Source organism: Leucopleurus acutus (assembly GCF_964270905.1).
Source record: "Leucopleurus acutus genome assembly, chromosome: 7".
Taxonomy (NCBI): domain Eukaryota; kingdom Metazoa; phylum Chordata; class Mammalia; order Artiodactyla; family Delphinidae; genus Leucopleurus; species Leucopleurus acutus.
The window spans coordinates 107393198-107969913 of NC_139150.1; the positions used below are offsets into that span (position 1 = coordinate 107393198).

Below are 576716 nucleotides of genomic sequence, written 5' to 3' on the forward strand. Positions count from 1 at the left end.
CAAAACAAACAAAAAACAGGTCCCGGCTTGCTCCTGCCAGGGTCAGCCAGCAGGTGAGGAGAGAAGCAGGGATAGGCACTGTGGTATAGAACAAATGCTCGTTTTGCTTTCACTTTTCAGAAGGATCAGTATTTTCTACAAATTGGAAGAAATTCTGCCTTTGTTTCGTAGACTGGCAAACAGGCCTTATGAAGCTGAGTTACTTAAACAATTTCCCACCAACCTCTTGACCACACTGGAAAGGAAAACTCATCAAGAATTTCTACCATGCGGTGTTAGAAAGCATTTTCAACAGTCCGTATCAACAATACTAACTCAAGTTAACTGCAAAACTCTTCACAGTTTGCCAGCTGCTTTCACATATATTCTCATTTAAATGTAACAATGGCATGTGAAGAGCAACAGCCACAGAAAATCTTGCTAAAGACAGGTGACGTCACAAGGGTGAGGACTAAATAAAGCAGTGCGGGGCGTGTGGCCAGGGCAGAGAGGAGACTAGAGCATTGCTGGTTCCCTGGGAGCAGCATAAACCTAGTGATAAAAAGCAAAAGAGGTCCTTTTATAAAGCAGAGTTTATCTGTAAAAGGGGATAAACAATAATGGTTATCTTACTGGGTTGTCTGAAGACTAAACGAGTTGATTTATGTAAAGTGCTTGGAACAGGGCCGGGCACATAAAACAGCATAGAGTGATAATTATTTTCTATTACAATTGACAGAAAACAAAAGAAGGGCACTACAAGACAACATTTAAGCACCTCTTCATGGGACAAACCTTTTCCTGGGAACCTACTTTCCCTCTTAAAACTGAAGGATGCCAAGAAAAGCACTGATGACTACAGAATTAATACATTTTCACCGAGTGAAATAAATTAAGGCAAAAAATAGGGCTCATATGTTAACAATTTTTTAAAATATCATGCCTATGAAATCCAAGTGTCCAGAGAGCATACATTTCATTGTTCTAAATTCCACTTTGATTCAGAAAACTAAGTGGCCTGAAAAGGAGACACTTGGGAAAAATGAAAGCTGAGCATTTCTAGAGGAAATATTCTGTGTTATTCAAAGCAAATGGTCACGATGTCTGCTCTTTGCTGAGCGTGTACCTTTTTCTCCGGCTACCCACTCGATTATTAAAATCATTCAGTTCTTTCTGCGATGCTTTAAAATAATAATTGCCACGGTCTACAGGTGCTCTCCATGAGAGTCGCACTTCAACAGTCTCGCGATGCGACTGCCTTGGGTTCCCAACTCTGAGAGCACCCCTGAGCACCTCCCTCCTCTGGTCTTCCCACCGCCCACTTCACCCCACCTGGCCGAGATGCAGCTCCCTGCTCCCTAAATGCCCATTTGTTTCCTTCCCCTGCATACAATTCAGCATATCCTCCTGGCTCTTATTTTTACTGGCAAATGAAGTTAAAAGTAAATGAAAAGGCAAAAAACCCTACCCCAGTCTAATATATATCCATATATCTATATCTATATATAAATAAAGATAATTCTCTTTAGGTTTCATACATACCCACTCCCTTCTGGAACTCTAGTTTCTTTCTGGAACTCCCTTCTGGAACTCTAGTTTCTTTCTGGAACTCCCTTCTGGAACTCTAGTTCTTTTGGAACTCTAGTTTCATATACAAGATAGGACAAGCACAGATAACTTGGCATGTGCCCTCTGTGAAGAAAAGTGACTTTAAAAATCTTTGGTGCTTTATTAGACTGGACATTGCCTGGGATTCTAAACTCTGAGGGCCACAATAAACTCAGACACTACAACTCAGGCTCTGAATTCATACGAATTTTCTCTGTGGGGTGTGTGCGTGTGTATCCTTTTAAACAACTAGCACCATTCGGAATTCTTAGGAGACTAAAATCAAACATTCTTCATATATTTTCTCAGTTTTAAGAAACTTGGGGCCATGCTTCATTTCTAATGTGTGACCCCGAGGGTTAAAATCCAGGGCAAAAGCTCATCAGGTGGTAGTGAGTTTTCGTTACTGTTACCCAGGAGCATCTATAAATCAGGTGGAAGGCAGCACACGACCCGCCCTTGTACCACATCCTCAGAGTTCCCGAAAGGTCTGCAGGACCGGAGCAGGCAGCCAGCAAGGGGTAAGAGAAAACTGGGAACTGAAAATCTTGGCGGGGGGGGGGAGCAAGGAAGACGGAGTAAAAGGGGGAAAGGATGAAAAAGAAAAGGAGGGAGAGGTCAAGAGAACAAAGACAGCAGAAGAGAGGAAACCACAGTGCTGGACCTCTAAATCTTAAACACGTGCTTTCTTTTGCATTCTGTGTCCCGAAGAGGGTGTGAAGGTGTCTGCAGTTTTCCGGGGAAACCCGCGTGGGGAGAGTTTACGCTGCACACAGGGAGGCACGCCACGGTATGGCAGAGGCAGTATAAACCCAGGAGGTGACACCATCCGGTGTGAGCAGGACTGAAGGTGTCTTTTACTCTTTATGTGATATTTATACTTTTAGGAGCTTTCACAAGGCAGTCCCAGTCTAGATGAAAGTAATTTCATAACCTTAGAGTCTCAGTTTTTCTTTCAACTTCCTGAGGATCCCCTGACGGTCACCGTTAAGGAGGAGTCCACTCTAGGGCACCTGTCCTTGAGGACACCTAATGGAAAGGTATCCGACCACCGACTCTCGCTGAGGAACCGCAAGAGGGCTCCTGTGAGAGCGCTGGGAAGTTAAACTGCCCCCACCGTCAGCTCAAACTCCTCAAAATACACGGCTGCCACTGCTTAGTGGAAAAGACGGCATTAAAACAAATTCCCCATCAGAACCAAACCAAACCAGACCAAAACAACTCTCTGATTTGGGAATGTAATGATATAAAAGCAACTTGGCAGAAACATACGGTTGGCTATAGAACAAAAAGAGCTATCTGAATGCCAACTATTGCCTCTTAATCCTTTAATTAGACCGAGTCCTTCAGCAGGAAGCACAGTTCACTGTTACTGAAAGAAATCAAGAGCAAATACAGACTGTGAGAGACCTACACACACAAGCACGTGCACATAACAATGTACTCACATGAAGGGGAATAAATACGGTGGACTCAGAGTCTAAGAAAGAAATGTATTTGTTTCTGAGAGCCATGATTTGGGACACTAAGAAGTTCTGGGAATCCGATTTGGGAAAGCGTGAGGGCGAGATGCAGCAGGGCCGGGCGTGTCCGAGGCTGTGCGCGGCTCGCGGAGTGAACCGGCTCTGCCGTCGGGCCAGGGAGTTTGCCCCAGCAGCGCCCTGACAGCTGAGAAGCCGGGAGGCCCTGGCTCCAGAGAATTTATTTGGAACCTTTCTTCTTTTTCCTCTTCTTTTTCACTGGTGTTTCATCCAGCGTACCGTCCTCTGCTGTCTCAGCTTGCTTCTGTCCCCTTTTCTTTTCTTTCCTGTTTCTGGGCCTCGAGGGAGGGTCCCGGTCATCGAGTGGCGCCACACAACCCTCTCCACCCTCAGAAGCAGCACCAGAATTCTCGTCCCAGCGGGGGTCTCCCAGCTGCCACTCAACTTGGTCTCTCTTCTTCTTGGCCTTGGGGTGGGTGCAATTCTCCACACTTTTATCTTTCGCCTCTTTCTTTCTTTTCTTCCCTGCTTTCCTTTCCACTGGGGTCTCTGAAGCCTCTGGCCCCACGGCCGTGCCCTGCGCCTTACTCTTGCGCTCCGCCATGCGCCTGGCAAAGTACTCGCGGATGGTGAAGGCACTGGTGGTCATGGGGGAGACGTCAGTCCCCTCTGCAGCGTCGGGACTGGGCTGGCCCTGAGGTGGGGAGAAGAGTAACACCGGTTACGCATCAGCTAGTCACTCACCACCGCCCGGAGCCCGCGTGGCTGGGGGGCCGGGCTCCCCCTGGACCCCTCGCCGGCCGTCGGGTAGAGCTGAGCCGCACGGTGCGGAATGCAGTGGCCACGCGCACCAGCTGAGGGCCGTACGGGGTGGGAGGCCGGGGAGTCGGAGGCTAACTTCACAAGGTAGATGGTGAGTCACCTGGACGCCATTCTGACAGAATGGCCCCTTGGCAACAACCTTATAAATGGCAACGAAGTTCCCAGAGTCTCCATCAGAAACAAGGACCCTAAAAGCCCGGAGCTCTGGGGTGTCGTCAGACACCTACTTGGTCTCGCTGTGGATACACAGGCCTTTGCGCCCTGACCCACAAGCTCAGACGCCACGCGTATATGGGAGCCCCTGCTAAACCAGGAGCCACGTGCCAGCCTCAACCCTGGTGTGTCCAGAGCGTGGCCCTCTGGCCGCTCGAGAGAGGAGGCACCGGGGCTGGAAGGGCCCGTGTGCCCCCTTCCTCCCGGAAGGAACAGGAGAGCTGGGGTGCCCTCTGCCCTCAGCTGGGGGTGGGAGACATGAGACGCCCCCCCCCCCCCCGCCACTGCCGTGAACTAGACACCCATGGCTGTGTCCGTCTGCTTCTAAATGGAGGAATTACTCACTCATAACCGCCGGGATTAAGTGTGGTTTACATTTTAATTTTACATGAATACACTCAGTTGTAAGGCTCGAGAAGGCTTGAGAAGAGGAAAACAAAAATGCTAACCTAATAGGCTGGGATAAAAAATCAAATGCTGCTATCACACCATATAGGTTGTGGCTGGCTGGCAGTAGGGAGATGAAAAGGTGTGCGTGAAAAAGGAAGCACCTTCAAATGGAAGCATATAAGGACTGTGCTTTAGGTAAGGTCAGTGTCTGGAATAATTCTGCCCACAGTCTTTTAAAATAATCAAGCCCTTAAACAAATACACTAAACTTAGGTTTTCATAATTACCTGGCTTCTCCCTTCACATTCACTTATTCACACAGGACGAGATGGGTGGTCCGACCCTTTCATGAGGTGGGAAAACAGTTTTCTGAATAAATCAGTTTCCAAATTAGGAGTCTGCAAATTATTCTGAACTGGGCCGGCAAAGCTCTGCTTGTGCAGCTAACTTTATTACAACCACACATATAACTGGACCAGGTATTTTCTTGTTACAGCGGCACTCAAAACCCGGCTCAGTGGGATCAAAGTAGCGTCCCGTCTGAAATTTCGGCTGAATCAGTATTATATCAGGGGCAATTGGGCTCTGAATGGCCGCTGACCCAGCAAGCTCTCCCCAAAGGGTACCTTACCAACAACATCACAGCTTATCTAATCAGCACAAACCTTATTTTACTCAGAGCTAAAACCACAAAATCACGTAGTCAGTTTCTTAAATTTCAAAAGGTAAAATGCAGAACATGTGGAATAAACCAAATGAGCTTTTTAAATGTTATCTATCAATATTCAGTTTGGGCTGGAATCCCACGAGGTAATTTTGAGAAAAATTTTAAAATAGCTGCCACAGGAGCCAAAAACACAAGGTCACTTTGTCTTTTTGTTCCTCAAATGTTGAAAAAGAGCTGAAATTTTGCACAGCAGGATGAAAAATCTTCTCAAGGCTCTCCTGATCCCAGCCAATCCCCGCCTGATGGACGAGAAAGGTCTTGCCTTCCGTTTAGTAACGGCACACAGCCGCACACGGCAAGTCTCCATGAAGGAGGCCTGTTTACATAAAATAGGTCTCACTTAGCTTCACAGTATGAGAGGAGTTTGTCTTACGTGGGCCACCTCCTCTGGAGTGTATCTGTGTCTTAGGAACTCAAATTCGAGTCATATCCTATGGCTCCTTACCTTGTTCACCTGTTTATTACCTTCTGAATTCCTGCTTTTAACAGTTAAATCACAGGAACTAAGTACTGGTATTAATCACACTTTTAATTACTAGAAAATACAAGATCATTTTTGAGTCACTTGTTGAACTCTGCGGGTCTTTCTAATCCTAGAAAATAACTCTGCTCGTAATCAAGTCCTCTGGTGATAAGGATTTTAATAATCATGGGCCACTGCACACCAAGCTCAGCGGGGCGTGGAGACAAGCCAGAGAGATGCCAGCACCCAAGGAAAGTGGAGGCGAAACAATGACTTGCAGGGGAGAGCGGTGGGCAGCCTCCCACACTCCAGGAATGTACCTGTTTTGAAAACCATGGAAACAAAGGAGGAATAGGTTGCAGACCTGACTGCTGTAGAAGCAAAGCCCAGGTCTCATATTTCATGACTTTATAAATCATAAACCCAGTTTTACTACAGTGATTACAATCCCTGTTTCTATATTCTCAGCCATGAATGCATGAATGTGAACAATGTACACCTTTTTAAGAAAATGAATACTTTTCATATCTGGTCTCTTCTTCAAAGTAAACAAGTACTGAGAAAAGCGCCGGCAACTTTTTAGTACTCTGAAATAGCAACAAACTCGCTTCTTCCCGCATTTCCACTAAACGCATAATGCAACGCCCCCACCAAAAAAATAAAAAATCTGTAACACCAAATGTGACTTTCACTGCTTCATAAACTTTGAGAATCCCAATTTGCTAACAGTGTTCTAAAATCTAGTAAAATAAATTTACAAATAACTTGAAAACTTCCTGTTCCATACAAAATACTAGCAAGGGAGGTATGGTTAACTAATGATCTTACCGAACATTTGATTTAAGCTTAGGGATTTAGGAAACCTTTTCTTTTAAAATTCCAATTCCTGCTATTAACTAATGGAGGGCCTTAGATAAATCCCATAACCTCTCTGGGTCTCAGTTACTAATCAAGTCAAATAAGTAGGTTAAATTAGACCTGAAAGTCTAAAGTTTACCGAACTATGAAATGACATTTGGGCTGGCCATTCCTCTGTGACACCAGACAGCAGAGGAGGGATAGTGAGGCTCTATAAGCAGGTAGCAGATGAGCTCAGCTCATAGACCACTATCACCCCAACTGTCAGGCCAAGATGCAGGAGTGACAGCAATGCACCTACAAGTCCATCCACAGAGAATATTTTACACCACCTGTAAGAGAACATACAGCTGGAGAGCAGATCTAGTAATACTACTTAGGAGAACAGAAAGGGCCAAATACTATTTTGCAATGAATAATTTGTAAGCATTCATTTAAAAGAACTGACACTATATATTAGAAGCTAAAATCAATAAAAGCAAAAAACCGGGGTGACTACTAACTGGAATATGAATCTATTTTAAACCTAAGTCCTGGAAATCATCCTAATATTTCTAAGAAAGGTAGTAAGAAGCTGGAACTTTTAAAATGATCATAAATTCCCATTTTGTACTTAAGGTTTTGAAGGTTCTCTTTTTAGATACCTTGGCTTGAAAGTCTCCACTGATCCTTTACATACCCTAAAAATTTGTGTTCTCAAGAGGCAGAGAGTCGGGAAAATACCAATGCAGCTATCCGGATGGAAGCGGAAATGTGATGGGTTTCTGGAACGAATGACCTGGCAATCTCTCCCTCAGCTTCATGCCTCTACGGTCTAAGATTCCTTAAGTCCTGCTTGAATGCCAAGAGATAAAATAGCTGTCCAGTCACGGCATACGCAAGGACAGTCAGGCTTTCCCCTGGGGACAGTGAGGGATAGAGTCTCTATAGTAGGAGCTAGGTAGGGGTCTCTCTGTAGAACCTCCAGCCTTTCTGTTGGCCTTGATATCCCGTCAGTTCACTGGTCTCCTCACTCAGCTGGGGAAGGGACATGTCGCCTGCAGCTGTGCATATCCGAGGCCATGCAGTGCACCTAAGACGAAGAAGCTTTCCAAAGACACAGTTCGGTCAATGAGGGGAAACGGTAAGGGAATCAACAAAACAGTTTAAAAGATCTCTCCCTAAATTTGTAATATATCCACTACTCTACCTCCCTTTTTGTTAATTAAAAAGAAAGATCCAAAGCTACATTGAGAATCTTGAATTATTTTCCATATATTTTAAAAGCTACCATTTTAAAAATATACAATGAAATAGTCTGTGTTGTTCTAAAACACTGTTTCATGGGTTAATCTTGTCTGTCTCAGAAAACCCCGCAGTGTTCTCATTTCTTTCAGAACCTATGAGTGTACAGCCTGTGTTTAAAAAAACATTTGACGATGGATTTTCCCAAGTGACAGCAAGGGCCTTAATTTCTACCCCAACCAATAAACACTCTGAGGGTCAGAACCCAGGAGGACTGCTCCCCAGCTCACAGAACCTCAGTGGCTTAAAGCCAGAAGAGCCTGGCGGGACTACTCCCTCCATCATGTGTGGAGACTTGACCCAGGGTGCCCGCAGCCCGGTGCACTGAAGAAAGCGGCTATCATTTCTTGAATGCCTTCAGTGTGGCAATCACTTATTATCGTATGTCACCTCACCTTGACAGGGGCAGAAACCGAACCTCAAAGCACTTAATATTCAGAAGGCCTGACGGTGGGAACTGACAGAAGTAGGATTTGGCCCAAGGCTGCCAGGTGCAGAGCCCGTCCTCCCTCCACGCCCTCCACGCCAGCATCCCAGCTTCCGGCCTGCATCACACAGACCCACTTGTCACTGTTTCTCTCTTCAGAAATCATCCCAACACTGAAGTATATATCAATTGGTCCATGCTCAACTTTATGAGGCAGAAGTTAACTGATGCTAAAACTTCAGGTCGAAAAAACGGCCACAAGAAATAGATACTACTTTCTAAATAGAAAAAAACTCTATTATCTAGTTTGCAATTCATATAAATTAAAAAATAGCCTGAAACCAGGCTTAAGAGTTGTTGTTTTTTTGTTTGTTTGTTTGCGGTACGCGGGACTCTCACTGTCGTGGCCTCTCCCGTTGCGGAGCACAGGCTCCGGACGCGCAGGCTCAGTGGCCATGGCTCACGGGCCCAGCCGCTCCGCGGCATGTGGGATCTTCCCGGACCGGGGCACGAACCCACGTCCCCTGCATCGGCAGGCGGACTCTCAACCACTGCGCCACCAGGGAAGCCCAAGAGTTTTATAATTAGAGCTGGAGAATCTTAAGGCCTCAACCTATCTCTGGCCATTCTGAATTACAAATGGGGTAGGGGCGGGGGGGCGGGAAGAGTTGGATGCAAAGGACACAAGACCTTGCAGAGACAGACACTTAAGAAATTAGCTATCATATACCATAATCATCTCAGGTGCCTGAAAGATGCATGTCGCCTTTTCTCAAATGGCTACAGAATGTCATGAGCTTGTTCTTCGCTTCTTTTAGGTACTCTGCCTAGAGGCTTTGCAGCTCAGTGAGCTGTCTGCTCAAGCTCTTCTGGGTTCCCAGTCCTCGGTGTCATTCAAACATGTCTACTGAGATGGATTAACAGTGAATTGCCCAAATACAGAGGATTCTCTTTATTATTCTCAGAAGAATGTTGTTGGTAACTTTTGGGGCAGGGACCACAGCAGTTTGGATAGAGAATTCAGAGAGGTGTTTGGGGCAGATGCACCACAAGCATAAAATCTTACCAGTTACGATAAGCATACAGTCCAGGATGAGCTTTCAAAGGCACAACGCTTTAGCTCACCAGCCTTTCTCATATGTCACTGCCGATCTTAAGTGACAAGATGATTGAAGCCTTTTGATTTCCACGTTGCGACACAGGCTGCAACAGTAATCCTTCAATGAACTTTCTCATTGAAAGAAAAAGCAGACAGCCAGAGCTCAAGGGTGATGGACTTAGCAACAGGGTCATTAGTTCTGAGAACTACTGCCTGTGATGAACAAATGCACACTTCCACCCCAGCCTGTGTCATCAGCTTGTGCTGCATTAGTCTGTGAAGAGTTAAGAAAGCTTGGCAAGTGAGTAGTTTGAAAGAACACTTGCATCTTCTCTAAACTTTCCGGCAGGACAGCTCTGACAAACACAAGTTATGTCTTGATGTCTCCTGGGAGGCAGAAATTGCGCCCATCCACTTAGGACAGCGATGAATTCAGGTATGAAGCCATTTCAGGTGTGAAGCCCGTCAAGATGGGGGCAGTGCTGAGGTGAGGGGGTGCCAGGACATGTGAGCACAAGACCCTTCGCCAACAGAGGGAGCCGAAGGCACTGCCGCGGTCGCCTGTGATGCTCCCCGCGACGCTCTTCCAGATTCTTCATACACAGTTGTGTGCGTCACTCCCTTAAAGATCAAGTGCAAAGCTGCCTCCTTCAAGAAGCTGGCCCCTGTGAACAACCTCCCTTGGTTACTACTGTGACTAGCAATTGGTTACTTGTACTTTCTGGTTTTGTATAATTTGCTTTCTAAGCATCTTCCCAAGGAATTTTTAAGTTCCTTGAAGGCAGAAATCATGCCTATTTCATTTGGGTTCAGCACAGCCTCTAATGAAGAATAAACACATGGTGAGCGCTCCAGGAAAGCACAAAAGACACCAGCCCCAGGCAGATCCAGGCTGGGAAGCACTCCCACCCCCCCACTGAACCGGAAGCTTTGTATTTGTCAGCACAGGTTCCTCTGCGTGCCAGGCGGGGCTCATGACTAGAAGGGGCTTGGAAGGGTGGCAAGCAAAGAGAGAACCAGCATTTTGCAGTGGACAGTCTTCCCACCCAGATGAAACCACACCCTTCTAATCAGATGCCACCTTGCCTCCCAGTGCAAATCGCTCCGCTAACTTCTGCAGGTGCATCCCAGTGCCTAGTAGTGTGATCAGCCCATCACTCCCTGCGGCCCTGAGCGATGAACAGCTCAGTCAAACGATCCATACATGTCTCTTCTGGTCTATTATTCCACATGTCATCACGTCACCTTCTGGAAGATTAGGTAAATCGGGAAAATGGGGTGCTGTGTTTTATGGAACTATCACACGCATGATGTGGGGCGGGCTGAACATCAGCAATAAAGTGACATGCGTGGGTTGTGACTGTTCTCGCCATCAAGAGAAGAGGCTGGAAAGCAAGCGAGTTCTAGAGTACATCCAAGGCAAAGTCAGGAGATCACTCTGAGAAGACAAACAGGTGGATCAAGTTCCACGAGAAGCCCCCCCCCCCACCCCCGGCAGCAGGTTGTTAAGGTGCAGCCTACATGTTATCTTGAGCTCATCACACAACCTGGGAAGCTGCGCATTCCCGCGAGTCATCAGAATGGTTTGCCTCCAGAGGTTCAGCAAGGAGCGATCAACATGTTGGTCATAAAGCAGAGACTGTGCGACTATGTCAGCATTTCTTCTCTTGCTTTCTATGGTAGCTTTTTGGTTTCCACATGATTGAAAACACTGTTTCACTGACAATGAGCTATGTTTGCACTCACAAGAAGTTTACTCAGGGGTAAAATCTGGTGTTTTTTTCAAGATATCATTCACTCACTCACATGTGGAGTTAGGATAAACACACAAAGTCTCAGAAATAACCAGCCTCATGGAATCTGCCTGGGAAACACAATCACTTGCAGGATTAGCAAGCATCACAAGAGTTAAAAACAAATACAAGACTCCACTGACTGACGGGAAGTTTTGATTTGAAGAGGGGTTAAAAATAAAAAAATACAACAACAGAACTAGAACTACACAGCAACTCTTAACTTTATGTGAGCGTGTGCATGTGTACAGTGTGTGTATGCTCCTGCAAACAGGTTCTAGGAACCCAGGACCTGTGCAGGGGTTCCAGGAGGGCTCTCTGGCTGGCACATGCCCCGAGGGCCAAATCCGGCTGCTGCCGATCAGAATGGTTTTTACACTTTAAATGGGGGGAGGGAGGGGGAGAGAATCAAAGGAAGACTAACTATTTCATGACATGAAAACTATGTGAATTTCAAATATCAGTGTCCATAAATAAAGTTTTGAATTTCATCAGTAAGAAAAATTTGTTTTCTCTCTAGTATAACAGATGCTATGTAAATATTTGCTGAATGAATAAAATTTATTTTGAAATATAGTCTGCTTTTCGGAAATGTTAGATGCATGTGAAGTATATACACACACACACGGAGTTGGTTGGAGGGCTCTGGGTTTTGATGAAGTTCTCAATCTCAGTCTCTTGTTAACTTACTGAATTATGCCAGTGAGGGGTAGAGAGGGCTGCCATCTGCCGTTTGATTTCTGGCAGACAAGGACGAAGTTTGCTTACGAAGTGATCTGACATCAAAGAGAACTCCCAACCCACTGTAAGCAGGCAGATACCTCTCTAACGTTAGGCATTAGAACCCTGCCTGGAATTTACAGACTCAGATAAATGAACTGGACAGCTCAGAGAAGATAACGGGGGACTGGAAGGGACAGAATATCTTGCTTTTCCCTGAACAACAGCAAAGAACTACAAATAATGCCAAATGCCTCGTAGGAAGGCCAGTGCTAACAAAGCTGTTCATTTTTTTTTTCCACTTGCCTCATCAGCTGCTCAAATTACCACTCATTACGAAAAGCCAACATAAACATGTTTTAAAGGGATGGTTCTCTATGGCAACAACCCCTCTCAAGTAACTGACATCAGAGCTACTGACAAGAGTCATACAGCCTCTGGGGAAAGAGAGGGAAAAGAAAAAAGGAGCAGGTTTCCTGCCTCCCTCAAAAGTCTTAAGGCCTGGAAAGTTGCAGTGATCCATGTGACAACATTTCACAACACATTGGCTGTTACAAGATAAACGAGGCTCCTCCAAAGCTAGAAATGATCAATGTGACACAGGTACCAATTTCTTTGATTGAAGCCTAAAAATAATCCAAACTGGCTATCGTTTATGATTCTAGGTCAACTGGTTCTGTTCCCTGCTCTCTGGAGACAGGACAAAAAGCTTTTGTAAGTAGTTGAAGCCTAATGCCTGAGCCTCCAAAAGCAGAGGCAGAGGCTGACGAAGGGCCTGTCTCTTCCACCTTTACTCCACTGACTTGAAAATCGCTTAGGAATCATTAACAACTCAAATTTAGGCTCCTTATTATAGAAAGCATAGCATCTTTTGAAGATTTTAGAGAACGTACTATTCTGAAACAAGGAATAGAGTATGAATAGTTATTTGGAGTAAGAAGAGAAGGGAAAATTAATTCAGGTGAATGAAGTTATTACTAAAGTCCTCTCCCTCAGCTCCTGTATACTATATGGGATTAATCGTTATATAGACCTCTTTTTAACTGACCAGAAGCTAAAGTAACAAATATTTAAAAAATACTTCTAGGAGTAAATTTGGTAGGGCAAAATAATTCTATGTTTAAAGGATATTTAAGTTAGTAAGAATAATTAGATAAAATCCTGAAATCACTGAGTCGTGGAATAAAAGTAAATTATACAAGAAAAATAAGATCTTGAGGAGGCTGAGGTCCAAAGTCGTGGCCGTCCAGTCCTTCATAAACATCCACTGAGCAGCTCCAGCAGCTACTGTTTACTTGACCAGGGCCGGGGCCCAGACAGGAGCTCCCATCTGTGGGAGACACACAGTTAAAAAAAAAAAATTATAAAAAGGTCTGGGTAGAGCTCATGTAAGTGTTCTTGCCACAATAAAATTAAAAAAAAAATGCAACAGGAGAATTTATTTTTTAGAATAGACAGAAACTAAACAAGAAAACCAACTACAATACAACTCCATTCAACAAAACCTCTAACCAATTAAACTGAGATTACAATTCCAAAGAGTTCATAAAAATTAAAATTATTACTGCTATTAAATAGATAATTCTCATATATTATTATCATATATATTTAAATATATCATCTCTTAGTTTCATGCAAGCTATAATTTTATTTTATAAGCAAGAAACATATTAAGGAAAAAGAACAAGTAATATTGCCTCCTTACCTGCTCAAAATCCAAAAAAGTTCCTTAAAGCAAGACCTGCCTCTTGTTTGCAGCCCATAACTGGCTCAACCTCTGTGGAGATTCAATGCCCTGCATCACAGTGCTTCCCAAACTACCAGGGGTGAAGGGCCAATTATTTTTCTTTTTAAAATCTCCTATCTATTGTGGGCCAAGATTTTTGTTAAAAAAAAAAAATTAGAAAACAAAATTTCAAAAAGACATATAAAACACAAGTTCCAATTTCTAAAAATTAATCACACTACTATAAAAGTTTCTAAATGCTTACTCTCAATTTCTGTCCTGTCACGGGCTGGCCTGTGGACGATACTTTGAGTGGCACTGGTATAAAATACTCAAAGGAAAGTAAGAAAGGTGCTAAGTTCAGTGTAGTAGAAGCGGCCATGACCTGGGTGTCAAGAAATCTGACTCACATCTGAGAGAATGTGTGATCTTGGACAAGTCACTGTACTTTCTGGGCCTCAAAGCAAATCGTTTGCAAAACAAGGAAGGAGGGCTACTCAGTGACTTTTTTCAAACATGGTTTTAGCAGTGCGTGTCTTTCTCCAGACGAAATCTTAAACAGAAGGCCAATGTGTAACATACCAGGGGAACAGTGGTTGAGGTGGCGCTGGGGGAACCCAAAGCTCATGTCCTGACCCTCCTCTCCCTTTGTAAGGCCCCCGAGGCATCTTTGACGAACTCTCGGGGCTTTACGGAATACAGTTTGAAAAGCAACAGCTATGTTGTTAAGGTCCATTATAATTCTAACATTCACTGTAGCCTAGATAATTTCACAGCATTCAGTAACGGGAGACTAAGAAACTTGCAAGAATAAAATTGTTCCTTTACTATTATATAATAAGCACAATTCTTAAGGTGTCATTAACTTTTGGAATTCCAACAACTGGCTGTTTGTGAGCACTGGCCAGTGACCAACGTCTTCCAAAAATGGTAACAAAGCACCAAGCCTGGTCTCTTCTATACTGTAAAGTGTTATGTTGCAAACTGGATCTTTATGAGGATCCAGATGACGGAGGATGAAGTTGAGGTTGACTGACTCTTCTGGGTCTACCTGGTGAGGCTCCAAGGAGGACCCAGAGGGAGATGGTAACGCCTACACCCATGTCACCGGTGTCACTACCACGGTCACTCCAGACTATAGCATAAGAAGCAAAGTATCACCTCACCAGCCACCAGCTGCGCTAAAACCCAAAGGAAGGTTCCTCTTCATCTTATTCTCATTACATCGCAGGATGAAAATCTGGGAGAGAATGTTATTTCTGCTTTCCTGCCATAACAAAGGAGCAGAAGGAAAAATGAACCAATATTTCACTCTTCTCCTCCAACACTGGGCCATCTAGGTATCAATGTTTTCTTATCACAAAAGCTCTTAAAACCATTTGCTTGATCTGTCAACAAACAAAAAGCCAAATCTAATCCTTTCGGGCAAACCTACAGAAAGTCTAACCAAACAAAACAGCCCAGTGACTTACAGCTCTGGTTGTTTTGGTAGCCCTTGCCCTCAGCCCTTGCTTCTTTTTCTTTTCTTCTGCTCTTTTAATTCATGTCTTATTATAAAGTTATGTTTGTTGGTCTAGAAGACAACATACATTTTTACTGCTACTAAAACAACCTCCAAAAAAAGCAATGACCCACTTTCTCCTTTCTGGCCTTACAGAAAGTAGAGGCAGGCCCCCAAGCCCTGTTTGAAGTCCTTGCTTCCAGGAGATGGTCGGTTTATGTCTCTTGTCTGAGGACAGGAAAAGGATGCACTCTCGGCACCGTGTGCTAGACAGAGATAAGACCAGGGATTTCTGTCCTCAGCACCTTATCAGCTCTTCCTGCTACTTTCCAGAGTGGACAGCACCATGACTGGCAACAAACTAGCCTAAGGGGGGCTGGGTGGTGAGCAGCTTGGGGATTGGAGGGAGTGAGGTAGGAAGGGGTGTAGAATGAAGAAAAGAGGTGAGGTTTTTAACATATCTTAAAATGGTTTGGCTCAAATAAAACTGTCTTTTAAAAAAACCCACAAATTTTACATCTCATTTTGCTAAAACTGCAGCAACAGGGACAGAAGTTTTTACAAGAACTTCCTTTCTAGTTGGAATGCACCACCACCTTCCTTGCTTTGAGCCCTGCCCCTAACTGCTTCGTGCTACTGGCTCCCGGGCACGTAGCACAAGTCCGATCTGCTTGTCGATGTTCCAGCCAGAGGCCTATAAACCAGAGGCTGCAGAGAGAATGCTTCCTACAGGCACACGTGCCTCCATTCAGACAACCAGTGTTTTCTGGGGCCACTCACCACTCCATTTCCGTATGGCAAAGAAACAAGCAAGGCTTTGAGATACTCTTCCAAACATAGGAGGATGTCACTGATGACCTCTTTGGGGAACCAGGCTGCTGGAGCAGCTAAACTGGGCTAAACTGGGCAAGGTAATTTAAATCAGTTATGGCCTCGGTGATTTCTAAGGAACTCATGTGAAAGTGATACAGATTTGGCAGTCTTCTTCTTTTTTTTAAGTAATGTATTTAATTTTATTTATTTGGCTGTGTTGCATCTTAGTTGCAGCTGTGGGATCTTTGTTGTGGCATGCAGGTTGTGGTGCGCAGGATTTTAGTTCCCCGACCAGGGATCGAACCCACGTCCCCTGCATTGGAAGGTGGATTCTTAACCACAGGACCACCAAGGAAGTCCTGGCAGCCTTCTTTTTAAAATGTTTTTATCATGTAAATTTTCAAATATAAGGAAAAGCAGATAAACTAGTATAATGAACACAACGTACCCATTACCCAGCTTCAAAATTTATCACAACAACCATCACCATTATAACCATCTCTACTCGTATTAGTTCAAAGCAAATCAAAAGTATCATATACTTTATAAGTATTTCAGTATGTATCTCTAAAAGACAACAGCTCTAAGAAAAATCCACAACTATATTATCACATAAAAAATTTAACAAAAATCCCTTAACATCACTAAGTATCTAGTCTGTGTTCACATTGACTTTATTGACTTTTAAGTTATTTCTTATTATAATTCATTTGAATCTGTTTCCTAATAAGGTTCATATATTGTGATTGGTTGATATGTCTCAAGTCTCTTTCAGACTATAGGTTCCCACCCCCTGTCTTTTTTGTTTTTTCAAGTTCTTGCTGATGGAACCAAGCCGCGTGTCCCACAGAATTCTCTCAGAATCTGAATTCTGCTGAGTGGATCCCTGTGACATGGGTTAACATGTTGCTCTGTCCTGCCTATGTCCTGTAAAGGGAAATCTAGAAGGAGGCTTATTTTCCAGCACAACATGTCGCCTGATGACAAACTGGGATGGATTCATAGTTAAGTGAGCCTGAGAAACAAACCTATTCCTCCCTTCAGTTCATAATGCACACCATCATCTGAGAGATCGGTAGTTGTTAAATTTCAGAATTTCCAAGACTTATTTCACTTTGGAACCCATTGGGGTATAACATCCCCGGCCATCCCATGGAATTAGCATAGTTATGCTGAACCTACTCTGAGACGGTCTGCTCACACAGATACTGCCATGATCCGGATAAAATGAGTAGTTCTCCTAAATCTTTGATCTACCTTGGCCTGTCTAAGGGGGTGAGCTTTTACCAAAAATGGCAGATACCTGGTAGGGAGGTGAAAAGAGGACCAGGTAAGCATTCCGTTATGAACAACCAGTCTGCTAGGTGACTTTGGGAGAAAAGGCTAGCTCTTCCCTAGCTATCCCATTATTGAAATGGGAATATCTGTTCCCAGGCTTAGTCAGAAAAATCACTCTTCCACCTTGGAATAGACGGTGGCAGAGAAATAATATGTCCTAAATCATGCCAAGTATGTAGGTATCAAGGTTAAAGACTGCCTACAATATAACCATATTTTCTCCTTGGGATTACGTGCAAGCAGTAAGAGCTGCACGGTCTGACCAGTGGGATAACCAAGTAAAGAAGAAAGATCTGGAAATCGGGTTCCGTGTAAAAGTCTGTGCAAAGTTCAAATTACAGCAGTGAATAATTTACAAAATAATCAAGAGAATAAAAATGGAGAACATAATCAGGAATCAATGGACATATAACACAATTAAAATTTAAGAAGGCAATTTCTTAAAAAAAAAAATGAACCTGACTTTGCAACCAGTTGCTTGAATCCTTTCACAGAAGAAAATTCCAAATGACTTTAAAACACTGTAATTTGACTGTACATAACCTAATGGGATATACCCTAAGGACAAGAAGAATTGGCAAAAAAACCCTTTTTTTAAAAACCCCTCAATGTACTTTTTTTTAATAATCAAATTATAGATGTTATTCTGTGACTACAGTACATACAATGGGAAATAAGCAAATGAGTAATGTGATATTTTAATGCTTTTTATTTCTAGAATTGATAGATTCCAAGAATCTTACTGTGGATAAAGATAAAAGATTAAGGTTAAGGTTGAGGTTAAGTCTTGTGGTCCTGAATTTGAAAAAGCAATATGAATATAGACTCATAATATACTTTATCGTTAAAAAAAATTACAGTTCTATCAGTGTTCTAAGGCCCAGGAACAAAGAGCAACTTAGTAGCAGTGAGCAACCCTACTGCCTAGATTTGGCCTCTAAATATCATTTACCACAAAAAGGAACCAGGGAGAAATGGATGACTCCAAATCTGGGGCAGCAAATGTACAAGGTGGGTCTGAAAAATCTTATACCAGGTAGAAGGAGTGATCAAATACCATTTAGGGTCACGTCAAAAGAATTTAGGAACCAACTTGAAGAGGTTCTCACTGGGCAGATGGAAAATTTCATCATAAAAAATAAAGATGACAGGGCTTCCCTGGTGGCGCAGTGGTTGAGAGTCCGCCTGCCGATGCAGGGGACACGGGTTCCTGCCCCGGTCCGGGAAGATCCCACATGCCGCGGAGCGGCTGGGCCCGTGAGCCATGGCTGCTGAGCCTGTGCGTCCGGAGCCTGTGCTCCGCAGCGGGAGAGGCCACAACAGTGAGAGGCCTGCGTACCGCAAAAAAATAAAAAATAAACATGACAGATGCAACACATTGGAACATAAATATATTTCAATCCATGAGTGATACAGAAAAGGAAAACTCACTGGTCCCTTTCAGAGAACGCTAAAGAAGCTCTTCCATTTGAAAACTGGTAAATAGAGGAAATAAACAAAATATTACTTATTTATTACCCCTACGTAATCAAATAGTAGATATGTGAAAATCTCTATTCTAAATTTCATTCTAAAAATTAGAGAGGAAAAGAAAGAGATATGGAGAGGGAATCTACAGATTGAAAGAAACTTAGAGATACATCAACCAATCATTATATGTGAACCTTACTTAGAGCCTGACTCAAACAAAGAAACTGTAAAGAAAACTAAAATTGATGACATTTATGAAAATTGAAACTCTGAACACTTACTGATGATAGTATGCAGTTTTTACCAAGTTTTACAGAGTATAATAATTGTCTTGGAGTTATACATTTTTAAAAAGTCCTTTATCTTTTAGGGATATGTCCTGAAGTACATTTTAGAGATATGTTCTGAAGTACTGAAGTGTTCGTGGGTGAAATGTTATGATTTCTGGGATTTATTTATAGTAACACAGGGGGGAGAAGTGTATAAGTGTATGGGGTGCTTGCCCGTCTCTACCCACCTTTACAGTCTAGTCCTATAAATGTGCTTGCTGATCCCCAAAGGCCCTTTGCTTTTTCAAGGATCTGTCTTTGTGGGTATGGTTTTCTTTCCTCCTTGCGAGGCCTTTCAACCTGGCAACTGCTACTCCTTTAAGACGACACACATACGTTACCTGCTTTAATCTCTGCAAGCTGAATGTATCACTACATCACGTATGTCCCCAGACCTCTTGCACAGCACTCGAGGCCTTTGCTCCAGTTGATTCTGCACATCTCTGACTTCCCAACTAGACTGTGAAAATGGGTTGTGTCTTATTCGTTTAATCACTTGTCATTCAACAATGCTCTTGGATGGCAAGGAGAAACACCTGAGTTAAGAAGAAAAAGGAATTGGAAGGGTCTGGATCAGGGGAACTAGAAACGAAGAAAGCAATTAAAATAACATTACTCAGAAGAAGAATGATGAAATAATGATAGATTACACTGCAGGGAGTCGTGACCAAGCCTCGAGCCTCTTTATATATAGCCTGTTATATAGTTATATAGCCTGTTCTACAGCCTAAACTACAGGATCTAGTAATTGGGGTCCATTAAAAAACAGAATAATACAAATGCTATGCTTTTGACTCCCTAAAAATGTAATTATCATCTTAACAGGGAGGAAGGGATGGGATGGGCATGAGGGTGATAATCTCAAATTAAATTATTGCTTTAACTAAATGAAGAACGTCACTGTTTAAAAAGTACGTCATACATTTTTAAAAAAGCTTTTCTTAGGATCACAAAGTAAGCAGGTAAACAATTTCCAATATGAAACTTCAACAACTTTGGAATAAGAATTAGATGAATATCTAAAGCTGATACTCTATTTACAGGTTTCAGTGATACACAGGAATAAATTAACTGCACTGATTTCCGAAGTCTACTCAACAGTTTCCTATAAAAGCTACCTTCCTTTTAGAAAGGGCACTGACATGACTGTTCAGATTGTTCTTAGGTAAAGTACCTTCCCCAGGTCAGCTTTTCTGTTTGAGAAATAGAAACCCCACTAAATCTAGGTCACTAAAATCAAGACATAAAATAAATTTAAGTACTTGTTAAAAGCTATGTAAGGGACTTCCCTGGTGGCACAGTGGTTAAGAATCCGCCTGCCAACGTAGGGGACACAGGTTCGATCCCTGGTCTGGGAAGATCCCACATGCCGTGGAGCAACTAAGCCCATGGGCCACAAATACTGAGCCTGTGCTCTAGAGCCCGTGAGCCACAACTACTGAGCCCATGTGCTGCAACTACTGAAGCCCACACACCTAGAGCCCGCTCTCCTCAACAAGAGAAGCCACCGCAATGAAAAGCCCGCGCATCGCAACGAAGAGTAGCCCCCACTTGCCGCCACTAGAGAAAGCCCGTGCGCAGCAAAGAAGACCCAAAGCAGCCAAAATTAAAATAAATTTATATATATATATTTTTAAAAAAGCTATTTAAAGTTCAGGCCCAGAAAATGCTTCAAAACCAGTCAAGTAAAACTGAGATCCTCCATGTGATTTTAAGAGTTGGAATGAGAATTATAAAAGGAGTCCTGGACAAAGGTCAGGGGACACAAGTGACTGCAGGCTGGCTGTCACTACTGCTACTACGATGCTTAAAACGACACCTTCTGATGCAGAAAAGATAAACTTGTCAAAGGACACCAGATGACAAAACAAAACCCAAACACTTTGGCCTTGTGCTGTTTGCAGAGGCTGAGCGCTGTTCAAAGAAATAAAACTCCCAGTGAACTTCCTGCTCGTGGCTCACTGGGCTTCAGATAAGAAGTAACAGAACCCTGACTAACAGAAAGACCTACCAGCATGCTGACTCCCAATAAACACAGAGAACTTATTTATCATTTACATCTTATGGAGGAAAAAAATTACCTGGAAAATTCCTGTAAAGCTTTAGGTTAAACATTGAGTTTTAAATAGAAACTTTTGGCTGTTATAATGTGGATCCAGTGGAATTACTTAGGATTACAATTTAATGACTGATAAACATTGAGAACTATACTAAACTACACCTAGAACTACTAGTGAAATCTTACTAATTTAGGGCTGGGTTTAAGCTTCTCACATTATCTCTATGGCCTAGCAAATAAACAAATCAGAATCCTCCTTAATACTTTACTTTACAACCAAATTCTACAAAAGACAAGATTCTTAAGCTCTATCCAATAGTGTTTCAGTGATCAATTATCCAGATGACTTAATTACAAAATAGTCTAAATTACAAAGAACTCCTAAGGCTAAGATAAATACTTATTTAAATTTCTTAAAAGAAATGCTTTCAGGTGGCTTCAAGAAATTTAGGAATGCTCATTTATAAATATTTGCTGTACTAATTATAATTAGTTCTTATCAAAGCAATCCCACTGGAACAGTTTAAACAATAAGCTGGGGTTGAAGCTGTTTTGGAACAAAGGTTCTTAAACCCCACACATAAATAAGAAATGAAAGAAAATCTTAAATGCAAATACTTTTCACAACACTGAACAAACCAGTGTTGGAAGATCAATTTTTAAGTACCCAATTCATGAGTGCACGCTGTGGTATATGTCTATCTACCTCTCTCTATATATGTGGGTACACACTTGCCTTGTGAGGATGGAGTAATGCATCCTAAGAGGAACAAGCAATGTACTGTGAATAGCTCTTTCCTCCTTAGCTAGACAAGTGTTCCAATTTGTTGCCAGGGAAATCAAATTGAAGATGGTAGGATTGGTTGCCTAAAATTTCTGGGCTGGGTCTATTGCTAGGAGATGAAGGGATTTTGTATGGCTAACATGTCAGAACTAGGACACGGTCAGCAGCAAGATTAGGCCATCCATTTTATCTCTGAAGGTGCACAGATTCCACAGGACCTGAAATGTTCAGATTATACTTAGGTAAAATAGCTTCCCTGTCTATAGAAACAGAAACCTCACTGAATCTAGGTTACTGAAGTCAGACATAAAATGAGTCTAAGCACTTGTTTGAAAACTATTTGGAGTTCATGATCCTAGTCATTTTTTCGCATTTTCATTAATCCAAAATGCCCTGTAATGCTTTAGAACTATCCTTCATCACTTGTTTCCTTGTCAATGTATGTGAAGAGTCACTGAAAGGAATTAGTCAGCAGTGTTTTGATGGCCAGAGAAATGACTACTTTCTCAGTTCCTCTGACGTTCTGTAGTAACTAACCATTGTAAGTCTGTGATGTGACATCTGGTGGGAGAGGATGCCTAAGTTAGGTACAATTTATCATGTGCAACCATGGCAAGAGCCTTACATTTTAGGTGAATTTCTCAGGGCCATTAAGCCTGACAATTAACTGCCAAGGCCACGTCTGTGAATGGCGACACTTTCTGAGGTCAATGAAAAAGTGAAGAGGCCCTGATATTATTCCTTTACTCTTCTTTCGCATAGTTTGTAGCGTGACAGCATCTCTTTCTGTAACACCAAGTGGTTCATCTGCCACAGGTAAACAGGGGAATAGTCATAGTAAAACATGGAAGTTGTGTGATTTTTCCTAGGCCAGGGGAGCCAGGGCAGTGTGTGTAGAAACATACTCCCCGAAGGAAAGGAAGAAAACCCCAAACCTCTCAGTCTGGCTGTTGCTCAGGCAGGACCCTTTCGGCTCTATTTTCAGAAAACTAAAACTAGCTCTGGCAGCAACTGCTGTGCTGTATCCCCAGACCCGCCCTTCAGGACTGAAGCGTTTGCTCCTGGGTCAGTCCTCTCTGGGAGCAGCCACCTGGCGTAAGGTCACACTCCCATTCCCGGCGGGCAGGGGCCTGGCCCTAGTGACTAGTGGTCACTGCAGGGCCGTGAAGGCCCAGCATCCTGCAAAGATTTGGGGCGATTCTGAAGAGGTCCCTGTGGAGTCAGCAGAGGACTTGTGACTACATCATGGCAGCCCAACTTCTCCCCGTGCCCCATCCTGATTCCTCCCCCCGGGCACCCCTCCCAGCTAAGACTCCAGAAGCACCTCCCAATACATTTCCTTCATGCTAATTAATGTCCATTTGAAGGTCTGCTTCCCAGGGAACCAACCTTAATGGCGTCCCCACAGCTCAGAGCTCCACTTCCGTCCTTAGTAACTCACCACCTATAAGCCAATGTGTTCATTCTACTGTTTTTGAGCATTTTAAAGATCCCCCGAACTAGTCTTCCTGGTCTGAGTGAATTATCTCATGAGGCAACTGTGTGTGTGTGTGTGTGTGTGTGTGTGTGTGTGTGTGTGTGCGCGTGCGTGTGTGTGTCAGAGAAAGAGGTGGTGTGGCGAGGCAGGCAACGTGTGTGGCCTTGGTTACAAAACTGTATAGGTTTTAGCAGTTTACCTCTTACCTGATTTTCCCCACAAGCTTTATCATTCTTAACATGGCATTTTGCAAAATGTAACATTTTTCAAGGACACATATATTGTGTTATAACAGGGATGCCTATGTTTGACATTATGCTTTATAATATTTGTTACTGGACGTTAATACTTTGGAAGAGCTTACAATATTAACTACTGTCTTTGTGAGTACATTGTGAGTTACATGAAGGCAGGAACCATTTACCTGGTAAAGAGCCAGGCAAGGGGCTCCTAAACGATAAAAGAGGGGTCTCAGGGCTTCCCTTGTGGTGCAGTGGTTAAGAATCCGCCTGCCAATGCAGGAGACACGGGTTCGAGCCCTGGTCCGGGAAGATCCCACATGCCGCAGAGCAACTAAGCCCCTGCGCCATAACTACTGAGCCTGCGCTCTAGAGCCCACGAGCCACAACTACTGAAGCCTGCACGCCTAGAGCTCGTGCTCCACAAGAGAAGCCACTGCATTGAGAAGTCCGCACACCGCAACGAAGAGTAGCCCCACTAGAGAAAGCCCATGCGCAGCAACGAAGACCCAACGCAGCCACAAATAAAATAAATAAATGAATGAATAAATAAATAGATAAATTTAAAAAAAGAGAGGGGTCTCAGCAGGGATGGTAATTTATGTTATAAAAGGATTCATTGTAGGGTTTAAAAAGTGAATGTATTAAATGTATTAAGGATGTATGAAGATGAAATCAACAAAATCCAGAGTATGGAAAATCCTATAAGACAAGAAATTCAAGGTTTCTTCAACAATAAACTGCAAGGAAAAAAGAGAGGAGTAATTGGAACTTACAGGTTAAAAGAGTCTAAAAGACATTATCAATTAATTGCAATATACAAATCTTCTTAGGATCCTGATTCAAACACACACACACAAACTAAAAAATTAAGAGGCAACTGGGAAAACTTGAACACTGACTGGATTTGATGACATTCAGGAATTGTGGTTCATTCTTCAGGTATGATAACGGCACTGGGATGGTGTGTTTAAGAGTCCTTACCTTTTAGGGATGTATAATGAAATGCTAAAATCAGATAAGACAGAGTGATATGATGTCTAGGAATTGCTTCAATAATTGGAGAGAAAGTGGGTGGAGTACAGCTGACATAATATTGGCCCTTGAACTGATCATTGTTGAGCTGGGAACAGATAGGTGGGGACCCTTACTATTCTCTCTACTTTCCCTGCATTTTAAGTTTTCCATAATAAAATGTTTTAAGAAGTGAATGTACGTCTTGTCTGCCAGTATATTAGAACTGTCTCCGGAGTGTAGTGAGTAACCCAAGGCACCTACTCGTGAGTGAAAGTGATCACTAACTGGCTGGACTGAAGCTGGCAGTCCCATTATCCTAAGAGATACCACCTCGGGCTCCCACAGAAGGGACAAGGCAGAGGGGAACCCAACCGAGGCAGAAAGGTAATCCCATCTGTGCACTGACTCGGACGGGAACACAGAAGCCAGCAAAGCGGTGTGTTTCCCATATGAGATCATGGATTGGCCACCAAGAGCCACTGCTAATGTTAGAACAGGGTTTTTCCCTGAAAGAGTCACAATTCCTCTTGCTAGCAAAACAGGAACTGAGCCTAACAGGAATATTATGTAATACCAGGGAACTGAGGAGACTGGGAAAAGCAGGATGAGGGGTAGAGAAGAGCACAGGATGAAGGTGGAGGCGGGGAATGGAAACTGCTCGTGGGCTCGTTAAAGGGGCCCAGCCCAGGACGGCTTCCTGCCAGCCTCACCCCTTCCAGCCAGCTCCTTCTTTCCCTCCATTACCAGGCAACTTTTAGGCCATCAAAACATGCTGGGGGAGTGAAAAAGCCTATCTTCTCCATAGCTGACAAGCAGGACTGAGGGGATGCTAGGCAAAGAGAAGAACAGAGGGCCAGCAAGGTGGGGAGGCAGGCCGGATGAGCTCCCTCCGCTGTCAAGAGAGCAGCGGTCCAGCGAGGTGCCTTCAGAGCACAGCCAGGGAGCTTGGGGCCCATAAGCAGCACGTTCCTCAGGCTCCGCGGCAGAGCTAAAAACGCAAGCTCCTGAAGGGACAAAACGTGTGAATTTTTAAAAAGGTGCACCACAGCATGTACACGGTGATCCTGCTTTTGAGATGGCCAGGAAGTGGTGGACACCATCTCTAGCACACGCGCGGTCCTCCACACCCCAAGGTTTAATTATGGTTACCGCTGGGTGTTTGCATCATGGCTTTTTTCTTCTTCTTAATGCATACCTATAGGCAATAGTTTTTCTACAGCGAATATTTACTGCTTTTATAATAAAAAGGTCATCTGAAATTTACACACACCCACACAAACAGAAAAACCCCCATAAGCTTAGGGCAGAGTGCTCTTTCCTCCAGGATAATTGCACTTAGGGCAGACTGCTGTCGTGCAAAGTGGCAGGTGTGGCCCTTGACTCTGAACCAGTCCCAGGAGGCATTTTCTGAGTTCCCTCTGTCACTCGCCCAGCTCCTTGCTTCATCCCTTTCATCTCCAGATGGTCCCTATGCCTCTCTCAAGCTTCCTCCCCACCAAACCCACCAGCTCCTGTCTACGGGGATTCTAATGAGACCCAAGGAAAAAAGCCTTCAATCACATGAAGTGACAGGAGAAAGTAGCCAAATCACAACGAAGGAGGCTTATCAGGAAGACACGGCTCCAGGGAAGAATGGCTTTGGCAGACGTGGATAGGTCCACAAAAAGAGGACCGCACAGCATCAGGTGAAGCGTGAAAAAGACCAATTAATAGAAACAGCAATGAAATGAGAGGCAAGTGAATATACAGCGAGTGGGAACAAAGTTAAAAAGTGTGACTGCAGGGAAGGCCCAGGACGACATGCACATTTTGCAAGCTGGTACTTCACTGCTGAATTGATCAGCACACACGGAACTGCTCCTCCCTCGGCATTCCTCAGCCCAGGGAGCCACACTACCATCCACTCATGCAGCTGCCTAAGCCGAGTGAGACCCTGAGTCCTGGGGCATCCACCCCACCCCCTGGTATCACTCAAATCTGTTCCTGTCGCTCCAGCTCTCTGCCACAACCTTGGCTCAGGCTTTCCATGCCTCTCTGGAACAACAGCCTCTTCACTGAATTGCCTATTGCCTCCTCTTCCTGCCTTCATTCTTACTTCCATATTTCCTGCAGCCAAAGGATCTTTCTAAATTGCAAAAACAATCATGCCCTTTCTATGCCTCAAATCCCTCAGTTGCTTCCAAATGCATGCAGACACTATGGTCTAAGTTCCCGGCACGTGTCTGCACAGGGTTGTCTGGGAAGCCTTGTCTTCCAGCCCACTGCATTGAAGAGCGCCTGGCACACAGCACACACTCAAGAGCTGTTCATGATTAATGAAGGAAGTAAAGCATATTCACAGTAAAATAATCTTAGTGATTGAATTTATGAGAGATTTGCAAATGGTGCAGACAAGGGACTCTTGCAGGTTTGACGATAATTTTAAGATCTTCAGACTAACAGTTTATCAACAGGTGAATGTAGTAGAAAAAAAGGCACTAATTAAGGCAGGGGCCCCCAACCCCAGGGCTGTGGACTGGTATTGGTCAGGGCCGCACAGCAGGAGGTGAGCAGCGGGCGAGCAAGCGAGGCTTCATCTGTCGCTCCCCATTGCTCTCATCACTGCCTGAACCATGCCCCCCACCAGTGGAGAAACTGTCTTCCACGAAACCAGTCCCTGGTGCCAAAAAGGCTGGGGACCGCTGAGTTAAGGGACAGGATAGGACTGCTTTAATGTGAGATATATGGCCTATAGTGTACATGACTCTGATTAGCAACAAATGGCATTCTATGTTGTGTGTGTATGTGTGTATACACCTCACACATATATATGATATAGTTATAACCTGTGATATTACTTATATCATAACATGTATTACTTACAGTTGTGATTATACATTACAACTCAACCTCTTCCCCAGGTAGGCATCTCCCACGCCCATGTGGATGCTGACTCTCCACTCGGACTCCCAGCTCCATTCCACACTGTCTTCTTCCCAAATCATGCTCCCCTGGCTGTGGCTCAGTGCACTCACTCTTCCAACCCTTGTAACATCCGCTGAGTGCCTACTATGTGCTAGGACTTTGCTAGGGATAGAGATCTGCCTTCAGGAGCTTCTAGAAGCGTAAGCTTGAGTAGTTCCTGCCCTCAAATACGTATCTACTAGTGCTGCATTCCCTAAACTATTTTAATGAGCATATTGTCTATATAATCCTCTATTAGCTGGTCTACAAAAAGTTTCAAACCAAATTATTATTTATGACACAAGAGTTTTCTGAGCCAAGAGTTATGTTCCTGAGCCCGGTTTGTTCAAATGTCTTGCGCTATTTTCCCACTCAAAAGTTTCTAATGGGCTAATGCTAAAAGAAGAACACACGGGTCCAGTGGAACGTAGGCACCTGTTTTAATTTTTATAACGAAAGGTCATTAGTCTCAATAACCAAACAAAAAGGAGTCTATTTTCAAAAATAAAAGTAGCGAGAGTTTACAAGTCATTTAGCCTCAGGGATCTCTGTCAAAGCAGCAACATGAATATAGTTAATGAACGTTGTTATAACAAATCATGGTAACACTTAAGACCATTTTAGTATACTCCTTATTACCTGTGGAGATTTAACTTAAGATAAACTTAAAACAAACATTATTGTAATGGATATCTATTAACAGATATCTATTAACACATTCAAGCAAGGAGCAAAATAATTCAAATGGGTGTGTGGGAAGCTACGCTGCCCGCATAGCTTTTTTATAAGAAAACTACATTCAAAGATTTAGGAATCTGAACAAATGTAAACCGTTAAAAAATGCATTTGCTCGTTGCCTAGCAGTTGTTTGTCAAGTAATATAATACCTCTCTTCATTGATTTTTCTCTTCAAAAATGAGAATGCTATGGAAGGGCAATGAGGGGGTATTTCTAGGAATGGACTCATAAGAACCAAAGTTACCAATGCTCACTGATTGGTAATTTATCACCAATTAAAATTTGCAATTACAAATATATTTAAAAATATATAGATTCTGTAAACATTCACACAAACACCTCCTTTAACCAAGAAGAAAAGGAACTTTTGTTTTCTCACAAGAAGTAGCTTTGTTATACATTTGCTTAAGGCTGAAACAATATTGCAAAGTAAAAAGCATCAAACCTTTTGCTTATTATCACTTTTAAATGAGTGGGAAAATAATATATGCATTCAAATTAGACTTGTAGAATTTAAAACTAAAATCCAAGTGCACCAATATTTTTAAGATGGCATTTTTGTGTGTGTGTGACATCAAAAACAAAGTGCTCTGAATTCTTGCCAGGAAGAGAAAGACCATTTATTTACTGTATTTATTCAGGGCAAACTTCCTTGTCCGTGTCAGAATGCGAAATTTAACATTACTGAAGAAGAGAAACAGTGATAAAGGAGGTGGAAGTCAGAAATAAACACATCACACCTTTCCCAATATTTAAAGAGGGTCAACGTTATGCCCACTTAGAAAGTGGGTATTCATTTAGAGAATCAGAGAATTCAGAAGTTTCTTGATTTTAACAGTGAAAAATTCTAAGATTAATTCACTCAACAACAACAGCAAAAATCACTTGGACTGGGTAGAGTGCTAATATCAAAGGAAGAAAAATCACCAGACCTACATGGCTAAGGGTTATCAAGCCTCCACGTCAGCCAAGTCAGTCACAGAATTCCTCTGACCTGGTTACAGACGAAGGACTTGGCTCACTCCCATGCAGTCTTTCTTAGCTGCTATAATCAATGAGGCAGAAAGGGTCCTTTCTAAAGGTGCCAACAAAAATGTTCAACAATCAATGTCACCTTAAGTAAAAGAAAGTCTTTACCTTGTAACTTCATGACATACTTTATAGTCACTATTTATAAAAAAAAAAATCCAAGACTCTCGAAGAATACTACATTACCTAAATAGGTAAAGTTAAAGTGATCTCACATTTTAAAAAATTAAAATCTATGATAGGGAATTCGAAATATTATGATAGTCACCAAAAAACAACCAAAAGGCCCCTACCCACAAAAATCATTTGAATCCTTTTCATGCTACCTTAGCGTCCTTCCCTTTCGACTGAACACATAATTTTCTTTTTTTAATGCTTGTGACAGCTTTTTTTTTAATTAATTAATTTTTGGCTGCGTTGGGTCTTCGTTGCTGCATGCGGGCTTTCTCTAGTTGCGGCGAGCAGGGCTGCTCTTCGTTGCGGTGCGCGGGCTTCTCACTGCGGTGGCTTCTCTTGTTGCGGAGCACGGGCTCTAGGCATGAAGGCTCAGTAGTTGTGGCTCGTGGGCCCTAGAGCGCAGGCTCAGTAGCTGTGGCGCAACTAAGTTGTGGCTTAGTTGCTCCGTGGCATGTGGGATCTTCCCGGAGCACAGCTCAAACCCGTGTCCCCTGCGTTGGCAGGCAGATTCTTAACCACTGCGCCCCCAGGGAAGTTCCTGAACACAGAATTTGTAAGGGTGAATAAAATGAAGCGACTCCTTCAATTGCCTGGCATGGTTTAAGCAAAAGTATTATCCCCACAGAAGAAGGGTAAAGGTATTTCATGAAGAGAACTTGCTGAAGAATTTGGATGCCAAGTGGCGAAAGAGCGCAGAGGTTCGGAGAAACAGTGGGCTCAAGTAGGAACGAGATGGAAGGCGTCTAGGGCTGCAGGCAATAATGGCGAGAAAAGTGCATCCAATAACCACTGAATGCATGAAGCAGCTTGTTTGCTCTGGTGCGAAAGGCTTCTACGACACTATGCGCAAAAGCCAGGTAGAGGGCAGCCTGGGGAGGAGGGCGCCCATCTGAAGTCAAAGACCCTAGCCAGGCGAGGGACACTGGTGTCTGCTGGGCCAAGTGGAGCTGACAGGAATTTTGATTTGGTTAATTTCAACCAGAGTGGAGATAATCTGTAAGAATCTGATGAGCCAGAACTTTTCTACCTTATATTCTAGCCTCCATCCTAATATTCACTTGCCCATCAAATCACATTCCAGAGAACAGAATGGGAAAAGAAATGACAATAGTTCTCTGTTATACTGAAGACCCAGCTGGTGAGGCATGGCTTGGACACTGCTGTTCTATTCGTTTAGTTTTATTCTGGTAATACATTTTCTTTAAAACATAAAATGTTTAGGACATAGGAAGACCTAGAAAACTAACTTGTTAACTTCAGATAGATTATAAAAATCTGTTACTCTGCCTACTAGAGCAGTGTTCCTCAGCTTGTTTTAAGAGGCATAAATAGGTGGTTTTTCAAAAAGAGGCATCCACAGTCAAATAAGTCAGAGAAGCTTTGAAGATACACCATGTCCATTACCACATAAAAAACTCTAAGAAGGGTGCAGTAAACAAAACAAAACTTGCTTTATAATTATATGTTTCATCAGGTGTTTCCCAAATGTATTCAAACATGTGACATGACAATCATCAACCCCCAGCCCTCCCTTCCCCCCTCAACATCTATTAACACCATCTAGTGCTGTAAGGAATACCTTTTGGGAAACCCTGCCCTACAGCAATGCTGACAGTAAGAACCAATGAGAAGAAACAGTATCAAGGCTTGAACTAAAGCTGATCCAGTCTCTGTATCCCCCGACTTCAGCACAGCTCCCCTACGTCAATCTATAGCACAGGACAGCAGAACTGCAGCAAAGCTGCTGCTGAGTTGAAATCAAGACACCTGCTTTACAGCACAGGTCCTCACACTGGTCTGAATCCTCAACCAGGTCACTGAACCTCTGAATCTTCCTCATTTTTTTTTTTTTTTTTTTGCGGTACGCAGGCCTCTCACTGTTGTGGCCTCTCCCGTTGCGGAGCACAGGCTCCGGACGCGCAGGCTCGGCAGCCATGGCTCACGGGCCCAGCCGCTCCGCGGCATGTGGGATCCTCCCGGACCGGGGCACGAACCCGTGTCCCCTGCATCGGCAGGCGGACTCTCCTCTCAACCACTGCGCCACCAGGGAAGCCCTCTTCCTCATATTTAACACCTGCCTTGCCTACCTCTCAGGGTTGGTATCTAATGATGTAGAATGAAACAATGTCGAGACGGTACTCTCTAAACCAAAAGCCCCGTAAGAAATATGGCATTGTTATTATTGTTGTTGTTGAACGACTCCCTGTCTAATAAAAAGGCTCCAGTTTAACAGCATGGATCTTCTGCATTTAGCTCAAACCTGCCAGGGAGAGCCTGAACGGGTCAACAGTGGTTCTACTGTTCTCAGTGAAAGTTTTGAACACATGGTTACAGGAGGCAATATAGTTGTTATCCAAAATCAACAACAACAACAAAAACCTTCTAAAGACAACCAAAGTCTGAGTCATGTACATTATTGCAGTCTGGGAGTATTAATACACAATTAATTTATTCAAAATAAAAAAAGAACCTCTGAATCAGAGATGTAGAAAAAAAAAAATCTAAGCACAGATGGCTGGGACCAGAGACGTCTGAAATTCACTTGTATTCCTAGCGCTTCATCATCATGACAAAAAGCTCCAAAGCCATCTTTTGGCAATTTCTAGTTAAACTGAGGAAAAAGAAAACTAATAGCATACTTCCAGTCATAAAGAAATTAATAAATTTCTTTAAACATTTGGTAATTACAAAATGGTACAACAGCAACTAACGTCCTTTCAGTTTCTGATGGAGAGAAGAAATCTTCATTAACACGTGTTGGAAAAATCTGTCTTCCTGCAATGTGTTTAGTTCTAAATGATGGATTAACCCAAAACAACTGCTACCTTACTTAGTCAGAAATAAAAACAAGTAATTTTTTATTGAAGTGTAGCAGACATTCAATATTGTATTAGTTTCAGGTGTACCACACAGTGATTCCACATTTATACACATTACGAATTGATCACTACGGTAAGTCTAGGAACAACCTGTCACTAAACAAAGTTATTACAATATTATTGACCATATTCCTTATGCTGTGACTTATTCTATAACTGGCGGTTTGTACCTCTTAATCTCCCTCACCTACTTTGCCCAATCCCCCAACAACTCTCCTCTCTAGCAACCACCAGTTTGTTCTCTGTATCTATGAGTCTGTTTCTGTTTTTTGGTTCATTCATTTTTCATGTTTTAGATTTCACATATAAGTGAAATCGTGCAGTATTTATCTGTGTCTGATTTATTCCACTTAGCATAATACCCTCAATGTTGTTGTGAATGGCAAGATTTCCGTCTTTTTTATGGCTGAGTAGTATTCCAAAGTGAATACATTTGGAATGTATGTAGTGAATACATCTTTATCCACTCATCTATCATTGATGGACACTTAGGTTGCTTCCATATCCTGGCTATTGTGAATAATGCTGCAGAGAACATAGGGGTGAATATATCTTTTCAAATTAGTGTTTTTGGTTTCTTCAGATAAATACTCAGGAGTGGAAGTGCTGGGTTGTATGGTACCTCTATTTTTAATTTTTTGAGGAATCTTCATACTGTTCTCCACAGTGGTTGCACCAATTTATGTTGCCACCAACAGTGCACGAAGGTTCCCTTTTCTCTACATCCTCACAAACACTGCTTCTTATTTGTTGTCTTTTTGATAATAGCCATTTGACAGGTGTGGGGTGACATCTCAGTGTGGTTTTGATTTGCGCTTCCCTGATGATTAGTGATGCTGAGCATCTTTTCATGTGCCTGTTGGCCTTCAGTAGGTCTTCTTTGGAAAAATGTGTATTCAGGTCCTCTGCCCATTTTTTAAGTGGGTTGTTTATTTGTTTGTTTGCTTGCTTATGTTAAGTTGTATGAGTTCTTTATATATTTGGGATATTGACCCTTACTGGATAAATCATTTGCAAATATCTTCTCCAATTCAACAGGCAGCCTTTTTGCTTTGTTGATAGTTTCCTTCACTGTGCAAAGGCTTTTTAGTTTGATATAGTTTATTTCTGCTTGTATTTCCCTTGCCTGAGGAGACATACGCCAAAAGGGTTGCTAAGACTGAGGCCAAAGAGCACACTGCCTGTTTTCTTCCAGAAGCTTTATGATTTTAGGTCTTACATTTAGGTCTTTAATCCATTTTGAGTTTATTTTTGTTTCTGGTGTGAGAAAGTAGTCCAGTGTGATTCTTTTGCATGTAGCTGACCAATTTTCCCAACACTGTTTATTGAAGAGACTGTCTTTTCCTCACTGTATAATCTTGGCTCCTTTGTCATACATTAATTGACCATATAAACATGGGTTTGTTTCTGGGTTCTCTACTCTGTTCCATTGCTCTATATGTCTATGTTTGTGCCAGTACCATACTGGTTTTGATTACTCTAGTAATATAGTTTTGTCGTACGGCTGAAATCAGGGAGAATGATACCTCCAGCTTTGTTCTTCTTTCCTAAGATTGTTTTATCCATTCGGGGTCTTTTGTAGTTACACAGAAATTTTAGGATTACTAGTTACAGTTCTGTGAAAAATACCATTAGTATTTTGCTAGGGATTGCATTCAATCTATAGACTGCTTTGGGTGGTATGAACACTCTAACAATATTAATTGTTCCAATCCACGAGCACAGGATAGCTTTCCATTTATTTGTATTGTCTTCAGTTTCTTTCATCAGTGTTTTATAGTTTTCAGACTATAGATCTTTCACCGCCTTGGTTAAATTTATTCCTAGGTATTTTATTCTTATCGGTGCAATTATAAATAGGACTGTTTTCTTAATTTCTCTTCCTCATAGTTCATTGTTAGTGTACAGAAATGCAACAGCTGGGCTTCCCTGGTGGCACAGTGGTTAAGAGTATGCCTGTCAAGGCAGGCGACATGGGTTCAAGCCCTAGTCTGGGAAGATTCCCACATGCCGCAGAGCAACTAAGCCAGGGCGCCACAACTACTGAAGCCCACGTGCCTAGAGCCCATGCTCCGCAACCAGAGAAGCCATGACAATGAGAAGCCTGCGCACCTCAACGAAGAGTAGCCCCCACTCACCAGAGCTAGAGAAAGCCCACGTGCGGCAATGAAGACCGAACGCAGCCAAAAATAAATAAATAAATAATTTTTTTAAAAGAAATCCAACAGGTTTCTGTACATTGATTTTGTATCTCGCAACTTTACTGAATTTATTTATTACTTCTAATAGCTTTTGGTGGAGTCATTAGGGTGTTCTACATATAGTTTCACATCATCTGCAATAGTGACAGTTTTACTTCTTCCTTTCCAATCTGGATGCCTTTTATTCCTTTTTCTTGCCTAACTGCTGTGGCTAGGACTTCTAGTACTATGTTGAATAAAAGTGGTGATATAATGGGTATCCTTGTCTTATTCCTGATTTTATAGGAAAAGTTTTTAGCTTTTCACCACTGAGTATTACGTTAGCAGTGAGTATGTCACACATGGCCTTTTTTATGTTGAGGTATGTTCCCTCTATACCTACTTTGTTGAAGTTGTATCATAAAGGATGTTGAATTTTATCAAATAATTTTTCTGCATCAGTGAGATGATCATATGCTTTTATCCTTCACTGCATTAATGTGGTATATCACATTGATTGATTTGAAGATACTGAATCATCCTTGCACCCGTGGGATAAATCTCACTTGATTGTGGTGTATGGATTCTTTAATGTACTATTGAATTTGGTTTGCTAATATTTTGTTGAGGATTTTTGCATCTATGTTCATCATTATGTTTTTTTGTAATGTCTTTATCTGTTGATATCAGGGTAATACTGGCCTCATAGAGTGAGTCTGGAAGCATTTCTTCCTCTTCAATTTTTTGGGCAGAATAGGTATTAACTCTTCTTTAAATGTTTGGTAGAATTCATCTGTGAAGCTGTCTGGTCCTAGACTTTTGTCTGTTGGGAGTCTTTTAATTACTGATTCAATTTTTTAGTTTCATTGATCTTTTCTATTGGTCTTTAAAAATTTATTTATTTTATTTATTTATTTTTGGCTGTGTAGGGTCTTTGTTGCTGCGCGCGGGCTTTCTCTAGTTGTGGAGAGTGGGGGCTACTCTTGGTTGTGGTGCGCAGGCTTCTCATTGCGGTGGCTTCTCTTGCTGCGGAGCATGGGCTCTAGGTGCGCAGGCTTCAGTAGTTGCAGCACGTGGGTTCAGTAGTTGTGGCTCACACGCTCTACAGCACAGGCTCAGTAGTTGTGGTGCACGGGCTTAGTTTTTCTGGGCACGTGGGATCTTCCCTGACAGGGCTCGAACCCATGTCCCCTGCACTGGCAGGCGGATTCTCAACCACTGCGCCACCAGGGAAGCCCTCTATTGTTTTTTAAGTCTCTATTTCATTTATGTCCACTCTGATCTTTATTATTTCCTTCCTTCTACTAACTTTGGGCTTTGTTTGTTTTTCTATTTCTAGTTCCTTTAGGTGCAAGGTTAGGTGGTTTATTTGAGATTTTTCTTCTTCCCTCAGGTACGCCTGTATCACTTGAAACGTCCCACTTAGGACTGCTTTTGCTGCACCCCATAGATTTTGGAATGTTGTGTTTCCGTTTTTATTTGTCTCAAGGTATTTTTTTAATCTGCTCTTTAATGTCTTCATTGACTCATTAGTTGTTCAGAAGCATGCTGTTTAGACTACATGTGTTTGTGTTTTTTCCAGTTTTCTTTTTCCCCTGTAATTGGTTTCTAGTTTCATATCGTTGTGGTTGAAAAAGATACCTGATATTATTTCAATCTTCTTATATTAACTGAGACTTGTTTTGTGACCTAACATGTGATCTATTCTGGAGAATATTCCATATACACTTGAAAAGAATGTGTATTCTGCTGCTTTCAGATGGAATGTTCTCTCTCTCTCTCTCCCTCTCATATATACATATATATATATATATATACACATACATACATACATACATATAGATATATACACACACACACACACACACATACATATATATGTATGTATATATATTATTATATATATATTAAGTCCATCTGGTCTAATGTTTTGTTTAAGGCCAGTGTTCCATTCATTTTCTGTCTGGATGATCTATCCACTGATGTAAGTAGAGTGTTAAAAATCCGTACTATTATTGTGTTATTGTCAATTTCTCCCTTTATGTCTGTAAGTATCTGCTTTATGTATTTAACTGCTCCTATGTTGGGTGTGTGTATATATTTAAAAGTGTTATATCCTCTGGTTGGATTGAGCCTTTTATCATTATGTAATGCTTTTGTCTCTCATTACAGTCTTTGTTTTAAAATCTATTTTGTGTGACATATTCCATTTGCATGGTGTATCTTTTTTCCATCCCCTCACTTTCAGCCTGTGTGTGTCTTTAGATCTAAAGTGAGTCTGCTGTAGGCAGCATATATATGGGTCCTGGTGGTTTTTTTGTTTGTTTGTTTTACCCATTCAGCCACTCTATGCCTTTTGATTGGAGCATTTAGTGCATTTACATTTAAAGTAGTTATGGATAGGTATGTAGTTATTGCTATTTTGTTCATTGTTTTCTGTTTTTGGAGTTTTTATTCCTTTCTTCTCTTCTTTCCTTGTGCTTTGATGACTATTTTTAGTGTTATGTTTGTATTCCTTTCTCTTTATTTTTTTGTGTATGTGTTACAGGTTTTTGATTTGGGGTTACCATGATGTTCATATATAACAACCTATGTATACAGCAGTCTATTTTAAGTTGCTGGTTGTTTCATTTTGAGCACATTCTAAAAGCACTATATTTTTACTCCCCTGCCCCACATTTTATGTTTTTCATGTCATATTTTACATCTTTTTATTTTGTGTAAAACTTAACCATTTACTTTAGATATAGATGATTTTGCTGTCTTTTAACCTTCCTACTAGCCTTATAGGTGGTTGATCTACTACCTTTACTATATGTTTGCCTTTACTAGTGAGATTTTTTTCTTTCATAATTTTCTTGTTTCTAGTTATGACTTTTTCTTTTTCATTTAAAGAAATCCTTCTAACACTTCTTGCAAGACCAGTTTACTGGTGATGAACTAAAGGAGTTAAAGTTCAGCTTTTGTTTGTCTGGGAAGCTTTATTATCTCCCCTTCAATTCTGAATGATACCCTTGCTGGGTAGAGTATTCTTGGTTGCACGTATTTTTCCTTCAGCACTTTGAATACATCATGCCAGTCCCTTCTGGCCTGTCAAGTTTTGGCTGTAAAACCAGATGACAGTCTTATATGGGTTCCCTTGTATGTATCTAGTTGTTTTTCTCTTGCTGCTTTTAAGAGTCTCTCTTTGTCATTAACTTTTGACATTTTAATTACAATGTGTCTGACAGTGGGTCTCTTTGATCTCACCTAATTTTGGGAACTCTGTGCTTCCTGGACTTGGATGTCTATTTCCTTAGCCAGGTTAGTAAAGTTTTCAACCATTATCTCTTCATACAGGTTTTCTATCCCTTCCTCTCTCTCTTCTCTTTCTGGGACTCCTATAGAGCAAATGCCAGTATGCTTGATGTTGTCCCAGGGTTCCCTTAAACTATCCTCAGTTTTTTAAATTCTCTTTTCTTTTTGCTGTTCCTATTAGGTGACTTCTATTACCCTGTCTTCCAGATTGCTGATCCATTCGTCTGCATCCTCTAATCTGCTGTTAATTCCTGCCAGTGTGTTTTTCATTTCAGTTATTATAGTCTTCAGGTCCAATTGGTTCTTTTTTATATTTTTTATCTCTTTGTTGCAGTTCTCACTGAGTTCATCCATTCTTCTCCTGAGTTCAGAGTGCATCTTTATGACGATTACCGTAAACTCTATCTGGTAAATTTTGTATCTCTGTTGCGTTTTGTTCTTTTTGTGGGGTTTTGCCCTGTTGTTTCGTTTAGTCTCCTCATTTGACCTGTCTGTGCTGTTTCTATGTATTAGGTATATCAGCCATGTCTCCTGGTCTTGAAAGAGTGGCTTTGTGTAGGTGTCCTGTGGGGCCCAGTGGCACAATCATCCTGGTCACTAAAGCTAGGTGCTCCAGGGGTATATCCCACGTGGGCTGCAATCTTCCTGCTACAGTTGGGCCACGACTGCTATGGGCATACCGATTGGTGGGGCTGGCCTCCAGCCTGGCTGTCTGCGAAGCCTGGCTGCGGACTGCTGGGGGTGTACTGGTGTGCAAGGCTGGCCCTGCAAAGTGGGAGCTGCTTTGGAGGGGTGCCAGCGCTAGCCGAGGTGACCTGCCAAGTGAGGCAGGGTGGGAACTGCTTTGGAGGGGCTGGCTGGGGTGGGGCAGGCAGCATTCAAGGGAATGCTGGGGTGGAGCATACTGTGTTAGCTACGTTGATGGATAGTGACAGAAATGGCACCCATCAGTGCCATTCTTCCACCCAATGGGTGGAAGAAGAATTAAAAAAAAACAAAAAAAAGGCACTAGCACTTCTGTTCCTGGAGGAAATTCAACCAGATCCCTGTCCCCCCAGCAGAGCCCTAAAATTATCAATGAATCTCCCTCTTGTATGAGCACTTTTCAATGAGCCAGGCACTTTTCAATCTATTGCCTCTGTGCTGGGATTCAGAGTGAGTGAATCATACATGAGCCCTGTAAGAGCAGAGTCTCGGTTTCCTACAGCCCTCCAGCTCTCCTGGACATTAGACCCATTGATTTTCAAAGCCATGTTATGGGGGTTCGTCTTCCCAACTTCAGGTTCCCCAGGCTGGGGAGCCCTACGTGGGGCTCGGACCAGTTGCTCCTCATGGGGGACCTGCACGGTTGTGATATCCCTTCAGCTTATGGGTCATCACACCCATAAGCCAGGCTGGTGGATTCTGACTAGACCACATCTCTGTCCCTCCTACCCATCTCAATGTGGCCTTTTCTTTATATCCTTAGTTGCAGGAAATCTGCTCTGCTAGTCTTCAGGTCGTTCTCAGAGATAGTTGTTCTATATGTAGTTGTAGTATTGGTGTGTCCACGGGAGGAGGTGAGCTCAGGATCTTCCTACTTGCCATCCTGATTCAGAACCCAAAGCAAGTATTTTTAAGCTGAGAAAATATGAAGTAGTTGCCTTGATTTCCCATGAGTAAAAGCTATACTAAAAATGAAGAATAGATGGTGAGACAGAGTCCACTCTGGATTTACCCTAGCAATGGATGTGCTTCTGAGATGACTATAAGACATAGGTAGGTAGGCTTTTTTTTTTTTTTTTTTTTTTTTTTGCGGTACGCGGGCCTCTCACTGTTGTGGCCTCTCCCGTTGCGGAGCACAGGCTCTGGACACGCAGGCTCAGCAGCCATGGCTCACGGGCCCAGCCGCTCCGCGGCATGTGGGATCTTCCCGGACCGGGGCACGAACCCGTGTCCCCTGCATCGGCAGGCGGACTCTCAACCACTGCGCCACCAGGGAAGCCCTGGTAGGCTTTTTTTGAATAAACTGGTCAGCCAAATTTTTGGAAAACTTAACTTCTCCCAGAGTCCATGTGATCTGGGTAAAGGTTTTAATGGCCACTAAAGTATGTGCATACGTGTGCGGCTCAAATACTGAGAGAAGTACGATGGTCAGCCCCAAGGAGTTACTGAAAGTTGACTTCCATACCCTCCACATCCATTTGCCCTAAACACAACTGGTGAACGAGGTATTGTGGCTACATACTATTTTTACCAGTTTTTAACTAGCACATGGTTAAAAAAGGAAAAGTCAATATGAAGGTATACTTTCAATTGATATATACATAAAAGAAAACATAAAGCGGAAATTACTAAAAAGGAGAAAAAATACAACTTCTTGGTATCACTCAAGCTTACAGCTAGGACTCCTGATTATGAAAAGTCAACCAGGAGATTCAAAGGCTGTATACTGGTGCGTACTTAGGAAAATTCCTTTGGCAGCAAGCTGCTGGAAACCGAAATCCTTCCATAGCCTCATCAATTGCTTTTGCAACTCTCTCAAAGGGGGAAGACCACCCTAATTTCAGAAAGGTAAATTCTTTCAAGTCTAATGACCTAGTCAGTGTTTCTGAAACTGCAGTTATCTAGGGGCCTGTTAAAAAATAATTATTTCTAGAGGCCAGCCAATCTACAATATGCATTTTTAACAAGCTCACTAGGTGACTCTTCTGCCTGTTAAGACCTGGAATTGAGAATGGGAAGCACTGACTAAATCACTGCTTAGTAGCACCTCCTAGTGTCAGCTTTTCAGAAAATACTCGGTTTTCCCAAATTGTGCACAAGAAGCAAGTATTTGATATTGGAACAACAATCATCACCCAAATCTTCAGTACCAGTGGTCAGAAAAAAGGCTTGCCCTAATGGGGAAAATCCCTCCCCTCTCCTTGCCTGTTAACTTGGTTAGGGATTATCTATGGTGCCTGAGGTACATGTTTTGCCAGCACATCACTTTCTGCTCTCTCTTTGTAAGAAAACTTGCTCCTTCCGTCATATGAATTGCAGGAAAGTGAGGGCTCACACCTAAACACACTTCTACAGAAAATAAGAGATGAGGGCTCTTCCTATTTTCTTAGAAAAATGATTAAGTGCAGCATGATATTTAAAATGTATTTGAATAAACTTCAATATTTACCGAAAGGTTTTCTACTTTTGTCCACTTTTTAATTTCAGTGCAGTCGTAATCTATTCTATTTGGACAGAAGAAAAAAACTACAGAAAATGGTAGGCCAGTTACATGTCTGACAGACCTGCACTTATGTTTTATACTATTAACTATACTTGAATATGTTATCAATGTAAGACAGTTTCAGTAAAACTGACAAGACTTCAAAATGTGTGTTCACGCCTGAAGCACTTCGTTGTTGTTGCTTTTACATTACAGGATGAACAGTCCCCTTCAGGCCCCAGAGGCCTGACAGTTGCTGGGGAGACGAACGGACCTGTCTGCTCTTTTTCATTTTTCTCCAGTCTGGCTCTGCTATTCACCTTACTCTGTGTTCTGTAGCTGCCATAAAAGATTCCAGTTCATTCCCACTGCATTTGCCTGGCTTATGAAAGTCCGTCTTTGATAGAGTCTGAAATGCACAGGTAAGTGGCCTAACCTAGAGGAAGTACGCAGGGAAAAGCACAGATACTTGGGCCAAAGCCAAGTGGGCAACAAGCCCACAGCTGTCTAGTATCACCCACTGCCACTCTCAGTTTGGGCGCAGTGGACAAAACATGCGTGTCTGCATGCGTCTGAGTGAAGGGGCCTGGCATCCCAGCAAGCAGCCAGGGTCCATGGGATAAGAATCAGCTGACAGGGAGTCAGAGCACAATGTTTAAGGCCTACGGACTTGAACATGGATCTTAGAAATTTTATCGGGAAAAACAGGTTTTTTCCCAAGTTCGGGTGACCTCCAACAAAGCTGAACAGGGAACTTGCTCCAAACTAGGGTCTAGGAAAACGTTGCTGGGCTATCTGTCACTACCTGACTCCTGGAAAGCTAGTAAAATTCCTGTCTAAGGTGGTAGAACTCACAGGGCCGAGTCAAGACTGAGACCAGGTCTGCAGCAAGCCCGCACTCCGCCCACTCTCCTACACCGTTTACCATCCGTTACTTCTGCTCTTTAAGACTTTTGTTCTTCTTAGTTTAAATTACTTTTTTCTATCTACACTGGTCACTTCCACAAAGTGAGACCTTGGGCACAGGGACATTACCTAGGAAGAGTCTGTTATTGGGTACGAGCCTTGAGGTTTCATGACTGCTTTGACACGGCAAACGTGTGAACGAACCAGCCAATTTAAGGGTGACCCTGTGGCTAAACTACCTTGATGCATTTGGATGTCACCACAGGGTTCTACACAATGTCAACGATAATTATTTTGTGGTTCTTTTACTGCAAGTGCTGTTATGAGTAAACAGGGTTTCTCTTAGTCACGGTTAACTAAAACAAAAGAATGGGCTGGTTGAGAATAAAGTACAAATGCCTAAGGTTACACCACTCTCTCGCCTCGCCTCCCCACAGCCTCCAGTCGCAGCACTTACTGAGGCGCTCGCTTAGCAGGGACAATAAATCCAGCCAACTCTCCTTTCTGCACAGCAGACCCTAAGTTTAGGTAGTCGCCACCTTGCTGGATCCTTGTCATAGGTCTTTTCAGCTCTACATTGTATTATCACGAGCTCAGCAAGACAGAGACAAATACGTTTCATGTGTACACTGCTACTAAAAATAGAATGCTAGAACATATAAAAACTTAGGTGAATTCTTCCTAATATCACAGATTAATCCTGCCTCATCCTGCAGAGAGAGAAGGTGGGGATAAATAAAGAAACGGGATGGATTTCCACTGAAGACTTAACAAAACTGCACCTCAAACTCAATTTCTCATACACTAAAGTAGGAGAAAATAAATACGATCCAGGTTATTTGCCTGTACTTACTTCCTACCATTTCAAAGATAATGACACTCTTTACATTTGCTTTACGTCTTAATGAGTCTCCAAAATGCGTTCACACACACTGTTTCATCCATACTGTCCAGGTGAGGAAGCAGAAGCACAGAGCAGGTAAGTGGCCAGATAGCAGTGTGGTCCCTCAACCAGAAGTGAAGAATGGAACCCATTCACCCCGCCTGTGGTTGCACTCAACCTCTATGGACCTCAAGTCAAGGGAGGACCTAGACGGTCCCTTTCAGTTCTAAAACCCTACAACTTGCTCAAAGTCGCACTGAGGGTTAAGTGACAGAACTGGGACTTGCACCTAAGACTTCCGACTTTTAAAACAATCAATACTCACTGAACTGCGCCAAGCCCCCTTCTAATAAATAGAACAACTGTTATCATTCCAACCCAATCCTGGATGCTTTGAGCTTGTGATCAGTGTCTCAAGAATCCTAACTACTAGCCAGACAAAAGCATTTCTATCATTGACCATGGATTTCATCATTGCCCCATGAGAGACTCTGCTGGTCACAGACTGAAAGTGGTAAAGAAAACATCGTATCATGCAAGGGAGCCACTGAAATGTAGCCAACTTATGGCACTGTCCCTCCAGCGTGAAAGGGAAGTAAAGGACATACAAGTCATAAATCCCATCACATACAGTCCAAGGAACTCCCTCCCCAGGAGCACACGGAACAACTACAGGAGTTGACAATGCCTGGGTCACCTGGACTGCTGAAACAAACCTCTGAGACTTCACGCAGTGTGTTCCTCACGCACCAAAGACAATTCCCTCAGAACTTCTTGCTCCACGTACAAGGGTAAACTTCACTATGAAAACAACTTTCACTCGTGGAACACCAATCTAATTTGGATATTCCAGGCTTGGAAGAGCTTTGCATTCCATTCCTAAGTCCGATGATAAAACCACCATTTTTTGAACTTGTTCCCATTCTGGGACTGCAGTCCCTTTGCCAGAATCCAAATGATGACAAAAACCTATGAGTTACCCTACATTCCTAAATCTTCCTTCCTGCTTGCTACTCCCAGATCTAGATTTCCCAAGCAGGCACGAGTAGACAGAGGACAGTGGGCCCAGGAGGAACCAAGAACTCTACTGTTTCCACGCCTCAACTCTGTCCCACACAATCAAGAAGATGAACCATAAGTAAGGAACATAGTAGCCCTCTAGGTATGGGGGGGAGGAAGTGCTCACAGAACAGGGGAATTACATTCTGCAAAAGAATCAAAATATCTATTGTCTTGTGGCAGGCATCTTTCATCCACCTTTATTCCCTCTCACCTCCAGCTTCCATCCTTGATTTCTATTAATATTAACATAGATGACAAGAAGACTTATTGAAAGGATTTAAGGGAGGAGCAAACTAGGACACATTATGACAAAAACTGGGAACTAACAACTTTGCACTTGAAGAATGACCATGACATTGTGAATGCACCACATGAAATAACTGAACCATTCTTTGAGCAGAGCTAAATAAATGTTAAAGAATATTATAATTAGTAGGTTCCCCAACAAATTTTGTATTATGAAAACTTTCAGATCTATACAAAAATTGGTGAACTCTCAATATTCTTATCAACAGTTAACGAGGTTCTGCCACATCATTACATCATTCCTTTGTTCTTTGCTAATGTAATTTCAAAGCAGTAACCAGAAACTTAACAATGCTTATATGTACTTTTCAATTAAGAAGCAGGAAGATTAACCTGCAGTTAAAACAATACATTTGGATTCCCGTGAGTATTAAAAAAAGTTCAATCTGTCTAACTCACAGTTACCTAGTTTCTTAGTGAGCAACTATTAAAGATACTGGGCCAGGGCCTGTGAATGGACACAAGTCACAGCCGCCATCTAAGGTAGAAAAGTCAGACAGACACTATTAGAAGCGTAATGAAGAGGTAGCACACTGAGGCAGCACACATGGAGAGCAAATTCAGACGGATGCAGAGGAGGGTGAAGCAAGAGGCTGCGGAGAGGAATCCCTTCATGAAGGTATAACTATGACGCAGGCCCCCCGAGGGCAGGGACTCCCGTCTGCTTCGTTACTGCTGCATCCCCAGAGCCAAGAACAGTGCCTGGCACAGAGGTATTTACTAAAAATCTGCTGAAGCCGTCAATGAGCCAGGACTTTAATTCCAGTGGCTGCTCAGCAGAGCAACTATGTGTGCCTCCTCTTCCTTCCTCAGTGGTGGGAAGCAGGACTTGAACTGCACTGGAAGGACTCGGACAGGCAGAGTGGACCAGGCGAGGGCAATGGAAGAAGAGGCAGTAATGTGGGGAAACAAAGATGTAGGACAAAGGCTGCCTGGGGCTGGCTGGAACCGTCCTGGGGGAGATCTGCAGCGTGGGGCAACAGGCGTCGCACTGGGAAGACAGAGCACGGCAACGTGGTGGAGGGTCTGGGGTGTGGGTGTTTAAGGGCGTGTGCATGTGTGTGTGTGTGTGTGTGTGTGTGTGTGTGTGTGTGTGTGTGTGTGTGATGTTGGCGATGACTGAGCAGGAAAGTAACACTACAAGAGAGAGATTCTGAGGAAACTGATGATAATAGGACACGCTGAAAAAAGGAAAAATTGCGGTCAGGGAGACCAGTTCCGAGAGAAATTCAGGGGTAATAACGATCAGGACATCGGTAAACATGGAAAAGCAGGATGAATGCGGTAGGTATGTTAAACATACAAAATCAACAGGAGCTGGTGATGGTCTGACGGGATATGAAGGTAAAAGGAAAGAAAGAAATCAAATATCATACTCAAGTCCACTATTCGACTATGCAGGGTAAATAAGATGCACAATGATGAAAAAAATGCTTCACGCTCTTACGTTTTTCCCTGCGACTTCGGGTATGTGTTTCATTCACTCATCGTCATTCTCACCTGGAGTGACCCCGCTGATGCCTCAATCTAAAACTCAGGACCAGAGAAGTTACAGGCTTGGCTCGGAGTCACAAGTGTGACTGCCAAGAGAGATCTAAGACTAAAGAGGAGATACTCCCGTCACTCAGTTCGTGACTCTTTCCACTTCAACATCATACTAGTTTCCACTCATCTTTCCCAACAGAGCAACTGTAGTTCTAAGAAAGGCACACCTGCAGCAGGTGAGGCCCATCTCTCCTGGTAGAGCACCTTGCACTCTTTCTGCGGGAGAGGAAAATGGAGCCAGCGGCAGACACGTGACCCATGGCTTCCGTCTGCCTACAGGAATGAGCCCAAATGGCTTCCACGCCGGGCTCACAGCAACAACAGTGCACTTCTGCATGCTCAGAGTACCTTCTGCAACCCACTCACACATTTCTATGGGCTGAATTAGGAACTGCATGCTTCCATGACACACTGTAGACAACTGAGGCGTGCAGCGAATGACTTGCGCTTAAATTCACAGGAAGAACGAATATTAGAGCTGAAGGAAAGGAGGGTAACGACAAATATACAACCTCCTTCACTTCAAAGTGGGGGTTTCTGCAGTCTCATCAGGCTCACGTTCTAATGGCTTGAGTAGGAGGCACTCATGAGGATGAGGATGAGGGAGTGGAGAAAGAAGAGGAGGGAGGGGAGGCCCACAGGAGAGGCCCGGGGCAATCTAAATTTTAGGTTATTTCCAGACGCCTCACATAAGGAAGTAAATCTGAATAGCAAATAGGGTAAGCTTTTGATTTTTGTTTTAAAATTGGAATAAAACTAGGGTCAGGATTTGAAAACAACACCCCTGCCCAAGTCTTTTGAGACAGAACAGTTTACAATTTGGAACTGATGGATGAGAAAAAAGGGTTGTTAAATTTTGAACAAATTTTCCTTTTGTTGTGAAACGCTTGGATCTTAGTGTTTCTAACCTTCTTTCCTTTAGTAACTATGAGCTGAATATCCCTATCCTCTTATGGAATGGGGAACAGAGATTTTTCCCTCTAAAATAAAAATGTGTGAGGAGACAAAAGGTTTAATCTTTGGTAAGACTCAACTTGAGAGGCTCTGCTACACAGAAGCTCCGCTAGGTTGCAGCTGGACGGCAGGGTGAGACAGCCGCCCAAGAAGAGGGAGGCCAGAGCACATATGCAATGACCTCCACCCATGTTCCCCAAGCAAGAGTGCCTTCTAGAGAAACTGAATCCACTGGAAAAAGACCTGCAAAAATTCTGACATCTGGGGGTTCCCCAAGGAAAAAGCCAAGTTGCCGTGACCACTCCGCACAGCACAACTCACCAGCTGAGCGGTTGCTGCCTGAGCAGCTCTCAACATTTGCTCACTGACTCTGAAATCAGCGCAGACAGCAAAGGAACGTCAGGCTGTGGGGAAACGCTCCAGCAGGAAAGAAACAAACCAAAACCAAAAGAGAAAAGGAGCTCGGGGGAAAAAGAAAAACCACCTGTAAATCTCATAACATAATGCATTCAGAGACAAGGGAATATATTATATCCATGAAACAAGAACAAGATGCTATTTAAAAATAAAGGGACAGTCAGATGATGAAAAATAGCTCTGGGCAATTAAAAATATGAGCATAACACTTAAAATTTTAATAGAAATGTTGGAAGATAAAACTAAGAAAATCTCCCCAAAAGTAGAAAATATAGAAAAACAGGAGACAAAAGATAAGAAAAATCTGAGGAATAACCCAAGATGTCCACCACATAACTAATGATTCCAGAAAAAACAAAGGGGAAAAAATAATCAAAGAATCAATAAAAGGTAATTTTCTAGAACTGATAGAACATGAAACTTCACATTGGGAGGCCTATCAAGTGTGTCTGGTGAATAAAAATGTCCAACAACTCACATTTCCACAAGATTTTATAAATCCCAGGATAAGAAGATCCTGTTTTCTCTGGATATATGAGATCCATATATCATATATATGGAAACAGATATATGTCATGGATAGAAATAAGAACAGCGAGAAAACAGATATATGTCATGGATAGAAATAAGATATATGTCATGGATAGAAATAAGAGAAAACAGAAAACAGATATATGTCATGGATAGAAATAAGAACAGCACCAACGGATATCAGAAGACACTACAGCAATGCCTTCAAAATTCTGAAAGAAAATGATTTTCAGTCCAGAATTGTATACCCACACAATCTGCCATGGCATTATGACAGAGATCTTCAGAACTGCATGCCTTCCCAGAAAGCTGCTGGAAGGTGAGTGAGGAGACAGACGCAGGATGCAGGACAGAGGAGGTAACAGGAGCAAAATGGGGGGGAATGTCTAGGATGACAGCGCAGAGCAAACCCAACAAGCAGTCCAGAGTGAGCGGGCAGAAAGAGTCCGAGGAGGGCGGACTTCTGGGGAAAAGACTGAGCTGACAGATTATCAGACACCTGTGACACTGCAGAAAGTTTTATATGACATGGCTAGTAGAGGGCACGGGGGAAATTACACGGTTACGCCTTTCGTTCCCCACCAGAAAACAACATAAAACTGTAAAAGGAAATATAGTTATGGTACACTACTTGGCTTAGCAGTGAACAATATTTACATAGTCATAAAAATATAAACACTAAAATAACTAATAAGTATAATACATCAGTATTTTGAATGGTAAAAGGCCTAAATCCTAACCTACCAAAATAAAAGTCCAGGTAATGTTAGACTAACACATCAAGAAAGTCAATGCAAGATATGTGCTTTAAATATGAAGATAAATACCATAAGATAATTGCCCTATAGATACCACACAAGATACCATGTAAGAAATGAAGGTGCTGTAGGAAGCAGGCTTAGGAGGTAAGGAGGCAAGGGGTACAAAAGATGAATGCTGCTTTTCGTGATGTTTAGGGCAGCTTAATTTTTTAAATCTATGTACATATATTACTTTGATTAAAAAATAACAATGAATAATTAATGAGTAATCACGCTGTGCTGGAACTGTTCCAAATGCTTTATAGATGATATCACTTAATTTTCACAATTCTATTAGGTGAAACTATTATTATCTCCGTTTTAAAGATGAGGAAATTAAAGCACAGAGAGGTTACGTAATCTGCCCAGTGTCTCACTGCTAGCAACTGATGGAACCGGGATTCAAATTTAGACAGTGTGGACTAAAATCTGAAGACTTTAACTTTGAAGTAAGCCAGGAAAATTTATAATCCATAAGTCTGGAAAAAGCTATCTGATTTTCTTTCACCTACTGATAAACCTAGACAATCAAAACTAATCAGACTAACAGACATGAGTAAGGAGAAGGCATTTATTTTCTCATACCTAAAATCCTATATTTTTCTATCAACAACAACAAAAAACGCAGCCTAAACAGCAAGAGCAGCAGAAAAGGGAAAGTTGGAAAAAATTGCAGTCACACAAACTATAGTTAAAAAATGACTAAGTTTCCTTGATATATGAATTTGTTGGAAAACCATTTATCAACAGCCTGTTTCTCTCCAGCAGAGTCCCTCAAGCCAAGAGCCATGTCATTCCCCTTTGACTGATTAATTAGCCAATCAGGGGACATTTTTCATTGTGAGGCATGATGGTTTATTCCAGCTAATGTTTGGTCTCTAATGGCGACACATTAAAGCCAACTCGGCTATTTTACCCTGTGGAGTGACCAAAAGGAAAGGATAGAAGATAAATCAAAAGAGCTCCCTTCAGTTTCCCTTCAGTCCTTAACAAAACCCCCAAGGAGCAAATGGCTGGAGGAAAGATCCTCTACCAATAAAGAGAAAAAAACAAAGAAAAGAAAGGTGGAAACCCGTTCAAGCCAAGGGGGATCCTTTCCTATTTCTGAAGAGCAATAATTTATTCTCTGTTGATTAACAGACCACTGATAGAACAGGCACCAAAAAGTCAATATCTAGCTCTTCTTGCTTTTATCAAAAGCTGTGCTCAATAGAAAACTTAGCTCTGCAATGCTTCTTCCTCACTTGGAACGATTTCACCTGCACTCTGAATTAGACGAGGCTAGCGAGGAACCTGATCGAAGGCACTATTTATACACCGACCTCACCGCAGTCAGGCAGCTGCCCACTGTGCTCCAGGTTCTCTAAGCTTCTTACCCTTCTCCACGCCCCTGACAGGCACCAAAGCACGGAGAAGTAGTAGACGTTCAAATATCAGCGGAATATGAGTTCCTACAGAGGACAGATGTGAGTATTCACATATCCAGGAGACAGGAAGCACATCTTAACCATGCTTAGTACACCGCTGAGCACACTCAACAGGACGGGTCTAAGCAGCCAGTCTCTGCTGTGCAAAGAGCGCTTGATTACAGAACAGCAGTCTGTGTCAGATGAGATCACAAACGCGTCTCATTTGTCCTGAAGAGGGTTTACCACCTCCGCCACCACTGTTACTGTTTTGTGAATCTCGGATTCCTGCTATGGAGAAAAATAAAGCAAAGGAGATGGTACAGGAGTGTCAGGGTTTTTTGTTGTTATTGTTTGTGTTTCCAGCTATAAACAGGGTAAAACCAGGAAGGCCAAGTGAGATGACATTTGCACAAAAACGTGAAGTAGGCAGGGGGCAAACATTCCATGCAGAGGAGCCGCCAAGTACTGAAACTTAAGGCAGGAACACTCCTGAACCACTGGAGGAACAGCAAGGAAGCCAGAGTGACAAGAGCAGAGCAGGCAGGGAGAACCAGAGGTGAGCATGGCAGCGACTGTGAGAGCGCGTGTGAGAGCCGCCAGGTGTGGGTGTGGTCACGCGGGACTTCAGGCCACTGTAAGGACTGGACTTTTACTCTGAGTGTGACAGGGAAACTTGGGAGGGTTCTGAACAAAGTAGTGACATGATCTCAATCCCGTTTTCAAAAGATCACTCAAGCTGCTCTGGGAAAAATACTCTGTAGAAAAGATTCTATGTATTAGATTCTCACAGGTAACTTTTTACATCATGGTCAAGGTGTTTATATGGCCATCTCCTCTAGCAGAGGACCATGAATTCTGCGAAGGAGCCGAGTCCTATTGTTCTGTAGCTTCAGCAATTAGAGTAATGACTGGGACACACTAGGTACTCAATAAATAATTACAGAATGGTTAAATGTTTGTAACTTTGAAGTTTTTCCTGCTTTTCCATTAATAAGTACCAAGAAACTATACTTTCTGTGGAAGAGAAGAAAACAGAACTATACATAACCTGTAAGAGAGTACCTTTTGTGTCTCAGTAAGTAAAGGTCATACTAGGTACAAAGAATCATGTTGGTTCAAAACTTAATATCCTTGGTAAACTATTTACTATTTTGTCTTAGTTTTCATATCTCCAAGGACGTTTATGTTGCTTACATGGATTTCAGTGAAAAGAAAGGATAGGATAATGGCGTCCTGATACCTCTTAAATAGACTGTCCCTCAATTCTCTTAGGCATTTGATTCTACTGGTAAATGTCTGCAAAAGTGAAATTTTCTAGGACCTCTCTAGATAATCTGTACTGTCCACACCCTCTTTAAACGGGAACATTTTTTCTATCTCACTTAATCTGTGAAATTCACATTAAAAATGTTTTCCCTTTCTACTGCTAATGCAAACAGACCGATTTGCAGGATGATGACAGAAACAGTCCTGCTGGGTACAGGGGCATAAACTAGATGATCCTAAGGGTCTTTCTGTCCTTGGGATCCATTATCCTTATATAAACAAACAGACTCCAAAGGTACTAGAACACTATAAATCTTTTGGGACTAGCGACGGCACGAAATCCATTTTGAACATTTTGTTAACTTCACTCCCATCATCTCCATGGATACTCAATAAACGATGACAATAAAAAGCTTCCATTTCAGTTTTCTTTCATTTTTTAAAAGCAATGAGTTCTTTACACTCTAAACAAATGCCTATACCTCTCCCCCAAATTGTACAGGACATCATATTAGAAGGAAGATTACCACCTTAGTCATTACCTATCTTAAATGTTAATTGAAACAGAATCGATGTGCTAAGAAGTCCTCTCTAATGGCTGTAATGGCAAAATGACAACAAAAGCCTCTCTGCTAGAGAAATTTAAGGAAGGACTCATTGGCAATGAGTGGGTTTAGTCGGTACATTTATAGTAAATGTCAGTCGGCATGTGACTATGTACACTGGATTAAAATGTTCACATTTCTAAGCGTTCAGTGGAAGTTATTACTCACCATCACAACTTTGTGTGTGTTAATTCCAGTGATGACAGTGCTCTTAGCAGCAGCAACTCAGATGCATTGGGCACTTACTATATGCTAGGGACTCTGCTAAGAGCTTTACATGGCTTGTTATTTCATCTTTGCTAGATATGTTATCATCCCCATTTTATGAAGGAAGAAGCTGAGACTCAGAGAGGTTAAATAACTTACCCCAAATCACACAGCCTTCAAACTACTCATGGGCTCAAATATAGGTTTATGAAACTCTGAAGTGTCTATTCTCAATACTATATTCCACTTAATGAGCCTCCCTTTAGAAGAAACCAGAGAAAGAGAACATTTCATTAGATGACATCATTTCCTCCGTCTCTTGGTTAAGATAATTCTACCAGGCTTACCATCAATGGATAATCACAGAACCATAGAATGACGGGTCCTAGAAGAGCCATTTCAGTTATCTAGATAACCCCCACCCGCCCCCCGCCCCCCGCCCCCGCCAAAGGAACAGCTTAAAACAAGAAAAACCATTTCATTAGCACACTATTTCTTTGGGCCAGCAATTCGAGGAAAAGCCTGGCTGGCTGGGTCTGCCCGGGGTCTCTAACGTGGCTACTGTCAAAAGAGGATTAGAGCTGGCATAGCAGGGGGCTGGCCAGGCACTTCTTGCTCTTTGTGTAGACTTGGGTACCCGCATCACTCTCCACCTCACGGCCTCTCCATGCAGGCTACTTTGGGCTCTGGGCTTTCCGACAATCTGGGGGCTCATGGCAGCTGGGCTGCTTACATGAAGGCTGAAGGCTTCGAGAGCAAGAATTTTAGCTGACGAAGCCTCAAAGGTCACACAACTCCCCACCGCTACACGCAAGTCACAAGCCTGCCCACATGGAAGCAGAGGGGACCGGGCTCCATCTCCTGACGAGAAACCAGCAGGGGCCAACCTAGAAGAGTATGTGGAATGCGAGGCATCCCTGAGGCCGCCTTTGGAAAACAGAATCTACTACAAGAACATATAATTCAACACTCTCATTTTATAAACAAGAACATGAAGTTGACAGATAAAATGGGGATACCCACAGCAACTGTCTTGACAGGATACCTTCACCTTGACACTCGCCATTTCTAGTAACTCTTTTAAGTCTTGAATCTCTAGGACAACTTGCTATTTTACCTCACTATTAGTTAATTTCGTATTTGAACACATCATCGAACACTTTTCACGTTCATCTCCTGGATAAAGACCATAAGTAGATAAAGTCAAAACTGCCCAAGTACATGAGAATAAGGGAGAGGAATCAGGTAATGTTCTTTCCTTTGTAGTCTAGGAAAATGTAAAACTTCAAGTCAAGTACCTTTTCAAATGTGAGTATTTCATGTGTTCTCCTTCCTCCAGAATCAGAGAAGACTTGGAAGAGTTGGAAGAGCTCACATGCATGTAGTTCAGACTCTCACCTATTACAGGAATCCCTCCAGGAAATTAACCACGAGGTACATCCTATCCAGCTGGCCGGCTCTGCCGGCCCATGCTGCCTCCCTTCTCTGAGTAGAAATCTTTCTGTGAATTTCATCCATCAGTACTAGTTCCTCCTCTGAAGTTTACCAAACAAATATGTTCCTTTCCCAGAGGACCCCTGAAACCATTCAAAAGTTCGAAGTCAGGATCTCTCTGTAGTCCAGGCAGAATTTCCTAACTGCTCATCTAATTGTTCCTGTGTATAACATGCTTTCCAGATACCTCTGTCCCTAATGCCATGCTCTGAACACATTCTTATAAAATATGGGACCCAGGCCTGAACAGAACAGTTCAAATACAGTCACCAGTGCAGAAAACACCCCAAACACCTGCTGCTTTCAGCTGCTTCTAAAGCAGCAGCCCAAGCCTGCATTCAGGACAGTTGCCACACTGCATATTTTGCTTAGGTTAAACTTGTGGTCAGGTTACATGTCCCAGGCTCTAAGGTAATTCTCATTCAACTGCTACCAGATTAGTTCTTTCCAAGGATTAAATGAGACTTTACATATCTTCACAAAATTTCATCTATTTAGTTTTGGCCAAATGTCCCAGCTTAGAGAGATTATTTTGAATCTTGATTCTGTTATCAGTGGTCAAAACACTTGGGACTTCCCAGTGGTTAAGACTCCGTGCTCCCACTGCAGGGGGCATGGGTTCGATCCCTGGTCCGGGAACTAAGATCCTGCATGTCATGTGGCGCAGCCAAAAAAAAAAAAAGACACGTGCTGACAAGAATTACCGACGTCATCATTGCTGGCAAAAAACAAACTATATAAACGTATTATTTATATAGTGTTATTTATTAGTATTAATAAATACATTATATTATTATAACAGTTACATTATTAAAAATAATGTTATTTATTAGTATTATTTATATAGTATTATATATAAATGTATTATTTAGCTTGTTTGTGGGCTTAGTTTAAATTTACCTCTGACTAAAAGGTTCTTCATCATAAGATTACCTTAAGCAAGCACTAGGCTAGAAGGCTGCTCACCTTTCGAATGGTGACGCAGATCTGGGTGAGGCAGGAGGCAGAGTGACAGAGGTTTGCAGGAAGTGGGGACATTCAAATATAAGAGCCCACATCTGGTAAGCCATTTACAAAACTCAACCCAGTTCACAAATACGGGTTACGAACATGAAAATTCAGAACCAGTGAGAAACAGCCTTCATTTCAAAGGTGTTTCAAGTAAAAAATTAAAAAAAGAGAGAGAGAGAGAGAGAGAGAGAGAGAGAGACTTCTTTTCCCAGTGATCTTCCCCTCTGAGTTATTTAGGGTAGTCTATAGAACTAGAAGAAAGACTGGCCTAAAATACCCCATGAATTCAACCACCCAAAAGAGAAGAGTCTGCTTGGAAGTTAGTTTTCAGATTTGACAGTCAGCAAGATATGGGAAAGGGGATTGGTGATGATTAATGAGAAAGGGACACAAACCACAGTGAAGTCATGCTTTGGTTCAAAAAGCGAAAGCTATCAGAGGAATGCACGGCAAGTGATCATTAGCTGGGTATCCTGAGAGAACATAAGAAATACATGGTTTCTAATTCAATCAGGTTATAAAGGTGAAGAAATTGACAATTATTTGGCCCAAAGCCTATGCCAGAAGCGTGTTGTTTAGAGAAACAAAGTAGAAATGCTGGTAACACACTCTCAGTCCTCGCTATGGTTTAGGAGTATTTTCTCTAGTGATAAGGCTGAATCAGGAAACAAGCTGGATAGAGGAAGGAAACTGGAAGGTGGGGGAGGGAAAAAATGAGAGAAGGGAAAAAAAAAAGGAGTATCAGGAAGTTCAACAAGATAGGAACTAACAGAATTTGTTTTTCAGTATCTCCAACTTCAACTTGCAACCAAGTGAGAAAAGACACACACACACACACACACACACACACACACACACACTTGTGCCTCTAACTCCCAGCAGGCACTGGCCAGCACAAGTACCCGCTGCAGGTCTCATGGGGCCCTAGTAATTTCAATTCAACATATTCAATCATTTCCTTGTCTCCGTAGGAAGTGCATACATCTCCAGTTTAGGCGTACTCCAATCCAGAGTTACCGTCTTCCCATGAATATAGTCAGAGTGTAGTCCCTGAAGAGACAGGAAGGCTTTAACTTCTACCGCAATGAAAAACAGTCAAGCCTGTGAAAAACTATTCCAGAGTGAAATGCAATGTTGGAAAACCAATTTCTGGCAAACAGGATTGATTTTTAAAAACATAAAATGGCATAAGCAAACATTCATTCGATAATCCTTCCTCAAAAATCTACTAAGGACATAGTGGATTATGCTTGGCATTGGATTGAAATTAGGTGATGAATTTTCCTGTTCTCAGAGAAGAGGGAGTTATTTACTGATCAAAACATTTCAAAAAGAAAAAAAATACTTCAAATATCAACCGTAAAGCTACACAAGCCATGATTTTTAAGATGGGTAACAAGTCTATTTTTTTAAAAACAGAAGTACAATGAAATTTCAATTTACTGAATCCCTACCGTGTGCCGAGCACTGAACAGATCACACACTGGGGACCCAGGAACAAGCACAGCATAAGTCCTCTCTCTTTAAGTAGGTCATTGTCCAGTGTATGTGACAGATGAGAAAGTCCACATGTAAAAATACAGTGGATCAGGCTTCCCTGGTGGCGCAGTGGTTGGGAGTCCGCCTGCCGATGCAGGGGTCACAGGTTCGTGCCCTGGTCCAGGAGGATCCCACATGCCGCGGAGCGGCTGGGCCTGTGAGCCATGGCCGCTGGGCCTGTGCGCCTGGAGCCTGTGCTCCGCAACGGGAGGGGCTGTGGCAGTGGGAGGCCCGTGTACCGCCAAAAAAAAAAAATTACAGTGGATCGATTTCTTCATTAAATGTATAAAGGTCAGAGACAGAATAGAAGGCGTAATTTAAACTTCATAAACGTGTCCTGGACATCTTGAGTTTAGCTTGGGTTGTTGTTTTGTTTTGATGTGAATCTCTTTTTATTTCTACATATTATAAGCAACTCGTACTACCCTCACAAAGAAAATTTTCACTTTAAGTGATTTCTTTTTTGGATTGGGAAGAGTTTGTTTTGTTTTGTTTTTATGCATAGTCCTGGATTTAAAGTTTCTTTAGGGTTCAAGGACTCCTGTGAAGATCAGATGAAAGCACTGGACTTTATATATTCAAACACACATGCAGACAGACCCACACACAAATTCTTTATGCAATTTAAAAGAGTTCACCAACCTCCCCATAATGAGTGTACCCCAAGACACTGCCCAAGGAGCTCTCCCATGCTGACACATTACAGATGGCAAACCTGTCACATTATGATACACCCTATATTTATATATCACTTTACGGTTTGATATACTTCCAGAATTACTAAAGTAAATGACTTAACCGATAACCTTGGGCTTTAGAGACATCAAATGATCTGATTCTACAAGGCGTTCTCAAAAGACCCATGAGACAGAAGACATAAAATCTAGCATGGCAAAGTGCAGGAGGCAGGTCACTGAAACTACAGTCAGCCCTTAAAAACCTGGGTATTGATCATGACTGATATGAGCAGACTCAGCATCAGACCGTAAGAGATCCAATGAGCCATATACATGATATTCTATTTCAGATCAGACAATTCAGTTAGCAACAGTGATTGCTGGGGGGAGGAACTGTGGTGGAGGGAGTGTGACTATAAATGGGCCCAGCATGAGGGAGACGTTCGTGGTGAGGGAACAGTTCTGCACCTGAATTCGACAGTGGTTATAGGATCCACAAACGTGATGACATGGCACAGAACTACACACAGATCACACCAACATCAGTTTCCTAGTTTTCATCTTGTATGATAGTTAATAAGATGTAACCCCTCTGTACTATCTTTGCAACTTCCTGTGAATCTATAATTATTTCAAAATTAAAAGTTTTAAAAAAACAAAAAGCAAAAAAACCTCATGACGTATTAATTAAGGGCTGCTAATGTTTTGGGGGTATATGTGTGTGTATGTGTATGTGTATTTAGATCATTCAGTTCATTTGAGAGACCAGAAAATACACAAGTAACATGGTACCTATGCTCCAGGAACTCAAGCTAGCTTCTTCTTAATTCAGCCTGCCTACAGCTCCAATGACAAAGTAAAATGTTCCCAAAGCTGGCCCAGGCATTTGGTAATATGCTTCCAAACCCCTAACAGTTCAACTCTGATTGAAGGCAAGGTAGTGACGTTTTGAAACTTAAACTATTATTTTCAGCAAAATGAGAATCATTTTTCCACAAAGTTCTGTTAAAATATTAACTATTTATGTCTCTGGCAAAATCTCAAATAAAATTTTGACATCATAACTAGATCATTAAAATGCAGATTTTTTTTTTTTTAACACAACAGAAGTTAATTAACATCGGTAGTAGTGTGGTATAGGGGAAAAAGCACTGGCTTTGGAGTCAGAGGGACCTGGATTTCAATCCTGTCTGTGCCACTTCGGAGCCTGGTAACAAACCCTTCTGAGCCTCTCTGCAAGAAGGTCGATAACGATGCCTACTTCATAAGATAGCTATGAGGATTAAATAGAGAAATAAGTGTCTAGCACAGCGTCTGGCACACAAATGCTTAATAAAGCTGTAATTTCTACGATCGTAACAGCCAGGGGGTGTAGAAATCAGCGGGTTGGGCTTAATGTGAGAGGTATGATGCTCCCCAAGCCTGATGTGGACAGCGCCCAAGGTTCTTTAAACCTAGATGCAGAGACAGGATCAGCATCAGCACCTTATCCAATGCACCCAGAGAGGTGCTACCGCTTTAACATTTCATACCACCATGGTTTCTGAGACTCCAGAATCTGACCTCCAGCAGCGCCTTGGCCTCGGTAATGCCAAAGATTGACTTGAGGCCAATGTTGCTATGGGGGTCAAGGGAGTAAAACAAAGCAATATTCCTTCCAGCTGAACACTGGAGCCAAAAGAGGTGGTGTTTTCAAACAGATCTGATCAAAGGACTCCAGCCCTCAGCTAGAAGGGCTGTTGTAATTAACATGGTAAGGTTTCTTAGCAACGGTTTACTTAGCAACAACGAAGGTACAGGTATGCCTCAATAAAAGCGAACTCAATATATGAAAATCCATATGTGTGTAAAAGACAAATTTAAAAGTGACCGCTTTACAGACAGGTGTTTTATTTGGTGCCTAAAAAATGTGATTAGATTTAAGTACATATACACATGCAGGTGTGTGTCAAATGTAAAATACTGCAGAGATAAAAGAAACGAAATTGAGTTATTTGTAGTGAGGTGGATGGACCTAGAGTCTATCATACAGAGTGAAGTCAGAAAGAAAAAACAAATACTGTATGCTAACACATATATATGGAATCTAAAAAAAAGAAGGTCACGAAGAACCTAGGGGCAGGACGGGAATAAAGACACAGACCTACTAGAGAATGGACTTGAGGATATGGGGAGGGGGAAGGGTAAGCTGGGACGAAGCGAGAGAGTGGCATGGACATATATACACTACCAAACGTAAAATAGATAGCTAGTGGGAAGCAGCCGCATAGCACAGGGAGATCAGCTCGGTGCTTTGTGACCACCTAGAGGGGTGGGATAAGGAGGGTGGGAGGGAGGGAGACGCAAGAGGGAAGAGATATGGGGATATATGTATACGTATAGTTGATTCACTTTGTTATACAGCAGAAACTAACACACCACTGTAAGGCAATTATACTCCAATAGAGATGTTAAAAAAAAAAAAAAACACTGCAGAGGCCCCATGCGCTCCCTGCGGCACATGCGGCAGTGCCACCAGCGGCAGCGGCATCGCCCGGGAGCTCCTCAGAAATGCAGAATTCAGGTCCCACCCAGCCCTTGTGAAACAGAACCCACAGCTTAACAAAAGTCCCAGAGGATTTGTGTACACATGAGGATTGAGAAGCCCTGCTCTAGGCAATAGTCCTGACACTACAGCCAAGGCTCCACCTGCAGAGTTACCCGTCAGGGCCTCTACTAGTGGTTCTCAAGCCTTACTCCTCATTACACGGCAGAATAAACACCTGAATCATCTGGGTAGGGTATCTTTTCTTTTAATTAAAAAAAAAACACAAAAGGGCTCTCTCTTTTTCTTACGTGCTGATGCCCAAACCCTAACCCAGACTTTGGATTTCATTGATCTGGGGTGGGACCCTGACAAGAGCAGTTTTTTTAAAGCTCCTCAGCCCATTCTTGGGCAACCGTGGTGGAGAAGCACAGCTCTAGAGCAGGAGCTGCACCTTGATAGAACACAGCCTCTCCACCAAGCAGGACCTTAACCGCATCAGCAGAATGAGAGATTAAGATGTGCCTGGATATCATTCTTGCACAAAACACAGAATCATATCAAGGTTGGTCTTCTCCACACCAAGTGTACCAAAACAGATTTTCCCTGGGCTAGTACTAGGGAACTGTTTCTGGAACTCCTCAAATACAGGGGAACAGCTCGCTTTAACCAGATCATAAATGACTATACCGCCAAAAAGTCAAGTACCGCACAGTGCTGAAAAACCTTATGGCATCCCACACCAGTAAGCCCTCAAATAGATGGCGATCAGAGGATGAGAAACCTCTCATCTCCTATAACAAAAAGCTTTCCTGTGCTTACCACGTAAATTCTTTTAAAGTTCTACCAGAAGCCCATAAGTAATATTTCCTTCCCCGATCTGTTCAACTGTACAATTTCAAAGAGGATGCTGGAGAGAGAGGACGCAGGCTGGGGGCAATGAAGGCTGGCAGCAGGGAGAATCAAGTAATCCAAGGCAAGGATTCAGAAAGCCGGTGCAGTGGGAATTCCCACTGGGAGAGCTGGGACAGAAAGACAGTCCCCGGGGACCCAGGGAGGGGCGAGGCACTGCGGTCAAGGCGCAGGGTGTGGCCAGGCGGGGCTGTTAGGGCAGAGCAGAGGCTCAGAGAGCATCCCTCAGGGTACTGAGGACACTGGAAGGAGGGGAAAACTGAGATAAGCCAGGGGCGGAAGTCCTTGGTGAACCAGGCAGAGGGCCTAATCCACATCCCACAGGAACCAGGGAGGGGCGGAGCAGAGGTGTGACCAGAAGCTGGGTTGTCTGAGGACCCCGGCTCTTTTCAACAGCCTCCTGTGAATGAAGCATCCAGTGCAGCCTGAACTCGGGACGCTCCCTCCCTAATGACCCACCTGCCTGGACGTAACTCAGTCGAGCTGCAGGAAGTGCCGCTCAGCAGGCCCCAGGGCCCAGGCCTCCCTCCTCTGTCCTCATGGCTACACATGCGGGGGCAGAAAAGTGCTGAAAGACTAGGAGTTTGGTCCTAACCTACAAAGGAAGTCACCAAACAAAATTTCCAATAACTGGTAATTCTGAAGTCTTTGAAAATTATATTAAGTAACAAATAGCTACCATCCTGGAAAATTTTCTGACAGTCTGGAGAAATGTCAGAAATAAATGAAACACGTCTTTTTTGCTCTATAGTCATCAGGGCCTTGACTAGGAACCAATAAAGGAACGTGAGTATGACACATCAGATTAGCTGAGTGATAGTTACCATAGCTAGTGAGAGCAACCATATATTTCAGATTTTCATAGATATCAATAAGATCAATTTTAAATATTTTTATCCCATTATCTCCAGAAATGCATATTCTAAGAATCCTAATATTTTGATATGCAAACGACATCCAGGGCTGTGTCTTACAGTTGGAAATGGCACAAAGAACTCTGTGCTGTATTACAGAGCCCAATTTACTAGTTAGGATCATGAATTACGGATGCACCCCATTCAGGGTGCAGTTTAGTCACTCGATTCTTGTCTTCTAGTTTTGAAACAAACAATGTTGTACAATGGAGGAAATACCACATCTAAATCCCTTCCAGATTCTCCATGCCGATCCAACACTGTCTCAAAATGCTTTTCAGGTGGAAGAGCCCAGGACTGAGCGTGAGTCTGACGGTCTTCCCCATAGCCACGCTCCAGAGAGAGCTACGCGCTCTGAGCAAAGCGAGCAAAATGGCTGCCTGCAGCGAGCGCCTCCCTCCCTCGTGCAGCCGAGAGACGCTGGCCCCTTTGAATCCGTCAGCAACAGGCGTTCTTCCCGGAGGTTAGTCTAGTCCTCACACCAGGAGGGAAAGAAGCCCAGAGAACACACATTCTTTTTAAAGTTCCTTGTAATACATATCATCTATCAAGTATTACTATTCAGAGGATACCATTCAGCCTTTGTATGAAGCCTCTAGAAGGTTTTTTTGGTAACTTTGCCTGGAAAGTACTATGAGTAATAAATATACATAGTTCTATACACAGTTGAAAAATCAATCGTATGTGGTTTAATACCTCGGGAGTCTTCTTATTCTGTCTTTTCCCAAAAATGCAGTCAAGATCTGTTTGGCTCCGAGATGAGAGATCCTTCCCTAGAAAAACATGACACCTTCAGTAATATATTCTTTCTAAAATAAGGAATACAAATATAAACCATGAAACTCCTGAAAGCAAGATGGGTTTTGGAAAAGAAATAAACAATTTTGTAAACTACTGACCTTCTGTTTCCCCTTCACAGATTACTGCAATTAAATAAATTTAAAAATCACTTAAAAATCAAATAAGTGAACCAGAACCCTTGACTTTCTCTTAATGTTAGAAACAGCCCTGAGCATGGAGATCGAGAGGAAAGCTCAATTCTACAGCAGCTCTACTACTGGTATGCCTTCAAGGTATGATTTCTGGGCCTCTGGGCTCCCCACTTAGAAAACAGATCCTGTTTACCTCAAGGAGACATGAGCTACTTACTTAGGATTATGAAATGCAGGACAAAAAAAACGCTGCTAAGAAACGTAGCTCCAAAACCCCAAATGAGCACAGGAATGAGAACATACTGCATTTGACACATAGAAGCTCAATAATTAATTGAATGAATGAATTTTTTTAATAAATGCAAATAAAATTCATTGCATTAGGGTGAAAGGGTTTCAGATTTTTCTCTTTAAATTTTTTTACTGTAATAGCTGTATCTTTTTTAAATAAAGGGATACAGAATAAGAGTCGGAAATTAAATGGCTTCTGGCAAAAACAGTGTCCAAAGGATCCTTGATTCTTATTAAAAACCCTAAACTCTTTAACTTAATTTCAAACCCACAAACCAACTAATTTAAAATTCACTTCTACGGAATTTCCACTTCTACCAATAATACCCTGTGAGCAGTGGACCAATAGTCCCATTTGTCAACTTCACGGTAAATGTATTCTAAAATGTAACTACTACATATAAAGTCTTGAGGCTCCGGGGGAGTGAGGCTCTGGGTTAGACACCAGAGTCTTTGTTCTGCGTTGGAAGCCTGAGCTCCACTGTCACAGACCCACTTATCTTCTTGGTTTCCTGCAGCAAACTGACTTGGCAAAGTACCGTCATGACCCAGAAGGGTTCTAGTTCACTGACTATCACTGGGGCATTCAAATATGATATTGCTTAGTGGCTCCATGAAATTAAAAAAACAAACACCCTTCGATTTAATGCAAAACCAGGCGCCAAAACCAGTTTCCTAGGCTGCAGTACCAGACTCATGGGTCCAGTCAGTGCAACCTGTTCCTGCCAGGACAGGCTCGTGCGTGGCTCTGTGCTGCTCTCGCCTCTCTTCCTGAGCTGGAAATAAATGAAGCTTCCTGGTTCTACCTGGCTATTACGTAGAACCCAGACAGAAGACACCAAAGGAAAGCTACTCAAGAGCAAAATGAAGCCTATCCCAGATGGGAACTCAGAAAATGAACCAGAAAAGTAGGGAATAAAACTGGTGGGGAGAAGTGGACAACGTTCATGAGGTCTGAGATCTATTCCAAGCTTTGCCCTCAGCAGAACCCATTCTGCACGGCAGAGCACATTCGGGTGGCAGTTTCTAGTTCAGAAAAAGGAGTTGTACTGAGTTCAAAATACGTGGCAGCCACCCATCCCTAAGCTAGCTCCTGAAATGGAACAGATACCCTAAAAGAAATGCAAATGACAATCTCTTTTACAGCAACTGAACTAAAAGGAATGCTGCAGGGGTTAAGGAAGGGAGGGTACATGCAAGATGACAATTCTAAAACAGGATGTCAAAACATGAACACGCAGTGATGAAAAACGAATCTAGAATCAAAGGGAAAGCTGTCAAGCTAGTAAAGAATGTACCAATGAAGGCGCAAGTATTTCTAAAGTTTTGGTGATGGGTTCTCGTATCAGAAATGTCTACCCTTTAGCAAAGTTCACTTAAGTAAATGTAGAAACCAGGATTGTTACAGGCCTTGCTCTGGATTTGATCTGGAAAACAAAACACAGAGAAGAATTAACAGAGACCAATGGAAAGGAACTTAAAGGTAGATAAAACTGTGAAGATGGAAGTGATGTTGAAATAGTTATTAGTTAATGGTCCTGGCTGAATAGTTTACAAATGTTATAAAATTATGGCCAGTTTTGAATAAAATATACATATTAAAAATGAGTTTGAAAGTTATTGGCCTCAGTTCTGAATGACGGTCAAATCATAGCAAATACTGTTGATAAACTTGTCTCAGAGAAAATGACAGTCAAAAAACTGAACAGAATAGGAAGTATATGTTATCTGCCTGGATTTGGTTTATTTATCTACCAGTCTTCAACCGTCCATATCATTTCAAGAACCGAGGAAAAAAGGTTCTAGTAGCCAAGCTGATGTAACGAAGTCCATGAAGGGATGATCTGATACTTTCAGAGAACAGCAGTTTATTTAGGATCATTTTAGCTGTTTTTCTAATCATGAGGATTATCAGGTGTTCCTGTCTATCAGTGCAGCAAATGGGAAGAGAGGAACATGACCGCAGCCAGACACCCTTACAACACCAAGAAGTCCATATGGGAAGCAAATAAAACAATAAAAAATAAACGTAAGAACTTAATAATCATGGAAATTTGGAACCTCTTAGTTTAAGGACAAAAGTCACAGAGAGCCCAACAAGCGCTAAGGCGAAAACTGTATTATAGCACTGTATTATATCCAGGACTCAAAAAACTGAGTTCTTCTACTCAGAGTAAAGGGGCAAGGGTAAGGAAATGCAGGTTTGAGAAACATGTTCGTTAAATAAAAAACACTGAAGGGTTACGTAGGTAGCTTCACTTGCTTAGAAAATTTATGTGCATTCCCCAGTCAAGAAGGATAAAACAAATGATATTATATTTTGATTTTGTTTTTTAGTGAAAACACATAGGACTGATAATAAGCCTAGGACAGAAGATTGAGAAAACTTCACTGAAAGGGTAATAATGTGAGAAAATCAGGAAACCCGAGAATCAGAGCAGGGGGTAAAATAAGTGAGACCCTCACAACCAATAAGAAGACAGTCAGAACTTTTTAAAAGCCTGCAGTGGTGCCACTTCACAGTTAAATGTCAGAAGAGCCAGAGCCTGAAGAGGAAGCGGAACACCCATCACCCGAGCCTGACAGCAGGGGGCCAGCTGGGCCAGGACACTACAGTCCGCGTCCAGACCAGGAGCCGACCACACGGACACGCACTCTGAGTGTAGTTTCCTTGTTTAAGGAGTGAAGTATCACAAGTTGTCACAGGTGAGAAGCCTGAATAAATTACCACAGTGAAGCCACACAAGTACAGCGTGCACAAGCTTCCACCCACCCACTGCATGGCTGGGGGCAACAAGCAATGCTCTCTGGGCAACTTCTCACTGTATGACACTAAAAACCTCGGAAACGGCTTTGGAGAAATTTATATTTTCCCTATTGTTTTTTCTCTGCAGATATGGCCTTGCCAAATATTTTTCAAATTAAAAGAAACCACTGCTGAAGTTAGGCTTTTAAACAAATATGGATGAAACTAACATTTTGAAATTATGTAATAAATGATGTCAAATTTAAATTATAAATTTAGGACTAAAGAAAGGAATAATTATGTATCAGAACTAAAATGCTACAGCCCATATTTAGGCAGTAACAAATTTTACAATGCTATTTGCTACTGTAATCTTTATCTTCACTCTTCACACCAAGCTAAATAAAATGCCGTCTTTCCATGTTTTAGTTTCCTGGACCATAGATGGAATTACAGTATGAATCATCCTCATTAAACAAGTGAGTTAGTTACTGTACTACGAGCATACCCATGGGCAAAACTCCTTATCATCCACTGTGCTGTGGACATCAAAATGTCCACACAACGGCATCATTTCTGGTAAGTTCTAAAGCACAACCTATTTTAGAACTCAACAATGACTTAAAAATCTTTCATTTCACAAAAATGGAAACTGAGGCTAAAAGAGGGGAGGAGGTTGAGTGATTTGTGTGAGACAGTCATGGCCAGAATCCAGTTTCCTGTGGCCTAAGATAGTCCTTCTTGGAGGAAACTGAGAGGTTATCATTCACATCCAGTGACAACAGCTGCTCTACAAGGAAAGATTTCTTTCAGTAAGTTGAAGAACTTTAAAATAAACGTTTGGGGACTTCCCTGGCGGTCCGGCAGTCCAGCATGGAGGCGCTTCCACTGCAGGGGGCATGGGTTCAATCCCTGGTCAGGGAACTAAGATCCCACATGCCGCGCCGCACGGCCAAATAAATAAAATTAAAAATAAATAAATAAGTAAATAAAAATTAACTTTCACTGTGGATTGCTGAGATGGACAGTAAATGAGTATTTTCCTCACTACCTGGATTTCTGCCTCCCTCTATCTTTCCTATTTATTCCCAATCTGCAATTCCTCTATTTTCCACTCAATCTTCTCTGCTACCTTTCTTACAATATATGTTGAATTACCCTCCCTACATACCAATGCCCCCTGCTCCCCAAACAAGGCTAATAAATAAGCAAACCTCATTTTAAAAGAGAGAAAAGGAAAGCACAACACACCAAGCAGGTTGATAGGGTCACCTGGCAAGGGGGTGGCTTAACTAGAAACAGAAAGGAGATACTCCCGGCATCCATTAGATTAAAGAGTTTTATCCCAGCTTCGGCAAATGCTTCAGATGAAATCATGCATGTAGTCAGGTACAAAAGGAAAATGAGAAGATTCTATTCTCAAAAGTCAGAGCTTAAAAGGCTGCCGTACTACCCAAAAGTCACAGCGCACTTTTAATTTCATTTGTGCTCAGCACCCCTCCTGCTGTAACTATTTTTTTTTTTCCCTAAGGGGATGGGTATTAAGTGACCATTTAGCCTCTCCCGACAAGGACAGAGGGGCCAACAAGGATTGCTTTCTGTCCTGCAGCAGGTCAGGGGTGGAGAGGAACCCTGCTCAGAAGCCATACGGGAGAACGACAAAGAAGCTTCTACCCTGACAGAAAGAAGAGAGACTAACAGGACGAGCCAGACAAGCCATACCTGCCGGGACAGGGAAGGGGAACCCCAGTCTCTCCCTGCACGCGTCCCCGAACCCAATCGGCTCTCTCCTCCCTTCAGCTCTGCCATGAGCCCTCCCTCAAACCAAACCCAGTCTACCTTTTGGGGTCCTGGCTCCAAATGAGAGCCACCATTAACAGTTTAGAGTAGTGAGAATTCCAGTGCCCATTGCTATTCAGCAGGTTCTACATGTCAGGGAATTCCCAATCATGCCAACGAGACTAAAGCAAAGACACGTGCTTTTCCTGGCATACAGAGGTAGAAACATACAGCCACTCTCCCATAGACGAACCATCAAATGGTGACTAGATAACATAGTTATCATACTTACACTTTAAGCATATTAATGTAATAAATAACGTTTTGTGCCTGAAAAGTACACTTAGTACACAACACTGTTCCATGGGAAAACATCTGGGGAGTTGATGACTTCAAGTTAAATGGTTTCTTTCCAATACAAGACTGCCACCTAGTGGTTAAATAGGACACCTGCACCCACGACTGACCATGTAGGTACAGCACTGGGGAGTGGGGAGGTGGTGATGAAGGAAGACATGCTTTCTAACACTATTTTTGCAATGACCATGGAACACCTAAGTTAACACTGCATGAAACACAGAAACGGTGTGGAATAATAGAAGAGTCAACTCGGGAGTGAGATTTCTCATACTGGAGATCTCAACATGGCGCATAATTCTCTAAATTGGCACATTTTAGGAGCTGTTCAACACCAACATTAAGCTCTGAAAAACAGGAAAATGTAAATAAAAATGTTGAGCGATAAATTAAAATTTTCTGATCTAGCCACATAAAGTCCCTTTTCTCTTCTAAACAGCAAGTTAGCTTCCACACTCAGCTTTTTACCAAAGGACTCGTACATAGTCTAAAGCCGAACCTGGGGCCCACCTCAGAACGAATGAGTCTGCATCTGCATCCTAACAAGACCCCCGGTGACTCACAGCAAGAGCTGAAACGTCAGCGCTGCTTCAGATCAATCCAGTCAGCGCGGCCCTCCTTCCCCATTTTGTAAGTAAAACAAGTGATGCTAGCGAAGAGCTAAAAATGCTTTAAGAAATCCAGTGTGAACACAGAGATTTCAAACAAGGAAAGAAATGCTTCATTTTACCTTTTGTGAATTTCATATAATGAACACGGTTTTTGGAGATTTTGGACTTCTCTTCAAGGCTGAAAGATTTCTTTTCCTTGTTGTCTGAGGAGTCTTTTAAAAAAGCATGAAAAGCATTACATTAAACTCTCTGCATTCCATTCTCATTCTCTTACAGTGACACAGTCTTATTTAAATAAAATCCTATGAGACCCATTATTTATTACTGAACTCTAAAAATGATCAGAAATATTCTTAAACTGTGTGCCATGGATCTGGCAGGGCTATTCTCCATAAGTTTATAACATCCTGGAAGAAGAGAAATGAAAACTTCTGTTCACACAAAAAACCTCCACATGAATGTTCATGACAGCTTTATCTGTGATAGTAAAATACTGGAATTAACCCAAAATTCCTTCAATGGGTGAATGGCTGAGCAAATTCTGGTACTCCCTTATATGGGAACACGACTCCGCAGTAAAGAGGAAGGAGCTGTTGATACTGTGCAACAACCTAGATGGCCTTCAAGGGCATTATGCTTAAATGAAAAGGTCAATCTACATACTATATGATCCACTGAGACTATAACATTCTTGAAATGACAAAACTACAGAGATGGAGAAGAGATGAAAGGTTTCTAGGGACAAAGATGAAAGTGGAGGTTGGAGGGGTAGAAGGTGGGTGTAAATACAAAAAGGCATTATGAGGCAGCTCTTTTGTGGTGATGAAGCAATTCTGTATCTTGATTGTGGTGGTGGCTACATGAATCTATACATGTGATAAAATTGTACAGAACTACACACACACACACACACACACACACGAATGAAGGCTAAAAAAAAAATAGTGAAAACTGAATAAGGTCTGCGTTCTAGTTAATAGTCAACATGAGTGTCAATTTCCTAGTTTTGATGTTATGCTACGGCTATCTCAGATGTCACCGTTGGGGGAAACTGGGTGAATGGTATTCAGGACTCTTTCTACTACTATTTTTGCAATTTCCTGTAAGTCTATAATTGTTTCCAAATAAAAAGTTCTTTTAAAAAGTGAATAAAGGTAAGATAGATTAATGATAATCAAAAACAGATCAGAGATGCTAATCAGGTAGAGCGTGAAGGCGCAGAGCTGGCACTGAGCCACCGCCTCAAACCCCAGATTTCACTGGAGGCTCACCTTTCAGAACAAAAGCAACAACAAAAACAAATCATTGAGGAATAAACTCATGTGGTTACTCCTTTGACAAAACAGGAAAACGTGAGCCAGAAAGCAGTCTTAGTCCTTTGCCTGAAATATCAGAGCACGTAGATCCGGGGTGAGAGTCAGTGACAGGAATCTCAGTAGCTGCCTGTGTTCCCTCATCTTTATCTATTTGTCAAGTTTAGGTAGCAGAAAGAGCACATCATAGGTAGAAAAGAGACTGAATTTTCCTACGGTTATGTCATAAGGAAATATAAATACGAGGTTAGAGAAAGGAGAAAAAAGGAAATTTTCACCTTAGTAGTGAAGCAAAACAAGCACATGTCCATTAAACACATTAGCTAAGGGTAATCCCTCCCAGGAAACTAGTCATTTCAAAAGCAAAGTGTAAATTACATAGCAAGGCTCTGAACAATGTTAAGGTAGATGTTTCAAGCTTTCAGACAATGCCTAGCACAGCTTAATCACATGAACAACCTGAAACATTCTCCTCCGCAGTCACTTCCCAAGATCAGCTTGGGACTTTTTCAAAAACATCCCACCAGGAAACTTTCTGCTGTTTTCTATGGCCAAACACTTTACATAGCACATAACAGTCTCAATTTTTTTTTTTTTTTTAGCGGTACGCGGGCCTCTCACTGCCGCAGCCTCTCCGGTTGCGGAGCACAGGCTCCGGACGTGCAGGCTCAGATGCCATGGCTCACGGGCCCAGCCGCTCCACGGCATGTGGGATCCTCCCGGACCGGGGCACGAACCCGTGTCCCCTGCATCGGCAGGCGGACTCTCAACCACTGCGCCACCAGGGAAGCCCAACAGTCTCAATTTTGATGTTCCAAACACAAACTACCAAGCACAGTACCAGCTTGAAGTGGCTTTTACCCAGGCGCTGGGCTGTAAGCTTTCTGTGCCACCCTGCATTCCATCTCGGTAACCGCCCTGGAAGGTAGCTGCTAGGACTAATAAACCGACTTCACCGGGCACTGAAGCAAGAGGGCTAAAATAAGGTCCATCAAGGCGGTGGCTATGACGGAACTGGAACCCAGGAAGATCTGCATGAGAGCACACATCCTTAACCTCCACACTGTGTGCCAGCGGAGCTGCGCTCACACTTCTGGGGACGTGAGAACCTCCTGGGAGCTTCGCCACCTTCCGAGCACACAGCCTTTCCAGAGCAAACCCGAGCCCGGGCACGTCCTAGGGGAGCAGTTTCTACCTGGCTGTCCACACACACGCTTTCCTAAAGCTGCTCTGTTCTGTGTGGATGCATCAATCTGGTCCTCCTTCTTTGCTTCTCCCCTGCGTCCTCCTCCCACTTTACACAAGGGGAGCACAGCTCTCCTCTCACCAGGATCAATAAGGAACAAGCCACAGTACTGGTGTCATGGAGGTGTCTTTTATTCAAAGCCGCAAACCCAGCACTTCCAAAAAGGTTTTACTGTTCTAATAATTATTTATCAAAATTTATTATTTCCTGGTTTTGTGCATTACAATCTACTAATTAATAAGACAACCTAATCCAAAGTAAAAGTATTTACCCTTAGGCATTGGGGCTATGAGAAATAAACCCAAAATTTATATGTATTTGTTTTGTAGTGGAGAAACATGACAGGGTAATGAATTTTTCAAAGTTCAAGCAAAAAATATATATTTACATATTATGGGCTATATACAAGGGAAATATTTCAGAGGAAAAGAAACTAGGAAACATAATATCTCTGAATATTAAAGGACCTACTTTTCTATTTCTAAAGAGATGACCATGGATATCAAATTGCTCTGGGATTTAACATCCACTGGATACATTTGGGACTGACGGAATGATTTTATTTTAAAATGCCAATTTTCCCAATAGGCAGGTATTATATTCTTTGTAACTATTTAAAGCTGTGATTAAAAACATTATAGACGTCGATCTAAAACTGTGAGATAGGGTATACTGTTCTTCGAAATTCCCTCAGGAGCCCTGGGAGCAAAACAATTTGAAGATCCCTGTCCTAAACCACACCTCTGTGGATGACAGGTTATCAGCATCCCCGTTTATTTCCAAAATATTTAAAATCACAAGGGACAAGATACCTGACAGAAGTAAAAAGCATTTCTTAAACCATGATATAAGTCTATCAAAAAGCTGAACTGAGTCTGGGAGTAACTAATTGAGACAGGATAATTTTTAAAAATGAAATTTTAAAGAATATAGAGATTTTTGTGTCCCACAAAGGAATAAGGGTTATTTCTAGAATCTTTGCAAGATTCTACGAAGAGAATAGTATAGAATTTCTGTTTAGTTGAAAGGCAAACTGTGTTGATTCGGTAAGCAATCTTAAGGAACTAAAAATGTTATTATACCAGAAAAATATGTTACTAGGTTATCGTGTCATCTGCTTGTCAGCTTTAATTCAAGTAATAAAACCAAAAATTCATTTGGATGAAGATACTGTATTTACCAAAGATGACTTGGCAGAAAAATAATCGCAGCTCTCCTGATCCATTTCCGGGCCAGCTTTTCTGTTAAAGGACTATTCTAAAGGCTGGACTGTACTGAGTGAGACGGAGGCAGAGCTAACAGCCCTGTCCCTACCGCAGGGGTGCAGCACCCTCTAGTGGTCTTGAGGTGGAAGTTAACCTATAGATCAGTAACTCAGTTAATGATTTACTACACTTCTATGGCTCACGCAGAAAAAGACTCAGCCTGCACAGGTGAACCTGTGGATGGGGCTGCACACAGACAGGCACCACCACCTGGAGTCTGTTACGCCCTCGCCACCTTCCTGACAAATAACACAGGCTTCCCCGAGTCACTTTCAACACTTCCCTGACCACCCTTGCGGGAATCCATCAGGAAGGCCCAGCTGCAGTGATTGTGCTCAGCCTGGGCAATCAGCACAAAGGGACCTGTCCCGAACCAGGGTTTTCATGGCTATTACAATGGCATTTCTCAGTTAGCAAGCAGTAATCAAGATAACAGCAAATTGGAAAAAAGTAACTTTCCAGCTATCACTGTCAAATCTCAAAAGCAAACTGCTCAAAAATCTGCTTTCTCTTTTTCCACAGCTCCAAAAATGAATCTCATAGCTCCTTCCTCTATGGAATCCTGGTGTGATAATTTCTGGGCAACCCTATCACTTGAAAAGTTACAAAGTATTCTCTAACTCAGTACATCAAAGGAGAAAGTTATGATACCAAACAAGGTGAGAATTTTCCCTGTTCAAGAATGAACGTGTGGCGCTTCCCTGGTGGCGCGGTGGTTAAGAATCCGCCTGCCAATGCAGGGGACACGGGTTCGAGCCCTGGTCCGGGAAGATCCCACATGCCACAGAGCAACTAAGCCCGTGCGCCACAACTACTGAGCCTGTGCTCTAGAGCCCGTAAGCCACAACTACTGAGCCCACGTGCTGCATCTACTGAAGCCCACACGCTTAGAACCCATGCTCCGCAACAAGCGAAGCCACCACATTGAGAAGCCCGTGCACCGCAACAGAGACCCCACTCGCCGCAACTAGAGAAAGCCCGTGTGCAGCAAAGAAGACCCAACACAGCCAAAAATAATAAATAAATAAAAATAAAATAAATATATTTTTTAAAAAATGAAACTGTGAATGCCTCTAGGTAAAAGAACCCAAACTCAAGAGCTTCTGCCTCCATGACGATGGTCACAGTAAAGGCCACCTCAAGTCTGACACCTTAATCATGTCATTGAACCTGTTTACGAAAAGTGATGGCCATTATACAACACCAGATTTTCATTAAGGTAGACATTGATTCCTGACACTCAAATTGTTGCAGCTGTACTCTTTAGTTAACCTTCATTACAGGTTTAACATGACATAAATTACACTTGCCATGTTTTACCTCCAGAAAAGGGCCCATGCAATTTTCAGGAATCTTTTATCACCACAAACATCACCACACGTAGGAGTACTTGAAGTCTGTACAATTAGTTATAAAGCAAACCCCTCGTTACCACCTCCAGGGTTAGAAACAGAACACTACCTGCATCTAGAAGCATCCTGCACCCCTGTGCCTCTTCCTTCTGTAACAGGGGTTCTCAGCCTCGGAGCTACTGCATTTTGCGCTGAATAATTTGTTCAGGGCAAGGAGGAGAGACACAGCTGTGCTGCATCTCCGGCCTCTCCCGATCAATGTCAGTAACATCCCCCCAGCTGGGATCACCAAAAATGTCCACAGATATTGTGAAATATCCCATGGGAGGCAAAATCATCCCCAGTTGAGAACCATTGTCCTAACAGTAACCATTACCATGATTTGGGGGATAACCACCCTCCCCTTACTTTTTGTTCTGGTTTTAACCATTCTGGGGGGAGAGGGGGTAATAGCCATAGAAAGTGCCTAAAGCACAATGTACTCACATACCTGTGTAACTACCAACTGGGTCAAGAAACAGAACAAGAATAACAGCCCAGGAGTTCCCCATGAGCCCCTTCTCAATCCCAAACCCCTCCCCCTCCCCAAAGGTAATCACTGTTGTGACTTTCACAGTAGAGTACTCATTTCTACGAGTAACTTTATAACAAAAGTTATAACAAAATAACTTTGTTTTAACAAAGTAACAAAATAACTTTACCACCCAAGTCTAGTACCTAAATATCATATTTCTGCATTCCATTTGAAGTTCTATGTAAGTGGAATCACACTGCATGTTACCTGTCCCACTTCTTTCAGTCAACATTGAGTTAATGAGAGTCTTCGACACCAGAAGCAAACTACAGCCTGTGGACCAAATCCGGCCCACTACCTACTTTTGTAAATAAAGTTCTATGGGAACATGGCCACATCCATTTGTTTATATATCATCTCTTGCTGCTTTCATACTCCAACAGCCAAGCAGTTGTGACAGAGACGCTTCGGTCTGCAGAATATCTCTATCTGGCCCTTTGTGGAAAGTCTGCCAAACCCTGCCCTATACTCTCACATGTAACTGGACTTTATTCTTCATTTCTTTGTATTTACAAATGTGGCAGTCTACTTTTCCGTTCTATTGTTGGCGGACATCTGGGTTATTGCCAGTTTGGGGATACTACAGATAGTGTTTTAAGTATTCTTTCCTTCTGACTGAAGGATGTACATCCTTGGAAATTGCCTTTATTTATGGCCTACTGATGGTAAACTTTTTGTCTGAAAATGTATTCTTGAAAGATATATTTGCTGAATGTAAAAGTCGAGGTTGCCAGTTATATTTCCCTCAATATATTACTCCAATGTCTTTGGCTCCCATTGTTAAGAACTCTGCTTTCATATATAACTGTTGCTTCTTTGAAGATAATAAGTATATTGTCTCTGGCTGCATTAAGAATCTTCTCTCTCTTTTGTGCGTGTGTGTATGCTGTTCTGCCATGATGCTATGTTGTCACATCTGTTATTACATTTGCGAGTAGAGACTTTTAATGTAATCTGCATGGATTCTCTCAATTTTCTTAATCTGTGGATTTGCTTTATCACCAGTTCTAGACAGTCTTCAGCCCTTATCTCCTTAAATTTTTTTTTTCAAAGTACCATTCAGTCAGAACTCTTTTTTTAAAAACTTTATTTTAGTTATTTATTTTTGGCTGTGTTGGGTCTTCATTGCTGCACATGGGCTTTCTCTAGTTGCAGTGAGCGGGGGCTACTCTTAGTTGCGGTGAGCAGCTTCTTACTGTGGTGGCTTCTCTTGTTGTGGAGCACGGGCTCTAGGCCCACGGGCTTCAGTAATTGCAGTAGGCAGGCTCAGTAGTTGTGGCTCATGGGCTCTAGAGCGCAGGCTCAGTAGTTGTGGCACACGGGCTTAGTTGCTCCGCGGCATGTGGGATCTCCCCAGACCAGGGATTGAACCTGTGTCCCCTGCATTGGCAGGCAGATTCTCAACCACTGCGCCACCAGGGAAGCCCCTATCTCCTTAAATTTTGCCTCTGTTCCATTCTCTCTCTTCTTGTGCTGCTGAACTTTTATTAGATATTAGATTTTCTCACTTTATCCTCCATCTAAACTTCTATTCCATATTTCCATCTTTTCGTCTTTCACACCTGCATTACGGATACTACCTTCTAATCTATGGTCTACACTTTCTTCAGCTGTGTCTACTTTATTAAACCCAACAGCACATTCAGTATCCAAACCTGTGTGTTAGAAGCCACCTAAAGTCATCAATAATGCAAACTTATGAATACCTGATGGGAAAGAAAAAGCTTAGCAAACAAAGAGATTTGGATAAATTTTCAAATAAATCCCTCCTGTCTTTGCTACTCTCTCTCAACTATTCAGGAACTGAAAAACATTGGGAGATCTAGTTATTTTGGTATTTACTTCACTTCTTTCTCTCACACTAGATTTGAAGTTTCTTCAGAGGGGGAATGAGTCTTTTTATCTATTTCTGTATCCTTAGTCTTCAAATAATACCCTCAAGAAAGTGAAAAGACAACCCACAGAACTGGAGAAAATATTTGCAAATCATATGTCTGATAAAAGACTTGTACCTGGTATATATTAAAAATCCTTACAAGTCAACCATAAAGACACATAGCACAGTTTAAAAATGGGCAAAAAATCTGAATAGATACATCTTCAGAGAAGACACACAAATGGTCAATAATCATATGAAAAGATGTTGAGCGTCATTAGCCATTATAGAAATGCCAATCAAAACCACAATTAGATACACCACTCCCACCAACTAGCATGGCCATAATCAAAAAGACAGATAATAGAAAGTGTTGGCTGAGATGCAGAAAAATTAAAACCCTCATACACTGCTGGTATCACCCAGCAATTCCATTCTAAGTATAAACCCAAGAGAAATTAAAATATATGTCCACACAAAAACTTGTAAGTTAATGTTCAAAGCTGCATTATTCAAGATAGATAAAAAGTGAAAACAACCCAATGTCCTTCAACTGATGAACAGACAAACTGTAGAATATCCATACAGCGGACTATTATGTGGCAATAAAAAGGAGTGAAGTACTGATACATGCTATAACAAGGATGAACCTTGAAAATATTATGCTAAGTGAAAGAAACCAGTCACAAAAGACCCATGTTGCAAGATTCCATTTATATGAAATGTCCAGAATAGGCAAATCTTTTTTTTTTTTAACATCTTTATTGGAGTATAATTGCTTTACAATGGTGTGTTACCTTCTGCTTTATAACAAAGTGAATCAGCTATACGTATACATATATCCCCATATCTCCTCCCTTTTGCGTCTCCCTCCCACCCCTCTAGGTGGTCACTAAGCACCGAGCTGATCTCCCTGTGCTATGTGGCTGCTTCCCACTAGCTATCTATTTTACATTTGGTAGTGTATATATGTCCATGCCACTCTCTCACTTCGTCCCAGCTTCCCCTTCCCCCTCCCCATGTCAAGTCCATTCTCTACACCTGCGTCTTTATTCCTGTCCTGCCCCTAGTTTCTTCAGAAACTTTTTTTTTTTAGATTCCATATACGTGTGTTAGCATACGGTATTTGTTTTTCTCTTTCTGACTTACTTCACTCTGTATGAGACTCTAGGTCCATCCACCTCACTACAAATAACTCAATTTCGTTCCTTTTATGGCTGAGTAATATTCCATTGTATATAAGTACCACAGCTTCTTTATCTATTTATCAGTCGATGGACACTTAGGTTGCTTCCATGTCCTGGCTATTGTAAATAGAGCTGCAATGAACATTGTGGTACATGACTCTTTTTGAATTATGGTTTTCTCAGGTATATACCCAGTAGTGGGATTGCTGGGTCATATGGTAGTTCTATTTTTAGTTTTTTAAGGAACCTCCATACTCTTCTCCATAGTGGCTGTATCCATTTACATTCCCACCAACAGTGCAAGAGGGTTGCCTTTTCTCCACACCCTCTCTAGCATTTACTGTTTGTAGAGTTTCTGATGATGGCCATTCTGACCGGTGTGAGGTGATACCTCATTGCAGTTTTGATTTCAGAATAGGCAAATCTTTAGAGTCAGAAAGTAAATCAATGGTTGCCTAGGGTGGCTGGGGGAAGTGGGGAATGAATACTACTGGGTACAGAGTTTCTTTTGGGGGTGATGAAATGTTTCATAATTGGTTCTGGTGACAACTCTGAATATACTAAAAGCTGCTGAATTGCACACTGTAAATGGGTGAATGGTAGGCATGTGAATTACACCTCAACAAAGCTGTTAACAAAAAGTGCAGCGACTCCCTGCCCTGTCCCCTGACCCCACACTCTTAGCTGGTTCTTCTCATTTTCCTTACTACATGTTTCTCAATAATATTCTCATGCTGCTATTTCTTACCAATTTTCAACTGACTTCCAAAAACGGAACTAAGGAACAGGATGCAGTTTTAAGTTGGCAACTGAGTGTGGACCTTGTTGAGAAGGTGCACAGAAGCTATCTGGGGGAAGAGTGTTCTAGAGAGAGGGAGGAGCCAGTGCGAAACCCCAAGGCAGGAGCACGCTTGGTGTATTCAGAAACCAGTACAGGAGTCGGTGTGGTCAGTACGGAACTGGTAAGAAGGGGGAGGGTAGGAGACAAAGTCAGAAAGGGAGCGGGTCCATATTGTGTACGGCTGCAAGTCCGCTGCAGGGGCTTCGGCTTTTATCCTGAGCAGCACAAACGGACTTACATTTTAAAAGAATCACTCTGGCTGTTGGGCTGAGACACGCTGGAGGAGTCTGCGCGTGGACGGAGAAAGATCAATTCAGAGCAGCAGCTCCCTGTCAGGGCATTCTGCCCAGGGGACACTTGGCACTATCTGGAGATATTTTCGGTGGCGACAACTAGGGGGAGGGGGTGCTAGTGGCACCTTGCGGGTAGAGGTCAGGGATGCTGCCAATCATTCTAAAATGCACACGACATGCCTCACAGCAAAGAATTATCTAGCCCAAAACATCAGCAGTGCCATGGCTGAGAAGACCGGCTTCAGAGGCTCCTGCAATAATCCAGACAAGAGATAACAGCTGCTCAGACCATGCTGGTTACCGTGCAGGTGACATGGAGCAGTCAGGGTCTGAATATATTTTAAAGGTAGAACCAACAAAATTTCCTAGTGGAAAAAGTTCTTCGGCTGGAACAGCTGGAAGGATGAAGTTGACATCAACTGAAATGGGGAAGATGGTGGAGAAAACAGGCTGTGGGCTACGGGTGTCAAACAGTTTGCAGGGTGCAGGTGGGGGAGGTACAGAACTGGAGTCTGGACCTGCTAGGTGCCAGGAGTCGACGACACCCTGAATGCAGACACTGAGCAGGGCGTTCAGGAGAGAGGGTGAAGGAGTAGAGGGAAGTGTGGCAGTGGTCACCACACATCGCTCCGTGAGACTGGAGGGCGTCAGAAGAGAGCCAGGGCCAAGGAAAGATGAGAGAGGGCCAAGGCCGGAACTGCGGGACCCCGGACATTGTCAGGCTGGGATAAGGGAAAGGCAACAGAGAAATGTAAACTGAATAAAAGCTTTACCTTATCATTCTCAAACTCGTAATGGGGAAAAAAGTATTTGCTTATGACTAAGGTTAATTCAATGAGAATACCCCTAAAACATAAACAGAAATGACTATTTGTGAGAGCTACAATCGATTAACTTTCAGATATAGGATGCTTACAGTAAAAAAGAGTTGATCAAAGCATCTTAGATCGAGATTACGTCTTCTATAAGCCTCATGGATAAAAAGCAAAGTCTCCTTACCTGTTTCCTGCCCATGGCAAGTGCTCAGTTCGGCCAGAAGCTGGTTAAAATCATCCTGATGAGCAATCCAGCTGTCCTGAAAACACCAACAACTCAATTAGAGACAAGCCTGTAGTCTACCTAAGCTGCGATAAGACATATACTGGAATCAGGGAAATCTGGTAGTTAATGTGAATTTTTAAATGTTTCACCAAAATATTATTTTATAAATTTGAATGAAAAAGAAATAGTATAATTTGAAATGTAATTTATCTATATCATTATTAAAAATGAGGATCTTGGAAGCTTAAGCCCTGACTTCAAATGTAGATGACTTATCAAGTCAACTTATAGTCAAATAAACAACAGGCAACCTGTGCGCTAAATGTTAAAATAAAGCAAAATAAAATATTTTTTTTCTCACTATGGGAAAATTATGTAGGTCAAAGGAAAAAAGCAGTGACAGATTTGAGGGCTCTCTTCTTTGCTCATTTGAGCTGAAAATATTTTGCCCAATTCTGCTTGCTTGCATCCACCCCAATTTCAGAAAACAGCAGTGGGGACGGGAGGAAGAAGGACTCCAGCTTCCCTGAATCAATCAGCACCCATTTATAAGGGGCTCAGTTAATAAGCTCATCGTAACAAAGACGACCTAGCTTTAAAAGAGAATGAACATCTCCAAAACAATATCAACCTGTGGGGAGCAGGGTTTCAATTCGGGAACTTGCCTCATGCGTACTTTTTAAAGAATGCTTAAGGTTAAGGTATATTGAATAGGTTTACCGGGCAATGCTTCTCCTAAAAAGTTAAGTATATCTGTATATCCACCTCTTCAAAACTACCTTCAAAATCAACCTTACATAAACTCTTTTTTTTAAAATTGTCCAAGGTGTGTTTATTAATTGATGAAAATAGATGATATTGCTAAACATTCCATCTAGTAAGTGTGTGACATTCCAAACATTTTGAAGTACTGGTCTTGGATTTTGTCCTCAGAAATAGAACATTCCCCTGCCCCTTTTTTCAAGTGTATTGAGATATAGTTGACATATAACATTATATTAGTTTTAGGTGTACAACATGATGATTTGACAACATGTATATGTTAAACTCTACCTTTAGTGGTTTAAGATTTTAGCTGTTAGCCCAAACAATTTTAGCTGCTCCAGTCCACTACTCTGAGCTATTGAACTAAGCCATGTAACCCAGTTTACCTAAAGTAATTCCCCAGATTTCCTACCAGATTCTGTTGGCTGCAGAAATGTAAGAACAAAGCTTTCGGTTTAAATCCTTTCTATAGTGAGCAATGATACTGAAAATGAAAGGCAGGGTAAGCCATGAACTTTTAATTACAGGGTCATATTTTCAAAGTGTCAGTGTTTTAAGGGGAAATGTGAATAAATTCAAGTGCTATACACCAACAGTCAGAAACAGACAACAGGACAGGAAAAGAATACCACTTTCTTTCAGTATTTCCAAAATGAAATGCCACCAATTTTAACAATATAAGCTAATATTACAACGCAGGTAAAGATGAAAATTCCTCTCTGTCCTGAAGTGAATATTTCTTTAAAAAGAACACTTTTTGCAAAGTTCAGCAATAAAGCTACTTTGGATCTCTTATGCATAAGCAAGTAAAGAATCCCATAGGGCAATGAGGCAAAACGATGACACGTTACAGATGCCCAGCAGCTTAGTTATGGGCTCCTTAGTTACCGAAAACATGTATGATACACGCTTGAACAGCTGAAAACTGATCAATCAATTTGACTGGATTAAATTTTTTACACTGACAAAAATACCAATTATGCAAGGAAAACCCCCAGCAGACGCTGTTGCTCACTTCATTATTGATCGTAGCTCCTAGTCCCAGGTGGTTATTTTTAACTTGAACTTTAATATGATCTGTGGCTCCTTGCTCCTGAGCCCCTAAACCCTGTGGAGATTAAACACAAAGAGAGTTAGCATTTTTATCAGGTGTAAAAATACCTCTCTTCCTTCATCAACTGTCTGATTAATCACTAAACATCTAGGAGGCATTATCCTTGTCCTCAAAGAGGACACAGTCTAATGGAGTCTTACAAGACTCTGTAATATCAAGGATGCACTTACAATAATGAATGCCAATCCTGCAACCTGTGACCCACTTCAAGGACCATGGAAACACTAAGGAGAACATCCTTTCTCTGATGCTCAAAAGCAGAGTGCTACTGCCAAACTAACAGAAGCCCATCAGAGGCATTAAAGTCTATGGTGCTTTCCATTAAATAATTTTACAAAACAACACTGAGGAAGGGGACCCCAAGTCCCCCGCATCATTAACCCTCATTTGTAAAGAGTCCCAGAGCGCCTGGTGTACTAAATGGCACCCAAGGGGCTCCAGCACAGTGGATGGAGAAAAAATAAGGTGATATAAAGGGGCCAGGCCTTAAGGACCTTGGAAGCTATGGGGAGAATTTGGATATTATTTTTTAAAACAATGGGAAACCACCGAACTTTTAAGCAAAGGAATGACATGATCTAATTTCTGTATTTTAAAAGCTCATTAAGGCTGCTGTATGGCAAATGGCCCAGAGGAGGAAAAGAAGGGAGTCAGGGAGGCAGCTGAGAGGCTGCTGCGTTGATCAGGGCAAGCAATGGCGGTGGTTGGTCCAGGATGGGGCCCCGGATAGAGAGGAATAATGGCTGGGGATTCGGGAAGTGAGAGAGGTCAAGGAATCAAGCACGACTCCCAGGTTTCTGGTTTGAGTAAGGTGATAGGGTGCTATTTGCAAAAATGGGGAAAACTTGGGAAGAAAAAGATTTGTGGGGGGCCGGGGGGAATCAAGAGTTTTCTAATAAAAATAATCTACTTGAGATGAGGACAGAGAAGGGACTAGGGCTGAACCCCAAGGAATTCCAAAGCTCAAAAGTCTAGAGGAGGAAGAGCCAGCAACAAAAATTTAGCAGTGGCTGGTAACGGAGAACGAAAAACCGGGAGAGAGGGCAGTATTGTGGAAGCCAAGACAGTGGTATTTCAAGTCAATTATGTCCAGTGCTGCTAAGGGATAAAGTAATGTGAGAACAAAAAAGGATCCATTGGATTTAGCAAGATCTTTAAAGACCTTGACAAGAACTGTTTAAGTGCAGAGATATCAGCAGAAGTCCTACATGAGTCAGGAATAAAGGGAATGTGAGAAAAAGGAGAAAATGTGTAGTCTAGCTTTAAGGGTGAATAAAATCTTACTCTAAGCAACATAAAACTCTGATGGTTAAGTATGATTCCAAACGCAACTAATTAAAAGGCACCATTTATGAAAATCACAGCAGGTTAAACAATAAACAAAGACAGCTGACGTTTATGTTCAGTTCTACCTCTATCATCACAAGGTCATTATAATTTAATTATTTCTCCAAAATCACTTATTGATCCAAAATAAATTTCTCCCAGTCTCCTAAGGAAGATGTATTCTCCTGATCTGAAATCTCTCTGCCTGGCTCCAATTTCTTTGCTCTTCCCCAAGATACCTTTCCTTTAGACCACCCCATCTTCTCTAGCATCCTCTGGCCAAACTTGGAGTCATCATTACTCCACGCAGTGTTTCTTGGATCCACAGCCCACTTCTGCTTCCGCCGACCTGTAAATGACAAATTATCTCATTAGCAACTTATCTTTCAAACCTGGAGAACACCTCGCAAGTACACACATACCTAATGCATATACACGATACTTGCATAAATACAGCAAACATTATGTTTTATTAGATACAGATAGCAGACTTGGCATCCAATGGATAGTATCAGCTTGGATCATTTATCCTGGTTTCCCCAATAACTGTATATTCTGAACATACAAACTGACCTTATAAGATTAAAATAAAAATATTCCCCCAAATGTGACAAATCGAAACACATGAGGTACCATCAGCTGGGCCTTCCAATTCAGCAACTGGCAGCAACCTAAGGCACCTGTGACACCAGTGTCACTATCACCAGCAGCAGTCATCACAGACATACGTTAAGTGCCAAATGCCATCCATATATTCTCAGGTTCAATTTTCACAGTAACCCAATGAGGAGAGATCTGCACTTTTCAGATGAGAAAATCTGAGGCCTACAGAAAGAATGTTCCTAATGCCCCCAAGCAAAAAACAGAGTCTTTATACAAACCAAGGTCCTACCAACTCCAAAGCTTATATTTTTAATTCACAGCATACGAGTCATGATCTTGGGGAGAGTCACCCTCCGTGCAACCTACAGATACTAATCATCCCTTCTCACAGAAACGCCCTAAAGCCATATGACCCCTTTTCTGAACTCACACAGTAAATTACCTGCTGCTTTTTTTTGTCATTTAATTAACATTCTTCTGTATTATGGCTGTTTCTATCCATCTCTTATGTTTGCTATTATGCCATAATCTCCTTAAGGCTCACATCCATGTCTTATTCTTTCCTATGCTTCACAGCAAGAAGTGAAAAACACTTTGCCCACAGCAAGCATTCAGGAAAAACATGAATGAATGTATGAATGACTGAGAAAGGAAAAAGGAGGGGAGGCTGAAGAAAGGAAACAAGAAAAGGGGAAAGATAAAAAAGAGGAAGGAAGATAACTGAATTGAGGAACTGCTTTGAGTCCCTACAAGTTTTTTTTTAATGTATATAAATAACTGACCATTAGAAACTCAAGTTTATCGCTATAGTTTTAAGGACAATTATGGCAGAGAGAAAGAACTCCAAAAGTTTACTAAACAAGCATATGAAACCCAAAAGTAAACTCTGGCCACGCGGGGAATTTGGAGGTCAGGTGTCATCATCATTCACCTACTGCACCAATGGAAGCAGAGCATCTCACTGTCAACAGCTGCTCACGCCGTGGCAGTCTCCTAACGAGTATAAAAATAACAGCCTCCAGTCAGAGAGGCTCAGTGTACTGCATGTAAAATCAATAGAGACCTGTAACTATCCACACCCTAGCAAAAATAAGTAAACCTTACTAAGCATGCGGGCAGAAAAAGACTACTTACAAAGAAAAATGAGTTGGGCTCCAATTTAGAGTGCTTTGCAGAAAAAAGGTGACCCCAAAATGCTACATGTGACTAAGTTACCACTTATCTAGTAAATACTCAGCTAATGAACAGCATACAAGATGGGCCTTGTTAACCAGGCCTCTCTCTCTGTAAGGCTGCTTCCTGGTGTGTGTCAGAGTTCATGTCTCTACTGTAGTGTCTGCCAGGGGTCTCCGACTGGGGCTTGTATGAAGGAGACATTTTTGAGAATGACTGCACCCACCCTCTGCAACAAAGACGGCATACAGTTTATGTCACAAACGTCTATACAGCAGACTCTAATGCTGACACAAGACTGGAGAGGCAGCGAGGTCAGCTCCTCTTCCCCAGGGAAATGGCAGGTAGCCTCACCCAGCGGAGTAGGGCAGCTACTCCGCTCAGGGTAGAGTGCCCTGAATCTGCACACTCACTCCTTGGGATGACGGCGGCGGGGCGGGGGTAACCGTCCTCTAGCAGGGACTCCTCCTACATGGAGATCTAATAGGATACTTCCAGGGTAACCCCAATAAACAGCCCTGCACACAACAGCTGCCAGGCCTAATTCCATAAGGTTTATGCCAGGATTCAGCTTACTCTGAAAAGTGTGCTGAGTTCCAAGAGCCAGGGACAGAATTTTTTTTTTCTTTGCCCCAAGACACTTTCAGATATTCAAGACCTCAAAAAATATATCATTCATATATTCTTATTAAAATATTATTCAAGACATATTCAAGGTTACAGAAACTGCAGCATAAAATAAATCTTAATGCAATGAAATCCATTAACTATCGTGTTGTCATTTGATTAGAAAATGTAATAACTGCAAGTGTCAAAAACTGGTCTTGAAAAGAGTCTATGAAAAAAAGTAGTATCTTGATAAAATATGGGTCTAAGACTCTGAATTAAATAAGGACTGAAAAGTGACAGTGATAAATGAAATTCTTCTCTTACGTTTATATAAGCGAGATTTCTTACCTTACATAGGGGAGAACCAATAAAATAATATTTGATAACTAGAGAAATGCAGGATAAAAAATGTTTTTGAGAAACAAAGCAAACTACTAGATTTTAAAAATGGGATAAGTGACTGTGGAGAAGATGAAAGAAAACAAAATATAGTCCATATGGCAAGAGAAAACAAAGGAAATTAGCATACTTACTGAAGTGAAAATGTTCACTAAGATTAATTAGGGGAAAAAAGTAGGTTATAAAACTGTACCTACAGAATTATCCCAATTTTATAAACTATCAGAGAAAATAACTGCTAGGTAGTGAAATGGCAGACTGGGACCTTTCTATGCTTCTATTTTCTCATTTCTAAAATAAGAACACCAGTCCCAAATATCTAATCATAAGGGATGCCACTGACATTAATTTAGTAAATTGTTTAAAACAACACAAAATATTATATACTATTAATGTCAAAGATTTGAAATTTTGGAGTCATGGTGGGAAGAGAACGGAAAATATTCTCATGAAATTATGCAGCTTGAGTTGCTGATGTCCACAGATGGCACTTCACATCTGTATATCATTTCATACTTTGAACTATTTTCACGTTCACCATCTCATTGATTTAAGCCAACCTAGTAATGAACATAATCAAAGAAGTTTTTAATAGCCCCAGAGAAACTGATCAGGGAAAGAAACATAAATGAATAGCAGAGCCAGGGCTAATGTTCTCAAGTGCACGCTGAACTAAGCATACATCAAAGAATATTAAAACCACAAGAAATCTTAGCCACACTGGTTACACAGATGAAGAAACAGAGCCCACAGGGTCACACTCTAAAACACACTCCTTTCTTTAAGTCCCTGTTTAAAAAACAATAGAAATCTGCTGACCCTGGTGACAAGAACGTAAAGATATAGCGATAACTAGATCAATTTTGTCACTTTCTACCTCAATGAACTTGGGGTGAATTATTTTCCTCTGAACCTCAATTTCTGCCCCTGTAAAATGTGAATGGTGCCTTACCCACTCCGTTTTGTGTTCCCATTCCTCCACCCCCTTAGAGGATGCCGACAGCATTTATTTCATGGAATCCCTGTGTAGCGTCTGTTGGGTCTGTTAAAATTTAACAGTTGTTTCTGCTCCTCGCTCACCAGACACTTTCAAAAGATACCGGCCGGCTTTTCAGGACCAAGGCACGACTGCCATCTGGTGGCCGGCAGCCTTAGCTACAGGTATCGTTCAGAAGTTAAACAGCCTCTCCAGAGGGAGGGAATTAACGAACTTCACAAAGTGATGGGAAAGGTCAAAGGCAAACTGAGGCAGGGTGGGGCGTTGAGGCCAACATTCCTTCCATAGTAGAGTGTTAGTAATTCCAACTACTAAAGTCAAAACCGCCACTGTCTTACTTATAATCACTCATTAGCCCCGCCTCCCCTAAAAAACGCTAACTTCTTGTGTTCGATGCTTCTAACCCCTTTGCTTTTCTTTTTCTTGATTCAATACACTTTCAAGAACGGGATTTCACTGCCTGAAGAGATTCTGCTGGCCCAACCGCCTCTTTTTAACCAGAGGAAGCTGAGGCCCGGAGAAGTGAAAGAGCCAGTCCGGATTCCCACAACCAGTGTCCGGACCCCCATTCGAACCCACCACTCGCGTGCTCAGGTCTGAACGTGAGAACAAGCGTCCCAAGTGGGCACTCGCAGTCTCTCACCAGCAGACCGCAGCTAACTTTCGGGGAAGGCTGGGCTGGGAAATCTCCGCGGCAGCCAGGGTAAGCCGAGCAGGGCGTCCGGGACCCCGGCCCCCCGCATCCCCCGGCCCACCGTGCGCCGGCGACCGGTGCCCACCGCCACTCGGTCCGGCCGCCGCGTCACCCGGAACCTTCACCCTCGCGCCCGGTCGGCCCTCCGAGCCCAACACTCACGCTCAGCCAGCATCGACATGTCGCCGACCCTGTGACACCGCGGGCCTCGGGACCTGAGCGACGGTAGATACCGCTCGCGGTCTCGCGGAGAAGCTAGAACCACGAGCCTCGCAAGCCCGGTAAATTGCAGCGGCGAGGGCGCGCGCTGCTGACGTCAGTGAGGCGCGACTCGCTCCCGGACCGCGCGGCGGCGAATGGGCGGGGCGCGGGAAGCCTGGGACTGCATTTGGGTGGATGCTGGGTAGACTAGCGGTTTCCAAGGTTTGTTCCAACTCCAGCATTCCGTGTGTCTATGAAATATCTGTAAGGATCATCCACTATAAAGAGCTGTTATTAAGTTTGGAGGTTTTTTTTTATTACAGAATCTTGATATTTTAAAATTGTCAGCTGGGAGTAGATATTGCACTTTTAAAAATAAGGTGATTCAGTGTAAGACATTCCATCTTATTCTTCAGTCTCATGGCAGACCCGCATAGAGCAGGACTTCTCAAACTTTAATGTTTGGGTGAATCACCTGGGGATATTGTTAAAAATGCAGTTTCTGGTTCAGCAGGTCTGGGATGGGGCCAGAGATTCTGCATTTCTAACAAGCTTCCAAGGACGTGGATGATGATGGGCTTACTTTGTGTAGCAGGCCATCAAACAACCAAAGGTGTGAGTGAACTCAGGGTTAAAATATACTCTTTTCTTTTTTCCTGTTCAAGAAAAGTGCTTTATGAAGAACACTTTATAAAGTGATGGTGATAAACGCTTTCAAAATATTTCAAAGAACTGAACCAAGAAGGTATTTAGGTAAGTCATCTATGCTATTCCCCTGCCTTCAGGCAAGTAAAGACCACTATTAGGGACCGATGATTACTCCTTCTTTTTTTTTTTTTACTAAATTTGTTTATTTTTAGCTGCGTTGGGTCTTCGTTGCTGCAGGCCGGCTTTCTCTAGTTGCGGCGAGCGGGGTCTGCTCTTCGTTGCGGTTCGCAGGCGTCTCATTGCGGTGGCTTCTCCTGTTGCGGAGCACGGGCTCTAGGCACATGGACTTCAGTAGTTGTGGCTCGCAGGCTCTAGAGCACAGGCGCAGTAGTTGTGGCGCACGGGCTTAGTTGCTCCGCGGCACGTGGGATCTTCCCGGACCAGGGCTCGAACCCGTGTCCCCTGCATTGGCAGGCGGATTCTTAACCACTGGGCCACTGGGGAAGCCCTCCTTCTTTTCTATAGCTCTGGTAAGTCTCATGTCCATCCCTCCCATCCCCACACCGTTCACATGCGTACAATCGTAAAAGCTATCTACACATTCTGTACAGTCACAGAAAGGAATTCTTAATGTGTTGCATACATCTTTATATTCTATTCCAGATATATCACTAACATTTTATCTATAAAAGAAATAAAGCTGAATCTTGCCAGTTTAATTTAGCTCATTCCTAAAGAGGCACCAGTGTGACACAATGCAGGGCTGGGGTGGGGGAGGGGAGGGGAGCAGTCAGAGAACATGACAGAGCCTAAATTCTGCTACCGGCTTGGGGTGAGTCCTTGGGCAAGTCATTTCACCTCTTTTGATATCACCGTTTCAATCTATGAAAACAAGGATGATCTCAGATTATTTCCAAATCTAAAAGACTTTCAGAGAATTACTTTAATCCAATCCGGTTGCTGTTACCCAGAGAGTGGAAGGCTCATCTCTCCCTGGAGGATTTCTCCTGCGGTCCTCACCGAATCTTCCTCAGGCCCCACAAGGAACACAAGTTGAGAAGCACCTACCCACCCTGAGATCCAGGACCCTAGAAATGGATGCTTGATGTCTTGCTGAGATTTATTCAGCCATCCTGGGGAAGGGGGCGGGGGGTGTCTGGTTTTGCCAGGTTGTTCCCCCTGCAATCCGCTTTAAACTCCACCCCATTTCTGTTGCTTATGCCTCTGAGTAGGGGAATGTGTCGCTGATACTGTTTCTCTTAAGTCGACAAGCCAGTGAATGCCAACTCAGGACTCTCATCCTCCAGGCCTCCCGAGTAGTTTATCTTGTCCTCGCTTGCAGTCTTTGTCTGTTGTCAAAGCTCAAATAGGAAGACAAACCCTAGCCAACTGCTTTGTGCAGGGAAGACTCTCTCTTGACCCTAGTCCAGGAATAACTCCCGGCTCCCCGGCTGCAGTTCTGGCCTGCAATTCCTCCTCTGTTGATCCTCCCTATCAAAATGTTATGACTTCAGGGCTTCCCTGGTGGCGCAGTGGTTGAGAGTCCGCCTGCCGATGCAGGGGACACGGGTTCGTGCCCCAGTCCGGGAAGATCCCACATGCCGCGGAGCGGCTGGGCCCGTGAGCCATGGCCGCTGAGCCTGCGCGTGCGGATCCTGTGCTCCGCAACGGGAGAGGCCACAACAGTGAGAGGCCCGCGTACCGAAGGAAAAAAAAAATGTTATGACTTCAAGCTTTAGCCTCCACAAAATCTGTAAAGCTCAACAATGGAACATCGTGTCCAGAGATCAAATCACCTAATGACATCAAAGGGAAAATAATCTGATTTCCTGACTGCCTTATGATCGTTTTCTTTATTGTCTCAGGTTAGCCTTCTCTAGTTTTGGAGCAAGGTGGTGACACTTCAGTCTCCTTGTCTTGAGATAGTTTTAGGACTGTAGGTGGTAGTGGGGAGGGTGATGGGGGATGGGGGCAGGGAGATGCCTGCAAAGGGAATGCGTAGACACAGGGTTGGAGTTGGATGATGAAGGAGGATGGGCTGACTTGGTCACCACGTGAGAGGGTTTCCAGACCTGAGCTGCTGGCCGAGGACCCCTGTCCTGAGGGTGGGAAAGCATCATATCAGGCAGGGACTGCACTGTGGCAGTGATGATGGACACCCTGGGATCCCCTAGGAGGTTCCCCGAGCCTCACTGTGGCTCTCCCTGACCCCTCTGGCATCTTCCTTCCGGTTTCTGCTGCTCTCTGGGTAAGCAGTGCACAGCCCAGGGAGCTATGTCCACGTGGTCTGTCCCCCCCTCCTTGGTGCAGTAATTAACAGAATGGGCTCCAAAGTTACAGAGTTCAGATCTGGCTCTGACACCTGCAAGTTATGTCTGCTCTCTGATTCCTCATCTGCTATCCCATGGGGTTGCTGGGAGGATTAGGTAGAAAACACATGAGGACACCTTGTGGGCTACAGCACTATAATACTGTAGGCAGCCATGGCTGTTTACCCTGAGAATTACGGGCAGGTCTTGGGTCGAATCTGCCCCATCCTTATTCTTCATGGTCCTCTCTCATCTCCTACCGAGTACCAGTTGTTGACCTTGGGCAGCTCACTAAATGTCCTGTGCATCATTTTCCACATCCAGCTGATAAGGATAATGCTGGTACCTGCCTCAAAGGGTTGTGGTGCTGATTAAATGAAGTGATTTAATGAATGTCTTAAACGAAGTTCTGAAGTACTGGAGGACAGTGTCTGGCATGGAGAAGGAACTCGAGAAATGGCTCTGTCTGTATTTGAGTGCACACAGTTTTGTTTTTTAACTGCACACCAAGGCCACCATCTTACTTTAAGGAAATCTCTGTAAGTGTTTTAGGGTCATCTTTTACTTACACAGAGTTCATTCACATTTGATCTCTTTTTAAAAACTTTGTTATGAGAGATACCATTAAGTAAATACTACCATTCGCAAAGCTGTAGGAGCCCCATTTTTTTAAAATTCCACTTTAAAAAATAAAAAGTATATACAATAGTCTACATATACAGTTAGCATATGCATGGAAAAACTGGGGGAGACTATATTCCAAACTCTTAATACTGGCATTTTCAGGGGAATGGGGAAAGGAATTATGGAAGACTTTTCATTTTCTGCAATACATAGTTGTATATCATCAGAACTTTTAAATCATAATAACACGTTACTTCTTTATTATATCACAATAGTTTAAATATATATATATCCTATGTATTAATATGCATGCTCCCTATAGAAGTGTTGTCTGGTGGAACAGACATAAATATCTTGCCTGGAAATTTAATCCCATCTTATCCACTCAATCCAAGACACACTAGAAACCTGTCACGGGCACAGGTGACAGTAATCTGTCAACATTTTGGAAACCACTGGACACTTTTAGCATGTTCCTGAGGCAGAGACAGACGAAGAGGGAAGCGTTGGGAGTGATGCCCAGCGGTACAGCAGCGGACCCTGTGGACCTGTGGGCTCTGCCACGAGTCCATGTTACTTCAGACTCCCCTCAACCTTGATTCTCTGTGGCTTTCCAGCTCCTACTTCTGAATTTCTCCCTTTGGGGGATCTTTGACCTCCAGGCTCCCACTTCTTGATCCTGGCTCGACTTTCTTTGGTTTTCTGGTCCCTGATTTCTTGAGGACCTCTCCTGCCCCAGGTGCTCAGACACCACGACCACCTGTCTGGCTCCATTCGGGCAGCCCTGCCTGGCATTGGCCTGTGACACAACTCTGTGGAAATTTCTAGATATCTGAGAGGGAAGCTTCAAATGCGAAGACGTCAGTCATATGGCTTTGCAACTCTCTTCTGATTAAAATGACATCTGCAGTATTTGCGGGCAGGCCAGCCATCTATGGTCTTGGTCTCTGTAGATTCATCCAAGTTGCCGCATGTGTAACAGTCTGTACCTTCTGTATTGCTGAGCAGCATTCCCAGGTATGGACGTATCACTGTTTCATCATCCACCTGTTGTAGGATATCTGGGCTGTTTCCAGTTCTGAACTATTATTGCAAACATTCCCGTGTGTGAACATAAATACCCATTGCCTTGCAATAAATGCGCAAGAGTACAATTGCTGAGTCATCGGGTAATTCACGTTTAAATTTGTAAGAAACTGACAAAACTTTTTTTTTTTTTTTTGGCCACGCAGCCACGTGGCTTGCAGAATCTTAGCTCCCCGACCAGGGATTGAACCCGGGGCCCCGGCCATGCAAGTGCTGAGTCCTAACCACTGGACACCGGGGAATTCCCAGAAACTGACAGAATGTTTTCCAGAGTTGCTGCCCCATTTCACTTTCCCATCCACGGTGTATGAGTGATCTGGTTTCTCCGCAGCCTCTCCAGCATTTGGTGTTGTCACTATTTTCGTTGTATAGTGATATCGTGTGCAAGGCACTCCCAGTCCTGGGTTGAGCGCTCCCTTCCTGTGGCACTCAAGGTCTTCATGGGACCACAAGTCAAATGCATGGACTGAAATCTGGGGACAGAGGCAATCAGACCAGGCCCAGACCACACAGGAAGCTAAAGAAGGAGCTGGAAGGAAGAAAGCGAGGTGGAAAAGCTGAGGGACGGGGCAGGGCACAGAAGAAGTGAGTCTAACCGGCCTCAGCAGCACTTGCTAGGGGGCCTGGGGCTGATGGGTGGTGTGTTAGGAGTAGAGTGTCGTGTGTGTGTTTGTGTGTGTGTGTGTGTGTGTATGTGGTCAGCAAGTAGGAACTTGACAGTGGTTCACCCAGTTAGCCCCTCACCCAACTCCAACTGCTAGGGACCAAGACAGCCAAACTTGTCTTTACGAGTAACACAGAAAAGAGGGCCCAGAATCACAGATCCCCAAGTGCAAATCCATATGGCACAGGGGAAGACCCTGACATTCTAGACTCATGTTCTCCATGTAGCTGGAAAGGGTCTTCTACATTGCCTTTGATGAAACCATTTAGCAAAGCAGGTAAACACAATTTTAGGGAGGATTTTTGTCCCCTACATGGCCCCATATCCTAACTTTTGATTGCCAGCCTGCATTCGGACTCCAAGAGCCAGTAGCCTTCGGTCTGGGGTTTTTCCTACCTGGAGCGGGGGGGTGGGGGGGGTGGGGGGGTGGTATCAGCGTATCAGGAGGTGGCCAGGGCCTGAAGGGCCCACCCACTGACCTCCCCCCGCCCCCTGTAAGGTCTCTTCCTCTCCTGGGGGTTGCCAGCTGCTTCTGAGAAGCCTTTGGTCCAGTCAGAGGCCACCTCAGCTTACACTGCTGCCAGTAAGCACCCAGAGTTTTCCACTCCACACTCATCTGTCCCTCCCCCTCCATGAACAAAGGAAAAGGCACACGTACACACATGTTATTAAAATGAACTGTTTATATATCTCAGTTGAGTCAATACATTATAATGTATTAAAATGGAAAGGTACAAAATTGAAATAAATACTTTCTGATTCATGTATAAATCTTTTTTTTTTTTTGTCAAGATGACTTTTATCGTCAGTACATGTCACAAGAAAACATTTAAAATGACACTGAAACAATCATTTAAATCATGGTGCATGGAGGAAAAAGGTAAAGAAAACAACTTTTGGCTTGTTTTGGCATGAGACCTTGATACAATTTGGGTTCCCCAAAACCATGTGAAGGGTGATAAAATAGAAATGCTCAAAACCGACTTAAAAAAATAAACAGGCTTTACAAAAACCCTCTTTTTGATGAACCCGGCCACTTCTCTACATGGTCTGCACTTAACAGTAGATACATTCAGTATTGTCCACGGGAAGACAGCAGCTGCCTTTCGTTTTAAAGAGCTTGGTGGAGAGGCTGAAGGAGTATGCTGAGGTGGAGGTGGGCAGGATGTACAGGAGAACAGAAAGCCTGGACGGTCTTCAGGAACGCCTCTGAGAATGGGGGTGTGGAGGGTCTCTGGAGCAAGTGTTGGCGCTGAGAGCATGAGTCCAGACCTGAAGCAAAGCAAGTGGGCAGGATGGAAACGGTGGCTGCTGTGGGGCAGGGTGGTCTCCCCACCTGAGCAGTTCTGGGTTTGCCCTCAGCCTGGGAACGTTTCTGTCTCAGCAAGAGGCTAACCCAGCGCTTTGGGGACAGGGCTGGGACTCTTTTCAGGCACAGCAGCATGGGGGAGACGGGGACGGGTGTGGGGCTTCAATGAATGCCACGGAAGGGGCTTCCTCCTCTGGTTCCCGTCTTAGGTGGCTGTTAAGGCAATAAGGACTTCAGCAAACTAGAAGTTAAGGGCAGCTAAATTCAGCCAGATTGAAGGCAAACAAAAGGTGAGAAAGAGTCCCTTTCTCCTCGGCTACCTTCCCGCCCCAAGCACAGGAGGTCTCAGCGCTCAAAGCTCTGAATCTATAGTACGCGGTAGCGGAGGGCTTGCCCTTTGGAAGCTCCATGGAAAAGAAGGCTCATGCCTGGCTTTGGGCAACTTGACCCAAGTTTCCTTTCTCTAGACTCTCTTTCCTGAGGTCCTCTCAGGAGGGCAAGCTATGGTCACCCAGCTGTTGAGTGAAAAGTGGAAGCACCAAGGTTCACGCAGAGTTAGGGCAAGTCCTTGGCCGCAGACCATCTGGCCCATCCCAGTGGCCTTGAACACTGTGTGTCCTGGAAAGCAAGGCCTGATGTTCGAATGCCCCAGTGAGACCTATGCTCAGCTGGAGAACAGGACTAGCCCTTCAGGGCTCAGAAATGTTCCCCCTACATCAGATGGAATGACGGCTACGAAGTCCATGGGAATGTGAGGTCCTGGGAAGGTTTGTGAGCTCATGTCTGGGTCCTCAGGGGAGTGAAAGAAGCTCCTTTGACCTGAATCCACTCACAGGGAAACATACAGAAGACTGAACAGAACAGATGGAAGAATCTTTTCCTTTGCCCTTGCTCTGGAGTGAAGGAAATAGACCTTGACATGCTACGGGAAGGATGAACCTTAACAGTTGCCTCCATTCTGGGCAGGCTGCTGGCAAAACGCAGGGTGATTTGACTGCTGAGGCCTAGAATTGAAGAACTGACTCTCAGGCAGTTGCTAAAAGGTACAGCTACTCACTCCAGCAAATGTGAGGTCAGTAAACAAGGCAATATCCCCTCTATCCTGTGGCACTAGGTTACAGCCTAACGCCAGAGCTCTCCGTGAGATGCCTGGGGCCCGAGGATGCAATGACTTGGACACAGTGGCAGCTGTGATCTGATTACTCAGCACCCCCTCAAAAGGGGGCATTCATGGGGACCCGATGTGCAGAACGAGAAATGCCGTCTGGGGGCCAGTGCCCTGCCTGACTTTTCTCTTGTGGAAGCCGTATGATTTTGGTCCTAAGCAAAATGGGTAACATTTCTTCCAGGAATCCAAGGATTATAATAACAAATCTATAATAAAGTCAATGTGATCATCGAGCTGTGAGGGTACAGATGAAACAAGACTGGTCAGGAGTTGATCATTGTTGAAGCCCATTGGGAGTTCTGTGGGAATTCACTGTACAATTCTGTTTTCATTTGTGTTTAAATATATGTTTTGAAATTATCCACAATACAAAACAAGGCCCCTTGGACGTTCTCTAACTTAATCCCTCATTTTCCAGACAGAACCCAGTGGTTAAGCACCCAAAATCACATGGGGAGTTCATGCAGTACCGGTACTAGAACCCAGCGTGCTTTCTGCAGGGATTAAGATACATGGGCTGGATTGACATACTTAAATCAATGTCAGGTTCTTGAGCTCTGCTCTTACCACGCTGAGAAGCAGGGGTTTTTTTGGTTTTTAAATCCTGCCAATTAGCCCTAAGAACATAATAATAATGGCAAGTACCCTTCTCCCATAAAGCCACCAGTGGCGCCTTCTGTGAAGGCTCTCTTTGGTCCCAGCATTTCAAAGGGAAACACTGTCCCCTAAGGTTTCCTGGGACAAAGCAGTCACTGTAGCTGCTTCTCAAGGGAACCACCACCAGGAAGGGCACTGAATGTCCTTCCTGAGCTCCTGGCCGTGTGCAGTTTTCTCTGGAGCCTGGCTGAGGGCCCGGTAGGGGGAGGGGAGTGTCACACTTACGACGGGGGGGGGGGGGGGGGGCGCGGGGGGGGGCGGGTAGAGGTGTAAAGGGCTGGTATGGCAGCCATTGAAGGGAATAATAAGTCCCTTTAAAAATCTTCAACCCAGGTTACTCGATCTCTTTAGAGAAAGAGCACTGTAACCTAATTGGAATCAAAGACATTCATCCATTTAATAAGAAAAAGACTTTTAAGAAGTGGAGGCTTGGGAAAGGGAGACAGGAGACGGGGCTCTTCTCACAGTGATGACACGGGTAGGGAACCAAGGGGCCTCGGTAGCAAGTTGTAGACTTTAGTTTGAAAATTAAAAATGTTCTAGATACATCCTTGTAAGCTTATGAGGACACACCTCAAAGGGTGTATTCCCAAAGGAAATCAGGCCATAAAAGCCAGGCAGTTCCATGTTCCCAACAGGGAGAAGGTGAGGTCAGAAGACCTGCACCAATTTTAGAAGAATAACACCCAGGAAAGTTCCGGGTCCATCATTCTGCACAAGGAAACCACGCTTTGGGTTCTGGTGGCTCAGCTGAGATGAAAGTTAGCAGAGAGAGGTGAGATTGAAAAAAAAAAAACCCAAAACACAGAAGGAATTTATAGTAAGAATTATGAACATGAGCCTGGATTTTAAATGTGTGGGCTTCCCGAAACAGCTAAAAGAAACTGTGGAATGTTCTCGTAGAGAGATGACATGCCTTGGGCATGGAAGATGTCCAGGAAAGTTGTAATGGCTGAAGGAGAGATGGGGTGCCTGGGTGGATGGACAGACCCCTCCGATTATCTAGAAAAATCTGTTCTGGCAAGAGACTTAGTAAGTTATAGATTTCAATTCTGCTATTTCTTACTCTCATTGTTCTTCCTTGTCCCTCAAAATATAGGTTAAATAAGATATCAGCTCATTTTTTATTCAATACCCTAAGCTTCTTAACTTGGTTTACAGGGGGCTGGGTTTGGAGAGGGCGTGTGTCTATGTGTGTGTTCACATTGCCCACAGTAACTGAGAAAATAGATGCATTTCTTCCCCAGAAACTTATATAAAACATGACGGTTTGGGAAATATCATCTGAATTTCACAAATTAAAAGAAGGTCTCTGAGCTACCGCTTATAAGTCAGGAGAGGGACAAATGAGCATCGCCTTGGGGATCTGATGTAAATTACTAACTGTGTTCCTTTGGGAAAATTACTTCCTCTCTCTGGACTGGAGTTTCCTCATCTTGCCACTATGCGGTCAACCTTGACTCTGAGGGAGTGTAGCAAGTGCTACTCAACCTAATGAAAATGTCAATATATCCTGAAAGATGTCCCCGGCAATGGTCAGTAAGGGGCTCGGTGCTCACGGTCACGTACGTCCCAACAGGATGAAGTGCCCATGACAAGCGACTGAGCTCTGAGGTCTCCACTCGGAAGAGTGAAAAGAGCAGTAAGCGCCTGTTTCCACCTGGCTGCCTGTCAGGGCTGATGTTTCACTGCAAAGCCAAGAAGCCTGAAGACCTCAGAGAACTGGCTGTGTCTCTAGATCTGAGGTGGAAGGAAAGGCCCATTTGGAGACAGTTGAATTTTTCTGCCAAAAGACCAACGTCTGCAAAACCACAAATGCTGGAAATACAGGTGCTTCTAATACCAACTGTGCATGTTGTTTCCTAGCAGTCAGGGTAGGGAGAGTCTATCAGTTTTTGGTGGGAAAACATAGAGCAGCAATCTCCTGTGTGCTCGGGGAAAAGCAAGCCTGTGATTCTGACTCGATTGGAGAAAAGATGGGATCCCAGGGGGCAGGAAGTCAATTCCATTCGCCAGAGACACCGCCTGCCGATCCCTCCTCCTTCCAAGCTGGGCAGGAGCCACCTCACAGAAGAGAAGACTTCGGAAGCCAGGGTAGTGCCAAGCCAGGGTGGCTCGTGCCTTTTAAGACATGTCTTTCCCCTGAACAGGCCTAGATGTCCTGAGGGGGAGAGAGGATGCTACCAGCACGGTCTCCAGACACACGGCAGTCACATCTCCTAGGTAAAGACCACTCTTGCTCTAAGTGCACTGAAGATTCAGGAAACTGTAGTTGCCTCCCCTCGTCCCACCCCAAACACTGCCCTTCCTCATCTTACATCTGGGGAAACTGAGGCACAGCAAGGACAAACAGTTTTTCTGCAGCTCTCATACTGATCTAGTGACACACCTGGCAGGAGAACCCAGGGCCCCTCTCTCTCTCCCTCTCTCATTCTCATTCTCTCTCTCTCTCTCTCTCTTTTGATATCTTCCATTGCCTTTCTGCTTCATTCACATTTAAAGTCTGTCTACCTGTCTATTTATCTATAATATATGTTCTCTTATGTATAAAATATAAATAATTTGTAGATTTCTGCTTAACTCCCTGTCCTTTTCTCTTCCTTTACATAACTTGGTTTGGAAACAAAAATAGATGTTCCATGGCGAGGGAAAACCACAGTACTGCTCAGAGGAACAGACCTCTGGAAGGAGAGATGACAGCCTTTGTCTGTTGGGCTGGGGGTGCTTCAGATCTGGACTGTACAGCAAATGAAACGGAACACAACTCATCAGAAATCAGCAATGGAGACATCTGTGCCAAACGACGTGAACGTCCACCACCTGGTTTTAAGGAACAGTAAATACAATAGAGATAGATAGATACACTATGCTGAATCTCGAGTCATAAAACAAGTTGTAAATAGAATTATGCTAAATTAAAGACGGACATCATAGGGAATAGTCTGGTCAACAACCAATCATCGTTAGAATCAAAAAAGTAAACCGGCCTTTTCACTGAGTACCTCCACGACATTTCTCAATGCACTAAGTACATTTTAACCATGCAAAAATACACAGACATCTTAACTAGGTTGTTTTTTTTTTTTTGTAAAAAAATCAAACACCAACAATATGCATTTTTTTTTTGTTAATTATATTGGTTAAAGTAACAGCCAGTGGCTGCCAGGTATCAGATATATCATATACATATTTTTATACAGAATCTGGACAACACAACATTACACATCAGAGAGAGAAAGAGAGGAAAAGAGAAAGAGATTATTTGTTCCTTGGTGGGTTTGTTGCTGTTCAGTAAAAAAAAATAAAGTAAAAATATGAGAAGCAATGCTAAGAAGGAAAACACTTCAACAAGTTAGGAATACATAGGGAGAATTGCTAATCAGAAGTACAGGAGGAAGAGAGTTCATAGTTAGGTCTGTGTCTAGAATTTTCTTCACTAAGAAGCAAAAGTGCACAACAGGTGTATTGGTTTGGAAAAGCAGAAAGAGCGATTGACATCATGCTGTCTGGTTCCCAGCACGTTTCCAGCGAGAAGAAAAAAAAAAAAACCATAATCACAAATTAATTTCACAAGTTTTGTTTTAAAAATGTCCTCCCTTACCCAAGAAGCTGGGTAGTGCAGGGGTCGGGGCAGCTGAGTTTCGAGAGTCCTTGGCAAAGGTTTGGCCAAAACCGTTGGCCTTAGATTAGTTGGAGATATGAGCTGTCTGTGGGAATTCACGCAGTGGAATGCGACGTCGGCTCACTGGGTCCCCAAGCTCCCCGTGCCAGCTGGTGATCTGGTGGAGGGAGCACACAACCCACTGACAGGCCTGCTAGCCAGGCCCCAGTCCTGCCCCTGAAACATTTGGCGTCAACACGATCCTAAGAATTCAACCTGGAAAGAAACAAGACCTTGAACACAAGCTATGGAAGCACTACCATGGTCACGGTTAGATACAAAAATGTGAAAATTCAGATGTAATCAAAAATACAAAATCAGTTTCGATAAGATTTGCTTTTCGTGTGTCTGTTTGTTTTTAAACCATTACAGTGCAAGGTGTTTTCAAATTACAGTAAAAGTTATGTGTCTGCTTACAGTAACTAGAGTAAGTAGCTGATTTTGCTCTGCTGGAATCAGAGGTCCCTGATAAGTGAGGATGCACCAGTCTGAAATCAACCCAGCACAAGAAAAGGATGTCTCAACAGAAACACAGTTCACCAGGGCTTTCACCCCTTCGAATTGTAACGAAAGATGGTGTCCTTTGCGCAACTCATTAGCGTGAGTTTCTTCCTCCGTTGAAAAAAAGAAAAAGAAACGGATGGTATTAAAATTCCAACAAGAAAAGGACTGGAAATCTGGGGCTGAAGGGCAGAGCATCTGAAGGGAGTTTCCCGCGTCACTGAGCTTTCCCATTGTACTTAAAAATAAAAAGAATTGTTTCAGCATGAGCCTCCTTGGGCAACGCTGCTTTGTGCTTCAGTCCCGCTCCACACCCCCCATCCCAGGCTGCTGGGAAAGGAAGCGGCACCACCTCACGGGGTCAAAGGAAACCGTGATGGAGGTCACGGCCTTGTACCATCAAGAATCGCCCCCCAGGAAAGGACAACGGAACTGCTGAGAAGGGCTGGGGGGCCGGGGGGGGGGCAGGGACTGAGGAGCCTTCGTCTGGCAAAAGGACGGCCCTCGTCAAGACCACTCTCAGAGCCAGTTCTGGAAAGGATGCAGAGGAAGGAGTCAAGAACCGCAAATCATATCTCAGAGGAAGAGCCACCGTTGCCCCAGAGCCTGCCTTTGGGAGGTGGGCAAGTGGCCCAAAGAGGGCCGCTGGCCAAATGAAGTGACAAGGCGACAGCCTTCACGTTCATGCTGTGGGAGAGGAGAAGAAGGAAGGGTAGTGAGGAAGCATGCTTTTCCACTCTAGAACCAACAGTCGGCCTGGATCAGGAGATGCAAGACACCCTGGAAAGCCTCAAAGAGCCCTTGTCTCCGTTCCAAGCGGAGCGGGCGGATGTTGGCAGCCGTGGGCACAGACATCAAGCCAGAAGCCTGCGGGGGCCACGCAGAGCCCCCGTTCCTCCCAGCCCGTCTCGAGCCTCATCCTCGAGCCCCGGCCCACACAGAACTCGCTCTGAATTCTTCCTAACTCAGTGGGGCAAACTCTTCCCAGGTTTGTTGAAATTAAAAGGGACAGTTTTCGACAGCCAAGGCTGTCACTCAGGGCCTGGGATCCGCCAGTCCTGCATAAGGGGTGGGCAGCCCAGTCTCCCATCCCCCAGGATGTGGCCCGGGTGGCGGAATCTACCTGCCTCACACGAGTGACCTGCGTAGGTGAGCGACCCCTTTACTCACACCCACATCCCCGAGAAAGAGAAGCAGCACACATTCCTCCGTCCTCTACCTTCGAAATAGAGTGTGAGGTGCTGCACTCAACTGTTTGGTTGTGATCTGGTCACTGGAGGAAATCTGGGCTTGCTCTGCACATTTTGCTACGTTCCTCAAGAAAAGAGAGCTCCACCAAACCCTGCAGGCCCAGTGCCTCCGCACGGCTCTGGCTCTGCTCCCCAGCGGGGAAGTGGACCGCCATGCTCAGCTGAAGCACGAGGCTTCCCCCAGCACACCTCCCTGGCTTGTTCTGACCCTAGGGGTTGTGGAATCAGGCAGACCCTGTGTGTGTCCATCGTTTTTAGCATAAGATGCTCACGCATCCTTATCCCTTTGGCCATAAGAGACGCTGCGCCTTCCTAGGCTCCCCGATCCCGTTTCTTACCCAGCCTACCCAGAGTTCACTACCCAACCCGACCTGTTCTAGCAAAGCAGTTGCTCTAGAAACATTCTCTGTGCTCGTCCCCCAGCTCTGACTCGAAATACAGCCCACAGCCTGGTCCTCTGGTGTACAGAGGTGGTGGGACTCCAAACAAGCCCTCTGCTCACAGCTCTGGGTGCCGCTAAGGGGCTGGTTACCTCCAAGCCAGCTGCGGTCTACAGGGACCACCGACCATGGGTCTCCCCTCCAGTGGAGGACTTTTCAAAGGTGCAAGCTGCTTTGCCCGAATGGCCTCAGCAAACGCCTTTGTTCTTCCTGAGCTAAATCCCAGAAGCTCTGCCCGGCTAGATCTGCTCTCGCCAAGTGGTGTGTTTCTAATCTGGCAGTTGGCCACTGAAATATCATTTGAGGATTTGTGATCACAGGTGTATTTACACGAGTGAAGGGACAGGATGAAGTTAGGGAATGAAATGATATGTAGTGTGGCTTGAAGGCGAAAGAAATGCTCCAAGATCCCTCTGTGCTGAGTTCCTACTGCTGTCCCCAGGCAAACGTGAAGCCTGGTGAAAATGTACAGAACTGGGCTGTGACGCCCTGTTTTGGGTTCCTGGGACTATTTCGTACTATTTACCATTAATTATGGAGCTGCCCTGGCTGAAAGAGATTTCCAGGAGTGGTGTTGCAGAGCATAGGTACCATCATCCCGGGGACAATGGTGGGGGAAGTGGGGTGGTCAGTAATCTCTGCACCTCCAATACGGCTGATTCTCCTCTCATGATGAGCAGATGCTCTGGTCGTTACCCCAATACACTTAAACTGTTTGACAACCACAACAGAAGAGGGATTGAGGGAAACAAAATGTTTTTTACCTTCAAGATACATATTTTGAGTATGTTTATTAAGACGGTGAGAAGTTGGCTTCATCTTTTCTTTTAAAGCAAGAGAAATATAGTTGAATTGATTTAGGAGATGTTTACGTTCCATTTAAGGAAGATCTCCTAGGTTCTTATAAACATGAGGATGAGTTTAAAAGGAAAAGCTACCTTTTTTCCCCTGGGGTATTTTAGTTCACAGTCTGGAGACAATTAAGAGCTTCACAGACATTTGTTGAGTGAGTGGGTGTATTGATAACAGAATTTTAGGATGGGAAGGGACCTTAGGGAGTGTCGTCTTCATTTGGCAGGAGAGAAACTGTCCTTGAGCTGATTCAGTGGGTTGGTGGTGACTCCAGTGGCCCTGCTTCTGCATATGGATTGCAGGGAAGCGGGACCCTGCTTGGAGGGGAGATGGGGCTGGAGCACAGCTCTCCTTGGCCCTGTGATGTAACAGCACATCTTCCTAAACAATCTGTGTTTCTGCCACAGAAGTCCTTCTACCCTGCTCTCACCCAGCCATGCTTAGAGCAACTGGATAAACTACTGATAGGCTTATAGTGGTCCAGGTGGCTGAACTGAACTAGGAGATTAAGGAATTAACAATAACTTTTAAAAGTCCACTATTTCTCATCACTGTTAAACATCGAGGACTTAAAAAAAAAAAACCCACCAGCTATTGAATAATCTGTAGCTTTAAAATGAACTTACTTGGAGATTAATATGTAATATTTTAGAGATGGGCACCTGGTTAGTGATGGATGCAATAAGTGTGACATGTCTTGACTTCAAAAACTCTTTTGATAATGCAGACCTCATTATCATTATATGTCTTGACCTCAAGACATACCTCAGCATTCACCATGAGAACAGAACAGTGCCCCCAAAAGGATCATTCTTAAGAGGAATTAATGACAATTCTTCGTTGGCCTAAAGGGGCATCGTGAGTGTTTTGTGGGGACCAGCCCAGGGCTTCGTATTTCACAGGGAGCCTTAGAAGGTTAGCTGACTGATACAGTCATGCGATTGCGCCCCGTTTCTCTCGTGGCTCTTCCTAAGGGAATAGCCTTCTCTCTTGTTCTCTGTAACCCATGTACACGTTCATAGCATATTGCAGAACCTACACCTTGTAAGCCCATAAACTCAGGATGGAGGTATGTGTTCGTGGACATGAAGAAATGATGGCTAAGAACAACAGCTGGAATGGGGTAGGAATGCTGAGCTTCACATCTCCTGGAGGCAAGGCAGTAAAGAGGTCTCCTGGACTGAATGTTGAAGTCCTAATTCTTAATGTGATGGTATTTGGAGGTGGAGTCCTTGAGAGATCATTGGGTTTAGATGAGGTCATGAGGGTAGAGCCTCCGTAATGAGATTAGTGCCCTTATAAGAGGAGGAAGAGACCAGAGCTCTCTCTTTCTGCCACATGAGGACACAGCAAGAAGGCAGCCATCTGCAAACTAGGAAGAGACCTCTCACCGGACACCAGACCTATGACACCTTGATCTCGGACTTTCCAGCCCCCTGAACGGTGAGAAATAAATGTTCGTTGTTTAAGCAACCCCCCACCCCCAGTCTATGTTATTTTATTATAGAAACCCAAACTAAGACAGAATCCTTTCCCGAATTCCCGATCTGCATCCCTTTTAAAGCTCCAGGTCAAGGCTAACATGATTACGGATGAAGCAACCTGTTTTCTTTCTAGAGCAATCTATCTTCGGGAAAGGGGAATCTTCTCATTACTCTCCTGTCTCTGTCTCTTCTTTCCGGTCAAGCCATTTTTCCCAAGAGAGCATTGCTTTTGAGCAGAGCTCCTGGTGATCTTACAAGAGGTATCTGCTAAAAATGGTGGTCAAGGGAACCAATATATTGGTGCACACTGGGGGTTACTTTTAGGGAAAGGAGAGGAAGAGTAGGGGACACATTGTGTTAAGGTCCTAAATCCAAAGTGTGCCACCCACGAGGAAGGCTCAGCAGTCTTTCAGAAAGACAGGTGGAGGCAAAGAGCTGACAACACCCATGTCATCTCCTGCCCATTAGAGCTCAGAGAGCTGTATCTGGACTCATCACTTTCAGGCTTACCCTTCAGCCCTCGATGTACAGGTTTTAGCTCCCCGCCCAGACTGAATTACTTGAGGACAGGGCCTAGTCCAATGCCTGGGATACTTTCTGGTTGAAGGGTGAGTGAGTAAATAAGGAGACTAAATTATGAAGAGAATGAACAGACTGGCCGTGAGTCAAGAGTCCTGAGCCCTTGGTTCTCAAAGAAGGGGCTCTCCTTCACATCAGGACAGATTGCTGCAGCTTTGACAGCTGGGGTGAGGCCAAGCCAGGTCTTCACAAGCTTCCTGAAGCAGAGTTAGAGCCAGGGTTGTCCCGGGTCTGTGGGGCAGTCCTTCTGGAGGCAGGAGCTCTTGTCGAAGGCAGAGCTTTGCTGTCTGCATTTTTTGTTTTGTTTTGTTTTATTTTTTTTTTTAGCAGCTTGGGCTCCGAAAGATAATGGTGACACTCAACGCCCTGATTTCTTCTCTACAACACGGGTGGATCCTGATCAAAAAGCCCCTCGGGAGAAATCAGAGGAACACCGATTGACTTAAAAATATGTTGTTTAGGCCCTTTTTTTTTTTTTTTTCCAGAGCACCACTGGAAATCAGGGAAAGGGTTTCTTTCCCATATGTTGACTCAAGCTGATACCTTGGGTATCAGAGGCCTTGTACCCTGATAGAGTAGCAGGGGCCCTACTCTTTGCCCATTTCAGTAGGAGTTGTTTATACCCAAGTCAAGCCGTTTGGGTTGTTACAGGCTTAGATAAACGTCTCGCTGTAGGGTGGACCCTCAGAGTTCCATTAGGCAGCAAGAAGGAAAGAAAGGTAAGATGACCCCAGCAGTCTAAGTAGGGGTGTGCGCCTTTTCAATCAAGACACCTGAGCCCACGTCGTTGTTTGTCTTTCATTAATCAAAGGAAGTTGGGCAAATCATTCAAACCCCTATGTCTCTTTCCTCCTCTGTAAAATAAAGCCCTACATTAGGTTCCCGCAGATAATAAGGTCACTATTAACTCATTCTTTAAAAATAACTTGTGCAAAGTAGCAGCCCACCTTTTCTGGATGGATGCTAGGCGGATACGTTTAGTCTGTCAGCCTCAGGGATGCAGGGGGTCATCATCCCTCTCATTCTAGAAAGAGTCCAGGCCATGGATTGGCAACAAAGACTTATTTTATGGAGGTTAAAGAGGGAATGACTATAATGAACCAGACCAAGGAAATTAGGGGATTCCAATTAGAGGGCCAAGCCCATGTATTCTATTAACAGGGTCTAACGTTCAGAACATCCACCCCTGCATGTCCACTTAGACATGCTGAGAATCTGAGGTCTGTACCAAAGGCCAGGCCACTCCGAATAGGAAACATGAATTCCAGGAAGGGACCCATCAGTGGGTAGGGTCTCACGCTTGCCCTGCTTCTTTGTGCCTTGCATCTCTCATCCAGTGTCTGAATGTCTTTTGTTATTTACTCTCAGAACATGAAATTAAGCCGAAGAAACTGGGGGGTAATCTGTGTGTAAGGCTGAAGGAACTGGGCGCCACTGGGGAAGGGGTCGGACAAACCCCAATTTTTCTTGGCCTCCTTTTCATCGATACTCTTTTCGTGGTATCTGGAAAGGCCCAGAACCACCGCATTAATTATAGAAGAAACTGGGCCCTTCCCCAGATCCCAAAGACTCAGACCCCCTTAGGATATGCTGTGCCCATAGTGACCAGCTGCTACAGGGAGCACCCAGAGCTGGCTGAGGTCTGCAGGCCTGAGTCCCTCTGGGAGGCTGCAGTGGTCTCAAATATTCTGGAAGGTTGGCCTGAGCAGGACTGAACTGAAACCTCATTAAGAAACAGAGACTGGGCTCTTCTGTGTCTCATGGGCAGCTTGGGGCTTTCAGAAATCCCATTCATCATTCAAGCCTTCCTCCTCTTTGGCCTTAATTCAAACCTGGAATGGTCAGCGGACACCCTCCAATCCCCTGATTCGCCCTCACCCGCAGAGATATGCACATCACCACCACTTGAAGGCCTCATTCCTCTGGCTTCCACCGCACTGGGCGGACCAGAGGAATGGGTTTTAAACAGACCAAAGCTGCAGGGAACTAAACTTTGAGCCAAGATGTGCACGTGAACACACACGAGCACCCACAAGCCCGGCTCTGGGAGCTCCGTGAAGCCTTCGAGGAGGGAGAGGGTTTAGCGACAAGGGAAAGCCATTCTCTGAATCACATTACCAACTGCAGAGAAACCGGTTGCAGCTTGAAGGACTATTCTTTCAACGAGGTTGGGTGAATGTGAACAGACGGTGACATTGCTGGAAATTGTCTTGCTTTCTCATCAGAAGGCAGGCAACGTCTCGAATGAATGACGTCACATGACTGTAGGCACAGTCAACTCAACTCACCCATCTTCAGGCATCCTACGGAGCCTCCAAAACCCAACTCAAATACCAGTCTTTTTAAAGTCTCCTCTTATATCGCTACTTGGAAACCTTGCTTCCCATTTTAGGTGCCCCTAGCACCGTGCACTCTCTTAGGGCTCTGTTTTCCACTGTATTATACTTATTTATGCACATTTCTTCCCTCTCATATTTAATTCCTTGAGGTTTGTCTTCTCTTTGGAGCCCCTTCTGCCCTAGCCCTGCACTTGGCATAGTAGGTGTTCAAGAAATATTTGAGAGCCAGGTGACTGACTGAATTTGAAGTGGGAATACTGTCTGGCAGGAATGCTCCAGTGCGGTGAAATCAGTTCATCGTCCACCACCTTGTCCTCGCAAGGAGCGTCAGTGCGTGGCAGACCCAGTGGTCCAAGGTCAACAAGTCTCTACCACTGCTGTACCATACTTCAAATTCAAGGTAAGAGAAATCCTTAAACCATCTGCCACATCCCACTGAAATACACTTCCCACCTCGAATTTCAAAGCAATTTCAAAGTATCTCAGGCACAGAAGCTGCCCTTGTCTCACAACAGCCCACCTAGAAAGCAGCCAAAGAGTCAGAAGTGGATTCCAAGTTGGAGATTACCCCGGAGGTTCAGGACCAACGAACAACGGTGAGCAGGGCTGCAAGCTTCTCTATCTAGAACCATCACATCCCAGGACAGCACCCTCTCCCTTCACGGGGATGGAGAAACACCCAGACTAGTCACAATGAAAGAAAATGGACAGCATCCTCACGGCAGTACAGAAACTTCCCACAACGACCCAACAACGACGTCAAGACCAAAGACCAACCCGCCACGCAGACACAAGGTCTCTGGACAGAAGACGAAGGGCAGAGAAGAAAATACCTTTTCACAATGAGGTGAAGCTCAGTGCCCTTTCCCCTGTTCCCAGGCTCGCTCTGTCATGTTGGGAATTCCCTCTCCACCAAGGGAGCTTGGCTTGGGAGCCAGCAGTGGGACACTACGTGGACAAAACTGGCTGGTCTGGATCAGAAGTCGCGTCACGCCCTCACCTATAGCGTCTGGTCCATTTGGATCCTTCCTCTGTAAGAAACAGACGAAACCTGATGCTCAGGACTACAAACACACCTACCCCAGCTGCAGCAAGAAGTTCCTTCTGTTCACCCCGGAACCTCCTAGTTAGCTGTGTCCTGTAGAGATCTGGAGGTACAACGGGTCTGGTCATCCAGGAAAGGTGACACCAAGTGTGGAAATGCCCAGAACCTACATGGAGAGAGAAGTCAGCCCAGGATCCAAACTTCAGAAGGGTCTCCAGCAAACAAGGCCTCCCCTGTGGGAAAACTGGGGACCTGAGATGAGTGGAAAGACAGAGCAAAGATAAGACGGTATGGATGGCTCTGTCGGTAACTTTCTTCTGGCATTGGGTGGGCTGGAAGGTGGTGGTACAAGAAAGGATCCCATAGAAACTCACCTAAAAATGGGCTCCTCTGAATCTACAATAGTTATGTCCCCAAAAGAACAGGGAATAATTAGAATTGTGCTTTCTAGTACCTAAAACGCAAAGCAAAACCTTTCTTAAACAATTATTTCAAAAGAAATTTGGGAATCTTGGAAAGCTCAGTGAGGTGGCAAATTCCTCAGAACCAAAAACCAACTTTGGAAGTATACTGTCATTGTGCCTATGTGTGTGTTTTGTGTGTGGGTGTGCAAATATATCCTATATTTCCACTCACCTACATGTAGATATAGATAGATAGATAAATATATATTTATCATTAGATTTTTTCCCCCTTCAGGTCAACACCAGTGTGTTCCAACTTCAGTACATATTTTATCTGCATTTCGACTGATACACAGACCATTATACTATTAAAAGAGAGAAACAGCTGAGAACAGGCAAAGTATAACCTAGCCAGAGTTGTTTAAATGCTGGTTCAGCATTGTTAAGGAGAAAAGCAAACCTCCCCAAATACAAATGAAAATGTCTCTTCTTAATACACACAAGCAATTCTTTATGATCTTCAGAAGAAAACAAAACAGGAGGAAAATGGAACAAACTATGAAATTGAATTGTAAGCATTTTTCTTTTTTGTAGTCATCGTAAGTACTTTAAGGGAAAACACTGCACGTGTAGAAATGATTCTCCCCCGCTTCGATTACAACTCTTCCCTAGCTCTCTGGAGCTGGGGGATAAAAACACATGTTCACTCAAGTAACATTTTAAAGGATCTTTAACGTGTAGACCTTTCTTTATCCCGTTGAAGCTGAGAAATGTCTTCCAGATTTTGGCAAAAGATGCAGAAAAACAAGGGTAACTGAACCATACAGAGTATCTAGGGCTCACGACCTAAGTTGCTTAGTTAAAGGAAAGTCATTCTGTTCAAATTACAGAAGAAGGGAATCAATTGCAGACAGTCCACCTTGCGATTTCTATTCAAGATCCCTTCGCCCTGTCCTGTAATTGGTCAGGATTCTTCTGAAGAACTTGGGTCTTTATGGCATCGCTGGCTTGCAGACTACAAATGTTTCCAGATCGCCATCCCTCTGAACACATGGTATGGAAGAGGGTTTCACAAGGTTTGGAGAATATGTAAGGGCTGGGCACAGGGCACTTGACCACCAAACAGCACAACACATAAAATCGACCGAGAGAAAACGGCGAAGTCAAGAAGTTGAAAGCTGCCAACTCAGGTGAGGATGCTAGGGAGTCAGTGGGTACCATGTTCCATGCCGAGAGATCGAAATGAAAAAACCGAAGTTGGACATAAATCAACATTGAAAGCTTCAAGAAGTCTAAGCCAAACCAATGTTTCCTTTTTCCCCCTACGCACAAACCTTTTGTTCTAAACCCAACGGCATTGAGATCGATACTTCTATCTGGAAGATTCAAGTCTGCAGAGACGCTTGCCTTCCATTTGATCACATGAGTCCACAGAAATAAAGCACCTTTGGAACCAAGAGTTGTTCAAGAATCCTAGTGTCTTATTGAACGTGTCAAAAAAGTACCGTTAAAATAATTAGAATAATTCATCAGATCACAAACAATAATATTGACTCTAGTGAATAGGCGAAAGGGCTCCCAGGACAGTTCACAACTAAGAGGATAGAGCACAATAAAAGGCTATGACATGTCATGAAGAGTCTGTGTTATAGCTTTGAACTTTATTGCAAAGCAAAAAATATATATTTTTATATATATATATTTTTATCTACATTTCACCTCTGACATCGTACACAACACGAAAGCACAGGAAACCAAAAAACTCATAATGAGGTAGATACATAACACTTACAGATGGAGGAGACTAAAGAGTTCCAATCTGGCTTAATACTGCGGTCACCAATGTACGCATTTTCAACACAGCAGCAAGCACGGATTCACAGGGCGAGAAGCCCAGTGATCTCAAACCCCAAAATAAGCCCCATTGAAAAAACACCTGCTTCAAGATGAAAAGAAAAATATTTTTAAGTCAGGGAATCAGACGTGTTCAATTAAAAGCCCTGGTGTAATAAAGTTTTTGTTTTTGCTTTTGTGCCCAGGAAAATATATATAATTATATATTTATATATATATATATATATATATATATAATTTTCACCTATGTAATTGGAGTAACCTGTCCCACAGGGCTCTCCTTTGTATCCCTGCGGGTGGGGTTGCGGCAGCCTTGGGAGCTCAGCGCTTGGGGGATGACAGTAAGGGTCTGTAGATGCATCCTCACCTCTGCAGCCACTGTGCCAGGGACCGCTAGCCTCTGAGGGCCCTTGACACGTGCCTGGGAATAGCTGGACATCAAGTTAGCCCTGAAGTCTCTGGCATGACTTTACCTTCCTAGGATCACCTGTTCTCCTAGTGGGTGAGGTCAGAAGCACCTACTGGTTTGGGTTGCTGGGATTGTCCCTTTCCCTTTGTCATTTCCGTTTACAGTCTTTCTGATGGAGAGCTTAAAAGGCCACGAAGAAGGCCATCTTCAGCCTCAGTTTTTACTATAAATGCATTTTCACTGTAAAATGCACTGTCAGGCAGTGGTAGCTGATGAAAAAACCAACTCCGTCCTTGTCTGATGTCTTGAACGGGAGGAGGATGGAGTGAGGGAAAGGGACCAGGAGAGGACACCTGGCTGATTGAGGCAACCGGTGGGAGGACGGAACCATGAAATGATGAACCAAGGAAGGGTCAGCTCAGACAAGTGCAGATGGAGATCTAAGGGGCTCCAACCAGCAAGCCAAGGAGAAACTTCAGTTTGTTGCCAGTGACTCAAAGGCCCCAGAGACCCTAGAGAAAGTGCAGAGGAAGTGAGGCTCAGAGACACCGATGGGCCTAAGAGTGGAATTGAATCAAGCTTCCTCAGACTATTCAATAGTTATTTTGACTCTGGATGTGATCCTGCTTTGGTTGGGATTTGCTCTACCGGGAAATAGCTGGGAACAGGTCAGCTCGAGCAAGAGGGAAGACAGAGGGGTCCAAGAAGAATGCCTGGTGAGTTTGGGAGAATGGCAGGATGGGGGAGGGGACGGGGTGGGAAGCCTGGTACCCGAGCAAGTGCACACCAGGGAAACTTGAAGTCAACCCACGCCAGGCCCGGCCAGGCCCTGTTCTCCAGAATCAAAGTGCTGACTGCACTGTCCCGTTTGTCTGTGGGTCTTCTTTCTCCCCTGCTGGACTGTGGATACCCTAAGAGACCCTCTTTCCCCTCTACCTCCCCAGCGCCTGGCACAGCGCCTGGCACGTGGAGGGCATCACCCAGGCTGGATTGCGTTTTTAGAAAATGCACCAAGAGAATGGTTTGGGGAAGAAGGGAAGGTGTCCACAGTGTTGTAAGAGCTTTAAAGACCCTACATTTTCCCCCCAGACCATACCCAGGAGCCTCCTCCTGTCTTCCTAGGTACATCTCAAGGCAAGAGTCACATGTGAATTTTGAACATAAAACATTATCCTGACAAGGAATAATACAGTGGCAGGACCCAGCGGGAGAGGAACTAAAAACAATCTGTCTGAGGATGTGTGAAAACTGAGTCACAGCAAAGTGGACCGCTGTCTCCAGCACGGCTGGGCCAGCAGGTTGTGAGGGAGTGGTGCAATCTATCTGAAGTTCACATACTTTCAGGAGGCAAAGACAAGGTGAGCTTATGACCATCCTTCTCAATTGATTCCCAGTCTTGCCCTCCAGGAGTTCCCTGGGAAGGGGAGGCCGAGGGCTCAGTAATCCAGAGACTAGATCCCTGTCCCCTCGGAGACCCAAAGCAAAAGGAATCAGTCTGGTGAGCAACAGACAGCATTGGAGTCATTACAAGGGCAGACTGTCTGACCACAGGCATTCACTAGGGAGCGAAGGCAAAGAGTTTTTACCTCGGAGGCCTTGAGAAAAAATTGATATCATTTTGTCTATGACTGTGCGGACAAGCAAAAACTAGGTGGTGTCTGAGTCTCCTTCAAACCCTGAGATTCCATTGCTCCTTTGTGCTCTGAAGAAGCCTGAGCTCTGCCCAAGGACTGAGGGATTTTTCTCGTGGGTAACTGCTGTGACTACAGCAGGATTAAGCGTGTGTGTGTGTGTGTGTGTGTGTGTGTGTGCACGTGTGCGCACACCCAGTTGGCATCAAGCTGACATAACTGTAATCAAACGTATGAAGCAGGAGGCTGACCTATGTTTGTGGGGAAACAGCATGTAGGGTTCTTCTCTCCCCTCCTCCAACTCTCTCTATTCTGCCCTTTCCTGCCCCTTTCCTCTCCCGGGTTCCCCTCCTCTCTCATTTATCTTGTTTTTCTCCCTTAATCAGTTCACATGACAGTGAAAATCACTTTCTTAAGCTGAGTAGTTTCATGTTGGTCATTTCATCCCCTGGCTTAAGAACTTACAGTAGGTCCCAACAGCTATCATCCCAAATCCCAATGGATCAGTTCAGTTGTCAAGACGTTCACAAATGCATTTGCCTGTCTCGCTATTTTCTTACCTTTCTGGTTGGGACCCATCACGGAGGTCACCAAGCTCACCCGTGTTTCAGAGATGAGGAAACCGAGGCTCACAGAAGGCAACTGACTGGCCCAGGAAGTGGGGACAGGAAGACGATGTAGGTTCCCAGGGTGCTCCCTGCTCCAGCCTTGCATGGGGACTTTCCTGTCTAGAATTCTCCTTCCCTCTGTCATGTCATAGCCAGTATCTTTAAAAACCTTCTCAAAATTTATCCCATGAAGCTTAAATTTCTGATTCTGTCCTAATTCCAACTGTTCAACTCTTCTACGGGATCCTTAGAGAAATAATCCACTTGTCCGGAAGTCACCTCACCTTTCAAGATCAGACACACAAAACCCACCACTACAAAACCCTAAAGAAGGAGATACAAAAGTTCTCAGGACACCAAAATAGACATCTCACAGCATTTGCAGGAGGAGCTCTCCAAGAACTCACATGGAAAACAGGCGTCCTTTTCCATGGGGATACCCTATTTCATAAAACGTCACTAAGCTTTTAGTCCCCTAAAACCTCACACTTCTCCAGCTTCTATGGCCACCTGCAAGGAAACAAAAATGTCAAGACAGCCCTAGCCCCAAGCTGTACCTACCAGGTACTCTGAGCTACCTGGCCTTTGTGAACTGTTGGGAAATGGCATGAGGGGGAGCCTGGAAGACCAGTGGGACCAAAGATCCAGGTCTGACCCCCAGCTGGACCCCTGGATGACCACGGGACCCTGTGCAATCACAGAAGCTCCCCAAGCCTCAGTTTCCTCATTTGTAAAATGGGTGGGGTTTCTCACCTTGCCAGAGTATCAGAAGGATTTAGGTGAGATCATTGTATGAAGGCACTGGGACAAAGCCTTCGTCATCATTGGCCTCAGTTAATGTTAGCTGCATCTGACTTCTCCCAACCTCCCAAAGGGCTGACGTCACCTGTGCAGGTCACGCTGGTCTTGCTCTGACACCCTCGATGTTCCTGAGACTCCAGGAGTCCTAAATACTCCTTTCCTCTAAAGCAACTGTCCCCTCCCCCAGAGAAGGACACACAACATCTCTGACGGGACTCCTCCTCCACTGCCAGGTGGGCTCTGGGCTGCGCCTGACTTCTCTAGCGTCGTGGCATCTGGAACTCTATACCTCTGGGCCCCTCAGGGTCTCAGGTGCCAGTCGATGGCCAGAGCCCACCTGACAGAGGGTCAGCCCCCACCCCACAGCAGGATTCATCCCCTCTGAGGGGGAGGGCTCTCCTCGGCAAACGTTCTGTTCGTGCTGCAGGTGAATTGCCACCTCCAGACAGGCACAATCCCCGGGTCTAGATTTCTGGCGGAAACTCAAGGATGCCACAGCCCCCAGAGGTGGGCATGTCCCTTCCCAAAGAGGCAGGTTGTCACAGCTGCAAAAGAGGTGCTGGACGCTCTGACTCGGCCCTGGTTGAGGAGTCGGGGATGGAGACCACTTCCACCCTTTACCTTTGTTGTTGGCCCTGAACTCTGAACTTCTTGGAAGACCCAGAGCCTCCGGGTCCTCTAGGCTGGTACCAGGGACTGAGCTCGGTTGGGCAGGCAGGAGAAGAGTGGGGTCACAACGTCGACAGGGCCCCGCTAGCCCCCAGCCACTTTTTTTTTTTTGCGGTACACGGGCCTCTCACTGTTGTGGCCTCTCCCGCTGCGGAGCACAGGCTCCGGACGCGCAGGCTCAGCGGCCATGGCTCACGGGCCCAGCCGCTCCGCGGCATGTGGGATCTTCCCGGACCGGGGCACGAACCCGTGTCCCCTGCATCAGCAGGCGGACTCCCAACCACTGCGCCACCAGGGAAGCCCCCCCAGCCACTTTTTAAGCAAGGACAGGAGTTGAGAAATCTCCTAGTATCCTGGAGCTGATTCCCTTGATGTTTTCTGAGCTGTAAAGACAAGCTGGCTTCTGGTAGAGGCTCCTGGGTCTGTGTCTGATAGACCTAAAAGTGTCTCGAATGGTACCTCCAAGGGTAAGAGAACTCCTTTTCAGGAGGAAACGAGAAAGAGTGAGTGATAATTTCCTGGGATGGGTCTTAGCAGGTGTGACCTATGGAACAGGACAGAAAGCAAATGCAGAGCACTTAAGTAAGATCCCCTGAGTCACTAAGAATATGTGTAGGATGAGCAGGCAAGGAATGAGGCTGACAGAGAAAATGCACTCTTGTCAAAGAACCGACCTTTTTCATTCCAGAGGAACTCCATCCGAGCTCCCACCAGCCGTGGAGCGGAAGCAGGTTGTGCCGGAGCAGTTAGGCAGTGTCTGAATTTATCTTTTGAAAACTGTCTCGGATGGCTCGGCCACCTTGTGCAAGATTTGTAAACCGTGTGCAAAACTCAGACTTGTGCAGACAACCAGAGAAGCAGAGGACCTGACTTCTGTGTGCAGGGCTGCCCCTGCCTAAGTTGTGCTTTGTCTAACCTCGGGAATCTCCCTTCTTCCCAGCGACTCCTTTTTAACACCTCGTGAAGATGGGCTTGGCCAAGCTGGGTAGTTTGTAAGTGAACCTGGACCCGCTCTTCTCTGTAGCTAAGAGTGTGTTGCAAATACCCTCAAATGACATGTCAACTGAGGACTGACTTCCTCGGCGCTTTAGAGGTCAGGTTCTTGCAGACTTTCTTTATGTCTATCTTTTACATTGAAAGCAGATGCAATAACCCCAGTCAGTGGCTGCCAGGGGAGGAGAAGGATCAGCAGGAAGCAGCGCAAAGGCAGGGAACTGGGATTTGGCACTGGGTAGAGTGCGGAGGGATGGTAGGTGGGAAGGATGAGGCTGGCATAAAGCTGGGTAGGACATGTGAGTTCACCCTCTGGGATAGGTTACTCCATAATAGAGGACCACACATAAGGAAATAAAAATCCCCAGGTCAAATCCTGCCCAGAGTAGCCGGCTCCCCCGCCAGGGTCTCTATTCAGGACCAAGGTGTAGGTGCTAATTTAGCTGCAGGTCCACAAAATTTCCCCGCCCCACCCCCAACCCCCGAGGTCACACGCTCATTGTTCCACTTAAGCCAAATTTTTTTTCTTGCGTTAAGTCAACACATCCCCCAAACTTCCTATAAAAGTTACACTTTATAAAGAAAATAATTATTTTGAATCAAGAAGAGGATGGAAACCAGTTTGTAAACATGTAACCGAAACATAAAAATACACATCAGTTCACTTATAGAACCAAACAGGGTTACATTGAATCATTGAAAATGAAAGAAAAGGAAAATTTTTCTCGGGAGCTCTTAAATTTAGGAAAAGAATCACTGTAGCACGCTCACCTTGAACCAGGGGTTGGATACTGTGGTTCTGGTACAAAGGAAAATCTGTGCGGGAGGTGGAGAGTGGAGGTGAAGGCGGGAGGGATTGCATAGTTGTGAAACAGTGGCTTCTCATCAAGGTGAACAAGTGCGTCGTCTGATAAAATAGCATTTGATAATTTTTTTTTTCTGTTCATGTCTGTTTATGGTATTTTTCTCTGTCCATCAAACATTTCATCCACTGAAGCATATATACAGTACACACACACACACACACATGCTAGCACTAAACACCTGAATTACACAGCCGTACTTAAAAGGACCCCACAACACTTGTTCCGGGCAAAGTCTGTATTCATCGATACACTTTTGCTACAGCCTAACCCCATTTCCTGTCAAAACTCATCTTTTGGGTTATTTCTCTCTTTAGCAAAGGAAGGGGCGGGTGAGAATGGGGGCACTGAGGAAAGCACCAGAAATGGTTCTATTCTCTTATTGAACTTCTGTGGAAAGGCCTCACATTTTGCCTAGGGGTTCACTGCTTTCTAAGGGATGGGGGGAGACAACTGCCTCTTTTTTTAAGCTTTCTTGAGGTAAACATTATTTGTTAACACCTTAGGCGGCAGACGTGTTTTACAGTGCTATCAGAAACCTTAGAATAAGGAGGAAACAACACCGAAGTCTAACGTGGACGCTCAGAACATTTAGAAAGCACGTCTCTGTTTTAATTGATTTTCCTGTCCTCTCAGTCAGCCAAACTCCTTCTAGTAGCATATAGAACAGAACAGAAATAAGAGTAATTTCCTATATCATACTGGGCATCCCTTATCTCATCCTACCATAAACCTCTCTTGCTCATGTCCTAAAAGTTGTGAACCAACTGAAAATTAGGATAAAGATGAACATACGTTACACTTTTTCATTCTTTCTATCTGCCTCAAGCATATATATATATATATATATATATATATATACACACACACACACACACACACACACACACACACACACACATATATGATAGTTTACATCAATATAGGAAATAGCAAAGGTCTTTTAGTTACATTTTATACAGAATCACTGCATCTTATCTTTATCTTCTATTCTCTCTCTCTTTTTGGATAAACAATTGGCTATAACAATCTATAGTAAGGCTTCACAGAAAGAATTCTGCATGTTTTGTTTTTCTCTAAGAACCAAAGTCTATAAAATGAGGTTTGATTCTAGCACCTTATACAGTGTTAGTGACGTTGTTTCCTTGGGAGAAATTAGCACTACCCACCCCTTTAGGTGAGGTCTATCAGTTACACGATTTTCATAGGTATCGCCAAAGGGAGGGCATACAATGCGGTGGAGGTGGAGAAGCAGGGGGGGGACAAAGCAAACCCCAGGATCAAAATCTTAGCAACATACAAACAAAATCTTAAAAACATGTCAAGTTGCCGTCTCCAAATTAATAACGCTTTCACGTTTGAGTGCCACAGATGCATCCTTTGAAGTTACCCTTCCCCGTGAGGTAAGGAAATATGAAGTGTATTTTAGATGAGGGAACTGAGTCTGGGAGACGTATGCAGGTCACAGAGCAAACCGTCTGGATTAAGGCACAGAGTCGGGGATCCCCAACATCTAGCCTCTTATTCCCAGACTGTCCCCTGTCACCTCTGATTGGTGAGTTGAGATTATGGAAAAGCAGCTTTTTGGCCACTGATGAGGAAGCAAAACAAACAAACAATTTTAAAAGTATCAGCACCAAAGGAAGTTCAAAAGAAGCTGCTCTTTGCTCCCTTAGCAAACATTCCATGTTATGGAGACAGCAACTTTCACAAGAAAGGAGAAGAAAACTCATCACAGGAGTAACCCATCTCATTTGTTGGTGTCCTTCCCGGAAGTCAAAACTCTCTCCCCAGAGCTGTGAGTTCCAGTTGAGTAGTGTCGACTTTTTTTGCAGAGGAATGATCAACTGCCATCAAAGCTGCATCAGAACCTCAATTATATAATTATATAACTATAGTGATATCTCTATATATCTATTTATACATGTATACGTTAAGTCTTTTACTGCACGGGCACACGATACCAAGGAAAAGCACTGGCATTGCTGTTTGCTGCAGGTGGCTGCCTTGTCTGGAGTTACATGAGAGAAGCACCACGAGAAAAGGCACCACAAGGTTTCGAGAAGTTAAATTGTTTGTCGTCACTGCCCTGACCTTGTCGTGGTAGGTGAAAAGAAAAATCTTTCATCTTTAGAAGAACCCTGGGGCAAGTGATTCAAAAATGACCCCAACTCAGGTACACCTGTCCATTTCAACTCACCAGGGAGAGAGGGAAGAAAGAGGCTGATGTGGTTCCTTTTAGTGAAATTTTTTTGGCTAATAGAAAAGGAAAACGTTTCCATTTTTTAAAAGAAGCCGGGGGTGGGGGGTGGGCGGTTACTGAGACACTAGAAACCAATACCTCCTAAAAAAGTGAGAATAAGAACCAAAATCTTGTGCTAAGGAAAGTCCTCCACGGACATCTGTCTTTCTGATATGATTCCTTGGTGGTATAACGCATTAGGAAGAAAAAGAGAGAAAATGAAGGAATTACATCCGTAGGCACTGTTAGCCACAAATAGCACCGGCTCTAGATTAATGAGGACAGAGAGATGTCCACAGCTGTCCACATCGCTGAGAACCATGAGTGTTGGCTTAAAATCAACATTAGAACTACTCCATCCTTATAGTCTGGCCAAGAAAACGGGAAGTCGTTGGCCATTCGGAGCACCGAGAATGACGTGTGCCACTGACGAACCAGAAAAGAAGAGGGGGCGGACTGCAGAATGCATGGTAAATGGCATCTTAATTTTTATTAGTGACTTGCCGGCCTTGAAATAGCCCTTCGTATGTTTCTCGTTCCAGGCGAGGGCCACACTCCACACGGGGTTGCTGCAGAAAGGTCTGGACATGGGGTGAGGGGGGCAGAGCCTTCCTCACCAGCCACTTTCCTTCCCTCGCACCTGGTCTGGGTTGGAAGAAGGAAAGCCGACTGGGCATGCTGGTGTGACCTGCAAGGCTCCCGGGACTTGCTGTCTAAGCCCACGGTGACAGGATGGGGGCGCCTGAGACCAGGATCAAAAGGCTTGCAGGGGGCTTCCCTGGTGGCGCAGTGGTTGACAGTCTGCCTGCTGATGCAGGGGACAGGGGTTCGTGCCCCGGTCCGGGAAGATCCCACGTGCTGCGGAGCGGCTGGGCCCGTGAGCCATGGCCGCTGAGCCTGCGCGTCCGGAGCCTGTGCTCCGCAGCGGGAGAGGCCACAACAGTGAGAGGCTCGCGTACCGCAAAAAAAAAAAAAAAAGAAAAGAAAAGGCTTGCAGGGACCCTTCTTCCCAAACCCTAGTCAATGTGACAACACAGGAGGCTGCTGAGAGGGAGTCTGACACAGCAGTCTCAGTGGCATGCTTATTTAAATGGAATTATTGCTTTTCCTTCTGGTTTCTTGAATTGGGGTTGGTTTTTTGTTGTTGTTTTGCCTAAGTTGGTGTTCAAATTCTGATGCTTGTCTATACTGAAATTGATACTCCCATTTCAGTATGAGGAAAAATGAATTATTCCTACCACCTTCCAGCAATTTGAATTATTTATCCAAACCTACTCTGGGGGCATGGACAACAAGGGACAACCAAAAGACTTTTGACAGAAGAAACCTCTATTTGTAAAGGGCCTCTTCTAGCACCTTCCTGGGACAGAGAGAAGCCACCTGGACGCGCCACCTGCCCCTGCCCCCACGTCTCCTTTCAAGCTCTTTTCCACCCACATGCCTCCTGCAGTAACAGACTTGGCTGTTTGGAAGTCGGTCTGCCCATGGCTTTAGGAGAATGGTCTCTGCCCATCTGTTCCTTCCAGGGGTTCCTCAAACTTCCTTCTAGACATGAAATGCACTGCTGACCTCCAAGCCCCTGCCTCTCCATTGACTCAAGGTCACTGGCGTCCTGACCACAGTCCCAGCAACCACAGCGGGTAGAGTCTGGACAGGAACGTGCAGTGCTGAGCTGCCAGGACAGGGAGGACTGGCCCCGCCCCAGCCTCCCCAGCTCCTCCTGCCGCTGCCGGCCAGCAGAGACGGCAGAGAGAAGGGAAACCCACATGTGTCCCTAAACGAGACCAAGGGCCAGGCGATCCGTTGGTCTGTAGCTCTGGAGAAGGGAAATACTGATGGGCTCAGCTCAGAGGTCTCCTCTTACTCTCAGAGTCAAGTGCTGCCTCGGCTGGAGGGGCTCAGATTCGCTCTGCATCTCTATGTATTCATCAGCCCGCCTTCTGGTAGAGTGCTTTGAGTTTCCAGCTGAGTCATAGTGGCCAGAGTGTGTTAGAGCCAAAAGGAACTTTTTGGAAACAAAGAAATTGATGACTGGAGAGGCTAAAGCATTGGTCTAAGATCACACTGATTTCCTACTGGGAGTCTTTACACTGCCCTGTTAAGACAGGTGGAATGCCATTCTTAGCCTTTACACCTTCCACGGTTCCAGGCACTGTTTTTCCTCTCTTGCTGCGTCACCCATGGGCCAGGACTGTGTTGTGCATACAACAGGTGCTCAGTTCAATGAAATTAAATCAAGTTTTAAGAGCTTCCTTTCCCATCCAAAGGGGTCCATTAATTAGGCAGCCTAGGTTATCAGCCAAAGACATAAGGATTCTCCTTGGCCTGTAACACAGGCTTCCCATAAGCAGTACCTGTGCAGGTCAGGTGTGATAAAGGGCAAGGGTACCTCCTTAGCCGTCCCGCACCTCTGGCTAAGGCACTTCCACATAGAGCTGCTCAGGAGAGAAGGGGCTACAAATAGGCTCATTTACATTCCCTTAGGTTGAGAATTTTGTCAACAGCAAGGTGGCCATAATCCTGCTGTATTTGGGAGGTTCAGCTGATAGGCTTAACCTTCAGCCTAGAGTTCACTGTAAGTTATCTTTAACACCAGCAAACTCAAGAGTAAAGGAAGGCATGGTCTGAGCGGTGGAAGCTGTATTTAGTCACCCAGCTGCTTCATGAAACGGAGGAACTGATGATGAAGATGAGATACAGGAGAAGGGAGGAAGAAAAGATTCCCAGCGGGATGCAAGGGCGAGTCTCAGAAGGATGACTAAAGCTCCCGCAGCAAACTCCCACCTCGGCAAAACAAGAGAGACTAGGGCACTTATCATCCGATTGGAATTGCCAAGTTCTAGAACGTTCCTTTTATAGGTGCGTGTCTGATCATTTGTTCAGTGGGGGGGATGGGGGCAGCAATAGGTGGAATCTCAAAATGAACGGTGTTTATGACTCTGCTTCCTTCAAACCCTCAAATACACATCCAAACCAGTTTCTCAGACCCAGCTCACACTCAAGAGTAGTGAAGAGAATATTGTGTTAGCCCTTTAGGGAAAATTACAAATATTATGCACTCAAAGCTTTGAATTACCTGAGAATTTCAAATAGCTTTGCTCTATAAAGAGTCAGTTAGCAAGTCATCAGCTTCATTGGGGTTAAAATTGGAAGAATGATTGGTAGAAAAGTATCCCAGAAAAACTAAGCAACTGTCAGGAAACGTCCTAAAAATTAACCATTATCTGGGGAAGAGAGATTGGATTCCAGCCTTTTGACCCTGCAGGCAGCCTCCCCTCACCAGGCAGATGGGTTGGGAGAGCCAGTGACCAGGTGAGCCCAGAGGTTCCCAAACATCCCTGCAGGGTGAGCTCAGCAAGGCCGGAGCCACAATTCTGTGGCCTGTCTGCCAGGCATACACAGAATCGGAACGCTGAGAAGCTCCAGCAGCTGTCAAACCACAGTGACGACCTGCAGATGCTGAGAGATGGCAGGGACTTGATGAGAGTCTATTTCTCTTTCTGTCTTTGCCCTCTCTCCTCCTCCCTCCCTCCCTCCCTCCTTCCTTCCTTCTCTTCCCTCCCTCCTTCCTTTGCTCCCTCCCTCCCTTTCCTTTCCTGCTCATGTATTTTCTTCGAATGTGCACACTTCTTTTTTAAGTAAAAGAAAAAAGCCACATTAGTCCCTCCAGGATGGTACTCCCACATTCCTGGGTCCCACCTCCGCATCTCCCTCCCTGTAACACCAATAGAAAAGAGCCTTCTTGGAAACACATCTTGTCACGAGAGTCCATGCAGGGAAAAAGATAATGGAACTACTATACACTGGGGACTCGTGCTGGGGATAAAGGGACAAAAAACTGGGGGAGGAGGTGTCACGCATGCTCCTGGCGTGGTGGTCTGCAGCAGCTGGCAGCGTGCCACACCACCGGGGGTTGGGAGGCACAGACGTGCACATGTGACAGGTCAGGGGAGGGGACCCCAAAAGCTGCTCCTCTGGAGTGGGCTTGAAAAGGTTTCCAGGGGTCTTGTTCAGACCCTGTGGTTTTTCTCCCACCTGACACAGGTGTTTTGGGTGGCAGCTCTTGTCTGGATCCCAAACATTAGGACATGGCTCCGCCCCTGGCTTCCCTCACTCTTCTGGTCAGAGGAGAAACCTCAGAATAGGATGCAGGTCAAGAGAGGCTTGTGACGCAAAGCACAAGTTCAGCACCTTTTCCCTCCTGGTAACTCCCAAAGCTCTTTTCCCCTCTGTGCAAGGACCCTTCCAGCATCGCCACATCCCCTGGCACTTTGGGTCACGTGCATCCTGTCACCTGAGAGGGAGGGAATTCGAATGACTTTTCCACTCCATGTACACCTGTTTCTTCCCAGGTCTGTCCCCAGACTTGTGACTGTCACTGCATTGGGGAGGGATGTGGCCCGGTTCTGAAGTCGGTTCTGCCTCCTAAGGGCGATTGCTCTGAAATGTCTCTGTTAGAGTCTCCAGGAAGGGGGTCACATTCCCCGAGTCGCTGGGGGCTTCACTAGGCAGCCTCACGCCATCTGCAGATACTCATACTGCACGACCACACCCGTCAGGCGTGAGTTTCAGTGGCCGGAGACGCTGGTGGCCGAAGGACATCTAATGCTGCCTGGGCTCCAAGCAGTAACTTCCCACCTTCCTTGTCCACCTGTGCCTCCCTCTCCTTCCGCTCTGAGGACCACCGTGCTAACGATCAGAGTTCCTAGGTGTGATCTGAATTCTCAAAAGCGGGGAGCTCCTCAGTGAGCTGCAGCCCGGAGTCTCCGGGTTGCTCTGGAGACCTGCTACCCGTCCCAGGTGTAGCAGAAGCAGGCACATCCCAGCCCAGGGGAGCCTTCATGGCCCCGGCCAGGGAGAAAGAAAAGCCCATCTAGGCTGGGTCTATTTCAAGTCCGGCAAGAGCCCTAACATCAAAATACTCTGTTAGAGCAACTTTTTAAGCCCTTTAAGAAAATGACATATACAAACATGTGTGTGCGCGCGCGCGCGCATATATATACACAGACACACGTGTCTGTGTATACATATACGTATACATGCCCAAGATTGGCATATTTATGTATCTCGATGTGACTAAGAAGCTTACAATGCAGTTATATGATCATGGACTTCAATCAGGACCCTCACTTCTGCCCAATTCACCATAATCTCAAAATCTCAGATCACCTCACAGCTTATGTGTCCACTCTCTCTCTCAAGCATTTCATAATCACTATAATTCCAAACAAATAAAAATGAAGCCCTCGGTAAGGAGGAAGACAGCGCCCCCTGTGAGGTTGGAGGGGCCCCTACGGAGCTGTGAGCAATCACTTCCACAAAGGCTTTTTGTTATTTCGATGAGAGGATGCCCTAAGATAGCCCAGGGACTGAGAAAACTTGTATTTTCACTTGGAGGCCCAAGTTGGCCTCCTAAGTTACTGGAGAGTGTCTCGGGCTGTTTAAGTGACATAATCAGCCCCTCTCTCCCACCCTCCAGCTCGCGCGTCTCTGCTGGGATCCAGGGCCGTGCCTTTTAAAGGCGTATGTATGTAAATGAAGGAAGAGAGGGAGCCTGTCCTTGACCTCAGGCAGGCTGGCCAGCGGAGAGGCTGGGGCCACAGCTCGGAGTCCTGCGCAGTTAGCGGAAGCACGCATCGGCGGAGGCATCCAGGCCAGGGAGAGGCTGAAGGGGCTGAGTCTGGACAAGCGGCCCCACCCGGAAGCTGTGTGCGCGTAAGGACTGGCCTCGTGGAAAGGAGGCCCTTTGGAATCAACGCCGGGCTTTGGGAGCTGTCAGGAGAGCACAGGCTAGAGAAGGGCAAGAGAGACGGCCGCGGAGCGCAAGATGCTCTGGGGCCAGGCAGCGCCAAAGCTGAAGACATCCTTTCCTCAGGTCCTGGGTCGGAAGGAAAGGACCCAGAGCCCCTGTACTACCTTGGGTTCCTGAAGGAACTCACACGGGGATCCCCCAATCGCGCATCCAAGGTAGAGGGGACCACTGTGGACCACTGAGTCCCACATCTTTTCTCAGCCACAGAAGAGCCACGTTTCAAACCTAATAACCTTCCCTTTCTCTTTGTTCCCTCTTCCCTCTGAAAGGCAGGGAAAGTAATTCTCTTCTTTCCCTAAAGACTGGCATCATATCATACTTTTCAGAGTAACAGGTGGTTTCACTCTGGTTCTAAGACACAGAGGAAGCCCCGCTGAGCTCTGAGGATGGCTTTCTGGGGCACGAAGATTTCTGAGGATTCTGGGAGACAGCCCTAGTGGTATTGAAAGAGCATTCCTAAAACTATAGGGGGCTGCGGGCACTTCCAGAAGCTTTGATTTGGGGCTAGATTTCCAACCTGCTTAGCTCAGTCGGTGGTTTTGGCTCTTTTAGAAACTAGTGAACCTTGGGCACAGCACTGGAGAAATAAATTGAGATGTGCTATATTTTAGATTATTTCAGAATCCAGACTTGATTCCTTGAGTGTGTTTTGGAAGGGAAGAACTTCGCACATGGAAAAACAAATGTGAAATTTAAAAAGGTTTCATCTTATGTGAGGCAGCTAAGGAACTCAAAATTCCCCCACCCTGCTGCCACCACCAAAGAAAAAAAGGCAGTCACATGTTTTGATTTGTTTTCTAGCGAAGACCCTTGTCTTTGGAAGCCAAGACTTTCCAGCAAACAACAGTGTACCAGACTCTCCAAGGACACAAACCGACCAAAAAGCACCCAGCTATTCCAGCACAGCATAAGCAACCGTCTTCTGGGTCTGGAGAGAGAAGATGGAGGCTATGGTAAACTGACGCTGAGCCCGGAGGTATGACAGAAACAATGGAACCTCATCTGCTGGTCACAGCACACGCTCACTGACCCCCAAAGGGAGAAGGGTAACCAACATTTGTTTGCTTCTCAGAAGAGCATTCTCTGATGGAAGATTTATAGCTCTCCCTTCTTGCCCAAATACTTGGGAAAAAAAGGAGAGTAGCCTTTTTGGGGTAGAAAGACAGAGAACATCTTTCCTGACCCATATGGAGAAAACTCTGTTAATTCTGTCCTCTTGTATTGTTTTAAAATATTCGTTAATCAAAAAAGAGAAAGGGAGCTAGATCGTCTTCCCCTTTCTCCACGGCACCCAGATGGTGCCTTGCACACAACAGGTGCTCAATGAATGTTTAAAAGGATTTTAAATAGGAAGCAAACTTGACAATAGTGATACTTTTATCCTCAGAGTGCTTTCCCAGACATTAACGACTTTATCCTCACAACACCCCTGTGAGGTAAGTAATACTCTTCTCATTTTACAGAAAGAGAATTTGGCCCCAAGAGTGACTTCACTTAGGTCTGCAGAAGGATAGAGTCCTGGGTTTTTACTTCCAATGACATGATCTGTTCATAAGAGCATGCCTTTCCTTCCCATAGATGCTTTCTCTGACCCTTTACTGAAACAATAATGCTTAAATACGGCACTCCGTAAAATCAATTTCCTCCTTTTGAAAAGAATATGCCTTGGTATTTCTGCCCCAGAGTGCGTAGGAAGTAGCGATTAGATGGTGGCCGCCGTTTTCTTTCCACATACTTCTGGGAACCCTCTTCTTCTTTATCACTCTTCCTGCACATCTACTGAGTCACTTTGTTCTCTGTGGCTCCACATGGCCAACTTCGAAGTCCTTGTTCACAAATGCCATACAGTTCGTCCGCCATCCATCCCGGTCAAAAGAGGAGTGCCGATGAGAATGGACGTCTCATTTATTCCTTCCTCTGGCTACCATCAGAAATGCTTGTGGAAAGAAATAATCCCAGCACGATTTGGCCTATCCACAGAACGATCAGATACAAAATCAAACAGAAGTCATTATTGAATTCCAAACTATGATCTGGTCCCTTGTGCTGTCAAAACAATAATATTAACTTTGGAGAGCAGAGTCAGAGCAGGTGGGAAAGGAGCTCTCGTCAGAGCTGCACAGAGAGCAGAAGAGGATTTGCAGCAGTACCTGGACCTTTAGGACAGGCTCAGGAGGTGCCTTTTTTTGTTTTCTGTTTTTTTCGGGTGAGAATTTTTACATGAGAATACACCTGAACTCCCAGGAAAGGACCAGAGCCAGAGCCAGATTGACTGAGCTACAACTGGTGAAGCTTCTAGAATTTTCCTCTCCAAGAAGGTTCTCAGAGCCAACAGAAAATCAGTGTTACAGCTGGCCCTCCCAGGGTGCTGGTGTCGTTCTCCACCGCTCCCACCTGCCCTCACTCTGGTTTAGACCCTAAGAAGTATCATACATGGAGGTCCTTAGGATAGGTCTGCTTTCTTGCTCAAATGGTATCTTAATAGTTGAATTGATAATAGCCACCCCATAGTAAAAAGGAAAAAAAAAAAAGAAAAAAAGGAAAGAAAAACTCAACTGAACGTTTCCAATTCAAATGATGAGGGAAAAAAATACCCGGATTTGGATAAAAACCATTAGTGATATATCCAGCAACCCCTGTTTGTCTCTGAATCTTTGCCTGCGGGCTCCACTCAAAGCACACCAGGGAATGATTAAAACCCAACATTGGGACCCACATGTTGGCTGAAGGGATTTAAAGAAACAACAACAACGACGTTTTGTTTCTGTATTCTGCAGAGAGGCAAAGAGAAGGCCAGTCCGTCTGATGAGAGGAGCCTCAATGTTGAAAAAGATTGTAAGGAAGAACAAGAGAGAGCTATTTCCTAAAGAGCTTTCAACCACCTTAAAAACGATCTCCAAATACTCTCCAAACTCACCCATCCTCTTGTCTGCCCAAAGCTTAATGAATCTCAGTTTTCAAACTGATCCGTCCCTATATTCTCCAATACTTAGGAAAAATTAACATCAGGACATTTGGTTTTAGAACTACGAGGGGCCGGCTTGAGCCAGGGGACTGCCGGTTGCCTAACCGGAGTCCCACTGTGCTGGGTTCACAGTGCTGTGCAGTATCTACGAACTACGGGTATGTGAGACTTTTCCCTGTCCAGCCGTGCTGCTTGTCCTGGGAGCTTCCAGGTGGCCCTGCACCCAGAACACACGCTACCTTTCTGTGGTTCCACTTCCCAAGTAACGAGGCCACCACTATTCCTTACATGATGCCTCCGCTACAGGCAATAATGACTGAATCCTCACAGCATCCCTGAGCAGGAAAGAAGCTGGCCTTCTTTCTCTCCACTTTACAGATGGAGAAACCAAGGCACCGAGAGGTGAAGTGAGTTATCCACGATCACAGTGGGGACCCTGAATCAGCCTGTGATATTTCCTGATCTTTCTGGGTCTAAAGATGAGCTTCTAGGAGGTCTACAGCTGACACAAATCTCCCAGCCCCACTCTAGCCCGAGGACCCCTGAGCTATGGTGAGGATGGAGAAATCGACCAAGGGAGTTCATCTACTAGGCGACCAGGTGTCTGTACCCACCATGTCAAATGGCCAAAGGCCGCTTCTAGAGAGATGTTTGCTGGGTGACCACTTGGCACTATATCCAAAGGAAATTATTCCTTTGTTCTCCCTGGTCTGAGGATGTATTTTAGGAGTAGACCCTCCTGGACGAGCATGAGTGAGCTGACTGACTTCAGTTTCCCGTGTGGAGTCTTGCGATTCGTGTTAGGGGTTGGCAAGGGCAGGCAGCTCCCATTGGGGCGTGCGTACTGTTCTGCATGGGATGGGGCACACCAGGGCAGGAGCCCCTGAGGTCCTGCCTGCTGATTTCCCATTTGGTCTATTCTTAGCCCTTGACACAAAGTGTTGGCTGTATGCAGGGGGAACTCCCACGGCGTCCGTCTGCTGCCCTCGGGAGCTGCCATGAATAGGACTCCCAACCTTTGGCTCCAACACATACCAGCCTTGTCCTGCCAGCCACTACGCGGAAAGGTACAGAGGATAAGAAGGCACAGCTCCTTCCCAGGAGGAGGGGAAGAAGCAGATGGTGCCCGGGAGAGTCAAGTAAGGCAGACAGAAAGAGGCAGGCAGAGGAATAAAGCTGCAGGTAGATCAAGGCAGTGCCTTTGTCTTTTGATATTTGGCCAATAGCATAAGATGCAGTGTTTCAAGCAAGAAATGAAACCTTTAAAATAGCTCAGGATAGGTGAGAAAGAGGCTTAGGTTGCCACTGCAGGAAATGAGACTAAGCATCATCTTTTTCCCCCAGGGAGACGCTTCGAAAAAGATCTCTGAGAAGGCAGGATGGCCTTTTCACAGGCTTTGCAACTGGGACAGGGAAACACTGATTTCAGATCCTCTGGGGCAGTCCTCTTACGAGCTTATGGTTTTGTAGCCTGCGATAGGCTGACCACTGCAATTTCCATGTCCAGGAGGTCAAGCTGTGGATGAGAACGGAATGTGGCTTATCTGGATGGAATGTTTGTTTCTGTGCCGTGTGTGTGACTGTAATGTTCGTACAGCAGTGGCCGGTGTTGGATGAAGGGATTTCATGCACGTCTGGGCTTTAAGAAAAGGAGCGGATGTTGACTTAGATTCACTTCCTATAGGACACCTGTGTGTGCTTCACGAGGAAGGCTGCCAGACAGAATCTAGTACTCGATCAATGTCTGAGAACGAAATGAGCAGAGCTGCTACGTCTAAGGCAGATGCAGGCCCTGGGGATGAGTCTGCCCTGTGCGTCTTCCCCTTTCCCCTCGTGCGGAGGCTCTTCCCGGTCTCCCCTGAGCTCTTCGAGATTTCCCTGGCCATTTTCTGGTCTATACTGGGAATATCACTGGAATCAGGGGAAAGTCATTGCAATAAGCCATCTTCTCTTCCCACTCTCCAGATACAGACCCCCCTTCCCCATGCCAAATCTGGTAGTGTTATTTTAATATTTTTGGTGAAGAAATAACAGATTTTAGTTTTTTGATGAGAAAATCAAATGAATGTGCACAAGGAGTGTGCCCTTCACGAAGACACCCCCCCCCCCCCAGCTGCTGTCATCATACCTCAGAGACCTCAAAAGGGCTCACTTTGAGTAAGAAGCCACTTTCCTTGGCAAAGACAATGGCATCATGTGGGCCAAGCGAATGCTAGGGAACCGACCCCTCCTCCCCAGCTGAGAGCCAGCAGCGGGAGGGTGTGGAAGCTGTGTGTAGAAGACGCCCCAGCCCCCTTCAATTTAGGGCCTGACACCCTTTCCTCCAGCCCAAAGGCTCTGAGCGGGGCGCACTGTTGTTCTCCTCTTCCCTCTGTTCCTAGGTAACGGAGAAACAAAATTTTGCTACGGTCTGGGGCCGTTAGGGCCTGGGGCTCCTTAGAGCTCTCCCAACCCCCAGGAGCAAGGAGTAGAACAGAAGGGGAAAGAGGAAGTATGCCTCCAGCAGAGGGCCTGTCAACGCCGTGAGGGGAGTCTCGGTGCATACAGTGAGGCTATGCCTGTTCAGAGGGCCTCTGGACAAGATCGGCACCGGAAACCTCTTCTTCTGCCCCTGTGACCGTATGGGAGGGGATAAAAGGAGAGGGAGAATGCGGGAAATGATGTCATTCGATGCTTCTTAAGAACCTATAGATTTTTCTTCCTGAGAATAAGGCTCCTACTGGGACAGGGTCTGATGTCTGTGGTCCACCCTCAGGACCACGGTCCAGACAGGTGTTTGTACTCTTTTAAACCACCCTGGGACTCAAAGGGGCTGTGGCTATTGAGGGGATGGGTTAGGCCTCTGGGTGTCTGGGGTGACTTTGTGCCTGGGGAGGTGGGGTTTGGGGGATCTGGGAGGGATGAAGGGGCCCCCCCGGGCCGTAAGAAAGTATTGTCTTCCTTGACTGAAGAGGGACATGCCGGCAGCATGTACCACCAACAGAGATGGAGCCTGCCCTCCACAGCACTCCCGGCCCCCTGCCTGCTGGGACAAGTCTGACCCCGCAGAACAAGGGGAACCTTCTGGAGACAGAGTGGAGGAATGTGTTGGAGAAATGAGAAACTCTGGGGGTGGGTAAGGTCATTGGGGCTCATCTGCTGAATTTAAGTCCTCTTAGCTCTGGTGTGGGATGTCACAGGCCTGTGACAGTGAGCTCAGGGGACACCGCCTTGATGCCGTCTGAGGGGACCGAGATTACACGCAGGGGCCCAGAGAAGAGGCAGACCTACTGAGCAAGGGAGAAAAAGAGCTTACAGAAACGATGCTAACAAAATCAGCCTGATTTTAGAGATGCCACCATCTTTGTTCTTCATTCTTTTCTGAGAATGAAAAGAAGGGCCAGATTTTCTGTGGGGGATTGTGGGCATATCTGATGGGGATGCAATAAGGAAAGTTAGTTTCCTATTTTATTCTCTAGCTCCTGGTACAGTATGCTTATCTCCTACCAGAACTAAATATTGGAGCTTGTTAATTAGTTTTCATCAGGAATTTCTGGGCAAGAAGTGGGCCCAGAGAGTTGTTTTTTTTAAACATCTTAAGCGTTCCCTTGGGAAGCAGCTGGGGCAGCATGAGCTGGTGCCTCAACGCCCTTAAGGGTTTGTCAGGGGTCAGGCAAATGCTGATTAACATGGGATTCCTGGGGTGGGCTGAGGCCACCACCTCTCAGGGGGTAAGAGGACAGATGAAAACTTTAAGTTTCCCTCCTCCCTCCCACCCTCCCATGTTCTTTACTTCTTTCTTGACTTTTGTTCCTTTTCCTGTCTCTTTGCAGAACCGGACTTCCCTGCTGCTGCTCGTAGATGCGTATTTTCATCCTTAGGAAAGGCTGTGGCACGATGAAGGGAGTGGGGAATAGCATGTCAGGGGAGCAGGGCACCCTCCTGCCTGAGTCCTGTGGAGCCCAGTCCAATGCAGGTGGAAAGAAAGGCTTCCTGAAACATCCTGTGGTCTTCAACTCTGGTCCCAGTGGCTAAGGCTCCAGAGAGCCCTCCCTGAGTCACCCCGACTTTTGGCGCTCCAGGTCAACGGACGTCAGCAGTTTTCTCAGTTGCGTGTAAACACACGCACGCGCGCGCGTGCACACTGAACGTGTATTAGTAAAACAGAGGTGGCAAATTAAAGTCCGTGACTGCGTCGAAATGAAAAAGAGAAAGGAACTAAACCTAAGAACAAACAAGTCTGCGTGGCCGAGGTCCCAGAGGGATGCACAGGATGGACAGCGTCAAGCCCTACTCAAACGGCCTCACCTTCTCCAGCCTCTGCAGAGTAAGCCATGAGCTAATAAGCCCTTGGTAGGGAAGCAGAATAAAAAGGAAAAGCACCTCTGACCAGATTGGAACTCCCAATTAATCGCCGAGGGGCCCCAGCCCTCAGAGGGGTGGGGACAGGCCAGCAGGGCTGGTCCTCAGCAGGCCTGGGTGTGCTCTGTGCGGAGTGCTTCCTGGACATGCCCTCCTGCCCTCTGCCCTCCGTCCCGCTGCCAGGGAGAACCCGAGGGGACAGCCACGTCGGGGAGGGAGGGGGCAGGACGGCACTGCAAATTTAGTAATAATCAAGGAAATCAAAGGGGTCTGAACAGAGAAAGGAGAATCCAGTTTTACAACCCAACTGAAATTTAAAATTTGTGGGGTTTTCTGTTTTGCTTTGTTTGTTTTTTACAGGTTTAGATAAACGATGAAGGGAGGAAAGGAGAAACCTCTTTGAATAATACATATTTTTAAAAGAACCCCACAAACATAAAAAAAAAAAATTCCTCAGTTTTTGAACTTCTCTTAAGAGTAGCTCAAAGTGAGGTCTTGCACCCTAAACAGTTATATCTGGAATTAAGAAAAAAAATCGCCGCTACACACAACAAAGACTAACAGTATTTTTACTTAAAAATATTGTGTGTATATAGAGAGACTTATATATATATACCTTTTTTGTGGAGATTTTTTTTCTTTTTGTGATTTTTTTCTTTTCCTTTTTTTTTTTTTTTTTTTTTGTGCCCAAGTAGAGATAAGATGGGATTGAAATGATGCCCTAGAACAGAATATTCCTTACAAGAGCAATACTTTGAAAAATAACATTTAAAAAATGGTTGAACATACTCGCAACACCTCCAGAAATTCAACTTGGTACAATGAGGAAACAAATAATTGAATCAAATCTTCACCCAAATGACACGGTCTCTGAGACCCAGAGTATGCTGCTGGTGTGACTCTTGCCCTCATAAAGGGGCTCAAGGTAAAGCAACACCCCCTCCCCCTGCTCCCCACTTCCCAGCCCCTTACACTCCACCTCAGCAATACCCAGAGTCTGTCATCTATTGTTTTTTCTACATTTCTGGCAAGACCTTGCAGCAGACACACACACACACAGACACATACACACATATGTGTGCTCTGGGCGCACACACACACACACACACACACACACACACACACACGACACACACAGAATTTCCCACTCAACCCAGATGCACCGAGTGAGCTGAAGAACTTTCAGCCAACCACAATGGTGAAAGACAGAAGCACCAAACAGTCTTTGAAATGGGTCAGTTATTACAATTGAACTTATTTTTTATGTTCTAATTTTCCTCTTTGTGTTACTATTTTTAAAAAGCACAAACGAAAAATGAAGAATTCTTTCCAGATCAATTTAAGGCTTCCCACCAAATGGAAACAGAAGAGGCCTTACACAATATCACATGGGATAAATGTATACCTTTCACGGCCTTAAAATGACAGAACAAATCATTTTTGCCAGTCACTGATTAAGTATTGTGCCTTTAAATTGATGTCATTCTTTTTGCTACTATGCTGAGTTTTATTATTACTGATTCTCTTTGATTACATATATGGACATCTCCTTTAATTTGCTTTAGAATTTCCTTTTCTTAGCGAATTATTAGGGTGGTTTTTGTTTTGTTCTGTTTTGCTTTTTCACCAGGAAACAAATGTGATTCTTAATAGGTGAACGCTAAAATGGCACCTAATCAGCCTTCAAGGAGCTTTTCCAACCATCTGAATTTCAAATGGCCCTTTGGCTCCGAGAAGGGGCTGAGAAGTTGGGGGCAGGGACGGGAGAAGGGGGAGAGAAACCAAAAAGAGGGAGGGGTTTCTATGCTTTTGCTTTTGGTCAATTTGTTTTTTTCAATACAAATCATCAGATAGGAAGAATGATTGCTTTGCGTTTTATTGGTTGGTTGGTTTTTGTTTCGTTTCTAGATTGGTTTCATTTGATTGTTTAATTTTCCCTCTCCCAGTGCAAAAATCACCAGAGAGTTTTGCATGAGAAAACGTGACAGTACTTAATGAAACTCAGCACCTAAGGGCATAAGGCAGTTGAAGGTTTTGTTTGTTTGTTTGTTTGTGTTTGTTTTGTTTTGTTCTTTCAATCAGCACCAATCCCGTAAATGACCTACACTTGGTGTAAAGGTATAAAACTTTGTTTTTCTTTTGGAGTGGAGACAACTCCTTCTTCTCCACCGTATGAACCATAGTGTGGGATTTTTTTTTCAATACTGTTACTTATGTGTAAAAAACAAAAGAAAGGTTTTCTTTTTGTTTTTACTTACAAAACATAGAGAATATCTTTGTATACATACAGCGACTGGAAAGAAAGCTTATCTGAAGGGGTTGTGACTTATTTTCTTTTTGTTTTTTGTAGCATTGGTGGTGGTGGTGGTAGTGGTGGTGGTAGTTCTGTGTATTGAAGGAAGGGAGGAGTTATATTTCTTGCAAGCGGCGTTTACCGCAAACCAAACTTAAGGTCCCCTTCTCAACTTGGGTCAAGATGCTCTTAGAGTGAAGACTCATACTGTAGCAACTCGTAAAGGAGCGGTCCATCTCGATACCGAATGCCTACCGCGGCGGGGGTGACATACTGCAGAATGTTAATAGTCCTTCTCAATCTCCTGTCTACAAAATGAGCATCCCAAGCTGGGTATCTCTTTCTTGGCATGTCAATCTTAATGAGGGGCCCTTCTGGGAGGTAAGGACGCCCCAACGGGGTAGCGGGCCCCATGGGTCTCACTTGGAAAACGGGCAAGCAAGTGTCAGCCGTGAGATCCTCCTGTTGTTCCGTTACGGCTCTGGTAGGCGTGACCTGGGTCCCCCGGTACCCAGGGGTCTGAGGCGCCATGGGCTCAACATCGGGGGGCAAAGGGATGCCCCAGAGCAGCTCGGCACAACAGGAGCTGGCCAAGATCTTAACTCGCGGCCCCGTGGGATGCAGCACACCATAGTATAAGAGCATCAGTGCAATCCCAGCCACAAAGCTAATAAAGACACAACACAGTGCTGGCACCGCAAAGGAGTCAGTGGTCTCCGGGTCTCTGTAAAAATACCAAAGGAACGTCAAGGCAGCATTCTCGGTCAAGACTATCGTATAATATGCAAACATTCGATATCGAGTCCGCCCTTCCTTGACGTTAAACCAGCAGAAAATGTACACGATCCCTACCACCATGTTGAAGAGGATCTCCTCCCACTTGGACATGCAGAAGTCTGTTCCGCCATGGATAATCCAGAAGGCCATGGCACACCAGTGAACCACCACGAAGATCCCGAAGTAGAGCTGGAAGATGGAAGCAAAGAGGGCAAAAGAGAGAACTCTGGATGAGATGGTGAAGAGGCGCCAGAAGAGGTGGATGAGGGCCCCTCTGTAGCTCATACTCTTCTTGTCGTCCCTGGAGTCCCGCAGCAGCTTGTGATAGGAGGCTAGCACCCAAGCCAGGGACATCAGGGAAGTCACAGAGGAGACACCTGCCGGAAAGACACAAACCCACACAGTCAAAACCGTGGACCTCAACCGCCGGGCACAGCAGGGCTGCCAGCCGAGGAGACGCCCACACACACCACGATCTAAAGGAGGAGGGAGAAAGAAACACAAAATCAGGACCCGAACTTGGAGGCCATGGCTGCCCCCTAAGCTGACAGCTTGTGAAATCTAGCTTCAGTGTCAACGACCCAGTCCAGAACTTCTGGAGACCCACGGCTCAAGAGTGAAGCTGAGGTTGGCGTGCCCTGCCAAGGGGCTGGAGAGCCAGGGCCGCTGTGCTGGCTCATCACCTCTGCTGTGGGAGGGACCCCACGTGTTCTATTGTAAGAGATCATAAGCTCACGGCGGGGTCGGTGTCCTTGTCACTACCAGGCTGTGCTCTCAGAGCAGCCAGCAGACGGGATCACCGATTGTGAAGACCGAGAGCTTGCTAACGCCCCAAGTTGCACAACTGTTCTACTTTGAGAAGGCTTTGGAGTCACCCTTCCCCTTCTCGCCAGCTCGCTCAAGGCCAAGGAGCCCTTAAGGGGATATTCTTCTATCTGGCATTTCCCCATCCACTCCCTAAGGCCACCCTGATCAAGGACCCGGGGATAGCCTGTGTTTCTCTGACTGCTTTCGCATTCACTCTTGTCTCTCGTGGTCTCCCCACGTTCCTTGTTGCCTTCTCCAATCAGCCACTGCTCAAGGTTCCCTGAGGCCTTGACTGGTGAGGCCCTGTCCTTCTCTGCTTCTGTCCTGCAATGAGCAGTGTAACTTGGGCTTTGGGGATGCCTTTCCCCTCCCTAGCCCGGGGAGCTCTCCAAGGCCTCTGCACATCATTACCTACATGTCTCCTCAACGAGCAAGTGAATGTGTCTGATCCCAACGGACTGTAGAGCAATTTTATTTATGACGCTGCCTATGTGATATTTGTAACTCAATCAATCTAAACACAATAAACAGTGGCTGGAGTCTCTCCAAATCCACCCATGAGCAGGCAATCACGAAGTCAGGCATCGTCATACCATCTCCTCTGGAGCAAGACCCCCTTGCCCCTCTGCTCCTTCAAGCACTATCTCCACTCAGTCCGTCTAGTGCCTCTTTTGTTTTTCTTCTCTCCCCAGATTTCAGAATTAAATGCAGCTAAATTCAGCTGGAGCCCTGAATACTACCCCATGGGCCACCATCTCCTAATCGAAGTCCCCACCTTCACCCCAGAGCACGATTCCCCTACGGCGTTCTTCCAGGCTGACATCAAAGTGACCTGGTAGTTTTCTCTCCTAAGGCCAAAGGTCAGACCCAGGAGCCTCGTTCATCAAGAGACCCACGAAGATGGCCCAGAGCTCCAGCCTTCTGTTGGTCTTTCCCCGGCCCCTCCTCACCTCTCCACTTGACCCTCAGTGAAGGATCAAAGTCCTCTGTCGCTCCCTCCCCCCCGCCCCATGCATTTGTCCTTCCCCACCCAGCCCACGCGGCACCTCCCTTCCGACATTTCAGGGAGATGCACCGGTTTGCAGCTTGCAGAACATTAGAGTCTGATGCCAAAAACCAGTGTGCTGGCAGAGCACAGAAAAAGCCTGGAAGGTTAACTGTGACAATGAGTATGTGTTGCTTTTGCAAGAATCACAGCCAATGTGGAAAATAAACAGGGAAGAAACAATCCCAATTTCTCCATAGAAGCCAATCTTGAAAACACCTGATGATTCTCCTCTCACTTTTCTGGAAAGTTCTGAACACAATACTTGTGTGTGTGCTGCTTTGCCCTTTGTACACACAGGGCATTTCCACCAGCCTCTGCTGAAGCCATGTGGTCTCTTGCGACCATGTCACAGTGGCTATGCTAACCTTTCAGAGCCCCCTGTGTTCGTGTTCTTTTGAGGCTGGGGCAGGGAGGGGAATGGGTTCCCTTGGGAGTCACGTGATTTAGGCTGTAGGTTTCTGGACGGCAGGGAACGTGCAGTCATCTTGATCGTCTGGGCCAGGCTTATTACCAACACTGGAGCGTCCTCGGAAAGCTTCTTTGCGGCATTACCCCTCTCCTGGTGAACCCAGTTCTTGATGCTAAAAGTGATATATCTCAGAGGTGCTACCGACCCTCAGTGATCAGGGGGATCTCTACAGCAGCTGGATGGAAAGAAGGCTTGATTTTTCTGTTTCTTCTAATAAAGCAAAAGGTATTACTTCCCCTGTTTGCAGAAAAGCACAAGCTCATGAAGTAAGAAGTTAGCTTTTGCCGAAGCGTGGTCTAATCCAGTCTAACTCTGAGTGTGCTCTTGAACAAACTTGGGGTGCAGAAGCAGGACAGCCCCTCTGCTGTCACCGTCCTGATTTCATTGTTCGGTGTGCTGTGATGGTAGCCCCATCCATGCCCAAAATGAGCAAAGAGGAATTCAAACGTCCACTGACCACACTGGTGAAGCGAAATTCAATCCTTCATCGTCAATCTATCTTCTGGGTCACCTACGCCACTTCCAGATCCATGCCTGTGGTTTCAGGGTATTGCAGAAATCACTCCCCTCTAAGCCGACGCACACACCGCCTCGGTCCACGGTCAGCGCTTCTGGAAGTTCTCTCTAGGATGTGGTATGAATGTTCCGCAAACGTCATAAGACATCACTGCTAAATTACAAGGGGGGCTCGGGAGACAGTCACGTGCAGGACCGAGAGCTGACACTTGGCCGGGGGCCTGTGGGCTGGCTGATGTCCAGCCCCCGTCTTACCTCTCTGCCTCATCTGCTCCCGACATGGTGAAGTTGTAGATCGCCGAACGTTATATCCTCTGGAGCTTCACAGACCACCCACTTCAAACCCACACATCCAACAGGAAACAGAGGCTACCCCAGAGAAACTACACACCATGATTCACTGAGCATGTGTCTTATTTAGAAGAACCCTGTGATGTAGGTACTTGTTATGGGCAATGTCCCCACCTCTCCCACCCCCAAATTCTTATGTTGAAGCCCTAACCCCCAGGACCTTACTATGTGACTGCATTTGGAGATAGGGCCTTTAAAGAGGCAATTAAGGTAACATGAGATCATTAGGGTGGCCCTAATCCACCCTAATGACTATTGTCCTTATGAGAACAGATCATTTGGGCCCACAGAGATGCCTGGGATGTGCTCACAGAGGAAAGAGCACGTGAGGACACAGCAAGAAGATGGCCGTTTGCCAGTCAAGGAGAGAAGCCTCAGGAGAAATCAACCCTGCCGACACGTGATCTTGGACTTCCAGCCTCCAGAGCTGTGAGACAATAAATTTCTGTTGTTTTAGCCACCTAGTCTGTGATATTGGATACAGTGTTCCAATTCCATTTTTTTGATGAACAAGATATTTTTCAAAAATCATACTTCTATCAAGAAGTAGAATTGGAATTGAAACTCAGACTCCACGGCCTTGAAAGTAGCCACTGTATTAAATGGACCCTCCAGATTTGGTCTCAGAAGGGACTGGGCCCTCTGGGTGTAAAGGATTTGAATCTTTTGCCAAGGGTGGATGGGAGGTGTAGTACCTACAGGTATCTGAGAGAGGGCCCTGAGTATGGAGCTAAAAACCAAATCTGAATTCTCTTCCACTTTCCTCAGGAAAGTAACATTCAAGCCACAAAGGAAGAGATGACTCCAGCAGAATTAACTGAGATCACTTTCCCTCTGTTAAGTGATTAATCTTCAAAGGCCTGCAGCGTATATTATTACAGAGGGAGGAAGTGCAGGGTTTTCCTCCTGCAGTGGCTCACTTGGAAGATTTCTGTCTGGCCCGAGGTCAACCCAAAAGTCAATGCATTATCCTGGCCAAGACCCCAAGACCACAGCAACCGGCTGTGGAAGCAGCCTCGTGGCCCCCAGTGAAATTCTCAGACAGGCCTGGGCACATTTATGATTCCTCTCACTTACAGCTCCATCATTTTCTGCATTGCAAAGATCAGACTGGAAATTGTAAAACACTCCACGTTCGGCTGTGACGAGTTCTGGGCAGTGACCTTCACGGCTTGCTCTCTTTTCCTGCTGCAGACCAGGAAAGGGGGATTGCAGCTGGCCCACTGGGTGAATCAAGTTCAGCCCCACCATCTGGGAGGTCACTAAGCCAGAGCCTCGTGGGGGCCACCCCCTGAGAAAGGCTTGGGACAGGGGCCTTGGGACTCTGATCACCAGACCCAGGGGCTAAGGTTTCCGGAAACAGGATGTCCACACCTTATGACCAACGGAGCAAGAGCATGAGGGGCTGCAGCCTGCAGTTGGAGGCCCTTGACCAAGGAGGGCCAGTCCTCTGGGAAGTCACTGTCACCACCAATTTGCTGGTGTCCCTGCAATACCCAAGGGTCACTGCCAGTTGAACTGTTGCCAGTTGGGGAGCAAAGCAAAAAATGAGTGTGGATGTCCCACCACGTGAGAAGCAGACAGAGTGACAGGGTGTCTGGGGGAAGATCGGGACCCTAAAATCAGAGAGGGGTGGGGAGCAGATGAAGTGGAGGAACCAGGAGGAAAGGTGTGATGCCGTGGAAGGGACCAGGGCGGCAGGAGGGCCGTCATCAGGGTGAGGTAGGGAGGCTGCAGTCTGGCAAGAAGAAGCAGGGCCGTGACCCGGATGGACCAGAGCAGAAGGGCACTGGGGGCCAGTGAATGGGAGCCAGAAAGGGGACTTGAGGAGAAACTAAATCGCGAGACAGTCTCGCCGGGGGAACGCTGCACGTGGGTTCAAGGAGTCTCTGAGAAGCCGCAGGAGCACCTGGATTGGCCCCAAGGCTGTTTGTGAGCCTGGGCGAGTGGGGTCCACTGCTGGACTTTGTTTCCCAGAGCGGGGGCGGTGAATGCCCGGCCCTGTCACCGGCTGCCCTGTTCTCCCTTCTGCCACAAAGAGCTCCCTTCTGGTCCCACCGCTAAATCACACACTGGAAAACACTCGAGGAGGAGGGACTGGATGGGGCGCTGAGCGGAGCAGAGCAGGCGCAGAAGAGTCAGCCGTGCAGACTCCTAGCTCCCAGCTCCCTCCTATCAGCGTGTCTCCGTGGGCAAGCGCCGCCAGCTTACAAAGAACAGCCCCCTGGACCCTGCACCCTCTGCCGTGAGATCCCACCTCTCCCGTCTCTTCTGCAACCTTCTCGAGGGTCACCTCCTTGCTCCATTAACTCTCCCACCTCCCTTCACTCCTGACCCCCGAGTCACAACCGAGAGCTCTCGGTGAGGTTGACGACCAATTCCTAAGGGTGGCATTCAGAGGACTGGGTCCATGCATCTCCCCCTGACTCTGCCATCTGTCATTTGGATTTACTCTGTCCTTCACACTTGACCATTAGCTAGTCCCCAGTTATGGCATCCTTTCCCTGCTGGGCTGTTATCCTCGTTTTACAGGTGAGGAGACTGAATCTGAATTTAAGAGATGTGGATGTGGTCACACTCCCGTTGTGACTCACCTGATTTATATGGCTTTGTACCCCCATGGGCGGGTCCCCCAGAGATTCCCCAAACCAAGAAACAGGCTCAAGTTGCTATTTGTCTATCCACACGTCAAGGTCAACATCTGCCTCTCTCAGCCCTCACCTCCTCCCTCCTTTTACCACTGAAGCTAAGGTTTGGGGGAACTCCACCACCTGCTTGTCTAATTTCCACTGTCTATTTTCTCCAGATTGAGCTCCTATTAGACGGGCAATTCTTCTCTTTCCACCCATCAAACTTCACCCATCTTCCTACATTTTAAAAAAGCCCAGTCTGTGCTTAGAAATGCTCTCAGAAAAAAGATAAGGCAGCTGTGGGCACAGCTCTCTAAGCATCACTGCCTGTCTCCTGTACTAACCTCCACCCAGGAGACACAGCAAGGGAGTGATGATACAAAGGTACTTTCCTACCCGGGCCACCAGGGAAAGGAAACCAGCCTCAAGGATGCCATCTGTGAACCAGGCTCAGAGACGCCAAGTAACTTGGCCAAGGTTACACAGGAGTAAGCAAGAGTGCGACCACCGACCCCTGGGATTATCTCACTCCTCACTCACGGTCTGTGTGCTGGGGCCAGTCATCCTGGCTTCCGAGATCCAGTTGTCAAGTTGGCAGGAATTTTGTGGGCTGGCTGATGTCATGTGAGAGGCCTGAAATAGGTGTGGTGGGAATATTTACACCACAGAAATTGGCAAATGCTACAAATTAGGGTTCCTTCCAACCCTGCTAAAAACTGGTTGTTAAGCATTTACCAGCACACCCCTTAAACTTGCTGAACATTGGTGCCAATTAGAGGAGCCTCATAATGTTCTCCTCCACATTCCTACTCCACACTTCTAAGCAAATCAGACGCACTGCCTGACGATCAGTCAGAATTATATTCTGTAAGTCTGATGTGGCAGCAACAAAGAAATCAATCTCTTTTTTCAACTTACACTGAAAATACATCAACAGTAAATAATTTAAGGTCTAACAGTTTTCTTTGAGCTGTAGACTTTTGCAAGCACTGACATATTCATTTTAGTCCCATTTGGAGAGAGTGTGATCCCCACGTGAGGTTACCACATGGGGTCACCTTAAGACACTCCTGACATTTCCAGACTGACCTTTAGGAAGGGTCATAATAAAAGATGGCATCCATCCCTGTGGATGTAACCCTCAGGACAGACACACCGGTGGCTGAGGCAACCTAAAAAAACCCAAGGCCAGTCAGGGTGGCGTGGTGTAAACATAGGAAGGAAGGGAGGACTGGAATAATTCAGGAGAGCTGACATCTGAGAAATTATACCTTAACATGCTCCTTAACGTCAGGGAGATGGTCCACGGGGGACAGAATTCAAATCGGGCCACCACAGCAGGAGTCTCCGTTACAGAGCATTGTCTTACCATGGTTTCTGTGACAAATCTCTTCACTGACTCTGAATTCAGGCTCATTATGTCACCTGCTAATCTCTAATAAGTTTCCATAACAATAAAAGCCCCTCTACTGAACCGCTACCTTGGCCCAGACTCTATGCTGTGACACCCATTAACCGGATCATTCTTCCCTATAAATGTACCTGAGGCTGATTTTAAGATGCAGAAACGAAGGCTCACGGTCTAAGCCGCTTTTCCAGATCCAGTAGTTAAGAAATCACAGAACCGGGATTTGAACACAGGCTACCTAACTCCAAAACTCAGATTCTCTTTTGAATCACTGGAAGGGCATGTCTTCCCATCCCCATTCATAAGTGAAGGAATTAGCATTCAGGTTTATACATCAATTTCTTATCAATTTGGTAATCGAGCCCCTCTGATCATCTCTGTGAGCACTGGTGGCCAATCTGTAGGCCTGCAAAGCCGAGGACCCACCCTGGAGGCCCCTCCCGGAGCCTGCCAGTAAGTGCAGAGGTGGTGACACCTCTTTTTCATCTCTCTTGCCCAGATTGTTGGGAGGACCTCCTAGTGGGTTTCCCTGCATCCGCCCTCGTCCCGACAGGCCACTCGCAATTCCACCTAAGTGACTAAGCTGAGGTACGTCTCTCCTCGTGGCCTCCCAGGCATGGCGGCCTGTCAACGGTGCCTGACTTTCAACCTTTTCCCAGGGAGGCTATGCCTTCCCGCCCTGCTGAACTCAGCTGTGCCCGTGACCTGTCCCAGCCACTGGCACATGAGCAGAAGCATGTGTGTGTCACATCCAGGAGGAAGGGCATGCTCCCTCACCCGCGCCGCAGTGACCTGTGATAGACGCGCAACAGCAAGAAATGAACCGAAGTTGTTTTAAGCCAGGGAAATGGTTCTGGCCTCTAAACCCGGCACGGCCAGCCTCTCCTACTGACACACCGCTTCGCCCAGGGTTAATGCCGTGGTCCTTATACGGCCTGTAGGGCCCCTCGCGACACTGCCTGGAGTTACAAGTGTATGCCATGGAGTCCCCACCCACGCCCTTCACCACCTGCCTTCTCCGATGGCCTCAAACCTAAGTCCCTCTCAGGGCACCAGACCTTCATCCTGGGCCCTACATGAGACGGCCCCTTCCTGCTCCAGGGTCGCCTCACGCCAGCCCCTCGCTCCCCCTCTGTCCCACGTGGTCCAGGCACAGTCCCGCCTCAGGGCATGTGCGCTGGCTCTGTCCTCCACCTTGGGGGCCCTTCCCCAGGTCCCCAAGTGTCACCTCACTAAGGCCTTTACCAGAGCTCGGCCTCTCAGCCAGGCCATCGCTGGCCAGCACACTGAAAACTGCAACCCCCCAATGCCTCCCCCACCTTCCAGGCTTCATTTCCCACCTTGGCATCTCCCACCACCTCCATACGCTTTCTCTCTTACTCATTCCCCTTTTCCTTAAGTTCGTAGGTACCGTGATGCACGTGAGCCCCCAAGGGCAGTGCAGCAATTGGTCAGGTCCTTCTGAAACTATGTGCAAAACCGTGGGGGTATTTTTCTCACGAGACCGTCCACAGCTGTCCTGATTCTCAAAGGGGCCCATAGGGAAAGGGGTCTGTGACCCACCAGCCATCTCCCTTCCCGCCATTTTCCCCCGGGGAAAGGGGAATTTCCCGGGAGCCTTCATTTATGCCTGTGTCCTTTAGAAGAAAACCTTGAGGGTAGAAGACGGAGATGAAGAGGAATAACATTCAGTGAATGTTCCCAATGCATCAGGCATTGTGCCAGATACTCTGCCTAAGTTATTTCATTTCATCCTGACAATAATCCCCTGAAGTGTCTACTGGTGTCCCATTTTATAGGAGAGGAGACCAAGATGCAGAGAGGTAGAGGGATCTGTCTAGTGACTGCACGAAGCATGTCCTTTTATTCTGATGGTTTGCCTTGCGGGGTCTTGTGGATCCTGGAGGGACCGCCCCTCCCAGGTTTAGCAAATTCCTCAGAATAGCAAACCACAAGTGCTTTTCATGTGCAAACCAACCAGTCCCGAAGGGAACGCACACCTCCTCTACTGGGCTCTGACACTCTGGGCCACTATCCCCCTGTCCTAATCACCCCAGGGCCAGGTACCAGACAACTAGGGACAGCGCTGTGCCCCAGAGCCTCCTGAAATTATTCAGACTAGCCTATGCTAAGCCTGCTTCCCCTGCCTCACTCATTCCTTTCCTGGGAAACCACAATAAAGGCTCTTGCCCACATTTTCCCCTCACTCCCTCTGCCTGCGGATGGACACTGGTGCTTCCCCAGGTGGCCCCCCACCCCATGGTGTGGCATGCCCTCTCCTCTTGGGATCTCTGAGTAACAAGCGATCTTTTCAATGGCAGTTGTCTCCTGATCTGTTGCCCTTGAGATGCCTAAATAACAACAAAACCTGTCTTTTAAAACAGTTACAACATTAGCAAACTGTTGGAGAGGGAGCTTCAAACCCAGTACCTCCAGCTCCAAAGTCCCCCGTGGCCTGGGGTTACAAGGCTAAAGCCTCCAGGAATTCCCTTGTCCCAGGGGCTCACATCCGAGCCCCCACTCATGGTGCCCAAGACCGCTGTGTCTGGGCCCTGCTCCCAGGCCCGTGGTCAGGACCTGGTGGTATTAACGCACTCACAGAGGCAGGAGAGCACCGTGGTTCTGAGTGTGCGCTCTGGAACCAGGCTAGATTCTGCCACCCTGCTGTCAAGTGATGCTGGCATCACGCCTGTCTGCTCACCTGTAAAAGGGCAACAATAACTGAATGCTCTTCTTGACGTTACCGTAAGGATCAAAAGACAAATGGCTACGCACGGGGTTAGCTCAGTGCCCGGCCCTCGGCGAAGTACGATGCCCACATATGAGCGGCTGTGAGTAGAGACACGGACCCCCATACGCACCCTATGTTGTCTCAGGCCCCTTGGCCCTTGCTCGTGTCATCCCTCTCCCCTTTCCTGCTCATCCTCCAGGGCTGAGGTCGGCACCATCTCCTCCTGGGACGCCCTTCTGACTCCCCATGAATGCACGGTACCACCTCTGCCCCCTCCACATCCGCCTGTGCATTCCTCTTCGACGGCCACTATTTTATAGTCACGTTTTCTGCTGAATGTTGGTCTTTCTCCCTTAACTGTGACTTCCCTGAGGATAGAACTAACATTTATTCTTGAGGGTAGAAAAACTGGCTTATCCATTCCGGTAATCCCCATGCCTGGTGCAGAGTTGTCACCCAACAAATGTGTCGCCTGCACAGATACGCTTTCCCAAGCAAAGTCACAAAAGGAAACCCCAGATAACCATGGTGTTGATGCCATGTCTTGTAAACAGCTAGCTTCAATTGCCTAGTTAAAGAAAGCCACCTTCCCCGCTCTATCAGTGTCCTATGGCTGCTGTAACGAATTATATCGCCAACTTAGTGGCTTGAAACAGCACAGATTGATTATCTGACAGTTCGGAAGTCAGAGTCTGAAATGGGTTTCATTGGTCCCAATCCGAGGTGTCTGTAGAGGCTCCAGGAGAATCTGCTTCCTTGCCTTTTGCAGCACCCACAGCTGCATTCCCTGCATCCCCTGGCTCACGGCCCCTCCCCTCCTCTTCAAAGCCAGCAGCGTAGCATCTTCAACTCTTCCATTTGTCACATCGCCTTCTGTCCCTCTGATCCTCTGCCTCCTTCTTATAAGGACCCCTCTGATTATATCAGATATAACTGGATAACCCAGAATAAGCTCCCATCTCAAAATCCTTAAGTCAATCACACCTGCATAGTCCCTTTTGCATAAAGTGCCACGTATAGGCTCAGGGGATTAGGAGGTGGACATCCTGAGGGGCCGTGTTCAGCTGACACCACCCACAATCACCCATTTAATAGCAGGGCAAAGGTCCTCAATGGGAATGTTACGTTCTCCCAACGCCCCCCACCCCCAGGACATCTGGCAGACTTTCTTGGTTGTCACAGCTCGGGGTGAGGGCGCTGTGGGCATCTAGTGGGTGGGAACCAGGGATATTGCTAAATATTCTGCAGAGCACAGGACAGCTCCCCAATACACAAGCAAAGAATGATTTGGCCCCAGATATACTAGTGCTGAGAATGAGAAACCCTGTGACGGGGTTCCTATTCCTATTTCCTCAATGTTCTCAAGTTACAAACAAACTGTGAACCTGCATGGGTCAAGCAGCTGGAGATTCAGGCTTCCTAGAGTTCCTCCTGAGAACTGCTCAATATCCTGAAAGAGGCCCCTGGGGCGCAGACCAGTGACCTTGGGAGAGGTCATGAGAACAGCATCTCTGCGGTCTGATACCTGGATAAGGAGTCTCTTCTGAGCGGCTGAGCATGAGTTACGGTCACTCTGGGAACATGGGGGAAGGCAACAGCCCCCCTCTCAAGGAGCTTCAAGGTCAAACACTGGTATTTAAAGGACCGGGCAGGAGGAAAGCTAAATCCAGCCCTCTGATTCGGTTGCCTCTTCTTTCTAAGATGCTGTCAGAGTTATCGAAATACCATCTTCCCAGCCAGCTAGGTAAAGGCAAACTTTAGAGCGTCTGGAACAAATGTCAGCCACTCAGCTGGTCTGGCACAAGCCTCGCGGATGCCTGGATCCTGGTGGGCCTGAAGCACCCTGTGAAGAAATCCGTCTGCTATCCCTGGAAAGTTCCAGTAAATCCACCCTCACTGAGGAGCAAACAGCCAACCAGTCTCAATGCCCTGATGCTCCCAGACTGACTGCATTTTAACAGAGGCCGTGCGATGCCCTGGAAAGCATGGGCTTTGGTACAAGCAGACTGGGCCTTAGTTTATTGTTTGTGGCCCATGCGTAAAAACAGGGATTTGGAATATTCAATATGTATTTGATATATGTACATCTTTGATGTATTTACATACTACACTATATATTTATATATCTATATATAGTGTATAGAGAGAGAGACAGAGACAGAGACAGAGACAGAGAATGTGTATAGTACGATGTACATACATGGTGAATATACAGAGTGTACATATACAGTATCCTATGGCAATAAAGGTGTGCCTACATGTCCTATTCCCCCATACACACACGTACATAGACTCAATTATATTTGAAATGGTATTATTCATGTGTTACCCGTTATTGCCTGTCTCCACTAAGATGTAGGCCCCCGAAGGGCAGAGACCCGCCTGCCTGGCTCACCTCTGTTTCCCCAGAGGCTAGCACAGGGCCAGGCGTGCTCAGTGCAAATGTGTTTCAGGGAGCCTGTGTGATGTATTATCGTTGACCGTCAGACTTACCTATAACATTTTTTTGTGTGCGACCTCTCCCGTTGTGGAGCACAGGCTCCGGACGCGCAGGCTCAGCGGCCATGGCTCACGGGCCCAGCCGCTCCGCGGCATGTGGGATCTTCCCGGACCGGGGCACGAACCCGCGTCCCCTGCATCAGCAGGCGGACTCTCAACCACTGCGCCGCCAGGGAAGCCCATACCTATACTATTTTGACAAAGGCCTAACCTAACTGATTTTCTCACGCAATCATGCCCTCCCAAGAGAGAAGCAGGCCTGCAGCCGGGGGCAAGAGCATCTCCAGCTCAATCCCACCTTGCAGGGCCCTGGGATTCCAGGTTTGTAAGTGGGGGGAGATGAGGGTCCTGCTGGGATTCTAAGCTACAATGATGTAATTTAATCTAAACCCCAAAGTCATTCCCTCACCCGAGACACAAAGTAACCGCATGTGTAACCCTTACCCCTAGTCCCCAGGTGGCTTCCCCTCTAATCTCACAGGGTCCCCACCCATCCCCTCTGAGTAGATTACGGCAGGTACGATTATTCCCAACTTAAAAAGGAGAAACCGAGGCTCAGAGAGGTTAAGTGATGTGTCAGAGATCCCAGCCAAATTAACGGGCAAGGGGGGTGGCTAGAAGCCGGCGCCCACAGCTGGAGTTCCCACCATTTCTCCTGTCACATCCCCCCTCCTCCCCCGCGAACTGCTCCTCCAGCCAACCGGCTCTGTGTCTCCCTGACAGGTCACCGCACGATCTGACCACCACAAGAGAAATCCTGGGAGGAGAAGGGCTTGGGCCAAGGGCAGGGGCACCGCCCACTTCTGCACCAGGGACTGAAGGGTGGGGAGGAGGGAGAAGCGGGAGAAATGGGGGGGACGGAGGCGCGAGACTGGCCATCGCAGGCTGACCTCGCTGCTGCTGCTGCGCCCTCGGCACTGTGCTGGGCTAGAACCAGCACTCTCCACGGTCCTGGCCTGGTTACAGGAGGAACGGCCCCTGGAGCCCTGGAAGGGACTGTGTCAGGAGGCTGCGGAGGGCTCTCAGACCGCTGTTGAGCTCCACGGCAGCTCAGGCGAGCAGCCTGGCGAAGGGAGCAGAGCTGCCAAGCAGGTGACGTCGCCCAGCCAGAGCCTCGCTGAGCAGGGCAGCAAAGCGGGCCTCGGATGGGCGATTGCCAGGGGGCCCCCTTTGTGACACAGACAAATGTATTTCACTCGCTCCTGACAAAACCCCTCTGGGGCAGGAGTTACGATGCATGGTTTACAAACGAGAACCCCGAGGCTCAAAGAGGCTAAGGGCCTTATGGGACTGATGCAGCTTCTAAGTGCAAATCAGAGTGTGAAGCCAGGTCCACACCTGTTACCACTCAAAACAGGAGGCAGCACCTTTTCTTCTAGGCGACAGTCTCAGGAGACTACCGGAGGGACAAGCAGAGAAGGCCTCAAGGTACTTGGTTATTACTGGGGCAGGGTGGGGGGGTGAAGGGAATGATGGGGTCCCCAAGAACAGCAGGAGATGGGGATGAGCTCCACGCGGTCACAGGTGGGCAGGTATTACAGCGGGCAGGCTCCTGAACCCCAGGGTCTGGCAGCCTGGGGCACGTGGGGTCTGAACACATAAGAGGGCCTGGAATTGAGAGAGGACTCAGCTCTCCGCTGGTCAGCGTCAGACCCAAACGTCACTCCAGGTTGGCCAGGGAGTGACTGCCTCACCCCTAGGACTCCTCTTGTTGTCCTGACCCACCTAACACCTCCAATTGTGTCTAGAATGGAAAGGATCCCTTTTTTATTTTTACAGATGAAGAAGGTGAGGCTCAGACAGGAAGGAGAACAGCTTACAGGGACTCCCCCATTTCCTTCTCAGGGTCTCTTCCATTCCACCCACTCCCCAGGAGTGAGAGGTGTGTGACACAGGAAGACATCATTCATGAAATCTGTAGGCCTTCTTTCCTTGGAAATCTTAAGAAATAGAAAAGATCTTTTGAAGATCACTTAATTGCCGTCTTTCCTGGAGCTGGGAGTTCCCACGAGACCTTGAGTTTGCGATTGCCTCTAATGTGAATGTCTAGCCTAATAATTAAACATTGCTCCTGTCCGATTCTTGCTCAGATTCCCCCACTTTTCTCTTCCTTACAGTCACAGCCTGCCAGACTGAAAGGACTTCAGGAGTCCCTCCTGCCCTTACTCATATTACTCAGGCTCAGAGATGAGATGGGAGAGATTTTCCCAGCATCCCTTGCCACGTTCTAGCACAGTGGACTCAGGACCCAGGGCTCCTTCAGCTGCCCACCTCCCTGTGCAGGAAAGTTGCGGGGTGGGGGACAGGAGAGCAAATCTAAGAAGGGTGACGTGTCTCTGTGGGGCAATGAAACTGTTCTGAGATTGGTCGTGGTGATGGTGACAACTCCGCGGATACACTAACAGCCATTGAATCGTACACTTCAAGTGGGTGAATTTTACGGTATGTAAAGTGTATCTCAATAAAGCAGTTTAAAATGTTTTAACAAAGCAGAAGAGGAAGAGATGCTCTGCTGGCAGGACCCCCGGGGCAGGGCTGAGCCCAGGCACGACACACCCACCTTCCCAGCCTCCTGGCTGCTCCCCAAACACTGGAGTCACTTTCTTAGCCCAAGGCCTTGCCCTTGGCTGTCCCCTCCTCTGGTACACTCACCTCCAGAGATCTGTGGGCTGGCTCCCTCCCTCCTTCATATCTTTGCTCAGAGGTCCCCTTCCTGCCACCCCATTGAAGACGGGGAGACCTTCCTGCAGCACTGCTGAAGGCTGACATGGCTCTGCTCCCCCGCCCCTCTCTCTTCCCAGCTTTAGAGCTCTGCTGAGTACCTACCATTTTCTAATAGCTGTTTTGTTCGCTGTCTGTCTCTCCCTACAAGAAATGCAAGCCCACGAGAGCAGGGCTTTCTGTCTGTTTTGTTTATTGCTCGTATCTGTCCCCGGTGCCTAGAACCATGCTTGGTGCATAGTAGGTGCTTAATAAACCGTTACTGACTAAGTGGCCCCGTTACAGTTACGGCTCAGGCTTCTGAACTGGCAGCACTCGGCGCCTCCCCCGAGAAGCCGCACTGGCTTTGTCCCAACATTTCATGCACAAACATTTTCAGGTGGCCGATGGTTATTTCATCGGTGTTAACTGTAGTGAAATTGATTTAGCCTGCCTTTCTCAAACGTTTTCTGCTGCTTTAAGAACACTCCCTCATACGTACATACTGCATTTTCTTTTACACTTAAAATTTGTTAAGAGGGTAGATCTTACATGTGTTCTTATCACAGTTGAAAAAAAAGAACTCTCCTCTCTTTTTGATGCACCAAAAGTGATGTCTCTGTTTAATATCCTTGCAAACTCTGTTTAGAAGTGTGAGGTTTTAACGTTCTGTTTGACAAGAAGCCACTGGGAGCTGAAGCAGAACTGGGAGCTGGAGTTGGCTGTTCAGGGCACCCTGTGTGTAGACGCCAAGCGGGTATCTGATGGGCAAGAAGGAGGGGCAGCTTCTCAGAAGGAGACAGAAACAGAGCTGGGGAGAGTTCGTACCCCGGGGAAACGAGAGAGGCCGAGTCTGTGTTCTGGGGGGAGAAGGAAGGCGTGTCCCTCTTCACTGCAGGTACGGGTGAAGATGCAAGACAGCCAGGGGAAGGGCATGAACAGGGAAGGGCACATCTTCTCCTTTATCTATCCTGGAGGCTAAGACCGAGAAATGGCATGAGCAGCCTGGAGCTGAGATCTGAGGCTGGAAGATCGTGGTACCAACCTGGTCTGAAACCCCAGAGCAACTCTCAGAGCTAGCGGCTCCAGCTCAGCACGGGGCGGGGGTGAGGGCCAGGGGGAGTCAGGGAGAAGGCGGCTACTCCACCAGGATTAAGTCAGGCGGTGGCTCACACAATAGGGGATCAGGGGGCACCGAAACCCCCCATAACTCTGCTCAAGGTGATTCATTATCTGATGGTGTTTGATGCAGTGAAATGGTTGTTTCAATAACAAAGTTTACTCCTTGGTAATGAGGAAAGTTGAGTAGGAAATTCCCAGGTCTGGTATAGAACACAGATCTGTGGTCATGGGCCACACAACCAGACCACCCTCACTTTCTGGGGGGCAGCTTCACCTAAGTGTAACCAAAATCCTAAATGATCAAGTAGCCAACTTTTGTGTCCCAGATTTGGAGGGTAACAGCTAATGTCCATATGAGCGGGGCTGGAGAGACAGGGCAGCGCTTTTCACATTACAGAAAAGAACTCTCCCAAGGGGAGAAACATGGACGTCTTTCACTGTGGGGAGGGGAAGGCAGGGAGGGCCGTTTAACCAAGCCCACAGCCGAGAAGCAGACCCTGGCCTTCGCTCCCCTGAGAACCAGAACCTGGAAGCCTAGCCCTCACGCAGAACGGAAACCTGATCCGGAGAGGAAGCCCGGAGAGGGAGCTGATTGGGATGACTTTCGTCCTCACTCGGGAAAGGAGGAAGAGCTCCTGGGGTGGCAGCTGAAGAAAAAGGTACAGACGGGAGCAGAGAAACTGGACGAACACCTGCCTCTCTGCAGCACTCTCTTGCTGGAGAAGGGAGCAAATGTGAAGCTAAGGTACACGCCACTGGTGGGCTTCTGATGTAAGCGGAGCTGACAAGTGAGGTTAAGAAAGAAGGAAACTATTAGGGAGGTTAACACCAAAGGGATGGAAAGACAAGAGGCCTATTTGTATCTCAGAGCTCAACGTTTGTTTAAAAGAAAACCAATGCTTAAGGGCTTGGTGTTTAAGAACACCTACCGAAGGGTAGGTATCTTAGCAAACCCATTCCTGACACAGCATCTTGCCTACAGCAGAGCAGGTGCCTGACAAGTGGGGTCGTGAGGCCACGGGCGAGTGGTCATCAGAGCCCTGAAAGGAGGATAACTCCTCACGGTGAGCTCAACCCCAAAAGGCAGGCTCAGGTGCCGTGTGGGTGTCGCCACACGCTCGCCAGCCCTGCCAACGTTCACGTGGGAGGGTCAGAAAACCCAAAAAGCCAGGAAAGGTGACAGAGCTACGAACTCTTGACCCAGTCCCCGTAGAGTGTCCTCAACCTCAGCATACCCTGTTAGAAACCCCCAGCCCTCCTTCTATCACTGCCTGCACCAGGCCTGCTGAGTCTTGTTGATTTCCGCTCCAGAGCAGCCCAGCCCTCCAGCCCGTGCACTTGGCTTCCACCCCCAAACACTCCAACCCCATCGTTTCACCCTGGACCTCCACCGCTGCCCCTAACCGGCGTTCCTGGCTCAGCTCTTGTTTTCCTCCCTGCACAGCAGGAAAGGGAATCTTCTTTAAAAGACTTCCTACATAACCCTCCCCGCGGCACTTGGTATAAACCCAAGCTGCCAGGCCTCTGCCTTCCCCTCCATCCTCCGCACGTCACTCTCCTTCCCCACACCGCCAACCTCCAGCTATGCTGAGTCCTTTCATTTTCTAGAGCAAGCCAGGCGTTTCCTATCTCAGGGCTCTACGCATGCCGTCCCCTCTGCCTGGAAGGCTGTATCTGCTTCTCCCATAGCTGGCTCCTCAGTGTTTCTGCTCAGCCGAAATGTCAACTCTCTGGAGAGCCTTCCTCTGACATTCCTGCTCAGATAAGCTCTCTCCACACCCCACCCCGTGTACTGTGGTCTTGGCACCCGGACTGTTTGCTTAAGGCACTTCCCACAGCGTGCTAGCTGTCTAGCTGTTTCTGTTATGTCTCCCAAGAGAGAATGGAAGATTCATGAGGGCCCGGACCACATCTGTTCCCTGTTACCCTCAGCACGTAGTACGGCTCCTGACTTAATGCATCTTGTTGAATGGCAGAGTGTATCAAGTGCCCATAATACGCCAGCCAAGGCGCTGTAGAGGGGTACGTGCAGCTCGTCAGACCTTCACCACCACCCAAAAGCAGTTATTATGCCCACTTTACAGATGAAGAAGCCCAGTTAGGAAATTAACGTGCCCCGTGTCGTAAAGCCAATAAATGGTGGAGGTGGAATTTATACGCAGCTCTGTCGGGCTTTTCTCACTATTCAGGACTGCTTTCCAAACTCTGTCACAGCCTAGAAGCCTCGTGAAGCTTTCAGCAGACAAAAGACTCACTACTAGTGTAAGTGGCATGTCAGATAACATGCCCCTTTTATATCTTTATTTAAACTTTCAAGACACCAGATTTAAGGAAGACCCCACTGAAGTACCCAAATGACTCTAGCATAAGATTTCCATGATTTATTATTACTGTTACTATCGCGTTAGCCAAAAAGTTCGTTCGGGTTTTTACGTAAGATTCCTTGAGGTGTTACGGAAAAACACGAACGAACTTTTTGGCTAACCCAATATTATCTTTTGACTTGAGTCTGGTTTTGTGGGTAAATTGGATACAAATCCATCTTGCAGGCCAAATACTGTACTGCTAACCCAGTGATAAAAGAGGAATAAAAGGTGGATAGCTGGCAAAAGTGGAAGAGGTTGGCATTGGACAAGATCCATGGTAAACTCACCTATTACAGCAATAGTGATCTTTCTAGCCATCTGCTAGCATTAACGGTATAGAGTGGACAGGTGTCACCAAAAGCCCACCAAACAAGGCCAGTTAGCCATGATCTCACTAGTAACTCGTGGTCCAATTCAGAAAGTGTATCTGCAGTAAGAGCTCGACCATCACCAACCACAAAATGACCAGATGCGGCCCGAGGCCCTCGACATTCATCACGTCAAAAATGCTCAGAACAACCCTCTGTGGTAGGTACCAATGTTATCCCCATTTCAGAAACGAGAAAACTGAGGAACAGAAAGGCTCGGTCACTTGCTGAAGGTCACACAGCTGTCCAGCAGCAGGCGGAGTCACCCCATCTTTCCAGGCCACGGTCCTCTAAGAACTCACAGAGTCCACGTCGCCAACACGTCCCTTCCAAGTTCACAGACTTTCTCTCCTCTCCTCCAATTTCTACTATTTAAAATGGTTTTCTTTAAAGGGCATACATTTCATGCAGCTTTTTATGGGAAAAGAGAGGGAAGGCATCTACCACCATAACACAAGGGTCCAGTGATGAGCAGATATTCTAGAAGTTAAGAAAGAGGAACATGGGACTTCTCTGGCTCCAGTGGTTAAGACTCCGTGCTTCCACTGCAGCGGGCACGGGTTCAATCCCTGGTCGGGGAACTAAGATCTCACATGCCGCACGATGTGCCCCCCAAATAAATAAATTAATTAAAGGGTTGAAATTTTTTAAAAAAGGAAAAAGGAACATGCCAAGAGCTTACAGTCTATGCTCCATGACAGTGACGGCCGGTTTCCTTCCTTCCCATCACCCCAGCCAGCCCTGCAGACCCTCATCCTGGGGACTCACAACCCAACAGCAAAGATTGCCACTGACCTCTGTCAGGCCCAGCAGTCCCCAAATGTATTTAACTGTGCAAGTCTATTTCAAGAAATAACTATTCCACTCACCAAACACGTGGGGAAGTGCTCCCCCAACCTCTGAACCGCTGGCATGAAAAGACGGGCATGTGGGCAGAAGAGCCAGGGAGTGCTTCCCCAGGCCAAAGTAGCCTGGCTCTTGTCACTCCCAGGCTCCTGCTGACAAAGGCTCGCCCAGCGGCCCCTTAGCCTTTGCTGACATGGGCCGCCTGGGCTCCCATGTCAGGAGGACCCCTAGGAAGCAACATCGGCTGCCCCTCGAGTTTCCTCTCTGGGGACTTCACATCCAGCCTCTCTGCATTTATAACCTGAGCAGTGATCATAGAAAGAGTGGGCTCAGCAGGGCAGCTGGGGCAGCATGACCCACGGGGCGGAAGATGGGGGATCACCTAGGATTGTGCCCATGCCGCTTCCCCGGCAATGCGAAACACACCCCCTTAGATGCCTGCAGAGCTGGATAACAAAGTGTTCTACGTGCCGAATATCATTGCATTCCCCCCAAATTAGGTACGGTTGTCATCTCCCCCGTTATACCAAAGAGGCATAGAGGTTCAATGAAAGGCCAGAGCTTGGGGCCACGTGGGGCAAGGGGGTGTCCCGCTGGAGAGTGCCCCCTACAGGTGCTCATGAACTTGGTGGGACCCAGGGCCCGCTGGAGCAGCTGGGGAGCTGTGGGCCCAGAGGTGAGGACCCAGGAGGCCAGCAGGCCCCACTGGCCAGGGAGAGGTGGGCATGGCGAACAGACCCTCTGCCCCAGCTGCCTTGCTACTCCAGATCACACATACTCGAGCCCTCTCGAGTCAGGAACCTCTGGGCTGAGTCCCTGCAGCAACAGCCCTGCTTGATTATTCCGCACGACGGGAAGCTCTCTACTTCCTGAGACAGTCTTTCCACCCCTGGACGGCTCCTGCTGTTTGAAACGTCTCCCCCATGTAGAATCGATAACGGCCTCCCTGTAGCTCCCTCCAGACCCTTTGGAGCTTCATCCTTCCCTGACATCCCTTCAAATGGTGAAATTCACATAGCTCAAGTCCTCCCCAGGCAAAACGTCCCCAGGGCCCCCCAAGTGTTGTGATCTCCAGCCCCTCGTCACCCTAGACCTTCTCCCCTGCTGGAGCTCCAGCCCTGCTGAAATGGGCTCTGACATGACAATGACGCTTGCAGGCTGGTCTGACCTGGGGTCTGCCCTGACATTGGCGACCTGGGGTGAGACTCCACCTTCACCAGAGGAGGCCAATGTGGAAAGTCAGGTGGGCAGTCAGGTGGCCCCCAGAGGCTTCCCGCTGCTGTAGAGACCAGTGTCCAGACCGGGCCCTGGGCGCTCCGAGACCATCTGGGGCCACAGTGGCCAGGAGTGGGGAGGTGCGGCCAGTGGGCGGGGCACGCTGGGCTCTGGACCCCCATCCGCGTCTACCTAGAACAGAGCTACTCGAGCCTGTTTTATAAGTGGGGCTGCTACCTTTTATATGTGGGTCTAAAGCAGGAGCACCACAGCTTACAAACGTCTAGAACTGCTAATGCCTCTTGGCTAAGGCATCTTCCCCATGTCCCGCATGTGTGCAAACACCGTGGCTCAGGCCAGCGCCAAGACAAGGGGCCTCTCCCCCGCCAGGACTGGGAGACTAGGGCCCTCCGCCCTGCTGCTCCAGGGACACGGAGACCCGGCTCTCCTCTGCTCACATGACGGCGGGGCAGGCTCGCACGCAGGGGCGCAGAAATCCTGTGCGGGGGAGTGACGACTCGGGGTCAGGGCGACGCCCCCAGCCCCGGGGAGGGGGAGGGGACTCACAGGGCAGCGTCTCGGCGCGGCTCTTCTGGATCATTATGCAGAGCTGTAGCACCAGTTGGGGGGCGCTTTCCAGGAAGGTCTCCAGGAGGCGCAGCATGTTAACGTCTGCATATTCGTACATCATAGCCCAGTAGAAGCGTCGCTGGTGTTCCTTCTGCCGCTGGCTCTGAATCCCCAGGTACATGGTGCGGATATACCTGCCGAGAGACGGGACAGAACACAGAGAGCGTGGGTCGGCGTGGGAGCTGTGGGAGGGTCAGGCCGTCCCCACAGACTAGCATCCCCTCCTTGGCGCTGAGGTTTTCCGGGTGCTTGGACCAGCTCCAGGGGTTCTGCCGGACCACAGACGGGGTGCTGAGGCTTCGGGGTGGGGTGGGGTGGGGGCAGGCCAGGGAACGGGTCCCAGGCAAGTTGTCCCCTCCCTGACCTCACTTTGCTCATCTGTAAAATAAGAAATGGAAGAGTGGGACCAGGTGATCTCACAGGCCTGCCAGGGAAGCACCACAGGTGAGCTCAGGGAGCAGGGGGGCTGGCCGAAGTTCAGGGTCCCATGGGGAACCTTCCTGCAGGGTTTTCACCTCTCTGGAGGAGGAGGGAAGGGAATTAGCATTTATGAAGCTCCTACTAAGTATCACTGGCTGGCTGGCTACTGCGTGTTGCCTGGGTCCCAGGCGACAGGCAGGTGTAGTTCCCACGTAGGACAGACAGGCGGGACTCACTTGCACAGGCTCCAGACCCGATGGCGGAGCAACCAGGAGGCGGCCCCAGGCTGCTGGACACCAAAGCTCGTGCGTGCCCCGCTCTACACTAGGGACGGCCTGCAATGGAGCCTCTATCCAGGTACAGCCCAGGACTCAGTCACACAAACCACTGCGCCCACTCCACCCGGGAGGGACAAGGGGCAAAGGGAGCAGGTGCAGGCAGAGGGCACAGGCTCTGGGTTCAAATCCCGGCTCTGTCATCTGCTCACTGTGGGACCTTGGACTAATTACCCAACTCTGTGTCCTCGTTACTCTTCTTTCACACGGCAGAATCACAGCATCACACGGCTGGTGGGAAGATTAGGGAGATAATCCGCGTGCTGGGCACGTATCCAGGTCCACGTGAGAAAGCCCCCAGGCCTGCCTCACTGTCACCTAAACTTCGGAAGCTTGTCTCCTAGCCACAGTCAAGGGGAGGATGGAAGGTAGCGTCCAAGCCAGCCAGCCGTCTCTGGGGCCAGGCCAGGCCCAGAGGAGCCGGCAGCGCCGGGACGAAAGCAGGGTTCAGAAGGCACAGCTTTGCGGGCCTAGTTAGGATCAAGAATACGCATATAAACTGAGGCCGCAGACAACAGGACAGAGCCACACTTGCGTCCCTGGCCGCCCCCTGGGAATGTATATCATTGTGTCTTTTAAACGGCCGAGCCGGAATCACAGAGGTTGAGAGCATGGTTGACCCCCCTACAGAGTCCCCACTGTCCTCAAGCACCGTCAGGGGCCTACTCGGGGCTGCTGGACGGTCCCTTCTCTCCGTCCCCATCACCACCGCCAGCCTGGTCCCCGCCACCACCCCTCTCTCCTGGATCGAAGCAGAAGCCTCCTAACTGGTCTCCCAGGGTCCACTCTTGTCCCAGAACAACCCATTCTTTGCACAGCAGCCAAGGTGCTTTGTGAAAATCACAAACGCAATCACGTCACCACCTTCTTTCAACACTCCCGTGGCTTCCCGTCACGTTCAGAATAAAATCCGAGCCCCTCCCTCGGCTCATGGGGTCCTGCCCGCCCCTCCTGTCCCACCGCCCGGTCTCTCTCCCCGCGCCCCCTTCTCGTGTCTTCTCTGTCTCTCACGGACACCTGAGCTTGTTTGTGTTCACGCCATGTCCCCAGTGGCTGTGGATGCAGAAGGAAGACTCCTGCCCCCAGTGCTCAGACTCCTGCAGGGCAGCACTGTCACAACACGGCGAAGGCAGCTCATGCCCACGTTTACACCGGATTCCTGAGAGGCTCACAGGCAGGGGCTCTATACCCCCCACCCCCTGGAAGCAAAGGGAGAAGTGGGTGTTGCCCAAGAACCTTGCATCGACGTTAGAGAAGCCCATGCTTTAGAGGCAAAGACGCAAAAACATACATTTGTAAAATAATTTAAAACTGTAATTGATGCCCTCTCCAGATCCAAAACAGTGGGCCTCCCTCCTGTGCGCTAAGCGTGTACTGGACCCACAGAGGAACGAGTGGGCCCCCAGAGTGGGCATCTGGGTCCCCCAGAGTGGGCATCGGGACACAAAGCAGCCCACCTGAACCATCGGTGTGACCTGAACCACACGTGCTGGTGACGGCGAGCCCATCCGACACCTGACGAACACCTGACGGCTGCTTCTCTAGATTCCTGAGGGCCTCTAAGGGATGGGATCTCTGAAAAGACCCACCCGGGGGGCTGGGACGGACACCTTATTTTCTGCACATACACTCCCTGGAGTGAGTGGAGAACAACCCTGCAGAAAACTAAGGGGAGGGAGGCACTGCAGCGGGGACGGTGCCGGGGCCAGCGTGGAGAGGCCGGGGGCGCCAGCCTCGCCAGGCACTGCAGGCCGGGCATCTTCCGGAGGCCCCGCCGTGCCCTGTGGGGCAGGTCTGGTTGTCATCATTTAACACCTGGGGACACTGAGGCTCTGAAGTGAAAAAGGGCCCTGAATTCCGTTCCGTTCCAGGTTCTGTCATTTATTGGCTGCGCCACTTCCCACGAGTCACTGCCTCTCTCTGAGCCTCCATCTGTAAGTTCCCAAAATCAAAGGACCAGGGGAGGGGCTAGGGGCAGGGAGGTTGTTGTACCTGACCCGTAAAGCTATGGGGTCACTGAGAGACAGAGACAGAGAGACACAGGGACAGAGAGACACAGAGACAGAGAGGCACACAGAGAGACAGAGAGACACACAGAGAGACAGAGACAGAGAGACACAGGGCGACACAGAGATAGAGAGACACAGAGAGAGACAGAGAGACACAGAGACAGAGAGGCACACAGAGAGACAGAGACAGAGACACACAGAGAGACAGAGACAGAGAGACACAGAGACAGAGAGACACAGAGACAGAGACACAGAGACAGACACACAGAGAGACAGAGACACACAGGGAGACACAGAGACAGAGAGACACAGAGACACAGAGATGGAGAGACACAGAGACAGAGGCACACAGAGAGACAGAGACAGAGAGACACAGAGACAGAGACACAGAGATGCACACAGAGAGGCACACAGAAAGACAGAGACAGAGACACACAGAGAGACAGAGAGACACAGAGACAGAGACAGAGAGACACAGAGACAGAGACACAGAGACAGACACACAGAGAGACAGAGACAGAGAGACAGAGACACACAGGGAGACACAGAGACAGAGAGACACAGAGATGGAGAGACACAGAGACAGAGGCACACAGAGAGACAGAGACAGAGAGACACAGAGAGACAGAGACAGAGAGACACAGAGACAGAGACACAGAGAGGCACACAGAGAGACAGAGACAGAGAGACACAGAGACAGAGAGACAGAGAGGCACACAGAGAGACAGAGACACACAGGGAGACACAGAGACAGAGAGGCACAGAGACAGAGACAGAGAGACACACAGAGAGACAGAGAGACAGAGAGACACATGGAGAGACAGAGAGACAGAGAGACACATGGAGAGACAGAGACAGAGAGACACAGAGAGAGACAGAGACAGAGAGACACACAGAGACAGAGAGACACACATAGAGACATAGAGCGATACAGAGACAGAGAGAGACAGAGAGACAGAGACAGAGAGATAGGGAGAGACAGAAACAGAAAGACAGAGGAACAGAGAGAAAGAAAGAGACAAAGTCGGAGACAAGGACAGAGAGACACAGAGAGAAACAGAGATGGAGAGACAGAGAGGGAGACAGAGACAGACACACAGAGAGAAGAGACAGAGAGACAGACAGAGCTCTGCAGGAGAGAATGGAAAGAGAAAGAGACAAAGGAGAGGGAAGCCACATCAGAATTTGGGGCCTGAAAGAGAAGACCGACTAGATGAGGTGGCAGTAGGAAGAGCCTGGGTGGGAGGCCGGCCCTAAGGACATGTGGTCACAAGTAGTTGGGAGGCGCTGGGAAGTCTGACTCTGAATCTAGGGCAGAGGGGAGGGTCAGATTAGTCAGATTGGATGATGGCCCGGGAGGCAGAGCAGTGGGGGACGAGGCGCACGGGTGAAGGTGATGAAGCAGGGCTTCGGGTCCAGAGGCTCCGCACCAGCACCCAGAACCGCCCTGTGGCCGGCGGAGCCTTGGTGCCATGGGTCTCCCAGGTCAGCTGTGGTCTCTGTGCTCCAAACCTCAGCTCTGCCCAGATGCGGCACCTGCAACGCACAATACTGTGGGCCACAGACTCCCACAGGGGCCAGACCACAAATCTATATTCTCTCAGGGGTACACTCAGACCACAGCCTCTACCTCTCCTAGACTCAGAAGGTGGCTCAAGGTGGAGGAATGATTATGTAGCAGAGCCAAGCCTATGCTTCCAGGTCCCAGGCCAAGGTAACAGCGACACTCAGGTTCACCCAGGTCTGCCCTACCAGGGCAGAGGGAGCAACTCGATCCGCCCCTCCATCCCCATGTTCCCCGAGCCACAAGCCCCTCTGCCCATCTTGGCCAGTGCAGTGGAAGACAACGAGCCCAGAAATGCTGGTTCAACCGTAACACCTGCCAGAGAAACCAAGCTTGCATTTCCTCTGTGAGAACATCCCCAAATATGGGAGTAGATGAGGGTGGGAGTGGACAAAGCCAGAGCCTCTCCCCACCGATGAGCAAACAGATGCTAGGAGCCCAGAGCGCACTGGGATCGAGTCCAAGACCCAAACTGGAAATCATGCCTCGCAGGGACACCAGCTCACACAGTCACCCACCGTGGAGGAGGAGCTAAATCAGAGTCCAGTTCAAAATTCCCAATCAAGGGCCTTCGGCCTATTCCACCCCCTCTGGCTCCTGCACCCCTCTCTTCTATCCTTAAGTCCTTGGGTTCCCAGTAGACCTTGTAAAGTCCACAGTGGGTCTAGGTGATCTCTCCGCCCGCCCAGCCAGCGGCCTCCTGCTAAGCCTTCAGCCCCTGTGCAAAGACAGCCTTGGCCCGTGACCACAAGGTGGCGCCAGACCCTAAGCCACGCAGGAAGGCTGCTCCGCGCACTGATCTCATCCCCAGCCGGCGGCCCCCTAAGGCCTGCACCTTCCGACGCGGCGGCAGCGTTGGGGTGCAGGGGGCAGCAGGCGAGGCCTGGGGGCAGGCCCAGGTGTGACGAGTCCCCATGGGAAAGCCCGGCATCTGCAGGCGACACACGGTGGGCTGCTGCTCCCTTACCTTCTCCCCTTCCCTGGCAGGTTCCGGAAAGCTCACCTCCCCCGGGAAAGGTAGTGCAGGAGAGAAGACACGCAACTCTCCTCCTGAATTGCTTCCGCCTGGATTTTGTGTAGCCTCCTGTCACACCATTCTCTCCTAAGAATCATGAAACGCACGGATCTAAAAGCAGGGGTACAGCGTGTCCTCATGGAGTGAGGACTCAGGAAAGCTGGGCCTGGCCTATGGTCTGCAGGGCTGCACGACCTTGGGCAAGTCACCCCCGAGGCCGGGCCTGCCGGATTCATCCAAAACAGAGGGCGGACGGGAGGATCTCTAAGCTTCTGCCTACCTTTCGTTAACTCCATCCTTCTGTGGCTTCTTAGGGCCTTAAGGATGGCCTAGCATCTTTACAAATAATACCCCGTGTATATGTGGCACTCATATATATGTACCAGGCACTGTTCTGATCATTTTGTACTTATTAGTTCATTTAATCCTTCCAACAAATGTATGAGGTAGATGCACTATTACCCTCACTTCAACAGATGGTAAACTGAAGCACTGAGGTTAAGAAATGTGCTTCAGTTTACCCAGCTAAGTAAGGGGTTGAGGAGGGCTTCAAGCCCAGCAGTCTGCTTTGGGGCCAGTGCTTTTCAGCTCCTAGCCACACGCCCCCTCACAGGTAGACCAGTTGTCCCTTCTCTTTTAAACTTGGTCCAACTTGCTCCCTTCACTACAGTGGAAAATCACCGTTTGCCCCCAACACCTGGGCTCTCTTCCAGGTCTGTCACTGGCTGTGTTGCCTTGGGGAACATCTCCTACCCTCAGGGAGCCTCAGTGTCCTCATCTATACAATGCCTGGCCCAGAGCAGGACCCTAGGACATGCTGAGCAAATAGATGCCCCCCCCCCCCCCACAAAGGGGCTCTCCTCCTGTCTTTCCTTCGGTCCACTCTATTCTCCTTCCAAGTCTATATCCTCCCCTTACTTTGTAAACCATGGAACGGTTTAAAGCTCCTTATACCTCCAGGAGAACTCTCTACAGTTTTTTGAGCACATTTTCACTTTTATAGCAGCTCTGTGAAGGAGACACATTTGTCATCTTTTTCCCGTTGGTTCATCTGAGACTCAGAGAGGATGAGTGATTTCCCCAAAGTCACACAGTCAGTCCTGGTTCAGGTGAATCAGAGGTCTTGCCCAAATCGTGTTACCCCATTGGGAGTCAGCTATAGCTCTGCCTAAATCTAAGGGAAATGAGTGATTTCTGCAAAAGCAGGAGGCTGAATAATTTCGCCTGTCTGGACCTGTAGGCCCCTGCTGCTTCTTATGACACCCTCAGAAGCAGCATTTTGAAACCTCCGATTGTGGACAGCAACTCACCCTCAAAGCCCCAAACAGGACTGAGTCTAGGTTTTGTGGGGCCTGAAGCTTAGAGAATTCGCTTTAAGAAAAAAAGTAGTCTACCAAACATTTAAAGTAGAACTAGCCCGATTCTACACACTTTTTTCCCCCAAAAAAATAAAAGAGGAAAGAACACTTCTCTGTTCACTTTATGAGGTCAGCATTACTCTATCAAAGCCAGACACATACAAGAAAATAAAACTACAGATAATATCCCTTATAAACATAGGTGCAAATATCTTCAACAAAATACTAGCAAAACAAATCCAGTGATATACAGAAAGAATGATATTCCATAGCCAACTGGAGTTTATCTTGGAAATGTAAGCCTGATTCTATATTCAGAAATCAATAAATGTAATCAATGATATTAACAAGAAAAACCACATATCACATTAACTGATGCAGAAAGAAAGCATCTGACAGAATTCAACATCCATTCTTTTTTTAAACTCTCAGCAAACTAGAAATAGAAAAGAACTTCCTTAACCTGACATAGATGAAGGATATCTATAAAAATTAACAGTTAGGGAATTCCCTGGTGGTCCAGTGGTTAGGACTCCGCGCTTCCACCGCAGGGGGTGTGGGTTTGATCCCTGGGCAGGGAACTAAGATCCCGCATGCCATGCAGCGTGGCCAAAAGAAGAAAAAAATTAACAGTTAATATCACACTTAATGATAAAAAGACTGAATTCTTTCCTCTTAAGATCAGGAATAAGGCAAAAATGTCTAAGCTCACCCCTCCTATTCAACATCATACTAGAAGTCCCAGTCAGTACAATAAATCAGGAAAAAGAAAGTATATACAAACTGCAAGGAACGAAATAAAACTGTCCCTATTTGTAAATGACATGATTGTCTAGATAGAAAATCCCAAGAAATATACACAAAAAGCTCCTAGAACTAATTGGCAAGGTAAGCAAAGTCTCATGATACAAGGTCAGCATATAAAAATTAAATATATTTCTGTAGACTACTAATGAACAATTGAAATTTATAAACATACCTACCACTTAAATTAGCTCCCTTAAAGGGACAGGAGGGGCAAGACAGGTGAAGGGGATTAGGAGCCCCTTGCATCACAAGCATGCAACGCACAGCACAGGGAATACTGTCAATACTTTATAATTACTCTGTTCAGAGTATAATCTATAAAGATATCAAATTACCCTTCTATATACCTGAAACGAATATAATGTTGTAAGTCAACTATACTTCAATTTTAAAAATACCTCTATATTTTTGTTGTATTTCAATATAAGCAGCCACACCTCCAGGGGCATTTGACCCTTATCCTGGGTGGGCGTGGAACACACTCTCACAGCCACACACACACCACCTACATGAACACTCCACACAAACACCACACAGACACACATGCACCAACCACCACGCACACGAACACACTGCACACGTCCAGGGCTCCACCTGTAGAGACACCTGTAGCCCATGATCACATCCCTGTGTCAACATGATCCAACCCCAGATCCCTGAGGGGGTGGGTCCCTGCCTGCCCCGACCATTCGCTGTCATCACAGCAGGTACAGAGGGAAAGCCAAACGCGCATCACTTCCTGGTAGCTGGGAACCCACCCTAGAGAGGACGGGGCACTGCAGCTACCAGTCAGACAGCATCCTGCCCCCGACACCAAGGACAGAGCTGGGCCAGCTACCACCAAAGCACCCAAGGGTTCACTGACATCTGAACGTGCGCAGCCCCCAGCCCTGTTCACACTTGTCCCGCTTCACCTCCCCCTGCGCCTGATTGATTCGGGAATCCTGACTTGTGGTCGCAGCAAAGGCACTGAGGGCTACTGTGATGTTGTGTGATCTGCACTCTCATCTGGTCCATCTTTTGAGGGGTGGAGGAGCTCCCCCCTTGTGTCCTTTCCATTGCTGACCACATCCCAGGGGTCTAGGGCCAGGTGGCCATGCAGTGGCTGTAGAAGAAAGTGGCCCAAAAGGGGGGTGGGGGAGGTTTCAGGGTCCCGGGCTGCATGGCGCTTGTGCAGGAACCTTGTCAGTCTGGGGCTTGTCACCCGCTGAGGACTGCTGAGCTGGGTCACCAGGCGTTAACGGGGGCTCCAAGGCTGCTATGTCAAAAAGGCTGTGCTCCCACCTGCATGACATAGACTCTGTGCCCAGGTAGGAACCCCCGCGGCTGTTCCCTGTGGTCCCAGGTCAGGACAGAGAAAAGTCCTTCAAGCTCTTCCAGACCATCACAGATCTCAGGGGCACCAGCATCCGAGCTGTCGCAGACAGGATCAGGGTTCAGCTTGCAAGCATCTGCCAGGTTATTATCATCGCCATTCCCATGTTACAGATGAGGAAATCAAGGCTAACCTGGACTCAGTAACCTGGGTGGCTCCCTATTGGCTGTGCAGCCGGGCCAGCCTCCTGCCTTCCCCTGCCCCACACCTGCCCCCGACCCCTGGCCACACCTGATGGCCCTCCCATCCCAGACCTTCCCAGCATGTGCCCATCTCTGTGTCTTTGCTTCTGTTGTTTCCAGGCCCAAGCAGCCACCCCTGGGCAAGGCCCAGCTCTCCCCACGTGCCTTACCCCATGCCTAGGTCCAAGTATTTCCCTCCCATCCTCCCCTTATACTGGGTCCTCAGTATAGTAATAGCTTCCATTTACTGGGTTCTCCCTACCAGACACAGTGTAAACTCTCTACATGTATTAAGTCATTTAACATGAGAACCTTACAGTCATGTACAGATGAAGAAACTGAAGCACCTGAGGACGCCACTACCGGGACTCACACCAGGCCGCTGGACTCCAGAGAGGGTGCTTCTGACCCAGAACACTATATTCTCCTGTTCCTTATCTTCCTCTCATTCCCTCTCTCCTCAGTTCACTTACTTCTTTCCACAATTCTATGAATTAGATTATTAGCCCCATTTTACACATCAGAAAACTGAGGCTCAGAGGGGTTAAATGGCATGCCAAGTTGGAAAGCCAAATTTCAGCCTCGATTTGTTTGGCTGTGCTACACGCCTGTTTTCCACCCCTAGAAGCCCCTCCCCTCCCCTATTACAGCTCTCCTTGCAGCCCACGCTGTACTGGAGTCACTTACGTACAGAGATGCGTCTCCAGCTAGATCTTAACCCCCAGGAGGGACGTCTGTACAGCCGCTGCCCCCAGCCCACCATAGTAAACATCAAATCAGAGGTGCTAAGGTGAATTTGTCCCCTACTCTGACAGTCTCATTTGACCAAAGAGATGCCTGCAACACTACCTTCAAATACATAAAATACATGTTCCCCGAGGCAGACGACCCGAATGGGTGCAAGGAGCACAATTAAATCAGGAAGGATTTGGGTTGGAGACAAGAGACAACTTACCAACCAGCCTGACAGGATAAGTTACAACGAGGCAGGTCTTTCGCCCCTCTCTGGACAGTTTCAGAGAGAAGCAAAGCTACGGGGCTGTCAGATGGCAGAGGTTCGCAACTCACGGAGCACAGGGGCTGCAAGTGTCCTCTCAATTTATCGTAGGCGCGGCGCGGTGTACCCAGTGTCCGCTTGGGCACACACATGTGTGTGTTCATACACAAGTCCTAGACGAGGACCCCCTCAAACCACCCAAATGCAGGTCTGGGTGGCTCAAGGGGCCCCCAAGCTGGCACAGCAGGAACAGTGCACCAACGCAGCCCTGGCTGTGGGCCATGGGCTCTTTCTGAGTCTGAGAATGGACTCTGCAACCTTCCACTGCCAGGTTGGCCCGGAAGCCCCTCTGATTCCCCACCTCACACTCCCGCCCACTCCCCCAACTCCAGCTGAGATGCCTTCAGCGGGTAGGAAAGATGGAGGGGCCAGCTGCCAGCTCAGCCCCCGAGAGCAGCACATCAAATCGGAGCTATTTTTAGCCCTTCTCTCCAGCATCTGACATCAGCTGAGCAGTGGTGGCCGGCTTGGGGCACGCATCCGAGAAAGCAGGCGTGAAATGGCATTGCTTTGCCGGGCCCAGGGGAGATAGCAGAGAAAAGCTCCACAAAGCTTCAGGGAAGGGAGGTGGCTGCAGTGGGTACCACCGGTAGTCTTCCTGGATGTAGGGTCTTGGTGACAAGGTGGCCTAAGCATCCCTCAACACCCCAGGGCTCAGCACAGCAGAACGTGGGTGGAAACTTCCCCACCAGCCTCATTTTCCCACCGGCACAGTGGGGCCTGGGCTACTGCTCCTTCTCTGAGACTCTGCAAGAAACTTGATTTAAAAAATCAAAACACCTTTGCAAACCTACATGTTGGAGAAATGCTTTTTGTTCCCCCTTATAAACTCCCAGAAAGACAGAGACCAACGCGTTTTGGGGGTTTTTTGCTTGTTTTTTCTTTTTTTTTTTTTTTTTGGCTGTGTTGGGTCTGTTGCTGAGCACGGGCTTTCCTCTAGTTGCGGCGAGCGGGGGCTACTCTTCATTGCGGTGCGCGGGCTTCTCATTGCAGTGGCTTCTCTTGTTGCGGAGCACGGGCTCTAGGCACGCGGGCTTCAGTAGTTGTGGCACACGGGCTCAGCAGTTGTGGCTCACGGGCTTAGTTGCTCCGCGGCATGTGGGATCTTCCCGGACCAGGGCTCGAACCCGTGTCCCCTGCATTGGCAGGCGGATTCTTAACCACTGCACCACCAGGGAAGCCCAAGACCAAAGTTTTGAAGTTTGGGTTTATCTTTGCATACCTGGTGCATGGCACACTGTCAGACACTCGGTGGGCACTTGGTGTTTGTCTCATGAATGCATGAAGCGACTGGGCAGGCTGCTAGTAAAATCCTTGCGCTCTAGGAAGTTTATAGTCCAACCTTGCGGGGCAGGTGTAAGGAAAGCCCCCCTCTTCTCAAAGCTCAGGTCAGCCTGGATCCTCCGGGAGCAGCAGTCGCAGAACCTGGGGCCCTCTCTCCTGTTCTTCTTCCCCCCACCCCTAAGTTGTCTTCAAGCCTCCCTCTCTGGCCAGCTGAGTCCCCAGTCCTGGATGAATACGTGACTGCATTCCTCTCTCCAGCTGACACAGACTCTTTCCAACCAAGAGAGCAAGCCCATCACCGGCGCCGCCCTTGTGCTTTTCTGCTTGGACGTTGGAACCACTGCAGTGCCCACCGTGGGAAAGCCCGTTTCACCTTCCCCCAGATTAGAACTGAAGACTCTGACAACAGCCCAGCCCATGCTGCTCTGCCTGCATCCTGGTGCAACGGATTTGCTCGATCCGAGGCAGCCGGTCCGCACCCAGCTGCCTGAGCAGTTTGGGAGGAGGTCGGCTCCACCCAAACAAAGAACACATTAGTGTGTGTTCAAAGTACCTCACAACCAAAAGGCAAAAATCGTATATTAACGCATACGTGTGGAATCTAGCAAAATGGCATAGATGATCTTATTTGCAAAGCAGAAACAGAGACACAGACGTAGAGAACAAATGTATGGATACCAAGGGGGAAGGGAGGTGGGAGGAACTGGGAGATTGGGATTGACACATACACACTATTGATGCTATGTATAAAATAGACAACTAATGAGAACATACTGTATGGCACGGGGAGCTCTACTTAATGCACTGTGGAGACCTAAACGGGAAGGAAATCCAAAGAAGACACATACGTACGTATACGTATAGCTGATTCATCTTGCTGTACAGTAGAAACTAACACAACATTGTAAAGCAACTAGACTCCAAAAACAATTAATTTAAAAAAAATTTTTTAATTGAAAACAAAAACAAGACAAAGTACCTCATGACCTTGACGGGGATCCAGTGGCCCGCAGTAAAGTCACGTGCACCTCGGTTGGAGCTCTGAATCACGCCATCAACATATAAACACGAGCCTGCCCCAGGGCAGCGGCCCCGAGGAACCCTGGGCACTTGGCAGGAGGCCACGCCTGTGCCTTTGTCGTAAGCCTCTCGTGCAGGGTGTGGCTAGCATGTCCCAGCGCCCCTTTTCTAGCCCATGCTGGGTCTGCGGCAAACGAATTTATCTGAAACGTTCAAGGAGGTGTTCTGGTTTCCTGATACTACCTCTTGGGGCTTATTCTCCTTGTGGGCCGTCTTGTCCTTTCATGTGCCCTGAACTTGTCCCTTTCAGACTCTCAGGAGGGCTTCACTGCTGCAATCCAGCCCCCTCCCAGATGTACACCCCTGTTGCACGCCAGGCACTGCGCCAGGCACGGGGGACCCAGCCCGAGTCCCCGTGTCCTTCCTCTGCATCATGCTGCCTCTCTGACCCACGGGAAATACAATCTCTGCACCAGTGTCGGGCACGGTTAGTGGTTTAGGCTCCGGAAACTGCCTTCCAGCTGTGAACGCTGCCCTTGGAGGGTGAGGGATGGGTCGAGGAGGAAGCCATGGGGCCACTCACTGATGGGTTTGACCCTGGCTTCAAGGCTCTTCTACTGTGTCCTGCTGCCACCATGTCCTGGCTCTGTGGCCTTGGGGACGTTCCTCCCCCGTGTTTCCTTCTCAGTGAAATGAGCAGGTAAGACCAGATGAACTCTCAGGCCCTGGCACTACCTTGACCTCACAGGCCTCGTAGGGCCTGGTCTGCTTCCCAGAGATCTTTCCAGATCAGTGGTCACCCCGGAGGACCTGGGCCATCTGCTCTTGGGCACCCCCCCCCAAACCCCCCTGCAGGCTGCTCTCCTGCATGGGAGAGGCTCAGGGCTGCCCGGGAGAGCAGCCTCTGCCCCTCCAAGCCCACTTCTGTATTCAGGTCCCCATCCCCATCTGGGAAGCCAGACAACATCACGTGTGCTGCTTCCTGGAGATTTTCAGGGAAGCAGGCTAGAAATAGGAATAGAAGGTGACATTTAGTCGAGTTTGCACTGCACCAGGAGTGAGGCCAGTGACGTTTCCACATCTTAGAGCCCATCTCCAGGTGACGCCCAAGCCCAGCTCGCTTACCAACGCCCTGGGCAGTCCAGCCTCCCCGGGAGGCCGCCAAAGTCAGACACGAGAGAGGGCACCCAAGCCAGAGTTCGCTGTGTGAGCCTCACACTCGTGCTGCCCTCTCCGTGACGGTGTCCCAGTGAGCTGCTGGGGACACAGGGGATGTAGGAAGAGCACTGGGCTGAGAGGACGCCCGGCAGCCAGGGCTGCCTCTGCAGGTGACCGGCTTTAGAGCCTGGCAAGGGGCTCTGTCCCCCTTACCCGACCCCCGCCTCCCCATCCGTAAAGTGCTGAACGATCATTTCTAACTTCTTTCCGGACCTCCACGTCCAAGGGGGCAGCCGTGCAGACTCTCTCTAACTGCTCCACGGCCTGCAGGGGGCCGGGCCCATCTTGGTGACGGCTGCAGTGCCTGGGACGAGGCCACAGAGCCGGGGCAACACCTCATACATGTAGGCAGGCTGAGAGCTGGCCGTTTCCACCTGGGCTGGGGGAGGGTGGGCTGGGAGGCAGCGTCTGGCCTTGAGCTCAGATCACCTGCTGCGGGGGGGGGGGGGGGGGCGGGGGGGCGCTTTCTGGGTCCATCCCACCAGATCCCCTGCTTTCAGGCAGTGGCACTACCTCTCAGGCCCACACCAGACGGGGCTTAAGAAGAAGAATAAACAATACAATGGCTCTCTGGTTTCTCTCTCTGTTTGTGTACACTCGCCGCTCCCTCCGACACACCTGCACTGACCTTTCCTCGTCACCTTCTTAAGGTTCCAGCCAGGGGTGGTCTGGAGTCTCCCCTGCAGTCAGGGCAGAAGGCGGTGGCCCCCAGCAGCACAGGGCACAGGCTGTAAGTGCGGGGGCCCAGCCCTGGGCCCAGTCCCCTCCCTGTGGCTCTGACCTCTTGCTCTTGTGGCCGGGAGGGCATGTCGTTCATGGAACAGTCACCTGACAGGAGTTCAGGAGGCCTCCCACGTGCTGGACACAGAGCCAGGTGCAGTCGGGCCCCAAAGGAGCTCCCATCCAGCAGGGAGACAGGCAAGGGCACCTAACGCTAAGTGGAACGATGCTACTGAACACGGTGCATCTATTGTTCCCCCCACTTTGCAGATGAAGAAACTGAAACACATGGGCATAAATAACTCATGCAACGACACAGAGTCAAGGGCCAGAGGCTACGGACTGTACCCTGAAGCAGGAGGGGCTCTGAGCACAGAAGAGCTCCTAACCCAATGTGGGCGAGTGAGGAAGGTTCCAGGAGGAAGTGAAGTCTGGGCGGAACCTCAGATACCAAAGGGACCAATTCTACAGCCACAAGCCCCTTTCCCAGTGTCGCCTGCCTTGACCCAGGGCGCACAGGCTGAGCTTACGGTTCCTCCACCATGGCCCTCTCCTGGATCTTTCTAATGGGGCTGAAATTGGGAGCCTTCTGAGGTCACGAGCTGGGTTGTTCTCACCTTGCCATCCTCCCTAGCCCATGGATGGATGGATGGATGGATGGATGGATGGATGGACGGACAGACGGTAGGATGGATGGGGAGGGGGTGGCTGGGACCAGAGGAGGCCAACGCTGAGAGAGAGGAACGGCTTCTGAGCGGGGGAGGGTGGGATTCCGCTGCCTCCTGCAGGCGGTCTCCGCCTGGCCAGTGGGTAGTATGGGGGCTTCTCTTTGCTCTCAGTCCCCAGACCCTCTAGGCCCTGCTAACAGGGTGCCCCCTGAAGCCAGTGTGGCACAGGGCACCCTCTCAGCCCAGTCTCAGATGCCCCAGCCCCCAGGGGCTCCCGAGGCCAGGACGCAGCAAGCGCCCCTCCTAGGAGCCTGTGAGAGTAGAGCATCCTCCCTGGGCCAGCAGCCCCAGGCAGGGCAGAGGGTGGCTACAACAGGGCCCAGGGGCCCAGGCCTTCTCTGTCATCCCCACTGACCAGGCCTGAGATGGCCAGAATCACGTCAACATCTTAAGCACCAATCGCGTCATCCATGAAATGGGGATAAGGGTCTCTTGTGGCTTCCGCTTTTGATTTCCCACAGGTGCAAATGAAGCAAGTGATAAGTCCGTACAAGTCTCGGTCTAAGAATATGTAACAAGACTATAAAGCCTGGCCTCAGACACAGAATGCTTAATTATTCATTAATTCAGACCTCAGCACATCCTGAACAGAATTTGAGATGCAAGAGCATGTGATACAGCTGAACGGCACCGCAGACCCTTCGCTCGCAGGCCAAACCATTCCCCTCCCAAGGTTGCCCATGAGTAATTGTTGGACGTTTTCTATGAGGCAGGCAGTTTGCTAGAAGTTTCTCGTGGGCCACCTTACCCAACCCTCATAGCTAGCTGCCCCATCAGGCAGGTACTGTTATTGTGCTATTCTATACATGAGCAATCTGAGGTTGACCCAGAGATGGTATGTTACCTGCCCAAGGTAACACAGCAAGGATGGAAGAGCTGGGATTCAGCCCCAGAACCAAAGCAGCATGCTCTACTGTCTCCCTGTGATGGTGTCTTCAAAACCGCCACGAGCTACCCAACCAGAGTCCACCAGCTTCCCCAGGGACAGCTACCCTGCGCAGTCCCTTGTACCAGGTACTCGGGAAGCCTGGAGAACACGGCATCTCAGGCCCCAGCCCTTGAACTCATGTTCCAGGTGGAGGCAGACAATAAACAAAGGAGCAAATAATTATGTAACATCATCCCCGGGGTGGTAAGTGCCTGGCACGAACAAAGCCCAGGGATAGAGACGGCGGAATGCGCGTGGGTGCGTGTGTGCAGGCGTGGAGCCAGGGGCCCAGCCATGCGGAAGGAACAGATGGTCCACAACTCCGAGACGGGAACGGGCTTGGGCAGGGGCTGCAGGAACGCGGCGGGTCTGCAGGCTGGGCAGGCACGCGGGGAGACGGGATGACCTGGGGCTCATCACCGAGGAACTTGGTTTTAGTGCCCAATAACAGTAGTAGCTTCTTGTGTATTACACATCGCACTGTTCCCTTCTGATCTTTGTGCCCCGGTCTCTCCACCTCCTTACACAAGTCCCTCGACCTCTCAGGACCCCAGTGTCCTCACCTGTAAAATGAGAAGCCTGGCCACGTGGCCTTTACCGCCCCTCATCTCACTCTGTATCTACTGGCCATCAATGGGCATTTGGGACCAGAACTGACCTTCCCCTGGGGACATGCAGCCCGACCTGTGCTCCCTGCTCGGGTGACGTCCTCAGGGAGGAGGCTGTCGAGCGCCTCCTGGGCAGGGGACCCCGATGGACATCTGCACGTGCTGGGATGTCCGGGAGCCCTGTGCCCCTCCACGGTCCACTGTTGCTTGGTCCAGCGTGAAATGGGCCGTGCATGGTAGGGGGCCTTCGTGGGGAGCTGACTGGAGGGACAAGGTTTCCTCCTTACCAAACTGAGCTGGGTGTGGGGAGCCTGAACCCAGGGAGGGGGTCAGAGCGAGGAGTGGGCATCCAGCCCCTAAGAAACTGGGATCAGCTTCAGCGTGAATTGGAACTGGGACTGGGTGGCTGGGAAGGAGAAGGGCCAGATGTACAGGTGTGTCTTTCTCCTCTGGGCTCAGCACAGGTCCCCAGCATGGCCTCCCACTGCCTCTGTGAGCCCGTCTCAGGCCTTTCCAGAGCTCCCACCCCATGCCTCAGCCCCACCTGCCTCCAGGCCAGCCCAACACCGCTACCTAATTGCAGATCATTTCCATCACCCCAGAAGGAAATTCCAGACCCAGTATCACTCACTCCCCACCCCTCATACCACAGCAGCTGGCAAGCACTAGTCTACTTTCTGTCTCTATGGCTTTGCCCACCCAGGGCATTTCCTATACATCGAATCATGTAATATGTGTCCCTCGGTGTCTGGCTTCTCTCACGTAGCACACTGTTTTCAAGGTCCATCTACACTGTAGCATGTGTCAGTACTCCAGTCCTCTCTATAACTAAATAATATTCCATTACATGGATATACTACCCTTTGTTTATCCATATATTGGTTGATGGACATTTGGGTTGTTTCCACTTTTTGGTTATTATGAACAATGCTACTGTGAACATTCATGTACAAATGTTTGTGTGGACATGTGTTTTCAGTTCTCTTGGGTACAGAACTAGGAGTGGAATTGCTGGGTCATATAGTAACTCTAGGTTTAACTTTTTGCGGAACTGCCAGACAATTTTCCAGAGTGGCTGCACCATTTCACATTCCCACCAGCAATGCAGGAGGGCTCTAATTTCTCCATATCCTTGCCAACATTTGTTATTAGCTGTCTTTAATTTTAGTCATCCTCATGGGTGTGAAGTGGTATCTTGTGATTTTCACTTGAATTTCCCTAATGACTAATGATGTTGAGTATCTTTTCATATGCTTATTGGCCATTTGTATATCTTCTTTGGCAAAATGTTCATTCAGATCTTTTGTCCTTTATTAATTGGCTTATTCATCTCTTTATTACTGATTTGTAAAAGTTCTCTATGTAATCTGGAGACTAGTCCCTTATCAGATATATGATTTGCAAATATCTTCTCCCGTTCTGTAGCTTGTCTTTTCACTTTCTTGATGATGTCCTCTGAAGCACAAAAGTTTTTAATTTTGATGAAGTCCAATTTGTCTATTTTTTCTTTTGTCGCTTGTGCTTTTGGTGTCACATCTAAGAAGGTTTTGCCTAACCCCAGGCCATGAAGATTTATTTCTGTGTTTTCTTCTGAGAGTATTATAGTTATAGCTCTTATGTTTAGGCCGATGACCCACTGAAGTTGGTCCTTATGTAAGATGTAAAGTAAGGCCCAAGTTCATTCTTTTGCTTGTAGAGAGCTGGCTGTCCCAGCACCATTTGCTGAAAAGAATATTCTCTCCGCATTTAACTGTCTTGGAACCCTTGACAAATATCAACTGCACATAAATGTAAGGATTTATTTCTGGACAATTCTGTTCCATTGATCTACATGTCTGCCTTTATGACAGCACCACTATTTTGTTTACTATAGCTTTGTAGTAAGGTTGGAAAACAGGAAGTTTAATTACTCCAGCTTTGTCATTCTTTTTCAAGATTGCCTCTCTCACTCTCTCTCTGCCTTCTAACATTTATTGAGTGGAGACCTATGTCAGATGCAGGTCTAAGTGCCTTGTGTGTATTAATTCACTTAACGTGACCTGTGAGATAGGTTCTACCATAGTCCCACTTTACAGATGAAGAAACTGAGGCACAAGGAAGTCAGATAACTTGCCTAAGGTCACACAAGTGGTAGGTGGCAGAGCTGGGAGGGGAACCCGAGCCGTGTGGCTCCTGTTTCCCTGACAGACACCCAGAGAGACGCCAGACGTGGAGTGAGCTAGTCTGGGGCTCCCCTTATATAGAGAAGGGACTGGGGTTCAAAGAGGCTGTCCAAGGTTCAGTGTGACAGAGGCAGGATGAGCTCCTGGTCTCTGCCCCCGCTGGCCAGCTCCTCTTTCCATGCAGCCCTGCATGTTCATTTCAATGTGGATGACTTGTCAAAATGCTGGGAGGGTCACAGTGGCCGTGCAGTGATTCCCTTGGCCCCTAGGCAAGAGGGTGGGGCCATGATGCTGGGCCCAGCCCTCCACAGATCCATGGTCCTTCTCACAGCGAAAGGGGCCCGGGACGGGGACTACATGGGGTCACTGTGCCCATCACTCTGCATCTAGTACCATCCCTGGGCCAGCAGCTATAAGCTCCAGGAGCTTAGTGGCCCCGTCTCCCACGCTTGTGACCCTGCGGCAGCCAGTCCAGACCCTGGCAGGGACCCAGCAGCTCTGGCTGATGCTGGCTGAACGGGGTGACCAGGTCGGTGCTACAGGCCCCCGATTTGGGTGCTAGTCTCTCGCAGCTGTCAGTCAGCAGCTTTCACTGGATTCGCACTGCCTGGACCTCACGAGCGCTGGGTGAGACCTCCCTGCCCCTCCTGGCCCTGCAGAGGGTTCCACTAGGCAGAGCCCGGCACTGATGCCACAGCTGTCTGAGGACGACAGGCCCACCAGGCCAGCAAGGTCGGGCTGGGGTGGCTGAGACTCCCCTGTCCCGTCCCCCCTGCAGTCCCAGAGAGGAAGTGGGCTCCTGACTCCTGAGCCACCTGCCCCAGCACCTCCCTCCTGGCCATCCCAAGACACCCTCCTCAACACGTCCAGGGCCAAACCCTTCCTCACTCCCTTGTTCACGCTCTGTGGCCTGCTGGGTTGCCCTTCTCCCTTTCACTCCTCATTATTCAATACCCAGCCCCAACATCCCTTCTGGGAATTGTCCGATTCCTCCCCTCCCCTCCGCCTCCCTGGGGAGTGTGTGGCACCCTCTCTGTCCCCCTCCCGCCCCGGCACCTGTCACCGTGGCGCTCAGCACAGTCTATCGTACTTGTAATTTTGTGCTGCTTGTTTTGCTTTCCCTTTGCCTCCTTCATGAGAACGTGAGCTCCTAGAGCAAGGACTGGGCCACACAGGGCCAGGCTCGCAGCTGGTGCTCGGTTACCTTCTGTGAGTGAATGAATGAATGAGTCTTGATTAAATCAGTGGATGGATCAGCAGTGGATCGCCCCCGGGAAAGCACTGGAAAAGTCACCCAGTTGTTCAAGCAGGTCTCTCGGCACCTCGTTGGATCACTGCTGCCCAAGTTCCCCACTGACGCAGCTTAGCAAGGCTCCTGGAACCCCTGCAGGAGCCCCCAGGGGCCAGCCGGGAGCCCACCTCCTCATTCCCGGCCCACCCCCCCTTAGCCCAGAGTCGGGACTCGTGTTCTTCAAATCCCTTTGGTCACAGAAGAGAAAAAATGATCAAGCTAATTCACACTAAGATGACAGTGGCTTAAGGTACTATCCCTCCAAACAAGGGAGAGAAATGTTTCAAATAAAAGGAATGATGGCTCCTGGCGTCCCAAAGGGTTCCCGTCGTCGCAGCATGGGCCATGTCCCCCGCCCCTCCCCCATCCTTCCTTCTACACAAGAATGGCCCTGCCTCGCTCCAAAGCCACCTTTCTGTAGAGAAGAGTCCATCTGACCAGCCACAAAAATTCGTCCTTGAACCCAAAAGACACGTGTTTCCCCCAAGCAGACAGAGCAACCAGTGTACGCAGCGCATCATACTGTCCCGTTTCCTGTGTGTCTGTGACACAGACAGGGTGGGCTTCATCATTCCCCTGCTACAGATGAGAACACCGAGGCCGTGAGGTTGCCTCACTGACTCTCACCTACCAAGACCTGAGGTCAGGCACAGCAGCCCAGGCTGGTCTTCTGGCGTCTCCAAGATCACCCTCCCTAGCCACGTGGCTCCCTGCTCCTGCTACCTCCCCGCAGCTCCGTCCGTCATCATCATCACCCTGGAGTACTGTCACCCTGTTTACAGGGAAGTCACTCCCAGAAATGTCTGCCTAGGACTCTGTTATGAGCTAAACTGTGTATGTTGAAGTCCTAACCCCTCCGACTGTGAGTATATTTGCAGATAAGATCTTTAAAGAGGAAATTAAGGTAAAATGAGGCTATAGGAGTGGACCTTAATCCAATGTGACAGGTGTCCTTGTAAGAAGAGGAGATTAGGACACAGGTAACACACAGACTAAGGGGTGACCATGTGAGGACACAGCAAGGAGGCGGCTGTCAGGGACTGAGCTGTGTCCTCCCGCCCCCGATTCATATGTCGAAGCCCTCGCCCCACCGCATCTGAAGGCAGGGCAATGAAGGAGGTGGTTAAGGTTCAATGAGGTCCCTAACCTGATGGGACTGGAGTCCTTATAAGAAGAGGAGGAGACACCAGCGATCTCGCCCTCTGTGCTCACCCGGACCAGACGGAGGGCCGCGTGAGGACACGGGGAGCAGGCGGCCATTCATGAGCCAGGAAGAGAGGCTTCAGCAGAAACCAGCCCTGCTGGCATCTGATCTCAGGCTTCCAGCCTCCGGAACGATGAGAAGATAAGTTCTTGTTGTTTAAGTCCCCGGTCTGTGGCACTTTGTCATGAAGTCCTGGCAAACTAATGGAGTCCTAGGACCGCCCATAGAGAAGGGGCATCTCTGTTTGTTCCTTCAGCTGACGGTTTCTGGGCGAGTGCTGGCCCTGCGGTCGTCTGGCAAGGAGGTGGGGGGGGTGCAGAGTGTGGGTGAAGGGGCTCTGAACTCAGGGGTTCAAATTCCGGTCCCCTTCCTGCTGTTAAGACAGTCATTCCTTTGACTTAAGCCAAAGGAGGTAGCATATCCTGTCTCGCTTTGCAAGAACAACAGAAAGTTAGAGGCAGAAGGGGCAGAAATCCAACCAATTCCTTTACAGACAAAGAAAACTGAGGCTCCAAGAGAAGAGCCTGGCTGTGATGCATCCCAGGTCTCCTGGCGCCCGGCCTGCATTTCTCTGCCGTCTTCTGCCTCCTCTCACGGGTTCTCTTCTGGGGTCAGGTGCTGGGGGGGGAAGGGGGCGGGCAGGAGAGCTGGGCTACCATGTTACTCTCACAATTTGCCTCCGGCTGGAAAGGAAAGCTGCAGAACCTTCCTCTGGGGCCTGGGGGACAGATCACCCCCCTCAACCCAGTGGTCACTGGCTTGGCTTCACTCCCCTTTACTTTCTGCACCACCCACCTGGGTGGGTGGCAGCTTGTCACGCCTCTAGCCCTGACTTGGGGTCCATCTTCTCGGCCCTGGGGCGCCAGCTCCACCCTTTCTACGAGGCAGGAGCAAGCCTGCCCCACACTCGAAGGAGACATCTCCCAAGGGGCAGAGAGCTCACCTGAGGGCAGGAGGGACACTCAGGCACAGTGATGCGCACACACCACTGGAAGGACAGCTCTTCCCACCTTGGCTATGAGAGGCCAGGCAAGCCCCAGGGGGTGAGGGGTCCTCAGCCAGGCAGGGGGCTTCCCAGGAGAAAGCAGCAGGGGCCAAAGAAAGGGGCCACGGCCAAAATCCGCCGCAAAGTGGCCGCTGCCCCCTCTGCATCTCCCGCACCACCTCCACCCCACTGGCGGGTGGGGAGAGAGACTGGACCAGAATTTGCAATTAAACTGCCTTCAGCTTCTTGGGTACAGGTGAGGCCTCTCTCACAGCTGCGTCCCCATGGGAAGGAAGACCCCATTCCCTCCAGACAGGTCCTTCCACTCAGCTGGGCATCGCAGGCCTGAAGGGAGCTTCCAGAAGCAGACCCGAGGTCCCCTGCGTGTCCCCTACCCCACTCACTCCCCCTTGGCAGTGACAGGCTCCCAGCGAGTGAGGGATTAAGTGTTAACGTCTGGCGGCCTCCCAGGAGACAGACAGGCAGGCCCTGGGGTACCGATGCCGCAGTCACTGACAGGAAGAAGAGATGAGACGGGCGGCTGGACAGATGGAGACTCCACCTGCCGAGGCCCACTCTCCCTCCGTGGCGTGTTTCCATCCCTCCCTGGCGTCCAGTCCCACTGCCAGGGTAGGATGGGGCTCGCCAAGGGGGACCTTCACCCCAACCCAGGGCAGGCCTCTCCTTCCCTCCTCCGAACCAGCCGAACTGGAGGCTGAGGAAATCCATTCAGATCAGAATTGGTCATGTTTGGTCCAGAAACTTGAACTAAACCACATGAAGAGCCGACAAGTATACCTAATCTCAGAATGAACCCCAGTATATTGTTCTTTTTTTAAGCTGATTTTTTAACTGCTAAAAAAGAGTTATTATAGTTAGATTCGTAATTAAACACAGACGTTTCCTATCTGTACTAGACCAAGACAAGTGGAAGAAATCATGGTGATTTGTAAAGTCTGTTGGTCCGGGGATGTGCTGTGTGACCTTGGGTAAGTCACTCGCCCTTTCTGGGCCTCAGTTTCCCTCATTTGCGTCAGGCTAGAAGATCTAAATGGCTCTTAGCCCTGCTTATCTAATCCCTGAATCTCAAAATAGTCTCCAATTGGACTCTGCACAGCCCTTCCATGAGATTCAGTTCCCCTGCCTGGATGATAACCAAGGCAAGTCGTCTGGAAAAGGAATGTTCTATACGTGCCATCTGTGAGGAGCCTGGGAAATGGGACCGAACCCTGGGACTCGGGGAGCCTGCTGACTCTTTGGAGCTGGCACTAATGTAATTATGTGATTAGGACGTTCATCTTGGTTTTCACTGCGCTTCATGTGGTTACATCAAAAGTGACAATGAGCTGCCTGGTGGGTGACACCATTCTCCCAGAAGGGCCCACGGAGAGTTATTCTGGGCGGGGGTCATCCCAAGACACGAATATCCATTGGCAGGACGGGCAGTTTCGGAGACGTCTGTCACCTGGGAAGGGGCGTGCCCGCTGCTGTCAGGGGTGAGAGTCGCAGAAGCAGGGGTGGGAAGAGCTGAGGCCACTCCCACCCCCGTTCTCCATTTCCAGATGGAGAAGCAGGCCGGTCACTAGCTGACAAAGGCGGTACCGTTTCAGCTGCAATTTCTCATCTTTGCACGGGCTGACTCACTCCTTCGTCTCTATCCCACAAGGCACGAGGCGCGCAGCTGAGAAAGTAACACCAAGTCTGGGAGTCCCTGGAGACGGGACACAGGGGAGGCGTCAGGAGTGATGACTGTGCTGTGGGCATCCTGCCCTGAGGGCTGGGCCGCCAGGCCTGGAAGCAGCACCTGCTTTGGGAAACGGGTCCCTCCTTCTGTGCAAAAGACACGTCTATGCTTCAACGGGAAAACATTAAGCCCGAGAAGGGGCCCCAAACTTCCCGGAGGCCGGAGGACACCCCTCTCCAGGGCTCCTGCTGCCAGAAGTGGGGTGCTGATGCCCTGAGTTCTGACCACCTCGCCTGCTCACCCTGGGCTCCACTTGCTCTGGGGCTCCTGCACGTGGACTCACGCAGGGATAAGGACAGTCCACGTGGCTTTCCCCACCCTCCAGGATGGCTGAAGCGTTCCTCCGGTGCCTCTCCTCTCACCCCTCTGCAGTGAGCTTGGCATGGAGACTGCAGAAATGACAGAGGAACTGGGCTCCCTCTGCTGCCCCGTGTCCCCTGTGACCCCGGAGGGCAGGGAGCAATGGATCGACATTATAGGGAGACCGGTCTTGCCCACCGTCTCCGTCAGCTGGGACTGCTCTAATCAAATACCGTAGGCTGCGGTTGCGGGGAGCACTTAAACAACAGACAGACATCATTTCTCACATTCTGGAGGCTGGGAAGTCCAAGATCAAGGTGCCAGCAGGCTCAGGTCTTGGCGAGGGCTCCCCTCCTGGCTTGCAGATGGCGACCTTCTCACTGTGTCCTCACACAGTGGAGAAACAGAGCTCTGGTCCTCCTCTTCTTATAAGGACACAATCCCGTCACAGGGGCCCCACCCTCATGGTCTCACTTAAACCTCATTACCTCCCAAATCAGGATGCCATTGCCTTAGGAGTTAGTGCTTCGACACATGACTTTTGCGGGGGGACACAAGCCTTCAGTCCGTACCACCCAGTTCAGAGAAGACAGGAGGAAGACACAGAAGAGTCAACCGTCTACGGAGCTGGATACCCCGTGTTCCAGGGGCAGGAATGGGTGGGAGGTCCTTCTCAGGGTCCCTTCCAAACAAATGGCTGGAGCCATGAGGGGTGAAGGGAGAGAATTCAAGGTGTCCCCCGCTCTCAGGTGCGACCCTGCCCTTGCACAGCCCCAAGAGTGACGGCCTCCTTACTTTGTGCCCTGGCGCCCTGCTCACCTCACGTCGTCTGGGCCCTGTCTTCAACCTGCCCGAGGTCCAGGTTGCCTCCTGCTGGGGAGTGCACACAGATCTCTTCCCAGGGAGGTGGGTCCAGGTATAGTTTCCAGGATGTCAAGGGAAGCCTCAAACCCATTAACCCATGACTATCACGCAGTATTAGAGGCATCCCCTTGACAGCCCAGTCCCGGGGAAAGGATTCACACGCTCCCAAAGGCAGGAGAGAAGCAGATTAGAGTGTGAGCTGAGGCCTTTCCTTTGATCAGGGAGTAACCCTGCACCTCTGCTGGAGGGGAAGGGAAAGAAATCTTGTGAATTTCCACCATGGGTCTGCCACTGAGGCATGGTTATCTGATTTGATCCCCAAAATAGTCCAGCGAGGGAAGGTTGTTCTCCATTTACAGATAAGGAAGCAGAGGCTCAGAGGTGTCAAAGGATGTGTCCAAGGTCACAGAGAATCAGAATTTCGGGTCTGACATCAAAGCCGCGTCACGTCCCAAGGCCTGAATTTTCACTCACTCCCCCTCCCTCAACCATTTAACCACTCACACCTTCAACAAATAGTATTTAAGAGCCTGATACACAGCAGGAATTGTTCTAGGCGCTTGGGGTACAGCTGGCATCAAGAGAACAAAACTAGGGCCATGTGACAGGGAACGCCTGGGCGTGCCCATGTTGGACTGGCCAATAAGAAGGTCTCTCTGAGGGACACGTGTCCTGAGACCTGAGGTCCAGGGTAAGAACGCTGCGGGCAGAGGGCAGGGTGAGGGCCCAGGTCCCCGGAATGGCTGCGGCACGGTGAGCAGGGGACAGCAAACACCATGACACGAGGTCAGAGAGGAAAGCAGAGGTGACCCACGAGCCCCCACAAGAAGGTGCGTTTTTTCCTAAGTAAAAAGGGAAGGCTTTAGAATGATAAGATTTAAAGATTTAAACGGCAAAGTGGCAAGATCCAATCTACTAGTTAAGAAGCTGGCTCTGTCTTTTGTGTGCCCACCAGCGGGGAAGCTGGGTGCCACGGGGTAGCCAATTGGCTCTTGGCCACATTCTAGACAAGAGAGGGCAGTGGTGTGAGTGACGGTGGGCAGTGGGGAGGACAGACGTCATGACACAGAACGGCTTTTAGACCGAAAGCTGTGTGACTTCCCACCAGCCTGGCCGGGGCCGGCGGCAGAAACAGGAGTCAGGGGTGGGACTCGCTATGAGCCGGAATGCAGACACCCCTGACACATGGAGGGAGAAACAGGAAACCTCCGATGAGCGAACAAATGAAGAAACCCAGGAGAATTTCAAGACTGCCCCTTCGGGCAGAACCTCATGCACAGGGACCCACCTGGATGGAGGATGGAAACGGCTCCAGCGTACCACCAGGATCACCCTGGCCCAGGGGGCTGGAAAACAGGAAATGTGTTCTCCGAGTTGCCTCTTTTCACTTTTTTAACGTGAGGGTGTGGGTGTCTCGAGAGAAAGAAGGAAGGCCAGGGACTGTGGCTGGGACCCCTCACCATGCCAAGGGCCACAAGAATAGTTACTTCACTGGTGATAAAATGGGGGCATTTCTCACTCATCAGACACAAATGCATGTCTAATTACACACCACCTTTTTAGAGTAAAAGCGGTACCTTTTATTCAGGGGAGAGTGTCAAGCACCTTCTCCCTTAAGTGCTGCCCTGCCTGCACTGCTCTCTGAAGTACAACGAAGGATCTTGGTTTAACTGCCACTTTCACTTCTGGTGGTCGGGGGTTGGTGCCCGAGTGGCGAGCAGGGGGTTACCTTCTGAGAGCACGGAGGGGACATATTTTCAATCTTTTTTAAGAGGTAAGAAAATGCAAACCAGAAGTAGGCTTACATGCTTTTTTCCGAAGCATAATATTATCATACGGTGGAGAGGTTATTAAATCGCCCGGTGCGACTCAGTTCCTCAACCTGCTTTGGGTGGCGGAGTCTCCTGCTACATTTCTGCAGCCCCCCAACTCTCTCTTCAGCCCAATTTGCCACTGAGGGGCTGGGAGTTCGGCTGTAGCAAGCCTCAGAGGGTGCCCCCTGGTGCTCTAAGAGGGAGAAGGGCCTCACTGCCCCCTTCTGAAGCTGTGGGCCAGGGAGGGCTTTCTCTAGAGGGCGCACGCGTATTATCATTTCTTTTTATATTTTGCCTCTTTGGAACCTGCAAGGGAATTTGGTTCAATAGCACCTATCTCCCCTGCTCCCCTATTTCTAAGCTGAGATATCCTGTTTTTGAAGCAGATAGGATCTGTTTTGGCCCCTGTCTGAATTTCCAAGTAACGACTGCCCTTTGAACCTGGGCATCCTCACTGGTCCCCCTGCAACCACCCTGGGCCCCTACGGTAGACTGAGTACCCAGTACAGCCTCCTACTCACTCAGAGGCACACGGACTCAACAAAAGCCCCCTGCTTCCTCGTGTCCTTGCCCACCTCTCCCCCTCACTCATTTGGCTTTAGTCCCGCAGGTGCTCTCAAGCCTGCTCCTGCCTCAGGGTCTTTGCACTCCCTGCTCTCTCTGCCTGCAACACTCTTTCCCCAGAGGCACACACAGCTTTCCCCTTCAGGCCTGTGTACCACGAGGCCTCTCCCGACCACCCCATTTCAAAGCGCAGCTCCCTGCCCCCCACCCCCCAGCCCCCGCCAAACACTGCTCGCCCCCTTTTCCGCTTTACTTTTCTCTAAGCCATCTTTACTATCCCTCCTATTCCCACGACTTCACTTAGGTACCTGTTCACTGTCAGTCTGCCCTCACTAGGATATCACGGCACGAGGGCAGGGAGTTCTGCTTGGTGTGAATCCCCAGCACCTACAACAGTGCCTGGTGCAAAGTAGGCTCTTAATCATTCATTCAGTGAATGAAGTGAGTAGAAAATGAACTTTGGGGTCAGTCGGGAATTCACCTCCTAGCTCACAGCCACGTGCCACTGGGGAAGTTACTGGACCCCTCTCTAAGCCTTCGTTTCTGTGTCTCTGTAATGGGCAACGTAGTACCCGCTCAGAGGGTGGCTGTGCGCAGTGTGTGAACCATCCAGCACAGTGAGTGGCACAGAGCAGAGACGCAATCGATCTTAGAATTCCACCATCTCCTGCTACGCGCCCACCCCCAACCTTCAGTGGCTGCGGAGTCAGTGGTGGTGGAAGAGCCCAGTGTGCCTGGTACCCCAGGTGGGGCATCCCAGCCACCCAGAATCCACAGACGGGAGGGCGTCCCCAGCCCTCAGGCATCAGCCCAGGGTACCACCTGCGGTCTGTGAACTCTGAGAACCTTCTCCTGGGTGCCTGGGCTGCATTCACTGTCCCAACTAACCTCCCCGGTGCAGGGCTGCATCTATGTGTCCCAGGAGACAGCCTGCATGGAGAGGCAGTTGTGGGAGACATTAGTGGCTGATTCTCTGAACCCTCCACCCCACGGCCTCCGGAGGGGGCTCCCAGGACACCGGTCTTCTCAGCTCTGCAGGACTGAGCACACTGAACCCCCAGGCCTGTCCTGAAGACACAGCCTTGCTCAGGGCCGGAGCTCAGCCCCAGAGGCACAAAGGCACAGGTGGAGGAACAGTTCCCAGTCACAGGACCCCAGATTTCCCACGTTCGGGGCAGGAAAACAATCACGACACACACCCCTCCCCAAGCACCGTGGTCCCTGAGGGCTCTGAGGCCCCACAGACACTCCTACACGAGAAGCTGCCGGGCTCGCTGTGGACCGCTGGCACCTAGCACAGCACCTGTGCACACGGATAATTTGCTGTATGGACGCAGGCAGGAAGAATACAAGAATATGGCTATCCTTCTGGCTTTCTGGTCATTTTACAGGATAATCGCAGGCACTCAGGGGCCCTGTGGGAGCCGTTCTGGATTACGCTCTTTCCAGAAGGAAAACCAGGACAGCAAACAGCTCACTTGAGACACGGGGGAGTGAAAGACCACGGGTGCCTGAAAGCACCATCTCTCCCTCTCCAGCAGCTGCAGGGTGTTGCCGGGGCAACAGAAGGCTGTCTGACAGCATTTGGCAATTTAACTCTTACTCCGCACAGAACATGAAAGTGAGAACAATTTAACAGATGTTCTTGCTTCTGACAGTTCAGACGATGGAGAGAAGCTTGTGATGCATCTGGCCTGGGCCAAGCAGAGGCACTTCTGATTTCCATGTGGTGCTGTCTCACGCCCAGCAGGTGTGGGCCGCCTGGCTCCCTGGGAACCAAAGAATCATCTTCCGCATCCCGAGTACTGGGCTTCCTCCAGGGCACCAAGCTCACCTTTCAGCCCAAGCTGGGCAGACGGAGCTGGGATCCTTTTCAGGTGCAGTGATGCCTAAAGGTCTATAGCGGGGGCTCTCAAACTTCAGAGTGCATCAGTATTGCCTGGGGGGTGAGGAGAGGGCTGCTAAAATACAGACTGCTGGACTCCACCCCCAGAGTTTCGGATTCAGTGTGTCTGGGGTGGGGCCCGAGAATCTGCATTTCTAACAAGTTCCCAAAGGTGCTGCTCACCCAGGGACCACCCTTTGAGACGCTGGCGGGTACAACCTTGCCACTCAGAGCACAGGCCCCTACCAGCACGGTTGGCACCGCCTAGACATCCGTTAGGCACGCGAGTTCTCAGGCCCTGCTCTCAGAACCTTGAGAATAGCGTCTCTAGGGGCGGGGCTCAAGAATCTGGGTTTGAGCGAGCCCTCCAGGCGATTCTGATGCACCCTGACGTTTTGAGAAGCGCTGGGCTAGGGCAGCAGTGCTTAAACGTTCACTGCACATTAGAATCACCCAGGGAACACTTCCTGTGCTCAGGCTGCACGCTGATCTCTGGGGGTGGGGTACAGGCCCCTTCGTGTTCAGAGCTCCCCAGGTGATTAGAATGCACAGGCAAGCCTGAGAACCACCGGTCTAGGTGGCTCTACACAAGCGTGGTCTTAGGACCAGCGGTGTCAGCATCACCCAGGAGCTGGTTAGAAGTGCAGAATCTCAGGCCCTACATCTCCTGAACCAGAATCTGCATTCCGAAGAGACCCCTGAGTGATTGGTGTGTACAATCAAGTGTAAGTTCCACTGATCTAGGGACACCCCTCCGCCCATACCTACTGGAAGCATGATCCATGAACAAAGCATTTGTCTTCTCTGAGCCTCAGTTTACTCATCTGTAAAACAGGTTTACTACACAAACCAGGTTTGGATTGTATCGATTAGTAGATGAACGGTCTCCCTCTGAATCAAGCAGGAGGGAGCCGGACACGTTCCCGGATTGTACAAAAGCGACTGCCATCCTAAAAGGTCAGGGTGCCAGGCTTTGGCAGCAACACAGAGCTGAGCGGGGCCTGGGGGACGAAGCCTGTGTGCTGGACCCAAACCCACCACGTTGGATAACAGCGTGATCCCAGCAGGTCGAGACGCCCTCCGCGCCTCAGACTCCTGTCTGTAAAATGAGGCCATCGAACCAGACATGCTCTCAGATATGCTGTGGCCTGAATCCTTGTCTGGAGCCTAACATACGATTCCACAAATACTTATGGAGTGTCAGCACGCACCTGTGCTGCCTGGTGCCAAGGCACAGAGTTTCAGACTAACAACGTAACAGGCCCACCCCAGAGAATGTAAACACAAAATGACCGGGACTCAGAACTGCCCCAAACTCACCGAGACGCTGATGTTTGCAAGATACTGTCTGTTAACTGCTCATTCCCGTAGATTCTCAGTGCTGGCCCTCATCAAGATGGATTATTAATTCATTTGTTAGGCCTCAGTTTTAAGTCAGGTCACATACATAGAGTTCATTATTTTAACTATAGAAAGGCCTTCCCTGGGATAAAATTTAAGGTCTTTGCCCTCAGGTTTTATGAGGGAGCAAAATGAAAGCTGTCCGTTTGTAACGAAATTTCAGCCAGACCTTGTTGCTTCGGCCTTTGATATGAGGACTCGGGTCATAAACCCCTTCAGTGCCAGGAAGATGTCTCTCCCTTTCAAGGAAAATCTGAAGCACCCTTGGATCAGAGAGTGTGATATGTTTCCCTTTTTGCCTCAGCTGCCGGAAAGCTCAGAGATAAACGGAGCTCTCAACCGTAGCCCCATTCAACTCAGGCACCCTGGCCCATCTCCTCTTTGGTCTCTTGTAACTGGGATTTTATTCTGTATTCTTTTAATTTTCCTGTACAATTGTGAGCAGGCTTAATACATTTTGGAATTGAGTAGGGATAAATATTTCAGAGAGTCGTAGAATGTGAAAATTGAAAGAGACCTTCTCTTGGGCCAAGAAAAGGTAAGCAACTTCCTAAAATTAGTCAGTGGTTTGGGACTAAAAGGGACCCAAGTCAAGGTCCCCCTGCCCAGTATTCCTAACTACCTTCACTTCCACATTCTTCTCCGGGGACCCTGGCGATATCCGCTCTTGCCAGTGGGGAAGCTGAGGTCCCAAACGGGGAGGGACGTGTGCTAGCCACATTCACGTCGGGGTGCTGGCTGCCGCCCCCGGCCCGGCATCCCATGTGCTCTTGCTCAGACCCTGCGCCAGCATGGAGCCCACCGTGGGAATAAGTCACCCAATCAGAAACATTCCTGTCTGCGAACCCCAAACTCCCAGCCCTTCCCTGCCCCCGACCCCTTGGCAACCACAAGTCTGCTCTCTGTGTCTGTGAGTCTGGTTCTGTTTTGTAGATAGGTTCATTTGTGTCATGGTTTAGATTCCACATATACGTGACATCATGTGATATCTGCCTTTCTCTGTCTGACTTCACTCAGTGTGAGACTCTCTAGGTCCATCCATGTTGCTGCAAATGGCATTATTTCGTTCTTTTATATGGCTGAGTAGAATTCCATTGTATCTATGTACCACATCTTCTTTATCCATTCCTCTGTCGATGGACATTTTGGTTATTTCCATGTCTTGGCTATTGTGAACAGTCCTGCTGTGCACAGAGGGGTGCGAGTATCTTCACTTTGCTGCACAGCAGAGATTGACACAACATTGTAAATCAACTATACTTCAGTAAAAAATGAAGTTAAAAAAAAGAAGCACTTGCGTCACTTCTTGCACTGGGTGACAGATTCGATAAAGGAAACACTTCTCGGGGCCACATTTTCCGGTCTTGATTTCCAAAAATGGATTTATCAGCCCCTTCTTACAACACTCCCTCCACCTCTGTAAATCCCACTAGAACCCAATCCCAGGAGTGACAATCAGTGATGTGCCTCCGGACCATGGACCTGAAGTATTTGTTAAATATTCCTGCACCGATTAGCCATTGGTTGGAACACCCTGAGCAGCCCTGCCCCTGATTGCCCTAGGGTTCATCCTGGCACAGCAGGGGCCTCGGGGCGACCTCCCTCCTGCGGGGATCAGCTGATGGCTGTGCCTCACCGTTTCTTCAATATTTTGAATATGAGCCCGGCCTCAGCAGAACAGAGCTTTCTAGGAGACATAACATGGAATTTGGAGTTTGGCATTAGACGGAGTTTGAGTATGTGGTTTGCTAATTACTAACGTAGGACTTTGAGCAAATTACTTAACCTCCTTCTATCTGCCTTACAGAGTAGATAGGAGATGGACAGAACATACACGTAAAAGTGCTTTGTAAACTCTAAAGGGGCCACTGGTTATTGTCAAGTCATATGGTCTTGGGATGTATCAGCACGGAGGGAAGAGAGCAACTTCGTTAAAACTGCACTGGGAGTGAAAGACCAATTAATTAAATGTGGTCCATCCACACAACAGGGTGTTATTCAGCCTTAAAAAGGAAGGAAATTCCGACACATGCTACGTGGATGAACCTTGAGGACATTACGCTAAGTGAAACAAGCCAGTGACAAAAGACCAAACACTGTATGATTCCACTTTTAGGAGTTACCTAAAGTAGTCAAATTCATAGGGACAGAAAGTAAAATGGGGGTTTCCAGGGGCTGGAGGAGGGAGGAATAGGGAGTTAGGTACAGTTTCAGTTTGGGAAGATGAAGAAGTTCTGGACCTGGATAGTGGTGATGGCTACACAAGAGTGAATGTCTTCCATGCCACTGAACTGTACACTTATAAATGGTTAAAGTTAAAAAAAAAAAAAAAGGTTAAAGTGGTACATTTCATGTTATGTGTATTTTACCAAACACACACACACACACACACACACACACACACACACACACACAACTTAAAAGAGAACTATGCCAAGAGTCACACTCTGTAAGTCCCAAGGGACAGCCTGGCACCTCTGGGAGGGAGCTTCCTAAGCTTTTGTACACGGAGTTTGTAGCAGTTAATTTGGTCATTCAGTAGTAGTTTTGCTCTTTCTCATTCCTTGAGAACATGCCCAATAGATGAAGCTTCAGATTAGATTCTTCTGGATCAGGAGGGTATTACTGTACGTCACGCAGAAGTATTCCTTGAGAACACACATCACAGGACCAGAGATCCAATTAACAGGAATGGACGGAACACTTATTCTGAAAGAATGAACTTGACCCACGTTCTAAGCTAATACTTTAAAGTTACCCATTACTAACTGCCATGGATGTCCCAGTATCTCGGTGAACACCACCAAGCGGTAACAAAACCATGGTGGAGGAGGAACACACTACAGGCGCCATTCCTCCCAGGACAGTCATCGAAATGCCCACTGCCCAGAAAGCCTGCAAAGCATCCCCTACTTTTAGGATCCGTGTCTGCTGGGCTCCAAACTGCAAAGGGAGGAAGGAGTGATATTAGCTAAGCCTCAGTGTACCAGACTTTCCACACACTCTTCATTCAGTCTTTCCAAACTCCCTCTGAAATTCCCACTTCATTGATGAGAAAACTGAGGCCCAGGGAAGGTGTAAGGCTACTGGTATTTCTTGAGTGCCCACTTTGTGTTGGTACCATGGCTAGGTGCTTTCCAAATGGGATCTCCGTTTTCTGGATATTACCATCATTCCTTTTTTTGTTTTGTTTTGTTTACAAGTAGGAAATTGAAGCTCAGAGAGGTGAAGCCATTTGCTTAAGGTCACACAGTGAGTGAATGATAAAGCCAAATTGGAATTCTTATCTTTCCAACTGCCCAGTGGTGCTTCGCGTTATGTCCCAGTGGCCACTGTGAGACAGTAGGGCAGGAGGGAGGAGAAGGTATTTCAGGAAGGGCCTGGCAGCTAGCTGGGGCTCCACGGATGCTAGTGGACTGTGATATGTTAGTCTTAAGAGAACACTGTGCTGTATGTTTCTAACTTTAACAGATAAGCCAGGAATTAGAGTGAAACACGTCTCCTTAGGAGTGTGGAATGAGCAAGGCCTCCTACTGACAGGAAGATGGATGGACACAGAGGACAGCACCTTCCCACAGTCACACAGTGGGACCAGTGTTGCTGGATCCTCTCCTGCGTTTCTCTTCAAAATAGCGCATGGGCAGCACAGCGTGGTGACCACCAGCTTTGGGGAGGAAGATATCACAGGAGAGGCCAGGGTCCCCCTCCTCAGCCCGAAACGTGGACCACATGCCCTGCCAGACCCTGGTCACAGGGCAGTCCAGCCACATCCTGGGCTCGGGCCTTTGCTGGAAAAATTATTTATTTCACCCCCATCCCCAGCTTTGGTGAGGGAGAGGTGCCAGGTGAAGAGCTGGATTGCCATCCAGGGTGCCTAGAAAATGGTCTCACTTTCAGCCTCATTCTGCACTTCTCCCTCTCGCCAAGAAATGTCACCTTAGTGAGATTCTATTTCTTCTCCAAGAGCTGCTTCCATGGAAAAAGGCTCCATCTGTACCAAGCAACAGAGGAAAGAGCACAGAATTCAATGTCAGCGCATCAGGGTCCATGGGGGGAGGGGAGATGGTGTTTGTTCCCCTAAATTTATATGCTGAAGGCCTAGCCACCAATGCGATGGTATTAAAAGGTGGGGCCTTTGAGGGGTGACTAGGTCTAGATGAGGTCATGAGGGTGGGGTCTTCATGATGAGATTAGTGCCCTTAAAAGAAGAGGAGGAGAGCTCTCTCTCCCTCCGTGAACACACTGAGGAAGGGCCATGGAAAGGCACAGCAAGAACACGGCCGCCTGCAAGCCAGGAAGAGAGCCCTCGCCAGGAACCAAATCTGCTGGCACCTTGATCTTGAACTTCCCAGCTTCCAGAACTGTGAGAAGTAAATGTCTGTTGCTTAAAGCACCCAGTCTATTTTTTTTTTTTGTTACAGCAGCCTGGGCTGACTAAGACTGATGGGGCGTTATTGCTTAGTGCGTACAAGAGTTTCCAGTGAGTAGGTGACTCCTGGAGATGGACGGTGCTGATGGCACAACCGTGTGAAGGTACTTAATGTCATAGAACTGTACATTGACATGTGGTTAAAATGGCACATTTTATGTATATTTTACCACAATTTAAAAAATAAAAATTTTAAAACAGCCCTTGGGTTCAAAACCCAGCTTTGCCACTTGGTGGCAGGTGACCTGAGTGGGGGGCTGCCTAGCCTCTCTGAGCCTCAGTTTCTTCCTCCGTCAAGTGGTCCCATCCTGACCTGAGCAAGCCTCCCACAGGTGGGTCAACAGCTACAGGGGACCAGAGAGGACCAAAGAGCCCAGGGACTCAGGGGCTGGCCAAGAGCCCCTGAGCTGCCCCGACAGAGGGCTGCAGAGGGGTGTGGCTGACACGACCTCACACTCACGAGGAGCCACAGACCTGCTTCTTCCAGGAGGAAGAGCACAGCAGTGTCAGCCGACAGCTGCCCAGGAAAGAAAGCACCTCTGGCAGATCCCCCAGCTCTCTGAAACGGCAGGTTCAAATAAAGCTGCACTGAGAAGCAGACACAGCGAAGCAATGTGTTCCCACCCTTCATGCCCTGAGAGGGCAGGACCTGGCGCCTTCCCCCTGGGGAGTGTTCCCACGCCCTGGCCACCAGCCCGATCCGGGCGCACGGCTGGAAGGAGGAAAAGCTCTCTGCTCAGCCCACCCTTCCTCTGTGGGCTGGAGAAAAGGCAAAGAATCCGGTCCACGAGCTTTTCAAGACAGGGAGGCACAGCCCCTGTAGGAGCCCTGGTCGGGGAGTCAGGAGGCCGGGATGCAAATCCCAGCTGGGAGATGAGGGCAAGCCGATGGTCTCTGCTCGGGCCTCACTGCCTCCACCACGTCCCGCTGGGAGACTTAGGTTCAAAGCCCCGCTGGGTCACACAGGCTATCCACTCAGTCTCTGAGTCTCCTTCATGGGGAACAGGGAAGCACCGGAAGTTGCCCCCACATTGTGGGAGGATCTGTGAGGTCAGGAATGGCAAAATGCACTTGTCGGGTGAGAGGGTAGAAGGGAAGGGCCCACATCGTCCTCTATCATCCGTGTAACGAGGGGATCCGCACATGGGAAGCTGCCATGGGGAGGCCACAGGGGGCCTCGAACGGCAGCTGGTCCAGGTCCACATGCTGGTCGGGGACCCGAGAGCCAGAGGAGCCGGCAGGTGACCACCGTGCATCCCACCTGGTCTGGCAGGGCAATGAACGTGCACTCAGGCCATCCCCACCCGACGGCCAGCTGCTCTCTGGACACTGTCCTGTTCTCGATCATCCAGCAAGCGGTTAGCAGTGTCCACGAGGCGCCCAGCAGTGAGCACAGGGGCACAGGAGGGGACAGCTGCCCCAGGAGGGCCAGCTCCAGTCCAGGCTGAGCAGCAGCGGAAACTGTGCCTTTTCCTCTGCGTTCTCAGGCCTGGCATGGGAGGCCCGACAAACGTTTGCTGAATGAGCGCGCGTCACAGAGCCACTGAAGCGGCTCAGCGGCCCCTATTCCTAAGCGGCTCACCCACCGACTTTCTCACTCCTGGTCTCTGCCTCTGTTTCTGTCTCTAGCCCTCTGTCTCACTCTCACAGCAGGCTACCTAAGACACCTTTGCTTTAATCCCTCCCAAACCGACGTGGCCCCCCCGAAAGCCACCGAGAGCCAGTTTACTTGAGGACCCACCTGAGCGAGGAACGGGTGTGTGGACACAGGGAGTCTGAGCACACACGCCATCAAGTGTCTGAGCTCGAAGACCCCAGGCAGTGACGACTCCCCTGCTTGTGTCACTCAGCCCACCACCTTCCTGAGGCCTGGGCCATGAAACGCTGAATGACTACTAGCGTCTAAGGATGCCCCCCAAATGCAACAGACGTCAACGGTCAAGTGACCTGCTCGAGATCACAAAGCTAGTAAGGTTTTCTGAGCTCACATCCAGGACCCTGTGCTTCTGCCGTGAGACCTCGTCTCTTGGAAGCTCCCATTAGGAGCAGCCCGACGGCCTCCCAAGGCTGGCTGGCACCACGGAGGTTGTCCAGGCCAGCACTCTCGTTTGACTAAGACGGAGCCCGGGGAGAGTGACCTGGCTGACCAGTGGTAGAGCAGAGTCTAGAACCCTTGCCTCCGGTCTCCGCCCCGGCCCACACTGCCCTCTGGTGACCGCCGGAAGAAGACACGTGAAGACCGACCGGAGAAATGATCTAACCTGCTGCGCAGGGTAAGAAAGAAGAGAGTGTCTAATGATACAAGCAGTCTGTCCGCGGGCCTTGGGAGGGGGTGAGGCCCCCATCATTGGGGGAATCTGGGAGCAGACTACATGACAACCCTGGATGTGACTCAAAATATGTAACAACTGATCCTACACAAACACAGCCAATCGTCACCAACAGCCGTCACGGCACCAGGACGGCTGGGCTTGCGCACCCCGAATAATAATCGCTTTTGTCACCACTCTCAGAAAAGGCATGACGGCTGGAGTCCCTCTGTCTCTGAGGGTCTGTGACGGAGGCAGGCTCTGGGATGGGGAGGCGGGGCTTTGGAATGAGCGAGTTACTTAGGAAAGGCACTTAACCTCTGCGGTTGGGTTAGGCTGAGGTGCGTGAGTTCTTGAAAAGTGCCATGAGAACACACAGCAGGCCCTTAACTAATGGCAGCTCTTATTTCAGCAGCTGATAGTGGTGCAGGTGATGACTGAAGACACAGCTTTTGGGGGCAGAAACTGTCACCTGCATCTCTCCAACTTCCAGATTTTTGCTCTTCTGACTCCACATCTGAAACCTAAAGGGCCCACCGACTTGAGCCTGCTTCCCATTCCATTAGAGGGAGTGATGGAAACGAAGGAGACTGGTCCCTTGTTCCCGTGAACCACCTGGCACCCCAGGGACATCCAGTGACGCCCACCTCTCCCCCACTACCACCCAAACCTTAACTCGCCCCAATTCAGAACAGATTTATAGGAGAGAATAGATTTATTGCCTGATATGCATATTTGATGACCTTCAAAGAGAGTTCATAAATACGCCATGCAATTTATTGGTATTTAATGTTATGCATTAATTAATAATTTTTATGCCCTCCAACATGTGCTAATTTGAAAAACGTAATGTAACTTTCAATAACTCTTGTCAAAACTTAATAAATTTCCATGGATTTATACATCCTGGGAAATATACTCCATCTCAAACAAATTAAATAATGCATGTAATATGGGGGGGGGGGTTTGAACAATTTATTAAAGCTTGATTTAATAGGAAATAGGTGTATTTTATGAGCTTCTTATTAGGGACTCATGCATTCTCTTCCAAAGAAAGAGAGCGCGGCACCCCAGGCACCCTGCTCGCGGTGGCTACGGGAGCTGCAGTGTTAGCCTCTGACCCTAACACAGAAGGAAACGGGCTGCTCTTGCCCTGCCTGCCCAGCTCCGTCCTGGGCCCTCCTCTCTTCTCTGCATCGCTTCTTTGCTTTGACAAAGGCGCTCATCCTCAGCGCCCGTGGATATGCCCACATCCACAGACTGCTGAGGCTTCCCCACCCCACATCAGCGCCCCAGGCTCAGCGCACTGGTGCAGCTGCGGGGCCGTGGCCACCGGCCACCCTCCCCGGCCCCAGAGGTAGCTGGACAACTCTCCCCCGACCCCCCGACCCCCCAAAGGTTGGTGTACAGCCTTGTCCTGCCACTAGGAAATCAGGGGGCTCCCATGGCCTATGGGCAAGGCCACACTCCTCAGCTGGACATTTCAGGCCTCCCAAACATCGTCCTGCTACCTTCCCAGCCACAGCTCTCACCCCACACAGAAGGTCCCCTTTGGGCGAATCACCCTGCCGCCATGCCCAGCCCCGGCCGGGGCTCCCACCTCCACACCCAGCCCTCTGACCTTCCCCTGGCCTGGAACTCCCGCCACTCCCCTCCTCCTGTCGAAGTCTCCTCTGAGTATCAGGACCCAGCCCCATCTTCAACCTCCTCTCGGCAGTCTCTCTGAATCCCCAGCTGGAAAAGAGCTCGTCCTCCCCTGCGGGTCTCCCGGGGGAGCGTACCTGACCCCTCTTCCCACCCTCTCCCACCAGGAAGGGCTCCTTGAAGGGCTGAGGCCCGCTCACCCTGTCCCCCCAACCCCTGCAGGGCCCCGTGGGGCTCAATACACATTTGCTGAAGTAACAGATAAAGGAAACTAATGAATGTTCCTTTGTACTTGCAGAAAAAGGAACATGACAGGTGCAGGAGACCTGGTGGCCCCAGGTACATTCAGCCCCACCCAGCAGCCAGCGTGTTCCTGGTTCCTGGGGGGACTGTCTGGAGCCCAGGTGACTCCCAATGAGAAGAGGCAGCAGTGTCACCATGTCAGACCCAATCCCCCTGACAGTCTCCTCCCCAGCCAGCCAGGTCCTCTACAAAAGGTTGCTCTAGCCACCTTGAGGCTGGAGGGACTAGAGCCAGTCCTAAAAGTAAGTTCATAGGGAGAAAATACCAGACGAATGCAGATACTTTTTTCACCTTTAAATTCCTATCCCATTTGCCCCCAAAACCTTTGTCATCTGCTACTGTTCATCCACTGTCAGGTATGCCCAGGTAAGAGGATGCATGAGTAAAGAGCAGAGCCACAGCTCATGCACAAACCGCAAACCTGGAGATAGACCCGTGCGCTCGTGGATGTGGGTCTGAGTGCAGACACAGGAAGTAAATCAATTTTCTGAGAGTGAAATCATGAAGAGCTCCTATGGAAGGATCAATTCCATCAATCGTCCGTGTGGTTTGGGCTCCATGGCAGTATTGCAGGTGGGCCTGGGGTGCTCTGAATCAAGGCACAGCACGGAACCAGCAGGCACAGCAAAGGAGGACCAACCAAGAAGAGGAGACATTTCTAAGACAGAGCCAGCAAGCCCTGGTGACAGATCAGACATGAGGGTGAGGAGGACGAAGGCTTTGCGAAGGGATGAAGGCGTTTCAGGAAGTGCCCAGGTCTTGCTGAACCCCACTGGCAGGGGGATTGGATAGAAGTATCAATAGTTTAAGAGGAAGAGAGAGTCTACCATTTTTAACCCTAAATCTAAAAATTTCTAGATTACAGGCACAGGGGATCTAGAATAAACCTCCCAATTTAGTATTGACTATACTTTCCCAAGTAATAAAATATAACACCATTTCTTTTAAAGATGTCCAGGCAGTGACATTGCCCAGCTACCTTCTATAACTTGTTCCAGTGGCTGACTACCTCCGTGTCTAGCAATTTCTTCCTTATAACTAAGTTTAATCCTTCATGCTCTAGTTTAAGTCTTTCTTTGATTATTCCTTCTTTCTCCAGTGGAAGTGCTACCATTTCATGGTTAATAATAGGACCTATTATTATGTAGAGATGTCACATCTCAAAGCCAAAGGATGGCTAATGAAAAAATGGGTAAATCCATGAATTGTGCTTTTATTCCAAAGACTAATTGTTTAGGAAAAGCTCTGGCTTGGAATAAGGCTAGCTGCTAAGCCTATACGGAGTAAGGCTCATCCCATCCAAACAAGCTTTCGTGCACTTAAGGCCACGGTCAACACAGAAGCCTTAGCTGCCGCCCCACGGCAAGGCTGCCACGGGTAAAGGACTTTCAAGTGGGGATGCAATCATTTTGTCGCCGTGAAGTCTGCACATGTCAACTCAACTCTTTATGATGTCTCTCTGATCAGCTCTTTTTCAAAGGCAAATGGCAGGTGGCAAAATTAATATGTGGCAGCAGAGCAAAGATAAATAAAAGATGCAGTGAGAACTGCATTGATCTCTCCCAGTTGAAAATCATCTCCAAGAGAGCAAACGAAACGTTTACTTTTACAAGAAAGAAGGGAGTCTGGGGAGATGTCCCCTGTGTCCCGGCTCCCCTGTCTAAGATGCCTTTGTACAATGTGTGCGAAAGTGACAGGCACACCCGCTCCCCAGGTGCCGCCCCACCTCTGTGAGACGGGACGCGCGGCGCTCTTTACAAGCACCCGCCTCTCCTACCTCTGCTGCTCCGTGCCTCCATACGTGGGCCCTGAACCTGTGTTTGATCCACCCCCCAAGGCTGAGAAGGAATTTTAGCGGCTCTGTTGTGACGAAGAGAAAAATATGGAAAATGTTCTGTTCGCTGTCAAGTTAGTATTGGGGAAAAGGCCAGAGTCCAGGAGAGATCCTTCTGGAGTCAGTTTCATGAGCTTACAGGGAGGGATTTGGGTGCAAGTGAAGAAAAGAATCAGAAACTGATTTGTGGCTGGAATTAGAGCCCCTGGCATTTCTCAACCCCTCCGCACGCTGTGATCTTCACCTGCAGATGCTGAAGTGGCGGAAGGAGGGTGGAGTTCGGCACAATGACGGGAAAGTATTGGCGGGGGGCGGTGTGACTGCAGGTCCAAGGACAGGGTGCGAAAAGAGCCCCTGGGGAGGAACGACAGGCTGGGAAAAGACCCCTGGGGAGAGGTGGCCCCCTCTGGACCCCATTTCTGCTCCTTTCCAGCTGTGTGACCTTGGGCAAGCCATTTAACTTCCCCACGCCTGTTTTCTTATCTGTCCAATGGGGGTACAGGCCAATTACCTTATAGGTTCGTAAGAATCAGATGAAAGAATATATATGAATATGTCTTGCAATTTGTAAATAGTATTGTGCAAATGTAAGCTCTGAGGTGGATCTGGAGAAGAAAATAATGTAATAAAATAAACCTAAGCAAAGTAAAAGCAGAATTAATATTGATAGAGAATTAATGAATCAACAATTTTTTAAGTGGTATATGAATTCAAGAACTGCTTCTTTGAGAAAAAATAAATTGCTAGCTATCATAATCAAGAGAAGAAGGGAAGAAAGCACAAATGCACAAAATAAGAAATGGGATGGGGAAACGACCACAGAAGTTATTAAAGGAAACATTTAAGACCTATTTGCTCCACTCAACCCAGCTAAATCTGCAAACCTGAATGAAATGAATTATTTTATAGAAATGTGCAAATTACCAAAACCAATCTTTAGAAAGATAGAAGAGGTAAGGAAAATAATTATCATAGAAAGAAAGTTGTTACAGAGCTGAACGTACTAAAAAGAACTGGGCCTAACTGGTTTTATAGAAAATTCTATCCCATCCTTAAGAAACAGACAGCTGCCATGCTATTTAAACTGTTCTAGAACACAGAAAAAGAAGGAAAGCTTATTAATTTTTTCAGATAATACCAGCATATCGCTGACAACAAAACCAGAAAGACAAAAACATAAATAAAACTATAGACCAATCTTACTTAGAAACACTGCAAACTCTTAAATAAAATATTAGCACACAGACTCCAGCAGGACAGTAAAAGAAAGACATTGTCTCAGACGAGTCATGTAGCCCACAAACGTAGGGATGTGTTAAGAGGTCTATTACCATAACTTTCCATACTAATGGATCAAGAGAGAAAAATTATATGATCATCTCCATAGACACTGAGGGCATTTTATAAAATTCTATATCCATTCTCAATCAAAATAAAACTCTTTATCTTAAACTACAATAAAATTCTTAACTTGCATACACAATCACACACACACACACACCCCTCTCAACTCAAAAGGCTGTATCATGCTTATCTGGGAAACATTACAAGTATCCCAGGAATGCCTATTAGCAATACAAATTTTTAGCATTGGTCCGAAGGTACTAGTGAACTCAAGCTAGAGACAGAGAAAGAAAGAAATATAAAAACTGGAAAGGAGGAGGTAGAACCATTACTATTTTCAGGTGAAAACGCCAGAGAATCAACTGATAAGTAAAGGAATCCAACTAGGTTGTTGACTACAGGATTAATAAGCAGTAATTACCAGCTTTCCAAATGAAAACAACCAGTGAATGAAAGAAAGTACCATATAATAGTAACACAAAAGACAAAATACACACCAGGAAATGTGTATGAAGAAAATATGAAAGCTCGACTATGACTTAAACAAATGGAAAGGCGACCTGTGTCCTTGGACAGGAAGTCCCAACATCGCAAAAAATTTTAAATTCTCCCTAAGCTAGTCTGAAAACTTAACTTGACTCCAATAAAAATACCAACAGATTACCTAGATGAGCAGGTTCTCAAATTCACATGGAAAAATAGACATAAAGAATAGTTAGGAAATTTCTGAAAAAATAGGAGTAATAAGAAGAGACTACTAATAGCTAAAAAATATTACACAGCTACATAATAGTTAAAACAGTGTAGTCCTGACACTTAAGATACAGACAGATCCACTGAATAGATTAGAAAGGCCAGACATTGACTGAAAAGCATATTGGGATATATTGCCACAAGGGTGGCGTTTATTTCAAGTCAACTGGGGATGCAGAGGGATTGTTCAATAAATGATGGTAACACAGATCACTAGACTTCTGGAAAAGTGAAAAGTGGATACTACTTCACAACATACAACAAGTAAATTTCAGAGTGATCAAATATTTAAGCATAAAATGAAATTATATTAGAATTAGGAAAATATTTTATAATCTCACCATTCAGACAGCCTTGCTAAATATGACATTATGCCCCACACCATAAAAAGGATCTCTAACTGTGATTTCTTTAACTAATTTTTTTCATGAAACAAAAATACCATAACATCAAGGCAAACAACCAACTGGGAAAAATTTTGTAACTCATATTAAAGATAAAAGGACCACGATCATCTTTGTATTTCAAAATCTTGGTACTATGGAGAAGCTTTAAAAACTGATTCTGCTACAAAGAGGTAGTTGAACTCTGATCAACAAGAGAGGGACTTGTGGGGGGTTTTTTTTGTTTGCTTTTTTGCGGTACGTGGGCCTCTCACAGTTGTAGCCTCTCCCGTTGCAGAGCACAGGCTCCGGACGCGCAGGCTCAGCGGCCATGGCTCACGGGCCCAGCCTCTTCGCAGCATGTGGGATCTTCCCGGACCGGGGCACGAACCCGTGTCCCCTACATCAGCAGGCGGACTCTCAACCACTGCGCCACCAGGGCAGCCCTGATGCTTGTGGTTTTTGAGAAAGAAAAGGAAATGGGAGGCAGCAGACTGAACAGTTAAAGAGAAAAAGCTTTACAATTAGACACACCTGGGCTTAAATTGCAGCTCTACCACATATGAGCTGAGAGAATGTGGGTAATATTCCTTTTTAAATTTTTTTATTTTTAGATAAATAAAGCAAATATGGCAAGGTATTTATTTATTTTATATTGGAGCACAGTTGATTAACAATGTTGTGTCAGTTTCAGGTGTACAGCAAAGTGATTCAGTTATACATAAACTTGTCTTTTTCAAATTCTTTTCCCATTTAGGTGATTATAGAATACTGAGCGGAGTTCCCTGTGCTATACAGTAGGATCTTGTTGGTTATCTGTTTTAAATATAGCAGTGTGTATATGGCAGTATTCCTTTTAATCTCACCTCTCTTCAGTTTTCTTATCTATAAAGTAATGATACTAACTAAGATCTTTTTCACAGGTTTGCTTTAAGGATTAAATGAAATGTATGTGATGGGCTTAGCTGAGTGCATGATATATAGTAATCTACAAACACTCCCTATGTATTAAGAAAGAAATGTTTAAGCAGCTTTCAATCGTTAAGAAACTCCAAAATATGACAGAGAAACACATATGTGTATAGGTGAACAATTAGGTGCCACAATACTATGTCCTGAAGAGGTGCCTTCTGGCCGAGGAATCTCAAGCGGCATCACTAGTTCATCAGTTCACTCAAAGTCTCTCAATGATCCATCTGATAAGAGCAGCAGCAGCAAGTAGCACCAATTTACAGCTGAGAAAACGGGGAAACCCATCCTTCCGCCTGTTCAGGCCCCAAACCCTGGAGTCAGCCTTGACTTTTTGCTCTCACACCACCCACATCCAATCTATTATTACTATTGTAGACTTCAAATATATCTTCATATTTTAACCACTTCTCACCAGTCCTCATGTGACTGCCTTAATCCAGTCCCCTTCTCTTTCACCTGGATGACTGCCTGCAGGAAAGAACTGCTACCCTTGTCCTCACAGTCTATCTTCACTGAAATGAGAGGGACCCTGTTAAAAGGTAAATCGTCCTGTCTCTTCTCTCCTCAAAAATCTACGACTCCCTATTTTACTCAGATCAAAATCCAGAGACCTTACTGCAAAATACAAATACCTTACTTCTGCACGGTAAAGGAAACCAGCAACAAAATGAAAAGGCAAACTATGGAATGGGAAAAAAATTTTTCAAAGCATAAATCTGATAAGGGATTAATATTTAAAGTAGGTAAAGAACACATACAACTCAAGAGCAAAACAAAACAAATAACAACAATCTGATTTTAAAATGGGAAGAGGAACTGAATAGACAGTTTTACAAAGAAGATATTCTAGTGGCCAACAGATATATGAAAAGATGCTCAACATCACTATTCATCAGGGAAATGGAAATCAAAACCACAGTGACCTATCACCTCACCTGTTAGAAAGACTATTATCAAGAAGACAACAAATAGGGCTTCCCTGGTGGCGCAGTGGTTGAGAGTCCGCCTGCCGATGCAGGGGACACGGGTTCGTGCCCCGGTTCCGGAGGATCCCACATGCCGCGGAGCGGCTGGGCCCGTGAGCCATGGCCGCTGAGCCTGCGCGTCCGGAGCCTGTGCTCCGCAACGGGAGAGGCCACAGCAGTGAGAGGCCCGCGTACCACAAAAAATTTTTTTAAAATAAATAAATAAGACAACAAATAAATAACAAGTGTTGGCAAGGATGTGGAGAAAAAGGAGCCCTTGTGCAATGTTTGTGGGAACGTAGATTGGCACAGCCACTACGGAAAACAGTATGCGGTTTTCTCACAAAATTAAAAATAGAGCTAATCCAGTAATCCCACTTCTGGGTATATGTCCAAAGGAAATGAAATCACTGCCTCAAAGAAATATTTGTACCCGCCCCATGTTCACTGCAGCATTATTCACAATAGCCAAGATATGGAAACAATCTAAGTGTCCATCAACAAATACACGGATAAGCAAAATGTGGTGAGTATAGACACAGTGTCATATTACCCAGCCATGAGAAAAAAGGAAATGTTACCATTTGTGACAGCATGGATGGACCTTGAGGGCATTATGCTAAGTGAAACAAGCCAGCAGAGAAAGACAAATACTGCATGATCTCACTTATATGTGGAATCTTAATATTAAAATTAAGAATTAAGATAAAACTCATAGAAACAAAGTAGAATAGTGGTTGCCAGGGACTAGGGAGTGGGGGAAAGAGGGTGAAGTTGGTAAAATGGTACAAACTTTCAGCTGTAAGACGAATACGGTCTGAGTATCTAATGTACAACATGGTGTACGTTTTTTTTTAACATCTTTATTGGAGTATAATTGCTTTACAATGGTGTGTTAGTTTCTGCTGTATAACAAAGTGAATCAGCTATACGTATACATATATCCCCATATCCCCTCCCTCTTGCGTCTCCCTCCCACCCTCCCTATCCCACCACTCTAGGTGGTCACAATATAGTTTTTTAAAAAAATCCAAAGTCCTTACTATGGCTCCCAAGACCCCCCTCCTCTCCCATGATATGGGCCCGATTTCCTCTCTGACATCATCTCCCACTACCTTCCCTTGTCCTCTTCCCCCATCCAGCCCGAATGGCCTCTTGCTGCTCCCCAAACATTCTAGGCAAGCTCCTGTCTCAGGGCCTTGAAGGAACCTGCAACACTCCTTCCCCAACATCTGCATGCTTCACTCCTCACTACTCTCAGGTGTTTACTCGAGAACCACCTTCTCTGGGTCACGGGTACACGAAGTGAGTGATGCTGTCTTCTCTACTTTGGAGTGTATTTAAATTTTTCCACTAAAATATTAGTTAAGTCAATTTCTCAATGGGGCTTTCTCTGGCCATCCCATCTAAAATTTCAGCACTCCCTCCAACAATACTTCATATATGAATCCCCTGCTTTTTGTTCCTTGTCACTGTCTAACATTTTTCTTAGTTATTTTATCTATTATCTGACTCCCCTCTAGAATATAAGTTCCATGAGAGCATGGGGGGTTTTTTTGGGGGGGTTTTTTGCGGTACACGGGCGGGTACGCGGGCCTCTCACTGTTGTGGCCTCTCCCGTTGCGGAGCACAGGCTCCGGACGCGCAGGCTCAGCGGCCATGGCTCACGGGCCCAGCCGCTCCGCGGCATGTGGGATCTTCCCGGACCAGGGAACGAACCCGTGTCCCCTGCATTGGCAGGCGGACTCTCAACCACTGAGCCACCAGGGAAGCCCGAGAGCATGGGCTTTTAATCTGTTTTGTTTGCTACTGACTCCCCATCACCTAGCATAGCTCCTGGCACAAAAGAGGTGCCCAGAAAATTTTTGCTGAATAAGCAAGTAGATGAATACACCCAGTCATTCTCTCTGAGACATCCAGTGATTTTGTTTGGTGAAACCTGGTCTCCTTTGGAACCTTTTGTTTTTCGTTGTTTGGAAATCCCCAGCAGGCCTTATAGACATTATGTAGACCTATAGACATCACCATCATTTCCCAGAGAGCTGAGAACCCCATTGCCACGCAAGTGTCACCCACAATCTGAAGGAGCAGGGACTCTAAGCTCAATTCCATTTCCCCCCATCCCTTTTCTGCTTTTCCATGCAAGGCACACACAGACACGGGAGCTGTTGAGGAGCGGACTGTATAGAATTCATTACATATTACATACAAAGGGGAACGATCTGGGCCTGTTCTGAGGTCCATCAGTAACTCAGAGCCAAGAGGTGTAACATGTATCACAGTCACAGAAATTGGCCCCAACCTAGGATGCCAAAGGAAGAAAAGAGGTCAGAGAGAGTTACTGGTCCCAATTCTTCACAAAACAAACTTGCAAAAGGAAGAAAAAGAGAACCGTGGCTCTCTGAATTCAAGGTCTACAATCTGCCACAGGCCCTGCTGTGGACTGAAGTTGCAAAGTTACCCTTCCGTTCAGTGACTTGTGGAGTGTTTTCCGAGGACAAAAAGTCACAGCGTTCTTGATGACTCACAGAAGAGACAGAGGACACCAGCCTGGACATGAAGGATTTACTTGACATTGGCAATGAGATTCAGTCCTGACAGTCACTGAACACCACTGGGACCCAGCTACATTCTTCTGTTGATTCAACACAATTACCTGTGTTAAGTACCAAGAAACAGACTAGACTACAGCCTAGGAAGGGGCCTGGGCTCCACGACGGTTATATTATATAGGGAGTTGGGTAATGCCCAACAGGGCCAATATCCAGGTGAGTGCAACCACCCAGAGAACCCAGTGGTTAAACAGAAAGAGTGAATAATTGACTCATTTGCTTGGAATAAGGGAAATGAATAGTGAACCACCAAGTCTGACAAAAATTGTACATGGGTTAATACTTTTCTTATCATTCCTTTGGTTGAACTGTCTGTGATAAAAACAAGATAGCCAGAGGGGTCACTACACAATGACTTACAACTGGACATACAAGTTAGCTGAAACTTGGCTAAGCCAAAATCACAAACCATGTGAGACATGAGATCACCAATATCTACAGTAGACATAATTCTAAACACCAAATCCATTTCAGTAGTTGAAAGAAGTCACAGGGAAGAGAGAGGAGGCTAAAATAACAGCTCTCAATATAGCAGAGTGGCTGGAAGCATAGGTTCAAATCCTGGCTCCACCATCCGATGGATAGGTAACATTTAGTAGTTGCTTAGCCTCTCGGTTTTAGTCTTAAATTAGCCATAAAATGAGCCAAAATCGGTATCTCACAGAACCGAAGTTATGAAAATTAATGAGATCATGCATGTAAAACATTTAGAATAGTGCCTAGCACATAGGAGGTGCTGAAAAAGTATTATTACTAATATTGTAATGATGCACATGTAAAATACACATGTAAATATCCTGTCTAGCTTACAGACTATTAGAAAAAAGTGCTTCCTTATGAATGGGAAGTGGTCTGGCAGAGACTATGTGAGAAACAACGTAGCCAAGCCAGTCCCTCCCTCTTGGTATCTTTTCACTAACTTCTGTTTGTTACATGTGATGGCATCAGATGAAATGTCATGATTCAGTCTTGATCAGTCGGTATTCATGTGATCAGATGATCTACACAGATCACAAACTGGGAAATCAGGTTATGGTCACCATTGCACAATGTGATCTACAGGAGGTTATCATTCTCTCCTAGAAAGCAGTGGCATTCCTTGTAAAATGCTGATTGAGGTCATGATACTCCCCACCTCACATGAGGGGTTGTAAAGGTGACAGACCCTTTATACACGCACGCACACACACACACACACACACACACACACATTAAGTTTTGCAACAGCCTGGTATCTGGATGGGTAGTGGTTATACACACAGTAATTTTCAATGCAGTGTTAGCAAAGAATTGCTCCAGTACAAAGGAGGTATCCAGGGGCTTTTAGGGTGGGGCTGCCTCTGGCCATGGTTCTGAAAAATCTGCTCTGTGCCCTCACTCCCCACCCACCCACCCAGTAGCTGTCCACGGTCACAAGCCAGTGTGGCTGGGAGACAGTGCGGAGCAGATGCAGAATAGTTTACCGCTGTTCTCACACCGGGAGTTGCTGACCATGGTTCTGAAAAGCCTTCTCTGGTCCAAACAGGAGCTGTCCATGGTCACAACCCACTGTAGCTCACTCTTGTTCTCAGAGTTCAAAGATTTGTTCTAGCTGAAGTTGCCTTCCCCTTTCCCCTTGAAAGTTCTAGTTAGTTCTCCCTTGACCCTCTTCCTCACAGACTAGCCTGGGGATCATTCTGATTCAGGGGGTTCAAAGAAGCAGGTTCTATTTCAAGATTAATTTGGACGTTAAGATCTGAACAAGATGAGTCTCTTTTCTGGGTCCTCAGGATTGCTACAGGTCCCAATTTGCAGCAAAACCACCATTCAAATCAACATAAAAGCAGACTCTAAGGGGCCTTCCACACAAAGAATGACCCAGGTTCCAGAAAGGTTTTCTATGGACTTGAGTGAGCAGTCAGTGAACCTCTAGACCCAGACCAGAGTAGAATCATGGTTTCTAGTCTAAACTTCATTAAAGGTAGAGTTGCAGGATTACTGTCTTCAGTAATTTATCTTCAGTATCTATCTCTATTGACTCAACTTTCTTTCCTCATCCTGTGTAAGACAGCATTTTTCTTTTTATTCCTGACCATACAGCTAGATTGGAATTGGTTCAAACACTGTTCTTCTCTGGTTTTGCTGCCAAATATATGCATACATACATATACAGATATAGATATAGATAGATATAGTAAAGCCTAGTGGGAAAATAGAACTGGGTAATTCCAGTCTCCATTTAGATCTTGGCTCCATATTTCAGCTTCCTGTTTATAAACAGGTGGTTGACAACGGGTATCATGAGACAGCCATATGATGGGTACAGCAGGAAGCACAGAACTGGGCAGGAGTCCTACCCACAGGCCTTCACAATCTAAATATCAAGATCTGCACTCTTCAGGGAATGGAGATCTATAAATAGCAGAGTGATGATATCATCATCTCCCAGCCTGTTGCTGTTCAGCTATCAATTATTTATCAAAGAGCTCACCAAAAAAATTAATAGATGGTGGTAAATTCTATAGCTGCATTTAACCATAAACACACACACACACACACACACACACACACACACCCCACAGACCAACAGATTTTAGTGGCTACTGATTAGAATGAAGAATTCATCTAGCCCACTCCTCTGACTGTATGCTGGGGATCTTGAGTCTAACTAGCTCCTAATGCTCCCTCCTTGCCTAGAGGGGCAGGTGTGCTTCTCTCGATAATTCAGTGGCACTGTCCATAAACAAGGTCTCGATTTCTTTGAATACTGAGAAACTCGAAACTTGGGGTTCAACTTTGAGTGAGTAGCAGTCTGTGAACCTTTAAAATACATCTGACGTGTTAAAGGGAACTCTCATCCCTCTTGTTCCCAACATAAAGTGAGGCCTAGGTTGGACATCAGGAGGAAGGACCTGGGAGGGAAGCCTCCACTTCCACACGACCTTGAACAGGTGTCCTGACCTCCTCCATCTTGCTAACCAAGCAGCCACTGTGTGTCAAGCAAGTCAATCCTGTATCTGGACAGCAAGTCTCCAAGAGGATGGCTGATGCTGTGACTGGTCTTTGGGGCACACCCACAGCCCCTGGGAGAGCATTGCCAAATGGATATTGGTGATCTCAAGCTCAGCTCCCCTAAGTTCCTGAATGGTGCTACCCTCACGCTGACCTGAAGCTGAACACCACCTCAGAAGGTCGGAGAATGTCACCTTTCCCCAGCGACCTTGGATCCTTACACTTCTTTTAAAACTTGGTGCCTGGTCTCTCTTAACAAATAAGGAGGAAGAGAAGAGGGTAGGCGGGAAATCGAGAAAAGATTCTGTTTAAAAATGTCAACGTGCGCGTATCTACATTTATATAAATAGAAACCAAAGTGGAACGTGGAGGGGCACATGCTATTTTAAGGACAAGCTGCAGTCGTAAACTCATCTCCCGAGCGATGCTACTTTCTGGCCGCATGCCCTGGCGTCCAGGCGAGGCTGTGGTGCTTTTTATTCTAGTCACGTTGAACGCCTCTTACGAACCCATCCATCTTAATCAGCACCTAACACTCGCGGCAGCCCTGCAGTCAGGAGGCAGAGGAACAGACAGCAGGAGGGGACGGGGTGTGAGGGCAGTGGCGAGAGGTGACGTCATAAAAGGAAGGAAGGAGAGAAAGGGGGTGGGAAAGAGCTGTTGAGGTGGGGGAGGAGGCCCCGGCCCAGCCGGTCGAGGGTGAGCTGTGAGGGGCCTGAGTCTTCAAGGGGGACACACCTCAAAGCTCAGGTTCCAGGAGCAGGTACCCCTGCAACTCAAGCTCCTGACGCAGGGAGGGTAGAAGGGGCTGCAGAGGAGGTGGGAGGCCGAGTGGCTGCCCCCTGAGTCTTCCCTCTGCTGCGCTCCTCCCTCCTTGCCTCAGCCTGAGCCCATCCCTGGCCTGGAGTCCTGTTGTCATGGAGCAGCCCTGCCCCCAGCCCACCTGACCCCTAACCCATTCACACACCCTGGGGCTCCTCCTCTGTGGTCCTTTGGAACGCTTCCATTGGAGTTTCAATCATCCAGAAGCCAGGCTCTTGCAAAGGGGGTCTCGGGCTCCCCACCCCACTCAGCCCTACACAAGCTGCACATCTGCAGCCTCAAGCCCCCCCAAGCTGGCAGGACTGCGTCTGGGATGAAGTCTGAGCTCAGCAAACCCCTGTGCTCACCCAGCCTGGGTCGGCCCCCATCATATGGCCTAGATCCCGCTTGGTATTCCACTCATCTGCTGCAGCCAGAAACACTAGAAACTGCATTCTCCCTGGCTGGGCACCTGAAAGCCCTGCCAGCCCCTGGGCCCTGACCTCAACCCCTAGCTGGGAGCTGAGGTCCCTCTCTAAGCACCCATGATGCAACGTGGCCACCCACCGACATCACAACCTGGGAGCTCCAGGGAAATCCGCACCAATCTGACTCCAGCCTGAGCTTGTCATACACCTCCAGACACTGTTCTTTTGAGTGACTGCATTGTCCTCACTGGGCCAGTTCCCCAGGCCTGGTTCCTGGCTTGCTCCTGAGGGTGGCACTCGGCTAAGCCTCTTGGAGTTTGATGCTTCCCAGGCAGGACTCAACTGCAGGACTTGGGCTCAAAGTTCAGGATTTGTGGGAAACCTGCAGGAGACTCCATGCCACATGGAAGGCGGAGGGGGGCGCCCCATGAGTTGACTGTCCTCAGCCTGGTCACAAGGTCACCGTTACTCTAAGAACCAAATCTGGAAGCTAGGCTCAACGATTAGAGTTAGAAACGACCTATGTGTTACTTCCACATTATCTCCATATGCAGGTGCCTCAGAGGATGAAGGAGACTTATATTTATTAAGTTCCTATCCTCCACTTACACATGTATTACTCCATTTAATCAGCAGAACAGCTAGAAAAGAGAAAAATCATACCCATTTTACAGATAAAGAAACTAACTCAGAGGACTTTGGTAAATTGAGCTTGAGAACTAATAAATGGTAGAGGCAGAATGCAAATAAAAATCTGTCTAATCCCAAAGCTCATGATGTCTTCCCCCCTCTTAGCCCAGGAAAAGGACAGAAAAAAAGCAAAGGGGTAGGGAAAAGAAAATGGTGATGCACAGAAACAAACTTCTTTTATCACAAGTCACATCTTTGCCAAGGCCAGTTTAAGAGGTACGTTCAACCCCTGAGCTACATTCACCAGTCTGGTGGCAAGGTCTCCCTTGTATTCAGACAGCATTGTCTGAGAAAATTCCGCAACAAGGGGGACTTAGGCTAGACCCACATTGTAAGAAGCCACCTGCCTCATCAAGCAGAGACCACGCAAGATGTATAGACAAGAAAGCAGTTTTGTCTTTGCTACCAGTGTATGCTGGTAAGAGGCAGGAGATCAGAAAAATCAATTTGTGAGCTATTAAATTTGGTGTGTTAATTCGCGAGGCTGAGCCAGAAATCAGGAAAGCTGCCTAACTGGAGGCTATAGCATAGCAGAGGGTGAAATTACCGGAGGAAGGGGAGCCTCCTTCAAGGGGGATGCTACAAATGTGAGAGCAATAAGCCCACCAGGGGTGCGGCCCCTCCTCCAGGTATGGCGAGCAGGTCAGCCCCAGCAAGGTCCTCCCAGTCAACATCTAGTTCCTTCAAAGACAGGCTCCGGGGGCATCCCATGTCCCCCATGATCAATATCCTCGGGATTTTCTCAAGATGCTTCCTCATGATTGGTCCTACTGTTGAGGGCCTTAAGGTCCCCACATCCCAAGGAAAGGGCTACCTCCCCCCCTCACATCACCACCAAAATACTGCACCCCCAGACGGGGTCTCCAGCCTTTTTAGTGGGGGTCAGTCACCTGCTGAGAATCCTAGAGTAGCAGTGGCCACTCTCTGCAGGATAAGACAGCTACGCACAATGATCTACATGTTTACATTCGATGCCGGGCTTCAAGGAACTGTCAGGCTTCAAGGAACTTCATGGGAATATCAGTACCAATGAGATCAGGACTCGACTGCATGGCCAGGACTGAGTTGGGCTGGGAGCTTTAATCTGCATTTGCTCCAATCTTTCTCTCTCCCCTCATGTCTACCACAAATCCGAGCTACCTCGTGAGACACTCATGGGAATGACTTTCGTTCCAGCCTGGATGATATTCAGAGATGCAGCAGGGCAGGGGGCTGAGCTCTGTGACTGGGTCTGGGGTAGGGGATGACTCACTCTACCTACTGCCTGGGTAGTTGTGAAGATCTGGTGGAATTATGTCTATGTACTAGCCAGCGTTCTCCAGAGAAAACAGACCAGTAGGACATAGGTAGAGATACAGAAGAGGGGATTGTCTCACGTGGTTACAGAGACCGAGAAGTCCCATGATCTGTTGCCTGCAAACTGGAGAACGAGGAAAGCCAGTGGTGTAATTCCTTCAGTCCGAGTCCAAAGGCCTGAGAACCCGAGGGCGCTGATGTCCAAGGGCAGGAGAAGATGGAGGTCTCGGCTCAACAGAGAGAGTGAATTTGCCTTTCCTCTGCCTTTTTGTTCTATTGGAGCCCTTAGTGGACGGGATGGGGCCTCCCCACACTGGGGAGGGCCATCTGCTTTACTCAGTTCACCAATTCAAATACTAGTGTCCTCTGGAAACACCCTCGCAGACACACCCAGAAACAATGTTTTACCAGTTGTCTGGGCACCATTTAGCCTAGGCAATTTGGCATATAAAATTAACCAACACAGCCTATAAACTGGACAAAAGTTAGTTTGTTCCAGAGGCAGTTCTCCTCCTAGGCTGGTGTTCACTGTGACTAATGGTGCTGGGGGCAATATTGCTGGACCATCACGACAGGGTCCCAGTGATTAGGAGTCAGCATATTATTCTATTGTTTGGTGACGTCTGGAGAGGTTACGCATCTGTGCACATTCACACGCCATTCATCAATTACCCACAAATCTCATACCCTCCCCTGACTTGGTTTGGCTCCAAGTGTTGGAATCTTTTTTTATAAATTTATTTATTTATTTATTTATTTATGGCTGAGTTGGGTCTTTGTTGCTGTGTGTGGATTTTCTCTAGTTGCTGCAAGCAGGGGCCACTCTTCATTGTGGTGCACGGGCTTCTCACTGCGGTGGCTTCTCTTGTTGTGGAGCACGGGCTCTAAGCATGCGGGCTTCAGTAGTTGTGGCTTGCGGGCTCTAGAGTGCAGGCTCAGTAGTTGTGGCGCACGGGCTTAGTTGCTCCGTGGCATGTGGGATCTTCCCGGGCCAGGGCTCAAACCCGCATCCCCTGCATTGGCAGGTGGACTCCCAACCACTGCGCCACCAGGGAAGCCCCAAGTGTTGGAAACTTTTTGACAATATCTCGTCTCTTCGCTGAACACAGTCAGCTGAGGACTGGGTGAACGTGATGGATCAATGAAAGATTTGCAATTTACACCGGCCATGTGTCCTCAGGTGAGTCACCCTCTTGGGCCTCAGTTTCCTTACCTACATGATCACGGAGGTTGAAACAGATCCTCTCAAAAACTCCTTCAGGACTAAGTTCTGGGATTCTATGCTTCAGGTGCACATAAATCTAAATGGAGAGAGAACTTTTAAAGGAAGCAATGCCTAGAAAATTTAATGTTTTTCTTTGGTCATCATTATCTACTATCAACTTCTCAGATCAATAATATTTTCCATAGATATTGACTAAAATATACCTTTGTAACTCACTGTGATTCTCTCTGGTCTACTGAGGGGCACTTCCGGGGGTGAGGGGACCAGTGAGCACACTAAGCTTCACCATAGCTGTGGCTCCAAAGTTCCAAAGCTCCAAAGCTCACTCTCCTCCTTTGTCAGTGATTTCTGTCCTCTCCTGACAATATTTTCTGATGGCCTCCAGCTAATGTGAGGAGAGGCTTTGAGTTGCTTTTCTATACACTCTACTTTTTTCTTACGTGCTTCGTATTCGGCGGAAGTTAAGTGTGAAGGAACGGAACACATCTCTACTCTGCTGAGAGCAAGAAATAAAATTTTCCCAATTACAGGTTTCCTCTGCAATTTTCCTCTTTGAAGAAGAATAAAACATGACACCCACCCATCCCTATTTTCTTAGCTTTTTGTCTTCTGTACGCAGAGGCGGTGTCAACAGAATCGTGCATATGTCGTTGTGTAAAGACAACTTCTGTCCATGAGAAAAGGACTGGCCTTAGGGGAGGGGGAGAGAAATAAGCAAAGTCCTTCCCCACCAGCCAGACAGATGCACGCGCGCGCGCACACACACACACACACACACAGGCATTCACCATGACCTTTCTAATCATATGCACTTTTTCTCCAAGGAGGACACCCCATGTCTTCATAGTTTTTCTCTCAGACCACAACATCTGTACTGACTTTCATATTTTCTATATATACTTTATTGTAAATGACTCCACTCAACAAAGACTTACGGGGCATCCAGTATATGTCAGGCACCTGCTTAGCCCAGGGACTGCAGCAACAACAACAAATATGACCTATAAGTATCTCATCTTTTCTGTGAGTCAGATGCCGTTCCAAGAGCTTTGCATGTTTTAGCTCCCTCAATCCTCACAGCAACCCCAGGAAGGAAGTACTATTATAATCTCCACTGTGCAGATCAAGAAGATGGAGCACAAATTAACCCAAAGCCAGAACAGCCAGCAAGCAGAAGAGCCAGGCTCTGAACCCAGAGTCTATGCTTTCAGCCACCTCAGAATATCACAAACCCTGTTCTCTCCTTCTAGCTGGTGAGTTACCATTTAAACAAATAATTAAGGCACCATGGGTAGAATTTCTTCTTACAGAAGAGAGTTACGGAGAGGAGGCCATTCCAGGGGGAGGGGATAGCACATGCAATGGCCTATGGACATGAACATCTGCAGGGGGGCATGAAAAGCCATGAGAGTATGGCTGGGTAAAGAATATTGGGTGGTGTGATGGTTAATTGTATGTGTCAGCTGACTGGGCCATGGGGGCCCAGACATTTGGTCAAACATTATGCTGGGTGTTCCCGGGTGAAATTAGCATTTGAATCAGTAGACTGAGTAAAACAGATTGCTCTTCCTAATGTGGGTGGGCCTCCTCCAATCAGGTGAAGGCCTGAATAGAAGAAAAAGACTGACCCTTCCCCAAATAAGAGAGAATTCTTCCTGCTTGACAGCCTTTGAACTGGGATGACTTTTTTCCCATCTTCAGACTCACACTGAAACATCAGCTCTTCAGGTCTTGAGCTTGCCAGACTGCCAACTACACCACCAGCTCCTGGGCCTTCAGACTCAGACTGGAATTACACGTCAGCCCTCCTGGGTCTCCAGCTTACCAGCTACAGACTTTGTGGCTCATCAGCCTCCATACCTGTGTGAGCCAATTCTGTATAATAACTCTCTCTCTGACTCTGTCTCTATCTCTATTTTTATTGGTTCTGTTTCTCTGGAGAACCCTGGGAAGTGCTGGGGGAAATGAAAATAAAAGATACGTTGTGTCCAGATAATGATGGAGGCCATGAAGGATAAGGAGCTAGACAAAGCTGTCTCTTGCCACCCCCCCGAGAGAATTCCTGTTAACAAGAGGCCAAGCCATAGACTCTCAGAGCAGGATGTCGGGGCCGACTGGAAAGGGACCCACAGTGACCATAAAATAGCATGCCAAGAGGCATTTGTGGTCCCAATCACAGGATCCAGATCTAGAGATGAAGGGGAATTTAGAGAGGTCCTAACTACCCGCCTCCCCACCCTGCCCTGCAGTTTACGGGAGAGAAGGCTGAGGCCAGGGAGGGGAGCGCAGGTCTGGGGTGACATCTGTGTGTGCGACAGAGGGGTTGTCACCACCTTCCCCCAAAGCACAGTCCGGAGCTCACTCCCCAAATCACCCATCCTCCCACCAACCCAGCTGGCCCCACTCAAGACACGCCTAGGAAAGCTTCCCCACGATTCAAGGAGGAGAACGAGGAAGTGTGGTGCCACACACACACACACACACACACACACACACACACACACACACATCCCTTGGTTGTCATTTTGAGCCTAATTGTTTTAACACCAGCTGTCAGGTCTGCAAAATTCTTCTCTGGTACCAATGACCTGCAAGATCTAGAATAACAAGGATGTGTTTAAAAATAGTCCAGATTCCTAGAATTCAGTTCTCCTCACCCGCCCTTCTCCATCTTACTGACAGGCCTGGTTAGAACTCCACTTAAAATTTATGAGTACAAAGCCAAACACTGTGATTCAGATTTACTAGGAGTGGTAGAGGAAAGTGGTGGACAGGAGCAGAAGCTGAAGATGCAGGGACCTGGGCTGCTTTTCTGCAAAGCAGGCTGGAAACCTTGGCGGATCCTCAGCCCTACAGCCCCGTGGATTGACTTTCCCCAGCTCATCAAGCTGGGCACTCACTTCCTCCACTGCCCCCGGGGCTCCAGGTCTCCTGGACCCTCGCAGACAAGCACCCCAACAGCTAAGATCTCAACACCCCTTGGTGGTGGGCCCATCAGCTCCCTGCAGCCCAGACCCCACAGACTCTGCTCCTTCTGCCTCCAAGCAGTATGGCAGCAAGGGAGAAGGCAGCTCTGCAGGCAGACAAGCTCAAGGTCAAATCCCACACAGCTGCTAACTAGCTGCATGACTTGACAGTCAAATTCCTACATCTCTCGCAGTCTCAGTTTCCCATCCGTAAAACCTGGCTCCCATGACCATTCTAAGAATAAACACAGGGGCTTCCTTGGTGGCGCAGTGGTTAAGAATCCACCTGTCAATGCAGGGGACACGGGTTCAAGCCCTGGTCCAGGAAGATCCTACATGCCGCGGAGCAACTAAGCCTGTGTTCCACAACTATTGAGCCTGCGCTCTAGAGCCCACGAGCCACAACTACTGAGTCCACGTGCCACAACTACTGAGCCCGCATGCCACAACTGCTGAAGCCCGCACGCCTAGAGCCCATGCTCGGCAACAAGAGAAGCCACCGCAATGAGTAGCCCGCACACCGCGACAAAGAGTAGCCCCCGCTCACCGCAACTAGAGAAAGCCGGCCTGCAGCAACAAAGACCCAACGCAGCCAGTAAATTAATTAATTAATTATTTTAGAAAAGAATAAACGTAAAGTACAGGGTACCCTACACTCCACGACTGGAAGGTAACAGAAACGCTTTTCTTCCCCTTCCTAAGCCCAGCTGTCTTACTCTTTCAAACACACTTAGGTAACAGTAAGTCAGGGAAATTTCAGTTAGTTCATAGCATCATTAATGAAACCGGAGGCAAGTTCAACATCCAGCCTTGAGGAAATGGCTAACTTATGATTCATCTCTTCTATGAAGTCGTGTGCAAGCACTCAAATTCTATTTTACTGACATGAGAAAACACTCATAACATGATGTTAAGAGAAAAAACCAGCATGCAGATTGTATTTACAGTGTGATCTCAGTGATGTGAATGAAAACATGAAAATAAAGCTAGGCAAAACGTTGACAGATTGTTTCTGGGCAGAGGACTTATCAGTGAGCGCTTTCTCTTTATTTATGCTTTTTCATTTCCAGAACAAAAATGCTTAAAGAAATCGACGGCCTTTTCTTGTTTCAAAAGAGAAGAGTTGGGCCACCATCATGGGGGGGCAAATAGTCTCTTCCTAGACAACAAAATTAATTTAAAGTTCTGAAAAAAAGCTGTTTTCCATATTTGACCAAACAGTGAGGTAGCCCAAGGAGACGGAGAAATGAGTCTTGTTCTACACCTGGTTTGGTTGGTATAAATGAGTTGAGAGGAAGCTTCAAAGTAACTAGCCTTCCTCCTGCGGACGGGGGTGCAGGGGAATCAACGTGTGTAGACGGAGCCCCACCATTCACTCCTGGGACAGCATGAGATGCTCAGCTCCAGGCCATTATGCAAGTCATGGGCAGGGTCAGGAAGTCTTCTCCCAGGACCCCAAGATTTAAGGCCAACCTAGAGAACTCTCGTGTGGCTTATAAACGGACAATTCAGAGGATTCAGAGAAATACGAGAGAGGAAACTGTCTGACCCTTCCATGGGTTTAGTTAATAGACATGTCCATCCGTGAGGACAAGCAGAAAGCTCTGTCCTCGGAGGAACCTCAGGGAACACCTAACCCAACACGCTCAAGTTATAGAAGAGAAAACGGACTGACTGAGGTGAAGTGATTTTCCCCAGAGTCATCAAGCCAAGAGGCGTGTTTGAAGCTCTGCGTGAAAGAGCAGGAGCAGAGCCCACATGCAGCCTTACTGCCCTGGTGCCCTCATGTGAAGAAACAAGGTCACTGCAGCTAAGCAGCGCACAAGGCTGAAATGGTGTCTCAGTGAGAAACAGTGCATCACGACATATCGTTTTCTTCCTCGCTGAACACACAGCTGCATTTGGATAGACATATATGTTTTAGAGCATAATTATTCTTTCCTAGAGATTCTCTCAGCTATTTCAAGCCCTCAAGCCTTTGCCTTTCTGCTTAGGAAGGTGCACCCCTCCCCCAACTTTTTTTTTTTTTTTTTTTTGGCTGCATTGAGATTTTGTTGCTGCGCGCGGGCTTTCTCTAGTTGTGTTGAGCAGGGGCTGCTCTTCGTTGCGGTGCGTGGGCTTCTCATTGTGGTGGCTTCTCTTGTTGCGGAGCACAGGCTCTAGGCACACGGGCTCAGTAGTTGTGGCGCACGGGCTTAGCTGCTCCGCGGCATGTGGGATCTTCCCGGACCAGGGCTCCAACCCGTGTCCCCTGCATTGGCGGGCGGATTCTTAACCACTGAGCCACCAGGGAAGTCCCCCCACCCCGCGCCCCAACTTTAAACAAATTCTATACGTATCTGAAATCTGGATTTAGGGGGAGGAAACAACAGAATAGTTGCTGGCTTTCTCTAATGATTTAGCATATGGGAAATAAGAAACAGAGCTAATGCTTATTGATCATAGGCTGTTAGATGCCATACATATATTTTCTATTCTTATTGAAAAACAATCCTGTGAAGGAAGAATCCCATTTTTGATGGGGAAACTGAGGGTCAGAGGATTAAAAGTCACCTGCTCAGGGTCACCCAGTTAGGAAGCGGCCTCTTATAACGCACTGCCCTGAGGCTCCCGCAAATAGAAGCTGAGGTAGACAGCTAGGGAGGGGCAGAGCCTTGCTTCTCATATATTTAAACTATTATCTCACAGCAGTGATACTTGATTCCAATTGAGCAGCAATTTGTCTACTGTGTAAAGAAAAAGTCTCCTCTCGTGGGTAGACCTAGAGACTGTCATAGAGTGAAGTAAGTCAGAAAGAAAAACAAACATCGTATAATATCGCTTATATGTGGAATCTAGAAAAATGGTACAGATGAACTTATCTGCAAAGCAGAAATAGAGACACAGACATAGAGAACAAACATATGGATACCAAGGGGGAAGGGGGTGGTGGGATGAATCGGGAGATTGGGACTGACATATACACACTACTATGTATAAAACAGAAAACTAATGAGAACCTACTGTAGAGCACAGGGAACTCTACTCAGTGCTCTGTGGTGACCTAAATGGGAAGGAAATCCAAAACAGAGGGGATAGATGTATATGTATAACTGATTCACTTTGCTGTACAGCAGAAACTAACACAGCATTGTAAAGCAACGAGACGTCAGTAAAAATTAATAAAGAAAAAAAGAAAAAGAGAAAGTCTCCTCTGCTTCCTAGAGACGGCCCCCAGATGCCAATTCTGGGCCAGCCAGGCCCACTCAGACACTGCTTCCGGGTCCCCCTGCATCAGGCAGCTGCAGGAATGAAGGGCTGCTGCCACTGCCCATCTCGGAGTTAGGAAAGGGGCGCAAAGAGAGAGCCTGTGTGCTGAAGAGGAGCTGGGACAAGGTAAAGGTGGACTTCCTGGCCCCACAGGTCACCAGAGCAGCCCCTGCAGGCCGCTCACCACCAGTCAGGGGCAAGCGGCTCAGCCCGAGGCCTGCCCACCCAGGCCTGGGACTTCCAGGCGCCCTCGGCCCTGGGCACGTCAGGCTGCCCCAGTCCCCACTCGCTCTCTCACCAGCCCCTGTTCCTCACAGCACGTCCTTCCAACAGACCTTGTTTCCTAGTCAGACCTCTGGGATTATAAGGATGACTCTGCCCTTCTTCTCCAGTGGACGGATAAATCCATGTTGTTCCTTATGTGGGTTCCCCCAAATGCAGACTTATTCCGGGTTCCTGCCCGGAAAGCACAAATCACTTCAAACCACCTCCTCCTCTGTACACTTTGTGCAAGTCTTGGAGGCCAGGAATGCCTCCCCTGCCCCTGTCCTGGGTGGCCAGCACCATCCTCCTCCAAGACCCTCCCTTCTGAACTCCAAAGTAATTTACCTGCGGGCCTCTTTCTTTGTCTGGAAATTACTGTGTCCACATAGGATCTTCCCTCTTAGACGGAGCTTGCTGGGGGAAGAATCACTCAGTGCACATGCACAGCGGTTTCAGAATCCTTACAAAGAAGAGGCAGACCTACTAGAGAATGGACTTGAGGACACGGCAGGGGGAAGGGTAAGCTGGGATAAAGTGAGAGCGTGGCACGGACTTATATATACTACCAAATGTAAAACCTTCACCTGGTGGGAAGCAGCCACATAGCACAGGGAGATCAGCTCGGTGCTTTGTGTCCACCTAGAGGGGTGGGAGGGAGACGCAAAAGGGAGGGGATATGGGGATATATGTATATGTATAGCTGATTCACTTTGTTATAAAGCAGAAACTAACACACCATTGTAAAGCAATTATACTCCAATAAAGATGTTAAAAAAAAAAAAAAGAATCCTTACCAAGACCAAATGCTCACAGTGCTTGCAGTTCTTTCCATTGCCAGGGGAAGAAGGTAGGAGAAAAGAACTGCAGAGAATACACACTGTCCAGTATCAGTAGCAAGTGGAAAGGACGGAGGTGTAGGAACCGTCCACATCCCAGAGGCTGTCTCCCCTCCCACCCAGCACCGTCCCTGACAGGTGACGCACTGGTGACAACTAACGGCTCTCCCCACCGGTGACCACGGGACAGCCCAGGCCACGGTGGACATGTGAGTTCAGGGACTGTGAGTGCTGTGGCCTCCCACCCAGCCCCACCACCCTCAGCGCCAAGATGTGAGCAGCACGCTGGGCACCTGGAGTGCCAGGAAAAGGAGGCAAAAGGGAAGCGGGGCGCAGTCTCCATCCTCAGGTGCTGGTGCCTACTCCAGCTGGGATGGAAAACTCATTTGTGGGAATAATCTGGGCACAGTTACAGAGCAAGTCACTTCTGGATGGAAACCAGGGGTTTGAACGGGAGGGCCTCATGGGGGCTCTAAAGGCCAGAAAAGGGAGGTGACTGGCCCGGTTAAGGACAGTGCTGAGGGTAGACCCCAACTCTGTAGCTCCAAGGTGGAGGCTCTACCCCCTGTGCTGCCTCAGCTCACAACATTCACAGCCAGGGAGGACCCCAAGGAGGCTCGGCTGGGACTGAACAGGTTAATTCGGGAAGGGTACCACAGCCGCCGGCAAAGCAAATCAGCCCTGAAGTAACTGATATACTTTTTACTATGTATTTGCTCTATGCAAGACACTGAGGAAGCAGAGAGGAAGCTGCACAGCCCCTGCCCAAGTAGTGATCACATTCTAACAGAAGGACAAGTACAGCATTATCCTCGTTGCCACCACCACCACCATCATCAACGCCCTCATCATCACCCGGTCGTCATCGCCACCCTCATCGTCACCACCAGCATCACCACCACCAGAATCACCACCGTCATCATCACTACCATTATCATCACCACCACCACCATCATCACCACCCTCGTCACTACTACCATCACCACCCTCATCATCGCCCTGTCATCATCACCACCCTCATCATCACCACCATTATCAGCACCACCACCATCATCATCGCCCTGTCATCATCACCACCCTCATCATCACCACCCTCATCATCACCACCACCAGAATCACCACCGTCATCATCACCACCATTATCGTCACCACCACCATCATCATCGCCCTGTCGTCATCACCACCCTCATCATCACTACCACCAGAATCACCACCCTCATCATCACCACCATTATCAGCACCACCATCATCTCTGTCATCATCACCAACATCAATACCATATGACCATCAACAGCCTTGCCATCATAGCTACCGTCCTGATACTAATACTCTAATACCTAATCTGTGTCAGCACTGTGGATTACATTCATCATCTTTAATGCTCAAATATTCCTTTTGAAGTAGGAATTATAATCCCCATCTTACAACTGAGCAAAGTGGGGCTCAGAGAAGGCACACAGCCTGCCCAAGTGGTACTATAAGAACTTGGATTCTGGAGCAGGTCTGCTAGACTGCAAAACTTTCCCTCTTTTGCCCTCCAGGCTACCTCCATCAACAAATAGTTACGTTAACATGTAATAAATGTTCTAACAGACATAGGCAAGGAGCTTTGGGAGCACAGAGATGGGTGTGGTTAATTCTGCTGTGATGGCGAGCCAGAAGTTCACAGGCGAGGATATAGTCGAGGTGAACCTTGGGAGGGCTCTCGAGTCCTGGTGGAAAGAGTGATGGCCATGTATTCCAAGGAGACTGGGAAGGATGCTGGGCGATCGGGGCACAGCAGTCCTGGAACACTGCAGGAGTGAGTAATGAGTGGGTGAGCGAGAGTAGTGTCAGCTGGGACCAGGATGCGAGGGCCGCACCCCCTGAGCCACTGAAATGGAGTTAAGCCTGTGTGTTAGGAGGAAACCTCGAGTCTTAGGCCAGGGCAGTGAAATGCTCAAATCTACTTTAAAAAGTTCACTGCGGGGTGAAGATATATTGACAAGGATGTTTATGAGTCTGATGTTTATAAAAAGTGGCAACAGCTCACCAGGCTAGGAACAGAGAACTGCTCCAGTGAACCTGTTGCTAATCCACACAACGGAATGCTCTGCTGTCATTAATCACGGTGATGTGTAGCATCCAGCAATTCATCCTCCAGGTATTCATCCCAAAGAAGTGAAGGCAGGGACTCAAACAGATATTTGTACGCCTGTGTTCACAGCCGCGGTATTCACAACAGCCAAAAGGTGGAAGCAACCCAAGTGTCCGTGGATGGATGAATGGATAAACCACATGTGGTCTAACCATACAGTAGACTATCACTCAGCTTTAAAAAGGAAGAAAATTCTGACACGTGGATGAACCTTGAGGACATTATGCTAAATGAAATGAGCCAGACACAAATGGATAAATACTGTATGATTCCACTTACACGAGGGACCTGGGGGAGTCAGATTTATAGACATGGAAAGGAGAACGGTGGTTGCCAGGGGCTGGGAGGAGGGCAGAAGAGGGAATTAGTTTTTAATGGGACAGAGTTTCAGTTTGAGATGATGGGAAAGTTCTGGAGCTGGATGGTGCTGATGGGAGCACAATATGAATGTACTTATCAGCATTAAATCGTAGCCTTAAAAATGGTTAAGATGGGGCTTCCCTGGTGGCGCAGTGGTTGAGGGTACGCCTGCCGATGCAGGGGACGCGGGTTCGTGCCCCGGTCTGGGAGGATCCCACGTGCCGCGGAGCGGCTGGGCCCGTGAGCCATGGCCGCTGAGCCTGCGCGTCCGGGAGCCTGTGCTCCGCAACGGGAGAGGCCACAACAGTGAGAGGCCCGCGTACCGCAAAAAAAAAAAAAAAAAAAAAAAAAAGGTTAAGATGGTAAATTTTATATCACGTGTATTTTACCACAATAAAAAAATGATGATATGGGTGTGCATTAACACAGAAATACGCTGTAACATGCTGGTTAAGGAAAAGCATATGCTATGTTATAATCCTAATTTTTTTTTTTTTTTTGGCTGCACCATGCGCCTTGTGGGATAGTTCCCTGACCAGGGATCAAACCCGTGCCCCCTGCAGTGGAAGCGTGGAGTCCTAACCACTGGACTGCCAGGGAAGTCCCCCTAATCCTACTTTTTTTTTTTTTTTTTTTTTGTGCATCAATAGAAAATGTATTTTTTTTTAACATCTTTATTGGAGTATAATTGCTTTACAATGGTATGTTAGTTTCAGCTTCACAACAAAATGAATCAGTTATATATATACATATATTCCCATATCTCTTCCCGCTTGCGTCTCCCTCCCTCCCACCCTCCCTATCCCACCCCTCCAGGCGGTCACAAAGCACCGAGCTGATCTCCCTGTGCTATGCGGCTGCTTCCCACTAGCTATCTACCTTACCTAATCCTACTTTTAAACATATATGTATATGCTAGCCCAAATATTAAAAGATATGAATCAAAGTGTTAACAGTGGTTATTTCTGAACCATGAGATTACTTTGTTTTTTTTTTTTTGTGGTACGCGGGCCTCTCACTGTTGTGGCCTCTCCCGTTGCGGAGCACAGGCTCTGGATGCGCAGGCCCAGCGGCCATGGCTCACGGGTCCAGCCGCTCCGCGGCACGTGGGATCTTCCCGGACCAGGGCACGAACCCGTGTCCCCTGCATCAGCAGGCAGACTCTCAACCACTGTGCCACCAGGGAAGCCCTGAGATTACATTTTATTTTCTTCCTCTGCATATCTGTGTTTCTCAGTTTCTACAACGGACACTATAACTTATAATAAGAAATGTTTTCAATTAAAGAGAGGAGGAAGAAAAATATGCAAGACAGATTGATGGAATGATGGATTCACTAGGGAGTGGGATGAGAAACATGCTGGGGAGGAAAAAACAGAAGGAGGAGAGCCAGTGAAGCGGCCTTGGCAGCGGGACTTTGATTCATTCATTCATTCAGTGCCCACCTGGGGGAAACTGGGGCAGAAGGAACAGTTTCACAATTTTCATTGTTCACTCCTTACCTGTATGTTGGATGCCTGCGACAGAGCCAGTCACTGGAGACACCAGTGTGACCAAGATACTCTGTCTGTCTTCCCAGAATGTACGTTCTATGTTGGGAGACAGAAAGACAAGCCACCAAGTGGTATGGAGCAAGGCATCCGTGGATGTGCAGAGTGCTGGGGACACAGCAGAGGGACACAGGAGCTGAGTTAAACGGGACTCCTCTGCGAGCTTGGGGCCTGCAGACTCATGCAGGCCAGCCCCAGGGGAGTGGAGTTTGGCATTCCAAGCAGAGGACACAGAGCACAGTGTAAATGCTCAGAGGTCACAAGAGAGCCTGGCAGTACAATACCAACAGAACCTGTAGGATTTCTTCCCCTGAAGACATTACAGAACAGACATCCCTGCCCAGCTGGATACGGGGTTTTCTGTGGCCGCCTCTGCACGTTACCCATCTAGCAGCCATCTCCCTCTTCTCCCTTAGTTTACAGAAGCTCATCTCTGATCCAGCTGCAAAGTGGAGAAAGTAGGCTCCTCCCCTAACCCAGGGGATGAACATGATTGGTTTAAGTCAAGCAATTAATCCTGTATCCCTTTTCCGGCGATTAGTGTAGAAGCAGATATATCACAAAATTCTGGCCAATGAACCCTTAGAAGAACCCTGCTAGGTGGCTTCTAGTTAGGATTTTGCTCCTCAGTAAGAGGAAAGAGCTGCTAAGGAAAAGGTTCATTTTATACCTGCCCCCTTAGATCCAGCTTGGGATGCTGCTCTGATGCTTGGAGCTGTGGCAGCCAATTTATGAGCATGAGGGACAGGCTAGGAGAGTCGCAGAGACAAGGGTCCAACCTCCTAATATTTTTGAACTGCACACCATTCTTAGAAATGCCCATCTCCAGCACTCTGTTATGTAAGATAATTAAATGCCTTTGTCATTAAGCCTCTGCTAGTTTGTTATTCTGTTCCTGCCGCCAAATGCATCTTACGTTGGTTATTCTGTGCCTGCCTCAAGACCAAGAGCTAACGTGACAGCTTCTGTGGGTCTGGCACACTGGGATGTGATCCCGATGGTCATCTGACGCCTGAAAGCCAATATTTCCCTTCCATCAGGTCACACCTCCCCTGCAGCCTTCTACATGCACAAAGAAATAAAGCTGTTGACTGTTAATAAAGCTGTAGTTTCCACCCAGCTATCAGCATCATTGCCCTCAATATTGATGAGTTGCGTGCAGAACAGATTATACCAAACCCACAGAGGAAGATGGGCTGATGGAGCCAGCTCTTCCTTTCCCCCAAACAAAGCACACTTGGTCAAAGAAGCAGGAAACAAAACAAAAGGAAAAAAGTCCACCCGGATCTCATCTACTCGTTGTGGATGCAAGGGTGGCCACGTCTGCACCAGGGGTACCAGAGGGCCGTCTTTGAAGGCCCTGCCTTCCTTTTAGACCCCCTTGCTCCCCTTCCCTAGAGGCAGAAGAGGTAAAACTCAGGTGAATGAGGCAACCGGCAGGCAAGGAGCTTGAGATCATAGGGACAGATGGCAGAGCTGGGCTGTGCAGGGCCCAAGAGCAAAGCAACCAGGGTTGAGTGGGCTCTGCCTGGGAGAGAAGAGAGGGGAGCACGTGTCTGCCTTATTCAGAGACTGAAGTGCATTTCTGACCGTTGCGTTCACCCAGGGAGCAGGACGATGCAGCCCTGCACCAACCAGGTCCTGCCGCGCGGTTCCTACACGCACTGTGATGCACCTGGGGAGAAGCGGCCTGGTTTAACCACGCTCGCATGTCACTCTCACGGCGCCTGTCCTGCTCAAACACCCTCAGTGGCTCCTGCTATCTACAGAATTGAGCCCACTCCCTTTCGCCCAGCCCTCCACAACATCCCCCACCACTAAGGGCTTGTCGCCCACTCGGCTCCGGTGTGCACCCAAAGGCCAAAGCTGGCGCAGGCTCTCAGGCAGCCCACGGAAACCCTGCGAACTACCCCAGGGCTTTGATTCCCTCTTCCTCAGCGAGGCGCCCCTCGCCACTTCCTGTCCTCAGGCCACCGGGGCTCCACGCCGGATGCAGCATGTCTGTCTGGGCTGAGGTGCTGCCGGGAGCCCTGGGTGAGCCACAGGCCAAGCTGCTCCAATCACACCCCACCGCCAGCAGCCACAGCAGGCCCCGGGGGGCTCCCCAAGCTGAGGGACACCGGCTTACGTGCGCAAGGACCTTCGAGCTCAAAAAGAGCAAAGGCCTGAAGGATTATTCCTCCTAAACTGTTGTCTAAAGTTGTGTAAGGGGTTCGTTAGCACAGACATGGAACCAGGCCCCGATTTACACCTGTCCTCAAGTCAGTGGATGTGGGCTGGTCCTATTCCAGAGCTCCACAGCCTCTGGCAAATTGCTCCAGGGTAATCTCTCTCTCTCTCTCTCTCTGTCTCTCTCTGTCTCTCTCTGTCTCTCTCTGTCTCTCTCTCTCTCTCTCTCTCTCCATGAAATGAGATAGGGCCTGATGGAAATAGCATGAGTTATGAAGTAAGACAAATTTGGGTTCAGAATTGGTCCCAGTCATTCTATAAAATGCCTGACCAGCATTCCTCAAAACTGTCAAGGTCACCAAAAACAAGTCTGAGAAGCTGTCGGTCTAGACAAGTCTGAGGAGACATGATGACTAAATGTAATGTGGTGTCCTGGGTGGGATCCTGGAAGAGAAAAAGGACATTAGAGAAAACTAAGGTAATGTGAATAAAGTATGGACTTTAGTTAATAATAATGTATCAATATTGGTTCATCAATTGTGACAAATGTTCCACACTAATGTGAAGTGTTAATAACAGGACAAACTGGGTATGGGGTATATGGGAACTCTCTGTAACACCTTTGCAATAATTCTGTAAATCTAAAACTGTTCTGAAATAAAATGTTTATTAAAATATAATAATAATAACTGGTCCCAGGCACTTAATAGTGGTGTAACTTTGGGAAAATGATTTCCCCTCCCTAAGCCTCAGTTCCACGTTATAAAATGGGATAATAATAACTACCTCATGGGGGTGATGAAACATGTGTAAAATGTTTTCATAATGCCTAGCACACATCTGCACTCATTAAACATTCCTTTTTTAAGTCCCAACCAAGAAATATATTTAAGATTCAATAATAGCAAATAATTAACCCATATTTAAAATTTCCAGTTTTCCCCAAAATGTCCTTTATAACCTTTTCTTGGCCCAATATCAAGGCTCTTGTATTCCATTTTATTGTCAGGCCTCTTTATTGTCCTTTAGTCTAAAACAGTGGCCCCCTCCTTCCCTTTTTTTCTTTCATGACACTGACACAAATTTAAACCAGACATTCCCAGGAGGTCAAAGAGCAGAAGCTTCCCACCAGAGTGGGAGCTGAAATCTGGCTTGAGTGATGTGGTCATTTTTCACTCCAACCCCCTGTTAAGCCATGCCCTGCCTACCATACACCATGCATTTTACTAAGGACACTGTATACATTGTCTCACATTTCTCAGCAACCTTATCAAGTCAAGACGATTATCCCAATTTGACAGATGAGAAAACTGAGGCTCAGAACAGTTAAGTGACTTGCCAAAGTCCTACTGCAGTCACTAGCAGAGCTGGGATTTGAACGCTGGCTCAAAACTCAGGTTCCTTCCCAAAAACCAAAACCACAGTCCTTTCAGGGAAGCTCCCCTTTACTGGGAGAGACCGGCATGGAAACAAGCCATTACAACAGTACAATGACAAAAGCGCCAACACACAAGCAAGTGGGGGACACCACAGGAACCAAGAGAAAGGAAGCAGGAGCCTCAGGGGATACCAGAGATCCTTCCCAGGCAGGACGCAGGCGGGGCCCCGGGAGGGGGCAGCATCCTGTCCTGCAGCCACAGAGCAAAGGTGCCTTCGCCAGAAGGACACAGGTGCACAGGGGATGAGACGGGAAAGCAGGTGGGCACCGGGATGAGGAGGGTCCTGAAAGTCTGCTTTCATTTTTGTATCTGCCCATTCATTCATTCACTCACCAAATATTCGTGGCGCTTCTATTAAGTGCCAGGCCTGTCCTGGATGCTAAGGATACAGCAGAGAACAAGGGTACACAGACGGCAGCCTCACGGAATTTACAATCTAACTGGGAAGGAGATAATAAATAAATAAGTGATACGCATGGCAGTTAAGTGCAGGGAGCAGAATAAAGCAGAGGGGACGGGGATACCTGGAGCCAGAGGGAGGGAAAGGCCTGGATGAGATAACTGAGTAACGATCTGAAGGAGGCAGTGAGGGTGGCTGGCAGTGAGAGTGGCAGGGGAAGAACATTCCAGGTGGAGGAAGCTGCCGAGGCAAAGGGTAAATTGAGGCTGGAAGGGAAGAAGTGCCCGGTTGAGGGGCCGCTGAGTACCCTGAGTACGCTGAGCACTGGTACCATGGGAGCAGCACACTATCCCTACGTGTGCGACAAAACAGTTCAGGCACGATCGTGCCGGGCACCATGCTGCCCGCTTCAGGACCACCGGATGCCAGTGACAAGAGCCTTAGCGATCTTCACGCTCATTAATGACCCTGGTGGGGAGGATCTGGAACATGGTGGGCAGGGCCTTGAAGCCCCTATCAGAGCACATGGTGAAGCGATTCAACTATGGCTAGGGCCAGCCCCACAGGAGCCACCCTTGGCCTGACATTCCAGGTCCCAGGACCCCCCATCACACCCCAATACCCCAACCCTGACTGCCGGCATGGCGACACATGAGAAGGCCATGGCCCAAGCCTCTATAGGATCTCAGCTGCTGGAGAACTGCCATGCAGATAAATTTCACCTGCCAAGTTACTAAACCTCTCCAGGCCTCTATTTTCTCATCTGTGAAATGGGGATAATAATGGCCCCTATTTCCTAAGAAGGATGATATGACTTAATAAATGTAAAGTCTTCACAACACCATTTGCACATAATAGGAACTCAATAGCTGTGAGTGGCTGTCCATTATTAGGGTGGTTGTGCCTGCTGCTATTATTATTATTATCAATATTACTGACAGTAGCCCCAAACTACACTCATAGTCTACCTAAGGGTTTCCAGGACCACCGGGGAGGGAGAAGAACTGGAGAAACGTAGACAATGGAAAAGACACCCCCTTCCCTCAACTTGTCTTCCACCCTCGCACCACCTACCCAGCTTATGTGCCTCCCCCAGCCCATTCACTCCTTCTCCTCCAATCTAGTGTCCCTCTTTTCTCTTGGTGTCAATAGCGCTCCCCAGGAACGCACTGTAAATACATTAGCAGCTCATTAACAACCACAAACGAATACATTTTGCCTCATGTCAGGCCATGTCTAATCAACTGCTGTAATAAATGCAATTCTATTCTAATAATCCTCTGCACTCCCAGAGCATCCTTCATCCAAGGCCTTTCTGACAACCCTTGGCCCCCAGGAAAGAGGCGGTGCCTTGCTGAGTTGCAGCATCTGGGCTTATAAGAGCTTACATATCTGTAGACCACCCTTTCCCTCAGCTTGAAGATTAAAAAAAAGCCCAGAGAGGGGAAGTGAATTTCCCAAGGTCACACAGCAGGTTGGGCGCCAAGTCAGTGGGAACCTGGGCTTCCAAGCTAGCATGTATTGCTCCACAGCAGGCATTTAATCCTCAAGTGACCCTCGAGGGCAGGTACCATCAGTACCTCTGCTTTGTGGAGAAAGACAAGGCTCAGAGAAGTTAAGGACCTGCCCAACGTCTCCTGATAGCCGTTGTAGGTAAATGCAGAGGGAGGAGACTGAGGAGACTGACCTTACCTACCGTGAGGCTTTCTAGGAGTCTCTCGGTCAAGAAGGAGCAGAGGAAAGGGGGTCTGTGGGACAGGAAGGGGAGGAGAAGGATTTCCCACAGCATCTCGCAAAGTGACCTCTTGGGATACAGACTCATAAGGCCACAAAAGTGACGCATCAGGAAACAAGGCCGTGTGTATTTATTGGAGATGCATACTCCTGCCCGAGGGCTCTGTCTGGGTCTGCCTGGCAGAGGCAGGCTCCAGACAGCGAAGGACTGACTTTCACACCAGCAACCTGTCGCCACAGATCCATCAAGAGAGACCCTTTAATATCTGCCCCCTTCTGTGATGCCACAGTGCCTAGATCTGGCCCCGAAGCTGTGTTGCTGACGGGAACCAACACCACCCATTAACCCAGAACTAGTGCAGACAGAGCAGGTCCCCAAACGCATATGGAAACCAGGGCTCGCACATCTATATGGATGCTCTGCCTTTGCCTGGCAGAACGAGTTCAACAAAAATCAAAACATACTTCAGAAGGTTCCTTAAGGAGTAGGGATCTGCTTTATGAAGTCTGGGGGCCACAGAAGAACCTCTGGAGTCACCCTGTCCATGGCTCTGTCTTCCAGCCCACCTGTACCCAAGCCACGCATGCGGAGGGCTCCCTGTGAGGCCACCCAACTCCTCCAGCGTCCGTTCTCCTCCTCCTCCAACATCCAGGCCGGCAGGACAGACCCCAACCCATCCCCGGCCACTGCATGAAACCTCAGCTTTGTCCAACCATGCCTTTCCTCACCCAGCAGACAGGCCTAACGGGCCAGAAGGGATTTGTTCGGCTCTCCAGATCCATCATAATCTGAGCGCTTAAAGGTCCCCCAATGCCCATTTAGACAATCCCCATTTTCTAACAGCCAGTAAATACTCTGGGACCGGGTGAGCATTTTTAAAGGTCCTTAAATAGCTCATTTGCATAATCCATATTTTCAGAGCCCCTAAGCATGTGTCCTGCCTTCCTAATCTCAATCTTTATTATGCGTGAGAAAGAAAAGGCTTCCAAGGAGTGTAGCAGCCCTTCACAACCCTTCTGGGAGAATTGATTCTTGTTTTCAAAAATGACCACGTTTTCAAAAGCAGGCACGGAGCTAACCACAAAAGGAAAATATTTAAAGGGAAGCTGTTAACCTGTGTAGGCCTGCAAATGTTCTTTCCTTGAAGGCAGGAAACTCCCCTGCGGGCTCCTAGGGGTACTAATTACACACTGGCCCCTGCAAATGCTTCAGTGAAGGTTGGAGCCCTCCCCCCTCCCACACTGGTTCCCTCCTGGAGTCTCTAAGAACACAGCTTCACCTGAACATCTCTTTCAGGATCACTTTTCCAGTTTTAGTCTCAGCCCAAAGCCCTTCCTGCAGAAAGGAACGGAAATTTGCCAGGAGAAACTTAGGTGTCAGGATTGTGGGCTGTTCAGCAGGAATCTTGGGTAAAGCCTCTACCCTGTGGGCAACAGGAAAGTTGATTCCTGCAGAAGGAAGCCCCAGGGGATAGTGAGAAAAAGCCCCCAGGAAGATGAATCCAAGACAAGAAAGACGCCCCCTGCAGCCCCTCCACTCTCTTGGATGGAAAAACGATCTGTCCTGTTAGGAAGGACATCCAAATTCCAAAACACCTGCAACCACAGTCAAACATGGGCACCCCGCCCCCCCTCCCCAAACACACACAGAATATTGAGCCAAAGAAGCCAGGCCTGAAAAGTACATACTGTATGACTTCGTTCCTATAGACTTCTAGAATAGACAAAAAGAACCTACGATGAGAGAAGCCAGGACCAGGGGTACCCTGGGTTTGGGGCTAGAAAGAAGACGTGGGGCACTTCTCAGGTACAGGTAATAGCCTGATCTAGGTGCTGTCTCCCTGGGTGTGTTCACTCTGGGGAAATGCACAAAGCGATATACTTTTTCTTTTTGGAGGTAATCCAAATCCCCTTAGTTCCAGTTTCAACCTCCCCCCAGTTTCTCCTGGCATGGCTCTCAAATCCCCTCCTGCTGCACCTTATTTATCCAGAATGCCCAACTATCTGTGAAAAGGGTCACTCCTCCTTTGTCCAGATTTTGGATTTAGGAAGGGTGGGGGGTCTTTATAGTAACACGGACATCTCTAAATGGACTAGGGGCTTCTTTGCCGTTCTTTGCCCCATAACTCCCACACCTGCTAGAAACCCCACCACATTAGAGAGGGGTACCTACTGGGGGGTTGGCGGTGGGAAGGCGTGGAAGCAGCTGGGAGAGAAACTCAGTCAGGTCTGGCAAAGACGGATGTCTCCCTGTTGAGTGTCTTTGAAGCTGGGAATGGGCGCCGGGCCAGGTGGTGCCGGGTTTCTCCAGCCTCAGGCAGGCTGCAGGGCTGGATAACCTGAGACCCACTGCCAGGCCCTCCAGAGACTGGCTGAGCTCAGAACCAGAAGGAAGGAGGGGGCAGAGAAAGCTGGGGAGGCGGGGGGAGGAGGGAGACGAAGAGAATGAGGGGGAGGAGTGAGGAAAGGCAGGAGAGAGGAAGGGGGGAAACTGACCGGCTCAGAGAACCAGCTGGGCGCTGGTGGGTGGCGGCGCAACCCTGCCGACTCTGGCCTCTCCCGCTACATCTCGGGCTGCGGGGCCGGCAGCAAATGGGGAGGCCAGAGGAACTTGGACACTCGGGACTCTCAGCGGATCCGTCGCCAACATCCTGCCCTTCCTGCTTCACACACACACATCCCGCCCCAGCCCACTGGCCTCGCCCCCTGCGCCCTCCGCCCCACGCGCCCTCCTCCGGGCACCTCCTCAGACTCCATGCAGCCGGGCCTCCGAGGGGCTCGCGCCCCGGAGGCGGGGAAAGGGAGAGAGGCTCCACAAAGAGCCCAATTCCCAGGTGGGACGTTCCTCCGCCCCCACCGCGTCCCCTTCGTACCCCGCCCCGGTGGGGAGAGTCTGCGGTCCGCACAAGCAAGTCAGCGCCGCGGCCGCTGGTGACGTCGCGCGCCCAAGCTGGCTACCCCGGGTGAGTGTGCGCGCGCGGCGCGAGCATCCCGCTCGCTCCCGAGCCCCTCCGCCCGGGAGCCCGCCTACCTTCCTCCCGGCTCCGCTCGCCGCCCGTCGCCTTTGCCTGCACACTCCTGCCCGGTGTCGCCAGGGCTGTTACCAGGAAGTCCCAGTTCGCGTCCCGAGAGCGCTTCCCGGGGTCTGGCTGCGGATGCGCGGAGCCCTCGGCGGGGGCGTTCGAGAGCCCCCGCCTCCCTTGTCACGGCCGTGCATGGCATCATTCCCCTGGAACCCTCGTCCCCACGTCTTAGCCTTCTGCGGCCAGCGTCCGAGCCCCACTGGTGCCCCCTCTCTTCCACACCTTAGCTCGGAAACAGCACATCGTTCCTACCCACCACCTCATCTCTTCCCGAGCCCGGCCCGGAAGGCCCAGAGCCAATCCACCCTTCTCTTCCTCTAGTTTCCCAGTTTCTTCCTAGTTTCCACCTTCTCTCAGACCCTCCAGCGCCCAAATCCTGAGCAAGTCACTTTTCAGATGATTGATAGAGAGAGAGAGATAGACAGATCGAGGGACAGATAGAGATACGAATGTATACTGAAGGGACAACCCAGGACCCCAGTTTGGCCAGGACAGCACCCAGGCTTTCACAACCTGCTTAATAGAAATGAAGCTGCAGCATTCCAGCTGCATAAGCTGTGCAAACTGTAAAGTGCTTTGAGCCCCTTTCTAACTAACCACAGTAGCAGCTTAGACTGGAAACCCAAGTTCTGCTTGCAGATAGTTTGGGCACAGCTCCGATTCTGCCAGGCTTGCCTACCAACATCACCACACTAATTCATCTGTTCTGTCAACCAGCCTCCGCTGAGCCTACTGTAGGCACACACTGTCGGGTCCTGTCGCCCAGAGACCGACAGGGCATGCGCCTGCTCACTGGGGGCTGACATTCCGGTGGGCATCAGACCCCCTCACAGTAACTCCATGTGACAGGTGCCCTGGGAGAGGTTAAGGATGGAGAATTATGAAACGCTGGAGGGAAAGCATTTGACCTGGGTCTTGAAGAGAGGGTTGGGAGTTTCCAGGAGAAGAAATGGCCTTTCAGGCAGACGCACCAGGATGCACCCATAGGAGTGGATGCCCCATCTTTCCCGGGATGGGAAGCAGATTGGTGGGACCGGATCACAGTTCCCTCAGGTGATGGTGGGTAGTAGACAGCGTCCAAGAGAAGAGGAGAAGGTTGGCTGATGCCAGGTTGAGAGAGGCCCTGACCACCAGCTTATTTCTTCTGTTCCTGTGCCCTCTGCTAGACCTGTCCCCAGGCCTCTGGGCCAGCTCTTCAAACTATGGACACATGACAATCCGAGAGTTAATCGGCCCTCCTACTGGAGAAGCTCCGGATGTCACGGGGTTGCACTGCTGTCAGCAGGCCCTCCATCTGTCTGACTTTAATCCCCCCACCCCCATCCAGGCACGGCCTCCCCCTCAGGGTGACTCAGCTCCTGGCTCCTTCCCTTCCTGCCACCAGCTGAGACGTGTGACCGGTTACCATGGTGACCGCAAGGAGCCCGGTTCGTACCTGTCTTTCCGGATGAGACCTGGATGTCTAAATTGCTCCTGAGACCTGGATGTCTAAATTGCTCCTGAACGGAATGCCTGGGCACAGCTGCTCACCTGCAGAGGTGTGTGTCAGGCGGCATCTCAGGGCCCTCCCCCACTGCACGAACCCGGGGTGGGGGCAGCGGTAGGGAGCAGGAGACCAACGACAGATGCCTCCACCACGGGGACTCTAGGCTGGTATTTCTCTCCATAAGATGCGGGTCTCCAGAGGGAGGGGGACAAAGCACATGAAGGCAGGAGCTGAGAGCTACCATCCAGTTTGTCTGTGGAAAAACCAGGACTTTACACTATTCCAGGTCATGACACACGTGTATCCTTCACAAATACACTTGGGAGAGATGCACGCTTATTTGTCAAAGGTTATCATTCTTATCAGAGTTACACACCCATGCTCACAGCACCAAAATACTCTTCCTGGCACGTGGCCCATTACTCTCCTGCCTCAAACATTCCATAGCTCCCCAGTGCCGAGAAAGAAGATTCAAACCAACTCCTCACCCTGGCCTCAGCCCCCCTTTTAAATCTCTCACAGGCTACCTAGTGACCACACTTGCTGTTCCCCACCCCATGCCACAGCCTCAGCAGACTGCTTCCTGCTTCCCAAAGGGTCTCCAGCTGCCATGCTTGTCTTCAGCTGACCATCTGCCTGGGCTTCACTGCACAGTCACTTTCTCAAGTCGTCCTCAGCCTCAAGGCTCAGCCCCATTCCTCAGGCCCTCGGCCCCTCTCTTATCTCCAGTTAAAATTTCATCCCCCTTTCCTTCTTCCTGGTTGCATTTTTGGGACCTATTAGAAGACAGTCTGCCATGAATCACACAGACTTGAGTGTATCTGTCACCCCCAAAGGCAAACACATGGTTTTGTTTATTTTTGTGTCCCTCTGCTTCTCAGGGGGCCTAGCACAGGGCCAAAGTGAACGGGAACTGCATGGCACTGGTTCACCCTCTCTCTCCTCTCTAGGCAGGCTTTGAAGACCTCCACCGAAGATAAATGAGGAGACCTCGGTCGGACAGTCATTCCACGCTCACACATAGATCCCTCACCCCTGGACTTCCAGACCCAGTGAAGTGGCACTGCCTCCATCCCAGCTTTCCAGAGCTGCAGCTGCCTGAGGGGAGGTGGGCCGCTGGGCATTCTTTTCTGGGGTTGGAGACAGGGCTCCCTGGCATTAGTCAAAGGCGGCAAGAGACTCGGGAAATGGGCTGCAAGAATGCATGCATGGTGCTCCAGCTATACCCAGTCCCAGCCCCAGGGCACGGATCCCACCGAGTGGTGGGGCCTTAAGCAGGTGGCAGCAGGCTCTGGCCCCCAGGACACAGCTGGCCGCGGCTGTGGCTGCAACCCCGAGAGGCCCCAGCTGAGCCTGCACACAGAGCTCTTGGAGGCGAGGCTAACGTAGTTAATTGGTTCCAACCTTCGGCTAGGAGTATGAGCATTGATTGGGCACCCGTGGGGCTCAGAAGCTGTAACCTCCGCGGATGCTTCACTTCCTTCTAAGCTTGAACCGAGAAAAGGGAAATACGATCAGAGGTCGTGGTGCTCACTTCCCAGCTGGGCTGAAGCATAAATCGTGGAGGAGCAACCACTAAGAAATCAATGGTGAGGAGGGATGATGGCTCTCCTCCCCCAGGCGGGGCATGGCTGCCTCTCCGGGGAAGAGCCAGGCCCAGTCAGAGCAGATGACAGGAAACAATGAGCCACGTTCCCGCTGCCCAGCCCCAGTCCCCTGGCCTGTCTCAGAAGGGCTTGCGTCTGCCCTGACTCTTGCAACACGGGGACTTCCGGGCTGGGGACAGGAAGAGGGGACTTCACGTAAAGGTCTTGGCACTTGAGCTTGGGCTCTTGGGGGAGACGGGGACTGGCCCCGCTTAATGCAGTTTAACGCAGGAAGTTAAACCCTGCCTTTAACTTTGGCCCTATGCTTGACCCCCGAGAAGTAGAGGGACATGAAAATAAACAAAGCCGCGTGTTTGCCTTTGGGGGTGACAGATACACTCAAGCCTGTGTGATTCATGGCAGACTCTGTCTTCTAACAGGTCCCCAGATGCAACTGTGTGTGCCCCCCACCTCCACACAGAGACCCCAGCCCATTCCCCTGCCATTCCTCCATCCTCACAGAAGCTCATCCATCGTCCAGTCGTCCAAGTATCAGCTCATTCAAGAATTAATTCAACAAGTAAGAACTGAGTCCCTACTCTGTACCTAGCCCTGCGCTAAGCTCCTTGTGACCTCCCCTGTAAAACGGGGACGGTTCTGCCTGCACTTCGTAGGGTATTTGTGAGAATCAGACGAGAAGACAACTGCCATGTGCTTGCAGCCTGTGAGTGTTATGAGGTATGGCTTTGACAGGGAGAAGCCCTTTGGGTGCTTCCGAGAGAGGAATGTTCCAGCCCCTACGGGACTCCTTCCCCTCCCTTGGTCCTTGCAATCCCAGCCAAGGAGCCCCTGATTGGCATTTACGGGCTAGTTTCTCAGGCCAACTTTGTACTTATTCCTAATATGAGGATTTAGTATATATTTTCAAGACTTTTACAAAAGTATTCTTCCCCAAAATTTGCTGTATGACCTTAAGCGGGTAGTTGGCCTCTCTGCGTGTCAGTTTTCTCATCTGTAAAATGGGAACAATAAGGGTAGCTGTCTTACAGGACTGCTGTGAGGATCTGAAGAGTTAATATATATGGGGTGCTTAGAACAGTGGCTGGCACGCAGTGGGTACTATGTAAAGGTGAGCTACTTAGGACCATGATGAGATCTGCCGGTGGGACGGGAGGATTCAAGCTAACATTTTATAAAGGACCCAAGGGAGCCTAGTGGACAAATGCTTGGCTTTAAGACACATCAAGCCCTGGTCTCCCCAGGCCTTAACCAACCTCCATATAACAGCTTCCTTGGGAAAGAGGCTGTCTTACAAACTCAGCCTGGAGATTCTGTGTCCTAAGACACTGCAGCCTCTGAGAGAAGACACAACAGAGTCTCAAGCAGATAAATAACCCTGACCAACTGCTTCTGTGTCCGCAACAGCATTTACTTAGCCCCTGCCTCCGGCTGAACACTGGTCTGGACACTGCAGAAAACGAAGAAAAGAAACAAAGCACTGGCCTTGAGGAGCCTACAGCCCACTGGGGAACTTTTCAAGAAATGTAACCAAAGCAGCCCCTGCCCTGTCCAGGCAGTGTGTCCTAGACAGAATGGTCCCTCTCTTAGAGAATCTAACCCTTCTTACTCGTGTGATTATGCATGGAACAGACAGTAGGGGGCCAAAAGCACAAGTCTAGAAAAAGGGACTGCAGAACAGTGCTCCCATGAGCACTCCTGAGAAAGGCCTGCAGGTCATGCCAAGCCCACCGTCCTGCCCAGGTTACCATGGCCATCATTAGGAGGAGCGGCACTTTTCACTGTGGACTCGGGTTTTTGTCCTCTGCGATCAATGAGCCAAAACGCTTGCAGATAAGAAGAGTCCACAAGGCAAGGTCCACTCCAAGAGCAAGAGCACATGACGACATTAGACAAATGCCAGAAGTCAGGTCCTGGATACAGTGTATGGGACAAAGACTGGGCATCAAAATGCCAGACTGAGTCATCAATCAAGGGATGAAGTGGGCAGTGGAAGCAAAGGAGGACTGACATGCTTCCACCTGTTTTCTTCTCTAGTCCTTACAACACAATTAAGGTTGATTATTCCCCTTTTACAGATGCAAAAACTGAAGCTCAAAGGGGTTATTTGTCCCAAGGCTCCTCAGTGGTTAAGTGGTAGAACAAAGAGTTTTTTTATCCCTAAAGCCTGAGTTTTTTCAACTATACCACACAGCCTACAAAAATAGAGCAATCATTTCCATTTCTATATTTGTTCTTAATATTTAATTAATATTTACTTCATCAGACACCCCTTAAACATCCTCAGTGTCCTAGGGCGGCAGCCAGGCATCTCTAACCCAAAGCTCCTGCATCGCCAGGCCCCAGGGAGGGAAGCGCCGCTCCTCCACTCCCTCTCCACTGGCGCACCGCGTCGGCGCTGACAGTACAGCTCCAGTTTGTTCAAACTCCAGACCGAAGGCTCAGACTCAGCTTCTGACGTGCTGAACAACAAACAGGGGCAGGAACTTGTCTCAATCAGTGAGTCAGGGTGGTGGTGAGAAAGTGCCGGGGCGGAGAGGACAGCGCTGGTGGCGGCACGTCTCCCCGGGTCGCGCGGCAACCACCACCACCACCCCCGCCCCGAGTCCCGCCCTGGCCGCCACTGGGGGGCGCTGCTCTCAGACCCAGCGCGTGCCAGAATCACCTGCAGACCCCTGACCCACCCCGCTCTTTCCCGGCGGGTGGCTGGGGTGCCTCACAGGCCCCCCCCCCAAGGCATCTGATGCTCCATAGGCCCCAGTTTGAAAAACACTGCAGGGGGCAGGGGATGCGGGTCCTAGGCTGGGGCAGGCGGCTGCGGTGGATGGGCATGTGATGTCAGCCGGCGGTGATTACTTTCTAAAGAGATGCTTTCTGTCTTAGAATCTAAGATGGTCCCTTGGGGATGGGAGCGGCAGGAGGGGCATAAAGAGCTTCTAGGCCACCCCTGCTCTATTAGGGGGGGAGGAAACCCACACCCAGAGAAGATGCCTTCAGTCTCTTTCAGAGCTGCTTTTCTTTCAGTTACCGTTTCCCAAAGGTGCCCCCTCCACAGACAGCCTTCCTCCACTGAGAATTTCTCCCCTGCCTCTGCATCACCTGGAGAGGCACTGCTCCCCTCCTCAGGCCTGCCTGTCACTCTAGACCTTCTTTCACTACTGAGGTAATCGTCTTTCCCCAGCTAGGTGGGTTGGGCAGGTGGGAACATTTGCAGAAGGGGAACTTAAAAGCTTACAGGGTGAATCATGATTGCAATCAAACCTGGGAAAGTCCTCATGACTATATCTTCACCTACATTACAATAAACACATTGCCGCACACACAGTCCTCTACCAAACACGTTTACACATCTTAAAGTAGTCATGAAAGATCACGTACCATTAATTTCCAGTTTCCACCCTTTGCTCCACGGAAGTGGTTCAGGAATTCCCTCTCCCAGAGATTTCATGAAATGTTGATAAATTATTGTTGCCTTGTTGCAGACAACATGCCTATTAAGAGATTTTGTGTGTGTGTGTGTGTGTGTGTGTGTGTGTGTGTGTGTATTCTGACTCTCCATCCAAATGTTCACCGTTTTTCGTTGGGCTGTTGATCCCTGTCCCCTTGCCCCCCATCACCCAAAGCTGCCCATCTGGGTGACCTGAGACAAGTTACCTTGAGTCTGTCTCCTCATCAGTGAAACAGGAACACAACAGAACCTTATTGCAGGGATGCGCCAAGGATCAGAGGACGTAATCCATGTAAGGTGCTTAGTAACGTGTCTGGTACATAATAAACATTCGATAACTGGTAGTAGAAATTTGTTACTGGGATTAACGAACCAACGTACACCACGTATGTGGCTGTCCTCAGCCCCGCCTCATGCCTTGCTCACCAGGATTTCATTCCTGCCAGGACTATCCCACCTCTGTCCATGAGGCCAAATGACCCAGGCTTCTATGAGGTGCCCTCCCACATTTCCACTACCTGCTGGCAGGTGCCGCTTCTGCTGGCCCCCATGGCGGCCCTTAGAATGTGGAAGAGAGTGTAGAATGAATGCTTCTCAAAGAGACAGTACAGGTGAGCAGACAGCTGCAAAGAATGGGCATTTTGAGCCCTGGGAACGCCCAGAACTGGGCTGTCCCTCCTTCCCTGGGGTTGCAGGCATGTCCTGGGGTGGGGTAGCAGCCATTGCTGGCCCGGTTGCACGGTCACCACTAAGCTGGTCAAAGCCTGCTCCCTAGCATGGCTGTCTCTGAGTCCCCGTGGATACCAGCAACTGAAGGTGCAGGAGGCGTCAAGGGGTCAGATGTCCCCGGATGACGGCTCTGACATGAACAGGGAGAACAGGGAGCTCCCACCTTCTATAAGACCTTTGAGCTGATTGGAGTGTGTCACACGGGGGTGAGACAGAATTCATTTCATCAAAAGTTCAAATGCCTGCGACAAATTTCCAGACACTTCTGTTCCGGCCTCACCTCCCGCACACACACCCATCTGCCGGCACCCTGCACTCACCTCTGCCAGACGCACGTCTACTCGAAAAGAAACTTCAATCCACTGGTTACATTTGATGTCCCTGCTGCCTTTCAACACATTTTTACATAATCTGACTTTAGAGCCTTTTCTTTACAATATGCTTCACTTCTAAAAGGAACTGATACTTTGGTTGATGGAGTCTATTCAAAGAATGCCTATTGAAAACCTGCTTGGGCCGGCTAGGATCTAGACACTCTGGATGCAGGGAGGGGTTGGTGCGGAGATGGAGGGATGCAGGAGACACATCTTTTCCCTCCAAGAGGCTTAGAGTTGGGGCAGTGTCAGGGGAGACAGTGATTCACACACTAGCCTGAACACATGCCCAGCTTGGTGAATACTCCCAAAGAGGTGAACACAAATTGCTTCGGGAACAAAAGCCTAATTCCTGTGTTTGCACAGGCCTGTGATTGCAAGTTTGTGAATTCATGAGTTAGAATTTATGAATATACAATCATGGTGCATGAAATAGAGCTCTTGATCTAATAATACTAATACACGCTAGATAGACTGTGACTGGATGAGTGATTAGCGAAGCTCTGGACTGTGATATTGTAGAGGGAGAAATATAAACTGCCTATATTTATGAACAGCTGCACTCTTCAGTATGGCAGCCTCTGGCCACACGTGGCCAGTGAGCCTGGGAAATGTGCCTGGTCCGAACTGAGATGTGTTGTGAGCACTAAGCACACACCGGATATCAAAGATTTAGTCCAAAAAAAGTGTAACTATCTCATGAACAAATGTTATGCTGATGACATTTAAATGATGATTTTTTACACACTGGATTAAGTGAAACATCATTTTACATATATGTTATTAAAATTAATTTCACCTACTTCTCTATTTTTTTGAATGTGGCTACCAGAAAATGTAAAATCCCGAACGTGGCTCACATTTCTGGTCCACGTTATATTTTATTGGCCAGCACAGATCTAGAACATTCGTATCTGTTACATCATTTAATTCTCACCACACTTCTACAAAGCAGGCATTGGCCCCATTTTAAAGCCAAAGTAACCAAGGCTCAGAGATGTGGTGAACTGGCCCACGTCACACCACACAGCTCATTTGGGTCAGAGGCTCAAGGGCTCACCAGCTTCCTCACCTGTGCCACGGGACTCACACATCCCTGACGTGGTGCAGGAAGAACGGAAGGAGAGGGAGGACGTGGCATTCGGGCGGTGTCAGTGCCCGTCCTGTGGCACAGCCTGAGAACGACCCCTCCGTCCAGTGCCTCTTGCCTTCAAGGCCCACAGTTACAGCCCCCCGAGGCTGCGCTGGGAGCCCCCTTCTTCCAGGTGCTGCTCCCCGCGCCCCTATATCATGGTGCCCCCTCTGTGCGGCATCACCAGCACAACGAGAGTGGCTCCTGAGGGCCCACCCTCCTCTCTGCATCCCCCGGGCTCGACGCTGCGGTCTCTGAACCGTCAATGCTCAAACGACTGCTTCATCAATTCACTATTTAAAGTGAGGACTGGCCTTCTGCACGGCCACACTCCTTTTTGCTATTTTTAAAATAACAGACTTTGTTTTATGGAGCAGGTTCAGGTTCAGAGTGAAACTGAATGGAAGGTACAGGGGTTTCCCATAATAGTCCCTGCTCCCCTACACACAGCCTCCTCCACTATCACCATCCCCCACCAGAGTGGTCCGTTTGGTACCACGGAAGAACCTACACTGACACGTCATAGTCACCCAAAGTCCACAGTGTGCATTAGAGGTCACTCTTGGTGTTGTCCATTCTGTGGGTCTGGACAAATGTACAATGACATGTATCCACCATTACAGTATCACGCAGAGTAGTTTCGGCCCCCTTGAAATCCCCTGTGTTCCACCTATTCATCCCTCCTTCCCCCCAACCTCTGGCAACCACTGGTCTTTTTACTGCCTGCATAGTTTTGCCTTTCCTAGAATCTCATATAGCTGAAATCAAACGATATGTAGTCTTTTCAGGTTGACTTCTTTCACCCTAAGATGCTTTTAAGGTTCCTCCATGTCTTTCAGTGGCTTCAGAGCTCATTTCTTTTTATTGCTGAATAATATTCCATCATCTGGACGTACCACAGTGCATTTGCCCATTCACCTACTGAGAGACATGTTGGTGGCTTCCAAGTTTTGCCAATTATGAATAAAGCTGTTATAAACATCCACACGCAGGTTTTTGTGTGAACATAAGTTTTCAGTTCCTTTGGGTAAATACCAAGGAGCGCAGTTGCTAGATCGTATGGTGAGAATATATTTAGTTTTGTCTAAATTGCCAAACTGTCCTCCGAAGTGGCTGCACTGTTTCTGCACTCCCAGCAGCAGGGAATGAGACCACAGTATGAGCTGTGATGAGCTGACACCATGTTTTCTTGTTTTCTTGTTTCTAGGGACTCCGGCTTTGTGCTCCCTGCCTACCCAGCTACCCAATCTTACAGGTGCCCCTGCAGGCTGCATTTAGCACTCAGTACACTATATAACGTTGCTCCTTAATAATCATTATGCTAATGGCAAGCACTTAACAAGAGCCGGGCACCGGGCAAACCTCTTCCCATGTACCAGCCCATCAATCCTCAGAGCAGCCCTGTGGGTGGGACTGTCATTCTCCCTGTTTACACATGTAGAAACTGAGGCTCTGACATGTCCAGTGGCTTGCCCAAGGTCACCCTGCTGCTGGGTGGAAGTGGTGGGATTTGAACCCTCTGCAGTGAGCCTTGGGTTGGGAGGCTGCTGGTACGTGTCTCTCCATCTTTCTCAGCTGTGAGCTCCTTAAGAGCCAGGACCACACCTCACTCACCTGCAATCATGCCTGCGCCTGGTGCCTCCCCGGCAGCCGTCAGCAGATGCTGCCTGAGCCCTCAATGACCCTCCAGTCCTGTGTCACAGGCAGTGCTCTCTCCTCCTAAACGAGCTGTCCCCAAGAATCCCGCCTTGTTTCTCTGCCATTCTCTCCACGGCCCTTCCTCCCAGGCCCTGCACCCTCGCAGCCCCAATTTTCCTTCTGGGCTGATGACCCCCCAAGTCCTATACCCAACCTGGCTTTGTGTGAGGACCTGCAACTCCCTTGATAACCCTGACCATCCTTAGCGTTTCTCCCTTTAGAAGGCCCTTGCTGCCCCCTCATATTCAGTGTTATGGACCAAATGCTGTGTCCCCCCAAATTCATGTGCTGAAGCCCCAACGCTCAATGAGACGGGATTTGGAGGTGGCTGACTGGGAGGTGATTCGGGTTCCACGAGGTCATGAGAGACCAGGGCCTTTAGAAGGGGATGACGGAGCCAGAGTTGCCCCTCTCCACCATCTTAGGACACAGCCAGAGGCAGCTGTCTGTGGACCAGGAGGGCTCTTATCAGAACCCAACTACACTGGCGCCCTGATCCTGGACTCCCAGCCTCCAGAACCATGAGAAATACGTTTGTTGTGTAATCCCCTCCGTCTATGGTTTTTGTTGTAGCAGCCCAAGTAGACGACGACATTCAGCATGTCAAGTAAAGGACCTCATGGTCTCCCTCGCCAAGCCACCCACCCCCATGTCCTCAGTGGGCTTCCCTTTGCCCTCCTGCCTGTCTGAAACCTGAGATTCTCTAACTCCTCTTACTCATATTCTCACCTCGCAATTTTCCCTTCAAAACTTCTCTTGGACACACTACTATATATAAAATAGGTAACCAATAAAGACCTACTGCATACCCCAGGGAACTCTACTCAACACTCTGTAATGGCTTCTATGGGAAAAGAATCTAAAGAAGAGTGGATAGATGTATATGTAACTGATTCACTTTGCTGTACAGTAGAAACACACAATACTGTAAATCAGCTATACTCCAATAAAGAAAAATTTTTTAAATTAAAAATAAAAAACTGCTCTTGGACTAATCCTTTCCTTTTCATCCCTGCTGCACCATGCTGGTTGGAGCTATTTTCCATCCACTTTGGAACAATTGTTATAGTCTAACTCAGGGGTCCCCAGCCCCCGGAGTAGTGGCCCAGGGCCTGTTAGGAACCGGGCCGCACAGCAGGAGGTGAGCAGAGGGCGGGGGAGCGAAGCTTCACCTGTTGCTCCCCATCGCTCGCATTTCCGCCTGAGCCATCCCCCACACCCCCGTCCGTGGAAGAATTGTCTTATACAGTCCCTGGTGCCAGAAAGGTTGGGGACCGCTGGTCTAACTGGTCTACCAGTCCATCCTACACACAAATCTGCAGCAATAATAACACCCAAGCCACATACACACGTCACTCCACAACCTGCTATGGCTCCCGAGTGCTCGCTGAATTAAAACCATTCTTTATTCGGTAGTCACGATCTGCAGTAATCCGGGCTCCCACCCTGTGCCTGTCTCAGCTCACCCTGCACACACCTCCGCCCCAGCCCAGCCAGCTCCCTCTCTCTCTCCTGCCCAAGCCGGGCTCACTTCCCTCTCCGACTGGCTCCACATACCGTCCCCTGGCCTGAAATGCCCTCATTCCTTTTCCCTTTCCATCTGGATGCCAACAGGTCCTCCAGAATGGTCCCAAATCCAGCCATGCCAGGACAATTGTCCTGAGAACGTCGGCCTCACGGGATTGCTCCTTCCAGACTGCCTGAAGCCAGAACCCTGTGCAGCCATTGTTTTCTTTTCTCCTAACTCCTAGTAGCCGGAGTCCTCTGTGCACCAAAAGGGTGTTTTACAGGGAGGAGGCACCCAGAAATCCTCAGACTGAATACCCGAATCAACTCAAAAGTAGAAAATAATTCTAGTGACAAGCCCCAGTAAAATATAACCTTCCTCTTGAGAAATATGGCTTGTGTCTGAATGACAGTCCACCAGCAATGACCCCCTGCAAGGGTCCCTTAGAACCTGAGACCTTGCAAGTCGAAGGGATGTTTCTGGCGGGGCAGTGGGTTGGGGGTGTGGGCAGACAACTCAGTTGATGTCCTTGTGGTTCTGAGGACAGGACCAGGTTCCCCTGGCTCAGCCTCCTGTTGGGCAGGAGGGAAGCGGGCCCTGCTGGGCACGTCAGAAGACTCATGGCACAGACTGCTAACCAGCCATAACAACAATCTCCAAGGTGTGGAGGTGGGGATGGTGTGAGCTGAAGCCTCCCTACTTCAATACCCTCATCTGAAAGCCCCCGGATGGGGAGACCAGCCAGGGAAAGCCTCCCTCAGACCCATCATCCAGCACACAGGTCGCTACCGTTTAACAGATGGGAGCCACGTGCCAGGACTATGGAAACGCTCTGAGTGCTGTCCCATGTAATTATTACAAGAACACTATGGAGTAGGTGGTCCTGTTACCATTTCAAAGGCTAGACAATGGAGACCCAGGCACAACTGGTAAAAGCAGAGCTGGCATAGGGGACGCCCAGCGGCCATCTCCCCGGCCCACAGTGAACCTCCCATCTCTCTAACCGCCCCTCCCCCATCATGGGGTGGGCCCTGCCAGCCTTGAGGAGATGACCCTGTCCACTGGCTACTGTTGGTTTGGCCAGAAACGGACTGACTCAGGCTGGGCCAATCAGAGGCCCTTCCCCTGATCCCTCCCTGTCACCAGAAGAGCACTTGACCCAAACTGAGCCCAACAGAATCTGGCACTGAAAGAGAAAATGCTGAGGGGGGCAGGCGGAGGGAGGTGCCTGGGATCCTTTGGACGTCCACCTCCTGGTCCATGGTGACCCCAAGGCCCAAGCTGCACTCTTGCCTTGGGTCTCATGGGATAGCTCCTTTGGGTTGTGCTAGCTCAGTGGTTTCTCTTGCATCTAGAAGGCTGCTGAGCGATGAGGTCTGACCACACAAGCCCTGCAAAGACCAGCATGGCCCACAGGGGCTCCTGGCTCGGGAAGCCACTCCACTCCCACTATGGAGACGGGCCATGAGAACAGAACCACAAGGCTGTGAGGGTCCAGGAAACAAGCCCAGAAAAGTGGAGACTCAGGAACACTCAGCAGCTGTCCGCCAGCACCTGAAGACCTGCCATACACACAAGGAGGGATTCACACCGAGCTGGACGAGCGAGAAGAGGGAGGGCAAATGAAGGCGAGGCTCACAGCAGCCAATTCCAGTGCACCTGCAAGGACCCCGCTGGAAAGTCACGCTCAGATTGAGTGCCAGCTCCTCCCCCAAACCCCCCCACCACCACTTCCCTGGCTAAAATGAACCTCACATGTGAAACTAGGACTTTATTCACACTTCCCAGTCAATACATCTCATTTCTACTCAACGTTACAGTAAATAAATATACAAATCTTCACTCCCTACTAGACTAGAAAGAATGGAGGCAGAATCCATGACTGATTCATTTTTGTAACCCCAAAGCCCCTGGCCCCCAGTCTCCAGCCTGTAGGAAGAAAGTGTGGGAGGATGTGTGTTGAATGAGTGCACCTCGGGACCCCCACCAGGTAGCCCGTGCCCAGCAGGTAGCCCGTATCCCCATCCAGGGCTTCTGAGAGGGAGCTCCTGGTGGGGGGTCAGGAGACAGGGTTTGCCACGAGGTCCCTTATGACTCCTGAGTCCCAGCGTCCCGGTGCCCCTCTAGGGGAATCTTGCCTTTGCTCATCTAGTTTTTCCTTTGCTTCCTTCACAGCTTGGCACTAGACGTAGGGCTGAGAGCCAGATAGCAACGAAAGCTGTCAAAGAATATCTCCCCGCCAGAAAAAGCAAGGGAAAACAACATCTTGGTGGGTTCTTCCAGGGGAAGAAAAAGTGAAGTAGTCTCTTTCTGCCTTCTATGTGTTGGCCTGAAATGGCAGTTTTGCAGAGGGAAAACATATTTCTTCCGAGCAAAGCTGTTTGTGGTGTGAAAGATGGAGTGTGTGTGCTGAGCACCGAGACACAAATTGGCCTGAGGCTCAGCTACGCGTGCTATTTTCACAGGAGTTTAGGTTGGGGAGGGAGAGGTTGAGGAGAGGAAAAAGAAAATCTTTGTTTTGTGAAAATGGAAAAAAAAATGTTGGCCTGGATCAAATTCAAACCTGGCATCTGGTACGAAGACGGCTTGTAATAGAGATGTGCTGGGCGAAGGAATGGATATCAAGGGGCAAGCACCCCATATGCTCACTCCAGGCTCACCAGAGAAGGCGCAGGCTCATTCCGCAGCAGGATGGCTCGGCACCTGAGCCATCCACAGACTCGAGCACCCAGCGTCTGCTCCAGGGCATGGCCTGGCATCCTTCGGAACCCTGCCCCTCCTGTACTCCCGGGACCCACCTCACAAGACTCTTGAGGAGACTGAAGGAGACAATGTCCATAGAGGCGTTAGTACAAGCCATGGCCCCTAGTGAGCACTGAGGAGTGGTGGTGGCTTTGCTGGTGATGGTGGCTGTGATGATCATGACGGTGATGATGGTCATGGTCCTGACCACGACGGGAATAATGATGATGATGGTGATGATAATGGTGGTAATAATCATGATGGTGACGATGAGATGATGAAGGTGATAATAATGATCATGATGGCAACGATGGTGATGGCTCCTGCCTCACCCACTGTGGGCACTGCTCCATGGCCCCTTCTTCCCCTCACAGCTCTGCTAGCCCCTCAGACTCAGAAAGGACCTGCCTCAAAATATGCAATGGAGAAAAAAGTCTCTTCGTCAAGCAGTGTTGGGAAAGCTGGAAATGAAGTTAGAACACTACCTCACACCACACACAAAAATAATGAAGTTAGAACACTACCTCACACCACACACAAAAATAAACTCAAAATGGCTTAAATACTTAAATATAAGGCAGGACACCATAAAACTCCTAGAAGAGAACACAGGCAAAACATTCTCTGACATAAATCGTAGCAATGTTTCCTTAGGTCAGTCTCCCAAGACGATAGAAATAAAAGCAAAAATAAACAAATGGGACCTAATCAAACTTATAAGCTTTTGCACAGCAAAGGAAACCATTATAAAAAATGAAAAGACAACCCACAGAATGGGAGAAAATACTTGCAAACGATGTGACTGACAAGGGCTTAATTTCCAAAATGTACAAACAGCTCATACAACTCAGTAACAAAAAAAACAAAAAAGCCAGTCAAAAGATGGTCAGAAAACCTACTTAGACATTTCTCCAAAGAAGACATACAGATGGCCAATAGGCACATGAAAAGATGCTCAACATCACTAATTATTAGAGATGCAAATCAAAACTACAATGAGGTATCACCTCACACCAGTCACAAAGGTCATCATTAAAAAGTGCACAAACAATAAATGCTGGAGAGGGTGTGGAGAAAAGGGAACCCTCTTACACTGTTGGTGGGAATGTAAATTGGTGCAGCCACTATGGAGAACAGTATGGAGGTTCCTCAAAAAACTAAAAATAGAGCTACCATATGATCCAGCAATTGCACTCCTGGGCATATATCTGGGGAAAACCATAATTAGAAAAGATACATGCACCCCAATGCTCATTGCAGCACTATTTACGATAGCCAAGACATGGAAGCAACCTAAATGTCCATCGACAGAGGAATGGATAAAGAAGATGTGGTACATATACACAATGGAATGCTACTCAGCCATAAAAAAAGAATGAAATAATGCCATTTGCAGCTACATGGATGGACCTAGAGATTACAATACTCAGTGAAGTAAATCAGATAGAGTAAGACACATGAATTCATTTGTATCATATTTTAGATTCCACATATAAGTGGTAGCTACCATTTATATGTGGAATCTAAAATATGATACAAATGAATTCATTTATAAAACAGAAACAGACTCACAGACATACAAAACAAACTTATGGTTACCAAAGGTGAAAGGAGGGGAGTGGATAAATTAGGAGTGTGGGATTAGCACACACAAACTACTATATGTAAAATAGATAAACAGCAAGGTCCTACTGTACAGAACAGAGAACTATATTCAATATCTTGTAATAACCTGTAATGGAAAAGAATATGAAAGATTATATATATATATATATATATATATATATATATATATATGGCTGAATCACTTTGCTGTACACCAGAAACTAACACAACATTGTAAGTCAACTATACTTCAATTAAAAAAAAAAAAAGAAAGGACCTGCCCCGAAGTCCACCTGGACCAGAGTTGCTCAAAGAGCAGTCTGAGAACACCTGCATCAGAAAGCTCCCTCTGTGGGTGAATTACGCGGATCCACACAGGGAGCCAGTACTAGACCCAGATCCTCAAATTCCAAGAGCAGTGTGCTTGCCACCCTAGCATCGCCTGTCATTTCTTCCACAGTGATGTGCTGAGTGCCAGCTGTCTGCAGATCGCTGTCCGGGACCACAACCAAACCAGACAAAGTTCCCACCTTCGACAAGCACACATCCTGGGCGGAGGAGGAAAGGAGACTATGGGAAAGTGGTGAGTGCGAGGTGAGGGTAACAGAGGAGGGGCTGAGGGAGTCCAGAGGAGAGAAGCAGGAAGCCTGGAGGGTCTCAGAGGTCAAGGAAGACGGTATGGAGCACAGGAAATTTAACTGAGCTTTGCAGGATGAGGACTTGCCCAAACTAAATAAGGAGAAGGACACTGAGGGCAGAGATGAAAGCATGAGCAAAGGCCAAAAGGCAAAGTGTTGAGGACGTTTATGGGAAACAAGAGGAAGCTCCAGGTGGGACGGGGCCACACAGGGCGCAGGGCCAGCGAGCCAGAGACACGGGCCTCACGCTGGGCTGAGCAGCCTGGCTCTGACCTTATACGCAACAGGGAGCCCTAGGGGGCTTTCCAGGAAGGGGGCGGCGTGCATCGTACGAAGGTCAGCTTGATGGCAGCTTAAAACTGGACGGGATGGGAGACGACCTTGGCCCTGAGCTCCGGCCCCTAAGGGCGCCAGCACCCAGGGAGGCCAGTGGCTGCCAGGCCTGTCTACCCTCTTACCTCCCCGTCCCCCGGCCTTTGATGGGGACAGGGCTGACAGATGGCAAGGGTGTACGTGTGACATTTAATGGCCTCAGCATGTTCACCTCCACATATCCCAGCCCAGCCTTGCCTGCTCCCTTGCACCAATGAATCAACACAGGCTTCCCCTGGGGTGCGTTGCTGATGTGCTGGCCACCGGCAGGTGCCCCAAAGACTCTTGAGTTTCAGATCCATACGTGCTTAGTAGCAGTGTGACTTTGGGTCAGTTGCAGATCCTCTCTGAGCCTCAGTCTCCTCATCTGTCAAATGGGGATGATGACACTTACCTTAAGGGGCTGCCCTGAGGTCGAGAGACAAAGTACGACGCACGCAGCCCGGTGCCCAGCCCCACAACCTGGTGGCTGCTTGGATGATGATGATGACGATGACAGCGATGACGTAGCACCCCATTTCCAGCTCGCACCATCGGCATCACCGCCAGCATCAGCAGTACCATCGAGTCATCTTCCCGAGTCGCGGCCGCTCCCGCCCCTCAACAGCCTGCAGGAGCCAGGAGACTGAGACACCGACGGGGTCCTTTGCTTCGGGCCCTGAGCAGAGTGTGGCTCCAGGAGCAGTGGAGCACGAGGCCGGATCTCGGCACCCAGACAGGCTTGGCTGACCCCCCCCCCCCCGGGGCAGAGGATCATGTGGGGTGAGCTGGGCTCCGTTCATCCACACAAAGGGTAGCCTGGAGGGAGACCCCGAGGCCTGAGAGTGAGTTCTGCTCTGCAGCTACACTTCTGGAACCTGAGCCGCATCGCAGGGTTCTTGATGAAGAAAGAATTCAGGGCTTCCCTGGTGGCGCTGTGGCTGGGAGTCCGCCTGCCGATGCAGGGGACATGGGTTCGTGCCCCGGTCCGGGAGGATCCCACATGCCGCGGAGCGGCTGGGCCCGTGAGCCATGGCCGCTGAGCCTGCGCGTCCGGAGCCTGTGCTCCGCAGCGGGAGAGGCCACAACAGTGAGAGGCCCGCGTACCGCAAAAAACAAACAAAAAAAAAAAAAAAAGAAAAAGAAAGAATTCAGAGGCCTCAAGTGTCCCGTGCTGCCCAGAAATAGCAGGAGAAAGGGTTTCACAGATATTGATAGTAAGGGCTCCTCACAGGTGTACGGGCAGTGGTAGGTCTGCATACAAAACACTTCCAGATCCATCCTCCTGTGCGGAAGGCAGGAGGAGATTAGTCAGTTGACGCTGCAGACGAGGACACTGGGCACGGCGAGGTGAGGGGTCTCCTCGAAGTGCCGCAGCTCCTGGCAAGGAGAAAGGCAGGTCTGACTCTGCATCTAGTGCTCCTCTGTGTCTGATTGAAAGTTACCTGTGAAAGCCCCTTCCTCACTGGCAGAGAGAAGAGCATTTTAGAGCTTACAGGACTTTCAGAAAGTTTCTAGTCTGCTCTCCTAGGTGGTCATCTGTGCTGGAATTGTGAAAGGAGGGGGACCTAGAGAAATACCCTCTGTGTCCCACCTCAGCGAGTCCTATGTGTTTAAAGTAAGAAGGACCCCACAGAGATCTCTGACCAGGTCATTTTCAAGCTGTTGAACTAGAATCTCACCACTCACTGTGGGCCAGCGTCAGCATCACCTGGGAGCCGGTCAAGAATGCAAATTCTCAGGCTCCCGCAGACCTGCTGAGTCACATCACTGTGGGTGCGGCCCAAGAATCTGAACTTTACCAGACCCTCCAGGCGACTGCACGCTACGTTTTGAAAATCTGGCACGCTAAACCTGACGCACGATAAAAGCTGAGAAACACTGCTCTCAAGAAGTTGAAGGCAAGTCTCATTAAGTCGATATAACTATGTTTTCAAACCACAAGAAAAGCAACCTTAATGCTCTAAGTTATGTGCCAAATTTGGACACCTCAGAGGCCACCAATACCATTAACTTGGGCTTACGTCACATTTGTGCAGTGGGACCCGGAAGCCCCTCATATGTGAACTCCCTGGAACATGGCCGTGGCCGTGTAGAGGTCTTTAGTGAGCGCAGAGCTGGGCACACCCAGCCCTGTTAAACACAAGAGCCTGGGCACTCCGAAGGCTCCCATGGGCTGCGCTCAGAGAACGCCAGGCGTGTATAAGCTTGAAACACCTTCCAGACTCAGCATGAAAGGCAGATGTGCAGCCTCAGATAAAACGCAACCCGTCATGCTCTCATCATTCCACAGATGACGTTAGTGTCTTCTGTGGCGTTTTGTCTGGATTAGTATCCTATTCACATGCATGATAAGGAATGGACATGGGTTAGAGATTCTACTGTGAAAAGACAATTATGCAATACCCTCCATCACGTTTCTGGATCTGTTTCACTCAAGATGAAACAGCTCAACAATTATCAATTGAGCTGTTAGAAAACTCTTACAACTACTGATTTGAGCTGATGAGGATTTTCTTAAGACTGTGTCACACGCACACACAATGGATGTAATTAAATGCCAAGACTGATGTGTAAATATATTAACTACAATCCCTAATTTCGAATATGAGTGTTGTCTGGATGGACCCATTTTTCTCATTTACTGATTTGATAAAAAGTGAATATTCTAAGTCTTAAGGTGGGGACCCTTTTTTTTTATGAGAACATTATTGGTATCTGTTTTGTATTTTGGGACTTCGTGTCGGATTTAATTTGAGAAAAAGATGCCTCTGTTTTAAAAGTGTTAGAAAATTACTAATTCAGGCCAGCCCTCTCATTTTATAGATAAGGGATCCGCATCCCCATGAGGTTTGGGGATTCACCCAAGGTGACACAGGTATTTTAAAGTATAATTAAACTAGGAAGCAGGGAAATACTTGTTGTGCAGGGGACACTAATAAATGGAGGGGAGGGAGGAAGAATACACTTCAGGCACTCAGAGAAGCAATTTGAGTCGTTTAATAAATTACGTGGCTTTCATCCTTCAGGGATTTGGAGAAATAACTAGCTTTGTTCAGTTTGGCCAGAGGGGGTTAGGTGGGCTTCTGTAGCTTTACCTACCTGGTTACGTTCACCCATTTTCTACCATGGAAGCCCCAAAACCCCAACTCTCAGTTCACACACACTCTCCGCTCCAGGGAGGGCAGGTCTCTCAGATCCAGCCACAGCGACGGGTTCAGGGAGGACCAGAGCCCAGCCGGAGCCAGTGAGACCGGAGGAGACTTTGGCAGAAGGAAGAGTGAAGGGTGGTAACTGCCATAGAGGCCCAGAAAGGAAACAGCTCACCACTCAACCCCACTTTACCAATGAAAGGCCAAGAGGAGGAAACATGCAAATGCAGTCAAGTCTCAAAAACCCATTATAGATCTACCTTACAGGTTTGAAATAGAAAAGAGGCGAAGTGTGGATAAAAAAGGCAGGGGCAGGCACCACCGAAGGAGCGAGACTGAGGACCTGGGGTGACAAGGAGTGACCGGCCAGTGAAACCAAGCGGAACTGCAGCCTCGAGGGCCCTGCAACCACTATGGTCGGGCCAAGCCCACCCCTCCCCTCTTACCAGACACCCCCTGGGGGGGGGGGGGACGAGTGTTTATGGGCTGGAAGGACGTAAGGGACCTCTGTGTACCTCTGTCCTTTTACAGATGAGGACAGTGGAACCCAGACAGGGACGTGGCTGGTACCAACAAAGCACTTGGAGCAGAGACTCATCCACGGTGAGCAGGAGGAAAGAGATTGCTGGGTATGAGGGGAGGAGAGGTCACCTGAGGACCACACGCCCTCCACAAGGATCTGTGCCAACTCTCATTTGTACTCACCCCTTCCCCAGCACAGCCCCCAGGACAGCGGGGGCTTGAATACATGTCTGTTGAATGAATGAGCGATTGTCCCAGGCCCACGGAACTCGGGGAAGCTGCTCTCCAAAGAGCAAAAGGATGTCAGCCCGTTAGCAGAACAAGCTTCCCATTCACTCCCTAAAAGCATAAGTTGCTAACTGCTCATGCACTGAATTATTCATGCCTCCACGGCTGGGGTTTCCCACCTTTCAACAATCACTCACCTTTTCCATCCTGGCTCCAGCCAGTCCCCCACCTCCCTCAGTTTAGGGAGGGGAGGAAGTATGAAGAAAGAGTAACCCCAGGCAGTTCCTTAGAAAGGCCAAGGCTTTGCAATGAGAAGCACAGGGTGGGCGGCCGGCAGGCAAAGGAGCCCCCCCTTTCCACTGCCCTTCCACCTCCCTTCCTTCCTTCCTTCCTTCCTTCCTTCCTTCCTTCCTCCTTTCCTCCCTCCCTCCCTCCCTTTCCTCCCTCCCTCCCTCCCTCCCTTCCTTCCTCCTTTCCTCCCTCCCTCCCTCCCTTCCTTCCTCCTTTCCTCCCTCCTTCCTCCCTTCCTTTCTCCTTTCCTCCCTCCCTCCTCCCTTCCTTTCTCCTTTCCTCCCTCCCTCCTCCCTCCCTCCCTCCCTTCCTGCCTTCCTTCCTTCCTCCCTTCCTTCCTTCCTGGCCCCAGCAGCCTCCTTTCCTCCCATCTAAAGGGGATCATTGGTCATATGTGTCGCTTTCTCACAGAGAAAACCAAACCTCAGAATCTGGGGGCCTGAAGAGGCCTCCTAGATTCAGGTGCGTGTGTTGGTCAGGCGGACCCATGAGGGCCCTCTGTGTCATCTTGGACATCTGCTCTGGGTTCTTTACGGACATCAGCACATTCTGTCCCTTCCATCGGAGTTAGAGGCCACCTCCCCAGCCGCTGTTGGAGTGTAAATGCTGTTTAGAAACTAGGGAGCAGTTCGCTGTACGGTGCATCTCTATAATAAATTCTAGAAATGTTTTTCATGAAGAGTTCATAAAAACTTGGAGAATGCTTGTAACAGAATATTCAGGGGAGACAAGCAGAAGAGAAAAGTGTAGGGAGAGCACAATATCAACTCGGCTTTTGAAAATAACGCTGACCGTGCAAATGTTAACAAAACAAAGGAAGGAATGAGAGGTGAAAGTCGATGACCTCTGGGTAGGAGGTTGTGGGTCATTCAGAAATCAAGGTTTGATATTTTCCGAGTTTCATCCCATAAGAACGTACTGCTGTCACGGTCTGGGGGTAGGGGCCTGGTCTGGTGGACACACATCATTATCAGCTATGAACATCTCAGAACAAACGGATTGGACAGACCAGCTGAGCAGCTGGGCCGGACAAGACAAGTGAGCAGGGGAGTTGGGGTAGAAGATACCAGTCCCAGAGCAGGAGCCGGCCAGGACCCGAGGACAGGGCGGAGGAGCAGAGGGCTGGGAAGGAGGGAATGGTGAGGGAGGTCAGCGCCCAGGAGAGGAGGGAGCAGGGCCGGAGCCCTGGGAAGTGGGGGACGGGCAGGGGCTTGAGGGCAAGCCCACCTCCATCAGGCCCAGGCCAGGGAAGGCAAGACCTTGGGGCTTCACACCATTGGTGGAATAAGACATTAAAGATGGCTTTAATATACTCAAACTGTTCCAAAAATTATAGATATACAAATATATATATACACACCTGATTATGTGTATAAATACAGAAACTACACATACGTGTGTATAAGGCCCTCCTGCCACCTCGGCCCCCGGGGCCCACAGGCCAGCACCATATTCCAGCCCTGTAGAAGCCCTTTATGCCCACACAAGCAAAGAGGAACACGCTGTCTGATTTCCGTCTCTTTATCAACAGGAGGCATCTGAGACACACCTGCACTCTGCCCTTTTCACTTCGCACCACTTTGTCCACTTACCACTAACACCGGGGTCCCCAGCATGGGCCCGTCGCAGAAGTGGGGCAGCTCTGCCGGACGCCCCTGGCACTCGGGCCCTGAGAAGGCCCTACACATGCCTCCTCCTGCCGGGTCTCTGGAACTCAGTGAACGTGGGTGGCGGACACTGGCCGCCCCGCCAGCTAGCCCGGCTGCCAAGCTGCAGTCCAGGGGTGGACGCAGCCTGCGGGTCACGCTGCCAGGTCCCCGGGCGCCGCAGTGCCCCCACCAGCCCAGGATGGCCCAGGCCCACCCAGAGGGGCTCCTTTTCAGGTGGGACCTCCATGGAGCGCCCAGGGCACGCTGGCTCCCCAGGGACTCCATGCATTATGAGACGATAAAAGATTTAAGCTTATAAAATATAAAATATTAACTTAATTGTCATAAATAATACATGCCCAATGCACTTCTGCTGAAGAAAAAGGGGGAAAAAGAAAAATGACAAACGCTCTAAGTGGGAGGACTCGCAGTGGGACAAGGATGAGAAGCCAGGGTTGGGGAAGTCTCCCAGGCAGGCCATCGTGGAAACTGCTAATGGGAATTCAAGCCTCCCCCTCCCAGGCTGCCCACCTCCTCCATGCAGCCTGCCCTGACTTCTCCTTCCTTCACCTACCTAGGGCTCTCCGGAAGTTCTGCCTTTAAGAAACTTCCCACTCTCTGGCTTGAGGAGCTAATTTTTGGTTATGCATGTCCTAGTCTCTTTGCCCGCCATCCACAGAGCCCCTGGAGGCAGAGACTGGATCTTGTACATCTTTGAATGCGTCCTCCTTTAGACAGAGACAATCCCAGAAACTTCCACCACATGAATGAACTCCCCCCCCACCCCCAATGGCCTGAGCCCTAGGCCTCTCTCTGTCACCACAGCCAGCATGGAGTGTGCTTTGTAGCTGATCAAACACATCTACAAATGTTCTCTCACATCACCCTGCCACCAACTCTGTCTTGTAAGCACATGGGGTGATGGTTTTCCCATTTTACAGATGAGGAAACTGAGGCTTAGGGAAGATGAGCAACTTGCTAAAAGACATTAGCTTTCTAACCTCAACTCCAAAGACCTTTGCTTCCCCATGGAAATATCTTATTTGTTCTTTGTATTATATTTTCCACCCTAAACTCACTCTTATAAATGTTAATTCTATCCATCCAGTTCTGATTGTCCCAATAACCCCAGGAGGTGGGGAAGGGCAGGTACCCCCATCCCAGCCCCTACCTCCTATGTTCGGTGGGACTAACTACGCTAAGCTTCTCTCTAAGGGAGGTATTATGACTACTTACCTCGCAGAGTTGGTTCCTGGGAGGGGTGGACTAAGTGACCCATCTATAGCACTCAGCACCGCACAGGGACTGCCCCAGTTGGTCTGGCCATCCCCATCATCCTAGCCACGGGGAGAAGCACGGGGTCTGGGAGACGGGGGCCACCAGCCTGCGGCCACTTAGCATCTAGGTCTGCAGCTGACACAGAAAGCAGAGCCCTCGCTGCCTGCCCAGAGTCCATGGACATGTCCAGAAGGCTCCTCTGGTGGTCCCCACTGTGACTTCCCTGTCAGCTGGCCTTCCCCACCCAGCACACACACACACGCACACACACGTGAAGCCCTCAACGCTCACCGTCCTGCAGGGATGGGGGACACTGGGACACAGGCAGGCAGGGAGCGAGAAGGCAAGGCTTCCATAGAGACAGGAGCTCCTTTTCCTGCCAGGGAAGAGCTGAACTTCCTCTCTGACTGATCTGCTCTAAACAGTGTGTTTTTTCAGAACTGCAGGCGAATAAAATTGAAAAACAGGGACAGGATGCTGCTTGCTGATGGCGTGTCATGACCAACTGATAAGGCTTCCACCCGTCCGACCAGCTGCCCCCAGGCCCGGACCCTCCCGAGACCAGATGGAGGGCAGAGCCTCACAGAAGTGGAAAACCTGGGGCTCACGCGGCCCTCCGCCCCCACACCCACATCACTGACGAGGCAGGCAAGGCCCCGGGGGGAGACGCGACTTGTTTTAAGGCCAAATCGTATGCTAACGCCAGGGCTGAGGGCTGCCTCCTCGGCACCAATGTGGAGTCCCAGGACCCGGATTCAAGTCCCAGCTCTGCCGCTCACCAGCCGTGGGAGCCCCTGCTCAGCCTCAGCTTCCCGGGGCCTCAGCTTCCAACACCTCCTCCCAAGCAGAGTTACTAGGAAGAGTAAATGCCCCACATTGGGCCTAACAACCAACTGGAACTTAATACATGTTAGTTCCTCCTCCCAGACCGATGCCCCGCCCACTTGACACGCCTCTGACAGGGCGTCCACCTTCTACACACGCCACAAAATAGATAATCCTTAGCTCTTGATGAATTACAAAGTGCTCCCCCCAGCTTTCTCCTGTTCCCCTTCTTTACCGAATTTCTGTGGTCTCCACCACATCCAGTATGCTGGTGTGGCTCAGTGGACACCACCAAGGAAACTGGAAGAATAGAAACATTTAATATGTCTCAACACTTCTAAGTTAAAAGGCAACGGCCATAGGGTGACTATTATTAAAAACAGACAAACAGAAAATAAGTATTGGTGAGAATGCGGAGGATTGGGACCCTTGCGCACTATCGGTGAGAATGTAAAACGGTGCATCTGTTGTAGAAAACCATGTGGCAGTTCCTCAAAAAGTGAAAGAATTACCATATAATCCAGCAATCCCACTTCCGGGTATATACCCAAAAGAATGGAGAGCAGGGTCTCAGCGAGATATCTGCACACCCACATTCACAGCAGAATTATTCACAATAGCCAAAAGGTGGAAGCAACCCCTGTGTCCATCAATGGATGAATGGATAAACAAAGTGTGGTCTATACATACAACGGAATATTACTCAGCCTTAAATAGGAAATTCTGACACATTTCAACACGGATGAACCTTGAGGACATTCTGCTAAGTGAAATAAGCCAGTCGCAAAAGGACAGATACTACATGATTCCACTTCTAGGAGGTACCTGGAGTGGTCAGATTCATGGACAGAAAGCAGAATGGGGGCTGCGGGGGGCTGGGAGGAGAAGGAGGTGGGGAGTTATTTGAATACAGAGTTTCAGTTTGGGAGGATAAGAAAGCAGAACGGGGGCTGGGGGGAGAAGGAAGTGGGGAGTTATCTGAGTACAGGGAGGATAAGAAAGTTCTGGAGATGGATGGTGGTGATGGTTGCACAACGATATGAACGTACCTAATGCCACTGAGCTGTGCACTTAAACACGGTTAATTTGGTAACTCTTATGTTGTGTGTATTTTACCACACACACACACACACACACACACACACACACACACACTAGCCACAACAGCAGCTATGACAGAACTACATGGTCCCAGGAACTCTGCTAAGTGAACCATGCTTTTTTCAGCTGCACCTTACGACAACTTTATGACTAGTGGTAAAAGTCCCAGTTTTACAGATGAGGAAACTGTCCTTAGAGAGGTTAACTGCCTTCCTAAGAAGTTCTCAAGCATAAGCCTGTTGGACCCTAAAGCCTGCGTTCTCTTGACCACGATGAACAGGACTACCTTTTCTGCAATAACAAAGTGTTTTTCTGTCTCTGTCTCTCTCTGTCTCTAGTCTCTCTGTCTCTCTATCTCTCTCTCTCTCTCACACACACATACACATACACACACCCACAGTCACAGCAGTAGCCAGAGGTCACATGTTGCTCTGGTGACACTCAGTCATGTGGAAAATTAGCGCCTACATGGATGGTAGGGTTGACCTTGGAAGCCTTAATAGTTGGTCATGACACGCCATCAGCAAGCAGCATTCTGTCCCTGTTTTTCCATTTTATTCGCCTGCAGTTCTGAAAAAACACACTGTTTAGAGCGGATCAGTCAGAGAGGAAGTTCAGCTCTTCCCTGGCAGGAAGAGGAACTACTGTCTCTATGGAAGCCTTGCCTTCTCGCTCCCTGCCCGCCTGTGTCCCTGCGTCCCTCTGATGAGATGGATTCAGACCTGCAGAAACCCACAGAGATCTCTTCACACGCCTGGTGGTTTGGCTCATGGACAGGGCCTGAGCCGTGTCTATCTGTTCCGGGAATGCTGCTGAATGTAGACTTGCATGAGACACACGTGACATTTGCAGGTAGACTCACTTTAAACACAAACAATCAAACAAACACACCCCCATCCAGGCCCTAGTGGGACGTCCTGACTCTGAGACAAGCCGATATGCTCCATCGTCCCCGACACCCTCCCGCTCTACTCCTGAGGAAGTCACAGGGCTAAAGAGGGAAAATGGGACCCGGAACGTCAGGGGCTTCCCTGAAAACCTCAACAGTTTGGGGAGTTTTCCTGAGAGCCTCCTGTACCTCATAACTCAAATCAACAAACAAGCAGGAATGGAGGCCCAGTGACGTGCCAGCCTGTTTCTGGGTATGAGGCAGACGGCAGTAAGCAAAACAGACGAACCCATGGAAACACAATTTCAATGGCGGCAGACAGACAACTAATTACTTGCTCAGGCAGGTAAGCAAGTAGTAAGACAATTTCAGAGAGTGTTGAGCGCTGTGTATAAAATAATTAACTAGGTGATATGATAGAGTTACAGGCAGTGCCTGAAGCCCAGCCTTCCAGGCCAGGGCTGGTCTGTACATCTACCCTCCTACAGCCACCACGAGACGGCTGGGGATCTAAACTGAACAGTCCACAGGTCCCGAAGTGCACTCCTGTCCAGTCCTGTAGCTTTCCGAGCTGGTTTCCATTTGAGTCCCGCCTTCGTGCCTGGACGGGGGCATAGCCAGCTTCAGGGTCGCCAAAGGCCAGGCCAGGACTGCATGCACGCCTGAGAAACTCCTGAGGAATGTGTTAAAAATACAGAGTCCTGGGGCCAACTCCCAGGTGTCTGATTTTCTAGGTAGAACTGGGAAATCTGTATTTTTTCAAGCACCCCAGGGGATTCGGATGAGCCCCGAGGTTTGCGAACAACTGATCAAGGCAGTCCTCACAGGGCCCTTTCAGGCTGAAGATGCCACAGGGGGTGGGCTTCCTTTCTGGGTTACTCTTGGACTCACTCAAGGCCCATGGCCTTCGGGACTGGAGCTACTCCTGGCTCCGCCGAGCCCTGGGGCCGACCTTGGCCTCTGCTCCATTCCTCCGTGGCCCGAGTCCCCCTGTACCTCCCTACCACACTCCCCCCAGCCCGGCTGCCTGTCAAGTGAAGGAAGCGGGGCTTGGCTGGCTGCCCGGGCACATGGCGGTGGCAGTAACTGCCAGCTTTTATCAATGGGATCAACAGGGCGTCTGCTGGGAATGAGTCAGGACAGGTTCCTTGTCACGGCTGCCCTGGCTGGCACTGTGGAGGTCACCCTGCAGAAGTGGCTGGCCTTGGCGGCAGGAAACTTTTCTGGGGAGGGTAAGTGGGTCTGGGCTTTGGGGAGCTCAGAAGCCCTCCCTGGGATGGGCACGCTGTTCGCTGGCTCGCTGCGAGGCAGCTTATTCTTGTAAAAGTCTTATATGGAGTTCTCCTGGCTAGAACAGACCTACTGGCTTCATGAAATCTTCCCTTGGCTTCTCCCACTGCCTCATTTCATTCTTGTCTGGTGAGCAGCCAGAACCTCTGTCTGCTTCCCTGTTTCTCAGGACACGATCGGGCAGAGGGCTCAGAGCTCTCCTTAAGCTGGTGCTGTGCGTGGTTAGTCTGTTTATCTGTAGAGAGATGGATGCCTGAAGCAGAACCAGATGCTGCGAACACAGCCTCGGGCTTGAGGCTGGCTGCCCCCCGCCCCAGCTCCCCAACTCCCCTCCCCAGGCCACTCCGCTGGGGCTGCAGGATAGCACCGTCCAGGGCCTGAAGACCCAAGCCTTTCAGGCCCCTGGCATCTGCCGACACCACCACCACCAATTCTTTACTGGGAAACCCGAGGGGAGGAGGCTAAACAAGAGAGAAGGAAACTAAACAAAGCAGCCTGGGCACTCAGACCCACTTCTGCGAGGCAGGAACCTGTGCAGGTGCTGGATGCTCCCACCTCCCCCAGGGGCTCATAAGGGTGGCTCCGAGGGAAACACCCGGCTGATAAAACCCAAAGGGGGGCTTCCCTGCTGGCGCAGTGGCTGAGAGTCCGCCTGCCGATGGAGGGGACACGGGTTCGTGCCCCGGTCTGGGAAGATCCCACATGCCGCGGAGCAGCTGGGCCCGTGAGCCATGGCCGCTGAGCCTGCGTGTCCGGAGCCTGTGCTCCGCAACGGGAGAGGCCACAACAGCGAGAGGCCCGCGTACCGCAAAAGAAAAAAAAAAAAACAACTTAAAACCATCCTTGGACCTCACAGTCTCCTCCAGCCACCACACTTATTTGTCAGCTTCCCCTTGGAGCAGAACATCTCAAAGAAATCATCAATACCCACTGCCACCACCTGTCATTCTCTCCGTTCAAGCTTTTGTCCACGCCTCCCACCAAAACCACTCTTGCCAAAACTCAGCAGAGACCTTAGTCTTCCCAAGTCCGATGATCAACTCTCAGTACCCATCTCACTTGGCCTTGTAGCAATAACCAGTGGGCCACTCTCTGTTGAAAGCCTTTCTTCTCTTGGTCCTCAGACAGCCTTTTAGGTCTCTTCTAGCTCACTGGCCATGCTTGGGCTCCCTGCTGCCCCCTCTTCTCCTTGTCCTCCAAAATGTTGGAGAGCTCAGACCTGAGCACAGGTCTCTCTCTTTACTCTCTCCCTAGGTGATCTCATTCAGAGACCTACACACTGAAGACTCCCAAATTTATGTCTCCAAGTTCTATGTCTGCCCAAGTGACTTAGTCCATTACTGCTGCTATAACAAAGATACCATAGCTCACATGGCTTATAAACTACAGAAGTTTATTTCTCATAGATCTGGAGGCTGAAAGTTCAAGATCAGGGTGTCAGCACAGTTGGGTTCTGGTGGGACCCTCTTCTGTTTGCATCCTCATATGGCAAAAAGCAATGAGAGGAAGGAAGTTCTCTTGTGAGAGTAGTACATTTCATAAGGGCACTAATCCCATTCATGAAGGCTCCACCCTCATGACCTAGGCATCTCCCAAAGACCCCCCTCCTCATACCATCACATTGTGGGGTAGGGTTTGTAGTGGGCATCATCCAATCCATTGAGGGCCTGAATAGAACAAAAAGGCAGAGGAAGGGTGAATTCTCTCTCTCTGCTGGAGCTGGGACACCCATCTTCTCCTGCCCTTGGACACTGGTGCACCTTGATCTTAGGCCTTCGGACTTGTACTGAACTACCCCACCAGCCTTCCTGGGACTCCAGTTTGCAGATGGCTGACTGTGGGAGTCCTCAGCCTCCACAGCTGCACGAGTCAATCCCTCATAATAAATCTTTCCCTGTATTTATATATATCCCATTGATTCAGTGTCTCTGGAAAACCCTGACTAATACGTCCTCCCACAGCCAAAGCCCTCCCACCCATGACTTCCGATTACATTTACCACAAAATCCCAAGTCCTCTCCTGCCTCTGTATTCCTACATCTCTCCCGTCCGCTCTCTCCATTCCAGCCACACTGGCTTCCTTGCTGGTCCTCACACATTCCAAGGATGTTCCCACTCTGGGACCTTAATATTTGCTGTTCCCTTGCCTGGAAGGTCCACCCCCAGATCTTCTCAGATCTCATGTGCTCTTTCCCATCACTAAGGGCTCCACTTAAATGTCACAGCCTAGATGCCCTCCCCTGACCTCCAGCCCCACAGGTGCCTCCCCTTCCCTGGCTTTTTTCTCCATGGCACTTATTATCATCAGAGATCATAAATGATTTATTATATTTGTTTATTGCCTTCCCCATGAGACTCCATGAAGGTGGAAATCTTCTCTGTCTGGTTCACCACCATCCAGTGCTTACAACGGAGCCTGGTGCACAGACGTTGCTTGGTGAGTACTTGTCTGAGGAGGGAGTGAAGGAAGGAGTGCTGAGGGCAGAGGGCATCTCTTCCGGCCCGGCCCGCTTTGCTCTCACTCTGGTTTTCTCCACCCGTTCCCGCCCACCTTGAGTCACAATTGGCTGTCTCTCCTCCCTTCTCTCCATTTCCGGTCAGGATCACCTCACCCACCCGGGGCTGGCCCAGAGGGAAAGCTCGGGGACCTCCATGAACCAGGTTCCTCGCCTCTGAGACTCCAATCACTGCAGGCTTCCTCTCTTCGGGAAGCCCTCTGGGCTCCCTGAGGGCTGTTGTCAGGGCTGGAGACATCTCCATTGCTGAAACCCTGCAAACTTGACCAGCCATCAGTGCCCTGTGGTGCCCTTCCAGCTGCCTTCCCAATCAGCTACTGATCCAGGCAGAGCAAGGTAGAGAAAGCTGTGAGACCTAGTCCACCTTCTGGTCTTACGAGTGAGGAAACTCAGCCTCTATGCAAAGCAGACCCTCCCTACCCATCCATCCACTTTTCCTGCTTCTTTGCTTCCCAGCAGTTACAGCAAAGTTTAACTATTTAGCATATGAGTCTGTTTATTAGCTGCCTGTCCCACAGAAGCTCCCACTAGAAGGCAAACTCATCGGGGCAGAGACTGAATGTGCCTTGTTCACCCTTGTGTCCCCAGCATCTGGCACTTAGCAGGTGCCCCATAACCAGCTCTTGAATTAATGAATGAAGAGGAGGGTAGTAAGTTGCCTATGAACACCCTTCAGGGAACTAGAAGGTGAGAAGAGGGAAGGGAAGCGAGAAGAATGCAGGGCCAGAGCACCCTGGGGGGAGAGCCCCAGAATAGAACATCATGGACCACACAAGCACCAAAGCCCGGCTTCCTGATTCTCGGGCAGCAGGCTTCCACTGTCTTCCACTTGCTACTTCAGAGTCCTTCTTTCAGCGCCTGGACCAGCATCTGTACATGCCGAGCACCGTGCAGGCAGGGGGCATATGGCAGCGCTCTCGACAAAGCCCTCACCCTCCCAGCCCGAGCGTCCTGGGGGAGGCAGATGGCGTGCCTGAGTCCCACTTCACACATGCTCAGAGAGGTTCTGTAACTTGCTCAGGGACACACAGCCCTGCAGCAGCAGATGCCAGGTTTTGATTTATGACTGCGTGCCTGCCCTGTGTGCAGGAAGGCCCTGGGGCTCGCTCTCCCCGCTCGCCACTCACACACCTCCACCTTTTCCGCTCTTGCTCAGCCCCACTGCCTCCCCTCCCTGCACCTGCCAAATGAGACACGGTCACATCCACACGTCCAGCGACGCATGCTCTGTCCTCAAAGCCGGCAAATCAAGAGGTAAACAGGTGTGGGACTCAGTGCCCCAGATGAGAGCACAAGGAGGGACAGGAGGGAGAGACGGTGGAGGGAGCCAGAGAAAGCCTGGCAGGGGCAGGGGCAGGGGCAGGAGCGTGAAGATACAGCCGCCACTCAGACGGCAGCGCCGCAGCCATTGGAGTGAAAATGCACAAGGCACCCGCCTGGTGAAAGGTCCCTGTAAATACCTATGTTACCATCACCTCTAACAGCAACGATGATGCCTGTGCGTGTGCCCGTGCGTGTGTGCGTGTACACACCCATGCATGTGCAGCTCCTCCGGTGGCAATCCCTTCCCTGCACCCAGAGAGCTGCCAGCCTGACCCACAGCCGCTGGGACAACCAGCCCGGGCTCTGCTGAGAAGGGCGCCCGCCCTACCCAACCAGAGCTTCGGGGACTTGTGCACCACTGCCTGATCTCTGGCCGGTTACCTGCCCCCTCACACCAGCACCCCCAGGGCTCAACCCGCGCAGATAAAACTGTCACTCGCCCATCAGGGCCATTTGGGGTCTAGACTCAGACGCTTGGTGGCAGCACTGAAGAGGCTTTAAGTCAGGGGTGGGCCCTGCAGAGGCGTCCAAGGGGCTGACTCCCGGCTGGCCCTTCCCCTGCCCTGCGGTGACCTGGGATGGGCGCAGTGTGTCCTCTTGGATAAACAACCTCCTGCTCCGGGCCTCACTCTCCTCTGCTCTGAAGAAAGGAGGGGCAGGACGGGAGGTGGGGCTCCTCTGATGTCTAAGTAACCCTGAGCCCTCCAGGGACCTCTCCCTCTCCTGGGAGTCGCCGTCCCCCACGGACCTGGGTGGACCCGTGAGTCATGGGCAGAGATCAATCCCTGATGCTCTTGTACCGATTAGAACGAAAGCTGGCTTTGGGGAGCTGGACCTCTCCCTCATCCCTAGACAGCGCAGAGTGGGCAGCGGGCGGCAGCATCTCCCAGGCAGGACCACAGCCCGGCCCCCGGTCCCCCTGCTCCCCTTCCCAGCTCCCGTGGGCTCCCACAAACATAGGTGCTCCAACCACCCTCTGGGCATGTGGGAATTTATCAATGGCTCCCTCTCTCTGGAACAACTTTCACTGATCAACTCTGTTTCTAGCCTTCTGTTCCTGAGAACCCCCACGGGGACCAAGATTCACTAGCTCTGCCTTGCGAAGAAAAACACCCCCCGTCCACAAAACACTTTCTTCTTTTGTTCTCTCCAACAAACACATCCCACCCCAGGAGAAAGGAGGCACCCCCCACACCCCACCTAAGCAGGGAGTGTCGGGAGATATTCTCTAGTTCCTTCAGCTTCCTAGAATTCAGTGATTTAAAAGCATCCTCAAACACACACAAATACACGTGCACACGGGCAAGCCCCGGCAGAAACACGGGAAAGGGAAAGAGCCGCTGGACTGCTGTGCTACAAAGGTGGAATCATGATGGATGCTGCTTCTTCTGTAAATTCTCTCTACTGTTTTATGAGAAATAAAATAGGATGGGAATAGTGAACATGGAATCAAAGGGTCCAAGTTCCAAGAACACAGACTGTCATGGTTGCTGGGTAGGCAGCACCCGGCAATGATATCTTATAAATCAACGTCTTTTAGTGACGTTAGCAGCTTAAGGGAATGGAACTTCCTTCCACAGGAAAGAAGGCACTGTGAGGGGAGCCATATCCTCCTTCTTGCACTAGACATGGCCTTTCCCACGTCCAAGGCAAGCAACATCTGGAGACTGAATGCTGAGCAGGACCAGAGGAGGAGAAAGACTGCTCAAGGAATTCAGTCTTAACTACTAACTCCCCACTGAGGACCATTAGAAGCCATGAGGCCTGAGTATGAAGCTGTGTGCCCTGGACAAAAATGTCACCCATGTACAGGTGTTCAGGTTGTGCACTGCCCAAGGATGTAATGTCTTGGGGTGGTGTGCCATTTACACTGTAAACATAAGTCAAGTTATCTAAAGAGTGTGTGGGTGGGCACTGCGGTTCCAGGCCTCCAGACTGAGTCCCACGGCAGCAGGAGAAGGAGCCCTCCTACATACATCCACCTGGAACACTCATTAGTACGTGCCCACGTCATGGCACCATATCCCAACTACGCCCCGGGAGGGACCTGAAGTCATTTCTTTCTCCTGCCTACCCCCTCCGGAAGCCCAATTCCTGCTCCCTCTGAGAGAACAACATGGAATGGTTGCCTCACCTTGGTGGTGGGTGGAAAGAAGGTGCGGGGTGGGGAATGGATAGGGTGTGATGTTGCTGGCCTGTGTGTGAAGCCAGCAGTGGGGGCTGCCGCGGCTGCTGCCCACCGGGCCCTGAGAGCTCCCCAGGCAGCAGTGGGCTGGACCACCTTGTACATAACTTACAAGAGTTACTCAAGGCAGGGCCCGCTTCCTAATTCATGCAAAGGCCCTATGGGCTAGCAGAGGCCCGGGTGGGGGTCGGGCCTGCGCTCTCCTCTGTAAGAGGGGAAAGCCAAGGACTTCCCTGGAGGTCCAGTGGTTAAGACTCCACGCTCCTAATGCAGGGGGCCTGGGTTCAATCCCTGGTCCAGGAACTAAGATCCCGCATGCCATGTGGTGTGGACGAAAAACAATACAAAATTAAAAAAATTAAAACTGAAAGGGGAAAGCCAGAGGGCAGCCCGAGGGGGCACATCCAAGGGCTTTTGTTTGGATGTTTGCGGGAAGAGGACTCACCCTCCCTGAGAGCTCCAGGCCCCGCCCTGCATTCACAGCTCTCCTGCCCTGAGTTCTGCTCTGTAGCTCGGGCAGTAACCTTACATGGAGGTGATTCTGTTAAAAACAGAAGGAGGCCTCCTGCCACTTCCATCAAACCCTGGGAAGGCAGAACTCAGCTGAGCCTGACTGCTATTCCCAGGAGACTGCCTGCCTTTTATTTATGCGTTTACTGGGAAGTTCTTTACTTACATTGTTGAAATTTTCATTTCCCACAAGCTCCTTGGTTCCCAGACCCCTTCCATTCCCCATGATGCGGAACTACCAAGTTGCTGCCGACTGCCAGCAGCTCACAAGGCTCTTCTGAGAACTGCTGGGTAAATAGTCCCCGAGTTCACTGGGAAAGTGGCGAAAGAGGGGGCAGCAGCTTCTCTACAAATAACTGGGCTCATGGCTGAGAGACGAACAGCTCCCCCAAAGGCAATTCCGCCGACAGACTCATCCTCATAAAAGCATCTCTCGCAGCCGGAGTCGGACCCCAGCTTTCCCGTGACGGGGTGTTGGGACCACTGAGTTCCAGAACCCAGTGGTCCACAGAAGCAGCCACACCCGTGCAACAATGAATACCTCTGTTGATCTGGGGGAAACCTGAGGATTATTCCTACTCTTCGCAACCCACTAGCTTTTCTCAATGGAAGAGGGAGACATTAACCGCTTTTCATGTCCCTCCGGTCTCCTGTGTCTACCTTCCTGCCCCTCTCACCTTCCCCGGCTCCAGGCAGGTGGTCAACTGGGAAGAGGAAGCTTTCTGTGTCCTGCATCACCCCTCTTGGCTCACCCCCGGCCTCACCTCTCCCAGCCCAGGATGGCCCAGACCCGGCCGAGGAGCCCACAGGCAAGGTGGCGTCCCCCAACTTCGGTGCCCACCAGCCCAGATCTGGGGCCTGGTTCTCGGCGGCCCAGTTCCCACGCTCCTGCTCTCTCCCTTCCCACGGCTGCTGCGGCCTCCCCACTGCCTGGCCCCACCCACTTCAAGCCTGGAACAAGGAGCTGAAGCCCCACGCTGCTCGAAAGCCTCGCTCAGCGCCCAGAGACCCAACCCATCTCACAAGCACCTGCCTGCTACTCACCCCCACTCCCTGTGCCCCGGTTTTCCACCCACATGAAACGATAAACAAAAGTAACATCAACTCCCCTACATGGCATCCTCCCCCCCGCCCTCTTTCATCCCCTGCTTTATTTGTCTTTATCACGCTTGCCCCTACCTAACTCACTACACGTTACTTATTTCTCGTGGTCTCCATCTCCCCTGCACACTAGAATGGAAGCTCTACAAGGGAGGGATCTTTGTCTGTTTTGTTCACTGTTGTGAACCACACAGGGCCTGGTGCACAGTAGGGGCTCAACCACTGAGTGATGAATGAATGAATGAACGAACATACAACGAGAAGCGACACATGTCCAGAAAGCACCCCTCTTCACGTGCATCATCTTAGCTCACCCTTGTGAGAGCACTATGAGGTAGGAACTTCTACTGTCTTCATGTCACACCAGCAAGAACGTTCAGCGAATTCCCAAGTCACAGAGTCGGCAGGGAGGTTCAAGAGCCCACTGTAGCTTTGTTCAGCGTGATGGTCCCCGAGCTCAGAGGAATGAGGAAGGACCCAGGCCCGACTGACCCCAATGCCCAAGCCCTTAGACATCACTCTCTGCTTCTGAGCTCCCTTCCCCATATGCCGCATCTGAATCACAGCCCAGAGCACAGGCAGCATCTTACAGACAATGAACATACAATAAGCACTTGTCAAATGAATGAAATGAAAGAAAACAGCTTTAAAATTGCTTTGTCTGGGCTGATTGAACCATAATAGAGTCAGTGCATAATAAATTTTGAAGACGGCAACAGATACAGATGAATGGGTAAAATATATACGAAGTTTCTCATAAATATAGCTAACACTTTTTCACAATTTTCACACATTGAAGCTCACTCTATTCTTCACGTGTTACTTAAGGGTACTTCTACGGTAGTTTGTAATTATTGTCATGCATGACACTGTTCCTGTAAGTATTTCAACCCTAACCTTCCTCTTCAACATCTAAGTATTTCTCTTAAACTCATATTTTGCAAGTCAATGTAAATAACTTCTGTCTTGACCAACAGCAAAAACGTTGCTTTGAGCCAAATAAAAAAAATTGTTTGGCAGATGGGGGAGTGGGGCAGTGAACAAAATGGGTGGAGGTGGTCATAAAAAGAAAACAAATTGTTGCCTGTGTCTTGTCACATGTTTGTTGCCTTAATTCTACACGACCATCTTCATCCTCCTGGCTTATTTGATTCCCATGCACCGTTCTAGAATATTCCAAGACTGAAAGCTCCTTGAGAGCAAGGAGTATGGTTTCCTCATTCTATTTGTGTTCCAACAGCACACAGCATGAGTACCTGGTAGGGGGCAGTGTCTTTCAGTCGAACTGGATGAATCTTTAAACGTGGAGGGAGAGTAAATATTCTGCAACATTCTTCCTGATTTTGAAAGGAATGTATATTCACTTAAGGATGTTTAGAAGACACAGAAAAGGATACAGAGGAAAACAGAAATACCTTGGCATTCATTGGATCCCATCACCCTGAGATCGGTACTAGCACACGGACCACCTGGCACGGCGCAGTGACTTAGCCTCTGGACCAGCGGGATGGGCAGGTAAGGCTGCCTCGGTGCAGGCCGGCCTGGCACAGCTGCAGCAGACACCAGGAGGTCCTGAGGTTGCCTGGCTTCACACAGAGCTGAGTGCCAGAGGGGAACTCTGCTACTTGGAGGTGCGGGAAGCTCAGAAGGTGTGAACGTCGTTGCAGGGGGCCCATGTTTTAAAATACAGCGTTTTGGAAAATGTGGGTTTCCAACAGACGCCTGGCACTGAAAAGATACTTGATTATTCATAGATCCAATAGGAGGGACCACTCTGGGGAGCACCAGGGTCAGCCAGGAGGCAGCAGGAGTGGGGGAGTGTATCAAGAGGCTCTGCTGTGGTTTCTGCAGGAAGGAAGGGCAAAGCAGGGTAGGCAGGCTCAGGACCAGCCAGTCTGAATCACTCCAGTGCGTGCTGGGCACGGGGCTGCCCCCAGCTGTCTGGTACCTGGCCCTGGGGTGATTAGGGAAGGGGGACAGTGCTCTGGAATGTGAGGGCTGGGTAAAGGAGGTGACGGCGGCGGGGACTGTATCTGAAAAGTGCACCGGCAGGTGAGCTTCTCACTATCTCTACGAATGGGCTATCCCTGGGAGGGGAGCTCCCTCTATGGTCAGCGAGGTCCCAGATGTCAAAGCATCGAAGCACAGGCAGTAAATGACAGTAACACAGCCCTTCTGAGGGGGCACACGCTCTCGGGCTCAAGGAGCCGGTTCATTAGCCCTGGGCCTCCAGGCCCCACTAGGCCTGACCACTCTCCTCCAGGAAAATGCTCCCCCGGCCTCCATTCCGGGGGCAAGGCCGGGCTGGTTCACACACCTGCTTGCGATCCTCAGGCCACTCCCGGGAAGGACAGAGAGTAGTGAAGGACTCGCCCTGGTCACCCGGGGGATGGTAAGGCTGAGTTCATCACAGGACCAGTGCTCCCAGTGATGGGGAGCTGGGTGGCAGAGCCTAGGGTCCCTGCATGGAGCCTCAGACTGTCAGGTGGGGGGACCCTGGGAGTGCATCCAGACGAGTCCATCATTTTTCAGAAGAGGAAACTGGCTGAGAGTGACTCACAGAATCAGGATCGCAGTCTAGATCCCCTGTTAACTCTTACTGTGCTCTCCCCACCCCACCGCCCTGAGTGATTCAATAGGAAATTATTTTATTAATACTAATACAGCTGTCAACATCATCGTCATCTTCCTGATTTTCATGCGAATGGAAAAACCCCACTCCTTTGTCCCCAGTGCAGTAAGAAAGCACCGACAGCCCCCAAACCCGGATGGAGACTGGATTTTTCAAAAATTAGGTCAGGCAACCAGGATCCTTGGGGGTTCGACTGGTCTTAAGCTCTGATTAAAGCCCGCATCTGAATGAGCAGAGTTTCGGGTCTCCAGAGTGGGGAGGAGAGGAGAGGGCTCAAGGGCGGGGGGTGGGGTGGGAAACCGAGGCCTCCTGAGCAGAGGCCGCAGAGGCCCTGGGGCCAGGCCAGGGCTGGACAGCAGGGGCAGCAGGGCTGGGGTGGAAGTGCAGGGAAGTAGACTCTGCTTTTTACCCACTTAAGGCTCAGAACTGTTCTCCAACCAGGCCGTGAACTTCCAGGCTTCTCCGTCTTTGCATTGGTGGCCCCCTCTGCCCGTCCCACACCCCCTCAACCTGGTAAACCCCTCCCCAGCTCTCAGATCCAGTTGCACTATGCTCTCCCCTGTGAAGCCCTTTGAATCCCGCTCCCTGCCCCCCACCCCTGACCCCAGCTCTGGAGGAGAACCCATTGTGCCCTCCACAGTGAGGGGTTATTAAAAATAACCACTGAGAGCAACTAGCTCATGCCTGCCACTTAGCACACATTGTTCTTAACCGGCCCAAGTTCCCTGCAAGTAGGTGTTAGTATCCCCACTTTACAGATGAGGAAAAGTGAGGCTCGGAGAGCTGAAGTAACCTGCTCAGAACCCTTCATCCAGCAAGTGAGGCAGAATCTGGACCCCACCCAGTTTTGCCTGAATTCCACACCCAGCGTCTATCCTGGTGGCCAAACTGCCTGCCTGGCTTTCTAGCTAGACTGTGAGATCTTCGAAGGCAGGGACCCTGGTTCATAATGTCTGGCAAATCTTCAGAGCTCAAAATTTTTTGATGGATGAATAGACAAATGAATGGATGCATGGACTGTGGGATTCTCCCACCTTAATGCAAGACCATTCCACATGTGTAGGTTTTATACCAGACCAAATGTGTTGCTCTAGTCCTTTTATTCCCACAACTGGTAGGAAGATTCAGTAGGACGGTACATCAGGGTGACAGCTGAGCTGCTATATCAAAGGCACCCCAAAAGGCAATGGCTCAAACAAAATACGATTTGGATTCTCTTGCATGTGATAGTCCAGGTGTATAGGCAGCTCTGTTCCAAGAGGTTCTATCAGAATGTAAAATGGTGTCGCCTCTCTGGAAAACAGCCTGGCAGGTCCTGAAAAGTTAAACCTAGAGTTACATGGGACCCAGCAACTCTACTCCTAGTTCTGTACCCACCACACAAAAACTCATCAAGAATGTTCACAGCAGCATTATTCATAATAGCCAAAAAGTGGAAAAAACCCAGATGTCCATCAATTGCTGAATGGATAAACAAAATACAGTACATGCATGCAATGGAATAGCATTCAGCCATGAAGGGAATGAAGTACTGATACATGCTACAACATGGATAAAGCTTGAAAACATTATGCCAAGTGGAAGAAGCCGTTCACAAAAACCATGTATTCTAAGATTCCATTTATACGAAATGTCCGTAACAGGCAAATCCACAGAGACAGAAAGTAGATTTGTGGTTGTCAGGGGCTGGGGGGAGGGGAGCAAAGGGGAGTGGCTGCTAAGGAGGACAGGGTTTCTCTGGGGGATGATGAAAATGTTCTGGAATTAGTGGTAAAACCACTAAAATATATGCTTAAAATGTTTTTTATTGTAAAAAATAAAAAAAGAAGCCATCCTATCAAGACTGGCTAATGGGTCAGCTGTGCCCTTCTCAACCCATGGCTTCCAAAGTTGCTATACTTGCTGTCTTTCCCAGCCAGTGGAGAGGAAGGGTGGAAAGCCTACAGGTCCTTCCCACGTAAGGAAGCTGCAAGCATGAATTCTGCTCAGGGTCCATGATGAGAACTTGGTCTCGTGGACACACCGTGCCCATGAGAGGCTGGGAAATGTGGTCTAGCTGAGCAGGCCAGCCGTGTGCCTAGAAAGAAGAAGACGGATTCTGGGGGGGACTGGGCAAGATAAGAATCTTTGCCCGAAATGGTAAATTAAATGATAATTGACTCTCATTTGGTTATTTACTCTGCAGATATTAATAACAATAGGCAGCACTTATATAGCGCCAGGCCCTGATTTAGGTACTCTGGGTGCATCATTTGAGTTAATTACATTAAAACTTTATGACATATATTATTACACCTATTTAAAGGTGGGGAAGTTGAGGCACAGAGCATTAAATAATCTATCCAGGGTCACCCATCTAGTATGCAGCAGAGTTGAGAGCTGAACCCAGATCCACTACTGTAGAGCTGTTTGTTCCTCAGTAGCCAGAAACCGTGAGACAGTGAGACCTGGTATGATTTATGGGTTCAGACCATTCATACTCTTCTCCTCCTTGGTGCTACTGGTCACCTTCGTTCGTGCCCTCACTGGGTAGACCTAAGGCACAGACACTTAAGAGAGAGCTCAGTGCAGTCCTTCGGTGAACGACAGCTTGCTCAGTGCTCTTGAACTTTGGTGGGTACCAGCATCATCCGTGGAGCCTAAGAAAGCCTGTCCTCCTGCTGGCTCAGAATCTCAGAGCAGCGGCCAGCGTGTTCCTACAGGCGGTCAGGTGTAGGTCAGATGAAGCATCTGAGAACCACTGGCAAAGCTGACAGTTTGCCCACGTGGCCAGAGCGTTCTCTCCGGTCAGGCCCCTTGGGCTAAGTTACCATATTGGATCCTCCCCGATCCTCCCATGAAGCCGGTAGGTATTATCATCCCCATTTTACTGTTGATGAAGCAGAGGCCCAGAGAGAGAGCTGGGGCCCCAACCCTCTCCTATCGCCTGTTCATCCACAGCGCTGGCCCAGCTGTGATGCCCTCCAGGGACAGACACCATTCGCTCTGTGATTTGCCTCAGGAGCTGAGCACTGGGAGAATCGGAACTCTGCCCATGGACCGCCTATAGATCACCCTCATCCAACACTGGGATTACTCACCCCACATCTGCCACCTCCTCAGACCACCGGACCTCAAGCCTTCACCAGGAGTCACCTGGAGAGACTGCTAAAAATACAGATTGCAGAGCCCGTCCCAGAAGGCTCTGATTGGAGGGGTCTGGGGTGCGGCCTGGAACTTGAATTTTTATCAGACACTCCAGGACCAGCCTTGTTTGGGAACTACCTTTCAGATTGAGTTCAATCCCCTCATTTTATGGGATGAGAACACAGACCCAGAAGGGTCTCGCCCTGTGCATCAAACCCTGACTGGCTCCCTCCTGCTCTCAGGCACAAGCCCAGCTCCTCCCAAGCTAGCTCCTCCTCCTAAGGATCTCTTTGCAAATGTTCGGAAAGCTCCCTTACCTCCCTCTGGAACAGTTCTTCCCCATCCTCCTCCCACTTTGCCTAATTGCTGCTCATTTTCTCAGCTCCACAGCACCTCCTCCAGGCAGCCTTCCTGGATCCATTAAACGGCAGGTTAGTGTTCTCTGACCTCGCACTCTACCATAGCACTCGCCATGCTGCACTGCAAGACCTGTTTACTTCTCCGTCTCACTTCAGTGTGGTGAAGGCAGGGACCATCTTGGTCCCTGCACTGGTCCTTTCATATTATACTGTAGATCTTTGTTGAATGAATGAACGAACCAACGAATGGATGAAATAAACAGCATGAGCATCCCACAGGCCCCTGGCTTAAGCTTCTTCTCGTAAGGAGATGGGACGGAGTCCACTGGGCCCCGGGCACTGGGCGGCGTCGCCGGCCCCTTGCGTGGGCGGGCGTCGCAGTGAGAGGGAGGGACTGTCCGGGCGGGCAGCTGCAGAGCCATCTGCTGCGCGGGCGGCGGCGCCCGCCCCAGTGTTTGTTTACAAACCCGGCTCTGCGTGCGAGAGAAACACGGCTCCTCTTCCAGGCGCGCGGCAGCCGCTGCCAACCCAGGAGGAGGGGCCGTCGGGGGCCGAGGGCTGGGGCCGGGACCGTCCGGTAGGGCGTGGCCAGCATGCCGCCTGTCCCTTGCCTCTCCTGCATCTCCACTCCTGCCCGCGCTCCAACCCACGGGCAAGGGCCTGAGGTCCAGTCCCCCCCCTCCCCGCAACCAGCCGTGCTACCCCATCCAGAACACGGACCGTGGTAACAACAGTATCTATGTTATTAAAGCGCGTTAAGGATTAAGTGAGGTAATGCACACAGTGGCATCTTATTAAGCTATTGTGGTGTCACTGTGGGTGATTCGATGGAGCTTAAGCATTTCACAAAATGTCTCTCTAGTCTGATTTATCCCCCAACTCAGGAATCCCCTTTCAGACAGTCCCAGGTGCAGATGATAAGGCCCGGGTTAATATTCATGCAGGAAAAGAAAAAATTCATTTCAAAAAATAAAATCATTCTGATATAAGTGTGTTTCTAGTGTTCCCATTTTGGGTACGGTATGGTACAGTACGGTATAGGATGGCATGGTATGGAATGGTGGCTGCCATTCCACCCTGCAGCCACAAGCCCCAGGGTGAGCTCAGAGTTTGGGGAGGGGAGCAGGGGGTGGGTGACTAAGGAGAAGAATCCCAGGCAAAGTCCACTCCTAAGCGCAGGTCTGGAGAGGGGGGCTGGCTTCCATCCCAAAGGTGAGGATGGTCACTCAGGTTCCAAATGGCTTTGGGCGGTGGTGGCTGCGAGCAAGGCTTTGGAGGGACAGCTACGAGAGGGCAATACTGGCAGCCCTCCACTTTCCCCTCCACCACCCCCTCCCACCGGCTCCACCACAGACCTTCCCCAGACAGCGCCTATGTCTAGATCTCCTGCTTTCTCTGTAAGCCGGCGGGGCCTCCATGGCGCCAGAACTGGGCATGACTTGGGGGTGTTCCCCATACGCTCTCCAAGGGTAGAGGTGGTTTCGTGCTTGCCCTGGATTTTTCAGTACCCAGGGGCTTGCTTCTGTATGATTATTGGTTTGTTCGGGTTTTTGTTACAGATTGAAGAGGTTACAAAGTGAGGACAAAGAGGAGGTCATACCTTCTGCCCACAAAGGGACTCACATTCTAGCGGGGGAGACAGAAAAAGCAGGAACTGCCACTATTCTTTGTCTACCTACCCTGTGCCCAGTGCTAAGTTTGGTGTTTCTCTGGTAATAAATACTTACTGCATCATGCACTGGGCCCTGAGGATGTCTTGTAGTCAAGGAGAAGCATTTAAAAATAATTCCAGTGACAATACATGAGCCATCAGGGAATGCCTCCTTTAATCCGGACACCGACTTGCTAACAACGCTGAATAGTAAGTATGATTATCCCCGTTTTACAGATATGGAAATGCCAACTCAAAGAGGAGAAAACTTATCCCCAGTCTCCAAGCCGGGGTTTGGAGTCAGGTGCAAAGCCATGTTCTGACTGCAACAGCTGCCTGGGGGAGGGGGTGGAAATGGCCAGTTTCCTGGTTCCCGACTGGAACAGCTGGGTTATAGGAGAACATTCAAACCGTGGATGGTGAAAACTCTTCGCTGAGGCTAAAGCAGAATAGGAGTCCACCTGGGGAGCCCATTTAAAAAATGCTGAACCAGTAAAAACGTAACTAGGAGCCACCACCCGACAGTCCCGTCTGGCAGAAGCCGAGGCCCATCGGGCCCACCCCCAGGTCTGGGTAGGTGAAGAGAAGCCTCTCCCCACTCTCCCTCTGTGCAGATCCACTCATCAATTCTGTCATTCAACACACCCTGAAAGACTGTCTTGCCTAGAGAACTCCAGCCCCAATCCGGGAGATGGAGACACAGCGGACGCAAGGTTATTAGGGCTGGAAGGGCCCTGTCCAGGGTGCTGAGGGAGGACAGAAGAGGAAGGAGGGTTAAAAGTCCAGTCCCCTCTAGCGGGGAGCCGGCAGCTGAGAGCAGAGTAGGCCCATTCAACCTCCTTGGCCCATAGACTGAGAAGGAGGAGGAGGCTGGGCAGAGGAAGAGGGAGGGCGGGAGGACAGCTGTCGGCCAGCAGAGCGAGGACTTAACCTGAGGCCGTTAAAATGAGTCTGAGTCGCTGTGCATGGGTCAGGCGAGGACGCAGCCGGCATTAGATGCTGCTGCCCTTAGCTCCCTGGCCTGTGTCCCTCAGCTGCGCTCGGCCCTCTGAAGAGCAGACAGGAATTGTAACAGGGTGAAAGCAGGACGACAGCAGGCTAATACACCAGGGGAAAGCAATCCGAAAACACAGGACTTCACGGCAGGGACAGGCTGGGATAACCAGGATGCTGAGAGAAACCAGACCTGACAGCAGACAGCAAGTTAGATCTGATCTGGAGGTGAGACAGGGCGGGAGGAGAGGCTGCTTGCATCTCTCCTCCCCACCTGCATCCCGACTCCTGCCCAGCCTCACCTGGCTGGGGCCTTCTGGCTGGAAAGGCACTCTGCCCAGGGCATACGAGGTGCCTGCCACCGGCTGGGGTGTGGGTTTCAGGAAGCAACACCAACTAAGGTACCCCAGGAAATCTGGGGAGCCAAGGCCGGAGGGTGAGGAGGAGCTGCTGGGCTTCTTGAGAGACCCAGGGGGGCGAACATGTGATCTGTGAGCCAAATGTTCACAGGCAGAATCAGATCTCCAGTGAGGCTGATGCCTGATTTCTATGTTCCTTCACTTAGCCCCACCCTCCCTCAATCCCCCAGTAAGAATTTATAAATCATGTGTGCAGAGACCAAGGTCTCCAGCTTCATGAGTCAGGAGTCATTTCTTCAATGCCACCTCTCCTCTACGTGCTTGGTACAACATAGGACCCAAACAAGATGGGGATCGAGCAACTGATTAAATGCACTACAGATAGAGAGTTTCTTTTACGGCAATTTCACTGAGTTCTTCAAAAGAGCAAAGAATCCCACAGGAATAAACATAATTTTCCTCTCATGAGACATGGTCTTAAAGTGTGAGTTTCATTTATTTTATGGAACAAACCTTTTTTTAATACTATGATATAAGCAGCTATGTATCTACCAAAAATGCTTCCCTCTTTCTTCCTGGGCATGCAGTCAGACTGCATTTCCCGGCCTGCTTAGCAGTCGGTGTGGCCACAGGACTGAGTTCTTGTCAATGGGAAGTGTGTGGAGGTGAGCATCCTTTCCAGGTCTGGCCCATAAAACTCTCCCATGGGTTGCTGTCCATCCTTTTTCCCCATTCACTGGCTAGAAGTGAAGGACTCTAGCACCCCTGAAGATGGAAGAGTGAGTAGTCTGGGTTCTTGAATCACCCATGGAAGGCTGCCACGAATTACCCCACTATACTCCTATGTGGACGAGAAATAAATTTAAATCCTGTTAAGCCACTGATACACTGGCATTTATCTATTACAGCATCCAACATTAGCCTACTCCCAGAAGCACTTCTATGTGCACAGTAGATGGCGAGTCAGGCTGGGGTGGCATATGTATAAGTCAGAGTCCAATCTGAACATGTGGGGCAGGGGCCACGCCAGGAACGTCCCCAGAGACTTTTGGCTCAGTGCAAATTTGGGGCACATTGCCCATCCCCCACCCTTCCCCAGCTGCAATGTGGACCTGGCCACAGATACTCACTGATCACCTCTGATCAACTCTCCCCCTTAGCGGCTCTCCTGCCAGACATTTGGACTTAACTGACATCCCCATTCTTTTTCAATTAGGGATTAGTGACTGCATCTCTTTCTCTTCGAACTTCTTCCTTGAGCTAATAATTTCCCTTAAAATCTTCCAAACTTGCCGTCGGGTCTGACAAAAAGCTTACTGAGTGCCTTGCTCCATCCCTCAATTTCACTCAGCCTTCTAAAGTTCCCTTTTATAGCGACGCCCATCAACCCTCCATTTACACCATGTTTCGGGTTAGATCTCTTTCATGCTTCACTTCCCTACACGGCAGCCTCCTCACGCCCTCCAGTCTCTTCCTCCGCTCTGCCCTGTTTCCCATTTCTTTTCCTATAAATGGCTCCCTCCATACTCAGTGCACTTCCCCCCTTCCTAGCCCTCCCACCACAACCCCGCTCACTCTCTGAGACATTCCCTCCCCATTAATCTGCCAACTAGGAAAGAAAAGTTAAAGCTTCCCTTCCGATCCCTATTCATCTCTGTCGAGACATGTAGATAACTATTAAAAAATTAGTTGGCCATTATCCCTCATACTCCCCTATCTCCTGTGGTGGTGGCCCATTGTCCTCTGATCTCATACGTCCTAATTTCTCATCACGCTAAGAGGAGAAAAAACCCTCCATCTTTCAGGAAAGGAAGCATAACAATTTGTAGGGAAGAAAATAAATTGCTTAGTCAAAAGGATATTGCAAGAATCATCAGGATTCGTTCTCGACTTTTACCTCTTTAAACGTTCCGTTTTCTGCCATATTAAGAAATATACACATCAACTTCTATCAGATCTCCTTCTACATTTCAAATACTTGCATCCTCCATCCTGTCATTCCTTTTTTTCTCCAGGTATTTATACGTCTTCCACTTCCAAAAAGATAGATCACAAAAAGGCACAAAAATAATAAAATAACTTATAAAAGAATATAAACCAATTAAGGAAGGGATAAGATCTATGAATCTGTGTACCTTAGACTAAGGATTCTTACTGTCATTGGGCATAAAACTGAGCCCTAAACTCTGATGCAAGTAGAGTTAATGACAAAGTAGAACGGGAGACAGGAGGGGTGACAAAGATCTCAATGGTTAATATTAGGAAGCATACCGTACACGACTGTCTTGTTATTCTTGTAATAAAGTCTTGGAAATACTTTTAAAATATTTCTTCACTTCCTGCCTATTTGCTAAAAGGATACGACACAACAAAAATCATTATCATAAAGACAAGAGACATGCTAAGTGGGAATATATATGTGGAAGGAGGGATAATGATAACTTTCTTTTAAAAGCTAGACTCAAGGGGAGGAACGCAATATGAGTGCAGAACTTAGCTGGAAGCTTCCCAGCACCCATGGTAAAGACGGGAATTCGGGGAGTTCACGGAGCTGGATTTTTCCTAACTACAGTTACAGAGAGCATTGCCTCCTAGCTATGAACTATAACAGGAAGTTGTCTCATGGGTCTTGTCACTGCCCTTAATCTTTAGAAAGAACTTTCCAAGGATTTTGTTTTTTAATCACGTAATCCTCAAGTTTCCTGGTGTACTCCACTGTCCAAAGGCTTCATCATCTTACCCGACTCTGCCTCCAGTGTGACTTTATCCTTTGATTGGGTGTTTCTTGGGCACCCTGACCTTGATTTGCACCAGATTAGCCACACCAACTGCTGTCGTGTCTACATTGTTTTCCTTTAACTCTACTTGCATTTTACTTAATAAATTTCATGTCATCCTAGGAAATCACAGCTTTGGCGTGCTAGCTGCAGGATGTTCTCCCTAATGCCCAAAAATAAAAAGAGCCTATAAATACAGATAGAAGCCTATAAATACAGATACCATTCTTGAGATTCTGTAAGTGCAAGTCTGATGTCACCAGCTCTCCTCCTCTTTGCTTTGTCCCAAGACAGTTCATAAGGGAACATTTGCCTGAGAATGTTTCCCTCGAGCTTCCACTCAACTCTGCCCATGCTGGTGTCAGAAACCATCACAGCTGACATCCTCCTTTCCTCTCCGCAGCTAATGGGAGCATTTTTATTCCTTCCTGGCTTGTGAATGACCTCCTCCTTCCTCACATTCCACCCTAACTCTGCCTCTTCCTCAAGTCCCACCTTCTCCATGAAGTCATTCCTGGTATCAACCTTGAACCTGGACTTGCTTCCACGAACTTCCAACAGCACTCACCTGGCTCCCAGCAGCGGGCCTAAAATACATAGTAAGCTCTTGTGTATACGCTCTAGCAGCTAAGCACATACTAGATGCCCAGTAAACACGGCCACGTGTCAGGGCTGAGCACTGAATTTGGGGTCAGGAGCCCTGGGTTCTTGGGTAAGTCATCGTCAGGCTTCTGTTTATCCAGCTATAACACGGCAGTGAAGCTGGCAGAGGGGACCTCATATTTCCAAGGCCCCTGCCATCTTGCCCCCACGTTTTGCTCCTGCTCTCTGTGGTGCCACACTGCCAGCTGTGTGGATTCCCCCATGTGCATCCTGACTTTGGCTTTCTCTGCTGCGAGCGCGCCCTGCATTTCCCACTGGTGTGTCCTTCCAGTGGAATCTTCAGCAGTCAGTAGCTGTTCTTGTCTGTAGAACAGCTCTCTCTGCTTCTCGCCTTCTGCTCATGGCAGGCACATCTCAGCATCCCGGACAGTCCTCTGTCCCTGATCCTCCTTCTGAAACTGCCCTTAGTATCTGCTCCTTGTACCCAGACTACTTTCAACCTCCAATTTCTCTGCTCAATTTCCCTGTTTCCATTTCTATGGCATCTTTAGGAAGACACTGACATTTTCGTCCCGTATAAACATAAACCATTTTTTCTGCACACAAGCCACAGAGCATTGGACTGACGACGACAGGCATTCTACTTGTAGTTCTACCTACTTACTGGCTCTGTACCTTTGGGAACTTGGCTTAACCTTTCTGAGCCTCAGTTTCCACATCTATCCAACAGGGATGACACTGCCCGGGCTGTCTCTTAGTTACCAAACGAGACCATGCTGTTCACAGTGTGGCTTTCTGCAGGTCCTACCTCTGTTCCTTGCTACTTCTTGGGCTCAGCTCAAGTCAGCCCCAAACCCCACAATCTAATGAGGCCAACTCCGGGAAGAGCTTTTCCCCTAAAACACATGCACAGATTTTAGAGTTTACACGTCACTTTCTCATACACAGTCCGTTGATCCTCACACACACACAAACTGAGGTACAAAGGAATATTATTCAGCCTTTAAAAAGAAGGAAACCGTGACACACAGTACAATATGGATGAATCTTGAGGACATTATACTAAGTGAGATAAGACAGTCACAAAAAGGCAAACCCCATCAGCCCTCTGTATCGGAGGGTTCCACAACAATTTACATAGCATTTACATTGTATTGTTGTAAGTAATCTAGCCACGATTTAGTTCACCGGAGGATGTGCATAGGTTATATGCAAATGCCACAACACTTTATATGACGGACTTGAGCATCTGCAGATTTGGGGACCCACAAGGGTCCTGGAAGCAATCCCCCGCAGATACCGTGGGACGACTGTATTGCATAATTCCACTTATGTGAGGTAACTAAAGAGGTCAAATTCGTAGAAACAGAAGGTAGAATGGTGGTTACTAGGGGCTGGAAGAAGGGGGAAATGGGAAATTGTTTAATGGAGACAGAGTTTCAGTTTTGAAAGATGGAAAATTTCTGGAGACCTGCTGTCCGACAACGTGAATATACATACCGTCACTGAACTGTACACTTAAAAATGGTTGAGATGGTACATTTTATGTCACGTGGAATTTACCACAATCAAAAATCTCTTTAAAGCTATCCAACCGGTCCAATTTTTAAAACGAAGTTCTATAATCAATGTGGCCATTTTCCCGATGAGGAAGCTGAGGCTCAGAGAGGCTCACTGAGGACATGCATCCAGGTCTTCAAAATCCCAACCTCCCACCCCCAGTGCCCTGGGGAAGCACGAGAGGTACACCTGAGCCACAGGTGTGAGCACACAGGGCCCCAGAGCCCAGACCCCTGTCCTCCCACACGGACTGAGGCACATGGGGGGCTGCCGTCTCCCTGCAGGGCTCTCTTCCACTGAGGGTCCCGGCAGGAGCCTCCCGCCCTTTGCCACAGCACAGAGGACCCTTCAGGCAGGGCGGTCCTTTGTCCCCAAGACCAGCTGAGCCCTCCTGTCCCCCCACCCCCAGGCTCCTGGGGCCTGCAGTGTCCTCACGGTCTGGATGTCTGGCCACTGCCGCCCCACACCCGGCAGCTCCAGCGGCCTCAGGCCGGGGTGAGCCCAGGGCTGCCTCTCCCGCCGCTGCAGGTTCTCCTGCTACACGACTCAGTTCAGCTGGCACCTCGCAGGGAGCCTTCCCAGGCCTCCACGTGGAATGAAACTGCCCTTCCCTGGGTCCGTGTCAGGCCTGCTTCCCGTCTGGGGCTCGTCACTCTCTGCTCTGCCTTTGCCTGTTTCCTGTGGCCTCTTCCCTGGACCCTCAGCTCCCAGAGGCAGGAGCTACGAGTCCTCCCTCACCTCCCGCTGCTGTGAGGCCATGGAGCAAGATGGGGCTGCGCAGGTGTGGGCAGAAGCTGCAAGGAAAGAGGGACAAGACCCCAGGCCAGGGGGAGTGTAAGGACAGGGCTGCGAGCACGAGAGAGGCCTGTGGAAGTCGTGGCTTAGGGCGCCGACAGAGGCCGGTGGGGAGCGCAGACGCAGCGGAGGCTGGTGTCTGACTCACTCGGCTGCTGAGGGGTGGCTCTGACTGTCCCAGCAGGGCAAGGGCAAGAGCATGGCGTGGCAGCTCGAGGTTCTAGAATAAACCTGCATATGTGGCTTGAACTTGCAACCTTCCCTGGATTCCCTTGAATCCCAGACACCTGGACCAGGGTGATCTTGACCAAATCACCTCCCCTCTGAGCACAAGAGTCCCCTTCTCATTATCAGAAGGGTTGAATCTGACGATTCCTGGGTCCCTGGGTTGGGCCCCACACGGTCGGATCCAAGAGTCCAGCACGGGTCTCATGTTGGAGGGAGAGAGAAGGAAGGGAACTCCAAGTCTGCCCAGAGCCCTGCGCTGCCCCCGGGACTCTGGGTACTGGGACAGCGGGCCACACCTATCAGGCAAGAGCATGAGGGTGTGGAGGTGGCCTGGGGGGACGCTGGTGGCAGAGGCGTTGTATCTGTGGTCAGATATGTGAACTGTGCCAGGAGCTGCCTGCTAGCGGTGCCACCTTGTGCTACAAGAACCTGTGACTGGCACAGTCTGAAGTCAGGGTCCTGTCGGCGTTTTCCTGAGAAGGGTAATCGTTCATCAGCTGTGCAATTGATATCCAGTACCTTTACCCAAACCCCCGTTCCTACGGAATTCATGCATGCTTGCACGCTTTGAATATTGGGATTCCCTCCCGATGAGCAGTACCTAAGGACTGTAATGAACTCTGGAGGCTGTGTTTAAACAAATGTGCTTAACACATGCTGGCTGAGAGCCAGCTCTGTGCCAGGTACCGTGCTGGGTCTGGGGCGGGGTTAGAAGGGTAATTCAGAGATGCCTCCTGCCTGCAAAAATCCACAGTCGAACATGGGAGAGGAGACCCATACAGGAAGGACTCTGTCTGAGGCAGAAAGGGAGACGTGCCCAAAGGTGACAGTGTCCCATAACTGCCCCCAATTGGAGACACTCTGTAATAACAGCCCCCGTCCATCTAGAACAGCCCAGATGTAGCCTTTCATTCTAACATAGGCACCGATCAATGCCGAAGATGAATTAAACTGATGAAAATCAATCCCAAAGCCAGCTTTTCTTTCCAGACCAAAAATTTTCATCAACGACGGAGAATTAAACGATGCCACTAAGTTCTGAGGCCCGCATTGTACCGAGTTCCATCACAGGTTGTGAAACTAGATTAAGAAGTAGAAACCCTTGGCAAGAAGCTGTTCCGCTGGCCCTCGGCAAATGGAGAGGGTTCAGAGTAAAACGACAGGCTCTGAGGTGGACAGTCCTGTCCAGTGGCCACTCAGAAGCCGCTCCCAGGCAGGTGGCCCGGGCTCTACGGGCCGTTCAAGAGGCCCAGAGTGCAGGCAGTAGGTTCTGGATTGCTGCCAGGAAACAAGCCAGAGACACGGAAAACACCCAGTGGTCTCTTTGGCTGGTTCGAAGCAAAGAATTGGAAGGGAAAACAAAAAGTGTTGAAACATAGATTCGGGGGACATCATGGAAGGTTAGGAATTTTAGACGTTTAGGGTGTCTGAGCAGGAAGGTAAGACTTCAAAGAGGCAGGTTTGCCTACTCTCGGGGCCATAGGGAGCCGGACATTTTTTCAAAGTCCTGTCTCTGAGGTTCCCGGCGACAGCCACAGGTCTGCCCTATACCAGCTCCAGCAGCCGCAGAAAGGACGGAGCCAGGGCACGCACAACTCTGGTTAGCAGGAGCTACGCTCTTTCTCCCACCTCGGGTCTCCCCGACCTCAGCAGCACCCACACGGCCCGTGGCCCACTGTCAGTTGCCAGATACAACATCTGAGATCTGCCCTGCAGCACTGCCCAGCCCCGCCTGAGCAGACAGAGCTTGCGGCCTCATGATTCATTCATGCATTCATCTACTCACTCAATCACTTCCCGGGCCCTGGCTGTGTACCAGGCACTACGCTGGATGTAGCGGATGGATAAAGAACTGCAGATGATTCCTGACTCACAGGCCCTGCCCTGGAGAATACAGCCTAGACCTGCGTTCCCTCAGCAAACACTCTCTGAGCACGTGCTATGCCCCAGAGCTCCACTGGGCACTTGGGGACACCACCCCTGCCCCAGGAAGTTCACAGTCCAGTTGGGGGAGATGGGCGGAAAGACGGCAAAGTGTATATGCTACCCAGGGTGAGCCTCGGGGCCCTGGCCCCCAAGGAGAAATTTCCAAGTGGAGGCCGCATGCCAGGCCCCAGTGAGGCGATAACGAACTGTTCTGGAATGAAGTTCTAACGCTGGAGCATCTGTAGGAAGCAGTCTTCTGGGAGCAAGATGAGAACCAACAACGCTGAGACCCAGGATGAGGGAGGAAGGCTGACAGAGCGGCGGGAAAAACCGCTGGAGCTTCGGCAGAAACCACAGTCGTTTTCCCACAGGGCGGTGGGCCAGCCCTGGACTTGGAGCAGAGCCTCGGGACAGGAGAGTTTCCAAATGGCCCACAGGATGCAGCCGATGGCACCATTCTGGGAAGCCGAGGCACTGGGCAAGGTGGGGAGGGGAGGGGAGGGGAAGCTGCCCCAGCCCTTCAGGGGATCCCACAAGGTAGCACATCACATCTGGGGGTGGGATGTGGGAACACTGTCAAGCCTTGCTCCGGGAAGAATATGATGGGTCCACACCGGCCATGGGTCCCTTGGTTAGAAATGAGCCAAGTTCCCCCTACTTTATCCTATCCGAGAAATAAACAGAGACTGGGTATAGACAATGAAGCTGGGCCTGAGTCTACCCTCTAAGCCGACCGCTTTACTAGGGTCCGGGTCAGTTTCCTCCCAGGGTTGGGATTAGGGAAAATGTTCCCAGCGTGATTCCTCCTGGTGAAAGTTGGCTCTTGCCAGTCAAGGTTGATGACGAGAAGGACTATGATGAAGCCCCCACACGAGACAGTCCTTTACACTCACAAAGGACTCCATACACGATCACAACTTTATCCTCGAAACAATCCTGGGAGGTACATAAGAGAAGCAGGTGCTATTGTTCCCAGTTTATCAATTCAACAAAGTGACCTGATCTCCGAGAGACACTTGCACATCCATGCTTATCGTGACGTTATTCACAATAGCCAAAAGGTGGAAGCAACCCAAGCGTCCATCGAGAGACAGATGGAGAAACATAATGTGGTCTATCCACACAATGGAATATTATTCAGTCTTAAAAACGCAGGAAATTCTGACACAGGCTACACTGTGGATGAACCTAAGTAAAAGAAGCCAATCACATACACACATACAGAATACCATATGGTTCCATTTATACAGAGTACCTAGAGTAGTCAAATTCATAGAGACAGGAGGTAGAAGCATGGTTGCCAGACGCTGGGGAGAGGAAACAGGGAGTTGGTGTTTAATGAGTATGGAGTTTCAGTTTTGCAAGATTAAAGAGTCCTGGAGAAGGGGGGTGGTGATCGGTTTACAACAATGTGAAACTACTTAACACTACTGAACTATACACTTCAAAATAACTAAGATGGTAATTTTGTTATGTGTATTTACAATTTAAATTTTTTTAAAGTTTTTGTAAAAACTGACTTGAACCGAGATGTCCTGACCATCAGGTCACAGGCCTGCTCTCTACGCCACCAGCTGAGGAGTGATGGTGGCACGGACACCAGGAAGAGACACAGACTGGATCAGACCAGCAGCTGGGTGAGAGTCTCACTGGCCTTGTGACCTGGTCTCTGCCTCTCTGAGATTCAATTTTCTAAGCTATACATTGAAGCTGAAACACAATAATGGAGTAAAGTATCCCAAGCCCCAGGCAGGCACCCCGTGAAAGTCAGAGTGGGCTAAGGATGGGTCCGGCTAAGTCCAGCCAGGACCTGGGTCCTCAACCTGCCCAGGAGTGGATGGGCAGAAGAGCGTCCACTCATCCATGGCAACCTCGCCTCCCAAGCCACGGGGGTGAGAAAGTCCAGTCTTTCACAAGTGAGAGTCTCACTCTCTTGTTGCTTCAAAGAGTAGAAAGTTACGCCCAGCAGCCGGGAAGCCCAGGCAGCAGCGAGCAGTGGCCAGAGTACAGGCTTGGGGGCCAAGGGGCCTCAGCGCAGCCTCTCACTGTGTGACCCTGGACAGGTCGCTGCGTTTCTTCAAGCACCGCGGGGAACCGCCAGGGATGATGGCTCCCCCTCAGGGTGACTGAGAGGGTTAGAGGGGGTCCTGGGCTTTGAGCGTCTGCAAAGAGGGGGGCTCAGTAAGGTTGTCTCCTTTGAGAAGCACACTGGAGAGCTTCCTAGAAGGTTCTGGGGGTATCCAGGGCCCACAGCTGCAGAAAGGAGGTTTTAGGGCTGACCGAGTACCCACGTTGGGGACAGGAGAAGAGCCAAGGAGGGTCCTGCCCACAAGCGACCTTCCCTCATGCTAGCTGGGCAGAATGGACACGGCTGCTGAGCGTGTGCTGTGGACCAAATGTGTCCCCCCAAGTGTACTGAGGCCCTAACCCCCAATGTGATTGTACCTTGAGGTGGCGCCTTTGCAGAGGTACTTAAGGTTAAATCAGGTGGTAAGGGTGATAGCCCATGACGACTGGTGTCCTTATAAGAAGAGGAAGAGACACCAGGGATGTGTCCACAGAGGAAAGGCCATGTGAGGGCACAGAGAGGTGGCCACCTACAGGCCAAGGAGAGAGGTCTCACCAGAAACCAACCCTGCCGACACCTCGATCTTGGACTTACAGCCTCCAGAACTTCGAGAGAATTAGTCTGTTGCTTAAGCTGCCCAGTCAGTGTTACTTTGTTGTGGCAGCTCAAGCAGAGACAACAGGATATCATCAGGCCCACATCACTTCTCTGCTCAAAATCCTATGAATCTCTGCCCCCCTTCCCTCCCCCACTGTGCCCATCCACCCTGGCCCTCTCTCCATCCCCGACCACACAGGCTGCTCCCACCTAGCACAGCAGTGTCCACCACAAATGCGAGCCACAGATATAACTGTTTTCACACGTGTGTAATTTAAACTTACATTTCACGTATGTAAATTTAAATTTTCTAATAGCCACATTTAAAAAGTTCTTCTGGAAGATGAAATTAATTTCACTTAACTCAATATATCCAAATATTATCATTTTGATATGTAACCAATATAAAAATTATTCGTGAGCTATTTCATAATCTTGAATTTCATTCTAAGTCTTTGGAATCTGGTGTGTATTGGACACTTACAGCATATCTCATTTGCACCAGCCACGTTTCAACCACGCTCGACAGCCACCCGCTACCATGTTGGAAAGCACAGGCCTGCAGTGTTCTTCCTCCAGACTCCACAGGGTTGACTCCATCTCCACCTACAAAGGTCACCTTCCTATGAGGCCCAAGCTGACCATACTACTGAATAACACCCCTCTGTTTTAGTCCATTCAGGCTGCTATAACAGAATCCCACAGACTGAGCAGCTTATAAACAACACACATTTATTTCTCACAGTCGTGGAGGCTGGAAGTCCAAGATCAAGACCCGCTTCCTGGTTCATAGACGGCCATCTTTTTGCTGTATCCTCACACGGAGGAAGGGGCGAGGGAGCTGTCTGGGGTCTCTTTTATAGAGACACTGATCCCATTATTGGGGGCTCCACCCTCAAGACCTAATTGCCTCCCAAAGGCCCCACCTCCAAATATGGCCACCTTGGGGGTTAGGATTTCAACATATGAATTTGAGATGGACACAAATACTCAGTCTAAGCACCCTTCACAGGGTAGTTGCAGGGCTGCTTGAGGACGCCACACAAAAGCATTCTGCACAACACCCAGCTTGCCCTGACTGCTTTATCAATGTTAGCTCCTAATTAAGTGCCATTATTATTATTTTTTTAATAAATTTATTTATTTTTATTTTTGGCTGCGTTGGGTCTTTGTTGCTGCGCACAGGCTTTCTCGAGTTGCAGCGAGAGGGGGCTACTCTTCGCTGCGGTGCGCGGGCTCTAGGTGTGTGGGATCAGTAGTTGTGGCGCACGGGCTTACGTTGCCCCGCGGCATGCGGGGTCTTCCTGAACCAGGGCTCGAGCCCGTGTCCCCTGCATTGGAGGGCAGATTCTTAACCACTGCGCCACCAGGGAGGTCCCAGTGCCATTATTATTATTGTTATTGTTATTCAGAAGCAAAGCGCTTCTCCACCAAGTTCCATAAAATCTGGTAATAACTGAAAGAACCTGGAATTTGGACTTAACGTGTCCCACGTTTGAATGCCGACACCAGTCCTCGCTTTCTGTGATCTTACAAGTCCCTTATCCTAAGACCCACTTGTATCATCTGTTAAATAGATGGAGTAATACCCAGGGTTGCAGGAGAATAAAACAAGAAGACAAATGTGAACGTGCTGGCGAAGCAGAAACAGCTGTGAACTACATTCGCATTTACAGCTCCGAAATCTAAGACTCGAAACACCAACAGCTTCTTCATAATTCCTGGAGGCGACATCTGCCCCCAACCGACAGGTTATTTATAATCTTTATGCGCTTGCACATTCTTGTGCTTTGCTGGGGAAACATTCACGGGTTTGATTACGAGGTGCCCAGAACCTCACACTCAAGAGTTGTGCGATATACACACATGCACCATGTCACCCTTCAAAAACCCCAAATTCTGAATCCCAAACACGAATGGCCCCAAGCATTCTGGATAAGGGACCACAGACCCCCCGTATAAACCTTTCGTCCTCATCCTCACTGCATGCCAGGAAAAGAGTGTAGGAGGAAGATGGGCAGCCCTAGGTGGGTGAAGGCCCAGCGCGACACTGTGCACCGGGCAGGGCCCAGAGGAGGAGGTGACTTTCCAGGCCCAGGCCTCCTTGGGTCACCTTTGGCCGAAGCAGCTAGAACAGCCAAGGAAAGAGCCTGGGGCTGTTTCCCCCCAGCCCCCTCTATAAAGTAGAAACCCTGCACCATCTTCCCAGCTCCAGAGCGAATCTGGGCACAGATTCTGGTCTCCATGGCAACCGCTCCAATCTGTGTCAGTGTGAACACCAACAGAGTCTGCTGCTGCTAAAATTACAGGAGGGGGAAACCCTCGCACGCTCAGCCTTTTCTGCTCCTCAGAATCAGGACCCCAGGGGATTCACAGGAGAGAAGCTGAGCTCGGGAACAGCCTCAGGGTCCAAGTGCGCTGGCCCGAGCTGGCCCTGGGGGTCAGGGGTGAGATCTGGGTGGGCAGGGGGGCAGGGGTGAGGAGCGCACTTACCCTCAGTTGGAAGGGCCTCACCGTTGACCTGGATCTTGACCCCGGGCCATCCCAGACAGCTGTGTTGTTAGAGCTCTCTGGGGAAAGGTATTCTACAACCTCCCTTGGTACCTTATTCTAGGGTTTACTGAGTCTTGCTGAGTCTACTGGGAAGACAGACCTATTTTTAAAACTTCATTTGGAAGGATAAAGTAGGGGAGGGAATTCCAGAGGGAAAGGAGAGCTGACACTGACTGAATTTCTTACTCTGCACCCTGAGCCTTTATCAACATCATCAACTTCAGTCAGCACTGAGAGCCTGTGGATCACTGTCACCATCTTACAGATGAGGAAAAGAGGCCCAGAGAGCTCTCGTGACCATCCCCACGCCCGTCCCTGCTCGCAAGCCCGGGAACTTGGCTGCATGCTCCTTCTGCCAGGCACGCCCCCCACGAGCAGTCTGTTCCAGTGCCTGTGCGGCCCCAACGCCCACCCTCGAGACCCCGCAGCAGGGGCGCCACTGTGCCCGGAGCTCCTCACACTGTTGACAGCCCCCCAGCACTCAGCATTCTCACCTCAGAGCCAGCAGTGTGCGTTTCTCTAACTCCACCCCCAAGACCCCCAAACGAAGGAGTTTCATCCTAGAGGAAGTCTGACACCAGAAATGCGTCAGGGCAGGACATGCACTGGGGCCCTGACAGTGACCCAGGCCTGCTGGCACGCCACGCTGGCCGTCAGGCCCCTTTGCATGTGTTCCTCACTTACTGTCCAGCGCCCTGTCCTGTTGCCAGGTCCTAGAGCTGCCCTGTTTTCCCAGCCTAAGGATCTCCCCGCCCCAGGTCCTTTGCACGCCCTATACCCTTCCTGGAACAGGCTTCTGAGCTCACCCCGTGCTGGCTCTTCCTTTCCGTTGGCTTGACACCTACCTTCTCTAACAAAAGTCCCCACCTCAGTGTCTTCTGAAGTAGCCCCTACTTATTCTCCTCCAGCTCTGCAGGCCCACTAGGCACGGCACTGATGGGCGCTCATGACTGACTGGTGCAGAGTCACCCAGCCTCTCTGGCCCAAGGTCCCCTGTGCCTGACAGAGGCCGCCCCCGGGAGAGAGGTCCAGGCTGGTCTCAATGGCAATCCAGGGAGGTCCTAGCAGTTGGCTGTTAAGAGCCCATCTGGAGGTTCTCGGCACACCAAGGATGCTGAGAGAGGAAAGGGGTGCCCATTCAGCCAGCCCTGCAGGTGGGATCTCAGAGTGATGCCATCCAGCCCCCAAGGCAAACATCCCCTCCTTGAGGCGGCCCCGTCCCCATGAGCAGTCTATTCCAACCAACCTCAGCTGACAGCCAAGGCAAAGGGACCCATGGGCCGAACCAAGACCACAGGGGAAAGTGAGTAAGGCGGAGAAGCAGGGCACCAGTGGGCCTTAAAACTCCAACCATTCTGCAGCCTGCACGCTGCTCCTCCAGGGCAGGAAGCAGGACCCGAGGGCCGGGGGCCGATCTCCAGCCACCGCTTACAGGAAGAGAATTCCTTCTCCCCGGCAGAAAACGTGACTTCTGAGCAGACGCCCAGTGTATACAGCCGTGCGTGGGCAGCTTCTCCTTGTTGGTCGGCAATGGCAGAAGGAAGGGGTAGGGAGATACGACCTAAATATGTATCAGCAGGGAAATAAATGAATACGTTTTGCCGCATCATCAAACAGTTTGATTCAGGTTATATCGAACAATGGAATAAATGCAGCCTTTAAAAATAAGGAAGTATTGAATAGATCTGTATTTCTGACTGGAGATATGTCCACGGTGAGAAAAGCAAGTTGCAGGTGATATGTCTCCTATTACGTTATTTTTGTGAAATAAAATCTGTGCTCTGTATATGAGTTTGACTAAGCATAAACAGTGCGGAAGTCCACGTCACCCCAGCAGTTAACACCTGTCACCTGTCGGAGGGGAAGGTAGGCTGGGGCGGGAGGAGGGGCAAGGAAGAAAGGGGAGAATGTGGTTTTGCTTTATACACATCTTTGAATTCTGTTACAAAGACCAGGTAACATTTTGTAATTAAAAAACCAATAAAGGGGGCTTCCCTGGTGGCGCAGTGGTTGGGAGTCCGCCTGCCGATGCAGGGGACTCGGGTTCGTGCCCTGGTCCGGGAGGATCCCACATGCCGCGAAGCGGCTGGGCCCGTGAGCCGTGGCCGCTGAGCCTGCGCGTCCGGAGCCTGTGCTCTGCGGCGGGAGAGGCCACAGCGGTGAGAGGCCCGCGTACTGCAAAAAAAAAAAAAAAAACCAATAAAGGGGGACTTCCCTGGTGGTCCAGTGGTTAAGACTCTGCGCTCCCAATGCAGGGGGCACGGGTTCAATCCCTGATCGGGGAACTAAGATCCTGCATGCCACATGGTGCGGCCAAAAAGAAAAAAAAAACAATAAGGTAAAAAAATTCCAGAAGGTACCCAAATACCCCCAAAGGAGAGCACACGCTTGAGATCTGCGTCCTTCCTCAAATGGGCAACACCCTGATATATCTGCAGAGACCCACATCAAAAAGCAAGAAAAAATGCCCACTTGCAATTTTTCATTGACATCTTTTTTTGTTCTTTGCCTAATTAGAAGAGCCCGGCCTCTCCAGTCATTTTCATCCCCATAATAAGACAGCTTCCTAAGCAAACTAACAAAAAGAGGTCTCTTCTCACACAATTCGTCCAAGCTACAGCATATGCCAAATCAGGGATTTGTCTCTTTATAAGAAAGGACAGATTTTAGGAGGAAGGTAAGGAAAGAGGAAAAAAGAAATCAGAACACATCAAAAGAGACATCGCTTGCAATTCCACTGACCTGACTATCGGGCCCATTTTAGCAGTTTAACTATTTATCTATTTCTCCCAGCAGAATGTAATGATCGAAACCTTGGAGATGTAAAGGCAGTGCTTGCCACTGGGTCGAGTCTGTCCCCAGCCTGCCGTGCTGAGGACGAGCTCTGCAAGCCTCCCTGGCTGCTCTCCAGAGCTGTCTGCACAACCCACTTCTGTCCAGCTGGCCGGCCAAGAAGTCTCTGCTGAGCATTGGCTCGTGCCAGGAAACAATTTGGGGGAGGAGACAGACAGCCCCCGCCCCCAGAAAGCATATAACCTAGTCAGAAAGAGAAGAACTCAGAGGGAACGGCATGAGAGCAGTGTCTGGCTGTTCTCGGCAGTTTACACCAGCCGGTCAGGCTCTGTTTGCCCGTCTGTGTTGCCAACCTCTTTGGGAAGGAGAATGGATCTATATTATCATCCGCATTTTACACAGGAGGAAACTAAGGCTCATTGAATAAGATACATATAATAAAATGACAAAATGTAAAGGACACATCAATGGTAAATAATCATGAAGGAAACTCAGGGGTCTGTGATTATTTGGGACAAAGCCCTCCACGGCAAAACTTTTGGTAAAGCCGAAAGGACTAAGTTTAGGTAAAAGTAATACAGGGAACCAGGAGAGGTCGCCCCTACTTTCCAGGCTATCTACCTCAAAATGGCATAGTTTCCATGCAGAAAAGACCAAATTCTGAGGAAACTAAGATTCCTGAGAAAAGCGAAGGTGCCCGAGAAATCCAGAAGATGGACTGTAACTTTAGCATGACCTAAGCTTCCTAATGCAATAATGACTCAAATGGAATAAATCTATTCCTGCAGGGGCAGAATTACACCGTTCTCTGTGATCCAATGTCAAATAGGTTATCCTTTGATTAAGGTCTTAGCATGGCTGAGAGTTTTGTTGAAATGATTTCCATTATCTGCACAGCAGTTCACCTCAAATCAGTTTGGCCCAGTGTATTTCAAATATGATTTGATCACACACCAAAACCGTGGGCATTTAACGCATTTTAAACGAGAAATTAAATGCATTTGCCTTGCCTTCTCTCCTGGGGCTGCTCCATCCCAGAAATTCCCATGTCAGCAGGCTCAGGTGAGCCCTCAGTGGGAACGTGGCTCAGCCTGGATTTTCCCTCCTTTCCCCACGGCTCTCTACCCCGAGTTCTGACCATCAAGTTGAAAGGGAAGCTTACAATCAAAGAAGATGTAAACAAGGCTAAGCCCTGTCGGCTTAATGGGGAGAGAGAGAAGCTTTAACGTGCGTTAATTAGTAGGGGATTTACTTTGCAATAGTTCATTAGGAGTCAGCGTTAGTCCCACTGTTCTCCTCAGTGTCAGTCAGGCTGCAGCCCTATGGCCGCAGTCAAAGGCGGCATAAGCACATGCTCCTGGTCCTTCGAGGCCAGATGGGGCACCAACAGACCAGAGAGGCTGTGCACAGTTCAGGGAATCCACTTAAGGATGCTCCTGCCTGCCCGCCCTCTCTGCTAAGACCTGGAAGGAACAAATGGCCAGGGACCCCAGGTGGAGGGGAGTCACAAGTCAAAGCAGGGCAGTTTGGGCTCTGCTGACAGACAGCTCCTTCTGCCACCAGAACATGCTACCACGTGGCCAGGAGCAGAGAGCTGGGCGTAGGAAATCTGAGGAGAGTACTTCTGCCCTGAACACAGAAAAGGTTGTCCAGCCGTGCTTGCGGGGGCATCTGCAAAGCGCAGCTTCACTCTCTGTAAGATCTCGCTGACAAGCGGGAGTCCAGAACATCTCATCTTGGGATGGGGCTCAAATAATAACATGCCAGCCGTCCACACCTCGCCATAAGGCAGGAGCAAGAGCCCGGCAAAGTTGGAAGGGGCACAGTCCAAATGGCTGGTGAATCTCAAAATCTGAGCTGAAGAAACGTGGGTTCAACCTGCAACCTGGGACGAGGTCAAAGAAGGGCCCTCTGCTCCAAAAGTGGCCCCAAAGCCTCCCTTCTGCCCTCGGCAACCCAGCTTTCCTGAGTCCCTCTGGACTGGGACACTCTGCCACGATCTGACAAAGCCCAGGATTTAGTGGACACATCCCACTTTCCTGAACAGCGACTGGGCCGTGCTGCTACTCTGATAACTCAGGGTTCAAGGACTGAAAAGGAGCTGAAGAAGCCAGAAAGGATAACAGCAGGTCCCTGGGGGTGGCCTTCCCATGAACGAGAGCGGGAGCAAGTGAGCAAGGCTTTCTGGGCTCCCGGCCCTTTCTACAAAGCCAGGGGGCGGACTGACATCTCCGAATGCCCCTGCCCTGGAACTCGCGGCTCCCACCACAGAACGAGGCCAATCTCAGGACCGCCCTCTTTGAGACTCAGTGGCCGGTGGACGGGGGGCGCCTGGCTGCCTACAAGAGCTGGTGGGGGCCCCTGCCATCCCCCCCACGCCAGGCTGGCAGGGAGCCCCAAGTGCAGCTGGAGGGCGGGGTCGAGGGGCGACCACAGCGCTCTCCCCACCCTCCTGCTCCTCCCCCTTCCCCGCCACCGAGGGCCGGTGGAGCACACAGGCCTGAACCGTCATCTCCTCTCTTATATCATCTCTGTGGGATCTGACGGGCTGTGGCATCCTCACTGGGGTTCGGGCTTTATTTGTGTGCTTTTACTGCGCTCCTGGGTGGGCTCTCCCCAAGCCCCAGTCAAAGCTTTCCCTTTCACCCTGCATGCACTTCCCCTTCAGGGCCTGGGGCTGTTTCCATGGGGGAAGAGGGCGAGGAACTTGTTCAATGTGAAAAAGCCAAACGCACCAAGCTGTCCACACCCGCATTAGATGTCAACGTTAACAATCTGAAAACAATCTAAGTGGCCAAACAAGAAGGAAATGTTCAGTACCAATGGCGCTCTGGTAAACTGTCATAACTAAAAGTAATTACGAAAGACACATAACTGGGACTTCCCTGGTGGTCCAGTGGTAAAGAATCCGCCTTCCAATCCGCCTTCAATCCCTGGTAGAGAACTAAGATCCCACATGCCTCGGGGCAACTAAGCCCTCGTGTCGCAACTACTGAACCCGAGTGCCTCAACTGGAGAGCCCATGTGCTGCAAACTACAGAGCCCACACGCCCTGGAGCCTGAGTGCCACAACTAGAGAGAGAAAACCCGCACGCCGCAACTAGAGAGAAGCCCACACGCCACAACAAAGAGCCCGCAACGCAACAAAAGATCCCACACGCCTCAACAAAGACCCCGCGTAGTGCAACTAAGACCGGATGCAGACAAATAAATAAATAAAATGGATGTTAAAAAAAGACACAACTGTAAAGGGAAGTGACTTGTATTATATTAATTAAGAAGGGGAACACAGAATTTGTATGCCTACTATGACTGCAACTACATATTTTAAATTTTTGTAAAGAAATGCAGTAATACATATCTATATTTTAAAGTTTGTGAGGTAGGAAGATAAGTTTAAAAAAACTCCTTTAATAACATATTTTTACAACAAAAGAAAAAAAATAAGGAATCTGGTGCAAAGGTGGCCCTCAGTGGGGTTCCCTAGTCCTGTCTCTGCCTGGTCTCACCATGTGGCCCTGCCCAGGCCTCTCTGAGCCTCAGTTTCCACACATACACTGAGTAATAAGTTACACAGTGTTAACTGCCAGTGTATCTTCCAGTTCTGGTTTTCTACAGTTTTGTCCACCCACAAACAGTGCTTACTGACCTAATTAAACTATGGCCTCGACCATCAGTATTTACCAAACCAAGGGAGACGGAAATCTGGCCGGAACACCATCTGTGCGCACTGTGCCCTCAAGAGCTCAGAGCAATTTGCCACATATGATTTCAGCCGTGCTCGACTTTGCACAAATAGAAGCTACTATCTTGCTTCGACGCTGGATCACTTAGCACTTCTTCCCAGAATTTAGGTATGATTTACACTATCATCATTTAAAAATAAAACTCTCCTGTCTCTAAGAATTGCACTATTTACGAGAGAGCATATCCTGATTGAGAGGGAAAGAGAAAATATTTATTCAGAAAGTTCTTCATGTTTACATAGCACCTCACACTAATGAAACATCTACCGGATCTTAATGGTGAGATGAAGGTGTAAATTTAGAGCTCCACCCACCAGCCTGGCGTTATTTCTGATTCAGTCCAAATCTGTTTGAAATAAGTTACCAGACTTCACCAGCTTTCAGAGTTAATGTGTGGGATCTATTTTTTCCCCTTTTACAAAGAGGCACTTGCCAGTAACAGTTTAGCTATTTCCCAAGACTCAGAGAAGGTTCTCCATCCTTTTCTGTCAGTATTGGGACTGATGCCGGCTTCGAGGGAAGGGGCAGTTACTCACACACTGAATGGAAGAGAACTCTGACACCCTTCGTCTTCCTCACCAATTCACCACCGGTCAGCTCCTACGGAAACACCGGCTTAGACCTATGAGATGAAGCACCTGCCGGGTAATGGAATCCAGGGGATGCTCCTCATCTATCTACGAGGCAAATCCCAATCTCCTTTGCCTGAGAAAAAAGCCTTTGGGGTCTGGGGCCCCAAGCTGCACCCCTAAATTGTTTCTCATCTCCCAGCTCTGCCTCTGCTGGGGATGGCCTCACTGCCCCATCCCCACTCTCCTCTGTCCCCACGGTCACCTCCTTCTCTTTCTTCCAAGCGCTCCTTTCTGGCTTTCCTGACCCTTAGGCACTGCCTTGCCTTCTGTCACCCCAGAAGAGCTCTACAAGCATCAGCACTCGCCTCACCCCACAACCCTCACAAGTTTACCTCCGTGCCCCCTACCCTGTGCCAGGTGAGCTGTTTAAGGGCAGGGGCCACATCTTCCTGTCTCTGTATCCCCGGCAACAAGCACAGTTCATTCAATTCAATGGGTATTCACGGCATGCCTGCCCTGCGTGCCAGGTGCCAGGTTGCACTGTTCCTGCTCTCAAGGAGCCCACAGCCCTGTGCAGGGGACCTGGCCCGGGGAGAGTGCCTGAGCACATGTGTGCTAGATGTGAAAGGGGTGTGTGTGTGTGTGATGACTGCATTAATCCTCAAACCAATCCCATGAGAAGAGCTAGTTTTCCTCATTTTATAGAATGATACTGGCCAAGGGTGGAAGAGTGCAGTGGACAGTGATGGGGGGGAGGGTGCCAGGGTGGGTAATGACCCAGCATGGTGCCCAGGAAAGAGCTTGCCAGAGGTCAGGCTGCTAGTAACCCCTCTTTTCTGGAGAGAGGTCAGCCACCCAAGACCTCTCCTCAAAGACTCTCACCCGTGGGCTGCTGGTGTGGACCTGGGGACAGCAGTGGCCTCCCCCTCCTGCCATCTTTCCCCCAACTCCTTCCCACCTCAGCTCAAACTGTCTCTCTAGAGGAAGGCTTGCTGGGCAAGAAGACTCAGCTCTCGCCCCCCTGCCATTTACATCCGTGCCCACCTCTCTGGAGAATTAAGTGACTTGGTTTGTCCTAGTCCAGTTGTTCTGTCAGGTCTTTCTGGTGGCTTCCGTGGGCCGGTGTTCTACACATCAGCAAGACTGGTGTTTGCCAAACTGGGATCTGCAGATGTCCTGCCTCAGCATCACCTGGGGAGCTGGGAAGACGCACCTGAGCCTCACCCCAAATCTACCGGGTCAGAATGTCTGCAGTGGGGACCCAGGGCTTCACAAACTCCCCGGGGGATTCTCATGCTCACTGAAGACTGAGCAGCACCTACAGAAGGAACCAAGTCTCCAGGGGGGCCTGGGTCCCCTGGAGGACACTCAGCAAGTGCTCAGGGCACCGCAGCTGTCCACGTTCCCTCAGGGGAAGAATTAGGAGCAGAAGTCAAAGGTGTTTTTTTTAAAAAAAAAAAAAAAAAACAGTGGAATGCATGTCCCTAACCCAGACTCGTGCTAATGCACTGCCTCGGTGGTTTATGAATGTTTGCTTAAATGTAAATAAGGTATTTGAGAAAAAAATATCACACTACAGGTAAAACACAGAGGTTTAATTCGGTTGACCTATGGAATATTCTGGAAATCTGAGCACTAATGAGCCCGAATCCCTGGCTGCAGATAAGCCTGGCACACAGTAGGTCTTCAAGCAGTGCTAGCTGTTACCGTTGTTATCGGTAACTGTCAGCCTTCGGCAGAGGCGGGCATCAAACATGGAGGTGCTCATCAGATCTGTGTCCTGTCACTTTATTAGTGCAGTCACTGAAAAGGATCCTAATGGGATGAAGACACTATATCCTGCCCGGCCCACATAAAGGCAACCAGAGACCGACACCTCTGAAATGTCAGAAAGAGTAAAAAGCTTTCAATGGCCTCAAGTCGAGCCGTACACACTAGAAAGCCGCATGCAGAGGTTAAGTGACTTACCTCAGCTACAAAGTAAATCCCCAGGGGAGGCAGGAATATAATCCAGGTCTCCGGTGTCCCACTCTGATAGCATCTCCTTTCTAGATCCTGCTGCCTCCTCGGTGAAAGGGGAGACTTCAAATAAAAAGTCAGTGCAGTAGTTTGCTCCGCTACCAACAGAGGCAGTGGTGCGGCTGCTGCCTGCATCCTCTGAGAAGATTTAACGCCAGAAACATCTGAAACAGAACAGAGGCCTCGGAGGTCACTTGGCCAGTCCCGTCCCACAGGGCTCGGGCCTGCCCTTCCTCGAGATCGCCAGGGAGTGGCTCCACGGCAAGGCTGCCCCCTGCAGGCGTCTGCCTTCGCTCAGGGCTGAAGTGTGGACAAGTGGAACACCCTCCACCCAACACACGCTCATTCTCCTCTGTCTTGCCCTCGCCACCCTCTGTTCCAGGGTCTGGAAGTCCTTCTCTTTAGCTGCCTCTTTTCCTCCTACCAAATCTTGTAAAATCAGGGCGGGGCTGCACTGTTCAAAGATGGCTGAACCTATCCTCTGAGGAGGCATGCGACAGTGTCTCCACGAAGAGCACTTTGGGCTGCCATTGTTGGTTGACCACCCACCTCCTTCCTCCCCTCCTTCCCTGCCAGCAGAACCCTGATCTAGAGGATTTTCCTCCCCTCAGGGAAAGCGGCAGATCTCAGGTTTGGAGTGGATTCCAGCGTGCCTGCTAAATCTCAGCAACCCCATCCCTCCTGGGATTAACTTTAGGCATAGTAACATGATGGGTCCTGGCCAATGAGGCACGGTGGAAGCCCACTGGGGGAAGTATGGAAAGGTTTCCTACTTCTTAAAGAGACACACGTGGAAAGAGACCTTCTCTTCTTCCTCTGGCCACTGTCATATCGCAATACTACACTGGGATCACTGAAAGCCACTTTGCAGCCCCAGTGGGACCCAGCCTGACCTTCTGAGGATGGCGGAGCAATAAGACGGAAGGAGGCTGGGTCTGTGATGTCATCTTTGAGCTACTGAATGAACCAATCCTAGAGTAACATTACCTAGTGACTTCTCGTTAAATGACATGACACATTTTCCTTATTACATAGGCTACTTTGAAGTGCATTTTCTGTACCTGTAGCCCAAAGCACCCTGATCAGCAATCTCTCTTCTCAATATGGTCTTTGCATTTAATTGATGAGACAGAGTATAACCAACACGAATTTCCAAACTATGTATAGGACCAACATACTACACGTTAGTGTAAGTGTTTAACATTTTAGAAATTTTTCCTGCATGACTGGAATGTAAGTTGAACTCCTTCATTTCTAAAACCTAAATCCATAGTGGAGTCTTTTACATTAAACCAGAGTCGTGGCCCGATGGTAAACGGGAAGGGTTTTCATGATGTTTACAGCTCTAGGGAAAGGGTAGTCACGTAGTGTCACTTTGTTTATCAACATAAGCCGGCAGGCTCCCTGGGACAGGGAGAAGCTGAATATTAACCGAAGACCGTGTTCCTTTTACTGTGGTATTGTTTAAATTCAGGAAAACACAAACAATTTTGCTTGAGGTTAGACAGTTTGGAGGTCAAACCATGACTTTAAGACAAAAGGAATGCGACAAATAATCAGGGCCTCTGTAGGCTCCTGTGTAAGCAGGGATACGGAGAAAGCTGCATGGATTAATGTGCAGCTGTTATCCTTCTTTGGACCTGGAACTTGCTTTCATCCTCCTTGTATCTGAGTTCCTGACAATGGAGGAAAATGGAAATTGACTTCCCCTTCTAGCCTAAGAGACTGTGACCCAGTACAAAGTCCCTGAAACCAGAAAATGAAGCCCAGGTTTGCAGGACGGGGGATGGGGTTGGGTGACTCCCAAGCTCGCCCTCTGGAGATGATACCTGGGCTACTGGGAGGAAGTGGTTTCTGCCAACCCAGCCGGGAGTGCTGCGTATTCTTTCTGAACTCCCACAGCATCTATTACCTGGAGTTCACACAGATTGCTGCACAAACATAGCTCTGCGCTGTACTTTTAAACAAGGACAACACAGAGAGAGCCAGTGAAGAACGATGGCACTGGGGGCGCTGAAGCCACGTGCTGAGCCTGAGACCAGGGAGGGGCACTGGGCCGCAATGACGCGAGCACTGTGCCGGGAGTCCTGAGAAGACTGGGTGCCAGGCTCAGCTCCGCCCACCCTATCCATGGGAACACCTTGCACATCTGTAAAGTGAGAGAGGCTCTAAATCCCATTCCAGCTCAACATTTCCGTGCGATTTTTTTTCTCTTGGCCACACCCTCATTGGCTACTCATTCAACAGATGCTGTATTTATGAAAGCTCACTAGGTAGTGGGCACTACAGGGATACAGTGGGAATGAGATGTGCTTCCTGCCATCCAGTGGGAGATGCTGGCGGGCCCAGGTGGTGGGAGGAGCAGGCACTGCCCAGGGTGGGAGGCAGTCACGCCCAACTGCAAGAGGAGTGGGACTCAGGCAGGGGGAAAGGGTGGAGCTGCCCGACCCTACCTGAAAGTGTCAAGAAATGGTGGCATGTCCGTCCGCTGCCTAAGAAGCTCAGAGGGCAGCGTTTACAGTGCAGGACCTGGAGCCACATATGTGCCTGACCATGGTCAACCAAGAGAAGCCTTCTGTTTCTCTGTTTCTCTAGAAGCATGGCCTTTCAAGAAAGACAAGACTCGCTTGGAATCCCGACTCCACCGTTTACTACATTTGTGATTTCAGGCAGGTTAACTTCTCTGAGTCTCCATTTCCTCAAGTTAAAAATGGAATTCACACCTGTCTCATAGAGTCAGGAAGATGAATGGAGATGATATAGGAAATCGGCTAGCACAAGGCTCAGGCCATAGAAGGAGACCAATGAATGGTAGCAGTTACTATCATGTTTGCCCGTCCCTTGCCTATTAGGTGTGCTGTCATGGTGGCGGCAGCAGGGGTTGCAGGGACATTCTTTTTGAGGAGGCACCTGGTATTACTGGGGCTGGAGACTGGAGGATGGCTGATCCTACTGTTCTAGCTCCAAGCATGGAAGGCTACAGCTCCACCTCTTTCATCCCCCCTCCCTGGAATTCCATCTAAACCTGAATGTACGGTGGTGGCAGGACTTGGAGGGCTACCAGACAATATTTTCAGATTTATGGACAGATTCTATTCTCCCGATTTAGATCTTGACATAGAAGACTTCATTTCATGAAGGGACCACTCTAATTTCAAAGCAAAAGAAAAATATACATGAATCTGATTTTTAAAGAACTACTGCCTCACATAAAATGAAGACTCAAGTGTAGAAGATGAAAAATATGTAGATGAAAAGATTCCGGGCAATATCTGCATCTGGCAATATTTTAATGATAAAATAATTAAGTGGCTTTTGCACCATTTTAATGCAAGGGAAGCCCTTCATAACTGGAGCCTCTGTCTTTGTCTCATGTTCCATCTAAGTATGAGGCTCCTCGTGAAAGGATCCTGCACGCCACTGAAGAGGGAAAGGGCTGGGAAACACGATGTGTGGGAGCTGGTCCTCGCTCTTCCATGCAGTAGCTATGGGACCTCAGTGTCCCCGTTAGGGCAGCACAGGGACTTAGTGAGCTGACCTCTGAGAACTTGTCTGGGACCAGTGTTCAGATCTGAAAAACAATTTGCTCTGACTCTATCAGCACCTCCTCCCAAGACATGACTGAAGTGGTTGGCACAGTGCTAGATGCTTTGTCACCTATGTCACCCTACTGAGTCCGAGCAACATCCCCGAAAGGGAAGCACTCTCAGGGCCACTTTACAGAGGGTAGTGGTTTCCACGATATCACACAGCATTGTGCGGGGCAGGCGGGGTGGGTTAACAGGGGCGAGAAGAATAGGACGGCATGGGAGAAAATTGCCAATGTGTCCGCTGGTGATACAATCCAACTCACCCATCTAAACAGAATAAAAAACCAAATTTTAAAAAAAATCCCAGCTCCCTGAAAAAGCAGCAGAGGGAATACAGACAGCATCTGTCTTAAAGCAGGGCTGATAGTGACTCTGAACCAATTTTTTTTCTGCCTACCTGGTAAACTACCACCCCCAAGTGCTCTTCCTGCTACCCTGCCCCACCCCTGGGGCCCCAGAACTAATCACAGTCCTGCAACTAAAGGGCTGTCCTGGCCCAGCAGGGGCCCCAGCCTGGGGGAGCATCATTTGATTCAGGGGCCTTACAAGTCTTACAGTAGTTTAAATATTACTCCTGTCTATAAGATCCTTCCACTCAGTCAACTGTGGCCATTAACTATCCAGCAACCAGCCCCCATGCGTTCACGCAAGCTGGCTGTGAAGCCATTACTTACTCTAAGCTTCTAAGCCCCAGTTGCATTTACAATGATGGCCTTTTAAACACATGCCGAAGAGCGCATGTACTATTTATGTTCACGTTCCTTAGAGAATCAAGACTGGGGAACTGGACTCTTTCTAGAATCCAAGTCACCATCCCTGTCCCACCTGAAGACCTCTCTGTTGGGTCAAACTGGTGAATCAAATACCCAGGAGGCCCAGAGCAGAAAGATGTGTGGTCAGAAGGCTCAGAAGCAAGGTGGGGGGAGAGCGGAAACCGAGGCAGAAAGCATGCCAAAATGCAGCCAGGGCAGGAGGGGCTCAGTCAAGTGGCGGGGGCAGCAGGGGCTGGGTTTCCTGGGTCTCTAGGGGCTCTGTCCCACCTCACACAACCCAGAGACACAGAAAACGCGCTTCTGAGTGTTAGGAAGGTCACATCAACACTTAAATTCCAACAACAATGTTGCCCACGCTTTGAGATTACCCAGTAAGGGAGGGATGGTGCTGTACCAGTGAGAAGCCCGCAGCCGTGTAGGAACTCGATCACGTTCTGCAGTACACCTCCTAATGCCAGCGCCGGCCTGGTCTTGGCAGACGGCCTCTGGACCCTGTTAGGCAGGGCTAAGCTGGCACTGGTTCCGTTACAAACTCACATTTACCTCTCTGGCCAATAAAACAGACATGCCAAAGCTTAAAGCAAAGAACAGGGAAGAGGAAAACACTTTTTTTTTTCTTCTTTTTTAGACGGTGTCATACTCAATACGGTGACTTCAGGACTTCATCAAAGTTTGTTACTGAAAAGGACCCCCTGTTGGTTTTTGGCAGTCCAGCAGCCCTCTCCCCATTGGCTGGGCCCCTAGCCTCCAGTGTCAGCCGTCTTGGTAGCAGGTGGTGGCCGCTGCCCACCCTGCAGGTGGAAAGCCCCAGCCAGTTCCTTACGCTGGGAACAAGCCTTGGGGAGAGGACACGTAACTCGGTCTCAGCCAATCAGATGCGCTGACCAGGCCGCAGGATGCCTGGAGGTTCCAGGGGCACACCTGCAACTCTGAAGAGCTTGTTCCTGCTAGGGTGACTTTGTCAGGGCCTCTGCAGCTTCTCCCTGGTCATCTGTCTCCTGTCCAATCCGTATTCAGGCACCCAAATTCTCCCTATACCTTCATGCTCATTCTTCCCACCCCTCCCCCACTCAGCCAAAGTTGGATCCCATTATTTGCCACTGCAGAGGCCAGACGCGTCATTCACACTAATGGTAAATGAACAGGACCAGCATTCTTGAGGTCAGGGCTCCACTAATGCCAAGACTCAAAACAAGCTGCAATAGACCCACTGTTCTAAAAGACTGGGATCCACCAGCAGATCCTGAATCCTGCAAGGAGGATAAGGTCTCCCTGGAATGCTACGTGGGCACCACTGCTGGGGAAAACCCAGCCCTCCACTACGTTTAGACAGCGTGGAGTTTAATCCCACAGTGAGGTCATCAACGTGAGAAATGATGAGTTTCCCATCCCTAGAAAGATTCAACCTGACACAGAAGGCAGAGGAGAGACTTCTTTCTGGGAAGAGCAAAGTCCCGGAAAGACTCCTTCCAACTCTGAGTTTCAAATAGCCTCCCTGGGTAAAGAATAACCACAAAAACAAACAACCAACCTGTGACTGGTTGTTGGAAACATAAAGTTAGCCACAGTTAGACTGAAAACTGTTTCCTGGGAGTGTACTGGAAAAGGAAGGGGTGCAAAGAACATTAGTAGCTTTCAGAATTCACAGACACCTGTTTTGAAAAAGTGCTAAGAAAATTCCATTCAGTGTGAGGTCAGAAAGATTTCAGACTCACACCTCATAAAACTGTGATATCAGAAGACAACTTCAAATCCACACCTGTGTATCAGCTTACATATAATAAAGATGTTGTTAAATATCTACTTGAGCCAAAAAAAAGGATTTTACAGAAACCCAATCTGACATAAAATGATAATTCTGACCCAGATCCCTTTGCAAAAGAATAAATCTCTCAGAACCAGTCTTACACAGCCAAGCATAAAACAAGTGTTTCATTAAGGACGGATTCAGATCATGAGGCCAACACCGTTTATTTGACCCACACCTCACACTGCCTTGTCCTGTTACTAATTCTTTGTGGCACCATCTTCCTTTTCTAACTTCATGCCAAGTCCCTAGAAAGGTGAGATTATGCCTGGTGCCCTGGAGTCGGGTTCTCAGTAAATGTGGAGGCAGAATGGCTCGGGAAGAACGTCCCTCTTTCCTTCAGGTGACAGATGGAAGTGAAGGCGTGACACGCTCACTAAATCCAATGAGCTGCAGACACTAAATACTTAGATTCGAGCAAGGAGGATTAAAGCATAATGTTAACATTGCTTTCAACGTTTTGGACATACACTCTGAAATTTGTTTATTTCTTCAAGTATATTTAATGATATTAAGTATATGATATTAAATACATAAGCATATTTTTGTACTTGCTCACAAGTGCAAAACGTTAAAAATGAATAGGATGGTACCTGCCGTTTGGTGCCTAATTTGATAAAATAAAATAAACTGTAATATGATAAACACCATCTTAGAGGTATAAGGCATTCAGGGGCTTTTGTGAAAGTTGTGATTATTTGTGGCAGAGTAAATCTGGGTAGGCTTTATGTGCCTTGCACATAAAAGAGGCTCAATAAATGGATGAACGGGTGGGTGGCTGGATGGATGGACAGATGAATGGATAGATGGAAGTGGGTGGATAGAGAAATGGATGGATGGATGGATGGAAGGAAGGAAGGAAGGGGGGTTGGGTTAGTATAGCTAGGGAAAAGTGACAAGGAAATTCCTGCCAAGAAAACCACACAGGCCAAGACAAAGGAGCAGGAAAGCATCAAGCATAACTTGGGACCCCATGGCAGCAGGTCCAATGAGGGAAGCGCTAAAGTAAAGGCTAGAAATCGTCTGGGACCCAGGAATGGAGGGTCATAGTGCCTCATCAGGGGGTTTAGACCTTGTCTGATGTGGAATGCCAGATGGAGGGAATGGAATTTGACTAGTCAAGAAAAAGGAAATCTTAGAAACCTTCTGAATGGGATGGAAGGAATATTTATTATATGCTCACTGAGTGCCAGGCTAGAGCTAAGTGCTTTTTAAAAATGAAATATTTCAAGCACATAAGAAAAGAGAATACAAGGAACACTTATGTACCCACCCAACTTTGTCAAAACTTAGCATTCTACATGAATAGCTTCATTTCCTTTGTGAGAAACAAATCACTTAACATACAATTGAAAGCCTCTCTGTACTTTTCTCCACTCCATAACCACTGCATGAATTTGTTGTTAATTGTTCCTGGGCATATTTTAATATTTTTGCTAGATAGATACTTATTCATAAGCTAGATACATATATGTACCCACACACATATAAATATATACACATATATATGTAACTATATATAATATATAAATAAACATTGTTTGGCATGTTTTAAAATGTGATATAAATGGTTTCATACTGTAGATAGTCTGTGTTTGCTTTCTTCACTCAACATTTGTTTTCAGACTTAGCCATGAGGATACAAATGCAGCTCGGTACAGTACAGAATTGCTGTAGAGTATTCCACTGAAGGACTATCCTCTTTCCTTTTAACGGATATTTTTGTTATTTCTGATGTTCCTGCCATTAAAAACAAGGCACCCCTGGTGACGGCCTGCTGCGCGGTGGGCACCCACGGCCTTGCTCTCTTGCTCTCTGAGACGGTGGACCAGCAACGCGAGTTACTGTTGCTTGACATCCGTGCCTACGTGTGGTGCTATATGATGGGCGTGAACCCAAATTTCTTTTTTCTAATTTGCATTTCCTGGATTGCTAATGAGATCAAACATCGTTTAATATATTTATTGGTCTTTTGATTTCCTGCCTAGATACTCTCTGTTCATATCTTTTGCCCATTTAAAAAACTGGGTCTTTTTCCCTTGTTGTTTTAAAGGAGGTTATTTATAAGTTCTGAATACTAACCGTTTGTGAGTTACATGCCCTACAGATATCTGCACACAGTCTGTGGCTTATCTTTTAGTATTGTTTTTGGTGTACATGCTTCAATTCCTAACTACAGCTCATGAAAACTGTTATCATTGCCTCCGCTTTATAGATGAGAAAACTGGTCCTGTGAGACTTGCCTGAGACCCCTCGGCCAGACTGGGGAAGAGGGACAACTTGAGCCCAGGTCTTTATGACCCTAAGACCCTGGCTTCCCCCAGCTACACTTCTAGACCATCCTCTCTTTCTGGTGAGAAGTAATCATCCACTCTGGCAGCAACAGGTGGTGCTGGGAATGGATGGAAGGGAAGAGGCAGGGGCTACAGGCAGGAAAAAATCCACAGAAACTGACCAGTAACCGGGTGACAGGGCCAAGGACAAGGATGCGGCTGCGTCCAGGTGCAGGAGACAGAGGTACTTCTAAGGATACAGAAATACAGGAGGAAGGTGTTTGGAGCCTGATTTTTAACATGCTGAAGTGCTGGCGTGAAGTGGTGTTGGAAACGTAGTGCAGGACAGCGGTCCCCAACCTTTTCGGCACCAGGGACCGGTTTCGTGCAAGACAATTTTTCCACGGACAGGGTTGTGGGGCGTGGCTCAGGCAGTAATGCGAGTGATGGGCAGCGGCAGATGAAGCTTCGCTCGCCCGCCCACCGCTCCCGTCCTGCTCTGCGGCCCGTTCCTAACAGGACGCAGACCCGTAATGGTCCGAGGCCCGGGGGTTGGGGATCCCTGGTGTCGGAGACTTCGAGGCCTCCTGCAGAGAATCCCTGCCGCTGAGGGTCTGGGTGAACGGACAGAGAGAGAGAACGTGGAAGGAGAGGAATCAAGTCCAGCTCTGGTGGCCCCAACTCTATCTCACCCACGGGGTCGTGAAATTCCCCAAGAATTCGTCTCACGCAAACTCTTCTTCCTTCCACACCTGACACCCAGCACGACACCAAGCTCACAGGAAGCATTCGATAAACGTTTGCTAAATGAATGAAAACTGTTCTATCCGTTACACAGGTCCACAATCGCTATGGTTCAGAATTTTTTGGCCCTTAGGCAAGTAAGTAAGTACAACAGCCCACTGGAGTTTAAGGTACAGCTCCATTCTGCAGTTAAGTGTACACATATTCACAGGAAGTGGGATAAAGAGAGACCATAAATACCCTTAAAGCATTTAGGTCATGTTTTGCTGCCAAATGAACTTGTACCAAACTTAAGAAAACAGTTTTGTGTTTTGTAACGTGGAATTGCAGATAAGGGATCGCGAGCCCAGAGCACTGTTTCGTAAGCTTTTCTCACTACAGTGCAGAGTCGAAATACATTTTCCACTGAAACTCATTACACTCACACACACACACCCCTACGAATGTAAAATTGAAACAAATGTTTTATTAAATAATACTCCCTTACAGTATGTGAGGCACTTTGACATTTTCTATTTTATTCTATTTTTTATTTTTAGAATTCTGATTGTAGCCAATTAAATTGAGGTCAAAGCCCACTAGTGGGTTTGAAAAATACTGCCCAAGAGCCCAGCACAGTGCTTTGCACACAATAGCTATTGGGTAAGCGTCTGTTGAGCAAAATGAAGAGTAATAATTGTACAAACACTACTGTGGACTTTGTACATGGAACACTCTGACCTTGAGACCCCCTCTAGGTTTTGGGTAGCTAGGAGGGGACCCTGGTGGTAAAGATCTGTATCCCCTGGAAGCCAGGATATGAGGGATGGGGGATATCCTGGGTCATAAAAGACAGAGAAACTGCTTAGTTCACAAATCTGCCAAGAGCTGGCCATGGTCCTGCCCGGCAAAGATGAGCAAGAAAACCAGAAAGAGGTGCAAAGATACACTCTTCCTCCTGGATGGTGATCAAGAAGCTCACTTTGCTCTACTTCTGGAGGAACTTCGGCCAGAAAAGAACTCAGCATCCCTTTCAACCTCTTTCAATTCTTCTGGCCCGCAATCATCAATAAATTGGTTTTTCATCATGAAATATCAGAGCTGATAGGGGCCTAAAGACCACACAAATCAGCCAGTCGGTCCCCTCATCTCACGGGAGGCAGTACAGGCAGGAAGACCTTGGGGGCTGGCGCTGGGACTCACAGTGCAGAAGACCCAGCCGGCTGCCTGCCTGCCCGGGACGCCCATGGCGTCCAGCTGTGCTGAACGTTTATCTCAAGCCATAGCCTCCACCACGGCACAAGGGTGGTGATGCAGGAAAAACTCTGGCATGAAGTTCGGTGCCTCCCTTGCTCCCTGAGCTCTACCATGGACTGGATCTCACCCACCAGCACTTAATCCCCTCATACACTCTCAACCTCCTAGTTATGATAGAAATTTTAGGCACCATGATCTTTTCTTCTTCTTCTTCTAATTACCTAAGATGCATTCAGATCTGGTTTAAGCATTTTATACATGAAAATGATATTAAAAATTGTGTACTTCAGGCCACATCTGTCTCTCCCTTTTTTGATTTTTTATAAATAATAAATGTATTATCTGTAACATGAAATTTAGCACTTTATACTTCAGTGTCTTTATATTATCTCTTTTTGTTTGGGGCATATGTAATTTCTCTCTCAAACTGGTCAGGGGAACTCAAACACACAAAGGGACCTCTCCTTGGAACCCTCTGCCTCCTGCCCCTAACACCCAGATATCCTTCACCAAATCATCTGGAGCAGTGAGCAGACTGCGGGATGGTAGCACCAACTTTAGTGGGGTAGTTGCCAGCTGCCAGACACTGGAGTTAAATTACCACCTAGTCCTCCTCTCAGCCCTATGGGGCAGCACCACCATCATCATCATCGTCACCATCACCATCACCATCATCACTATTATTTCCGAGGCTCTGAGATGTCAAGTTCTTGGCCCAAAGCCAAGGATGGTCTGTGTCTTCCTCTCACCTCCCATGGGTAGACTGGCTGCTCCTTAGAACGCAGGATGTTACTTATGGGGTGGACACTAAAAAAACATAGGTTGATTTGTGGGCAAATTCCTTATAAAACCTTTCAATGAGACAACTCCAGGCTACAGGAGTGTACTTTCACTCCTATTTGATCTATGAGCATAATTCAAATCTGTTCAGATATAAAACTGGCCATTTTTGGTTTGACTTTCTTTTCCCGAGTTGTAAACACTAATTTGCAAGGTCTACACCCCATTTCAAATGAGATACTACCATATATCAAAGAATAACGAATCGTGGTTAAAAGAAACATATAAATGTGAGGTATTACATCCATAATTTGTAAATACAGTGTATCTTCTAATATATTCTAGATGTTCTTCAAATAGATTACGTTCTATGTATTCCTCAGATATATTACATTTGTAAATATATTATCTCTTCCAACAAAAAAAAAGTCCACTTGCCATACTGTAGTGGCAAGCGTGTGGGTCAGCCATGGAGCTTGGACACAATCACATGCATGTGCACTAAATGTGGACTTGGGAGACTGGTGCTTCCAGAGACCCATCATAACATTGTAGGGAGCTCCCCAGCACTCTGCTCTGAATGCCCTTCTTCATGAAAGCACTCTGCTCTTCATTATTAACAGACTGTAAAGGGTAAGACAAAACACACCCACCACACTAGTAAAATTTAATGCTCAAAGCAAGGGGTGGGGTGGGAATCATGTGCGACTTGGCTCTGCTCCTAAGTCTGTGGACTTGTGTAAGGTACTTTTTTTTAAGCTTCAGATTCAGTGGCTCTGGGGTGTAACTCAGGCACTGGTAAATTTTTAAAAGCCGTAACGGGTGATTCTGATGTACACATTTGGTTAAAACTAGCTCACATTTAATTAGTGGTTGTATTTTCCTCAAAATGCTTGCTGCCAATTCCTAATTCCACCGTCTTCCAATTAAGTCTACAATTAAAACTAACTTCAGTCATTTTATTTCAGGACTGCAAAGACATTTTAAAGTATAAATGCAGAAGAAAGCATAAAATAAAAGATTGGGACTTCCCTGGTGGCGCAGTGGTTGACAGTCCGCCTGCCGATGCAGGGGACACGGGTTTGTGCCCCGGTCCGGGAAGATCCCACATGCCGCAGAGTGGCTGGGCCCGTGAGCCATGGCCACTGAGCCTGCGCGACCGGAGCCTGTGCTCCGCAACGGGAGAGGCCACAACAGTGAGAGGCCCACGTACCGCAAAATAAATAAATAAATAAAGTAAAAATAAATAAATAAAAGATTGAAAAATTTGACTAAGTAAAAGTGTAAATTTTTCTAAATGTGAAAAATACTATAAACAAACTTAAATAACAAATGAGGGAAAATATGCGTACAAGTGACAAAGGTTAATATGTTAATATACAGAGCTTTCAGGGATCATTAAAACAACAACAACAACACAACTCCTAGAGAAAAATGAGGCAAGGACCTAAGAGGCATTTCACAAAAGGAAAAACATGTAAGAAATACAGTCTTAGTGAAAATCAAATATATGCAAAGTAAAACAAAAGGATACCTTTTTCAACCGTCAAAGAGGTAAAGTTTAAAAACAATGCCCCAAAATAGCCAGGGTGCATGTTAGTTACAGGTATATATTGGACAACTGTTCTGGGGCATGCTCTGTTAATATTTATCAAGAGGCATCAATCATCTAACAAATATTTTAAATATATCTTTAGAGTTGGTAATTCCAATTCTCAGTATTTATCCTAAGGGAAGAACCAGAGGTGTGTATAAAGATTTAGTACAAGGATCTCCCTTGCAGCATAACATATTAAACAACAGGAAACAAACTAAATGTTCATCAATAAGGGATGACTGGGTACATCTGTGTGATGGAATACCAACTAGTCCAAAAAAAAAACCCTCTTAAATATTATTTCAAAAATTGGGAAAACAATCATTCTAATATTCTTATGTGAAATAATAGGTTACAAACCTTAATAGTAAAAAAAAAAAAAAAAACTTTAATGGTGTCGATTTGTTAAAACATGTTCTTGAATGATACCAAAATGGTAACAATAGTTATCACTGGGTGGTAGGCGTATAGTGTTTTTTTTCTTTGTACTTTCCTTTAATCTCCAAAACTTTTGCAGTGACCGTGTATTATGTCTATAACAAGACACCATCAGAACACTGCAAAATCAAGGCACTCGTGTTTTCGAGCTGAACAGATGCCACACGAATCAAATCCTTCTATGCCGCCACTGGATTGCTCCGCGGCAAATGCCTGAGAGTTTGGAAAAGGAAGGAAGACAGACCAACATCAATAATAAAGCAGGCTTTCCCTAGAAAATAGTCATCGTGAAAGTAAAAGGCCGTATGAGAGTCAATGGCCTCCAGTCTCATGGACCCAGGGACAGCCGGCCTCCTCTTGCCAGCTGGGGCCCAAGACCCGAGGCTCACAGAGGCCACAATGGGTTTCCACGCAGGTATCTTTCCCTGTTTGACAATATTTAGTGATTTCTCAGCATAATCCATATGAAGAATAAGCATACTCAAGACCTCACTGAAAGTTATCTTAAGACCAATTAAAATCTAGCTGAGATAAAGACACTGTGTTTCCTGTCAGCAAATCTTGAGTGAGACTGAGACCATTTGCACAGGATTTGCACATCCTTTGCCCCATGTGACAAGTACAGTGCTCCTTGAATCAACGCCACTGAGCCCTAGAGCTCTGCTTCCATCTGGAATGTGGAAGGTAGCCTCTAGTCAAGGTAAATCCGATTTTCCCAAAGACAGTTAAGTTTGTCACCACCAGGGCGCTCACCATCTGCTGTGTCTCCTTGTTGCCTACAAATGTCAAGTCTAAGAACTCACACATGACCTTGATACCCCCCTAGTCCATCAGCGCCGCTCAGGAGACCTCAGGAGACACCACCGTCGTAATAAAATTCCACATTATTTTCTCTACTGGGTTTCCAAAAATGGTATTTTAGTTCCACACCCCCTCCCTGTTCTGTATTCACGATGCAACAACTAAATTAGAACTAGCCTAAGAGGTTCCATGAGGAGTTAGAAAACCTGGGTTCTAACACAAATTTAGTCACTCTACCTCTTGGAACCTGTCTTATTATGTGTAAAAGGAGGTCACACAGGCACTGCTCAACTCACAGGGTAGTTACAAAGTTTCCATGGACAAATGCTTGTGAAAGTTCTTGGTAAGCAAGAGTCTTGCTACTCTGTGTGATCTGTGGACCAACTGTACTGGCTTCACCAACGAGCCTGTTAGAAAGGCAGAATCCCAAGTCCCACTCCAGAAACACTGAATCCGAATTTGCAATTGAACTAGGTCCCCAAGTTGTGTGCACGTGTGAGCGCACGCACACACACACACACACACAGAAGGACTGAGCTGGGTGTTATTTCTGAAACCTGGCAGGTGATCTAGAGGACCCAGAGGACAGGATGAAAATGAGGTCCTATTCTTACCTGTCTATGGTTTTTCCTGATGCTATTAATGTCATGTGTACTTCTCATCCTTAGAATTTTATGTGTTCTAACGTTCTAATGTCTAAATACTGGAAAACAGTATTTCAGTAATTTCCTAACTAGAGGGCAGAAATTCTGTCTCCATGTTCATCTCTGAGTCACTTACAGTTTGGATTACATGGTCATGCATGTTTGTACTATGTTCCTTTTCAGTTAACGATTCCTTACAGAAAACTTCAAGATACCTCCTTTAGAGTAGTTGAAGGATTGATTATTTATTTATGCTTGAACAAGTGAGCAAAATCACTTAGAAATCCTGTTCCCTTAAATTTCAGTCTATTCGTATTGTTGGAGGAACAGTCTTCTTTGTTCCTCTTGAGTCTTAAGTGGGAGGAGAAATACAAATTCATCGTTTCAAAAGTCGTTTTTAAATAGAATTTCTAGTCTAGGAACTTTCTAGAACATTCATCCATAAAAATATTTAAAATCATTATTAGCTCCTGAATTTCGTCTGTAGAAGTCTAACCTGGAAAGTGGTGGGCCTTAAGAATTTCGCAGGAGAAAACAGGCATACTGCGAGCTTCCTCCCTCTCCCCTGGGCCTCCGGCTTGGGGGGTAGGGGGTCAAAGCAAACCCTGAGGCCGGGCATGTTGTCTTCCTCCCACTTGTGCCCTTCTCCTGCGCAAGGACCACACACCAGACGGGCAGCCACCACCTCCTCATGCACACCTGGCTCCACATTACAGCCCCCCTCCCGCTGAACAAAGCTCCCCTCCCTCAGAGCTCTTCTCTTAGTGTGAGGATGGCAGAAGGGCAGTCTTGTCCAACCAAACTCACACCCTGAAAAACTGCAGGCTCAGTGAGTCTGTCCAGATGACTTTTGTAACCCTGGCCTCCAGCACGATACCTGGCACCATAGCTGCTGCCCAGAAAGTATCTATTGACTGTAGTCATCCATTAAAACGTTTTCTAAAGGCACAGTCACCATCCAGCTGGGGGACTGTTAGCTGCAAGGGAACATTCAGGCAGAGAAGGGGCTGGAAGCAGGAACGACCTGCTGGCCAGGCCGCCCGGCCTGAAGACCCTGCCCCGAGGCTCCTCTACGGCAGTTGGGGCTTTTTTTGTATGTCTTTTGCTTTCTTCCAGAGTCTTTAAAAGCTCCAAGTTTCTTCACAACTCCCAAAGTGGGAGCAGTGGGGGATTCATTCATTCACTCCTTCAAATATTATGTATTTGCTGAGTTTCTAACATATGTCAGGTGTCGTTCTAGCTTTGAGGAAACATCCAGGAACAAAACAAAGACCTTGCCTTCTCTGAACTTATGGCTTAGTGGAGGAGACAAGTCTTTCATGCCAGGTTGCGATAGCTGCTAGGAGGAAATAAGGGAGCTAATACCAGAGACGCTGCTTTGCACATCTGATGAGGAGACAATTTACAGAGAACTAACGGAAGCAAGGCGGGGAGCCCTGTGAGCCCCTGGGGGCACGTTACCAGGCAAAGGGAACAGCGAGGGCAAAGGCCCTGAGATGGAAAGGAGTGGTAATCACCAACGGGGCTGGCTGATGAGCAGAACCGGTGACATAGCTATGGTTTTTAAGTAGCTCCCATTTTTTTGGTTAAATTTATTTATTTTTGGCTGCGTTGAGTATTTGTTGCAGCGCACAGGCTTCTCATTGCGGTGGCTTCTCTTGTTGCAGAGCACGGGCTCTAGAGCGCAGGCTCTGTAGTTGTGGCGCACGGCCTTAATTGTTCCACGGCCTGTGGGATCTTCCCGGACCAGGGCTCTAACCCATGTCCCCTGCGTTGGCTGGCTGATTCTTAACCACTGCACCACCAGGGAAGTCCCAGTAGCACCCATTTTTAAGAAGAGGGAATAGACCTTATGACTTCAACCTAAGCCAAACCTTCCATGTAACAGGGCCCTGAGTCCTGGACTCCTTGAGTTCTGCTCATTGTGTCTAGTGCACAATGGCTCAATCTAGGAACCATCTAAAAGCCTTGAGGATGAGAAGTGGCTGGGGAGGATGGCATAGATATAAAACCCTCTGAGTAATCCAATTCGACCACCTCCAGAGAGGACATTTCCCTGAAAGAACTAAAGTAACAAACTTAACCCTCCTAAAGACTTCTACACTGAGAAACAGATCGGGGTCTCGTGTTAGAATGTTCAACTTCCTAGGAGAATGTGTCGTCTCTTTCATCCGCCTAATGAGAACGGTAAACCGTGGAATCAAAGGAGCTTCATGGGAAGAAGCTAGAAAGTCCCGAGTCTGGCTCCGATACGGGCTAAGCACTTACATACCCAAGGCGTCTGCGGGCCGCCGCCTGCGAGTCAGGGCTCTGGAAGCGGCTGCAGACGCGCGTCGTGAGCCATAGATGTTCCCACCGCGAGGTGACACGAGACGCGGTTCCCTCCGCGCCCAACTTAGAGGCCACAGCCCTCAACCCACCTGCTGCTGTCGCCACGCAGGTCTGAAGACGTAAGCCGTCGCTTAAGTGCACAGGAAAGGGCAGGCATGCGCACATGCCCGCACGCATACGCAAGGCACGCACGCACGCACACGCACTCGCACGCACGCACCCGCCCCCCCCCGCCCCGCCCACACACTCTGCTCCCAGGTAACGTCTTACAGCGCAAAATCCTAATATCTTGTATCTCAGTTATAAGCATCCCCGTTTTTGGAATTGTCCATCACTTACACCAAGGAGATGATTGGGTTAGTGCAGATACTATACAGAAGGTTATTTATTGAAACTGAGTTTATAAGGGTGAAAACTGGAAAGAACCTGAATAATGAGAATCGTAAACCACTAAACTTCCAGCAATAGTGTTGGTTATATCTGCATGGAGCACCCATTACAAAGGATGTTGGTAGCAAATACTGTATACTCCTGAGAAGAAAGAAGTCTAAACTGACGGTGATCAGGATATTAACAGCAGTGAGATGGTGAACTCTGCTTTTTATTTTTCTGTGCCAGCTGAAATTTTTACAAATCATATGCTTTTTATGAGGAAAAAAAGTTAGACGCTTTTGGAAACACAGGTACTGAGAGATGGAAGAGAGGAAATTACTACTAACCACCTTCTTCTCCATTCCTCACTTGCCAGAGATTATAAACTGCGAACCCCCAAAAGCCAATGAATCTTTGCTATACTCAGTGGAAACTCCCACATGGGAGAAGCCCCAGAGGACAGCAGTGGTCCCCTGCTGCCTGTAGAACTTAACCCCTACTCCCTCCGTGGCATTTGGGGTCCTCCATGATGTCTCATTTTCACCACCCTCGAGTTTGACCTTGCTCAGCCTGGCCTGTCCTTCTAACCCCCTTGCGAAGTATGTGGCCCCTGGGGCCCCCTCTCAAAGCCCATCCTTTGTTAGTGGGCCCTCAGGACTCTCAGTGTCAGATTCTGCCATGCATTCCAGCTTGTTATGACCTTGCCTATCTCCACAAATAACGTCATGTAGATGCCATCTGGGCTGGATCCTGGGAAAGATTCTGGGCAGAAGGAATGACAGTGGCAGAAACAAGGAGAAATGTGCACAGCTGGTCTTAGACGCAGTGCAAGCCTCTAGCATAGATCAAGGAGTGGCAAGAAAAGCCATACACCATTGTTGGAAATGTTTCAATATTTTCTCTCTTCCTTAAGATAAACCTGTTGCTCAGCTCCAATTACTACAAACATCGTCTTTCCCAAATCACACTTTCCAGGGAGGTCTCCTCTGATCTCCCTGTTTGAAAACTGACACCTACCCCTCCATCCCTCACCAGGGTTCTGAGCACATTCTCTCTCTTTTCTATTTATTCCACAGTGTGATAATTTACTTGTGTCTGTTTACTTCTGCCAGAATGTAAACTCCACGCTTTGTGTGTTCTGTTTCCCAAGAGTCCAGAGCACAGTAAGCGTCCAGTATGTTACAGGAGGAATGAATAACTTACTTAGGTGCCATGTCCAACTGTACTGCGCTTCTCAAGATCCCCTACGGAATAGCTTTTAGAGGAAATGATTTTGCTGGAGACTCTCATACTGAAAAAGGTGGGGAGAAACAGGAAACAAGACTGGCAAGCGACAACTTCCAACTGTTGAGAAACGTGGCCTTTTCATTCACTCGGCTGTCTAAGGATGCAGAAACTCTGCCCACTCGATGCCAGGGTGGGCACCAGGGTAATCCAGTGCTCAGACATTTCATTTGTGAGGATTCAAGTCTCCATCAGCAGGAGGAAGATGAGGACAAAAACAGAACTGGAAGAGGCAAGAGTTAATGTGCAGTACTCAGCTCTGTGCTGTTTGGCCATAAAAACATCCTGATAAACCAGTGATAACTGTATCCTAATCCAGTATTTGCTGCACTTTAATAAGAACTTTTACCCATCCCTGTGCCACTTCCCTTCTATCACCTCTGATTCTTGCTCTAAATTTCAAATCCTTAAGGTGCTCATCAACGTCACTACAAAAAGTTGGTAGTGAGCCAGAAAGATCTGTGGGGCAGGAGACCAAGAATGGAAAGACAAGAGAAAGGGCTATTACAAGGTTTTACATGGTACTCAGACCAAATTGATATTTTTTTGATCAGAATTTAGGACATGGAAGATGGAATTCTAGATCAGCAGCTGACAGCAATTTTTTAGAGGAAATGGCAACCACTGAATTAACTCTACTTGTTAATCTCAGTTTAACCACATTAATCTAAATAATCTAGGGGCAGGGAGAAACAACAATTTGCTACAATGACTTCCTGGAAGGATGTTATAAAACAAGCAAACAAGAACTGCTTATGGTGGTAGATGTGAAAAGCCACGCTCCAACACCTGCCTCAGACCTCCTAAAATCCAGCCATGGCCTTCAGCCCCGACACCAGGTGGAGTCCTGCTGAATCAGGGCCAACAAGAACCAGGGGAGGTCCCAAACGAGATCCACGAACCACCCATTCACCTGTCTTTAGCCTGGTACTTAGACAGAATAATCCCTCCCTTTATAAAGTGGGAAAACTAGCCTAAAATGATGTGAATATTTTAACATTTGCTAGCAGATTCTGCAAATGGGGCTTTGAAAATTGCATAACTCATTCTGTGATGTGGTTTTCTAAGGTCAAAATGGGGCCTGGAGAAGCCTCTGAGAGCAACTCAAGAGCTAAAGAAAGTCTTAATTCCTAAGGGAAAGTTCCTGCGGTATTATTTGACTAAAACTGTTACTTGGTTTGGAGCAAGACTGAGATATTGATGAGAGAAAAAAACTAAATCCCGGACTTACACCTGTGTTATCAAAGGCCCATAATAAGAGACGTGTGCTTTCTCTTCAGAATACAAAACTGCAGATCTACCAAATTTTGGGTCATATTTGAGGTGAAATGGTTTCAATCAATTATTCTTTCTCTGCTACAAAATTAAGAATGCTCAAAATATTTAATCCAAAATTTTAATGGGAAAGTAGTGCCTTCCAGTATTGAGAAATTTAAAACTCTTGCTGATTGTTTTCCACCCTTGGGAACGGACGTACAGCACATAGCAAATGAAGTCCAAAATCTCTCTCAAACCAATTTCATCTTATTTAGTAATTTCATTCTTGCTTTCAAGTTCCAGTGAATACAGAAAGCAGGTGTCTGCCTCACTCATCATAGCCCTGGGTTTAATAACTCAAAGTTGAGTCTCCTAAGAAAAAGTCTCTAAGGAAAACACTTAATGTAGAATATGACAAGCTTTCCCTAATGAGCAATTCAGTGAGAATTTTGCAACATCCCTGGAGATAAAGGGAGGTACTTTGGAGTATTGTAAACCATGACTAGAGATCACTGACTTCCTCCGAACTTGCCTACAAGCACCTGTTCAGGAAGGATACCGACCTTCATCTTAAAGCTGCCAAAGGAAGAAATCTCAGTATCTTTCTTGGAAATTCACTCCTTGAGACCTTTTATATATATATGTGTCACTTACACGAGTGGCTAGCACATAAGTAGACGAGACATAAAAACTGGTATTGTGTGGCTTATACTTTTCTGAAAAATGCCCTTCTGGTGGGGGAAAATGAAGGTGATCACCCTACGGCCCAAACACATCTCAGAGTCATCCTTAGTTTCTCCTTCTTCGGGATTCTTTTCTCCGGTTCTTTTAAAACTAATAAAAGTAGTCTGGTCACACAAGACTATTCAATCTTGAACTTTAATATTAGAGATAAGCAGAAATAAGAATGTTATAACCACTGCATAGTTCCTGGTCATATTAGTGTAGAATTTCCTGCATGTTGATGACTATTTATTTCACAGGTTGAAAAATCACCTGCAAAGTAGTAAAAATGGTTTCCTCAAAGTTTGTATTGTAGCAGATCTTTGCATTATCAGTTCATTTTCACACAAAACTACCGGCATTTGTCTGACAGATTTCCAGACAACCACTGGTTGAAACAGGATACCAGCTATCCTTTTAACTGCTACCCATAATAAGGTTATGACAATGACTCCCATGACACAGCAGTGCTGAAGTAATTATCTACACCTTCCCAAACTGTTCTCTGGCACCCTAATCAGTGTCCTATGAGTTATGGGTTGTGGGATAAACAACTGGGACCTTAATATGCTAATACTGCACAGAATATTGGAATTAACATTCCAAGAAGTAGCAGCTCCCAGCCTTCCGATTTCACAGGCCAATACAAAATTTTTTAAATATCTTTAGAGAACTAACTTGGGATGGCAAGCTTTTCATTTTTACCAAATAAGGGCATACAGTAGACAGGAGGACATAAAAGTTTAAAGGACATTTCTTTTTTTTTTTAACTGAAAAAATATTTTGAAGTCCTTACACTGTCTTTGCTTTTTTTTTCCTATTTTGCCTCAGATCAACACCCCTCCTCTGCTGCTCATTCAGGAACTGTGAGGATAGACTTCTAGTACCAAGCTTGACCTTGCATTCAGGGTCCACGGGTCACAGCTTACACACACTGACCCACACCACTGCTAATTCCAGATGGGGATCTTTCTTTTCCCTTCAAACTACAAATCCCACCTCCACCCCATTCCTACTGACTTACTACTGCTGTTAACTTGGACAGAAAACGGTCACAAACCTCCTATTTAGACCATCACATTTACAGATCTTTTTGTTCATTTCCTTTCCTTTAACTCACATATTTTATTTAACAGAAGTATCATTACTAAAAGCTCCTTCAGAGTACAAAGCTACTTTATTTGGACAAAGTTTGCTGCATACACAGAAATAATTGATATGCATTTCCAGCCAGCCCAATCCCAAGCATTTGGTAATTACAGCCAAAAGTTTGGAAACTCTTACTGGAGACATGGACCCTGTTTACAATATTTTTATTTTATGTGGAATGTGCGGAAAACAAACACACAAGAGCAGCTTCTAAGGATATTTGTACATTCCATGAGAAGTAAACATAGTATTGTATGCTGTAAAAGTTTACTCAAAAAAATAATTTCAAACTCTTAGGCTTTAAATAATGAGACTGTTTAAGTTTAATTTTATTACAGCAAGAGTCAGAATATTATATACAGTATATACTCCTTTACACAAAACACATTTGCACGTGTTTCTGAAAGCTACTTGTAAGAAAAAAACGTTTAGAGTACTATCACATTTTGAAAATGTCAGGATAATTTGGTAATATTTTCTAAGGGTTATGTTACTTTGTGTATTTTTTAAAGTAAGACATACCTGGATGGTCAATGTGGGTTCATGTAGGTTAACCTCAAATCTGGCATATTTTTGGACAAATCTTGCTTTCAAAATCTTATTGATATGATCATTTTCTCTGCACATGATTTGTTTTACTAGCATCTGGAGGGAAACATATGGATCTCTCCAACTATCTCATTAACTCATGACTCTAGGACCTAGGCAAGCTCACAGAGAAGTCAGTTCTGGCTCATCCTGTGTCTGAGGCAGGGTGAGGGTTCACTCCTGGCCTCAAGAGGCCTGGGTGGTGAGAGAAAGAGTGGACAGTCACACCCAGCTGAGCATCAGAACAGAGCAGACGGCCAATGGAGACACCTGTCAACACCACAGCTAAAAAAGCTCTATTTTAAATACAATACTATGAACTTTTATAGGCAAACCTTAGAGAGCCAAGATTGCTAAGTCTGGATCTATTCTATTTCCCCGCAGGCAGGGAGGGAGATGGAAATGCAAGGACACAAGTAGACTCCTTCAGAGGAAAGCAACGGAAACCTCCCATCACAGGCAGAACAAAACAGGACAAGAGGGAAGAAGCCTGGACAGTGCTGTTATAATTCTATCCTGACCTAAGACAAAGGGCCTAAAGTTGGGCAACATTTAGAAAAGCTGAAAAGGAAATGGAATAAAGTTACCTGGGAAGGAGAAGTGGGATAGATTTAACAGATTCTGATCAATTTTGGAATCCTGTATGCTCAACGTTTTCCCCACATTTAGGTCAACAGTACAGAAAAAAAAAGGACAGAGAACAAGCATCTGGGCACAGATGAACTCAGGCTCCTCTCTCAGGGCAGGTGAAATTGGGAGGCACATGTTGTAAAAGTCCAAACACTATATTCCAAAAGGAACACAGAAACACCTTTGAATCGGAACACATGACGTCTAACTTTAGTTAAGCTGAAGGACCCAGGCTCCCTCCACCAGTGTGAACGATCAAGAGTCGACTGTACTGACGGCAGTGTTTTAGAGGCTAGAGTTGTGTTTTTCTTACATTCAAGATATATGTTATCTGTCTACAGGTCCAATTCATAAAAGACATTCAAATTATGTTTCACGTACAAAAGCGGTGAAGTCTAAGATGTTTCCAGAGTGTGCTGTGCTGTAATCTGATGATGATCTTCCATCTTTCTACTCGGTCCCAAAATTACTTCCTTCAGATTTCTTGATTTTTCAAGGATGACCTTCTCAGTGAAGCTGTATTTGGCAGAAAAGTCCCAATGAATGCCGTAACAAGCAGTTGATCTGAGATTCCGAAATGGAGATTAGAGCCACTCAAATGGAATTTTTTGTCAAAACACGTTTCTAATAAGATAAATCAAAGCATCCCTGTGTGTCAAAATATGAACTGAAGGCAGTTTTCTCTAAAGTTACAAATAGATTAATAAAATTCAGAAATAATCATACACGCAGGAAACTTGAAAGGAATAAAGAACAAAATATCTAGGAATCTCAACAATTTTCCTGAAAATGTGCTACAAATTTCAGAGTCACAAAATAACAGAATCCCAAATTTCCAGTCATTATGTTAATTTGAAGTACACATTTCACACCATGAATGTGATATCCTAAAACATGAGAAAAAAAGTTACATTTAGGTAGAACACCTTTATAATGATTAAAAATTTGAGGAGAAATATGCTCATTTTTAAAAACAAAACATTAATATTCAACTGACTATGAAATAAATGCCCCTAAACCAGCAGGAGGTAGGTACTACCTAGGAGGGCTGTCCCATGCCTCAGGCCCTATTCTTACCATTTGCACCTTTGGGGCAGCCCTTTGCAGAGTTTTTGCTCCATGACATCACAAAGCTCTGGACTGTGGCTTCAGTTCAGTGGGTAAGGCAGTAAGCATCCTTCAGGATCTGGCGCTCCATTCAAAGGTGACAGAGAACTACAGACGGAGAGTGACAACAAAGCTGGAGCAAGGTCAGAAGTAAAATGAAGATGGTCTATTTAGATCAGGACTTCCTGAATGACAACCAAGGGCCATCCCTCCACCCTCAGAAATGGAAGTTTTGTTGAGGAAACGATCCATAGCTTTCTGCCGGTTTTCAAAATGGGGTTTAAAACTTCCAAAATACAAATAGCCATCGTTCGAGGCTCACTTTCTCTATGTGCCCCTATGTACTGACTGTACCCAAAGATCTAATGATCCCTGGGTAACTGAGTCAATTTCTGAATCCTCACAGCGATGTGCAAGGCCATGAAGTGCAGTGATGAAAGAAGGTACAGACCTTCCCATGAGACATACACACTAGAAATGCTATTGTAGTACAACTTTAAACAAATTTAGGTTTTATTTAGAAGTTTCTAGAAAGCAACCATCAAATTCTGATTATATTCATGCCATCAATTCTCTACTATGTTCAGTATTCTGCATTATTTCCTAAAGTTATACAGCAGGGATGAAAGACCCATTTTTAAAATATTTTCTCTAATATTTAAGATATTTATTTTGAATTAAGCTAATCTTTGAGCTACATGCCCATTCATAACATACCAGAATAAAATCAAACTCATTGTTAGTAAATGCACTGATATTTCCCAAGATCACGTGCCACTATCCTTAAAATACTGCGGCATGCCAGTGTGAAGTACCCAAATTAAATCGGAATGCCTCCTGTCCAAGGGATTTCACACGCTACCTCATAACCTCCAGGAAACGAATTCCCTGCCCTTAGTGCACCTTCGGTTAGTTATATAAGAGCTTACCACCCCGCCCCCATCCCCACCATCATTTTCATTCTTAGGCTCTTAAGTTTTCCCCTCTCCTGGGTCTCTTTCATTTGTACTCACAGTGTTCACAGAATCTAAGAAGATCTTTAAAATATTCATTCCAGTAGGCACCAAGTTTTTTCCTGCCTAATTCCTTTAGGGTATATCAAATGCCTAGGCCCGGTCAATATTGTGGCTAGAATTGGCTAAGAGGAAACGCCTCTATTGACAAAAGTATCAGAGAAAGAGAGTTTTGTTTTGTTTTGTTTTGTTTGCGGTACGCGGGCCTCTCACTGCTGTGGCCTCTCCCGTTGTGGAGCACAGGCTCCAGACGCGCAGGCCCAGCGGCCATGGCTCACGGGCCCAGCTGCTTCACGGCGTGTGGGATCTTCCCGGACCGGGGCACAAACCCGTGTCCCCTGCATCGGCAGGTGGACTCTCAACCACTGCGCCACCAGGGAAGCCCCACAGAAAGAGAGTTTTTTAAAACCAGTTGTAATGGGAAAGCAGCTAAATAGGCAACACATTTAGATTAAAATATAACTTGATTTTTTAAAAAATCTATCTGATGTTTTCATTGTGCCATTAAATATATATCAGCCAATTCCTCTTTAACCAAGCAAAGCAAGGGAGGAGGGGGGAGGGTGCGGTTACAGTGTAGTTTATTTAGCTTCTAAACGCCTTCTAATAGAAATGTTATGAAAACTTCTGTTCTACACCAATTTCTGTATTACTTATTACTGGATAATCTACCAATAATAAAACTTGCAATAAACAAATAATTAACATCCTACTGAGCTACCACTCAATCTCTGTAGTTCCCTGAATTCTACTTATCCTTTCCCTTTAATCCTTTTTCAAGTTGCTCTGAATACGGTCTTTAAAAAAAAAAATCAATCTTTCTCCAGTTTTGGTCAAAACGATAGGGAGGCAATCATATTTGACCATCAAAATAACTACCCACCCAGAATGTTCCTCAAGTTCCTAATCCCAGCAGGAACAGGCCAGAGAAGATAACCACCAATAAATGGAACTCCAGTCACCCAAGCACTGATTCTCCTATCAAATACATCTCCACCCATTTCTAGGGTCAAGAATGACCTAGTTCACATTCTGGGTCTACATGAAAGTAGCCTATAGTTTTAGAACAGTGTACATAGAATATAGGCAACTTTCAATTTCTTAAGGGAAATAGCCCTTCTTGGAAAGTCAGGTTTTGTTCCTTCTCCTTTTCATTCACACAGTCTGCCTCTTGGCATTTTCCTCTCCAAATTTATTCACTCAACAACAGGGGGAGAGGAGGAGGTGAAACTGAGCAGCTCCTTTCCCTCCTCATTGGCACTTCCGTCCCACATAATAGTATCTAACTTGAAAACTGGCAGCATTTTGCCACAAATGTATTTGGATATATCGGATAGAATTTGCATATTCTGATATAGACCATGTTGAGGCCATTTCCAGGTTGAAGTTTTGTAATTACTACCTTTAGGACTGTCACCTGATGATTTTTTTTAATTAATAAAAAAATATGGAACGCTTCACAAATCTGCATGTCATCCTTGCACAGGGGCCATGCTAATCTTCTCTGTATCGTTTGAATCTTAGTATATGTGCTGCCGAAGCGAGCACTCACCTGATGATTATTTTATCTTCTCTCCTCCTGATCAAAAATTACCTCTGATCTATGTAAGCTACACTACAAGGTAGGCAGGCAAAGAAGCTGACCAAATTGGCACGGGAGGATTACATAAACTGCCTGGAAAAATATGAGGTCCATGAGAGCCCCCAAATCTTCAAAAGATAACTGTCTCCAGAGTATGACACTAATAATGATAGCTGAGAATTTGAGACATGCATGCTAACTTAGAAATACAAAATTATAATGCCTATTCTTTTATATACTTTTTATTAAATCTATTGGTTCACCTAGAAAGTCATTATATATACAAAAACAACAATTTCCAGAGTTCCTAAATATTTCCAACATATTCAACTTAGGGATCCAAGATTCTGAACATGCCATCACCAAAAAAAATTGCAAACCTAAAAAACAAAAAGGAAAAAAAATTAAACAATGTCAAAAGGAAAAGACTTTCTTAGAAAAGGTCAATATTTACTTTTATAATTTTCAAAACATTTTAAAGTTAATTTTTTTCTCATTTACAGTTATATGCTTGTAAGTCTAATATTAAAGTTCTCCTTAATAACAAGGCAGTTTACTTATAACAAAATAAATATTAAACTATACTCATACACATTACCTATTTAAATATTTACTGGGTCAAAATATCTTCATATGTACAGCTTCAGGCTTTAAAGTGGTATTAGATTTGTCTTTATTTTCTTTGAAAAGCTACCATTAAGGTAACAGACATTCAGATGCATAAATGAAATTACTGATTTCATTCTTATGTAACTCATACCTTTAGAAACTATGTTTTAGCCAGTTAGTAGTGGTGAAAGTCTTTGTGCTTCTATTTCATTAACTTTTAGCACATGAAATAAGAAAGATGACCTTCAAAGTTCTTGTAAGCTCAAAAAGGGTCAATCTAGATAGGCTTTATTTGAAAAAGAAAAACAATTTTGTTTGGGAAAATACAAGAAATGAGAATTCTAAAAATAAAAATAATCAGTAATTCTCATTAAAACATTAATACACAAAAATGAACTATATGAACAATTCTTCTGACTACAGGCTTAAAAACCATGCTATTTAGACCAGCCTATTTAATTTTTCCATAGAAAATCAGGAGTTCAGAGTTCACATTTCCAAAAGAAGAGTAAAACAACAAATTAAGAGATAAGATAAAACAAGGAAACAACCTATTGTACATTGCTTTTCTTTAGAACAAGGCTAGGCTGAATTATCTAAGTATAAATTGAGGTCACAGATATATAGTCATTGCACTCCAGTCAACCAAAACAGTGCCTGGATTTACGTAACATGTGAATAAGTCTATTATCATAGAAAGTCACATACATGAATAAGAAGAATATATTTTATAAATTTTAAGTCACTCTCAACATCTGAGAAAATACTGTCAGTAAAATACTATTTGTAATACTGTTTTTAAGAAAACACTGTTTGTAAGGAAATGAGGTGACGTTTAGAACTATATTACAACTGAGCCTCTAGAAGAGAACATGAAAATAAGCATGACTTAAAAAAATAATAATAATTCTTAGTGTTGTCAGTTCCTTAGAATTTGCCTTCTGCGTTACTCTCTGGAATAGGATGACAATTTCATTTTCTCAGCACCTCATCAATTAAACAAACGGATGCATAATTTAGACTAAATATAAGTACATTTATAATATTATTTTTGCTATTAATGCTGTTACATGTAGTACAGGAAATGAAATAATATGAAGAGCCACTTCTTCTGAAAAAGTGGCTTAGTATAAAATTCGAACTTGAGCAAAGAATCTACTGAAATTCTATTCTGGGGGGGTGGAGGGATAGTGACTGCCTTATCAGCACGGCTATATCAACACATTTAACAGGACATGGTCCGTTGGAATAAACTTAATAAAGAGAGCCACTACACTCCCTGAAAAATGTTTTACTACAATAGAGTGCTGTTATCTTCAACTACAAAATATATTTTGAACTAAGATACATGTAATAATTAGAGCAGAGTTTAACTGATACAACTAACATTCTTAATGGGCACTTTACCTTTTAAAAAGTAAAAAGCAAAAAACACACACATACATAAAACATCAAAATTCTTTATGACAGAAAAGCAAAGCTGTGGCAAGAATCCTTACTTCCTACTCTGAAAACCTTATGAAGCCCGTAGTCCCTGTTAAGAGCAAGCTGTATTGGTTTGCAAAGGAAAAACATTATTTCAATCTGCAAATACCTAATGGGCTCAGGTGCTTTCGTATAATAAATATTTTGTTGTTACTTAAGTACCTCACAAGAGCTCATTTTTTTTAAAGTTATGTTTAAACAACTCTTAAAGGTTTAATTAATATGTAGTTTTATATAATTAATCCTTTTGTTATTAAACACTTGAACCAGTTTAGTTAGAATGGCAGCATGTTGTTTAATACCTTTTTTTCACAACTTAAAATTTTAAGCTTAAAAAGAAAGGAATTGGGGTAGGAGAGGAGACATGGAAAAACATGAAGGCCTCTCTTTGTCTCAGGCTTTGCCATTACCATTCTGTCTGCAGTGGTTTCAGGACGAGGCGATCGCACACCTTCTAGCCAGAAATCAGATGGCCTCAAAACAACCTCATTTCAGTCTTAGGCCTCATGTCTTTCGCTTAGAGCTAAAAATAAAAATACATGTGAATGAACAAATGGTCATGAAATGAAACCTTGAACATGACACTAAAATGTAAAATATTAGAAGGCATTATTAATCTCAGAAAAATGAAAATGTACACATTTCCATCCAGAGTACCACAACCTCATTTAGAAAGTGTGCTCTTCTTACCCTGTCAGCTTGCTGGGTATAACAATAATGACAATTTAATTCCAAGGTGGTTCAACAAAGCAAGAGTAATATTTTATTCATCTCCTGAGATTATGAAACATTTATTTATTTCTTACAGAGTTAAATATAACAATATCATTAACGAAGCTAATGATGTTAGACAGCAACTTAGCACTTCTTTACGCACATAAACCAAGGCAAGAAAGTAAAGTGTAACGCTGAACCAGAACAATGATCTGGCCCTAAGAAACACATTTTTGTGTATTTAGAACTCCTAGTCCAACAGTAATGCTAGTAGTAAGTGAAAATTAACCTGTTTCTACAAAGTGAGCGTTCACTCATTCCACAAATATTGAATGTTTCGAAGCACTGGAAGTCAAATGCTGAATATGAAAGATGGTTCCAAACCTCAGCAAGTGGGGTCCTAGCCTTTTATTTCCTAACTTTTTGTCTTGGGTCTTGGCTATAATGCTAAGGGGAGAGAAAATAAGGATTGCTGTTTCCATGAGAGGAGGAGATCGGTATGTATCACACGACAGCTGAATGAGACTGCAGGACTGGAAACAAAACCCACTCAGAAGCCCCACGCTCATGCTGCGAGTGAACGCCAGTCACCAGTCGGTCTCTTCCCATGTGAAGCTTGTGTTTTCAAAACCCTACATCAATCCTGAAAATTAATTATCCTTCATTTGGAGAGCACTGGTGGTTTCAACCCCAAGTATAAACATCTCAGACTACTTTGTAAGGTTATGTCAGCCAAGAAACTAAAATCACTTAATAGAAGAGTACTTCATTCACCTGAAGCCACAATTTAAAATCAGAAATTCTGCTGCCAAAGCTACTTAAAGAGTTGGCCTTAACTATAGTGTAATGAAGACAAGTATCTCATAAATTTTTATACCATTCATACATATCCATTAAATTAAATACATAAATTACCATTAGAGTCTATACTAACATTGTTCAATGTTTTTCATTTCTCTGCTTGATCTATACCAATGAAATTCTTTGTGTAGGAATATGGTACATTACCAAAAAATATCAAAATATATACACATGATTCAATTTAAGCTCTATGTTTGTCTTAAATCAAGGGTCTATAAACACGTCTGAGTTAGCTTATCTTCCTTCATTTTTCATGTGAATTCCAACTAAATTTAATATCTGGACAACTGGTACAAAGTTAAATGGTTTGACTCTGAAGTTTCTAGGTCTCAGAACCACACTTTAGAGGAATAAACTGTAATTTACACTTAAGTATTTAGAATAAAGAAGAAAAGAACTGTTTTGAGTCACATCTAGGTTTAGGCTAAGGCTTGCCTCAAGTGAAAATATTAAAAACAAAATCAATGAGCTCTGAAGTCCATTTCCCACTGATGTTCATAAGATGATTCTATAAGTTTTATCTTGTGATGCATCTTCACATCTTCATCAAGGAAAACTGCATGCTGGTCTGATTTGTAAACAGTCAATGTATCATGTATGTCATAGATCCCTGCTTTTTCCAGTTGCAATAAATTTCAAAGAAGACATAAATAATTGATAGATACACTTTTGCTATAAGCCTTAAACATTCACTTATCTGTAAATTCCAAATCTGTGTCTTACATCAACAAAGAGAACCCACAGTTCTTCTCAATTCATATTTGCTAGCATTCTTTGGCAAAAAACGAAAAGTAGCTGCCTCTCCAAAACTCAGGTCTTTCCCTTAAGTAACTTTTATCCTCATCCATACTATGTTCACAGTTTCATTCCCCCCTTTGCTTCAATCACAGTATGTTTTGTTATACAAGTTACAGTTCTATCATATTCCCTGAACCAATCCATCCAACCCTGAGAATGCAACAACAACAAATATTTGACCCTATTCTTTGAATTCCACAATTTTCACCACTCTCACTTTGGTCAAGACCTTTAATGATAAAGTAGTGAGATTTTAATACTCAGAAGACATGCTTTATAGCTTATTAAGGCAATTAATTTTATATTCATTCTTGTTATATTAATCATAAAACTCCATTTGTCACTTCAAGACTGATACATTGAGGTCTCCCATTTAATAAAATCATTGAGTGCCAGTAAGTTAATTATAAATTTCAACAGGGCTTCCCTGGTGTGGCACAGTGGTTAAGAATCCACCTGCCAATGCAGGGGACACAGGTTCGAGCCCTGGTCCAGGAAGATCCCACATGCATGGAGCAACTAAGCCCATGGGCCACAACTACTGAAGCCCGCGTGCCTAGAGCCCATGCTCCACAGCAAGAGAAGCCACTGCAGTGAGAAGCCTGCGCACCACAACGAAGAGCAGACCCCACTCGCCACAACTAGGGAAAGCCCGCGCACAGCAACAAAGACCCAATGCAGCCAAAATAAATAAATTTTATATATATATATATATATTTTTTTTTTTTTTTTTTTTTTTTTTTTTGCGGTACATGGTCCTCTCACTGCTGTGGCCTCTCCCGCTGCGGAGCACAGGCTCCAGACGCGCAGGCTCAGCGGCCATGGCTCACGGGCCCAGCCGCTCCACAGCATGTGGGATCTTCCCGGACCAGGGCACCAACCCATGTTCCCTGCATCGGCAGGCGGACTCTCAACCACTGTGCCACCAGGGAAGCCCATAAATTTATTTTAAAAAAAATAAATTTCAACAAATCATAGAATCAAACTTCTTTAAAAACAATGCCTATCTATTCAAGAGCATCCAATGTAAAATACATTCTCATGAAAATCAGTCCCTTAGTTTAGATGTTACTATAAATACATTTATCAGTTAGAAAATCTCAAATTCAAGGATTCTATAGGAAGAAGGGAAAATGCTCCAAAAAATGACATTGAGACAATTCTAGCAATTTGGAAAACTTAAGGCCAAATCTTTAACTTCATTCCTTAAGCCAAAACAAATTCTGGGTATATCACATTTAAAGTTAAAACATGAGACTATAAAAATACTTAAAAAAATTTTTTAAATAAATTCTGAAACACAGGAAGGACTTTAATTATGATTTAAAAAAACTAGAAGTCAAAAAGAAGTTACAATTGATTTTACAAAAGACAAACCAAACAAAAAATCAATTAAAAACAAACAATAAACCAAGGTAAATATTTGCATCAAATATTAATATCCAGTTTTTACAAATTGCTAAGAAAAAGACAATCCGCTGGAAAATGGACAATGATTATAGACAATTCACTGAGAAATAAAAATGATCTGTAAACATATGAAAATACCTTCAAATTCACTCAAAACTTAAGAAATGCAAATTAAAACATACTAACAGATGAAGAATGATTATCAAGAATCTGGGGGATGTGGTGCTCAAATTTACCACTGGGAGAGGTGTAAACTGGTGCTAAATTTTTGTGGAACAATGGCAATATCTATAGAAGTGTAGAAACCCACATGCTTTAAACCCACAAATTTGACTTCGGGGACTAGGATCCTTTATACTTCTTCTTTCATGTAAGCAAAATTATTTGTACATGGAGACTATTTATAATGATAATACTACACCAGTAATATTAATATACAAAAAATGAAAGAAAAAATCTGGAAAACAATCCTAACATCGGTCAAAAGGAAGCTGTTTCCAAAAAATTATGTGTCATCTCATATAGCTGTGGGGAGGTGTCCTAGATATACAGGCTTCACCCACTATCTATCTGAAAGGACAGTGTTCCTATGAAACCCTTCACAAGCCAAAATGGCATAAAGCAAGGAAGCAATCTTGCTAACAGATGCACAAAATAAATCGAGATAAAGCACAGATGCTCATACATTTCAAAGCTATGGTGGCTGCATGCCGAGATGCTGAGTGCAGTTCCTGGGGAAGGAGCTCAGTGGGGCCGCTTTACCTGCTTTGGGTGTGCACTGCCTCTGTCACAGCTAGTTGGAAAACAGACACTGAACCCTATTTTGCTTTCTGTCTTTTTTCATAAAAGCAAAAATCCTCCTCAGAATTCTTCTGGTTAGTGAAAACAGGCACTAAGTAGGACTTTCTTAAAAACGAAGTGGCATAAAGCGAACTTTTGAAAACTGGGGAATACCTGTATTACTAAGTGCATAAATGACACTGCTGAACAGAAATATAATGTTCATTTCAAAAATAATTTTTAAAAGGCATGCAGTATGAGTAAGAAAGGGAAAAACACGAAAATTATGAAAAGCTATCTAAGAAACTCTTAAAACATATAAGAATGGGGAGAAGGACTGTCTACTTATAAAGTAATTTTTGTTATATATGTAATAATTACAATTAAAATGTTTTTCAAGGATGCTTTCCTATTTCAGCATTTCAAGACTATGGATTGATTTCTCAAAATGGAAAAGAATTTATAGCCTTGAGTCACGTCTTGAGAGCCACCCTGTGAATGTGAGAATTGTTGAGGACCACAGAGGCACTCAGCTGTCACTCCTGATATACACTGTCAACATGGTCCTAGGCACTGTGCTTCTTGAAGCTGGCCATCGCTTGCTTCTTCTCATGTTCTTAAATCTGCACACCACATTGTGGCAGGCAAAGTTCACTTTCACTCCTGACTCCTATATACCAGGGGCAGGTTGCGAGGTTTTGAGTTTACTTTTAAGGACCTAATGGGCTATCCAATAGCTCAGTGTGCGTGTGCCTCAAAGTCAGTTATTGATTGTTTACCATACCCTCCCATCCGAGAGCCGGCGCCAGTCCAGTAAAAGTGTGTTGTTGCTTTGGACTTCTCCAGTGATCTTAGACTCCAAACCCAGCTCCTTCAAAATTACAGTTTTGGGACTTTGCTGGTAGCGCAGTGCTTAAGAATCTGCCTGCCAGTGTAGGGGACACGGGTTCGAGCCCTGGTCCGGGAAGACCCCACATGCCACGGAGCAACTAAGCCCGTGCGCCACAACTACAGAGCCTGCGCTCTAGAGCCCCGAGCCGCCGCTACTGAGCCCGCGTGCCACAACTACCGAACCCCACGCGCCTAGAGCCTGTGCTCTGCAACATTCGAGAAGCCACTGCAACGAGAAGCCCGCGCACCGCAACGAAGAGTAGCCCCGGCTCGCCGCAACTAGAGAAAGCCCACGTGCAGCAATGAAGACCCAACGCAGCCAAAAATCAATTTTTTTTTTTTTAATTACAGTCTTGCTATATTATGGGATACCCACTATTATAAACAATACATGAAACTGGTCAGGCTTCCCAGTAAAACATCACTGAAGAAAATCAGCCTCCTAGGTAGGAGAAACAAACAATGCTAAAAAAAAATTTGTCCATTTAAAAATGGTCTTTACTCTATAATCCTGTTCACATTTGTTCCAAATCAGCACTAACTGGAGGCAGAATCCCTGAATTACTCAGCAGGTCAAGGAGGCGCGTCCACCCTGGCACGACTAGATGCTGGCACTTGCAGGAGCCCTCCACCCTCAAAAGTTTACGGCAAATGGGCCTAACAATCACGATGCATCACTTCTCACTGGGAGCCATGGTGCGTAACCACTGGCACGTACACAATTTTGAACATTTTCAACCTTCATTTTTCTTTAGATGTTAGGCCACTATAATTGAAAGTGTTGTGGAAATTATCAGCAGATTAATATTAATTTTACTTGCGCCCTCACTAATAGATCACAATTTCCAAACCCTTCTCTCTCTCTTATCTAAGGGTACACAGGGATCTTCTTCTAAGGCTAACTCTTCCTCTATCACACAGCTCCTGTGGAATTTTAATCCTTCGTTTACATCTTCTGTTTTCCCTCCAATGGCTCCTTTCCTTTTGCCTACAGACACATTCAGATCTCCCGATCCTGAGACTGAGGCACGATCCATTTCCTTGAACACATCACTGACTTTAGAATGTCCTTCTTCCTCTTTTTCTTTACTGCCAAAATGCCAAATTTGAAGAGTGAGCTACATTTGTTCATTCACTCAAAAATATTTCCTGAAAAGTGACTATGTACCAGAGCCTGGGGACACAAATTAGCAAGGCCCCCTCCCTCAGGGAGCTTATGATTCCATTTACACAGATAAGCAGATACATTTATGGATTCAAAATGTTAACTGACATAAAGGAAAAACACTGGCGTCTATAACAGTATCATTGGGGGGCTTAATTTAGATTGGGCTGCCATTCCGTACGACCTGTGTGTTTGTGGTCCTACACATTGCATAGCAGCAATGGCGGGGTCTCTTGAAAGGAGTGACATTTCATGAGATCTAAAGGCTGAGCAGAAACTGGCCAGGCAAAGAACAAGAGAAGTAGCATTCCAGGCAGAGGGAACCAGATATGTGAAAGCGCTGGACAGCAGAGAACACCGTGACTTGGGAGGACCAGAAAGAAGAGTGGTTCGTCAACAGACCCTGACGGAGAGCACACAGGCACCAGCCAGGCCAGCCATCTCACGTGGCCCGATGAGGGCTGTGGCTTTATCCTAAGTGCACCAGGGACTGTGTTCATCTCTCACCCTTAACTCCTTAGCTCTTTGCAGCCTGACTTCTACTCCTCCCACACTCTTTTAACAGGCTCTATATGTGCTCCTAACATGTAGCACCTTTTCAGTCTTCAACTGACAGTTCAGCTTGTGAAATGACTTCTATCCTAAGTTTGAAAGCACGAGCTGTCATTGATTTTTGTATCTTCCACTTCTCTCAGTATTTAGCTTAATGTTTTATACATAGTAGGTATTCAAAATGTACACAGTGGATAAATCAGTCTTGGAAGAAAACACATTGACGAAAAGTTAATTACAACAGTACAGGAAAGCAAGCATATTTATAAGATTCCCTATTAGTAGTATATTTGAAATTGCCTTATCTTATGCCTTATTCTCTCTCACAGTGATGGAACAGGTACAAACTCAAGCAAGAAATTCCTTTAAACAAATGCCGTAATATAATTTGATCAGTCTGCGAACACATGTTCAGATTACACTGCCATTCATTTGTGCTTACTGCAGTAGCTGGGTGCATGGCAGTGGTCTAGTTCTCCCATACTGAAATTATTAAAATTAGATAACAGACATCCAGGTAAAATAGACATTTAACTGAAAAGTATGATTCCTGTTACAAAGAATACAAGCTGATGCCATCCCCCACCAACTAGCCATTATATCCTGCAAGTTATTGTATGTATGCTTCCCTTTACATGTATGTATGTATGGGCTATTCGTTTTGAAACTTTGTAGAATATGCTATTCCTTTCATTTCTGATAATTTTAGCAAATGCTAAAAGTCAATGGCCACCACATTTATAGATCTGAGCAGGAAATCAACATACTTATGTTCTAGTAAATGAAAACAAGCAGCGAGTAATTTCACCTTATTCTGGTAGGTGGGGCAAGATGTCAAGTTTCTTAGGTTCAACATTTAAGGGTTCTGCCCACATTCTATTAGAACTGTTGGTACTGATCTAGAAAGAAATGTAAGATCTGTTTATTTTAGAAAGTAATATGCTTCCTCTACCGTGAGCTGTAGATGTTTTACCTCTTTGCAAGCCTTTTCTTTATGTCTACAGAATGATCTGAGTTGTGCCCACAACCAGCCCATCATATAATTAAGCTTAATTAGATATTTTCTATACAAAGCGAACAAAATGTACTTTCATTGTTCTTGTACCAAATTCCCCACATTATGTATCTTTTATAACCAAGAGTGAGAACTCTATAAAATTCAAATGTAAATGATAAAAACATTCTCCTCTCCTTCATCCTTTGTTTTACTATGGCTAGAAGACCGGATTTGTACATTCTGAAGTTTAATGTGTATACACATATCAGAATGTTTCTGCTTTCTGATGTCTAGTTTTCTTAGAAGTAGATTAAAAGGTTTCTATCTCTTTGAGATGCTTCAGCCTTGCGAAGAGAGATTGTGTTATCTAAAAGAAATGATCAGACTAATAGTTGAAACATTTTATAACTGGGTGGTCACTTTGCCCATGATGGGAAAGAAAGTGCCTGTGTTTGGCATTGAAACAGAAATAGAAAAAAGTGCCTGTGCTGGAAAACAGAACCACACTGTCTTAATGCAGAGATGTCTATGACAAGTCCACGTTCAATGAAGTGCAGGCCATTCGCGGTTTTACTATTAACTTTACAGTGTCATTCTTTTTTTGTAATTCCCAACGACACAGGCAACAACTACAGCCCGGTCTGGGCTCGTAAGAAGAAGGTATACAGTTATTAAGAGCACTAATGCACAATAAAAATTTTTAGTGTTTTCCTGGCCTCAGTCAGTAACTGTTCTAGTAAAAGGAAAGCAAATAAGAAGGACTCAGGTACTTTAACTTCCTATGAGATACTCTTGCCCTCTGAAGTCACAGCCCTTTCAATGTCCTTCTCTGTGAAAAGCGACATCATTCTTCTAGTCAGAAATCCTCACAATTTGTTCCATTCCTCACCGGCCATATCCCTCTCTCATCACTGGAAATGTCCATCGTTATGGAGGGTTGCAGCAGCCACTAGAATCCCCTGATGAGTAAATTTGGTCTTCTAAACTGAATGGCAACCATTTAAAAAATTTTCACTACAGAAAATTTCAAATGTATATGAAGTAAACAGACTAGTGCCATGAACCCTTATGTACCCTCAACTCACTTTCAATAACGATCAACATTCTGACACTTTTGTTTCTCCACACACTCCTCACTCCCCAACTTGATGAGGATTATTACTTTCCTTTTTTCCCCCTGAGATAAAAGTTACAACTAAGTTTTTTTTAACCATCTTAACCATTTTTAAGTATACAGCTCAGCAGTAGTAAGTATATATTCATACTGTTGTGCTGCCACCACCATCCATCTCCACAATTCATTTCATATTGTCTGAAACTCTTCAGCCTCTGAACAGTAATTGCCCATTCCCCTTTCCCCACTTCCTCCAACACCCACCATTCTCCTTTCTGTCTCTATGAATCTGACTACTCTATAGGTACCTCACGTAAGCAGAATCATACAGTATTTGCCCTTTTTTGTCTGGTTTCTTTCACTTAGCGTAAAGTCCTCCAGGTTCATGTGTTTATTTTTTGTGTCCTTCCTTTTTAAGGTTGGATAATATTCATTCGTATGTACAGACTATATTTTGCTTATCCATTCATCTATCAATGGACACTTGGTTGATTCCGCCTTTTGTCTACTGTGAATAACACTACTATGAACACGGGTGTACAAATACTTCTTCAAGATTCTTCCAATTCTTTTGGGTATACACCCAGAATTGGAATTGCTGGATCATATGGTAATTTTATTTTTCATTTTTTGATGAACTACCACATCATTTTCCATAGTGGCTCTACTAGTTTACCTTCCCATCAACAGTACACAGGATGATAAACAATTATGTTTAAGAAAACTGGCACTTGGCAAAAATGTAGAGTTTACAAAGTACGTTCATATACATTATACTACATAATCCTTCAAACACAGCTGACTAGCTTGGAGGCCTGATCTCTTGGCAAGTATTCAGATTCTTAATAATGTCACCTCTCTCCGTATTTCTGAATAAATGTTTTCTTCTAATCAGACTGGTTTAAGCAGACTATATTACACAATATTAGATATGTATATAGCTAAATGCTAAAAATATTAATAGTGAGGGACTTAAAGGACCCAAATGAAATGTAAACATAATAGAATGATATTGTCGATCCCAAGGGGACTAACCTTAAAACAGCTGTGAGACATATATATGGAATCTAAAAAAAAAAGGTTCTGAAGAACCTAGGGGCAGGACAGGAATAAAGACGCAGACGTAGAGAATGGACTTGAGGACACGGGGAGGGGGAATCGTAAGCTGGGATGAAGTGAGAGAGTGGCATGGACATATATACACTACCAAATGTAGAATAGATAGCTAGTGGGAAGCAGCTGCATAGCGAAGGGAGATCAGCTCGGTGCTTTGTGACCACCTAGAGGGGTGGGATAGGGAGGGTGGGAGGGAGACGCAAGAGGGAAGAGATATGGGGACATACGTATATGTATAACTGATTCACTTTGTTATAAAGCAGAAACTAACACACCATTGTAAAGCAATTATACTCCAATAAAGATGTTAAAACAAAAAACAGCTGTGAGGATCTTAACAGGTAGCCTTGACAGATACCAGCTAGACAGTTACTAGGTAATTCAGACTTTGTGTTTCCTGCAGATTCCACTATGTGAGGTAGTCGTACATGGGGTGGGGGGTGAAGTTAGTGGGGTGAGCAGAAGCTATGAGGCAGCACAGAAAGCCCACAGGGAAAGCTGGAAGCAAATGGAGGAGAGAAAGCAGGCAATGAGTTCAAAGCTTATTGATGAGAAAGTTATATAATTTCCAGGGCCTAGTGCATAATAAAAATGCAGGGCCCTTATAAAAAAAAAAGTTAAGAATTTCAGGATGGCAACAGGAAAACATTAAGTCAAGTGCGGGGCCCTGTTCAACTGCACAGGTCGCTGGCCCAGGAAGCCAGCCCTACGTACTGAGCTGAAGACAGGACGCAGGGCAACTAGCACTGCTCCCAGCAGCAAGGGTGGGGGAAAGGCAGGAGAAGCGCCACGTCTCAGTGCAGCAGGCGCCCACAGAGGACACCGGCGTCCAGGGCACAATTCACAGGGCATATCAAGGCCAAAATGTATCTCCAGGCATTCCCAGGTCCGTTTGCTTTTAAATAAAGGGGTGGAGGGTTAACAAGCAAACATCTATTAACTCAGTTCATGGCTGAAAATGAGATTAATCACCACCGAACAGACAGGAGCACAGTAGGCAGGAAATATAGAATTGCTACGTTTTGGTGAAAGGCATCATGAAGAAGATCTGGCGTCTATCAATACCCAAGAAAGATCAATATGGCTGCCCAAGAGCAGGAAGACAAGAGCCCTATATATTTTATCTGAAATCTGCAACGTGAAGAGGGACAGAAAAGACCACAGACAACTTTTCCCTTATTGACTAAGTGCCCAGGGTTAGCCGTGGTTCAAAAATATCCTGTTAGGCAAAGAGAGGGAGGAATCCGGGGTTGGACAGGAAAAAGTTTTAATATCAGAGTGGGTCTTGGGAAAGTTAATGAAACAGAAGTCTAAAATGAGAAGAAAAACGAGAAGCTCCCAAAACTACCAGTTATGTCACAATTCCAGAAATCAAACTTGTCTACTCTTGAGTCATTCTTATAGCTTCTGAAATGTTGTGGTAATGTGTAAGAGAAGCTTGTCATTTTTTTTAACGTAACCATAAATGTTAATTAATTTTCCTGATAGCATAAGCCAAACATGCTTTATGAGAAAATAAAAACTAAGTTCAAAAAGAAACTTCACAATAATATGTGGACACTCCTCTCTTTCTATACCACCTTCGGGTCATGTTAGAAATTGAAACCTGAATTAAAACCTTTTTTTGCCTTTATTTCTAAAATACAGTAAGACAATCCAGTTAAACACTGAGAAGGACTTAACTCTAGTGTTTCTGATAATGTCCATAATGAATAAAGGTAGAGTCATTTGTATTCATTTCTGTTTTTAAAATCACTTAGCTTCTCACTATCATCTTGAAATTCAGGGATATCAATTTAATAATGAGCTACTTATTTTGGCCTCAATTTAATAAAGACTTATAAACTATTCAAACAGCAGAAAACATTTCTAATAAATGCCCACCACTACAACTATTTTCCAATGTATTATATCATTTCATTGTGTCTCTACAACATCCTCTATTAATAACACTGGAGTAAGCGGTCCATTTTCCAAAAGGAAAAAAACTAAGCTAAAAGATTTTACTACAATAAAACAAAACTTCTAATATCTACTCTGAGATACTTTCTTCTCTCCATAAATCAGTGCATCTAAACAACAGAAAAGGTCTTTTACACTAAAACACAATTGTGTCCTATTTCCTTCCCTCTGGAAGCTATCGATATAAAGCAGCAGATCATGGGCCATCCAGGATGATGAGAAACAATGTTCCCCATTCATCCCTCAGGGCAGTAGAGATGCTAGGAGAGCTAAGAGGGCACCAAATGGAGAAGCTAAGTGAGTCCCAACTTCTTCTGTCTGAACTGCGGATTGCTTCCTTATTTTGTTTTTAGAACAGTAAAGCCTGCATCTTTTAATTAGGAAGGAGCTAAAGTCAACTAGTCCAAATTTTCACCAGTGCTGGAATCCCAAGTCTATCAAATGTTCACTCAACTTTTGCTTAAATATCTCCAAACACAAAAAGACTGCTTCCTTGGAAAATCATCTTTCTCATTTCAGAGCAGCTCTGTTGGGCATCATTTTGGTCCTATACAATTCAGGAAAAATCAGCAATGTCAGGATATATGAATAACTCACCTGTTTTTATTGTTCAATAATAAGAAGTCCTGAGGTCATGTCTCTCCAAGGTTTGTTATTTCAGTGGCTCAGTGTCACCCAAGGCTACATCCTTCTTTTCACTCAGCCACTAGCTCACTGGTTTAGCTCTCCTTATGGTCTCAGGATGGCACCTATCATTCCAGGCTTCACGTGCAGACATAACAATGTCCAGTGTAAGATTATTTCTTCCCTGCTGAATCTTTTTATCAGAGAGGAATGCTTGTGTCTGAAGACCGCTGGCACACATCTTACTGACCAGAACTACGTCTGGCCAGTCACCAATAAGGAAAAGGGGTCTATCATGATTGGCTAAGACTAATCATGATTTGCCCCTCTGAAGCTGGGGTCTGCCTGTCTTGAAAGACAAACCTCTACACAGAGGGTAGATTACAGAGACAAAATCAAGGTTCCCTGAGGAGGAAGGGAGGGAGAAAGGGCAGGGATATGTATAGGTGATCCAACATTTGCTATGGGTGTATGGCATCAAAGACTTGTCTTTCAGTTAATGTCTACCTACTGGCACTAGTTCTAACCTCTAGATCTAACTGGAGAAATCCCTGTTCCTTAACTGTACTACAAATTCTGTATATGAAAAACACTATTAGGTTCACCTCCTCCTCAACCCTAACTTCTTCTCTAGGTTAAATATTCCCATTTCTGTCTACAGGTGCCCCTCGGTATCCATGGGGGATTGGTTCCAGGACCCTCCCCCCTACTCCCCCATGGATGCCAAAATCTGCACATGCTCGAGTCCCTTATATAAAGGGCACAGTATTTGCATATAACCTAAGCACATCCTCTCATACACTTTAAGTCATCTCTAGATTACTCATAATACCTAATACAATGTAAATGCTATATGAATAGTTGCTAGTAGGCAGCAAATTCAAGTTTTGCTTTTTGGAACTTTCTGGAATTTTCCTAATATTTTAGATCCAAGATTGGTTGAATCTGTGGATGCAGAACCCACAGGTACAGAGGGCTGACTGTATATGACTTCATATCTACATGGTTACCATCTTGATCGCTCTGCAGTTTGCCAATGCCCTTATAAAATGCCCATGATCCTCTTAAAATGTTTTGTACCAGTACAACATGCTAATTACCTCCCATGTGCTTAATACTACACTTCTATCAATACCATCTAACATTATGTTGCTTCTCTGGTACCATCCTTCTCCTGGCTTCCAATAAACTTTATCTTCTTACAACCAACACTTCGAGTTTTTTTAAAAATGATATGGTACAAAACTCTACACTTGGTTATGTTGTATTTCACCTTACTTTTGGCCTATTTTTCCAACCTATCCAGGTGTTGCAATTATCTTGATTCTGAAAACTAACGTGTTTGCCTCTTTCCTGGTTTTCAATTACAGAAATTCAGATTTAAGCAAAGCTCGCTCATGTTTATCTCTCAGCTTTGAAGAAGCAGGGCTATGTCACCTGGCGAAAACATCTTATGTCTCACACAAGCCTTCTGGGGTTAGATTAGCTTGTTGAATTTTCAAGGTCCAGAGACTAATCCTCACAGGGTCAGCAGAATGATCGTTAAGTGTATCAAGTACAGCCATCTCCCAGGTACCGACTGACTTTCAACGGACTAACTCAAACCAGAATACCAATTCAGCAATGTTAAGTGAAAATTACAACAGCCAAGGGGACCAAGAGAAATGAGAGCCCTCTGGCCAATGTATTTTCACCCACGCCTGTCCACAGACAAACCATATTGGAAACCCATATATTAATCAAAGGGAACCAGATAATTGAATCATCTGCTCACTGAGCTCTTTCCATGTAGACGTGCAGCACGGGAAGCCAAATCATAATCAAGCATTTGTTTAGTGAGCACAGAAATCTAAGCAAAAGAATATCTAATATATCTAATACATATTTATAATATATATATTATCTATATATAGCTATTATATATATAATATTGTCTAATGTATATATTTAAAAACAGTTATCTAATATATATTTAAAAACCTCAGGGTAAACAGTCTTGTGTGTCATTCTCCACCACAGGGTTATTGCTCTAGTACAACTGAGCAGCAGATGGGGCTACTCTGATTGGTATTTGAATAAACAGTGTTAAAAACTGCCTCCGTTATCTGACTAACCAACTCCCGTCTGACAGTCCCACTTCTTAATTAGATATAATGTACTCTACCCCATGGGGCTATGATCAAGCTCAGCTGGCCTGCAAGTTAGTCTGTTTTATAGACGCTGGAGTCATACTGATTGAGTTCAAGGCCAACGCCTCCTTCTGGAGGCTCTAGGGGAACTTCTAGAGACTGCATCACGTGCATTCACAGGCTCACGGCCCCTCCCTCCACCTTCAAAGCCAGCGTCAGCCGCAGTGCAGCGTCTTCAAATCCCTCTGCCTCTGACCCTCCAGCCTCCTCCTTCCACTCGTCAGGCACCCTTAGATTACATACCCTACTTAGCTAATCCAGGATAACCACGCCATCTCCAAATCCTTAATTACATCTGTGAAGTCCATTCTGCAACGTGAGGTAACATACTTACAGTTTCTGGGGATTAGGATGTGACACCATTGGAAGGTCATGTTTCTGCCTACCACAGAGCTACTGTACTGTAGTCTCACCACTGATTTTATGTTAGCCATTTTAAATTTGGTGGAAAAATTCAGCTTATCTTGAAACTTCAATACTATTAACTAAGGAGGACATGGCTACTTCCATGCATAGCTCGTACTAAAATCAGACTGCATTTTTCTATTTCAGTTTTCACACACAAAATGGCAGATGTTTGATTTATCAATGGAGGAGAAAAGAAAATATGGGTTAAGCAATCACTAAAGCCTTAACACTGTACCAATTAATACAGGACAAATTAGCCAGAATGAAGTTAATATATAAAAGGGAATCTAAATGCTTTATTGAGTTTTTCCTATTAAAAATAGGAAATATGCAAAGGATGGAAACAAGCTACTGAGTTTATTAATCATACCCTAAACTCTGTCATTACCAAACAATTGCAACCTTTCCCGTCATCTCAATTTCAAACGCCCTATGCCCACCACCGAATCTTCCACCGCAGTGGTCCTGACTGCTGCTTACCTCCTCCTGGAGATGCCAGCACCAACAATTCCCCAACCCTGATGGATCCTTCAACTCATTGATCCTACCACCTTTTCATTATCCACACCCTGTCCTGATCCTCACGTCCTAGTGTAGACCTTACAATCCATCATTGTAATCACTCCCTTTGAATACACTCTCGCCCCTCCCCTCTCTCATCTCAATGGTACCCCAGCTAGCAAAAACCCAACACTCTAATATCCAACTTTCTGCCTACTTCATGCCAGCCCAAGAACAGTTTAACATGGTAGGAGAAAAACCTCCACCACTAACTTCAAATGGCCCCTTATAGCTGCCCCTTAATCAAACTACATTTCCTTAATCCACCGATTCCACTTTCTCAGGTAATTATCTCACACCCTCCCTCTCTGCAACCCTGAAAACCTTTCTTCCCCAATCCTCACTCTCCGCTGACAGCTGTTGCTTCCTGTTTCGCTCAGCAAACAGAAACCAACAGACCCATCTCCCCTCATCCTCTACCCAATGACTTGCGGCTTGCCCATATACTCTCCTCTCCCTCCCGTTGGTCTGCGTTAATTGCCATTTCTTCACTTCAGCCTTTGGCCTCTTCCCTTCTCTTACCAACTTGAGGCTGCAGCTCTAGCTCTAGCTCCCCTCTCTCCTGCTTCATCAAATTTTTCCTCTCTGTGGAGCATTTCTATAAGCACACAAACAGGCTGCAATTTTCCCCATCACATGCACCGCCTCCAATCACCTTCCTCCCATCTTCTCCAGCGCTCACACACCAGGTGCTCGCCCTTAACATACCGCAGAAACTTCTCATCAAGGTCATCAGTAATCTTTGTGCAACTAAATTTAACAGTCAATTCTTGGTACTCATATTATTTAGCCAAGATGATGAATCTTTTTCCATGAAACACTTTCCACACTTGACTTTCAAGACACCATAGTATTCTGGTTTTCCTTCCACCCTACTGGCCAGGCCTTCTCACTGCCCTTTGCTGGATTCCTCTCGTCTCCCTAACCCTAAAAATTAAAAGTGCCTCAGGGTTCAGTTCTCAGGCTTCACTGTCTACATTTACTCCTTTGGGAAAGCCCTTCAGTCTCAGGACTTGAATCACCATCTGTGCTGAAAACTCCAAATTTTACATTCCAGCCTAGATGAGAGCCCTGAACTGCCACCTCCTAGATCACAACTGCCTATTCCATCCCTTCTCTTAGATGTCAGGCAGGTGCCTCTGCACGTCCCCAACCAAATCCCTGATTTCCCTATAAGCCTGCTCCTCAGTCTTCCTCAGCTCAGTATACGGCAACTCCATCCCATCCAAAACCTTAGCATCACCCCTGACAACTTTCTTCTCCTCGAATCCACCATCGTATCCATCAGCAGACCCAATTAGTGCTACCTTCAAAATAGACCTAGAATTTGAACACTTACCAGCTCCACTGATACCATCTTGAGCCAAGCCATACTGCTAACTGATCTGCTTCCACTCTTATCCCCCTATATTAATATATGCTATGGTCTAAATGTTTGTGTCTCCCCAGAATTCATTATGTTGAAATCCTAACCCTCAAAGGTGACAGTATTAGTAGATGGGGCCCTTGGGAAGCGATTAGGTCCTGAGGGTGGAACCCTCACGAAGGGGATTAGTGCTCTTATAAAAGAAGACCTCAGAGAGCTCCCTCACCCCTTCCATCACAAGTAAAAGGAACAAGGACACAAGGAAAAAGCTCCCACTATGAACCAGGAAGAGGACCCTCATCAAAACGCAACCATGCCGCCACCCTGATCCTGGACTTCCAGCCTCCAGAACTATAAGAACCAAATTTCTGTTGTTCAGAAGCCACCCAGTCTGTGGTACTTTTATTACAGCAGCCCAAACAGACTAAAACAATACAGCAGCCAGAATTTTTTTTTTCTAATTAAGGTTCATGGGTTGCCCTATTCTCTTTCTCTTTAAAAATAAAGTGAAATTCATGTATAGTGAAATTAAACAGATCTTAGGTTTCAATTCAATGAGTATATCCACTATATAACCAAGACCCCAATCAAGATTCGGAATACTTCCAACTTTGGGCTATTATGAATAAAGCTGTTATGAACATTCCTATACAAATCTTTTCAAGGACATATGGTTTCCCTGGGTAAATACCTAGGCACATGAAGTGCTGTGTAACAGAATAGAAATATGTACATGCATGTTCACAGCAGCGCTATTCACAACAGCCAAAAGGTGGAAATAGCCCAACTGTCCATCAGCAGATAAATGGTTAAATAAAATGTAGTAACTCCATACAATGGAATATAATTCAGGTATAAAAAGGAATGAAGTACTGATACAATGCCACATGTGGATGAGCCTTGAGAACATTATGCTAAGTGAAAGAAACCAAACACAAAGATCACATTTGTATAAGATATTCAGAATAGGTAAATTCATAGATACAGAATGTAAATTGATGGCTGCCAGGGGCTGGGGGAAGGGAAAATAGGGAGTGATTACTTAACAGGTACAGGTTTTCTTTTAGGGCAATGAAAATGTTTTAGAACTGGGTAGTGGTAATGGCTGCTCCACACTGAACATACTACATGCCACTGAACTGTTCTCTCTGAAACGGTTAATTTTATGTTATGTGAATTTCACCCCTCCCCCCCCAAAAAAACACCCCACACACAGGATTTTATTTTATATTATTTGAAACAGAATCTCACTCAGGCAGTTTAGGACAACACAAAACCTTGTGTCAACACCACTGCATGTGGGTGAGTTGGGTCATTTCACTAAACCACATGGTCTGGAGCAAGTCTCTTCAACTCTGCAGACTTCTGGGGTTTCTTTTCATGTGTAAAAGGAAGATCCTTCACTGGACTGTTGTGAGGATTAACTGAGATAATGACAATAAAAATACTTTGTAAAGTGCTAGGCATAAAAAATTAACCATCTTTTCTATTAGGGCCAATAGGGGATATGCTCAGACTGGGAGGCCAACGATGAATACAGGTCTCAGGGAGGCAGCTAAAAATATTTTGAAGAGCTAGTCTTATAAAGATGGAGAGAAGAGGCTCCAAGTCAAGACACACCAGCAAACTGTCCTCCTTTGGCTTCTATGATGACCTAACTTGTCATGAGTCATACGTAAGATTATCCCCGGTGCCCCAGTCAATGATTTAACACTGCGCTCAAAACGAGCTTGAGAGTGTTGCCATTGAGAGGGGCTGAAGAAAGATTACCTGAGATAAAAGAGGCCACTTTCCTAAAGCCATAAGCTAAAGAGCCCCAAGTGCGCAGGAGATAGAACAGGGAGCTGGCCAACTATTATGCCATCTCAAAGTTTAATCTCAATTAACACAGGTTAACAAACTAGAGTTTGACTACAGTAATTTGCTTACATCAAGGAAAAACACTAACCAACATATAAGACTAGCCATCTAGAAGTAGCACTAACTAGATTTAACGTGTTCAAATTTAAATGTCCTTAAAACTCAATATGCAACAGCTATACAAATTAACAAAATACTGATAAAAACTATGATCACTTAACCAACTCTATGGCAGGTACCGTGCAACATAGTTTACGAATATTATCTGCATTCTTCATAACATCCAAGCACTATCCCATTATGCCAAGCAACTTGTGCTGAATCAAATTAATCAGAGGCACCTCTGCAGCTTGACCTCAGGTGGGGCTGACTTCAAAGCCCATACTCCATCCACTATACCCTGCTGCCTCTGAGCCCCAAAGGAAATTCTAGGGTCCTAAGTCCTCCTAGATTCTAAACCCAATTGAGTGCAATTTCAGAAGGTGTGTAACTAACCAAAGGTCTTACTGTTAGAGAAAAATCGAATTCTAACACTGGGGAGCCCTATTAGACAGACTGAAGGGATTAATTCTAGAATGGAATCATGTTGATTGTACTTGGTTGAAATACAATTGTTGGTTCACGGCCAGTCTGGACTTCAGGTCACAATCAGAGCCCATCCAACAGGAGGCCTGGAGAGCTGAGTGACTGCAGGAAGACAGAGCCCAGACCTAGAATAGTTCTTCTCATCTCTGCCGATGCCCAGGAGCCTCGTACAAGTAAAGGAATAAATATTCAGAAACACACGAGTTCTAGTCACTTTAAGATTTAATTAAGGGGGCTCACAGGTCAATTACCTAACGCAGCTGCATTTCGTCTTCTTTCACATACAATGCTCTCAACTCAAAAGAAAGGAAAAGACAGGCTATAACTGAAGACTTCTTCAAGCATGCAGGGAGAAAAAGCAATCCCCACCAGGAGGAAAAGAAATCAGGCTGGCCTCAGACTTTCCCGCAGCCACATTAACCGGCAGAAGGCAACAGAGCAGCACCTCTCTAGTTCCAAGAAGAAACTATGACCAAGAACATTAAAACCTCCTTTCCAGGAGTTCCTCCAAAACTAAAGGCCACAGACAGTCTGAAGCACAAAGGGTGCAGGGAGCCCAGCACCCGTGAGTGAACATTTCCTTCACCTTCCTGCGATAAAAGCCAAAGGACTCCTGTGATCTCTGTCAGGGGTTTCAACGCCTACATTGAAAACCCATCCCAGCCATCGGGCCTTTCAAGTCCAGGGCTCCAGTCACCCCTTCTGCCCCTAACCTCAGCCACCCACTGCTGCGGTCAGTGCACAGCCCCATCACCAACAACTGTACCCCCTCCAAAATCGTGCTTTTAAACATACCAGTGACGCTCCAACCTCATGAAGGCCTCCTGCTGACCACTTCTTATGCTAACCATTACCCCATTCATTCATTCAACATTCATAAAATGCCCACTATATGCCAGGACTCTGCAAGATGTTTAAGACGAAGATGGGGGTGGGAGGATGGGACCAAGTACCGCCTCTGCTCTCTCGAAGCTAACACTCAAAAATGGGAGGCAGACCATAAGCAAATCAAGAAACACTTGAGTGGTATAAAGGTAAGACACAATGGGGATAAGACGCTGGCAGACTAGAGGGATAGAGAGGGACAGAAGGTTTTATACGGTCACCAGGCTGGGTCTATGGAGGGTTCATCTGTGCAGAGAATTGATGGGGGAGAAAGATATACCAAAAGAAATAGGTGTATCAGTACTAGTTTCATAGTAGAATTTTAAAAAAGCAATAAACAAGACAAAAAGGAATATTTCATAATGAATAATCCACTAAGAAGATAAAAATAATAAATTTTATATACCCACCAACACAGCTCTGGTAAAAAGTATCACAAAACTTGGCAAATTAACATTCACTGAGGGAGGCTTTAACAAATTTGGTCCGTTAGGGTTGCTGTAACAAAATACCAATGGGTAAGTTGGATAAATGGCAAGCTTATAAACAACAGAAATTTATTTCTCACAGTTTTGGAGGCTGAAAGTCCGAGATCAGGACGCCAGCATAGTTTAGGTGAGGGCCCTCTTCCCAGGGGCAGACCCGGCATACTCATATAGCAGAGCGGGGCAAGGAAGCTTTCGAGTGCCTCTGTTATAGGGGCACGAATCCCATTCATGGAAGCTCTGCCCTCATGACCTAATCATCTCCTAAAAGATCCACCTCCTAATACCATCACCTTGGGGGCTAGACTTCTACATAAGAATCTGGGGGGGACACATTCAGACTATGGCAAAACCCTTCTGAGAAATCAAAATATGAAGCAGGCAAAAAATAAGTAAGGACATAAAGGATTTGAAAGACCCATTAATAAGCTACATTTTACACACACACGCACACACACACACACGTGTACTTAACAGAAAATACACATTCTTTCCAAATATACATTTGAATATTCACAAACACTGATCACATATTAGGCCATGAAGAAAATCTCAACATATCCCACAAGAAAAGCCAACACAAGCCAAATCTGCTAGCCAAACTGCAAGGGAACTGGAAAATAACAACAAAAGGCTCAGCCATTTACTTGGAAATGTAAAACACCATTTTTTAATTCAAGAGGATATAAAACTGAGTATTTTTAACTAATTAGGAATGAACAGTGCAAAGATGACTACTTCGTACTGTGGAACATAGTCAAAGCCACAATGTAGGTATCTTGCAGGAGTTCAATGCACAGTGAACACATGAAATGACTCAAAAATATTACTATTACCTAAAATTTCCATTCTCGCCAGCCCTGCTTTATGAGGTAGTAATGCAGAGTTTTCAGGTGAAAAGCACACAGGTCAATTTCAGGGGGATTCTGCCCCACCCCTCAAGCACTGTACAGTGCGCTACAAGCGAGGAGCTCTGGCTACAATGCCAGCTTTGCCTGCGTGGGCTATTTAAATGCTCTGAGTCTCAGCTGCTGTGTCTATACAATTAGGAGGATTGGCTAAATTAGATGATCTCTGAGGTCTCTTCTAACCTTCAGAATTAAATCACTCTAAATGCAGAAGCTCTTCGTGGTAACCTATTTGAAAGCAAGCTCCTGTGTTGTGCACATTTCCCTGCTCTACAGCAGAGTGCACACCACAGATTAACCTTTCCTTAATGACAGTCACTCTAGTGAGTATTTCCTATCCTACCTGTGCTTTAAAACAGATACCACAATTCAAAAGTGAGAGTAAGATAAATTTCTGCCTTCAAGGAGTATTTCCTCTTCATTTGCCAAGTGATTTCTCAATTTAGAAAGATAGATTATTGGGGGGTGACGGGAGGGGGCAAAGAGAGAGAGAAAGACTCTCTCCTTTTTGTGGAAAATACTGGTTTTAAAAGCTAAAAAGGTTTATCACTGCAAAATCAGGTATTTAAGTGACTTTTAAAGTCCACTGATGGGACTTTAAAAAATATCTGACCATTGGGGCTTCCCTGGTGGCGCCGTGGTTGAGAGTCCGCCTGCCGATGCAGGTGACACGGGTTCGTGCCCCGGTCCGGGAAGATCCCACATGCTGCGGAGCGGCTGGGCCCGTGAGCCATGGCCGCTGAGCCTGCGCGTCCAGAGCCTGTGCTCCGCAACGGGAGAGGCCACGGCAGTGAGAGGCCCGCATAACACACACACACACACAAAAAAAAAAAAAAAAAAATCTGATCATCACACATTTCTTGAGTGGTTCATCCCTGACTTTAAATGTTACCAAGCATATAGATCTGCTTTCCATTTCCACAGGAAGCCCACTAGATGCCCAAACCATCTCTTCTTCGAGAGTTAATAACTGACTCTAGAAATTGAATAATATTCACGGGACACAAACACCATAAAATACCATTTTTAAAAAGATTACAGGGACTTCCCTGGTGGCACAGTGGTTAAGAATCCGCCTGCCAATGCAAGGGACACGGGTTCGAGCCCTGGTCCGTGAAAGATCCCACATGCCGCGGAGCAACTAAGCCCATGCGCCACAACTACTGAACCTGCAGCCCGCGAGCCACAACTATTGAAGCCCGCGCACCTAGAGCCCATGTTCCACAAGAGAAGCCACCGCAATGAGAAGACTGCGCACCACAATGAAGAGTAGCCCCCACTCGCCGCAACTAGAAAAACACTGCGTGCAGCAACGAAGACCCAACGCAGCCAAAAATAAATAAATTTAAAAAAAAAAGATTTACGTACATTTAGTGTCAAATGCTATATAACTTAATTACAGTATCTTAATTCTACCTAATTGTAATTCATCCTAAATTTATTGTTTTTGAATTTTGCATTTGCACCTAATTTTTAAAATCGAGGTGAAAAGGAGGACAGGAAAATAAAACAGAGAGGAATATTTTCTCCTCTCCTCCAGCTAAGTCAACTGTCTCAAAGAATGATCCTTTCCATTTTTCTGCCAGTTCACAATAAATGGGAGAAAACAATTCAATCTTCACTTTAAAAAATCTCATCTACTTGATATATAATGAAAGGGGATAAGGAAAAGGGATATTGAGGTACAAAGCTTAAGTGTCAATCTTCATTCTTGTGCCAGATTGCATGGGAAAGCCCTGATCACACTTCTTACATGAAAGGTCTGACAATAAAGTAGTAAAATTAATTCTTCAAAGCCACAGAAAAAGAAATCTCATTACATATTCAAAACATATACTTCTAGAAAAAAGACAAGTATGTCATTTTCAGACTAGCATTTAGCACTTAAGATAAAGTAAAACTACTGAGCAGCTGGTGTCATTTTTTTTGTTGTTGTTGTTGAAATACAGCTGATTTACAATATTGTGTTAGTTTCAGGTGTACGGCAAAGTGATTCAGTTATACATATTTTTCAGATTTTTTCCATTATAGGTGATTACAAGATATTGAATATAGTTCCCTGTGCTGTACAGTAAATCCCTGTTGCTTATCTATTTTATGCACAGTAGTTTGTATCTGTTGGGTGGTTTCACTTTTTAATTTATTTTGGGGTTGCTGTTAAACTGTTCACTCTCAAAGTTTAATTATTTTCAATGCTTCCAAAATGATATATTTTTAAGCAAAGAGTTAAAATTCAGTTCCTCTTCACTTTATAGTCAAGACCTGCATCTGAAGTTTTTAAGTTTCCCAAAGAACAAGCATTTTACAATGGTATTTACAATAGAGCAAGGTACTAGTATGGTAGGTCTTTAAAGGGAAATTCAGGGTTTCTCTTTTCTCTCCTCGCAGTATCCATCCATGTTCCTTGGATTCATCAGAATCTGGGGCAAAAACCAGGGCCTGGACATTACACAGAGACAGTGCCAAGGGCACTGAGATACAAAGGAAAGGGTCATTCAAAGTCTGAACCTAAATGGTATGGTCTCCTTGGAATTCTTTAGGCTAAGGGACTAGGACCTCCCCACTATGGCTAATACGTGGTCCTTAAAAAAAAATCTTTCTTTGGCTACTCTGCAACTGGTTCTCATTCCTACCTACTTGGGATCTGCTCTGACCTAGCTCTGCTCTGGGCACTTTGCCTACAGGACAGTCATTGAGAACCCTGTATGAAATACTATATATATCCCCTTTAGACTAAGGTAGATTGTAGACCTTCCATCACAAGCCATGGGACACCCAGACAAAGTGAGAAGCAATGTGAAAGTGACGTGGTAATGAGAAGTTAAGTTAGGGGCCTTTATAAAGAACATTGGATCCATGTATGTACACACCTACTAGAATCAGCATAACATCATCAGAACCTTCAGTCCTTCTTAATATTCCACTTCACTGCAGCAATGTTACCACTAATCATGTGAAAAACAAATGTGTTCCCAAATAATAAATTCTGTAGTCAAACTATCTGAACTCTGAGCAGAAGACCCAGAAATGATGTCATGACATCACACACAATGTATCTCTGACTAAATAGGCATTTCCTGGTCCCCTAAATCCTCTATCAACCAGTCGTTTCGCTTCGTGTACCTTCAGGCATACCGGGGTACTCTTTTCCTGGCTTGTCTTCTTCAGCATGTTTCATTTCAAAGTGTCTCCCGTCTTAAAAACAAAAACTAACCCCGCAGCAAATTTTTTTTTTCCCGCAGCAAATTTTTCATTTTGGTATCTCCCAGGCCCACAAAGTACCAGACAGAAGTTCCTCAAAGGATATTTGTTGAGTAAATGAGGTATACTCAAAAGCTATCAGCAATTCATCGGAAAGGAGCAGAAAAAATAAAAAGATGATCAACATTATACACAATTAAGCTCTGCTGAAAAATTACTTTTTACCAACCACATTGGCAAACATTCAAAACAATCTGTTGGTGATGCTGTGGAGAAATAACCTCCTCACATTGCTGGCGGGAGTTCAAACTGGTACTAGAAAAGAGAAACCCTGAATTTCCCTTTAAAGACCTACCATGCTAGTACCTTGCTCTAGTGTAAATAGCCTTTATGGAGGGCAATTTGACAATAGCTATCAAAACTGCACATGCACATACCCTTTGACACGGCTAGTGGACTTCTAGAAACTTATTCTGTAGATATATTAACACATGTGTGAAGATTAGATGTGTTATGTGTATGCATGTGTGGTATACATATACACTTACCATATTACAGCAGCAACGGCAAAAGATTTCAAAAAATGTAACTGTCCATCATAAGAGGTATAGTATGCTACTGTTTATGGCAAAAATAAATATACTTTAATGGTAATATATTTACAAATGTGTGTGTGTGTGCACGCGCGTGTGTACAGGCAAACGACACTGGCTGCCTCAGGGGAAGAGAACCAGCAGCTGAGGGACATGGATGAAAGGAAGACTGTGAATCCCTGTTTACCTTCTGAAGGTATTTTATACCATTAAACCATTCCAAAATAATTTTTACCTATTAACTTTAGTTAGGTCATGAAATTTATGTTTCTAAGGAATTGTCCCTCCTCATAAATTTAAAAGAAAAACTCAATAAAAGGTTTTCCACCAATTCTCTATTTTAATCACTACTCTCTTCTTTGTATCTTACTTATATCTTTCAAGTAAACTTCAATTCCTAAAATCACACACACATTTCCACACAGAAATCTAAAAAGGCATAATCCAGATTAAGAATCTAAAGGAAACAGAACGAGGGTATACTTCTCCCATCTATATAACAAATACAGAGAAAGGCCGAAAGCTGTAAAGATATAGAAAATGAAAGCTGTTTGCTAAGTGGAACGCAAACACATAAACGCTCAATTTAATACAACATCGAGTCTCTGGATTTTATTTTTTCATCGAAATTATAGGTACAAATAAGGATTACCGGAGCAAAAAAGAACTGCCCAGGAGAAAGAATCTCTAAAACAGAGTACTCAATTACATAACTAGCGTTACTTCCTAGCACTACTGATCCAAAGAGCCATATTTTTTGTAATACTTGGACCTTAAACTTCAACATGACTGGGCCCCCCCAGAGATTCCGGTTCAGGTCCGGGGTGGGCTCAAGAATCTGCATTCCTAACAAGCACCCCAGTGATGGGATGCTGCTATGCCAGGACCACACTTTGAAAAGCACTAACTCCATGCCTTCCATTATATCATGGACCCAATCAGATCATGCCATCTCCTATTTTAAAACCTAGCAATGACTTCCCCTCACTGACAGAATTTGCCTATGAGGTCATTCATGACCTGGCCTCCTACCTTTTGCCCTGATTTTCTATCAAAAAGCCTCATCCTCAAATCACCTGTACTTCCCCAAAAGCATCCTTTAGGCTCACACCTAAATAAAAAACATAAATGTCTCCACATTCCTCTCTGATATTTCTGAAACCTGGGCAGGGCACAATTAGCCCTGCTGCTAGCTCCAGTCCAGTCAACCCATGGCCATGCTAAACCGTGCAGCTACATTTTAGCAGAACAGAGCCACCATTCTACCATGGAGTTTTCTCCAAAGAGCTGTATGCAGGGAGGAAATGTCTACTGAAATTATGCTTTACTTCTTCCAAGAAACCAATACATACTAGATAATAAAAAAGAAACAATTATAAAGACTACAGGGGGTCAAGGCTAATAGAAACCTTTCTTCATTTGCACATTCTAGCCAGAACAGTTAGGAGAAGTTCTCTCTCAAACCTAGACAGTAGCCCTCACATCTCAAGACTTCACAAATGTCTCTTTAAAGTCATTATCTAAGACTAGGTTCGCTACTACCCCACTCTAGGGGAGGGTCAAGCAAACTGCCACCATATCTCAGCCACCCCTAGTTTTCTGGAAGAAAAGGAGAGCATGGAGAAGGTCTAAAACCTGCTCTTCTGGGTCAAATGGAATAAGGAAAAATACCATTCTACAAGGTGAGCAACGTATGTACAAAGCACAAGCAGCAGAGAGATTCTGCTGAACTGAAACAAGAAGAAAACAGGTTAGCTCTGAATCTCTTTCCAGTCTTTTTTTCCTTTTTATCTTCTCCTCTTAAATCTCAGGTTTTCTGAATTGTACAAGAATTCTAAGATCTTTAGAATTAACAAAGAAATACTGGAACAAGGCTGACATATAAAACATACCAAAAAAAGAAGACTTAAGTCCAAAATCTTATTTCTTGAAACAACTCTCCCTTGACCCACGGTAAACACACTAGCCCCACACTAGCCCCTCTCTCTAACTGCCCTGCCTGAGGCGGCAGCAACCCCTTCCATCTTCCGAGACAGAAGAGCAGTCAGTCAGGTAGGCTCTTCTTATCACTTCATTCAAACAACATTCTTAAAACACTTGCTTCTACCTTAGAAACTGACTACCTGCTAAAACTCTGCCCTTAAAATCCATTCCAGAAAAATTTTATAAATGCAAGGATCATAAGGAGATCCTGCACGTACTTCCCACAATGAATCACCTATACTTAGGACAGATCTCATGTCAAAACATTGGCAGGTACGGCTTTCCCACCATCTTCTCCAATTAGTATAAATAACCAAGAATTAGAATCAGAATTTATTTTATTTGAGGAACAGAACACTGGTTATATATCTAATATAAGAAAAGAAACTACATTTTTCAAGCAAGTTTCTTTATTATTCAAAACAATTATTCAATACAGAATGTCATAGGTACCCAAACTGCTACTGAAAGAATGCTATGATTTGATGTCTAAACTATACTACTGGTTCTCAGATGGTTTTCCTTCATTCATTTTCCATTCTATATTTGATTTCAGATTCCTACTGAAATAATTAAACTGAGAAGGTATGAAGAAGCAGAATTATCTCATTTAATTTTAGTTCTCCCTTCTAGGCCCTCCCCTGCTCTACATAACACAGGAAGCTGCCAGTTTAAAAAAAAAAAAATCAAAATTACAACCAAGGGGGTCTTCAAGTTGATGAAAAAGGGGAAATGAGAATTGATGTAATAGGGAGGACAATTAGATAAGTTCTCAGTTCTCTGAGTCTTCAAAAAATGACTAATTTTACTTGAAGTGTTTTCTATTCTCAAAATAGGCAAAACCATATAAAAGAAATAACTTATATCCCAAGGAAGAAGCACTTTTTTTTTACACTGAAGTATCTGTATCACTTATTAGCTGATAATAAAAAATTAACCTCACATTTAAATTTCCAATAACATACTAATATATAGTCAGCTAGTTGCCACATTCTGGATTTTTAGTTACTTGTTGGTGACTAATAAAAGCAATTAGTACTCTAACCCATTCTATGGTGATTTCACAATAAAACAATGCATTAACCGTAAATATTAAACACAAATTGCTATGTTTTAACTGGCAATTTACCCTCTTGGCCTTCTTCACAAGGCTGTTACTTCATAAAAGCAGATCCTTTTCTCTGTGAAATAACAAAAAATTCTTCATTTTTCTGTACAGAAAACTAGAATTTTCTCTAAGTGAAATATAAAAACAGACTATAAAAGCAGTTTAGGTAGCAAAACCAAAAGCTCACAGACAACATTTATGACGTAACTCAATGACAAGAATCCTCACCAACTCCACAGTACAAGCAGGCGAGGACAAACCACCAGCAGCCGTAAGACCATATTACCGATGACTGTGTCGAAGAAAGCAGAGAAAAGCAAGGGGATGTCTGCGGCTGGCAGAACAGAAGAAACCCCACAGCCCTCGAGTTTCCAGCCCCACTGGAAAGCACAATGGACCAACATCAGATAAGCAGCTGAAACAGGGAGAGGTGTTGCCCACTCCAATAGCAGGTGAATGCAGGTCTGAAAGGGCTGCAGCAGTGTGCCTCCATGGACCCTTGAAACGGACCCTCCAGGACCCCCCTTCCGGGACAAGGACCCACACTGAGGAGAAAATGCAGTGAGTGGAATCAAAACTGGACAAAACAGGGATAACAAGATGAAAGAAAGAACAGGTCTAGGTAAAACTGGGAGAGAGGAAACATAAAATCTCAGAAAGTAAGCTGTCTGTGCAAAAACCACAAAAGAAGGAGTACTATGAGGAGGGGAAAACAAACTAAACTAATCCTCCTTCTAAGAGATGGAGAAAACTAACTTCACATAAAAATGAGCAACAGAATCTACTGATGTCAGATGCCATACAAAATTACTGTAAAGAAAAGATATTCAACAGCTAATATCCCCAACAGACAATAAAAGCACGTCCACCCCCAATTTCAGAACCAGATAAAAGATATCAAAATGATACAAGGCATGAATGACTATCAGATTTTTTTTTTAAATTCACAGAAGAGGTGATTCAGAAAACTCAAGGAAGAACAACAAATAAAAGAAAACACCATTTTAGAAATGAACATTATGTTAGAAGACGAGAGCAAATAAACACAAAAATGCTTTTAAGAGAAACAGATGGCTAAAAGGAGAAATTTTTTAAATAAAAGAAAACAGAGATAAATAAAAAGGATGCAAGAGAAACATAACAAATATTAAAGATAGGAAAGGAAAATCTAACAGAAAATAGGAGTCTCTAACTAAAACAACAACAAAGCAATGGAAAAGAACAAATACTGAAAATTATAATACAAGAACATTTTCCTGAATAAAAAATGATATAAACCTACATATCGAAAGACCATACCATTTATCTGAGACTATTCACCCCAAACGAACAACACCAGACATACTCTCAAAAAAACACTGGGCGTCCCTGGTGGCACAATGGTTAAGAATCCGCCTGCCAATGCAGGAGACGCGGGTTCAAGCCCTGGTCCGTGAAGGTCCCACATGCCGCGGAACAACTAAGCCCGTGTGCCACAACTAATGAGCCTGCACTCTAGAGCTCACAAGCCACAACTACTGAGCCCACGTGCCACAACTACTGAGCCCACGTGCCACAACTACTGAAGCCCACATGCCTAGAGTCCGTGCTCCGCAACAAGAAGGCACCACAATGAGAAGCCCACGCACCTCAACGAAGAGTAGCCCCTGCATGCCGCAAATAGAGAAAGCCCGTGCGCAGCAACAAAGACCCAATGCAGCCAAAAATAAATAAATAAAATAAAAATAAATTTTAAAAAAATTACTGGATTGAAAGAAAAGTCTTTGGGACTTCTAGGCAAAAAGAACACATGACTCACAGAGGAAAATATCATTTGATATTGTCAGCAATATTTTATGACAGAAGAAAACAGAGAAACATAATTAAGATACTAAAGGAAAGAAAATGCAAGTCAAAAATTTTATATCCAGCAAAAGTGACTTTCAAGTATTAAGGGAACAGTTATCACTATGCAAAGAACTCAAGAAGAGTTGTCAACAACTTCCTGGGTAATCTACTAGAGAGTAAGCTTTAGAAAACTAAAATGACTACAAGGACATATATAAAGACTGCTATGAGCATCAACTAACTGTATGGTTACTTGCAGAACAAAGATTAAATGAAAGTTAAAAGAGAGATTATAATATTTAATGGCTATATAATATGTTGACACAGTATAACTACTAAAAACAATCGAGAGACTGGGAAGAGCATATACCAAACAACTACCTTCTATTTTGACTCCACAAGAGAATAAAAGCCCTTATCTCCAGAGCCCTTCCTTGTTCATACACTAGAATACTAACCGCTAGGTTTGACACTACAAAGAAAGAAAGAGAAAAAAAGATTAAAAGAGTAGTGCTAGAAAAATTTCCCAACACTAAAGATAATGATTTTCTTTGCTTAAAAGGCCAAGAAACAAAACAAACAATGAAAAGATAAAATTTATTTGTAGCTGACATGACCATCTACATAGAAAATTCCCATGGAATCTACCAAAGAAGCTACTAAAACTAATTTTAGCAAGGTTCCAGGATACATCAATATATGAAAATCAATTGTATTTCTACAAACCAACAGCAATTGAAATTAACAAAATACCATTAAATAATATTATCAGAAAATATAAAATACTTAGGGATAAATCTGATGAAAGACACACAAGAACTTTACACTGAAAACAACAAAATAATGCTGAGAGAAATTAAAGACTACCTAAATAAATGGCGAACTATGCTGTGTTATTGGATCAGAAGGTTCAATATTGTTAACATTTCAATTCTTCCCAAACTGATCTACAAATTCAACACAATCCCAATTAAAAGCCTCACACGCTGTTTTGTAGAAGTTTATAAACTGATTCCAAAATGCATGTGAAGATGCAAAAGACCAAGAAGAGCCAAAACAGCTTTCAGGAAGAAGAATATTTGAGGACTTACAGTACATGGCTTCAAGACTAATTTTTAAAGTTACAGTAATAAAGAAAGTGTGGTATTGGCATGAAGATACACAAAAAGATCAATGGAACAGAACAGAGCTCAGAAATAGAATCACACACTTATGGTCAACTGATTTTCAACAAAGGTGCAAAGGCAATTCAGTAAAGAATAACCTTGTCAACAAATGATACTAGAACAATTGGATGTTGATACAAAAAAAAAAAAAGAACTGATCCCTACTTCATATTATATACAATAAGTAACTTAAAGTGGGTCATAGACCTAGATGTAAAACCTAAAACTATAAAACTTCTGGACGAAAACACATAAGAAAATCTTTGTGTTCCTGGATTTGGCAAAGATCTCTAAAATACAATACCAAAAGCACAATCCATAAAAGAATAAATTAATAAAAGAGACTTCATCAAAATTTAAAACTTCTGCTCATTAGAAGATACTGTTACAAGAACAAGAAGACAAGCCAGAGACTGGGAGAAAATATTTTCAAAGCATGTATGTGATAAAGAACTTGTATCCAAAATAAACATTTCTCAGTACTCAACAGTAAGAAACCAAACAACCCCAATTTTAAAGTGGGCATGAAATTTTAACAGATACTTTACCAAAGAAGATATATGGATGGCAATAAGCAGATGAAAATATGCTCAACATTATTAGTCATTAGAGAAATGCAGACTGCTACCATTACACATCTCTTCGAAAGGCTAAAATCACAACAATTCATCATACCAACTGTTGGCAAGTGTTATGGTCTGAATTGTGTGTCCCGAACTTCATAAGCTGAAGCCCTAACCCCCAGTACCTCAGAATACATGGGTCTTTAATGAGATGATTAAGTTAAAAACGAGGTTAGGGTGGGCTCTAATCCAACCTGACCTGTGTCCTTATAAGAAGAGGAAGTTTAGACACAGAAAAAGACCACAAAGAAAAGACCATGTGAAGAGGCAACACAGAGCAGCCATTTACAAGCCAAGGAGAAAGACCTCAGGAGAAAGCAACCCTGCCAACACCTTGATCTTGCACTTCCACCCTCAAGAGCCACGAGAAAATTAATTCCTGTTGTGTGAGTCCCTCAGTTTATGGTATTTGGCTATGGCAGCCCTAGCAAACTGATCCAGCAAGGATATGAAGCAACAGTAACCCTCACGCAGTTCATGTTAATGCCAAATGGTATAACCACTTTGGAAAACAGTAACAATGTCTTAAAACCTTAAACATACACCTCCCATATGATCTAGCCATTCCACAGCTAGGTACTTACCACCTAAAGTAAAAGCCCAAAGACTTGTACACAAATGTTCATGGCTTATTTGTAATAGCTCCAAACTGGAAACAACCGAAGCATCCATCAACAGATGAATGGATAGACAAACTAGGGTTTCTACAATGGAATACTTCTGGGCAATAAAAGGAATGAACTATTAATATGCACAACAGCATAGATGAATCTGAATATAATTATGCTGAGTAAAAGAAACCAAACAGAAACGAAAACATAGTGTATAATTTCATTAACATAAAATTCTAGAAAAGGTATACTAATCTATAGTGAAAGAAAGGATCAGTGGTTGCTTGGTGACAGGAAGGGGTTACAAAGGTGCACAAGGAAATTATGGCCAGTGACAGATATGTTGGTTATCTTAATTGTGGATCCCAAGGGTGAGGATATACATTTCAAAACATATCAAATTACACACTTCCAATGTGTGTAGTTTTCTGTAAATCAATTATACTTCAATGAACCTGTTAAAAAGTTAAATATGTGCATATTACACATTAAATACTACAAAGGAGAAATGGACATAAAATCATCCATCAATAAAGGTTTCTAATAAACTTCTTCCAGGCCTTGACAGATGGGGTAAGTAAAAAACCAAGAACACAGAAAAATATTTAAGTTGAGATGAAGAGCAGTTTTAGTGACTAAAGGGCCACCAAGGGTATTTCTGTGGTTCGGGTTTCTTGATCTAGAGGCTGCTCACGTGGGAGTACTCACTTTGTCAAAATTCACTGAGCGAAAACATAAAAAAAGCCACTTGAATTCAACAAGGACTACAAATTAATATAAAAATTTTGGCTACTAAACAGATTAAAAGACTGATAATACTTCTTCGAAGTATATGCAAACTAGTACCTATTTAGAGTGTTTTTTTATGTTTGTTTCATGAGATACAGAAATGTTTACCCTTCTAAATACTAACACAAGTACAAAAGGTAAATATGTATCAAGAAGTTTACTGAAGAACTTTTTGTATTCATATGTATAATTTTTGCATTCATAAAAACATCAGAAATCAACTAAATATTTTCAATAAGGAATTAACAAATTATGGCACAATGTACAACACAATGGAATTCTACATGTACATTTAACATAATCAGAGCTATATATACTGATACAGAAAGGCATGCAAGATGTTAAGTTAAAATACCAAATTGTAACATGATATGTATAGTATACTCCCATTTTTAATAAAAGTGAGTAAGAATAATATAGAGGGTCACTCAACAAACTTTTAATAGTGTCATTTCTGTGAGGGTGAAATTATGGGAAATTTTTGCTCTGTACATTTCATGTCCAGAATGACTTCTACTTTTGAAGTAAGTATTGGGTTCCATAACACCTTATGGAAAAACCCAAAGTTTTTGGCCAACCCAATACGTATCACACTTCTGTAATGTGAAAAACTATATAAAAAATTAATGAGATGAAAATATTTCCAGAATGTCTATGCTTAAATCTTTCAAAAACCCACTGCTGTTTCATCCTTCATATAAAAGTAGGAAACAAGGTGAAAGTGAATTTAATTAGGTAGGACTTCCTTCTCTACACCCACATCCTCCATATTGGGTTACTTCCTCCCTGATTCCACCTTGTTTCTTAAATTGGAATATCTGATAGCTGAAAAAAGGGAGTTGAACAGAATGATCACTTAAAATTCCTTCCAACCTTGAAGTCCTTTATTGTTTTCCCCTCTCTTTTCTTCTGTCTACCTCCTTTAACCATAACAAAGATGTGTACTGTTTACTGCACACAGTGGTCCCCCCTTATCCGCAGGGGTTATGTTCCAAGAACCCCAGTGGATGCCTGAAACTCGGAGAGTATGGAACCCTATATATACAATATTTTTTCCTGTACATACATACTAAAGTTTTATTTATAAATTAGGCACAGTAAGAGATTAACAGCAGTAACACAATAAAATAGAACATTTATAACAATATACTTTTATTAAAGTTATATGGTTGTGGTCTCTCTCAAAATATTGTACAAATTTAATGCCTTTTCCATCTTTTTTATAGTTTTTGTTTTTTTTATTTTTGGCTGCAATGGGTCTTCGATGCTGCATGTGGGCTTTCTCTAGTTGCAGTGAGCAGGGGCTACTGTTCGTTGAGGTGCACAGGCTTCTCATGGCAGTGGCCTCTCTTGTGGCAGAGCACTGGCTCTAGGCGCGCAGGCTTCAGTAGTTGTGGCATGTGGGCTCAGTAGTTGTGGCTCACGGGCTCTAGAGCGCAGGCTCAGTAGTTGTGGTGCACGGGTTTAGTTGCTCCACGGCATGTGGGCTCTTCCCAGACCAGGGCTCGAACCTGTGTCCCCTGCATTGGCAGGTAGATTCTTAACCACTGTGCCACCAGGGAAGTCCCTTATCTAAGTATTTATCATGCAGTGTGGCCATAACTTTTGCAGTTTAAGATGTGACAGCAAAACCAGCATGAATTTCTTCCTTCTTCACAGTTTCACAAATAGATTTGTTCTTACTGAAGATCTTAGCGACCTCAGCATATGATTTTTTTTCCTTCCTTAAGTTGAGAATTTTCACCTTTTCACTTAAAGGAAGCACTTTATGGCTTCTCTTTGGTACATCCGAATTGCCAGCATTGCTACTCTCGCGCTTTGGGGTCATTACTAAGTAAAATAAGGGTCATATCCCATGAGCATAAGCCCTGGGATACCACGACAGTTGGTCTGATAACCAAGACAGCTACTGAGTGACTAACAGACGGGATACACTGGACAAAGGGATGCTTCGTGTCCCTGGCTGTATGGCACAAGATTTCATCACTCAGAATGACATGTTATTTAAAACTCATGAACTGGGACTTCCCTGCTGGCCCAGTGGTTAAGAATACGCCTGCCAATGCAGGGGACATGGGTTCGAGTCCTGGTCCGGGAAGATACCACATGCCGCAGAGCAACTAAGCCTGTGCACCACAACTACCGAGCCTGCACTCTGGTGCCTGTGAGCCACAACTACTGAGCCCGTGCTCCTAGAGCCCGTGCTCCACAAGAGAAGAAGCTACCGCAATGAGAAGCCCGCACACCGCAATGAAAAGTAGCCCCCGCTCGCCACAACTAGAGAAAGCCCAAGCGCAGCAACAAAGACCCAACGCAGCCCGAAAAATAATTAATTAATTTTAAAAATAAATAAAATAAAACTCATGAACTCACAATTGGTGTCAGAAGTAAGGGCTGTCTTGGGGACTGTGCCCTCAAACTGTGCAGGTGGCTAACTCCGGGAGGGTATCAGCCAGTGTGTTTTTGCAGTTTTCTTGCAAATTAAAAGGGTTTCTAATGTACATGTAATCTCTTCCTTTCTGTTGGTTCCTTCTCTGCCTATAAATATGGCCTAACATCCCATTCTTTAAGAGAAAATGAAAGCACACGCCCTCTGTCTTCTTTTCTCTCCACTGACTGGTTCAATCCTTCTCTTCTTCTCAGTAAGAGAAGTTCAAAACTGAACCCTAAAATTTTCTTATCATATTCTCATAAACCTGCTATATAAAGTTTCTACTCCTCCTGGAAGGGAAAGACAAATAGGGAATACAAACGATTTCTACAGGCACAGCCTCATATTTATCTGAGCTGCAATAAGAGATGAAAACAATTAAGAATCTTCTGGCCAGGCCCATGTTTTCATCCTGAGGCCCCCAACCACTGGCACCTGCTTCTCCAGTCTTCGACATGACATACTCCCTGGAACTACGCTCATTTACCAAGCTTATTTTATTACTCAAAAAGAGGCTGCTTGGCTTGGCTATAGTCACCTCAGCCTTGTCTTGCTTCAGGCTTCCAAATTTTAAATAGCACTACTTAACATCTGGGCAGACTGAATTCCCTGCCCTACTAGTTAATTAAGGGTCAAGTATTCCAGAGTGGTAGTCAGATATGTTCAAAACTGAAAAGAAAAATCTGTTTTTAAATCAGTATGACCAAAGACTTTATAATCTGAACATTAAAGTTTCATTAAAAAAATCAAATAAACAAGGGACACCCGCCCCCTCCGAGGGAAAAAAAATGAAAGACTTCACAAGAGTCGTGTACTATCTTTAGGATACAGATCTTTAGCGGAATTCAGGATCCTTAAATGAGATTCAAGAACTACACACACTATCTAAAGCTTTACACTTCTGAAAAGAGGCACATGTTGTTTGTTTTACACAAGTATGCAGTTTTCCACCTATTTCAGTGATTTCTCAGAGTAGAGAGTTTAATACTTAATTCTCACAAAGCACCCATCATCACCCCTTGCAGACTATTATTACACAAGGCTAACTGGCCTCCCCACATCAGCTCAAACCTCCCATCAATCTCTGCTCCACTCCGCTCCACTCCACTCCAGGGTGATCTTCCCCAAAACTTAATAAAAGATCTTCTTCCAGCAATGGCGTTCTTCCAGCAATGGCCTTCTTCCAGCAATGGCCTTCTGGAGCCTTTAGGATGAAGCCAAAATCCTTACAAGACCCTCACCATGTGGCCCTAGTCACCATGTCCTGCTCTCCCCCTGCATACGTACACTTCAGCCTTCTGGGTCTGCTTGTACAGGAACCCCACTCTCCCCAGGCACGCTCCCTCCCTCATAACTGCGCCCTCTGCCTCATACATCCTTCCCCCACTCTTCCGCCAGACTCTACCCATCCCTCAGGCTGCAGGTTTCACAGTACCAAAGAGGTCTTTGCTGGCACAAACGAAGTAATAAACAGCCACACGTGCCCACATCAGACAACCCACCTCTCACAGCACCAACTACTCTTGTTCAATTTGTCTCCGCTCGACAGGAAGCTTGAGACAGAAACCATGATTTTCTTATCCCCTGCTATGTACACGGTGCTTCTGCACATATTTTGCTGAATGAATTGAGTCTAGAAGCATAAACTATACTGACCTTAAAGGCTTCAGTCCATTATTAGTACTAATTATATAATCTTATTAAAATTTCTTTTCAAGAATCCCTCACAAAAGAGGTTTCTTTCAAGTGAAAGTTTGTCATGAAAATACTACACAGGTTTGTAACAATAAAACCAGTATACAATTTTTGAGTCTTTAAAGAGCATATGTTTTCACTAAGGATTCAGAGCAGAAAGAATATAAATGCAAGAGTAACGGCCGCCTAATGAAGTTTCATTTTAATTTCTGAAGTCAATTAATACCACGCCCAAGGGGCATTATAACCACAACCAAAAAACCTCCTTTTGTTAAGCATAGGGTCAAATCTATGTTCAAACATGTGCTAAATTTTAATGCTTTACTTAGGAAGAATTTCCCTCATAAGAAGCTGATTTCTTTATAAATAGTATCTATGAGATTAGAAACTAGCGATTAACATTGTGGCCTAAGTTAAAACAAAGAAAACAGGTCACCATAAAAATTAATCCTCTTCATAGTTTATAGTTAAAATTATCTAAGAGTAAAAGAAAAATGCCCAGCAAGGATTTACTAAGTGTAGAACTGGCTGAATTCACTTCTAAATGAGAAACTATTTAGAACAAGATAAACTACCATAGACCCCAACTTCATTTTCCCCACACCCTGAAAAAAAAATGCCAAAGCCTACAGCCCAAAGCATGAGGAAGAACTGTGGAAGTTCTCACTTTATATTTATGTTTGATCTTTTCATATATCTGTCCTATATCCTTAATGACCTCAACTAAGTTCAAGGGCATGGACTCTCTGATACATTCTCCTATCACCAGAACCTAGCAAAGAAAAGGAATTAAATGAACACAATGAATACAATAACAGCAAGATAGTAGGTCAGGCCACAGCCCAAATTTACCTATAAGCCAACTGTAAGTCTTATCTAAGTCCGATAGTTCTAAATACAATGTACACAAGCCATTCATTACAAATTAGATTATTTACCCATTCTTTCCTGATGCCAAGTGTCAATTCGGTGTTGGATCAACCCTGCTACCTTTTGAGCAGCCTATTTCAATCACCCTCTTCCCTTCTTTACTGGCTCCTTCCTTTTATTTAAATACATTCAAGTCTCTCCCAACTTGAATAAAACTTCTCTGGACCCCATGATCTCTTCTAGCTCTCTCCCTCCTCAAGTCCCTTTATATCCAAACATCTTGAGAAAGTGGTCTTCATTTCTTCACCTCCTACTCACTCCTTAATCATACATGCATGATGCAAGTGAAGTAGTAAATTACTGAGCCATAAAACTGAAGATGAAAATAATTTATGGACAAAACCATTACACTTTTAAACATTTCAAGATTTATAAACAGAAACTTACCCAAGTCTCTTTCCCAGCTAGAGCTTCTCCTACCACTCCAAGTTTATATCTAGCCCACCTACCTCTCGCTTTTAGCTATACAGTGACAAGACCTAAATCCTCACCATGCATTTCTGCACAGGTCTTGCTCCTTGGGTTCCCGCTGCTTAGAATGTTTTTCCAAACTTTTGTTCATTTAACTCTTTCTCATTCTTCAAGCCCAAACTCAAATGGCATCTCCTCTCTGTAACTTTCCCCAGCCTCTCACCCCAATAAAACTACTCCTTTAACTGTGTTCTCAAAACACTTAACTCAGACTTCCCTGATAGCAGGCAATACGTCATATTCTATTTTCTTGCCTGCCTGTCTCCTCAGCTGAACTGAATTACTGGAAGGCAGAGACTGTCTTAAAGGAAGTCAAAGATCTGTGAAACCCCTAAAATTGTATGCAAAATTTCCCATATCTTTTGTTTTTGGAGAGAAAGTCTATAGCAGTTATCAGTTTCTCACAGAGGCATGTGACTCCAAAGAATTTAAAAATACTTCCCCCTAAATTAGCACAGTACCTGTCACATAGCAGAGACCCATTAAGTGTCTATTAAATTGTCATCAATATACAGCAGAAACTAACACAACATTGTTAAGCAATTATACTCCAATAAACATGTTTAAAAAAATTGTCATCAATATACTTGCAAAGTGACTGCACAGTGATGAATCTAAATATTTATTTGCGGGGAGAGAAGAAACAAATCTTGCTTACAGAATTCTAAATAACATGTCATCACTGCCCCCTCCAGGAGGTGGAGCTTAATCCCCCCATGCACATGTGCTCACACAGTCCTTGAGGGTGGGCCACTTAGTGACTTGCTTCCAAAGAACAGAACGGCAAAAGAGAAAGAGTAATGTCACAGTGAAGAAACCTGGCAAACACCACCTTACTAGTGATGAAGGTTAACCTTACCCATGATGTAGTGTAGGCATCAGAGCCCCTTGATACAATGTGTCAAGAAGGGCATTTCACTCCTTCTTGAAAAAAATCTAGTATTCTTTCCCAAAATCCATCACCTCAGGATAACCATGACAAAAAATCAGACCAACCCAAACTGAGGAGCGGTCTACAAAATGCCTGACCAGTACTCCCCCAAACTGTCAGGGTCACGAAAAACAACGAAATATTGAAACTGTCACAGCCCAAAGGAGACTAAGGAGATGTGACAACAAAATGCAATTTGCTTCCCTGGACTGGATCCTGCAACAGAGAGAAGATACAAATAGGAAAACTGGTGAAATCCAAATGAAGTCTGGAGTTTAGTTAATAGTAATGTACACCACTGGTTTCTTAGTTGGGACAAATGTACCATGATAGTGTAAGATGTTAACAACGGAAGAAACTGGGTGAGGAGTATATGGGAACTCTCTGTGCTTTCTTTACAATTTTTCTGTAAACCTGAAATTATTCAAAAATAAAAAGCTTATTTTTTAAGAGTCTAGTTTCACCTAATTACAAACTTCTCAGATTCATAGTCTCCAAACTTCAAAGAACTATTAGCTAACAGATCAGCTGTCCAATCTCCATTAGGTTACATTAGACATGCCATAAGGAGTGTTTTACTCAAACCAAAGCAAAAATCTGTCAATTATAATTATGAAAATTAGAAATTAGAACTTAGTGATTGGCATCTATTTCTTGATAATGAAGCTTCAAATGTGTAATTAGTGACATTTAAAATCTGAACCATTCAACTCTCTACATTCAAGCATCACAATGCACTACAACACAATGAACGGGGAAACACAGACCAACAAACAATAATAAACGCTTAGGTGCCACAACAGGGGGATAGCGGGTGCAATGGGGGCCAGAGCAGGAGCACTGGGCTGTCTGAGGGAGAGTAAGGCGGAAGGATCAGGAAAATTAAGTAAAGTTTACAATGAGATCTGAAGGATGGGAAGCATTTGCCAAGAGAATGTGGATTGAGCGTACCAGGCAAAGGGAACAGCCGACACAAAGACCTACAAGTGAGAGAACATGGCCAGTTGTTCAGTAGGGCTTCAGCCTAAAGTGCTAAGCAGGGCATGACAAGCAATGAGGCAGCTCAGTTTTTCACTCTGCTTTTGGGAGTTGTGCCTAGAAGCTTGGCCTAGAGTTTCTTTAGCTTTCCCAACAATTCTGAAGCAGCTTTAAACCTTTGTATTTAGTTCATTATTTGCCATAAAGACTGACCAACAAAACTGCTCTTATGAAGATAATTAGCCTCCACACCATAACATTCAACAAAAACAACAAAAACTTAGCGTTTAACCATAGGTCTCTGTGCTCAATCCTATCTACTTTCTATCCTTTCCTATCTTTCTCCCCAGTATGTGCAAAAAGACAAAGAAGGCAGGTTTGTAAAATCTATAGATGGCAGACATTGCTAACACAATGTTTTAAGTCCTGCACTTATGCTCAAATGTATCAATTACACAAACACAGGTAGAGGTGAACCAGGAGAAAAGGAAGGAATGGAGGGAAAGAATAATTACCACCACACTAATCTCACCATACTGACACAAGCCAAAAATATAAAATAAACCTCTCAAGCCTTCCCCTTCCCGCATCAGAGGCCCCACCTGACAGTAGAACATATGGTTAAAAGTATGGAGTCGTGAGGCCAAACTGCAGGGTTTTGAAGCCCCACTCTACTATTAACTGGCTCTATGACACTAGGCAAATTACTTAGCCTCTTTGTGCCTCAGTTTCCTGCCTTGTGAAATGTGGATATTACCAGTCCCTACCTAATGAATCAGTGTGATGTCTAAATGTAGTTAATACACTATTAACTATCATTGTCAGCTATTATTAATAGGCACTATATATTGATACTACCAAAAGTGTATATTCTCTGTGCCCTCACTGAATGGCCATCCTGTCCTCTCCTCCATCAAGAAAGTATGTCAGAGAGTAACAACCATTATCTTGAATCTACTTGATCTACTCCGTATGATTTAAGTAAGTCATTCTCAAATCTTAGTTTACTAATGATAATATATTCTGTACACAGTAACAACCACACTTCAGTGTTACAACATCTAGGAGAAATGCTGATCTAGACTGTGACAGAAATGGATAACTGCCTACCTCACACTGCCCCGCCTCACCTCTTGCTAACAAAACCCTGATTTTGTTTGGATATCAGCTGGCCATGCACTTTAAGGGGGACTGGGCCCATCTCCACTCTCTGGACCAGCAGCACTGGCTGGCATCACCCACAAACTTGGGAAAAATGCAAATTCTCAGTCCCCAATCCAAATGTACTAAATCAAAAAACCTAGGGATAAGGCCCACCAACCTGTGTTTAAGTTCTCCAGGTCATTCTGGTGTACACAAGTTTGAGAATCATTGACCAAGAACCACTGAGCTAATAATGGTAACTTGTAACTCTTGTCATTGATTGGTTTAGGAATGGGCATGTGACAATTCTGACCTAGGAAGGGTACTTTGGGAAATTCTGCTTATTCTTAAAATGAACACACACACACACACACAAGAACACAAAGAAGGGACCTTCTCTCTTCTAGCCTCTAAATGTTGTTGATTAGAGGTTTGATGTTTAGAACTTCTGCAGCCATCTTGTAACTCTGAGAGGGTAAGCCAAGTCTATCTGCCACACCGGGTCCTTGATATAATCAAGGTGAAAAAAATAACCAATTGTGAATCTACTCTTCCATGAGACCTCCTGCTATTTGAGATAATAACATGTTTCATCAAATATAAGATACAGCAATGGTAGAATGCATCACTATTTTATAAGTCATCAAGGAAGGGGGGTGCTGTCAACTACCCTGACATGCTATTCACCTAAATGTTCAAAATGTCTCAATTTCAGGAATGTTCAGATATGAAGAAAAGGTACATCTCCCAACTGAACACAGTAAATTCCTTATTGTTTAAGCCAAATAAGAAGGGGTTTCCTGCTGCTTACTGCTATAAAAACATCATAATTGTTTTAAAAGGATATTATTTTCAATTCTGGGTCTTCACTAAGACACAGAATACATGAAAGATGGGCAAGAATAATGGTGCGGAATCTTGAAATATGAAGTAAGAGAAAGTAAAATATTTAGACTGAGAAAAGAACGTTTAGAAGAGGGCATCATGACTGTCCTCAAATACCTGAAGGGCTGGAATATTAAAAAAGGATTAGACCTTATCCAGATAAAGCTGGGAAAGGCAGATTTTAACCTAAGGAGTGAAATCTACCAATGGAAGAGTTGTCTTAAAAAGGTCCATGCGCTCCAGCAGAAACATAACAATTACCTGAAAAACTAAGGGTATGAATACCTCCAAGGACCCTTTCAACTATAAGATTCTAAAATACTAGAATATAGCGAAGGTAAGAAAACTCATTAAAACACAAAATCAAATCAAAACTGCCAGTAGGACCTGATCTAGGCAGAGTACCTAGGAGAAATTAAATTCAAGAAATCAAGAGATCTTTGAGGGGTAGAATTCACAACCCTCGCAGGGTTATAAGATGACTACAGCAGCTCTAAGCATCAAGTCAACAAGCAACAACATCTAAAGGCTAGAAGAAAGAAGGTGCCTTCTTTATGTTCATTTTTAAAAACAAAGACTTTCAACGATCTACCCACCTCCGACCTAAACTCCTGTGGCTGGGATTTAAAGTTAACTCTCCACCACCACCTACCTTGACACAGCTTCCAGAGTCTACTCACTCAGTGTCCACATTCCAAGCTATCCATAACCTTCCCCTAAACCCACCTCAGCCTAATTCCTATCTAGTGCCTTTGTTCAGGATGTCCCTACAAACCTAGGATGGCATTAACCCTTTTGCCCATCTGAAATTTGTAAATCTTGAAAAGTGCAACCAAAATACCCAGTCCCACGGTTAGGATGGACCCCATGATTCTCCTGCCAGTAACTGCCAACAACTCCCATAATGCACAGCACACAACTCCCTCTAGACTGAGACTGCACTTACTCAAGAGGGCAAGACTGAGCACCTGACTGTTCAGATGTTTTTATTCTTCCAATTATAATGTAAACACAATCAGGGGCCCCCACAGTTCTTTACAATGTTGGGAGCATTTTAAGCCCTTAATAAACCTTACTGATTAGTCAATCACTTTAGAAACTATCACAGATCTTTCAGGAGTTTAATATTTAATATATTTATATAATGGTAAAATATTTATTAAACTATATCATCAAGTACCTGTGACTCAAAATTCTGGTTGGCTTAAACTAACAAAGAAGGAAAGTAAAGAATAAAGGGCCTTGGTAAAAAGGAATTGTACTTAGTTATCCAGGTCTTGGCAAATACATGAAGCTGAATAAATGAAAAGGAAAAAGAAAGCAAACTATGGAAGGATCAATCTCATCTTATCCTACTCCACAGAATGTCATATCTGAAAAGTAATCCAACTCCATCATTTTTTATATATAAAAAGAGTGACTCAGAAAAATTAAGTGATATGCCCAAAGTAAAGAAAAAAAAAAAGGTCCTTTTTTTTATTTTCCAAGTCAGGAACCTTCCTAATTGTAAAAGAAAACTAAAAAAGGAAGCCTCTAGAGTGTTTTAAAAGAATGAACAGAGAAATGAATCTAAGAGTTAAGGGTACAAAAAGTTGAGGGAAGGAGGGAAAAGCAGGTAATGCAAGTGGACTGTATTAAATTAAATAGGAATATATATGCCTACCACATAGTAAACCCAGAAAAAATGTCTCCTTCTCCTAGTCCATAAGATATCCCGAACTCTCTGAAGCTTTATGGCCTTAACATTCTAAATGGTGAATAAAGGTTCACCAAGGTCACGACTTAAAGTAGAATGCTCCTGACCAATTGTGGAAAGGGAAAAATATCCTAATTTTTTTTACTATAATCAGGTAGTACACAGTTTCACTTCAAATTTCACTTAAAGGCAGCTAAATTAGAATCTGAAAATGGTTTTATACTGACACTGTGGCAGTGAAAATTTACAGAACATACTTTCTTCTCCACAAACTACAATATAAGAAACTCATTTTATTTGTTTGCTTTTGGCTTATATAAAAGTGTGACTTTAGACTTTCCAAAATTTTTAAGACATTACAAAAGGCCTATTGATTAACCCAGTGAGACACTGAACTTCAAAGTTTTAAGGTGGTCTGTCTGGCTGACACTTGGGATCCAGAAAAAGAACTCTGTAGTGAACCAGAAACCACTATCCATTTACTTAGATGTCACATCCAATGGCCAAGTCCTAGCAGAACTCCGTAGGACAAGCATGTAAGACCTCAGAGACATTTTTATGCATTCATCAGAGACCTCATTCTCAGTCCAGCTAATCTGTTTGGACCATGGGCCTCCAAAAATATCACTTTAGGAAAAAGGAAACAGCTCTTCTTTAAAGAGAAATGGTTTATTTTACCCAATTTGTTTCCCTTTACATGAAAACAAGGAGAGTAGAACCCTTTACTAATACAATATCATACCAAAGCCAAGTGATCATAACCTAAAATTATTTTCTAATAAAACCAAGGACATGTAAAATGATCAAGAAATCAACAAATAATTTAGAAATTGTTAGAACACATTAAGTCATACTCTGTGAGGGTCAGTCCTAATAATTACCATTCTTTCAAACTTTTTTAAAAATACAGTTTTTTTTAAATACACTGCTTTTAAAAATACAGTTGCATATAAAGTATAAGCATTGCACAGCATTTATTACCCAAGAAAATGTATTACTAAGCCTATTTCCATATGCACTTAATTCTAATAACTTACTGTTGCAGGAAAAATGTGACTGGCACATCAGAGACTTTGTCTTTTTTATGTTTCCACTGTCATTTTCTGAGTTCTCACCTAGTATAAAGAGCTCAAAAAATCCACCCAAATCTGCATGTACCATGTCTTAACTTGGTCACACAACTAACGATGTCCTGCATCTACTGGAGATAGACATCCATGATAAAATTAAGTTCCATAATAAAATCTGACGGCGAAACTCTAAAAACGCATCGTGAGTAACAAAATACATGAATACTGAATTTGGTAGTGGTACTTATTCAGGTGGGATAGAATACGTATCATTTTGTTGTTCACATGGTCTGTTACTCATTGTTTTTAGTCTCTGACAGCACCACCACTTCTGTAGTACTTATTTTGTGCTAGGCACTGCCTCAGCACTTTAGATACATCAACTCACTTATTTTACCTATGTTACCTCATTTCACAGTTGAGGAACTGAGGCAGAGAGAGTTCACTGATGTCCAAGGTACCCACAGTCACAGAGTTAAATGAAGGGTTTAAATTTTACTTTGTTCTAAATCTTCTCTGCTGTCCCTGGCCCAGCTCTCTCTGAAAAATGCATGCAAAACAAAAGGACAAACAAACATAAAAAAGACAACCCTGGGACTTCCCTGGCGGTCCAGTGGTTAAGACTCTGCACTTCCACTGCAGGGGTGGTGGTTTTGATCCCTGGTCTGGGAACTCAGATCCCACATGCTGCGTGGCACCAGGAGCGGGGGGCGCGGGGGGAGACAACCCTTCCTCAGCCTCACTGTTCTGGTAGGTTACAGACACATGCTTCTGAATGGTAACGTGAAGGTAAGTGTCTGGAGGAGTGTCTCTCATCTTAGGTCCCCCCTTACCATCTCCCCTCTAAAATGGGAAGAATAAGCATGACCAAGCCAGCGCTACTTCCTACTTGCTCCCCTACTGAGTTGGCCTATTCACAGCCATAAAGCCAACCTTCCCGCAGGCTTCTACTTCAATTCAGGTGCACGAGTGAGGTTTGAAAGTGCCTCAAGCAGAGCCAACAGTTCTCTGATCCTTTACAGTATCAAACTCTGCAATTGTGTGTCATAGCAGCTGTGCCAGAATGAGGGCAATTACTCTAGGCACTTGCTAGACTTCTCCCTTTTCTCCATCCCTGGTGTTCAGCCTCTTTTCCCAGCACCTACTCAGAGCTGTCGTTAGCCTTTTCCCCTTGGTTTTTACTGCTCCTACATTTATGTTATTCTAAGTCTTCTCCCCTATGGATTCCTGTGGAGAAAACGAAAGGTTTGAAAGGAAAAGTAGAACTAATAAAATGAAATGAAAATTCAAGAGAGTCTTGTCTTAAGTCACTGTTTCAACAGGTATAATGGCTTTGTTCCTTTCAAATAAACCAAGCGTCAAAACATAAGGAATATACGGCCCAAGTATAGTAAATAAATACACACATATATGCCATAAAAGTCAGGGTCGTCTTTCATTCTTAGGATCCCTCCTTTTTTTCTATCCACTAGTTTCTAACTACACTGCTCTTCTCTAATCACATAATCAACTATTTCTTAAAATCCATTTGTCAGATTTGAAATATTAGAAGCAACATCAGCCTTGGACCTCTGTGACGTGGCTCCTAGATCACCACCATCACTTACTTATGAAACATTTTAATGTCATTAAAGTTTTGTTTACCTCCCCAATGGGGTGTTCAAAGGAGATGTGTCACAAAAGAATTAGAGGTGCCAAAAGGGTTAGGACATACCTTCAGTCCAAAAAAAATCCCCCGAAGCAACATGTATAATAAGTAATCCAACCTTTCCCTTGGTAATTACTATCCTAAGCAGAGAAGTGCAGACCCACTAACTCCTATGCTTTTGTGGAGAATTTGAACCAAATTACATTTCAAGTTGAAGCCTGGACAAGCAAAGTGAGGGGCAATGAGGTACAGCTGGGAAGACGGCATGCCGTCTACGGTCACAGCAAGCTTCAGGTTCACTTCGTACAAACCATAACCTATTACCAACTGTTTTCTATTTTTATTCCCCAACTCAGTCTTCAGAATAAAGGCAACGAGTTAACTCCTAAGTAACACTCCTGAAAAATTAACAATGAATTCCAATCCAGTATTAAAATGACTGATCAGGGACAAAAGTAGACAAAGAAGAGCAGAAAAACATTATATATTCTTGCATCCAAGGGCCTCAAATTTTTGTCCAAATGGTCATTTTTAGTTCATGTATAATGCTAGAATTTGTCTTCTTCTGAATACACTCTGTGTTATACTGTCTCATGTTACATAAGAGGGCAGTAAGGTCTTCAAAAGCCACATGCAGTGGTCACTGTCTAATGTTTTGCCAAGTGATGCCATATTTGCAAGCTGATTATAAATGCATACTATCTACCAACTAGATAAAAAAAAACATTCTAGCTATATTTCAGTTTTGCCAGTAGATGCATAACTATAAAACAATAAATCAAATCATATTTACCACTGCCTTGGGCTATTTCAGAGGTGCATTTACGCAGAGGGAAAAAAACCCAAAAATATGGCCTTAAGCTATAAAGATCACACAGCACCAAACCTTATTAAAATCTTATACGTTGGGCTTCCCTGGTGGTGCAGTGGTTAAGAATCCACCTGCCAATGCAAGGGACATGGGTTCGAGCCCTGGTCCAGGAAGATCCCACATGCCCCAGAGCAAATAAGCCCATGCGCCACAACTACTGAGCCTGTGCTCTAGAGCCCGCGAGCCACAACTACTGAAGCCCACATGTGTAGAGCCCGTGCCCTGCAACAGGAGAAGCCACCAAAATGAGAAGCCCGCACACCGCAAAGAAGAGTAGCCCCTGCTCACCACAACTAGAGAAAGACTGCGTGCAGCAACAAAGACCCAACGCAGCCGAAAATAAATAAAATAGATAAAAAATTTTAAAACTCTTATATGTAGTACTTACTATTTATTTAATCTAATATTTGATAGGAAAAAAACATTAACACTACTATTCAGTCAACAACACTACTGAAAATAGAGTAACAGAAACTGTAGTGATTGCCAGGGAGAAAAGCAAGCCAATTAAATAGGCAAAGGACTTCAACAGACATTTCCCCAAAGAAGATATACAAATGGACAACAAGCAAGCTCGACATCATCAGTCATTAGGGAAATGTAAATCAAAATCACAGTGAGATACCTTCACACCCACCAGGATGAATTTAATGAAAAAAACAAGGAAAGTAACAAGTGTTGACAAAGATGTGGAGAAACTGGAACGCTTGTTCATCAGCTGCTGAGGAAAACAGTTGGCAGTTACTCAAAAAGTTAAACACAGAATTACCATATGATCCTGCAATTCCACACCTATACCCAAAAGTGAGAGAAGGGACTCAAACAGTTATTTGTACACCAGTGTTCACAGCAGCATCATTTGCAAAAGCCAAACAGTGGAAACAATCCAAATGTCCATCAACGGATGAACAGATAAACAAAATGTGGTATATATCCATACAATGGAATATTTTCCAGTTTTAAAAAGGAATGAAATTTTGATACATGCTACAAGACAGATGAACCTCAAAAACACGCTAAGTGAGATAAGCCTGACACAAAAGGACAAATGTATGATCCCACTTCTATCAGGTATCTAGAATAGACAAACAATGACAGAAAGTAGAACAGGGGCTTGGGAAGGAAGCAATGGGGAATTGCTGAATAGGTACAGAGCTTCTGTTTGGGAAGACGAAAAAGTTCTGGAGATGGATGGTGAGGATTATTACACAACATTGTGAACGGACTTAGTATCACTGAACTACACTTAAAAATGGTTAAAACAGTAAGTTTTATGCATATTTTACCACAATGATAAAAATCTTAAATGGCATATTTTATGTTTAGTATTTTACCACTGTATTTTTGCAATATAGAAACAAAGAGGAAGCAAGAAAATAAAGTCTGTGATCTCACAGGTGTGTGTAATAAAATTTCTCCTGTACAGACATAAAAATGAAGTCTGCAGCTTCTAGTTGGATCTGATGTTAGGTCTGGGTTAGTAACTAGTACCCTAGGGTAGCCTTAAACAAGGGTGACTTAAGCTCCTGATTATTAGATAATATCTTGTACTGAACAAAAAATACAGTGCTAACTTGCTACCCTATGCAATACCACAAAATGTTAAACACAGAATTATCACAGGACCCAGAAAGTCCACTCCTAGGTATATGTCCAACAGAAATAAAAACAGCCCACACAAAAAACCTGCACACAAATTTTAACCGCACTATTTGTTAAACAGTCAAATAGGAGAAACAACCCAAATGTCCATCAACGAATAAATGGATAAACAAAATGTAGTATATCCATACAGCTGGATATTATTCAGCCGTAAGAAGGAATGAAGTACTGATACAGGCTACCGCAGGGATGAACCCTGAAACTATGTAAAAGTCAAAGAAGCCATTCAGAAAAAACTACATATTGTATGATTCCAGTTATATGAAATGTCCAGAATAGGCAACTACTCTGTAGAGACAGTAGGTCAGTGGTTCCCAGGGGTTGCAGGAAAGGGAGAAGGTGGAGTGGCTACAACGCGTTAGGGTTTCTTTTCAGAGGGATGAAAATGTTCTAAAATTAGATTGTGGTGATGGTTGTACAACTCTGTGAATACACTAAAAACACAGAATTAAACACTTCAAATGGGTAAATTTTATTATGTCAACATATCTAAGGCTGCTAAAAATAACTGTTGCCAGTCAACATTCTGATCATCATCTCAAGCGCTAAAGCAAAATCTCAGAGGGGAAAAACAATAGCATCTGAACACACAGGACATTCAACTCTTGTTTGTTTGTTTTGTTTTGTTTGTTTGTTTGTTGCGGTACGCGGGCCTCTCACTGTTGTGGCCCTTCCCGTTGCGGAGCACAGGCTCCGGACGCGCAGGCTCAGCGGCCATGGCTCATGGGCCCAGCCGCTCTGTGGCATGTGGGATCTTCCCCGACCGGGGCACGAACCCGTGTCCCCTGCGTCGGCAGGCGGACTCTCAACCACTGTGCCACCAGGGAAGCCCTCTTGTTTGTTTTTTTAACTCTTTGCAATGTTAGAAAATATTCCTAGGTTTGAATAATTTAAATGATATTCTATTCTATCACCCTTCACAATGGCTACTCCAACTTAAGGATTTAGATGAGCAACCTTGAATTCTTGACTCTAACTGGTTTAGAAATTACAAAAGAAAAAAACAAAAGAAAAAGAAAATATTTTGTCCTCTTTACATACATTGTTCTTGAGTTCCTGAAGTCTATTTTGTCATAAATGTAACATGCTTTGTCAGGTGAAGGGACAGACTGCATAAAGAAGAAAGGATTTGCTGGAGTACGGGCCACCAAAGAAATCAACTGAACACCGGGCACCTCAGAAAAAAAAATGCCATTAAGAATTCTGCTGGTACTAGAATTAAGGACATGTATATACATACACAGATGTGCACACACACATACAGAAACCAAGCTAATTCAAAAAATGGCTGAGAGAAAAAAAGAAAAATCAGCCCAGGAAATATTGCCCGTTTCACTACTAATTACCAGAGGTTAAGGAGCTGCATCCCTCAAAATGCCATTCCTTCACTAAGGCACATACTTTAGGTCAGGTTACCCATCAGCAGGGGGGTTTCCCTCCACATTTTGCATCCACACAAGTACATTTTCTCAACAATAACTTCTCATGGCGATCACATGATTATCACGGTGGCACTGACCTCCCTGTTCTGAGTGCTTTGACACATTCATGCCTGCCCCCCAAATAAAATGAGTTTCGTTTACTGTAACGGGATGATTAATATAGAAAGGAGGGTAGGGTTTGGGGGTTTTTTTTTCCTTTTTTTTAACCACAGAAGCAGCTTCCCCATAAATCAATTCTAAACTGCAAAGCTTTTCTTTTCCTTTACTCCATGGCTGTCTCCAGATATGTTTGCCTACTCAGCAGGAACAAAAGCCAGAAAGCATGCAGGCCCCAAAGAAAAACACCAAGAATAAAACACTACAGAAGACTCATGGGGGAAAGCATTTACTTTAACAAGCGAAACCAGAAGGAGGATTCCTGCAAGTCTTCGCAAGAGTGGGATTGTTTCAAGTCATAGATTTAATTAATTATACCAACTTTCTCATCTGCTATTTAAGTCATTAACATATCTATAATTTCCATTTGCCTCATTTGGGGGTATGAGGTATGATTTTAAAATATAACAGCTTCCAGAGAACGGAGGTGTGTTTCCAAAAGATGGCACAACATTGTGAGAACGTGATTCTGGAGCCAGACTAGCTAAATTCAAACCTGTCACTAAGCTGTCTGACACTGGGCCACTCATGTCTCTGTGCTTCCATTTGCATGTCTGTAAAATGAATGGGGACAAGAGTACTCACCTCACAGGGTTGCCGTGAGGACTCAGTAAGATGTATGTAAGTGCTTAATGCCTTGCCCGTGGGAGACCCTCAACATAAGTCAGTCGTCGTGACGGTGGTTATTCCAAATATGAGTAAGTTCCTGAACAACTACCCTTCCTGCCCACTTCTCTGTTGAAGCAGGATTTTCCTTTATTCAACCCACCTCCACCAGTCCCTTAATGCCCCTGCAGCCTCCAGAGAACTAATGTGTGATCGCTCTTATCAACAGCAATCAATGTGGTTATGACACGACCACAAGTCACTACTCGAAGAATTCCGCTCAGATATCACTCTGTTAGTTGCTGGGACACAGGGGAAAAAAAAGATGGGGGGAGGGTGAATGTGGCACCTTTCTGCTGTTGGTGATTGGGGATGAGGGGAGTTCTTTTATATTTTTTTTACAGATATCAGTATTTTCGTCTGACTTGTTTACAATATATTTTTTGTTTAGAATATACTAAGTTTCAATAAACACTATAAAAAATTCAGTTTCAAATTAAAACAACTACTGATCAGGTACAATTCAAAACATTTCTATAAATTCTATCCTACATGTAATTCTTCTTAAGGATCTAAGGGAACAAAATAACTACAGCTGTCAATGATCTCCTCTCAGTGAATGACGAAGAGGGGACCTGAAATTGCATTAGGAGAACATGCAGAGATTCCAGACACTTCCTCTCTACTAGTAAGCCACTCCTCTCTCTACCAGACGGCAAGTGACACTCCAACAAAACCCACATATTTAAAACAAGTGTAGAAATGTTTATTGTATGTTCCCTTCCAAAGCAGCTGCTCAAAAGAATGTACTTGTGCGGCAATAAGGAAATCAAAGTATATGTCCAACTAATGAAATCTTTTACGAGCTGAGCACTGCACAGACTCCAACACTAGTAGCTGCCAGCTGCTGCCTAAATACTATTTTCCAACATCTTCTGAAGGCTAGTAGTTACTCAAATAGATTTTTTAAAGAAAATGAATGCAAAATATTGTAATTATTAGCAGATTATTATAATTAGACATTCTGTTCTTTCCTTTGATTCAAAGAACAAAGTGGCTCTGACTGTAGCAAAGAACACACATGCCTTCCCTTGGTGGCTCATTAATCCATTGAGAGGTTACACTGCCTTAAGTCGTGGAGACCCTGCCCTGAGCACTGCTCCAACTCCAGCTCTCACCTGAGATCTCCTGACAAGTCCCACAGCTCCCTTCAGTAACTCGTTCCTCAAGATCCAGGGAAGCAAAGGAGAAAGGACAACCAAAGGATCTTTCCACTTTCTCAAACGCCCCCAATCCACATTCTGGATAGGAGAATATTTAACTAAAATTCCAAAGGAATTTAGAATTACCAGGATCCCCCTACGCCCTTTCTAAAACAGGTAAGTGAAAACTTATTTTACAAAAATACAGGAGGAAAAAAAGGAAATAGAAAGCATTTACGAGATCTGTTCCTCAGATCCCTCTGTAGTAGGTTTAAAAAAAAAATTTTTTTATTCTGATTATCTACTTGAAGATAATTATTTCACTTTGAAAGCAACTTATGGTTTTTCAAACCCTGTTCACTATGCTTCCCTCTCCTACCAGACCAATGACACCTCAACATCATCACTATACCTCCCGCAGCGTCAACAGTACCAACCGTGCTACTCAGCATTTTTCGTGATCTTTTCTTGACTGTACAAATAGCATAATGCAAGTACAAAAGCACAGGCTTGCAAGTTTATCCTTGTCAAAGAATGAGAGGAATGTTGATTTGCATTTAAAGCCTGACAAATTAATACTAATTTCTGACCTCTGAGAGAGATTGTCTCACACACTATTCTGTGAGTGTAAAACTCATTTTACAAGTTCCCAACCTGTGTGCCGAGTGTTCCCAAACGGACATTATCACTGTTTTACACAAGCACTTTTACAAGTTATCCAACTCCAAAAAACTGAAGCATCTCACAGTTGAAATAAACCTGAGAAATGACCTAGTCCAACTGACCAGCATATGCCTATATCCTGTGTTGATGCTTATAATAATTTTAAGGTCGGTATAATAGGTACTATCATTTCCAATTTACAGAATCAGAAACTGCGGGTGAGCTGAGGAAATGGCCTAACAAAACAGATAAGTGAGGATCAAACATATTTACTATGTCAAGAATAAATTCCCCTCCAAAGAACACTTAAGCATGTTATTGACGCTTCAAAGGGCAAAAAATGGTTCAAATATACTGGTAAACTGGTGCTTTTATTACAATGTCCCTTTATTTCTAAAATAAATATATATACTTTTTTTAAAATTACGTCAAGCTAAATTTCATATTAAACTGTTTTCTGAAGCATTAAGATACTGCCCCACAGTGCTCCCCGCCACACCAAAATCCAAGGACTATTGAAAAATCTGGGTGAGAAGGCAGATGAGGTCCACTCGAGGCACCCACAGCACTGCACCCGCTGGCACTCAGACCCACAGCAATCAGTGCACCGTAATAAAGCACGAGCATCCCTCTGAAAGAAAACCCGCGCAAAGCCTCTAGATCAGAGTGAGAGGCCTCCTCTGGCCGTCTTCCTGGTTACTATTCTTAGACATCTCAACACTGGGCGAAGTATGGCACCACTGGCAGCAAGATGTTACTGCTGGCAGCGTGGTGGACTCCAGCTGCTCCACTGACAGCCACTTTCACCGTGGCCAAGACGATGAGAAGATAGACGGAGAGGGGGAGAGGGCAAGTCCCACAGAGCGAGCACGCCATGCGTGCCAGACGCTACGCCAACATCGACTCATCCAAACCTTGAAAACCCTACCTCGGAGGTAGTGTTCTCACTCCACTGAGGGGCAAACCAAGGCTCTGAGAACTCAGCGATCTGTTCCAAAACCTAAGCCTATGGCACTACGGAACTGAGAAAAATGCGTTATCTGCAGGGTTAAAGTGATGCATAAGGAAGCCCCACGGTATTTCCATTTGTTACAGTGTGACATTAGCTGGAACAGGATGTATAACATCACACAGAACAGTCCAGCTCAAAGACCCTCGCTTATCCCATGGCAAAGCTGTAGTTTTACCTTTTTCATAATCTTCATTACAGCACATTTTCACAAACACATAATTTCCTTGTTTGAAGGGTTACTATACCCAGGCAAACTGCCTTCATTTTTAGTCAGAGTGACATTGGGTCAACCACAAAAGAGAATTTCCAAACCTACTAGGTTAAAGAAAAAATCGTGGATGTTACGGGTCGAACTGTGTCTCCCAAAAAAACATGTGAAGTCCTAACTAACCCCAGTATCTCTGAATGTGACCTTATTCGGAAACAGGGTAGTTGCAGAGGTAATAAGTGAAGATAGAGTCATACTAGAGTAGGCTGGGCCTTAGTCCAATACGACTGGTATCCTTATAAGAAAAGGAAAATTTAGACACAGACACAGAGAGAAGGATGCCATGTGACAACAGAGGCAGATAACAAAGTTATGCAGCTGCAAGCCAAGGAATGCCACGGACGGACAGCCATCACCAGAGGCTAGGAAGGGGCAAGGAAGGATTCTAGCCAGGGTCTCAGAGGGATCACAGCCCTCTGGCACCCTGGTTTCAGACTTCTAGTCTCCAGAACTGTTGAGAATAAATTTCTGTTGTTTTAAGCCACCCCACTGGTGACACTTTGTCACATCAGCCTTAGGAGGAAACTAATACCATGGGCTAATGTACACTCCAAGGTACTGCCCAACTGAGGCCTCTCTGACATAGAAAGCCTGAAGTCTGAGGTCCTTCTTAACTGTAAGCTACACAGAACTGATCCCATCACACTTGGTTTTATAACAGAGGCAAGAGCTGACTACAGCACAGAGAGCAGGGTACCGAGCCACAGAGGCCAGGTGGAAGCCAGGTCTTCCAACCAACAGGCAGAAGTAGTAGGAAACCGTCCTACATAGAGACAGGTTACCCTAATGAACACCATTACAGGCAGAATTACCAAAAACAGACCACAGATATGTATTCCAGTCAAATCAGTAATTTCACATGCTCAACAATGAATTAGCCGCCTCTAGTCTAATCTTTCAAAAGTTTATCAGCTCTGGGATCGAGCGACCTGTAACAACCTCAAGGATTAATAATATAATATTATGAAACTTTGAAAATTACAAGTGGGCCCCCCAAATTAGTATATTAAAAATGGATAACTTCACTAAATAGTCTTACTTATGTGGTCATCAGGCAGTTAGGGAAGAGTACAACCTGAATTCCAATAAAAAAGGAACTTGTTATATACACACATTAAAGTTGAGAAAAAAAGGATACAAAATATCCCAACCATGGAGAAATCACTTTAAAAAATACCAAGTTTTTAAGTACAAACATCTGAGAGGTTAGGAAAAAATAAGAAATGGGAGAGGAGCTTGGATCAAACAAAAAACTTCTGGTTTTACTGTAATTTTGGCTGTAAATAGGAGTGAGACAAAGCACTTACAGACAGTTGCTGAAGTACCAAGTGAACTCTTCCTCTGCTCTTTAATTCTCCAATTTTTGACTGGTTTTGGTTCTGCCTGAGCCTACAGGAGACCAGTCGCCCACAGAACAGGCATCTAGCTAGAGAAGACACATCTAAGGTTAACAGCTGGACTACAAGTTGACAGATGCCTTCTTTATGAAAAGCAAGTAACTGATTATTAAGCTACCAATTCCCACCTGGACTGTAGCTACCACACATAGAGAACAGACTAAAATAAACCTCTACATACTTCCAGTTTGTGTAACATTTCCCAGGCAAGAGATCAAAACCACCGCCTGAAACAACCAGACCCTGGGAAACGGTCACCAGCAAACGTCTCCCCAAATTGCTAAGGCTGTTTCCAAGGTTGCAATAGAGACAAGGTTGCACAGAGACAAACAATAAAGAGCATGAGAATAGTTTGGTTGAAATAGTGTTGTAAGAATGTTTCATTATGAAAATGGGACAGTGGAGTAATGAGGGAATGAAATATGGGGTTAGAAAAGTCTTCTGGAACCATGTACTTAGCACTTTGGGTTTAGAAGTTTGGGGTACATTCTGTGAACAAACAGGGACCACTGAAGGTCTTTGATCTGCTGACAGGTTCACAGAACGAAGATCTGTCAATGTTGTTTGGAAAGGGTGTAAAATGGCTGGTTAACATCTTTCTTTACTGAGGGGATTTTAAAGAATTGTTGCATAGTTACACCATTTATACGTAATATTTTCCTTATCAACTAAAGGGTGGTAAACTCTTTATCCATCAAAAGTTTATACATGCACATTTCATAATAACATTTTTTTCCTTAAGAAAGCTCATATAAACATTTTAGATTTTTTGGGTGCTAGATAATATGTTTTGACATTTAGACAAGACTGTTTCAAAAGACTGCCTACCTAATGTATTTTTGAACATGGACAATCCACTTTTTATTCAAGCATTTATCAATATGTAAATAAATTACAAAGTGACTATAGTTTTCTCCCTGGTTTCACTTACAATGAGAACTTACAATCATTTCACTTACAATCATTTAATAGATACACAGTTCAAACTGCTTTAACAATATCACATTTTTATTTGGAGGATTTACTTTGAACACCTAAGCAAGGCATATTTCTATGTGTAGAAAGAGGGTTGGATACAGTTAAATAAAGAAAGAAAATTTGGCCAGGTAGAACCTTATCAATGCCTGGTACAATTTTCAATCCTGTGGGCCAGGTAGAAAAAGCTGTTAATATCTAACATTCAGTAAGTAAGTGTATCAAAGCTTTATCCTCAGACTTTACATGTATTAAGTCTTAATTCTCAAAACAACTCTGTAAGGTAGTAATATTCTCCTCCACAAAGCTGTTCCTGATCTTTCTACCCAAAATAAGCCCCATTTTACCTGTGAGGAAACCCAAGAACAGAGTGGTTAAATAACTGTAACCAGTTAAGAGCTGGTCCAGGACAGGCTTGAGACCCAGCACTTGGCCTCCAAAAGGCATGCTCTGAAGGCCTGGGCTTCTCTGGCCCTCCTTACAGGCAGTGCCTCATCACCACAGGTCAGGCTGTAGGAGAGAGAACTCGGAAGAGCTCTCTTTTGATTTAAAATACTACCTACCCATCCTTTACTGGAGTCATTTCAGATTTAAAAACACTTGGGTTCTCATTTTCCAATCTGAGACTATGAGTATCACTGTGAAGACGAACACTAACTTCTTACCGGACAACGGTTGCACTGTGCCGTAGAAGTGGAAGGGACCAATTTCAAAATAATATAATATTTTTAGGTAACACAATTGAAGCCGGTGCCCACCTGCACAGTGTGGCTAGAACACTGGTAAGAGGTATGCCTTGGGGCTTCCCTGGTGGCGCAGTGGTTGGGAATCCGCCTGCCAATGCAGGGGACATGGGTTCAAGCCCTGGTCCAGAAAGATCCCACATGCCCCAGAGCAGCTGGCCCCGTGAGCCACAACTACTGAGTCTGCGCTCTAGAGCTCGCGTGCCACAACTACCGAGCCCGTGTGCTGCAACTACTGAGGCCCACACACCTAGAGCCCGTGCTCTGCAACAAGAGAAGCCACCACAATGAGAAGCCCACGCACCACAACAGAGTAACCCCCGCTCAACACAACTAGAGAAAGCCCGTGTGCAGCAACAAAGACCCAATGCAGCCAAAAGTAAAAATAAAAAATAAATTTACTAAAAAAAAAAAAGAGGTATGCCTTGATCCAAATGGATTGGCTGTGGGGACATAATTAATATTACTCCTGTTTTTTAAATTAACAACAGTACTGGGAAAGGAAGAGAAAAAGATTTTGTTTGTTCATTTGTTTTCTGTGTTTAATCAGTGAGTAGGACTATGACGAAATGAAACTATCCGAAAGGTCTGTTGATTTTTTAAAATTTTGATAAAATGCACATGACATAAACTTTACTATCTTAACCATTGTTAAGTGCACAGTTCAGAGGCATTAAGTCCATTCACACTGCTGTGCAACCATCACCACCATCCATCCACAGAACTCTTTTCATCTTCCCAGACTGAAACTAACTTCCCATCACCCCCCCGCCAGGGCCTGGCAACCACCATTCTTTCTGTCTCTATGAGTGTGGCTACTCTAGTTACCTCATAAAAGTAGAATCATACAGTATTTGCCCTTTTTTTTTTACCAGCTTATGTCACTTAGCATAATGGCACCAAGGTTCATCCAATGCTGTATCATGTGTTAGAATATCCATCCTTCATAAAGGCTGAATAATATTCCATTACACATATGTGCTACATTTTACCTCCTCATCCATCTGCGGACAGTGGGGTTGCTTCCACCTTCTGGCTCCTATGAGTCATGCTGCTATGAACATGTTGTACAAATCTCTTCAAGCTCCTGTTTTCAGTTCTTTAGGGTAGACACCCAGAAGTGGAATTGCTGGATCATATATAATTCTATATTCAATTTTTTGAGAAACCACCATTCTGCTTCCATGATGGCTACATAATTTTGCATTCCCAGCAACAGTGCACAAGGGTCCCAATTTCTCCACATCCTCACCGATACTTGTTATTTTCAGGGTTTTTGATAAGAGCCATCTTTTTTTTTATTGAAGTATAGTTGATTTACAATATCATGCTAGTTTCAGATGTAGTTAGGAGCCATCTTAATTAGTGTGAAGTATTATTTGTTGGAATTTTTTGCGCATATATATATATATATATATATTTTTTTTTTTTTTTTTTTTTTTTTTTTTTTGCGGTACGCGGTCCTCTCACTGCTGTGGCCTCTCCCGCTGCGGAGCACAGGCTCCGGACGTGCAGGCTCAGCGGCCATGGCTCACGGGCCCAGCCACTCCGTGGCATGTGGGATCTTCCCGGACCGGGGCACGAACCCGTGTCCCCTGCATCGGCAGGCGGACTCTCAACCACTGCGCCACCAGGGAAGACCTGCATATATTTTTTTTATATAAATGATTTATTTTATATTTATATTTTTTGGCTGTTTTGGGTCTTCACTGCTGCGCGCAGGCTTTCTCTTGTTGCGGAGAGCAGGGGCTACTCTTCCTTGCGGTGTGCGGGCTTCTCATTGCAGTGGCTTCTCTTGTTGCAGAGCTCGGGCTCTAGGCACGCAGGCTTCAGTAGCTGTGGCTCATGGGCTCTAGAGCACAGGCTCAGTAGTTGTGGCACATGGGCTTAGTTGCTCCGTGGCATGTGGGATCTTCCCAGACCAGGGATCGAACCCGTGTCCCCAGCATTGGCAGGTGGATTCTTAACCACTGCGCCACCAGGGAAGTCCCTGTTGGATTTTTTAAACACTATTATTTAAGACTGTATCTATGTCAACCAAGAGTAACTATCGTGAAGTTTAGCAATTCATTTTTTCTTTGGTCTTGAGAAGTCCTACAATCCGTGTTAATATTACTACAATGTCACTAAGTAAGATTTTGGAGCATCCACCCAAGTGGGCTTATGAATTGAAAACTGAAAAGGCTTAGGAATAAGTTTCTAAACACAGTGTAAGTATTTTAACATCTGCAGCAGTATTACATTCTGGAATCCCTGGACGTAACAGTAATTATTTTGATCAAGCTCAGACAGGGTCACCCAGTGGCTTCTTATGACATTGGGGAGTCACGTCTGCTCGTAGTCTGGGCAATGTTGTCTGGATACAACAGATGCAATATTGGGAGTGAAAGACTAAGCCAGCACCAGATAATATAAGTAAACACATTAAAAGTATTAAAATTATATTAATAAGATCAACCAGGCAAAAAATTTTATCTCAAGTAGTGCGTATTTGACCTGTAACACCATACAGCTCCTATTAAAGGTTTCAGTGTCCGATTTTTATTCTAATTATAATTTGCTGTTTTATCTCTCAAGCACAATAGTTGAGAAGATATTAATTATGTATTAGCCATACAGGTCACAGATTTTGGCTCTGTAAGGAAAAAAAAAGGATCCTCATCTAGACCCTGGTACAGTCTCACCTGGTGATAATATTATGTAGAGAAACATTAATTATTAAATAGCCTCTAAATAAATACGTATATTTATTATTTTAATGCTTTAGCAACCTACTTTTTAAAAGCCAATTAAGAATACCAGAAAATGGGGGGCTTCCCTGGTGGCGCAGTGGTTGAGAGTCCGCCTGCCAATGCAGGGGACACGGGTTCGTGCCCCAGTGCGGGACGATCCCACATGCCGCGGAGCGGCTGGGCCCGTGAGCCATGGCCACCGAGCCTGCGCGTCCGGAGCCTGTCCTCCGCAACGGGAGAGGCCACAACAGTGAGAGGCCCGCGTACCGCAAAAAAAAAGACAAAAACAAAAAACAAAGAATACCAGAAAATGTAACCTAAGTCATATTTGGAATTAACAGAACAAGCATCTTAAAACAGTTGACCGTTAAACCTTCACTACTAGACTAACAGGTCTCTATATTTTAATATTTTATGATTTCTAGAAGAACTTATAAAACATATCGACGTGTTTTGATGAAAACATTTCAGTTTTACTTTAAATCATATTTAGATGCTTTAACACCTTTATAAGGAATTTTTAGATAATTTTAATCCATTCCCAGTGATTATTAACACGCAAAACAAATAGAATCCAATCAGTTTTACTAACAAAGTTTTAGTGTAAATCTCCAAATTTAGGTATGAATTTTGCACACGTATTTATTTGGTGGCCTGTACAATTAAAAGACAAAAAACAAGGAGTGATTTTGGGGGGCAGTTATTTGGGGAATAGAAGCCAACAAGTTCCCTAAGTATGGGACACAGTTTTGTTAAAGTTACAACCTCTGTGAGCACATGTCAAGATCCCAAACTGTCCTAAACCAGATGATCTATTTCTTTTAAGACATGAAACACTGACAAGGCTACAGTACTTTTTATTTAGTCTATAAAGGCCATTTTTACCTCAATGAAATCTCATCTGAAGAAAAATTATTCAAAACTCTAGTTGTAACATTTCATTATATCTTAATTTAGTATATTTAGCACAGATCACACTTAAAATTATTAAACGTAGTTGTTACTTTTAAAAGCTAATTTAAATAGAGTTACTTGTTTCACCTGACCAGTTAAAATAGGGTTGACCTGCGTTTGTATGCCACTCAGGCTAAGAACAGTTTTGACATTTTTAAGAGTAAAATAAATGGCTAGTGGGAAGCTGCTGCATAGCACAGGGAGATCAGCTCGATGCTTTGTGACGACCTAGAGGGGTGGGATAGGGAGGGTGGGAGGAAGTCTCAAGAGGGAGGAGATATGGGGATATATGTATACATATAGCTGATTCACTTTGTTGTACAGCAGAAACTAAAACACTGTAAAGCAATTATACTCCAATAAAGATTTTTTTAAAAAGTAAAATGAGACACCTGACATGGCTAGCAAATCCTAAAATATTAAATTAAAATATAAATCAAAGTTTTAAAAGGAATTGTCTCTTTTATGTTCCAATAGCAATTTACATTACACACACACACACACACACACACACACACACCCTCCCTCCCTCCCTCCCTCCCTCCCTCCCTTAATCTAATCCAGAGAATACCTGACCTAAGTAGAGAATTGTTTCTTCCTCAGTCTCTAGTCAACAAAACACAAGCTCCCTCTTCTGTAGTACAAAGCTGTTCCCTGGGCAGGACCACATTCCCCCGGCTTCCGTTTATATGGGCGCAGTGACAGGGCTGTTCTCCCTGTGGGATGATAGCACCAGTGATGTGAGTCACTTCAAGCCAGGGCTTTTAAGAAGCAGTTGTGCTTTCTCCATATTTTCTTTCCTTTCTCTGGCTGAATGCTGAGGGCGCTGAGTCTCTAAAAGATGCTAAAGCCATGATCAGCCAGGACCACCCACAGAAGACAATACACCTCTTGTGTTAAGCCCCTGAAATGTTTGTTATTACAGTTAGTGAAGAAAAACACTGTAATACATACATACATATGTGTATATACACATATACATACACATTGTATATTTGCTGCCTTTCACATTTAACTAACTTCGACTTAATGTGGACATTTTCCCAATCCTAAAACAAAACAAAACAACCCTATGAAAACAGATTGTTTGTATTGCTGAAAGCCGTGTTTGTTAAACCCATCAGTTTTTTCCTTGACAACTGGCTACTGTTGCTCTTTTTTCCATTTACTGTGCGCTCAGATGAATTTTAATTTAAAGCCTCACTATAACTACATTTCAAATGCGCCGAAATTTAAAGCCATTCCTGCTCCATATATGTAGTTCAAGGGCTGATGTGGCATTGAGACAGTAGCTCATTCCATCCAATGACTATGTTACAGAAGCAGAAATTTAAAAGTGGATTGAAATAGCCCCTCTTCACTTCTTTATTGTATATAAAGGCCAACAAAGCATGAGAAGAATAACTTTCACTTAACCTTGAAACGCTGTACTATCTCCAAAACTAGAACTTCGCAAAACAATAGAACCTTGACAACTCCAAGAGCTGCATCTTGACACCATCACAGATTCAAAAACATGTCAGTTATGCCACAATGCATGCTCCCGTAACATGTATTGTTTCACACATGACTGGCAAAATGGGAACGACAATAGTATAATGGGGAAATAGTTTTGGTTTGTAAGTGATTCTTCCCAGCATGTTAATGTTTTGAAGCTATCAAGGGCAAGATTTTTCACAAATAATAAAGACTTAGGAAAAAACAAGAATAAGAAAACCGGTGAGAATCTTACCAAAATACCTTCCTTTTGTACAAGCAGTGGTGGCTGGTTTAGTGTCTTCCATATTCCTTACCCTTTCCCCTACCTAGTGATGCTGTGGGCACACATGAAGGCTAAACCCTGGACCACAGCTTCAATTTTGGTGAAAATGGCCTCCAGTAGAAGCTAATACCTACAAGAATCTACATATCAAAGAAGGAAAAACATGTCCCAGGATAAAATAAGGCCTTGAACCACCTGGATATGAAGCTGAGTGCAAATGTCCCCGATACTATGGTGCTAATATTTGGATTGTCATTGTTTTGTTAGTGTTCTGGTTACAAAGTCACATGGTTTTAAGTAGTCTAGCCTTAATCCTATTTTTCCCACAGCCCTGTTGTTTTCATTGTGTAATTTTACAGAATGAGAGGGTTTTCAGGAATATCACATTATGGTAGATATGATTATACCACGAATTGAGAGAGTGAATTGCAGATGCCAAACAAATAGAATGACACATTCCAATCTCACAGGGCCCTATTCAAAATCTTGTAACATGCCTGACAAATACCATCTCATTTAATCCTAGACTACATCTTGAAAACTACCTAAAAATTATGTGGTCCCTATCAAATAGTGGAAACCACAAATACGGTCCACAAATGCTATAAACATGTTGTAATTCTCTATTTTTCCAAATTTACAATGTAATTGCTTTTAACTTCAGCTTCATTTTGATAACTTTTGTTTAATTTGTGAACAGAGTAAAAAGTCCTTCATGTAGCTTCTCTTTCCTTCCAACCCCAAAACGCGCCATCACGCACTAGGTCTAAGCAAAGCCATCTGAGGTTGCTTAAATTTTGAATACATAATTTCTCTATTGGAATGCATATCTTTTCCTTCAGAGAAAGCTTTAATGAAAACTGCCTTAGAGAAGGCAAAATGGCAGCATCCTAAACATACAGGGCTATTAATAACTACTATTATAACAGGGCTATTTATAACTACTATTTAGTTTACTACTCAAAAGCTGTGTTCCTTATAACCAAGCAAAATGACAGATTTGGAGTTCTGTTCATTTTTATCCAGAATCACAGAGGATCCAACCTAGTGTACGGTGTGCCTGCCCATACATCCTGTGTCCCTCTCTGCCAGCTGTTTTCTCTCCTAGAGGTTCTGACCTTGAGCTTCCGAGTTACAAGGAGCCTGGGTTTTCTCACCACTGCCACATTTGAGCTCCATTGCTAGATGGAGCTCAAAGGATGTTATTTTGGTGTATGTAGAGTTTAGGGGTCCCTGTTGATCCACTGTACTAAATAACTTACAGCAGGGAAGAGTAAAGACTGTAAAACCCCTTCCCAACCCCTCCCCTAGCTATTCCTCCCCATGAATCCATCAAGCAAAATGTAGTTAGGTCATTTTCCTTCTCTGCTTCCTTCATTCCTGTCTCTAATGACACCTATTTAATACCTATTAGGACACTTCTCCCCTTTCATTCACCAGTTTCTTTTTAGGAATCCTATCCTTGGCACCAATTTTAACAAATATAACATTTCTGAAAATTTGAGACATGAAATTCACTCTGCACTGAATATCAATTTTCCCAACATAATGAAATGCCTCTAACCTGGCACTTTTAGAGCACCAACAGTGATCATTTGTGTTAATAATGACCTTGAAGTACTTCAAACTTCCAAAGAAGCTTCTGAATCAAAAGAATATTCAATTGTATGCTGTACAGTTTTAACGTAAAATGCCTTTACAGTATTCTAAAACTTATGTATAACCCATATGCCATAGTATATGGCAAATATAGCTACCATTTGATTAATACACACTTTCACCAACCATTCCATCTAAGAGTACGGTCCAATCAGAGACTGTTTCCATTAAAACTGGTGTTCCATTAAAATCATCATCAGAGCTTCCTTTATTCATTCCACCCCTCTATATCTGATACGCCTAGTGCTCAAGTTCACACACGCACAAAAATATTCCCAAGTGATTCTAATATAAACTCCTTCTCCCGGAGAACTACCGCTGTAAATACTGGTAGAAATCAGCCTATAGAAATGTGGTTCTCATCCCTGTCTGTGCACTGCTTGGGGATCTTTCTGAAAACACAGGCTTTTTAAAATAGATTCTAAGGCCCATCCCAGACCTACTGGATCATAATCTCTTATGGTAAAACCCAAATATCTGACTCCCCAGGTGACCCCAAAGCACAGTCAAGTTTGAAAACAACTGCTTTATAACCTTAAGGGAAGAGCTACTACTCTTGGTATTTCCAACAGGTAAACAGAGAATCAACATATGGGTGCATCTTGTCTGCAGAGTTTAATACACTAGAGTTGAAATCAGAGGTCTCAAAGAACCTCAGCGTGTACATGAAGAGGCCCCAGTGGTTCAAGAATATCATTCCTCCACTTTCAATAAGCCAAAACAGCGAAGTCCCAAAGTAAAGCAAAGTAATTAGTGAGAAGAGCCTCCGGATCCTTACAAGAGATATAGAAAACTGCATATATTTTGCCGTCAGTGAGATCTGGCTTCAAAACTTTCCTCCACCAGTCACCAGTGACTTATCAGATTACTTAACCTCTCTAAACCCATTTCTTTATCTGAAAATGGGCACCAAAAAAACTTACAAAAATTTAAACGAGACATTTGTAAAAAAAGAATTTCTAATATAGTTTCCTTTCCACCTTAGTAATTTCTCTGCATCCTCCACTCTCCTTTGAGTCATACACTCTAACCTGTTATATTAGCCCTTATATCAGGTTATTGCTGTTACATACAGAGAACACATGAGACATATTTCAAATTTGTTCCTCCAAAACTAACATGAAGTTTAAACTCTGTCTACTGACAACCAGCTGAAAACCCACCAGTGCCTAGATTCATAGTAACTTCTTCAGGACGGATTTTTTTTTTCTTTAACTCTCAGTTCCTGATTCCAGTACAGCAATGGCTCTCCAACTTTAGAGAGCTAAGAACGACTAGGGAGCTTGTTTAAAATACAAATCCCACCTCCCACCAGCAATTCATAATTGATTCAGGCAAGGATTCTCAATGGCCACTAAAACTATTAGGTAAAAGGTTGTCAGGAAATAGGCCTTGACACCTTGCCAAAAGTCTTACTCCACAAGTGACTTACTGACTGCAAAGGGGAAAATGTACCTTTATACAGAAGAATCTGGCAGTCAGAACCCTAACCAAGAGATAAAACTTAGCATCACGAACAGTGAGATGAATCAGGTTATAATGTGATATGATGCAAATATGAAGTGGAAAGCAGTACTTTTGACAACAGTATGTAGTCTGAATATAATCAAGCCCCTAGAAGCACCTTCAAGTTTACCCGAAATACAGAGGGCAGATCAAACTTGGAGGAAACAATCAGGCAATCCAAAATACGGAACATACAAGAGAAGTGGCGCAGACTCTGCAAAAGTTAACATCATGAAGAAAAGAAAAATTTAAGAATTGTTCTAGCATTAAAGAAACATAAAAGCAATGCTGATTAAGCAATTTTGATTAAGCCCTGTTGGGAGGGTGAAAACCTATAAAAGACATTGTTGGCGACAAATGAGCAAATCTGAACGTGAAACAACTATTAGATGATTTTCTTCAATTATGGAATAATTATGGGATTACCATTAATTTTCTAAGATGGGATAATAGTATTATAGCTATGTAGAATTAATCTAATTATTTAGTATTTGAGGCAAAGTATGGAGAGGTGCAACCTCATGACACATGTTAAACACACATAAAGCTATCTATGTTAATTACAGAATCCAAGTAGTTGGTATTGGGTGTTCAATATACTCCTCTATTTCCCTGTATGCTTAAAAGTTTCCATAATAAAGAGAGCAAAAATACACATTCCCTGGTCCAACTCCCTGAGGTTCTGATTCTTTAAGCCCATAGTAGACCCACAAATCTGCATTCTAACAAGCCCCAGGCCTATCCTAATACAAGAGGTTCTCTGACCACTCTAAGAAACACAGCCAAAGAGAGAAAGCAGAAAGTGTCTGCTGTCTGGAAGGGCCTGGGTTCCTAATTTCCTGCCGGCTCTATTTTATCACCAGGCTTTCCAAGCCATGAATTTGGTGTCTTCCTCACCTCTGCCGTCTTTCTTCATGTGTACAGTATGTTTAAGACAGAATGAAAAAGCGGACATAATGGTCAAAGAGAAACTTTCTACTTCATGTACCTATGATTCTTTGAGAACATCTGGCCAGGGTAAACAATAACTATCAACTCTTCCTCCCTTCCCAGGATGCTGTGAAGAAAACTGATATGTTTACCTTTCTGTGAACTGAATATTCAAATTTCTTCCTAGAAATGATTTGATGGACATATAATCCATGCTCTGTATATTAATGACCAATATAAAACAGAAATAGCTTTCTCACAATTAAAAAGAAAAAAGACCAAAATATTGCATACAAAAGTTATTTTTAAAACCACTTGTTTGATATTTCAGGATAAAAGCAATATACTCGTAAAGACCCTTTTTGTTAGCAATATACAAAATACCTTAGGATACTGTCATTTGTTTTAAAGTATATTAAAATACAGTAATGCAATATACCAAGATCCACCTACGTTAGACATACAGAAAAAAACCTAAAGCTGAATTTTATGTACAAATGTGTTCTTGTCATAGTAATATTCACTGAATCCTTCAAGCAAATCACGTTTTCTCCCCAAATTCAACTTAAACCAAAAAAGTACCTATACCTTAATCTAATAAAATACAAAACACAAAAAAAACTCACTTAGAATCATTTCCTAAAACAGCTCACAACTGACAGAAAAGCTATCATTAAAAAAAAAAATTTTACAAACATTAACTTTTCAAAGTTAGAGAATACATATCAAACGATAAATTGCAGTAGGAGATTTTGAGGTTCCTCCCCAATTAGAAATTAATCTAGGTAAACGACTCAGAAAAACCTCCAAAATATATGTTAGATATATGCATTGCTTTAGCTTAACCTGACAGTAAAAAATTTTAAACATAGGATTATAAAAGGACACCTTAACGTAATTTTAGCTGAAATTGCAAGTGCCCGAAAGTAGCTAATAAACCAGGATACCAAGTTTTTCAGGAAGTCTTATCTGCTATAAATTTTGACATTAGCTAGCAATATATACATAATGCCTCTATAGGTAGCAAAGTGATTACAAGTGATGAAAATTTTTTAAATTAATAAGTCAAAATAATACATGATAGGACTTCAAAGCAGTTCCTAAGAAATCCACATTTTTAAATATTTTAATTGTTCAAACTAGAGTCTGAAATTCCTTGTTTAAAACTTCGGAGTGCTAATACCTATAGCATAATAGACTTTCTAAAATTGAGGGACCTGAAAGATCAATTAGTTTAACTCCTTATTTGATAAATATGAGGAAATGGAGGCCAGAGATTTTTTTGAACTTGCAGAATGATAAACCTGATTTCTTAACTCCAATGTTCCCTTTATACTATTGCTGTGCCCTGTGGTGTTTTTCTTTGTTTTTGTTTTGTTTTGTTTTGTTTTGTTTGAGTATCTCCAGTATTGGTAAATAGTGGATTGTCTTTCGGCAAAAAACAAAAGTCAGTGAACTTTTTAAACGAGGCTATATTTTCATGATTTAAAAAAAATTAATTCTTTGAAATTCACAATTTCTGACTGGGAACTAGGTAAACAGAGTATCACAAGGAGTAAAGTTTTAACCACAATCTTGTTTGCAGAAAGCATACTGTAAATCAAACCAACCCATGATGAAAATAGCAACAATTGAAACAGTTTATTTCTTTTTGCATCCCACCTAATCTTTCCAACTCTCCAGAATTTATCCATTACATACTGCTAACTAATTGGCTTTAGGGATAAAGTTTGTAAAAGCAAAGCAAATGATGTTAAAAGGCAGAAATGAACTGTTCATGATTTCTGACATGTGCCTACTAGGTTTCCGGAATGCTAGCCTTCTACAATACAAATTTGGTGTTTTGTTTCTAGATCATTCTGGAAATACTATCCTTCAGCACTGTTTGCAATTTTACTCAAAGTGTGCCATTTTTTCATCACCTTCCCTTGAAAATTCACCATAGATGTCAAGTTTTTACTGTTTCTGTTCACTCAAAAATGAGAAATAATCTTCAGAGATGCTTTCTTCATACTCGCTCTCCTTTAGGTAAGTAGCTCGTTGTCTAAATATAACTCTTCTACCCTCACAACTCATCACTATTTCCACAATTTTTCAGGTAGGGGGAGGAGGAAGGGAGTAACTAGATGAGACTTTATGTTGTTAAATTTATCTCTTTTCTCCTTGATGGTGTCAAAGCATCTTGCCCATTTCACGATTATAAAATTATTATCCTACATTTTCTTCTAGTGCTTTTACAATTTAATATTTCATGTTTACACTTTTAATCCTTTTAGAATTTTTGTTTATGTAAGGTAGAGAGCTATTTTTCCTCCAATTGCGTAGTCAATTGCCTCAATATCATTTGATAAATAATCTTTTTTTCCTTCACTGATTAGGAATGCCACCTTTACTACCTACTAAATTCCCACAAACGTGTCAATTTCTCTCTTTACTCTGCTTCAACACCTATTTGCTTAATTCCTCTGCCAGTGGCACATTGATCTAATTACTGACACTACAGCACATTCACTTCTTGACAGAGGAACATTTTTCTCAACATTTTTCTTTTGAATTTTGAAAGGTTTTTTTGACTACTCAAACACATTACTTTTCTCCAATCAATTTTCCTCAAGTTTCCCCTCAAAAAAATCCCACTGAGTTTCTTTTGAACCAGAATTCCATTAAACATATGGACCAAAATGGGAAAAAAAATAAAAGATTTTTACAATATAGAGATTCTCATCCAGTAATAAGCCGATACTATATAAAGTCTCCTACACACACGGACACACACACACAAATACACATATACAATCTTTTATCGTGACTAGGGCTGGTATTCTGGCCCCACGAGTGAATTTTCTTATTTGAAAGGTAACATTTCCATTCCTAAATCACAACATCTTAGAGCTAGAGGGACATTACAGATCACTTAGTCCAACACCTCTCGTAATCGCGTTGTTTACCTCAAGCCTACTTAAGAGAATCATTTCAAAATTAATTTCCCTTGTACATGCAACACAATCATAAACCTGCTATTTGAATCACATAAAAGTCAGATAACTGAGCTACATTTATTGAAGAATGCTTTGAATCTAGGAATCCTTTTAGAATAAGATCCATACTTAGGCTCAAAGAAAAAAACACTGAGTACTATAAGTGCATACACTTGAGACAGCCCCAAGTACTGTATTTAGACACTCATGTTTCCAAGGTAAAGTTGTTTTGTTATGGTGGTGTCCAGGAACCAAGCTTCACAATACCAAAGCATTCCATTCCCGACTGTTCCATCCTATTTATTAAGAACATAAACCCAATAACAATCTCGAAATGGAATTAGCCTGAAACCCAATTCTAAAAGTGCTTCTCAAGCCTGGCTGCCCATCTGATCACCTGTGGAGCTTCTAAAACTAAGACTGCTTGGGTCCCGCCCCGGGATTCTTCCTCAGCAGGTCCAGCAATGCTCAGGCATTGTTTAAGCTGTAGTAGGTTCTATTCTCAGCCAGAGTTAAGAACCGCTATTCTAAAATATTCAGTAAGAACAAAGCCCCATAATTTTCCAAGTATCCCTACACTGAGGGAGGGTGGGGGGAGATAAGTTAAAAAAGCATCTTCACCAGCCCAGCAACATTTGCTGCTGATTAGAGAGTTGTATCCCTATATTACATCAAAGTCTTGAAATGGAAAAAATGCTAAAACAAAGCTTTAGATTGTTTACAGACTGATGACCCCATTACGGCAGGTGAAACACCGCTTCCTTCCTCTCACTTGAAGGCAACCTTCTCCATCACCTCATCTCCCAAGATAAAGAACAGCTGACGTTCACTTTAAAAATGGCAGATAAAATTCAGGCTTTAATCTTAATTAAAAGTTTTAAGTCTTTAAAACATACCCATAAAAATAAATACGTAAAGAGGGAGATTAATGATTCGGCTGCAACATCATGAAATTTTAGTCAAAGAACTTGCTTCTTGACTGCAGTGAACTGCCAAGCCAACACTAAGCACCCCCTAAAAGTAGCACAGAAGCAAAGAAAAGCCGATACACTGAAGGAAAAAATTTACACACAAAAATGCAATATGCAAACCTGTTTCTAAGCTCTAACCCTCCAAGGAAATGATCTCACTTTCTAATAACAACACATTGTACTAAATTGAAGCCTGGTGAGACCCCTATTCCTGGTATGAGTGACTCATAGACCCGCTATCCCTGGGAAAAGCACCTGAAAAACAGCACATAAAGGTAGACGGTAAGTTCCACGTTAAGTAATTAATTAGGGAAGGTAAAGCATCCATTAAACAGACCTTAATCACACAGTAGTGCTCTGCAAAACAAGGTTCATGAAACCAAATCATCCTACAGGCAACTATTCTTCCACGCTCCAACTCTGGCCCAGCCAAAAATATTTTCTTACATTCTGTGAAGTCATTTGGTGAAAGAGATGTCAAGTATTTTCCATCTTAATAGCAAAGGCAACATGCATAGAAATTTACCACTTTAATGTCAAGAGAAACTAATTTTTCTTAAATAAGCACTGTGCTTTTGTTCACGCGAGTCAAATAATTTTACATTTAAAAAAAAGCATATGAAGAGACACGCTTCATGGTTTAATGCAATCAGTTTTGACAACATACTTCACCAATATCTTTTCTTAGAAATGTGGCCCAAATCAAATTCTTAGACCCTAACCTTTATGTCACATGACCACATGAAATAAAATTTAAGTAGCAAATATGATTAAGGGAACAAACTGTAACCTCAAAAGATCTGCAGAAAAAACTGAGATGATGTATGTTTATACACACTGACAAGTTTGCCAAGAGATTAAAACTAGAAAAGAATAAATACCTTTCTCCAAAGCTTTTACTTATGAATGATTTCCATGCAAGCCACATGCCTAGCAGGTATTAAAGAGCAGACTCTGCTCCTGGAGTATTTCAAGTAAACAAGCTTACTGAAAAAAAATAAAATCCTTTCTCAGTAAATATTTCTTTTGAAGTATAGTATGTTGGAATAAATAACTTAGATGAATTAGCATGCCTTTTAATACCTTAACTTCATAAAATATTTAGACATATATTCTAATCTTGAAAAAGGACCAAAAACTTTAGACATAGTAATATCACAGGCATCTTTTCAAAAAAAAAAAAAATATATATATATATATTTACCACTACAGACTCTGAAAGTTCAATAAAAATCTGGAAAAATAATACACAACCCTGTTTTAAATAATTATAAAAGCTAAATTCATATTTAAAATATACTTTTCAGTTTGTCCACAACCGGGACTTCTACTACTTTACCAAATACAATTAAGGTTTAGGTCAATAGTGGGGGATTACTCTGCCTAAAAAATTTGTGAAAAAGAACTCCAATTTCAGTATGTCCCAAAAGCTTACTGCTAATAAATATCTAGGATGGATTACATTAGAAACAATTCTCTCAGGAATTTTAACTTGACACCAAGGTTTTGATTGCCCACATCTCCACGCCTAACATGGAGAGATAGGTGACTTTGGCTACAAGCCTACGTATTAATTAGATGCTGTTCAATTTTACTACTATTTCAAAATCTCTCCCCATACTTTTTGTCCCTCTCCCCTTCATACCTCTGCATCTTACCAACCTGCAAGAAACCAAAAAAGGTATCCCCTATGTTAAACACACTATCTTTGATTCAGTATGGACTGGGGAGTTTTTAGATTTAGATTTCAAATTCAAAACATATGTCAAAATTTTCCTTGACCCCCATATTAGGCTCATAATCGCTAAAAGTTAATCAATAATCTTTGTTTCTATTTTATTCCTTCTCTTCTTACAAACCTATCAGCAGGAAATAAATTATCTTCAGACAAACAGAGCTAGGAAAAAAAGTTGCTTGGTTCAATCTAGGAACACCAGTAAACTACCCTGCAAGGACCAGAAAAATCAAGAACCACTCACATGTCCCCTATCCTGAATTTGCATGTAAATTCTGCAGGACAAAGTTCTTGCTCTTTCGTGATTCGACTTAATTCCTCCCCATGCTTTCTGAAATGTTTTTATTTAAAATTCTGAACAGAGACCTAGACAAACAATTCAAAACACACTGAACTTCATTTCAGTTAACCTGAGTACATACAAGTAAACTGAAATTCTGAGCACCTAATATCTCCTACTAGGAATAGGTGCCTGAGCAGTGTAGGCAAAATGTCTTCTCACAGAAGCAACGTACCTGAGGAGCTCTGTATAATTTCTCTTCAGTAAGATTTTTTTTTTTCTTGCGAACGCTCTCACCCACATCTCACTGTTTGCAGAATACACTCAAGCTGATTTAAGTTGGAGGGCACAGATTTACCAACGTTTTAATGAAATCATTTCCTTAGTTTAGCAAGTTAAGCTATTTAAAAAAAAAAATCTGCAAGTGGTTTTTGAGGGATTCACCTGGCACATGGGAAATTTACAAGAAGGGAAAGAGCCCCAGGGCTAAGCTTGGGGCTTGTGTAAACATAAATCACCTGCGCACTGGCCTGGCTACCAACAACAACGTTCCACCAGAAGAGATGTCCAGGTGGCTAAGTGATTTTCGGAGGTTGAGAGTTAAAAACAAACGCTTACACCTATCACATATTATACAATTTTACCTGTCACTAAGAAAAGGGCACGTCTAATCCAGCAAAAAAGTCATTTTTCCTTCAAGGAGAGCAGCGCTTTGGAGTCCTTTGCGGGGGATGGGGGTCGCAGGAAGGGGGGAGGGGGCGTGGAATAACGGAGCACTGAAAGGAGAGGCAGCCAGGGGAGTTGCACAGAGCCCCACACAGGCCACTGCGGAGAGAAGACGGGGAAAGAGGGGAAGGTGTCTCACCGGGGCACAAAACCGAGTGCAAACCGGCTGGAAGAAGGAAGGTTCCCCCAGGAGGCGAGCTAGGGTGCAGATAAAAAGCGCTAGCGCCTGGTTACCTTGGGATACAGGGGCAAGGGACCACGGGAATATAGAGATCTCCAGAGACAGAGGAGAGGGAGGATGAGGCAGGGTCTCCGCTAAGTGCGAACCAGGGATGAAGACATACAGCGGGACTTGGGCCTCCCCGGGCCAAAAGGCGTGGCCAGGGATCCAGACCGCACGATGGTCTTTTTGAGACGCCAGGGGAAGTGCGTGGCAAAGCCCTCCTTCAAGACCCCGTGCCAGGCCTGTCCGAGGGGCCCACCTGCGGGGCCCCTCGAGGGCGGAGCGCACTCCGGAGGGCTCCGGCCTCGCCCGCGGGGCCCTCTGCAGGGCCAGCTGGCCAGGCCCCCGCCCCCGCCCCCACCCCCGCAGTGCTCTTACCTCCACACCTGCCCCATCTGCAGCAGGTGGATGACCGACAGCCAGATCCACACGGAGAGGCGGCAGAGGCGCTGCGCCCCCGGCGTGGCCGGGACCCCCGCGCCATGGCCGTAGACGGCCCCCATCATGGGGGGGCCCCGGCTGCTGAGCCCCTCCACGGCGCCCAGCCCGCCGCCCGTGTAGTCCTGCACGAACCAGCGGAAGCTCAGGCTCTGCACCAACAGGGACGGCACCAGCACGAAGGAGAGGGTCAGCCCGAAGTAGACGTAGTCCCCCTTGCGGTAGTAGTCGAGGGCAAGCCACAGGTCGGTGCCCACGTCCCCGAAGAAGACTAGCAGCGCCAGCACGATCCACAGGCAGTCGAGCCACGGCCGCTCCACCTGCGGCGGCTGCGGCCGCTCGGCCGAGGGCGTCGGGGGGTGGCGGCCGGCGGCCGCGGGCGGCTGCAGCGGCTGGTCCCCCCCGTCGGCGGCGGCGCTGCGGCGCGGCTTCTTGCCCAGGAGGGAGCGCAGGCAGGCGGAGCGGCAGCCCCAGTAGCACGAGGAAGTGTTGCAGCAGTGGCAGATGTGCAGCGAGCTGCTCTCGCCGGGCTCGCTGCCGTCGCCGCCGCCGCCGCAGCCGCCTCCCCCGGGCTCCCCGTCCTCCTCGCCGCCGCTGCCCACCGCCTCGTCCAGGTTGTGCAGCTGGGCGAAGCCCACCCCCACGCCACCGCCATCGGATTTCGCCGCCATCTTGACTCTCTTCCCAGCTCCGGAGGTTGGGGGGGGAGGGACGGGTGGGGGGGGGGGAGAAGGCAGGGAAAGGGGGGGGAAACGAATGGAGAGGAAGGGGGGCGGGGAGGAAGCGGGGGAGCAAACGAACGAGGGGGGAGTGGGCCAGGGAACCCCCTCCGCTTCCGGGTAGTTGGCGTCACTTCCGGGCGAGCCCCCCAATCGCACGGCGCCCGCAGCTCCCCAGCCCTACCCTCCCGGCCAAGATGGCCGCCCTCCTGTGCCTCAGCTGCTGGGCGGGGGACCGGGGGGTTCACCCCGCCAGGGCTCCCCTTCCCCTCTTCCGTTGACCCCGAAACCCATCAGGTTGACCCCTCGGCGTTTCTGAATCCCGCTGGGCCGAGTGAGGCGGTCCAAAGTGATCCCTGGAGGGGGCAGTGCCAGACGTTTTGGGGTCCCCTTCCTCAGCGTCGCAGCTCACAGCTTTCCTCCTGGAGAAACGCCCCCTAACACCCTCCCGGCTGCTGGCGGAGGGGCGGGACCTGTGAGGGAAGGGGCGGAGCTAGTGCAAAGCAGGTGATTACGTGTCACTTCCGGGAGATAGGATGACCTCATTGTGTAGTTAGACGCCCCCCCCATCAAAATGGCTGTCTCTCACCTCTTTGGCTGTTTCTTTTCCTTTTTTGATTTTTTTTCTTTTAAATTTGTCTCCTTTTCTTATTTTGAGGGTCTTTAGAAATCGTATAAGTCAGTTTAGATTCCCATACACACTGATTCTCACTTCTATTTAGACAACTCCCTCCTCTTTTACCTCTGTTGACCCCCTGATTTTCTTGTCACTGATAACTTTACCATCTTTTGCAATAAAGTTTTCACCATTCCCTTAAGAAAAGTGCAGGCAAAAATCCAGTGATAACCAGCCTGACTGGGTCTTGAAAATTACAGCGAAGACTGAATTGGCATATTGTGACCTTGAGTGTATTTTCTTCACGATTAAAATGTATTTCTACCAACTTTTTTTTTAAGTATGCAGTTTTTCAATTCTGTGACCTTAACTTGGAAAATTCAGAACTAGCCAGGGTTTAAGCTGTGTCAGTTACTTCTTCAAGCTTTTGGATGTGTGAAAATTGCCTTTTAGAATTTTTTTGGTGTTAAGGATCTGTCAGTAAACATGGCTTTAAATAAGTGAAAGTGTTATCAATGTGCTATATGATTAAAATAGGTGCAGGGTACACTACTTAACTAACAGTTTACAAAAGTGAAGCAGCACTGAATGGATTTGAATTACAATGATCTTCTAGTGAAAGTATATTTGAAGCCAGATAGAGAAAGCTACATGGTCACAATTGTTACTGATCAGGTGAATGGAACATTTTGGAGTTAAAAGAAAAAATTTTCTAACCCTGAATTTTCTCATTGACCTCTCTGGATTTTTGTGCTCATTTTTCTGATTCTGTCTACTTCTTCCTTCAGTAAAACCTTCTAATCATGCCAATAATTTTCCTTCAGATAGGACAAATTAGGTAATATTTGTATGGCATTGAGGCTTCGGGGAAGAAAGATGCCTTTGAAATTTTCAGTATCATTATTTTGAGATATATAATTTATATTTAACACTATATTTAACACTATAGCTCCTAGTTAAATTTTGGGGGTGGCAGGGCAAGGTGAGGATTCCACATTTTGGTACACAACGTTTCATGGGTATTTATGCCAAGCTAAACCCTGTAAAGACGTTTACAGAAAGTACTCAAAGAGAATTTTTACCTTTGCCATTTGAGGGGGGAGGGGGGAAGAAATAATCCAAAATCTACTTTTGGAAACATGTCACATAAGGTTATCCTTTTACTTCACACTATAATTTAAGCCTCCTTGTTCCTATGGGCGTAAAACTTATAGCCAGCAGGTAAGGATTACTCTGCATTTAGATGAGATACTACTTCTTTCTTTACTGAATTTGAGTTAATAACACCTTTAAAAGATGGCATAGGTGTAGAGTAGGACTGCCCAGGTTTGGATCCCAGTTCCACTAAAACATGAATAAAGTGAACAAGATAGTTAACCTCTTTAAATCCCAGTTTCCTCCATTATATAAATGGGAATATAACAGTGGCTTCTTTGAAAAGTTGTTCGGCAGGGCTTCCCTGGTGGCACAGTGGTTAAGAATCTGCCTGCCAATGCAGGGGACACGGGTTCAAGCCCTGCTCCGGGAAGATCCCACATGCCGCAGAGCAACTAAGCCTGTGCACCAGGACTACTGAGCCTGCACTCTGGAGCCTGTGAGCCACAACTCCTGAGCCCGCATGCCACAACTCCTGAAGCCCGTGTGCCTAGAGCCCATGCTCCGCAACAAGAGAAGCCACCACAGTGAGAAGCCTGCCACCACAACAGAAAGTAGCCCCTGCTCACCGCAACTAGAGAAATCCCGCTAGCAGCAACGAAGACCCAATGCAGCCAAAAATAAATAAATAAAACAAATACAATTATTTTTTAAAAAAGTTGTTGGACAGATTAAAGATCATAGTCTATTCAAAGCTCTCAACACAATGCCTGATAGGTAGTAAGCACTGGATTAATAATAACTATTATTATTATTACTATTGCTATTATTGTTATTGCTATGTTCACATATGCCAACATATAGTTACTTAAATTCTATCATCCAGTAGATTTGGTATCTCTAATAAATGAAAGCATTTTCAAATAATTCTAGGAAATAGATGCAATTAATTTGTTTTTAAATACATTTTCTCTATTTGAGCCTGTGAGCCTGTGAAATGAGATAAAAGAGCAAAGCAGCAATGACATATTTACGATTTTCTGTTTCTCTGTGCCCTGAAAGAACATAATCTACTAGTGAAATTAGCTAAGTAAATTACAGTCACTATATAACGCGGACATATGAGGCTAAGTCAAAAGGGTTTATCACAATTGAAGTTTAAAGTACATATATAAGATTCACAGACTGTCAAGTGATTTCAACTTTACATTTGCTGTTTCAAAAATTTTACCATTCTGCCTTCTATGGAAGGGATACTTTGTAGAACCCAGGAGTTTCTAAAATTGAAATCAATGATAATAAACCTCTCATGAAGACTCATTGAAAGGTTAACATAAATTTGGACTGTGCTATGAATGGTCCTTTTTTTTTTTAACCTAGAATTTTGGGGCAATTAGATGTCCAAGCCAGTGCAGCATTTAACACAGTCCTGAACACTTAGTGAGCACTCTATAAATATTGGTTAAATGAGTGAATTAATTAATTTTTCACGTAACTGAAATTTACCCTTTGAAGTGACATTCATTGCATTACTTTACATTTTATGATGTAAATCTTCATAAAACTCAATTGATATATTACAGAGATATCTCAATTCTTTAGTAAAGCGGGGGTGGGAAAGGGAATAAAAGAAATGCATTGCCCACTGGTCTGCTTTCTTACCAGCACATCACTTAACCCTTTCTTGATGATTTGCCCTTAAGGTAGCCTTATGTTAAGAGACTCTGACTGTCTATGGGCCTGCTAAAGAGGCACCCAGGCCTACTGGTCATTTTTGTTGTTATTGTTGTTTCGAAATAACAATTTTTTTAAGCTCTGCTTTTCATCAGTCTGTTAACAGCTTTGGCTCCTGTTATTTCCACTTGGATATAGGCTGGGAAGTCAAACTACAAAAGATGCTGGAATAACATGTAAAATAACAGTAAATAGATTTTTAGAGCCTCTTCTATGAGTAAAGTGAGACAGAGTTAATATATGGAAATTGTGGCATACATTTTGGCTGTTTAGAGAGAACTTCGGGGTTTTTGTCCCAATTCTCTGAGTTTCAGAAAGGTAAAGAGGGAAAGTTAGTGTCGAATACTGTTGTGTGTTAGTCACTATCCCAAACATTATTCCATTTAATCTTACAACAGTCCAAAAAGGCATGAACAGTAGTGTCCCCATTCTAATGGTCTAGAAAACAGGCTTGAATCAGTCTCATGACACCCAGAGTCTCACCCTTAGGAGGTAGGGTAGGCATGGACTAGACTCTAAAGCCTAAACCACTTACTCTACCCTTGCCCTGGGCCAGACAGCTATTGGCCCCTCGAAATGAAGTCAGTGTCACTGGTTTAGTCACTGGAGGGACCCTATTATGTAAGATGCTGATACACATCTGAGAGACAGGACACTTGAATTCCAACACGAGGATTTGCCCCAGCAAAAGCATTGCAAAGGGGCTTCCTACATTCTTCACAAGATTTTCCTACTTTGAGCCTAGGTAAAGCCTCACAACCAGTAGGTGGATGTCATCCTTATCAAATCTATTCCTCGTATCCAATTGTCTTCAATAGAAATAGGACTTCTTTGAGCACTGCAGAGTAAGCACAGAGAACCCATTATCCTGAGAAGCTCCATTTCTATATTTGATGTTAAGAACTGAAATTTTAACAAGCCCTCTCACACACTCCTGCTGGTGTTACAAAATGGTACAACCTCTATGGAAGGGAATTAGGTACTATCTATCAAAATTGCAAATGCAATCACCCTCTGAGACAGCAGTCCCTCTTATGGGAATTTATCCTACAGATAAACATACACATGCCAGAAATTACATGTGGCCAAGATTATTCATTTAGCATTGTTTATAATAGCAAGAAAAAAGATGGGAGAGAAAAAAAATGAAGTGTCAATCCAAAAGGAGACTAGTTAAATTAGTTAGACTGTGGCATATCTACACTACAGAATACATGCAGTGATATTGTAAATTTACACTTTTCTTTTTTAGTGATATAGAAAGAGTTGCAGTATACTTTGTTCTCCAAAAAGAGTAAGGTGCAAAACAATACAGCTTGCTATGTTTTCTATAAGGAAGGGGAAGGGATAAGGTTATCTATTCTTATTTGCTTGTATTTTTCCAAAAAATTACAGTGATACCTATAGAATGGTGGTAGTGGTAGGAAGAAATGGGAGGGATGGGAGAAAGGCAATAATTGTTTGAGGGAGGGTTTTATTTTTGAAGGATGCAGAGTGTGCACACACTTGCAGGGTTGCAGAGACAGGTAGGAATGAAGGGGTAGGCACATCTGTATTTTTGGACAGCAGCTCCACTGAGGAGTATTTTGTAAATCTTTCTGTCTCTTAAGAACTCTGCCATCTGTGAATTGACTTAAACCCTTCTTGAATTTTCTTATATTTCTATAAGGATTAGAGGAAGTGGAGGAGAAGAGCTGGAAGAGTTAAAGAAGGCATTGTGGGGGAAGGGAGAATTAACCCCAAAAGTTGGAGCAATGGGCAAGGAGGATCTAGATACAGGTTGGTGTGAGGCAGGGATTCCACCGGCTCTAGTCAGGGCATCAGGCAGTCCAGAGACAAGGATTTGCATAGACAAGCGATCAGGCTGGAGAGCAAGGATGAGAGAGAGGGATGGGGAGACTAGAAAGCTGGGTTGATACAGGAGGCAGGGGGCGCTGTTGCTATCAGTGCAGCAGAATGAAGTGCAAAACTGAGTGATCAAGTGCCCAAGCACTTGGGGCAATCAGGAAGGAGAAATCAGGAAGGAGAAAGAGGAAATCAGTGATGGATGGAGGCACAGAGAAAAGCTTTAAGGGGGAGCGGGGACTCTGCTACATTTGGGTTCCATCAGATCTCAACCTTCATCCTTCCAGACTTCGGGGTTTCAGTCTTTTCAGTCATCCTTATACAGAATCCCCTCGATCCCGCTGACAGATTCCATCTAGTGAGTGTACATTGGGTGCCTACAATCTACTCAAGACTGTTTTAAGCACCCTGGAGAGCAAATAATGATATAAACATCCATGACCTCAAGCCAATTACAATCTTCTGTGTGAGTTTGGCGTGGGGGTTGTGTGTGTGTCATATACTTTCAAGTGATAATTAAATTATGCCTTTCTCTGGCTCTTCCTTTTTTAAAATTTATTATTTTATTTTATTTTTGGCTGCGTTGAGTCTTCATTGCTGCGTGTGGGCTTTCTCTAGTTGTGGCGAGCGGGGGCTGCTCTTGGTTGCGGTGCGCAGGCTTCTCATTGCAGTGACTTCTCTTGATGCGGAGCACGGGCTCTAGGCACACGGGCTCAGTAGTTGTGGAGCATGGGCTCTAGAGCACAGGCTCAGTACTTGTGACGCATGGGCTTAGTAGCTCCGCAGCATGTGGGGTCTTCCTGGACCAGGGCTCGAACCCGTGTCCCCTGCATTGGCAGGCAGATTCTTAACCACTGCACCACCAGGTAAGCCCCTCATTTGTTTTTAAATAAAAGTTTTTGGGTTTTTTTGTTTTGTTTTGTTTTGTTAGTCAAAAAGGTGAGCTTTGTATTTAAATCCCAGCTCTGTCATTAGTTAAAGGATTTGGGGCAAGGTAGTTTCTTATTTAAGCCTCAGTTCCTCAGACGTAAAAACAGGGAGAATAAAATGTACCTCATAGCATGGTTTGTGACGGTTAATTGAAATGGTGTAAAATGTACCTGCCACTGAGTTAGTGTTGATGCTGGCCCATCCCTGCCTCATGTTGCTAGATCTTAATGCTGCTAGATCATTGCCATTCCCAAGCTCCTAGTTCATTGATTTTTTTACCATATTTCCTCTGGTTTTCCAGCACTGCGAGATTAAGCAACCATGCAGGTTTCTTGTGGACTTTGCCTTTCATACCGGAAATTGGATGATGGAACCGTCAGTCACACAGCCCCGAATCTGAATTCCCACTCTTACTGTGTCACCTGGGCAAGTTACTTCCGCTCTCAGGTTTACTTTCCTGATGGATAAAACAGTGAGCACACTGATTCCCCCACAAGCTTATTGTGATATCAACGCCTGGGATACAGTAGGTGGCAGTGAATATTAGTCCTCCCTCCCTAGACACTCCCTGGATTTGTTTCCCGAGGCTGCTGTAAGAAATTATCACAAACTCGGTGGCTTGAACCAGCACAGATTTATTGCCTCACAGTTCTGGAGGTCATAAGTCCGGGAGCCGGGGTTGGGGAGGGACTTCCCTGGTCGTCCAGTGGTAAAGAATTCACCTTGCAATGCAGGGGACGCAGGTTCGATCCCTGGTCAGGGAACTGAGATCCCACATGCCGCGGGGCAACTAAGCCCGCGCACCACAACTACTGAGCTCGTGCACCTCAACTAGAGCCCGTGTGCCACAAACTACAGAGCCCACGCACCACAACTACAGAGCCCATGCGCCCTGGAGCCTGTGTGCCACAACTAGAGAGAAGCCCGTGCGCGGCAAGGAAATATCTCACATGGCTCAACAAAGATCCCACAGGCCGCAACTAAGACCCGAGGCAGCCAAAAATAAATTAAATAAATAATAAATAAATCGTTAAAAAAAAAAAGTCCAGAGGGGGTCTCAGCGAGTGTCAAGGTGTCAGCAGGGCTGTGGGCCTTCTGGAGGTCCTAGGGGAGAGGCCATGTCCTTGCTTCTTCTAGATCTAGAGGCTGCCTGCGTTCCTCAGCTCATATCCCTCCTCCATCTTCAAAGCCAGCAATTACTTCACGTCTGCGTCTGTCGTTAAATCTTCTTTTCTAACTCTGACTCTCCTTCCTCCCTCTTCCCACCGAGATAACCCAGGATAACCTCCCTATCTCAAAAAAATACTTATTTTAATTACATCTGCAATTTCTCTTGCATGTAAGGTAACATGTTCACAGATTCCGGGGATAAGGATGTGGCCATATCTGGAGGACTGTTATTCTGCCAACCACTCCCTTTAACTTTTTCCTGATGTGCAAACCTGATTTCATCATTCCTGGCCCTCAAATTGATGCTGTCCTCCAATTTTCATACTGCTGTGATACCAGCCTCACCTGGTCATCCAGACCCCTAGCTGATGACTCACTCACAAACTCCAAGACCATTGAGCCAGAATGAATTTAAAGAGCATTTTGTGAACAACCTTCATGTTACAGATGAGGAAGAGGAAGCTGGCCGTAGGAGACATTTATTTAAGGTCACACTAGATCACATTAACTCAAGGATTAGGACTTATATTTCCTGATATTCAGGCCACAACTTACTGCTACATAATGTGAGTTATACCTTATAAAGTTGTATATTTTCAGTTTTTGATATCTCCTCTTTCATTTCTCTTTCTTAATGACAGGAATACTGGTCTTAGAGATTAAAAAGGCACAAAATAGGTTTGAGTTCCAGGAACACTATTGGCCAGTTCTGTGACTTTGGACAAATCCAGATTGAATCTCAGTTCTATATAGGATAAGAATATTAATATCTGCCCTACCTTCCTCTGAGGCTTGTTGTGAGAAGTTCTCTTATAGGCGTATTGGATGCTTTCTAAATCATAAAGAGATGTAAGGAATATAAGGAATGACTTTTATCCAAGTTGAGGCTTCCTACCTAATCTCCATGACTTTATTCTCTTGTTTTCCCACCCAGCCTGCTTACCATCACCAGGCTAACAAACGTAAAATTCTATCATGCTATTGTGAAAACATGTGATAGCTCACTATTTACTACAGTACAAAATTCAGTCTGCACCCCTTAGTTTTCAGATCTTCCATAATCTTGTTCCCAACCTACATAATCAAAATTGATCTTCACTGTTGAACAGAACACACCCTTATCAGGAAAATTTTCTCATTGTCCACACATATCTGGCTCATTCCTGCACTAGAGCTTCTGATCTCGTTGTGTTTTTCATTCACAAAGTCTGTTTACCTCCCCTTTGTTTATCATTCAATTCAAAAATTCAAATCAATAAACTTAATGAAGGCCTACAAGAAGAAGGTATCATGCTAGCAATGGCTCAAAATCACTCTCATCTTTCAACACCTGTTTCAAATCCCACCTTCTTCAGCAAAAAATGCCCTTGAGGGCTTCCCTGGTGGCGCAGTGGTTGAGAGTCCGCCTGCTGATGCAGGGGACATGGGTTTGTGCCCCGGTCCGGGAAGATCCCACATGCCGCAGAGCGGCTGGGCCCGTGAGCCATGGCCGCTGAGCCTGCGCGTCCGGAGCCTGTGCTCCGCAACGGGAGAGGCCACAACAGTGAGAGGCCCGCGTACCAAAAAAAAAAAAAAAAAAAAAAAAAGTCCTTGATTATTCCAACACAGAATGATACCTCCTTCCTCTGAAATCCTGTAGCATTTAGAATTTCAATCACAAATTTTCATTTATTTATATGTACTCTTACATTGTCTAAGTTCGTGTAATTATTTTAAAAAGAGAGCCATAAGGAACCATCATTTCATCCAATCTCTCATTTTACATAAGAATAGTCTGAGACTCATTTATTCAAGCAATATGTATTGAGTACTTCCTAAGTATTAAGCACTTTGCCCAAGGAATCTAGTAGAACAAAGCAAAATCTCTAGAACTCCCAGAGAAGGGGATGGACGTATGCCAAGTTGAGGACGTAACAGACGCAGAGACAGCACCATGAAGGAGCTCTGGTGCTCTTGAAACTCTTCAGTGTGCCTACAGCATCAGATGCATGTAGAAGTGTGAAAGAAGAGGAAGATGGTAAGGGTAGCCTGGGGTCATTTTTGAAGATACATAAAAGTCAGGTTTAAGACTTTAAAGTTGATTGTATAGGGCAGTGGAAAGTCATCAGAGGCTTTGATTCAGAGAAATGACAAAATTAAGTTTTTGTTTTAGACCAACAGCTTTGATGAAAGTGTAGAAGTTAGAGCAAAAGCTGACAACATGCAGGTATCCTAAGCTGACGAATTAATTGGCATCTCTATAAACCAGTATTTTTTGGCTCAACCTTTATTAGTGCAGACAGGAAGAAACTAATATTCTTTTTGATAAAAATAATATTCATAAACAGATTAAATTTTCCTAGCCCAAACAGAATCAATTGTCCTTTAAAAAATTGGCAAAATTGGGGCTTCCCTGATGGTGCAGTGGTTGAGGGTCCGCCTGCCGATGCAGGGGATGCGGGTTCGTGCCCCGGTCCGGGGGAGGATCCCACGTGGGCCCGTGGGCCATGGCCACTGGGCCTGCGCGTCCAGAGCCTGTGCTCCGCGGCGGTGAGGGGCCCACGTACCGCAAAAAAAAAAAAAAAAAAAAAAAAAAATTGGCAAAAAAGTTCCTTCTGTATATAGTTCTCTTGCATTTATCAGTTCTATTTTATGACTTTCTAAACTAAAGAACTTTTGGGAGAGCACATTAAAGGATTTACATTTTAGATACTAAAATAAGTCACTCCTTCCAAACAGTCAGCACTATGCAATGCATTCTTTGGTTTTAAAATTTCCGTGGAAAGCCAACTTTCAGTTAATTATAATCACACATAATCTTTGGGAAGAGACTTTAAAATATATATATATATATGGCTGACTAGGATTTTTTTTTCCTACTCCAAATCACTGTCTACTTAGGCATATGTAGTGGACAGACCCTAAAAGATGACCTTCAAGGATTTGTCTCCTGGTGTTCACACTTTTGTGCAATCCCATCCCTTTGAATGTGGAAAGAACTGTGGCTTGCTTCTAACCCATGGAATGTGGTAGAGGTGACATGATGTCACTCTTCTGGATTACATTACATTATATATGACTCCATCTCAGCAGGCTGAAGCTGGAGACTCCCCTGGTGGGCTGGGTGTGGCAAGATGACTTCTAGGATGGGAGAGCAGCCTCATACTAATGGAGAGCTAGAAGCTAGGGCCTTCAGTGATAAAACCACAAGGAAACAAATTCTGCCAGCAACCTGAGCTAGGCAGTAGATCCTTCCCCAGTTGAGCCTCCGGATGAGAATGCAGCCCAGCCAACGCCTTGATCACAGCCGTGTGAGAGCTGAGCAGAGGAGCCAGCCAAGCTCTGCCTGACCTCCTGCCCCAAGAAACTGTGGGAGAGTAACTGTGTGTTGTTTTAAACTGCTTGGTTTGTAGTAATTTGTTACAGAACAATAGAAAACTAATATAGCAGGTAGATAGAATCAATTCACACTTCGCTGGTTATTTAGAGTTGTATAAAAATTCAGCTAATTGGCACCATATTTCTAATTGGTTCAAATATGTTTGTGTCTCTAATAGACTGAATCTCCCCATCCACAACTGCCCTATTGGCTTGCCCCATCATCCAGCTGCAGTTTCAACCCTGGGTGAAGACAGAGACAGAGAGAGAAGTAAAGGGGCTGGTGTCATGGTCTAGATGAATGTCTCCAGGCTGGGCCTCAGCAATGGAATCTGGAAGGAGAAGAGGAGACAGATGCAAGGAACAACTCAGACTCTTATTTCATATATATATATATAAATACACATATATAAAAATATATATTATATATATAATATATGTGTGTGTGTGTGTGCATATATATATTATATACATATGTATATACATTTTTTTTTTTTTGGCTGTGCTCACAGCATGTGGAATCTTAGTTCCCTGACCAGGGATTGAACCCATGCCCCCTGCATTGGACGTATGGAGTCTTAACCACTGGACTGCCAGGCAAGTCCTTATTTTATATTTTGACAAAAGCATTACGCTGTGCATCCAGAGTATGGTACACTTGTAACTGATGCTCATAGTAATGGTCCCAAGGCAGGACTGGTAGGCACCAAAGAAACACTAAGTAAAATACAAAAGCTTTAACTGTATTTTTAACATTCTAGTTCTTAAGAGGTGGGTTCATAGCTATTCATTTATTATTATGCTTTATAATTTACATATATATGTCGTAGGTTTTTTGTATATATCAGTGAATGTCAAAAAATATAAATAAACATTAAGATCAGCCTAATGTACTTCTTAATCGTTAACCTATTTCTCTTACCTACCGTAAAAGGATTGTGCCATTTGAAAGGGTAGTTTCAAAGGTAGTTTCAACTACCTTTCAAAAAGGTAGTTAAACACAAACTCTGCGAACCAGAATATCACACAACCTGAGGACATAATTCATTGAGATGGTTTTTGTTTCCCATATTTTGTAGCATAGGTATAATGAGAAAAAGGAAAGCGTACAAAGCAAAACAAAACAGGATGAGAAGACAGAAAAGGAAAAACCAACTGAGAAATTCCTTTTTATGTTGCTAAAAAAAGGAAAGGGGAAAATCTGGGATGAAGGAAGGCCGAGCTAAATGGGAGGAGCTGACAGAAGAGAGAAAATGCAGTATTATACATAACAGAGACAGAAATAATTTACACACTGCATGCAAATCAGGTGCTGTGAGGCTGAGCCAGGCACAGAGTGGGCTTTCAGGCCCACTCACAAGCTCTTTTAGACACGCAACTTCAGACGCAGCAGCCAGAGAGGAACAGACGCAGCAATTGTCAGCAGCATTTTCTGCTATGTATGGCATAGAGCAGCTTCTTCATTGCAACATATTCAACCAATCTTCATGGGGCAAAGTACTATGCTTAATGCAGTGCAGGATACAAGACTGAGTAAGACACAGCCCTATCCTCCAGGGACCTTCGGATTAGGGAGGAGGCGTGCTCACATACGTGAATCTAAAAGCCTTTAAGCACCCTCCATTCTGACCCAGTCCCCACCCTTCCCTGAAGTCTTACCATGACAACTCACACATTTACTCACCTGCTTGGTCCTTGGAGGTATTTGAGTTCATGTCCCTCTTATGTAAGTGAATACGTTTGATTCTTGAGTTTTTATTCTTCTTCTGTCACCTCCTTGCATCCTAATGGCTAACATGGTGAGATTCCTGACTAGATCAAAGTCCTTTTCAAACTAATGGTTGCCACCTCCAGTTTCTGTGCTTTCTCTTTGCTACCACTGTGTTCGCTTTTGTTCCCAGAACTATGCACTAGACTGAGGGTTTTAATGATTTTTCAAGAATAATCCCTAAATCCTTTTCTTGATCTCTGTGTTAGAGGATTATTTTCTGCCTAGGCACATCACTGGACTGGCCTCCTTGCTCCCCAATTAATTATTAGTTTGTCTATATTAAATTACACTTGCCATCTGCTGATAAAATCACAAAAGTCTCCAAGCCTTTTCCATTGTTCTCACTATTTATTGGTGGTTTATTCTGCCTTCCATCAGCTGAATCAGCTGCAAACTGGGGGATCTGGTTTCCAATTCCTTCTCCCAAGTCTTGTCTCTATAGTGGAATTTCTTTGTGAAGATTTCCTATGGAGAATATATATATATATATATACAGTTTGGAACAATTCACACAAATTTTCCTATAACCTAGCTTACTGGAAAAAAAGAAAGTGAGAAATGTACTAGATGATTTCGAACAACTTCACAATGGGTCATAAAATAATGAGTTCTAAGAGAGACACATTAAAAAGAATGAATAATAGGGCTTCCCTAGTGGCGCAGTGGTTGAGAGTCCACCTGCCGATGCAGGGGACACGGGTTTGTGCCCCAGTCCGGGAGGATCCCACATGCCGCGGAGCGGCTGGGCCCATGAGCCATGGCCACTGAGCCTGTGCGTCCGGAGCCTGTGCTCCGCAACGGGAGAGGCCACAACAGTGAGAGGTCTGCGTACCGCAAAAAAAAAAAAAAAAAAAAAAAAAAGAATTAATAATAAATAGTAGAAATAAAATCAGATCCCTCAAATATAATGCAGCAAAATCAACATGAAACAAAATAGTGTGAGTAATAAGTTTGAATCATAGAACTCAAGTTTTGGTGTGGAAGAAATAAGGTTTTATTCTCCATTAAACAATTGAGTTTCTATTCCAAGCCCTAATCCTATAAGATTGGCAGCTTTTCTGCCTCGATCGTCCTGGAGTGGTCCTCCCAGGGATGTGATAAGGTCCTGAGATCACATGTAGACTCTGTGTGTTAGTTTGCTCAGGCTGTCATAACAAGGTGCCACAGACTGTGTGGCTTAAACAACAAAAATTTATGTCTCACAGTTCTGGAGGCTAGAAGTCCAAGAATAAAGTGTCAAGAGGGTTGGCTTCTCCTGAGGACCTCTCTCCTGGGCTTGTAGATGGTTGTTTCCCTGCTATGTCTTCACAAGTTTTCCCTCTGTGCATGTCTGTGTCCTAATCTCCTCTTCGTATAGGGACACCAGTAGGATTGGATTAAGGCTCACCACTATGACCTTGTTTTACCTTAATTACCTCTTTAATACCTTCTCTCCAAATACAATCGTACTCTGAGGTACTGGGGGTTACGTTTACATATAAATGTGGGTGTGGGACACAACTTAGCCCATAACAGCCTAGACTGGGGTAACTCCTTCTGACCATCAGCCAGTCTTCCATGCAGAGGTAAGAGCCTTATCTCGGGCCAAGAAGGGCTGGGTACATTCAGGCCAACTGCTTTCAAGCCATGTTGGGGTATCAGGATGGGTCCCTAAGGCTACGATCCCTTGGTGCCCATGGTCCCATGTCCCAAGCACATCTTGCCCTGCCCCCTCACCAGGGTAATGACAGAGAGGACTCTGCTATTCCAACACTTCAGTCCTCGATTCTGTCATCCAAATGAGAATGTTTTCTTTTTGGTTTTGGGAAGGCCCTCTCTACCTCAGACTCTATCATCCTTAATGAATTAGACTTTTTGAAACACAAGCCTGGAGATTTGATAGACTCTTTCAACTTCCTACCTGCCTCTGCCTTTCCCTAAGGTGACGAAGGATGTGCTTGAATTGAAAGATACAAAAAATGTAGAAAAAATTAGGATTTCAAACTACTATTTAGTTACATATAATTAATACATGTGTCCGTGAGCGTTTGTACTTTTTCTAATTCCAGTGTTCTAAGAGTTCCATTTAGTATTTTCTAGCTGTATGATTTTTTTCAATCAAGAATGACAGGGTCTTATAGAAATGGAATATATTATTAATAAATATCATGACAACAAGTACTTGTTGAGGACCTATATTAAACTTTACACTGAGGACACATGAAATATTTCTGGACCTTGGGGTATAAAGCACAAAGATGCAACAAAACCCAACACAATCATTATTGCCTCTGAATGTTCCTCTTTTAAAACATACTTTTTTTCTGATTTAAAAAAAGGTAAACGTGTCTGTTTACACGTTCTTGGTTAAAAACCTGAAAACATAGAGTGAAAATCATCTGTAATCCTACCACTCAGAAGTGGGCCATTAAGTTTTAGATCCCTGTTATACATTTAGACAGTCTTTATAACTAGTTGTTGCTCATTTGTTTATTCATCAATTGTGTATTAGATGGCTACTATGCGTAAAGAAATCCTTGTGCTTCTAATAACTCCCTAAATGCAGAATTTCTGACAACAGAGTTGGCTAATGCCTTTCGGATTCCAGCTTAGGTTGTTCCAACAAGCCCCAGATGATGATGATTAAACACATACTTGAGCCCATGACCCACCATGGGCAGGTAATGGCCGCAGGTCTAAAACAACGTTCCTTCCCCAAGAGGAGTCCAGTGATCCCTTGGGGCTTGAAAGCACTCCTGTGAAGCACTGTATCCTGCATCCTATCATAAAAAATCATGTGCCATGGGCAGTAAGAGCAAGGACTCTGAAGCAAGGCTGTCTTGATTTGAATACTGACGCCACACTCATTTTACCTGTGTGACCTTGGACAAGTTACTTAGCCTCTCTCAGCCACAGTATCTTCAACTATACAATGGGGAAGACAACAACTACCTTGATGTAGGATATTGTAAGAATTAAATGAGTTGCTACATATAAACTCTTAGAACAATGCACGTAAGCACATAGTAAGTACTCACTATCGTTTCATTTTAATCATGAAGCACCTGTGCTCCAGATGTCCTAGGACACACACGTGAACACATACTTTTTGTCTTCTGATCCTCACCCAAAATGATTTTATTATCAAAGGTATGGGTCAATTAGTTGATGAAAAGGAGGCAGACAACTCAGTAAACAGTTGATTGCAGACTCTAGCCTGCAAACTTTAAAATAATCACCTGTGGTGATTGCTGCATTGTCATGAGTAGATTGATTTAACACCAACTACCAGGGGGGATAGTGGTGGGGGTGGGGGTGGTAGGATGAACTGGGAGATTGGGATTGACATGTATACACTAATATATATAAAATGGATGACTAATAAGAACCTGCTGTATAAAAAAATAAAATAAAATTCAATAAATAAATAAAATCAACTACCTCCAGAGAAGATTTTCTCAAAGGAGAGAAGACTTGATCTCCCTTCCTCCTTTTTTCCTCTCCCACCTCCACAATCAAAATACTTTATCTTGGGAATAAAGAAAAGCAGATCCCCAAGGATGGCTAACTGGAGGATTACAAGTTCACTTGGGAAAGGGTGTAGCAACTGGTGCCTGAGGCATCCAAGATCTTTCATCCCTATTTGTTTTACCAGATTTATCCAAGTGGTGGGAAATATGTCCACTGTGAGTCTCAAGTTTCACATCTTATAGTTTGTGTCAGTAGAGAAACTGTAATTGACCTCTTTTGTTTTGAGGCCAAAAACCCTAGAAAACAGACTCATTGGCTCTACTTCCAGGTGCCCTCTCCTGGGCCAATCAATCATGGTTGGGGCAGAAGGGCAGAGTAAGTCAGGGAAGAACATTACAGGGTAAACCACAGAAAGGTTGGGTTCCCAAGAGAAGGGAAAATCTCATAAAAGTCCAGAACAAACAGATTTATCATTTATACCCATGGCTGGTTTCCCAACTGATAAGAGCATCCAGCTTTAGTGTTCACTATTATAGAAAGAAATAATAAAATATGTTTTTAACTTACTTAAATGTGCTTAAAATTGCAACCCAACTGACTTTTCAAATGTTTAATCCAACCTCCTAAGGTTCTGATTTATGAAGTGAAAGCTAGCATTTCGCAAAGGAGAAGAGAGTTAATACAGCTGCTCTTTTTCTAGAGATATAGAAATAAGAACCCAGCTTTCATGGCATGTGCATTTGAAAATGTCTGATTCAGGATGAAGAGCCTGTGAATGTGATTTGTGGCTTAAAACCAAAGAGAGCTAGCTCCTAGCCCTAGCTCCTTACCCAGTGGCTTCTCTTGTTGCAGAGCACGGGCTGTAGGCGCACGGACTCAGTAGTTGTGGCTCGCGGGATCTAGAGCGCAGGCTCAATAGTTGTGGCGCACGGGCTTAGTTGCTCTGCATGTGGGATCTTTCCGGAACAGGGCTCGAACCTGTGTCCCCTGCACTGGCAGGCAGATTCTTAACCACTGCGCCACCAGGGAAGCCCCACACAGGTAAACTTTCAACTTTGAAAACATAAAATATGAAGTTAATGAATTACACTTTAGCTACCTCAATTTATTTAAGGAAATTATCAGAATCGCCTCTATTACCCAATGGAAAAAGGAAGACAGGGCATGGTGAAGGAACAGAACATAGCAGTGAGTCAAATGGGAAAGTGTAACTATTTATGTGTCTATTCAATAGCTCAGAAATTTTGCTGTTGCTTTTTTTTAAAATGAAGCTCAGGAGTGAGTTGAGATTATAAAGAATTACAGGATCCCTTAGGATATGGTAAAAACAAAAAATTTTTTTAAGGTATAAAACACTGGTATGGGTTAAGCCAGAAAGATTCCTTGTAGTCTAGAATTTTCATATTTTAGTGTCTAATGATTTCAAGGTACTTCAACGTTTTAAGATAGTTATATGAAAATAAAAAATCATCCTCATTGTTATCAGTGCTCTTACTTAAAATTTTAAAAATATAAATACAAACCATATGGAATTTAATAGTCCTTGGATCAATTAATACTTTTTAAGGGTTTGTAATTATAAAAGGATTTTTGAGGAAAATGTTCTATTAAAATATTAAATTTAAAAAATATATTTATTGAAGTGTCTTATTAAAACATTTTGTTCTTTTCCAACAGGCAACAGTTAGGGATGAAGTATTTAATTCCCTATGTTAAATAATTGCTTTACCAGGTTCTATCATTTTTTTCAGTCCATGTTTTAAAATCTCAAAACAATAATACATAATAGAAATGTCACTTTTTCCATTACAGTAATGTAAATTATTAGTTGCCACTACCTCCGCAGTAACTCAGGTGCTATTGAAACGTGTCACATGATGTAAGGATTTGCTTTGAGCACCACTCCAAAGATAGAATGATCTGGGATCCACATTTGTTTAGCCTCCATCTGTGCCCTCAACCCTTCTGGGCCCCGGTTTCATTATGTGAAAATAATCTTGTACCCTACTTATATCTTTTTTTTTTTTTTTGCGGTCGCAGGTCTCTCACTGTTGTGGCCTCTCCCGTTGTGGAGCACAGGCTCCGGACGCGCAGGCTCTGGCCGCGCAGGCTCAGCGGCCATGGCTCACGGGCCCAGCTGCTCCGCGGCATGTGGGATCTTCCCGGACCGGGGCACGAACCCATGTCCCCTGCATCGGCAGGCGGACTCTCAACCACTGCGCCACCAGGGAAGCCCACCCCTACTTATATCTTAAAGTTATTAGGAAGATGAGATGGGACCAAGGACTGACTGTGTCCCCCACCCCAACCCAGGGGGCCTGATCTACGGTGGGTATTCAGTGGGTGTTCAATGAATACTTGAAGGGTGCCTTGAAGAAGGAAATCCATCTGAGTCTAAAAATAAAATCAAGCATCTGCAAACCTCAGGTCCTCAGTGTTCCTACCCACCATTGCACTTCTACTACCATCTGGAAATGGTTTGTGTTTGTGCACTTCACATGAACGACTAGGATTCACAGAAGGAGAGGAAAGCGGAAAAGCACGTGATCCAAGAACATACATGTAAAAATCAACTTAATTGAAAGGTTTTAAAAGGGTTAAATATGGACTTTTATTCACCAGCTTTTAAATTTCAAAATAGAAATAAAATTATTCAGTAAAAGCTAATATTAGGTGTAATATTAAGACCACTTAGAAAGACAAGGAAAGAAAGGGAAAGACAGAGAAGAGGGAAGACTCAAAGCCCACGTAGCACTCCCTGGACCCCCGGGCAAAGATCTGCCTCATTGTCTGACTGCCTTTGAAGTGCCTGCCTTTAAGTGTGTAGGATATGAATGCACTGCTTGAAATTGTTACCAAGGGTTGGGGCAGAGGGGTTAAATTCCTCTTTTTAAATTTGAAAGGACTGGCAGTCTTGAAATCACTTCTAATCTTCAGAGGAGGGGGAAGGGAGAAAAACCTCACACTTTGGTACTTTGGTAGGGACGTGGGCGCCGACACTTTTCATTCTACTAAAAAAATAACGTAATGGAGAATGAAGACATTCATCTTTGTGACTATCAAGCGTAATACTTTTCAAGACTCCATGACCATTGCTTTATCACAACTATAGTACAGGCAAAAACGGCTCCCCTGGCCCAAAGAAATTAAGACAAAGTTAGATATCCTTATGTCTCTTTTTGTCCATCTTCACCCTCTAGAGTTGTTATAAAATGGGTCTCTCTTATCACTCTTCTGAAAAACATGCTGCCAATACTTTGAGGACGATGTTCTTCCTCCTCCCCCTCCCTCTCTGTCTCCTTCTCCTCTGCCACTACTGCCAGCATCTTCACCATGCAGCCCCAGCTTACCTTTCCAGTCTGTCCTCCACATCACCAAAGTGCCACACTAGACTCTTCTCCATTCTCCAAACATGCTCCTTCCATATCTCTGTGCCTTTAGCAATTCCATTACTCTTTTTACCTAGAAAACATCTACTCCTTGTACAAAGGCTGGGATAACTTTGATATCGAACAACTATTTTCAACCCCAGTTGCACTAGAATCACTTGAGGCGCTTTTAAAATATACTACTGTCCAAGTCCCACCCCAGAGAGCCTGATTTAACTGGTGTTTTGAAATGTGCAGCCAGGGATGAGAACGACTCATCTATACCTTTTGTGACCCTCTCTTCTCTATGTGGGATGAATCATTCCTTCACGTGACTTTCCAGACATTTCTCTGCATACCTCCGTCATACCACATGGCACAGCATCGTGCAGTTCTGGTTCACTATCTAGCTACTCATGTGTGAGACCTCAACTCTCCTGGGACTGGGGTCTTATTTTTCATCCTTTTTTGTATCCCATGTCAGAATCACCTGGAGTGCCTTTTCCAATACACACCCAACCCCTAGAAAGTCTATCTGGAATCTTGAAGATATGCATGAAAGCAGGGGAGTAGAGAGCATGAGGGTTTTTTTTTTGTTTTTTTTTCTTGCGGTACACGGGCCTCTCACTGTTGTGGCCTCTCCCGTTGCTGAGCACAGGCTCCGGACACGCAGGCTCAGCGGCCACGGCTCACGGGCCCAGCCGCTCCGCGGCATGTGGGATCTTCCCAGACCGGGGCACGAACCTGCGTCCCCTGCATCGGCAGGCGGACTCCCCACCACTGCGCCACCAGGGAAGCCCAAGCATGAGGTTTTTGTCATTCAAGTGGGTTCATAGGTGACTCTGATTGTCCATCTCCAATACGGCTTCCTCCACCCCAGGTACCTCTCTAAAGACCAGTGCAACTCCTGTCTGTCTTCCTGGGAGTGCATTCTGTCACCTCTCTCTCCATGACATCTCCCAATTACACACCTGTTTCCTCCTGTTGCATGGCTTCATGTGCTGTCAGAATCATCTCCCTCAAGCATTTTGCTCCTGTCACAACCCTTCTTAGAAACTTACGCAGGTTTCTAATGGTTTCTTGAGTCAAATTTAAACTAATTATGCACTCTGAGGTTTTTCTACTACAGTAAGTTCCCTATATATGAACGAGTTCTATTCCAAGAGTGTGTGTGTAAGTCCAATTTGTTCGTAAGTCCAACAAAGTTAGCCAGGTACCCAACTAACACAGTCGGTTATATAATACTGTATTGTTATAGGTTTATAATACTTTCCACACAAATAATACATACAAAACAAACACAAAGACAACATTTTTAATCTTACAGTACAGTACTTTGAAAAATATAGTCATACAGTACAACAGCTGGCATACGGGGCTGGCATGGAGTGAACAGTTAAGAAGAGTTACTGACTGGAAGAGGGAGAGGAGGTGGGAGATGGTAGAGCTGAAGGATGGTCAGCAACAGGAGACGATGGGCAGGCTGCAATTTCACTCACACCTGACGCTGATGGAACACACGTTGGCATCTTGAAGTTTTGTATGTAGGGGAAAGTTTGTATGTAGGGGACTTACTGTAATTTATCCAAGTGCCCTCTCTTGGCATCAAGAGAGGTTTCATTGTATCTTCAGATTAGCAAAGCACTAGCTTCTCTCCTGCCTCTAGAGATCCCACGTTCTCTTCTTCCACATGAAAAAAGTCTGTGTTCTCTTCTCTTCCACCAAAATATACCAGTTTCCTTATGCAAAAAAACAAACAAAATTTGTTTAAAAATCACGTCTTACACCTCTATAAAGCCTCTCCCCATCACTCGTGACATTGTTTCTCTCTCTCTTTTTTTTTTTTTTTGCGGTACGCGGGCCTCTCACTGTTGTGGCCTCTCCCGTTGCGGAGCGCAGACTCCGGACGCGCAGGCTCCGCGGCCATGGCTCACGGGCCCAGCCGCTCCGCGGCATGTGGGATCCTCCCGCACCGGGGCACGAACCAGTTTCCCCTGAATCGGCAGGCGGACTCTCAACCACTGCGCCACCAAGGAAGCCCTGGAGTGTGCTTTGTGAGTTCTAAACTGCTTTACAAAGAAAAGACAGTTATTATTACTGTGATTATTTTCTGCCACCCAACTTCACTCCCGTAGTTATACACACAGCTCTCCACCAATGAAATCCTCCCTTGGAAGCATTTTAAGCTGTTTGGCAAGGAAGAGGATGCAACATTTTTATGCTTTATCTTCATTTCATTACTATGCTAATGGTATTTATTTAGTTACATGTTTCCAACAAGCTTTTGCAAGTTCTGAATGTGTCCCTCCAAAGGTGTCTAAAAGCCAGCCGCTGAAGCCATGTGAACTCACAGCAAGGCACCGCATGGAGACCAGGGTCCCCCAGAAAGGCAAGTGCATTGTGGGAAAAAGAATCCGGAATATGTACTCCATTCTCCCTGGGCTTTTTCTCAGTGATCGTTCTGCTTCTGAAGTGACTTGGGAGCCCCAGAACAAAAACACCACATGTAGTGGCCAGCCTCCCACCCCCATCGTTCCTTCAGCTCTGCCTAAGCAAGTCACAGGAACATCTGAAACTGGCAAAGCAGCTGCTTTCCAGGGTGATCACAGCACTGAGATGTTCCCTCATTAATGCTCACAGCTCTCCTGTGGAGGAGGTGGGTGGCAAGCAATTTCAAGTCCTTTTCTTCTTTACTTACCAAAGAGTCTTTGCTTTCAATAACTGACACAAATGAGTGAACCGTTTTGGTTATAAGATTATGATTTGCCCATCACCCCTCATTAATGCTATTAAAACAACCTTTGTCTTTCTTAAAATCTGTGCAGCCAAGTGTGTGGCAGAGCATAAAGAGAACACGAAGACCGCCCTGGATGTCTGCATGTGACCGAGCGTTAGATAAGATGTCCTTTGTCTGGCTTGGGAAAACTCCCACAGGACAAATAGGATTAAAGGAGACGCTTTTCTTTCTCCGGGAACCTCCTAAGCCTCACCTCTTTTCACAACCTCTTAACCCCAGACACAGCCCCCTAGCTCTCTGCTCTGTCCATCACACCGGACACCCAGAAATGCCTCTGTCTGCCTCACCCTCTTGCCCCACCCAGGCAAGGATTCATTGTTTCCATGATGTAAGAGAGGGCAAACAAGCCAGAAGTCAAAATACCAAACTGGGGGCACCCCTGGGTTCCCCACTTCCACATCCATGCTGGAGGCTCAGAGCTTTCACGCTGGTCCTGCTGGAGTTTCCTCCGAGACCACTCATCTGGGCCACACTCAGAGCAGGTGCAACACCACGTGTTCTGGGCTCCATCGGAACTTCCACTCTGCTGAATAACTGGATCTACTAATGGAAAGTTTAAAGGTCACCACACGGGAGAATAGAAGGGGAGACGGAGCTAGTATTGAGCAGGGATTTACTGTATGCAAAGACTGTGTCAGGTTCTGTGCCATCATTTCATGGTCGCAGCAGACTCTACAGGTGGTATTGGCATCTTTGTTTTGTGTTTTGCTCAAAATCCCAGTGGTTTAACACAACAAAGCTTCAGTTCTCATTTTTGAAACCTATGCATCGTCCCTCTGCTGCACATGGGTCGCTCGGGCGTCCAGGTGATGGAAGCACTGCCACCTGGTAGCTGCACTGTCTGAACCCCACGGCCGTGTCAGTCACCGCAGCAGCAGAGGAAAACCTGGGCGGATCACACGTGGGCTTTCCATTGCTTTAGTGGAATCACTTGTGGCCGTATCCCATTGGCTAAATACGCGCATGGTCCCACCTAAGCCACGGCAAGGAGACAGGAAGACGCGTGAAAGCAGACGGAACGTCCTGTGAGTAGCTGTGGTCACGCCAGGGTCGCACAAATGCCAATGCCGATAGCTATACTTCTGTATCTTTTAAGGCATGACCCCACTGCATGACCGATCCGTACCCGATTCATCTGGGCCTCTATTGGAATCATTTTCCATCAATTAACATTCTTTGAACACTTATAATGTGCGGGGCCTTGTGAGTGGGGGACCAAGAGGGTGTTTACAGATTCAGAGGGAAAGTCAGACATGTTCACAAATAAATGTCATTTTAATAAAAGGCAGATTTCGATGAATGGAACAAGAAAACTACCAAAGGCTCTGGAGCTGCAGGGGAAGCAATCATTCCCTACCAAGGTGCTAGGAAAGGACTTAGAGAGGATTTAGCTATTTCAATTGGGCTTTAAAGATTGATTAGCATTTCCCAACAGGTAAAGAAGGGGAGGGGCAAAGACCCTCAGGGAGCAAAGCTCGGAAGGTGTTCGGGGCACAGTAAGCCCTCTGCTGTGTGACTTAGGAGAGGGTGCAAGAGAAGGAGGTGGAAGAGAAAATATTTTGGGTTCAGATAGGAGGGTCGTGAGTGCCGTGCATGGGAGCATGGGTATTCTGGGGAAATGGGGAGCCATCCACAGAGGGTCTCTGAGCACAGGGGTGCCATGGTGAGATCTATCTGGATTCTCCTAAAGACAGCTGGCATCAGGGTATTAACTAATGAGTTTTTCCTCTTCCTCCCCTTTGGGAACTCCTAGTCTTTATGAACATATTTATTTTCCTTCTACCCTGGGGTTTGTAATCAACATGAATTTAATCTGCCTAAACACACATACCACAAAAGCAAAGTTTCTTTTTTATCCAAAGAAGACTGTAATCAGGCATTCATACTCCCTCAGCTCTTTGGGTGTTTCTTTTAATCCTCTTTGAAATAAACATTCTTGTAAAATAGTGCAACCTCAGAATGCAGATGAAGGGACAGAGCCTCACACCATAGTTTTGTTCTCTCATGTTGAATTCAGCTGTGCTGAACTTGGATGGCTGTTAGGTCTAAAGTCCAGCTTACTATCTACTTACTGGGTGCTTTTGCCAACTTACTTAGCCTCTCTGTGCTTTTGGTTTTTTGATTTAGTAGGAAACAGTTATTTGTTCCTTCCTGGAGCCGGTAGGGACCTTCCAGGTACCCTCCACGGGCCAGGAAATGTATCAATCACAGATGACCTTATAAAAGCATTTTATCCTCTTCTGAAGAAAGGAGGCCAGGAAGGAAATGAATGGATATTAACTGCATACCTACATCTGCTTGTGGTTGCACGTGTGCTGTGTCAGTTACTTCCAACATGATTCCCAAGAGGGAGGTATTTACCCTGTTCTGCAAGGAAGATACCTGTAAGGTCGGATCTTAACAAACGGCACCGGGAAAGGAAGGAAAGCTTCAAGTGAGCTTTATTAGGGAGCGCTCCCGGGCGAGGTGCACTGGTCCGAGAGAAAGGGGCCAGAGAAATCGAGTCCATTACTGGATGAGGGGGATTTTTATTGGGGTAAAAGCAGAAGGCGGCTTGCAAGGGGAGGGGGTGATTTGCTTCATGGGGTAATTCCTTATTTGGTGAGGATGCAGCAGGGCCAGGTGTTGGTTTGTCTGTTGTGGGGCATAAGCCCATTTTCCCTTCCAGTCAGCCCCATTGTTTTCTGGGCAGGAAGTTAGAGTCTCTTGTTGATTCCCAGAACAGGTGAGGTCGTTATGTCCCAATGCTTCTCCTACCTCATACTGGTCTATGTTTTCTCTTACCCCCGGGCCTCCTTTCACCCCGGCCAACGGATCTTACAATGCCAAGGGACACCCATGGTAACTTATACAATGACATCTGGCTGATGAGTGGAGACGCAGGTTGGGAGCCCTGTGAACTGCTGGATCCCAAGGTCCACACCAGCTTTACCCAGCAAGGCTCGAGGCACTCGGAGACACTTGTGTTTCTCCCACAGCGCTTTCCTTCTCAAAGCTGCCACAGGCCTCTTGGCATCCATGTTAGGCCTCTTGGCTCTCCTGACCCGCTTTTCTGGATCATATTCAGCTGTGATGGATCAATCCACAATTGTGAGCTCCATGCTGCCTCTCTAGCCCTCAGGTGCCCCTCACCCACCCAGCCAGACTCGTTGTTTCCACGGGCTCCTTGTCTCTGGAGGATTCCTCTGAACCACCATGTGGTCACTCCCTCTTAATTGCTCACAATTACCCAAGTTCCTAGTCCTACAATAAGCAAGGGAAAGGGTAACATTTTCTAAGACATATGGGTTTCGTGTTGCTGGCAGATTTGTAAACTTATTACTGTCTCTGCATATCATATAATTAAGATTGAATTATCCAAGACTTTAAAATAGTGCCTGCTGCTATAGTGCTGCTGAAAATGTTAAGGAAAAGATTTTTGCCTTTTTTTTGTTTTTAACACGTGCAGCTCACCTCTCCCCTCTTCTCTGAAATCCCCATTCTCGTTAGGGCCACAGGACTGAGTTTAGCTGGCCTGATGGAGAGGGTTCAGTAAGCTGATACGCTTTGCTTTTGGAAATGCTGCCACATCAGAAGCATAGGGGCACATTCTAAGATATCTGCTGTGGCTTCTAGAAGGGACCTGCAGTGGCAGGCAGGTGAACTGACAGCAGGCTGGGAGGGGAATTCACACAAAGGCAGAGGCTCAGACACTGGGCCCCATCTCGCTGAGACTGGACCAAAAATGGTTCAGGGCTGATACTTCAGAAGGAGAGTGGTGCACAGCTCTGTAGGTTACTGATACTCAGTGCCCTGGATAAACAGATAAACACAAGAGTACATGCACTGTGGGAGCCCGGAGAGAAAGATGGGACAGAAGAGGACCAGTCTGGGCACATGGATGAAGTGTCCATTCCAAGACACTCTTCTGGGCTCGTTCTCGTCCTGGAGAGGCAGCAGTGAGTGGTGGCGTGAAGCGAGATCTTACTTCCCTGCCCAGGAACTGAACCCGGGTAGCCTGGATGAAAACCAGGAATCCTGGCCACCACCACCCCTGGCTCTTGCCCCCCAGTGAAAAATGCATTTCTCACGGACGCAAAAACTGTAAAAACAGGTACCAAATTTATTGTTAGAGACATAGCACAACAACAAGCGGGAGAGCACGTAGAGAAACAGTTTGTTTAGTTAAGACAGAAGCAAGGCAGAGTTGCACACCCGGAGAGAAAGGGTGTGGGCATCCTCCCTAATGAGGAGGAGCTCAGTAAAGACACGGTTAAGTCATTGATATAGGGCAGTTCTTCCGGGTCTTTGTTTACCTTTGGCCAGTTACCTGATTTCTTTTTCCACACCTGCCCTGCCCTAGGACCCTCTCCAACATGCGTGTGCAACTTTTATTCCAAGATGGATTTTAGCCCAGAGGCCTATGGGACGGCCTTAGCATCACATATTATGGGGTGGTGCCCCCTCCTTTTTGACCCCCAAGGAGCCTTTCTGCACATGTGCAATGTTTCCCTTGCCCCAAGGATGGGAAATGTATGACCTCTTGATCTTTTAACAGGGTTTAGCCCCTCTCTGTCCCTGCCATAAAAGTGTCCAGTGTCCAGTTATCTACCCTATTCCTGTTGTTGTTTTCTTATATCGAAGTGCGGGTCTTGAAATATAGACAGGAGTCTGGTCATACATATGCAGTCCAGAGCCCGTTTGTCTCTTGCCTCAGAAGATGTAGACAGGGGGCTGGTAATGAATGTCTGGGTTGGAGGCCATCTTCTTCTCACCCCAGGAAGTGTGAATAGGAGGCCAGTTGTAAATGTCTAGCTCGGAGCCCATCTATCTCCTGCCTCAGTCCCTGTACTTGGAGAGCTGGAAGTCTAGTGGGAGAGGCAGACAGAAAGGCAAAGAAGACACGCCAGTGTGATACGTGACGGATGCCTGAAAGTAGAGGGTGCTGGGCTGCGTGGGGGCAGAGGGACGGGAGGAAGGGTTGCAGGGAGAGCTAAAAGGAGTCTTGAAGACTGCTAGGAGGTGGCCAGAGAATAAGGAAGGGCATCCCAGGGAGCAGGAACGGCATGAGCCCAGTCTCAGAGACCCAGAGGCAGCAGAGAGCAGATCGGCAAGTGGTTCTGCTGGGGAAGATAGAGGATTCTCTAAGTGGGGTGCTTGGGTGGCAACAGCAGGTCACCTGGAGCTTGTTAGAAATGCCAGTTCTCGGGCCCCAACCCAGACCTGGTGGATCAGAAACCCTGGACATGGGGCCCCACTCTCATGTTTCAGCAAGCCCTCCAGGTGATGCTGGTGCCTGCAGGTCTAAAGGAGGCCCCTGCAGTGAACCAGGTGAACAAGGATACAGTTAAACAAAAGACCAAGGCAGTGGTGGTAAGAATGTAGAAAAGGCGACAGATCGAGAAGGCATTTGGGTGGAATCCCTTTGTATCTCTTTCATAACATTTTCCCACTTTCTTTATCGTCTCATCCTCCCCCTCTGGGTTTTGTGTCCTTGGCCTCTTGGGAGCAGAGACCTCATTTCCCCTCAGGCTCTCATAGCCCCCTACGTGGTCCCTGAACCCAAGTGGAGCTCAGGTGAGAGATGGCTGAGCAATTTCACACTGTCTCCTGTCACGACTGGTCCTGGGGTCCAGGGGTGGGACCGAATCTGTAAGCATACTCCCAGAGAAGGGGACCTCCCAGGAGATATGTTCCCAGGAACCCAGACCTCCTGGAACACCTAGCAAGAGAGCCAGAGGAGAGGAGATCAAGGGAGAAATGGGAAAGGGAAGGTGGGGCTGAAGAAGGAAGAAGAGAGAGGAAATGGAAGGGGGACAGGAGTTCCGAGAAGGTGGACAGGTTTGAACAGGAACTCCCCTCTCTCCTCAATCCCAGTTCTCCCAGCTCTGGTGGGAGTTGTTCCCGCTGCTCCTGGTGTTACCATCCTGGAGGATTGGAGGGGCCCCTCCTCATGCCTCTGCACCCACGGATGCCCCCTGCAGACCCACAAGTCGCCACAGGCACTGGCCCAGTGCAATGAAGCCTCCTTCCTACCCGCATCCTCTGCCGTATCATTGTACACAGCCTCCACGGTCTATAAGCTGTCTGAACAATGTTTAGGAAGAAATAATGTCATTGCGGTGAAGAACATGGGCCCGGAGTTGAGTTCATATTCTTGTTCTGTCACCCGCTGACACCTAGAACAGTGCAGAGCGTACAGTGGTGCAGAAATGAATGAGTCAGTGAATGGCCGAGTACTAGCTGTGAAACCTGGAGCAAGTGAACGATTCTGAGCCTCAGTTTCCTCACCTGTGAAAAGGGGATAATAATAGTACCTATTCCATAGGGTTGTTGGGAGAGTGATCCACTACGTCTAGTGCTTATCCAAGGCCAGTTGTTCTTGGGCAGTGGAAACAGGCTCGCTGCCTTGTGGGTGGAGTACCAGAGCATTTCCACACCCACCAAAGCCTTGCTTCTGAGCGGGGTGCCGGAACCACCTTTCTCAAAACTGTCCGGGATAAGGGCTGAGTATAAGATGCCAGAAAGGGAGATTTGGGGCCCTTACTCCAAACCTACTAAAGTACTCTTGAAGAGTGAAGCCTTAAACCCTGCATTTCTATGAGCTCCCCAAGTGATTGTCAACTCACGCTAATGTTTAAGAGCTCTGTATTTAGGTTTCCGTTTATAAATTAAAATACAGAGTCAACACATGAATATAACCGTTCATAGTTGAGGACATCAGGCCCCAGGGTGGACCTCTCTAGAGTCGAATTTATATATAATGAAAGACCAGATGTTCTGTAATGGAGTAACAAACGCGGGCTCCTAACACCTGGCACCAGAATTCCTCTTTGGAGAGGAAACTGTCTTTGATAAGCCTGTTGACACTGGACGCTGATATCCAGGGGGCATCATAAACAAGAAAAGGAAATTCCCTGGCGGTCCAGTGGTTAGGACTCCATGCTTTCACTGCCAGGGCGAGGGCTCAATCCCTGATCGGGGAACTAAGATCCCTCAAGCTGCGTGGCACAGCCCAAAAAAAACACAACAAAAGAACAAAAACAAACCCAGAGAACAGAGCAAACAAACAAAAAACAATTGCTGAACTGTTCTGCATTTAAATCGTATAAGGGAGAAAGAAAAAAGAAGGAATGAAGGATGGGGCTACAGAGAAATAGAGAGGGAGGTTGGAGCCATGGTTTAGAAATAACTTAGGGACTTTTGGGGAACTGGACTACATAAACTTGAACTTCGAGTGGTTTTCATTGTTGTAACTTAAAACCCCTGTCTTCCCAAGCCCACTGCAAGGGCTCCTACACCTACAGAGCTGAGCATAGGTATATCTGTGTCCTTTCCCCAGCAAAGTGCCGTGTAAGAAAACAGTACAACCTTCCGGCAGGGTTTAGTCATTGGCCGCCTTTTCTTCCTCCTACTCTCAGCCGTCTTGCGACTCAGTGAATTGCCAAATCTTGTCCTTGTTCAGTGATGTCGGTCAAATCCACGCCTTCTCACGTTGTTCCTCATTTGTCGTGGGGGTAGAGGGGGAGTTTCAAAAAAAAAGCTGGAGGGCTTACACTGCCGGTATTAAGACCTGTTGAAATCTGTAGTAATTAAGTCACATATGGTATTGGTGCAAGAATAGACAAGTAGACCACTGGGACAGAATAGAGAGTCCAGAGATAGGCTTGTACATATATGGTCCCCTGAAATACAATAAAGGTGACATTGAAGTGGAGTGGAGAAAGGTGATCTTTTCTTTTTTTCTTTTTTTTTTTTTTTGTTCTGTGGTACACGGGCCTCTCACTGCTGTGGCCCCTCCCGCTGCGGAGCACAGGCTCCGGACACGCAGGCCCAGCGGCCATGGCTCACAGGCACAGCCGCTCCGCGGCATGCGGGATCCTCCCAGACCGGGGCACGAACCCGCGTCCCCTGCATCGCCAGGCAGACTCTGAACCACTGTGCCACCAGGGAAGCCCAGATCTTTTCTTTTTTTAAAAAAAAATTAATTTATTTATCGTAATTGTAGTATAGTTGATTTACAATGTCATGTTACTTTCAGATGTACAGCATAGTGATGCAGTTATACATACATATATGTATATGTGTGTGTATATATATATATATATATTCTTTTTCAGATTCTTTTCCCTTATAGCTTATTACAAAACATTGAGTATAGTTCCCTGTGCTATATAGTAGGACCTTGTTGGTTATCTATTTTATATATAGTAGTGTGTATATGTTAATCCTGTCCTCCCAATTTATCCCTCCCCTCCCCCTTCCCCTTTGGTAACCATAAGTTTGTTTTCTATGTCTGTGGATCTACTTCTGTTTTGTAAATAAGTTCATTTGTATCATTTTTGTTTTTTTTTTAGATTCCACATATAAGCAATATCATATAATATTTGTCTTTCTCTGTCTGGCTTACTTAACTTAGTATGATAATCTCTAGGTCCATCCATGTTGCTGCAAATGGCATTACTTCATTCGTTTTTATGACTAATATTCCATTATATATACATAATGGAATATTATATAATATATTATATATTACATATATCATATATAAAGATATATAATATATGATATACATCATATATAATATATCACATATTATATATGATATACATCATATACAATATATCACATATTATATATGATACACATCATATACGGTATATCACATATTATATATGATACACATCATATACGGTATATCACATATTATATATGATACACATCATATACGGTATATTATATATATCGCATATATAATATATTACATATCATATATTATATAATATGCAATATGATATGTGACATATAATATATATGATATATAATATGTAATATGTATAATATATATGGTGTATTATGTATAATATATCATGCATATTATATATGATATGTAATACATAGTATATTATATGATATATCATGTATAATATATTATATTACATATTATATATGATGTTATATATAATATATTACATATATAATATGTAATACATAATATATTTAACATGTGATATATACGACACTATATTGCATATTATACATCATATGTAATATGTAACATATTATATAATATATAATTTATATATTGTATTGTATAATATATAATATATACTGTATATAATAAATATATATAATATATAATAATAGATATAATAGATATACGAATATTCCATTTTATATATATATAATGGAATATATATATACCATAACTATAGCATAATGGAATATATATATACACCATAACATAATGGTATATATATATATATATATATATATATATATACCATATATATGGTGTATATATATACCATAACATATACCATATAATGGTGTATATATATACCATAACTTCTTTATCCATTCATCTATCAATGGATAAAGTGATCCAACATTTAGATCACTTCCATGTCTTGGCTATTGTAAATAGCGCTGCAATGAACACTGGGGTGCATGTACCTTTTCTTATTATGCTTTTCTCCGCATATGTGCCCAGGAGTGGGATTGAGGAATCATGTGGTAACTATTATTAGTGTTTTAAGGAACCTCCATACTGTTCTCCATAGTGGCTGTACCAATTTACATTCCCACCAACATTGTAGGAGGTTTCATTTTCTCCACATCATTTCTAGCATTTATTGTTTATAGACTTTTTGGTGATGGCCATTCTGATTGGAGTGAGGTGATACTTCATTGTAATTTTGATTTGTTTCTCTAATCATTAGGTGAGCTTTTCAATAGATGGTGCTGGATCAATTGGATCTCCATATGAGAGAAAATTAATCATGATCCTTACCTAACACCAAACAAAATAGCCATTCCCAATGGATTGAATATCCATTTACATGAAAAGTAAAACACAGATTTTAGGAAAAAATGGGAGAACATTTTCATGACCTTGAAGTAGATAAAGATTTTTAAAACAGGTTACAAAAAGCAGTAGCCATAAAGGAAAAAAATAGATAAATTAGATTACTTTAAAATTAAGAACTTCTGTTCATCAAGCATCACCATAAGAGAGTCAAATGTGACTCACAGAATGGGCGAAGACATTTGTAATATGTATACAAAACAAAAATTCTTAGCTAGAATATATAGAAAACAATCCTATGAATCTATAAGAAATAAGAATATCACTCAATAGAAAAAATGCAGAAAAGACATGAACATTCACTTCAAAAGAAGGACATCCAAATGGCCAATAAACCCATGAAAAGGGCTAAAATTCATTTGCCATCAGGAAAATGCAAATTAAAACCAAAATGAGATGCCACCTTATCCCAACCAGAATGGCTGAAATGAAAAAGACAGAATATATTAAGTACTGGAGAAGATGTGGAACTGAAACTCTCATAGACTGTCAATAGGAGTGTATATTGGTACAACCACTTTGAAAAAAACATTTCACATTATCTATAAAGCTGAACATGTACATAATCTATAACCCAGAATTTCTACTGCTAGGTGTATACTCTACATAAAAATGTACATGGGGCTTCCCTGGTGGCGCAGTGGTTAAGAATCCACCTGCCAATGCAGGGGACATGAGTTCGAGCCCTGGTCTGGGAAGATCCCACATGCCGCAGAGCAACTAAGCCTGTGTGCCACAACTACTGAGCCTGCACTCTAGAGCCTGCGAGCCACAACTACTGAAGCCCGCGCGCCTAGAGCGTGTGCTCTGCAACAAGAGAAGCCACCACAATGAGAAGCCTGGGCCCCGCAACAAAGAGTAGCCCCGCCTCACTGCAACTAGAGAAAGCCCGCTTGCAGCAGCAAAGACCCAATGCAGCCAAAAATTAAATAAATGAATAAATAAATAAATTTATTTTAAAAAATGTACATGTATTCACCAAAAGACACAAGAATGTTCATAGCAGCACGAGTCACAGTAGCCAAACACTGGAACACAGTAGAATGAGTGTTTTACTCTAGGGACTACTTTATGGTGATAAGAATGAACAAATACCGCCACATAGCAACATGGAAAACTCTCTTGAGCATAAAGTTGAATAAAAAGAAGCCACACAGAAATGAGTACAAATTGTATGATTTCAATTATAGGTACAACAAATATCAGATCTCTAGAGCTAACTTATCTTGCATAATTGAAATTTGATACATGTTGACTAGCAACTTATTTCCTCTTCCTCCAGGCAACTACCTTTACATTTTTTGCTTCTATGTGTTTGACTTTTTATTTTATTTAGTTTTTTGGCCACGCCACATGGCTTGTGGGATCTTAGTTCCCTGACCGGGGATCGAACCTGGGCCCTCAGCAGTGAGAGTGTGGAGCACCACCCACTGAACCACCAGGGAATTCCTGGGATTGACTATTTTAGATACTTAATATAACTGGAATCATGCATTTCTTTTAAACTCCCTAGCGTTGGCTGCATAGCCATGTTGAGGACTTTTGGCATAGTATTTTGCTCCTACCCCTGCTACAGTAACAATCATTTTGTATTAGGAATATTCCTTCCTGGTTTGCCTTCAGTAGCTCTAGGCTCATTAACAGAAGGAATGATATTCTGTTCACTTGGGTATCTTCAGTGCCCAGAAGAACACCTGGCACAGAGTGAATAGTCCATATGTGTTTGTTGAATTGGAGTGACCCTTCCAATTATCATAGAGGGTAGGATTTACCATTGCCACCAGCCAGCCAAACTTCTTCAGCATAGCTCTTCAATTCAACATACATTTTTAAAGAGTCTCCTTTGAGTCAAACACTGGACTGGTGTGCTGGAGTTGTGAAGAAGAGGAAGGTCAGTCCTTGGAGCCAGATGCTCTGTCAGGCAGGGCGACATCGGAGACTCCCGGGGGCAGGTCCATGCTTGGTGGAGGAGCCTCAGATGAAGTGATCAGCTCTGCTTGGGTGGACCTGAGATACTTCCAAGAGTGAGTGATGCCTGAGCCACATCCCAGCGAGCGACTAGGAGTTTGCCAGGGGGGCAAGGAAGGCAAAAGCATTTCGGGAAGATAGAAAATCCATGTCCATGAGTAGAACAGCTTGACACCAGGTGGAGAGATGGAGGAGGGTGAAGGGTGAGAGGTGAATGGCTTGGTAAGGAGGTTGGATGCATCCTGCAACAATGGGAAGTCAGTGAAGGGTGAAACAGGAGAGTAGCAGGACCCAGTGTGCAGTTTTAGAGAGATCACTCTGGTTGCAGTGGGGAGGATGGATTATAAAGCAAAACTGAAGACCGAGGGACCAGTAGGAGAGGGTGAGGATATCCAGGCGTGAGAAGACAAGCGCTTGAGTTGGGCAAAGCCTGTGGGGATGGAGAGGTGGGGACAGGTAAGGACCTGAGTAGGAAGATTCTCCACCTTCTCCTGTAAACAGTTTGGGGAAAGGGAGGTGAGTAAGAGGTATATTATACAGGTAATATTCTCTTTTCAAATTTTCCTCCTTTGCGCCAGAAAAAGACAGAAAAGCAGAAAGAGGGGGTGGGATTCTGGAGGACAGGCAGTCCATATACTAATGTCACTGGGGAATGCAACCTGCTCACAACGTCCATCTATTATGTTAGGTGAAGATACATTTTCAGCTGAAAAGAATTATTTTAAAACATGGGCGTGAAACAAATGAGCGCATGAAATCATGTTGTCCACAGGCCTCAGCAGAACGTTTTCCTTAGATAGCAGCCTCGGGATAACGCTGCCAGCATTCCCCAGTCCCAGAAAGAATCTGTGCTTTTGTCACTCAGTGATTTGTAACAGGAATAAAAAAACCCCTCTGCTTATATAAGAAATGCATCTGAAACTCCATGGCTGGCAGGTGCTTGAGATCGTTGAGCAGATGTCTGTGAAGCACCCGAAGTCCTCTATGTACGTTGGAAAGCACACATACGCCAGCTCCCTGCTGCTGTCCTGGAGAAAATATTCCAGACATGCAGCAAGGGGCTCTGTGCCTTTCCTCCCTGACTTCTCTCCTGTGGAGTATGAACCCAGGATAGTGTCTAATCAGAATCCTCTGTCCATTGGCATTTGGAAAGGTCTTAACTGACTCCATCTATTTGGTACCTCCAAGCAAGACTGAACCCAGCTAACCAAGGATCTCTGTGCAGCTTCTGGAGTTGTCACCGAGTCTCACAAGCCTTCCTGCTGTTAATCCTGCATCCTGGATGCCCTTCTCCCCAGACTCCCTCTCGTAGGTTTTGGGGCAGCTACCTGTCGCCTCTCCCTGTCTACCAAGCTCCCCCCTCCCCCCATAGTGATGGGATCCTTACATTCTTTTTCAAGCTGACTACCACCTGCTCCCCTTTCCCTTTGACAGGTGGATGGTGCCTCTCCCTCCAGGGGAAAAGGAAAGCACAGGTGCACATTCCTGCTTTTCACAGGGTGGTGCACAGGGCAGCCTGGTGCCCTTGGAGGGGGGCTGGGAGCCAGGAAAATGTGGGGCTCCAATGACAGCTCTTTCTCTCCTCATTTCGGGGATCCTGGGCAGGTCATATATCCTCTCTACCCCTCTGTTTCTTCCTGTAGAAAACAAGGGCAAACCCTCCCTTAAGTAAGACAATCCTTTCCAGGGATCCAAACATGGAGGCGGGCACAAGGCAAATACTCAGCAGATGTGGGTTCCCTTCTGTGGGACGCACACAGTGATCCTAGCAAAGGGCATCACTAACTGTATTTCACATCGGAGGAAGCTGGGGGAGGGAATGACGTGAATTACTCAAAAAATCATGCAGCAGAAATTTCAGAATTTGAACGCAGATCTGCTTGGCTCCAAAGCAAACCTTCCCTCTGCCCTCCCCCGCCTTCCTCCAAGACCCTCACCCTTCTCATTTTCTGTCTTTCTTTACTGTTTTCTTTTCTTCTGCCTATAATATATTCAGGGCTGCACCGTTATTAGAAATAAAAACCCAGTCTTAAAAAAGCGGGAAGTTCTGATACAGGCTACAACATAAGTGAAACTTGAGGATGTTACGATAAGTGAAAGCAGCTAGTCACAAAAGGACAAATACTGTATGTGCCCCTTACATGAGGTCCTACAGAAGTCAGATTCACAGAGACGGAGAGGAGGGTAGAGTTGCCAGGAGTTGGACAAAGGAGGAAACGGGGAGCTAGTTCTAATGGGTGCACAGTTTCAGTTTGGGAAGATGAAAAGAGTTCTGTGGATAGATGGCGTTGATGGTTCACAAGGTGAATGTGCTTAATGACATTTGAACTGGACACTTAAAAATGACTAAAATGGCGCTTTCCTGGTGGCCCAGTTGTTGAGAGTCCGCCTGCCGATGCAGGGGACGTGGGTTCGTGCTCTGGTCCGGGAAGATCCCACATGCCGCGGAGTGGCTGGGCCCGTGAGCCATGGCCGCTGAGCCTGCGCGTCCGGAGCCTGTGCTCCGCAATGGGAGAGGCCACAGCAGTGAGAGGCTTGCGTACCGCAAAAAAAAAAAAAGACTAAAATGGTAAATTTTAGGTTATGTCTATTTAACCACAATTTAAAAATGAAATTAAGACAAATAACAGTAAAATATCTGTGGTCTTGTTTACCTTTTGCTCTTCCTCCCCCAGGTAGATGCTTTAAGATGCTTGGTCATGTTTTAAGATGAGTGTAAGTGAATTACCTCACAGCTGTTGGGTGGCTACTGTGGACTGAATTGCATCCCCCCTCCCCAATTCATATGTTGAAGGCCTAACCCCCAATGCGACTATATTTGGAGGTGAGGCCTTTAGGAAGGTAATTAAGGTGAAATGAGGTCATAAGGATGGGGCCATCATCCAGTAGGGCTGGTGTTCTTATAAAAATAGGAAGTGGGACTTCCCTGGCGGTCCAGCCGTTAAGACTCCACGCTTCCACTGCAGGGGGCGCGGATTCCATTCCTGGTCGGGGAACTAAGATCCCACATGCCGGGTGGCACAGCCAAAAAGTAAAAAACAATTTAAAAATAGAAGATAAATAAAAATAAAAAGAGGAAGAGACACTGGCGCACTCTCTTTCTCCCTGCGCGCACACAGAGGAAAGGCTGTATGAAGACGGATCGGGAAGGTGGCCGTCTGCAAGCCAGGAAGAGTGCTCTCACCAGGATCTGAAGTTGTCAACACCTTGACCTGGGACCTCCAGGCTCCAGAACTGAGAAAATAGATTTCCGCAATTTAAACCACACAGTCTGTGGCATTTTGTGATGGGAACTCTCATAGCGGGGCTCGCCCCAAGGGAGTTTCTTCTCTCACCTGGCTTGGTGGTGGGCGGGTTGTGTGGCCCAGTGGTCAGTGACCCTTCCTTTGGGTCAGCACAGCCAGCCCAGCTCTGACCCCTCCTGACACCTGTCCCTTCAGAGGTGGACATAGAGCCACTCCTCAAGGAGAACATCCTCACTGACAGTGACAGAGGGAGGAGCAAGACCCCTTCCCCCTGACCCAGGAGACTGGTATTGGGTAGGGAGGGCCAACAGCTGGGCGGGGGAGTGTCTAAGATTTACCCTACTCACAAGCTAGTGAGTTAGCCTGCCCGTTTGCTGCTTGCTGGTAGGAGACATGAGACTTCTGGGTCAGAGACAAAGGATCCTACTGCTCAGAGCAACAACAGGGTATCAGCATCTGTGCTTGTCTTCCCCCACCCCGTTCCCAGAGGGTGCTGTGATGGGGTCAGTGCTGCCCGCACAGGAACAGGTGGCTTAAGGGGAAGGAGCTTCGTGAGCCCAAGTCATTTCCAAAGGGCAGGAAGCTGGTCTGAATTTTGCTCCCCAGGGCAAAATGTGAATCTCTCTTACATTAGACAGCAAACACACCTGCCCTTGGCTGCCGAGGGCCACACCCCTCTCTCTCCAGGCGATGTGCCACACCAGCACCCTGGTAGGAGACACAGCGAGATACAGAATCTAGTGGCTCTGCTGCACTGATGGAACCCTGCCTGGGACAGCCCCACACACGGCTTCAAGAAGCTGCACTATTTCTGATCCACAGTAGATACTCATTCTACGTAGTGGAAGCAGTCCTGGAACCTACACTTGAACGTGCATGGGTCTGATATCCTGCAACTTCACAATATGTCTGCTTTTAAAATGCGGGTTTTATTATGATTCGGGTATGGTAAGGCTAACAGGTCAGGAGAAGACTCAGCGCTGACGCAGTAGTTTATGACTCACGGTTCTCAAGAGGAGGGGGCCACACCCACCGAACCACACGGGGAAGCGCCAGGGTCTGTCCGGAGGCAGAGGGAGTGAGGGGCCATCATGGTTGCCACAGGGAGGGGCAGGCAAGGCAGGGGAAGCAGGCTTAGGATAGGCCAGTCTGAATCATTTCAGCGGGCTCTGGGGCCCAAAGCTGTCCCTACTTGTCTGGTACCTGGGCCTCCGGTGATTAGGACAGGGGGACAGTGGCCCAGAGTGTGGGCGCTGGTTAAAGGACGTGGCTGGGGAAGGGGGCTGGAATTGGTTGGTTTGCACATGAAAGGTGAGCACCTACCCCATTCCTTTACTTTGCCCAAGAACCGGCTGGCGCTGGGGGCAGGAGAGGGTCCCTCCTGGGTCAGCAAGGCCCCACATGTCAAAGCATTGGAGTAAAAAGACATACTTAATTCAAAGTCACATGAAAGCAGTACGTGGCTCTGAAGGCGACGCCAGAAGAATGTGGAAATGAGGAGGCGTGTCAGCTAAGGCACTGCTAGAACTAAAACGCATTTCACCCTCAAGTTAGTCCATCAGTCGTAAATATTCTCTGAGTAGCTGCCACGAGCCAGGCACCGTGCTGGGTGCTGGGCGGACGGGGTGAACTGAACAGACCCGGCCCTGCCTCGTAGAGCCTGGGGTCAAGCCCTCGCCGGGACCGGCTACGTGAAGTCCTCAGCAGCTCCCTGGGGAGCCTAATGACCGCCCCACCCCAACCCACCCCGAGAACACTCAATTTGTTACCGAGTCCAAGCTCGCTTACCAGGCCAATAAATCGGAGACGGGGTGTCGAGGCAACGAATACCACTTTATTCGGAAAGCCGGCATAGCAAGGAGATGGCAGACTAAGGTCTCCAAATAACCATCTTATCGGGGTCCGGATGCCAGTTTCTTTTACAGAATCAGAGAGGGAGAGGGGGTGAGGAAGTAAAGTAAAAAGGGCCATCAGTCTTGCAAAACATCTCCTGGAATGGCCAGCCTGAGGGCGGAATTGTGTTAATTTCAGCCGTTTACTGGTAAGCGGGGTCAGGTTGTCTCCCGGTGAGCGGAACAAAGGCACTTAACACTCAGGCAGAGGGGCCTGGTTCCCAGTCAGGCCACTCTGTGTGATTATAATAACAAAAGCAACAAAAAGCAAAGTCAAAGAAACAGATCCAACATGGAGTCCAATTTAGCTCTTCCCTGTTACAATTTGTCATCTGAAATTGGAGGCGTGTCTCTCTGGGGCACATTTGGGCCCCAGGACATCATGTACCTCTCACTATATGGCGTGCTGGGCGGGAAGAAAGACCCTGCCTTTTGGAGCTCCTAGTCTCCACCAGAGACATTTCCAAAGTTTTCTCAGCAGCCCGAGGACCTGTCTGAATCCTCGCATCCGGGCCTCAGCGTTATTTCTTTGTCAGACTGTGTAAGCTCTGTCTGCAGCAGGCACAGTCCATCACTGCGGTTCTCTACTGTGGCTCTTTTGGAAAAGAAATGTAAGTGTTTCTGTAGCTCAGAGGGGCATTTGTCTTAGTTCATTCGGGCTGCTGTAATAAAGTACCATAGACGGGTGGTTTATAAACAACAGAAATTTATTTCTCACAGTTCTGGAGGCTGGGAAGTCCAAGATCAAGGTGCCAGCAGATCTGGTGTCTGGTGAGAGCCCGCTTCCTGGCTTATGGATGGCCAACTTCTCTGTGTCCCCACGTCGGGGAGGGAAAAGGGCTCCGCTCTCCTGATCTAATCACCTCCCAGAGGGCCCATCTCCAAATACATTGGGAGTTAGGCTTTCAACATAAGAATTTTAGGGGAACACAAACATTCAGTCTACAGCAGCATTCTTTTTTTTTTTTATTAGATAGTTGATTTACAATGTTGTGTTAGTTTCTGCTGTACAACAAAGTGAATCAGTTATACCTATATATATATATATATATATATATATCTCCAGTCTTTTTATACATTTCCTTCCCATTTAGGTCACCACAGAGCATTGAGTAGAGTATAGTAGCATTCTTATTTGGGGGGTTTTCTCTACTGTTCTTCTCCCTCCCACCCTCTTCCACCTTTTCTGGAGGTGGGGAAGAGACTGTTTGAAGAATTTCCCTCTGTGTTGGATGAAAACTAAATTTTTGTTGGTGCGCACACGGTAGTGTACACAGAAGTAGAAGTATAATGTTTTACACGTGAAACTCATAGAATGTTATAAACCAATGTGTCCTCAATAAAAAAAGAAATTAAAGAAAAAAGGAATCTATCAGATGCTCTCTTAGCAGACTACGACATCCAGCGCGGGGGCCAATGAAGAGATTCCAGAATTAAGTGAGGGATGGCACTTGCTGACATAAACTCTTCTCCAACTCTGATTCTAAAATGTCTTTTTCTTCCCACATTAGCCCATGGGTCACAAACTCCTTTGATAATATTTAATAAATGTTTGCAAATATTTTAGGCTTTGCTGGCCGGGGAGGCTCTGTCCCAGCTACGTAGCTCTGCCAGTGCAGGGCAGAAGCTGCCAGAGAGCCGTAGAAAGAGCCACCGACATGAGCTACAAGGATGAACCTTGAAAACACGATGCTAAGTGAGAAAAAGCTTGGCACAAAGGTCTGTGTATTGTATGGTTACATTTATGTGAAATGTCCAGAATAAGCAAATCAATAGAGACAGAAAATAGATGAGCGGCGTCCAGGGGCTGGTGGGAGGGGAGAACGTATCAGCAAGCAACCTCAGGATCTGAATGTACTGAAACCCACCGAGCTGTACACTGTAAAGGGGTGAATCTTATGGTATGTGAACTAGATGTCAACAAAGCTAGTTTTTTAAACCAGCCATAGACAACAGGTAGATAAGTGGGTGTGGCTTTGTTCCGATGAAACTTTATTTACAAAATGAGGGTGGATGTGGCCCATGGGCTGTAGTTTGCTGAGCCCTGTGCTAGACTGTAAGAGTCATGTAGTCAGGGCTGTGTCTCGTTTATCATTAACTTCCACGACCTAGTGTAATAGTGGTCAAATAAGTAAGAACCCAATAAATGTTTGCTGAATGAAAAAAAAAAAAAAAAGCATTTCCCTCTGTAAGATTGGGCCTGATGCTAGGGCTACTTCAAGCCTTTAACTAAGACACAGAGATAGACTTAAGAAATTGCAGGCTGGGCTTCCCTGGTGGCACAGTGGATAAGAATCTACCTGCCAGTGCAGGGGACACGGGTTCGAGCCCTGGTCCGGGAAGATCCCACATGCTGTGGAGCAACTGAGCCCATGCGCCACAACTACTGAGCCTGCGCTCTAGAGCCTGTGAGCCACAACTGCTGAGCCCGTGTGTCACAACTACTGAAGCCCACGCGCCTAGAGCCCATGCTCCGCAACAAAGAGAGGCCACCACAGTGAGGAGCCTGCACATCACAACGAAGAGCAGCCCCCACTCGCCGCAACTAGAGAAAGCCCGCGTGCAGCAGCGAAGACCCAACGCAGCTGAAAATGAATAAATATAAATAAAATATTAAAAAAAAATTGCAGGCCACTCATAATTATGCAAATATGAGCACCTGGTGAAATATACATCAATGCCCTAGTTTTTAAATTCTGATGCAGTAAAATGTTTCAATTTGGGTTCTGGCAACGACTGTGATCATCTTAAGAGATGTATAAATACATGTAAATAAGGTATTAACATCACAAGACTGTTTTAGACCATTTCCCCATCTGGTTTGGTCCTGTAATTGTGTGGGAAGGTACAGTTCTTGGAATCTGGCCTGAAAAAAACATCACTTTCACTCTAGGTTCCCAGCAGCCTGCAAGGTGCTTACTTCCAAAGCCGATTTCAGATTAAGTTATAAGGTGTGTGTAGTACCCACAGACATTAGGTCAACATTTTATGGTGGTTGTTATAGGGAGGTGGTTCTTCTGAACTTGGTTAGTTATCAGAGCGATCTGGAGAGTTTCTAAAAATTCATATTCTAGGCTCTGCTCTTAGAGCTTACGACGATACAGCTTTGCAGTGGGGCTGGGAAGCTGTATTTTTCAAAAGTTGCTCAGATGCCTGTGATGGCAAACCACAGATCTCGCCTGAGAGTTCTGCTGGCCTGGGTGTGCTCTCCTTGCCAGGGCCCTCACCAGGGAGCTTGTTAGAAACACCCACTGCATGTTCACAGGCTCCCCAGACGATTGGCAGGAAAACGTGGGAGGCCTTGGTGTAGGGTGTTCACACGCCTGGGAAGTTTTTGGGAGACCATGATGGTCTCACTGTTAGCTGGTCAGGAAAGACTTCATGGAGAAGTTGGGCTGTTAAGAGGGTCAAAAAGGCAGAGTGAACCACTGCTTCTATTTGACCAACACAGAAGCAGAGGAAGCAAGAGAAAGCAGAGAGGATGCAGCAGATGGAACACAGGTGCTCTGTCCCCCCAGTATTACCAAAAGACGAAACGCAGACTCGATTTTGTTGGCATGTTTTTGCTGTAATTCATCATTTACACTTGGCCTTCACACTAGAGCATTATCTTAGGTATTTATCGAGGGTATTTGCAGAGCACGTTAATACTGTCTTTTTAGAGCTTTTACTCAACTGAGGCTGCTTACTGCCAAAGAAAGCCCTGGGGAACCAGGAGGTTGTGCCTGGAACCAGCCCTTCCTGTAACCCACTGTGCACCCTAGCAGAGCCACTTGGGATCCCCGGGCCTCAGCTTCCTCATCTGTAAAACATCTGTGGCTCCTGGCCTCATCGATCCTATGTCCTGTTTTGTTTTTTATAATATTTATTTATTTAGGCTGCGCTGGGTCTTCGTTGAGACATGCAGGATCTTCGTTGTGGCCTGCGGACTTCTTAGTTGCGGCATGCGTGTGGGATCTAGTTCCCTGACCAGGGATTGAACTTGGGCCCCCAGGGAAGTCCCCTATGTCCTGCTTTGAAATAAACATTTGTAACATCTTCTTTGCTGTTCTAAAATGAAAATTGTAGCTATAACCACCTATAGACATAATTTTTAAAAACCACTCTGATGCCCTAACTGTAATTTAAGTGGAAAATTCAAGTGAATACCTTGTAACCAATAATATGTATTTTAATCTGTAAAGGCTTGGGCAGTGTACTAAACCTGTCTTTTATTGTCTGTATTCTGATGCTTTGACATCTGGGGCCTTGCTGCTCCTGGAGAGACTACGCCTCCCAGGGCTGCTAGCCTGTCCCTAGAGACAGTAAGCAACTTGCCCCAGAGCAGGAGTCCTAACCACTGGACCTCCAGGGAATTCCCAAGAGTAGGATTTTAAAATTCAAACCAACCAGTTCAGAGCCCACAACCCAGCCACCTCCTTTCTCAGGCTCTCACGTTCCCAGTAGGCCACTATCCCCCTGTCCTAATCTTCCCAGAGCCAGGTACCAGACCACTAGGGACAGCCCCCATGCCCCAGAGCCCACTGAAATTATCCAGACTAGCCAGTCCTAAGCCTGCTTCCCCTGCCTCACTTGTTCTTTCCCATAGAAACCACAGTGAAGACTCTTGCCCACATTTCCCCCAGCTCCCTCTGCCTCCTGACCCACCCTGGTGCTTCCCTGTGTGTCCCACCCCCATAGCGTGGTGTACCCCCTCTTGGGAACTGTGGGTAACAAACTATCATTTCAATGGCAGTCATCTCTTGGCCTGTTGGCCTTACTACACTTCAAATTTTATATTAATACACTATATTTTTAACAGAACTAGACTACAAGACATTAGGAAATGGTTTATTGCCCCTACTTATAATGAGTAAGTTTAGATTTAAGAAAAGTCAGGGACTTCCCTGGTGGTCCAGTGGTTAAGACCCTGCACTTCCACTGCAGGGGGCGTGGGTTCGATCTCTGGTCAGGGAACTAAGATCCTGCATGGCGCACGGCACAGCCAAAAAGAAAAGTCAAAGGTGGGAATTCCCTGGCAGTCCAGTGTTTAGGACTCGGCACTGTCACTGTCAGCGTCTGGGTTCCATCCGTGGTCAGGGAACTAAGATCCCACAAGCCTCACAGCACGGCCAAAAAAAAAAGGTCAAAGATCAGGATTCATTTCCTAGAAGGACAGCGAATGAGAAAGTCAAAGAACAGCTAGACAAAGGGATAAAAGTTAGTGCTAAATATCAACAGAGCTGACTGATTTGTACATGGCAGGAGAAAGAGGAAAATACCTTAAGTTAAATAGAGAGAAGATGCCGAGCTAAGTTATAGATTGCAGAGCAAAATAAGAAAGGATGACTTCTTTGCAAATCATCCAGGCCTTATGTGTAAGTGCAGTGTCAAAATAATTCCTTGTGATGACATGGGGTGTGGGAGGGATGAAATATCACAGAAAACATTGCAGCACTATTTACAATAGCCAGGACATGGAAGAAACCTAAGTGTCCATCAACAGAGAAATAGATAAAGAAGATGTGGTACATATATACAATGGAATATTACTCAGCCATAAAAAAGATGAAATAATGCCATTTGCTGAAGCATGGATGGACCTAGAGATTGTCATCCTGAGTGAAGTAAGTCAGATAGGGAAAGACAAATATCATATGATATCGCTTACATGTGGTATCTAAAAAAAATGGTATAAATGAACTTATTTATAAAACAGAAATAGAGTCACTGATGTAGAAAACAAACTTACGGTTACCAAGGGGGAAAAGGGGGGGAGGGATAAATTGGGAGATTGGGACTGACATACACACTACTATATATCAAGTAGATAACTAATAAGACCTACTGTGTAGTACAGGGAACTCTACTCAATACTCTGTAATGATCTATATGAGAAAATCTAAAAAAGAGTGGATATATGTATATGTATAGCTGATTCACTTTACTGTACAGCAGAAACTAACACAACATTTTAAATCAACTAGACTCCAATAAAAAATTTTTAAAATGTCACAGAAAAGATATCCCAGATCTTGAAATCCCATCACAGTTGAAGCGGATGTTCTAGCTCAGAATATCTGGCAGGACGTTGGAAAGTCTTAAGGGACCTGGGTAAACTCCTTGTGTGACCTGCTCTGGGCATTGCAGGACATCCAGTGTCTCTCCCACTAAACATCGGTAGCCCCTCCAAACACGTGACAACCAAAACTTCCTCCAGAGGTTTTCAAGATGCCCACCTTGTGAAACCACTAAACTGGATAACCCCAACCTGCTCCCAGGACCAGCTTGCCTCAACTCTACGGTTCTGAGATTGCCGAGGCTTCACGGATGAGGTATATTGCTAATGTTCTTTGAAGTCTGAGAGTTACTATTGCTGGACACCAAAGTCCATTGCCGTGAACTGGCCAGAACATGTTAAGACACAAAGGCAACGAGAATATATGAAGAAAGGAGGGACAAACCAAGCCACAGTGATTTTTTGAGAGCCAATCGCAACCTTTAAGTGAACATCAAAAACTTCCACAATTGTGCAAGCAGCTATAGTTCTGGAAGCACAGTTTGGGGTAGGCACTCCTCAAGCCCCCAGGCTCTAAGATGTGGAGCTGGTAGCAAGTCAGTCCATGGTGGTTAACATCTCGGGCTCTGGAATGAGACAAAACTGGATTCAATCCCAGCTTTGCCACTTGTTAGCTGGGTAGCTGTAGTTAATTTACTTGGCCTCTCTTAGTTCTATAATTGGTAAAATTGGAATCAGATGCCTAATTATAGTCATTTGTAAGGATGAGAGAATGCCCGCAAAAGACCTAGCCAGAAGCAGAGCACTTAATAAACAATGTAAACGTAAGCTGTTATTAATTTATATAGTATCTGAGCTTTCTATTTTCAAACTGTCCACCAGAGGGCGCGCCAAACACTGTCCTGGAACTTGAAAAAGCTGTTGTCCAGCGTTGCTCCCAAATTCTCAGTTTATAAAACATGCTCTAAAAATCCTAAGCGCTGGTATCTGAGAAAAGGGATTCAGCGACTTTCCATTCGTTTCCCCTTCCCCGCTGAGAGGTCCTATACCTAAAATAAAAGCACTCAACTTCGAGACTGTTCGTTTAAATGAAGTCGGATGTGTAATCTTGCAGCACTGAGGCTGCCTCTCTAAATCAGCTGCAAACAAAGGGCAGAGCTGGGGAAGCCGCCTGTCCTGGTGCAGGCAGTAAGGGACACACCGTTTGTAATTCCACACAATAATACCGACCAGAAGTCACTTCATATTTTTAGATAACCACGTTGCAGCAATTCTGGTAAAATACTCCACACACACACACACAAAATAAAGAATAAATCTCTCATTGTTTGAAGTTCTAAACTTCTGGCAGGTATGCTTGTGATTTATTAATACATATGTAAGCTTCAACTTGGTACATTTCCTTATTTATCCATTAATAATTGTATCCTATCTGGAAGTTAATCCAGAGAAATCCCCGTTGTGCTGAAGTTCCTGCTCCGTGGACTCAGCTTCGTGCATTTTCCTTCCAGGGTAAGTTCCATTTGATTCAGAAACATTGAGAGCTTGGGGTTTAATTCTTGATTAATTCTTGAGCAGCAACTGTCTCCAACACCTGTTTAAATAGCAGGTTCAAAATGAACCATGATAACGCAGCGATTGCAAAGACAAAGGAACAGGCCTTGAGTTGCTTCACTTTTGCCATTCTACATGATACAAACTTGGAGGTTTTGGTTGTGTTTAAAATTAAAAACAGTTCCAGCAATAGCATAAAAAGGTCCTGGGCATGTAAGGTACAGCATGGTGACTATAGTTAACAATACTGTTTTGTATATTTGAAAGATGCTAAGAGAGTGGATCTTAAAAGTTCTCATCACAAGAAAAAAGAATTGTAACTGTGGGTGGTGATGGTTGTTAACTAGTCTTATTGTGGTGACCATTTCTTAATATACACATATATCCAATTGTTAGGTTGTACACCTAAAGCTAATACAATGTTATATTCAATTATATCTCAATAAAAATTTTTTTAAACAGTAAAATAGAGTGAGAACTGTGATATCTAATATTTTCCATTGGCAAGTGCAAATTTTGTTCATATGTGAAATATGTTCTAAACTTGAATAGCTACTGAATATTATTTTATTGTTACTAAAAGTAATTTTGTTGTATATGGAAGGGGAAGTGTTAAAAACCATCCACTCCAGGTGTTAATTATGCTAGGTCCGCCTTGGTCTTAAATCCCAAAGAATTTCCTTCCAGCTGCTGACAGCCATTCAAGAAAGGAAGGAAGGCTTTTCTATCGGGAAACTGGATCCTGCTTTAGAGAAGCTGGGAGAGCAGTGCTGGGCTGGGAGGAGAATCTCAGAGAAGGAGAGAAGGGTGGGCAGCTCCAGCCAAGGCAGCGCACTCCTTCCCGCCCCCCTCCCGCCCTCAGGCCAGAGGAGACCACGGTCCAGTTTCCTAATCCTGTCCGAGGTCAAGCCCATCCCCCTCTTGAGCCTTCCCTTCATTTAAGGAGGCCGTATTTGCGAGGATCTCAGAGCAACTGACAATTAGCAGCTTAGGCCTGGAGCTAGAGGGGCAGGCTCGGAGGGAAGACCCGTTGAAAGCCCGGCGGTGAGTGTGTTCTGGCCGCGACCGCGAGTGATACACACGTCTTGTTAAATCTGCACACGTGCTTCAAAAATAAGTTATAATTTCATGCTCCGCGCTCCGTGGAACTTGGTCAGGTTTTACCCGTTGAGAGAAACTGACCACATTTCTGTCTTCTTGTTGGCATTGCTACAATGTTTCTGCCCCTCTGGTTTGCTCTGGAAGCCGTGTTCCCGCCCCCGAACGAGGGGCTGTCTGGATACCACCCCTGCAGGTCTGCGGTGCGGGTCACTGGCGGCTGGGTCAACCCCATTCCCAGATAGATTCCAGGCTAGTCACGACTATTACCGTTTATTAAGGCTGGGACTACGGTCTAACGGTTGTCTCTGCTTTATTTCTAATTCTCACAGTGATTTCAGTTTATGGGTGAGGAAACTGAAGCCCAGACAGAGGGCAAGCAGAGTTGCTGACCCTTACCAGGTAATGATGTGAACACGAGACCCAGCAGAGGGCAAAGGGCGCAGGGGTACCAGGTAGAAATCAGCTCCTTATTCCTCCTCCCAATTTTTTTTTTTTTTGGTTTTTATAAATTATTTTCAATTGTGGTAAAATACACATAACATAGAATTTGCCAAGTGAGCCATTGTAACTCTTGTCATCTTGCAAAACTGAAACTCCGTACCCATTAACTAACTCCCCCTCCTTTCCTCTCCGCCTGCCCCAAATCTTATAAAGCAGATATTGTTATTACCACCAGTTCCACTTTACAGATGAGGAAACCGAGGTCATGGGCTCTTCTGACTTGTGTGGGGTGATACCTCACTGTTGTTTTGATTTGCATTTCTCTGATAATTAGTGATGTTGAGCATCTTTTCATGTGTCTCTTGGCCATCTGTATGTCTTCTTTGGAGAAATGTCTGTTTAGGTCTTCTGCCGTTTTTTGGATTGGGTTGTTTGTTATTGAGTTGTATGAGGTGTTTGTGTATTTTGGAAATTAAGCTCTTCTTGGTCACATCATTTGCAAATAATTTCTCCCAGTCCATAGGTTGTCTTTCTGTTTTGTTTATGGTTTCCTTTGCTGTGCAAAAGCTTATAAATTAGGTTAGGTCCCATTTGTTTATTTTTGTTTTTATTTGTATTGCCTTGGGAGACTGACCTAAGAAAACATTGCTATGATTTATGTCAGACAGTGTTTTGCCTGTGTTCTCTTCTAGGAGTTTTATGGTGTCCTGTCTTATATTTAGGTCTTTAAGCCATTTTGAGTTTATTTTTGTATATGGCGTGAGAGAGTGTTCTAACTTCACTGATTTATATGCGGCTGTCCAACTTTCCCAGCACCACTTGTTGAAAAGACTGTCTTTTCTCCATTGTATATTCTTGCCTCCTTTGTCAAAGATTAACTGACTGAGAAACTAACACACCATTGTAAAGCAATTATACTCTAATAAAGATGTTAAAAAATAAAAAAGATTAACTAACTCTAGGTGTGTGGGTTTCTTTCTGGACTCTCTATTCTGTTCCATTCATCTATATGTCTGTTTTTGTTCCAATACACTGTTTTGATTACTGTGGCTTTGCAGTATTGTCTGAAGAATGGAAGGGTTATACCTCTAGCTTTGTTCTTTTTCCTCAGGATTGCTTTGGTAATTCTGGGTCTTTTGTGGTTCCATATAAATTTTAGGATTATTTATTCTAGCTCTGTGAAAAATGTGATGGGTAATTTTATAGGGATTACATTAAATCTATAGATTACTTTGGGTAGTATGGCCATTTAAACTACATTAATTCTTCCAATCTAAGAGCATGGATATCTTTCCATTACCTTGAATCATCTTCAGTTTCCTTTATTAATGTTTTATAGTTCTGAGTGTATAAACCTTTCACCTCCTTGGTTGGTTTTATTCCTAGGTATTCTTTTAAATGTGATTTTAAAAGGATTTTTTTTTTTACGTTCTCTTTCTGATATTTCATTGTTAGTGTAAAGAAATGCAACTGATTTCTGTATACTAGTCTTGTATTCTGCTACCTTGCTGAATTCATTTGTCAGTTCTAATAGTTTTTGCATGGAGTTTTTAGGGTTTACTATATAGAGCATCATGTCATCTGCATATAATGACAACTTTACCTCTTTCCTTCCACTTTTGATACATTTTATTTCTTTTTCTTGTCTGATGGCTGTGGCTAGGAATTCCAATACTATGTTGAAGAGAAATGGTGAGAGGGCATCCTTGTCTTGTTCCAGATTTTAGCAGGAAGACTTTCAGCTTTTCACTGTCAAGTATTATATTGACTATGGGTTTGTCATAAGTAGCTTTTATTATGTTGAGATATGTTCCCTGTATGCCCACTTCCATAAGGGTTTTTATCATGAATGGATGTTGAATTTTATCAAATGCTTTTTCTGCCTCTATTGAGATGATCATGTGGTTTCTGTCTTTTCTTTTGTTGATGTGGTGTATCACATTGATTGATTGGTGAATGCTGAACCATCCTTGTGACCTTGGAATGAATCCAACTTGATCATGGTATATGATCCTTTTTATGTGTTGTTAGATTCAGTTTGCTAATATTTTGTTAAGGATTTTTGTATCTATATTCATCAAAGATATTGGCTTATAATTTTCTTTTTGCTACTATCTTTGTCTGGTTTTGGTATGAGGGTGATTTTGTCATCATAGAATGACTATGGGAGTGTTCCTTCTTCTTCCATCTTTTGGAAGCATTTGATAAGGATTGCTATAACTTCTTTGTATGTTTGGTAGAATTCCCCAGTGAAACCATTCAGTCCTGGACTTTAGTTTGCAGGCAGTTGTTTGTTTGTTTTTATTACACATTCTGTTTCACTTCTAGTGATTAGTCTGTTCAAATCATCTTTTTCTTCTTGACTCAGTTTTGGTATGCTGTATGTTTCTAGAAACTTTTCCATTTCTTCTAGGTTGTCCATTTTGTTGGCATATAACTTTATAATATTTTCTTTTTATAATTTTATATTTCCTCAGTATCAATTGTTATTTCTCCTCTTTCGTTTCTTATTTTGTTTCGGTCTTCTCTCTTTTCTTCTTGGTGAGCCTAACTAGAGGTTTGTCAATATTGTTTATCCTCTCAAAAAAACAGCTCTTGGTTTTATTGATTTTTTTTCTATTATTTTTAATCTCTAATTTATTTCCTCTCTGATCTTTATGATTTCCTCCCTTCTGCTGACTTTAGATTTTGTTTGTTCTTCTTTTTCTAATTCTTCTAGGTGTTAGATTAGGTTGTTTATTTGGGATTTTTCTTGTTTTTTTAAGAAGGCCTGTACCACTATGAATTTCCCTCTTAGAACTGCTTTTGCTGCATCCTGGAAATTTTGTATGGTTGTGTTTAGTAGTGTGTAAATATGACCCAGTGTGATCTACAGATACCTATCCAAAATCTCAACAGTGTTTTTTTGAAGAAATAGAAAAATCTCTCCTAAAATTTATATGGAATCTCAAGGGACTCTAGATAGCTAAAAGAATCTTAAAAAAGAAGAACAAAGCTAGAGGACTCACACTTCCTGACTTCAAAACTTACTAGAAAGCCACAGTAATCAAAACAGTGTGGTACTGGTATAAAGACAGACATATAGACCAGTGGAGTAAAATAGAGAGGCAAAATAAACCATTGCATATATGGTCGAATGCCTTTTGACAAAAGTGCCAAGACCACTCAATCTTTTCAACAAATGATGTTGAGAAACTGGATATTGACATGCAAATCATGAAGTTGTACCCTTACCTTACACCATATCAAAAATAAAAAATTAGTTGAAAATGAATCAAAGACCTAAACACAGGAACTAAAACTATAAAACTCTTAGAGGAAAACAGGGGGAAAACTTCATGACATCAGATATTTCTTGGATATCATACCAAAGGCAAGAAAAGAAAAAAATATAGGTAATGGGTTACATCAAAATCTAAACCTGTGCATTGAAACATACAATCAACAGAGTGAAAGGACAACCCATGGATGGGAGAAAATATTTGTAAATCATATGTCTGAGAAAAAGGTTAATATCCATAATATATAAAGAACTCCTACAGTTCAATAACAACAACAACAACAACAAAATAATCCAATTAAAAACTGAGCAAAGGACTTGAATAGACATTTCTCCAAAGAAGACATACAAACAACCAATAAGTACATGAAAAGATGCTCAACATCACTAATCATTAGGGAAATACAAATCAAAACCACAATAAGATATCACCTCATACCCATTAGGGTGGCTAATGGGTATGAAGTGATATCTCCCCCCACACACACACACAAAAAAAACAGGAAATAAGTGTTCACAAGGATATGGAGAAATGAGAACACTTGTGCACTGCTTGTGGGAATGTAAAATGGTGCAGCCTTTGTAGAAAACTGTATGGCAGTTCTTCAAATAATTAAACGTGGGATTACCACATGATCCAGTAATTCCATTTCTGGGTATATACCCAAAAGAATTGAATACAGGACTCAAAGATGTATTTGTACATCCATGTTTATAGCAACATTATTCACAATAGCCAAAAGGCGGAAGCAACCCAAGTGTCCATCGATGGATGAATGGGTAAACAAACTGTTGTCTACTTACACAATGGAATATTATTCAGCCTTAAAAAGAAAAGAAATTCTGACACAGGCTACAACATGGATGAACCTTGAGGACATTATGCTAAGTGACATAAGCCAATCACATAAGGACAGATACTGTAGATTCCACTTTTATGAGGTACATAGTATAGTTAAATTCATAAAGACAGAAAGTAGAATGGTTGTCACCAGTGGCTGGAGGGGTGGGGGGACTGGGAAGTTGTTTAATAGATACAGAGTTTCAATTTTTCAAGAAGTAGAGAGTTCTGGAGGTGGATGGTGTGATGGTAGACAACAGCCTGAGCATACTGAACTGTACACTTAAGATGGTTACATTTTATGTGTATTTCACAAAAAAGAAACATCCATCAGACCATGTTGCATGTCTTCTCTGAGCCCCCCATGGTTTTCCTCCTCATTCAGAATAAAATCCAAATCCCTTCTCCCGGCTGAGAGGGCCCTATGCTCCAGCCCTACCAGCCCAGCACATTCTGTCTCAGGACCTCTGCACTCGCTCTTTGTTCCCTCTGCATGGAAGGCTCTTCTCCCAGATGACTGCACTGCTTGTCCCTTTATTTCACTCAGGACTCTGCACAAACATCACTTCCTTTGGCCACTAGATCTACAATGGCACATCCCACAAACCCCATATCATACTTTATTTTTCTTTATAACTCTCCTCAGTACTTGGCATTCTCCTTACCAGTCATCAATCTCTTTATTGTTTGTCTCCATCACTAGAACGTGAACTCCACAAGGCCAGGGGTTTGCCTTCTTGTTTCCGTGTTCCCACTGCCTAGAATGGTGCTGACCCACGGCTGATGGTCAGTCAGTATGTCACATGGACTAGTGAAGGAAGAACAGCACACAGCAGACATGTTGGCGAAACGGGTGGATGGGGTAGAGCTGGGAGTGACTGGATGGTGGAATCGGGATCCCACAAGATCTCACGAAGTTGATAGGCTGGGCTCAAGTAATAAGGTGAAGCTTGGGACTTCCCTGGTGATCCAATGGTTAAGACTCTGAGCTTCCACTGAAGGGGGCACGAGTTCAATCCCTGGTCAGAGAACTAAGATCCTGCATGCCATGCAGAACAGCCAAAACGAAAAAAAGTTGAAGCGTAACAGGGATATGTGTGAAAGGTTATATATACGTAGGTCAATGGCACAGATGAGCACAGGATGTGGGGAAGATGTCTTAAGAGCAGCATCATAACCTGCAAAGACTTGGAAGATGTATGTCAATGGGAAGCTGGTGATGGGATGGATGGGACCCTGCAGAAACAGCCTGTGATGGAAGGCTGCTGTGTTTTGCACAGAACATTCCATGGAGCAGTGCCATCCGTTCTGGGCCGGACAATTTAAGCAGACAGAGGTTATTCAAGAACATTCAGAGCACGTGACCAGGATGGCAACGGCATCCAAACTCACATCCTATAAGAAAAAATAGAAGGATCTGGAATGTTTAGCCCATAGCTGGTAGATTTGGGAGCCAGACAGAACTGAATCAAATCCTGGTTCTGCCTTTTATTAGCTGCGGCACGTGGACAAAATTCTTAACCTCCGTAATCCTTAGTTGTCTTATTGTCAAGGCCAGTGTTGTAAAGGGTAACATATAACCGCTTGATCACTACAAAGTTGTCATACACAGGAACCCTTACAGTGTCCTCTAGAAAATTTGAAGAGCCATCCTTTTAAATATATATCCAATTGTCTTCACTGCAATAGTCAATGAAAGTCCTTGACATTATCTTTAATAGAGTCCAGCCATCATGTGTGAATTTAGCATTTAATGCCCACTTTTTATGAATTTTTATCTGTGGGTGGGCATCCCAATTTGAGGCATTACACATGTGAGCAGAAATAAGACTAGATGTAAGTGAGAGAATATCATGATAGTAGCAGCAGATGGAATATTAAGAACAGAAAAGCTCCAAACACAGAATATCTTTTGTGTCGCCTCTGTTAGGTTGTCTGTAACCTACAACAGCTCTGTTCTGGACCATCTGGGTCCAGCAGCCTTGGTAGATCCTACGCTTGCACCCTGATGGAATTCATCTTGAAGAGGTTTGGTTTTAAATAACCGGAAGGTTGTGCCATTCAAGAGTCTTACCTTTGGGACACAGTTAACTTGCTCTCTGGTGGGTACTCACGGGTCTACCCCCTGTGCAGTTACTGCAGCACCTGAGCGTAGATTTAACGTGTCCTTCACTGGGATCTGAATGTTCTTTTTGCTGGGTGTACCTCCTGTCTCCAATTTGTAGTTCATGGCATGGCCCTCAGTGAGGGGTAAGGGGCAAGATAGTGGCAACTTGCTGATGAGAACGCTGACCAGCTCAGTCTAGCTTTTACCAAAGTGGACAATGTCAGAATCTAACAGCTGAGAGGGTTCATCCAAACTGGGACACTGTGGGGAGTAAAATGAGGGGTTGGTACGAAGAGTTACACTGGGACAATGTATTAGACAGGGTTCTCCAGAAAAAAAAATCAATAGGAATTATATGCCTATATCTATATCTATCTATCTATAAATTAGCTTATATTATTATGGAGGTTGAGAAGTCCCAAATTTGCAGTCATGAAGCTGGAGACCCAGGATTGGTGGGGATGTAGTTTCAGTTCACATCCAAAGGCCCGAGAACCAGGAGAGCAGACAGTGTAAGTTCCAGTCTGAAGGCAGAAGAAGACTGATGTCCAGCCAAAACAGTCAGAGAGAGACAGAGAGAAATAGAGAGAGAGAGTGGGGGAGAACTGTGCCTTAGTCACCTTTTTGCTGTGTTGAGGCCTTCAACTGATTGGATGAGACCCACCCACTTTAGAAAGGGCAGTCTGCTTTACTCAGTCTATAGACTCAAATGCTAATCTCATCCAGAAACACCCTCATAGACACACCAAAATAATGTTTAACTGAATATCTGGGCATCTTGTGGCCCAGTCAAGCTGACATATAAAATTAACCATTACAGACAACAAGCATAAACTGGGGCTGTCCTGGGAAAATAAGGATGTATGGTTACCCCAAGTGGAGTCCTGTAAAGAGGATATAATCCTAAAATGCAGAGGCCGTGCAGGAGCTATTTCATAAGGATTCAGTATTTTTCTTGTGCAGAGGAATGAATTCTCCTGATCATGAAAGACGAAAGACCCAAGACATGTCAGCTTCACAAACTAGATTAGCCAATTTGGTTTTGACAGTTCTATCAATCCGGATCACTGTTTCCAAGTTTGGAAATGTGGATATAGAGATGGATAGTAAAATTGTTCAATGGCCCCAGTAGCTTGCCTGACAGCTGAAAAGAACTTGTTCCATAAAGAGAGCTGTGTCTGTGGGATGCACTGAAGGTATTCTCCAGGCTGGAATGAACGACATACTGTACTAATGTCTTTGAAACAGGATAAAGGGGTGCTCTGCGACAAGGAAGTGCCTTCACCCAGTGAAAATAACACCCTCTTGGAAGGACATAGTCCATAAGTACAGGGGACCCGATTCACATGGCCCTAAGCAGTGCTGCTTGATGTCTTTGCCACACCTTTATAGATATTCTAGGGTTATGCTGGTTGCAGATGAGACAACTATGTATATAAATGAAGATTTAGTACAATTTCCACACCAGTTTGTTTGTACCCAGGTGTTAATTCTTGCCTTTCTAGCGTGTGTATGTGCCCTTAGGGATATGTGTACGAATTGTCTAGGCGCCACCTAGTGGCCATTTTGGGAAAAATCAAAGATGGGAATTCCAAAAAACTCGACAGGTTCTCAATTTGGGGCTAAATCTTGGAAAGAGCAATTAAAACTAGACTAAAAAGTAGAGGAAGGGAGTTTTTAGGGCAACGAAACTATTCTGTATTATACAATAATGATGGACATATGTCATATGTTGTGTTGTACCCATAGACGGTACAACACAAAGAGTGACCTCTAATGTAAACTGTGGACTTCATTTTTTATTTTTAAAATAAATTTATTTATTTTTATTTATTTATTATTTTTGGCTGCACTGGGTCTTCGTTGCTGCGCGCGGGCTTTCTCTAGTTGTGGCGAGCGGGGGCTACTCTTCATTGCGGAGTGCAGGCTTCTCTTGTTGCAGAGCACAGGCTTTAGGCGCACAGCTTCAGTAGTTGTGGCACGTGGGCTCAGTAGTTGTGGCTCGCAGGCTTAGTTGCTCTGCGGCATGTAGGATCTTCCCGGACCTGTGTCCCCTGCATTGTCAGGCAGATTCTTAACCACTGCACCACCAGGGGGAGCCCTAGCCTAATAGACGTCTGAAGGTAATATTACCACCACCATTAGGAATTTGCATAAAGTGGGGAGTATCCAAGAGCTGAATTCGAGTCTGTACAAACGTTAGCAGACCTTTCAAGAAGCCCGAGCACACCCCAGGGTATGCAGTAGGCACAGCACACAGTGCATCACGTGTCACTGCGGGGCACAGGAGCCAGCGCGCGGCTGGGAGCCCGCAGTCCTCGGCTGGATCAGCCACGTGCCGGTAACTCATTCATTGCGACGAAGTGGGTACCGTGCTCCGGGTGGGCACCACGCTCCCCTGAGAGGCCCCAGGGCTAGACCAGTACAGGTGCTGCGCCACTGCCACTGCAGCGGCAGGGACCCCTCCCTGCAGGCTCTGAGGGGCCATCACATCTTACTCCCCAGGGTGTCTCCATGCCTTGCTCCTAATGGCCTTGTACCCAAACAATGTTTAAAGGCCAACATTAATTAACCCTTTGAAACTCTAATTTTACCCACATAATCCATCTTACCTAGCATATTATTAGGCAATGTTTATAATCGATTTTTACTATCTTCATGAGTGTCACAAAGATATATGTGTTTATATGACAAGAATACATAAGCCAAAACCACATGAGCATGTACTTTACTTTCTCTTTACTTATAAATTTAAAATTCTTTCTTTGGAAAATTTCCAGATATGCAGAAATTACTCCCCAGTTTCCTCAGTTGGCACTTAAAGGTCTTAGGTCAATTAGGGATCTTAGGAAATGTATTTTAGTTGACATTTAAAAAATATAATCACTGTTATTATTAAAAATTTGTCAGAGAAATACACTTGAAAACTTATCCAGGCAGAAACGGAGTGATTCCATAGGTTCACATAATTTGCAGGGTTTTACATGAAGCCATTAGTTGTTGTAACTCTCATTAAATACTCATGCTTATATTTACAGTCTTAAATATTTCATGTAAGAAATGATAACCTGATAACTGTAAGGAATTTAGGATATTCTATTTAGTTAAGCTTGTGGTAGGATAATAATTTCAAAGTCTTGCATAGACTGTTATCTTTAAATTAAATTGCACACTGCGAAAAAATCAGAAGATGTATAACTTTTTTTTTTTTTTTTGCGGTACGCGGGCCTCTCACTGCTGTGGCCTTTCCCGTTGCGGAGCACAGGCTCCGGAAGCGCAGGCTTAGCGTCCATGGCTCACGGGCCCAGCCGCTCCGCGGCATGTGGGATCTTCCCGGACCGGGTCACGAACCTGTATCCCCTTCATGGGCAGGCGGACTCTCAACCACTGCGCCACCAGGGAAGCCCAACAGGAATACTTTTTACACTTTTATTAATGACTTATTTAGACATTATTTTTAAATTTTAAAAAATTTTTACTAGTTAGGGTAATATATACCTTTTTAAAAACCATGTTAACGATTTTTAAGTGTACAGCTATAGATGTTAAGTATATTCACATTGCTTTGAAAAAATATACCTTTTGATCCATCTTTTAATAACTATGTTAACTTTTTAAGTCTTCTTATTGGAGATTTCCCTTTCCACAAAGGAAACTATTGGATGCTTCAGTTTCTAGATGACCGATTTCTTTAAACTGTTTGAAATGCACATATAGGTGGTTACAGTACATAATTGCAGCTTGACTCTCTCTCCCGGAAATTGGACATTTTATTTTTCATGGCTGAAGAGCCTTTCTTAAAGGGCCAGCATGTTTAAAGCGTTAGGTGTTTTGACATAATTTCTTCAACGTTTTTGCTCTTTGGGGAGTCTTTGAGAGTCTTTATCTTGTTTATTTATGTTCTTTGTAACTCCCAGAAACCATCAAAATAGGAGCTGTATTGAATTTGAAAGACTTTCCAACTGCACTTGCTAAGGCTCTGGGGAGACAGGCTATCCAGGTGATTCCCACGTGCATTTCTCAACAATTCTGGGAGCTGTAGTAGGGGTGTAATTTGGAATTTGTTCACACATCTGGTACAGCATGGATTGGCTAGTATTGTAGGTTTTATAAATTTAATACAAACTTTTTTTTTAATTTAAAGGCTCTTAATTAGATTTAAAAATAGCTCCCAACTCTGCTCATGACCAAGGTTTATAGATTACAACTTGTTCTTTCACTACAGGTGGGCTTCCAACAGGTATGTGTTAGTTGACAGCAGAGACCCATCTGTGTAAGCGATTTTTGAGAAAGGGTGTTGTTGGATCAGAGCCTGATTTCCTGTCACAGTTATAGAGGTTGGTGAGGGGAATTTCCTTTGTGTGGTATCTTAGTCCGTTCGGGCTGCTATAACAAGGTACCGCAGACTGGGTGGCTTATAAGCAACAGACACTTACTGCACATATTTCTGGAAGCTGGAAGTCCAAGATCAGGGTGGCAACCTGGTCAGGTGAGGGCCCTCCTTCTGGTTCATGGCCAGTGCCTTTTTGCTGTGACCTCATGTGGTGGAAGAAACTTGGGTGTTCTCTGGGGTCTCTTTTATAAGAGCACTAATCCCATTCTTGAAGGCTTCACCCTCACGACCTAATCACCTTCCAAAGGCTCACCTTCTAATACCATCACACTGGGCGTTAGAGCACAACATGGGAATTTGGGTGACACATTCAGTCCATAGCAGGAGGCATGGAAAGGGGGACGGGAGTAGCTCTAGGCGGAACAGTAGTTCCTGATGTGACTTAAGGCACCTTCTGGACTTTGGGCATTTTCACACCTTTAAATTGAAATGCCTCTTGGAATTCAATTACTTTGGTCTTATGAAGTTATCCCTATGAAGGCCATGGCCTTCTGTATGGGCTAACTGGTACACTGGTTCCATTTTTCTGATTAGTTGTAAGAATCTTTCGCATAATGTATGATCATGTAAAAATCAGGAGTTTCTCTGGTGAGAGATTTGTTTCCTTAGGTCAGAAAAACCCATCGTGCCAACATATACAGATTTGAAAAGTTGGTTCCTTAGTCTCTCTAGACACATTTCAGTTGCTCAGTAGTCATGTGTGGTTAGTGGAGAGCACAGAATATTTCCATCATCTCTGAAATTTCTACCGGACATGGAGGTTTAGACCATATCCTCTGAAACATGGCTTCATGCAGATTAAGCATTAACCCTACATTAATGTGCTTCTCTGCCCTTACCAGAAGCTTTTCCCTCTCTCTCCCTCTCCTCATAACAGTTTTGTTGAAATATAATTCACATGCCACACAAATCACTCATTTAAACTGTACGGTTCACTGGGTTTTAGTATATTCACAGAGCTGTGCAACCATCACCGTGATCGATTTTAGAACATTTTTACCACCTCAAAAAAGAAATTCCACATCCTTTAGCGATCGCCTCCAAGTCCTCCTATACCCCCGGCTCTAAGCAACCACCCAAATTATTTCCTGTCTCTATAGATTTCTCTATTCTGGACTTTTTGTTACCGAATCGGGTCCCGCTGCTTGCCGCTTACAAAATCAATACTCACAGATGTTGGTAGAAAGGAAAGGTGCTTTTAATGAGAATGCTGGCAATCTGGGGAGATGGTGGACTCAACATCCCCCCCAAACCACCTCTCAAGATTCTGCTCAGCCATGAAAGCTTTTAAAGGGAAATAGGGAAGTAATATCAGTTAATCATTGAGATAGGGGGTCAGAGTCCTCTTCATACCCCGCTGTGTGCAGGCTTCAGCGCAGGCTTGTCGACTCCTCATGATATTTCTTTAGATGCTGTCTTGTTCACACGGTTTCTCTGCGAGATTACTGAATGGGAAGCTAGAGAAGAGATCTGGTCATCTGTTACATACTTATTCTTCATTTCTACTTCTTTGATCTACGGAGATAACCAACAAGTTAGACGAAGTATTGCGTAATCAACAGATTTGAAAGCTGGGCTAGGGCCAGAGATGAGTAGGGCATGGGGGTGTCTGGTTTAAGATTAGTGACAAGACAAAGGGGTGCCTCCTGCAGAGACCTCTTTTCTGCCAAAAGCTTTTTCCTGCTGAAAGCTGCTTGTAAATTATAAATGGAATCACGTAATATGTGGTCTTTGGTGACTTTCACTTAGTATGGTGTTTTGAAGGTTTATCCATGTTGTAGCGTGTATCAGTACTTCATTCCTCTTTATGGCTAAACAGTATCCTATCCTACCCTACGCGTGGACTAAGAATGCGCCTGTCGTATCAGCAAAACAAAAGATGCTGCAGCCATCAGGCCATCAGCCACTAAGGCTGCCTGCTACGGTGAGCCCTGAAGGGACTCAGGGTGGGAAAGAACAGGAGACTTGCCCTAGATAGCTAAGGTGCAAGGTGCATATCAAAGGAATGGTTTCAGTGAGCCCAGACTCTTGCATCTTCCCATACAATTCATTAACTTAGGATGTCTGGTTTTCTTTAATTAACTGTCATCTTTTGATGTTCCGACCACCTGGTTTTTGTTGCAAAAACCTCTATATGTCCTGGCTCCCCCCCTTACCTCTTTGGAACAGTCCCTCAGAGCCGTGTGAGTGGCTGCCTCCCGGGCTTGAGTCCTCAGAAAGTCCGGCAAATAAAACATAATTCTCAACTTTTAGGTTGTGCAGTTTTTTTTCAGTCGACATATGGATGTACCGCATTTTGTTTATCCATTCATTAGCTGATGGACACTTGGGTTTCCACCTTTTAGGCTAGTATGAATATTGCTGCGATAAACACTCTTATACAAGTTTTTGTGTGGATATAGGTTTTCATTTCTGTAGGAGTGGATTGTAGGGTCAAATGGTAACTCTGTGTTTAGCTTTCTGAGGAACTGGCAGGATGTTTTCCAAAGTGGTTGTACCATTTTACATTCCAACCAGAAACGTATGCAGATTCTAATTTCTCTATATCCTCACACATATTATCTGACTTTTTGACTCTGGCCATCTTAAGTATTATCTCATTGTGGCTTTGATTTACATTTATCTGATTTCAAGCATATTTTTATGTGCTTCTTGGCCATTTCTGTATCTTCGGAGAAGTGATATTTTTCAGATCCTTGATCATTTTAAATTGGATTGTCTTTTTATTCTTTATTGGTAAAAGGTTTTTTAAAAATATATTCTGCATATAATCCCTTATCAAATACATGGTTTGCTAATATTTTCTTCCATTCTGTGGCTTGTCTGTTAAATTTCTTGATAGTGTCCCTTATAGCATAAAAGTATTTAATTCTGATGAGGTCCAATTGATCTCACGTGGCCTAAGCCTGCAGTGGCTTGAAGCAGGGTTTTGGTTCCCGGCCAGAGATAGAGGTCGGGCCACGGCGGTGAAAGCACTGAATCCTAGCTACTAGACCACTGGCCAGTGACAAGGCCCTGGCCCTTCAGCTTTGCAGAAAAGAATTCCCACAAAGATGGAAAGTAGTGAAACAAGTAAAGTGTTTATTAGGAGGAAAAAGAGTACAGTATGTGTGGATAGACACACGGGCGGACTCAGAGAGTTGTGTCCTCGTGGTAGTTTAAATCACTTATATGAGCATTTCTTCCAGATTTCCTTTGGCCAATCATTTTGATTTGACAAGTTCTGGGTCCGTATTTGGTATATTTCAGGACCTTCCCATGTGTGCACATGCATCTCTCACCCAAGATGGATTCCAGCGAAGAGGCCTATGGGTAGCTTGACATCACTCCCCTTTTGACCTCCAAGGACCTTTATAGACAGAAAGGTCTCCTTGACTTTGAGAATGAGAAATATGTGGTCTCTTATCTTTTATCTGGGCAAGGCCCAGCCTCCTCTCTCAATTATCCTGTTGTTATGGAGTCTCTGTCCACAGGGGACAAACTCCAGCTGTTCAGCCTGGGGCCCATCTATCTCCTGCCTCATAATTTATCTATATTTCATTGTTGTTGTTCATGCTCTTCATGTCATATCTAAGAATCCATTTCCAGATCCAACATTATGAAGTTCTGCTTCTATATTTTCTTCTAAGGGTTTTATAATTTTAGTTTTTTCCATTCAGGTCTGTGATTCATTTTGAGTTAATTTTTGTATATGGTGTGAGGTAAGGGTCTAACTTCATTCTTTTGCATTTGTCTATCCAGTTGTTCTAGCACTGTTTGTTTAAAAGAATATTCTTGGGCACTTCCCTGGTGGTCCAGTGGTTAAAACTCCACGCTTCCAATGCAGGGGGTGCAGGTTCGATCCCTGGTCAGTGAATTAAGATCCCACATGCAGTGTGTGGCCATAAATAAATAAATAAATAAATGTATATTTTTCCCCACTGAATGGTCTTGGCACCCTTGCTGAAAATCAATTCACCATAGACACATAAGTTTAGTTTTGGACTCTCAGTTCTACTCCATTGATCTGTATATCTATCCTTGTGCCAATATCACACTATCTTGATAACAATTGCTTTGCAGTAACATTTGAATTAAGGAAGTGTGAACCCTCCAACTTTGTTCTTCTTTTTCAAGATTGTCTTCATTATTCTGAGTCCCTTGCATTTCCATATAAATTTTATAACCAGATTGGCAATTTCTACAAAGAAGCTAGCTGGGATTTCAATAGGGATTACGTTGAACCTGATCGCTTTGGGGAATGTTGCCTTTTTAACAATATTAAAGGTCTCAATCCATGAACATGACATTCTTTCTATTTGTTTAGATCTTTAAAACTTTCTTTCAACAATGTTTTATAGCTTTCAGAATACAAATTTTATACTTCTTTTGTTCAATTTATTCCTAAGTTTTTTTTTGATGCTATTGTAAATGGAATTGTTTATTTTATTTTCAGATTGTTCATGGCAAGCATATAGAAATACAAAAGATTTCTGTGTGTTTGATCTTGTATCCTACAATCCTGGTGAACTTGTTTATTAGTTCTAATAGTTGTGGGGTTTTTTTGTGTGTGTGTATGTGTGTGTGTGTGAATTCTCTAGGATTTTCTCTATACGAGATTATGTCAAGTATAAATAGATGTAATTTTATTTCTTTCTTTCTAATCTGGATGATTTTATTTTGTTTTATTGCCTAATTGCCTTACTAGAACCTTTCATTGAACAATGTTGAATAGAAGTGGCAAGAACACTTTATATTATTCCTGATCTGTTGGATCCATTAAGTATGATGCTAGCTGTGGGTTTTTCACAGATGCCCTTTATCAGGTTGAGGAAGTTTCTTTGCGTAGTTTGTTGAGTGGTTTTGTTTGTTTGTTTTTTGTTGTGTTTTTTTTTTCATCAAGAAAGGGTGTTGGGGCCTCCCTGGTGGCACAGTGGTTAAGAATCCACCTGCCAATGCAGGGGACATGGTTTTGAGCCCTGGTCCAGGAAGATCCCGCATGCCGCGGAGCATCTAAGCCCGTGCGCCACAACTACTGAGCCTGCACTCTAGAGCCCGTGAGCCACGACTACTGAAGCCCACATGCATACAGCCTGTGCTCCACAAGAGAAGCCACCACAACGAGAAGCCTGTGCACTGCAGCTAAGAGTAGCCCCTGCTTGCTGCAACCAGAGAAAAGCCTGTGTGCAGCAACAAGGACCCAACACAGCCAAAAATAAAATAAATAAAATAAAATAAATAAATTTATTAAAAAATAAGAAAGAAAAGAAAGGGTGTTGGATCTTGTCAAAAACTTTTTCTGCATCTACTGAGATAATCATGTGGGTTTTGTTTTTTATTCTATTGACATTGTGTATTACATTAATTGACTTCCAGGTGTTAAACCAACCTTGCATTCCTCAGATAAATCCTACCTGGTCATGGTGTGTTATTCTTTTTATATGTTGCTAGATTTGGTTTGCTAGCATTTTGTTGAGGGTGCATTTTTGCATTGATATTCACAAAGGAATTTCGTCTGTAGTTCTTGTGATGTCTTTGTTTGATTTTGGTATCAGGGTAATGCTGGCCTCACAGAATGAGTTGGAAAGTATTCTATTGTATTTTTTGGAAGAGTTTGTGAAGATTTGGTATTAATTCTTTCTTAAATGTTTGGTAGAATTGACCAGTGAAACTATCTGGGCTTTAGCTTTTCTTTGTGGATAGTTTTTTGATTACTAATTTAATCTCTTTATTTGATATGGGTCTATTCAAATTTTCTAATTTTCTCTTGAGTCATTTTCAGCACTCTGTGTCTTTCTAAGAACTTGCCCATTTCATATAAGTTATCTAATATATCGGCATACAATTGTTCATAGTTTTTCTTTATAATCCTTTTTATTTATGTAAGGTTGGTGGTAATATCCACTCTTTCATTCTGATTTTAGCAATTTGAATATTCTCTCTTTTTTTCTTTGTCAATTTTTGTTAATTTTGTTGATCTTCTAAAATAACCAACTTTCGGTTTTATTGATTTTTCTCTATTGTTTCTGTCTTCTTGATTTCTTTAATTTCTGCTATAATATTTATTATTTCCTTCCTTCTTCTTGCTTCAGTTTTAGTTTGCTTTATTCCTCCAGTGTCTTAGGATGGAAGGTTAGGTTATTGATTTGAGATCTGTTCTTTTTTCATATAGACATTTATAGCTATATATTTTCCTACAGACACTGCCTTAGCTGTATCTCCATTTTCATTCATATCAAAATATTTTAAAATTTTCATTTTTATTTATACTTTGATCTATTGGTTATTTAGGATTATGTTATTTAATTTTCACATATTTGTGAGTTTCCCAAATTACTTTCTGTTATTGATTTCTAATTTAATTCCATTATGGTCAGAGAACATACTTGTTTATTTTAATCATTTTAACTTTTAACTTTTAACTTTTAACTTTAACTTTTAACTTTTAACTTTTAACTTTAACATTTAAGCCACCACGATGAGAAGCCCACGCACCACAACTAAGAGTAGCCACTGCTTGCCGCAACTAGAGAAAGACTGGGCGCAGCAACAAAGACCAAAGCCAAAAATAAATAAACAAATAAATAAATAAATTTAAAAAAAAAGAGAGAGAGACAAGTTTTCTTACTATCTCCTTAAGAGAGGAAGGATTTTTTCCTGGATTACTGAATGAAATGTGGCTTTCAGGGTCCCAAATAATGAAGGTCTCCAGATGGTAGACTTACCACCGGTGTAGGCACTAGACTTTGTCTCCTTTTCCCTCAACCAAATTATTAAATGGAAACTCCAGGCCCCCAGATGTTCCTTGAACAGTAACTGCTTCTGATCCTTACTCACATCGCTGAATTCATGATTTCCATTATTTTTGGCCTTTGAGAATTTTCTTTTACTTTTTTGCTAGGCCAGCTATACATTTAATAATATGTCGGGTTTTAAAAAAATATTTTAAACTACTTGCTTTTTTAAAAACAGTTAGACAATCATAGGTGTTTCACACAAAGTGTTATTAGGGTTTGTAGTCTGCCATATTGCTAAAAATGGAAGGCGATAATTTTGTGGGTTTTTCTGTTTTTACGCTTAGAGCTTTATTTCAGCTAGAACTTATTTTTGTGATTAGTTTGAGATAAGGTTAAATTTTTTTCCTGTAGATTCAAACAGCCTAAAAGGAAGGTATAATGGAAAATGGGCACTAAATGAGTGTGTTAGGAACTCTGGTGAGTTCAACTTTAGGGGCAAAGCAAGTATCAAGTAATTAACAGATTGCTTTCATACCTTTGGTTAAGGTCTGCTACCCACCCCAGCCCTGACTCCTTTTGATACAAAAGGTTCAAAATGACCCTTATTCTTTTTTATAGTGGTTTATTCACTGCATTTCCCCTGCTCTCATACACCAGCTTTTCCCCAGTGAGCTTCATCACTGAGGATCTACTATTTACCGTTCACTCTTTTATACCTGACTCTTCCAGGATGGTGGGACCTAAATAAAGATGGGTGATTAGGGTGGTGGGTGGATTTTAGGATTTGGGTCCAGATAAAAGTAATCTGAGACTGCTAATAAGAGATTAAGTGTTAATAGTTGATTTGTAAATGCAACCCCATCTAAATACAGAAACTTAGAACCCAGGATGAATCCCATTCCTACCAACTGTGAGGAACCGTTCCAACTCTTTGAAATATCAAATGTGTAAAATATATGTAAATATATAAATAAATAAGCCATTTTCGAGAACTTAAAGATTGTTTTGTTATAGAAAGATTTAAATTACAATGCACAGCCTTTTTAGAAATGAGAAAACACTAAATGAAGACTACGTTCTGTTTAACAACGAAAACATCCAACTTTGGAAGACCTTCCTAACATTTGATTGGAATAGAAAAGTTTGCTTTCTCTCCTTTTATAGGACACTATTTATGACAATGTAAATATTATAATTAAGTTACATCTTTGTGATGGAAGTTCCAATGTTCTATTTTCTCTTTTTTCCTGCAGTGAAGCCTGGATATCCCTTTTATTATTTTCTGGCTCTCTACTCAGAAGATCCCTGTGTTTATTTATCTCCACCTTGCTGGTATTGTAAAGCGTTTGTCTTTTTAAAACATTGATCTCCACCTTGCTTATATCATAGAGCATTTGTCTTTTTGAAACATTTAAAATTTATATTGGATATAGTTGATTTACAATGTTGTGTTAGTTTCAGGTATATAGCAGAGTGATTCAGTTATACATATACATACACCTGTTGTTTTCCAGATTCTTTTCCCATTTAGGATATTACAGAATATTGAGTAGAGTTCCCTGTGCTATACAGTAGGTCCTTGTTGATGATCTATTTTATACATAGTAGTGTGTATATGTTAATCCCAAACTCCTAATTTATTCCTAACCCCTCCCCTTTGGTAACCATAAATTTGTTTTCTATGTCTGTGAGTCTGTCTCTGTTTTGTAAATAAGTTCATTTGTATCATTTTTTTTAGATTCCACATGTAAGTGGTATCGTATATTTGTCTTTCTCTGTCTGATTTACTTCACTTAGTATGGTAATCTCTAGGTCCATCCATGTTGCTGCAAATGGCATTATTTCATTCTTTTTTAAGGCTGAGTAATATTCCTTTGTATATGTATACTGCATTGGAAGATCTAGAAATTGATTTGGTTTTTGTGCTCATACCCTAGTTGGACAAAAGTTTAGAAAAAAGGAAGCAAGTGTAAAACCTCATAGCAGAGGATGGTTTTCATCCATCAACCTATGGGTTATGGGCCCAGCATGCTTCCACTGCACCACTGTACTGCTTTAAAGGTGTGTTGGTTTAAGCCACTAAGTGTGTGGTAATGCGTTACAGCAGCCATAGGAAACATATACAGAATACAAGGGCTGGGCACATAGTAAATGTTCAGTGACTACCTTCGCCCCACCTTCACTGTTGGAGGAGTAGACAAGAGTAGCTTTATTACTTTGCCAGGCAAAGGGGGCCACAGAAGGCCAGCACCCTCAAGACTGTGCCCCCCTCCCTGGGAAATAGGAAGGGGTCTTATAGTTTCAGGGTGAAAAATGAGGCTGTAGATAAGGATTGGGGCTGATGTAGTCTTGCATTCTTTTTTCCTCCTGGAGACATTGAGATCATTAGGGCTGGTGTCAGGTGTTTACAGAACAGGTTCTGGTGGTCCTCGAGGTTATCATTCCATGACCTTCTTTCTGGAATGAAGGATGCTCACAGAGGAGTGTTAGGGAGTGTTGTCTTGGAGAAGTAAACAGCAGGTGCATAATACCATTTTAGCTAGAGGGCAATCATTTTCAGAGTGCAATTAAGCAAGAAAGAGAGGGGGGTAAAAACATCTGTAGAAGACCAGTTGAATGAGCAGAAAGAATAAAGGCTGAATGAGGGTTAACATAATGGGGATGCCTCAACTAGTTTCTGCTATAGCATCACCTAAAGAACCACGATGGAGGAGTGAGGGAGACCAGAGTTGCCTGGGTTGACTGTGTCAATTCTTTCTTTCTTCTTCTTCTTCTTCTTCTTCTTTTTTTTTTTTAGGGCCTCTCACGGCTGCAGCCTCTCCCGTTGCAGAGCACAGGCTCCGGACACGCAGGCTCAGCGGCCATGGCTCACAGGCCCAGCTGCTCTGTGGCATGTGGGATCTTCCCGGACCGGGGCATGAACCCATGTCCCCTGCACTGGCAGGCGGACTCTCAACCACTGCGCCACCAGGGAAGCCCCTCTTCTTTTTTTAAAATAAATTTATTTATTTAATTTTGGCTGTGTTGGGTCTTCGTTGCTGAGCGCAGGCTTTTCTCTAGTTGTGGCAAGCGGGGCTACTCTTTGCTGCAGTACCTGGGTTTCTCATTGTGGTGGCTTCTCTTGTTGTGGAGCATGGGCTGTAGGCGCGTAGGCTCAGTAGTTGTGGCACGTGGGCTCAGTAGTTGTGGTTCACGGGCTCTAGAGTGCAGGCTCAGTAGTTGTGGCACATGGGCTTAGTTGCTCCGTGGCATGTGGGATCTTCCCGGACCAGGGCTTGAACCCGTGTCCCCTGCATTGGCAGGCGGATTCTCAACCACTGTGCTACCAGGGAAGCGCGCCCGTGTCAATTATTTCTTAATCTTTGGTTTCATACAGGTTTTTTTAAAAAAATAAACAGAAGACCATCTACATTAATTTGCTAGGGCTGCCATAACAAAGTACCACAGACAGAGAGACTTAAACAACAGAAACTTATTTTCTCGCAGCTCTGGAGGCTGCAAGTCCAAGCTCAAGGTGTCAGAGGGTTGGTTTCTCCTGAGACCTCTCTCTGGGGCTTGTAGACGGCTGTCTTCTCCCCATATCTTCACATGGCCTCCCCTCTGTGTGTCTGTGTCCTAATATTCTCTCTCTCTTTATTTTTAAAAATTTTCAGCCGTTCCTCACAGCATGTGGGATCTTACCTCCCCGACCAGGGATTGAACCCGTGCCCCTTGCATTGGAAGCGTGGAGTCTTAACCACTGGATGGCCAGGGAAGTCCCTAATATTCTCTTCTTATAAAGGCTTTAGACATATTGGATTAGGGCCACCCTAAAGACCTTATTTAACTTCAATCATCTCTTGAAAGACCCTGTCTCTCCAGACAGTCACATTCTGAGGTCCTGGGGGTTAGAACTTCAAAATATGAATTTTGGGGGACGCAGTTCAGCCATCAGGCCGCTGTGTCTGTTAGATAGCAATTACTATCAAGTTAGGATTGTATCCCCCCACAGCCTGGCGGACGGGGGCCCTATCCTTCCTGAGGATTGCATTTCAAAGGAATGGCTTTCAGGTCCTTGACAAAGACACTCCTGGGTTGTAGGAGATACATACACATCTCAAAGGGACAGAGGAAGTGTTCACAGTTGCAGGCCCTTTTTAGTAAATGTTCTGTAAAGTCAGGTCAGGGCCTATTGTGTTGGGTAGAACAAATAGTAAATTCTTTTGGTAGGTTTGAGGTTTTTCAGGCAAGTGCTTCAAGGTGGCTAGGTTCATCCTAGGGCTGTGGCCTTGAGCTGTTAGAGATCATGTTAGTGTTATTCAAGGCTTTTAAAATTTTTTTTTTTTTTTGCGGTACGGGGGCCTCTCACTGCTGTGGCCTGTCCGGTTGCTGAGCACAGGCTCCGGACGCGCAGGCTCAGCGGCCCTGGCTCACAGGCCCAGCCGCTCCGCGGCATGTGGGATCTTCCCTGACCGGGGCACGAACCCGTGTCCCCTGCATCGGCAGGCGGACTCCCAACCACTGCGCCACCAGGGAAGCCCCCCAAGGCTTTTAATGTGTGTGGGATAAGGAGAGGCGAGTGGATGAAGTCACTTATGCTAAAGGTTTGCAGTTTTTAGCGGCCAGGGCTGAGCCTGATTAGAATTGGAAAGGAGGAAGTAACACTGTCACTGTTTGCAGATGACGTGATACTATACATAGAAAATCCTACAGATGCTACCAGAAAACTACTAGAGCTCATCAATGAATTTGGTAAAGTTGCAGAATACAAAATTAGTATACAGAAATCTGTTGCATTTCTATACACTAACTGTAAGGCCAACTGGCCCGAGGCAGGGGAACACAATCAGATTCACAGGTTGCATCAGACCGAAATTCTCCGGACCACCCAGTTCCAGAAACTGCCCTGGGGACTTTGAACCCAGCCCAGCCTTCCCGCCTTTCGAGGGGCGGGACTAACGGTTCCCCAGGATACCCGAAAAGACCACCAAATAAGGAATACCCTGCGCCCTCCCAGATTTACCACACCCCTTTCCCTTCTTCCCCTATAAAATCTTGCCCAACCCTCGCCCGGGTGCGACTTCTCTGGCCCCTTTCTCTCGGACCAGTGAACCTCGCCCGGGAGCGCTCCCTAATAAAGCTCACTTGAAGCTTTCCTCTGTTTCATGGTGCCGTTTGTTAAGATCCGACCTAACACTAACAATGAAATATTAGAAAGAGAAATTAAGGAAATAATCTCATTCTCCCTTTAAAACACCCAGTCACCTTTGAACAAATCAAAGTTCGATTCACTCTGGACCCTCTTCCCTATTGCAATACTATATTCCTGATTAAAATCTGCCCTTACCACTTTAACTAGTATCTGGTTTTGTTTATCTTTGATACTGATGATGACAGAATTTCCTCTTTTTAAAAAAAATTTATTTATTTATTTTTGGCTGTATTGGGTCTTCGTTTCTGTGCGAGGGCTTTCTCTAATTGCATCAAGCGGGGGGGGGGGGCACTTCATCGCGGTGCGCGGGCCTCTCACTGTCACGACCTCTCTTGTTGCAGAGCACAGGCTACAGACGCGCAGGCTCAGTAGTTGTGGCTCACGGCCTTAGTGCTCCGCGGCATGTGGGATCTTCCCAGACCAGGGCTCGAACCCGTGTCCCCTGCATTGGCAGGCAGATTCTCAACCACTGCGCCACCAGGGAAGCCCCAGAATGCCCTCTTAAGTCTTAGGACAGGAGATGGTCTCAAATTGAGAGTTCAGAAAAATAGATGTTCATTGCTCCTTAAAAGTGAAAACCTGAGGGACACACACACACACACACACACACACACACACACACACACACACACTGAAACCAAGGAGAAAAAGTCAAAGTGAATCAAGGGACAAGAGACTTTTTGTCAGGGAGGAACTGATTAAAATGCAGCAGAAAACCAGCAGAGGAGAGAACTTCTTTCCTGTCTCTTGTCACATATACCTCTACTCCCCTGGGGATGAGGGATTGGAGGAAACACAGACCAGAGGCCAGACTGTGGGAGATATATCCTGGTTCATTATTTGGTATTTTTAGATAAATTGGTTCTTCATTCTTTCCCTGTTCCTCATTTATCTTATCTCAAAAAATAACAACTAAACTAGATTAAATAAGTGATGGCAAAGAAAGCATTGGCAGTAGAAAGAACATTGACCAGGAAGTTAAAAGAAAATGGATTTTGCAGCATTATTTACAATTGCCAAGACACAGAGGCAACCTAAGTGTCCATCAACAGATGAATGGATGAAGAAGATGTGGTATAGCTATACAATGGAATGTTACTCAGCTGTAAAAAAGAATGAAATTCTGCCATTTGCAAGAACATGGATGGACCTAAAGGGTATTACGCTAAGTGAAATAAGTCAGACAGAGAAAGACAAATACTGTATGATTTCACTTATATGTGGAATCTAAAAAACAAAGCAAATGAACAAACATAACAAAACAGAAACAGTTATAGATACAGAGAACAAACAGGTGGCTGCCGGAGGGGAGGGGAGTAGGGGAGGAAAGAAATAAGTGAGGGAGGTTAGGAAGTACAAACTTCCAGTTGCAAAATAGATGAGTCATGGATATGAAACATACAGGGTGGGGAATATAGTCAATATCTATGCAATATCTCTGTATGGTGACGGTAGAGTAACAGGACTTATCATGGTGATCATCTTGAAATGTACAGAAATATCGAATCACTATGTTGTGTAACTGGAACTAATGTAGTGCTGTAGATCAATTATACTTCAAAACAAAAGAAACAAACAAACTCACAGAAAAAGAAATCCGATTAGTGGTTATCAGAGGTGGGAGTGGGGAAGAGGAGTTGGATGAAGGTGGTCAGAAGGTATAATCTCCCAGTTATAAGTAAGTACGAGGAATATAATGTATAACATGATAAATATAATTAACACTGCTGTATGTGACATATGAAAGTTGTTAAGAGAATAAATCCTAAGAGTTCTCATCGCAAGGGAAAATATTTCTTTTTTTTTTTTTTTTTTTTTTGCTGCAGTACGCGGGCCTCTCACTGTTGTGGCCTCTCCCGTTGCGGAGCACAGGCTCCGGACCCTCTCCCGTTGCGGAGCACAGGCTCCGGACCCTCTCCCGTTGCGGAGCACAGGCTCCGGACGCGCAGGCTCAGCGGCCATGGCTCACGGGCCCAGCCGCTCCGCGGCATGTAGGATCTTCCCGGACTGGGGCACGAACCCGTGTCCCCTGCATCGGCAGGCGGACTCTCAACCACTGTGCCACCAGGGAAGCCCTCGGGAAAATATTTCTTTGATTTTGTATCTATATGAGATGATGGATGTTCACTAAACTTATTATGGTACTTACTTCATGATGTATGTAAGTCAAATCATTATGCTGCACAACTAAACTTCTATAGTGCTGTAAATCAATTACATCTCAATAAAACTGGAAGAAAAAATGAAAATGGATTTTAGTCCCCAATCTGCCACTAACTAGCCATGTGATCTTAGATCAGTGATTTCAAGTCTCTGAGCCTAATTTCCTCATCTGTGAAATGAGAGGGTTGGATTAGAAAATTCAATTTCATTCAGATGTATTTGTCAAATATTTATTGCATGCCCATCACTGGAGCTACAAAGATAAAGGAAACGCAATCCTTTCCTTCATGCAGGTGGAGTTAAGGCTGCTGGAGAGTGTGGTGGAAATTATTGACCAGTGGATGGGGCCTGGGCAGGGAAGGAAGTGACACTAAGTAATGCTAGTAGAGACTTGAAGTCAACCTGAGCAGGGCAGATGTAGTGTGAGCGAAAGTCATGTAAAAGAAACTGTGGTCAGAAGTTGGATTTGGGGATTTGAAATTGTCAGATGTAGAGAAGTTCTGACTGATGAAGAGATTACATTGTGTGGGCTTTAAATTATGAATGTATGATTTAACAACTCAAATTTGAATTCCTACAAGTAATCCCTTACAATGAAACAATAAAGCTCACAGCAGTAGTTAACTGTTGCCAAGTCTTTTGGTCTTTGGTGAGCTTTAGGAATCTAGACCTCCTCAGAAAGATCAGCAATTATGCTTCCCTGGGTCAGGGCACATTAAAATTGAATCGCCAATCCAGGCCACTCCAGACCACACATGCTGCTAAACCACAGTTCCAAGTGTGTTCTTGTGTTTAGCTGTCAAATGCCAGAACTTGCCTTACTGCCCATTCTATTTCAGCGTGTCATAATTGGTGGGGTTTTTTTTATTTTAATTTTTTTTTCGATCTTAACTTTGAAAAAATTTCCAGGTATAGAAAAATTGGAAAAATGGTATACTACACACCCTTAAACCCTTCACCCACATTAACCAATTATCAATAATAAATAAATGCCACATTTTCATCCTGTGTGTGTGTAATACTTCATGTGTATGTATATATGTATCTATATGTATATATATACATGTATGTATATGTACACTTTGTCTTTAAATATTTCAGCATTTGTTTCTTGAGAAAAATGACATTTTCATCCTGTGTGTGTGTGTACATACTTCATGTGTATGTACATATGTATCTATATACATGTATGTATACGTACACTTCGTCTTTAAAATATTTCAGCACAAATTTCTTGAGAAAAAGGACATTTTCCTGCACAACCACATGATCATTATCCCACCTAAGAAAACTAACATTAACTCAATAATATCATCTAGTATAAATTCCATATTCTCACTCCCCCCAAAATGCCTTTCGCAGTAATTTTTTCTTTGGATCGGGAATTAATCAAGTTTCCTGCCTTGCATTTGGTTGTTATATCCCTTTCACCTCTGAATATGGGATGGTTCTCTTGCCTTTTGCTTTTGTTTTCCGTGGCACTGAATTTTTAGGAGAATCCAGGGTAGTGCCTTGTAGAATATGCCACCCTGGGGGTGTGTCTGATGTTTTCCTTTAGATTTGAGTTAAGTGTGTCTGGCAAGAACATGTCCCAGGTGATGCTGTGAACCTGACCTTGCCTCTCATCAGGAGGCACAGAATGTCTGGGTGTAGCACTGTTAACGCTTGGTCATGGTGGTGACCACCAGATCTCTCCAGTATAACGACATGCTGCTCTTTTTGTAATTACTGAGTCATCTTTGGGGGTGATACTTGCAGGTCTTCTTAAGGTGGTCATCTTTGAGAAGAAAGATTGGGGAGAGAAAAACAATAAGATGAGAAAGGAAAGGACAGTGGAGTAAAGGCAAAGGAAGGAAAGTTAGGGACGACAGGAAGGGATATTGGAACAGGTATCATAGTCTATTAAACGAATTAAAGCGTTGAAAACAAAACTATATCTCGCACTTAAACTTGTGTACAAAGCTTCCCCTAAATCGTGTGGGGAAAGAAGAAATGGGAGGCTAAGGAAGTGTGACTTAAAGAGCTGAGAGCAGACTTGCTTCCCTACTTTATTGGACCTTGATCCTGATTTAGGTTCAGTGACAATAAAATAAACCCCAACAGTATTCACTGAATTTGCATTGTTGACGTTCCCACCTAGTAAATTTTTCTACTTCTTAATTACGCTTTTATTTTAGACGTGTCTCTTTCTTTTAATGATATCCAATTATATGTAATTGCAGATTCTTAGTTCACTTCATTATGGCTATGAGCAGAAAAGCACTTTATTGGAGTGTTCTCTCTTTCCAAATATTCTCTTTATTCCTCCTTCCAGCTGCCCGTGTGCACAAGGGAAGTTGAGTTCATACATATATGTTTCCCACTATCAACTGCACCCCTGTGGCAGACGTTTTCTGACACCGCTCCTATTGAGAGATGGGATCCGTGTCCTCTCGCTTCGAAACTGAGTGGGTTTTGTGACTGTTTAAGATCCACAGAGGGCAGTGGAAATGACATTATGTGACATCCGAGTCTGGGTCATAAAAGTTGATGCAGCTCTGATTTGCTCTTGGGAATATTCACTCTTGACCTTCAGCTGCCATGTATGCAGCCCGCCTGTGCTAAGGCCGCTGTGTTACCGGGTCCAAGCTCGTATTGATGGCCTCATGACAGGCCAATAAATCGAGAGACGAGGTGTTGGGGCAAGGAATATCAACTTTATTAGAAAAGCCAGCAGACCAAGATCATGGTGGACGAGTGTCCCAAAGAACCATCTTTCCCCAGTTAAAATTCGGGCTTCTCTCATACTCAAAGGGGAGGAGGTATGGTTGATTGCTGCAAACTTCTTGGTGTTGGAATCCTCTGTTCTTGGAGCTGTCGCTGTAGGTTGATCACCATGTTCCTGTAAACCTTGACAAGACAAATGTTACTCTGTTCTACAACTTTTTATCTCTATACGAATAGAAAAGTGTACACCTTTAAAGGTCAGAGCCTTCAGAATGGGCTATCCTGTATATTTCAGGGTATGGGCAACATTCTAACTTGTGGCAAAAGCAATAGAATACAAAGATTAAAGTAAAAGAAACAGAGCTAATATGGAGTCAGATTTATTCTTCCCTATTACAACTGTACTAGCAGGAATACAGAATCAGCTCCCAAGGAGACCACAGGGAGAGAGCCCGAGACCACAGAAACAGATGACTGGGCAGCTCTCACTCCCCCTCCCATTCCCCTTCCCACTACTCCAGCTCTAGCTATCAACTACTGGGTGTTGTTTCAAGCAATTCTGTTTGGGCTGATTTATTTTATGTGCAATAAAATAAATCAGCTCCTCTTCCTTCCAGTTTATCACTTTTTTCTAAAGCGCTGGGTTCCTTTGCTTCTGACTGGTCTAAAAAAATGAAGCAGCTTGTGATTGAGGCACAGGAATGTGGCTATTAGAATGTAGTATCTGAACACAGACCTATGGACCATATCACTGCCACCAGAGGCTTCCTTTTGTTGCTGTGTGCAGTGAAACCTCAGCCCTCCTTTTCTTACTTAAGAATGGCTGTCTTCTCCCAACACCCACATTTCAGAATCTTAACAGATAAAAGCAATGCCAAGTGAGTCTAATTTAATTTAGCAAAGGCCTGGGTTTGGGACTCAGAACTGTTGCCTTTGGGTTTCTGCTTCTCTGCTTGGTTTGTCATTGAAAGGACATCGGCATCCTTTGAGCCTCCATCCTTCTCTGAGCTGGGACCAATACCTCTCCTATCTGCTTCGCCAGGGTACTGAGAGCCATATGTGACAGAATATTAGAAAACATGTAAATTGTAAAACAGTGACTAAACATAAGAGATGATAGATATCGTCGTCCCTGGGAAGTTATTCATCTGCTTTAATTTCCTCATCTGCAAGGTGGGAACAGTATAACACCACCTTCCTCCTGCTCTCATCAAAATACTGCTTTAAGCATCCACAATATTATCTAGTCACTCAGATTGGGGGGTGGAGGAGAGGTCAGGGTGGAATATGTTAAGTAAAATATGGAGTATGTATTCAACAAATATACATTGAGTGGCTACTACGTACTGGCACTAAGCTAGATGCTGGGCATATTGCAATCAAGAAATGGTCCTTCCTCTCAAGGAGCTTACTGTCTAGTGGAATGTTGTTATGGATGCATAAGGAGTCTATTTCAAGACAGCTGAAGAGGGGAAATCAGAGAGAGTGACCAAGGTGGGCTCAGATCTCCTGGGTGGCCATGTAGCACGGTGATGAAGAGCACAGAGTCTGCACTTGACTCCTTGATTCCGAATCCTGCTTCCGCCACTTATTGCTGTCTGACCTTGGAAACATTATTAAGATCTGTGGGCCCCAGTTTCCCCATCAGTAAAAGGAGAATACTAACCAACCTCAAAGAATTGTGGAAGGACTCCATGAGCCAATGCTTGTAAAGCATTTATCACAATGTCTGGAACACAGAGTAAACACGCAAAAATGTGAACTGTTGTTACTATTATTATTACACAGTGCTGTGGAACATTTATAACATGGAGCCCATAGTTTTGGAGGGGAAGTCAGAGAAGGCTTCCCAGAAGTAGTGACATCTGAGATGAAATCTGAAGGATGATAGGCATTAACAGGTCAGAGGCAAGGTACTGGGAGTGAGATGAGTATATACCAGGCAGAAAGAACAGTCAGATTTCATGTGCACAAAAATCGTCTAGCAGTCTTGTTACAGTGCAGATTCTGATTCAGTAGCTCTGGAACAGAACATTTCTAATGAAGTTCCCAGGGAATGCTGATGATGCTGGTGCCTCTTCTACACTTCCACTTGGTAGCAAGGTTCTAAATGGGTGCAAAATCTCAAAAGGATACAGCAAGCTCTTTAAGGATGGTTGGCATGAAAATGGGGGTTGGGGACTGTTGTGTTGAGTAGAGAGAAGTAGGAGAGATGAGGTCTAGGATGCTGATCACAAAGGGGCTAAATCACAAAGGGACTTACAAGTTAAGAGAAGAAAAAAGCAATTTGGAGCAGCAAAGAGGGCTTTAACTGCCAAGTGGAAAGTGGGTTGGAGGAGAACCTCTCTAGAAGAAAGGTGACCAACTGAGAGGCTTCTCCTCTCAAGTAACAGTAGGTGAGAAATGATGGTACAAGCTATGGCAGTGGCCCTGGGGATGCAGAGAAGTGGAGGAATTCAAGAGCTGTTAGAAGATATGATCAACAGTTTAGTGATTGATTTGCATGGAGGATGAAGGGGGTGGAGGACACAAGAAAGGCACAGCACAAGGTTATCAGTTCTTCTCAGCTGCCTACAGTCAACACATAATTACAAAGCACATGGAGAATAGCTGCTCATCAATGGCACACAGAGGCACTATCTTCTCCACCTGAGATGCTCCTGCTACTTTTGGCAATCGTTGACCTACTGTTTTCAAAATACCTTCATTTCTACTAACTCCTCAAGGCCTAATGTAGAAGCACAAAACCAGGAACGTAAATCTGTACTTCATAATTTAGCACTTACTCTCTTATTTTATTCATTCCTTATGTGGGGTGTGTTGGCCTCCCCAAATTAGCTATTACTCTTTGCGGGCAAGGGCCATGTCAGATCTATTGTTTCCATTCCCCACAGTGGCGATGACCAGGTAGGCAGTTAATACATGCTAGTTGACTAGTTGATAGAATAACATCTAGATGTTTACACGTCAGTGCCATTTATTACACATGAAATGATGACAATATCTGTCAGGTGTTGAGTGTTTTATATACATTATAAATGACATCATCTTATTTGGTTTATCAGAATCCTCTGAGACCCTTATATCCGGGCAGCTGGGGTAATAACTTGTTTGACTACAGCTTCACTTAATTATTTTAATAGAATGAAAGCCTATCCCCTTACTGTTGAACTCTACTGCCATCTACTGTTCATGTGGTAAGTTAAGCTATTGTTGCTGCCCACCTCCTTTCTTTCTTTACTATTGAATGTATGTTTTCTTCAGATCTCAAGGGCTTTCTATGCTTGGAGTTTCAATCCAGAGAAGATGCAATTTTCTAATAGTTTCTGGCATTTCATTATAACAACCCAACATGATATTGACAATTTTTTTCTCATTGGCAAAAAGAGTTTATGCCTTTATGGAATATTAGCCATTTAAAAATGTAATGACACAATGGTCTTTTCATAGGCTTTTTTTTTTTCCCAGGAAAATTAAAAGAAAAAGGTCATGACATTTCTGAAGAATTTTTTCTCTACCTTTAGAAGACATCATTAAACTGGACAGCTACCTAGGCTAAACTTCATTCAGGGTGTAAATCTTAACTCATCCTTCAAGGTCCTCCTCTCAAATGATACCTTCTCCATAAAACATTCCCTAATTCTTCATTCTAAAAGTCAATTCTCCCCTACACAGTTGGTAATTGTTATAATGAACCACATGGTGGAAGGACAACAAAAATTCCAAAATTAGGGCTTTCCTGGTGGCGCAGTGGTTGAGAGTCTGCCTGCCAATGCAGGGGACGTGGGTTCGTGCCCCGGTCAGGGCGGAGCGGCTGGGCCCGTGAGCCATGGCCGCTGAGCCTGCGCGTCTGGAGCCTGTACTCCGCAACGGGAGAAGCCACTGTAGTGAGAGGCCCGCGTACCGCTAAAAAAAAAAAAAAAAAAAAAATTCCAAAATTAAGAACAAAACTTTATAAATCGTTTCCGCTCATTCTTTCTTCTCTGATGGTTCTTGTTTTTCTATTGTAGACAATCAACATAAAACTGGGCTCTCAGCTGTAACAATCTCATAAAGGGGTTTGTTTTAAGAAAGAGAACGTTTTAGGAAGGACAAGGACAGAAGCAGGGACACGTGTTGGGTGATCTGATGAGAATTCAGGCAATTTATTTTGTCTTTATTCTGAGACTTAAGCCAACTCGCTGTTCTTAGGTTCTAGATGGTGAAGATTTCAAAGGTTAATGAAGTAACAGTAGACCGGGTCTTAAACCCTTGCATATTTCCCCTCTAATGCCCTATTTTAGTATGAAAATGTTAGTTTAAAAGGGGAGGGAGACACCAGGTAAATTTCTGGCATAGTTAAGGTGTCTGGAAGTAGTTCAGTTGGATTGTATTTAATGGGAAGGCTGTGCGGTGGTGACCAAGGCCCAATTCCTTGAATTTCATAGACCTAGACTGAAGCCCGTTCTGCTACATAAACTGTGTTTTAGCGCGTCACTTGAGTTTCCGCAAAGCATAGGATTGGTCACTTCCTCTTCGGTGCACTGTACGTATTTCTACCTAGGTCCCTTTCATAGATGTTTGTATGCTTTTCCTCTTTCTTGTTCCAGGTCACAGCACCTTGGCGCTCGCCCTCTGGGCGTCTGCGGCGTCCGGCCGTGCCCCTCCCTTACACCTGGCGCTTCTGTGTGGTCACAATCACCGCCTCAATCCCATGAGTCATCTCTTCACGGCCAATGGATGAAAATCGCCAAAATTTACGGCAGCCCCACGCTCTGAAGAGCAGGATTACTGCTCAAGTGGAGGGAGGCAGGTCAGGGACGTCTTCTCGTCGTCCCTTTTTCCCTAGCCTTTTCTCAAACGGAATGTTTGTAGGGGTGGCGGGTGCGGCGGTTGGCTTGCAGGTAGAGCTTTTTCCTGCTAGGAACACAAATCTTCGATTCCTGCTGTTTTTCCGGAAGCATTCTCAACGGACCTAGGCGGGGACCGACTTCCGGATCGGACTCCCCTGTCTTCCGAGTTTCGAGCCCGCCGCTTCCGCCCGGAGTTGCTTTAAGCTCCGGCTGCGAGTAGCTACTTCAGCCAGGAGTTCGTAGCGTCTCCGACGTGGAAAGTGGCCCTGGGTTGGCCTCCTTCTTGTCCCCTCAGCCTGCCCGCCCCGAGGCCGGGTCCTCAGCTGGCGGCGGTGGCGGCTGGGCCTGTCGCGGAGCGTTCTCTCTGCCCGAGTCCTGGGCCTGGGGGAACAGAGCGGTGAGGGAGCGACGCCCGGCCTGGCCCGGCCCAGCCCCGGTCCAGCCCCGGCTTTCCCGGGGCCTGTGACGGTGGCCACAGGCCTCGCCGCGCCCACCCCAGCCTGGGGCGGGGCACGACCTCCCCGCCCGCGTCCCCGCCCCTTCTGCCTGCCCAGCGCCTGGGCATTCCCTTCAGCCCAGCGGCGGCGTAACCGTCTCGCCCCTCCGGGACTCGGCAGTCCCCTGGCTCCGGCCGCTGGGGAACATGGAGTTTGCGGAGCTGATTAAGACCCCACGGGTGGACAATGTGGTGCTGCACCGGCCTTTCTACCCGGCCGTCGAGGGGACCTTGTGTCTTACTGGCCACCACCTGATCCTGTCCTCCCGGCAGGACAACACGGAGGAGCTGTGGCTCCTCCATTCAAACATCGACGCCATCGACAAGCGGTGAGTGCCTATCCCACCCCCTATTCCGCGGGGAACCTGGGGTCCTCAGGTGCAGGTCTGCGGAAACGCGTCCCATCGCCCAACCAGCCAGCAGATCGAGCCCCCTCTGGCCTAGATTGAGGATTTGAGTTTTAGAAAGCAGAAAACCATCCAAATGAGATCCCTGGTTTCCATTCAGTTTGGCTGGGTTATCACGTGGTTGTTATCGTGATTATCATTTTTGGTACATAACACCATGTGGGGGGATATGCAACGTTTTCTTTTAAAATTTCTTTTCCTTGCACCGTCATATTCCCTGAATGTTAATTGTCCATCAGGGTTCATGAAATTGTGATTGAATGTGATTTAGGTAGAGTCTTTACTTGCCACTTTCGAGTATGTAGACTTTAGTATGTAGTGTCTAAATTCCATAAAACCTTTTCCCCTTCTCTCAAAAATGTTCAGTTTATCATATTTCTCCTTATTTCTTACCTTCTGGGTCATCAATTTAAGACTTCCCATTATGGGAGATTATAATGTCTTTTATTTATTTTTACTCTGTTTGGCTTTTGGAAAGGACAGAGTAGGCTCTTAAACAAAGGTATTAATTAATTAACCTCTTATTTTGCACCCCAGACTCTGTCTTTCCAGGGTAGTGCCTCAGAGACAAAAAGTTATACTTCCTTTGCAGTCAGAATTATCATTTCCCCAACGGCTTTGTACTTACTCTAGCCAGAAGAAGGTAAATTGGTTATCCAGTGAACACTAAAGTATAAATGAATGACAACAGCTTTTTCTATTACCTCTCAAGAGAATTTGGGTACAGTATTAAGAAGATTCCTAGAGAGGTTATGCCTTAAAAGAAAATACTTTGTAATAGTAGAAGGTAAACAAAACGGGTGAAGTGGTGGTAAATTTATTTTTTCAAGCAGAGGGGTCCTATTAGATTCCTGAGATCAGCTTCTCCTGTGTAAAAGTTTTCAGCTGTTACTCATCTATCAATATTCAGTTTAACCATTGCAATCTGCCACCCCTTTCACAGGTTCTTCTGTTAATCCCACGATGAGAATTAATTCCCCTCACCTTGAAATCCTATAGCTCTTTAATTATACCTCTTTCATAAGTATATTTTACAATCTGTATTTTGATAGTTACATATGTTAGCTCCTTGGAGCCAGGACACAAATTTGGTTAATTTTTTATCTCCTTCAAAACTGTGGCATGGGCAGGTAGGCACGTAGGAAATAAAAGGATTAACCACTGAATGGTCAGTGGTGCCGTAGAATACAAATTAGAGTTTCTTCATGCCACCAAGTCTTTTCTTTCTTCCTTACCTCTTTCTGTGGTTGCTTTTCACTCTCTCATTTCATCGTATTTACCTAGCATTCACTACACGCTGGGCCTGGTTGGGCTAAACCAAGTATTTAAGATAAGCACTTTTTAATCTGTTAGGGGAGAAATGACAAACTGTACACATTTATCTTTTTCCTGGGAAGCAGCATGATGTAATGGAAAGAGCTAGCTAGCTAATGGTCAGATCAGAGTTTGTTGAGTTGTTGCTTTCAAAAGAGTTAACTTCCACGTGTCTCCTATATGCTGAGTTCTGTCTGGGCTGTGCAGGTGCAGTGGTGACTAAGACAGATGAGGAGCTTATGTACTAGTGGAGGAGATGGACATTCACATAAGTCAACAAATAAATATATAACAACGTCAGATAATAAATGCCAGGAAGGAAAATAAAGGAAGATGTTAGGATAGAGAATGCCTGGAGTCAGTTCAAGAAGACAAGTGACATTTGAATTAATGAAGGGAGGAAGCCTGCAGTGTGAATATTGGAGGAAGGAGCGTTCCAGCCAAAGGGAATGCAAAGGCAGAGACTTGAGACAGGACCATGCCTGGCTTGTAGGAGGAAGAACAAAGAGGCAGGTGTGGCAGGAGGGCAGTGAGCACGGGGTAGAAGCTAGGGGGACTAGGGAGACGGCAGAAACGTGGTTGGAGGGATAAGCAGGGGCCGGATGGTGTAGGGCCTGTTACGCCATTGGGATGGTTTTCATGGGAAGCCTTGGAGAGTTGAAAGCGTGAAGTAGCAATCGCTAGACTTCTAGAAGATGATTCTGGTAGCTGGCAGAAAATGGATTGTAGAAGGGCAGTGATTTGTTAGCAAATCATTAAAATTTTTTTTCCCTTTCTGTGGATTGCCTGTGAATTTCCTTGGTGTTTGTTTCTGTTTTTTTTTTTTTTTTTTTTTTTGGTGGTACGCGGGCCTCTCACTGTTGTGGCCTCTCCCGTTGCGGAGCACAGGCTCCGGACCCTCTCCCGTTGCGGAGCACAGGCTCCGGACGCGCAGGCTCAGCGGCCATGGCTCACGGGCCCAGCCGCTCCGCAGCACGTGGGATCTTCCTGGACCGGGGCACGAACCCGTGTCCCCTGCATCGGCAGGCGGACTCTCAACCACTGCGCCACCAGGGAAGCCCGGATCATATGTTTTTATCCATTCTGCCAATGTCTATCCTTTGACAGTTTAATCCGTTTACATTTAAAGTAGTTATTGGTAAGGAGGGACTTACTTCTGTCATTGTGCTGTTTGTTCTCTATATGCCTTAAAGCTTTTCTGTCCCTCATTTCCTTCATTATTGTCTTCTTTTGCACATAGTTGATTTTATTGTAATGAAATGTTTAAAATTTTTTCTCATTTACTGTTGTGTATATTCTGTAGCTGTTTTCTTTGTGGTTACCATGGGGATTAAATTTAACATCCTAAAGTTATAATACTCTAATTTGAGTTTATACCAGCTTAACTTCAAAAACATACAAAAACTCTACTCCTTTATAGCTCTGTCCCCACTGCTTTCCTTTGATGTCATAAAATTACATTTTTATGTATTTGGGCCTGAAAACATAATCTAATAATTCTTTTAAATGTATTAGTCTCTTAAATGATGTAGAAAATAAAATGTGCGTTTACAAACCATTGTTACAATAATACTAGATTTTTTAAAAAAATAACTGTTTTTGGCTGTGTTGGGTATTCGTTGCTGCACGTGGGCTTTCTCTAGTTGTGGCGAGTGGGGGCTACTCTTCGTTGCGGTGTGTGGGCTTTTCATTGTGGTGGCTTCTCTTTGTTGCATGGGCTCTAGGTGTGTGGGCTTCAGTAGTTGTGGTATGTGGACTCAGTAGTTGTGGCTCGCAGGCTGTAGAACACAGGCTCAGTAGTTGTGGCACACGGGCTTAGTTGCTCTGCGGCATGTGGGATCTTCCCAGACCAGGGCTCGAACCCATGTCCCCTGTATTGGCAGGCGGATTCTTACCACTGCGCTACCAGGCAAGTCCCAATACTAGCTTTTATAATTGCCTTTTATTTTACCTTTTTGAGATATTTATTTCTTCATTCAGCTTCAAGTTACTGTCTAGTGTCCTCTCATTTCACCTTGCAGGATTCCCATGAGTATTTCTTGCAGAGCAGGTCTAGTGCTCACAAGCTCCCACAGCTTTTGTTTATCTGGGAATGTCTTAATTTCTCCCTCACTTTTGAAGGACAGTTTTGCTGGATATCAGATTTTAGTTGACAGTTTTTCCTTTCAGCACTTTGAATATATCAGCCCACTGTCTTCTAGCTGCAGAGTTTTTGAGTTCCTGGTGTGGGTCTCTTTGAGTTAATCTTACTTTGAGTTCATTGAGGTTTTTGGATGTTTATAGTCATGTCTTTCATCAAATTTGGGAAATTTTCAGCCATTATTTTCTCAAATATCCTCTCTGCCCTTTTCTTTCTCTCTTCTCTTTCTGGGACTCCCACTGTGTGTGTGTTGGTCTGCTTGTTGGTACCTCACACGTCACTTTTCTTTAATCTTTTTTTCTTTCTGTTTCTCAGACTTGATAACTTCCATTGTCCTGTCTTTAAGTTTGCTGACTCTTTCTTCTGCTTTCTGAGAATCTGCTTTTGAATCCCACTTGTGAATTTTTGATTTCAGTTCTTATACTTTTCAGCTCCAGAATTTCTTTTTTTCTTTTTTTTTTTTACGTTTTCTATCTCTTTATTGATATTTCTGTTTTGTTCACACATTATATTCTTGACTTTCTCCATACCTTCCTTCAGTTCTTTGAGCATCTTTAAGACTGTTAAAGTCTTTGTCTAAGATATCATCTTCCATCAAGTCTTTTTCAGGGACAGTTTCTGTTTATTTTTTACCTTTTGAATGGGCCATGCTTTCCTGATAATTTCTCTGCCTTGTGATTTTTTTTTTCTTGCTCAACACTGGACATTTAGATCTAATAATGTGGTAACTCTGGAAAACAGATTCTCCCTCTTCCCCAGGGTTTGCTGTTTTGGGGGGTTTCTTTTGTTTATTATTTTTGCTTTTTTGACTGCTGTAGGATGTCTGTATGCCAAGTATCAGCCTGAGGTGTAAACTTAAGGCTTTCTCGTCTTTTCTGAGCCTGGGTATGTGTAGTCACAGTCACTTCCTAATTTTCCTATATATACAGTTGTTTTCAAATGTCCTGATCTTTAATGTCTGGTTCCTGAAAGGGGGAAAGTGAAAAATGAAGAGGAGTGGGAAGAGAGCTGACCCTGTAAATCCACTGAAAGTCACTGATTGGGGGCTGGAGGCCGCTTGCAACAGTGGGAGGAATTGCAACAATGGCTGCCTGCCTCTTTGCACCTCTGTGATCAGAAACAGCAATCTACAATCACAGCACAGACCCCTGATATTTGGACGATAGGGTGCTTTCTGCCCACCCTGGCTCCTATAAGCTGTGTGCAAGCTGCTCCAGGAACATACACACAGCTGCCTGTCACTTGGGTGGGGGTGGGGAATGGGTAGCTGCTATTTTGCTAAGAGCTGAATATATCCAAAATTAACTGCAATTTATTATCCAAGTCTTTCCCTGGAAGTTGCAAGCCTTTAATAGACATCAGAGTTCCAAAATAGGTACAGCAAAGAGATTCTGCCAGTGCAATTGTTATCTAGGTGGGAAGACAGATTCCTAATGCTTCTGATTGCACTGTCTTCCAGAATCCTTTCCCTTGTTAAGTTTTGAGGTTTTTTTTTTTCTAAGTATATTCTGATACAAGTCTTTTATCAAATATAAGATTTGCAAATGTTTTCTCTCAGTCTGTGGCTTGTCTTTTTATTCTCTTTAAGTGTGTCTTTCAGAGAGCAAGCATTTAAAATTTTGAAGACATACAGTTTATTAGCTCTTTTATAGACTGGGGTTGTGATAGCTAAGAAATCTTTGCCTAACCAAAGGTCACAAAGATTTTCTCCCATGTTTTCTTCTAGAAGTTTTATAGTTTTAGGTTTAGATATATGATCCATTTTTAGTTAGTTTTGTATATGGTTCATGTATAGATCCAAATTCTTTTTTTCATATAGATATCTGATCGTTGTAGCACCATTTCTTGAAAAGTCTGCCTTTTCTTCAATGAATTGTATTTGCACACCTTTGTCCATATATAAGTAAATATATTTCTAGACTTTCTGCTCTATTCCATTGATCTATTTGATGCCATTGCTGCCACAGTCTTTATTTTTATATTAAGTCTTTATATAGTGTTAGCTGTCTGATTTTGTTCTTATTCCAAGTTGTTTTGGTTATTTGAGGTCATTTGCATTTCCATATGAATTTTTAAAATATTTATTTATTTTTGGCTGTGCCGTGCAGCTTGCAGGATCTTCCCCGACCAGGGATTGAACCCGCACCCTCGTCCGTGAAAGCATGGCGTCCTACCCACTGGACCGCCAGGGAATTCCTCCATATGAATTTTAGAATCAGTTTGTCAATTTCTTTTTAAGAAAGGCCTGTTGTGAGAATTGTGGTGAACCTGTTGATAAGTGAACTTGATGAGAATTAACATAGGTTATCATAATATTGAGTCTTCTGACTTACGAACAAATCTCTCTCTCCGTTATCTTATTTAGGTCTCAAATTTCTTTCAGCCATGTTTTATAGTTTTCACTCACAGGTCTTTCACATCTTTTGTCAGAATTTCCTCTATGTATTTCATATTTTTTATGCTATTTCAAGTGATATTTTTCAAATTTCAGATTCCAATTACTTGTTTGTATTAATCATTTATAAAAATTTTAATTTATTTTATTTTTGGCTGCATTCCGTCTTCGTTGCTGTGCATGGGCTTTCTCTAGTTACGGCAAGTGGGGACTACTCTTCGTTGTGGGGCACGGGCTCAGTAGCTGTGGCTCACGGACTCTAGAGCGCAGGCTCAGTAGTTGTGGTGCCTGGGCTTAGTTGCCCTGCATCATGTGGGATCTTCCTGGACCAGGGCTCAAACCCATGTCCCCTGCATTGGCAGGCAGATTCTTAACCACTGCGCAACCAGGGAAGTCCAGTACAATGTTGAATAGAAGTGGTGAGAGGGAACATCCTTGTATTATTCTTGATCTTAGTGAGAAAGCATTCAGTCTTTCTCATTAAGTATGCTATTAGTGGTAGAGTTTTTTAGTTTTTTAGTTTTTGTAAATGCTCTTATCAGGTGGAAGAAGTTCACTTCTGTTCCTAGTTTGCTGAGAGTTGGGTTGTTTTGTTTCATTTTAAAATCATGAATAGCTGTTGGATTTTGTCAATGCTTTTTCTATATCTATCGAGATAAGCATATTGTTTTTCTTTTTCAGTTTGTTAATATGGTAAATTACTTTGTTAAACCACCCTTGCATTTTGGGGATAAACCCCATTTGCTCGTGATACATTATCCTTTCTATATATTGTTGGATTTAATTTGCTAATGTTTTGTTTACAAATTTTACATCTATGTCTATGAGGGATATTTGTCTGTAGTTTTCTTGTAATGTTTTTGGGTTTTGTATTTGGGAAATGCTGGACTTTAGGTGTGAATTGAGAAGTAATTGCCTCTTCTCAGTTTTCTGGAAGAGTGTGTCTTGACTTAATAGTATTTTTTCCTTAAATGTTTTATAGAATTCATCAGTGAAGCCACCCAGGACTGGAGTTTTCTTTGTGGGGAAGATTTTATTGAAAATTTCAGTTTATTTAGTAGATATAGCTCTAACCAAGTTATTTATTCTTGAATGATCTTTAGTAGTTTGTATCTTCTGAGGAATTTGTCCATATCATTTACCTTGTTGAATTTATTGGCATAAAATTGTTCCTAATATTCCCTTATTATTTTTTAATGTCTGTGGAGTCTGTAGTGATTGTAACCTCTCTCATTTCTGACATTGGTAAATTGTGACTTTCTTTATTCCTGATCAGTCTGGCTAGAATTTTATCACTTTTATTGATCTTTTGAAAGAGTCATTTTTGCTTTCATTGTTTTTCCCTAGAATCTTCTCTTATTTCATTAATTTTTTTCTTTTTATCTTTATTTAATTTTCTCTGCTTTGGATTTATCTTGCTGTTCTATTTCTAGTATAGTGGAATCTGAGGTCACTAATTTGAGACCCAAATTTTCTTCATTAATTTCCTTCTTTCCTAATATAGGTGGTCTCCTCAGACTCTCAACCCCACCCAGTTTTCCTCTCCCTTCACTATAACTTGGAAAATCTCAAAACAGTAAATTGGGGCAGTCACTGAACTCACCCATCTCCCAGAGAGCTCTGTTCTTTGTTGTCTGATGTTCAGTGTCTTGAAAACAGTCTTTCCTTATATTTTGCCCAGTTATTTTGGTTGTTTCAGGTAGGAGGGTAAATCTGGTCTCTGTTATTCCACTTTTGCCAGAAGTGGAAGTGCCAAGAGTATGAGTTTTCAAAATACATTTCATAAGAGGCATTCCACTGTGTTGGTTAGTTGTGGATATCTGGTGGAATTTTCTTTGCTAGGATTTGACCCATGTTGATAATCTTTGCTTATCCAAATTCACAGTGCAGTGATGTTGGGCATGGGGGTATTTACAGTTGAAGTAGAATTTGGGAAGAGTAGCTGTAGGAGTCGTTTTCCTAAGCTAGGCACAGTATAAATAAAATTATCTGCTTTAGATCAATCTAAGAATTCTTAGTTTAGGGAATACTCAAGTATTAATGGGAAAGAATTGGGGCAGTCAGTGGCAAAGCAAAAGAAAAATCAGACCTATCAGCAAGTGCAGACAAAAAAAAAAAAAAGAAAAGGAAGACAAAAATCCCAACTAAGGTAAAATTAAATTTGTTTAAAACTTACTGATACAAAATTTATGATTACACGTGGCATTTACTCTGAAGTTTTCCTTGACTTAGAATAGATATTGCAAGTTAATAGGTTTTAAAGACTGAACAAAAGATACTTATTTTTCAAATCAACTGTTGTAAGTTTGGAAGTAAGTAAAATCTGAAATGAACTGTTTTCTATGCTTTGGAAATATCTCTACACAAACACTTAATACATTAATTACAGATCTGTTTTTCCTGTTATTTGCAGTAAGGCCCCTAATAATCTCCATTAAATGAATTGGCCTAGCATGAATTACTTTATATATTTGAAAAAAAATTTAAATATATTTAAAATTATTTGTGGCTCACATTTTAATGATGCAGGCTTGATTCTTCCTTAATTAGATTACTAGGGGAGAAGAAAGTTGAATACAGGCACACGGTGGAGGTATTGCAGGTTTAGTTCCAGACCACCTCAGTAAAGCCGATATGACAATAAAGAAAGTCACATGAATTTTTTGGTTTCCCAATGCATGTAAAAGTTATTATACACTATACTGTAGTTTATTAAGTGTGCAGTAGCATTATATCTAAAACAACAGTGTACATACCTTAATTAAAAAATACTTTATTGCTAAAAAAGCGCTAATCATCATCTGAGCCTTCAGTGAGTTGTAATCTTTTTGCTGGTGGAGGGTCTTGCCTCAGTGCTGATGAATGCTGACTGATCAGGGTGATAGGTGCTGAAGGTTGAGGTGGCTGTGAAAATTTCTTAAAATAAGACAGCAGTGAAGTTTGCCACATTGATTCTTTCCTTTCAAGAACAATCTCTCTGTAGCATGCAATGCTGTTTGATAGCATTTTTCCCACAGTAGAACTTTTTTCAAAATCAGAGTGAATCCTTTCAAACCCTCTTGCTGCTTTATCAACTAAGTTTATGTAATATTCTAAATCCTTTGTTGTCATTTCAACAATCTTCATCAGGTGTAGATTCCATTTCAAGAAAACACTTTGTTCAACTCCTTATCCATTAAAGTTTTATCATGAGACTACAGCAGTTCATTCACACCTTCAGACTCCACTTCTAATTCTAGTTCTCTTGCTATTTCCACTACATCTGCAGTGACTTCCTTCACTGAAGTCTTGAACCCCTCAACATTATCCTTGAGGGTTGGAATCAACTTCTTCCAAACTCCTGTTAATGTTAATATTTTGACCGCTTCCCATGAATCACAGATATTCTTAATGGCATCTAGAATGGTGAATCCTTTCCAGAAAGTTTCAATTTACTTTGCCCTGTTCTAGCAGAAGAATCACTATGTATTGCAGCTATAGCCTTTTGAAATCTGTTTCTTTTTTAAAAAAATTAACTAATTAATTAATTAATATTTGGCTGCGTCGGGTCTTTGTTGCTGTGTATGGGCTTTCTCTAGTTGCGGCGAGTGGGGGCTACTCTTCGTTGCGGTGCGTGGGCTTCTCATTGCGGTGGCTTCTCTTGTTGCGGAGCACGGGCTCTAGGCATATGGGCTTCAGTAGTTGTGGCACGCAGGCTCAGTAGTTGTGGCTCATGGGCTTAGTTGCTCCACAGCATGTGGGATCTTCCCAGACCAGGGCTCGAACCTGTGTCCCCTGCATTGGCAGGTGGATTCTTAACCACCGTGCCACCAGGGAAGTCCCTGAAATATATTTCTTAAATAATAAGATTTGAAAGTCAAAATTACTCCTTGATCCATGGTCTGCAGAATGGGCATTGTGTTAACAGGCATGAAAACAACATTAATGTCATTGAACGTCTCCATCAGATAATGGGTGATCACGTGCATTGTCATCGAGCAGTAATATTTTGAAAGGAATCTTTCTGAACAATAGGTCTCAACAGTGAGCTTAAAATACTTAGTAAACCATGTTGTAAACAGATGTGTTGTCATCCAAGCTTTGTTGTTCCATTTATAGAGCACAGGCAGAGTAGATTTAACATAATTCTTAAGGGCCCTAGCTAGGACTTTGGGAATGGTATATGAGCATTGGTTTCAGCTTAAAGTCACTAGCCACATTATCCCCTAACAAGAGGGTCCGTCTGTCCTTAGAATCTTTGAAGCTAGGCACTGACTTCTCCTCTCTAGCTACGGAAGTCCTCAGATGGCATCTCCTTCCAATATAAGGCTTTGTCTACCTTGAAAATCTGTTGTTTAGTGCAGCTGCCTTCATGAATTATCTTAGCTAGATCTCCTGGATAACTTGCTGCTGCTTCTACATCAGCACTTGCTGCTTTGCTTTCACTTTTATGTTATGGAGATGGCTTCTTTCCTTAAATCTCATGAACCAACTTGTGCTAGCTTCAGACTTCTCTTTCATAGGTTTCTTGCCTCTCTCTGCCTTCAGAGAATTAGAGTTAGGGCCTTGCCCTGGATTAGGCTTTGATTTACGGGAATGTTGTGGCTGGTTGATCTTCTATCCAGACCACTAAAACTTTCTTCATATCAGCAATTAGGCTGTTTTGCTTTCTTATCATTCATGTGTTCACTGGAGTAACTTTTTTTTTTGAGGGGGGGGTGCGGTTCGCGGGCCTCTCACTGTTGTGGCCTCTCCCGTTGCGGAGCACAGGCTCTGGACGCACAGGCTCAGCGGCCATGGCTCACAGGCCTAGCCGCTCCGCGGCATGTGGGATCTTCCCGGACTGGGGCACGAACCCATGTCCCCTGCATCGGCAGGCGGGCTCTCAACCACTGCGCCACCAGGGAAGCCCTGGAGTAACACTTTTAATTTCCTTCAAGGACTTTTCCTTTGCATTCACACCTTGCTACCTATTTGTCATAAGAGGTGTAACTTTTGGCCTGTCTCGACTTCCTCACTAAGCTTAATCCTTTTTAGCTTTTGATGTTAAAGTGAGATGTGTGACTCTTCCTTTTACTTGAGCTCTTAGAGGGCATTATAGAGTAATTAATTGGCTTAATTTCAATATTTTTGTGTCTAAGGGAATAGGGAGGCCTGAGGAGAGAGAGAGAGATGGGGAAACAGCAGTTGGTGGGGCAGTCAGAGGACACACATTTATCAATTAAGTTCACTGTAGTATATGGGCATGGTTACTGGTGCCCCAAAACAATTAAAATAGTAACATCAAAGATCATTGATCACAGATCACCATAACAAATATAATAACAACAACAACAATAATAATAAAGTTTGAAATATTGTAAGAATTACCAAAATGTGATGCAGAGAGATGAAGTGAGCAAATGCTGTTGGAAAAATGGTGCCGATAGACTTGCTGGACACAGGGTTGCCACAAACATTCAATCTTTAAAAAACTCAATATCTGCAATGCTCAATAAAGTGAAGTGCAATAAAAGAAGGTCTGCCTGTGTAGATGGTGATTATAACCTCCTCTTTTTAAAGAAATAATCATATACTTTGAGTTGGGAGTATATAGGTCCCTAAGCATAATTTATAATTTTTTATAGGTTTGTGGGACCACTGGGTACCATCATCATAAAATGTAAGGATTTTCGAATTATTCAGTTGGATATTCCTGGAATGGAGGAATGTTTGAATATAGCCAGTTCCATTGAGGTAAGTATTTTGGAAGCAAAATGTGATGAAAATAAATAATCATTAAAAGGAACCTTATTTTCTGCTTCACTGTAGCTCTTATGTTTTTTTTTTTAACATCTTTATTTATTGGAGTATAATTGCTTTACAATGGTGTATTAGTTTCTGCTTTATAACAAAGTGAATCAGCTATACATATAAATATATCCCATATCTCCTCCCTCTTGCGTCTCCCTCCCACCCTCCCTATCCCACCCCTCTAGGTGGTCACAAAGCCCCGAGCTGATCTCCCTGTGCTATGCGGCTGCTTCCCAGTAGCTATCTATTTTACATTTGGTAGCATATATAAGTCCATGCCACTCTCTCACTTCGTCCCGGCTTACCCTTCCCCCTCCCTGTGTCCTCAAGTCCATTCTCTACGTCTGAGTCTTTATTCCTGTCCTGCCCCTATATGTTTCTTTTAGATATTTAGTCATGTTTGTGACTCAAATATTGAAGACTGAATGGAAGAGCCTCACCCTGAGTCATTGTTATAGGAATGTAAAAAGATTTTATTGACTTACAGCAGTTTTTAATGCTGGTTATTCTTCTGGGTTTATGGATGTTGTAGCATGTGACAGGAATTCCTTCCCTTTTAAGGCTGAATAATATTCCATTGTGTGTATATAAATGCTGAGACTTTTTAAAAACGTTATTTCTTTTGTAAAGCAAGTAATTATCAACAATGATTGTAGTCTTGTTTGTTTTTAGTAAATCTGAATTTCCATAATTATGTTTGCTTAAGACAGGATGTATTTTATATTTACAGAAATGATATTGAATATCTGTTCAGATTACAAATAATAGAAATTTTACTTGGATAATTTAATATTTAAATTGAAGAGCTCACACTGTTTTCTTTCCCGTTTTAAACGATTTTGGTATACCCTCAGATTTTAAGTTGCTTTATTTTAAATCATTGCCACTAAATTATAGCAATTAACTTCATGTTTACAGTATTTTCTAGGTAATTATAGAGACACACTGATTTTTTTTTCCTTCTGTCTTTGAGTGACTGATCTGGGCTTTGTATGCAAAATAAATGCTATTGGCTTAACTGTTAAAGGGGGCAGAAAGGCTTAAATCTGTAGGATCTCATTTGGCTTTTAAACAAAAATAGAGAAACAGAGGAACCACTGTTGTGGTACTGAGAAAATGGCATGTAGCATTTTTCTTTCTGCTTTTGCTAAATTTTACTTAAGGAAATGAGAAGATGAGCTGAACTGTTTGTCTTACATATTCATCATTTGGAAATAACACAGTCATGTTGATTTGGCTGAATTTGCTGACATGAGTGAGAAACGCACTGTGGCTTCTAGGCTGTTAAAGGGAAATGCTGTCCTGCTGTTTGGGCCAGGGAATGCCACTCACCCACTTCAGTTGAGCCTGTGTTTTTTTTTCAGTTGTGGGGTTGGATTTTCACTGAGCTGTCCACATTTTTTTTTTCTTATCCCGTTTATAACTTGTAAGATAGATGGTGGGTGTTAGTGAAGTTGCCTGTGGTAAAGAAACAAGGCAAAGCCTATTACCCCACTTGCTGATTGCATTTACTTAACTTCTTGGCATCTGACACTAATCAGTTGTTTATTTAGCTACACATATTACCTAAAGCTCTGTAGAAACTGACTGATTATGTAGAAGCCTTATGGCTGAAAAGAAGCAGTAAGTAATTTGACCTTGTTTTAACAACATAGTAAATACACATGGTGTACTTGGCCTCTCGCCTTTTCCTGGCATCCAATTTCCCTCCCTTCTTCCATACATCTTGACATAATTTGGTAGTAATAAGTGCATTTCTTTTCTTTTTTTTAAAGAAGATGTTGGGGGTAGGAGTTTATTAATTAATTTATTTTTGCTGTGTTGGGTCTTCGTTTCTGTGCGAGGGCTTTCTCTAGTTGTGGCAAGCGAGGGCCACTCTTCATCGCGGTGCGCGGGCCTCTCACTATCGCGGCCTCTCTTGTTGTGGAGCGCAGGCTGTGGACGCGCAGGCTCAGTAGTTGTGGCTCACGGGCCTAGTTGCTCCGCGGCACGTGGGATCCTCCCAGATCAGGGCTCGAACTTGTGTCCCCTGCATTAGCAGGCAGATTCTCAACCACTGCGCCACCAGGGAAGACCAGTGCATTTCTTATAAAGCACGGTTGAACTATTCTTTGTTATCAAAATCCATATACCCAAATATATTCTGTTGCCATAAATAGAATCCCATTGGAAGAATAACTGGCAAGTGCTTGGTTTTCTAAATTATAGCAGGAAGTCAGATGAATCTTATTTTCTATATAGTTTCAGTGGCCTTTTAGGGTTGAAATGACTTCAGTTCTTTGAGCATTAATGTGTTTAAAGGAAAAGTTCTGTCTCTAGTGACATGAAATGTAATCACGACAAGTCTGAGCCTGAGTGCTTATTGCCTGCCAGAATGGTTGCTGACATGCATTTAAAATAATGGTTGTGGGCTTCCCTGGTGGCGCAGTGGTTGAGAGTCCACCTGCCGATGCAGGGGATATGGGTTCGCGCCCCGGTCCGGGAGGAGCCCACGTGCCGCGGAGCGGCTGGGCCCGTGAACCATGGCCGCTGGGCCTGCGTGTCCGGAGCCTGTGCTCCGCGGCGGGAGAGGCCTCAGTGGTGAGAGGCCCGCGTACAGCAAAATAAAATAAAATAAAATAATGGTTGTACCGATCACTATGGAATACAGTATGGAGGTTCCTCAAGGAATTAAAAATAGAACTACCATATGATCCAGCAATCCCACTTCTCGGTATATATCCGAAGGAAACACAAAATCATTGTCTTAAAGAAATATCTGTACTCCCATGTTCACTGCAGCATTATTCATAATAGCCAAGGTATAGAAACAACCTAAGTGTGTTGATGGATGAATGAATAGGGAAAATCACACACACACACACACACACACACACACACACACACACACACACACACAGGAATATTATTCAGCCTTAAAAAAGAAAGCAGTCCTGGGCTTCCTTGGTGGTGCAGTGGTTGAGAGTCCGCCTACTGATGCAGGGGACACGGGTTCGTGTCCCGGTCCAGGGAGATCCCACATGCCGTGGAGCGGCTGGGCCCGTGAGCCATGGCCGCTGAGCCTGCGCGTCCGGAGCCTGTGCTCCGCAATGGGAGAGGCCACGACAGAGAGGCCCGCGTACCGCAAAAAAAAAGAAAGCAGTCCTGCCATTTGCAAGAACATGGATGAAACTGAAGGGCGTTGTGTTAAGTGAAATAAGCCAGACAGAGAAAGACAAGTAATTCATGGTATCACTTATATGTGGAATCTAAAAAATAAAAAAAAGCAAACATAGAAACAGGGAGTAGAAAAGTGGTTTCCAGGGGCTGGAGGTGGGTGAAATAGGGAGAGGTTGGTAAAAGTTACAGATGTTTATGAGATAAGGTTTGAGAATCTAATGTGTAACATGGACTATAGTTGATAACACTGTATTATGTAATTGAAGTTTGCTAAGAGAGTAGAACTTAAATGTTTTCATAAACAACAACAGAAGGTAAATATGTGAGGTGATGGATGTGTTAATTAACTCGATGGGGGAAAAACCCTTTTGCGATGTGCATGTGTATCAAATCATCACTTTGTACATTTGAAATATCTTACAGTTTAATAAAGCTGTCAATTTATACCACAGTAAAGCTGAAAAAAAATTTTTAATATTGCGAAGAATATCTTTTAAATAATAAAATAATAAAATTTAAAAATAAAATAAAATAAAGGTTCTACTGACCTAAAAGGAGGTAGCTTTATTCTCAGAGCTTGGGGATGTTAGCGTGATGTTGGGCCCTCTTCTCCGCCTCCAGCTGAGTGTCTCCAAAATTACTGCAGTTTGAATTATGCTAATTGATTTTGCTGCTTTTTTTTCCCCGCTCACAGAAATGCTTTCTAAAACTCCCCTGTCAGAAGGATGAAACTGCCAGGTGATGTTCTGTTTCTCAGTTCCTCCATCTAGTCAGGTTTCCCTGGTGTTGTCACCAGAATTCAAGTGCTTCAGATGGCAGTAGGCTTATTTTGGGACCACAGAGTTATTGCCCCGGTTTTGGGTCAGTGTAGCATAAAGGTATGAGAATACCTGACCATATCACTCTAGGAAGGGAGGAAATTTCACATCGATGGAGGCGATGTGGAACATGTAAGAGCTAAAATTATTTTAGAGTTTATTATGTGCCAGGTACTGTTCTAGCCCTGTTACATACATTTTCTCTCTTAATGCTCCCAACAGCCCTAAGAGGTAGCCCTATGAGGTTACTTCCTCTACCTTACAGCTAAGGAAAGTGAGGCATAGAGTGGTTACATTACTTAAACACTCTTGCATCGGCATCTGGAATTTGAGTCCAGCAGTCTGACTCCCTTCTGACTCTTTGGCTACTAAGCTTTTTTACAATTGCTTACACACACTGATTTTAAATAATTTACATATGTTTCTGTATAGTTAATAACTGGATTTTGAGCCAAGGCCTTACGGACTAACCAAAACCTATTCTCTGATCCCCAGAAGTATTTGGACCTTTTTATTAGGGCTTATTAAATGGTCTCAAGAAGCAGTTTTTTCATTTTTCTCCTGAGTAGGTGTGCACGTTGTTTTGTTCTTTTGTTCATTCAGCAAATGCTAATTGAGTGTATGTTATGTGCCAGAAACTTAGAGGCTGAAAGCATGGTAATTAGCCTCAGTAAGGTATAATTGTATCTAGTGATAAATACCATGTTAGAGAAATATATTGGGTGTCCATCATTATTAGGCCGTATTTAATACCAATTTGGCAATTAGAAAGTGTTTAAAATTGTGATATGTTCCAATTTTCTTTTTTATTTCTTTTTTCCCCTAGGCACTGTCTACCCTGGACTCCATCACTCTGATGTACCCTTTCTTTTACCGGCCCATGTTTGAAGTGATAGAAGATGGCTGGCATTCTTTCCTTCCTGAGCAAGAGTTTGAACTCTACTCTTCAGCTGTGAGTAACTTTTGAGAGAACTATGGGTAATGAGAAATAACCCAGCACTTTACTTGTGAAAATGATCACTTTCTTTTGACGAGTAATAAGGTGCAGTTGACTTATCCATGCCTAAAAGAAGTATCTATTAGCTATTAGTGCTGCAGCCTTTGCCGTTCAGAGATTTGCATAATTTGTTCCCAGTGCTGCAGCTTAAGTAATTTTTCTTCTAGTGGATTTACTGATAAAACATTAAGATCTTCATAAAGATAGTCCTGAAAACAGCTTTATATACAGTAATTAGGTTCTGAGCCATCTCCCAAAAGTCTGTTGAACCCACTGTGTATCTAGGAGAGCACTAGAGAACCATGTATCAATTTGTTTTTGTGGGATGATTTTTGTGATTTTATAATTTGGATCCAGCAGTGGATCCAGTGTACTAGATCCACTGCTCTTTCTGGAAGATTGGAAGATTGGCAGGACCTTCCTGCACACTTTCTGCTTCTACTGCTGCCCACCCTCCTGAAGCCATTTTTTTCTTAGCTTTTGTTAATACTTTTTCCATCCTGATACTTGTTTTTACTGTTAAGTATTCTGCCAGTGGACGGTAATAGTACCCAAATAACCTGTACATATGGAATGAGAAGATATACATAAATGCCAGATTAAAAACAATCAAGGTTTTTCTATCCCACTTTTACTTAGGAGTGGGATGTTGTTTATAAAGGTTTTTGCTTTCACCAAAAAAGAAACATCTGTGTCTGTCATTGAGTGTTCCTTCCCCTTCTCCCTTAACTGGCTGAAATGTACAAATACCCATAAAAAGGAATGGGCTGTATCTCATTAGGAAAGAAGCTGCAATTGACCAATAAATAGAGGCTGTTGGTCTTAAAAAAAAGAGTGTTTTTTTTTTTTTTTTTTTTACTACTTTTCTTTTTCCAGCATACCTCTGTAAATGGGTCCTAGGAGGATCAAGAAGTAGGGACCAGGGTGCCATGTAGTTTAAAGAACAAAGATGTCCATAGCAGCAAAGTGAGAAAGGAAGGGAAATTTTACATTCCTGTGTATGGACCATTTTTTTTTTTCACATCTTTATTGGAGTATAATTGCTTTACAATGGTGTGTTAGTTTCTGCTTTATAACAAAGTGAATCAGTTATACATATACATATGTTCCCATATCTCTTCCCTCTTGCGTCTCCCTTCCTCCCACCCTCCCTATCCCACCCTCCAGGTGGTCACAAAGCACCGAGCTGATCTCCCTGTGCTCTGCGACTGCTTCACACTAGCTATCTATTTTACATTTGGTAGTGTATATATGTCCATGCCACTCTCTCACTTCGTCCCATCTTACCCTTCCCCCTCCCCATATCCTCAAGTCCACTCTCTAGTAGGTCTGTGTCTTTATTGCTGTCTTACCCCTAGGTTCTTCATGACATTTTTTCCCTTAAATTCCATATATATGTATTAGCATATCGTATTTCTCTTTCTCTTTCTGACTTACTTCACTCTGTATGACAGACTCTAGGTCCCTCCACCTCTTTACAAATAGCTCAAAGTCGTTTCTATTTATGGCTGAGTAATATTCCATTGTATATATGTGCCACATCTTCTTTATCCATTCATCTGATGATGGACACTTAGGCTGTTTCCACTCCGGGCTATTGTAAATAGAGCTGCAGTGAACATTTTGGTACATGACTCTTTTTCAATTATGGTTCTCCCAGGGTATATGCCCAGTAGTGGGATTGCTGGGTCATATGGTAGTTCTACTTGTAGTTTTTTAAGAAACATCCATACTGTTCTCCATAGTGGCTGTACCAATTCACATTCCCACCAGCAGTGCAAGAGGCTTCCCTTTTCTCCACACCCTCTCCAGCATTTATTATTTCTAGATTTTTTGATGATGGCCATTATGACTGGTGTGAGATGATATCTCATTGTACTTTTGATTTGCATTTCTCTAATGATTAATGAAGTTGAGCATTGTTTCATGTGTTTGTTGGCAGTCTGTATATCTTCTTTGGAGAAATGTCTGTTTCGGTCTTCTGCGCATTATTGGATTGGGTTGTTTGTTTTTTTGTTATTGAGCTGCATGAGATGCTTATAAATTTTGGAGATTAATCCTTTGTCAGTTGCTTCATTTGCAAATATTTTCTCCAATTCTGAGGGTTGTCTTTGTTCTTGTTTATGGTTTCCTTTGTTGTGCAAAAGCTTTGAAGTTTCATTAAGTCCCATTTGTTTATTTTTGTTTTTATTTCCATTTCTCTAGGAGGTGGGTCAAAAAGGATCTTGCTGTGATTTATGTCTTAGAGTGTTCTGCCTATGTTTTCCTCTAAGAGTTTGATAGTTTCTGGCCTTACATTTAGGTCTTTAATCCATTTTGAGCTTATTTTTGTGTATGGTGTTAGGGAGTGATCTAATCTCATACTTTTACATGTACCTGTTCAGTTTCCCCAGCACCACTTATTGAAGAGGCTGTCCTTTCTCCACTGTACATTCCTGCCTCCTTTATCAAAGGTAAGGTGACCATATGTGCATGGGTTTATCTCTGGGCTTTCTATCCTGTTCCATTGATCTATCTTTCTGTTTTTGTGCCAGTACCATACTGTCTTGATTACTGTAGCTTTGTAGTATAGTCTGAAGTCAAGGAGCCTGATTCCTCTAGCTCCATTTTTCGTTCTCAAGATTGCTTTGGCTATTCGGGGTCTTTTGTGTTTCCATACAAATTGTGAAAGTTTTTGTTCTAGTTCTGTGAAAAATGCCAGTGGTAGTTTGCTAGGGATTGCATTGAATCTGTAGATTGCTTTGGGTAGTAGAGTCCTTTTCACAATGTTGATTCTTCCCATCCAAGAACATGGTATATCTCTCCATCTATTTGTATCATCTTTAATTTCTTTCATCAGTGTCTTATAATCTACATACAGGTCTTTTGTCTCCTTAGGCAGGTTTATTCCTATTTATTTTATTCTTTTTGTTGCAGTGGTAAATGGGAGTGTTTTCTTGATTTCACTTTCAGATTTTTCATCATTAGTGTATAGGAATGTCAGAGATTTCTGTGCATTAATTTTGTATCCTGCTACTTTACCAGATTCATTGATTAGCTCTAGTAGTTTTCTGGTCGCATCTTTAGGATTCTCTATGTATAGTATCATGTCATCTGCAAACAGTGACAGCTTTACTTCTTCTTTTCCGATTTGGATTCCTTTTATTTCCTTTTCTTCTCTGATTGCTGTGGCTAAAACTTCCAAAACTATGTTGAATAAGAGTGGTGAAGAGCTTCCCTGGTGGTGCAGTGGTTGAGAATCTGCCTGCTAATGCAGGAGACACAGGTTCGAGCCCTGGTCTTGCAGGATCCCACATGCCGCAGAGCAACTAGGCTCGTGAGCTGCAACTACTGAGCCTGTGCATCTGGAGCCTGTGCTCCGCAACAAGAGTGGCCGAAATAGTGAGAGGCCCGTGCACCATGATGAAGAGTGGCCCCCGCTTTCCACAACTAGAGAAAGCCCTCGCACAGAAACGAAGACCCAACACAGCAAAAATAAATTAATTAATAAACTCCTACCCCCAACATCTTCTTTAAAAAAAAAAAAAAGGAGTGGTTAGAGTGGGCAACCTTGTCTTGTTCCTGATCTTAGTGGAAATGCTTTCAGTTTTTCTCCATTGAGGACGATGCTGGCTGTGGGTTTGTCATAAATAACCTTCATTATGTTGAGGAAAGTTCCCTCTATGCCTACTTTCTGCAAGGTTTTTATCATAAATGGGTTTTTAAATTTGTCGAAAGCTTTCTCTGCATCTATTGAGATGATCATATGGTTTTTCTCCTTCAATTTGTTAATATGGTGTATCACATTGATTGATTTGCACATATTGAAGAATCCTTGCATTCCTGGAATAAATCCCACTTAATCATGGTGTATGATCCTTTTAATGTGCTGTTGGATTCTGTTTGCTAGTATTTTGTTGAGGATTTTTGCATCTATGTTCATCAGTGATATTAGCCTGTAGTTTTCTTTTTTTTGTGACATCCTTGTCTGGGTTTGGTATCAGGGTGATGGTTGCCTTGTGGAATGAGTTAGGAAGTGTTCCTCCCTCTGCTATATTTTGGAAGAGTTTGAGAAGGATAGGTGTTAGCTCTCTCTAAATGTTTGATAGAATTCGCCTGTGAAGCCATCTGGTCCTAGGCTTTTGTTTGTTGGAAGATTTTTAATCACAGTTTCAATTTCAGTGCTTGTGATTGGTCTCTTCATATTTTCTATTTTTTCCCAATTCATTCTTGGCAGGTTGTGCATTTCTAAGAATTTGTCCATTTCTTCCAGGTTGTCCATTTTATTGGCATAGAATTGCTTGTAATCTCTCATGATCTTTTGTATTTCTGCAGTGTCAGTTGTTACTTCTCCTTTTTCATTTCTAATTCTATTGATTTGAGTCTTCTCATTTTTTCCTTTTTTTTTTTGCGGTATGCGGGCCTCTCACCGTTGTGGCCTCTCCCATTGCAGAGCAACGGCTCTGGATGCGCAGGCCCAGCGGCCATGGCTCACGGGCCCAGCCGCTCCGCGGCATGTGGGATCCTCCCGGACCAGGGCACGAACCCGCTTCCCCCGCATCGGCAAGCAGACTCTCAATGACTGCGCCACCAGGGAAGCCCCTCCCTTTTTATCTTGATGAGTCTGGCTAATGGATTATCAATTTTGTTTATCTTCTCAAAGAACCAGCTTTTAGTTTTATTGATCTTTGCTATCGTTTCCTTCATTTCTTTTTCATTTATTTCTGATCTGATCTTTATGATTTCTTTCCTTTTGCTAACTTTGGAGTTGTTTGGTTCTTCTTTCTCTAATTGCTTTAGGTGCAAGGTTAGCTTGTTTATTCAAGATGTTTCCTGTTTCTTAAGGTAGGATTGTATTGCTATAAACTTCCCTCTTAGAACTGCTTTTGCTGCATCCCATAGGTTTTGGGTCGTCGTGTTTCCATTGTCATTTGTTTCTAGGTATTTTTTGATTTCCTCTTTGATTTCCTCAGTGATCACTTCGTTATTAAGTTGTGTATTGTTTAGCCTCCATGTGTTTGTATTTTTAACAGATCTTTTCCTGTAATTGATATCTAGTCTCATAGCGTTATGGTCGGAAAAGATACTTGATACTTTCAATTTTCTTAAATTTACCAAGGCTTGATTGGTGACCCAAGATATGATCTATCCTGGAGAATGTTCCATGAGCACTTGAGAAAAATGTGTATTCTGTTGTTTTTGGATGGAATGTCCTATAAATATCAATAAAGTCCATCTTGTTGAATGTATCATTTAAAGCTTGTGTTTCCTTATTTATTTTCATTTTGGATGATCTGTCCATTTGTGAAAGTGGGGTGTTAAAGCCCCCTACTATGAATGTGTTACTGTTGATTTCCCCTTTTATGACTGTTAGTATTTGCCTTATGTATTGAGGTGCTCCTATGTTGGGTGCATAAATATTTACAGTTGTTATATCTTCTTCTTGAATCGATCCCTTGATCATTATGTAGTGTCCTTCTTTGTCTCTTGTAATAGTCTTTATTTTAAAGTCTATTTTGTCTGATATGAGAATTGCTACTCCAGCTTTCTTTTGGTTTCCATTTGCATGGAATATCTTTTTCCATCCCCTCACCTTCAGTGTGTATGTGTCTCTAGCTCTGAAGTGGGTCTCTTGTAGACAGCATATATATGGGTCTTGTTTTTGTATCCATTCAGCCAGTCTGTGTCTTTTGGTGGGAGCATTTAATCCATATACATTTAAGGTATTTATCGATATGTATGTTCCTATTCCCATTTTCTTAATTGTTTTGGGCTTGTTATTATAGGTCTTTTCCTTCTCTTGTGTTTCTTGCCTAGAGACGATCCTTTAGCATTTGTTGTAAAGCTGGTTTGGTGGTGCTGAACTCTCTCAGCTTTTGCTTGTCTGTAAAGGTTTTAATTTCTCCATTAAATCTGAATGAGATCCTTGCTGGGTAGAGTAATCTTTGTTGTAGGTTTTTCTCCTTCATCACTTTAAATATGTCCTGCCAGTCCCTTCTGGCTTGCAGAGTTTCTGCTGAAAGATCAGCTGTTAACCTTATGGGGATTCCCTTGTGTGTTATTTGTTGTTTTTCCCTTGCTGCTTTTAATATATTTTGTTTGTATTTAGTTTTTGATAGTTTGATTAGTATGTGTCTTGGCGTGTTTCTCCTTGGATTTATCCTGTATGGGACTCTCTGTGCTTCCTGGACTTTATTAACTATTTCCTTTCCCATATTAGGGAAGTTTTCAACTATAACCTCTTTAAATATTTTCTCAGTCCCTTTCTTTTTCTCTTCTTCTTCTGGAACCCCTATAATTGGAATGTTGGTGCGTTTAATGTTGTCTCAGAGGTCTCTGAGACTGTCCTCAGTTCTTTTCATTCTTTTCTCTTTATTCTGCTCTGCAGTAGTTATTTGCAGTATTTTATCTTCCTGGTCACTTCTCCGTTCTTCTGCCTCAGTTATTCTGCTATTGATCCCGTCTAGAGTATTTTTAATTTATTTTATTGTGTTGTTCATCGTTGCTTGTTTCATCTTTAGTTCTTCTAGGTCCTTGTTAAATGTTTCTTGCATTTTCTCTATTCTGTTTCCAAGATTTTAGATCCTCTTTACTATCATTATTCTGAATTCTTTTTCAGGTAGACTGCCTATTTCCTCTTCATTTGTTAGGTGTGGTGGGTTTTTTCCTTGCTCCTTCATCTGCGGTGTGTTTTCTGTCTTCTCATTTTGTTTATCTTACTGTGTTTGCGGTCTCCTTTTTGCAGCCTGCAGGTTCGTGGTTCCCGTTGTTTTTGGTGTCTGTCCCCAGTGGCTAAGGTTGGTTCAGTGGATTGTGTAGGCTTCCTGGTGGAGGGAACTAGTGCCTGTGTTCTGGTGGATGAGGCTGGATCTTGTCTTTCTGGTGGGCAGGTCCACATCTGGTGGTGTGTTTTGGGGTGTCTGTGGACTTATTATGATTTTAGGCAGCCTCTCTGCTAATGGGTGTGGTTGTATTCCTGTCTTGCTAGTTGTTTGGCATAGGGTGTCCAGCACTGTAGCTTGTTAAGGTTGAGTGAAGCTGGGTGTTGGTGTTGAGATGGAGATCTCTGGGAGATTTTCACTGTTGGATATTATGTGGAGCTGGGAGGTCTCTTGTGGACCAGTGTCCTGAAGTTGGCTCTCCAACCTCAGAGGCACAGCACTGACTCCTGGCTGCAGCACCAAGAGCCTTTCATCCACACGGCTCTCCAGCTTCCTACCCCAGCTATACTGAATTCCTTGCAGTTCCCTTGATTCATTCGCCAATTCACGCTGCCCCGCCTCTTTGGAGCATTTTTGTATAGTTTGTGGATATCTACCTGTATTTACATTTATATTCAGGGTCTTTATAACATTAAAAACTGCATAGTAAGCATTCTCAAATGCATGATGCTTTTCTTTTGTATCCATTAACTACTAGCTAACAGCTACCTTAGAGGAATCCTTAGTTACTTGCTAGGTGGAAAATGGCAGTCAGAATTTGATCTGGAAGGGAGATGTCTGGATGATTTTCTTGATTATCCAGAAACGTCTGTATAAATGACTTGCTCATGATTTATCTTGTAGTTAGGTGCCATAAGTGAACCAGTCTAAGTCTACATTCAACAAGCCAACGTTCAAATCAGTCTCCTATTCTGTGCAGAAATCCTCTGTGCTAACACATCCACGATGTGGTTGTCCAGCTTCTGCTTGAAATCTCTAGTGCAAGAGAATTTGCAAAATCATACGGTAATGTCCCAGATGGGAACAGTCCTAATACCAAGCTGAAGTTCCCCTGTACTTAGACCCCATGTTTCTGATGTTGTATTGTGTTTTTCAGGTTGTCTTATTCCTCTACTATGAATTGTTCTTCAAATTAAGAACTTTTATGTCCCCATTAAGTTTCCTCTTCTACAGATTAAATATCAGTATTTATTTCAGCCTTTTCCCATAGTGCTGAACTCAGGGCCCCACCCTGTCCTGGCTGCTTTCCTCAGCAAGGCCTTCAGTTTGTCATTGATTCTCTTAAAACATGGTACCCGTAACATTTAGCGTAGATTGGAACTATTACTGATACTTTACTGTACCCCAAAGTTGCATTGGCCTTTTTCAGAATTAAATTACTAATGAAATAAACTAAAATTCCTTCATCCTTATACATGTGTTGTTAAGGGATCCTCCTTGCCTTTTTGTTTGTTTGTCCATTCATTCATTCTTATATTCAACATTTTTTTCTCGTAGGCATTTCCTTTTGGGGTTAGCTACTTAGTTAAGCAATTTGTATATTTGAATTTCTGTTTTAAATTCCTGCAAATTTTGTAATCCACAAATTTAATGAGAACATTTTTAATGCCTTGATTTGAGGTATTTGCTTACTATTGCTAGATTATGGAAATTTTAGATAAGCAAAGCATGGTCCCTTCCTTTTAATTGTTCAAAGTCTAATAATTATCTAAGTAATTGAATACAATAAAATAAGTGCTGACAAAATTTCCACAAGACACAGGGGAAATGAAATTATTAGATCTGTGTTATAGAAAGTCAGTTCTGTTGCAAAATGCTGAGAAACTGCTTAATCGGATACTGTAATAACATAAAGTAGATGGTTGGATCAGTAGCAGAGTGATTACAGTGCAGAAGGATTCAGGAAGTGGAATTAAAAGGAGTTGGTGAGTCACTCCCTGGATGTGAGAGGTAAAACAGGCAGTGGCATCTAGGTTTTACCATTGAAATGGGAAAGACAGAAAGAGAAATATGTTTGACAGGGAATGAGCTGAGTTCAGTTGTGGAGATGGCAGATTCAAAGGGCCTGTGTGGTACATGTCATTGAATATGTACAAGAGATAGTTTAGAGCTTATTTGAGAGATCTGTGTTAAAAATGAAATATTGAGCATAATCAATGTATACATTGTGGGAACCATGGGGAGAAGTTGATATTGCTGAGGGAAAGCATCTAAAGTAAGTAGGGGGCCAAGGATGAACCATGTAAGGGATGAGTGGAGGAAAAAGCCAAGGGAAGAGCGAGCTTCAAGGAGGGGGTCACTAATGTGAAAGCTTCTTATTCATTGTTTGTTTATTGTCTCTCTTCTGGTCTAGGATACAAGCTGCTAGAATATAAACTTTAGGATGGTGGGAAACATACATGTCATTCTTATTCTCTACTGTATTCTTTTTTTTTAACATCTTTATTGGAGTATAATTGCTTTACAATGGTGTGTTAGTTTCTGCTTTATAACAAAGTGAATCAACTGTACATATACGTATATCTCCATACCTCCTCCCTCTTGCATCTCCCTCCCACCCTCCCTATCCCACTCCTCTAGGTGGTCACAAAGCACTGAGCTGATCTCCCTGTGCTATGCAGCTGCTTCCCACTAGCTATCTATTTTACATTTGGTAGTATATATAAGTCCATGCCACTCTCTCACTTCGTCCCAGCTTACCCTTCCCCCTCCCTGTGTCCTCAAGTCCATTCTCTACGTCTGCATCTTTATTCCTTTCCTGCCCCTAGGTTCCTCAGAACCATTTTTTTTTTTTTTTAGATTCCATATATATGTGTTAGCATACAGTATTTGTTTTTCTGTTTCTGACTTACTTCACTCTGTATGACAGACTCTAGGTCCATGCACCTCACTACAAATAACTCAATTTCGTTTCTTTTTATGGTTGAGTAATATTCCATTGTATATATGTGCCACATCTTCTTTATCCATTCATCTGTTGATGGACACTTAGGTTGTTTCCATGTCCTGGCTATTGTAAGTAGAGCTGCAATGAACATTGTCGTACATGACTCTTTTTGAATTATGATTTTCTCAGGGTATCTACTGTATTCTTAGCACATGATTGGCAAGCAGTTGATATTTGTTGAGCAAATGAATATAGGAATGTGTGCATTTATGCAGGATAGGACAAAAGGACAATAAGGCCTTCTATATATCTTTGGAATCCTCTGCCACGTAGACATATATCACTTAATCAGTCAGTATTCGTTGAGTAAGGTTTTTTGACCATCTCAAAAACTTTCTAAATAGTATTAGCCAGTCCCTTCTTCTCTATTATATCCAAAAGAGATGTATGGTATTGAGAAGACAGAGTACTAAAACTAGCTATCAAGATATCTTATGTTGCATCCCAGATATGTTGGCTGCTTGACTTTCTGGGACTCAGTTTCCAAGTCTACACGATGAAAGTATTGGACAAATGATCTTTAAGAGTTCCTCCCCTTTTAACATGCTTTTATTCTAGGATATCATGAAATATTATTTCAGATACTTTGCTGAAATACACATATATAGTATATCAGTACTCTCCCAATCTACTACTTCAGAAATTATATACAACAACGATGATGATAAGGTAATGGTTGAGTAGCTCCTATCTGACAAGACCTCCTGCAGATATACAATGACAAACTATGAATAAAATACAGAAAACTACTTCTTGGAGGCTCTGGTAAGTGAACAGAAATCAGCATATTTTAGAGGGGAGTGAAAACTTAGAGGAAGTGAATGACAGAGTGAATTTCCTATTTTGCGGGCCTTGTCCTGAGGCCGGTGAAATTATGGCATTGATGGTATAGGACAGCTAACATTCTGGTGAAAAGCCCACTTTCTCTCTGGTGGGAGGAAGGGCTTGGGGAACCAGAGAGCCAGAGGAGGGGAACCTTGATTCTGTATATAATCCTGAATCTCTGGCTGACTCTTGACCCATGATTGCATGGGAGAAACTGGGAGCAGTCAGAGCTAAGGTCTGAGCTGCCGTGCACCTCAGATGTTACAGAGTTTGCAGTTTAAGTCTGAACAAGCCGTTTCCTTGTAAAACAGAACCATAACACTCTTCAAAGATGTGTAATAGAATTCAGTTTCTGGACATTCACAATGTCCAGGATACAGTCCAAAGTTGAGCCAGGATGTTATGACCCGTTCTCAAGAAAAAAAAAATCAGCTCCCTTTCCTCAGCTGCCGCTAAGGTGCTTGGTCCTTCTGAGGAAGCTAAGGCCGCGTTGGGGTGCAGCCCTCACTTCATCCGATGACTAGCATCGCTCCTGGCAGCACCTGGCTAGCACTCACCCACACCGTGGCCTCCGTCTTGGAGCTCGCCTGCATCTACTTGGCCCTCATCCTGCACTACTGAGGTGACGGTCATGGAGGATAAGATCAATGCCTTCATTAAAGCAGCAGGTGTAAATGTTGAACCTTTCTGGCCAGGCTTGTTTGCAAATGCTTTGGCCAGCCAGTGTGGACCTGCCCCAGCAGCTGGTGCTGCCCCAGCAGGAGGTCCTGCCCCCTCCCCCAGTGCTGTCCCAGCTGAGGAGAAGAAAGTGGAAGCAAAGAAAGAAGAATCTGAAGAGTCTGATGATGACATGGGCTTTGATTTTTTTGACTAAACTAAACTTCTTTAGTAACACAAAAAGCTGGGCTCTTTGCAAAAAACAAAAGACAATCAGCAATTGCCAACCCCAAGATGACTCAGATGTTCACGGGATCGTACAAGATCTTTCGAGCAGCTGTTTAAACTGCCCAACTTTCCATAAAGGAAACTATGCTTAAAATGAGACAAAAGACAGGAAACCTCAGCAGAGAAATAGAAAACATTAAGAAGAGTCAAATGGAACTCAGCATTTTTTGAGAAATTTGTATCTGAAATAAAATATTCACTAGGCTAAATGACAGAGGACAGAAACAGTAAAATTGAAATTAGAGCAATAGAAATTATTTGGAGAAATAAAGAGAGAAGAGAAATTATGGAAAAATAAACAGAGCCTCAAGAATATGTGGAACAATATCAATATATCTAGTATATATATAATTACAGATCCAGGAGAGAATAGACAGAATAGGTAGAAAAAATATTTAAAGAAATAATGTTCAGAAACTAAAAATTTGGTGAATATTCTGAATTCAAAAAACTCAGCAAGCCCCAAACAGGATAAGTATGAAGAAAATCATGCTAGGCACATCATAGTCAGACTGTCAATGAACCATGATAACATGAAGATCTTGAAAGCTGCCAGATAAAAACAACACATTACATACACAGAGACAATTCAAATGACCGTGGACTATTCATCAGAAATCATGGTGACTAGAAGACAAAACTTTCAAAGTGTTGAAAGGAGTAAAACCTATCAACCCTGAATTCTGTATCTGGTGAAAGTATCTTTCAAGGAGGAAGGTGAGACAACATTTTCGGATAAAAAGAAGCTAAGAATTTGTCACCAAGAGATGTTCACTATAAGAAATGTTAAAGGAAGTTCTTCAGACTGAAGGGAAATAATACCAGAGGGAAACCTGAATACTCAAAATGATTGAAGAATATTGAAAATGGTAAATTCTAGGTAAATATAACAAGCTATTTTTTTTCTTTTTAGTGTCTTTAAAATATGTATGACTACTTAAAGCAAAAACAATGGCATTGGGGGCTTCCCTGGTGGCGCAGTGTTTAAGAATCTGCCTGCCAGTGCAGGGGACACGGGTTCGAGCCCTGGTCCGGCAAGATCCCACATGCCGCGGAGCAGCTAAGCCCGTGCACCACAACTACTGAACCTGTGCTCTAGAGCCTGTGAGCCACAACTACTGAGCCCGCGTGCCACAACTACAGAAGCCTGTGCTCCACAACGAGAAGCCACCACAGTGAGGAGCCCGCACACAGCAACGAAGACCCAATGCAGCCAAAAATAAATAAATATATAAATAAATTTATTAAAAAAACAAAAACAAACTATGGCATTGCCTTTGTGGTGTTTATAGTATATGTAGACATATTACGTATGGAAACTATGTCATTAAAAATGACTGGGTGTGGTGTGGCTGAATGGATATAGATCAGTACAGCTTCAAGGTTTTTACATATTACGTAATGTGGGCTAATATTTAAATTAACAATATATATTATAATCCCTAGAGCAGAGTTTCTCGAACTTGGCGCTGTTGACATTTGGGCTAGATAATTCTTTGTTGTGAGAAACTGTCCTGTGCATTGTAGATTGTTTGGCAGTATCCCTGGCCTGCCACTAGATGCCAGTAGCATTCTTCTCCTCCAACCCCAGTAGTCTTCAGTCATTGACAGATGTTCTCTTGGGGCAAAATCACCTCTAGCTGCGAACGATTGACTTAAGCAGTCACTTCTTAAAAATGTTAAGAGGTATAATTAAAAGATTAATACATTAAAGTGCAATTCTAAAAAGTATTTAAATAATTCAAAAGAAAGTGGGAAAGAAGAAACAGCAATAAAAACTGAAGGGGCAAACAGAAAATAAATGCTAGACTAAAATCCAGCTGTATCGATATTTAATGTTGGTGAGCTAAATGCTCCAATTAAAAGGCAGAGACTGTCAGAATGAATTAAAGAAAAAAGCAAGGGAGTTCCCTGGTGGCCTAGTGGTTAGGATTCCAAGGCTTTCACTGCTGAGGGCTCGGGTTTGGTCCCTGGTTGGGGAACTGAGATCCCTCAAGCTGCGTGGTGTGGCCAAAAAAAAGAAGAAAAAAGCAAGATGCAAATATTGCTGTGTACAAGAGATGCATTTTGAATATAAAGAGACAGATTGAAAATAAATGGGTGGGCAAAATGTGCCATGAAAATAATAAGTATAAAAAAGAAGTAGCTTTATTAATTCCAGATTAAAAAAAAACTTCAAGACACAGAATATTATCAAATGAAGAGGGTCATTCCATAATAATAAAATTCATCAGGACAACATAATGATTTATATATAAAAATAAATATTTATGCCTGATAGCCAAAATTGATGGAAATGAAGAAACAAGCAATTCTGTGATGATTGTAGGTTGTTTAAACTGCCCTCTCAGCAAGTAATAGAACAACTAAACTAAAAACAACAACAAAACAAGCAGAGACAGAATCTGAACAACACTCTCTGATGTTCATTGAATACTACTTCCCAACTTCTGCACAATAAACAACATGCAAGAGCACATGGTATGTTTTCTAAGAGAGAATATACGCTGGGCTATTAAATAAATATCAATAAATCTAAAAGGATTGAAACCATACAGTATATAATCCCTGATCACAAAGTAATTATATTAGAAATCAGTTAACACTAAGGTATCGAGGAATACCCAGAGTATTTCTAAATTAAACAACATGCTTGTAAATAATCTGTAACTCAAAGATGAAATCAGAAAGGAAATTAGGAAATATTTTGAACTGAATGATAATATCAAAATTTGTAGAATATAGCTAAAGCAATGTTTAGAGAGAAACTTATAATGTTAAAGTGCTAATATAAAACAAGAAGAAAGGTCTAAAATCACCGACTTAAGCTCCAACTTAAGAAACTGGGAAAAAAATGAGCAAAGTAACTTGAAAGAATGAAATGATAAAAATAAGAGCAGAAATGAACAAAATAACTAGAACTAGTAAGTTTAGCAAGGTTGCTCGGTACAAGTGTACAAAATCTAACTGGCAATAAGCAATCTTAAAATGAATAAAGTACTTAGTAATGCATTTAACAAAAGGGCAGGATCTATACAAAACACAAAAGAAAACACAAAACATTGCTGAGAGAAGTTAAAGGACATCTAAATAAAAGGAGAAACACATGTTCATGGATTGGAAGACAGTATGGTTAAGATCAGTCAGTAATGGGCTGAGTTATGTAAAGGACCCAATAGTAAATACTTTAGGCTTTGAGGGTCATGAAATCTTTGTTGCAGCTGCTCCACTCTGCTGTTACAGCATGAAAACAGCAATAGATAATATATCAATGAATGGGTGGTGCTGTGTTCCAGTAGTATCTTACAGGCATACCTCATTTTATTGCATTTTCATCTTATTGTACTTTTCAGATATTGTGTTCTTTACAAATTGAAGGTTTGTGGCAATCCTATGTCAAGCAAGTCTTTCAGTGCCACTTTTCCAACAGCATTTGCTTACTTCATGTCTCTGTTGCATTTTGGTAATTCTGAAAATATTTCAAATCCTCCACCAGCAGAAAGATTATGACTTGCTAAAGGCTCAGATGATGGTTAGCATTTTTTAGCAACAAAATATTTTAAAATTAAGGTATGTACATTTTATTTTTTTAAGACATATTGATGTTGCGCACTTAATAGACTACAGTATAGTGTAAACATAACTTACATGCATTGGGAAAGCAAAAAATTTGTGACTCGCTTTGTTGCAATATTCACTTAATTGCAGTGGTCTGGAACCAAACCTGCAATGTCTCTGAGGTATGCCTGCATTTACAAAAACAAGCAGGGGCCTGGATTTGGCTTGTGGACTATAGTTTGCTGACCTCTCATTAAGATGCTAATTCTCTCCAAATTGATTTATTGATTCAGTGCAACTCCTATCAAAATTCCAATAGATGTCTTTGTAGAAATTGCCAAGATTATCCTGAAATTTATATGGAACTGCAGAGTTACTAGAATAGCCAAAACAACTTTGAAAAAAAATAGCTAAATTATTTACATTACTTGATTTGAAATTTTACTATCAGGTTACAGTAATCAAGAGAGTGTGGTATATTGGCTTAAGGATAGATATATAAATGCATGGAACAAGATAGAGGGTCTAGAGATAAACTCTCCCATTTGTGGTCAATTTTTGCCAAAGGTGCCTAGACAATTTTATAGGTAAAGGAGAGTTTTTTTCAACTAATGGCATTGGAACAACTGGACTGATAAAAGATAGATCTAGACCTTTACTTCCATCCACAAAAATTAACTCAAAATATATTATAGACCAAAACATAAGAGCTAAAGGTATACAATTTCTTGAAGAAAACACAGGAGGAAATATTTATGACCATAGATGAGGCAAAGATTTCTTAGATAAGACACTAAAAGTGACCGAAAGCAGATTAGTGATTTCCTAGTATTGGTTGTGGAGGGGAAGGTATGGACTGCAAAGATGCACAAGGGTATCCCAGGAAACACCATGTAGGATAACCAAAAGGAAATTTTTACTTAGATGTATTGAGTTCAGCTATTGAACAGTAAGGCAAAGAGAATATCACAAAATTAACCAAAGAGAAAAGACAAATTACATACATGGTGAAACAAAATTAGAAGAGAAAAAAACAATTTGGTAAAATTAAACATCTACTTATGATAAAAGCTCTTAGCAGAGTTGTATTTGAAAGGAATTTATTTAATCTGATACAGGGTAGCTACAAAAACAAAAATATACAAAAAGCAAATCTTTCATTTGACAAAGATGCCTGCCATTGCTACTCATAGCTGACTCAGGAAGACAAGAAGGAAAAATAAAAGGTATTAGGATTGAAATGAAAGAAGCAAAATTGCTATTAGTTGGGTTTTTTTGGCCATGCAGTACGTGGGATCTTAATTCCCTGATCAGGGGTTAAACCTGCCCCCCTGCATTGGGAGCGCAAAATCTTAACCATTGGACCACCAGGGAAGTCCCTGCTCTTAGTTGTTGATTATATGCTTCTCTACATAGGAAACTGAAAGAATCTTGAAATTGTAGGCATTTCTCTACACCAAACATAATTTTGAAGACATACAACTAAAATGCTGTAAAAATATAATGTTCCTAGGAGTATATCTAAGAAAAGAGATGAAAGATGTTTATTGAGAGAATTTTAAAACTTTATTGAAAAATTAAGAAAGCTTTGAAAAGTAGAGGGACACTATGCTCATAGACAAGGATATTAAATATTATAAAGATGTCTCCAAATCAATCTGTAAAGTCAGTGCTATCTTATTAAAACACCAGTGGGTTTTTAAGTGGAATTTGATAAAAGTTACATGAAAGAGCAAAGGATCAAGGGGAACCAAGGTTCTCTTGAAGAGCAAGAAGGAGGGAAGAGGATTCTAGGAGACTTAGCCTACTAAATACAAAGTTTATTCTAAAAGCCGTGGATGGACTTGCTGCAGCTAGACAAGTGCGACAGAATAGAGAGACCAACGTGTGGAAAGTTAATATTTGACAGAAGTGGCATTGCAGGTCAATGAAGAATCATAGCATTCTCTGGAGTAGGAAATCAGTAAGTAATACCTAATTGTGAAAAATAGCCAAAAATTTAAAAAAAACAAAAAACAGCTGAAAGAGTTGAAAATGGTTACTTCTGGGGAAAGGGAATTAGATGATGTGTGAGCAGGAAACAGGTAACTTCCTTTTTAAAAAATAACTTTTTAGAAACTGTCTTTTAAATTAGTAATGTGAATAACTGAACAGTGAAAAAATTTAATTAAAAAATATTGTGTCTTGTAAAAGGATTTTTTTTTTTAAAATACATTTATCAGACATGCTTTGGTTTATCCTCATGATACTACGAGCCATAGCCAGCATGTTAGGGCAACTCTGATTTATAGGAACATATTGAAATTTACATACACATAATTTTGTTTGTTTTTTGCAGTGCAAAGCTTTTTACAGTCTTTAAGTGATTTTCATTTTTGATATTAGAAATAAGTTGTCATTTGATAGTTTTATGTTGTGTACTTTTGGTTCTTAGCATACTGAGTTTGAAATTATTTCATTGACTTCTAAGTATAATCTTTCTTAGTATTAAGTTGTTATTGCTTTAAGAGAGATGTTAACAGTCTTTCCTCATTTTTCTCCTTTTTTAAATAACAGAAATGAGCAAGGGGTTTGATGTAAGTATTAGCAGTGTTCTGTTCTGGTTAAGCATCATCTGGAGTTTTAGTCTTCCTGTTGCTGTACTTTAAGAGTACCATTAACAAAGTAAATGGTACCAAGACAAGAAGGAATGAGATGATGTTGGCCCTGATATTCATAAATATACTTAATATATTTAACTTGGAGAATAGAAGACTAAGGGAGAAACAACTCTTTCATATATTCCATAAGATGTCATGTGAAATGGGGAACTTGTACTGAAATCACAGTAAACAACAATAGAGGAAGTTACAGAGCAATAAGTTTTGCTCAATAGGAGGAAGAACTTTCTAGGAACTAGGGATACCTAGCACTGTAGGAAGCTGGCTCTGAAGAGTGGAGCTCCTTTTCTGTGGAAGTATTTAAGTATGGGCTAGGTATCCTTCTATTAAATTCCTGTGAGATGGCTTCTTCACTGTATGAAAATTGATCTCTAAGCTTTAAAAGTTTTCAGATTATTTTGTGACATTGAGATACTTGCTTAGCTTTGAAGTATTTTGTGTTTTTCAGACCAGTGAATGGAGGTTAAGCTATGTCAATAAGGAATTTGCTGTTTGCCCCTCTTACCCACCAATTGTCATAGTACCCAAAGCCATTGATGATGAAGCTCTTCGGAAGGTAGCTACGTTTCGACATGGAGGACGCTTCCCAGTACTCAGCTATTATCATAAAAAAAATGGAATGGTAAGTGAACAATAAATACTACTGCTTAATCGACTGGAAGACTTGGTTTGAGGTTCTTAGAAATGTTCCCCTTTTCTGTGTACCTGTTCATTTAAGTGATTAGTTTCTCCCGCTGGGACTTCTGTTATTTAAGCTTTAGGGAATCAGGAGTAGAGTGTTTTCTGTGATCAGGACATGACTTTGAATTCTTTCCATGATGCTGCTTAACCTTAGAAAAGCCCAAAGAAGTGTATCTTTAGGACTCAGTACAAAGGGAGCTAATGTTTAGTTTATACTTAAAATGAACACTCTTAGGTAGAAAAATAAATTTCTCTGACCAGAATAATGGTATGATACTTTATTTTAATGATTCTCACCAGATTTTCCTGTGAAAGGTAAATTGAACAGACGTTTTTATTTTCAGAAGGGAAAAGAGTGACACATGTCATTAGTCACAACTTAAGTAAACACAGGAGTCAGGAATTGAATAGGCAAGTGCTCACTGTGTGTTCGTTTCCTAAATATTTTCGAAGTTTATTTCTCTCCTCTTATTTTCTCTTTGTCAGTAAACTCTGCTTCTCATTTTGAATCCAGTAGTAAATGAGTGGGTAAGTTATAGCTATCTTCCATTTTCCTTTTTCCCCTGGTAGTAAGTCAAGTGTAGATATTTAGGATAAAGGGATTTCTAGAAATCAGGTCACCTATCTTGCCTGCTCAGCAGTATTTCTCTTCACTAGGGTTCACCATAAAGCATTTTAACAACTCATAAAATATATTATTGCGTCCAGTTACATGGTAAGTGCAGTCTGAGAGTTAGCCATTGTCATCCTCTGGATGACCTTCCTTATGTTAAATTTCAGGGTAGTTAAGATAACAGTATGTATTATGGCACTGGTCCCCAACCTTTTTGGCACCAGGGACTCTTCATGGAAGACAGTTTTTCCACTGAAAGGGTGGGGGGTGGCTCAGGCGGTAATGCAGGTGATGGGTAGCGGCAGATGAAGCTTCGCTCGCCCACCTACCACTCACCTCCTACTCTGAGGCCTGGTTCCTAACAGGCTGTGGGCTGGTACCGGTCTGCGGCCTGGGGGTTGGGAACCCCTGTATTATGGGACGAGCTTGAAATAATTCTAAACCATTCGCCAGGGAATAGATCCGTATAACAGATATTGATTTCTTGAGAAAAGTTTCAAAAGCAGACTTCGAAGTATGTAGTTTTTGGTCTTTGGAGTCAAGTGGTTAAGTCCTGGAATACTGGAAAAGACCACTGGAGAATAAAGAATAAATAAGTAGTTTTCAAGATATTGAAAGTGATTCCCGAAACAAGAATAATAGTACATAAATTTTTTTTATTTTACCATTGGTGCCTTTTCTCTTTATAATTCTTGATAAAACCTGCCAACCCTAAGTTTATGTAGTTGAAGCCAAAGTTTCCTGGTGTGTAGGCTGTTATCATTATCTAAATTACAGGCCCAGATCTGCTGGATAATTAATTCACTGACTAAATGAATTGTAATATTTGATCTTAAAGAGGAACTATAATTTATTATGTGAAAGTATTTTGAGATAGTAGGAAGAAAAATCATGTAAAAGTGCAAGTCTTGTTTTTGTTTTACAATGATTAACTATTGTCAATACATAGAAACATTTCTTTGTTTTAGGATCAAATTCATCTCCGAAGTGACACACAATTTTTTTATTCTTTTAAAACATCTTTATTGGAGTATAATTGCTTTACAATGGTGTGTTAGTTTCTGCTGTATAACAAAGTGAATCAGCTATACATATAACTTATATCCCCATATCCCCTTCCTCTTGCGTCTCCCTCCCACCCTCCTTATCCCACCCCTCTAGGTGGTCACAGAGCACCGAGCTGATCTCCCTGTGCTATGCGGCTGCTTCCCACTAGCTATTGGTTTTACATTTAGTAGTGTATATATGTCCATGCCACTCTCTCACTTCGTCCCAGCTTACCCTTCCCCCTCCCTGCATCCTCAAGTCCATTCTCTGGTAGGTCTGCGTCTTTATTCCCTTCATGCCCCTAGGTTCTTTTTTTTTTTAAACAGAGAACAGGGGTCTTTATTTATTTATTTATTTATAAATTTATTTATTTATTTTGGGCTGTGTTGGGTCTTCGTTTCTGTGTGAGGGCTTTCTCTAGTTGTGGCAAGTGAGGGCCACTCTTCATCGTGGTGCACGGGCCTCTCACTATCGCAGCCTCTCTTGTTGCGGAGCACAGGCTCCAGACGCGCAGGCTCAGTAGTTGTGGCTCACGGGCCTAGTTGCTCCGCGGCATGTGGGATCTTCCCAGACCAGGGCTCGAACCCGTGTCCCCTGCATTAGCAGGCAGATTCTCAACCACTGCCCCACCAGGGAAGCCCCCACCTAGGTTCATCATGACCATTTTCTTTAGATTCCATATATATGTGTTAGTATACGGTATTTGTTTTTCTCTTTCTGACTTACTTCACTCTGTATGACAGACTCTAGGTCCATCCACCTCACTACAAATAACTCAATTTCGTTTCTTTTTATGGCTGAGTAATATTGCATTGTATATATGTGCCACATCTTCTTTATCCATTCATCTGTCAGTGGACACTTAGGTTGCTTCCATGTCCTGGCTATTGTAAATAGAGCTGCAATGAACACTGTGGTACATTACTCTTTATAGAATTGTTTTTTGAGATACTCTTAATGTAGCTAATTCATTTCTGCTTTCAGAAACTTTAAAAAGCAGCTACTGTTAAATTTTAGACTCTATTGTCCTTGTAGGTTATTATGCGAAGTGGTCAGCCACTCACTGGCACAAATGGGAGACGGTGCAAAGAAGATGAGAAGCTGATAAATGCTACCCTCAGGGCAGGAAAGCGTGGCTACATCATTGACACCCGACCTCTAAACGTAGCTCAGCAAGCTAGAGCCAAAGGAGGCGGCTTTGAACAAGAAGCTCATTATCCCCAGTGGAGGCGGATTCATAAGTCCATTGAGAGGTAAAACATTTGGGAGACAGTACTGGACTCTTATTTGAAGATATTTAGAGTGGGTGAGCCCTTAGCTGTTCAAAAATCACAAGTTTTCAAATGAACCTTCATATTAACTTGAGTCAAAAATTGGCTGGATATCCTGTCCTTGTGTTTTTTGGTTTTTTCTGCGATACGCGGTCCTCTCACTGTTGTGGCCTCTCCCGCTGCGGAGCACAGGCTCCGGACGCACAGGCTCAGCAGCCATGGCTCACGGGCCCAGCCGCTCTGCGGCATGTGGGATCTTCCCGGACCGGGGCATGAAGCCGTGTCCCCTGCATCGGCAGGCAGACTCTCAACCGCTGCACCACCAGGGAAGCCCTGTCCTTGTGTTTCATAAGATAAGCAGAAAACTTATGGTGGATGCTCAGAAGTGAGTTTTGATCAGATAGCATTTTTTCTCTGTTAGCTCTGAAATTTCATCACCATGAGGTCTGCTCCTCTACTTGTAGATCAGCAGTCACCAAACTTACTGAAAAGATATGCTACACATAATTATGTTTTCCTAAGTCAAAAAGACTTAGACATTTAATTTCCCTGATACACACTTATTTTCACACCTTGTTTCCTCTACCTATATCATCTCCTTTATGCTTGCAATTAGTGGTTTATAATTGCTTCTGGGTGGGTGAGTGGGTAGGAGTTAGAGTTAATAAAACAATGGGATCTGAGCTGGCCTTGGGCATCCCTGCTGTGACAGTACAGGTGTCCAGAGTTGATTCTGTGGGAACGGGACACAGATGTTAGTGATGCTGTTTTGTGACCTGTGACAAAAAGCAGTGCTGTGGCCCTCTTCTCAGTCAGATAATTCAGTTATGCAAACTGGGTTTAATCTGTTCAGTTGAGGAAGAGTTTACCATCGCAGGCATTTTAAGCATTTCACACTCATGTTTAAATATTAGTTTTTCAGTCTTTAACCCTATAAGTTATTATATAGCAAGGTAAATATTTTTATAGTATTTGGAGCTGCTTTTGCCCTTGCATATATATTGGAGGCTGAGTTTTTGATTTGGTTTCTTCCTTCATTGTTCTATGTTCTGTTTTCTTTCTTTCTTCTTTTTAACTTTTTCTTGTTTTTGAAAGGTATCACATTCTTCAGGAGAGCTTAATCAAACTCGTGGAAGCTTGTAATGACCAAACACATAACATGGACCGATGGCTCAGTAGATTGGAGGCCTCCAACTGGCTGACTCACATCAAGGAGATTCTGACAACTGCCTGTCTGGTAGCTCAGTGTCTCGACAGGTAAAGTGCATCTCCAGGTTATAGAGCGGGCCACTCACACCAACAAGACTTCGCTTCCATCCAGACTTGTGGTTGTGTATCATGTTACTGTTCATGCCTGTCTGTATCTTATGTTTACATAAGATCATTTTACAAATAACTACAGAAGATAGTCAACGCCATTCAGTGTCAGTGAAGTATGTGTGTAGAGTCTGGCATTTAATTGATAATGTTTGTTGAATGAATGTGAACCATGTACATATACATGTCTTCCATGACAAAATTTTTTTAAGTATTAAAGGACCTATTTTTTTCTATAAAAATCCTTAAAATGTGAATCTACCAATTTTCCTTTTCTTAGACTGAAAAAGAATGAAAAGAAGTTTTCTTATTTCTCCTCAGAGGGCCAAACTTGGCCTTCAAGGAACTTTTGAAATAGCAATGAAAGGAAACATGTAATTTTGTTACACAGTAAATGATCCTTTCTAATTTCTCAGCTATCTTGTTACAAACTACTTGATATGTGCAGTTATATCTGGATCTCAAGTTGAGAAAACCGGATGGTAGTGATGTGAAGTATATGAAGTGATTTTAGTTTATTCACTCAGTTGAGAGTTGCTAATCCTCGACACTTGAAGCAGAAGACTTGAACAGGGGCAGAAGGATTGGTATAAGTTGTTGCAGAAGCTTAGAATGCCCTTTTCATTTATTTTTTCATTTTAAACCTGTTTTTTTAAAAAAAATAAATTTATCTATTTAGGGCCGCGTCGGGTCTTCGTTGCTGCATGCGGGCTTTCTCTAATTGCCTCAAGTGGGGCCTTCTCTTCCTTGCAGTGCGTGGGCTTCTCATTGTGGTGGCTTCTCTTGTTGCAGAGTACAGGCTCTAGGCGTGTGGGCTTCAGTAGTTGTGGCACGCAGGCTCAGTAGTTGTGGCGCACAGGATTAGTTGCTCCGCAGCATGTGGGATCTTCCGGGACCAGGGCTCAAACCCGTGTCCCCTGCATTGGCAGGTGGATTCTTAACCACTGCACCACCAGGGGAAGTCGTTTTAAAATGTTATATGCTTGCAAAGATGGGGTGGAGGGCAGTGCTGAACTTCCTAGCAGCCAATTCAAAGGCAGAGAACACTTTGCTTAAAAATGAACCCACATAAACATGAATTTCAATTAGAACCCCGATCTGCATTCACACAGGATGCTGCAACAGGCCCTAGAAGAGCTGGCTAAGTCCTTGTCTTGGTCCATCTCTACTCTAATGTCTTCATTAGCTTCCACAGAGAATAGATGTCTCCTCGATAAGGCATCAGTTACTCCACTTGAAAGCAGATGGGACAAAGACTGAAAGGAGGTTTTCTGAAAACCAGATTTTTTTTTTTTTTTTTTGCGGTATGCAGGCCTCTCACTGTTGTGGCCTCTCCTGTTGCGGAGCACAGGCTCCGGACGTGCAGGCTCAGCGGCCATGGCTCACAGGCCCAGCCGCTCCACGGCACGTGGGATCTTCCCAGACCGGGGCACAAAACCGTGTCCCCTGCATCGGCAGGCAGACTCTCAACCACTGCGCCACTAGGGAAGCCCTACATACATAATTTCATTTAAGCTTCCAAACAACAATTGTTATGTATTATTACCCTACCTCTATAGATAAGGAAAAATAAAATCAGAGTAAGTTGCCTGAGTTGTACTGATTACAGCCCAAGTGGCAGTGCTGAGATTCCAACCTTTTTGTAAGAAATAATTAAGGAATAACACAGATAGACCCCTGAGTGTATGTCTCTGGATCATTTCCTGGATCTTTAAATGGCTGTTGTTCTGCTCTGGTATTTTCTATGCTATTTTGTTTGTTTGTTTGTTGTTGTTTTTGGTTTAAGTAACATCAGGGATGGTTAACATAAAAACTTTTAGCTGGGAGAGCAAATCTATTTCAGAGAGAAAAATGCCCATCCCTTGGTTGTTTCAGAAGGGTCTCCTTATTTGCTTCAGAAAGCTGAAGGAAGACTCTGGGAGCACATTAATATATGCTAACAACTTTTTCTATAGGAAAATGTGAAAACTTGCCCCACTCTTGTGCAAGATGGAACACGAAATATTTTAATACATTATCCTTCTATATTAAAAAAAAACTAGGCTGCTGTTTTAAAATAGGATAGATGTGACCCCAGTTGCATTTTTGGGGGTTAATTTTTAAATGTTTGCACACCAACAATTTCATCAACAAAAACATACATCTCTGAATAAAATGAGAAATACTTATAACCAAGAAGAACAACAGATAATTTCACTGGTAGTTACTGATTTTATGTTTTTCAGTTTATCAGAGGGATTTTTCTTTTTGTGCAAGCATTTTGCATGCTTATTTTGGGTCAAATTCTAAACCTAGCCCTGACACCAGTATTTAATTCCCAGGGGCTAGTATATGTACACAAGGAAAGCTTCCAAAGATATCTTCCTATCAACTGAGTTATTTAAAATACTAATCTATTTGTCTGCCAGAAAAAACATATTGATATCATATTAAAGCTAAACTTTTGGAGGGGAAAACATATTTTGTTATTCATTTCTAAACAATTTAAAAAAGAAATATGAAAATAATTACAAAATAAAACTTTCTAGAGTCATAAAATTATTTTATACTCCTAAGTGGTTAATTCCTTTTTTAAATTAATTGAAGTATATTTGATTTACAGTGTTGTATTAGTTTCAGGCGTACAGCAAAATGATTCAGTTATACATATACATATATCTATTCTTTTTCAGATTCATTTCCCATATAGATGATTACAGAGTATTGAGTAGAGTTCCCTGTGCTCTACAGTAGGTCCTTGCTGATTATCTATTTTATATATAGTAGTGTGTATAGGTTAATCCCAACCTCCTAATTTATCCCTTCCCCTCCTTTCCCTTTGGTAACCCATAAGTCTGTTTTCTAAGTCTGTGAGTCAGTTTCTGTTTTGTAAATAAGTTCATTTGTATCATTTTTTTAGATTCCACATATAAGTGATATGATTTGATATTTGTCTTTCTCTGTCTGACTTCACTTAGTATGATCATCTCTAGGTCCATCCATGTTGCTGCAAAAGGCATTATTTCATTCTTTTTTCATTCATTTTATCCCCATCAGTGTATACATGTCAATCCCAATCTCCCAACTCATCACACCACCACCACCACCACCACCGCCACTTCCCCCCTTGGTGTCCGTACGTTTGTTCTCTACATCTGTGTCTCAATTTCTGCCCTGCAAACCAGTTCATCTGTACCATTTTTCTAGGATCCACATATATGCGTTAATATACTATATTTGTTTTTCTCTTTTTGCCTTCACTCTGTATGACAGTCTTTAGATACATCCACATCTCTACAAAGGACCCGATTTCGTTCCTTTTCATGGCTAAATAGTATTCCATTGTGCACATGTGCCACATCTTCTTTATCTATTCATCTATCAGTGGACCTTTAGGTTGCTTCCATGTCTTGGCTATTGTAAACAGTGCTGCAATGAACACTGAGGTGCATGTATCTTTTCAAAGTATGGTTTTCTCCAGATATATGCCCAGGAGTGGGATTGCTGGATCATATGGTAGATCTATTTTTAGTTTTTTGAGGAACCTCCATACTGTTTTCCATAGTGGCTATGTCAGTTTACATTCCCACCAATAGTGTAGGAAGGTTCCCTTTTCCCCACACCCTCTCCAGCATTTATTGTTTGTAGACTTTTTGATGATGGCCATTCTGAATGGTGTGATGGGATACCTCAGTAGTTTTGATTTGCATTTCTCTATTAGCGATGTTGAGCAACTTTTCATGTGCTTTTTGGCCATCTGCATGTCTTTGGAGAAATGTCTGTTTATATCTTCTGCCCATTTTTTTGATTGGGTTATTTGTTTTCTGCATCATCTGTTTGTATATTTTGGAGATTAATCCCTTGTCAGTTGCTTCGTTTGCAAATGTTTTCTCCCATTCTGTGGGTTTTCTTTTCATTTTGTTTATGGTTTCCTTTGCTGTGCAAAAGCTTTTAAGTTTTTTTTTTCTGGCTGCGTTGGGTCTTCGTTGCTGCACATAGACTTTCTCCAGTTGCGGCAAGTGGGGGCTACTCTTCATTGCAGTGTGCAGGCTTCTCATTGTGGTAGCTTCTCTTGTTGTGGAGCATGGGCTCTAGGCACGCGGGCTTCAGTAGTTGTGGCTCACAGGCTCTAGAGCGCAGGTTCAGTAGTTGCACATGGGCTTAGTTGCTCCACGGCATGTGGGATCTTCTCGGACCAGGGCTTGAACCCGTGTCCCCTACATTGGCAGGCAGATCCCTAACAACTGTGCCACCAGGGAAGTCCCACTTTTAAGTTTATTCGGTCCCATTTGTTTATTTTTCTTTTTTTTTTAATTGGAGTATAGTTGCTTTACACTGCTGTGTCAGTTTGTTTTTATCTTCATTAATGTAGGAGGTGGATTGAAAAAGATATTGCTGTGATTTACGTCAAAGAGTGTTCTGCCTATGTTTTCCTCCAAGAGTTTTATAGTATCTGGTCTTATATTTAGTTCTTTAATCCATTTTGAGTTTATTTTTGTCTATGGTGTTAGAGAATGTTCTAATTTCATTCTTTTACATGTATCTGTCCAGTTTTTCCAGCACACTGAGGGGTTAATTGTAATATTTCCACAAAGACATGTCATAAGTGACAAGCCAGAAGCTGTGACTTGGGCTTGAGGTAGACGTTTTAGTACTATATGAAGCTCTGTAAGTAAAAATTTTAGATTCAACATTAATTAGACAGTATAATCAGACTCTAATCAGGACAGCAATTGTTAATGTGTCGACCACACATTTACAGATACTGGCGAGAAAACTGGCTAAATTATCAAACCCGAGAAGAAAATGCCTACTTTTGTTATTTCCTGAAGTCATCAAGAAGATTCAATTGTTCTCAGCTTTGAAAAAGGGATATTGACTGCGAAAAATTTACATAGACAGTAGCATGCATTCTTAGATATGATGGAACAATTTAATTAATGATGATGTTGGGATCCTGTTTTCATACATGCATGTTCTTTTTTTTTAATGACGTCTCTTTCCATTTATTCATCTGATCTGTCCATTAATTCGTCTACTTTTTGACGCTTCCAAGCACATTACAGATCATTTACCTTTTTTTATTAACATTTTTTCTTTTTTATTCAAACACAAAGTCACAAAAATTATAATCATCCTCATCAGTTCACTCAGTCCCATGTAATTAATTTTTTTTCATCTTGATCTTTTGTTAACACTTTTATGAATTCATCAGTTTTCCATTAGAGTTCTGAAAATGCTTATTCATTCAGTTCAGAAGTATTATAGTCAGTTACTAGAAACCTGTACTTGTCAGAGTCTTTTCCATGAATTCCTTGAAGATGAAATTCTTTTAAAGGAACATTTTTGAAAAAGCATCAGAGTACACCCAGAAATGTCTGTAAATGACAAAAGACTTAAAACTGACCACGGTTAAAGATTTGATGAAAGTTCATAATAATGCAATTGACAAGGAAATTTAGTTATTTCTGAGATGTACATTTTAAAGTAATAACTACAATTATGACTTAAAACATTATACCAGAACATACAAGATTTTTAGAAATTTCTTGTAATGTCTGAAACATTTATATTAACATATTTCCATACAAATAACCCAAACAAACTTTAGTATTAGTTTTTTGTATTGTTTTGTTTTTTTATACAGCAGGTTCTTATTAGTCATCAATTTTATACACATCAGTGTATACATGTCAATCCCAATCGCCCAATTCAGCACACCACCATTCCCAACCCCCCGCGGTTTTCCCCCCTTGGTGTCCATACGTTTGTTCTCTACATCTGTGTCTCAACTTCTGCCCTGCAAACCGGCTCATCTGTACCATTTTTCTAGGTTCCACATACATGCATTAATATACGATATTTGTTTTTCTCTGACTTACTTCACTCTGTATGACAGTCTCTAGATCCATCCACGTCTCAACAAATGACTCAATTTCATTCCTTTTTATGGCTCAGTAATATTCCATTGTGTATATGTACCACATCTTCTTTATCCATTCGTCTGTCGATGGGCATTTAGGTTGCTTCCATAACCTGGCTGTTGTAAATAGTGCTGCAATGAACATTGGGGTGCATGTGTCTTTTTGAATTATGGTTTTCTCTGGGTATATACCCAGTAGTGGGATTGCTGGGTCATATGGTAGTTCTATTTTTAGTTTTTTAAGGAACCTCCATACTGTTCTCTGTAGTGGCTGTATCAATTTACATTCCCACCAACAGTGCAAGAGGGTTCCCTATTCTCCATACCCTCTCCAGCATTTGTTGTTTGTAGATTTTCTGATGATACCTATTTTGACTGCTGTGAGGTGATACCTCATTGTAGTTTTCATTTGCATTTCTCTAATAATTAGTGATGTTGAGCAGCTTTTCATGTGCTTCTTGGCCATCTGTACATCTTCTTTGGAGAAATGTCTATTTAGGTCTTCTGCCCATTTTTTGAGTCGGTTGTTTGTTTCTTTAATATTGAGCTGTATGAGCTGCTTATATATTTTGGAGATTAATCCTTTGTCCGTTGATTCGTTTGCAAATATTTTCTCGTATTCTGAGGGTTGTCTTTTCGTCTGGTTTATGGTTTCCTTTGCTGTGCAAAAGCTTTTAAGTTTCACTCGGTCCCATTTGTTTATTTTTGTTTTTATTTCCATTATTCTAGGAGGTGGATCAAAAAAGATCTTGCTGTGATTTATGTCAAAGAGTGTTCTTCCTATGTTTTCCTCTAAGAGTTTTATAGTGTCTGGTCTTACATTAAGTCTCTAAGCCATTTTGAGTTTATTTTTGTGTATGGTGTTAGGGAGTGTTCTAATTTCATTCTTTTACACGTAGCTGTCCAGTTTTCCCAGCACCACTCATTGAAGAGACTGTCTTTTCTCCATTGCATATCTTTGTCTCCGTTGTCATAGATTAGTTGACCATAGGTGCGTGGGTTTATCTCTGGGATTTCTATCTTGTTCCATTGATCTATGTTTCTGTTTTTGTGCCAGTACCATATTGTCTTGATTACTGTAGCTTTGTACTACAGTCTGAAGTCAGGGAGTCTGATTCCTCCAGCTCCGTTTTTTTCCCTCAACTGCTTTGGCTATTCGGGGCTTTTTGTGTTACCATACAAATTTTAAAATTATTTGTTCTAGTTCCGTAAAAAATGCCATTGGTAATTTGATAGGGATTGCATTGAATCTGTAGGTTGCTTTGGGTAGTAGAGTCATTTTCACAATATTGATTCTTCCAATCCAAGAACATGGTATATCTCTCCATCTGTTTGTATCATCTTAAATTTCTTTCATCAGTGTCTTATAGGTTTCTGCATACAGGTCTTTTGTCTCCCTAGGTAGGTTTATTCCTAGGTATTTTATTTTTTTCGTTGCAGTGGTAAATGGGAGTGTTTCCTTAATTTCTCTTTCAGGGTTTTCATCATTAGTGCATAGGAATGCAAGAGATTTCTGTGCATTAATTTTGTATCCTGCCACTTTACCATATTCATTGATTAGCTCTAGTAGTTTTCTGGTAGCATCTTTAGGATTCTCTATGTATACTGTCATGTCATCTGCAAACAATGACAGTTTCACTTCTTTTTTTCCAATTTTTATTCCTTTTATTTCCCTTTCTTCTCTGATTGCCGTGGCTAGGACTTCCAAAACTATGTTGAATAAGAGTGGCAAGAGTGGACATCCTTGTCTTGTTCCTGATCTTAGAGGAAATTCTTTCAGTTTTTCACCATTGAGAATGTGGTTTGCTGTGGGTTTGTTGTATATGGCCTTTATTATGTTGAGGTACGTTCCCTCTATGCCCACTTTCTGGAGAGTTTTTATCATAAATGGGTGTTGAATTTTGTAAAAAGCTTTTTCTGCATCTATTGAGATGATCATATGGTTTTTCTCCTTCAGTTTGTTAATATGGTGTATCACATTGATTGACTTGTGTATATTGAAGAATCCTTGCATCCCTGGGATAAATCCCACTTGATCATGGTGTATGATCCTTTTAATGTGCTGTTGGATTCTGTTTGCTGGTATTTTGTTGAGGATTTTTGCATCTATATTCATCAGTGATAGTGGTCTGTAATTTTCTACCTTTGTAGTATCTTTGGTTTTGGAATCAGGGTGATGGTGGCCTCTTAGAATGAGTTTCGAGGTGTTCCTTCCTCTGCAGTTTTTTGGAAGAGTTTGAGGAGGATGGCTGTTAGCTCTTCCCTAAATGTTTGACAATTCACCTGGGAAGCCATCTGGTCCTGGACCCTCTTTTTCTTGATGAGTCTGGCTAATGGTTTATCAACTGTGTTTATCTTCTAAAGGAACCAGCTTTTAGTTTTATTGATCTCTGCTGTTGTTTTCTTTGTGTCTACTTCATTTATTTCTGCTCTGATATTTATGATTTCTTTCCTTCTGCTACCTTTGGGTTTTGTTTGTTCTTTCTCTAGTTCCTTCAGGTGTAAGGTTAGATTGTTTGAGGTTTTTCTTGTTTCTTAAGGTAGGCTTGTATAGCTGTAAACTTCCCTCTTAGAACTGCTTTTTCTGCACCCCGTAAGTTTTGGATATTCGTGTTTTCATTGTCTTTTGGCTCTAGGTATGTATGATTCCCTCTGTGATTTCTTCAGTGATCTCTTGGTCATTTAGTAACGTACTGGGTTTTTTTTTAATCTTTATTGGAGCATAATTGCTTTAGAGTGGTGTGTTACTTTCTGCTTTATAACAAAGTGAATCAGTTATACATATACCTGTGTTCCCATATCTCTTCCCTCTTGCGTCTCCCTCCCTCCCACCCTCCCTATCCCACCCCTCCAGGCGGTCAGAAAGAACCGAGCTGATCTCCCTGTGCTATGCGGCTGCTTCCCAATAGCTATCTACCTTACGTTTGGTAGTGTATATATGTCCGTGCCTCTCTCTCGCTTTGTCACAGCTCACCCTTCCCCCTCCCCGTATCCTCAAGTCCATTCTCTAGTAGGTCTGTGTCTTTATTCCTGTCTCACCCCTAGCTTCTTCGTGATGTTGTTTTTTCTTCTTAAATTCCATATATATGTGTTAGCATACGGTATTTGTCTTTCTCTTTCTGACATACTTCACTCTGTGTGACAGACTCCAGGTCTCTCCACCTCATTACAAATAGCTCAATTTCGTGTCTTTTTATGGCTGAGTCATATTCCATAGCATACATGTGCCACATCTTCTTTATCCATTCTTCCGATGATGGACACGTAGGTTGTTTCCAGTCCGGGCTATTGTAAATAGAGCTGCAATGAACATTTTGGTACATGACTCTTTTTGAATTATGGTGTTCTGAGGGTATATGCCCAGTAGTGGGATTGCCGGGTCACGTGGTAGTTCTATTTGTAGTTTTTTAAGGAACCTCCATACTGTTCTCCACAGTGGCTGTATCAATTTACATTCCCACCTACAGTGCAAGAGGCTTCCCTTTTCTCCACACCCACTCCAGCATTTACTGTTTCTAGATTTTTTGATGATGGCCATTCTGACTGGTGTGAGATGATATCTCATTGTAGTTCTGATTTGCATTTCTCTAATGATTAATGAAGTTGAGCATTGTTTCCTGTGTTTGTTGGCAGTCTGTATATCTTCTTTGGAGAAATGTCTATTTCGGTCTTCTGCCCATTTTTGGATTGGGTTGTTTGATTTTTTGTTCTTGAGCTGTCTGAGCTGCTTATAAATTTTGGAGATTAATCCTTTGTCAGTTGCTTCATTTTGCAAATATTTTCTCCCCTTGTGAGGTTTGTCTTTTGGTCTTGTTTGTGGTTTCCTTTGCTGTGCAAAAGCTTTGAAGTTCCATTAGGTCCCATTTGTTTATTTTTGTTTTTATTTCCATTTCTCTAGGAGGTGGGTCAAAAAGGATCTTGCTGTGATTTATGTCTTAGAGTGTTCTGCCTATGTTTTCCTTTAGGAGTTTGATAGTTTCTGGCCTTACATTTAGGTCTTCAATCCATTTTGAGCTTATATTTGTGTATGGTGTTAGGGAGTGATCTAATCTCATACTTTTACATGTATCTGTCCAGTTTTCCCAGCACCACTTATTGAAGAGGCTGTCCTTTCTCCACTGTACATTCCTGCCTCCTTTATCAAAGATAAGGTGACCATATGTGCGTGGGTTTATCTCTGGGCTTTCTGTCCTGTTCCATTGATCTATCTTTCTGTTTTTGTGCCAGTACCATACTGTCTTGATTACTGTAGCTTTGTAGTATAGTCTGAAGTCACGGAGCCTGATTCCTCCAGCTCCGTTTTTCGTTCTCAAGATTGCTTTGGCTATTCGGGGTCTTTTGTGTTTCCATACAAATTGTGAAAGTTTTCATTCTAGTTTTGTGAAAAATGCCAGTGGTAGTTTGCTAGGGATTGCATTGAATCTGTAGATTGCTTTGGGTAGTAGAGTCCTTTTCACAATGTTGATTCTTCCCATCCAAGAACATGGTATATCTCTCCATCTATTTGTATCATCTTTAATTTCTTTCATCAGTGTCTTATAATTTTCTGCATACAGGTCTTTTGTCTCCTTAGGTAGGTTTATTCCTAGGTATTTTATTCTTTGTGCTGCAGTGGTAAATGGGAGTGTTTTCTTGATTTCACTTTCAGATTTTTCATCATTGGTGTATAGGAATGCCAGAGATTTCTGTGCCCTGCTACTTTACCAAATTCATTGATTAGCTCTAGTAGTTTTCCGGTAGCATCTTTAGGATTCGCTGTGTGTAGTGCCATGTCATCTGCAAACAGTGACAGCTTTACTTCTTCTTTTCCGATTTGGATTCCTTTTATTTCCTTTTCTTCTCTGATTGCGGTGGCTAAAACTTCCAAAACTATGTTGAATAAGAGTGGTGAGAGTGGGCAGCCTTGTCTTGTTCCTGATCTTAGTGGAAATGCTTTCATGTTTTCACCATTGTGGATGACATTGGTTGTGGGTTTGTGATATATGTCCTTTATCATGTTGAGGAAAGTTCCCTCTATGCCTACTTTCTGCAGCGTTTTTATCATAAATGGGTTTTGAATTTTGTCAAAAGCTTTCTGTGCATCTATTGAGATGATCATATGGTTTTTCTTCTTCAGTTTGTTAATACGGTTCATCACATTGATTGTTTTGCGTATACTGAGGAATCCTTGCATTCCTGGAGTAAACCCCATTTGATCATGGTGTATGATCCTTTTAATGTGCTGTTGGATTCTGTTTGCTGGTATTTTGTTGAGGATTTTTGCGTCTGTGTTCATCAGGGATATTGGCCTGTAGTTTTCTTTCTTTGTGACATCCTTGTCTGGTTCTGGTATCAAGGTGACGGTGGCCTCGTAGAATGAATTTGGGAGTGTTCCTCCCTCTGCTATATTTTGGAAGAGTTTGAGAAGGATAGGTGTTAGCTCTTCTCTAAATGTTTGATAGAAGTCGCCTGTGAAGCCATCTGGTCCTGGGCTTTTGTTTGTTGGAAGATTTTTAATCACAGTTTCCATTTCAGTGCTTGTGATTGGTCTGTTCGTATTTTCTGTTTTTCCCGATTCAGTCTTGGCAGGTTGTGCATCCCTAAGAATTTGTCCGTTTCTTCCAGGTTGTCCATTTTATTGGCATAGAGTTGCTTGTGGTAATCTCTCATGATCTTTTGTATTTCTGCACTGTCAGTTGTTACTTCTCCTTTTTCATTGCTAATTGTATTGATTTGAGTCTTCTCCCTTTTTTTCTTGATGAGTCTGACTAATGGTTTATCAATTTTGTCTATCTTCTCAAAGAACCAGCTTTTAGCTTTATTGATCTTTGCTATCGTTTCCTTCATTTCTTTTTCATTGATTTCTGATCTGATCTTTATGATTTCTTTCCTTCTGCTAACTTTGGGGTTTTTTTGTTCTTCTTTCTCTTTAAAATTGCTTTAGGTGCGAGGTTAGGTTGTTTATTCGAGATGCTTTCTCTTTCTTAAGGTAGGGTTGTATTGCTATAAACTTGCCTCTTAGAACTGCTGTTGCTGCATCCCATAGGTTTGGGGTCGTCGTGTCTCGATTGTCATTCGTCTCTAGGTGTTTTTTGATTTCCTCTTTGATTTCTTCAGTGATCACTTCGTTATTAAGTAGTGTAGTGTTTAGCATCCAAGTGTTTGCATTTTTTACAGATCTTTTCCTGTATTTGATATCCAGAATCATAGCCTTGTGGTCGGAAAGATACTTGAAACAATTTCAATTTTCTTAAATTTACCAGGGCTTGACTTGTGACCCAAGATATGATCTATTCTGTAGAATGTTGCATGAGCACTTGAGAAAAATGTGTATTTTGTTGTTTTTGTTAGAATGTCCTATAAATGTCAGTAACGTCTGTCTTGTTTAATGTATCATTTAAAGCTTGTGTTTCCTTATTTATTTTCATTTTGCATGATCGGTCCATTGCTGAAGGTGGTGTGTCAAAGTTTCCTACTATGAATGTGTTAGTGTTGATTTCTCCTTTTATAGCTGTTAGTATTTTCTTTATGTATTGAGGTGCTTCTGTGTTGGGTGCCTAGATATTTACAATTGTTATATCTTCTTCTTGGATCGATCCCTTGATCATTATGTAGTGTTCTTTGTCTCTTGTAGTAGTCTTTATTTTAAAGTCTATTTTGTCTGATATGAGAATTGCTACTCCAGCTTTCTTTTGGTTTCCATTTGCATGGAATATCTTTTTCCATCCCCTCACTTTCAGTCTGTATGTGTCTCTAGGTCGGACATGGGTCTCTTGTAGACAACATTAATATGGGTCTTGTTTTTGTATCCATTCAGCCAGTGTGTGTCTCTTGGTGGGTGCGTTTAATCCATTTACATTTAAGGTAATTATCGATATGTATGTTCCTATTCCCATTTTCTGAATTGTTTGGGGTTTGTTATTGTAGGTCTTTTCCTTCTCTTGTGTTTCTTGCCTAGAGAAGTTCCTTTAGCATTTGTTGTAAAGCTTGTTTTGTGGTGCTGAATTCGCTCAGCTTTTGCTTGTCTCTAAAGGTTTTTAATTTCTCTATCAAATCTGAGTGAGACCCTTGCTGGGTAGAGTAATCTTGGTTTTAGGTTTTTCTCCTTTATCACTTTAAATATGTCCTGCCAGTCCCTTCTGGCTTTCAGAGTTTCTCCTGAAAGTACAGCTGTTAACCTTATGCCAATTCCCTTGTGTGTTATTTGTTGTTTTTTCCTTGCTGTTTTTAATATGTTTTCTTTGTATTTAATTTTTGTTAGTTTGATTAATATGTGTCTTGGGGCGTTTCTCCTTGGATTGTTCTTGTATGGGATTCTCTGTGCTTCCTGGACTTGATTAACTATTTCCTTTCCCATATTAGGGAAGTTTTCAACTATAACCTCTTCAAATATTTTCTGAGTCCCTTTTTTCTCTTCTTTTTCTGGAACCCATATAATTGTAATGTTGGTGTGTTTAATGTTGTCCCAGAGATCTCTGAGACCTTCCTCAATTCTTTTCATTGTTTTCTTTTTATTCTGCTTTGCAGTAGTCATTTGCAGTATTTTATTTTCCAGGTCACTTATCTGTTCTTCTGCCTCAGTTATTCTGCTATTGATCCCATCTAGAGTATTTTTCTTTTCATTTATTGTGTTGTTCATTGTTGCTTGTTTCATCTTTAGTTCTTCTAGGTCCTTGTTAAATGTTTCTTGCATTTTGTCTATTCTATTTCCAAGATTTTGGATCATCTTGACTATCATTATTCTGAATTCTTTTTCAGGTAGACTGCCTGTTTCCTCCTCATGTGTTAGGTCAGGTTGGTTTTTATCTTGCTCCTCCATCTGCTGTGTGTTTTTTTGTCTTCTCATTTTGCTCATTTTACTGTGTTTCGGGTTTCCTTTTTGCAGGCTGCAGGTTTGCTGTTCCCATTGTTTTTGGTGTCTGTTCCCAGTGGCTAAGGTTGGTTCAGTGGGTTGTGTAGGCTTCCTGGTGGAGGGGACTTTTGCCTGTGTTCTGGTGGATGAGGCTGGATTTTGTGTATCTGGTGGGAAGGTCCATGTCTGGTGGTGTGTTTTGGGGTGTCTGTGGACTTACTATTATTTTAGGCAGCCTCTCTGCTAATGGGTGGGGTTGTGTTCCTGTCTCGCTAGTTGTTTGCCATAGGTTGTCCAGCACTGTGGCTTGCTGGTCGTTGAGTGAAGCTGGCTGCTGGTGTTGAGATGGAGATCTCTGGGAGATTTTCGCCGTTTGATATTATGTGGAGCTGGGAGGTTCCTTGTGGACCAGTGTCCTGAAGTTGGCTCTCCCACCTCAGAGGCACAGCACTGACTCCTGGCTGCAGCACCAAGAGCCTTTCATCAACTCGGCTCAGAATGAAAGTGAGAAAAAGTAGAAAGAAAGAAAGGAAGGGTGGGAGGGAGGGAGGGAGGAAGGAAAGAAAAAAAAGGAAAGAAGAAAGAAAAAAGAAAGAAAGCAAAATAAATTAAGATAAAATAAAGTTATTAAAATTAAATATAATTATTAAGAAAAAAGATTTTTAAAAATTAAAAAAAAAACGGACGTATAGAACCCTAGGACAAATGGTGAAATCAAAGGTATACAGACAAAATCTCACACAGAATCATACACATACACACTCAGAAAAAGAGGAAAAGAGGAAACAATAATAAATCTTCTTCTCAAAGTCCACCTTTTCAATTTGGGATGATTTATTGTCTATTCAGGTATTCCACAGATGCAGGGTACATCAAGTTGATTGTGGAGTTTTAATCTATTGCTCCTGAGGGTGCTGGGAGAGATTTCCCTTTCTCTTCTTTGTTTGCACAGCTCCTGGGGCTCAGCTTTGGATTTGGCCCCGCCTCTGTGTGTAGGTCGCTGGAGGGTGTCTGTTCTTCGCTCAGACAGGCCGGGGTGAAATGAGCAGCTGACTCGGGGGCTCTGGCTCACTCAGGCTGGTGGCAGGGAGGGGTGTGGATGCCAGGCGAGACTGCGACGGCAAAGGCTGGTGGGACATTTTACCAGCCTGAGGCGTGCCGTGTGTTCTCCTGGGGAAGTTGTCCCTGGATCCCGGGACCCTGGCAGTGGCGGGCTGCCCAGGCTCCCCAGAAGGGAGGTGTAGATAGTGACCTGTGCTCGCACACAGGCTTCTTGGTGGCGGCAGCAGCAGCCTTAGCATCTCATGCCCATCTCTGGGGTCCGCGCTGTTAGCCGCGGCTCGCACCCGTCTCTGGAGCTCCTTTAAGCAGCACTCTTAATCCCCTCTCCTCGCGCACCAGGAAACAAAGAGGGAAGAAAAAGTCTCTTGCCTCTTCGGCAGCTGCAGACTTTTCGCAGACTCCTTCCCGGCCAGACGTGGCGCACTAACCCCCTGCAGGCTGTGTTCACTCCGCCAACCTCAGTCCTCTCCCTGCGCTCCGCCCCAGTGGGTGAGCAGACAAGCCTCTCAGGCTGGTGAGTGCTGGTCGGCACCGATCCTCTGTGCTGGAATCTCTCTGCTTTGCCTTCCGCACCCCTGTTGCTGTGCTCTCCTCCGTGGCTCCAAAGCTTCCCCCCTCTGCCACCCGCAGTGTCTGCCCACAAAGGGGCTTCCTAGTGTGTGGAAACCTTTCCTCCTTCACAGCTCCCTCCCACTGGTGCGGGTCCCGTCCCTATTCTTTTGTCTCTGTTTATTCTTTTTTCTTTTGCCCTACCCAGGTATGTGGGGATTTTCTTGCCGTTTGGGAGGTCTCAGTTCTTCTGCCAGTGTTCAGTAGGTGTTCTGTAGGAGTTGTTCCACATGTAGATGTATTTCTGGTGTATCTTTGGGGAGGAAGGTGATCTCTGCATCTTACTCTTCCACCATCTTCCTCCCAGTAATGTATTTTTTAGCCTCCATGTGTTTGTGTTTTTTTACATTTTTTTCCCTGTAATTCATTTCTAATCTCATAGCGTTGTGGTTAGAAAAGATGCTTGATATGATTTCAATTTTCTTAAATTGACTTAGGCTTGATTTGTGACCCAAGAGGTGAGCTATCCTGGAGAATGTTCTGTGCGCACTTGAGAAGAAAGTGTAATCTGCTGTTTTTGGATGGAATGTCCTATAAATATCAATGAAATCTATCCGGTCTATTGTGTCATTTAAAGCTTCTGTTTCCTTATTTATTTTCATTTTGGGTGATCTCTCCATTGGTGTAAGTGAGGTGTTAAAGTCGCCCACTATTACTGTGGTACTGTCAATTTCTTCTTTTATAGCTGTTAGCAGTTGCCTTATGTATTGAGGTGCTCCTATGTTGGGTGCATATAGATTTATAATTGTTATATCTTCTTCTTGGATTGATCCCTTGATCATTATGTAGTGTCCTTCCTTGTCTCTCGTAACATTCTTTATTTTAAAGTATATGTTATCTGATATGAGTATAGCTACTCCAGCTTTCTTTTGATTTCCATTTGCATGGAATATCTTTTTCCATCCCCTCACTTTCATATGTATGGGTCTTGTTTTTGTATCCATTCAGCAAGCCTGTCTCTTTTGGTTGGAGCGTTTAATCCATTCACATTTAAGGTAATTATCAATATGTATGTTCCTGTGACCATTTTCTTCATTGTTTTGGGTTCCTTTTTCATAGATCCTTTTCTTCTCTTGTGTTTCCCACTTAGAGAAGTTCCTTTAGCATTTGTTGTAGAGGTGGTTTGGTGGTGCTGAATTCTCTTAGCTTTTTCTTGTCTGTAAAGCTTTTGATTTCTCCATGGAATCTGAATGAGATCCTTGCTGGGTAGAGTAATCTTGGTTTTAGGTTCTTCCCTTTCATCACTTGAAGTATGTCATGCCACTCCCTTCTGGCTTGTAGAGTTTCTGCTGAGAAATCAGCTGTTAACCTTATGGCAGTTCCCTTGTATGTTATTTGTCAGTTTTCCCTTGCTGCTTTTAATAATTTTTCTTTGTCTTTAGTTTTTGCCAATTTGATTACTATGTGTCTCAGCATGTTTCTCCTTGGGTTTATCCTGTATGGGACTCGCTGCGCTTCCTGGACTTGGGTTGCTATTTCTTTGCCCATGTTAGGGACGTTTTCAACTATAATCTTTTCAGATATTTTCTCGGGTCCTTTCTCTCTCTCTTCTCCTTCTGAGATCCCTATAATGCACATGTTGTTGTGTTTAATGTTGTCCCAGAGGTCTCTTAGGCTGTCTTCATTTCTTTTCATTCTTTTTCCTTTATTCTGTTCCACAGCAGCGAATTCCACCATTCTGTCTTCCAGGTCACGTATCCGTTCTTCTGCCTCAGTTATTCTGCTATTGATTCCTTCTAGTGTAGTTTTCATTTCAGTTATTGTATTGTTCGTCTCTGTTTGTTCTTTAATTCTTGTAGGTCTTTGTTAAAGATTTCTTGCACGTTCTTGATCTTTGCCTCCATTCTTTTTCCGAGGTCCTGGATCATCTTCACTATCATTATTCTGAATTCTTTTTCTGGAAGGCTGCCTATCTCCACTTCATTTAGTTGTTTTTCTGGGGCTTTATCTTGTTCCTTCATCTGGTACCTAGCCCTCTGCCTTTTCATCTTGTCTGTCTTTCTGTGAATGTGTTTTTTGTTCCACAGGCTGCAGGATTGTAGTTCTTCTTGCTTCTGCTGTCTGCCTTGTGTTAGAATGCCCTTTTTAAGAAGGGGATTCCCACTGAAACAGTAGGTAGGTAGAAGTGTTGTCACCACATAGTTGGATGGCACTTTTCTTTGAGATTTTAATTTGTTTTATTGATGCTTCCAAATTAGGGAAATATATATGTAATTTTAAAAATAAATGAGAAATTGATAATAGAACAGGTTGCTTAAGATCATGTGGTGAGTTAGCAACTTACCACAGGGCCACCAAGTGCCATGAATCAGGATTCCCTGGGATTCCTGGTGTAGGGACCTCTCTGGTGGTCCAGTGGTAAAGAATCCACCTTCCTATGCAGGGGACACGGGTTTGATCCCTGGTCGAGGAATGAAGATCCCACTTGCCGCTGGGCAACTAAGCCCACACGCCACAGCTACTGAACTTACGCGCCTCAATGAGAGAGCCCATGTGCCGCGAACTACAGAGCCCACTCACTCTGGATCCTGCGCGCTACAACTAGAGAGAGAAAACCAACACGCCACAACTAGAGAGAAGCCCGCACCACAACGAAAAGATCCTGCATGCCGCAACTAAGGCCTGATGCAGCCAAAAAAATAAAGAAAAAAAAGGGAAGCCCAATTATCTTATAAAATAATGGGAGTTAAAGACCAAGGTGCTGTGGCAGAGAAATAAATAATACAGAATGATGAGATGTATATATTAAGGGATTGGGTTTTTTTTTTTCTTTTTGCGGTATGAGGGCCTCTCACTGCCGTGGCCTCTCACGTTGCGGAGCACAGACTCCGGATGCGCAGGCTCAGCAGCCGTGGCTCACGGGCCCAGCCGCTCCACGGCATATGGGATCTTCCTGGACCGGGGCATGAATCCGTGTCCCCTGCATCAGCAGGCGGACTCTCAACCAGGGAAGCTCAAGGGTTTGGGATTTTTTAACCTAAGTTAAAAATATTTCCCCTTACATGATGAGTACAGAGGCTTTGTTTGCTTATGAGACATGAATTGTCATAAACCCTTATAACCATGTTGTCTGAGTCTTCAGCCATAATTAGAGGTGATGCAGGTGGATGTAATCCCAGGGGCAGAACAGTGTTTTCTATCTCCACCTTTGTTTGGTTTGGGCTACCTTAAACAAACAGGGACTTACACACTCCTAGGAGAATTGAAGGTTTTGGTTTATTTTGCCATGTTTGAGTTCCCTTTTGGGATGTATATTAGCTCATTAGTTATACCTTCATAAAAATCTGCCCTTACAACACTCAAAATGTAAAAATAGACCTTAAATTAATTGAATTAAATTTAGAGTATACCACAGATAACTAGGATATACATCTAATATATATCAAAAGCCTGAAAACATTTGCTCATACCCTTCAGTCTAGTCATTAGATTTCATCCTGAGAATGGGGTTGTTAACTTAAACATAGGTGAACATCAGGGAGTCTTATTTTCAAATTAAGAACTCTAGAATAATTCAGCAAAAGACAAAAAGCTAAGTACACCATCTAAAGTGTAACAAAAATTGGCAGTGACCTGAATGTCCAAGTATAGGATTAAGTAAATTGTAGTTCATCACTTAATAGAATATTATGTAACCATTAATACAATACTTTTATAGATGACATAGAAACATGGGAAAATGTTTATAATAAAAGTGGAAATAATAAGTTACCTTTCGCTACAGCTATGTAAAGTATATCTGTACATGAGGAAAGAATTAACAGTAGCCAAACGTAAAACTTTTATGGGAAAGTGGTGAGCTTATTTTCCTTTTTTCCACAATTTCCTTCACTGTCATTTCAATAAAAAGAGGTAGAAGAAGGGGAGGGGAGAAAATGTAGTTTAGTTTCTGGTGTTTCCTCCCACTCTTTCGAATAATGGGGTCCTGGGAACCACCTACAGAGTGTATAGTGGTATCATTGCCACTGACTTTCTAGATTGATACTTTTTTTTCCCCCTAAGGAATTTATTTATTTGGTTGCACTGGGTCTATTTGGTTGCGCTGGGTCTTATTTGCAGCAGGCGGACTCCTTAGTTGTGGCTTGTGGGCTCCTTAGTTGTGGCTTGCCGGCTCCTTAGTTGCAACACGTGGACTCCTTAATTGTGGCTCATGGGTTCCTTAGTTGCGGGTCGCTGGCTTCTTAGTTGCAGCATGTGGGCTCCTTAGTTGTGGCATGCAAACTCTTAGTTGTGGCATGCGTGTGGGATCTAGTTCCCTGACCAGGGATCGAACCTGGGCCCCCTGCATTGGGAGCATGGAGTCTTTACCACTGTGCCACCAGGGTGGTCCCTAGATTGACACTTTTTTTTTGTTGTTTTTTTGCGGTACGCGGGCCTCTCACTGTTGTGGCCTCTCCCGTTGCGGAGCACAGGCTCCGGATGCGCAGGCTCAGCAGCCATGGCTCACGGGCCCAGCCGCTCCACGGCATGTGGGATCCTCCCAGACCAGGTCACGAACCCGTGTCCCCTGCATCAGCAGGCGGACTCCCAACCACTGCGCCACCAGGGAAACCCCCTGACACTTTTATATATAATATTTTAAAATTTTCCTTCCTGTTTTCATGTTTCTCAAAGTGTGGTTTAGGACTTGTTTCCCAGATTCATTATGGTTTATGAAGGCATCCTTACAGTAAACTGATGGTGGAAAGGTAGAATCAAGGTCAGAGAGATACAGAAAAATAACTTTGTGTGTTTCTAGGCTTGATGAGAAAAGGCTTTAGTTAACTATATTAAAGCAGAAAAGGTCAGCATCTAGTGAATGTGATGAGGTCTGCTTTCTGGTTTTGTAAAGGAAGAAAACATTCAGGAAATGGTTTTATGAAATTTGTTATAATGTAAATGGGTTCTTGTCCTATGAAATTTGGGACTTAGAGTTTTATATTTTCCCCAAAGGAAGCTGTCTTCATGTACCTCATTTAGACTCTAAACCTACTGGACAGAGCAGAATGCAAAAGACTTTCAACTGTTATACTCAAGAAATGTTTATTGTTATACTCAAGAAATGTTTATTATTAACAGAGTTGGTTGACCATGTCAGGAGTGTCCCATTTGTCCTCTGAATTTTCCTACCAGGGAAGGAGCATCCATACTGATTCATGGAACAGAAGGAACTGATTCCACACTCCAGGTTACCTCCCTGGCCCAGATTATCTTAGAACCAAGAAGCAGGACCATCCGGGGCTTTGAGGCCTTGATAGAGAGAGAGTGGCTTCAGGTGAGAAAAGCTATTTTGTCCACAGAGGAACTGCTCATAATTGATGTTTGATCCTGGTTTGTGGGAATGGATATAATATATGAAATTCTGATTGATTCAGATGTTTAATTTTCTGGGGGACAGTAAATCTCTCTTCCTCTTAATAAATGCCTGTAATCTTTACTGCCTCTCAATTTCTGTCTCCCTGTTCGCTTATATTGCTCATTTGGCCCTTCATTCCCCTAACAAACGTTATTAGTTGTACCTTGTTACCTATAGGGGAAACACAAAGAACGTGTAAAACATGGTCTTGTCTCACAGAACTTAGTCTTGCTAGAGATAAAAGACATAAACAAGGGGGGAAGGAGGAGTGGGGACTTGTAAGTACAAGGCATGTGCTTTAGTGCTTTCTACCTTCTGCTCATCTCTGTCCTGTCGTCTTCCTCAGCCAGGTGAAATCCTTCTTATCCTGTAAGATCCAGCTAAATATCTCTACTTTCGTGAAGACTCTGGGACCTTAACTTCCTTCACAGAAAAAATTGATCCATTTTCCTCACACCTTGTTTCCTGAACTAGACTCAGATATAGTGACTTCTTTGAGTTCAGGGAACCTTGCCCACCCAATTCAGCTGTTTACCCCTAGGACACAACACAGTGCTGTCCTATATAATGCTGAAGGACAGCTAAAATAAAGGTCTCATAAAATAGATGGAAATCCTTCAGGCCAGAGGTTAATTTAAATATATATACACCATGTAACTTAGTGTGTAATTGTGATTGAAAACAAATGTTTAGATATATCTTGAAAGGAAGTATCTCTGGAGAAAATCACTCGGGCCCTTCTAGTTACAATTCAGCTTTATTATGTGTTAATGCTGTTATGTTTACCATGTCTACCCACCCTGACAGCTGACCTTTATCTCTGTTTAAGTCAGACCATCCTAAATATTTGGTGCAGATCTTATTCAGCTACATTCCTTGTGATGCATAGCAAACAAACAAATGAGTATGATTGATTTGTTTATATATTACCATTTTCATGGGCATCAAAATCCCATTCATGTTCCTGGCATTATCTTTGTCAGATGAAGTAGCACGAGGACCCAAAGATAAAGCATGTATATGAAATACCTAGAAGGGTGTGATTTGGGGGGATAAGGTCAGTACTCAGGTTCTGGGTGGGCCAGAGAGCCAAATGATTCTTAAATTTCCTTTGGTCAGTAGATGACAGACTCTTCTAGTTCTTTTTGGGGGGAGGGGGAAACTAAAGACAGCTTTGTCTCTAATATAAAAGCATTCATACAGATGTAATCATGACAGTAACTTTCTTATGTAATTAAAGACTTACTATCAGGAGTAACCTGATAAAAATTTGTCTATGAGAACCCCATATCTATCTGCATTTAGTGTTGAGGCTTCCTTAGCTTACAGTAGTCTACAGTGCTTTGGATGGATAGAAGGGGATAGCCGTCCTGTTTTATACCTGAAGAGCTTATGTTCTTTGACTTTGCTCCACATTTTACAGACCTAGAAAGATTTATTTTATGCTTATTATTACTAAAGTTCATTATTCTTCTATTTGATATTCCAAGACCAACTGCAGACGTTATGGCTAACTGTATATATACCCTTGTTAAGTATTTGGAAATCTTGTCTTTTTCCTTAGTTGGTGAAGATTGTCTTAAACCAAGAAATCATTAAAGAGCAGCCACCCAAATTATATGATGTTCCATTTAATAGTTTTGTTGCAACTGTGTGAAATTTGTTACTAATGTGCTACACTGTCATCTCACTGGATATGATTGCTGCATTTCCATCTTTTCTCTTAGGCTGGTCACCCATTCCAGCAGCGCTGTGCACAGTCGGCCTATTGTAATAGTAAGCAGAAGTGGGAGTCGCCTGTATTTCTTCTCTTCTTGGACAGTGTGTGGCAGATACTTCGTCAGTTCCCTTGTTCATTTGAATTTAATGAGAATCTCCTCATCATGCTCTTTGAGCATGCATATGCCTCACAGTTTGGAACATTTCTGGGCAACAATGAAAGTGAAAGGTAGGTACCTGCTCACGTGGGGGCCATTTTATTTTTAGCTGTTTTGGTCATTTCCTAAAAGAGACCTAAAAGAGGATTTGGTTCTACATTAATGTTATTTATAAGATGGAAGAGGTTACAGTTAGTATAAATTAAATTACATAATTTATTGTGAGCCTATCACATGCTAGGTGAGAGCATATCCTGGATTTTGTTCTGTTTGATTAAAATTAGTTCATACACTGATTAAAAAGCTTTGAATAATTGAGCAACCATTAAAATGTTACTCTCCTTCTATAGGAGCATAGTATCTTACATGTGGAAGAAGCTTTAACATATAATTCAATTCTACCCTCCATGCAGTTTGATAGATTAGGAAGGTTATTATCCAGAGAAGTGAATGACTTGTCCAGGAAACACACAGCCTGTTGGTCACCAAAAGTATGGCTGTAGTACAGGTCTTCCTACTCCTGCTGTAGAATTTTCTCTCTTATACCGAGAAACTGTCCTCAGGCCCAGAGTTAGGATCTTACTTCATAACCCAGACACCATCAAGTTTATAGGTTTAATTAGAAGATTCACATCAGAATGATCATTAAAGATGCTTAACTGGTAATCTTCTCATTCGGGTACAGTCTAAAGGCTTCCTCTGGGTGGGAGGCAGGGTTTGTCCCTTGGCTGGTACCTGGCATCAGTTAGTTGAATAATAAATTTAAACAATTAACAGTTTTCATAAAAGAATAGAATTATTGCATCTTTACCTGTTTGAAATTCAAGAACATAGAGCAATACATGTTTTTTTACTTAAAGCTGAATTGGCAGATATTTCAACTTTAGAGTTTCTTACAGATTCTTGTCTTCAGAAGTAGGGAAAAATTTAGAACTATTTGCTCTAGAAAGTTCTGTGTCACCACAGTTTTCTCACCATGCTTTGGCTATATTTACTGCAGCCACATGTGATTCATATGGTCAGTTTGATTTAATGGATTTGTTTATAATTTGCACTGTTTCTTCTGTATCCCAAGGGTATTTGCTCTAAGTGTTTTCTCTGATAATATATGGAGTTGGGAGAGGACTAACTTGCTCAAGATAAAATGTCTTATTGGTACCGAGTCCAAGCTTGTACTGCTTCTGCACGACAAGCCAATAAATCGAGAGACGAGGTGTTGGGGCAAGGAATAGCAACTTTATTCAGAAAGCCAGCAGACCGGGAAGATGGTGGACTAGTGTCCCAAAGAACCATCTTGCCTGGGTTTGGATGCTAGTTTCTTTTATAAAACAAAGAGGGGAAAGTTAAAAAAGAAAAAGAAAAAAACACAAGGTGATAAGTTGTTGTAAATGTTTCCTGGTTCCTGCCAGACTCTGGAGGGGATGCATTCATTTCTTCCTCCTTGCAGTCCGTCACAGGTGGGCCTGGTCAGGATGTTTCCTGGGAGCTAAACAAAGGTGTTTTAGCTTACTGCTCAGGATGGGGGACTGCTCAGGGTTCCCCAGATGGGCCATTATGTATTCTTTAAGCGATAAGCAACATTCCTTTAGTGATTAACTTGTAGCAAAAGCAGTAGAATACAAAGTTTAGAGTAAAAGAAACAGATCCAGTATGGAGCCAGATTTGTTCTTCCCTATTACATTATGTTGGCATTACAAAATCGAACCTTTGTGAAAACCTTCAGATGGGTTGGTGGTTGGGATTGTCCCTGAACTGTTCATTCATAGTTTAGGCTTAAATGAATCTTTGAACATCGTACCTCAATTTTTTCAATTGATGAAATTTACTTTGGGTATTTTAGTATCATTTTAAGTTGACTTTCTAGAAATGATTATACTTATATTATTACACTTGAATTCATTACTTATGCCAAAAGAACAGGCCTACTTCCAAAAAGTAGGATTTGGATTGATTTGTGATGGAGATGCCATTAATATTTCCCTTCCCACCCCAGAAACTATTCTGTAACACGTAGTTAATCCAAATAGAACATAAATTATTAATTTTTTCCTAGTTTTTCCTTATTAACAATAGATGAAAAGTTTAATGCTTCCTGACTTTAGGGTTCTATTCATCTCTGTTTTAGAATTCTGCTAGTCAGAATAGAGTTTAATTAGAAGAGATGACCTAAGAGAAAGCAATGACCATCCTTTTTTTTCCCTTTTAAATATTACATATGAAAGAATAAGAACTTTTAAGATTTGTTATGAATACAAAGTCTGAAATTACTTGAACCCTGTGAATTTGGGAGATTGGAGTATTAGCTAGCCTAATAAGATTTTTTAAAAATCTTTAAAGATTTAAAAAAAATCTTTAAAAACCACTGAAACTTCTTGGTAAAAGATGACTTCAGTTAAAAGGGAAAATGTAACATTTTTAAAAAACAGCTTTATTGAGATATAATGCATTTACCATAATATTCAGCCATTTAAAGTGTATTTATTGTGATTTTTAAAAATGGTATATTCAGAGTTGTGCAACCAGCACTGCACCTAATTTTAGAACATTTTCATCACCTCCAAAACAAACCCCATATCCATTACCAGTCACTATCCATTTTCCCTCCCTCCATCCCCTAGCCCCTGATAACCACAAATCTGCTCTTAGTCTATAAATTTGCCTGTTTGACTATTTCATATAAATGGAATCATACAATATGTGGTCTTTTATGATTGGCTTCTTTCACTGAGCATATTTCCAAGGTTCATCCATGTTGTAGAATGTGTTGTTTCCATCATTTGGCTACCATAAATAATGCTGTGTTAAACATTTGTATACAAGTTTTTGTGTGGACATATATCCATTTATCTTAGATATAAACCTAGGAGTGGAATTGTGGGTCATATGGTAACTGACATTTTGAGGAGCTGTGAAAGAAAGTGGCAGCACCATTTTACATTCCCACCAGCAATGTATGAGGGCTCCAGTTTCTCCATATCTCCACCATTTTTTATTGTCTGCCCTTTTGATTTAGTCATCCTAGTGGGTGTAAAGTGGTGTAAATCTCATTACAGTGATTTGCATTTCCTTAATGGACCAATGGTGTTGATCAGCTTTGCATGTGTTTGTTGGGCATTTGTGTTGTCACTTCTTTGATATCCAAATATCTATTTGGATACTTTGCCAATTTTTTCATTGGGTTATTTGTCTTTTTATTGTTGAGTTGTAAGAAAATTTTGATAGAGATTGCATTGGAATCTGTGGATCACTTTGGGTAGTTATTACTGCCTTAACAGTGTTGTCTTCCAGTCTATGAACACGGGATGTCTTTCCATTTATTTAGGTCTTTAATTCCTTTCAGCAATATTTTATAGTTTTCAGTATACAAATATTTTACCTCTTCAGTTAAATTTATTCTTGGTATTTTAATATTTTGAATGCTGTTGTAAATGGAATTGTTTTCTTAATTTTTTTGGAGTATTCACTGCTGGCATATAGAAACATGACTGTTTTTCTGTGTCTATCTTGTACCCTGCAGTTTTGCCAGATTTATTTATTAGCTCTAGTAGTTCGTGTGTGTGTGTGGATTCTTTGGGATTTTCTATGCATAGGATCATGTTATTTGCAAGTAGAAATCATTGTATGTCTTCCTTTCTACTTTGGATGTGTTTTCTTTCTTTTTCATGTCTAATGAATTTCCAGTACAGCATTGAATGGCAGTGGTGAAAACAGGCACTCTTGTTTTATTCCTGATCTTAGGGAGAAAGCTTTCAGTCTTTCACGAGTGTAATGTTGAGTATGATGTTAGCTGTGTTTTTTTTCATAAGTACCCTTTACCATGTTGAGGAAGTTCCCTTCTATTCCTAATTTATTGAGTGTTTTTGTCATGAAAAGATGTTTTGTTATCTGCTTTTTCTGCATTAATTGCAATGATCATGTGGTTTTTTTCTCTTTGTTCTATTAATGTGGTGTATTACATTGATTGATTTTCTTATGTTGAACCACTCTTGTATACTTAGGATAAATCTCGCTTGGTCATGGTATATAATCCTTTCAATGTGCTGTTGTATTTGGTTTGCTAGTAGTTTGTTGAGAATTTTTGCATCTATATTTGTAAGGGACATTGGCCTATTACAGTTTTCTTGTATCATTGTCTGGCTTTGGCATCAGGGTGATAATAGCTTCATAAAATGAGTTAGGAAATATTCCTTTTCTATTTGTTGGGGAGTTTGAGAAGGATTGGTGTTCATTTTTCTTTTATATTTGATAGAATTTACCAGTGAAACCATCTGGTCCTAGACTTTTCTTTGTGGAGAGATTATTTGTTACTGAGTCAATTTCCTTATTTGTTATAGGTCTGTTGAGATTTTTTATTTCTTCAGTCAGTTTAGGTAATTTTTGTGTTTATAGGAATTTGTCCGTTTCATCCAGATTATCTAATTTGTTGGTGTGCAGTTAATAGTATTTTCTTAAAATCTTTTTTATTTCTGTAAGGTCAGTAGTAATGTCCCATTTTCATTTTTGATTTTAGTTATTTGCATCTTCCTTTTTTGTCATTCTAGCCAGAGGAACAATTTTGTTGATCTTTTCAGAGAACTGACTTTTGGTCTCATTGATGTTATTTTAAAAAGTTTTTTTGTCTGTCTCCTCTGTAATCTTAGTTTTTCCTTCCTTCTGCAAGCATTGGCTTAGTTTGCTCTCCTTTGTCTAGTTCCTTAAGGTGTAAAGTTAGATTACTGATTTGAGATCTTTCCTTTTTAACATAGGTTCTTGCTATAAATTTCCCTCTGAGCATTACTTTCACTGGAGTTGTGTTAGCATGTTGTGTTTTTGTTTTCATTCATTTGTAAGTATTTTCTGACTTCTTTTGTGATGTCTTGTTTAAACCGTTGGTTGTTTGAAAGTGTGTTATATAATTCCACATACTTATGTATTTTCCAGTTTTTCTTCTGTTATCAATTTCTAACTTCATTCCCTTGTGGTTGAAGAAGATGCTTTGTATGATCTCAGTCTTTTAAAATGTATTGAGCTTTGTTTTGTGGCCTACCACGTGGTCTGGCCTGCAGAATGCTTCATGTCCACTTGAGAAGAATGTGTGTTCTGCTGTTGGGTAGAGTTTTCTATATTTGTCTTACATTTTGTTCAAGTCCTGTATTTCCTTATTTATCTTCTCTCTAGTTACTGGGATAGTGAAATCCTCAACTATATTAGAGAATTGTCTGTTTCTCTGTTCCATTACGTCAGTTTTTGCTTCATATGTTTTGTGGCTCGGGTGCAACATACATATATATTTATAATTATTATATCTTCTTGGTGGATTAACTTTGTTGCCAGCTTTGGAAGCCTGCAAAACAGTCTTTGTTTTGATGTTGTTGACAGTTAAAAATGCTGACAAATATTTTAATTTTACAACATTTTGTTCCTCTGCTAAAAGTCTTGTGTTCTGCTTTCTAACATACAACAGAAAAGAAATTGTCCTGTTAGAAGGAGCATTTAATAGTGGTTGTCATAAATTAATTGCTTTAATGGCAGTTTTCTTTCTTGATCAGATGCAAGTTGAAGCTACAGCAGAAAACGATGTCTCTATGGTCTTGGGTCAACCGGCCCAGTGAACTGAGTAAGTTCACCAACCCTCTCTTTGAAGCCAACAATCTTGTCATCTGGCCTTCAGTTGCTCCACAGAGTCTTCAGCTGTGGGAGGGTAAGCCACGCATCCTTCGCAAACATTTTATTAATATAGTCTAGGATGTTCTCTTGACTGCCTGTGGGTACATGAGTACATGGATACTGCTGTTTATATCGGATATTTTCTCAAGATAAGAAGGTACATTTTTTTTTATTGTGACAAAAACACAAAATTTACCAACTTAACCATCTTTGAGTGTGCAGTTCAGTATGGTTAAGTATATCATGTTGCTGTGAAACAGGTCTCCACAACTTTTCATCTTGTAAATCTAAAACTCTGTACCCATAAACAACTTCTCAGTGCCCCTCTCCAGCCCCAGGCAACCACCCTTCTGCTTTCTGTCTCTGGATTTGACTACTCCAGGTACCTCATATAAGTGGAACCATACAGTATTTGTCCTTTTGTGACTGGCTTATTTCATTAGCATAATTAATGTGCTCAAGGCTCATCCATGTGGTAGCATGGGACAGGATCTCCTTCCTCTTTTTTTTTTTTTTGTGGTACGTGGGCCTCTCAGTGTTGTGGCCTCTCCCGTTGCGGAGCACAGGCTCAGCGGCCATGGCTCACAGGCCCAGCCGCTCCACGGCATGTGGGATCCTCCCGGACTGGGGCATGAACCCGTGTCCCCTTCATCGGCAAGCAGACTCTCAACCACTGCGCCACCAGGGAAGCCCTCTCTTTCCTCTTTAAGGCTGAGTAATTTTCTGTTGTGTGTGTGCATGACGTTTTGTTTATCCTTATGTCAGTGGGCACTTGGGTTGCCTCCACGTTTTGGCACATAGGCATGCAAACATCTCTTTGAGGCCCTGCTTTCCATTCTTTGGGGTACGTACCCAGAAGTGGAATTGCTGGATCATGTGGTAATGCTACGTTCAGTATTTTGAGGAACAGTAATTCTGTTTTCCGTAATGACTGCATCATGTTACGACCCCACCAGCAATGAACAAGGGTTCCAGTTTCTCCACATCTTCATCAATGCTTGTTATTTTCTGCTTTTCCCCTTTGATAGGCCATCCTAATGGGTGTGAGGAAAAGTACATTACTTTTTGTGTAGAAAAAGTGATAGGTGGTTGGGACAGGTATAAACTGTAAACTCCTAGGAGATGGTTTCTGTTTGCTTTATTAAGTAGTCATTAGGTAGATTCTTCTGTTGAAGGCTGTGGAAGGGGTAATGAACTAGTCATTCTAGTAAGATTCCACAAAACGTACATAAATGCCATCCATCAGTGCAGTAATACAGATATCCTGTTTGTGTGGAACAGTAATCCAGGCTTAATTTTCATGTCTATTCTAAAGAATGTGTTTTTTGGTTTTTTTTGCGGTACACGGGCCTCTCACTGTTGTGGCCTCTCCCGTTGCAGAGCACAGGTTCCGGACGCGCCCGCTCAGCGGCCGTGGCTCACGGGCCTAGGCGCTCTGCGGCATGTGGGATCTTCCTGGACCGGGGCACGAACCCGTGTCCCCTGCATCGGCAGGCGGACTTTCAACTGCTGCACCACCAGGGAAGCCCCCTAAAGAACGTGTTTTACCTACATTAATTTTTCAGATTCTTGAAGTTTAGCTCCTTAAATACTAAAGCTTGTTTTTTTAAAAAATAACTAAAACCTATCTAAAACATATTATCCATTCATTAAGCAAAGACTATAAAATACCATTTAATTTCTTTTTAACCAATTTGTAGGTAGTGAGTACATTTTTATTCATCTTTATATTAAACAATATAAGGCATACACACAGGAATAACAGCTGTTTGGTAAATTGAAGTACTATAAATGTCAGTTAGTATACTGTGTTCTAATACATTATTGTCTCAAGGGTAATTCTTGTGTGGAAACTGCCCGTTGTGTGTAAAAGGGTCTCAGGTTGCTTTGCTTCCTTGTTTTGAGACCGAGCCTGTTTCTGTCACTTCTCCGGCCATCAGTTTCACGGCTTGTTCCGCTTGGCATATCTGTCATTAGCTGCTTCCTCCCCCTCAGTTTATGCTTCTAATCTTATCAGTTGAGGTGTCCCCTAGTTAGAATTGTGGGAAAGTGGCCTCAGTCTCCAGGGTCTCTGAGTCTGAGTGTTAGTGCTTTGGGGATTTGGGGCTGCTCAGAACTTCTCCTTGCTTATTGAGTGTTTAGATAGTCACAGATGCAGGACAGGTGATCTCTTAAATGAGAGTTTACAGCTGTACTACTTGTTTAAGACTTCTGAGACAATTTACCTAAAAGCCACTGTCATGTTTAATAACTGAAACAAGAATCTAGTTAGTTGGGAGGAAAGCCAAAATTGGGAGTCCAATGGCCTAAAGGACGATTTAACTTGTTTTTACCAAACCTCATTGACAGTTTAGGGATTATGTGATAGAAGAAAATTTTTTTGTTATATGAATGAGTTCCTCCTACACCATTAAGAAAGGGGTTTCTCTGTATGTTTACTACCTCCTCAACTTAGAACTGGAAGAAATCCTGTTAGGTAAAATATTCTCATGGAAAGTATATGGATTGTATAATGACACTACTCTGGCCTTAAAATGTCTCTCTGCTGTTTATAATTACATTGTAGTCATTGTAGTCAACCATTAATATTAAGTAATTCCTATATTGAAGAACAGGATTTTAAAAATAAGCTCATTTAATAGAAAAATCAACACAGGTCAGTCTTTAGTCTGTGTTTCTATCTTCTTCTATCTAGCATTTGGACACACTACAGAAGGACTGTCTAGGGTGCATGGCAGTTTGGTTTATGGAAAGTATTCTAATACAAAGTATTCTAATCATAAAACTTTTGTGAACTTGCCAGCTGCTGACTTCTTGCAGCCTGGAAGGTGTTTGTGCCTCCTGGCCTGAGTATCTTTAAGCCGTTACTTTGGGCTGATATCATTAACGTACATCTGTGTAGAGGAGAAAATGTCTTTACTCCATAATAAAAGGATAATTATTATTTGGGGAAAGAAGCAGTTGCCTACAGAATTGGAAAGCTGCCTCATAAGTAACAGAGAGAGAGAGAGAGTGTGCTGAAGTTTAGGCTCTTAAATAACAGTTTGTGTAGTTCTGTTTTGCTGTAACTGCCGCTTTTCCAGTGAAAGTGATTTCACACATGTAGGTCTTACAGGTCTGGATAAAGTTCTGTAATTGTTTAAAGGAAGATTTGTATTGTGAAACTATAACGTTTATCTCATTGTAAATGTACAGTTTGTATTCCTGAATATATCAGAGAACAGGATTTTGATCTATTTCATAATTTTGTGGGGTTTTGAAGAATTAATGAGCATGTACATAGTGACTTTTTTTTTAATTTTTGAATTTTATCGTTTCATACAGCAGGTTCTTATTAGTCATCCATTTTACACACATCAGTGTAGACATGTCAATCACAATCTCCCAGTTCATCCCACCACCACCCCCACTCCCACTTCTTTCACCCCTTGGTGTCCATACGTTTCTTCTCTACATCTGTGTCCCAATTTCTGCCCTGAAAACCGGTTCATCTGTACCATTTTTCTAGGTTCCACATATATGTGTTAATATACAATATTTGTTTTTCTCGTTCTGACTTACTTCACTCTGTATGACAGTCGCTAGATCCATCCACGTCTCAACAAATGACCCAATTTCGTTCCTTTTTATGGCTGAGTAATATTCCATTGTATATATGTACCACATCTTCTTTATGTGTTCATCTGCTGATGGGCATTTAAGTTGCTTCCCTGACCTGGCTATTGTAAACAGTGCTGCAGTGAACATTGGGGTGCATGTGTCTTTCTGAATTATGGTTTTCTCTGGGTATATGCCCAGTAGTGGGATTTCTGGGTCATATGGTAATTCTATTTTTAGTTTTTTAGGGAACCTCCATACTGTTCTCCATAGTGGCTGTATCAATTTACATTCCCACCAACAGTGCAAGAGGGTTCCCTTTTCTCCACACCCTCTCCAGCATTTGTTGCTCGAAGATTTTCTGATGATACCCATTCTGACTGCTGTGAAGTGATACCTCATTGTAGTATTGAATTGCATTTCTCTAATAATTAGTGATGTTGAGCAGCTTTTCATGTGCTTCTTGGCCATCTGTACATCTTTGGAGAAATGTCTATTTAGGTCTTCTGCCCATTTTTTGAGTGGGTTGTTTGTTTCTTTAATATTGAGCTGCATGAGCTGTTTATAGATTTTGGAGATTAATCCTTTGTTGATTCGTTTGCAACTGTTTTCTCCCATTCTGAGGGTTGTCTTTTCATCTTCATTGTAGTTTCCTTTGCTGTGCAAAAGCTTTTAAGTTTCATTAGGTTCCATTTGTTTATTTTTGTTTTTATTTCCATTACTCTAGGAGGTGGTTCAAAAAAGGTCTTGCTGTGATTTATGTCAGAGAGTTTCTTCCTGTATTTTCCTCTAAGAGTTTGATAGTTTCTGGCCTTACATTTAGGTCTGTAATCCAATTTGAGTTTATTTTTGTGTATGGTGTTAGTGAGTGTTCTAATTTCATTCTTTTACATGTAGCTGTCCAATTTTCCCAGCATGACTTACTGAAGAGGCTGTCTTTTCTCCGCTGTATATTTTGGCCTCCTTTATCAAAGATAAGGTGACCATATGTACGTGGGTTTATCTCTGGGCTTTCTATCCTGTTCCATTGATCTATATTTCTGTTTTTGTGCCAGTACAATACTGTCTTGATTACTGTAGCTTTGTAGTATAGTCTGAAGTCAGGGAGTCTGATTCCTCCAGCTCCATTTTTTTCCCTCAAGACTGCTTTGGCTATTCGGGGTCTATTCGGGGTCTTTTGTGTCTCCATATAAATTTTAAGATTTTTTTGTTCTGGTTCTGTAAAAAATGCCATTGGTAATTTGATAGGGATTCCATTGAATCTGTAGATTGCTTTGGGTGGTATAGTCCTTTTCACCATGTTGATTCTTCCAGTCCAAGAACATGGTATATCTCTCCATCTGTTTATATCATATTTAATTTCTTTCATCAGTATCTTATAGTTTTCTGCATACAGGTCGTTTGTCTCCCTTGGTAGGTTTACTCCTAGGTATTTTATTATTTTTGTTTCAATGGTAAATGGGAGTGTTTTCTTGATTTCACTTTCAGATTTTTCATCATAGGTGTATAGGAATGCCAGAGAATTCTGTGCATTAATTTTGTATCCTGTAACTTTACCATATTCATTGATTAGCTCTAGTAGTTTTCTGGTAGCATCTTTAGGATTCTCTATGTATAGTATCATGTCATCTGCAAATAGTGACAGCTTTAATTCTTCTTTTCTGATTTGGATTCCTGTTATTTCCTTTTCTTCTATGATTGCTGTGGCTAAAACTTCCAAAACTGTGTTGAATAAGAGTGGTGAGAGTGGGCAGCCTTGTCTTGTTCCTGATCTTAGTGGAAATGCTTTCAGTTTTTCACCATTAAGGACAATGTTGGCTGTGGGTTTGTCATATATGGCCTTTATTATGTTGAGGTAGGTTCCCTCTGTGCCCACTTTCTGGAGAGTTTTTATCATAAATTGGTGTTGAATTTTGTCAAAAGTTTTTCCTGCATCTATTGAGATGATCATACGGTTTTGCTTCTTCAATTTGTTAATATGGTGTATCACATGGATTGATTTGCGTTTATTGAAGAATCCTTGCATCCCTGGGATAAATCCTACTTGATCATGGTGTGTGATCCTTTTAATGTGTTGTTTGATTCTGTTTGCTAGTATTTTGTTGAGGATTTTTGCATCTATACTCATCAGTGATATTGGTCTGTAATTTTCTTTTTTGTAGTATCTTTGTCTGGTTTTGGTATCAGGGTGATGGTGGCCTCGTAGAATTTGGGCGTGTTCCTTCCTCTGCAATTTTTGGAAGAGTTTGAGAAAGATGGGTGTTAGCTGTTTTCTATATGTTTGATAGAATTTACTTGTGAAGCCATCTGGTCCTGGACTTCTGTTTGTTGGAAGATTTTTTTTTTTTTTTTGCGGTACGCGGGCCTGTCACTGCTGTGGCCTCTCCCATTGCGGAGCACAGGCTCCGGATGCGCAGGCTTAGTGGCCGTGGCTCACGGGCCTAGCCGCTCCGCAGCATGTGGTATCTTCCTGGATCGGGGCACAAACCCATGTCCCCTGCATCGGCAGGCGGACCCTCAACCACTGCGCTACAAGGGAAGCCCCTGTTGGAAGAATTTTTGTTCTTCTTTCTCTAGTTCCTTTAGGTGTAAGGTTAGATTGTTTACTTGAGATTTTCCTTGTTTCTTGAGGTAGGCTTGTATTGCTATAAACTTCCCTCTTAGAACTGCTTTTGCTGCCTCACAGAGGTTTTGGATGGTCATGTTCTCGAAATTTGTCTCTAGGTATGTTTTGATTTATTCAGTGATCTCTTGGCTATTTAGTAATGTATTGTTTAGCTTTCATGTGTTCGCCTTTTTACGTTTTTTTCCCCTGTAATTCATTTCTAATCTCATAGCATTGTGGTCAGAAAAGATGCTTAATATGATTTCAGTTTTCTTAAATTTACTGAGGCTTGATTTGTGACCCAAGATGTGATCTGTCCTGGAGCATGTTCCATGTGCACATGTTCCATGTGCACATGAGAAGAAAGTGTAATCTGCTGTTTTTGGATGGAATGTCATATAAATATCAGTTAAATCTATCTGGTCTATTGTGTCATTTAAAGCTTGTGTTTCCTTTTTAATTTTCTGTTTGGATTATCTGTCTATTGGTGTAAGTGAGGTGTTAAAGTCCCCCACTATTATTGTGTTACTGTCAGTTTCCTCTTTTATAGCTGTTAGCAGATGCCTCATGTATTGAGGTGCTCCTATGTTGGGTGCATATAGATTTATAATTGTTATATCTTCTTCTTGGATAGATCCCTTGATCGTTATGTAGTGTCCTTGTCTCTTGTAACATTATTTTAAAGTCTATTTTGTCTGATATGAGTATTGCTACTCCAGCTTTCTTTTGATTTCCATTTGCATGGAATATCTTTTTCCATCCCCTCACTTTCAGTCTTTGTGTGTCCCTAGGTCTGAAGTGGGTCTCTTGTAGACAGCATATATATGGGTCTTGTTCTTGTATCCATTCAGCAAGCCTGTGTCTTTTGGTTGGAGCATTTAATCCATTTACATTTAAGGTAATTATCGATATATATGTTACTATTACCATTTTCTTAATTGTTGTGGGTTTGTTTTTGTAGGTCCTTTTCTTCTCTTGTGTTTCCCTCTTAGAGAAGTTCCTTTAGCATTTGTTGTAGAGGTGGTTTGGTGGTGCTGAATTCTCTTAGGTTTTGTTTGTGAAGCTTTTGATTTCTCTATTGAATCTGAATGAGATCCTTGCTGGGTAGAGTAATCTTGGTTGTAGCTTCTTCCCTTTCATCACTTTAAATATATCATGCCACTCCCTTCTGGCTTGTAGAGTTTGTGCTGAGAAATCAGCTGTTAACCTTATGGGGATTCCGTAATAGTGACTTCTTGAATACTGTACTCAATTGTACTCTTTCAATACCTCAAGATTGTTGTATATTTTAGAGTATAATAAAACACAGATGTGAATTGTGAAAAAATGAGAAGGATTATAATGCATGGGATTATATATTAACCACAATTATAATGCTAATCTGTTGTGTGTATCTTTTTCCCTTCTGTTTTCCTTTTGTGGATTCAATAGGTATTTTTCTGCGTTGGAACAGATCTTCCAAGTATTTGGATGAAGCATATGAAGAAATGGTTAACATCATTGAATATAACAAGGAATTACAAGCAAAAGTAAATATCCTTAGGCGGCAGTTGGCAGAACTGGAGACTGAAGATGGGATGCAGGAGAGTCCCTGAATTCCAGATCCCCTGCAGCCCTCGGAGGACCGTGAGGACTGATATCCCATCTCTCTCTCCCTTGCCCTTCAGTTCACTTTCACACAGTAGCCTTAAACTTAAGGCTTTAGATGTAAGAACCTTCTAATATAATGGACTCCTCAAAACTTTATGAATGGAACTTACTATAATTATTCATGTTTCATGTGGCCTGTTAGGCCTCTTCACTTTGGGAGCAGGAAGGAGGTGCTAGTCATTTTATTTTACATGAAACAAGTGACCTATTTAATGCCATTTGTGTTATATGCCATTTCACCCTAAGCTTTTCTCTGCATCCATTTTCCAAACAGTGCTCCAGACCAGTCAAGGATATGATTAAACTCTTAGGGAATATATGTTAGTTTAAAAAAAGGATCAGACTTTGAAGCACTCCAAATATAGAAATATTTTTGAAACCTGAAATGGTTGATAAACGAAGAATTTTGTGTTTAACATACCATTTCCAATACCTTTGCCACATAAAAAAGCCATTCTCTTTAAAACAGTTTTGGACTGACAGAGCTGAATTCATCCTCATTCTGATTTGTCAAGAAAACAAAAGCTGAATATTTATTCAAGGTAAATTATTTTTACGTAAAGGGCAACAGCTATAGTCCTCTGATATTTACATTAAGAAGAAGTAAATTTATTGTAACAGATACTAAAATATGTGCAATATAGAAATAAAGTAGGAATTTGTTACTGATAAAGTATCTTTAGTGTTGAATTGGTTTTTCAGGGTTTTGACACACATGTTAAATGTGTGTCAAATGCTGGATGTAATGTTAAACTGTCATTTAGAATAGATGTTAATTTGTTATGATTAAGCTACAAATACGGTTTCCTTAAACCAGAGATGCACCGCCCTTGTCTGAAGTTCTTATTGCACTGGTTTATGTATGGATATGTGTGTTTTATTATGTTTTGTTTTATTTTTAAATATTCTAAGAGTTCACTAATACTAAGGTTAAAATTTTCTTATTGTCTTGAGCCTTTTGAACATTTATCTTGACTCTGCTGATTTGTCCATTATATGCTAGGCAAATAATTTAAGTGGAGGTGAAAGTTTATGAATGTGATGCAGCTATGTTTTAAACTTCAGAAGCCAATTTGAAATGTTTCAATGTTACAGAAACAGTGACGACTATATTTATGTGCTATGCTGGTTTATGCCTGCAATTCTAAAATTTGTGGTTTGGTGCTTTCCTTATACATTTTTGTTTTGTGGCACAGGTTGTTTTAACAGATACTGTCAATTCTAGTTTTCCTTTAAAAGGAGAGTTGAAGGGCAATCTTTAATACCATTTCTATCCCATCTATATATAACCATTTCATTGTAAAACACACCAAAACTGAACCCTGCTTTAGGGCTATGTATTGAGTTAAAATTTTAATTCTTCAAAATCAACTGTAGCAAAATCTATGGCCACATTCAGAAGCCTTAAAAAGTGGCAAATACTTTCTATCTCCAGCTGCCCAAACTTTTTTTTTTTCTGTTTCCTCAGACTTTTAGCAAAAGGCTAGACAGCAATCCACAGAGCTCTCTTCTGGTAAATTTGTCTGCTTTCTCCTCTAAGCCCAGTTTTATTCGTGACCTGTTTTGTTGGCTATAGTTATGAATCTTGGGGCATTAAAGCCCTCACCTAAAGGCTAATAAGGCAAGGAGCAAAGAAGGTGTACTTTCTTGCTGTAGATATCTGTGTGTTGTGTGAAATGTCTGTATTAATTTTTTAAAAGAGGAAACACCCCAGCATTTTATGGATCCTCAAAATTAAAGAAGGCGCCTTTTTCTTCTCAGTTAACGGCCCCATAAGGAAAACCATATAGAGATTTTCTTTTAGTGATTCTTTAGAAGTGACTCTCACTGGTAATATTAATTGGCCATAAGGCTTCTGTGGGTGGAAACTTTGGAGGGATTTTTTATTAGCTTTGGTCATGGAGAAATTGTATGCCATCAACTTATAACTGTCTTCCTGATGAACATTTTATATGTGAGCCAGAGTACAGTAATAGCATAGTGTTTCAATTTCTTTTTCTTTCTCTTATTGAGACAGCAATCATAAGCTGTTTGGACAAGTTTGTGTTTTAGTGTTAATTTATAATTAGAGATTGTCCAAACCTCAGTTCTGTTTACAAGGTGTAAAAACAAACTTTGGTATCAATGCAATTTCAAAGGGGTCATCTAATAAGACAAATACTAAGGTTTCCACAAACCTGAGAACTCTGTCAAAGACAAGTGCTTTATCAATATAATTTGAAGAGAGTTTTTAGTAATACTATTAAGTTACTTATCCCTTGGATGAAAAGAATAATTACAGTGGATATACTTATGAGAAGCTACTTATTAAAGGTTAAGTTTGGAGAATTGTCTTTGATAAATATGGCTTTAAAAACTTTAATGAAGAGAATGATGGCCAAATTAGTGAGCATGCAGATTACCCCATTACAAGCCAATAATAAAGTGAGATATAATCAAGTTCATGTACATTATTGTGAAGGCTGGTTTACATTTTTGGAATGCAAAAAATAAGCCCCACAAAGAATATTTTTAAAATATTGCTACAGTACAAGGATCCTTAGATTTAAATTAATAATTTTTTAAAAATTAGAAGAACATAGTTTGTAATATAAAAATGCTGAAACTTTTTGGGTGGTCTAAGGCTTTTCAGTAGTTTGACATTTTTCATTTTGATTTTATTAAATGGGAAGAAAACAAGCAGAAATTACAAAATCTTATAGATTTAAGACACCTATAAATTTGTTTTATTTGTAAGAAAACTTAGGCCTTTGAAGCAAGTTTTTAAAGTGATTTTGGGGAAAACTTTGGAAGACGATAGATAGTCATTTAAGATCTGTATGGAGAATTTAAAAACTTTTCTTTGAATTCTAAAGCCTGATTTTGTAGAGGTGATATGTCACTGCTTTTCATTTTAAAGGATGAAAATTTAGTGAGATTTTAGTCTTTGATTCAGTCAGTATTTATGTTAAATAAAAAAGTCAATATATGGAAAAGATTTGACCAGTAATTGTCTCTTGAAGTGAAAAACGGGGAACATTTTGCTGCATTTAAAAATAATCTGCTTAAAGGTATAACTCTTAAAGTTATCTGGTTTCAAGATTAGTTTTGTTTTTTTTTTTGTTGTTGTTTTTGTGGTACGCGGGCCTCTCACTGCTGTGGTCTCTCCCGCTGCGGAGCACAGGCTCTGGACGTGCAGGCCCAGTGGCCCAGTGGCCCACGGGCCCAGCTGCCCTGCAGCACGTGGGATCCTCCTGGACCGGGGCACGAACCCGCGTCCCCTGCATTGGCAGGCAGACCCTCAACCACTGCACCACCAGGGAAGCCCCAAGATTAGCTGTTTTAATTGTTAGTCTTAACTAAATCATCAGGTTCACTTACTATCAGACCTTAACCTGAGACACAGTTTTGGTATTTACCCATATCCAGATTTAATGAATTAAAACAACATGAATCTATTAAGAGCACTCTTTATCAGAGAGGTATTTCCTGGACAAAAAATGGGCAATATTTAGAACAGTTAGTCCCCTGGTTCTGGAAGCTTTGAAATTTATGAATGAAGTCATTCATTCAGTACCTCTGATACAGGTTTATCCTATACCTCAGGACAACAGAGATTAATTATTTCTTATTCTTTAATATGGCTCAGATCTTTCCCCTCCAGAGCTGGTACAATATGTTATTATAGGTAGTATTTTTGTGTAATTCACCATCTTAACAAAAAACAGTAAAAGACTGGTTTCTACATTAATATCTATTCTCAGATGGTATGAAATGCTAATTTTTGTTTTCTTGAATAAAACGACTTCTGCCTTCACTCAGTCAGTCCTTATAATCTAGTGTCCACAGCATTTTCTTCCTTTAAACCAAAAGCCCAGAAGAGACCTTCTGAAACTCTAGGGCTAGGTTTTAGAAAGTCTGAACTTGTAATCTAAATTCCCTTTAAAATAAACTAATGTCCTATTTTTGAACTGCAGTGCAGAACTGTAGTTTCTGCTTAATTAATGAAAAATAACGGGGCTCACTGCAGACACTACATTATCGTGGAAAATACTTCATGATGAGAGCTTACTGTCTTCTAGGGCCATTCTGTTTATCTGTGAGTACACAGATTAAATATATTTGTGATTTATAATAAAAACAAGTTGTGCAACACTGCCTGTGTCTCTCTGCCCAAGACATTTGCTTCACTTTTTCAAATGCATGTATTTTTGGAGAGGTGGATTATTCTACACAAACACACCCTGAGTTCTGCTTTTTAGAATCCTTATAGATCTGTTATCATCTACACTGAAAGTGTTGTACTTGCACAACTTAGTTATTTTAAAAAATAAAAAAGAGTATGTATTTCTTCAGTAGCCATGCATTTGAATTGTACTCTTGATATATTTGAATGTGACTCTTGGATTTAAGTGCACTATTATTCATGTCTTACACAATAAAACTGCACTGTATGGCAAATGTATCTGTAATGTATGCTTTGCTAAAACGTCAGAGTGCTGTAATGTACAGGTTTCTACATGATGAACCTGTCAGCATATAGGGGAAATCCTGAACTTCCGTTAAGTCTGTGTAACATTTTAGTATTATTTGTAATGTTCCCTTAAGTGGTAAGTTCACTTATGTCCTAAGACTGGAATCATTTATCTTGAGTTGGCTGCTTTGTCAAGCTTGGTTTACTGAATCAAACAAACGTGTCAAACATGGTAGTGTTATCTTTCTTAGTGTATAAGATTTATGTGTCATGTTCTCCCTCTGCCTCGGAGGACTGTTGCACAGACGCTAGTGTTAAATATCTATAGACAATGGTAATAAACTTTGAATACATTCAAATGCAGTAAATTAAATCTATAGGCTGACTTATTTTCAAATATTTGTGAAGGTTTTGGCAGTGTCTTGATTAAAATTGCTATATATATATTTGGACCTTATATTTTGAAAAAATTCAGATCTGCGAAAAAATTGCAAAATAGTACAGTGATATTCCTTAAATATTCAATCTAGGTGAACAGTATAACATTTTTCACATTTGCTTTAACACCCTTGAGTGTGTGTATGTATGATTACTATTATTTTGCTGAAACATTTGAGGGTAAGCTGCAGACATCATGACCTTTCCACCTAAATACTTTCCACCTATATCTCCCAAGAATTAGGAGTATATATTACACGTGCTATTTATTCAATATGTATTGATATGAATAAATCAATGAGGGAAAAGGCAAAGCTCCTCCTTAGGGTAGAATGCCAGCTATGAAATATAGAAAGAATGATGACATTAGAAAATCACTGTTTAGTCATTAGTAATAACTGATTTAGGGAATCACTGTCAGTGGATGCTAAAACTAGCAGGTGAAAGTTTGTGAGCAAAACCATATAGTCTCAAAGTATCTTTCCATAAAATACCAGTTACAAAGAGGAAAACAGTTAACTTTACAGTGAAGGAAACTGGTAGATACCAACCTAATCCAAACATAATTAACATCACTAGTAATGGAACAAATCAATATCATGTGCCTTCTGATAGGATCCAATGAGAACACAGCATCACTTTTACGGCATTTTTTGCAAAGAACAAAAAGCACAACCTGAATCTAATTATGAGGAAACATCACGCAAACTTTAAATTGAGGGACATTCTACCAAATAAGTCTGTATTCTTGTAAATTATGGAGCTAATAGAGGAAAAGGAAAGACTGAAAACTTATTTGTAAGTTTAAAATTATTTTTTAAAAGCACAAAGTGAACAGAAAATAGTATCTGTGCAAAGCTATAAAATTAAAATGAGAAAATATTTCAGCTGATGAAAATTATCCCCCAATAAATGAAACGTTAAGCAAAGTAAAACTCTAACACACATTCCAAAAGGAATAAATACCCTTAAACAAAATTTCTGTATATGATATGGAAAAAAACCTCAAATGAGAAATCAGAAAAACCACAACAGAAATAACCAAAAATGAAACAGGAAGGTAGAAAACAGTTAAGTGAACTCAGGAACGAATTTGAGGAATAAAGACAAAGTCATCTTGAAGGTGAAATTACTCAAGGGAGAATAGGTTCAACTGAAGATTTATTTAAAAACGTTGACAAAAAGTATGAAAAGCTAAGAGTGAAAATAAAAATAGTAAGCAAAAAGGATGAGAGAGAAAGTGATGGACATAGAGGACACTCAGAGAAGAGCCAATATATGAATAATCGGAGTCCCTGAAGAAGAAAAACAAAATAATGGAACAGGACAAATATCTAAACCTATAATCCCAGAAATGTTTCCAGAAATAAAAGTCTGAGTAGGCTTGGATCCAGATTGGTCAGTTTCAAGGCATACCCTAGTAAAACCGTTAGACTTTACATATGAAGAGGGGGTAAAAATCGCCAGGGCCTCTAGGCAAAGAGAATATTTAAAATCGGGTTGCAGCAGATGAAGGAGCAAGGAAAAACCCACCAGACCTAACGAAGAGGAAATAGGCAGTCTACCTTAAAAAGAATTCAGAGTAATGATAGTAAAGATGATCCAAAATCTTGGAAATAGAATGGAGAAAATACAAGAAATGTTTAACAAGGACCCAGAAGAACTAAAGAGCAAACAAACAACGATGACAACACAATAGATGAAATTAAAAATTCTCTATAAGGAATCAATAGAATAACTGAGAGAGAAGAATGGAAAAGTGACCTGGAAGATAAAATGGTGGAAATAACTACCACAGAGCAGAATAAAGAAAAAAGAATGAAAAGAATTGAGGACAGTCTCAGAGGCCACTGGGACAACATTAAATGCACCATCATTCCAATTATAGGGATCCCAGAAGAAGAAGAAAAAGAGTCAGAAAATATTTGAAGATATTATAGTTCAAAACTTCCCTAATATGGGAAAGGAAATAATCAAGTCCAGGAAGTATAGAGAGTCCCATACAGGATAAATCCAAGGAGAAACAAAACAAGACACATATTAATCAAACTATCAAAAATTAAATATAAAGAATACTAAAAGCAAGGGAAAAGCAACAAATAACATACAAGGGAATCCCCATAAGCTTAACAGCTGATCTTTCAGCAGAAACTCTGCAAGCCAGAAGGGAATGGGGGGACATAATTTAAAGTGATGAAAGGGGAAAACCTACAACCAAGACTACACAGCAAGGATCTCATTCAGACTTGACAGAGAAATAATAACCTTGACAGACAAGCAAAAGTTACGAGAATTCAGCAACACCAAGCTAGCTTTACAACAAACGCTAAAGGAACTTCTCTAGGTAGGAAACACAAGAGAAGGAAAAGATCTACAAAAACCCAAAACAATTAAGAAAACGCTAATAGGAACATAGATATCGATAATTACGTTAAATGTAAATGGGTTAAATGCTCCAACCAAAAGACATAGACTGCCAGAATGGATACAAAAATAAGACCTGTATATATGCTGTCTACAAAGACCCACTATAGACTTAGGGACACATACAGACTGAAAGTGAGGGGATGGAAAAAGATATTCCATGCAAATGGAAATCAAAAGAAAGCTGGAGTAGCAATTCTCATATCAGACAAAATAGACTTTAAAATAGACTATTACAAGAGACAAAGAAGGACACTACATAAGGATCAAGGGGTCAATCCAAGAACAAGATATAACAATTATAAATATTTATGAACCCAACATAGGAGCACCTCAATACATAAGGCAAATGCTAACAACCATGAAAGAGGAAATCAACATTAACACAATCAGTAGGGAACTTTAACACCCCAATTTCACCAATGGACAGATCATCGAAAATGAAAATAAATAAGGAAACACAAGCTATAAATGACACATTAAACAAGATGGACTTTATTGATATTTATAGGACATGCCATCCAAAAACAACAGAACGCACTTTCTTCTCAAGTGCTCATGGAACATTCTCCAGGACAGACTGTATTTTGAGTTACAAATCAAGCCTTGGTAAATTTAAGAAAATTGAAATCGTATCATGTATCTTTTCTGACAACAACACTCTGAAACTAAATATCAATTACAGGAAAAAAAACACTAAAAAATACAAACACATGGAGGTGAAACAATACACTACTAAATAAGCAAGAGATCACTGAAGAAATCAACGAGGAAATCAAAAAACACATAGAAGGAAATGACAATGAAAACATGATAACCAAAACGTATGGGATGCAGCAAAAGCAGTTCTAAGAGGGAAGTTTATAGCAATACAATCCTACCTCAAGAAACAAGAAAAATCTCAAACCAACCTAAACTTACACCTAAAGCAATTAGAGAAACAACAATAAAACCCAAAATTAGCAAAGAAAAGAAATCATAAAGATCAGATCAGAAATAAATGAAGAATGAAACAATAGCAAAGCTCAATAAAACTAAAAGCTGTTTCCTTGAGAAGATAAACAAAATTGATAAACCACTAGCAAGACTCATCAAGAAAAAAAGGGAGAAGACTCAAATCAACAGAATTAGAAATGAAAAAGGAGAAGTAACAACTGACAATGCAGAAATACAAAGAATTGTGAGAGATTACTATGAGCAACTATATGCCTATAAAATGGACAACCAGGAAGAAATGGACAAATTCTTAGAAAAGCACAACCTTCCGAGACTGAACCAGGAAGAAATATAAAATATAAACTGACCAATCACAAGCACTGAAATTGAAACTGTGATTAAAAGTCTTCTAACAAACAAAAGCTCAGGACCAGATGGCTTCACAGGCGAATTCTATCAAACATTTAGAGAAGAGCTAACACCTAACCTTCTCAAACTCTTCCAAAATATAGCAGAGGGAGGAACACTCCCAAATTCATTCTAGAAGGTGACCATCACCCTGATACCAAAACCAGATAAAGATGTCACAAAAAAAGAAAACTACAGGCCAATATCTGACGAACATAGATGCAAAAATCCTCTAAAAAATATTAGCAAACAGAATCCAACAGCACATTAAAAGGATCATACAACATGATCAAGTAGGCTTTATCCCAGGATTGCAAGGATTCCTCAATATATGCAACTCAATTAATGAGATACGCCATATTAACAAAGTGAAGGGAAAGAAACATATTATAATCTCAATAGATGCAGAAAATAGATGCAGATTGAACACCCATTTATGATAAAAACTCTCCAGAAAGTAGGCATAGAGGGAACCTACATCAACATAATAAAGGCCATATATGACAAACCCACAGCCAACATTGTTCTTAATGGTGAAAAACTGAAACCATTTCCTCTAAAATCAGGAACAAGACAAGGATGCATACTCTCACCACAATTATTCAACACAGTTTGGGAAGTTTTAGCCACAGCAATCAGAGAAGAAAAAGAAATAAAAGGAATCCAAATCAGAAAAGAAGTAAAGCTGTCACTGTTTGCAGATGACATGATACTATACACAGAGAATCATAAAAATGCCACCAGAAAACTACTAGAGCTAATCAATGAATTTGGTAAAGTTGCAGGATACAAAATTAATGCACAGAAATCTCTTGCATTCCTATACACTAATGATGAAAAATCTGAAAGAGAAATTAAGGAAACACTCCCATTTACCATTGCAACAAAAATAATAAAATACCTAGGAATAAACCTACTTGAGACAAAAGACATATATGCAGAAAATTATAAGACACTGATGAAATTAAAGATGATCCAAACAGATAGATATACCATGTTCTTGGATTGGAAGAATCGACATTGTGAAAAGGACTATACTACCCAAAGCTATCTACGTATTCAGTGCAATCCTTATTAAACTACCAATGGCATTTTTCACAGACTAGAGCAAAAAATTTCACAATTTATATGGAAACACAAATAACCCCGAATAGCCAAAGCAATCCTGAGAAAGAAAAACAGAGCTGGAGGAATCAGGCTCCCTGACTTCAGACTATACTACAAAGCTACAGTAATCAAGACAGTATGGTACTGGCACAAAAACAGAAATATAGATCAATGGAACAGGATAGAAAGCCCAGAGATAAACCCAAGTACATATGGTCACCTTATCTTTGATAAAGGTGGCAAAAATATACAGCGGAGAAAAGACAGCCTCTTCAGTAAGTTGTGCTGGGAAAATTTGACAGCTACATGTAAAAGAATGAAATTAGAACACTCACTAACACCATACACAAAAATAAACTCGAAATGGATTAAAGACCTAAATGTAAGGCCAGACACTATAAATCTCTTAGCGGAAACATAGGAAGAACACTCTGACATAAATCACAGCAAGATCCTTTTTGACCCACCTCTTAGAGAAATGGAAATAAAAACAAAAATAAACAAATGGGACCTAATGAAACTTAAAAGCTTTTGCACAGCAAAGGAAACGATAAGATGAAAAGACAACTCTCGGGATGGGAGAAAATATTTGCAAATGAAGCAACTGACAGAATTAATCTCCAAAATATACAAGTAGCTCATGAAGCTCATTATCAATAAACAAACCAATCCAAAAATGGGCAGAAGATCTAAATAGACATTTCTCCAAGGAAGATATACAGATTGCCAAGAAACACATGAAAGGATGCTCAACATCACTCATCATTAGGGAAACGCAAATCAAAACTACAATGAGGTTTCACCTCACAGCGGTCAGAATGGCCATCATCAAAAACTCTACAAACAATAAATGCTGGAGAGGGTGTGGAGTAAAGGGAATCCTCTTGCACTGTTGGTGGAAATGTAAATTGATATAGTCACTATGGAGGTTTCTTAAAATACTAAAAATAGAACTACCATATGACCCATCAATCCCACTACTGGGCATATACCCTGAGAAAACCATAATTCAGAAAGAGTCATGTACCACAAAGTTCATTGCTGCACTCTTTACAATAGCCAGGACACGGAAGCAACCTAAGTGTCCATCGACAGGTGAATGGATAAAGAAGCTGTGGCACGTATATACAATAGAATATTACTCAGCCATAAAAAGAAACGAAATTGAGTTATTTGTAGTGAGGTGGATGGATCTAGAGTCTGTCATACAGAGTGAAGTAAGTCAGAAAGAGAAAAACACCAAATGCTAATGCATATATATGGAATCTAAAAAAGAAAAAACAGGTTCTGATGAACCTAGGGGCAGGACAGGAATAAAGATGCAGATGTAGAGAATGGCCTTGTGGACATGGGGAAGGGGAAGGGGAAGGGTAAGCTAGGATGAAGTGAGAGTAGCAGTGACATATATACACTACCAAATGTAAAATAGCTAGTGCAAAGCAGCTGCATCACACGGGGAGATCAGCTCAGTGCTTAGTGACCACCTAGAGGGGTGGGATAGTGAGGGTGCAAAGGAGACGCCAGAGGGAGGGCATATGGGGATATATGTGTACACATAGCTGATTCACTTTGTTATACAGCAGAAACTAATACAATATTGTAAAGCAATTATACTCAAAGATGTTAAAAAAAACACATTGGGTTGCCATTAGAATTCTCAACAACAACATACAAAGTAAGACATAGAGAACAGCATTTTCAAGAAATGCAAAAAAAAGCATAACCCAAGGATTTTATATTCAGCTAACCTGTACTTTTAGAATCAAAGCTACTGAAAAAGTTTTTAAGCCTGTGAAAACTCAGGGAATATGGTAGTTAAGAGTGATTCCTGAGAAATCCATGGAAGAATGAGTTTTATCCAATTGAAAGACTATAGACTACAGCTGTAAATATATTGTAACTGTAGATCCAAGACTATGACAAAGGTAGAGACAGTGGTGGCAGAATATGTAGAGTTTATGTACTTTGACAATGTAGAAACTGCAATTTTTTTAAATAAGAGAAAAAATGGAGAAAGTAGAATAAGCTCGTTGATTGTCATTTAAATAATAGTAGTCAAAGATATTTAAACCTAACAAAACAAATTGTAAAAAGTTAGGATAAAGGTATCTATGACCACCTCTATAAACAGTATTATGGTGCCATCTCTTGGAAAAAATTTCAATCTTTTCATACCCAAGGAAATAAGAACACCAAAGGAACAACATAAATAAATACAGTAAATATAACAATGCACACAGTAAATATAAGAAAACAATATGACAATTACAATCAAACATTAGACATATCAATAAATGAGTGGGCTCGATTCATCTATAAATATTCAAAGAAAAGATATTCAAGTTGACTTATAAAGCAAAATCCAACTTGGCTACATACAACAGACAGATTTAAAACAAAGTGACTCAGAAATGTTAAGAAACAGGAGTGGTGTACCAATTAGGGTTCAATATATTACAAAGCTACAGTAATCAAAACAGTGTAGTGCTTGCATAAACACAGACATAAAGACCACTGGAACAGAAGAGAGAGTCCAAAAATAAACCCTTGTTTATGTTTTCAAATGATCTTCAAGAAGGGTGCCAAGAACACATAATGGGGAAATGACAGTCTCTTCAAAAAGTGGTCCTGGGAAACCAGATACCCACATGACAAAGAATGAAGTTGGACAATTACCTTATATCATATACAAAAAAATTAATTCAGAAAGGATTAAAGATTTTAACATAAGACTTAAAACAATAAATAAGACCTTTCTTCCTAGAAGAAAACATGGGAAAAGCTTGATGACATTAGATTTGGCAATGATTTCTTGAATATGATACCAAAAGCACAGGCAACAAAAGCAAAAATACACAAATTGGACTAGAAACTTCTACACATCAAAGGAAATAATCAAAAGAGTTAAATGACAATATACATGGGAGAAAATATTTGCAAATCATATATCTAAAAAGGGGTTAATAGAATATATAAAGAACTCCTACAATTCAAAAACAAACAGAAAAACCAATCATGAAATTAAAATATGGGCAAGGGACCTGAGTAGATATTTCTCCAAAGAAGATGTACAAATGGCTAACAAGGCTGTGAAAATATACTCAACATCACTAGTCATTAGAGAATACAAATCAAAACCACAATGAGCTATCATCTCATACACATTATGAAAGCCATTGTAGGAAAAACAAAAAATAACAAGTATTGATGATGTGTAGAAACTGAAAACCTTATGTCCTATTGCTGGGAAAGTAAAATGGTGGGGCCACTATGGAAAACAGTATGACAGTTCCTCAAGAAATTTTAAAATTGTTTTAAAAAATTACAAATAAAATTACCTTATGATTCAGCAATCCTACTTCTGGGTATATACACAAACAAATTGAAAACAAGATCTCTAAAACATATTTGCACACCCATGTTCATTGCAGCAATATTCATAACAACCAAGAGGGGGAAACAACATGAATATCCATCAGTAGATAAATGAATAAAGAAAATGTGGTCTAGCCATATAATGGAATATTATTTAGTCTTTAAAAAGAAGGAAATCCTGTCACTTGCTACAACATGGATGAACTTTGACATTAGGCTAAATGAAATAAACCAGTCACAAAAAGACAAATACTGTATGATTTCACTTATATAAGGTATCTAAAGTAGTCAAATTTGTAGCAATAGAAAGTAGAATGGTGGTTGCCAGAGGCTGGGTGAGGGGGAAATATATATTGTTTTGAATATACTTAACAATACTGAACAGTACAGTTAAAAATGATTAAGATAATAAATTTTTATAATAAAGTAATATTGTGAGTTTAATAAACCAATTTATGATTTTTAAATATTTTTAAACTACTGTAATGTTCAGGAAAAAGTAAACCACTGAAAAAGCATATAGGGTGACATCAGCAAACTGACAGAGTAGGCAGATCCAACCTCTTATACCCACACAGAAACATCAAGAAACAAACTGCAAAACCAAGTTCGTCAAAACTCTGGAAAATAGTCAAAGATTTACAGCAAAAAAGAACATGCTGAATTAAAAAAAAAAAAAAGGCAAGTTGAAAACTTTAGGAAATATTTGTGGCATTTTTACTTGCTGTTGTCCCACCCCCTTTCCAGCATAGGGCAGTCTTGAAACAGTGCTACCCTGTGTTATGGGTACCTACTGTCTGGTTCTGAGGGAGGAGAGCAGAGTCTAGCCACAAATTATTGCTTATATATGTTGTAACCTGTCTAAAGGATAACTGAAGGACTTACAGAAGGATTTCATCTCTGTTTTACCTAACTCAGAACTCAGGCTAGATAAGTAGTTGGCTTTGAGTGAATATACTGCAAGGAGAACTAACAACCCGCAAACACCTGGGGGAAAATGTTACAGTCAAAATATATAACAGTCAAGATACCTAAAGCATGGGAGGAAAAGCTGGGGGACATTCTTTGGGAGATTAAGACATTCAAAAAACTCATGTAGGGCTTCCCTGGTGCTGCAGTGGTTAAGTATCCACTTGCCAATGCAGGGGACACAGGTTTGAGCCCTGTTCCAGGAAGGTCCCACATGCCATGGAGCAACTAAGCCCGCGCACCACAACTACTGAGCCTGTGCTCTAGAGCCCACAAGCCACAACTACTGAAGCCCATGTGCCTAGAGACCATGCTCCACAACAAGAGAAGCCACCACAATGAGAAGCACTCACGCTGCAAACAAAGAGTAGCCCCCACTTGCTGCAACTAAAGAAAGCCCATGCACAGCAACAAAGACCCAAAGTAGCCAAAACAAAAACATGTCTATGGGGTAATTTAGGTAATCTAGGCTATGTGCATGCCTAGATTATGACAAATATTTAGAAAAGTGTTGAGGAGACCCCAAATTTTCACTTCACAGTTATCCCTAGGTTCAGCGCAAGCATGGTATTGAAGGAGGGCCCAACACAGTACTCGATCTGCAAAGATTGGAAGAGGTTTTATTTCTTTTTGGTTTGCTTGTTTTTAGTTATTTTTTTAAGCTTCTGGCATTCAAAGAAATCTCTATCAAAACATTAGGTGAGGGGCTTCCCTAGTGGGCAGTGGTTGAGAGTCCGCCTGCCAATGCAGGGGACATGGGTTTGTACCCCAGTCCAGGAATATCCCACATGCCGTGGAGTGGCTAGGCCCGTGAACCATGGCTGCTGAGCCTGCGTGTCCGGAGCCTGTGCTCCGCAACAGGAGGGGCCACAACAGTGAGAGGCCGGCGTACTGCAAAAATCAAACAAACAAAAAAAATAAAAACAAAACAAACAGAAAACATTAGGTGAACGTGAGCTAAAGGAACACAGACCTCAGTGACAACACATGACAAGGAATGCATCTTCTCAAAAACAGACTGGAAAAGAAAGTAAACAAATGGACTACTACAGCCTTCAATAATTATAATAAAACAAACATAAAGCCCCTAGCAAACCCTGGAGAAAGGCAAGAATCTAATCTCCAGTGATACCACACTATAATATTCAAACATCAAGTTTTTGATAACAACAACAAAAAAATCACAGGGCATACAAAGAAACAGGAAGTATGGTGCATTGAAAGGAACAAAATTAATTGAAACTAACTATCCCTGAGAAATTAAAGACATTGGATATACTAGAAAAAGACTAAAATAACTGTTTTTAATAGGCTTAAAGAGCTGAAGACAAACATGGACAAAGAAATAATGGAAAACAGGAAAATGTATGATCAAAATGCAAATACCAACAAAAAGAAATTATAAAAAGGAACCAAACAGAAATTTTGGAGCTGAAAAGTACAACAACTGAAACAAAAAATTAACTAGAAG

At 44.5% G+C, this 576716-nt stretch overlaps 3 protein-coding genes and 1 pseudogene across 4 annotated transcripts; 2 read left to right on the plus strand and 2 right to left on the minus strand.

Moving 5' to 3' along the window:
* Positions 1-3048: 3048 nt before the first annotated feature.
* Positions 3049-86669, minus strand: PINX1 (PIN2 (TERF1) interacting telomerase inhibitor 1). The gene is made up of 7 exons (XM_082843177.1): positions 86556-86669; positions 82158-82267; positions 80494-80586; positions 78672-78747; positions 67845-67937; positions 61706-61782; positions 3049-3762 (listed from the first exon to the last, which is right to left on the minus strand). Exons 1-7 carry the CDS (start codon positions 86572-86574, stop codon positions 3289-3291), a joined length of 942 nt encoding a protein of 313 aa, XP_082699303.1. The 5' UTR covers positions 86575-86669; the 3' UTR covers positions 3049-3288.
* Positions 86670-133284: 46615 nt separating this feature from the next.
* XKR6 (XK related 6) lies at positions 133285-404502 on the minus strand (the record flags this gene model as incomplete). Its single annotated transcript, XM_082842272.1, has 3 exons — positions 133285-134249; positions 155516-155712; positions 403772-404502. The coding sequence occupies 3 exons, from the start codon at positions 404500-404502 to the stop codon at positions 133285-133287; spliced, it is 1893 nt and encodes a 630-aa protein (XP_082698398.1).
* An 80831-nt stretch (positions 404503-485333) lies between these two features.
* MTMR9 (myotubularin related protein 9) lies at positions 485334-564301 on the plus strand. The gene is made up of 10 exons (XM_082842785.1): positions 485334-485783; positions 497317-497425; positions 502286-502411; positions 520541-520714; positions 523469-523686; positions 524800-524961; positions 545538-545679; positions 547488-547708; positions 553166-553317; positions 560917-564301. The coding sequence occupies exons 1-10, from the start codon at positions 485602-485604 to the stop codon at positions 561078-561080; spliced, it is 1650 nt and encodes a 549-aa protein (XP_082698911.1). The 5' UTR covers positions 485334-485601; the 3' UTR covers positions 561081-564301.
* LOC309964602 (large ribosomal subunit protein P1-like) lies at positions 513446-513803 on the plus strand (annotated as a pseudogene). Its single transcript has one exon. The product of its transcript is annotated as a large ribosomal subunit protein P1-like (transcript).
* Positions 564302-576716: the final 12415 nt, after the last annotated feature.

Coding starts and splice junctions, on each gene's coding strand:
- MTMR9 (XM_082842785.1), top strand. CDS start 485,602: ATGGAGTTTGCGGAGCTGATTAAGACCCCACGGGTGGACAATGTGGTG. Junction 545,680..547,487: donor TAGAGAGAGAGTGGCTTCAG/GTGAGAAAAGCT, acceptor CTTTTCTCTTAG/GCTGGTCACCCATTCCAGCA. Junction 553,318..560,916: donor GAGTCTTCAGCTGTGGGAGG/GTAAGCCACGCA, acceptor TGGATTCAATAG/GTATTTTTCTGCGTTGGAAC.
- PINX1 (XM_082843177.1), bottom strand. Junction 80,587..82,157: donor TGGGGTGGTCTAAAGGAAAG/GTATCTTGGGGA, acceptor TAATCTCCACAG/GGTTTAGGGGCTCAGGAGCA. Junction 67,938..78,671: donor TTGCCATGGGCAGGAAACAG/GTAAGGAGACTT, acceptor CTTTTTTAAAAG/ACTCCTCAGACAACAAGGAA.